At 35.3% G+C, this 508,514-nt stretch overlaps 2 protein-coding genes across 7 annotated transcripts; one reads left to right on the forward strand and one right to left on the reverse strand.

The window, feature by feature from the left end:
• The first annotated feature begins 36,294 nt into the window (after positions 1-36,294).
• On the forward strand, positions 36,295-40,916 carry Bulli (regulator of MON1-CCZ1 complex protein bulli). Its single transcript, XM_090402652.1, has one exon. It carries the CDS (start codon positions 36,295-36,297, stop codon positions 38,254-38,256), a length of 1,962 nt encoding a protein of 653 aa, XP_090258778.1. The 3' UTR covers positions 38,257-40,916.
• A 52,359-nt stretch (positions 40,917-93,275) lies between these two features.
• Positions 93,276-474,077, reverse strand: LOC150100425 (E3 SUMO-protein ligase PIAS2-like). 6 transcript variants are annotated; one of them, XM_090403235.1, is made up of 16 exons: positions 473,952-474,005; positions 471,208-471,341; positions 414,891-415,048; positions 402,461-402,771; positions 398,399-398,509; positions 371,773-371,857; positions 337,821-337,962; positions 309,460-309,594; positions 284,060-284,165; positions 262,627-262,700; positions 244,978-245,138; positions 225,829-225,977; positions 209,465-209,924; positions 144,847-145,025; positions 111,954-112,000; positions 93,276-100,559 (listed from the first exon to the last, which is right to left on the reverse strand). In XM_090403235.1, the coding sequence occupies exons 3-16, from the start codon at positions 415,043-415,045 to the stop codon at positions 100,476-100,478; spliced, it is 2,199 nt and encodes a 732-aa protein (XP_090259361.1). In that variant the 5' UTR covers positions 415,046-415,048; positions 471,208-471,341; positions 473,952-474,005; the 3' UTR covers positions 93,276-100,475. The 6 variants fall into 6 exon arrangements, with proteins under 6 accessions (XP_090259361.1, XP_090259360.1, XP_090259359.1 ...); XM_090403234.1 differs by lacking the exon at positions 471,208-471,341 and having other exon boundaries at positions 402,461-402,768; positions 473,952-474,077; XM_090403233.1 differs by lacking the exon at positions 471,208-471,341 and having other exon boundaries at positions 473,952-474,077.
• Positions 474,078-508,514: the final 34,437 nt, after the last annotated feature.

Here is a 508,514-nt window from a genome sequence, read left to right on the forward strand (position 1 = left end):
AGCTTTGGTAGCTATTTACTGGAACTTTAATTAAATTATTATACCCATTCATAAAATTAATTTTAGACTTTTTTAAATGTCTCTTTTTTACACGGATCTATCGGACAAGTAAAACGAGCTTTTCAAATTTAACAGTATCTGATGATAACATGATTTTTTCGTAAATATTATTGCGAGTTTGTCTAATCCAAAATAGTTTTTTAAAAACTCATGTATTCATTTTCATTAGCATGATAGACCACCTTTCCGCATCTTAACACAAAGCTAAAGAAGAGATCATGATGGCTGGAACGCTGAACAAAAAGTTGGTCTTGATTGATGTTATGTACCGGTTGTTTTAGGTTTTGGCTCTCCATCTATTTCTCTTCTTTCAGCTGTTATAATTTCATACTGGTAAATTCCTTTATGCTATCTAATTCCTGCGTTGACCTCCTCTCCTTTTTATGCCCTCAAACTTCTGTAACATGACTGTCTTTAATGACCTTGCTGATGTCTCATTCATACTTTCTAATAAGTTTGACATAACCGTTTTTCGCTATAGCTATCCTTTTAATTTCATTATCATCCTAATCCAGCATTACTTATCCCAGAAAATCATAACTTTCAGTCACCTTTATTTTATCTCCTACTATCATAAATTGCTCCAAATTTTCAGAAACAATCACTCTTTCCTTACTAATCTTAAAATTCACCCTAGCTTTCTTTTGCTTTCCCGCTTAACGAAAGAACAGAATTAAACACTCCAAACCTTCCTTAGTTTTTTCAATGATGGTTGAGTCAACTGCATATTTTAATTTTTTTTAATGTCCAATCTTAATTCTTGCTGTCTTTATCTAATTCAACCATTATCCAGAATATAAGTCATTAACTCTGCTCGCTAGACTTTCTTCTTAAAATTTAGTTTTTTTTCTTCCCGAAAATAAAGTTTCATCTATGAAGTTGAAGTAAACACAGGGTCCATCAAAAGTACTTGTGTAATTGAAAACTTTAATAACTCATCATCATCATCAAATTCCTGACATGTACCCTCAAGGGGTGTACAGGATATGATAGTACTACATGAAAAAAATTACATCATTACTAACTTCCTATCTACAATTTTCCTCCAAATCAGTCTGTTACTTGTCAAGACTCCAACATTATCAGATCTTATATTTCTATCGTCTAAGGCACTTAAAATAAAAAATGATGGTACAACATGAACTTTAATAACTTAAAATATATAAATTTTACAAACTTACAGTAAACACTATTGAAAAGCTTAATTGAAGGTTTTATGCAATGCGGCTTTATTTTCAAAGTTAAACACAACCGCCATCGGTTGTGATATATACATTGTTCAAACCAATTTTTGAATTCTGTGAAAACATTCATTAGCTACTGCTCAGTGACTGAGTGGATTGCATCATCCAAAGAACGAGGTTTTGATGCACAGGCAACTGCTTTGATGTGAAAAAAAAAAGGTCCTATGGCGTTAGACCAGGGGACCGAAGTGGCCAAGAAAGAGGTCCTCTACCGAACCGCTCAAGAAAGTATCATTTAGAAACTGCCGCAGACGCAAAGCATAATGGCATGGCGTTCCATCTTGCTGAAAGATCGTATTATTTAAGATTTGCGAGGATTACTGTTGACTCCTCAAAAAAGAAAGGATAAACATTGAAAGACTTCCTGAGGGACACCATGAAATAAAAAAAAAAAAATTATTAGTCCCAATTCATAGAACTAATTAAAACTTCAGTAATTAATTATTTTTATTTAAAGTAAAGAACCAATAGGCCTCATTTCGGCGATGTAAAACATTATTTAAATTAAGGGGATATTAAATCCCACATTGTTTTAAAACCGAATAAAAAAACTCAAAGATTGGAATCAAAGAGTTTCATGCCGAATATAGTAACTATAAACGTATCGGCGACCACTAGCGTAAGCTAAAGCACGTAGTTCAAGTACGTAGTACAAACTAGGGCAACTCGTTGCAAAGGTGGAGAAAGTTCTGATCGCTATTCTTAGTATTTTCCATAATATAAAACCCATCTCCTAGGACAGTGATGGCGAACCTATGACACACGTGTCAGCACTGACACACTTGAGGGTTTCAGGTGACACACCTTGTATGTTGAAAAATATTGGTATTCTGATGAAAAAACTGCGATAAATCGTGTAAGATCGCTCTCAGTTAAGGAAGGTAGGTTTGTTCATTAAAAGAACTTTCTACCAGTAGTCAGCAACAGAAAAGTCATTAAATGTAATGTAAGTTTTGTAATTTCAGTTTATTAAATTAATTGTATAATATGAATTCATAGATTTTATATCAATGTCCTATTAAATAAATAGCCTAATATGATATGTATAAGTCACCATCTATGATTATGTAGTTACATTTATAATGCATGTATGCAAGTGGCACATCAACGTCAATATTTAAATAAAAAAAAAAAAGTTTGACACACCTGGGTAAAAAGGTTCGCCATCACTGTCCTAGGAGATGTATAATGTTATACATTATGGTGGGAGGTCACTACCCAGACCGGTTTCGATCTTTATTGAGATCCCATCAGTGAGTAGCTAGACCAAAGTATAATACTAAGGGTATAGCGAAAAGAACTTATGTCAACTCTTTGATTCCGAATCTTTGAGTTTTTTATTCGGTTTTAAAACAATGTGGGATTTGATATCCCCTTAATTTAAATAATACTTCAGTAATTAAGCTTTCGAATGGTGTTTACTGTAACTTATAACGTTTATACATCTTAAATTATTAAACTTTAAAACTTCAAAAGGACTTTTCGGGCCCTATATGGCTGTATCGGATGCTATTCGATGATCCTAACAACTAGTTCCCAAATTGTTTAGAGAATATTTTAAAAAACACAATAAAAGTGTTCTTAAATTAAAAGAAACATAGGAGCGCTTTGCATGCAGGAGCACAGCACTAGCTACAATTGGGTCAGAAATGTTTATTTTATTTTTTAAGGTAAGCTACATACTGAAAGATGTATGCAATAGCATTAACATCTATTCGTCAGCTCTAACAATTCTGATATGCACTCTGTAATATACAAAGTTAATATAAAAACAGCAAATATCTTCGTTTTATCAAAGTTACTTCAACGGAAATGATTTCCTGTTACATTATGAAATGATAAAGCAAATTCTTTGATCACTCAAAATATCAAACGTGCACTTCCTGTCCTAAGAATTTGCAAAATGAAAATTCAGTGGTGTCCACTAATCTGTTAAGTTTTGGGAACTGCATTACCAAAGCTCAATTCGAAACAACACTTCACTGTATTCACGAGTTATGTGCCGATATCATAAAGAGAAATTTTTAGAGAGGTTTAATGCGAATATTACTGAGCATGTTCTCATTTAATTCACAGAGATTTCTAAAATTAAGTCTAATTTTGATATATGCTTCAGTAACTCAAAAGGACTTCAAAGAATATTAAAACAGACTTCTTAGGTAATTGCAAATAACTTAAAAATCTTAAAACAAGAAGCTAATTCGAGTATATGAAAATCGAAACACGTGAGATGTGACAGACACTAATGTGGAAACAGAGATTGATGAATTGGAGGTTCTTAGGATATTGCAAAATCTCAATGTAAATACAGCTGTGGGATTGATGAGATATCAGCCTGGGTTTTGCGAGAATGTGCAAGGGAACTGGGAATGCCTCTGACTGGACTCTTTAAGTCTCAGCTCTGGTAGAGTTCTAAGGGAGTGGAAATAATTCCCTTACATAAGGGAATTATTTTACCCTTTAAGACTGCAGTAGCATATTATAGACCAATCGGTATCTCAGGTGATAAAATTATGGGAAAAATTGGTCAAAAGAGAATTCAAAAGATGAAAATATGATACTGTATGATGGTCAACATGGCTTTATGAAAGGTTAGTCATGCTTTAATGTAAATTAATATAACAATAATGTAACAGCTGAGTTGGATAAAGGGGTATCCATCGTGTAGCCCTTTATCCAACAAGTTGGATAAAGGGCTACACGATGATTTTGCTGGATTTTGCAAAAGCATTTAACAGAATATCACATGGAACTCTGTTACGTATATTAGAATAAATGGGGATGGATATGACAGAATACCACGTGGAACTCTGTTACGCAAATTAGAATAAATGGGATGGATATGACACTGGTTAAGTGGATAAGAGGGTAGTTACTGGAACAGTTATCCAAAAGTGGTATACAAAAATGGAGGGACAGAATCGAGACGAAAACTAGTGACTAGTGGTGTGTCGCAAGGCTCAGTGCTAGGACCATTATTGTTTAATTTGTACATAAATGATATAGGAAGTAACCTGCAAGGAAATATTCAGTTGTTTGCTGATGATGAAGAATTAGTAGAATAATAATTAATCAAGGCGATGTGGAGAACTCGCAGGATGATTTAAATAGGCTGTCAGTCATAATAATAATAATAATAATAATAATAATAATAATAATAATAATAATAATGTGTTTGTCAATAACAGCCTGTAAGAGTTTATAAAATGAGAGTTCTGTAAAAATTGAACAAAACCTCAAGTGTAAATTAATACAAAATTTAAATAATTTTATATGAAATATATATTGAGGGTTCTGGCTCAAGTGAACAAATTAAAAACCAGTATTATTTCTAGCACCTCAATTTATGCAATAAAGAACATTACAAAATTCTGCTGTTCTTCTGAATTTCAGATTTACTTGCATATTTCTAATATCATCAGCACTTTACCGATAGCATCTTTCCTCCTTAAACATTCCATATACGTATATAACAATATACAAAAATTTGTTAATTCTATTCCTCTGGAACCTATCTCTAATAATGAATACGTAAATAAAATATAATAAGGAACCTTATAATAAGAAACCTGAACTTATAAAAGATTAAGAACATTGGATAGATAATGCAAATGTATATGTTGATGCTTCGGAAATTTTAGAAAATAACAGAGAAACTATCATTATGACTACAAAAGCTTACATTTACTGAACTGCGATAATGCATTAGAATTTTAAATATACATTTGTCAAGAAGGATAATTAGATGGTTCTTTTGAAGAATATATACTTGATTTTAATAATCGAATTGTTAATGCGAAATCAACATGTCAGGTCTAACTAAATGCAGCATAAATCATTTGCTAGTAAATATTAATAAATTTAATCCTTTAGGAGCATCTTTTATATTGGATTACCAACAGAAATCAAAAAGATAAAAATACAGTAATTAATGTCACAAAATAACCATTAGGCTGTTCTATTTGCGTTATCCTATATATAGATAATAAAAATTCTGAAAAGATATCAAATTACACAATATATGAATTAAATTTTGAAGGAATTCCCTGTTGCAAAATTCATTTTGCAACAGGAAAAATGAAACTGGATTTCAATTCCACTGATTAATATCAGAAAATTAGAAAAACTAATATCCACTGTTACTAACCAAAAATAAATGAGAAAATATGGCAGTTTATTTTATCTAAAAAATGGAAGGAATGCACCCTCTTCCTGGACATACCTAGGTTATTAAGTACATAACTCACAGATCATAGCAAAAATTTTATATAGATCAGTTTATTATGATGCAGAAGAAAAACTAAAGCCTCGTATAATTGGTTGTAAGAATAATAATCCCACAAATATTCTATTATTGTAATCAGTAACCTTTAAACATTTCAATTAGTCGTCAATTTTGCATAAATTAACGACTAATTATTTTTGCATAAATTTGCGTAGTTTAGGCGGATTTTGAATGTATCTTTAAGAAAATGGATGCACATCAATGCAATCTAAATGATTCATATATGAAACATTATCAACACAAGAAATTGTGAAATTTTGTTGCTACATAAAATACTTAATGGAGAATATAAAGAACAATGTAGTAAAGCATTGTGGATAAAACAGAAGAAATAAAACATATATTTAGAAAATATCAAATACCAACTCTGTTACCATTAGCAAAAGAAGAAAGAGAAAAGTATAACAAAAACAATTATATGTCATATATATGAAGAAATAAAATTAAAAAAAAGTCAGGGACAGTGATTATAGAGGAGCTGCATTTAAAAATGTAAATTATCTAGACATTTAACAGAAACATGCGACATAGTATACCGTTTTAAATAAAGGCTTCACACATATAAGAGAAAACTAAATAGAATTATTAATCCTATATGTTTCGCTCAATATGTCATGAGCTTCGTTCAGGAAAAAGGGCAGAAGAATTGGTAACAAGATTTACGTTATGAGTACAAGAACAAGTCATACAGCATGCATATAATATCACGTGTTTTGGTCGCAGCTGTACAGTAGGAGGAAACACTATTAGAGTTCAGAAAATGTCGAGGGAAAATATACTGGTTTTGGTAACGAATTTTAGTTTGAAGCAGACAGTGAAAGAATTAGAACAAAAAAATAAACTAGAAGTCTAGAAGTAGTTATTAAGAAAGGAGCTGAAAAAAAGCAATTTACCCTTAGGAATCTATTGATAGTTTTGAAAGATGTAATGAAACATCATTAACACCAAAAATAAATTTTATACTCTTCTAAATTAACGTGAGAGCAAAGATGTTTATAAATATGTCAATGATTTGGCATGTTTGGAAAGAATTATATATTAAAAAATTTAGGAGAAACTTCTGATCTATATGCAAAACGGATGTATTATTACCTAATATATTTCAAAACTTCGGAGATCTTTGTTTACAAAATTGTAAATTAGATACTGCATGGAATTCTACTTCATCCGAATTATATTGGGATACAATGTTAATATATACAAAAATGAAAATCAGGATTAAATAAAGATATTGTTATGCTATTAATGATTGAAAAAGATTCCTTTCTCAGCGGCAGAATACGAGTACATGAAGTCTGAATCTCCACTTATACCAACATCTGGCAATAATGTCAATTGGGATGATGCACCAAGGTACACTTTTTGAGAACAATTAACTAGACAATTTAGATATGTTAATTGAAGAATTCTTCTAAAGAACAATGTCTTTCAGAACAATTTAATAAGAGTTTAAAGATAAAGTTAATTGGAATAATATATGTGGGCATCAAGAATTGAGATATTTATAAGAAATAATGCTTACCATATGAAATGACATTATTGCTTGACATCAAATATTATTATTATTATCATCAGATCTCCATGGAGCCAACAGACTCATCCTCATTACGGGAATTCCCAATCTCTCTCTCTCTGTCTCTCTCTCTCTCTCTCTCTCTCTCTCTCTCTCACACACACACACACACACTTGGAAAGAAGTCAACAGATACTCCCATGGGCAATGCACCGTGCATGTAACGAGTCGCGTGTTTGTAGCCGGTGTAAATTGGAGGAATATGATGCTTCTAAGTCAGTGCAAACTGTGTCCGGGTGAAATGGCTGCAAGAAGGGGAACTGATGGAGTTTGAGAGAGTCGTTGTGATAGGATATCATGTTGCAGGCCTATCTGATTGGTAAATTGTTGAGAAATTGGGCCATCCCAGGTCAACAATTAGTGATACCATACTGAGATGGAAGCACACGGGGTCAACTTCAAGTGCCACCCATAGTGGACGACCTATCACCCTCGCCCTATACGTGACCTTGGTGCTACGAAGGATAACATGTAAAAACAGCCATTTGTCGGCCGACACGTTAAATGCGGAGTTCCGGGCATCGAATGGAACACGAATTTGGACCAAAACATTCAGAACCGAAGCTCACAACATGGGTTTAGTCTTAAGTAGTGCAAAGATTATCTACAGTGGGACAGTGGTGTAGCTAGAGCATTTGCCGCCCGGGGTGGCCCGTGAGTTTGCCGCCCCTCTCAATACACACCAAAAATACTACTACAAAAAGTCCAAAAGACTTATAGGGAAATAAATAAATTAAAACTACATGTTTATTTTTGAAGTAAAACTTTAATTTCAACATTCTAAAATGTTCTTTTTCTTGCTTTTCTGCCAGCAAAATCGTTGATGACATTGGTGAAGTCTATTTCATAGTAATGTAGGTAATTCTGTATCAATTTTATTTAGAAAAACTCCTCTCACAACTAGCAAAACATACAGCAATTGTGAGGAAAATTCTCAGTAGCATTACAATATTTGGAACTGAGTTCTCGAGACTGTATTTTAGAATTAACTCCAAAAGTTCAAAACGGTTCAAAGTGCCGCCTGGGGGCGGACCTCTCCCTCCGCACCCCCTAGCTACGCCTCTGCAGTGGGACGTGGAAGCTTGAAAAGCTGTGTGATCGAGCGAAGAATCACGCTACAAGCTCTATCAAGCAGATGGATGGATGTAAGTGTGGAAATTCGGAGGTGGCGGCGTGATAGTATGGTCCTGTATTTCCTGGGTTAGCCTCGGACCACTGTTTGTGGTGCAACAAACATTGAACTCCGAGAGATATATGAACATCTGGACAATGCAGTGCTTCCTATTTTGTGGCATTTCTACGGAACTGACCATTGTCTCTTTCAGCAGGACAATGCGCCATGTCATAAGGCTCACACTGTAACTGCATGGTTTGTGGATATGAACGTCTCCAATGGACTCCACAGATCCCTGATCTCAACCATACTGAACATCTGTAGAATGAATAGAGCGTCGGATGAGGGTAAGGTACATCCGTTCCACAATAGTCCAGATCTCATTGCATGCCGACATAAAAAATGGTCCAAAATTCCCATTGATTGCTATCGTAATGTGGAAAGTATGTCCCGTAGGATTGCTGCAGTCATCGCAGCGAAAGGAGGTCCTACATCTTATTAAGGTGGACACCATGGCTATTTGTTCCTCACACTATGGTGTCCATTGACTTATTTCCAAGCAGCGCATATTCACTGTCACCGCATTCACAACACTTTCAGGCAATGAATTTCAATCATCCACCACTCCATGAAAAAAAAAAAACTGCTCCTCACCCACCTCCTCAAGTAGCTTCCAGGGATGATCTCTTGTTTTCTCTCTGTTTTTCCTCCATTCAATGTAAAACCCCATCTACATTAAAATGGTAATAATCCCTTAATAACTTATACGTCTCAATCATATCCGCCCAGTCTCTGCAATTTGGATTTCCTCAATCTGTTTTCCCTCTCAACATTCCAGAGTCCAGAAACTACCTTAGTTATTCGTCTCCGGACGTTTCCAGTATCTGTTGATCCTTTTGTGCACAACAGTCCATATGTGGCTTGATGAAAGCCTTACACAGTGGAACCATACTATCCTTACTTCTAGACATCATTGCCATAATCCGCTTGGATTTCTTTTATAAAGATGGTATAGAAAAGCGGTTTTCCACATTTTGGGGAACTCAAAACAGAGGACCCCTATTTTAATTTGAAAATATGGCGTAATCCCTGTGAACAGGATTGGAATTAACTAATTTTGTCTTAAATTATGCCATTATGCAAATGATGCAGTTCGCAACATCTACACTTTCGTCCAATTGTAGAGAATAATATTGACTATTACTAATTAGTGTTCTTTCATATGTTGTTCTATTTCTCAAATCCTTTGACTGCGTTGGTTGACAACACATTGTGAGTTTCGATTATCAACGGAGCCAGTATAAGTAAAAACAAAAGACAAATAATCGTCGCTATACTTACGAATTTTCTTGTTTGAATGTGACTGTGGAGTTTCGTTTGACTCGGCTTTAGTCCAATCTGTTCTCCTCTACAGAACGACAACGTATTGTGGCATCTTGTGACTATGTCCAGTATGCTCCGAAAAAGATAAAAAATGCATTCAAGAGGTAGACGGTAAGTACACCGATATGAAGCATATACACTAAACGTACGTCAACGTGCCACAATGTTGTCGGTGTACGAGTCCGTGGTAACACATCAAGGCTGCTCATAACATATAATATTTGTTCTCAAAAACGAATCTCTTACGGACTTCTTCAGATGTTACCGCGACTACTAGGGATCAGCAGACTACAGATTGAGAACCACTGTTATAGGCGAAATCCAAGATCCAACTGCTGACAAGAATTAGGGAAACTTCAAACATTATCTGAAAAACTAAACTTAATTACTTAATAAAATTTAACTTTCTTCAATTAATTAATAAAATTAATTAATTGAAGAAAGTTGATTGGGATGAATATATTCTAAATCAAACGTTATCGGATGATATTAGCCCTAATATGATAAGCTGATATTAGCCCTATTAACTACAATATGTATGAAATAGTATGAAAAATTACATAGAAAATTATCATATGTAGGCTATATTATTATTTTTATGGAACTAACATAACATCGGATGTAGTGGAAATTCCATAATAAAATTTATGTTTTACGCTGTATACACAAATTTGCAATTGATTGGTATACTTTTTAATTGTAGCATCATTAATCATTGATTATTTTTAATTGAGCTACATACGATACGATATAATATGGAGTATTTGAGGAGGAAAGATAGCAGCTATCAGTAAAGTTCTGATAAAATTAGAAACCTGTGTAAAGAAGAATAGATTTCTGTATGCTGGTTAATGTGTATTTTTTATTAAAAAAAATTTTTTTTTTATAGTACATTTAAAATTACTTCAATTTTGTATTAACCTGCATTTTCGTGCAATTTTCGGCTGAGCCAGAATTCATTTGATATACGGCTGGGTGGGAAAAAAGTGTATAAATTGATAAAGAAGTCAAGTTAACAGTTCCTAAATTAGACATTTTTATTTAATAATTAATTTCCGATTTGTAAATTAACAGCATCACTTTAGTAGCAAAGTTGCCTCTGTCCTATAACACGTTTTCAGTGAGTACTCTTTAGAGACCCTTACCACTTTTGTTAGCCTGTATCGAGGACGTAATTACATTATTACATTACTATCATGCCATGAAACAAACTGTCAATAACTTTTTATTTTATCCTGCCATTCTAGGTGGCACCACAAGTTACTTTATTTATCCTCACTGGAATTATTCATTTTCGCTTTAGAGAAATGCGAAAATATTGAAGATTCACACAGTAATGGTAAAATATTCATTAATGGTCGATTTTCTTGAGTTTATGAGACGAAAAACGAGTTTCCGACGTAAAAAACAAAAACAAAACGTTTAACTAGATACATAAACTCAGAAAACTGTCGAAGGAAGGCTTAGAAAAAGTTCCACTATGGGCGACTAGAATCGACCTCAGAACAGCCCGTTTTAGACCTATGGATGTAAACGCCATTTCCCCAGGGTTACACAAGTCCCCCACACACTTTATAATGTATCAATAATAATAAATAACAGACACTTTGTGTATGTTATTTATTATTATTGATCTAGCAAAATAGCACAACTCAATGACTTCAACACGGTTTCTACATTAGAATGTCTGATGCCACCAAAACTGTGGTTTTCATCAAATAATTTCTTTCAGTTAATGGTTTTTCGTTGATGATCCACATGATATTAATTTTAATTTTGACACCTGGATTTTCATTCATGAAATAAAAATAAAACTGATGTGGCCCCTCTATCCAGATTTTTGTTTTATTCTTCCGTGTGCTCCGAAAATTATAATAAAAATAAACATGTTTTTTATGAACACTGAGATCTACTGCAATCGATCGGGAAATCGAAACAAAGATTCATTTACTTGGGTATTTGATAAAAATTAATTGAAATGTGTCCACAATTTGACTAAATATAATACATTTTTTATACTCGGTACTTTGCTATTCCTTTTCAAACAAAGAAAGTTAAAACATGCAGCAAAAGATTTGGCTGTTCAAAGCATAACCTAAAACTTATTCGTGTACATGACACAATGCCAATTCAAAAAATTGTTAAGAAATTTGATTTCCGAATATAAGCAGAGTCGACATGCAAACAAATGTTATTATCTCTCAATCTTGAAGGGCTCTAGCTAGTGCTTTAAAACGCAACACATGCAGAAAGGATGCGAAAAGTACGTGGTGGTTCAAAAGTAACACCTCCCTCATACACTTTGCAATGTGAACTTCGGCAAAATTTTGCCGAATAGTTTGTTTTAATTCAGAAATTGTTCGCGGTTTCTCCTTGTAGACAAGATCTTCATTACACTACACAGATAGAATTCAAAGAAGGAATGGTTATTTTAATAACACCCATCACTCCGCAGATCGATCGTCTGGATTTTTGAAGAATTCAAACTAGTGATTGTTTTAATTCATCCCAGTTACTGAAATTGGAGTGCCAGATTTTTTTTTTTCTGCATCATTTACTATTCCGGTTTCTTCAAATTTTTTGACAAGTCTTATTATATTACGACTTCGAACTTGTCGAATATTAAATTCGTCTGCTAACCAAAAAAAAAAAAAAAACTAACTCCACTACAGAAAATTACCACCTCGTTATGGAATTAAGTTTAGGGAATGCTTTATTACTATTATTATGTGATAGCTGCAAAGATTCATTGTGAGCTGGTTCGTAGTTAAATCTCAATTTCATAGACATGTAGCTAATAGATCAGCATGCTATCCTCTCTTGGCCTCTATCTGCGAAGTGTAATGAAAGATCTTGTCTATAAGAATAAGCCACGAAAAATTTCTGAATTAAAAGAATCCATCTGGGACAAATTTGCCAAAATTGACATTGCGATGTAAATGAGGACATGAGTTATAGCAAGGGCTGAAGCTTGTATTAAAACAACAGGGGTGGAACATTTTGAATACATTTTAGATATTAACATTCGACTAAATAAAGGAACGTGTTAAACATTAGATGACAGTGTTTAAATTACTTGACAGCTAAAAATAAACAGAAAAAAAAGGCCATTACTTTAGGACCACCCTACATTTTATAAGAAGGTTTGGTATGTATATATAAAATACCTGAGTATGATAGTTTTGTAACGTCGACATCGAAATATTACACATGAAATTCCTCCGAACTGAAAAGTTTGAATTGTATCGTTGGGAAATTCTCTTCCTCTGATTCCTATTTGGAAAAAATGCCTTTAGTGTCCTGTAAGAACAATTGCACTATTAATATTTAAATTTCCTATAATTAATAACAGTATATGGCAATTATAATAGTGCTTGTGAAGAAGAAAATAAATTTTTATTTGTATTAAATAAGCATGTAATTACACATTTCTCTGAGACTGGGACATTTGACAGAGCGTATTATGAAGTTTATCATCCTGGTAACATATTTAAAAAAATTTGTTTATTAATCATACACGAATATCACGCTGTACTCATCTGACTTAACCATCCAGATTCTGATGGACCAAGAAATGATTTAGCACATCCTCCTATTATTTGGTATTCCCCCTACCTTTTGCACTTGGTCTGCCACTTTCTGACTGAACGTTATCTTCGAGTGATAGTGGATGTTTCTTTATCTTCTAAGTATATAACCAATGCATGGATCCCACAAGGCTCTGTTCTCTCATCCACCCTATTCCATCTCTATATAAATAATCTACTCCAGCAGACTGCCAACCCAATACGAGTACACAGTTTTCCTGACGATAGTGCATGACATTCCTCCTTTTAATTTGACAAGCCAGGCAATGTTCCACAATCTCCATAGCCTCAATGTCAACTACCTTAAATACAGATCTTCAAATTATTCGTCAGTGGGGTTTGGATAATCTTGTCAATTTCAATGCTGGCAAAACAAAGTCCCACAAAAAAGAACCCTTCTCTTCCAACCTTACTTTTGACAAGACTCAATTTCCCCAAAGAAAAAGAGCGGTCAGTCTGATTAATGACCCCTCACTCAATAATATCCTTCACTCACTTTCACATAGGCGCTCAGTCTCTGTTGCTTGCATTTCTACAAATACTTCTAAGGCTACTATTCATCAGAATTAGTATCAATAATACCTCCACTCTCTGTCAAACCGGTTCAGCTACTAATCAGTACTCATACACAGCATCTCCAAACTCACAGAACAAATTTCTCCTCCTTTTCATTCATCCCCTCCACTGCTGCGCTCTGAAACAGTTTGCAAATCTTATGTGTTTCCCAAGGAATGCAATCCAAAGCTATTCAAGGTAAATATGACCAAGTTACCTTCTTACCAGTCCACTGTACTAGCGTACTATAGGTTAACCAACCTCTGGTGGATGGGGATCCCCATAAAAAAAATAATAATAAATAAAATTTTAAAATTAAAAAATCATTCCAGCAAATGAACGGTGCACAGTAGGAGCCAATAAGTCTCAAGTTTTTCACAATTGATAAACCATTAAATTTAAGCACATATACATTTATACTTTCTGAACAATCTTCGTAAAATTAGTTTTAAAATGTCTCAAAACAACTCAATGAATTATAAACCTGATGAAATACAGATACCTTGAGAATTCTTTTCGTTGGTATCTTATAATTTTTGCTATTCCATCATTAAATACTACATATTCGATATTTTCACTGCTTAAAAAAATAATTATAGATGAAATTCAACTATTTCTTGACTGGAAAGCTGAGTCAGATGCCATGAAATGTTGCCGTGATTCAATATAAATTATTGAATCAAATGATATTAATAATAAGTATGTCTGTTTTAGTTTAGCAATATAAATAAAACGTTGTTGACAGTAATACACGTCCTTCTTTCTATGAAAAAAAAAAAAAGAGATCTACTTTATTGATCCAAAGAAATTAAAATTCCTAATGGTAATTAAAAATTTCAGTTATTAATGTGGATGAGAATTTAGTCAGCGTACATTCTCAAGGTTCCTCCATTGCTATTAATTTTATGGTATAATAAGAAATATTTTAACAATGTGAAAAACGAATAAAAAAAATACTTGAAATACTTAATTATCACCCCAAATAGACATGAGTAGATTTTACGATAAGCTGCTACCCCTTCAGGAGGTATACATTTCTTCCAATGGACATCTCTCTCACACACACACACACACACACACACACACATATATATATATATATATGAGAGGCATAAAATCAAGTGGTCAACAGTTGGAATGGAAGTGGTTGGGTTAAACTAAGGCCAGGAGGCAACATATTGCCTGTAAATTCCATGTTCCCTAAGATATTTTGCACAGAAGAGAAATCCTGCTATGTAACGCAAAGGATACGGGGGGGGGGAATAAACATACACAACGTTAGTAAAACAAGAACTTCCTACTCTTAGACGCGGAGGTACCTTGAGAAGGGAAAGAAACAGAATCTGAAAGTTTTTCTCAAAAGAAAGTTTTATAAGAATGAAAGTTAAAAACACTCTATTTCACTTTCATTAAAAATTTTAGAGTGAGCAAATTATCTTGGTCCGCTAGAAATAATTATTAAAAAAAATACGCTGACTAACCTCTGGGCTAGGGATCTTCAACGCATAACCCGCGGTGCTCTTTGCCGTGGCCCGCCGCCATTTTGAAAAAATAATTACTTAACATTAAAACACGATTAAATAAAAAATAATTTCAATGAAGCCCACGGGCCACTAAGCAATACTGCGGTGTTTAGAATTGTAAGATACTTTCCAGATTCACAAGGAACGCTGTGCATTTGATACTTTACATAAAATCCTATAAAAATAAATATTAAATAAACATTACTGAGATAAAGAGCCAATAGGCTTCACTTCGGCGAAGTAAATTTATTCAAATTAAGGGGATATTGAATCCAACATTATTTCTTAGCCGAATAAGAAACTCAAAGATAGAAAATCTATCTAAGAGTTTCATGCCGAATTATAGAAAACTACGAATCCAAGCGCAAGCCAACAGGTGGTACATGCTGGGGCAACTCGTAGTAAAGGTGGTGTAAGCTCCGATCACTGTCCTTAGTATTTTCCCATAATGTAAAACCCAACTCCTAGGAGATGTATGCTGTTATACATGATGGGAGAAGATCACTACCAGACCGGTTTCGACCTTTTTTGAGGTGTATTTAAGTAAAGACATCTCTAAAAATTAGGCGATCCCCGAGACCACTCCCTAAGAGTGACCGAAGGATCGTCCAACTCAGCGTTGTTCCACTCAGTGACAGGCTCACCCCCATCACCAAGAAGAACTTCTCAGCGTTGGCAATACCCAGTGTCAGGCTCACCCCACCACCAGACAGAGCCATAAATCTCAGAGGTGGCCTCACTCAGAGACAGGTAAAAACCTACCCCAAACAGAGCCTCTCATACATCAAGGAAAACAAACTCACATCAGTGAGTAGGTAGACCCAGATGTAAATACTGAGGTTGCAGTAATACAAAGCTTATTTCTTTACTGTGCGAGTCGCCAAAAGGTGCACTAATAAATTACTGAGATAAAGAGCCAACCTCAGTATTTACATCTAGGTCTACCTATTCATTGATGAGACCTCAAAAAAGGTCGAAACCAGTCTGGTAGTGACCTTCTCCCATAATGTATAACAGCATACATCTCCTAGGAGTTGGGTTTCACATTATGGGAAAATACTAAGGACAGTGATCGGAGCTTACGCTACCTTTACTACGAGTTTCCCCAGCATGTACCACCTGTTGGCTTGCGCTTGGATTCGCCGAACTTTTATAGTTTTCTATATTCGGCATGAAGCTCTTAGATAGATTTTCTATCTTTGAGTTTCTTATTCGGCTAAGAAATAATGTTGGATTCAATATCCACTTAATTTGAATAAATTAAATAGACATGCTCCTTCAGCTAGCGCCAAGCGGTACTAAAGTACTGTTACTAGTACTAACGTCGCAGGTATATGGCTGAAGCAGTAGTTCGTTCGAGTGTGCTGTCTAGTGCCTTCCAGATACATCTCGAAGGTTCTCGATACTTCGTTATTTTCATATAAATACAAGAGGATCTCATCCACAGTCAGTCAGTCAGTCAGTCGTGAACAGTGTGATATTCGTGTATAAGCGCACTCGGGTTCGCCGTGTCAGCCATAGCCTATTGTGGTTTTATATTGCCAGACTTTTTTCATTAGTGTGAGACATATTCAGTGGATAATAACGGTTACACGGCCATTTTGGATAATTTTTGGGTTCACTTTCCATCACTATGGCGTCTACGAGTAAAAAGCGTACATACTTATACGAGTAAAAAGCTCACGTACTTATGTGAGCAGTTCTCCAGAATGAAGCATGTGAAGTCCAAGACAAGAACTCAGATTACGGACCAACATCTCGAGAATACTCTGAGTTCTTGTCTTGGAATTCATATCTCATCGACAAGCTGGTCAAGGAAAAACATTGCCAAGTTGCCCATTGACATTGTAAAAAATGAATGTTTCCTTCATTAAGTTATCTTTTGTCAAGAAATGATTATATTTACTTACCATGAACCCGACTCCTACCTACGCTCTTAAAGCTGAGTTTGTTTATTTTTAGGATTTTATGTAAACAAAAATCAAATGCACAGTTCCTTGTGAATCTGGAAAGCATCTTACAATTCTAAATACCGCAGTATAGCTTAGTGGCCCGCAGGCTTCATGGAAATTTTTAATGCGGCCCGCACTGTCTGAAAGGTTGAAGATCCCTGCTCTGGACATTGGTGCTGCTGACAGAAATTTAATAAACGTGCATGTATCAATACATAATCACTATTACTTATTCGTGGATAATAGTTACAGTGAGGATAATTTTGACTATGTGAAAAAAACGATATATAAAAAAAAGTTCAATAAGAATAGTTGTTCAATCCATTTCTTTTCCTTTTCTTCCTTCCTTTTTTTTTTCTCTGAGGTTCGACTCGTTTATTTTCATTCTTCCCCCCCCCCCTTTTTTATGTTAAGTATAATTTTAAATGTATTCAAACAACTTTCTTATTCTATACGATATTATTATTTTTTAATAAATTCACTATTATATATTTTTATTTCTAATGCTATATATTTCTAGTAAATAAATTTATTAGAAAATTTATTAGAAATTATAACGCACACGAGCGTGTGTGTGCGTGCGTGTGTGTGTGTGTGTAATAGGCATCTATTTCACTGCATTTCTTCCAGTTCCTTTTGCTATTTAAGTCATAATGAGTGACGTTTTGGAAGCGGATGTTGAGAATCTTCATCGTCTGATATGTCACTACTGAAAATGTTGTTTCAGAAGACAGCGAATGCTGGCAAAGGAAGCTGAACACCCCAAATAGACATGAGTAGATTTTACGATAAGCTATCCACCCCTTCAGGAGGCATACATTTCTTCTTTCCGTTTTCTTTATGGCCGTGTTCATTCTTATCTAAATTTTCATCTCCAAATGAAACAAATTAGTCGCTCCACTTCGTCCTCCGCTATCTTTTTTTATCACAAATGCTACATCCGCATAGAATTCCAACAATGTGTTACAATATTCTAAGTATGAGACGTGTTACATTAAGTGAGTTTAAAAACGACTCGGTTGCCTTTGTAAAACATATTTTACTTAACCACATTTGCTAATTCTGAATTAGCAGTCAAATAACATAGAAAAAGATGAAAAAAAACTTACATAAACCTGGAAATATAAAACTGCGAAGTTGCAACTACGAATTACACACCAACTTAACTCAACGACAGTTCCTATATCTGTCGTCTGTCAATTTGAGCAATAAATAATATTTTATTGTAGAGGGCGTTATGAACAAGTAAACAAAAATCCATAAAGTGGCTATATTAAATATTTATAAATAGTTTTATTCGATCTCTTTGTTTTTAATTCAAATTCACCAAAATTAAAAAAAAATAAAATAAATTAAAACCGTTAACTTGTTACATTCTAATAGATCACAAAAGCATTAAGACGCATCAGATATGGTATAAATTTTCATATGAAACTGAATGATCGAAATTCCATAGAATTATAGACTTCTTTTTATTGGTACTTGACTTGTAGAATATAACAGCAAGGCAATTATATGCATACGCAGTGAAGGATAAAAAGATTTCGGGTAAAACAGATTACCAGGAAAATCAAACTGGAAATGTGGAGGAAGAAGAAAACATAGGAAAGTTAAAAACAGAAGATGGAAACCAGTTGTATGGGAAATATTAGGATCAAACTAGGGAAGAAGTTAGGGTATGAGAAGAACTAGTGATCTGATTTTCGGAACATGCAAAATGCAAAGGACTTCTTTCGACTGTAAAAGAAAAGATTGCGGAAGAAGGTGATCGGTGCAATAATACAGAGATATTTAATTATGCTTTATCAAGGTTAAGGTAAAAGAAGCTTTAACTTGGAGAGAGAGAGAGAGAGAGAGAGAGAGAGAGATTTAAAATTTTTTAATTTTAGAAAAATGCTTGTACATTATCACGTACGCACAGCCATTGCAGATTGAATAAAAAATATAACTTATTTACTTCTTTAGTTTACTCTTCAAATATTTCAAACGACTTCTCTGACACTGTACAAATATATCTAAGACAACTAATAAACAATAATTAAGAAAATATAGTATGAAAATAATACTTTCAAAGTTAATTTACACCTTCGTTTTAATCAGTTGTTTGGTCTGTTTTCTTTTCGCAATTTATTTCAATATTCATTTGGAAAGAAAACTGAAATGATGGTATTCATAAGTCACTATACATATCACACAAGTGTCAGTGGTCTTGACGGAACTCACAATTTATGAAAAATTTTAAAGTCTGGTCTTGCCAACGACTGCCATCCATTATGAAGAAAAATGACCGAGTCAGAAAAGACAGATTACGCGCTCCTGTTTGTCAGCAGCGTGCAACTTCTGCTACGCTTACCTCACAAGCAAATGTGTGTGTGTGTGTGTGTGTGTGTGTGTGTACACTGAAAAAAATACACCTGCCAAGATCCTTTTTTTCCCCCGCCTGCCATTCATTCTACAGGATCTTTTGTGCATATTGTTCGGAATAATGATATATATCATTAATTTAAGCATACATTTTCATGAAAGAAATGTTTTCATGTTGATCAACTGCTCTTCATAGTAAACAGACGCATAGAAGCTATTTCTAACACGATTTGCTTTTAGAATTTCTTTTACAGTGTATAATTTATTATGTTTTCCGTCCGTTTACACATAACTAATCCCCCCCCCCCAAAAAAAAACCATGATATTTCCCATTTATATTTTCAATTTCATGTTTCCTTTTATATAATATTACTATAGATATAGATTACTCATATAGTACGGATCTTTTTTTAAAAAAATTTTTTCTTCTTTAAAAAAAAGGAACAAATGGAAATATAATCAACATCCAACTTGGAATATCTCATAAAATAATAAATGTAATCAAAATTTGCACTAGTGATGAAATTAGATCTGAATCTTTTGCTATTAAGACATATGATACTGTCTGTAGGATTTGCTTGCGGGATGAAAAACCTCAGATAAACTGGGGAGAAAACCCTCCCAAGACCGGCTAACTTGGCTATGTCGGAGAAAGATCCTAAGCCCTTCATGTCAGTGGAAATCGAACACAGAGCTCTCTTTTTTCAGGCATATAGTTGGGAAGCCCATGGCCACTCAGCTAACCGCGCAGATATCATTATTATTATTATTTTATTTTATTTTATTTATTTTCGTTCAAAATCCGCAATCGCAGTTTTGGAGCCGATTAAAGTATTCTGGCCACCTGTTTGTTATTTCATCTCTAGTAGCTAGTGTTTGTTCATTGTTATTGTTTATTATTATTATTATTTTACGGCATTCTCCACGGAGTCCGGAGACTCAACGTGGGATACCCAAATAAACCATCATACACACAAATCCTATTATACCTCTCCTTGAATCCATTCACCGCCAGGGAACTCGCAACCAATTCTGGCAATCCATCCCACTCACTCATTACTCTCCATGCAAAAAATTTGGTCTGCACACCCCTACTAACCACACTTACACAACTTCCACGAGGGAAAAAGGAATAATAATAATGATAATAATATCCTACCTGCCATCTAGAAATTTTAAACCTTCACTAGCTGAAGTATAGGAGAGGATAAAGCACGAAGTTCTGCACGAACAGTAGCCGAACTCATCAAATATGATGGTAGTGAATTAACTATAAAAATACATAAAGTAGAAAAATTTAATAAGGGAAAACGAAGGGATACCCTCAGAAGAGAAAGAATCCTAGAAATGACTAAAGAATGTCACTTCTGTGCAGAAAATTATTATATACTATTACACTAAAAAGAATCTTACTATATGCTGAAGATAATATAGGTGAATATCAAGCAGGATTCCAAAGACACTGGTCCATATTTGACCAGATTTTTACACTAAGGCAAATATTAGAGAAAAAATGGAAATATAATCAACATCTCAACTTGGAATATCTCATAAAATAATAAATGTAATCAAAATTTGCAGTGATGAAATTATATTTGAACCTTTTGCTATTAAGACAAGATAAAAGCGAAGAGATGCTGTTTCATCCATCATATTTAATGCAGCTTTATAAAAATGTATTCGAGAAACTGTAAAAGATAACGTACGTAGAACAGTGATATTATGATATTCGGATAACATATGCCTAGTTGAAGAAAATACTGAAGACATCACAATAGCATTCAGAAAACTCAAAACAGCTAAAAAACAAAAAAAAAAAAAAAAAACTAGGATTACAAATCAACCAGATAAAATCGAATAATTAAAGGTATTCAGAAACAACACTCAACGGTAAATTGACTAGTTTACTATTGGTAACCAGAAATTTAAAACTGCCACATTCATTATTTGAGATAATAAAATTAGGACAGAAAGCTCGAAAACATGCCTCCAACAGACTTTGTTCTCTACATTATTAATTATCTTCCAAAATTTTCTGAAGCAGATTTAAAATAGAAATATACCAATCATTAAACCTGTTGTTTTATATGGAACAGAAACCTGCAAAACATAATAGATCAAGATGCAAAAGACTTGCAGATGCATGAAAAAAATCCTTAGAAAAGTCTTTTGACTCCTAAAAGACAGCAGATGAATGAAGAAGAAAGTGTAATCAAGAATTGTACGAACTCTATAGAGCCTCGCTACTAACTGATGAAATTAGAGCTTGAAGACTGAGATAGCGTGGACATGTGGAAAGAAATGGACGATGAGAGAATGGCTAAATAACCATTCAGGTAAGGCACGATGGAAATTGACCTAGAGAAAGACCACGTAGCATTGCGAAATAAGATTCAAAGAAACTTGGAAGTAAATCCTGGAGTGGGCTGCACGAACTCAGAAAAGAGTGGAATAAGATGGTGGTACTTGCAGTAAAAAAACCTTAGAGGTTCATGAAACTATAAGAAGAACAACAACACAAACAAGAAGAAATGTTGTACCATTGATTTGGTGTTATCATAATCTACAGTTAGCATTCTAAGTATTTTATAATCCATGCCTTTATTATTAGGATTTGGACTAATTTTTGGTTATTAACAAAGTCGAACACATGTTTGTAATCAACAAAACAGAAATAAAGATCAAAGTCTATTTCCCAAGCAGTTTCTTCAGTTCTTTGTAGGGTGAAGATCTGGTAAATGGTATATTCTATTTGGTCTAAATCCAACTTGTTTTCCGCCAATAGATTGGTTATATATTCTGGTTATTTAATTTTGCAAAATTCTAATAAATATATATGTTATAGAATAGGGTCATTGGTCGGTAATTCTTGCAATATTTTCTGCTACCTTTCTTATGAACCGGGATTATTTTTTCCATTTCACCAGTCACTTGAGATCAAACAAAAATAGCAAAAATTGTTAAATAATAGTGTTACTCTTCACTGTAGATTTGACCATCGATATATAAGCAGCGCTTAAAAGATATTGTGATTTCCCTTCATTTGGTTTATTGCTTGATCTACTTCTATTTCTAATAGAAGAATCTTTAGTGCCTTTATTTAATCTTTCTGGAGGGAGAGGAAACGCCAAAGGTGTGACCTCTTTTTATTTATTTATTTTTATGTGACTCCAACCCACTTTATGTTTTTGTAAACATAAAGTACACTCGTATACGTGAATGGATTAAGGATTTTTTTTATTAATATTAATATTTTTATTTTGTTTTTAGCAATTTAGAAACCTTGCTCTAGAGTCCAGACATGGAACTTTTCAAGCTACCTTAGGCCTCCAGTTAGCGTGCAGTGGTTTCACACTGGGCGATGATGTTAATCTCCCACCTAAAAACAATCACAAACATCCATGCCCAAGGTGGGATTCGAACCCGCAGCCTATGCTAACTACTCTGCCAAGCAGGACGGCCTTGCAAGATTTCCTGGAAAAACTTATACTAAATGTCTTCATTGATATTGATATCAGTATTTTTCAATAGCATATGATTACTCCAGGTTTAGAGCTCATTGATATTATTACTATTACTATTGCGTCACATCTCTAAGGAGTCCAGAAACTCATCGAGGGAATATATTCTACTCTGCCTTGCACACAATTCACCGACTCAAATTCTTACTTCCTTAATCTACCAACTACACACAATGCCATCTACCGTCCACCACCAATAGTATGTTTTGGCTGTGAATAACATATGTTCACCTGGCCGATTTGCGTGTATGCGCGATGAAAAGCCCTAGTTTCTGGGAGAAAAAACTCTGATGCAACTCTGCATGAATTAAATGCCAGTTTTTTAAGTATAAAATATTTTATAGTTAAAATATGCAGATGACATTCATATACTGTTTTTTAAATCATAAACAACAAAAAAGGATTGTTGACATCTTCTGACTTGGCATTTGATACAGTAATTTGATTTCGATCCTCTAGCAATTAAATGACATTATTTAAAAGTTTTCTTTACAATTTCAAAATATATGTTGGGATTATCCAACAATTCGTTTGATCCATATAAGATGGTTTCGTTTGCTCTGTCTTCCCCCCCCACACACACACACCACTCAATAATATATACAATAACATACAATAATATATACAATAATATACAGTATTTAGTTTAGGAACCATGAGCTCGTGGAAGTTGTTTACCATAAACTCTTCTCCAGGTGCCTATTAAAATCACTAACAGCCGTAGGCCAGCTCTCAGTGATCAGATAAGGATGGAAATGGGCTACCCATCAGCCTTCAAAAAGTTATTTAGGGGTAAATAAATGGCATCGCCTGCTCTCATTGGGAATAAAAGGCATTAGTGGACACAGCATGACCAGTAAAGAAAGAGTGATTGGAAGCATTTCGCCAGTTTATATGTTAGAATATGCAAGTTCGTATCCATAGTCTTTGCTGACTATGGATGTCTAATCACTGGATTACATACATCATATGATATGATGAAGTTTCATATACCCATTAGCCCGTATAACATTCGCCCATAAATCAGTCTTTTCGAGTTAGTCTGCAAGGATTCTTTACAAAAATCCCTTATCTCCCGTTTCCAATTTAGCATCATCTGCACAAAATTGAATGTTTTCCTCCACATAATATACAAGTTAAACAGGAGCGGTCCCAGAACAAAAACCTTGTAGTCACCTTTGTTCTCTTAGTCAGCTCCTCCACATATATCGCTCGTTGATATCTATCAGATAAGCAGTCTTCAGGACTGTTGAGTATATATAGGAATATTGGATGTGGAATGAGGAATCATTGGATGTGATTTCTCACCAGTCTCACCACACCTGAAAGACTACTCCAAAAATTAGTTTTTGGTTTCATTTTCTAACTTATCATCTCTGATTCCTTCCACAGCATTATTTTTTCAATTTCTGATGCTTTTTAAATAGCTTTCCAGATCATTTTTCCGTCTTGCTGATATTTGCCTTCTCTATTCTCATCAAAGTTTTTCCCTGACATTTGTTCAACTTTGTGCACAGCTGCGTACAGTGGCGGCTCGTGGCTTGAAATCGTGGGGGTGCTGCAACTTTCGAAATATACATACACTGTATACGTGTTTGGATAAAATATCAAAATTATGGTAAAAATTTAAAAAAAAAATTAAACATGAAACAATATTGTTTATTATCGATAAAATTATACAGTTTCGTATAATTCAAAATTACTTAAAAATAAAATATATTCTTCTTGTTTTGTTTCATGAAAAAATATTGTTCATTATCGATAAAATTATACAGTTTAGTATAATTCAAAATTACTTAAAAATAAAATCCATTATCATAACCCCAATAATGTTCTAAAATAAAAACTATAACAAATGTTATGTCTTTAATTGTAATGTCCAAATATTTAAAGAGACGGAGTAAACACGATAAGCACTACGAACACTCTACTACTGGCTCAAACTGCATATAAACAAGTGGAACTGCGCGACGGACAGTGCCGCATTACGTTAATAGCTCGCATTTCACTATGACGTGTATATGCTTGCGCGCGTAGCAATATGACACTGTGGTAAACACAGTGCTGCTAGCATCCTTCGCCCTCCTAACTGCTAGAAGATGGATTTGTATTATTTTTTTATACAAAATAAGAGAATTGTATAGGATTGTTGATGATAAAATTAAATATTACAAGCAAATATAAATAAATTACTATATTTATATATCGACAAAAATTGGGACTGCTGCAGTTCCGTAGTGCCTATGCAAGAGCCGGCCCTGGCTGCGTATAAAGTTTACCTGCCATATTTTTCTCTGTATTCACTTAGGGCACATGCCAAGTTATTTGCGAGGAACTTTCAATATGATTTCTTCTCTTCTACAGTGTTCCTTGACCTTCGCAAACCCAGAATATAGTTCTGTTTGTTGCTTAATACACAAGCACTATATGATTTAGATTAAAATAATTTCCATAATAAATAAGATTTATTAGGAAAAATATAAGGTCTAAAATATAAGATCTATTAATTTGTAATAATTTTGAAATTTCAATTTAAAAATTAAATTACCTATATAGAAAGTTTCGTATTAATAAAATTAAAATATGTTATATAAAAGGGCTACACATTAACAATACTGTATTAATATGATAAAATTGAATATGACACTTGAAATTTTCAAGCGAAAAAAAGAAGAAAAACTGATACGTTCTATAGTCACCTAGTATAGGAACTTTTTTTCTAGGTATTTTTCAGCTGATCTTTGGTACAAGTGAGTAAGTAGGACTTTTTCCTCTCCTGAAATAAACAGTCAGATAAAAAATTAGACCCTAGACGACTTTATAAGTTAGGATTATGAACAGTAGATGGCAGCAGTTATTTGCGGTAGCCAGTCGGTTACAAACTGGACAATATCAAGAACTGTGGATCACAAGTCCTTTCCCCCCCCCCCCCCGAGATCAATTCCACATTCCTATTATTTTAATATTTTTGTTATGTATTTACTATTTAACTTTCATTAGCCATTTAATGTTTTTTTGTTTTTTTTAATACGGTAGGAATTTTATGTATGCCTTTAACTAATGATTATGATGCAATGGAATACTTTTGCAGCCATCCTGTTTTTTGTGTTCCCTTCACAATAGCTTTCATTTCTCTATTTCTTTTTTATTCGTGGTCTCCACCGTAATCTCCTCCAGTTGAGGCTAGCATGGTTAAAATTATTTATTCACCATGTTGGTGAATAAATTTTATTGGTGAAATCATTCACCAATAAAATACCTTCTTCTTTCTTTTTTGTTGTTTGGATTGCAAACGGTGGCACTTTTGATCCGCTCATAAAAGAAAAGTAAACTCTTCAATGCGTCATTGACTCAATTAATCTCATAAGGGGATAGGTGGGTTTGACCTTTCAAATCCACCTATCCCCTTTCGTTGTAGAAATAGCCATCCTGTTTATTGCACTAGTGTTTTTTCAGCAACTGTAATCTTTAAATAATCAGGATCAAGTATTGCTTTGGATCATGTGAAAAATTCATGATGCTCCTAATATTTGATATAAACTTGAATAACAAACTATTTTTGTAATGGAGTTTTCTCTCTATCCAAACTATCAGCTAACGCCTTTTTATTCCCGGATATAGGGAGTAGGCAAGGCCGTTTAGCCCTATCTAACTTTTTTGTAGACTGAGTGGGCAGTTCAATCTCCACTGGTACCCAATCAGTGATAGCTGGCCCAAGGCTATCACTAATTAAGCGGCACGCAGTGAAGAGAGACGGCTCAACAAGTGCCGCCATCTCGTGGTCCCTAACTCTAACACTCGTATTTAATGTCTGAAATAATGTGAGTTCTACGGTCGATTTTCTTCAGTTTACGGAGAAAAAACCCGATTGCCCGTGCCAGAGATTGACTAACTCGGGAACCGGTCGAAAAAAGGCTTAGAAAAATTTCTTCTAGTCGCAGACTAGATTCGAAACCAAGATGTCTTCCTTCAACTAGGCTAAACAAACGTAATAAATTAAATGAAATGTATTATATTATGCAATGATTATTAATTTGACATATCTGTGTATTTTTTGAAGATAAGGATGATATAGAATTTGGTAAAAGACTTAATTTGAGCTGAGATGGTATATAATTAGAAGTATTGAAAATGGAAATCTGCTAACTGAGCTTAGAAATATTCATCAAATGGCCAAAAACATGAATAAAACCACCACCAACAACAAAAATGAATTGAGCCACCTGTAAATTTAAAAGAACAGAAAATAAAGAGCAAAAGGAATAAAATAAACTACTACATACACGGCAAGCCAGCAACATGCTGGTGTGCTGGCTGTTTCGTTTAGAACGTTATCAGCTTTAGAAAAGAGATAACTGGCTGTAATTTTGCCACATGGTTCAACGAGAAGACGTAATTAAAGAAGTTACGTTGGTTTATTTATTTAGTCGCTGACTAAAGGAACTTTTAAAAGTTTTTTTTTTTTTTTTTTTCGATTGGTTCCCGAGTAAGTTGATCCCTGGCACTGGCAAGTAGGTCCTCTGACGGAAATTTTTAATGCGGTGTACAATATACTGTATTAGGGTTAAGGACTAGGAGGTGGTCGCAGTTGTCTTCTATACTCTTTTCACCAAGTGCCATTTAAAATCATTGATAGTTTGGACCAGCCATAGCTGATTGGGTAATGGTTCAAGTGCGTGACTTCCTATCCATTTCCAGAAATGTACTACTCTCTTTTGGGAACAAAAGGCGTTAGTAAATAAATAAATAATAGCACACAAAATACAGGCGTAATCCTGATCATATGACACGTTAATGTTCCAGACCACAATCGTACAGCGAATCATTGCTTTTTTTTTTTACTTGTAGATGAAATGATCCAGTGGTAGATAATTTATTTTTCACAGTGGCCCCAACTATTCCAAATGAAAGCAACCCAAATAATAATAATAATAATAATAATAATAATAATAATAATAATAATAATAATAATAATAATAATAATAATAATAATAATAATTTTTAAAACTAATAACATTTTATTTATCATCAGACAGGATATTTACATATATACAATAAAGCATACTATTACAATTTCTGTTCAGTACAAAATATAGAGTACAGGGAATTTTTGAAATATAAATGTACATTTTTTTCAGTATCAATATCATAGCTTATTATTATACAGCCTATTTACATATACACAGTTAATAATAACGATAATAATGTCTCTTAGATGTTCCGTTGCAATTTCTGGGAGACCATCTATGATTAGATCATTTTTGTACTGCTGTTGGTTTAAGAGTTCGTACTGTTGCTTTAAAGAGTTTAGTTCTTGTCGTAGTTCTGTTATCTCTTTTATTAGATTTTTGTTGTCTTTCCGTTAGCTCTTTAACGCAGTTTTTAATTTCTCTAACTGTCTGTAATACATCTTCTACCAAGTTATTATTAAATTTAATAAATTCCTCATATTGGTTGAATTTTTCGGTGATCGTAAGGTATGTTTTTGAAATAGTTCTCCAACAAAATCGATTAAACAGACTTTTAGGTTTTGTAATCTATTTTCAAGTAATGCATTTAAAGTTAGCTCACCTGGGTTTCCGTTGTTGCTTTCTTTGTTTTTAATTCCTTCTGCTGTTGATAGCTGTTTACAGCCTGCGGTTGTTTTCTGCATTAGCTGTTTCCGCCTGCCGTCGAAGGCGACATTCCTTTGTTGTCTCTGCAATAGGGACACTTGCACTCGTCACGATTCTTGTTTGATTTTCCCTGCCAAGTGGCCTCGGACAATCCCGAACATAGAAAATCCATGTTTCCCTGGCAGTTCCTACATGTCATGTGGTTTTCTTCCCCCATTAAGTCTTCATGGCATTTGTAGCACTTCATATTTCTTGTTTGACGATCTTGCTGTAATTTCTAATATGGCGACTTCCTTTATTCTCTTCTCGTGTAGTTGACTAATGTATACTTCGAACTTTGAATACTTATAATTCACTTATTACTTAACACTGATATACTTAAAATTTTAATTCACAAGAAAAAATTCTACTTTGCGACTTAAAATATCGGAGCATCGAAATAGCGTACTTGCGACCGCTTGCTGCTAAAGCGCCCATATAATAATATAATATAATAATATATAATAATAAATAATTGAAACGTTAATTTAATTCAAATAATTGAATTTCAACTCGCCGTCAATGTGAAAATATATGTTTTTTTTCCGCATCAAGTTTCATGAAATTTGGCTTGATATCTTGCTCAATGAGCAGCTTAGTTCTGACTCTAAATTTGTCAGAAAGTCAAGATCTGTATTTACACTAGGAAATCCAGCATAGAAAATGTTAATTAGCATACCCATGTAGATCCAAACATAGAGAATAAGTTTGAAATTGCTATTTTTAAATTTGGAAGATTCATTTGTCAGAATAGCGAGCCACATCTCTTTGGTAAAATGTTTTTGTTTATCTTTTCTGTGTTCTCTACTTTGCAGGGTAAGAATCTCGTCTTCAAACTAATGCATATCCAAAGACAAAAAATTTGTAATTTCTTTACTGGAATTTGCTCATTCACATTGTAATGTATCATGCATAAAATCAAATATCAATTTCAAAATTTCTTGTATTGCTCATGGAAGTGGTGTTTGACCTCAGCGCTAAACCGCCCGAATAGACAGCGTCGTTAGATCGATTCTACTTGCTGACTAGAGAAATTTTTCTAAGCCTTTATCGATCGGTTCCCGAGTTAGTCGACCTATGGCACAGGCAAGCAGGGTTTTTTCTCACAGAAACTCAGGTTTTTCCTCCCGTTAAACTCAAGAAAATCGACCGTAGAACCCACACTTATCGAACATTAAAAGAATATTGTGTTAGGGACCACGATTTGGCGGCACTTGTTGAGCTGTCTCTTCACTGCAGGCCGCTTAAATAAGTGATAGCCTTGTTGTGCCAGTTATCTCTGATTGACTACCAGCAGAGATAACTGCTCACTTAGGAGTTTTTTTTTTATTTCAAAATTTCAAATTTGGAGATACGTCATTCAAATTTTTGAGATACATTTTTGATCCAGTTAACATAGAGATCATATGTAGAATCAGAGAATCACAGTTCTTATATTTTCTAGAAAAATGTTCAACTTTGCATTTTGTTCCTCAAGGAGGTTTAGGTTTAATTGAAATTCATAGTCTGTAATTGCACACTTATTATTTTATTTCTTCCCTCAAGCTTCGTATTCAAATTATTCAAGTGAGCCATCATGTCGCACAGAAAGTGCAAATTACAGCGAGGAAAAAGTTTCAATTGAAGGGAAATTTTCAATCTTACCTTTTTTTCATGAATATACTCTTTTATTTGAGGAAATAAATCGTTCCAAGACTTTTCCTCTATTTAACCTTGTGCAATGAGTAAGATCATCAGAAGTGCAGTCACCGCTTTTCTTCAAAGACTCAACAAACTGTCGATGAATCAGAGAACGTCTACTTTTAACATAATTCACAATTTTCACAACATTGCCCATCACATTTTTCAATTCGTCACTTTTAGACATCTGAGCACAAAAATTATCCTGATTCAATATGCAAAGGAAAAGTGGAAGCGAGGGGCTCACATTGCTTCCATTTAAACGCTGCTTCAAAAGAGAAATAATTTCTAATTTCGTCCTAATCATAACGGGAGCACCGTCTGTTGTGAGAGAAACCAATTTTTTTTTTAAATCCAGATTAATTTTTTTTACATTTCAAGAAAGTTTTCTAAGATGTCTTTTCCATGTGTCAAATCTCGTAATCCACAAATGCCAAGCATTTATTTCCTAACTTGAAGATCTGAAGTGACATATCAAATCCAAAATATCAACTGCGTAGTATCGCTAACATATGTTGACTCATCTAGTGCTAAAGATAAACAAACAGTCTCTCAGCAGTTCAGGCAATTTATTTTCCGTCTTTCGCTAACTGTAGCACTTTGCAGGCAATTGTTCTTGGACTTAATCATAAATTATTTACCTTTTGAAGAATATCATCTTTTATTTTTGAATCATAATTCTTTAACAGAGTTTCAATAGCCACATTCAATATTCTTTTACTAGTTCGGCATCGGAAAATGGTTTATTTTTTGAACTAGAATTCAAGCTACTTTACAACTAGCCAACGTAACTAGTTCTATCGATGATAAAAATCTTTACAGGCCTCTCATTTGTTTATGAAGTTGTGGTTTGAAGCTGCTAATTTCATTCAACCGATTTTGGCTATCAACTTGAAATTTACATCAAATTCGCTTTGAAAATTGTCAATGTTGCTTAAAGTTGTATAGCTTATTATCACTAAAACTTTGTTACACAAAAAACACTCTGGCTTATTATTTATTTGCATCACTGCAAATTGTGGTTTGAAGCTGCTAATTTCATTCAACCGATTTTGGCTATCAACTTGAAATTTACATCAAATTCGCTTTGAAAATTGTTAATGTTGCTTAAAGTTGTATAACTTATTATCACTAAAACTTTGTTACATAAAAAACACTCTGGCTTATTATTTATTTGCATCACTGCAAATTCAACTCCCGACTTTTTAACATTTCGTTTCACAGTTTTCGCCACGCGCCATACTCTTTACGGCAGGAATGCCAGAATCAGTTAAATTGTCTTTACTTTTTGGGTTTCACTATCATCTTGTAAATTCTTTCGTTTTCGAATTATTCACTTACCATTTTATTGTGGATCTAAAATAATGTTTATTTACGAGCTTAAAGTTGCACAATACAAAAATGTTTGCGAGAGCATGCAAAAGGTATACACTTACCTACCTACCGTGCTCAAAAACAACTAAGCCAGACTGGCACTACAAAATGTACCGAGAAACGTATGAAAGCGATTTGCTCGGTTTGCCCTATAAAAGAATAAATGGTATTAGCTTTCTAAAGTAAGAGGGTCATGTTCTTTTTCTTTTCACTGAAAGCAACAGCATCCTTACTTTGAATTTATCTGCAATTATTAACAACACTTAAGAAAATGATAATTATAAGTAGTTTATAATACACAGCGAAACACCAAAACACACAGGTATAGCGAACCACGACATCGTAAACAAACTCTCCACGAAAACTGAGCATTGGTTGATTCACAGGAACTTAATGCTGCTAAAATCAATGCAGCATCCTATAAATCGTCATTGGTGATAATTAAAGTGTCGTATGAGCAGATGAATGTAAAGTGAAGTGTCATAAAGCGGGGTTTACTGTAGTAAAAATAGAATATAAAAAAAAAAACACTAGAGATAAGAAAAGAGACTGTGTAGCTCAGTGGAAGTGGAGTTCGCACTCCATGGCGCTTGACCGCACGAAGTAAGACTCGGTTTAAAATCTAGTCGTCAACTAGATGAACATTTTGTAAGCCTTTTATTTCCGACCGGTTCCCGACTTAGTTGATCTCAGGCACGAACAAGCGGGCTTTTTTTTCAGTCAAACTCGAGTTTTTCGTCCCGAAAACTCAAGAAAATAGATCGCCGAGCCCATACTATTTTCAAACATTAAAAATGTTGTGTTAGAGACCACAAGATGATGATACTTGTTAGCCGTCTCTTCTGCGTGACGATTAAATTACTGATAGCCTTGGGCCAGCTATCTCTGATTGGCTACCAGTGGAGATTGAACTGCCTACTCAGTATCCAAAAAAATTAGATAGGGCTAAAACGGTCTCGCCTACTCCCTATACAGGAAGAAAAAGAATTAGCTGATTTTCTTTTAGAGATAAGAAAATATTTTGAAGATAAGCCAAGCGGGGAAGGAGATGAAATGGCCAGGACGTGTGGCCAATTCATCTCCCTCCATGTGTATATTGTTTATGCTCTATGCTTTGTAACTAACTGCTTATTGCAGACGAATGCCACCGCCTCTTATTAATAATCCTAATTCTCTGTGTGTGTGTTAGTTTTCTAGTCCAGTGGTTTTCGAACCTGTGATCCGCGAACTTCTGATGGTCTGCGTTAATATCTGAGGGAGTTCACAAGATATTCATGTTTGATAACAAATATTTTATGTTATGATCAGCCTTGATGTACTACCACGGACCACACAGAACTATAACGCATTATTGTAGTACCTTGATATACTGTGAATGTGCATGCCACATATCAGTGTATCTTTACCGCTTACCGCTCGAAATGAGTTTTCTATTTTTTCGGTGTACAAACGGAAGCATATTGAACCTACGTCTCGAGGGGCCACAATGTGTTGTCGGTCTGCAGAGGGGAAATGGATCCTAGTCAAAAGAAACACCACGGTCACATTCAAGCAATGAAATTTTTAAATATAGCAGCGATTATTTGTCTTTTGGTTTTCTTTATACTGGTCTCATTGATAATCAACAACAGTGTGTTTAAACAGCACAGTTAGTGGAAGAATTCAAGAAATGGCACAAAATATGAAAGAACAAGTAATTTTCAAAGTTTGTAATTTATCAATGGCTCCAACAGGCACTAAAATCGCCCATGGTCGTATCCTTGAATTTCCTAACCATAATACCAGGAAAAGATGGTTAACAATATGCCTCTAAGTATTTTTGTCTGTAAATTGTGTGTGTGTGTGTGTGTGTGTATTCTACTGGCCGGTATGCCTGTTTTGAGGGACGAAAAATCCGAGTTTCTGGAAGAACCCCCTCCATTTACCTCGGTATGAGACGTGCTAACTCACTTCCAGTTGAAAAGCCTTGATAAAGGTTCTTAAGGTCCTAGACGGGATTCGAACTCAGGATTTTCCAACCAAAGGGCTTGCATCCGACTGAACTACGGAGGGTCTAAAGTTTGTAATAGTGAATATTATCCTCTACAATTGGACGAAAGTGTTGATGTTGCGAACTGCATCGTTTGTTTAATTGCACAATTTAAGATAAATTAATCAACTCCAATCCTCTCCACAAGAGATTTCACCACATGGGTTCTACCTTATTTTTCAAATTAAAATTGAGGTGCTCTGCTTTCAGAAGTTTGGAACCGCAACTCTAGCCAACTTTTGTTAATTAAAAAAATCTGACTTTTCTTCTAGGAAAGAAAAAATCTTATTTACCTGCGATAAAGATCAGCTTAGCTCCAGCTGTAAAAATACGTAGAAAAATTCCTGTAGTCCATCATAATCTTATCTGAGTTTTCTTCAGCCGATTTACCGACATGGAAGTTAGCACGAAGATACACATGAAATTTTAAAACTGCATAAAATTATTGAAATACTATTACACATCTGTTGGATGAGAGAGAGAGAGAGAGAGAGAGAGAAGAGAGAGAGAGAGAGAGAGAGAGAGAGAGAGAGAGAGAAGAGAGAGAGAGAGAGAGAGAGAGAGAGAGAGAAAGAGAGAGAGAGAGAGAGAGAGAACAAAATATTAACTTTAGAACTGCTTGAATAAAAGCAAAGAACAATTTCAGTATGCCTTGTACAAAAAAGAATAAAAAGAAAGTCAAATCCCTAAAAGAATCAGCTGAATTAGAAACGAAAAACATAGATTAGTAAGTAATCATTATGGAGTGGTAGAGGGGTATAATCTCAATTAATATGTTAAAGGAATTCAGAAAAACAAGAAAAAAATTCTGCAATACCATAATAGAATGGTGCAGACAGATGAAATAAACTTAAGAGCAATCAACATAATTTAGCATATAAAAAATAAAAGGTCGTCGATGCTTCCCTCCCCCCTCCTCGCCAAAGTATACTTCTAACAGAGCAGTAACATCTGTCATTCACTGACTTAATATAACTGAGAGAAGATGAAAATAAGAAGAATAAGAAAAAGAGAACAGTCGTGATCATATCCCCATAGATTTTGATTTGATTTTTATGACGTAAAGTCATCAAAGGTCATACTGCGCCAGGAAACATTTTACAACAGTACATATGGTAAACAGCTAGTAGGACAATCACAAACATCTCTGCCCTTGGTGGGATGTTCATGAACCCGCAGCCTCTTGGCTGGAGAGGGGATCGGCTAACCGCTCAGCCAACCAGGTCGGCTGTCCCCAAGGAATGTAGCCAATAGATTAGACGTAAAGAAAAAAGAAAAAACAGGTAGCAAACGACTAAAATCTTAGAAAAGGGTCTCGTCAACATTGTAAAGCACTGTCAATGCGTTGAATAGAGTATGCCAATATCACTATGATTTTAAGTCGGATGCATTTCTCTGTCAATGCAAGGACTGCCAGCTACAGTACGGTGTTGTACACCATACTGTAGCTGGCATTCTTGCCTATGGCCATTGATTAACTCAGATTCAGGTTTTCATCATGGAACAGAATATTAACCCCTTAACGTACCAATTAAAAATCAGAAAGCGGTCGTTTTTCTGCCAATTTTTTGGGCGAGGATGATTTGCTGGATCAAATTCATCATTATTTGAAAAATCATGTGTGCAAAAGCAAACGAAATAGCCGATACACGCTGTTGACAACTTTTCTCGGCTGAAAGGAAATAGGCACAAGATTGTATAGCATCTATATTCGGTTGTATTTATATGTGAAATCAAAATTCAAAATCAATTTTGGTGCAATAAACAAAAGAGGTGAAACAGACGTCTTTGTATGTTAAGGAGTTAAATATAGGAAGTGAATCTAAATGTTTACACAAATTCACAGAAACCCATCTTGCAGAAATAAGTGGACATAGGGACGTTCTGCCTATTGTTTAATGTTTGACAGATTCTCTTCAGAGAATTGATTGAAACATGACATACTGAATCATCCCAGACCGACATTTTTCCATACTGTTAGTAAATGTGGACCAGAGAGTTACCTGGAGCCTGTCTTATTGAAGCTTAACAAATTTCTGGAAACATTTTTCAAAGTATTCTGGACATAATGAATTTCTGCAAATACAAAAGATTTGCTAGCAGTGGTATATGGGTTATGATCATTTCGTTCACCCCTAAAATTCCTTCATTTCGTTCCTAAAAGTGCTCAGCAAATTCTGTTTGACAGACGTTAGACGATGTATTTTAAAACACATCGCATAAAATAAAGTGCATTAGATGAACCAATTTGAAATTAATACAAGCTCATTTGTGGCTATTTTTAATGAAATAGTTTTGGGATATTTCAATAACCTGCAGTAAAATATTATTGATAAAAGGAACATATGCACACCAGTAGATGGCAGTATTGTTAATTTTCCCATGTTGTCGCTATTATGGAGGCGAAAGATGACAAGCAGTTCCAGTATTTTCTAGAACTTTGCCCTAATCCTGTTAGATTTGAACCTGTAAGTAAATTGTCGAATGTATTCTTTGATGATGCAAATCAGCATGTGTTTTCGGTGCGTTCGGGGGGTGCAACTGGCGTTGTTGTCAAAGGACCGGATGAGAAGGTAGCTATTCACTTCCGAATGGAAGATAAAGGTGAATTGAATTCGATTAAATTTTCTCCAGACATGAAAGTATTAGCTATTCAGAGGAGTCATAAATCCGTTGAGTTTATGAACTTTGCAGATGATATAGATGTTGTAGAATATTCACAAATGTGTAAAGGAAAAACGGCCAAAATAGTGGGATTCGTGTGGACATCTGTTAATGAAATAGTCTTCGTTACCGATCACGGTATTGAACTCTATCAAGTACTCGCTGACAAAAAAATATTAAAACTAATGAAGACGTTCAGTGTGTCTATAAACTGGTATGTTTATCAACCGGAAAGTACCCTGTTATTAGTTTCTTCTGGGTCATTTGGTAACATTATGCATCCTTTCCAGTTCAAGCCAGGAACTGTGTTGCGACTTTCAAAATTTGAAGTAGATCTTCCTGCAGTTCCAAAGTATAAGTTGGGTCTTCTTGACAGAGACGTTACTCTGGCGACAATTTATAACCAGACTCGAATAATTGTGCTTCGACATCAGCCTCGTGCCCCAGGCACTCCCGGAGCAGAAATTGTTATATACACCCTCCAGAAGGATGGTCCACCACGCAAAACTGATATCTTAAAACTAGATATGAGTGGACGATTTGCCATTAATATCATTGATGATCTGGTTATTGTTCACCATCAGGCTTCTAAAAAGTCACTGCTGTTTGATATTAAATTGCCAGGTGAAACTGATGGTTATGTTACTTATCATTGTCCACTTGTTCCGCCCCATCCTATAAAGCCATTTATGTTAAAGGTTCTCACGGTGCCAACCCATTTAGCATCAGAAACTGCTGAAATTGACTGTGAATTATATTCTCCTAACTGGGTTGTATTTCAGCCAAATATTATTATAGATGCAAAACTTGGATGTTTATGGTATATTCAGCTTCACTTAGAGCCTTTGAAGGATATGATAGCAGATAAGGGACTTCTTATAGATTTTTTACTTCCTCGTCAGAACTCAAAACCTGTGATTTTAAAAGTTTTTCAAGAGGGACTGTTACAAGAAAGACAATTGCCACTTCCTGTTTTGGCTAAAATATTTGATAAATTAAATCACGTGTACAGAAATTACATAGATTCTAAATCTGCTCAGGGTACTGTGGCAGCTGATTTAAGAAAACAAATGGCAGTAATTGATCAGTCAGAAATGTTTTCAGTGTTTACAGTATTTGAAGAGAATTTGGGCATCAATTATAAATTTGTTGTTGCAGTACTAATGGAATATATACGCTCATTAACTCAGCATAATCTTCAAGTTCAACATTATTTGTGTGAACTTCTGATTAGCACTTTGGTCAGTCACAGGTGTTTTTATCAACTCCATCAGTTTATTCAGTATCATATTCTTAGTGACTCCAAACAGCTTGCCTGCCTCATGTTATCCCTGCAGCCTTCATATCCGCCAGCCCACCAGCTTGCTCTTGACATGTTAAAAAGATTGGGTACTGCCAATGAACAAATAATTGAAGTACTTCTTTCACAGCAACAAATCTTGCCAGCATTACGATTTATAAGAAGCACTGGAAATATTGATTCTATTTCTGCTAATAAATTTCTTGCTGCAGCTAAAAATACCAATGATTCATCAATATTTTATGCTGTTTTTAAATTTTTTGAGCAGAGAAATATAAGGCTCAGAGGATCCCCACAGTTTCAACCAGGAGAACAATGTGAACCATATGTAAAGCATTTTGAAAAATTATTTTGCATAGTTGTTCGGTATGGTAACACTTCGTCCACTCAGTGATTTTTATTATTACTATTATTATTATTAATTTGTGGCTGATGTATATGTTGTAATAGATTTCATGGACATCTATATCCACACAGGTATTTGTAAAATAAATTGCAGACTGTTTTATACTTGCTCGGTCAAATAAGTAGGTGAAATGTAAATAAAAGATATTTTTATTAGAAATAATTATAGTGTACATATAGTGAAAATGATTATTGTTACAGCTATTTGAGTTTTAAATTGATTAGCATTTTATATTGTATTTAATATAATGTCAAGAAAATTATGATTTATAATATAATTCATTGTTAAAATAATGAGCCAATAAAAAGAGATTTTATAGTGGAAAGCAAAACCAAAGCTTTAGGATTAGTATCTACTTATAACCAAGCTAGAAATTCTAAAGATATAAAAATTTAAAGTTGGTTGTACCCAATCTTTTAATCTTTAGTGTAATATTAACTTATTAAATATCTAATTCATCTTTCACATTCAGGAAACTGAAAAGTGCTTTTAAGCCTCTTTTTTGGTTTTCTACAAAGTGCATATGATATATCTTTCTTATCTGCTTATTACAGCTTGCTGTTGTTCCTGGCGCAGTGAAATTGTATATAATAAATTCCAAAAAAATTATAAAAGAGAAGAGAGAGAGGTGCATAATTAAAAGTTGTTTCACTTGAGTAAATGCTTTACTGTGATCTGCACATATATAATTTGAAATTAAGCACCTAAAGGACCATCCTTAAATCATGTCATACATGTACTTTTTTTGGTTATACTAGAATGTTGTCACATCAGAACTGTTTCACAGATTTATCTTTATGAAAACGTTTTTATAAATTCTTGAATCACACAAAACATGGGAAACCGACTGCAGATCCGTAGAATTGATTTAAAAATTCTGTCTGGCTTACAAAGCAATTTCAAAAATACTCAAAAACATTGTATAAAATAATGTAATTTTAAATGTTATATCTTCAATAAAGAAAATATTGATTAATTAATAATATAATATTTTTAATATATATACTAGTTATAAAATTTAATAAATTTTTATTTATTTATCATTTTATTTATTTTTTTCACTGAATTTGAAATATCTCATTATGTTGCAAATATTAATTCTTTCTTGGCTGTATTGCTAGTATTGGGGAGAGGGAATAAAAAAATAATGGATTTAAAATGGTGTGCAGCCAGGCTGCAAAGGATGCTAGAAGCATCTTAGTCTTGTCAATCTTTTAAAGTATGAGTTAGTTTGTCTCTGCAGATGTGGCACATATTTTCTTTTGAAAATTGAGCATTAGTTTTCCAACTAGTAAAACAAGTTGGCAGCTTAAATGTTAATCCTAAACAATCCCTCAATTTGAAAGCATCCATTGATTAAAGCATTTTTATAAACTCATCTTTAATTTTTGTTTCTAGATAAGAAATACTGCATATTTACCTATTTTAAAATTCTTTAAAATTGTCAACTGCCTGCATAGCCTCATGGTAACTTCCATAACACTAGATCAGTAGAATTGTTAGTTTCTAGTGACTTGACTAGAGGAACTAAATTTATCCAGATCTTTTCAGCTGGTTCTTGAAATTACTAATCTTTGTAGAGGCAAGTAAGGCTTTTCTTCATAGAAGGACTCTGGTTTTAATTCTGCAATAAAGAAAAACTGGGTATAAAACATATATACATACACTAATACTAGTTAAGATTAGGAAATGCAAGATACAGAAGTTGTGTGCCTTATTCTTATCACCTTCTCATCTGGTATTCTGGCAGAATTACACTCAGCTGCTGGTGGAAAAGAGTGGAGAACAACTGCATATTAGTTTTCAAAAAGTTAGGAGTAAAAATGTTCTACCTTCTGGGAAATAACAAGGTGTCAGAGGAGAATTTTTTAAATTCTTAATGAAATATATATATATATAGCTCCGTGCATGTAAATCCAATCTGCTTAATCTTTCAATTTCAAAATATTGTAGTATGAATATTATATGTAATTATTAAAGTTACAAAATAAGGTAATGATTTAATGTTTACTTTTTTTTTAATGATAATACTTATAATGGGATAAGGGATTCAAATTTTTGTAGAACTCCATGATTGTGGCAGGGATTATAAAAATGTCCTAAAAGTATGGCATGTTTAAGGATGATTCATGAAAAAAAAAAAAAATTCATTTCTCGAATATTTTGTTATTGATAAGCCTATAACTTAACATTTTCATTATAACCTGACAAGATTGAAAGCGTCTTATAATTTCACTAAAATAGTTTCACTATCATAGCCAGGCTTCATTTTACATATATGTGCAGGTTAAAACTATGAAGATAAAGAAATCATTCGCAACTAAATTGTATATCAATTTGTTTATTAGATATCAAGAATATACTGTATTAGTCTGTTTTTTTATCTGTATTAACTATAGGAATCGCAAATGTTTCAGGCCTCAGAAATATGGTATTTTATGTATCGTGCATGGACAACCCAGAAGAAAACAGTAATTTCTGCTATTATTGCCATTTAATTAAAAAATGCTTTATTCTTTAATTATCTATATATGCACACTGTAATATGAGCATGATAATATACAGTTTATTTATTAGATATCAGGAATGTGGTATTTGGTGTGTATTATTTTTCATATAAAGCACACATTAAATATCATCATGTATAACCAGTGGTGTGATAGTTATACTTCAATACAACTTACATCTAATATCTGGTGTGGAATCAGTTATCATGTCTAGTCACCAGTTTCAAGTGAAATGACAGTAATTTTGCTAGCAACTACAAAGCATTTATTGATTATGACATCTTTTACATTGTCCTTGTCACAATAATCATTAGGTTAATACTGTACCAAATTCCAAACTGCCTCCATATAACATACTGCTGTACCATGTCTAACCTTGCAGCTCCTCATGATATACATGAAAGATATATGTATAACATACTACTGTACCATGTCTAACCTTGCAGCTCCTCATGATATACATGAAAGATATATGTACATATATATATATATATATATATATATATACACACACACACACACATATATGGAGAATTTTACTATTTTCTGTAAATGAAAACAGGAAGAAAACTAATTTAATTTGTAAATAGTCCTATCAGAATATTGATGAATTAACAGCTTTCAGTAGACATACTTACCTCATCATCAAATTCCTAATATATACCCTCAAGGGGTGTACAGAATATGATAGTACTACATGAAAAATTACATCTTTACTAACATCTTTATTACATTACATCTTATCTACAATTTTCCTCTAAATCAGTCTGTTACCTGTCAAGACTCCAACATTATCAGATCTTATATTTCTATCTTCTAAGGCACTTTTTACTGCATCAATCCACCTATATCTTGATCTTCCTCTGGGTTGTTTTCCTGCCCACCTGGCAGAGAACACTTGTTTTGCTAATCTTTCTTCGCCCATTCTGTTCAAGTGACCATACTATTAGCTCTGCACGCATTCCTGGATGCTGACAATGTCAAGTTCTTTCCTGTTATCTTCATTTTTAATATGATATTGCCATTGATGCCATCTGTTCACGCCTCTAATCTTTCTCAAGACTCTCATATCTGCGGTCTCTAGTCTTTGGTTAAGTGTTTTACTTCTGACCCGGCTCTCAGATCCATAAGTTAAAACTGGTTTGAACACTGTCTTGTATACAGCTAATTTAGTGTTACGACTAATTTCTCTCTTATTCCATATGAATTTATTCAATTACTTCCTACAATACCAGCTTTGTTGATTCTGTTGTCTAATTCCATATTTAATTTACCATCTTCACTAAAAATCGTGCCTCAGCAGCTGAAATGTTTTACTTGTTCCAGGGGTTCCCTATTCAAAACACAGTTGACGTTTTCAATGATTCTACCTATTTTCATATTTTCATTGTCTTTCTCTTTTTATTGCTGACCTTCACATCATAACTATTACAACAGTTATTCAATTTAGTCAGGGAATCTTGCAAACATGTAGCGGATTTATTTAGAAGTATAACATCGTCCGCATAAAGCAAAGAGCTGATATTAACATCTCCAATTCTGATATCATGTTTAATACCACTTTCCTTCATAATGATCTATATAGATGATGAATAACAATGATAACAAAGATGAATTGTTATATCAAGCAATACTAAGTATTGCTTGATATAACACCCCATTGACACCATATAACTGTAGTGTATTGAATAGCTTCTCTCTTGACACTTTGTCATATGCCTTTTCCAGATCGACAAAACTTAAATACTGATCTTTGTTATATTCCCATGATTTCTCGACTATTTTTTGTAAAGTGAAAATCTGATCCTGACAGCCTCTATTTGGAATGAATCCAGCTTGTTCTTCACCAAGCTTTTCTTCCACAATTCTCAACCGTTTCTCAAGTATAAATCTTGAGAAACGGTTGGGAAATCATAAATCTTGTCTGGAACACTCAGTAGGGAAATACCTCTGTAATTCTCACATTCAGTTTTATTTCCATTTTTATATATAGGTACTATTAGAGCTCTACTCCAAACATCGGGAATTCGTCCCTCTCCCTCTGTCCAGGCTTTCGAACTATGCAGTGCAGCCACTGTAAGACTCTTATACCACCATACTTCAGCATTTCCGGTCGAATATCATCTACTCCTGTTGCCTTTCCACATTTCAAGCCTTTGATGGCTTCAAGTATGGATATGTATTCCTTACTGCATGCCTGGTCAGTGTTTTTTACCACTGTGCTGTCATCACTGCTTGTTTCTTGAAAGTTTCTTTTTCACTTGGTTAGAGTATAATAAATTTAGTTTAATCCTTTATCCAAGTGTGAGCAAACAAAGTTTGCGCCTGAAAGTATCTTCAGGACTGGGGTAAGGTGGTACAACACCAGTGCCTTGGTGTTGTACCACCTTACCCCAGTACTGAAGATACTTTCAGGCGCAAACTTTGTTTGCTCACACTTGGATAAAGGATTAAACTAAATTTATTATACTCTAACCAAGTGAAAAATAAACTTTCAACATCTTTCTCTAAATCCAGAGTAATTTATTAAAAAAGGGTGGCACACCATTTGGCAACTCCTATATAGGTAGATATGACCTGCTAATGCTTCTGCCTGGTATCTCAACTTGGGCCTGGCTCCCACTGAAGAGACGTCAATAAAGGTCGAAACTAGTCTGGGTTGTGGCCCTTCCCTTAATGCATTACATTAGACATATCCGCAAGGAGATGTGTTTTGCATTAAGGGAGATACTGAGACAGGAGTGTTGGTAGCTTGCTCCACCTTTGCAACGAGTTTCCCTGGTGTTGTACCACCTTACCGCAGTCCTGAAGATACTTTCAGGTGCAAACTTTGTTTGCTCACACTTGGATAAAGGATTAAACTAAATTTATTATACTGCTTGTTTCATTTAGCAGTTTTTCAAAGTAATTACTCCATACTTCAAGGATATCTTTTTCTCCCGTTTTCATGTCACCTTTATCATCTCTAACTCCTTTTACAGCACTCTTTCCTCCATTCCTAAGCTTCTTCAACAACCTCCAGAATATTTTGCCACCTTCTTGATATTTATTTTCTATATTCTTGCCAAAGTCCTCCCATGACTTTTGTTTAGCTAGTTTTACACGGTGTTTAGCATTCTTGCATTTGTCTCTGTATTCTCTAAGAGCACAAGCTGACTTATTTGCCAGGAACTTTTGATATGCTTTCTTCTTTTCCTTCACTGCCTCTTTAACTTCCTGTGTCCACCATGGAGTTCTGATTTTTCTATCCTTGCAGACAACCTCACCACATGCCTCTCTGGCTGAATCAATCGGGACTTTCTTCAAGGTTTGCCACTGAATCTCCAAGGTTTTGTTCTTGTTCTCAAACACTTTCATTTTTTCTTCAATAATCTTTGTGTATTTTAGTCTACAGTTCACATCTGAGAGCTGCTCAACTTTTATTCGCTTTAAAACTTTCTTACATGTCATTCTTTTCAATATGAAATTCAATTTTATTCTGCTCAAGACTAAATAGTGATTGCTTCCAATTTCAAATCATCTGTAAACTGGTGTCCTGCACCAGGGAGAAAACATCACTATCAACAATAACATAGTCAATGAGACTTTTCTTATTCCTTGCCTCTTCTTTCCATGTGAATTTGTGCACATTTTTATGTTGGAACATGGTGTTAGTAATAACCAGTTGATGTCCTGAGCAGATATCCAACAGGTATTTGCCATTATTATTAGCTTTGCTCTTTTCTCCAAATTTTCCCAAAACATTTTTGTATGTCTGACAATCACTTCCTACTCTGCTATTTAGATCCCTAACAAGTACCAACTTTTCCTTTTTCATTGTGTCAGTAGCTTTCTCTAGAGCCTCAAAAAATTCTTCCACTTCTGCCTTAGTAGCCTTCTGTGGGACCATAGGCACAAATAAGTCTCATTGCCCACATCACTCTACTTGACACTACCTGCCATTCAAGAAGATGAGCCTCGTATTTTGTGTTGAATACTATGGCTACTCCTTATTTTCCTTGATTATCATTGCCTGAATATAACATTTTGTATTTATTGCTCAGAAAGATCTCGCCAGTTTTTGTCTTTTTTGTTTCAGTCACCACTATTATGTCGATCTGGTACTTATCTAATTCCTCAGCTAGCTCCATTTCTTTGCCATTCAGGCTTATGTTGATAGTACTGATCTTTAACTCTGGTGATGTTGAGTTGGAGTGTGCTTTCAGATTTGTTCCAGTAGCTGACTTTTCGCTGTTCACCCTGGTTCCCTGGCGTAAACAACGGGGGCCTTGTTTAACCAGGCGACGCCCCAGCCGGCATGAAATTTTGTCATTTTGCATATTGGTTTAAGCCAATAAGAATACAATTTGGTATTCTTATCCCAAATTGCCATCCCATCCTCGTTCGTTCAGTATCTAGGTAGATACCCAACAGGGTGCACTATGAGGTGAGGATTGGACATTAGATCAGAAGCCCTGGTCGGTTCTCTATATTCCTTTAAAGGCTATGTGGAGGTCTCCTCTCAGTTATACAGCTTTGACCCTTACTCATGACGCCTTTTCACCCGCGAAATTTTTACATGACCACTGATCTCTACGCAGTCCAAGGACTCATTGAAAGAGGGCATTCCATACCACATAACCCACGATCTACACACTACACAATCTGCCATAATGGCAAACGTACTTTAATGTTTCCGGCATAAACAAAGTAACAACTACTTATGGTGATCTATGGCTCTATAGATCACAGACTATTCCTTTGCAGTTTCCACTCATACTTTTTGCATTAATAAGAAAAAACAGCTAAACAAACCAAATTATTAAACTTGAAAAATAGAGACCAACAATGAACAATGCTTCTGGTCTGTCTGTACTGTAAAAAAAACCATGAAATAAACTTGAAATTTCAGGCCTAACTTATCTTATTGTTATCATCGGGATTGATATAAAAAGACTATTAAAAGAGTATAATGATATCTTGTTTAAGATGAGTCTTGATAGATTGTGGTATAGTGATTGCTCTTCTAGGGCACCATTCAGGTAAGATAATCATCTACAAACAACCCAGAAGTAAGTTGTTTGCAGATGATTGTCTTACCTGAATGGTGTGTTAGGAGGTAGTTTCTGCATATCATCTACAAACAACCCAGAATTAAGTTGTTTGCAGATGATTGTCTTACCTGAATGGTGTGTTAGGAGGTAGCTTCTGCATACTCTACTGACTGGTTTAATGCTTCCATTGTAGTGGTCTCATCACCCGAGCAATCATACCATAACACCATGAAAGCAAGTCCAGCCAGCACTGCCTTCAGTGTATGAGGCATAAATGGTATCAGTGCAGTGGTTGCTAGATGGGATTCTGACTTGAGTCAGAATGGATGAGGCATTTGTTCTTAATCACAGATGGTAGCTTTGCACAGAAACTACCTATTATGCTATTACACTAACTTGCCATTTGCAAATTTTACCTGTTCTTATTGAACCAAACAAGTGTTTGAAGTCTGCATTATATTAACCCCAAAACAGAACCATATTAATTTAAGTGCTAATTACAGTGTACAATGCAGTGTCACTATATACCTGCTTCTGACCCCACCCTGACCAGCCGTCTTCAGAGCTAACCCTTGTCATGTGGTTACAGATCCATCTTGTCAGCTTCATGAAAAGCAAAGCAAGGTTTTCAAACTCGTAAAACTCTTCAAGTTGATTTTGGAACCATTTTCTCACTTATGTTTTGATCTGTTTGTCATTTTCAAAATGGATATTCGATGAGTCTTCGATTACTAGTCTTAGAAGTCCAATTGAGCCAAGCCCAGACTGTGAGAAGGATAGTTCACAACTTTAGATCCACTCTCTTTGGTCTTCGTGTGGCTTTGTAAATTTTTTAATGTCATCCTTTTCACCATACAACAGTCTTAGTGACACCATACAGATACTCCCAAAAAATACAGCATTCACTTTCCAGCAGAAGGTTGAGTTTGTACTTTCTGGGATTTAGTGAGGCAGGGTGGTGATATCTCAAACTGAATTTTTAGTTTATGAGATGTTCCACTTTGGTTAGATTCACAGTGATGAAAAACTGAAAGTTTGTCAACTTCACAGTGGAAGTTTCTCAGTGACAGACTTCTAACTTCATATGTTTCATTCTGCTACTCAACTGATTCACCACTCAACGTATTCATGCTTTATTGTTGCTCAGTTGTATAATGATTGACTTATTCTAATTTAATATTCATTTTCAGCCCTAGTAATTTAATTGCTTGGCTTTTTTCATCCATTTAAAGTTTTCGGCTGTACACTTGTGATCAATTATTAATACTGTTCTTTGTATCCAGTAATGCATATAGTCACATCTGTAGTTGCTTCATGCTCATAAGTGTGACGAGTCTTTTTCAACATACTTGTTGATATGCAACAGCGCACTTGAAACAATTTTAATTGTACATTACTGTATATTAAAATAGCAGGTTTGAAGGAACAAAACACAATACTAGACATATTTCAAAATCATTCGCATTCAAAGTGCTACGTGCACACAAACATTACTTCTGGAATACTATTTCATAATAGCTTTTAAGAAAGTGTCAAATTGTATGTAAATCTTAGTGATAATTTTGGTTTGAAGATTTTCAACTCTTTTTATATAAGAATAGCTTCCAGAAAAACACTCATGTTTTGTGTTGCTGATTATTGTGAAGCTTATCAGCATACTGAATGACCAGACCTCACTTCTCAAATTGGCGGTGTTACCACATTGTTTTTTTTCCCCTTGTATTCTATATGTTCATCCAGTCTATTCACAGTAATTGATACTGATGCTGGCACCTTATCTTTTATGCTAGCCTGGTTGGTCTAGTGAACAGCATATCCTCTCTTGAACCAATAGATTGTGGTTTGAATACAACTGTGGTCATGGATATTTTGGAATGCCTTTAGATTACAGAAGACTTTCATTGCTTTGTTATGATTACCACTATCCTTCAAATCTGGCAAATTATTTTGTGTTTGCTTTTAGAGCAGGGTTTCTGGAATATTTGATCTTTAGCCCCCTCACAATTATTATATTAATACTTGTCTTGTCAGGTATCATCTCCTTCAAGAAGAATGACTACCCATGAGCTTCCACCATGTATGGTTTTGTGCTTCTCTCTTATCAAAGCCTTTAGATATTCTGTCATAATTCCATCTGTTCCTGGAGCTTTTCCTGGTTTCAATTTCCCTAATAGCATTCATTACTTACCAGGTAAGAATAGTAGGCCCCTCCAAATTTTCTTGCAATGGCTTATCTGTCCTATCATGATTGTAGAGTTCCTTTGAATATTTGACCCATCTGTCCATTATTTTGTCTTTCTCCATTGGGTTATTTTCATTGGCATTTTCAATGCAATGAGAGCCTACCTTTTTCCAAGATTTGCTAGTTAGCTCCCTAACTTTTTAATGAGGTTCTGGTTTGTATTTTTTGTCCAAAAGCTCAATTTCCTTGCATTTGTTGTTGAGCCATAGTTCTTTTGCAATCCTACATTCTTTCCTGATCTCCTTGTATAAGTTCTTATATTCAGGACGATTTTTGTGTCTCTTTCTTTCCTCCATCATCTTCAGTATCCATCATTCATCCAGGGTGTATGCTCATCTTCTTCTCACATTTGGGAATTGTTTGTTTTACTGCCCTTTTTAAATTTCTGCCATCTATCCTCAATCTCATCTTTAGGTAAGGATACTTGGTGGAATCAGGAACGTTAACAGCAGTGGATTGTGCCAGTTCCTTTAAAAATCTATCTTGTATTTCTTGATTTTTAAGAGAGCATAGATCATATTTTTCTATATTTATAGGTTTCATTGTTTTCTTTAATTTTATTGCTGATTTGATGACCACAGGGTTGTGGTGTGATCCAATATCAGCCCTTGGGTATGTTTTGGCTTGTAAGATGTTATTCCAGAATCATTTTAAAATCATTATATATATATAGTCAGTCTGGGTTACTATGGCTGTTTCTGGAGCTTTTCCATGTGTAAAGTCTTCTAGGAGGTTGGCTAAACAAAGTATTTGTTATTACCAGATCGTTTCCCCTCACAGAACTGTATTAATAAGTAAAATGTATAAAAGAGGGCCTAAAAATCAAGGCTCAGAAAAAGCTTTTCTGAACCTACTTTAGCATTTAGATCTCCCATAATGATAGTTTTGTCATCTGATTACCCACATGAAGATGTAGAACACTTCTATAAAGTGTTCTACATCTTCATGTGGGTAATCAAAATTAGGTTGCATATATTTGGATGATAAAAATATTAAAAGGTTGAGCTGCAATTTTTAATGCAGTTGCTCTGTCACTTATGGGCCAAAATCCAAGTAAAGATTAGGCAATCTTATTTTTTAGTACAAATACTACTCCATTCCTATGACTGTGTCCGCATGAGTATATAATTGAACGACTGTTTATTTTTCCACTATGTCCATTTGACTTCACTATTACGAGCAAGGTCAATTTTCATTGTTTCGAGTTCTTGTATAAGGTTATCTAACTTCCCAGCTTCATATATAAGGTCCTAACATTCCAAGTTGCAAGCCTTAAGAGAAGATTCTTGGTTTTCAGACAGGAAGGATCAGGAGATATCCTCTGGAGGGTTTAAGGTATCTTCATATTCTATTTTCATAGTATCTGTCAACTGTTTTGTTAAATTACGATGTAATTTTTTGATCAAGAATCCAAATCAGTCTTAACATCAATCCTTTCATATAAAGGACTGTCTCATCAGGTTTTTATTTCCCTATTTTTAATAAGTTTTGTGCTGGGTTTTAAGATGGTTATACATAAGCTGTTAGTACTTCTGATTGTTTTTTATATGTTTTTTTTACATGCACCAGCATTTCCAGCCTTCAATACATTTAAAATAATACTGGGTGAATTTTTCCCCATGGCCATGGCTACAAAATAAATATACAATAATAATAAATAAATAATTCAATACCTGTTTATCAGATTACATAAAATATTCTAATTCCTTTGACTTTTTGCTATATGACATAAAAAACTGACACTACCTACTGTTCACTCTCAATACTGATGAAATAATTTTTTTGTTAATATAGTCAGAATAATTGGAAACTTGAACACACTGGTGATGAGCATGGAGAGTGTTGCCATTAAAAGCAAATGTGTGTAGGAAGAGGTGGGGTAATCTTCAGAATATATTAGAAACCAATAATTCCCTTAATTATTGGTTTCTAATATATCCTGAAGCAAAGAGATTACTGCTTCAGGATATATTAGAAACCAATAATTAAGGGAATTATATTTGGTTGGTATATATTTAAACTAACTAATAACAAAAAATGCATTAACATATTTGTAGTTTAATACTGGAATAAAAATTATCCTATGTGTAGTCAAGAACATCTACAAAAAGACAGCATACTGCAGAGTTGCAAGTAAAAAAAGGGCTTTATTATTTATACTAACATCAGACCTCCATGGAGTCAAAACACTCATTACAGGATGATCGTAGCATTAAATACAACATATATAGAGCAATGCATTGTATTTTTTGTGACAATTAGGGTAATTACAATATTTAGCATAATTAGAGATAATATGCATTAGTGCCTCTTAAGCATGTCACCAATATCATATCCCCATTTGCTCCTTTATTTTATGTATCCTCTGAAATACCTTTGCGTGGAGAGTGGTGGGTGATTGGAATGCATTACCTGAGAGTGTTGTGAGTGCAGAGATGGTGAATATATTTATATTTAAGGCACAGTATGGTGAACTGTGTGTGTAATAGTAGGACCCCCTGCGATGAGTCTCTTGACATCAAGAGGTCTGATGATAAAGTCCAGCACCCTCCTATACACACACACCCAATCCATCAGTTCCCAAATGTGCTATTCTGTGGGTGTTTAGGGGTCTTTAAAAGTATAAATGCAAAAAATATAATATTGGTGGTGATATTGCTATTCTGTGGGTGTGCACTGCACACCCACAGAATAGCAATATCGCCACTAATATTATATTTTTTGCATTTTTGTGTGCACTGCACACCCACAGAATAGCAATATCGCCACTAATATTATATTTTTTGCATTTTTACTTTTAAAGATCCCTAATTATTTCCTGGCTTTACATGATTCCTAAAATTAAACACAATATACAGTACTAATGCTTCATGAAGAGGACACTTTGATGCATAAACAGTGCATTATATTTGAATTAATAGCCTTGGTGTGTAGTCACAAATACGGACACCTTTTGAACAGATGTATAGATGGTGAAGTGGATCAAATTCTTAGGGTTCCAGATTTTAAACCATCCAGAAGGTGAGGCAGGGTGCACTGAGACAATAGCACCCAGAAATCAGTGGTTGTAATTGGTTATCGTGTCAACCAATCTAATTGAACGTTGTCATTTGTCATGAGTTGCTGCTTTTGTTTTGTGCGCATGAAGTGTGAACTGACATGTTTAGGACAGTAATATAGACAACTTTTTAATCTAATATATATATATATATATATATATAATTTTCTGTAAATAATTTATAACTTTTTTTTGTCCATATTTACAATGGGAGACAGTTTGATCTATTGAATGTCCCATTTTCTGCTAGGCCATTTGTGGACTATGATTATAGTTGAAGGAGATTGAAACTTGTGTATAAAAAGTAAAATGAGTTATTTCAGCTTTTCTTTGGTTCATTCCAGAAAAATAATTTCCCAATTGATTACTTGTTCCGATTTCTGTGCACATTATATGACTGTATTTAAAAATCATATTAAAATTCAAATTATCCACGTCTCACTCTAGTATTTATTATTATGTGATACCTCCAGGGAGTCAAAAGACTCATCGAACCCCTTCCAACTACTAACCGCACTCAAACTTGCTTAACTTTTAATGAGCCATTAGCAGCAGAGGCTCTACCAACCTTTGCTGGCATGCCAATGGTAATCTAATCTCATCATGAAGCATAAACCCCTTTGTGCTTCTCACATAAACTGCACATGTGAAGCATAGCTATTGTTCATTTGACCTTTATGCTTTCCATATTTAAAATTATATTAATTAATGCACACAGAAATCGGAACAAGTAATCACTTGGGAAATTATTATTTTTCTGGATTGAATTAAGTGTAAGATAACTTTGAATAAAGTTATCTTACACTTAATTGCATTGCACAGTTAAGATGAGCACTGATGCATTATGCACTCTTAAAACTTTCATACATCAATAAAAATGCAATCATATGGTCAGAGTGAGGTGAATTTTGTAGTGTGGTTTTATGAGTCACACAGCAGCACACCCAACCTAAATGGGCACATGACACCACATATATATATATATATAAATGTAGAAAGTTTTTAACTTGGATATATTATGTATTAAAGATACCAAGTAATTTTATATAAACTTGGTTTTAATCCTATTTCCCAAGTAAGCAAACAGACAAGTCAAGTTACGTTACCACGAGTTGCCTCAGTCTTGCACTACGTGCAGGTGCAAACTTGACTTACTTGTCTGTTTGCTTACTTGGGAAATAGGATTAAAACCAAGTTTATATAAAAAAATTACTTGGTATCTTTAATATATATATATCAGTGTATAGTTACCTAAACTATACAGTCACTGATTACAGAAAGTGAATAAATTACGAATGCAAGACCCCACCTTCAGTCATGTATATCAGTGTATAGTTACCTAAACTATACAGTCACTGATTACAGAAAGTGAATAAATTACGAATGCAAGACCCCACCTTCAGTCATGTTTCCCCTCGTGTGTGTGTATATACACACACACACACAGAGTATTGTATTCCTATACTCTTATTCCTGAATTTGGGACTTAACCTACTTTTTATGATATTTCAGAGGCTACCAATCTTTAAGGTATTTGCTACCAATAATTTTCCTTTTCCCCACTTCCTTGAGATCCTGGCAATGCTGAGACTTTTTTTACAGGTCTTTCCACTTTTTCAATGCCCGAACAGATATTCCATCTACTCCTATCACTGTATTCACACTAAGATTTTGCAATGTTCTGAGTAGCACCTCCAGTTAATCACCCTCTATTGTCATCTCTTCTTATTACATCAGTTATAGTAGTATCGTACGCACTGGCAAAGTAATTACTCATTATTTTAACTATTTCTCGTGCTGCTTATAACATCACATCTTTTCGATTTCCGTATCCGGCTTTAAAATAATGAGGGATTTATTATCCCCTTAACTTAACATTACATCACATCTTCTTCCATGGTCCTCAGCAGGCCCTTAAGTGCCCACAACTGTCCAAAATATTCTTGGAATTCCTAACCATTAGTCATGGAGAGGATGCTTGGCTCGGTTCTTATAGTACATTTTGTATGTAAATTGTGCATGTACTCCTGGCAGTTTGCATGTATGCAGGATGAAAAACCTCAGTTTCCAGTAGAAAAAATGCCTCAACATGAGACCCACTAACTCACCTTCGCTTGCACTGATAATTGTTCTTCACATTCTAAACAGTATTCAAACCCAGATCTTTCCAACTAAAAGGCATCGTAAAAACAGATTGAGCTACAGTGGCTCTTAATAACATCACACTATATATATATATATATATATATATATATATATATAATATACAGGGTGTCCCAAAATTCACGCAAGATTTAAATTTGGCGGCATTTGTGCGGTAAAGTGTTGCCAATGAGAAAAAAAAGAGCGTAACAGCTGACAGTTCAAGGTTATTAAAAATGACCACACACAGCGAAGAGAGTTCGTTGAATGGATTATGGAACAACAACAAGTGGATGCTTATTTTTTGAACAAAATCATCTTCAGCGATGAGGCTCAATTTCATCTTGATGGCTTCGTTAATCGACAAAATTGTCATATTTGGGGTTCAGAAAATCCACGAGAGATTGTTGAGAAACAAATGCATCCACAACGTGTCACTATTTGGTGCGGATTTTGGGCTGGAGGCATCATCGGTCCATTCTTCTTCGAAAATGTGGCTGGTAAGGCAATAACAGTTAATGGTGCTTGCTATCGCGACATGATAATCTGGTTTTTTGTGTTTAAATTGCAAGATATGTATGTGGACGACATGTGGTTTCAACAAGATGGTGCCACATGCCATACAGCCCGAGAAACAATTGAATTACTGCATGAGTCATTTCCTGGTCGTGTAATTTCCCATTTTGGTGATCAGAATTGGCCGCCCAGATCATGTGACATTCACCATTGGACTTTTTTCTTTGGGGTTTTTTGAAGTCTAAGGTTTATGCCAACAAGCCCATGACCACCCACACCTTGGAGGAAATTGAGCGCTGTATCAACGAAATTCAGCCACATTTATGCAAAACGGTCATGGAAAATTTCGACAAAAGTGTGCGTATGTGCCAGCAAAGCCATGGAGGCCATTTACCCGATATGCTATTCCATGCATAACTCTATACTGTATACTTTTTGAATCAATAAGAAATTACAATTTTTAATTAAAAACCTGTGTTTTCTATCAAAATTACTTCTTGCGTGAATTTTGGGACACCCTGTATATATGTATATTTATGACATTTACAGAAAACAGCTTTGTAGATAAGCTACTTTTGACAGTAGAAAATAATACATATTACCTGCAGGTTCCTTCGCAGAGGTGATATGTATCATATCCAAAGTGCATACTCTTGCACATTTTATTGCAATGTGCACAAAAGTCACAGTTACTATAGTATGAGTTAAGATTTTATTTCAAAACAAGGCAATGTATGACCTGGCTTCAAATTCCATCAAAGACATGAATATTTTCCATGCTATATTTAAAGTGAGAATGAGTAAGTCAGTCATCCAGTTTAAGAACTTTTTTGCTTTTTCAAATACACCTGATGAAACACTTCATGATCAGCAGTTGCACAGATTACACATTTTTACTTCTGGATATGAAAGGAATAATTTTATTGAGTTATTAAAAATCCCTGATATGGGAGGAAAACAATGCAAGGAATATGGAAGCAAAATGATAGAGAATGCTCCATCTAGGGAATAAAAACTGAAAGAATAATGAGAAAGAAAATTAGAAATAGTCTCATTCAAACTTCTCATAGGCAATGAGAAGTTGGCATGAGTAAATGTACAATGATCTTCTGGATAAGTTATGTATGCTGCATGAAGATCTTGCAGCACACATAACTACAACATAAGAACTTACAGCATACAGATAACATCCTATTAACATATATTTTAAAATAAATAGGATATATTTTATTTTAAAATAAATCCTTTTCAAAATTTATTTTATTGAGAAAATAAAGACAGATTCAGAGAGTATAATTGTCTCTTCTTTATCCAAGATGATCTAAAATTACAAAAATATTTTAATCACTTTTAACATTTTTCTTCTTGACCAAACACAACACTGATGCAACTTCTCACATGGGGAAACTGATATGTCTATAAAAGAAATGTCTCCAAGTCTTTCAGTACCCATCAATACTCCTACATCTTTACTTAAATTCTTCTTCCAACAACAAAGAAAGGGAATGAAATGCAGTTTTATTGCAGACAGCAAAAAATATACAGGTATCCATCGATGTTACCGCGTATATCAAAATCATGTTAATCAAATCTAATAATCAATGGTAAAAAGTACAATTCGTCCCTGATCAATTACTGTACTAATAGATTGTTTTATATGGTACTCTTTTAGGAAAGATAAAAAATGAATGCAAAGTAAATGTTTAATAAATACTTGTACCTACATTAGTTACTGCAATTTTTTTTAATCAAAAGAAGTTATAAAGAGTCATTTGAACAGTTTTAGTTTTTTTTTCTATCAGCATAAATTCTACGATAACAAGCAAAAAGGCATTCTGGACCTCGGCAAACAAGCATTCTTCGATTAACATCTGGATCCATATCCATTGCTGCTTAAGCGATTCAAAACTGCAAAATATTCTATCCAGTTCTTTGACTGTTATTTCCTTTGGAACCTCATCTTCACATTCCATTTGTTCGTTGTCTTCATATGTGTGTTGTTCAATTTCAAGAAGATCGTTATAACTGAAATCTTTTGAATTTGAATCCAATAATTCTTTAACATCTTCTGCATCAACACCATCAAATCACCAATTGCAACGATTTCTTTGACCACATTGTTCACAGGATTTTGAAAACAACCTAAGTCATTAGCACATTCTGCCAGAAGGTTTTTCCAAACAGCTTTCATGCAACTAGAAGACACTTGCTCCCATGAGTCACGAATGTTCTCAATTGCGTGTTTAATGTTACATTTTTTCCAAAATTCATGTAGCGTAATCGCATTTTCTCCCATTGTTGTTTCTACTGCCTTTAAGAATGTCTTTTTAAGAAAATAGGCTTTGAAAGTTGCAATGACGCCCGTGTCCATGGGTTGTAGCAATGATGTCGTATTTGGTGGGAAAAATAAAACTTTCACATTCTCACACAGTTCATTAAGAGAATTTGGATGACCACGAGGCTAGCAGCCTCATGGTGTGAGCATGATTTTGCGTGGTAAATTTAAAGGCGCAATGATCAAAACTCTTTCCGCGTATATCAAGGGATACCTGTGTATATTCCATAATGAAAAACTTTAAAAAAAATATAAATGTAGTTTAATCCTTTATCCAAGTGTAAGCAAACAAAGTTTGCGGCTGAAAATATCTTCATGACTGATGTAAGGTGGTACATACCTTTGCAACTTGTAGCAAAGGTGGACCAAGCTCTCATCACTCCTTGTCTCAGTATCTCCCATAATGCAAAGCACATCTCCTTGCAGACATGTATACTGCTATGCATTAAGGGAAGGGCCACTACCCAGACCGGTTTCGACCTTTATTGAGGTCTCGTCAGTGTGAGGCAGACCCAGAGTGGTGCTACTAAGGCAGAAGCAATGGAGAGGTCATATTTACCTATACGAGTTGCCAACCGGTGTACCACCTTATTATTAAATTACTCTGGATTTGGAGAAAGATGTTAGAAGTTTATTTTGCACTTGGTTAGGTTAGATTATAATAAATTTAGTTTAATCCTTTATCCAAGTGTATACTGCAATGCATTAAGGAAAGGGCCACTACCCAGACCCGTTTCGACCTTTATTGAGGTCTCGTCAGTGGGAGGCAAACCCAGAGTGGTGCTACTAAGGCAGAAGGAATGGAGAGGTCATATTTACCTATACGAGTTGCCAAATGGAGAGAAACTGAGACAAGGAGTGATGAGAACTTGGTCCACCTTTGCTACGCGTTACCAAGAGATGTACCACCTTACCTCAGTCCTGACGATATTTTCAGGCACAAACTTTGTTTGCTTACACTTGGATAAAGGATTAAACTACATTTATTATAGTCTAACCAAGTGCAAAATAAACTTTTTTTTAAAAAAAATAGAAATAAAAACAAAAAAGCCATACAAAATCCACACAACACTAAAAATTCTTATAAAAAAAAAGATTTGGAACCACCATTCATTCATTAGTCATCCAAACCAGAACCAGACCTATTACTAACAGAACCTCAGATGACAAACTATCCATTTCAACTTTCCAAACTACACCTTACACAGTTCCTTCTGCCAGAGAAAGCAAAACTTCTAATCCCTATTTGATCTGGCTCAAAATTTCCAAATTACCAAAAATGCAAAAAAATTACCAAATTTTTTTGCATTTCTTTCCTGTCGCTATCATTCCTCAACCTATGATAGCTACTCTGAATACCTATTCCTAAGGCTTAATTTTCTGCAGTCAAAATACCAAATTAATGAGAGTAAATATTTTCCTTAGAGCTTCAACATCTACAACTCAAACTGGCTATCCTTCTCTAGTTCCACTCATCAAGTGGACAGGAATGCCAAAGTATTTGCCATTGTCCACCTATCATACACCAAATGTTAGACAACCCCCCACCATCCTGCTAATATCCTTAACCTCTTCTTCACAAGGTCTCCTTTCAAATACACTGCGGGTGTCAGTTCTCCTCTTGGTAACTCAGACAACATTGTTCAAGTTTTCTTCACCATAGAACAACCCTCATTGAACTCTCTCAAGCCTTCCAGCATTATAAGGGTGTAAAATAGCTTCATTGCTTTTACTCCTCCTTTACGATCCAGACTTTGAATTTGAAGAACTACTCCATTCTCCTTAGACAAAATAACTGGCGGTCCACTCCAGCAATCACATTCACCTGAATTGCAAAAAACTATCAGCAAATCTAAAATCAATTTTGAAAGAGACAAATACTGCAAACTTGCTTCCTTTTCAAATGGCAGTCAAACACTCTGATTCCTCACTAATGCCACTGTGTGCAACTTTTGCCCAACTGTGTTTCCACTGCTTCCACATCACTCAAATCAAAGGGTAACTTACTGGCATCATCACTCTTCTAGAACTCTTACAAATGATCAAGACAATGCACCCTCCCTCAAATTTTATCAAGAACTGTTCACCCCATGCCACCCTAGTCTTTTTGTCAGAAAGAAATCAAAAGAATTCTGAATAACTTGGACACCAACAAGTCATCTGATTTGGGACTTGTGCTCCATAACTAACTCCAATCTTATATTGCTTTTTCAATCTTTCCTACTCAACTACATCTATCATACCACATGAAATAAATCTACATGCAGCACATTCAAAAAAGTCAACCAACTCCTTCTACTGGAGGCCTGCCAGCTAATTAGTGACCAGTAATATGTATTTCATCAGTATCAGTCCGCAACTGGTCTTCTAGCCATCATTACCCATCTTCAGACACAAGCCATGGAAAGATTTAGAGAAACTCATGTCGTTGATCTTGACACATCTAGGCATCTGGCACAGAACCCTGTTTCCATAAATTACCATCTTATTGTCTGCCTTCTACCCTTTGCAACTTAGTCACTAGCTTCTGTTCTAGTTGTTTACTATATGTCACGGCAGATGGTTTGCTCTTCTCAGATTTCCCTATCAATACATGAGTACCCCATGGATCTCTACTATCACCCACTCTCCTCACTCTATTAAATAAATCATCTTTCACTGAATTTAAATCTTTGCTGATGACAAGTACACTCAATTCCTCTTCCTCATGACAAACCTTGTAGTGTCTAATCACTAGAAGCCTCAAGATCTTCCATAAACAATGTCCTAAACTCTGATCAACTTGCTATTCTTCAGTGGGATGAGAATAATGTTGTGAACTTCAATGCTACAAAGAGTCCTGTCAATATTGCAAGAATGATCTGAGTATTATCAAAAGTAAAGGGAAGTGATGTGAGATCTTTCTTGCAAGATAGACAGGACTTTTTGTAGCATTGAAGTGGTGTAAATCAGCTCAAGAAGAAACATAATCAGATTTCTCTTCTTGAGCTGACTTGCTGATACAAATACCTCAGTCACATCTGCAGCCTCCAAAAAAGCTAGATGTACTTTTCCATTCATGACACTTTTTACCTGTGCAACTTCTAATATTGTATAAATCTCAAAATTTATCCTACTATGGAATACTACTTACGCATTTGGGGTAGTACACCCAAAACCCTGCTAAGACCAGTTATATTACATAGAAGATTAATCCAATTATGTGATGAACCCTTCTCTCATTAATTCAGCCATTCTCTTACAGATTTCAGTTTCTTCCCTGTGTGTTTAATAGCAGAACTGGCCACCATCATTCCTTTCCTTTTTCTAAGACTATAATAACAACAATGATGATCAACTTTCATTTACCGTAAAGGTCCAAATTTACAAATCAACTTCTCTGTTCCTTAAAACAGCCTTTCCCAAAGACTAAAGACCTTCAGCTATTCAAAAACAAGCCAAAAGAACCCATCTTATCTGTACATAGCACTGGTGGGTGCTTAGTCTTCAAACTTTTTTTGTACACATCAGGTTAATGCTTCACTTTATACCCTGGTAAGTCCCCCCCCCTTCCCTAATGTACCCTAACAAAGTATCAAAAACATTTAGTGTATTAATATCGCAGATAACTGGAATAGAACTCTCACAGTACCTATCTCTAAAAAGGTAAATAAAACTAAATATGAGAATTACAGAGCAATTACGCTACCAAGTGTTACAGGTAATATTTATGCAAGTATACTTGAGAAAATGCAAAGAAAAATTGTGAAAGGGAAGCTTAGAGAAGAACAAGCTGGGTTCAGTCCAAAGAGAGGTTATGAGGATTGGATTTTCACTTTAAGACAATATAACAAGGATTTGTATTTAAGTTTTGTAGATCTGGAAAAGGCATATATAACAAGGTGGAAAGAGAAAAGCTGTCCAAAACTAGTTATATGGTATAAATAGGACATTATATTGGGCAATACAGTCTATAGAGCCTCCATAGCTCAGTCGGTATAGACGAAGCCCTTTGGTTGGAAGGACCTGGATTCAATTACCATCCATGACGTGAGGAACGTTAATCTGGTCTCTTTTGACTAAAGGTGAGTTAACCGGTCTCATAAGGTGGTGGAGGATTTTTTCTCCTTAACTTGGATTTTTCATCCCTCAAAACAGGCAAACTGGTCCCGTGAACGCACACAGCTACAGTCGTAAATACTTGCAGCAAGGAAGGCAACGGGAAACCACCTTGTGTCATTATCTCCCTAGTAATCAGCTGCAACCCTCTCAAAGAGAGGAAGCCACATGATTAGGATTAGGAATACAGTCTATATTTCAGTTGGAAGTCAGCAGTTAGAATTGAAGAGGTACAGGAAGATAGTTTGGTGTTAAATTAGGTGTGAGACAACAGTGCATATTATCTCCACTTTTATCATTACTCATATATGGATCACATTATGAAAGAAAGTGGAATTAAACGTAATATCAAAAAGTCTGCAGAATTCCCTAACTAAATTTATTATAGTCTAACCAAGTGGGAAAAAAACTTCCAACATCTTTCTCTAAATCCAGAGTAATTTAATAATAAGGTGGTACAACTTTTGGCAACTCGTATAGGTAAATATGACTTCTCCATTGCTTCTGCCTTAGTATCACCACTTCTGGGTCTGGCTCCCACTGACAATACCTCAACTTCTGGGTCTGGTTCCTACTGACGAGGCCTCAATAAAGGTCGAAACCAGTTAGAAGCTTGGGTGATGAATGGCAGTGCCGTAGCCCATGAAGTTTTAATAACTGAGGCTTGGCTGTTGCTGTCACCCAAGTTCTGGGTGTGTGGGGGGATAATGAATGGAAATGCTGTAGCCTGTGAAGTTAACTGAGTCACGGCTGTTGCTGTTACCCCTCAAATGACATATGAGCATCTCTGCTTGGTGGTGGGGTTTGCCTGCCACGGTGTGGAGAGCCAACTGGTTCCGAGAGTTCTCAGAGGTAGGGTGAGCCTATTACTGAGGGGAACAACGCTGCTGTTTTGGAGTTTGACTGGTACTTGAATATTCAATAAAGGTTGAAACCGGTCTGGGTAGTGGCCCTTCCCTTAACGCTTAGCATTATAAATGTCTGCGAGGAAATGTACTTTGCATTATGGGAGATACTGAGACAAGGAGAGATGAGAGCTTGGTCCATCTTTACCACGAGTTGTCTCAGTCCTGAAGATACTTCAGTAGCAAACTTTGTTTGCTTACACTTAGATAAAGGATTAAACTAAATTTATTATAGTCTAACCAAGTGGGAAAAAACTTCCAACATCTTTCTCTAAATCCAGAGTAATTTAATAAGGTGGTACACCTTTTGGCAACTTGTATAGGTAAATATGACTTCTCCATTGCTTCTGCCTTAGTATCACCACTTCTGGGTCTGGCTCCCACTGACGAGACCTCAATAAAGGTCGAAATTGGTTGGAAGCTTGGGTGATGAATGGCAATGCTGTAGCCCATGAAGTTTTAACTGAGGCTCAGTTGTTGCTGTCACCCAGGTCCTGGGTTGGGGGATAATGAATGGAATGCTGTAGCCCATGAAGTTAACTGAGGCATGGCTGTTGCTCCTCAGATATGAGTTGCTCTGCTCAGTGGTGGGGTGAGCCTGCCATGGTGTAGAGCCAACCGGTTCTGAGAGTTCTTCTCAGTGGCAGGGTGAGCTTATTACTGAGGGGAACAACACTGAGTTTTTGAGGTGGAAACTGGTTGGAAGCTTGGGTGATGAATGGCAATGCTGTAGCCCATGAAGTTTTAACTGAGGCTCAGTTGTTGCTGTCACCCAGGTCCTGGGTTGGGGGGATAATGAATGGAATGCTGTAGCCCATGAAGTTAACTGAGGCATGGCTCTTGCTCCTCAGATATGAGCTGCTCTGCTCAGTGGTGGGGTGAGCCTGCCATGGTGTAGAGCCAACCGGTTCTGAGAGTTCTTCTCAGTGACAGGGTGAGCTTATTACTGAGGGGAACAATGCTGAGTTTTTGGAGTTTGACCTGTACTTGAACATTTAATAAAGGTCGAAACTGGTCTGGATAGTGGCCCTTCCCTTAATGCATAGCATTATACATGTCGGCAAGGAAATGTGCTTTGGATTATGGGAGATACTGAGACAAGGAGTGATGAGAGCTTGGTCCACCTTTACCATGAGTTACCTGTCCTGAAGCTACTTCAGATGCAAACTTTGTTTGCTTACACTTGGATAAAGGATTAAACTAAATTTATCATACTTCCCACTCTGACTTGAAAACTTGGTTATACAAGGTTTTTAATAAATAAAGGGTGTCCTCTGAGACGTAAGTTATAGAGGTCTTTTAATATGTTATATCTCGAGGCTGTGTCTTAAGCTTTTTTTTTCCAATGCCAAAGAACATTGAAACCAGATGTTCTTTTTTTTCAGGAATGCATCTCTTATACCAGTTTCTAATAGACCAAATGGTTCAAATTTCAACAATGTCTACAAAAATCACATTGTGTATGGGAGAGTAGACATTGCTTTTTAAATACCAAAGTCCAGCATTAACCATTTTTCTCTAATATCTTACAAAGGCAGTTGGTTGATAATTGCTTTGTTGGATCCTTTCCTGGTTTTAGGGTAGCAATGACAACTGACTTATACCAAGAATCTAGAAACTCTTCCTCTGTAAGTATTCTGTTGTGTATTAAGAGAAGGAGATCCAAAAAAGATTATGGAAGGTTTTATCATCTCATAATAGATGTTATCAGCACCTACTGCACTATATAGTGAGACAGTAAAAGAGATCTTTTTAGTTCCTCCTTAACCAATAGCTGAGTGTATGACTCAAACCCACTGGTATAAAAATTTAGCCACTATTTCTCTTGTTGCTCTTTTGATATTAAAAATTCAAAAGGATATGAAGCTGTTACTGAAATTCTGAACCAAAATATTCTCCCCAAGTGTCAGCAACAACACATCCATTACAGTCTAAGATAGATAAACGGTGTGTTCTATATTTACCTTTCATTTTCTGGATTTTATCCCATACAATTTTTGCACTGGTTGTTTGATTAATCAATGAGTTATTTTATTTATTTTTGGATTGAAGATAGTTTCTGACTGGCATCTCACACATGCTTTGGCCTGGGTACACGCTTAAAAGTTATGAAGTTTGATGTGGTGGGATATGTATGAAATATACCCCATGCTCTGTCTTGATCTTTTTAACTGCCTGAGACTTTGGGTTCCACCAAGGCTTGGACATTACAATCTGTAATATACTTTATCACTTCATTGATAGGAGTCTGACTGAATGCATCAGCATTAAATTTTGCAAGTTGGCAAAAAGTACTCCCTTCAGTCGGGTCCATTTTTCACATGGGCACCTATGTAACATAACATAGGTGCCCATGGTTCTTGTGAAGACATTGTGCAAATAATGGGAAAATGATTACATTCATACATGTTCTCTTCAACATCCCATGTGCGTAGTGGAAATATGGCAGGGCTAAAAGGCCTGTGATTACAAGGTCAGAGGAAGCTTGGAGGTACTGCATGGCCTGAGGAGCTAAGCGGGAAGGAGATGAATACTGAATGGGAACGACTAAGAAATATTTAATAACACTAATGTATTCCGAAGGTCAAAAGGCTGAATAAGGTAGGTGTAATGGATAAATGAAGAGAATTAAGCACCAAGACTGGAAGGTACTGTAGAGGCAGCACAAGATGACTAATAGTAACAATCAATTTCATGAGGAGTTAAATAAAGAGCAGGCCAGAAAGTTGACTCAGTTGGTAAGAACAGCAAAAGTGCAGTATGAGCAGAAATTAGCAAATCAGGCCTAGAAAAATGCTAATTTTCTGATGTGACAAGTAGAAGAAAGAATGATTATGGTAAGATCATGCTAATTAATGAAGATAGTAGAATCTTGGATATGTCCTCTGCAGCAGAGGACATAATTGAGGTATTCAGTAATTCATAAGGGCATTTCATCTATATCACTGCAAAATCACAAGAAACTTAAGTGTTGAGGAAAATGGGAGAGGATGGCTTAACTGAATGATCAGGAGGTGTATAAAAAATTAAGTAACTTGATGTCCATACAGCAATAGGATTAGATGACATATCCATTTTTAAGAGAATGTTCCAAGGAGTTGGCGGTAGCATTGGCATACCTGTTTAATAAGAGTTTTCCAACAGCACAGTTTCCAAGGGAGTGGAAAGAAGGTAAAACTGTTCAACTGCATATATAGATTATTCATTATAGGCCAATCTGTATATCTACCCTATATATATAAAATGATAAGCTTTTTATGTAATGTTTTTTATCAAGTTATTTGCAACGTTTTGAAACTCAGGGGCTAACCTGAGTGTCGAGTTTTCAAAATTCAAGTCATCAGAATTCAAGGAGAACCGGCCTACCAGTCCGGAACTCGGAGGGTTGGGCACCGTAGGTGCAGCCCCCTAGTGTGAGTATATATATATATATATATGAAGCTGTGGTTAAGGTACTGGAGAGATTAGTGAGAACTAGGATTCAGAAATAGGTTGATAACAGCAGCACTCTGTGATTGTCAGTATAAGTTTGTTAAAGAGAAGTCCTGTTCTACAAATTTGCTTATGTACTAAAACAAGGGGGGGAGTTGCATATACAGTGGTATACTTAGATTATACAAAAGCTTTTGACAGATTGCCATATAACAAGCTGTTAAATAAACTGAAACAGGATTGGATAACAGACAAGTGAGTCAGATAGGCGACTGGCTGTCAGATAGGTATCAGCAAGTTGAATATGAGAGTGCAGTATCCCAAAAGAAGAGTCATTAGTGGTGTGCCACAGAAGTCTGTTTTGGATTTCAAAATGTATAATTAATAATATATAAGTGGAGATATGTAACTGTTTGCAAATGCGAAACTGGGAAGAATGCTGATGTTGTAGCATGATGGTGATGTATATGTGTGGGTAGAGTTTAAGGTTTTGAAAATTACCCATATGAAGTCTTGATCATGCCTCAGGATTATTGTGCACAGATTTGATCACCTGGTTTACATGGTGATGAGGATGTGTTAGAAAGGGTCCAGAGAAGATGGTAACTGGTCTTTGGAATGTGGGAGATTGAGGGAATGCAATTTGCAGTTTTGTGAATAAGAGGAGAGGAGATATGAATGAGATATAAGTGGGTCAGGGATTATTAACCGGTTAATATGGAAGACATTTTTCATGAATGTGAAAGTTGGAATAGAACTAGAGGCCATACCCAGAAACTGTATAAGGAGGGTGGGAGCAAAGCGAAGGCTCTTTGCTTAGAGAGTGGGTGGCGAGTGTAATGCATTGTCCAAGAGTGTTGTGAATGTAGACACACACTGAATGAGTTTAAAACATGGTTTGATGAGCTTTGTGTGTACCTCCTGTAATGAGCCTGACTCCATGGAAGTCCGATGTTAATAGTAATAATACAGTTAACTCGATGTGAAGTCAACTGATCATGAAGATATAGCACATGCATATTTTTGTTTGTTTAGACAGGTAAAATAAGGATAAAAACAAGAATTTCTTGTTATACACTTCTATAACATAATATAATACACTTCTCAACTTAGTGAAAATACTTTTGCTGCAACTTTTTTTTTTACTCATACTGACAATTGTTTTTTTTTAGTGGTTCACAAGTACCTTTCTACACTTATAATTTAGATGCATAGGTATGTGACCTAATGGAGGTTGTTTGCTGACTTAATTTGAAGTTCTCTATATGCTTCTACTGATGCATTTTCTTTGTGAATAGGAGAGCAGATCCATAGTCAGCAGTAGGTCAAAAAAAAAAAAAGTCGAGAAATTTTCATTCTAAAAAAGAGGCTCTGTAAGTTTAGTGGATCCAAATAAATCGCTTATGACCACTTTTAGATAAAATTAGGCCTAAGAAACAATTTGTTAAGGTATCACCCAAGAATGATGAATACTTTAATTATCTCTGGTAAAAATTTTCAATTCTTTCAGAAGATGCCAAACTTAGGAAAGGTATTTTCATGAGACCAAAACAAAAGAAACGGTAAACAGATGACCAGCTTAAAGGAACAATGACTACCGCAACCATGTGGATTTCTTCTTCAAGCGTCATCTCCTAGGAGGTTGGCATCCATATAACGGAACTTTTTTTCTATTGCTGCTCTGGAACATTTATGGCCAGTCCAGTCCTTAATGTCTTCAAACCATTCTCCTGGGTCTACTTTGCCCTCTTTTTCCATTCAGTTTCCCTTCTAATATTAATTTCTGAATGCCTTCTGGTCTAGTTAGATGTCCAAAATATTTAAGTTTCCGTTCTTTAATTATTTTCATTTTTGCTTTCTTTAAAACATCTTCGTTTTTCATTTTCTCTCCATGGTATTTTCAACATTCTTCTGATGGTCCACATTTTGAAAGCTTCTAATTTTTTCTCTGCTTCTTTATTTAGAGTTCAAGTTTCACTGTTATATAGAGAAAGCTTGACAGATATAGCATTTTATTAATCTTTTTCTTGTGTCTATATATTATATTTTTCACAACTTGCTCACTATATATATATTGTATATATTGTACAGTAAGGGTGATAAGACACATCCTTGTCTTACTCCTTTTTTGATTTTAAAGTTGTCAGAATGTGCATTTTTGTATCTTATTGAGGCCATTTGATTCCAGTGTGTGTGTGTGTATATATATATATATATATATATTGTACAGTAAGGGTGATAAGACACATCCTTGTCTTACTCCTTTTTTGATTTTAAAGTTGTCAGAACGTGCATTTTTGTATCTTATTGAGGCCATTTGATTCCAGTATATATTTGTAATTATACGTAGATCTTTTCCTTTTAACCCATTATTCTATAGGATATGTATTAATTTCATGTGATCTATTGAATCAAATGCTTTAGTGTAATCAATAAAACAAAGAGATATATGCTTTTCTGGTTATCAAGGCTTCTTTCACGTTTTCAAGTTAAAAATTCCTTCTCTTGTACCTTTGTCCTTTTGAAAACCTGATTGAGTGTCTTCTATTTCTACTGACAAAGTGCCTTTTATTCTTTCTAGGATTATTCTCAATAGTAATTTTGTAACATGGCTTGTTAAACTTATTAGTCTATATTCTGAACATTCAGAAGTTCTTGGAATTTTGGGAATACAGTAGTGACAAAGATGGATTTCTTTAGATCATCAGGGATGTATCCTGTATCACTGATGTTATTAAAAATAACCTTTAGGTCATTAAGTGTGTTTTCATTTAGTTTCTTTAAAAATTCGATAGGGATCTGATCAGGGCCTGGTATTTAACCTGTTTTCATTTGACTTAGAGCATATTCTATTTCTTCTTATGTAATTGGTTCACCATCCATATTTTGTATATCTGGTGCGTCTGTGCGATCAGGGTCAAACAGTTCTTTTCCATATTGATCTTTTATACAAGTATTATGGTTGAAATTTTTCTTTTTATTTGTCAGAGCTTGGATTGACTTATGCATTTCTTGTCCAATTCCTCCATTTCTTTACAATTTTCATTTAGTCACTTGTCTTTAGCCTTCCTGCATTCATTTTTTATAATTTTACTGAGTATTTTATACTGTTGTGTACTTTTCTTTTTTCATCTTTCATTCATAAGTTCTAATACTGATTCAGTCATCCAGGGTTTTTTCTTATTGCATTTAATTTTTGGAATAACCTCATTTTAGAAGTGCAAAATATATAAGACAGCTAAAATTTGACCACCTGTTTTCAATTTCCTCTTTGTTACAAAGTATATTGTCTTCTGTTTTATATCCTACATGATCTAATTTTTTCCTAATTTCTGAGTTAAACACCATTATGTTGTCAGGTATATTCAAAGTTGTCAAGTCTTTCAGTACGACCGTTTTTCGAAATGTTTTTTTAGTTTAATTTTTAAAAGTAGACACAGCAGGGTTATGGTCTGAACCTATATCAGCACCTGGATATGTTTTTATGTTGGTTATATTATTTTTGTATCTATTATTTATCATTATAAAATCTATCTGGTTTCTTAGAGAGTTATCTGGGTTTGTCCAAGTATATAGTCTGTGCTTTGGATGTTGAAAGAAAATATTCATTATGCGTAAGTTGTTTTGAATGCCGAATTGTATCAATCTCTCACCTCTTTCATTTCTTTCGCCTAATCCAAATTTTCCAACAACTCGATTTTCTTCCCATTTTCCAACCTTTGCATTCAAATCACCTATAACTATGAGTATCTCATTTGATTTTACATATTCTATAGATTTTTGTAAGTTGTTATAAAACTCTTCTATTTCTCCATCATCATGAGGGCATAAACCTGGATAATTATGATAGTAATAGGCTTTGCAGCTAATTTAATAAGTAGTATTCTTTCATTTATGGACCACAGCTCCATTACACATTTAAAGATGTCTTTCTTAATCATGAAACTCACTTCATATTCATGCTTCTCTCCACCAGAATATACAAATGAAAAGCATATTTTTCTAGTTTTCCCGTGTTAGGCCATCTTGTTTCGCTAATTCCCATTACATCACCTTTAAGTCTTTTCATTTCCTCTATAAGGTTGTCAAAATTCCCTAGTTTATATAATGTTCTCACATTCCAAGTTTCAAGACTCTGTTTCTTGTTTTCAAATGAAGAATATCAGATGTCCACCTTCCTTTTGGATTTAAGTTGACATCATCATCATGGAGTGCATTTGCAGCACTCGTTTTACTCACAGTTTCAGTGTCTTCTTCCCTGTGACTATTTACAGCTTTGGACGTTGCAGAGGTTCCACCTTCCAAAGCATAGCTTGTAAAATATTTCTGTTTCTCCATAGTTAACTATAGGATAGTAACATGGTGAGGCCCTGATCTCTTCATCTGCAATAGCCAGCTAACTTGGCTCACTCTGCCAGCCGTTGATCTGTATTCAGATTCTCCCACCTGCCAATTGTTTCACATTGCTGTTGATATATGAATTTTTCCACCAATGATGAAACAGCAGATGCCATTGCAGTCCTAACATCTTTGCCAGAGCCCCTTTAGTCAACCACTTTTCAAGATTCTCTGTAAACCTTCACAGCTACCATATCGGCAATCCTCTCCTTTATGCTGCTTCCACCCTCCACAACATGGAAGCTTTGGAGTTTTAAAAAAATATAATTCATACTAACTGTTGAGAACAACAGTTGTTCTCAACAACACAGATCATGATTTAAATAGCATGGTTGAAACTATGCTCAAGAAATTTGGATAATTAGGTTGTAAAATAAGCCAAAAGGTCCATTTCTTACACTCTTTTATATAAGAGTATTTTCCTGAAAATGTTGGTGCTGTGTCTAGAATGAGGGATTTCATTAAAATATAAAAGAAATGGAAAGGAGGTACTAGAGATGTAAATGTTAGATTAATGTTGGTGTTTAAAGAAAGTAAAGTATTGATGAATCACATAAGGACAAGAATACAGAAAGGTTATTTAATGACTGGAAAGAAAATAAAAACAAATTATTATTATCAACAGACCTCCAAACAATGAGGAGACTCATCATTGGAGGTCCCACTCTCACATGCACAGCTCATCATATCTCAACTTAAATGCATTCACTGTCCCTGTACTCACCACACTCTCAGACAATGCATTCCATTCACCCACCACTCTCCATGCAAAAAAAATCTAATCCTCACCCCTTTGCTCACACCCACCTTATAGAGCTTCCAGGGATGGACTCTTGTTCTTCCATTTCCAGATTTTTATTATTTTTTTTTATGTGCTTACCACAGGTTATTACTAAACCTATAGTATATTTGTACCATGGGTGGGCAAGGGGTGCTTAAGGGTCAAAGCTGTATAACTGAGAGGAAACCTCCACATAGCCTTTAAAGGAATGCAAAGAACCGACCAGGGCTTCTGACCTAATGTCCAATCCTCATCTTCTCGTGGTGCACCCTGTTGGGTATCTACCTGGATACTGAACGAATGAGGATGGGCTGGCAATTTGGGATTTAGCCCAACCAAATTGTAGTCTTAATGGCTTAAACCAATATAGAAAATGATGGTACAACATGACAAAATTTCATGCGGGCTGGGGCTTTGCCCGGTTAAACAAGGCCCCCCCCCCTTTGTTTTTGCCAGGGAACCAGGGCAAACAGTGAAAAGTAAGCTACTGGAACAAATCTGAAAGCACACCTCAACTCAACATCACCAGAGTTAAAGATCGGTACTATAAACATAAGAAGCCTGAATGGCAAAGAAATGGAGCTAGCTGAGGAATTAGATAAGTACCAGATCGACATAATAGGGGTGACTGAAACAAAAAAGACAAAATCTGGAAAGATCTTTCTGAGCAATAAATACAAAATGTTATATTCAGGCAATGACAATCAAGCAAAAGAAGGAGCAACCATAGTATTTAACGCTAAATACGAGGGTAATCTTCTTGAATTGCAGGCAGTCTCAACTAGAGTGATATGGGCAAATATCAGAATGGGAAACTGGACAATGAGACTTATTTGTGCCTATAGTCCCACAGAAGGTTCTACTAAGGTAGAAGCAAAGGAATTTTTTGATGCTTTAGAAAAAGCAACTGACAATGAAAAAGGAAAAGTTGGTCCTTGTTCAGGATCTAAATAGCAGAGTAGGAAATGATTGTCAGACATACAAAAAAATATTTTGGGAAAATTTGGAGAAAAGAGCAAAGCTAATAATAATGGCAAATACCTGTTGGATTTCTGCTCAGGACATGGACTGGTTATTACTAACATCATGTTCCAACATAAAAACGTGCACAAATTCACATGGAGAGAAGAAGCAAGGAATAAGAAACGTCTCATTGACTATGTTATTGTTGATAGTGATGTTTTCTCCCTGGTGCAGGATACCAGAGTGTACAGAGGATTTGGAATTGGAAGTAATTACTATTTAGTCTTGAGCAGGATAAAATTGAATTTCATATTGAAAAGAATAACACGTAAGTTGAGCAGCTCTCAGATGTAAACTGTAGACTAACATACACAAAGATTATTGAAGAAAAAATAACAGAGTTTGAGAACAGGAACCAAACCTTGGAGATTCAGCAAAGAGATTCAAATTTTCTTCAAGATTTGAAGAAAACACTGATTGATTCTGCCAGAGGCATGTGGTAAAGTTGTCTGCAAGGATAGAAAAATCAGAACTCCCTGGTGGACACAGGAAGTTAAAGAGGCAGTGAAGGAAAAGAAGAAAGCATATCAAAAGTTGCTGGCAAATAAGTCAGCTTGTGCTCTTAGAGAATACAGAGACAAATGCAAGAATGCTAAACACTGTGTAAAACTAGCTAAACAAAAGTTATGGGAGGACTTTGCCAACATAGAAAATAAATATCAAGAAGGTGACAAAATATTCCGTAGGTTGTTGAAGAAGCTTAGAAATGGAAGAAAGAGTGCTGAAACGAGGTTAGAGATGATAAAGGTGACATGAAAACGGGAGAAAAAGATATCCTTGAAGTATGGAGTAATTACTTTGAAAAATTGCTAAATGAAACAAGCAGTGATAGCACAGTGGTAAAAAACACTCAACAGGCATACAGTCAGGAATACATATCCATTCTTGAAATAGAAAAAGCCATCAAAGGCTTGAAATGTGGAAAAGCAGCAGGAATAGATGATATTCGACCAGAAATGCTGAAATATGGGGTTATAAAAGTCTTACGGTGGCTGCACTGCAGTTCAGATGGTCTGGACAGAGGGACGAATTCCCGACGATTGGAGTAGAGCTCTCATAGTACCCATATATAAAAAGGGAAATAAAACTGAATGTTCCTGGTAAGATATATGCAAGTATACTTGAGAAACGGTTGAGAAGAATTGTAGAAGAAAAGCTTGGTGAAGAACAAGCTGGATTTATGCCAAATAGAGGCTGTCTGGATCAGATCTTCACTTTACGACAAATAGTGGAGAAATCACGGGAATATAACAAAGATCTGTATTTAAGTTTTGTCGATTTGGAAAAGGCATATGACAAGGAGCCAAGAGAGAAGCTATTCAATACGCTACAGTTATATGGTGTCAATGGGGCATTATATCAAGTAATACTTAGTCTTTATTTGAGTTGTAAGTCAGCAGTTAGAATCGAAGAAAGTACAGGAAGAATGGTTTAATATTAAATCTGGTGTGAGACAAGGATGTACATTATCCCCTCTGTTATTCATTATCTATATGGATCACATTATAAAGGAAAGTGGTACTAAACATGATATCAGAATTGGAGATGTTAATATATGCTCTTTGCTTTATGCGGGCGATGTTATACTTCTAAATAAATCTGCTAGAAGTTTGCAAGATTCCCTGACTAAATTGAATAACTGTTGTAATAGATATGGTATGAAGGTCAGCAATAAAAAGACAAAGACAATGAAAATAGGCAGAATCATTGAAAATGTCAACTGCATTGTGAATGGAGAACCTGTGGAACATGTAAAACATTTCAGCCACTTAGGCACGATTTTTAGTGAAGATGGTAAATTAAATATAAAAATAGACAACAGAATCAACAAAGCTGGTATGATGGGAAGTCAATTGAATAAATTCATATGGAATAAGAGAGAAATTAGTCAGAACATTAAATTAGCTGTATACAAGACAGTGTTCAAACCAGTTTAACTTATGGATCTGAGAATTGGGTCAGAAGTAAAACACTTGACCAAAGACTAGAGACCGCAGAAATGAGTCCTGAGAATGATTAGAGGCATGAACAGATATCATCAGTGGTAGTACCATATTAAAAACGAGGATATTAGGAAAGAACTTGACATTGTCAGCATCCAGGAATGCATTAGCAGAGCTAATCTCAGGTGGTATGGTTACTTAAACAGAACGGGCGAGGAAAGATTAGCAAAATAAGTGTTTTCTGCAAGGAAAACGACCCAGAGGAAGACCAAGATATAGTTGGATTGATACTGTACAAAGTGCCTTAGATGATAGAAATATAAGATCTGATAATGTTGGAGTCTTGACAAGTAACAGACTGATTTGGAGGAAAATTGTAGATAAGAAGTTAGTAATGATGTAAATTTTCAAGTAGTACTATCATATCCTGTACACCCCTTGAGGATACATGGCAGGAATTTGACGATGATAGGTGGACAAAGATTTTTTCCGATTTTTGTGAATTTTATAATTTTTTTTTATTTTTATATGGCCCAGAAACAAAAAACATGGAACTTTTTCAGCCATGTTAATCTGATAATTACACTTTACAAACTTATACATCTCAATCATGTCTTCCCTCTTTCTTCTGTCCACTAGGCTCTGTAATTTGCATTCTCTCAATTTGTCCTCATATTCCAGAGACCAACTTAGTCAATTACATCTGAACCCTCTCCATCTCATCCTTTTGAAAACCTGACAAGCAAATCTGTGCACAGTAATCCATATGTGGCCTGATATCAAAGTATTGTACAACAGAATCAAAACATCCTTACTTCTACAAGTCGGCATTCTCTGCATTGTTCCCATAATCTGCTGTGTTGTCCAAATTTTAGCAAAATGTCCACAAAGTTTCAAGTCCTTATCCACCATAACTCCCAGATCTTTCATCTCCTCCATTCCTCTGAAATATCCCCACCAATCCTATACTCTGCATCCCATCTTTGCTTCACAAATTTTAAAACCTTACGCTTTGCAACATTAAACTGACATCTCCACACACTTGCCCATTCAGACAGTCTATTTAGGTCCTCTTGCAAAGCTACAACATCTGCTCTACTTCTCATAACGCTCTCTAATCATGCATCATCTGCACACAACTGTATATCACCATTTAAGCCCTTTCCAATGTCATTTACAGACACATTAAACAACTATGGGCTGGCCTGATTGGCCGAGTGGTTAGCACATCTGCTCTCCAGCCAAAAAAAAAGCTGTGGGTTCGAATCCCGCTGTGGACATGGATGTTTGTGATTGTCTGTGAAAATACTAGTGGTGGTCGTGGGAGGTAAATGATGATGGTAGCTGCAGTTCATTGTAGTTGATGGATTGAGTTGGTGGAGACAGAGAGCTGTAGATTAGGTGCCCTCCCTTGATAAGTCTGACCTCCCCTAGAGGGATCACGTAATAATAATAAAAACAGATCCCTGGGAAATACCACTAGTAATTTTCCTCTTCTCGGATATCATTCCCCCATACACACAGTGGCGGATTACCCATTAAGGCAATGAGGCATGTGCCTATGGGCCTCAAGCTTTGGGGGGGGGGGGGGAGACCAAGACATTTTCCTATAGTGTTTTAAAATAGATTAATGTTTTCAGTAAACATCATAAAAATCTTGATTATTTTAAACGAAAAGTTTTTCAAAACAATTATTACGTTTTAATACGTATTTTGAACAGCAGGCACTATTTATGCTTTAAATAATGCTGCAATACCAATGTCGGCACTAGTTGACAAGCTTTGTATTTTGAACAGCGCGTGCTATCTATGCTTTAAATTAAACCGCATTACCAATGTCGGCGCTGTTGACAGCTTCGAGGTCACGAAAACTGATTGCATTGCCGAGATAGGAAGTTTCGCCTGGTTGCTCCTTAACTTCATTTGTTATTGAATCGTGTAAGAGTGAGGTGTTTGTTTCATAAATAACTTTTCAGTGTGACTTTTCGTGTTTTCAATGTAGTGCAAGTAAAAAAAAAACTGATAAAAAAATTAAAAATAAAAAGTTTTATTTATAATCCTTTAACAGGCAGAAAAATCCAGAAGTTCAAAAAATACAAAAGCATAAAATTTCATTTATTTGCCACCTAACTTTTATTTTATTATTTTGGGGGGGGGGGAATATAATTTGCCTAGGGGCCTCAACTATCCTTAATCCGCCACTGCATACACAACCTGCTGATACTTATCATACAGCAAACCTCCAATTCAATGCACTAATCTACTATCCAACCCCATCTGTTCCAATTTAATTACTAGTTTATCATGTGGCAATCTATCAAAAGCCTTTGATAAAACATGATCTTTCTTTAGCAGTTCATGCTGTCCATTAAAGAGAGTTTACTGCTATCCACCCAGTTCTGTATCTTTGTCCTCAAAACTTCTCCAACACCTTAACCACAACTCCAGATAAGCAGATTGGCCTATAATTAGAAGCCTTAGTCTTATCAACCCCTTTATGAAGTGGAACAATTTTGCCATCTTTCCACTCCTTTGGAACCTGGGCTAATCTAAGATTCATGTTAAAAATATATGTTAAAACTGTTAACTCCCTAAAACATTCCCTTAAGACACGCAGTGATATACCATCAAGTTTACCGAATTCTTCATATACTTCCTGCTCACTCATCATCAGTGGTTCCTCCCCCATTTTCACTGCTTCCAAATTCTGCATTAGGCTACAATCACAAGGATTGAGTGCTTTAACTGTTCATTAAACACCTCTACTATATCCTCTCAGTGTTTATCATTTTCCAATTATCACTAACCAACATCATCCTCACACAATCATTTTTCCTTCTACTGGCCACATATCAAAAAAACTCCATAAGGTTTCTTTCAGTGTCATTTGCTAACTGCTGCTCATACTGTACTTTTGCTACCCTTATTAAGTGAGTCACTTTCCTTGCTCTCCATGTAACTGATTACCTTCATCATCCTGAGCTGGCTCCACAATGCCTTTTTCTTCCAGACTGCATGCTTCACCTCATCAGTCATCCATTTTACACCTACCTTATTTAATCTCCTGATCATTGGAATACAGTCAGTCATTCACTATCTCTTCCAGACACTTTCTAAGTAGAGACCAAGCAGCATTGATTTTCTTCTCAGACAATTATTCCATGATATCAGTGCAAGCAGCCTTCTCAGTTTGCCATAATCACCCACATTACAGTTCCACATATAACCCTTTATCACAAAAGTCCTGATATGGCTAAATGCAACCAAAGTGATTACTCCATGGTCACTTTCACCAACTAGAAGATGTGACACTTAGTTTACAATACAATGATGAGACAATCAAATCGGGTTATGAGCAAACATTTACTTTTATATAACCGTTCTCGGGACTGGGTTAGTCCCAAAGGGGAGGGAGGGGTGGAAAGAGCGGAAAATAGTGCAACTGCATAAAGGAGGTTCCAAGACTGCTGTTGCAAATTACCGACTGATCAGCATATCAGGAGTCGTTGTCAAGGTTTTGGATAAAGTAGTCAAGAGTAAAATACAGAAATGGATAGATGAAACTGTGATACTGTATGGGGAACAGCATGGTTTTGTGAAGGGTACATTATGCCTCAGTAACTTGCTCACGTTTTTACACAGTGATGGCTGAACTGAATAAGGGTAATGGGTTTACAGTGATACAGCTGGACCTTGCCAAGGCCTTTGACAGGATACCACATGGAATTCTAATCAGTAAACTGCAGCATATGGGGATAGATATAGGATTGGTGAAATGGATAGGAGGGTGGTTGATGGAGAGATATCAGAGAGTAGTTTATTCAGGAGTAGAGTCCAAAAGAACGGCCTGTGACTAGTGGTGTGCCACAGGGTTCTGTTCTTGGACCACTACTATTTAATTTGTTCATTAGCAATATAGGAAAGGATTTGAGAGGAACTGTTCATTTGTTTGCTGATGATGCAAAGTTGGGTAGAGCAATAGTGAATGCACATGATGTCAAAATTTTGTAGGATGATTTGAATAGATTGGAGGACTGGGCTAAGGAGAATGGATGTCAATTTAATGTGGCAAAGTGTAAGGTTATGCATTTTGGGGTGAAAAGATTAGCAGCAGTATACCACATTGGTGGAACTGTACTCCAGGAGATTGACGAGGCCAGGGATTTGGGAGTGTTGGCGGATAGGGAGTTGAAGTTTAGTGGGGGACATTGCAAAAGTGGCTAAATCAGCTCATCAAATCACTTGGTTACTGAAGAATACTTTGACAAGCAAATTATTGTTCCTCTGTATTGAGACTTGATAAGATCCCCATTTTGACTACTGTGCCCAGATCTGGGTGCCAGGGTTTCTTCTTGATGGGGAGGAGGTAGAGAGGATCCAGAGATGACTAAGATGATAGCAGGTCTACGGAATGAACCTTGCGAGAACAGATTGAAGATTTGTGGGTTGCCGAAATTCGTTGATAGGCGGAAAAGGAGTGATATGATTGAGACATTCAACTTATTGAAGGGTTTCTATAAGATTAATTCAGAGGATATTTTTCAGAACAGGACTCCTCCCCCCATGGAAACTGGCAAGAGTGTGGTTAGCAAGGGTGTTAGAACTAAATTTTTTTACTTAGAGAGTGGTGAATGAGTGGAATAAGTATGATAGATACTGTGTGGATGTTGAATAGTTGTTGACATGATGTTTAGGGCCTCCCCTCGATGAGTCTAAGGATTCCTTGGAGTACCCCGTAATAATTCTTTTATTTATTTTTTCTGTATTTGATTCATATTTTTTACCTAAAATATTTATGTTTATTTGATTATTAGATTAAAATAAATATGTTTTCCTGGTTTGTAAAAATTCCTTACACTATGACTCAAAAAACAGATGTTATTTCTCGAATCAGTGTAGCAAACTATGGCAAGTTATTACAATGCAAATTTTACTCAATAACCTTTGATTTTGTAAACAGAAGTACTGCTTTAAAGAACCAAACAGTGCAAACACTTTCTATACACACACACACACACACACACACACACACTAGGGGGGGGGGGGGCTCTGCACGTTCACTGCCAAGCTGAAAATTGGAATTTCGTGTGGTGGCCAAATTTTTTTTTACTTGATAGCGACGTCCACGCGATAACGCGTGATCAGCCGTTCGGTGAGAACTTCATCACGCGATATCGCATGATTGGCAATGAACGTGTTAATATCTCATAATGCAAAGCACGTATCCTTACAGGTGTAAGGGTATTACATTATACACATCCTTACAAATGTGTATAATGCCATGTATTATGGAAAGAGCCACTACCTAAACCAGTTTTGACCATTATTGAGGTCTTATCAACAGGAGCTAGACCCAGAAGGGTACCAAGATTGAAGTAATGCAGAAGTCGTATTTCACATACAAGATTATTGAAGAAAAAATGAAAGAGTTTGAGAACAGGAACAAAACCTTGGAGATTCAGAGGCAAACCTTGAAGAAAACCCCGATTGATTCAGCCAGAGAGGCATGTGGTGAGGTTGTATGCAAGGATAGAAAAATCAGAACTCCATGGTGGACACAGGAAGTTAAAGAGGCAGTGAAGGAAAAGAAGAAAGCATATCAAAAGTTCCTGGCAAATAAGTCAGCTTGTGCTCTTAGAGAATATAGAGACAAATGCAAGAATGCTACACACTGTGTAAAACTAGCTAAACAAAAGTCATGGGAGGACTTTGGCAAGAACATAGAAAATAAATATCAAGAAGGTGGCAAAATATTCTGGAGGTTGTTGAAGAAGCTTAGGAATGGAGGAAAGAGTGCTGTAAAAGGAGTTAGAGATGATAAAGGTGACATGAAAACGGGAGAAAAAGATATCCTTTAAGTATGCAGTAATTACTTTGAAAAACTGCTAAATGAAACAAGCAGTGATGACAGCACAGTGGTAAAAAACACTGACCAGGCATGCAGTAAGGAATACATATCCATACTGGAAGTAGAAAAAGCCATCAAAGGCTTGAAATGTGGAAAGAATCCTGTAGATGATATTAGACTAGAAATGCATAAAGTATGGTGATATAAGAGTCTTACAGTAGCTGCACTGCATAGTTCAGAAAGCCTGGACAGAGGGACGAATTCCCGCTGATTGGAGTAGAGCTCTCATACTACCCATATATAAAAAGGGAAATAAAACTGAATGTGAGAATTACAGAGGTATTTCCCTACTGAGTGTTCCTGGCAAGATCTATGCAAGTATACTTTGAGAAATGGTTGAGAGGAATTGTGGAAGAAAAGCTTGGTGAAGAACAAGCCTGGGTTCAGGCCAAATAGAGGCCGTCAGGATCAGATCTTCACTTTACGACAAATAGTTGAGAAAGCATGGGAATATAACAAAGATCTGTATTTAAGTTTTGTCGATTTGGAAAAGGCATATGACAAGGAGCCAAGAGAGAAGCTATTCAATACGCTACAGTTATATGGTGTCAATGGGGCATTATATCAAGCAATACTTAGTCTTTATTTGAGTTGTAAGTCAGCAGTTAGAATTGAAGGAAGTACAGGAAGATGGTTTAATGTTAAATCTGGTGTGAGACAAGGATGTACATTATCCCCTCTGTTATTCATTATCTATATAGATCACATTATGAAGGAAAGTGGTATTAAACATGATATCAAAATTGGAGATGTTAATGTCAGCCCTTTGCTTTATGCGGATGATGTTATACTTCTAAATAAATCCGCTACAAGTCTGCAAGATTCTCTGACTAAATTGAATAACTGTGTAATAGATATGGTATGAAGGTCAGCAATAAAAAAACAAAGACAATGAAAATAGGCAGAATCATTGAAAATGTCAACTGTGTTGTGAATGGAGAACCTGCAGAACAAGTAAAAGATTTCAGCTACTTTGGCATGATTTTTAGTGAAGATGGTAAATTAAATATAGAAATAGACAACAGAATCAGCAAAGCTGGTATGGTGGGAAGTCAATTGAATAAATTCATATGGAATAAGAGAGAAATTAGTCAGAACACTAAATTAGCTGTATACAAGACAGTGTTCAAACCAGTTTTAACTTATGGATCTGAGAGCTAGGTCAGAAGTAAAACACTTGACCAAAGATGATGACCGCAGATATGAGAGTCCTGAGAAAGATTATAGGCGTGAACAGATGGCATGAATTAGTATGGTAAGGAAGGTCAAATCAGACTATGAGAGAGAATTAGCCAAACAGGCCAAAGTAAACCCAAAAGAGTTTTTTCGTTATGTAGCAAGTAAGAGGAAAAATGATCATAGTCATTTTTCCTCTTACTTGAAACTTGAAAAATGACTAATAAGAATGACTTTAAACAATGTGCATGGTAGGAAGGTGACTGATCCAAAAGAAATAGTTCACTTGCTGAGTAATCATTTTGCAAAGGTATATCATCCAGGTGATGATTTTACAGAGATGAATATCAACATTGAGGTAGATGAACAGGTGTTCAGCATATTAAAAAATATAAATGTGAACAAAGCAGTGGGACTGGATGGCATATCAGCCTATGTACTACGTGAATGTGCAAGAGAATGAAGCATTGCCCTGATGAAGTTGTTCAATCTGTCTCAACTCTGACAGGGTTCAAATGGAGTGGAAAGAGGGCAAGATAGTACCATTGTATAAATGTGGCTCTAAGACAGAGATAGCAAACTACAGCCCAATTAATATATCAGGAGTGGTTGTTAAAGTATTAGAAAAGTTCATGAAAGGTAAAATACAAGAGTGGGTGGATAGGGATGCAATACTCTGCAGTGGGCAGCATGGCGTTGTAAAGGGTAGGTCCTGTCTTAGTAACTTATTCACATTTTGCCATTTGACAGAATACCACATGGAAAACTATTACAAAAACTGAAGCAAATGGGAATGGATATGAGGCTAGCAGCAAGGATAGGAGATGGCTGATGGACAGACACCAGAGAGTAGTATATGGTCGAGTGGAATCTAAGAGAATGATGATGACTAGCAGAGTACCTTAGAGTTCAGTACTATGACCACTACTCTCTAATTTGTATATCAATGACATAGGGAAAGCTTTAAGAAGGGATATTCAGTTGTTTGCTGATGATGCAAATCTGAGGAGAGCAACAGTTGATAAAGATGATGTAGATATCCTGCAGGATAATTTAAATAAATTGCCGTTGTGGGCAAAGGATAACGATTGTCAATTTGATGTTGCAAAATGTAAGGTTATGAACTTTGCGTTGAAAAGGTTACATATAGTGTATCATACTGATGGTACTGGATTGCAGAAAACTGATGGGGGTACTTGGGGATAATGGAGGACGTTCACAGGGCATATTGCAAAAGTTGATAAAATCATCATCATCAACAACCATGGGTCCAACCCATCTTGATATGATTCTTCCATTGCATTCTATTTTGTGCAAGATGACTCAGTTTGTGTATAGAGTTTCTGCACCATTTGAAATGTCATCGCTCTATTCTCTGTTTGGTCTTCTTTTTTGTTCTTTCCTTCAAACAGTAGCATTTTTATTTTCCTCTCATCGTTCATTCTACATATATGGCTAAAGAGATGTAGTTTCCTTTTGATTATTTTCTGGATCAGGTTTTCTTTTGGTTGTATTCATCTGTAGCTTTCCTCATTGTTCACTTTCTGGATCCAGCTTATTCTCAAGATTTTTCTATAGCACTTCATCTCAAATCCTAATATCCTCCTTTCAGATTCTCTCAGGAGTACCCAGGCCTCACATTCATAGAGCATGCTGCTGACGTACAGGTTTCTATAATGCATGCAGTTTAGTTTACATCTTTATAGCTGGGCTCTTCCATATTTGGTCCATGGTGTTTCAAATAGTTGTTGCTCCAGATATTCTAATTTTTCTCTCTTTTTTGGGGTCCAAGTCATGCGGCATCCAAGATATGCGAAATGTTTCACATTTTCCAGTTGAAATCTGTTTATGGTAACTCTGTTCAGTAACATGACAGTAACTCCTGTTGTCAAAATATCATTGTTTTAGTTTTTTTTTTTTTTTTTTTCAAAGTTGATATTTAGTCGGGGTGCTTAAGGATCAATGCTGTATAACTGAGAGGAGACCTCCACATAGCCTTTAAAGGAATGCAAAGAACCGACCAGGGCTTCTTACCTAATGTCCAATCCTCTTTTTCTCGTGGTGCATCCTGTTGGGTATCTACCTGGATACTGAATGAACGAGGATGGGCTGACAATTTGGGATTTAGCCCAACCAAATTGTAGTCTTATTGGCTTAAACCAATATAGAAAATGATGGTACAACATGACAAAATTTCATGCAGGATGGGGATTTGCAAGGCCCCCCTTTGTTTTTGCCAGGGAACCAGGGCAAACAGTGAAAAGTAAGCTACTGGAACAAATCTGAAAGCACACTTCAACTCAACATCACCAGAGTTAAAGTTCGGTACTATCAACATAAGAAGCCTGAATGGCAAAGAAATGGAGCTAGCTGAGGAATTAGATAAGTACCAGATCGACATAATAGGGGTGACCAAAACAAAAAAGACAAAAACTGGTGAGATCTTTCTGAACAATAAATACAAAATGTTATATTCAGGAAAAGAAGTTGTAGCCATAGTATTCAACACAGAATACAACGCTAATCTTCTTGAATGGCAGGCAGTCTCAAGTAGAGTGATGTGGGCAAATATCAGAATGGAGAATTGGACAATAAGACTTATTTGTGCCTATGGTCCCACAGAAGGTTCTACTAAAGTAGAAGTGGAGGAATTTTTTGATGCTTTAGAAAAAGCAACTGACAATGAAAAGGGAAAAGTTGGTCCTTGTTGGGAATCTAAATAGCAGAGCAGGAAATGATTGTCAGACATACAAAAATATTTTGGGAAAATTTCAAGAAAAGAGCAAAGCCAATAATAATGGCAAATGCCTTTTGGATTTCTGCTCAGGACATGGACTGGTTATTACTAACACCATGTTCCAACATAAAAATGTGCACAAATTCACATGGAGAGAAGAGTCAAGGAATAAGTCTCATTCACTATGTTATTGTTCATAGTGATATCTTCTCCCTGGTGCAGGACACCAGTGTACAGAGGATTTGAAATTGGAAGCGATCACTATTTAGTCTTAAGAAGGATAAAATTGAATTAAATAATGAAAAGAATAGCATGTAAGAAAGTTTTAAAGCGAATAAAAGTTGAGCAGCTCTCAGATGTGAACTGCAGACTAAAATACACAAAGATTATTGAAGAAAAAATGAAAGAGTTTGAGAACAGGAACCAAACCTTGGAGATTCAGTGGCAAGCTTTGAAGAAAACCTTGATTGATTCAACCAGAGAGGCATGTCTGCAAGGATAGAAAAATCAGAACTCCATGGTGGACACAGGAAGTTAAAGAGGCAGTGAAGGAAAAGAAGAAAGCATATCAAAAGTTCCTAGCATATAAGTCAGCGTTTGCTCTTAGAAAATACAGACAAATGTAAGAAAGCTAAACACTGTAAAACTAGCTAAACAAAAGTCATGGAAAGACTTTGGCAAGAACATAGAAAATAAATATCAAGAAGGTGGCAAAATATTCTGGAGGTTGTTGAAGAAGCTTAGGAGTGGAGGAAAGAGTGCTGTAAAAGGAGTTAGAGATGATAAAGGTGACAAGAAAATGGTAGAAAAAGATATCCTTGAAGTATGGAGTAATTACTTTGAAAAACTGCTAAATGACACAAGCAGTGATGACAGCACAGTGGTAAAAAACACTGACCAGGCATTGCAGTCAGGAATACATATCCATACTTGAAGTAGAAAAAGCCATCTAAGGCTTGAAATGTTGAAATATGGGGGTATAAAAGTCTTACAGTGGCTACACTGCATAGTTCAGAAAGCCTGGACAGAGGGACGAATTCCCGATGATTGGAGTAGAGCTCTAATAGCACCCATGTATATAAAAAGGGAAATAAAACAATGTGAGAATTACAGAGGTATTTCCCTACTGAGTGTTCCTGGCAAGATCTATGCAAGCATACTTGAGAAACGGTTGAGAAGAATTGTGGAAGAAAAGCTTGGTGAAGAACAAGCTAGATTTAGGCCAAATAGAGGCTGTCAGGATCAGATCTTCACTTTACGACAAAGTCAAGAAAGCATGGGAATATAACAAAGATCTGTATTTAAGTTTTGTCGATTTGGAAAAGGCATATGACAATATGGTCCGCGCGGTTAGCCTAGTGGCTTTGCGCTTCGCAACCATATGCCTGGGGAAGGAGTGTCCTAGGTTCGATTCCCGTCGGAGACGTGAGGAGCTGAAGGATCTTCCTCAGCCATAGCCAAGTTAGCCGGTCTTGGGCGCGGGCAGTAGGGTTTTTCCCGCCAGTTTATCTGGCGTTTTTCATCCCGCAAGCAGGCAAACCGGCCCGTGAACACACACGGATACAGCCAAGAATACCTTGAGGCATAGGAGTGACCATTCTATCCTCGTATTTCGGTTACGAAATCCAAGCATGCTTGGAAGGTTGTGGGCCTTAAAGGCCTGTGGGATAGATAGATAGATATGACAATATGCCAAGAGAGAAGTTATTCAATACTCTACAGTTATATGGGGCATTATATCAAGCAATACTTAGTCTTTATTTGAGTTGTAAGTCGGCAGTTAGAATTGAAGGAAGTACAGGAAGATGGTTTAATGTTAAATCTGGTGTGAGACAAGGATGTACATTATCCCCTCTGTTATTCATTATCTATATAGATCACATTATGAAGGAAAGTGGTATTAAACATGATATCAAAATTGGAGATGTTAATGTCAACCCTTTGCTTTATGCGGATGATGTTATACTTCTAAATAAATCCGCTACAAGTCTGCAAGATTCTCTGACTAAATTGAATAACTGTTGTAATAGATATGGTATGAAGGTCAGCAATAAAAAGACAAAGACAATGAAAATAGGTAGAATCATTGAAAATGTCAACTGTGTTGTGAATGGAGAACCTGTGGAACAAGTAAAAGATTTCAGCTACTTTGGCATGATTTTTAGTGAAGATGGTAAATTAAATATAAAAATAGACAACAGAATCAACAAAGCTGGTATGATGGGAAGTCAATTGAATAAATTCATATGGAATAAGAGAGAAATTAGTTGGAACACTAAATTAGCTGTATACAAGACAGTTTCAAACCAGTTTTAACTTATGGATCTGAGAGCTGGGTCAAAAGTAAAACACTTGACCAAAGATGATGACTGCAGATATGAGAGTCCTGAGAAAGATTATAGGCGTGAACAGATGCCATCAATGGCAATATCATATTAAAAACGAGGATATTAGGAAAGAACTTGACATTGTCGGCATCCAGGAATGCGTTAGCAGAGCTAATCTCAGGTGGTATGGTCACTTAAACAGAATGGGCTAGGAAAGATTAGCAAAACAAGTGTTCTCTGCCAGGTTCGCAGGAAAACGACTCAAAGGAAGACCAAGATATAGGTGGATTGATGCAGTAAAAAGTGCCTTAGAAGATAGAAATATAAGATCTGATAATGTTGGAGTCTTGACAGGTAACAGACTGATTTGGAGGAAAATTGTAGATAGGAAGTTAGTAATGATGTAAATTTTTCATGTAGTACTATCATATCCTGTATACCCCTTGAGGGTACATGTCAGGAATTTGATGATCTTTTTCCTTCTGTGTATAGTGTTTGCAATGTCTGTTCCAGCCTTGCTGAGTCTTCTTCAACAGGGGACGATGTCATCTGCAAAGCAGAGTTACCATAATTACCATATATGAGAATTTTATTCTCATATATGGTAAAATAGCTCAAATTACTTGGATGTTACATTATAACAGTTATGATTCGGCCATATCTTGACTACTGCACACAGATTTGGTCACCTGTATTTCTTGGGGACGAGGAGGTGGTCAAGGATTCATAGACGAGTGACCAAGATGGTGATAGGTCTATGGAATACTCTCTAAGAAAATAGGTTGAAGGTTACAAAGTTATGGCCGAATCATAACTGTTATAACGTAACATCCAAGTAATTTGAGTTATTTTACCATATATGAGAATAAAATTCTCATATATGGTAATTATGGTAACTCTGCTTTGCAGATTACCAGAAAAGAGAGGACAAGAGAAAAGAGGAAAAGACAGAAAATTTTCAACATATATGACAAATAGAGAACTAGTGTAAGAGGGTGCATATCAGATTTTTTGCATGGAGAGTGATGAGCGAGTGGAATGGATTCAAGGAGAGGTATGATAGAATGTATATGATGGTTGATTTGGGTCTCCAGCGATGAGTCTCCAGGTTTCCACGGAGATGCCATAAAATAATAATAATTTGTTCACTCTGTGAACAAATTATTTTACTCGCCAGCTAGCAAAATCTACTTGCTACAGGAGAGCATTTTTATCAAGCCTGTATAGATAGATATCATCATCATCATCAAATTCCAAATATATACCCTCGAGGGAGTGTACAGAATATGATTTTACTACGTGAAAAATTACATCTTTACTAACTTCTTATCTACAATTTTCCTCCAAATCAGTCTGTTACCTGTCAAGACTCCAACATTATCAGATCTTATATTTCTATCTCCTAAGGCATTTTTACTGCATCAATCCACCTATATCTTGGTCTTCCACTGGGTCTTTTTCCTACCAACCTGGCAGAGAACACTTGTTTTGCTAATCTTTCCTCGCACATTCTGTTTAAGTGACTATACCACCTGAGATTAGCTCTGCTAACGTATTCCTGGATGCTGAAAACATCAAGTTATATCCTAATACCCTCATTTTTAATATGATATTGCCATTGATGGCAATGGACTCATATCTGCGGTCTCTAGTCTTTGGTTAAGTGTTTTAACTTATGGCCCAGCTCTCAGATCCATAAGTTAAAATTGACTTGAATACTGTCTTGTATATAGCTAATTTCTCTCTTATTCCATATAAATTTATTCAGTTTACTTCATAACATATCAGCTTTGTTGATTCTGTTGTCTATTTCCATATTTAATCTACCATCTTCACTAAAAATCATGCCTAAGTAGCTGATATGTTTTACTTCTTCTATAGGTTCTCCATTCACAATGCAGTTGACATTTTCAATGATTCTGCCTATTTTCATTGTCTTTGTATTTTAAATACTGACCTTGATACCATATCTATTACAACAGTTATTCACTTTAGTCAGGGAATCTTGCAGACTTGTAGCAGATTTATTTAGAAGTATAACATCATCTGCATAAAGCAAAGAGCTGACATTAACATCTCCAATTTTGATATCAGGTTTAATACCACTTTCCTTCATAATGTTGGCTTGATTTCTCTACTATTTTGACAAATAGTAGAGAAATCAAGATCTGTAAGTTTTGTAGATCTGGAAAAGGCATATGACAAGGTGCCAAGAGAGAAGCTATTCAAAATGCTACAGTTATATGGTGTCAATGAAGCATTATATCAAGCAGTACTTCTGAGTTGTAAGTCAGCAGTTAGAAATGAAGGAAGATGATTTCATGTTAAATCTGGTGTTAGACAAGGATGTACATTATCACCTCTGGCGCTAGTGTCCTTGATAAATGTGGCGGTCGAGTTTAGCTAGTCTAGAAAACGTGTTTTTAAAGTTAAATATAGTGTGGCTTTTTGTCACAAATTGTGCTGCAATTGTGCATCGGTTAGAAACAAGTGTCCTTCAGTGGTATTATTGTTTGGAACTGTGTTGTATACATTGTGTTTTCACTGCCGTTTGTTTCACTATATCAACGTGTAAAGATGGCGTCCAACAAGAAACGTACGTCAGCGGCGCGCAGGACTTCTACTACTACACGAAAGGCTGGCTCAGCGTTAGATTTTTCGCAATGGATGCGTTGCGGAAACTGCTATATGTATGCACCGAAAAATGTGAAGGATCTGTGGTCGGTCTGGCAAAATGAGAAGAAGGAAAATGTCGACGTATGTGAGAAGTGTCGGGATAGGCTGGAGCGTTTAGGAATGGAAGCTGACATCGGGACCGTAGCGGAAGAACTTCGGCAGGAGTTTATGAAAATGAAAAATGACCTTCATCTTCTTCATGAGGAAGTGGAAGTGATCGGTAAGGAGATACTGGAAGTTAAAGCTGAGTTTAATGTGTTAAACAGAGAAATTAGGACTATAGAGATTACTTTAGCTGAAGTAACTAGAACAGGATTACATATGGGTGAGTCTTTGGTTAATGATTCAGTAATAAATAGTATGGGAGTGATTGGGAGTCAACATAATAAAACCACAAGTGGCCTAGAAGAAATGAGATGTAGTGAGAGTGGGGGGGTAAGTAATAGAGAGTTGAGTAATGAAGCTGGGAGAGTCATGCTGAATAGTGTAGAGAATGAGTCCATGAGTGTGGACTTGAATGAAGTTATGAGTGGTAAAATATATGGTGATTCTATGATTAAGGGTATGGAGAGTGGTATGCATGAGGAGTGCTTGGCTGATGGGACAATAGAAAGAGTGGCTTTAGCAATAAAGAGAGGGCATGAAACAGACAAGATGATAGTTATGGTGGGTACGAATGACCTGAGAGGTAGTATAAATCGGGTAGGAAAAGATTTAAGAACATTATTAGATATTGTGAAGAGGAAAAGTGTCAATGGGAGAATAGTGTGTGTGCTGCCTCGTTTTGACAATTACGAGTTAAGTAGACGAGCAATGATAATGAATGATATGATTGCAAGAATGTGCAGAAAAAGAGGTCTGGAGTTTGTTGATGTTTGGAGTGTGTTTGAAGGAAAAAGGCAGTTGTATGCTGGAGATGGACTGCATCTTAACATGGAAGGACATAAGCGATTGAAGAAGTTATTGTTTTCTGAACAGGTTGAAGTTATTGGGCAGGGAAACTAATATTGAAAAGGTTGAGTGTAAGAGAGAGAAACTTTAGCACTGATTGTGTATTTATTGATCCTTATAGGCAGAATAAATTGCAGAAGAGAGGGGATAAAAATCGACATAGGACTACGGTAGTTAGTGACTTATATATCAGTTCTAAAGCCGGTACAAGATCTAGAAGGAATCTGCAATTTTTGTATACCAATGCTAGAAGCATTCGAAATAAGAGAGAAGAATTTTTGGCATTAGTCAGTGAAATCTCACCAAAAGTTGTAGGCATTAGTGAAACTTGGCTGTCAGCAGAAGATGTGGTCACTGGAATTGAATGTGATGGGTACAGTATTTTCAGGGAGGATAGAGAAGATAGAACAGGAGGAGGAGTACTGTTGATGATAGCTGATGTGTTGCAGCCAAAGAAAGTAGTATATCATGATGATAGACATTTGAATGAGAGTTCATTTGAGGCAGTCTGGTGCGAAATAGTGACCAACGCAACCAAATATACAGTTGGATGCTGCTATAGGCCAGGGAGTACGGGGGGAGATATTGAATTCATGCATCAGCAACTTAGTGCAATGAGTGAAGGCTTAGTGATTATTATGGGGGATTTTAATTATGGTGACATCAATTGGAAGGAGGAAATATCACGTAGCAAAAAGGAAATGGAGTTCATACATCTTCTACGAGATAATTACTTGAAACAGCACGTAACTGAAGGGACACGTGGGGTGAGAGTGTTGGACCTGGTTATTGGTTCAGAGGTTATATGCATAAGTAAGGTGTTCTCGTTACCTCCAGTTGGTGAAAGCGATCATGTGGTATTGACTTGGGAGGTTGCAAAATCTGTGGATTTTTCTATTAAGAAGGGGTATGTACAGAACTACAGGTTAGGCAATTATAACAAGCTTCGGAGTGAGCTTGCAGCCATCCCATGGCAGAACATATTGCAAGGGAAAGATGTTAGCAGTGCTTGGGATAAAATCAGTGGGTATCTGAGGAAAGCAATATCAGATTGTGTCCCCATGGTCAGGAGGTCAAACAAGGCAGGCATTAGATGGATGAGCAGTAGTATCAAGCTTGAACTGCAAAAAAAGAAAATGTTATGGAGAATTTACAAGGAGAAGGGCGATCAGGACACCCATGAGCAGTACAAGGCTCAAGCTAGGAAGGTTACCAGCATAGTAAGAAAAGCTAAATCAGATTATGAGAAGACCTTAGCCAAAGAGATCAAGGGTAATCCCAAAGAGTTCTTCCGCTATGTGGCAAGTAAGAGGAAGAATGACTTTGGAAGGATAACCTTAGTGGGTGCTGATGGTAGTGAAGTGACAAAATCAGATGTAATAGTCGAGTTACTGAGTGATCACTTCTCGAAAGTCTATCACCCAAGTGAGGATATCTCTACACCTATAGCAATACCAAATGTGAGAATTGAAGCTAAAGAATCAGAGGTATTAAATATATTGCAAAACTTAAATGCAAACACTGCAGTAGGCTTAGATGGAATATCAGCTCGGGTGTTGCGTGAATGTGCAAATGAATTGTCAACCCCTCTTACCTGGATATTTAATTTAAGTTTGAACTCTGGTATGGTCCCTAGGGAGTGGAAGTTAGGCAAAGTGGTTCCTTTGCATAAGGGTGGCTCTAAAACTGCGGTATTGAATTACAGACCAATCACCATCTCAGGAGTAGTGGTAAAAGTATTGGAAAAGTTGGTTAAAGACAAAATTCAAGAATGGGTGGATCAGGATATGATACTCTATAGAGGCCAACATGGTTTTGTTAAAGGTAGATCCTGCCTTAGCAATCTATTAACTATTCATAATAGAATAACATCTGAGTTGGACAAAGGAACTGGCTACACAGTGGTACTTCTGGATTTTGCTAAGGCTTTTGACAGGATACCCCATAGAACACTGTTACGCAAATTGGAGCAGATGGGAATGGATATTAAATTGGTGATATGGATAGGAGAATGGCTCAGGGAGAGATACCATAAGGTGGTGTATGGAGGAGCCGAGTCCAGAATGAGGCAGGTGACCAGTGGTGTGCCTCAGGGCTCTGTGCTTGGGCCAATGTTGTTTAATTTGTATATAAATGATATAGGAAATGGCTTAAAGGGAGATATTCAGTTGTTTGCTGATGATGCAAAGTTGTGTAGTGCAATAAAAAATCAAGCTGATGTGTTGAAAGTTTGCAGGAGGATTTAAATAAGCTGGTAAAATGGGCAAAAGAAAATGGATGTCAGTTCAATGTGGAAAAGTGTAAAGTCATGCATTTTGGGATTAAAAGATTACCAGCTGTGTACTACATCGATGGAAAGGTACTCCAAGAGATTGATGAGGCTAGGGACTTAGGGGTATTGGTAGATAGGGAGATGAAGTTCAGAGAACACATTGCTAAGGTGTCCAAGATTGCACATAGGATTACTTGGTTGTTGAGGAACACACTGACATCCAGAGATAAAGAGGTTATTATTCCCCTTTATAAAGCATTGATACTTCCACATTTGGATTACTGTGCTCAGGTCTGGTCACCTGGATTCCTTGGAGATGAGGAGGCTGTGGAGAGGGTTCAGAGAAGAGTGACCAAGTTGGTGAGTGATATAAAAAATGCTCCCTACATTGATAGATTGAGAGCTTGTGGATTGCAGAGATTGGTTGATAGGCGAAGAAGAGGGGATATGATAGAAACATTCAAATTACTAAAAGGTTTTTATAGGATTGATGCAGGGGAAATGTTTCAGCTGTGTGATAGTGATGGAAGAACAAGAGGCCATCTCTGGAAATTAAAGAAGAGTGTGGTTAACAAAGGTGTCAGAACAAGGTTTTTTGCCTGGAGGGTGGTGAATGAGTGGAATTCATTGCCTGACTTAGTTGTGAGCTCTTTGTCTGTAAATGAATTCAAGAAGAGATATGACAGATATTGTTTTGCTAGTTTGGGTCTCCCGCGATGAGTCTACTGACTCCATGGAGATACCCGTAATAATAATAATAAAAATAATAATAATAAAAAATAATAATAATTATCTATATCGATCACATTATGAAGGAAAGTGAAGTATACAGTTTCTCAAGTCACTCAGTAGAGAAATACCTCTGTAATTCTCACATTCAGTTTTATTTCCCTTTTTATATATAGGTACTATGAGAGTTCTACTCCAATCATCAGGAATTCGTCTCTCTGTCCAGACCTTCTGAACTATGCAGTGCAGCCACTGTAAGACTTTTATACCTCCATACTTGAGCATTTCTGGTCAAATATCATTTATTCCTGCTGCTTTTCCACATTTCAGGCTTTTGATGGCTTTTTCTACTTCAAGTTTGGATATGTATGTAAAGACCCTCGTTAAGTCTTTGGACTCCCTGCAGGTGTCACAGAATAATAATAATAATAATGTATTCCTGATTGCATGCCTTCGCAGTGTTTTTTACCACTGTGCTGTCATCACTGCTTGTTTCATTTAGCAATTTTTCGAAGTAATTACTCCATACTTCAAGAATATCTTTTTCTCCAGTTTTCATGTGACCTTTATCATCTATAATTTCTTTTACAGCACTCTTTCCTCCATTTCTGAGCTTCTTCAACAACCTCCAGAATATCTTGCTACCTTCTTGATATTTATTTTCTATGTTCTTACCAAAGTCCTCCCCTGACTTTTGTTTAGCTTTCTTACATTTGTTTCTGTATTCTCTAAGAGCATAAGCTGACATTTGCCAGGTACTTTTTGTATGCTTTCTTCTTTTCTTTCACTGCCTCTTTAACTTCCTGTGTCCACCATGGAGTTCTGATTTTTCTATCCTTACAGACAACCTCACCACATGCCTCTCTGGCCAAATCAATTAGTGTTTTCTTCAGGGCTTGCCACTGAATCTCCAAGGTTTGGTTCCTGTTCTCAAACTCTTTCATCCTTTCTTCAATCAGGTTTGTGTTTCAGTCTACAGTTCACATATGAGAGCTGCTCAACTTTTATTCGTTTTACATCTTTCTTACATGTTCTTCATTTCAATATGAAATTCAATTTTATCCTGCTCAAGACTAAATGGTGATCACTTCCAATTTCAAATCCTTTGTACATTCTGGTATCTTGCACCAGGGAGAAAACATCACTATGAACAATAACATAGTCAATGAGACTTTTTTTTATTCCTTGCCTCTTCTCTCCATGTAAATATGTGCACATTTTTATGTTGGAACATTGTGTTAGTAATAACCAGTCTATGTCCCAGCAGAAATCCAACAGGTATTTGCCATTATTATTAGCTTTGCTCTTTTCTCCAAATTTTCCCAAAATATTTTTGTATGTCTGACAATCATTTCCTACTCTGCTATTTAGATTCCCAACAAGGACCAACTTTTCCTTTTTTCATTGTGTTAGTTGCTTTCTCTAAAGCCTCAAAAAATTCCTCCACTTCTACCTTAATATAACCTTTTGTGGGACCATAGGCACAAATAAGTCTCATTGTTCACATCAGTCTACTTGAGACTGCCTGCCATTCAAGAAGATTAGCCTCATATTTAGTGTTGAATACTATGGCTACTCCTTCTTTTCCTTATTGTCATTGCCCGAATACAACGTTTTGTATTTATTGCTCAGAAAGATCTCACCAGTTTTGCCTTGTTTTGTTTCAGTCACCCCTAATATGTCGATATTTTTTTGAAGACTGGTGAGCAATAAATCTCCATCCTGATATTGGAGTACTCTCTCTTACGCACCAATCTTGCCTTACATTTACATGGCCTGAAATGTAATGATTGTATTAAAGTGGAGATACAAGATAACTTTTTAATGGAATTATAAATCCCAACAGAAAACAAAATCATTTAATATATATATTACAATGGATACATAAAAAAATCCAATAAATAAATGAATCAACAGCTTTGTTAAATGTATTTTCATTAAGGTGCACTCAGCTAACAATAAGTCATTTGAATATTTTAATTACCTGTTTTATTTTACAAAATTTCATTGAGAAGTTGAATGAGCATTGTTTACCTGGATATAATAAAATGATGCAATAACAGCATTTTTCACCTTAGAAGTTGCTGGATGACAAAATATTAAACTGATTTTCAAACAAAGTCAATAAGATTGCTTATAAGAAGGTTCTTTTCTCAAGATAACTATGTTATCTATAAAAATACATAAGTAATCAACTATTTCTGATAACAGCAATATGTAACTTAATTTACAGGTAAACATAAGAAATATGAATATACAAAAATTAAGTAACAAATGATAGACAATCATGAAATATTTATAAAAAGTGTCATCACAGCATTAAATAATCTGTTTTTTTTTTTGTTTTTTTTGTGGATTAAATGAATCACAGTAAGTGATAAGTGGAACATAAAACAACTGCAACAAAAACAGGAAAGAATGTAGTGGAAATGATCCTGATGTTCAAAAGAAAAACTGAATAAATTTAAACATGATAGTCAAAAACTCTGATAATGAATGCATCACATAATAAAGTTGTTCTGAAGAAATTATTACAACTATTGAGTTGGTTTCTTTTTCTTTCTTTTTTGATATGAATGAAAATAAAAATAATATAATCACAAAAAAAAAAAAAAAAAAAATCCAACATTTTATAAGTGCAAAAGTATTTGCTTTCAAGTTTTTTCAATATTCAGAATAGTGCTGTGCAGAGCATATATAATTCTGGTCATAAGAATCCAGAATTTACTGAATATAAATGAGGTAGTCTATTCATCCTGAATAAACAAATATACTTTTAATCAATGCATATGGAACTAATCCACATTGACTGATTGCTCTATGATACTTTTTATATAGTTAATTTTCTCTGAAGAATGTTCATTGGCTGTAACAATATTGCCAGCAGTATATATTAGTGGACTGTTAAGTTATACAAAGTACTTTTTTTTTTTTTTTTATCATGTATGCACTTTCTATTAGTCAACAAGATATGCTCCATGAAATAGGTGTAAGATGACTGCCATTTGGTAGTGAAATACTTCCTTTGTCAATAAAATTAACAACTGCAAAATCTTATGTAAACAGTTTTTGCTTTTTAATGGCATATTCAATGTTCACTAATAATTTAAGCAGTCACCATCATGAAAGAATACTGCTTCTTTGAAATAGCCAAACTTACCAGACTGAAGATGAAAAAGAATATATCCAGTAGTAGTTTGCATGGTCTTGTCATGAACTGTCTTTTCTAAATACTCTTACAAAAATGGCAATGAAAGTAGAAACATGGGTTTTAAACATTACCGTAAATGACAAATCTAGGCATCTGGTTCAACACTTGATAACAAGTATACAGTCAACTCTCACTATAGCAAACACTATTATAATCAACTACCAGAAAGTCTTGGTTGAAGCCCATAGGAGCAGCGCTATTCTAAAGGATTCACTATAGCAAATTATCCAACCATAACACACTATTTCTGTGGTCCCTAAGAGTTTGCTGTATTGAGGATCAACTGTAGTTTGTGTACTAATGAAGAATTCATTACATGAAATAAACTACATAAAAACTCTTGAAGCATAACAGTTATTCTCTGGGAGCATAATACCTCAGTTTTATTTATGCATGCATGTTTCCAAGATCATACAACTGTTCATGTGAATAATAATATAAGTATCATTCTGTCAAACAGTGATCAGCATGGTACGGTGGTCTCTAGTTATACCAGCACATCTAGATCAAATTCAGATAGAATGCAGATTAATAATATATCAACTTTCAGTGAGTAAGGTTCTGCATGTGTAGAATTAATATGAAATTCATAAAATTACATGTCATGGTAGTGTAATATTCTGTACCCTATTATTTATACTCAGTTTATAAATATACAATGTTTCAGTATTTACATGTTAATTTATTCTTTAATTCATGCAGTTATATGTTATGTATTATACAGCCATCTGTTGCTCCAATATTTTTTATATAAACTTTTACTATTTGTGCTTGTGATATTACTCACCTTACACATTAACATAACCTCTTTTACACTGTAGTAGTTCATAACAGGGACCACTCTTATCAGACATTCATTTTGATTACTGTTGCTGTATAAAACTAGGAAACAGCAGAAGATCACTGATGACCTGGAAGCACATGTGCTAACTATCACTGCCTACAAACAATATGCATGCAAATAAAAAATATCCATCTAAATATAGCCATTTGTACATTTAAGATGGCAATTTTATTCAGCAACTGCTATCTACTTTTTTTTAGTGTTTTATTTCTAAATAATCAATATTTCTTTCTTTCTTTCTATTTCTATCCCCCATTTATGAGTTTTAGTAATGTATGAGTGCATGCTATTACTAGAACATCTAGCATAAATAAAGACATAACAATCATACAATGAACATTCCCCCTAGGGAGATAGAAATTATTTATATCCCCAGGGATATAAAATATTCTTGTAGCGACTTATTGAGAGGTCATGCACACTGCTAATAAATGTTACAGAGAATCAACATTTTTACTTTTGAAGTCACTTATGAATTAGAGGTAAATATGGCAGATCTTGAATGTGACTTTTGTTCTTTGTTATTGAATCTCAGGCATCTATGATTTAAAAAATTATTTAAAGAGTGTGTTGAAATTATTTTATATAAAAAAAATTAACATATCAAGATTTTAGAAGATGCAATTATAAAATTTGAATAAAATGTGCTGTAATATTTTTTTTATCTACATACTGGACACAGCAACTACACATTCATTTTTTTAAACAAACTTATCTGCTTCAAAGAAAATAATATACTATGTAATCTGTTTCCCATTCCCAATGAATTGAAAAGGATTATATTGGTTGGCATTTTCTTGAAATACACTGAAACACACATGAGATACAAACTTAAATGGATATTAAAATAATATCACTCTTTAACTTATAAAAATGAGGTACCTCATATTTTAAACTGTTAATACTCCATTATATAGTTATCATAGCTGAAGTGAAATAAAGACATCTATATTCAGTTTTTTTTTAAATTTAGGAATAACACTACTTTTTTCTTTCTTAACTTTCTTTGAAGCGAGGTCCTAATTAAACACATTTATAGATACTTGGGTGACAGTGGTTATATATTTGTAACAGATAAGTTATGTTAAAAAAGAACATCATTATACCCCCACCACACAATTTATTGTTTTCTTTAGGACCTGTTCATTCCCTTTTTAACCCAAGATTCTTCTTCTTTTTCAATGACAGAAATAAAATTAGATTACATAACATTTGATTTTTTATTAACGGGCGACGTATATACAAAATATATATATAGAATTATTACTCCATTATATTTCTTCCTTGTTACAAGGAAGGACATCATCAGGGAAAGAAAGATGAGCAGATCAGCCGATAACATTCGAAACATGAGCCATGTAGCATGCTTACTTACCTACTCCCTGCTGATGATGTCCTTGTAACAAGGAAGAAATATATCAGTTAATAATTCTCTTTTTCTGTATATGTGTCAGTGTTATTAAAAATGGATTATGCCTACTACACTACACATGTTCCTTTAAAACATCCAATTACTTAGCAGTTTATGGTATGTTGTTGAAAAAAAAAACATCAAGGAACCATGATCAAGTGTATGCCTGAGATTTTACAATTAATTATATATTTAAATGATGACATTTATTTCACAGTAGCAAATCGGCAATCTTAATATGAATAAGAAATATCCATAATAAAATCTTCCTTCACTGCCTTAAACTCAATGCCTGCAACTTGGCTTTATATGTGATACCATGATAGGGTGCTCAATTCTATCAGCAAAATCAATATTTTATTAATAAGATATATATGTGACACAGATGAAAAAATTCTCTCCAGTCTCCATTTCTGCCATATATGCTAAGAACTAAAATTAAAGTAAAATAGTAACTTCTGATGTGAAATGATTCTTGATAATTTATCCAATAAAGAAAAATTTTGTAAGACTTTTTTTTGTTTTTGAAATGTAATAATACTTCATGGAAATAAAAACAAAAGTTATTCGGTAGAGAGGTAAATATAAGAAAAAATTAGTTATGGGTGCAGTAAAAACAAAGGCAAACTAATGCTTGCTTTTTTCCCCCCTTCAATAATCACTGTACCATCACAAATTAGATTAATATGAAACCATTTTAAAAATGCCAATTTACTTGGAATGATTACTGTTTTATCATTAATGCCATACAGATGATGAAATAATTTAACATTAGACTAATAACTATAAAACACAAAATACATTTATCAACAATTTCACTATGCACCAGGAGTAGTTATAACTTAATATATATAATGAAACAGCATAAGAAGCATATTGCAAAAATCTCACATACACTATCATGGAAACTCTCTGAGTGTTAGCTTCAATAAATACACAGGACAAAAAATATATATAAAATAAGACAAGTTCAATTATATAAAAGCTACAACACTGAATAAAGGAAATAATGAGGAAATAAAAAGTACATTTTTATTTCCTCCTAATTTCTCCTTTTGAAAGAAATGAAACTTATTAGTACTGATGAGTATAAAAAGTACAAAGCCTTGAACATAAATTACAGTGGGCAGCTTATCTTTTGATGCTGGCTGTCATCATTTTATTTAGCATATTCTTTCTCTCTTCAATGTAATAGAGGTTTTTGCTTTTGTTTCTTATGTAATCAAAGTTAAACAATGAAAAATAACACTTTCAGGATTAATATTTGATCTAGACTTACTAGTTCACTTATTAATAGATAACTAATTTCATTATGCTCTAAATATATATCTGAATTTATTAGAAGTTATCACACAGCTGTGTTATGTACATGCAATAATAAATAAATAAAGAATAACATGAAAGCAAAACACATGATTGCATGTATGTTTACATGCTTATACAAATATAAATATGCTCATTAAATTGTTATATATCTAAATAATGAACTAATGAACAAAATCACTGGATGTAAACAGTTGATGGCATATTTTAGAAACACCTGTAAACACATTATGTTTATACAGTATTAAATAACTTTTAAATAGGTATTTATTTATTTTTTTCTGGTGTGATTGATTCTGAGCTTCATGCTTTTGCAAAATTTCACAATAGGAATGAATGAGAATTAATATGCATGTCAAAAAAATGTTTCATAGTGTTTAAAGGCAAGCCACCATACAATTCCAAATTATATACATATATATAATATGAACTGGACATGCATGGCAACATCATTATTATGATAGTTGATAACATCTTCAAGCAAAAAATTATGAATAACAAAGATTAAGACTGCAAATCTCAAGTAGAGATTAATATATAACTAATTTTCTATTAGCATGGTTCTGATTTATTCTTTGCATATGTTTGCTTCTATATATGCTAGCACAACTTTAAAAGATAATGTTTTGCCATCTGTTCTTACATTTTTATTTCCTCCTAATTTCTCCTTTTGAAAGCACTGAAACTTATTAGTACTAATGAGTATAAAAAGTACATTCATAGATGTAGTCATAACATCTGTTATATGCATAGTACACTGAAGGATAATCTAATTTACAAGCAACCACTGAAAAATATTTCATATATAACTGCATGAAGATCATAATTGCATTTCTTTATTTTAATAATGACAGCACCCTAAGACAGTTCTCATTCATGACTTGATATACCAAAAAATAAAAAGAATAATAAATATATGCATCCTGTTTTCTCACATCTCAATTTTATTAGTTAATAATGAGACAAATCACTTTTTTTTTTTAAAAGAGCGATTATAATTTATCATTTCGTGTCAATTGTCATATCTACATTAATAAGATCAACTCTTATTTCTATACTCTCAACCATCAAATTAAAAAAAAAAAATTTCTGTTAGAAAACTTGTGAATTACTTTTGTTGTATAAAAAATACTTGATATCGTAAGGACATAAGCACTGAAAGTCTAGAAATATTTCTATACATGTATGCTAAGAACTGTGCATGCACGCACACATACACAAATAGTCAACTGTTAAAGATGTTGAACAAGTGATTTCACCACTAGAAGTTTCTTTACATTACAAATCAATCAATTTCTTATAACTGAAATCTAACCTCAGAAAGAGAGAGCTAAATTTCTCAGCTGTCATGACAAACTTATTACTATGATTTCACAATCTTGTAATAAAGTATTTTTCATTTTTCAGTTGTACAATTTGATAAAGCACAAATCAAATGCAAAAAAAAATATCCGTCATGAGAGAGTCTTCATATTGCCGATGAAACTCACTGATCATTTTTGTTTTTAAAAGTGTTCAGAAACTGCAAACATTAAAAGACACATTGCAAACAAAGCTGTTTCCTTTAATAGACAATGTTAATTATTTATAAAAACTGAATGTTATGATACTTTGCACATATGAATAATGATTTTTAAATACTGGATTCTGAATGCATATATACACATGAATTATCTGTGAACAGTCTTATAAACTACCAGGTAGTGGGATGACAAAAAAAAAAAATAAAATAAAATAATAAAATAAAATAAAAAAAACCTACCTGGAAGAAAATGTTAACATCAAACACAGTTTTTTAACATATAAATGATAGTATGTTTCTTATGTTTCCATGCCAGATGCCACTTTTTAATACATTGTTCCCCCTTTTTATTGTATCTGCAACAAAGGATTTGTGACAACATGAAATGGAAATGTTTTGAGTTTGTGAAACTCCAATATCCTCAAAAACTGTCTTTCTTGCAGATTATGGGCAGATTTGTACACTAATACTACCATTCTGAAGATCCTTCTATTAAAATGGAAATCAACACAAATCATCACTACCTCTGTACAGTAAACAAACATACATGCATACAATATATGTATGCATATACAGACATATATACATTAATGCATGTCTGCAAGATGTCTTAAATCCACTCTGATTATGTAGTGATAACAAGGTGCACATTTCAGTTTCACTTTCAGAAAGAAGGAAAGAAAAGAGAATCTCCAAGGCAGTGTAAATTAGTCTAGTGATATCACATCTGGTGTGGTGCTCGATGTATTCCTCATAACCATATTGGAATTAACTGTTGAATAGGAAGGAACCTGAAAGAAAGAAAAAAAAAAAATATATATATATATATATATATATCAATTTATAGACAAAATTATGTTTAAAATGTAATGTTTAAAAAATAAATACTATAATCTGAAGTTAGTAGAGGAAATTAGCACACAGCTTAGAAAACAATTTAGCCCATTGAGAACACAAATTAATCACTCATAAAATAAATAAGCATTACTATTTTTATGTTCACTGCACAGCTCTGTTGCATTGTTCAGCTACAATAATTTATTTTTCTTTTATTTTCCTATTATTTGAGAGGAAAAACTCAAGTTTCAAGTAGAAGAAACTTGATGTTTTCAATTAGGGCATGTGTAATTCTTTCAAATGTGTAGTGAGGAGGGATCAAAGGTACAGCAAACTGTATCTATTATCTCTAAATTAAGTATAAGTACAGTGAAGGATATTATGTATCCATTCTTATTTATAACCAGATGCAGAAATATAAGTTTTAAAATTTATCAGAGAGCTTATAATAATATAACCTTCAGCACTGCAGTTGCTTGCACTACTTAAAAGACAAAAAAAGTTATATTATTCATAAGTGAACTCTCAGTAGGAACATACTTTTAATACTTTATGTATGCATCTACTGATAGTTTACTTATGAATAATATAACTTTCTGATATGGGATTGTCGGAGTACTATTATCCTCTAAAGGCTTCTATCTGGTCTCTAATGAAAACCAACAATATGAAACAGCTATCAGGCCAGTGAACCCTAACAGCAATATAAAAGGCAAATATATGGATTCCTAGGAAGATTCCATGTGTTTTAAATTGTGCAATTCAAGGCTGAAGGTTATATTACCCAGAAGCAGAAGGGCCTTATTAGCCTGGCTACCACATTTGAAAACAAAAATGCAATGCATACATAATATTATATATTATATCTGAACCAAAATATAAAATACCACTACAAGCACCACATTCAATGAATGGCACTATCTATGCAATAGACAAAACATGCTTTCAAAACCCATATTAGCCATTTGTCTGAAGGTTACATAAAGCAAGAGGTTTGAGAGAATGTACACACATAGACATTCAATGCAACTGGTATAATAGCAGTAGTTCATGATGAGTTGTTCATTGTGTGTCAGTCCCAGAGAAGAGGCTTACAATGCAGTAACTGCATCAAGTGTTCACTGGTGTGAGCATGCCTGCTAATGGTTACTGTAACAGAAAACAGAAATTATAATGCAGGAAGAATGTGTGTGTGTGCGTGTGCGCATAACAGAAGATTTATTAAGAAATTTATTTTTAGATGAAGTTTTTCTATGAAGAAAAAAATCAGAGGTAAACCCATGCCAAGTTTACGATAGGTGTAACAAGAATTGAGTTGTTTTAATGATGCCTGGTACACAAATGATGCATGACTCTGTGGGTGTAAAAGTCATACTTCTTGTACTGCTGGCCCTACTTTTTATTTTCAACAAAAAAGTTTGAACAATAAAGAGAGATAACATGAAATGTATGTAGCCCACATTAATTGTAAAATAGCATGCAGAAGTTTGGCAACATCAGAATAGAAGACTCCCTAACCCTTTCCTGCAATAATAATAGGGATAAGCACAATTTAAAAATGCATGTTTCTATTTTTAATTAGCTACAAAAAAAAACATAAGTAGTGTTATTTATGTGCATGTTCCAACAAACAGAACTGAGGCTAACACTTCAGTAAAGGCACACTCTACCACTGACATTATCATTTAGTTTAGTTAACAAGAATATTATGCATCCATTCTTATTTTAAAACCCTTAAGTTTCTATATCTAGTTATAAATAAGAATGGATGAATAATATCCTTGTTAACTACACTCTTGCCAGACTGAAGTTTTTTCAGTTCTCTATTTTAATACTTTAAGTACGAATACTTTTTAGGTGCATTTTTTAACAATGTATAAGCACCTAACACAATTATTTTGTCCAGCTAAATACATATAAAAAGGATAGATTTTAATGGAAATGTTATTTGGAATGCTTGCTAAACACATGTTAGATCATCTTAGTTTTGGCTGAAAATTTGATCATTTTCAGTTTCAAAAAGCAGCAAAATGACTTGATTAATTGCTGTGATATAATGACCTAGCTCATCATCTAAGAATACTACTATAATTGACATTATTTGTTAATCAAAACAGATGATCAAATTGATCAATTACATCAGTGATGCTAGCTCTGCAGCATCACTGAAATCTTTATTGTCCATTGTGTGCAATGTTTGCAGTTGGTATCCTGTACAGTTCTGTTAAGAAAACTATGATACTGGTGCTAACGATTTATTACTACTGAGCAACATTAGAAAATTTCAATACAGAACTATGGGTCAGTGACAAGACATATTTATTTATAACTAAATTGAACTGAGTTGTTTAGAATTATTGAAAATATCTAGAAGGAATGCTGTTAGAATTATATTATGTATCAATATTTCCATCAAAAAACTGGAATGTGGAAAAACAGCAGGAGTTGGTGATTTGATCTTGCATGACAGTTTTGGAATACCGACATAATGCAATCCCAAAGTCGTATTCACAAGATCAAATCCCAGATGATTAAAGTAGAACTCTCACCACAACAATTTATAACAAAAGGAAATAAAACTGTTTGGTGAGTTTGTGTTGGCAAAATCAGTTTATTCCTTCTTCCACAGGCTTCTTTCCTCTCCTTTATTAAAAAAAAAAAAAAAAAAAGGCATATATCTGAAAAAAATAGTAGAAGTTCTAAATTAAATGGATATAATCTTAATATTACTTTAAAATCGCATGTCAACTTATCAACTTCATTAATTCTCCTAAAGAAAAACTCCATCCTTTAAGAGATCTGGTATTTATAAAGTACTTCGTGCTTTCAGATTAGGTGTGAGAGAAGGATACACATTATCTCCACTGTTATTCATTATCTATATGGATTGCATTCTGAAGGAAAGTGGCATTAAACCGGATATCAAAATTGGATATAGTAATCTCAACTGTTTTGGTTTATGTAGATCATGTTATACTATACTCTCGAATAAATCCAATACAACTCTGCATGAGTCTTCAGCTAAATTGAGTGACTACACTACTATAACAGACTGGGTATAAAAGTCTGCAATAAAAAAAAGACAAAGACTATGAAAACAGGCTGTAACATTGAATAAAAACTTGGGAAATGCACAGAATAAGTACAACATTTCAGCTATTTAAGCACAAATTTTAGTGAAGATGGCAAATTAAATAGATAGTAATAGGTAACAGGGGAGATCACACTCCTACCAGGCACATCCCCCCAGGTGGTGGATGGGAGAAACCCAAACGGATTGCTCTGAATAAAGAATAAAGAGCCATGGACCAAAGGATGTAGCAGAGACATGGCAAGCTGGCTACATTACTATGCAAGTAACTTCCATGAACCGGAGGAAATCTACAAACAGAGAAAATGCTACTGCATACAGGACAGCCAACACGCCTACTCAAAGACCACATAGAGTAGGTGAGAAATCAGTGATGTGGTCAGCAAAAGACGTGAAGTATGTAGCCAACCTCAACAGAAGATCATTTTATCGACCTGGAAAATTGTAACTAGTTAAAGAAAAATTTCAAAAGACTGAAATAGAATATTTTAGGTCTATCAGAAACACATTGGTGTGGATTTACCAGAAGGAAGACTGTACTTCTCAGGAAGAAAAGATAACATACACAGAGAAGGAGTTGCATTGTTAATTGAGAAGAAACTTATACACTCAGTAATTGAAATAAATCCAGTGTCTTCCAGAATAATCACAGCCAAGTTTCAAGCAAAAGAAAGAGGTCAAATAATTAAAATAATCCAAATATATGCAGACAGTAACCATCTAGAGGAAGAAATAGAAAATTTCTATAGGGAACTACAACAGGAAATAGATAGATCAAAAAACAGATAACTTGTGATAGTGATGGGAGATTTTAATGCTAAACTAGGACGGTTTGTAGTAGACAAAAAAAGATATGATGGGACAATTTGGATATGGAGAACTTAATGACAGAGGAGAACAATTGCTGCACTTCTGTAAAGCAAATGACCTAATAATTGCAAACACATTGTTTTATCAGCATCCTAATAATAAATATACATGGACATCCCCAGATGGTAATATAAAGAACTGCAGAGATTATATTATCATAAACAAACGATGGAAAAGACCAGTAAATGATGTTTGAACATTAAGAAGTTTCAATTTTGACACTGACTATGAAATATTAACTGCCAAAGTGAAAATAAAATTTAACAGGAAAAATAATATGAGTAAAGAAGAAAGATTCAATCTATCAAAACTAGAAGACAGTTCAATCAGAAGTCAATTTTTAGGACAGATGCACCTGAGATTAAAACTCTCCATCTCAGTGGAAAATACTGGGAAGAGGGAAAAGAAACAGTGTTATTAATTGCAAAAGATATCCAAGGTAACAAACCCAAAATAAACAATCAATGGATAACCCAAGAAATCCTAACCACAACAGAAGAAAAAAGAGAGGGTAAAGATATTTGTAAACCAACAAAAACAAAGAGAATAGAAAAAAATACAGAGAACTAAAAAATAAAGTTAATAACCTATGCAAAAAAGCCAAAGAAAAATGGCTAGAAGAAACAGCTAAAAAATGCCAAGAAGGATACCAACAAAACAGCCTAAAAGTTTTCCATGACACTACAAGAGAAATCATAAAGGAATTCTCAGCAAAAGCAGTAACAATGATAAACAACAAGATGACTGAAACCTGGGATATTGAAGAGATAAGGAAAATCTGGTCGAACCATTTTAAGATTATCTTTTATCAAGGAAATAAAACTACAATGCCAACAATAGAAGAAAATAATAAAACTGAAATTCCAAGGTAACTCTTAACCAAATACTGCATTTTCATAAGCTTGTGATTATCTATGAAATTTTATAAATTTCAAAGGCAAGTACTGCTTTACTATTTGGATATAAAAAACAATACTGGATATTTATTATTAATATCCTTGATTTTAATAATTCAACCTTGTCCATAAAAATTCATCAATGTTGATATAACTCTTCATTTATTTACCAAAACACTAAGGTATTTCATTTAATTAAGTCTCCACTCTTTTGACTTTTCTGAATTATTCAAATTCACTATTTATGCTAGTATCACATGGAAGGGAAATATATATATATATATATATATATTTTTTTTTTTAAAGAAAATTTACTATTCTTGTGGCCCCTTAAAGTTTGCTATATATGTATATGTGTATATATATATATATATATAGAGAGAGAGAGAGAGAGAGAGAGAGTTAACTCTAGATTGGATTGCCACTTTAGTTAATTTCTATATAGAACAGCTGGAGACCAAACCTTAAACCCAGCCTTTAGTCCAGTGTTGATGATGTTATTTGGTTCTATCTATGGCTTAAAGTATATTAAGATAAATTAAAAGATCAGATAAGATATTTAAACAGCAAGCAACCAAAAGCAGGCACAAATATCAAATTCAGTCTCTTTAATTCCAAGTCATAAATGAAACATCTTCTTTGAAAAATGTAATATTTCTAGACACAAGAAAGCCCTTATCTGAAAATGACATTAGTCTTCTTCTTCGCGTTATTCCTGCTTCCTATGTAGGGTCCGCGTGTTACTTAGATGCGACTAAGTGTTAGTACTACTCCCAACCGACCTGTCGCCTGGTCTGCCGCTGGGGGGGATATATTTTTGACTGTAGAGGTGTATGTTCATGGGGCCGGTTTGCCTGTTTGCGGGATGAAAAACGCAAGATAAACTGGCAGAAAAAACCCTACTGACCGCGCCCAAGACCGGCTAACTTGGCTATGCCTGAGGAAGATCCTCAAATTCCTCACGTCTACAACGGGAATCGAACTTGGGACACTCCTTCCCCAGTCATATGGTTGCAAAGCGCAAAGCCACTAGGCTAACCGCGCGGTCTGAAAATGACATTAGTATGAAAATGACTAATGTCAAAAATAATGAAAATGACATTAGTATGTTCCACAAATAACTACACACAGTACCAGTGAACTATAAGTTTTGCGATTTCCTTTGTGTGGGATTGAAATTAAAACAGTAACAAGTAAACGTTGATTATGCATAGTATCCAAATCTGAAAGGTTTCCCTAATTCTGACCAAAAATAAAATGTAATTATCAAAGAACGAGCCATATGGCCTAATTTCAGCAACATACATTAAACAGTGGATATTAAAGATCCAATATTATTTCAATGTAGAAACTTCAGAAGTTTCAAGAATTTGACTACAGAACTTATGAGACACAATCCTCGGCATTGGAGTTGCCATATTTTGCACTACTTAAAAGACATGAGTGCTGTCCAAGCATCCACATATTTGTTTAAGTTCATTCTGATAAAGGTTTCACTGACCTGAGAGCTGTTTTGAAATGGTCCTCTTTAGAGACCTGACAGAAACCTTAAGAGAGCGAGAACTCCCATTCAATACCAAGGCAATCATATGTCAGAGAGTTGTATATTTTATAAGTGAACTCTTGGTCAGTGTGTAATAGTAATAAATATCAAAGAAAGAGTCATTTGGGCAATGAAAATTATATGGAAATAGTGGATATTAAAGGCCAGTGAAATCTTTATCAAAATGCACTAATAAAAGGTGAATACGGAGGCTTGGGCAGCACTCTCATGTCTTTTAAATCGTGCAAGCTAAGGCAACTCTGATGCCAAAGACTGTATTCTCATAAGCGTTCTTGTCAAAATTTCTAAACTTCTAAAATTTCTACATACATTCAGTTTTCAAATAATGTTTGATCTTTAATATCAGCTATTTTTATATAATTTACATAACTGAAATGAAACTGTATGGCTCTTTCTTTGATAATCATTATTATACACTGACTGAGAATTCACCCTGAAAAATACAACTCTCTGACAAAGGATTGCTTTGGTATCTTACTCTCTTAAGCTTTCTTAAGAATGGTAGGCCCATGCACTCTGGCAGTTTGTCTGCTGTTTTATCATGCAAAGTCTTGATGGCACTTGCCTCTGGTTGTGCCAAGCTGAAGTATTGGAGCTACTTGACAAAGTGACCTTTTAGATCACTCAAGAGTTTTTGAAGTTGACAATTTGAACAAATTGAATTGCCTGGTCTCTGAAGAGAACCAACCAGTTCGAAACAGCCATTAGGCCAGTGAAACCTTTATAAAAATGCACAATAAAAGGCAAACATACAGATGCTAGTGCAGCACTCATGTCTTTGCAAGCTAAGACATGAGGTTAGTAAAGGTGTTAGAGCTGGGTTCTTTACTTTTAGAGTAGTGAATGAGTGGAATGCGCTCCCTGAGTCTGTGGTGGATGCTGTGACAGTGAATGAGTTTAAGGCGAGGTATGATAGATACTGTATGAATGTCAAATAGTTGTGATGAATATGATTTGGGGCCTCCCTCGATGAGTCTAATGACTCCCTGGAGTTGCCCGTAATAATAGTAATAGTAATAAGGCAATTCTGATACTGGGGATCATATTCTCATAAGCTCTGGTCAAAATTTTGAAACCTCTGAAGTTTCTACATATATTCAGCCTTGAAATAATGTTGGGTCTTTAACATCCACTATTTCTATATAAAACGTAGACTATGTCACTGCACTATAACAGGATCATCATAAATCCTGTGAGAAGTGACTTGTTAAGCTGCTTTTATTAGACTCCATCTGTATATACATCCTGTTAAAATATATTTTTTAACAATATTTCTGTGGAAAAGTTTTGATGTTTCCTGAATATCAAAAGTATTTTATTTGTTTATTTATTTTTAAAATCAGTTTTTATTAAAATTATCATAACAACAGTGGTTTAGAAACCAAGTTAATGTAATTTTATCATGTCAAGCACTCAAGGAAGAACTAAAATCCATCATGGAGAAGGAACTCAAGGATAGAAACATCAAAGTAGTGTCTGCAATCAAGAACAGTGGAACAAATAGTCCCAGAAACAGAAAAGCCAAAGAAGAGGTGGATCTTGGAGAAAATAATGATAATTCAAGAAAAAACAGAATTAAAGATTAAGGGAGAGAGATCTCTGTGGAAATGGAAGAACAATATAGAGCAAAATGCTATGAAGTGAAGAAGGTGCTTAGAAGAGACAAAGCAAAATGGCTAGAGGAACAGTGTGAGGATATTAATAAATACTATGGTGAATACAGAACAAAAGTAGTATACGACCGGCCTGATTGGCCGAGTAGTTAGTGTACCGACTCTCTCCAACCAACAGGCTGTGGATTTAAATACTGCCGTGGGCATAGATGTTTATGATTGTGTTTAGGTGGAAGATAAATTTCATTACTTGGTGTGAGACCATTGCCCCACTTATGGGAGGCTTGAAAATGTTCCATGGTTTCCAAACTATGTAAAAATAAATATAACATATGCCGGCCTGGTTGGCCGAATGGTTAGCATATCCGCTCTCCAGCCAAGAGGCTGTGGGTTTGAATCTCCACCTTGGTGTGGATGTTTGTGATTGTCTGTGAAAATACTAGTGGTGGTGGACAGTAGATGCTGTTGGAGTAGATGATATGGTTCGTTGTAGTTGGTGCCCTCCCTCGATGAGTCTTTGGACTCCCTAGAGGTGTCAGGTAATAATAATAATAATAATAATTTCATGGATGGGAGCAACATAAAATATATATAAAAGATCAGAAACATCAACAAGTAATGGAGTCCAGAGAAGGGAACCACAGAAAACAAAAATGGTGAAATCTTGATGAACACAGAAGAAACAGGAGAGAGATGGACAAGTTACTGCTCAGTTATATAAGACACAGGGAGATGTTGGGGATACAAAAGAAGTTAATTGATGAATCAAGGGAAATATCACAACCAAGAAACAGATGATATACTGAGGGATGAGGTTATAAAGGCAGTAAAACATCTGAAAAACCATAAAAACCCTAGGAAATAATAAGATCACTAGAGGGATGTTGAAACACAGCGGCAAGGTAAGCATAGACAAACTGTATTGGGTATAATATAGCATATGATGAAGGCAAAAAAACACCAAAAAGAATGGACAAGATCCTTTCACAAAAAAGGAAGCAAAATGGATTCAAAAACTACAGAATAATTGCTCTAATGTGGGAAAAGTATTCATGACAATATTAACAGAAAGAATAAGAAAACTAATGGAAGAAAATCTGGAAGATAAAGTCCAAACAAATTCTTGACCCATCTCAATGTTGCATTCACAAATGTTCCATTAGATAAAACTAAAAGTTACTCCACAAGAAGACATTCCTGCAGGTGTTGTTCATCTCTTTGATTTCAATTTAGACCATGTGCCAGAATGAATTTTGTCAAAAAAACAGGGCTCTCCTATCCTTATGAATTGCTTCACAGTTTGAACAGTTATTGCTCTGTAACACCCATCCCAGATTCTCAGTATGGCACAGTTCCATATCTGAATTTAAAGATTATTTAAATTAAGGGGATATTAAATCCTGCATTGTTTTAAAACCGAATATAGTATAATAAAGTATAAAAGTATCGGCAACTATTAGCGTGAGCTAATTCAAGTAGTCCAAGTACAAACTCGGGCAACTTGCAGCAAACGTGGTAAAGTTCTGATCGCTATTCTTGGTATTTTCCATAATGTAAAACACATTTCCTAGGAAATGTATGCTATTATTACATTATGGCAGGAGGTCACTACCCAGACCGATTTCAGCCTTTATTGAGGCTTCATCAGTGAGTAGCTAGACCAAATTAATACCAAAGGGTATAGCGAAAAGAACTTATATACTCTGCCATACAAGTTGTCAAAAAGGTGCACCCATTAAGTTACTTGAATATAAAGGGCCAATAGGCTTCATTTTGACGATATAAACATTATTTAAATTAAGGGGATATTAAATACCACATTGTTTTAAAACCGAATAAGAAAATCAAAGATTGGAATCAGAGAGTTTCCTGCCGAATATAGTATAATAAACTATAAAAGTATCGGCGACTACTAGCGTGAGCTAATGAAAGTAGTCCAAGTACGTAGTACAAACTCGGGTTTTTCTACGTACTTGTTTGTATTACGTACTTGGACTACTTGCATTAGCTCATGCTAGTAGTTGCCGATACTTTTATAGTTTATTATATTCTATTCGGCATGAAACTCTCCAATTCCAATCTTTGAGTTTCTTATTCAGTTTTAAAACAATATGGGATTTAATATCCCCTTAATTTAAATAATGTTTATATCGCTGAAATGAAGCCTATAGGCTCTTTAAATTTAAGTGAATTTAAAGATTTCTTAGAAAGATCAGTGTCATTCATCCTTGTACAGAGTTTATTTCAGAAACTGAAAATGACTAATGCATTTCCTTCCTATATCTGTTTATTCTTTGCCAGCTTTAGTTTTCTCTTTAGAAAGAACACCCACACTGGATTTTCTATTCATAGTCACCATACAAGTCAAAAATATGGCATCATTAAAACTCTTATTCAAGCTCATTCATCACTGTGCTTTCTACTGAGGCATTACTAACAAGAAATACATTTTATCTAAACCATCTTCTTGTCAAATGGCTTCACTAAGCTTTTGCCAGTCTCTCAAGACTAATTCTTCATAAACGAAAAGCTTAACCAAGCGAATCTACAAATTACTCAAGTCCACTGGTCTCTGAGTTGGTTTTCACCTGATTAATAAAGTTACTTCCTTTCTAGGCTCTGCAAAAGTCTTTTGGCCTATCACACATTGACCAAACTGGCAGATCTGCAGCTATTCTTCATGAGGAACATCTAGACTATATTAAATTCCATGAGCTAGAAAAATCTGGACTTGCTTTTGTCTGTTTCTATGGAAACAGACTAAAGGCATACGTAAAAGCTGTCTTCTAATGGAATGGTTGTATAAAAAAGCTTTGTGAAAGTATATGTGTAACAGTGAAACCTTGCTACAATGTCCCAATCTGAATAGATTTCAGGGGCTTAAGTTATCTTCATGGGAAATTGTTCTTCACACAGATCACCGTAATTAATTTTTTTTTTAAGATATGGATTTTAGAGCTGTTTAGAGGCTACTCTACTTCATTCACATGTCACTACATGCTTTCATTGTTGATTCTTTTGATTATAATTCTTCAGTTGTTATTATAGTAAACACAAATACTGAGCCTTGCTAACATCATCATGATCATTACACTTCTGGTAATGATGACCCAAACTAGCAAGTAACCAGTTATGCAACTAAAACACTGAAGCAGGTCATGCCTAACCAGACTGCTGACTGATATCTTTAACAGTATCAATATTTTTCATGGATTTTAGGATTTCTGTGGTAGGATAGCTGACAGCATGTAATACTATTGTATCATAAATTATATTCAAAATTATAACAAGAATAAAAATACATAGCATCATACCTGGCGGTCAGTATCTGATGACTGCAATATGGAAAACAAATCAAAATCTATAAAAAAATAATAATAAATAAAATAAATCATCTCCTCCTCTGCAAGGAATTAATTTTTATTAAATAATTTCACTTAATGACTATAATTTAAATCAAAGATATTCTGCTTTGTGTTCACTGCAAACTGTTGAATATAAATTTTATTTGCTTAATATAGTAAAAAAGAGTAATCAAGATTGCTTTAAATTTATCCTCCTACATGTTTCGCCAATTTTTCTATCGGCATCTTCAGGGGATACAAAATTAGTAAGCTATATGAAGGTAACAGACTAGGTTATAACTGATGGTTCTAATTCATACAAAAATTAGTATTGTGCGAGACAATGCGCGTGTCTCGGAATGTGATTTATTTGTTATGACTCATGATGTAATTGTCACGAAAGTTCATTTCTTTGATGTTTAATGATCTAATTAAAGCTTTCCAAATTTCTGGTAAGGTTAGACCTTGATTCTTGTTTAGATTTTCAGTTGTGCAGGCAACTGTAGCTGCTTCCTTGAAGGTTCTTGAATGGTAATTATCTTCTATATAGGGCATAAGGCTCTTATCCCACTCAATGTGATGGTTGGTAGAGGCAAAGTGGCAAGAAAGGCCTGAAATGTCTTGTCTGTTGTTTCTGACATACCCCGCTTCGAAGCTTCTAGAGGTCCTACGTAACTAATACCACATGAGCAAGGTATATTATATACTCCAGAGTACTTGTAGAAAGGATGAGGGTCTTTTGGTGATCTTAAAAATTTCTGAATAGTGTTGACTGGCTTGAATGCTACTCTGATATTATGTGGTTTTAGAAGGTTAGCCAATTTTTTGGAAATGCTGCTGACAAACGGAATAGTAAGAGTACTGATGCATTGGACATCATCACGTTGTCTATGTGGTATATTAGTTAAGAGAATTTTGTTGTAGAGTCTTTTTGGATAACCATTTAAAGATAGCTCTCTGGATATCGTACTTAATTTCGCTTTTAGGTCATCTTGGTCTGTTGTGTATTGTATAGCTCTTTTCTTGAGCATATGGATAATGCTAAGTTTCTGAGATATATGATGAGACGAGTTGAAATGGAGGTAACGTCCAGTATTTTGTAGGTTTTCTATACACAGATAGGTTGATACTATTATTGGTCATCATCATCATCATCATTTAATCATCATTTTCCTGCCATGTACCCTCAATGGGTGTACAGGATATGATAGTACTACATGAAAAAATTACATCATTACTAACTTCCTATCTACAATTTACCTCCAAATCAGTCTGTTACTTGTCAACACTTCAACATTATCAGATCTTATATTTCTATCGTCTAAGGCACTTTGTACCGTATCAATCCACCTATATCTTGGTCTTCCTCTGGGTCGTTTTCCTGTCAACCTGGCAGAGAATGCTTGTTTTGCTAATCTTTTCTCTCCCATTCTATTTAAGTGACCATACCACCTGAGATTCGCTCTGATAATGCATTCCTGGATGCTGACAATGTCAAATTCTTTCCTAATATCCTCGTTTTTAATATGATATTGCCATTGATGCAATCTGTTCACGCCACTAATCTTTCTCAGGACTCTCAATTCTGCAGTCTCTAGTCTTTGGTCAAGTGTTTTACTTCTGACCAGCTCTCAGATCCATAAGTTAAAACTGGTTTGAACACTGTCTTGTATACAGCTAATTTAGTGTTCCGACTAATTTCTCTCTTATTTAATATGAATTTATTCAATTGACTTCCCACCATACCAGCTTTGTTGATTCTGTTGTCTATTTCTATATTCAATTTACCATCTTCACTAAAAATCGTGCCAAAGTAGCTGAAATGTTTTACTTGTTCCACAGGTTCTCCATTCACAACACAGTTTGACATTTTCAATGATTCTGCCTATTTTCATTGTCTTTGTCTTTTTATTGCTGATCTTCATACCATATCAATTACAACAGTTATTCAATTTAGTCAGAGAATCTTGCAGACTTTTAGCAGATTTATTTAGAAGTATAACATCATCCGCATAAAGCAAAGAGCTGACATTAACATCTCCAATTTTGATATCCTGTTTAATACCACTTTCCTTCATAATGTGATCCATATAGATAATGAATAACAGAGGGGATAATGTACATCCTTGTCCCACACCAGATTTAACATTAAACCATCTTCCTGTACTTCCTTCAATTCTGTCGACTTACAACTCAAATAAAGACTAAGTTCATAATGTGATCCATATAGATAATGAATAACAGAGGGGATAATGTACATCCTTGTCTCACACCAGATTTAACATTAAACCATCTTCCTGTACTTCCTTCAATTCTAACTGTCGACTTACAACTCAAATAAAGACTAAGTATTGCTCGATATAATGCCCCATTGACACCATATAACTTTAGCGTACTGAATAGCTTCTCTCTTGGCACCTTGTCATATGCTTTTTCCAAATCGACAAAACTTAAATACAGATCTTTGTTATATTACCATGCTTTCTCGACTAGTTGTCGTAAAGTGAAGATCTGATCCTAACAGCCTCTATTTGGCCTGAATCCAGCTTGTTCTTCACCAAGTTTTTCTTCCACAATTCTTCTCAATCGTTTCTCAATTATACTTGCATAGATCTTGCCAGGAACACTCAGTAGGGAAATACCTCTGTAATTCTCACATTCAGTTTTATTACCCTTTTTATATATGGGTACTATGAGAGCTCTACTCCAATCATCGGGAATTCGTCCCTCTGTCCAGGCATTCTGAACTATGCAGTGCAGCCACTGTAAGACTTTTATACCACCATACTTCAGCATTTCTGGTCGAATATCATCCACTCCTGCTGCCTTTCCACATTTCAAGCCTTTGATGGCTTTTTCTACTTCAAGTATGGATATGTATTCCTGACTGCATGTCTGTTCAGTGTTTTTTACCACAGTGTTGTCATCACTGCTTCTTTCATTTAGCAGTTTTTCAAAGTAATTACTCCATACTTCAAGGATATCCTTTTCTTCCGTTTTCATGTCACCTTTATCACGTCTAACTCCTTTTACAGCACTCTTTCCTCCATTCCTAAGCTTCTTCAACAACCTCCAGAATATTTTGCCACCTTCTTGATATTTATTTTCTATATTCTTGCCAAAGTCCTCCCATGACTTTTGTTAGCTAGTTTTACACAGTGTTTAGCATTCTTGCATTTGTCTCTGTATTCTCTAAGAGCACAAGCTGACTTATTTGCCAGGAACTTTGGTATGCTTTCTTCTTTTCCTTCACTGCCTCTTTAACTTCCTGTGTCCACCATGGAGTTCTAATTTTTCTATCCTTGCAGACAACTTCACCACATGCCTCTCTAGCTGAGTCAATCAGGGCTTTCTTCAAGGCTTGCCACTGAATCTCCAAGGTCTGATTCCTGTTCTCAAACTCTTTCATTTTTTCTTCAATAATCTTTGTGTATTTTAGTCTACAGTTCACATCCGAGAGCTGCTCAACTTTTATTTGCTTCAACACTTTCTTACATGTTATTCTTTTCAATATGAAATTCAATTTTATCCTGCTCAAGACAAAATAGTGATCACTTCCGATTTCAAATCCTCTGTACACTCTGGTGTCCAGCACCAGGGAGAAAACAATAACATAGTCAATGAGACTTTTCTTATTCCTAGCCTCTTCTCTCCATGTGAATTTGTGCACATTTTTATGTTGGAACATGGTGTTAGTAATAACCAGTCGATGTCCTGAGCAGAAATCCAACAGATATTTGCCATTATTATTAGCTTTGCTCTTTTCTCCAAATTTTCCCCAAAATATTTTTGTATGTCTCACAATCATTTTCTAATCTGCTATTTAGATCCCCAACAAGGACCAACTTTTCCTTTTTCATTGTGGCAGTTGCTTTTTCTAAAGCCTCAAAAAATTCCTCCACTTCTACCTTAGTAGAACCTTCTGTGGGACCATAGGCACAAATAAGTCTCATTGTCCAATTCCCCATTCTGATATTTGCCCAAATCACTCTACTTGACACTGCCTGCCATTCAAGAAGATGAGCCTCGTATTTTGTGTTGAATAATGTGGCTACTCCTTTTCCTTGATTGTCATTGCCTGAATATAACATTTTGTACTTATTGCTTAGAAAGATCCCACCAGTTTTTGTCTTTTTTGTTTCCGTCACCCCTATTATGTCGATCTGGTACTTATCTAATTACTCAGCTAGTTCCACTTCTTTACCATTCAGGCTTCTTATATTGATAGTACTGATCTTTAACTCTGGTGATGCTGAGTTGGGGTGTGTTTTCAGATTTGTTCCAGTAGCTGACTTTTTGCTGTTTGTCCTGGTTCCCTGGCAAAAACAACGGGGGCCTTGTTTAACTATTATTGGTTTGTTTCTTTATTAGGATGTCTAGGAATGGCAGTTTTCTATCTTTTTCAATTTCTAATGTGAATTTGATGGTATGGTGGAAACTATTGATTTGGTTGAGGTAATCCATTAGTTTTGTATGATCCCAAATGAGAAAGATATCATCAACATATCTGTACCAAATTTTCGGTTTTGAATGAACTGGGATAAGATTTTATCCTCTAGATCTTCCATGAATAAGTCAGCACAATGAGGAGAGAAGGGGCTACCCATGGCTAATCCAGTGAGTTGTTTGTAGACAGTTTTTTTGCCAAATAAAATAGTTAGAAGTTAAACAGTGATTGAACAAGGTAGTGATGTTTCTTGGGAACAAGTTATCTAAGATGTTGATGACTTCAACCAATGGAATGTTTTTAAACAGAGATGTAATGTCCAGGCTTGCTAGTATATCATCTTCATAGATAGGGATGTTTTTTAATTTATCTATAAAATGTTGTGAGTTTTAATATAAGTATCTGAGGCGTGAATGTGTTGTTGTAAAATCTTTGCAAGGTACTTGGACAGTTGGTAAGTAGTAAAAAAATGTGTAATAGTTAATATACATAATAGTCAAGAAAAAAATACCTTACAGAGTAATCAAGAATTTTAATTTGAGCACACATAATACTAAATACTATTACTAATGCGACTTTCACATGTTAATAAAATGTCCCAGTGATTGTAAACTTTCAAATGTTTGCTTTGATGCAAAAATTTGATAATCACAACATTTTCTCAATTTCTTTGTTTTCTTCTACATTTAAATCATTTAATTTGCTGCTCGAATTTGACTAAGTTGTTCTTCTGAACCTTCCTCCTGTTTTAAAGTTGCAGCACATTTTTTATATTGTGGAAAATGATGATGCTAATGACAAAATGTGATGGATTACAAATCATGCTATGGCCAAAGAATTATTAAATTTGTAAATCTCCAGATAACTGGGAACTTTAGAATTTAAACTAGCATTTAAAAATGAAATAACTGAGGAAAACCGAATATGACATTTTATTCATGTTATTATCAGTGTTAATATAAAGCAAGATACATATTCTCCAAAGATAAGCATCTGTAATTCAAAACAGTGCTTCATGATAATAAAATAAACAGGAACAAAAAAACATTTATTGAATTACTAGTATTTTGCTGGATTTTTAACCATCATCCTCAGATTGTTGCAGAGATAATTCAAATTGTAAATGATGAATTTGGACAAACCAACATCCTTCTTTAAGAACATATAAACTACATTCATGAACACCTGTATCATAAGTCAGGATCAGCAGACCATGCACTGGATGCATTTTCACTTGGATGAAATGGAAGAGGACACCTGTGTTGTAGAGTTGCTATAGATCTGAGAGAATTTTTGGAATTAGCATCAGCTGTCTGCATTAATTTGCCAAAGATCTAGGAGACAGTCATTCTAAGACCATATTTAAATCAATTATTTGAATTAACTTAGTTTTTATGCAGTACCCTGGAAGGCACTTTGACAGAATAGAATAATGACAGAATACAAAATTCTAGAAGCAATGACAAAATTATGACTCGAAGAGGTGTAGACAGCATCTTTTGCAATGCGGACTGTGAAAATAAATTCACTATTATGTTATCTTGCCACAGTTGTAGCCCTCATGTTTTTTGCTGTTAATGAGCCTCCAAGTTTTTCATGTGGCAGTTACTGACATTTTCAAATTCTTTAGCAGTTGCAGATATATTAGAGAGACCACAGTTCTGGGTCATCATCATCATCAAATTCCTGACATGTATCCTCAAGGGGTGTACAGGATACTAGGATAGTACCACATGAAAATTTACATCATTACTAACTTCCCTATCAACAATTTCCCCTCCAAATCAATCTGCTATCTGTCAATACTCCAACATTATCAGATTTTATATTTCTGTTCTCTAAGGCAAATTTTACTGTATCAGTCCATCTATATCTTGGTCTTCCTCTGGGTCTTTTTTCTGCCAACTTGTTTTGCTAATCTTTCCTCTCCCATTCTGTTTAAGTGACCATACCACCTAAGATTAGCTCTGGTAACACATTCCTGGATGCTAACAATGTCAAGTTCTTTCCTAATATCCTCATTTTTAATAAGATATTGCCATTGTTACCATCTGTTCACACCCATAATCTTTCTCAGGACTCTCATATCTGTAGTCACTAGTCTTTGGTCAAGTGTTTTATTTCTAACCCAGCTCTGAGATCCACATACCTCTCTGGCTGAATGAATCAATGTTTTCTTCAGGGCATGCCACCAAATCTCCAAGGTTGGATTCTGGTTCTCAAACTCTTTCATTTTTTCTTGAATAATGTTTGTGTGTTTTAGTCTACAGTTCACACCTGAGAGCTGATCAACTTTCATTTGCTTTAAAACTCTCTTACATGTTCTTCTTTCGATATGAAATTCAAGTTTTATTCTGCTCATGACTAATGGTGATCACTTCCAATTTCAAATTCTCTGTACACTCTAGAGTCCTGCACTAGTGAGAAATCATCACTTTCAACAATAACATAGTCAAAGACTATTTTAAATTAAGGGATATTACATCCCATATTGTTTCACAGCCGAAACAATGAAACTTGGAGTTTCACAACAGAAACTCCAAGAGTTTCATGCCGAATATAGAAACTATATAAAGTTCGGTGAGTCCAAGCTTAAGTAAATACCTGGATAGTGCAACACATAACCCATTTGGTAGTGCAACACTGAGGCAACTCATAGTAAGGGTGGAGCAAGCTCCGATCACTATTCTTGGTATTTACCCATAATGTGAAACCCAGCTCATAGGAGCTATATTACTGTTCTACATTATGAGAGAAGGTCACTACCCAGACCGGTTTCAACCTTTATTGAGGTCTCATCAGTGAGTAGCTAGACCTAGATAATATTAAGTTTGTAGCAAACAGAGCTTACATACCCTACTATAAGAATTGCCAAGAAGGTGTCTTAATAAATTACTAAATATATGAAGAGCCAAAGGCTTCAATTCGGCGACGTATATTTTAAATTAAGGGACATTACATCCCATATTGGATGTAATTTAAAATAATTTTATGTCGCTAAATTGAAGCCTTTGGATCTTCATATATTTAGTAATAGTCAAAGACTTTTCTTATTCCTTGCCTCTTCTCTCCATGTGAATTTGTGCACATTTTTATGTTGGAACATGGTGTTAGTAATAACCAGTCCATGTCCTGAACAGAAATCCAACAGGTATTTGCCATTATTATTAATTCTGCTCTTTTCTCCAAATTGTCCCAAAATATTTTTGTATATCTGACAATAATTTCCTACTCTGCTATTTAGATCTCCAAGGACCAACTTTTCCTTTTTCATTGTGTCAGTCTTTCTCTATAGCTCAAAAAAATTCTCCACTTCAACCTTAGTAGAACCTTCTGTGGGAGCATAGGCACAAATAAGTCTCATTGTCCAGTTTCTCATTCTGATATTTGCCCACATCACTCTACTTGATATTGCCTGCCATTCAAGAAGATTAGCTTCGTATTTAGTGTTGAATACTATAGCTACTCTTTCTTTTCTCTGATAGTTATTGTCTGAATATAACATTTTGTATTTATTGCTTAGAAAGATCTCACCAGTTTTTGTCTGTTTCAGTTTTCCCCGCCCCTTTTGTTGATCTGGTACTTATCCAGTTCTTCTGCTAGTTCCATTTCTTTGCCATTCAGGCTTCTTATGTTGACAGCACCCTGGTTCCCTGGTAAAAACAAAGGGGGGGGCCTTGTTTAACCAGGCAACACCCCAGTCTTCGTAAAATTCTGTCATGTTGTACCATCGTTTTACATTGTGGTTTAAGCCAATAAGAATACAATTTGATTGGCTAAATCCCAAGTTGCCAACCAATCCTCGTTTGTTGTTGTCTTTTGAAGAGTCTTAGATGTTTCCATGTGCTCCTTGAACTACTTTGGCTATGTCGATGATTTTGTTTGTATAGCACTGTTGTTCAGGATTAGTTTGTTCAGTTCAGTTAGTATGGTGCACCCTGTTGGGTAGGTAGATACCTAACAGGGTGCACCATAAGAAGGTGAAGATTGGACATTAGGTCAGAAGCCCTGGTCAGGTCTCTGCATTCCTTTAAATGCTTTGTGGAAGTCTCCTCTGAGTTATACAGCTTCGATCCTTAAGCACCCCCAGTTCTGAATCAGTTCTTATAATGAAGTGATAGCTGCACTGCTTTTAGAAAGCTCTATGCCGATGCTGCCAGTTTGTTCCTGTATTAATGCTAAACTCACCCATGTAGAGATATGTATATCTTAGCAAAAAAAGTTCTGTTTATATTTCAAAAAGATGAAAATGGTATATGATTCTGGAATTATCTAAGGAAGATAAGCCTATTCAGCTATCTTGCCAATTTTACTTTTCACTTACATGTTTTACATGTGATAACATCATTGTGCAGAATCTGTAAATGCAATGGACTTATGTGTTGTTATTTATGACTCTGCTTTGCATTATAAAGAACACCAAAAATAAATATTAAATGAATAATTTATTGAGTAACTAATATTTCACTGGATTTCTAACACGAGTCTTCAGAGCACAAGTTACTTTGAATTCAGGAGTAACTTGTGTTAATTAATAAGTAAATCACAAAAAACAGGTGAAGAAGGTAGCAAATATGCTGGCAGATAATAAGAAAGATGTTATCCTTAGCAAAACAGTTGTACTACATCTCCTCATAGTGTCTGTACATGTTGAAAATCTACAGAGAGAGAGAGAGATTGTGATTTTATGCTAGTCCATACTCAGATCTGCAACAGGCTTCTAAGATGGACAGCACTCTAGTTGGGTAATGCAGACAAATGAAGTAAACAAGATGTAATAAGTGAAATTCTCCAAAGATGTAATAAGTGGGCACAGCACTCTTGTCTGGTAAGTCTGAACCAGAATCAAGATTCTCTTACAGAATTCTTGAGCTGCATCATGACTGTCGGCCCATCCAAACTGTTTATTTAAAACAAAACATGGTGATTAGCAAGGTTATCATTAACTTGATGCAAACATATTGATCAGTGTGATTTCTGCTCAGTGTTCTGAATTTGCCCACCTGAAGGAAGCTGGTAATTGTGGTACTGCATTAAACTACCCCCCCCACCCCAACTGGCAACTCAGTGTGTGTGGATAGGAGTGTGTTGCAACCAAAATAAAGATGAAGAATCAAGATCTGTCTCCACTTGGAAATGGAATCTGTCACTGTACTCTCACCTGGCACCTGAAGGAAGTGGTAACCCTTTATTCAACTGTCTCCCCTGCAGCACTCATTCTCTTTAATGGGGTAACCTTCAGTGGAGGTTTGTTTTAGATCATGGGTGCATTTTTATGCCTCTCATACAGCAAACCACAACATCAAGATCTCACGGATATCATAAATCTTATGGTCACTCAAGGGGCTACACGTGGCCACTGTCTCCTTAGGTTCTTCTACAGCAATTTTAGAAAAATCAGTCTCCATTATCTAATGAATACTAATATACTGAAAGATCCAATAAGCATGGCTCTATACAACAAGAGCTACCTTGAAGGTCTTTTATAGATATGTATATGATACTTTCTACACAGAATATGCAAGTTCTAGTAAAAAACCTTGAGAATTAAGTTGCAAGAAGAAGAAGACAAAAAAGAAAACAAGAATACAACTCTGCTTCTTCTTATTATTATTGTGCTATCTTCTATCGAAGGTCAGTGACCATCTTGGCGAACAAATTGCGCTCTTGTGCTAATCTGAGCAGTTGTGCACTGCTCTTTCCTGTCCACGTCTTGATGTTGTCAAACCATGATATTCTTTTCTTCCTCTAGTTCCTTTGCCACCAATTCTTCCTATCAAAATAGTTTGTAGAAGTTGGTATTTGCTGTTTCTCATGATGTGGCCAAGTTATGATGTTTTTCGTTTCTTGATTATTTGTACAAGATGTTTAGCTTTGCCAATGGATTTTAAGACATCTTCATTGGTAATTTTTCTGTCCATGATATCTTTAGCATTCTTCTGTATAGCCACATCTCAAAGGCTTCAATTTCTTGATGGTTGTCGCCTTCAATGTCCATGTTTCAACTCCATAGAGCAGAATAGACCACACGTAGCATTTCGGCATTCGGCATCTGACTTCCATGTTTAGGTCTTTATTGCAGAATAGTGTTCTCATTTTCATGAAGGACTACCGTACAACTGTCTTTATATCTATTTCTGGATCCCACCGTTCATTAAGCCAGCAACCAAGATATTTATATCTTGACACTTGATCAATATTTTTCCCATTGAGTGTCAGTTTCATTGATGAGGCTGGATGTTTGCCGATGATCACGTATTTTGTCTTGTTGATGTTTATATTTATTCCCATTCTTTGGCTTTCTATGTATACTCTGTCACTGAGTTTTTCGAGATCCATAATATTATCTGCAATTAGCACGGTGTCATCTGCATATCGAAGGTTGTTAACAATCTTTCCATTTATTGTGATTCCCTCTGAACATTCTTCCAATGCTTTTTTAAAGATTACCTCTGCATATATGTTGAACAGGAGTGGTGAGAGCACACATCCTTGTCTCACTCCTCTTTTGATGTTAATATCACTGGTGGTAATGTTGTCTAATTGAACGGTAGCCGACTGATTCCAATACAGATTTGTTATTAGTCTTATGTCTTGTTCGTCTAGCCTTATTTGTTGAAGGACTTCTATTAAGTTAGTGTGTCTGACTTTGTCGAATGCTTTTTCAAAATCTATGAAACACATAAACACAGATTTCTGTTTTTCTATGCATTTTTGTATCAATATTTGGGTACAGAAAAGGGCCTCTCTAGTACCAAAACCATTTCGAAAGCCGAACTGTGTTTCACTTAGAGTTTCTTCACTTTTTCTATAAATACGATTCTGAATTACTTTCAAAAATATTTTTAATGTTTGGCTCATTAGACTAATAAGTCGGAAGTCACCACAGGAATTCGCTTTGGGTTTCTTTAGGACAGTGATAAATGTAGATTTGAGCCAATCTGATGGAAATTCATCACTTTCATATATTTTATTAAATAGTTTTTCAAGAAGTTTGATGTTATCTGGTTCTATTAGTTTTAAAAATTCTGTTTGCACACCATCTGGTCCACTGGCTTTTCCTGTTTTACTTGTTCGTATAGCATTCTCTATTTCGCATTTCATGATTGCTGGTCCTCGAATATTATCTTTTATATTTATAGGCTTCTGTCTAGTATCATTGAAAAGTTCTGTTACATATTTTATCCAAATCTGTGCTTTATTCTCTTCTTCTAGAACTATTTTTCCATTTTCATCTCTTAGAGACACTATTTGCTTTTTCCTCAGTTTTCCAGAAATTTCGTTGATTTTCTTATACAGATTGAAATTAACCCGTTTCTTCTGAAGCAGTTCAATTTCAGTACATAAATTTTTCATCCAATTTTCCTTGGCTTCTTTTATTTTTTTCTTGATGATGTTATGTGTTTCTGTATACCTGGCAAGGTCTTTGTTTTTGTACATTCTTCTTGTATCAATAAGAGAAAGAATCTCATCTGTCATCCATTCCTGTTGTTTTATATTATTCACATAACCTAGTTCTTCAATACTTGTTGTTACGATGGCATTCTTTAAGCTATTCCAAAGAGATTCCACAGTTTTATTTTCTTCTATGTTAATCTGTTGTAATCGCAAGTTAAGCTGTGTCTTGGCACTTTTATTTATGTTCAGGTCTTTCAGTTTTTCTACATCAATTTTCTTTTTCTTCTTTTGTGATTTTTTAGCTGATTTTAATCTAAGACGTACTTCTGCAACTATGGGATTGTGGTCTGATGAGATATCTGCTCCAGGATAAGTCTTTGCACTCTTTATACTACTGTGGAATCTTTTATTTATCAGTATATAATCAATTTGATTTCTGACAATGTTATGTTGGTTATCTTGAGGCGATTTCCAAGTGTACAATCTTCTGGGTGGAAGTTTAAACCAGGTATTTGCTATTGTAAGATCTTCTTCCTGACAGAACTGGACTAGGCGATCTCCTCTGTCATTTCTGGTGCCTAAGCCATGTTCGCCAACAATTTCTCCATCACCCCCTCTTCCCACTTTTGCATTGAAGTTCCATCACTATGTTTATATCATGTTTCTCTGCTTAAGAATTATATAAAAGGAATATAGCTATTTGTTCAAAGATGATATTAGATTGCAAAGTTTTCTCTACCTTCAGAAATCTGAAAAATTTTCACAGCAACCTTAGAGCATTTAATAAATTTCTTTATATTTCACTAAATGTGTTCTAACCCCCTTCCTCAAAAATATAAGACAATCTTTAGTCTTAAGATAGATTATTATTTTATCATCTTAAGACCTCATGGAGTCACAGGCTCATCTAGGAGGTCTCTTTTGTCTTTTGTCATATACACAGCTCATCATACTGTGCCTTAAACAAATCAAATTCTCTGCAGAGTGTGTACTCTCAGACAATGCATTCACAATTCTCCATGCAAAAAACCTGCTGCTCACTCTCTTGTTTACACCCTCCTTATATAGCTTCCAGGAATGACCTCTTGTTTTCCTAAAATCTCCCACCATTTTAGAAAAAACCTCTCCAACATTAAGCCTATAACAGCCCTTTACTAACTTGTCTATCATATCACCCCTCTTCTTCCTATCCACTAGATTGCACATTGCATCGTCTCAACCTTTCTTCAATATTCAACATTCCAGAGATCGGAAAATACTTCTCATTATTATTATTATTATTATTCTTATTAGTAATAATAATATATTATTATTATTACTACTGACATCTCCATGGAGTCCCAGACTCATTGAGGAAGGGAACCAACTCTCCGTTTCCACCACTCAATCCACCAACTACAGTGAACTGCATCGTCTACACCAGTGGTCACCAAAGGGGTCGATATGACATTGTTAGGGGTCAACAGAAAAATATAAGACATCATTGTATGGGTAATATTTAATCCAGTTAACTTGGATTACCTCCATGACAAAAGACATTTAGGCAATGACAACGCAATTAAGAGTGAATCGTGGGATCAGTACCTCCATCTTACAGGTTCATGAATAGGACCTGTAAGATGGAGTAAGGTCATGAAAATAGTTACTGAGGCCAATCAAGTAGGCCAAAATGACGTATTTACCAATAAACGGATGTTGGTGGTTCCTGCCGGCCGGCACAGTGGGAGTGAGATTGCAACACGTGCGTGGTTCTTATTTACTGATACAAGTATTCGATCCCAGTCTCATTTTTGCGCATCGACATACAAGTGAGCGTTAATGTTCTAAAATTCATCAACATACATATTATAATTCAATCGTTATTCATTCACAAACTAAACTTCTCTATATTGAAGAGTTGAGCAGCGCTGGTAGTAATACTAGTGATATTAATACCAGTAGTTTATTAATATCACTAGTAATACCAGTGATATTACTAGTGATAGTAATAGTAATATAATAATATATACTATATTATACATACAATAAACACTCTAACTATAAAATAAACAATCTAAAAACTCACATAAGCATCTTTTTTGCTTGTCCTATTATAATTACGTAATAGTAAAATATAGGGGGTCGATAAAAAGTCAAGAAACTCTTGAAGGGGTCGACGGGCAAATAACTTTGGCGACCCCTGGTCTACACCAACGCCATCTACTGTCCACCACTACCAATATTTTTCACAATCACAAACATCCATGCTCACGGTGGGATTCAAATCAGCAACCTTTTGGCTGGAGAGCGGATACACTAATCACTCGGCCAACCAGGCTGGCATATATCATATTAATATAGGCTATTTCTTTGGCTCTTCCATAAAATATTATTAAGAATACTTCAATGTTGTATTTCACGTGATTATCAGAGTGGCATGGATGGAAAATATGTACAACTCTGGCAAGTTAAATGTTTTCTAGTTTACAACCATTTACTGCAAAATTAGATCTTAATAAAATGTATTACATGAAACCTTATCTATTTATCAGGCTCCTTATTTAATAGTTGAATTTCTTGTATTAAAATACTATGGTGCTACTACAATTACAACTAAAATGAGATCTTCAATTTCTCTCAATCATGATTGGTCCATTTTCTCTTCTAGGAGTTTGAGAGAGATGCAACACTCCCACTTTTATTCTGTCTGGAGTCAAATACCAAAGCAACTTGTTGGTTGCTTTGGTATTTTCCCTTCATGGGACTTTCATCATATGGTTGATATGATGTTCCATAGATGGCATCTTTCCTATCCATGATAAAGGAACAGCAGAGTGTTATGTGATTTTTATGATCTCAGAATACTACACCAAGTAACCTTTATCAACAAATGGCAGTCTCTTTTTATGATAAGAATGATATAATCTCATATATAAGAATGATCAGTGGTGTAAGCAGTTCAAACATAGACAGGCTGAGGCAATAATGTGACAAAGTTTTTTGAGCAAAGAACTTCAACCATTTTGAATAATATTGCTGCCATTCAAAGCAACCAACAAGTGAAAACCAAGAACCATGCCAATTATCTTCATATTTTTACCTATTCTACTATAACAGGTTAGGTATTAAGCACAAAAGCCAATGACTTTGAAGTCAGCTCAATCAACCACACTTTTGACAATTCAAATTTCTTGACAAGACAATAAGTTCTCTTCTTAGCATAACTCTATCGTCTTATTTTTCATATTAAAATCAAAAGCATATTACAAATATTGTTCCCTCAGCATCCAAGAAAAGTTTCTCTTTTACGTGACAGTTGATAAACGTTTGAAGTTTAGGAGACATATTGCAAAGGTAGTGAAGGCAAACCAGAGGACTGTTGTGGTACTAAGGACTCAGGCCAGTAGATTCCATTATATAAAGCCCTGCTTTGGCCATATCTGAATTATTATACTCAGATCTGGACACCAGGATTTGAAGATAAATTTAATTTGGAGAGGATACAGAGGGTGGATAACAAAAATGATATCAAGATTTTACAATGTTAGTTATGAGGATAGACCGATGGCATGCAAACTAGAGTTTGGTGAATAAAAGACAAAGGGATGACATGATTCAGACATTTTAAACTGTTGGGAGATATTTGCAAGATTGACACTGGGAACAAGGATAAGAGGCCATTCCTAAAAGTTGTGAAAGGAGATGGCAGGTAGTAAGGTGAGACGTGGCTTTTTTGCATGGAGGATAGCTGGACCATGGAATACAGTGCCTGATAGGATGGTGAATGGGCTTAAGGAGTGGTATGATAGACTTTGTGCTGTCTAAGATCGGGGCCCCCTGCAATGAGTTTTGTGACTCCTTGGGGATCCAGAATAATAATATCACTAATACAATCCCAAATGAAAAGTTTTATATGCAAATGAAATCACCATAAGATGCTAGCCAACATGTGTTTAGTGACTGACATCCAAGCAATAACAAACATGATGGCTTTACAGGTGCACAGCAGATGCTATTATACTGCGAATGGAGTAGCTGTCATTTGACTTTACAGCTGAATGTCAGGAGGTGAAAATAATATAACAAAAATCATTGTAAGTCACACATACTGTATGTGACTTACAATGTATGAAAATGGCATACTATATATTAGCATGCATACAAATTAATATATCACAGAATCTGATGTGAGCTATTATTGTGTGAATATCATTAATGTGCAAGAAATGTCTTCAGACACAGCACAACCAAGCATTTGCTTGTTCATTAGATGAACATCATTTCATGTATCTATCAGAATTCTTACCAGACAAATTCAGCAAATGCCTTTTAATTTCTTCCTTATCAATGCATAATGTAAATGTTTTTATCATCCAGGCAATTTTGTGATCATTATTTCTTTCACTGATCAATAATCATACAGTTTTGCTTGATTTTCTATCTGGCATTATAAGTAAGAAGGATTTCTATTCTTCATCTGTTTGTTGATTTATTGTTTTTAGTCTTCTGATTGAAAGACATGCAAAGAATGCAGAAAGTGGTGAAACTGTAGCTGAAGCAACTGGGCATTGTGAGACCAATGTATTATGTCTTTAGTTATGTGTGTTTACTCCTCCCCCCATATGAGACTGGCTAAATTGCTTTCTGTTGGAAAATCCTTATATAAAGTTTTTTTGAATCCTAGATGGAACATGAGGAATAATCCAGGCCTTTCCAACCAAACAGCAACTGTCAGAATATTCTCTGTAATAAATTCTCATATTCAATCCAGTTATTAATGTTCTTAACTACTTTTGTCAACAAACCAAAATCTGAAATCATCTTTATATTGTGATCTAAGTGGTATCAGTAAATACTTAGCAGGAAAGCATGCTGTTTCATGAGTGTGGAATCTTTATACAAATACAAAATGTATCATACTGAATGGAAAATTTGCATCCTTGGCCTCAATAACAGTATTAGTATCCAGCCAGCCAAAGTTTATACTGAATACGTTTTAGCATGTGCATATAAACAATAACTGTAGCATAAATCCTTAGCCTTAAACCTTGGTTTTGTTTCCCATAGCAACCAAGCAATAACTAGTTGCTCTCATCGAAATCTCTGGCATATACAATAGTGCACAATAATTTCTGCTTGTTTATAGTGGTTGTAAACATATTATCAATGCATCTAATACTGACTATTTGTTACCCTACTATTTCAGTAGGATAACAAAAGCAGGAAACTTAAATTGTGTTGAAATAGTAGTAGTATTTTTCTGTTTTCTCATACCAAAGCTATTGGTTAAACTTTTGTTTCTACTTATTTTGCATTTAGATCATTATATTGCATTATTTACCTAGAGATAAAGTTGTCTTGTTTCTTGCTTTTCTTCCAAATCTTAGTGGGAAATTTTCCTCCATTCTTGGTTAGCTATTGTACAATTTCAGAGCAAAACATTCAGTGCTACTATCTTTGCTTTTTTGTGAGCAAAAGAATAATTTGTCCAATCTGGATACTAGAACCTTTTTTTGTTACAGCAGTGTTTCTTTGATGGTTCTGAAAGATATTCTCCAGGTTTGGAATTATTTTGTATCACATTCCCTTATTTCACTGGTATTTATCTTGCAGCATGAAAATAAGACCACATTCAATATCTCCTAATTCAGAGTATCCCAGGGTTTCAGTACTTTTGCTCATGTGTTCTCTTTTATTATTTTTTTTTGAACTAATAATAACCATTTTTCAGTACATTTTCACTTTTACCACTTATGTCTTGAATCACTTTAATGAGAAAAAAAAAGCAAACAATTTCTTCTCTGTAATTTAAACAACTGTTGAAAACATTCAGCATCATAAAAACTCTCAAAATAAAACCCTTAGGTCTAGACATAACTACATTAGTTAGTTACTGAATTCTGATGGGCTCTAAAACATTGTTGGATGGACCTGTGATGTCATATGATACAGCAGCAACTAAGAAAACAATAATAAAAAAAAAATATGTAGGTTAGAATCAATATAAAGAAATATTTTGGGAAAATGAATACTTCTTCCCAAGTTTTAACAAACTCTATTAATGGTTCACATTCTGTATGTTCTATAAATGAGTAAGAAAAAAAGCTAATTACTGCTGTCAATTGTGCATCCATTTTAAGTTACTGTGTTGTGATCAACTGGTTACTTCATCTGAGCACTCTCCAAAGATAAAATGGTGTGTGCATATTTTATCTTCTCAATTGTGGTATTCCATTACAACAAACTCAGTGATAATCAGCAAAACAAGTGTTTGTAATGATCAGCATTCCCAATAGATGCAATAAGTAAGGTAAAACATACAAAAAAACTATTTATGACATACAACAGAGTCAGCATTATGCAAATAAAATTGACTAACACTTATGTTCTACATATGCATGTAGAATATAAGAACAAATCAAATTTTAAAAACAAGGCTGAGGAAAATATGGAACCTTCAAGTAACTAAAAAAAGCCTATAGTTGATTGGTCAATTTTAAACTTTTCAAAAATAAGAAAATTAAGTGGGAATGTATCTAAACTGGCTGCTGGAGATGGTATCTCATCTCAATTTGAACAACTGCCAATAATTCTTTTATATGCAAATCAAAGTAGAATTATTATTATTCGAGCCTTCCAGGGAGTCAAGGGCACATCGAAGGATGCCATACCAGCTATCATACCTTATGCTAAACTCTACGCTGGATTTTTCTCTGCAAGAGAAAAATCTAGCTCATTCCCTTTCTTAATCACACACAAATTTCCATGGATATCCGTTATCCTCATCCCACCTTTCATATAACGAAAAATTTCATCAATCAATAACCTATACCAGAAGTTTCTAGACCTCTATCAATCCACCCCCCCCCCTTTTTTTTTTTTTGGAGAAAGAGAGGAGATATGATAGTGGTCTATAAACACCCCTTAATTAGTCTTCATAATCAAATTGCTATGAGAGAGCACTTGAAGGAATTACTAGAGGTAGCAAAAGAAAAGAGTGAAAAGAAACTGTGGCCCTGAGGAAAAATAACATCAGTAGGATGGAAGTAGCAGAGATGAGAATGCTTAGGTGGAAGGATCGTCCGAGAAATGACTATGTGAGGGGGAACGGTGAAAGTTACGAACTTAGGAGCGAAGATTCAGAAGGCAAGGTTGAGATGGTTTGATCATGTGATGAAGAGGGAGGACGAATCCGTGGGAAGAAGGGACATGCAGATGGATGTGCAAGGAAGGAGGAAGCGTGGGCGGCAAAAGAAGAGATGGAGGGAGCTGGAAGGAGAGGACTTGAGGAGACTCGTCATCAATAGCGACCCCACTTAAGTGGAAGAAGCTGCAGGAGGAGAAGAAGAAAAGAGTGAGAGAGTTAAGATAGTGAGTCTGTTGCAGTGGTATGACAGAGAGTTGAGAAGGAGGGCCATAATTGCAAATGACTCTATGCACAGGTTATGCAGGAGGAGTGGTGTGGAGGTTGTGGAAGTGTGGAGTGAGTTTGACGGGCAAAAGGATTTATATAAGATGGATGGTTTGTATCTGAATGGATTTGGTGTGCGAAGACTGGAAAAAGTGTTGTTGAATGAAGTGAAAGTGGATGTGCAGATTCAGGGAAACTAGAGTTAATGGGGGGGTGGGTGGATATGCAGAATTCAGGGAGGCAGTTGAGTGTATGAATGTGTATAATATGCCCGAGCTAGTATGAAGGCCAACAAATCAGAATGGGATAGTTAGTATAAGGCATCAAGATAGGGGTGGGACTAACGGGCTTCTGCATTTCATGTATACTAATGCCAGAAGTAAAAGGAACAAGAAAGAAGAATTTTTGGCCTTGGTTGGCTCTTCCTGGCCACAGGTTATTGGCATTAGTGAAACATGGCTGATAGAAGATAATATAGCTAGTGGGATAGAATGTGAGGGGTATAGTGCATTCAGGAAGGACAGAGAGAATAATACAGGGGGAGGAGTGTTATTGATGATAGCTGATAAACTGCAGCCAAGGAGAATAGAAATTGAACTGCAGGATAGAGAAAATAGCATATTTGAGGCTATTTGGTATGAGATTGAGTTTAGCAGAACAAAATATACAGTTGGGTGCTGCTATAGACCAGGTGATGAAATAGATGGGGGAGATAGTATGCATAAGCAAATAGAAGCAATGAATGGAAGGAGGGTAATTATTATAGGGGATTTCAACTATGGTAACATTGATTGGAAGGAGGAGAGAACACATGGGAGGAAGGAATTGGATTTTATGCAGTTATTAAGGGATAACTATCTGCGACAGCATGTAATGGAAAACACTAGGGGTTTGAGAGTGCTTGACCTAGTAATTGCATCTGAGAATTTGACTAATGAATATGACCACATTGCCACCAATTGGTGAGAGAGTGATCATAGGGTCTTGACCTGGGAGGTGGCTAAATGTATGGAATTTTCAATTAAGACAGGGTACATGTGGAATTACCAGGCTGGTAAGTATGACAAGCTTAGGAGATTGCTTGGTTCGGTGCCATGGCATGTAAAACTGCAAGGGCTAGATGCTGAAAGCGCACGGGGCGTGGTTAAGGAGCATTTGCAGTAGGTAATGGCAGACTGTATACCTAGAGTCTGAATAGTAAATTAAGTAGGGGTTAAATGGATGAAAAACACCATTAAGCTTGAGCTGCAAAAAAAGAAACAACTGTGGAGGGAATTAAGGAGAAAGGTGACCTGCAGGCACACGAACAGTAAAAAGCACAGGCCAGAAGAGTAACGAGTGTGGTAAGAAAAGCAAAAGCAGATTATGAAAGAAAATTAGCCATGCAAGCTAAAGAGAATCCCAAACAGTATTTTCGATACGTTGCAAATAAAAGAAAAAATGTATAGGGCAGAATGATTTTAAAGAATGCCCATGGAAGGGAGGTAACATAATCAGTTGATATAGTGGAATTACTGATTGAGCACTTTGCAAGAGTATATCATCCAGGTGGTGATATTGCAGGAATGAAGGAACAAGCAGCTTATACGGAAATTGTGGTGAATGAAGTGGAGGTGAATAGTCTATTACAGAACCTTAATGTGAATATATCTGTGGGATTGGATGGTGTACCAGCTCGTGTCGTACGTGAAGAGGCAAAAGAATTGTCAGTGCCCTTGACCATTTTGTTTAATTTGAGTCTCGGGTCTGGGTTAGTCCTGAGGGGATGGAAAGAGGAGAAAATAGTTCCACTGCATAAAGGAGGTTCCAAGACTGCTGTTGCAAATTACTGACCAATCAGCATATCAGGAGTCGTTGTCAAGGTCTTGGAGAAGGTAGTCAAGAGGAAAAGACAGGAATGGATAGATGAAAATGGGATACTGTATGGGGAACAGCATGGTTTTGTGAAGGGTAGATCATGCCTCAGTAACTTGCTCAGGTTTTATAACACAGTGACGGCTGAACTGGATAAGGATAATGAGTTTACAGTGATTCTGATGGACCTTGCTAAGGCCTTTGACAGGATACCACATGGAATTCTAATCAGTAAACTGCAGCATATTGGAATGGATATAGGGTTGGTGAGATGGATAGGAGGGTGGTTGATGGAGAGAAATCAGAGAGTAGTTTATTCAGGAGTAGAGTCCAAAAGACGGCCTGTGACTAGTGGTGTGCTGCAGGGTTCTGTTCTTGGACCACTACAATTTAATTTGTTCATTAACAATATAGGAAAGGATCTGAGAGGAACTGTTCATTTGTTTGCTGATGATGCAAAGTTGGGTAGAGCAATAGTGAATGCACAAGATGTCAAAATTTTGCAAGATGATTTGGATAGTTTGGAGGACTGGGCTAAGGAGAATGGATGTCAATTTAATGTGGCAAAATGTAAAGCTATGCATTTTGGGGTGAAAAGATTTGCAGCAGTATACCAGATTGGTGGAATTGTACTCCAGGAGATAAACGAGACCAGGGATTTGGGAGTGTTGGTGGATAGGGAGTTGAAGTTTAGGGGGAACATTGCAAAAGTAGCTATATCAGTCCACCAAATCACTTGGTTACTGAAGAATACTTTGATGAGCAGAGACAAGCAATTACTGTTCCTCTGTATCGAGCCTTGATAAGACCAATCTTGACATCTGTGCCCAGATTTTGGCACCAGGGTTTCTTCTTGATGGGGAGAAGGTGGAGAGGATCCAGAGGCAACCAAGATGATAGCAGGTCTATGGAATGAACCCTATGCGAACAGGTTGAAGATTTGTGGGTTGCAGAAATTGGTTCATAGGTGGAACAAGGGTGATATGATTGTGACATTCCAATTACTGAAGGGTTTCTATAAGATTAATTCAGAGGATATTTTTGAGAACAGGACTGATGGTGGGAGGACTTGGTGAAATCCATGGACACTGGGCACAAGTGTGGTTAGTAAGGGTGTTAGAGCTGGGTTTTTTACTTTTAGAGTGGTGAATGAGTGGAATAAGCTGCCAGAGTCTGTTGTGGATACTATGACAGTAAATGAATTCAAGACAAAGTATGATAGATACTGTGTGAATGTTGAATAGTTGTTCTTGACATGATGTTAGGGCCTCCCTCGATGAGTCTAAGGACGCCTTGGCATTGCCCGTAATAATAATAATTGACATTCCATAATCCTAATATCACCTTTGCTACTCTTCTTTGCATCCTTTCCACAGTTCCTTTATCCCCTGCAGACTAAGGAGACCAAATATGTGCACAGTAGTCCAAGTGTAATCGTATCCAAGTTTTGTAAAGAGGCAAAATGACTTTCTTATTTTCAAATTTCAATGCTAATTTCAACATTGCCATTATCCTCTGAGTTGTATTTGCAATTTCTGCTATGTGACCTTTAAACTTCAAATTCCAATCTACCATAACTCCAAGATCCTCTCATTTTTTCCAAGCATAATCACCATCAATACAATATGCTGCTGGAAATCTCATCAGACTAAAGTGCATAACTTTACAATTACTAACACTGGATTGATAGCCATCATCATCTGGCTACATTTTTTTCAGCTTATTCAAATTATTCTGTAAGTGCTGGACATCAGTGGCATCACTGATCTATTCCCCAAAAATAGATATATGACCCTATCTATTTTTGCATCATCAGCAAACAACTGAACATATTCTGTCAGATTCTTCCCAACATCATTAATGCAAAGATTGAACAACAATTGTACAAGGAGTGATTTCTGGGGTACACCATTAGTTAGCTTAAATACACAGTGTGCCTGTTAAGTAATAAGATTGATTTTTTTTTTTTTTTTAAACAGAACACCCTTTGTATAAAAGTAAAAAACATGTTTATAGTTTTGAATGCTAGAATGTCTTATAATCACAGGTGCAACTTTGAGTTGGGTAATGCAGTCCTTTTTGTGTGGCAACCATTGAAGTAAGGACATGCAAGTGGAGAGTGTCAGAAGTTGCATCATGGAATAAAGAGCAGTGATAAAATTTTAATACAGAAGTGTGCAAAGACCTCCAAAAAATTTACACCAATGACTATCTGAGCCATGCACAGGTGTTCCAATGGTTTCAATGTTTAAAGAGGGGAAGGGATCCCTTCCAGGGATCTGTGGTTCATCCCTGGAGGATGAACCACACTGTGGATGGCCAGTTTCTGCATAGACAATGTGGGGTGAAAGCAGAGGAAATTGTCCATGATAGGCAAATAACCACTAGGCTACTCACTGTACAGCTTGGTGTTGGTAAGGAAATGGCCAAATTAATCTTAGAAAGAGATCTGCACAAAAGGAAGATCTGTTTAAGGTTTGTGCTGCACACATTGACACATGAACAGATAGAGAGAGAGTACCTGTTGCATGTTGTCAAAATTTCATCCATGCAGTTGATCAAGATCATGATGTGATGCAAAGAATTATCACTGGTGATGAGAGTTGGTGTTTTCAGTTTGATCCAGAAATAAAACGGCAGAGCATGGAATGGTGCAGAACATCTCCCCAGAAGAAAAAAGTCAGGTTACAAAAATCACATGTCAAGATAATGGTTATTGTTTTTTTCAATGCTGTTGAAACTGAAATCTACCACGAATTTGTTCCTGAGGGTACCACAGTGAACAGTCAGTATTATTTTGGAGTAATGCAATGTTTGCATGCCTGCATGTGACGTGTCAGGAAAGAACTGTACCACAACAATTGGTTTCCATTGCATGACGACAATGCACCCATGCACTGTATGCTGCCTGTGAAGCTGTTTCTGACTTTAAAGTCGATCTGTGTAATCAACCCCCACACCCCACTTGCCAGATTTGACTCCCACAGACTTTTTCCTCTTCATCTTTAGGAATTACACAGATTGAAAACAATCTCTCTCTGACTCCACACAACCTTTACATCTGTTGTACAGGTGTTCAAAGGCTCAGTGGAAGTCCTCAGCAGGAACTTCCTTCAATGTCTGAGTCACACTGCATTGATATCCTCAGTATTACTGAAGCACTCCTTTCAAGGCACACTTCATCTTAAGTGTGCCTTGAAAGGAGTTATTCCAAATATTATTTGGAATAACTATATTTGAACAAATTCCAAATATTATGTTTTGATATAATAATCGTTATCTCATTACTTAACCTCTTAACGCACTCAACCAACTTAACTCGGGTCCAAGAAACTGAATTTTTTCCGCACATCTGAGTTAATACATGTGACCGTGAATTTTGGTTTTACATATAAACACAACCGAATATATACATGCTAGACAATTTTGTGCCTATTTCCTTTCAGCCAAGAAAAGTTGCCAACGGCATGTATCAGCTATTTCGTTTGCATTTGCACATTGCAAAAATAACTGCAAAACAATTCTTTGTTTTGCAATTGCGCATTTGTTCACTAGAGTGCCATTTACATCGAGGCAGTTTATATTTTATAACATTTGTTTGTTATTTATTTTTACGTTATATTTATTACTCTATCATGGATAGTGATAGTGATAGATCTAAATAATCAAGACTGGTTATTTAGTTCAGAAGATGAAACTTTAGAACACAGTAGCAGTGATTCAGAAGTTGATGCTATTTCAGAGGATGAAAGTACTAATGATGAAACTCTTGCTTTAGCCCAACAATGGTATCCAATACAACAAGATGCTCATCCACCTCTACCATTCGCTTTCACAGAAGCTCCCGGTATAAAAAATATATATGTTGGCAATTATAACTGCCTAGATTTCTTCGAGCTTTTTTTTGATGATCAATTGATTCAACGTGTTGTGGATGAAACAAATAGATATGCGAGGAGTCATACCCATTGTAAAGAAAAGACTTCTTGGTATGACACAAATCCAAATGAAATCAGAGTATTTTCGGCTGTTGTACTTTTGCAAAGTATAGTAAGAAAACCAGAATACTATCATTATTGGACAAAAAATCCATTATTATATACACCATTTTTTTCGGATTGTATGAGCGGGAAATGCTTCAAGGCCATAAAACAATTTCTACATTTTTCAAATAATGATGCATTTGATCCAGCAAATTACCCTTGCCCAAAACTCAACAAAATCTGGCCAATTTATGAAGATTTGAATAGAAAATTTGTCAATTCGATTACGCCAGAGAAATTGGCGACTATTGACGAAAGTTTATTGCTTTATAAAGGTAGTCTGGGATGCAATACATTCCTCTCAAAAGGGCTAGATTCAGCATAAAAACATACTATGTGAATCACAAAGTGGATATGTCTATAATTTTATAATCTATACTGGCAAGAATATCATTCTGGACAGAGATTTTAACAATCTTCCAATGTCTTTGCAAATACTGATGACTTTGATGAAACCTTTATTGAATGAAGGTTATTGTTTGACTATGGACAATTTCTATAATTCTCCTGGATTAGCGGATCTATTGATAAAAAATAAGACTGATGTTTATGGAACATTAAGCGTATCATGATAATAAGTACCCAGCGAATTGAATAAAAAATTGAAAACTGGAGAAGTATTTGGTTCAGAGAGGGGAAAGTGTGTGTAATGAAATGGAAGGGCAAGAAGGATATCTCCCTTATCTCTACCATTCACACTACATCAATGGTAGATATAGAGATGTGCAAAGGAAGAATAAAAAAAACCGCAAGTTGTGTTGGATTACAACCATACCATGGGTGGTGTTGATCGCGTTGATCAACACCTGTCTTCGTATGTTGTACCCAGAAAGAGAGGCAAGAAGTATTATAAAAAGATTTTCTTTCATCTCTTGAACCTGGCACTGTGGAACGCTTTCGTGCTTTAGCAAAAATCTAGCAGTAAGATAGATTCACTTTATTTTCGCCTCAAAGTAATCCAATTCTCCATTGAAAAATATAAAACTACAAGCATTTCAAAAAGTGTATGTCCATCAAATATCCCAACACCACTGAGATTATCTGCATGACATTTTCTATCTTTCATAGCACCAACAGAAAAGAAAGAAAATCCAACTCGGCAGTGTTTCCTCTGCTCAAGAAAAAGGAATGAACACAATAAAAGGGTTAGCAAAGAAACAAGATATATGTGTACTGACTGTGACGTTCATCTTTGTGCCATCCCGTGTTTTAGAATTTACCACACAGTGATAAATTTTGACTAAAACATTATTTTCAAGATTTTTTTCTTGCCCGAGTTAACTCAGTTCAGCGAAGTAGATGCAGTTTAGTTAACCTTTTTTTGCAAAAAGAGACATTTTTTGTGTTTTTTTCCAAGATTTGTTAATGTTCTTTTGTGTATAAAGAAAATAAATAAAAAAAATTGGCAAAAAAAACGAGTGCTTTCTGATTTTTAATTGGTGCGTTAAGGGGTTAATGGGCACACTGTGTATGGTAGATTGATCTCACACACACACACACGCATGCGCACGCACACTTTCTGATACCTGTCTGACAGCTACCCACTTACCCAAGTCAATAATTTATATTTCAATCCCATATGTTTATGTTTATAAACAGCTTTGTGATCCATCAAATGGCTTAGCAAAGGTCTAAGATTATCATAGCATATCCATTTCCCTTATCCAACAAAGCCATAACATTATAAAATATGAGCAAATTGCTAAAACATAACCTCCCTTTAGTAAATCCATCCTTCTTTGCTTGTCTGTCAACTCATTTCTGTATGCGAGTTTTTACCAACTTCTCTAAAATCTTCGAGTCCAGAGATGCTGATAGGTCGGCAGTTAGATACATTGGATTGTGCACACTGCCCTTATACAGTGGAACTATCGCATCCATTCCTGTAGAATCTTTCCTGAGTTGAGATTCAAGCTATACAAATATCAAGGATCAAGCCAATTCAGCTAAACTTTCCTTTAGCATACATGCTGATATCCCACCTGGCCATATTGCTGAATTCAAATCTTATACAAACAGCTCTTGAACTTGAGACACTCAAAAAAAAGGCTACAACTGAATGTCTAGGTTGATTATCCAGTCAACTGCACTTGGTGAAGCATGGATGAAGTCTGACAGGTTTCCACTGTATACACGTTGGACACATTCTGCTGTAATATGATTAATTGTCTGGTGGGATGATCCACAGTCACACCTAAGTGAGGCAATCATGTCCCATTTGTAAAGGTGGTCTGCACATCTGCCATGGCTGGTGCGGATTTGATTAAGGGCAGACCAAGTTTTCCGAGGTAGGTCAAAACCTGAAGGTATCTGTGTTGGGTCCACTAATTCATGGAAAATCCCTATTGAAGTTTTACACTAGGACTCAACAGTCACACCTGGGTGAGGAACATGCCCCATTTGTAAAGGTGGTCTGCACATCTGCAATGGTTGGTGCAGATTTGGTTAAGGGCAGACCAAGTTTTCCGAGGTAGGTCAAAACCCAAAGGTATCTGTGTTGGGTCCACTAATTCATGGAAGATCCCTGTTGAAGTGTTACACCAGGACTCTTTCCACTTGTCCTTCATGTTGAAACTTGTCTCTGCAATATTTTTTGCTGTTAAGATTGGAGGGTGCCTTGACTTTAGCCTGTTTATTTCTAGGGGTGGGATGTCTTCATGGCTTGGAAGATTTTGGATTTCCATGATTTTGCTGCATTCATGTAGAAGAAAGTTGTTGGATCTGCGGATGTGTGTGGGGGCAAAATGTTGCTTAGCACTGGGAGCCAGTAGGTTGGGGTTGATTTTACAGTTCCAGAAATAAGGTGCATACTGATGTTAAGCTGAGCATCAACCAAATACACATGGGTACTGTTCAGCCATACGGGTGAGCAGTATTCAACTGTAGAGTAAACGAGGCCAAGAGCAGTGCAGCGAATCGTTGTTGCTGAGGCACCCCAAGTTGTTCCACATAGTTTCTGCAGTATATTGTTTCTAGCTTGGATCCTGTGTTAATAAGATGTGGTTTAAAAGACAATTCTATCCAGAGTGACGCCCAGATATTTTGGGAATCTGTTGTAACGTAGCAGTTTGTGGCTGAAGTAGACCATGAGTTCTTTGTTAGCCTGGTTATTGTTCAGGTGAGCATGAAACTTCTGTTTTGCTAAGATTTGGGCGTAATCTCCATTTGCTGAAGTATTCATCTAGGACTGCAAGGTCGTTTGTTAGTGTATCTTCCATTGTAGTAAAATTGGTGTGTCTGGTGGCTGGAGCAATGCCATCAGTGTAGCAAAACTTCTTGGAGGCTGTATTAGACAAATCTGCGATGTATAAGTTAAAAAGGAGGAGAGCCAGAACTGCCCCTGACCCTTGTGGTAGTCCATTATCCAGTGTTCTTTGTTTACTTTTGTTCTCGTCCATACACACTTGGAACAGGCGGTTGCTTAGCATGTTTTATCGATTAGTTTTGCTATTGTTTCCTGCATGGGACTGCACGGAGCAACTTGCAGACTGTGCCATGCTTCCAGACTGTATCATAAGCTGCAGTAAGATGTGTGTGTGGTGAGTGACAAAACCTAATCACAGCAGCTTCATTTATATCTGAATCCAGCCTGTTCCACTGGGACCTGTTCTATTATCTTAGGGGCAATTCTATTAAGGATGAGCCTTTCTAGGAGCTTATAACAGGTGCTAAGCAGGGCGACTGGTTGGTAGTTTTCTGGTTTTAAGATGGGGATAATTTTTGTCCTCTTAAACTCTTTTGGAAGTCTACCAGTCTGGAGGATGTCAGAGAAAAAGCAAGCCAACCACTGTCGAGTTTGTCATAATTTCCAACTTAGTAGTTCAGCATGTAGCCTGTGCTAATCTGAACATCCATATAGTCAGCCACTTCTCAGCACAGTGCAGCATGATTGCTGTCATTGCTAGCTGATTGCAAAAGTCACATTCTTAACTGAGAACACTTCTGACACTATGATGAGATCCTTTGAAGCTTGAGTTCCTTCTTTCACATGCTGCTTGAGAAAGTTGTCTCACAATAGCTCAGTAAATTCTTTGTCATTCTTATCATGAGATTTCTCTTCTACCTAATCACTGTTTGGTTAATTTAAGTCACCAGCATGATATACTTGCTTAGTGTCCCATCAGAGTAATTTGGTAATGCATGTCATCATCCCAGCAGCTGAATCAGCAGGTCTATAGTAACATCTCACCATATATTTTATCCTGTTAGTCTGATACAACTGATATACTGTATTTCTCAACACAGTATATCAGTTGAGAAAAATGTATCTCAACTGATATACTGTGACTTAGGAATTCAAGAATTTGGAATAATTTCAAAAAATAATTATCACTTTCATGAGTTTTTACTCTAACTGGGCATAAGTCATCTAATATTAGTAGTAACCCCCTTCTCTTCTATCTCATCTGTCCTTCCTTAAAATACTATGCCCTTTACACTCAATTCCAGTCACTACACCTAACTCTGATAGCCATGTTTCAAATTATGTATTAATCAAGAATCAGTCAGATATCTTCTAACAACTTCTATGAAGCTGAAAAAGAAGAGCAAATATCAAAAATTAAAGAATTAACATAATCAGATCACTGCTTTGATCTTACTTTGGATGAGTGGACCAGTGTTGAAAAGATATTTCAGTATCGTTGTTCATGCAGATGATGTAAAGATTTTAAATTTATGATTAGGGTAATGAAGAAATTTAAAAGTGAGAGCTCAGTTGAAAATTTACTTTGCCTTAATCACAATATTTATTTGGCTGTTATTGACACATTTTATAAAAATATAATTTTAATGAGCAAAATTATATAGGTCTGGGAATTCATGGAATATGAGATGAGAAAAAAAAAGCCTCAAGTCCCAGAAACAGAAAAATAACTGAGACTCAGAAACCCTTACTTATAAAACGCTCATTACCATGCTCTGGAAACCAATTCCACTTGTTCACCACTCCAAGGCAAAAAATCTAGTCTGCACCCTTCCACAATTTCCAGGGATGACCCCTTGCATTCTCTCATCCTGTTATGTACTGAAAAATTTCTTCACCATTTAAAAAAAAAAATCCTCCATTCAGTCTTATCTTGAGCTTTTCTATGCCATTGAGTTCCAGCCATCTCTTTAATTTTATCCTTCCACTGTGTCTTTGGTCTTCCTGTAGCTCTCTTTCCATCTCTGGACTACAATTCAAGTATCAACTTTGCCAACTTTTAAGTTTACATGTATTGTGAGGTGTAACCTGTCCATTGTCATCTGGATCTTTTAATGGCTATTAAAATTCTTATCAAACTATCAGTCAAACTGTAACTCATGTTATGTAATCCATATTACATAACATGAGTTACATAATATGTAATCCATATTATGAAAAAAATAATACTAAAAATTTATAATCATTCTTGGGTAGAAATTGCATAAAAAATTGTCAACAATTTAAATTTGTAAACATATACAGACACTCCTCGACATACATAAGTAGCCATTCCGCAACTCCTTAAGCAACCCAAAATTCATGTAAGTCGGATTCCCCACCCTTCCCCTGACCTTTCATAATGCTGTCATGTTAAACCCATATGTAAAAAATAAACATGTAATGCAATGCAGAAATACTAAAAAAAAAAAAAAAAAAAAAAAAAACATCTTGTATTAAATACATAAAAGATACATTTCACACCATATCCAGCTGGACAATTTTTTTAACACTGAACACATCACACATATTTTACAATTCAACCACTTGAAAGCCAGTATTTTTAAAATGTGCAAACCAACCTCTGCTTACAGCAAATGACTGTTCCTTCAGGATATTTTCCCTTAAGGTCCTCAAATAAGTTTCTTGACTTAGCCTGCATTGTCATAAAGCTCCAAGGAACTCATTTCTGGATCTAGTCTTCCATCCATATCATAAGCAATTTTTCCATCTCTGTTAGTGTGCCATGATATTTTTTTTTTTTTTATATATATTTTTTTTTATGGTTGTTTTCATGCTGGCTTTTCCTTTAACATGCTCTTTTATGCAGTATTTACTGCCAATACCACAAGACCGAGTTCAAGTGCTTATTTCTTTATCTGTTAATCTCATCTCTAGATGGAATGCAGTATGTTTGTGAAATGGTTCACATTTTGATTCAAGAGCATGTTTATCACCAGTCATTGTGAATAATATTTAGAAAAAACACCAAAAATGTGTAAATAAGCACAACACTATATAGGTACATTCCCAGCAAGAGACAGTGGGAACTGGTACAATGCAGCACGTGAGGCTGAGCAAATTTCTCACGTAAGTTCAGATTTATGCATCTCAGGGTCTGTCCATACTTGAAATAGAAATAAATGGAGAATTTTGAGAGGAAAAATAAACAAACAAACATGACAAAAATTTACATTGGTAAGCTTGACAAGTTTATAATTTTTCAAGGATTTATTTATGATTGCAGAAATTTTAAAAACTCTGTCAAGAAACCAAAGTATTATATTTTGGTTATAATAAAACATGTTACAATAAAAAGGAAAACATATTCCATATGCTTTCTGTTTGTCTCTTAACAAAAAAAGACAGACAACCACCCACTGCTTTAAGTGCAACACTCAATGCATGTTAAGTGTGTTAAACACAAGATAAAAGTGAAAAGTGGGGGATGGAATCAACAACAGTTTCTGCTTTTAAATAAGTACTTGAAATGAAAATAATAAATTAAGAATTTTGAAAAAAAAAAAATCTACCATCTATAAATTTAGAGAATTGATTCTGAAATGATTAGAAGTAATGTTTTGTGTATACTATACTAGTGTCCTAGGATTAAACAAAAATGAGGCTTAATGTGAGCACAGCAAGGGAACCTTATGATAACAGTGATTATTGCATTATTGTTATTTAGTATTTATTGATAAGCAGCCATCCATCATGACATGGGCAAGATCAATGAGGTATTTTTTTAAGAATAACTTTTTTGCATTATCTAACTCTAACCCAGCCATAGTATTAATGTACAATAGGATTTACATAAGGGGAGGGGGGGAGGGGATCACAATGAAGAATAAATAAAAACTAAGCCTGCCATCATAATTTGTGCAGTATTAGGAATCATATTGGATCAACAACTTGATAAAAACTAATCAAATCTAAATTGAGCTTTAACATCTTTAGGCAAAAATATCTTACTGTGACCAACAGCAATCCTGCAGCTTATTTTAACTTGGTAATTTCTGAAGGTAATAATTTAGTAATTGTGTAAATTGTCTTGGATACTCAAGTTACAAAACTGACATGATCCTGCCAGTTGCACAAATCTATTTTAACTTGACAGATTAAAAGACACTCTCAAAACAAAATCCTACCATACCACAAGAAGCTCTGAGTTTATAACTTTGTAATGTAATGTAAACATTTAACTGGGTAGATTAAAAAGCACTCATGAAAGAAAGTCCTGTAATACCAGAAGATGTAAGATCAGTTTTTTTCACAAAGTACAGATTAATTTCTTAACAAAGAAGTTGGCTTACTTTAAATAATGGTTAATGTTTAAATAAACATTAACCATTAAGGTCTAATAATGTTTAAATAAACATTAACAGACCTTAAATAATGGCAAATTTGTTCCAAATGTCCTAACAACTAAAATTATAAATCCAGATTTCAAGTGATGGATATCAAGCAAAAACATTTACTTCATTTAAAAACAATATCAGATTTTCTTATGCTCATTTTAATGAAGTCATTGTGAATAGAAATCATACTTGGATAATTTCCAAACATCTGAGATCCTGATGGAAGGTAGTCTCTAAATGGACTAGAGACTGCAGGATAATAAGGAGGTGTTCCTGAGCTAATGATAGGCATACTGGAATACATACTACTCATTGCTTGATTGTGACTCGATGAGGAGGTTGAGGAGGCACCTGAAGTTATACCTAATCTGTAAATACAAAAATCAACATATATTTATGCAATTGAACTGTTTGGCCTAAAACACACCAATTTTTTTTTAAATACAATGTGTACCTTCTTACCAAATTAAGATTAGCTATATATGTTATAACATATAAATTCTAGTGCATATCATTGGGTAACATTTGAAAAATCAAAAATGTCCAATGTCATTCTACTAACCAATCAATTATATCTCACATTTATAGTTGAAGCCCCCCTCCCCCCCATTGCTAGGTCAAGTAAAGACACTGCCTTTTAACAAAAGGAAGGAAAGAAAAGACCTGGGTTTGAATTCTGTCCAGGATGCAAAGAACCTCATCATCAAATTCCTGCCATGTGCCCTCAAGGGGGTGCACAGGATATGATAGTACTACATGAAAAAAATTACATCATTACTAACTTCCTATCTACAATTTTCATACAAATCCGTCTGTTACTTGTCAAGACTTCAACATTATCAGATCTTATATTTCTATCGTCTAAGGCACTTTGTACCGTATCATCCCACCTATATCTTGGTCTTCGTCTGGGTCGTTTTGCTGCCAACCTGGCAGAGAACAATTGTTTTGCTAATCTTTCTTTGCCCATTCTGTTTAAGTGACCATACCACCTGAGATTAGCTCTGCTAACGCATTCCTGGATGCTCACAATGTCAAGTTCTTTCCTAATATCATCATTTTTCATATGATATTGCCATTGATGCCATCTGTTCATGCTTATAATCTTTCTCAGGACTCTCATATCTGCGGTCTCTAGTCTTTGGTTAAGTGTTTTACTTCTGACCCACCTCTCAGATCCATAAGTTAAAACTGGTTTGAACACTGTCTTGTATACAGCTAATTTAGTGTTCTGACTAATTTCTCTCTTATTCCATATGAATTTATTCAATTGACTTCCCATCATACCAGCTTTGCTGATTCTGTTGTCTATTTCTATATTTAATTTACCATCTTCAGTAAAAATCATGCCTAAGTAGCTGAAATGTTTTACTTGTTCCACAGGTTCTCCATTCACAACACAGTTGACATTTTCAATGATTCTGCCTATTTTCATTGTCTTTTTATTGCTAACCTTCATACCATATCTATTACACAGTTATTCAATTTAGTCAGAGAATCTTGCAGACTTGTAGTGGATTTATATAGAAGTATAACATCATCCGCATAAAGCAAAGAGCTGACATTAACATCTCCAATTTTGATATCATGTTTAATATCACTTTCCTTCATAATGTGATCTATATAGATAATGTACATCCTTGTCTCACACCAGATTTAACATTAAACTATCTTCCTGTACTTCCTTCAATTCTAACTGCTGACTTACAACTCAAATAAAGACTAAGTATTGCTTGATATAATGCCCCATTGACACCATATAGCTGTAGCGTATTGAATAGCTTCTCTCTTGGCACCTTGTCATATGCCTTTTCCAAATCGACAAAACTTAAATACAGATCTTTGTTATATTACCATGCTTTCTCGACTAGTTGTCGTAAAGTGAAGATCTGATCCTGACAGCCTCTATTTGGCCTGAATCCAGCTTGTTCTTCACCAAGCTTTTCTTCCACAATTCTTCTCAACCGTTTCTCAAGTATACTTGCATAGATCTTGCCAGGAATACTCAGTAGGGAAATACCTCCATAATTCTCACATTCAGTTTTATTTCCCTTTTTATATATGAGTATCTATTAGAACTTTACTCCAATCATCGGGAATTCGTCCCTCTGTCCAGGCTTTCTGAACTATGCGGTGCGGCCACTGTAAGACTTTTATACTACCATACTTCAGCATTTCTGGTCGAATATCATCTACTCCTGCTGCCTTTCAACATTTCAAGCCTTTGATGGCTTTTTCTACTTCCAGTATGGATATGTATTCCTGACTGCATGCCTGGTCAGTGTTTTTTACCACTGTGCTGTCATCACTGCTTGTTTCATTTAACAGTTTTTCAAAGTAATTACTCCATACTTCAAGGATATCTTTTTCTACCTTTTTCATGTCACTTTTATCATCTCTAACTCCTTTTGCAGCACTCTTTCCTTCATTCCTAAGCTTCTTCAACAACTTCCAGAATATTATTTTGCCACCTTCTTGATATTTATTTTCTATATTCTTGCCAAATTTCTCCCACGACTTTTGTTTAGCTAGTTTTACACAGTGTGTAGCATTCTTGCATTTGTCTCTGCATTCTCTAAGAGCACAAGCTGACTTATTTGCCAGGAACTTTTGATATGCTTTCTTCTTTTCCTTCACTGCCTCTTTAACTTCCTGTGTCCACCAGGGAGTTCTGATTTTTTTTTCTTTGCACACAACCTCACCACATGCCTCTCTGGCAGAATCAATCAATGTTTCCTTCAGAGTTTGCCACTGAATCTCCAAGGTTTGATTCTTGTTCTCAAACTCTTTCATTTTCTTTTCAATAATATTTCTGTATTTTAGTCTACAGTTTACATCTGAGAGAGCTGCTCAATTTTTATTCGCTTTAAAACTTTCTTACATGTTACTCTTTTCAATATGAAATTCAATTTTATCCTGCTCAAGACTAAATAGTGATCACTTCCAATTTCAAATCCTCTGTACACTCTGGTGTCCTGCACCAGGGAGAAAACATCACTATCAACAATAACATAGTCAATGAGACTTTTCTTATTCCTAGCCTCTTCTCTCCATGTGAATTTGTGCACATTTTTATGTTGGAACATGGTGTTAGTAATAACCAGTCCATGTCCTGAGCAGAAATCCAAGAGATATTTGCCATTATTATTAGCTTTGCTCTTTTCTCCAAATTTTCCCAAAATATTTTTGTATGTCTCACAATCATTTCCTACTCTGCTATTTAAATTCCCAACAAGGACCAACTTTTCCTTTTTCATTGTGTCAGTTGCTTTTTCTAAAGCCTCAAAAAATTCCTCCACTTTTACCTTAGTAGAACCTTCTGTGGGACCATAGGCACAAATAAGTCTCATTGTCCAGTTCCCCATTCTCATATTTGCCCACATTACTCTACTTGAGACTGACTGCCATTCAAGAAGATTAGCCTCGTATTTTGTGTTGAATACTATGGCTACTCCTTTTCCTTGATTGTCATTGCCTGAATATAACATTTTGTATTTACTGCTCAGAAAGATCTCACCAGTTTTTGTCTTTTTTGTTTCAGTCACCCATATTATGTCGTTCTGGTACTTATCTAATTCTTCGGCTAGCTCCATTTCTTTGCCATTCAGGCTTCTTATGTTGATGTCACCGATCTTTAACTCTGGTGATGTTGAGTTGGGTTGTGCTTTCAGATTTGTTCCAGGAGCTGACTTTTCGCTGTTCGCCCTGATTACCTGGCGAAAATAATGGGGGTCTTGTTTAACCAGGCAACGCCCCAGCCGGCATAAAATTGTCATGTTGTACCATCGTTTTTTTTTTTATTTTTATTTTGGTTTAACCAATAAGAATACAATTTGGTTGGCTAAATCCCAAATTGCCAGCCCATTCTCGTTCATTCAGTATCCAAGAAGATACCCAACAGGGTGCACCACGAGAAGGTGGGGATTGGACATTAGGTCAGAAGCCATGGTCGGGTCTCTGCATTCCTTTAAAGGCTATGTGGAGGTCTCCTCTCAATTATACAGTTTTGACCCTTAAGCACCCTGCAAAGAACCTTAATAAGTGCTTTTCAACTAAAGATGAGTGTTAGTCTCATATGCAGGAGAAAGAGTGTTTCCTTCCAGAAACTCAAGTTTTTCGCATTATGCAAGGCAGATCTAGCATTAATCACAGCTTAGACTTCTACAAAGGTCAAAGGCCACTGAGCCTAATATGTAAGGGAAAGATGAGATTTATAACTCATACAAAAAGTTGCAAATTAGCAATTAGAATTGAAGGATGTAAAAATATTGCTTGTTAAATCAGTTGTGATATGACTACGTGTTATTTCTACTGTTACTTATATTTATTGATGGGAAGAGAGATTGTTTTGTTTTTCCTTGGAATGTGTATTCCAACTATGAAAAGTTGAAATTCTGTAGTGCTATGCACTGGTTAAGGATTAGATAATCCAGAAAACCTTGCTCAAGGCCAAACATACAACTTTTTCAAGCTACTTCAAGTTTATAATAAGTGGGTAGTCCCACATCTAAGTAGTAGATGACTTACAGAAAAATCCATACCAACTGTAGGAAGTCTGTTGGCCGAATAAATCTAAGTAAAAATAGATGTTACTGACACAGCTAACCACGTGGTCACATCATTAAGGAAAGAAGCGTTAAACTCAATATTGAACTATGAGATATTAAAGAGAACAGGAAATATTTAGACAAACATACTAGAGAAAAGGCAAAATTAGTGAGGCACAAGCTGGATATAGATCAAATATCCAGATAAAACTAGATAGAACATTAAAATTATAGGTATATAATAATCGCTTAACCTGCATTCATCTTGAAAAAAACAAAGTTCAATGCCATAAAAAACTCCAGCCTACCTTATTACCTGCAAGAAAGATCAATATCAGCCTTCTCTTCTTAGATTGACTGTCACATCCAGTTTATCCTGGCACAAACATAGCCTAAAATCTTTCCATTCTAAATATTACTTCTCTTCCTCTCAACTCCAGATTCATTTCAACTTGATATTCAGAAGAGGGCATTTTTCTTAATAGATGACCCTTCTCTCAGTCAATTTATCATAGGTGCTCTGTTTCAGCACTGTGCCTTTTCTATAGGTACCTCTGAATTGTCTGCTACCATTCCTCCACTTTCTTCTAACCTTTCAAGAACTAGGCAGCCACTGGCCAACATCCATACATTGTTCAATTCCAAATATGTCGAACAAACTTCTCTTCATTTTCCTTCATCTCTATTCTTTGGAACAATCTTCCCCATACCATTTTTTGCCACCGAGTACAACTTCCAACTCCTCTTTCTCCTTAATCATCCATGGTACTGTAGTGTTATAGGCCCTATGTACTTTCATGTGTGGGGTCATCATAAAAAAAGAAGAAGAAACCAATGGAAAAGTTGTTCAAAACATTAAATCTGTATGGGTAAATTGAACTTCAAGTATAAACTGAATATTGTGAATGAAATACTGGTCAGCATATGTAAATAAAAAAAATAGATTATTACACCTACATATTCCTTCCTTATTACAAGAAAGGAATATGTAAGTGTTGGCAAAAATAATACACTGGTTAACATTAAAAATTGGTATACGTCACATAGCATGTGTTTACTACTCATGTCCTGATCACAGGAGAACAAACAATGTTCTAACAATGGTTAACTTTTGCAATTCTATATAAGGTTATATAAAAAAAAATAATCAAAACAGTTAATCATGATTATTTCCCTTAACTATGAAATAAGTATACAATCAGAATAACTGTGATTTGGACAGTGTACTAAAGTTTCACACCACACACAAATCTCAGTCATTCTGTCTGTATGCCTATTTTAAAGTCTTGGGAAGTAATCCCGATTAACTGTTAATTTTTATTATTATTATTATGGGTGACTCCAAGGAGTATTAGACTCATCAAGGGAGGCCCTAAACATCATGTCCATCACAACTATTCGACATTCACACAGTATTTATCATACTTTGTCTTGAATTCATTCACTGTCATAGCACCCACAACAGACTCTGGCAGCTTATTCCACTCATTCACCACTCTAAAAGTAAAAAACCCAGCTCTAACACTCTTACTAACCACACACTTGCCCAGCATCCATGGATGTCCCCAAGTACTCCCATTACCAGTCCTGTTCTCAAAAATATCCTCTGAATTAATCCTATAGAAATACATCAGCAATTTGGATCTCTCAATCATATCTCCCCTTTTCCACCTATCAACCAATTTCTGCGACCGACAAATCTTCAGCCTGTTTTCATAAGGTTCATTCCATAGACCTGCTATCATCTTGGTCACTCACCTCTGGATCCTCTCAACCTCCTCCGCATCAAGAAGAAACCTAGGTGACCAGATCTGGGCACAGAGGTGAGATGGGGTCTTATCAAGACTCGATACAGAGGAACAATAACTTGCTTATCTCTGCTCATCAAAGTATTCTTCAGCATCCAAGTGATTTGATGAGCTGATTTAGCCACTTCTGCAATGTGTCCCCTAAACTTCAACTCCCTATTTACCAACCAGTCCCAAGTCTCTGGCCTCATCAATCTCCTGGAGTACAGTTCCACCAATGTGATATACTGCTGTTAATCTTTTCACCCCAAAATGCATAACCTTACATTCTGCCACATTAAATTGACATCCATTCTCCTTAGCCCAGACCTGCAATCTATCCAAATCATCCCGCAAAATTTTGACATCTTCTGCATTCACTATTGCCCTACCCAACTTTGCATCATCTGTGAATAAATGAACCATTCCTCTCAGTTTCTTGCCTATATCATTAATGAACAAATTAAACAGTAGTGGTCCAAGAACAGAACCCTGTGGCACACCACTAGTCACAGGCCATCTTTTGGACTCTACTCCTGAGTAAACTACTCTCTGGTATCTCTCCATCAACCACCCTCCTATCCATCTCACCAACTCTATATCCATTCCGATATGTTGCAGTTTACTGTTTAGAATTCCATATGGTATCCTGTCAAAGGCCTTAGCCAGGTCCAGCAGTATCACTGTAAACCCTTAACCCTTATCCAGTTCAGCCATCACTGTGTTATAAAACCTGAGCAAGTTACTGTGATCTACCCCATACAGTATCTCATTTTCTTCAAACCATTCCTGTATTTTGCTCTTGACTACTTTCTCCAAAACCTTGACAATGACTCCTGAAATGCTGATTGGTCGGTAATTTGCAACAGTAGTCTTGGATCCGCCTTTATGCAGTGAAACTATTTTCCCTTCTTTATATCCCTTTGGGACTAAACCAGATCCGAGACTCAGATTAAACAATATGGTCAAGGGCACTGACAATTTTTTAGCCGCTTCACGTAAGACCCGTGCTGGTATACCATCCAATCCCACAGATGTATTCACATTAAGGTTCTATAATAGATTATTCACCTCCACTTCATTCACCACAATTCCCATATAAACTAATGGTTCCTTCATTCCTTCAATGTCACCACCTGAATGATATACACTTGCAAAGTGCTCAATCAGTAATTCCACTATATCGACTGATTCAGTGACCTCCCTACCATTGGCTTTCCTTAAAATCATTCTACCATGTACAGTTTTTCTTTTACTTGCAGCATATTGAAAGAACTGATTGGGATTTTCTTTAGCTTGCATGGCTAATTTCCTTTCATAATCCGCTTTTGCTTTTCTTACCACACTCGTTACCGTTCTAGCCTGCGCTTTATACTGGTCATGTGCCTGTAGGTCACCTTTCTCCTTAAATTCCTTTCACAGTTGTTTCTTGTTTTGCAACTCAAGTTTAATGGCGTTATTCATCCATTTAATCCCTACGTGATTTACTATTCGGACTCTAGGTATACAGTCAGCCATAACCTCCTGTAAATGCTCCTTGACCACTTCCCATGCCCTATCAGCATCCAGCCCTTGCAGTTTTACATGCCACGGCACTGGACCAAGCAATCTCCTAAGCTTGTCATACTTGCCAGCATGGTAATTCCACATGTACCCTGTCTTAATCGAAAATTTCACACATTTATCCACCTCCCAGGTCAAGACCCTATGATCACTCTCACCAATAGTTGGCAACATGGTCATATTCATTACAGTCAAATTCTCAGATGCTATTACTAGGTCAAGCACTCTAGAACCCCTAGTATTTTCCATTACATGCTGTCTCAGATAGTAACTGAATAAGATTCAATTCCTTCCTCACATGTGTCCTCTCCTCCTTCCAATCAATGTTACCATAGTTGAAATCCCCCATAATAATTACCCTCCTTCCATCAATTTGTCTATGCATACTATCTCCTCCATCTATTCCATCACCTGGTGTATAGCAGCACCCAACTGTACATTTTGTTCCGTTAGTCTCAATCTCCTAAGCTTGTCATACTTGCCAGCATGGTAATTCCACATGTACCCTGTCTTAATCGAAAATTTCACACATTTATCCACCTCCCAGGTCAAGACCCTATGATCACTCTCACCAATAGTTGGCAACATGGTCATATTCATTACAGTCAAATTCTCAGATGCTATTACTAGGTCAAGCACTCTAGAACCCCTAGTATTTTCCATTACATGCTGTCTCAGATAGTAACTGAATAAGATTCAATTCCTTCCTCACATGTGCAGGCTAGAACGGTAACGAGTGTGGTAAGAAAAGCAAAAGCGGATTATGAAAGGAAATTAGCCATGCAAGCTAAAGAAAATCCCAATCAGTTCTTTCAATATGCTGCAAGTAAAAGAAAAACTGTACATGGTAGAATGATTTTAAGGAAAGCCAATGGTAGGGAGGTCACTGAATCAGTCGATATAGTGGAATTACTGATTGAGCACTTTGCAAGTGTATATCATTCAGGTGGTGACATTGAAGGAATGAAGGAACCATTAATTTATATGGGAATTGTGGTGAGCCTGTGTAGCTCAGTGGATGTGGCGTTTACACACCACCGACTTGGCCGCACGAAAGAAGGGTTGGTTTCGAGTCTAGTCGGCGACTAGAGGAAATTTTTCTAAGCCTTTTTTCGACCGGTTCCGGAGTTAGTCGATCTCTGGCACGGGCAAGCAGGTTTTTCCTCCCGGAAACTCGGGTTTTTCGTCCTGTAAACTCAAGAAAATCGACCGTAGAACCCACATTATTTCAGACATTAAATATATTGTGTTAGGATCAGGGACCACGAGATGGCGGCACATTTGAGCCGTCTCTCTTCACTGCGTACCGCTTAATTAGTGATAGCCTTGGGCCATCTGTCTCTGATTGGGTACCAGTGGAGATTGAACTGCCCACTCAGTCTCCAAAAGTTAGATAGGGCTAAATGGCCTCGCCTACTCCCGTTTACGGGAATAAAAAGGCGTTAGCTGATTTTTTTTTTTTTTTTTTTTTTAGTCTCAATCTCACACCAAATAGCCTCAAATGAACTCTTTTCACTATCCTGCAATACAACTTCTATTCTCCTTGGCTGCAGTTCATCAGCTATCATCAATAACACTCCTCCCCCAATTTTATTCTCTCTGTCTCTCCTGAACACACTATACCCTACACATATTATCCCACTAACTATATCATCTTCTGTCATCCATGTTTCAATAATGCCAATAACCTGTGGCCAGGAAGAGCCAATCAAGGCCAAAAATTCTTCCTTTTTGTTCCTAATACTCCCGGCATTAGTATACATGAAATGCAGTGGTCCATTTGTCCCATTCTGATTTCCTGTCCTTCGTACTGGCTCGGGCTCATTATATACATTCTTACACTCAACTGCCTCACTGATGTCTGTATATCCACTTCCTCCTCTCCTTAATAGTTCTAGTTTCCCTGATTTTGCACATCCACTCTCACTTCACTCAGCAACACTTTTTCCAGTCTTTGCACACCAAATCCATTCAAATGTAAGCCATACATCTTGTACAAATTCTTTCACCCATCAAACTCACTCCACACCACACCACCTGCATAACCTGCACATAAAGTCATTTGCGATTATTGCTATCCTTCTAAACTCCTCTCTGTCATACTGCGGCAACAGACTCACTATCCTAACTCTATCATTCTTTTCTTTCGCTACCTCTAATAATTCCTTTAAGTCCTCTCTCATATCAAATTTATCTCCTTTCAAATCATTGGTTCCTGTTACGACTATCATTTCATTCATCCTCTGCTTTTGCGCTCTAATACTCTCACTTACATCCTTAATTTTTGCACTGGTAAGTACGATTTACTCAACCTCTTATCACACCCAGTGGCGCACCCAGGGAGGGAACCAAGGGGCCCTGGCAACCCCCAAAAGAAAAAGGAAAAAAAAAAAACACTAGAAAATTTTCCAAAAATCTTTTCCTAATTAAAATCAATTTTTTTTGTTTATGTTGTGTCATGTCTTCTATTTCTATACTACTTATGAATTAGTGGTCACATAAGGTGAGAATATCCTATAGCTCTCGGAACTGAGCCGGACCAAAGGAGATCAGGGGTATCAAGTATTGGCGATCACTGCAGATGCTCAGTCATATGTCGTATGCAATGCATAGTGTGTAATCTCAAATCGTCTACTTAACATGACCCCCTCCACAAGATTAAATCTTGAGTGCTCGGGCCCCCCCAATCAACACAATCTGCTCAGATCAACACAAGAATGCAGTTTGTTTGCCGACCTTTGATAGAAGATGGCACCACAAGAAGAAGAATTCACAAAAAAAGGAAATAAAGAAGAAATAAATAATTATAGACTGATAAGCCTATTATCACAAGTATATAAACTGTTTTCAAAAATATTGCTAAATAGATAAAGCAACAACAATAAAACTAGAAAACACAGGAAAACCATTTTGAATACAGAGAAGAATAAGACAAGGAGATACATTTTCACCCAAACCACTCAGTGCAATTGGGAAACAAAAGGATTTAATATAAATGGGAAGCACCTCCACCATCTAAGATTTGCTGATAACATAGTACTTATTGAAAGAGTAAAGATGAACTACAACCTATGACAAATGAACTATGGTGGGAAAGCCTAAGAATAGGACTTAAAAACGAAGAGGACAAAATAACTATAGGTGGAAAAGTAGATCAAGTAGATGAATATATCTACCTTGGACAAACAGTAAGTTTTAAAGAAAGACAAAATAAAGAGCTCAACAGAAGAATCATTCAAGGTAATAGAGCCTTTAATATACTGAAAGAACACATAAATAAGAAAAATACCATTATGCTTAAAAAGGAAAATATTCAACAGCTGTGCAACACCAGCGTTTGGTAGCAAGACATGGAGCATAACAAAGAAATATGAAGATTTGAGGACAGCATGGAGAAAACTGGAAAGAATAAGCTGAAAATTACTAAAAAGGATAAAATTAAGAATGAATAAATAAAGAAAACAAACAGGAGTAAGAGATATAATAGAAGTGATAAAAAAATTCAAAATGGAGATGGGCTGGTCATGTAAGGAGAATGAGAGATGAAAGGTGGACAAGATTGATAATGGATTGGCAACCAAGAGAGGGGAAAAGGAAGAGGGGTGGACAGAGAAAAAGATGGAGAGATGATATCTAGATATGGAGAGGAGTGAAATGGTGGCCAGAGACAAAAGAGATGAAAAAAATGGAAGAAGTTGGAGATGAGCATTGTCATCGGCAAAACTATAGATATGATTTAAGGTTAGTGATAGGTCATGAATAGAAAGTGTAAGCAAAAGTACAGAGCCCATGATACTCCAGCAACAACTGGGAAATGTGAAAAAAAGCCATCTACCATGACATATAGTGAATGACCAGTGAAGAAATTGCAATCCAACTGATGATGGATTACTGACTATAAAATGATAAATGGTAAGCAGGACTTTGTGCTAGACCTGACAATGTATAACCACATAGGTGTGTCACCAAATCTTTTCATGAACAGTGTACATATATGAGCGATTTAATTTTTCACAAAATGGGAGGTCTTAAGAGACAAGTTTTCATCCCATTTCTTTTCGTTTGAAAAGAAAAAGGTTTTTCGTTTGTTTGAAAAAGGTCAGAAATGGAGGAAAGAGTACTGTAAAAGGAATCTGAAATGATAAAGGTGAGATGGAAACAGAAGATAAAGAGTGATTATTTTGAAAGATATTCCTAATAAGATTTATGCAAATAAGAAAGAGAAGCTTAGAGAAGAAGCTAGATTCAGACCAAACAGAGGTTGTCAGGATCAGATTTTCATGCCAAAACAAACAGTTGAGAAATTACAGGAATATAAATGGTCTATATTGAAGTTTTGTAGATTAGAAAAAGCCATATTTCAAGTTGCCAAGAAAAAAGCTGTTCAAATGAAATATATATATATTATCTCAGCTGTTATTCATCATCTATATGGATCATATTTTCTTCATAATGGTATTAAATCTGATATCAAAATTGGAGATGTTGATCTCAGCTCTTTACTTTATGATGATGTTATACTCCTAAATCCAGCATAAGTCTGCAAGATTTTTTTGACTAAACTGAATATCTGTTATAAAAAATTTGGTATGAAATTCGGCAATAAAGAGACAAAGACAATGAAAATAGGCAGAAACATTGAAAACATCAACTGTCCTGAACAGGGAACCCACAGAACAAGTAAAACATTTCAGCTATTTAGGCATAATTTTTAGTGAAGATGGAAAATTAAATATGGAAATAGACAACAGAATTAGTAAAATTGGTATGGTATGAAGTCAAATTAATAAATTTATATGGAATAAGAGAGAAATGAGTCAAAAACTATACTAAATGTATATAAGACAGTGTTCAAACCAATTTTAATTTATGGATATGAGAACTGAGTTAAAAATAAAACACCTGATCAAAGAATGGAGACCACAGATATGAGAGTTGTGGGAAAGATTAAAGAAGGGAACAGATGGAATCAATGGCATTATCATATTAAAAAGACTGAAGGAATTTTTTGAAGAGCCATTCAAGTTTGCAATAGCTTGGTATAATTTTTAGTGAAGTCTCGGATCAAATGTTTTATTTCCATTCTTCAGGAACCAGTTTATTATTTAAAAAGGAAAAAAAAACTTATTGAAATTTCTTATTCCTTATATGATGCATCCTGAGAATGACAAGCTCAGGTAGGGTCCTCAATTAACACATATAACATTAACCAACCTACTAGTGGAGATTTGTTTTATTTTTCATGAAAAAACATGAAATACATAGTGTACCAATGAAAGTGAAATATCAGTGAAGTAGCATGGATCTGAAGTTTAAGATGGCTGATGTATTTTATCCACCATGGATGGTTAAGCAATTAAATATATGAAGTTCTGTTTATTCTGTTTGGCATTCTTTTAAGAGCGTAAATAGTGATTTTACTATTTTGAGGATTTTGATGGTAAACTTTTATGGGTTTTTGTGGTTATTATAAAATTTTTTTATTACCTCCCTATATTCAACAATAAGTAACTGATAAATATATCTTAATTATCAGAACTCTCTGAAACTGCAACATATTACATTATTAATGTAAGCAAGGACAACTGATTAATTCAGTTTCGCATGGACCAGCTTAGTGTTTTCTGGTCCTTTTTTTGATCTTCCCAAAACTGCAAAATTATTCCAATAATCGTCACTTCATTTTTCCTTAAATTTCATTTCGTTTTCACATTTAACATCCATAACAAACTCCCCTTCCAACTCCAAGTAGTTTACATGTTCAGATACAAGGACTCCCCATTTATATTTTAATAAGGGAAATGTTCTTGAAGATTGAAAAAGTTTAAGAATGGAAGAAAGAATACTGTAAAAAGAATCAAAGGTGATAAAGGTGATGTTAAAGGGGAATGCAAAGAGGAGCACATATCAATATTTGAGGTAGAAAAACTCATCAAAGCCTGAAATGCGGAAAGATTTGTTTGGTTTGTTGATTTATGGTTCAGCAGTGAAAGGACAGCAATGATCATACTGCACCATATCAGAGATTACAGCAGTACACAAGGTAATAAAAATAAATAACAGATAGTAATAAAGAGATGAATTAGTATATAATATGTACAAAAAAGCAAATCATAAAAAATTAAGTTAAGCAATGCAGTATCTACAAATAATTTAATTCTTTGTAAAAAGTTAAAAACATGTAATTTATACGAGTCTTATAAGATCTGCCTCAGTGTATGTGGCTTGGCCAGATAAGTAAAGAGTTCATTCCTCTCTTGTGTGAAGTATTTGTAATTTACCAGAATATGAAAAAAGTGAGATGCATGTTGCATTTTTCGCAAACAGGTGGATCATCAGCTGACAATGAGTAAGAATGTGTAAGATTTATGCAGAGCCTAACAAGAACAACTTTCTCTGTGTTCTGTTTCTATGTTGACTAGACTGCCAATGCTTAATTTCATGCTTAATCTAGTGCACAATGCATTTATCATTGCTTCATGCCACGATGACTGCCAAGGAGTAAATAGCACTGATATAAACTGTGTGTGGTCTGCATAAGAGACTGCCAAATAGTACTGCATCTGCAGTTTCATTTCCCTTAATCTCAATGCAGCTGGGAATCCAGCAAAACCAAATATGAAAATTAAAGGTCTTCAATTTTGTGCAACAGTTGTAAAACCTCACAGAGCAGCAGAGATAGCATGTAAAGAACTCACTGAATCTGCATAAATCATATTTATCAGTTGTTGTTTTTTCCATGTGCACAAGCTGAATGGATGCAACTCTGCTGTATAATTACTGTACTCAAGTAGGATCTGATTGGATATAATAAGGTGAGAAACAGAAGAGGATTCAGATCTTGAGCCATCAGTATAGATGGGCTGGAAGTTTGAGTGAGCTGCTCTGTGCACATTAAACAACTGCAGGTAAACAAATGATGGAGAATGAGACTTCAGTAGTTGACAGGTTGTAGGATGGATTGCAAACCTACCATAGAGGTGCTGGTAATGTTGTCGACATTTATGCCAATAGCTTGCATAATCTCTTTTACATGCACACATCAAAGGGGAGTATGGCAAACAAATGTGTAATATTGAGCTTCCCAACAGAGAAAAAATGCTAGTCCATATTAGATGTTCTATAAATAGAGACTACTTTTAGGACATAATTAAGAGATAACTGTTTTGTTCAAAGTGACAGAACAAGTTCGTTTGCATCAATAGGCTGATTTTTGGTGGATGTAAAAAATCATTCCGTTGTACAGCAGAGGTAGTCGGGAAGGTGCAAACTCCAGGGAGACTGGGAAGTGACTAAAAAGTGAGAGACTCTGACAGCCTAAGAAGGCAGTGTGAGAAAATATCATGGACTGTCAAACTAAAGTGAGAAGAGAATCAATAGTGTGAGGTAGTCAGATCAAGACCAAAGCAGCTGCATCTGCATTCCTAGAGTAATGATGTTAAATAAAGAAGGAAAAATTAGAGGAAAATGTTACGGAGGAGAAGAACAATGGGCAGCTGATTAGAAAACGAAGGAAAGTGGCTCGTCTAATAAAAGAGAAAATGGAATACAAAAAAAGTAGGCAGAAGAAGCCAAGCATAATTGCAGGGAGAGTGAATACAGAGAATAACTCTGGAGATTATGCTAGAGCGACAGGATAGGGTGGTAATGTTTAACGAATAATCTGACAATGTATTTTATGTTAGGAGGGAGGAATAGCAGTCAGAACTGCTATTCCTCCTGGACTGGATAATATCAATAATTATTTTATTTTTTATGCCACTCCTACCCATGGAAGGTTGGAAATGCATAGTACATTATTATCATGAGTGGACTAAGCACTTTTTTTCTTATTTTATATCTATTTTTGTAGTCTGGAAACCCTGCTCTAGAAAAACCAAACAGGACATTGAGTCATTTCAGGCCTCCAAAGAACAGGGCAGCAGTTTTACTTGTCATCATTGTGTGGTTCTAACAGGTACTTAGGTACCCATGACCTTCCAAGTAATCTTGGATTTCATAACGATAATTTTAGGATGAGGTGGTTAGCACTATGCCTATAATTATTTTTTGTATGTAAATTGTGTGTGTTCTCCTGGCCGATTAGCCTGATTTCAGAATGAAAACCTTTCCACCTCCATATGAAACTGGCTAGCTCATCTTCAGTTGAAATGTTTTAATAAAGGTTCTTCACATCCTAGACTAGAATCGAACCCAGGTCTTTCCAACCAAAGGTTTTGTCTATACTGGCTGAGCTATGAAGGCTCTAGCAGTCTTACACAGGGCAACAAAATACATCACTCCCCTAAACATGAAACATTTGGGATGTTCAAGTAAGCCTGATGTTAACCAAGTTGTGGGACTGCATAAGATATCAATGCCTGTATTAAAGGAATGTCAAGAGAAAGGAACTAATACCAGAAAAAAACAAAAGGGAATTATGTAAGAACATTTTGATGCTTCAATGAGTGGTTTACAATATTACACACGAGTCAAAAAAAGCACTTGGCAAATAGTAGGAATAAGAAAGGAAATGAAACAAATGAAGAATTAAAGGAGAGATAGAGAGGGATGGGGGGGGGGTAGTATACATTCTAGAAAGCAGAAGAAATGGAACAAACTGGTTGGCTGAGTAATTAGCATACCCATTCTAGAAAAAACAGGTTGTGGGTTTGAATCCTGCCATGGGCATGGATGTCTTTTGTGATTGTCATTAGGCAGGAGATGAACTTCATTGCTTGGTGTGAGACTACTTACTGGAGAGCCAAAGTGGCTTGAAAGTTCCATGTTTGGTCTCTAGAGTAGGGCTTCTGAAACTATGTAAAAAAAATAAATAAAAAAACAATATAAAATTAATTTTTTAAAAAAAGAAAAATTATTAGTCTACTCATGATACTGTACTTGATGCAGTATAGGCATACTGGACAAATGAAAAATGAAAGTGTTTTCTGGAAGTGAAGATGTGTAATGTTATTAAGGCTACACATAACTAAGCAGAATAAGTGGATGATACATTTGGTTTGGTTGGAATGAATGGCTTGAAAAGATAAGTTTGGTATGAAAGAAGAGTAAAAACAGTCAAGACCAAATCTGTTGCCATAGAATCTTGTCATAGAATGACAAGAGCAGACTTATGTAGAGAGAGAAGATTGCAAAAATGATTCAGTGAATAGCCTCTGAAATAGTGCCCAGGAGTAACTTTAATCATCATTATTATTATTACTACTACACAAACTCCAGCAAAGTGTAGACTTATTGAGGTAAGTCTTGAACATTACATGAAGCACTATCCAATATTCATGCAATATCTATCATACTTTGCTTTTAACTTATTCACTGACATGCCACCCACAACAAACTCTGGCAACCTATTCCAAACAAAAAATCTAGTCTCACATCCTTGCTCAATTTCCAGGAATGACCTGGAAATCTGAAAAATGTCCTCTGTATCAATCCTGTAAAAACCTTTCAGTAATCTGTAAGTCTCAAATCATCATATCACTCCTTTTCTGCAACCCATAAATCTCCAACCTATCCTCATGAGAAGCATTTCATAGTCCTGCCATCATCTAGGTAACTCACCTCTTGATCCTCTCCACTTCTTCCTCATCCTCAAGAAATCCATCTATACCAGATCTATGCACAGTAGTCCACATGGGATCTTATCAAGGCCTTATAAAGAGGTATAATAACCTGCTTTTCTCTGCTTGTCAGCTTGAGTAACCAAGTAATCCAATATGCCTTCAGAACTTCAACTCCCTATCCACCAAAACCCTCAAATCCATGGCTTCATCAATTTCCTGGAGTACAGTCTCATTAAACATAGTACACATCTGGTAATCTTTTCATGCCAAAATTTGGTGTCAGAGGCACTGCCATTTTCCTCGCCCTCTCATAATACTCAAGCTGATATACACCATCTAATCCCACAGATGTATTCACATCAAGGTTCTGTAATATCTTAGGCACCTTCAGTTCATCTATCTCTATTTCCACATCAGCTCCTCCATCTCTCTTGTTACTGCAACTTCACTACCTGGATGATATAACTTTGTGTGATCACTTAGTAATTCAATTATTTTGTATTCAATTACCCACTACCACAAGCATTCATCACAATTATTCTTTCATAATCATTCTTCCTTTACTTGCCACATAATTCAAGAAATTATCAGAATTACCTTTGACCTGCACAGCTGGTTTCCTCACATACTCTGATTTTACCTTCTTACCATATTGACCACCCTTTCTCTTTAAATTCTCTCCACAATTTTTTTCTTTTTTGTAACACCTACTTAATGCCACTCTTCATCCATTTAACTTCCACTTGATTTATTCTCCTGATTATAGGTATACAGTCTGTTATTATTTCTCTCAAACACTTCTTTACCACCTCCCATGCACTATCAATATCCAACATTGCAGTTTCTTATGCCATGACATTGCACCAAGCAGTCTCCTGAGTTTGCTTATTTATCAGGTATGTAATTTACATACCCATCTTAAATGAAAATTCCACACATTTAGCCACCTCCCAGGTCAAGATCATATGATCACTTTCATCAGTAGAAGGCAATTTGGTTATCTTGGTTACAAACAAATCCTCTGATGCAATTACCAGATCTTGTACTCTTAAACCCCTGGTTTGAGAGGTTACTAGATTTCCTTCCGTCTCTCATGTGTTCCTTTCCTCCTTCAATCTTTCCTAATATTTGAAGGCCCATAATAATTACTTGCCCTCCACTCATTAAATTTATTTGCCAATGCATGCTATCCAAATCATCTTCCACATCCCCTAGTCTAAGGCAGCAACCAACTATGCATATTTTGTCCTGTTAGCCTCAATCTCAACACCAGATGGCATCAAATGACCTATTTTTTTACTAGTTCACAGATGACTTTTTGGCTGTGGTTCATCAATAATACCCATCTCCCTATTCTTTTCTCTATCCTCCCTGAAAATACTATCCCTTCACATTCTATTCTAACTAATGATGAAAAGGATTTCCACTTTCAGGATGAATTCCATCTGAATTTGTTGTTACATGTTCAGAGAAACTGGTGTTCAGTGAAAGAGTTAATATGTACAGTCAGAAAAACTAGGTATGTCCAGATTATTGTTTGAAAGAGCAGAGATGCAGGCATTAAGAAGCTATGAGTGCAATGACACAGAGTGAAAAAGAAAAATAAGTTAGTGACGACCATAGGAATAGTGGGACCAGTTCTTTCTGAAAGAAATATGAAACTAGAAATATGATTGGGCCACATTGATAAATTCATTACTGACAAATCATGAATTAGATGGATGAATAACACTTTAAAGCAGGAGCGGCAACAAAAGAGAATGTTGTGGATATGACATTGAGAGAAGAGTGATAAGTCTCAGGAGTAACATCAAGGAGAATGACAGCCATGGTAAGAAAGGAAAGAAAAGTTAGCCAAACAAGATAAACAGAAATCCAAGAGGATTTTATTGTTATGTATTATGTAAAGGAAAAAAATGACCATTGAAGAATATCCTTGGTGAATTAAGATTGTAAGGAAGTGTTAGATACACTAGAAATACTTGAGATATACTTTTTCATGCCGGCTGGTGCGTCGCCAGGTTAAACAAGTCCCCCGTTGTTTTCGCCAGGGAACCAGGTCGAACAGCGAAAAGTCCGCTACTGGAACAAACCCTAAAACACATCCCAACTCAATATCATCAAAGTTGAAGATCGGTACTATCAACACAAGAAGCCTGAATGGCAAAGAAATGGAGCTAGCTGAGGAATTAGATAAGTACCAGATCGACATAATAGGGGTGACTGAAACAAAAAAGACAAAAATTGGCGAATTCTTTCTGAGCAATAAATACAAAATGTTATATTCAGGCAATGACAATCAAGGAAAAGAAGGATTAGCCATAGTATTCAACACTGAATACAAGGCTAATGTTCTTGAATGGCAGGTAGTCTCAAGTAAAATGATACGGGCAAATATCAGAATGGGAAATTGCACAATGAGACTTATTTGTGCCTATGGTCGCACAGAAGACTCTACTAAGTTAGAAATGGAAGAATTTTTTGAGGCTCTAGAGAAAGCCACTGACACAATGAAAAAGGAAAAGTTGGTCCTTGTTGGGGAACTAAATAGCAGAGTAGGAAGTGATTGTCAGACATACAAAAATATTTTGGGAAAATTTGGAGAAAAGAGCAAAGCTAATAATAATGGCAAATATCTATTGGATTTCTGCTCAGGACATGGACTGGTTATTACTAACACCATGTTCCAACATAAAAATGTGCACAAATTCACATGGAGAGAAGAGGCTAGGAATAAGAAAAGTCTCATTGACTATGTTATTGTTAATAGTGATGTTTTCTCCCTGGTGCAGGACACCAGAGTGTACAGAGGATTTGAAATTGGAAATGATCACTATTTAGTCTTGAGCAGGATAAAATTGAATTTCATATTGAAAAGAATAACATGTAAGAAAGTTTTAAAGCGAATAAAAGTTGAGCAGCTCTCAGATGTAAACTGTAGACTAAAATACACAAAGATTATTGAAGAAAAAATGAAAGAGTTTGAGAACAGAAACCAAACCTTGGAGATTCAGTGGCAAGCCTTGAAGAAAACCCTGATTGATTCAGCCGGAGAAGCATGTGGTGAGGTTGCTGCAAGGATAGAAAAATCAGAACTCCATGGTGGACACAGGAAGTAAAATAAGAAAGCATATCAAAAATTCCTGCAAATAAGTCAGCTTGTGTTCTCAGAGAATACAGAGACAAATGTAAGAAAGCTAAACAAAAGTCATTGGAGGATTTTGGCAAGAACATACAAAATAAATATCAAGAAGGTGGCAAAATATTCTGGAGGTTGTTGAAGAAGCTCAGAAATGGAGGAAAGAGTGCTGTAAAAGGAATTAGAGATGATAAAGGTGACATGAAAACAGGAGAAAAAGATATTCGTGAAGTATGGAGTAATTACTTCGAAAAATTGCTAAATGAAACAAGCAGCGATAGCACAGTGGTAAAAAACACTCAACAGGCAACAGTCAGGAATACATATTCATACATGAAGTAGAAAAAGCCACCAAAGGCTTGAAATGTGGAAAGAATTGATATTCGACCAGAAATGCTGAAGTATGGTGGTATAAAAGTCTTACAGTGGCTGCACTGCATAGTTCAGAAGGCGTGGACAGAGGGACGAATTCCCAATGATTGGAGTAGAGCTCTCATAGTACCCATATATAAAAAGGGAAATAAAACTGAATGTGAGAATTACAGAGGTATTTCCCCTACTGAGTATTCCTGGTAAGATTTATGATAGTATACTTGAGAAACATTTGAGAAGAATTGCAGAAGAAAAGCTTGGTGAAGAACAAGCTGGATTCAGGCCAAATAGAGGCTGTCAGGATCAGATCTTCACTTTACGACAATTAGTCGAGAAATCATGGGAATATAACAAGGATCTGTATTTAAGTTTTGTCGATTTGGAAAAGGCATATGACAAGATGCTAAGAGAGAAGCTATTCATATGCTACAGTTATATGGTGTCAATATGGCATTATATCAAGCAATACTTAGTCTTTATTTGAGTTGTAAGTAAGCAATTAGAACTGAAGGAAGTACAGGAAGATGGTTTAATGTGAAATCTGGTGTGAGACAAGGATGTACATTTTCCCCTCTGTTATTCATTAGCTATATGGATCATATTATGAAGAAAAGTGGTATTAAACCTGATATCAAAATTGGAGATATTAATGTCAGCTCTTTGCTTTATGCAGACAATGTTATACTTCTAAATAAATCTGCTACAAGTCTGCAAGATTCCCTGACTAAATTGAATAATTGTTGTAATAGATATGGTATGAAGGTCAGCAATAAGAAGACAAAGACAATGAAAATAGGCAGAATTGTTGAAAATGTCAACTGCGGTGTGAATGGAGAACCTATGAAACAAGTAAAACATTTCAGCTATTTAGGCACGATTTTTAGTTTAGATGGTAAGTTAAATATGGAAATAGACAACAGAATCAACAAAATTGGTATGGTAGGAAGTCAACTGAATAAATTCATATGGAATAAGAGAGAAATTAGTCAGAACACTAAATTAGCTGTATACAAGACAGTGTTCAAACCAGTTTTAACTTATGGATCTGAGAGGTGGGTCAGAAGTAAAGCACTTAACCAAAGACTAGAGACTGCAGATATGAGAGTCCTGAGAAAGATTAGAGGCATGAACAGATGGCATCAATGGCAATATCATATTAAAAATGCGGATATTAGGAAAGAACTTGACAATGTCAGCATCCATGAATGTGTTAGCAGAGCTAATCTTAGGTTCTATGGTCATTTAAACAGAATGGGCGAGGAAAGATTAGCAAAACAATTGTTCTCAGCCAGGTTGGCAGGAAAACAACCCAGAGGAAGACCAAGATATAGATGGATACTGTACAAAGTGCCTTAGATGATAGAAATATAAGATCTGATAATGTTGGAGTTTTGACAAGTAACAGACTGATTTGGAGGAAAATTGTAGATAGGAAGTTAGTAATGATGTAATTTTTTTCATGTAGTACTATCATATCCTGTACACCCCTTGAGGGTACATGACAGGAATTTGATGATGATAATGATCCTTTTTTTTTTTTTTATTTAAAGCTGACCCATTAGTAATCTGGATGTCTTGGGAGAACTTGAAATAATACTTGTAGATAAGTTAGGGTATAAACGTGCAAGAACTTCACTTGAACATTACAGTTTGAGCAGATAAGATAATGGCATGGGTGTTGAAGGAACATGGAAGAAAGTTAGCAATGCCTTTGACCTTGTTGTTTAACTTAACTCTGCATAAGAGTGATTAGAGCCTCTGTAGCTAAGTTGGTATAGACGAAGCCCTTTGATCGAATGATCTGGACTGAATTCCCATCAGTGACGTGAGAAACATTTATCTGGTCTGTTTTGACAAAAGGTGATTTAGCCAATCTTATACAGAGGTAGAGAGTTTTTTCACCCGGAAACTCGATTTTTCTCCAGAACAGGCAAATCGGCCCCCGTGAACACATGCATCTACAGACATAGGACACACTGGGGGCATAGGGCTAACCACCTTATCCTCAAGTTACAGTTGAAGTTGTGAGGTCTAAGAATAGTTGAAAAGGTCGTGGGCATTTAAGTGCCTGTTAGGACCACTGATAAGATAGGAAGAGTGATTAACTTAACTCTTAGCACAGGAGCAATTTCTAATGAGTGAAAGGAGAACAAGATAATTCTATAATATAAGGGTGGAACTAGGACTAATGCAATGCATTATAAATCAATAGGTATCCCATTGTGGTCATCAAGGTATGAGAACAGCTGGTTAGAAATCACATCCAAAGGTAGTCGAGGAGCACGATGATCCACTATAGCGATAAACATTGTTAAAGAAGGATATATATCATGGTTTAGTAATCTAATAAAAACATCTTATTTGCTGATGACAAGTTGCACTGAGTAATAAGGAACATGTTATTATTAAAATAAATTAAATAAATGATGCAGAATCTATGCAAGCTGAACTTAAACTAATGCTTCTAACTCCAAAGTTGTGCATTTTTATTGAGGACATTGCAAGAAGAGTTCTATATTAATGAGATGACACAAATTATCAATGAAACTAGAAAATCTGGAGGTTAGATTTGAGAGATTAAAATTTTGGAACAACACCCGGTGGTTAAAAAGTATCGAATCAAGTATCTGCAATGTTAGTTTACTCTGAGAAAGACATCTGGACTACTATATATATAGATATGATCAAAAGTGATAAGAACCAGCTGAAAAGATCCAGTAGTGGGTAACCAAAATGATACTAGTCTAATGAACTGAGTATATGTGGACTGATTGAGAGAAAATGGCCTTCAAAGTTTGAGGAATAGATAATATGATAAGACACAAATTAGTTGAGAGATTTTAAGTATAGATACAAGTTAGATTTTATTGATTATGACAAGTGGGGACAGACTTCCAAGTTATTCCTAGAAGCTGATAAGGATGTGATTAGAAAGCATGTGAGATCCAGATTCTTGTGTGATATGGAATGGGCTACCATTAGATGCTGTGAGTGGATCATTGGTTAATGTATTCAAAGAGAGATGAACGGCATTTAATTATGAATGACTACCCCCCCCCCCCCCCAATGAATGCTTGGACTATGCGAAAGAGCCAGGATAATAATATTACTGATGCACTTGAGTTGTTCAATGAATTATGACACAGAGACAAAATTCTCTAAGGAATGAAAGATAGTGATATTGCATAAAGATACAAAACTGGTGTTGAATTATCAAGTTTAGGTTTGACGTTTGGATGGTTAGGTTAAGTATATTTTGAGAAGGCATTTAACAGAATACATCATAACAAACTGGTACTGAAATTGAGGAAAATGGATAGTAAATTGCCTTTGTATAGGATGGATAGGATGGTTGGCTGACAGGTGAGTTCTATATGAGCTCACTGATAAAGTCTACTGCCTTTACGTATTCCAAGATTATGAGATAGTTATTTGTTGATGTAAAATTGAGGAAGCAAAAAATTCTTGTGATATCATTTTAAGATGATTTGAATGGGCTAGCTTAGTGGAATGATAAGTGGGGATATTAACTTGAATACCGAGATGCATGAAATTTTCACTCTGGCCGAAGGAAACTGTATGAATGCCGTATATTGGACTGTGTGTTCCAGGAAGTGAGGGATCTTGTAATGGTGATAAAAGGAGACCAAAGCTTTGTATTAAAACTGATCAGCAAAACAAAGATGCAAGTTTGATCCTAGTCAATAACTTGAGGATTTTTTTTTTCCCAGCCATTCCACAAGTTAATCCTGAGGTAGTGCAAGAAGAGTTATTTCCTGGAAAATAACAGTGTTTACCATAATGCATGACATAGCAGTTGTGTGCTGCATTTTCATATCAGGTTGATCAATCCATTCCATCTAGAAAGTGAACTCATTTCCAGTAATGTGGAAGGTGGACAGTATGCCACTTCCCTTTACAAGATATAAAAAGAAATTAAAAGAATTATTCATTTTACTGTGAGGAACATATCACACATATACAGTAGAATAAATGACTAAAAAAAAGAAAAAAAAAAGGAATTCACCAGAAGCAAATTCTTCTTGTTTTACTGCATAATTTACAAAGTTATACAGCTTCGGGAGTTACAGAGTAAAAGGAGGAAGAAGTAGGTTCTTTGCATGGATGGTAGTGAATTAACTTTATTGCCAGAGTGAGTAGCAGGCATGCTGGCAAACACAAGAATTCAAAAAATGATATGCTGAATGTAATGATTTCACAGAGGCTCAAAAATAATAATAGTAGAAAATGAACTCCATATTTACTTTAATGCTTGTTAACTTTTTACACCCTCTGTCCAAAAAAGAAACCAAACTTTTTGAAAATAGAAAAAACTAGTAACGCCACCTGATGTATTTTTTTGTTGTTGAAAGCAGCAACCTTCATTAGTGTTGTGTCAACTGTTCATGACATTTGTTTCATTAGAAGCCGAGTTACAGTGCCAAGAGTGATTGTGTTTTGACGAATGGTCGGAAAGTGAGTTTCAAATGGAGAGCTGCGATTGACTGTGTTAAACTTGGTAAAAGTTTTATCGAAACGTATCAAATGCTTCAAAAAGCATACGGTGATGAATGCTTATCCCATAATCAAGTTTACAAGTGGTTTAAGCAATTTCAAAGTGGTCGTGAGACGCTTGAGGATGACGAAAAGCCAGACTGTTCAAAAACTGGACTGAGCGAAGTTAACATCCAAAAAGCGAATGATTTCATCAAAGAAAACCCAAAATCATCCGTGAGATTGATTGAAGATGAATTGGGGATTCCAAAATCCCCAATTCATCTTCGTAAATTGAATTCGTGTTTTTGTTCCCCGCAAGTTGACCGACAACCAAAAACTGTATCGAATTGAACACTGCAAGGACCTCATTAAAACCGCTTAAGGACTCAAACTTCCTTGAAACGATCGTTACTGGTGATGAAATGTGGTATTTTGAGTATGAGCCCAAAACAAAGCACCAAAATGCTGAGTGGAGACCACCAGAAGAGGGGCATCCTCTTCTGGTGGTCACTTGGAGAAGTCAAAAGTAAAGACAATGCTTATTTTTTTCTATGATTCCAAGGGCATTATCCACAAAGAATTCATTCTGCCTGGCCAAACGGTCAATGGAGAGTTTTATCTTGAAGCGATTGATAGTGGGAATTCGTTGTGTATGGCATGAATATCATGATGCAGGCAAGCACTTTTGCACGATAATGCACCATCTCATCTTTCGAACATTGTGAGACAGTTTTTGAGCAAAAACCAAGTTTATGTGTTGGATCACTCGCCTGCTTTAGCACCCTATGACTTCTTTTCTCTTCCCCCGACTTCCTTTGTCGATGAAAGGAAAGCAATATGACACCACTGAAAACATTCAAGCAGTAGTAACCACGATCCTTGGCAGTATCCCAAAAACCGATATAAAAAATTAATTTAACAAATTAATTGACCATGCCAAATGCTGTATCGAAGCTGAGGGAGAGTATATTGATTGAAATAAATGATTAGAATAATTATAATTGGCCTGTGTTTTATTTTCTATCAAAAGTTTGGTTTCTTTTGGGACAGAGGGTTATGTCTTCCAGCTAATTCAATTGGAACACAGACTTCTGCCTTATATATTCCTTGACCTCAATTACAAGCTTCAAAGATTCCTATCAATGTTGTGTTGGATAAATTCAACAAATTGCAAATAATCATTGTGATATCCCTCCATGCACTTCATTGAATGTTCTCTGAATTTCTTCAATTCTCTTGATACCCATTAAAAATCTGGGTGACGCAAGATTAATCCATAACTGAATACTTACCTATCAGAGACTTGTATAATGGTATCTTAACTTTCTCAAAGCAAGTTTAAATGTACAAGCCATCTGTGCATCACTAGTTGTCTTATCAATAAAATCCCTTTCATGTTTGGCTTAATGGCCCATCATGGCCAAGTAACTTGGCTGAAGCAGCCTGACATGACAGGCCAATGTGGATAATACTGGAAGCCAATACTGAACTGGCTTATAAATTTGCTTACTGTTTATGATAGGGCAGTTACTATCTGCACTGTCTGCAAATTGAGCATGTTTTCTGCCCACTGTGCCTGTTTTGTGGGATGAAAAAGTGCCACATCTACATGAGACTGCTAACTCACCTTCAGCTTAAAAGCCCCAATAATGATGCTTCATATCCTCGATGGGATTTGAAACTGGTTTTTCCTCAATACCATGTAAGGTATACAGAAGCTCATTACTAATCCTTAAAGTCAAACAATTAAAACACTAAAATCCCTTAACATTTTCCAAAGACCGTTTAACTTGGATCTATCTAATATTACCTTTGTATCAAATCTGATATACATATATGGAATACATATTAATCTCCACTTCCACGGCTCTTCTCTAACCTAAAAATTATTATAACAGAATGATGCTATAAAGAATAGAGTTCAATGCTAGCACAACTGACCAAGTGGATAATAGTCTATCTGCTCTCCAACCAAAATGCTGTTGGGTTGTAGAAAGTTTTTTTCACTTGGTTATAAATTAAATTAAAGATGCCAAGATATTATATTCTTGTTTAATTCTTTATTCATGTGTAAGCAAATAAAGTTTGTAGATGAAGTATCATCTCGACTGTGCTACTTGTATATAGACGTTAGTAATTTCACATTAAATGCCTTAGTTTCCCATAATGTAAAACACACACAACCTTCCAGGTGTGCATAATGCATTATGGGAAGGGCCACTACCTAGACTGGTTTTGACCTTTGAGGTCTCATCAATGGCAGCCAGATCCAGAAGTCCAACCCTAAAAAGTAGTGAAAAGGTATAATGCCTTATTTGTATGTGGGAAATATGACTTCTGCATTATTTAAATCTTTTCTGATGAAACCTCAATAAAGGTTGAAATGGGTCTGAGTAGTAGCCCTTCCCAAAATGCATAGCATTATGCACACCCAAAAGGATGTATACTTTGTATTACGGGATACTAAAGCTATTAATGTGGAGTCACTAGCCTCAATATACAAGTAAATTAAAGATACCAAGCAATTATATTCTTGGTTTAATCCTTTACCCAAGTGTCAGCAAAGTTTGTGTCTGAAGTAATTTCAGGACTGGGCAACTTGTATATAGAAACTAATGACCTCACATCACTTGCCTTAGTATCCTACAATGCAAAGCACTTATCCTTACGAACGGTATAATGCTATACATTACACTTCGATAAAGTGTTAAACCAAGAATATAATTTCTTGGTATCTTTAATTTATAGTATAACCAAGTGGAAAAACTTCCAACATCTATATACAAGTAGTCTAGTGTTGAAAATACTTCATTTGCAAACTTTATTTGCTTACACTTGTATAAAGGATTAAACAAGAATATAATTTCTTCGTATCTTTAATTTAATACTGTTGGGTTTGAATACAACTGGGGATAATGATGCTTGTGAATGTATTTAAGTAACAGATGAATTTCATTCCCAGAAGATACCACTAATGTAGAAGAAGTTTACAACTCACATTAGCAGTACTGTCTCGTTTTTTCTGCTATCCTGGCACAAAACACTTGTTTTGATAACTTTACCATTTTGTTTCAGTGATCATACAACCAGAGATGATTTCTGCTCACAGATTCCCAAATGCTAACAATGTGAAGTTGCTTTCTAACATCCTCACTTTTAATATGCTTCTACCATTGCTGTCATTTGTTCACTCTACTAATCTTTCTCAGAACTCTCATATCAGAAGACTCCAGTCTTTGATCAAGTGTTATCATTTCTAACCCACTAGGTTAGCCTAGTGGCTATGCGCTTCACAACCTGGGAAAGGAGTGTCCTCGGTTCGATTCCCATTGACGATGTGAGGAGCTTAAGGATCTTCCTCAGCCATAGCCAAGTTAGCCGGTCTTGGGCGTGGACAGCAGGGTTTTTTCCACCGGTTTATCTGGGGTTTTTCATCCCGCAAGCAGTCAAATTGGCCCCGTGAACACACACTGATCTACAATCATAAATACTTAACCCCCCATGAGAGGAGGGGGGCTCAACTCGCCCCAGTAGGGACGGGGGAGAAATAGGGAGAAACTCCATACGAATAAATAAATAAAATTCTAACCCAGTCCTCAGTTCCATTAAACTTATTTGAATACTGTCTTGTATACAGTTCGTTCAATATTATGACTAATTTCTCTCATATTCAATATAAATTTATTCAGTTGACTTCCTACAATACCAGCTTTGCTAACTCATCTATTTTCATATTTAATTTGCCATCTTAACTAAAAATCATGCCTAAATAGATGAAATGCATTACTTGTTATATAGGATCTTCATTCATAATGATGTGGTTGATGTTTTCAATGTTTCTGTCTAGTCCGTCTTTTTATTGCTGATTTTCACACCAAATTATCAGGGAATCATGCAGACCTATACTTGATTTATTAAGGAGTATAACATCATTTGCATAAAGAGCTGGGATTAACAAGTAAATAAAACTTGTTTTATTTACTTGTTAATCCCATAAAAATACATAAAAAACGTTGTATTTTTTCAAGTTGTTCTAACAGGCGTGCCTGTTAGAACAACTTGAAAAAATATGTTTTTTTATGTATCAATTATGTGTGACAATTTTTACCTGTAATTTCCAGTTTGTTTCGATACTTCAATGTTTATTACTATTCTTGTCCTTTAAGAATACCTGAGGAAGGCTGTTATAAGCCGAAACTAGTCCTATTATTCTTATTAAAATCTTTATAAGTCATCTCGGTTTTAGTTATTAAATCTATGTTTTTAAAATATATATATATATAATTAAGAGGAAAAAATTCATAGCCAAATGCAGGTGGGCTATGGGTTTTATAGCCCTTCCAGGGTGGGAGTCATATTAAACAAATATATCACATACTTTCTACCAGAAATGAAAAATTCTTCACTGACATATTCCAGCAGTTATTGTAATAATTACTGAATAGCTGGAACTACATAATATACATGACCAAAGTTATTTATATAGTATATAAAAGCTCATGACTTTTAGAACAGTGTATTTGTAATTAATATGTTTCAACCTTTGTCCTAATGTTATCAGCTAAGCAATACTTGTGCTGTCCTATTAAGTGTCATCTCCATCCAGGAGGATGGCTATCATGGATCTCCATCTATTTCTTTCTCTTGCTCTCTGCATAGTTCATGCCTAGCCACTTCTTGGTGTTTTTGAATCATGTGTGTCAGTCTTCCGTTATTTCACTTGCCTTAAACTATTCCCCTCTAATAAATCTTTTTGAAGACTTCCATGGCTCACAATATGACCCATATATGATATTTTTCTTTTTTTGTATGTTTTTTTTAAATTTTTTTTTATTAGTTCTAATTTAGTACCCATCATCTCAAAACTTCACCTCTCTTCTTCTGAATCCACCACCTCTGAGTCTGGCTCTCACTGATGAGACCTCATTAAAGGTCGAAACCGGTCTGGGTAATGGCCTTTCCCTTAATGCATAGCATTATACATGTCTGCAAGGAGATGTGCTTTGCATTATGGGAGATACTAAAGCAAGTGAGGAGAACTTATACCATCTTCACCACGAGTTGCCCCAGTCGTGGAAGTAATTCAGGCGCAAACTTTGTTTGCTAACACTTGAATTAAGGATAAAACCCAATATATAATTAACATCTAAGGTAATTTTTTTACTCTGTGTACTCTGCAACTCATCCACTTTCTCAGTAGTCAATACAGTATCATATGCATAACAAAGATTATGTATATTTCTTCCTCCTATTTTTACTCCCTCCAGCTCTTCCATACTTTCAAACATTTCTTCACTATAGATTCAACAGAAGAGAAGAAAGCACACATCCCTGCCTAACACCTTTTTGTATTTGGAGAGTTTCTGATGGTTTACTGTTGATTTTTACATTTACAGTTTGGTTTCAATATATGTAGGATATCAATCTTATGTTTCCTGTATGTTCTTTTCTTTGTTAATGTTTTTATTAATTTCTTAAGGTAAACACTATGAAATGCTTTATTATAATCTATAAACAAAAATAAACATCTTTCTGCATTTCCAAGTTTTCTTTCTGGTATCATTCTGATAGTGAATATAACCCTCTCTTGTTCCTCTGTTTCTCATAAATCCACTCGAGGCATCCTTTATTTCATTTGTTGTTTTTGATTTTATTCCTTCCAATATAATTCTGTAATAGTAATTTTATAATATGATTTATTAGGCCATGTTATAGGCTTATTGGTATGTAATCTTTATATTGAACTGCCTGGTGCCTTTCTTATGTTTATTTTCTCTACAGTTCTTAATGCTTCTTTTAGTACTAGAGGACCATCTTCAAGACTGGTAAACTGATATTATTTCTCTTTCTTCATTTCTGAAATGTACTCAACCTATCTTTTCTTAATTTCTTCTGTTTCAAATAACATTTTGCCATCGTGGTACTCGATTGCAAAGTTGTGTCGATCATTCATTCTCTTGTTTGTCATTTATTTTTTTTACTGTACCTCTCAAATTTGTCGTTTTACTTCTAAGTTTTCTATTTCCTTAATTTATTATTAAGCTATGTTTTATTTAACGGCCTTACATCAGTTTATGTATCTGATAGCAGCTTTCCCAAAATGGCTTTACTTCACCCCAATACTTCAATCTTTCATCATATATTTTTTACTTCTAAAGCCTTTAAATTATTCTTTTTTCTATTAAAAAACTTTACTGTTTTTAAGTTCTAGATTTTCAGCCTGTATGTTTTTAGCCTTAATAATATCCTATCATTTTTATGCTTTAGACTCTATATTCAATAGAGCTCCATCTTTCTATTCTACTTATCATATTTATTCATCGCTACCTACAAAAAATCTCCACTTCAAGTTTCAAAGATCATAATTGACAAAAATACAAAAAATGGTATGCATAAACACCTATATATGATAATTTCATTAATTTATTTAATTTATAAAGAGCTGCGGTCAAAAAATGCATTCTGATCTAAGGGTGCTCCATAAAAATAAACCTCTACTTATCTCTTTATATTAAAGTTCATTTGGTACCACCAGTAAATGCACACATGGAAAAGCAGTAACTTTCAGTTTCAGAATTGTTCTACAATGGGATGTAAATAATGGTAAGCACAAACAATGCCCTAAATAATTAAATTCAATTCCTGGCCACTTTTATATTACCAAGCTTTAAAAATATGATAATATTATAATAAAATATTTTAGAAAGGTTTGCACATTAAAATTATTTAAGAATTTTTTAAATTATGATTCTACATGGTTGTTTAAAGATGTCTGCTTTTAAAACATGAGGTTATCACCGAAAAGCATTTTATTCATTGCACATTTTGAGTAAATATTTCTGTCTTTTACACAAGCCGAAATTAATTTCCATTTCTTAAAAAATTTCCAAATGCTGCAATTGACAAGAAATTTTTAAGCATTCACTTCACTATTCAAAGTATAGTAAAGTGGATGCTTAAAAATTTTCTAACACCATCAGAAGATTTTTATCAGAATTCTGATAGCTGTTCTTGTGTAAATACCTTTCTTGTCAACAACATCCAGATCGAAATTCATGTATCACATAATAAAATGATGTGTAAGTATTTTACATTTAGCAAATGTAGGTTGTGGGGGACACACCTTATGTGTGTGAGTGGGGGGGGGGGGGGGAGTAATAATCTATGAATCTGATAGGAATAGAATGTAAGGAAAATGTAAAATGCTGCTAGTTTTTTCAAAGGTCATGAACCATCACCTGAAAAAATGTGCAACTTTTCAACAGCAAAGCTGTTCCTGACCACAACAAGAACATATAATGATGAACTATCATCATTGCAAACACTCTCAGAAAACACAATCAATGCAATTAGAAGTGGGAATAATTTCACCATCATGTCCAAAACAAGTACCAATTTTGGAAATTATGAGTAGCACAGAGTGCGATATCTTACACTCACAATAGTTAATAAACTTCACTTGGATGTGACTAGTATTCTAACAAAATCCAAACTTCCCAAGAATAATATTCCACCTAAAAAAATATCAGAACTTAAAGTTATATAGCAATAGACAAAGCACAGTAACCAGTGGTGTGTTGGTAAATTTTTACAAACTGGCTCGCTTTATGTGACCCAGGGACGTTGCGAACTGTGCAAATTAACAAATATTTCACGTCGGTCTCTTTTATGCATTTATTTTTGATGATAATACTAATAATATATCATCATCATCAAATTCCTGCCAAGTACCCTCAAGGGGTGTACAGGATATGATAGTACAAGACGAAAAATTTACATCATTACTAACTTCCTATCTACAATTTTCCTCCAAATCAGTCTGTTATTTGTCAAGACTCCAACATTATCAGATTTTATATTTCTATCGTCTAAGGCACTGTGTACCATATGTTCCTCTGTGTCGTTCTCAGGACTCTCATATCTGTGGTCTCTAGTCTTTGGTCAAGTGTTTTACTTCTGACCCAGCTCTCAGATCCATAAGTTAAAACTGGTTTGAACACTGTCTTGTATACAGCTAATTTAGTTGCCTGACTAATTTCTCTCATATTCCATATGAATTTATTCAATAGACTTCTTACCATACCAGCTTTGTTGATTCTGTTGTCTATTTCGATATTTAATTTACCATCTTCACTAAAAATCGTGCTTAAGTAGTTGAAATGTTTTACTTGTTCCACAGGTTCTCAATTCACATTGTAGTTGACATTTTCAACGATTCTGCCTATTTTCATTGTCTTTCTCTTCTTATTGCTGACCTTCATACTATATCTATTACAACAGTTATTCAATTTAGTCAGGGAATCTTGCAGACTTGTAGCAGATTTATTTAGAAGTATGACATCATCTGCATAAAGCAAAGAGCTGACATTAACATCTCCAATTTTGATATCATGTTTAATACCACTTTCCTTCATAATGTGATCCATATAGATAATAACCGAGGGGATAATGTACATCCTTGTCTCACACCAGATTTCACATTAAACCATCTTCCTGTACTTCCTTCTATTCTAACTGCTGACTTACAACTCAAATAAAGACTAAGTATTGCTTGATATAATGCCCCATTGACACCATATAACTGTAGCGTATTGAATAGCTTCTCTCTTGGCACCTTGTCATACGCCTTTTCCAGATCGACAAAACTTAAATACAGATCCTTGTTATATTTCCATGATTTCTCGACTAATTGTCATAAAGTGAAGGTCTGATCCTGAGAGCCTCTATTTGGCCTGAATCCAGCTTGTTCTTCACCAAGTTTTTCTTCCACAATTCTTCTCAACTGTTTCTCAAGTATACTTGCATAAATCTTACCAGGAACACTCAGTAGGGAAATACCTCTGTAATTCTCACATTCAGTTTTATTTCCCTTTTTATATATGGGTACTATGAGAGCTCTACTCCAATCATTGGGAATTCGTCTCTCTGTCCAGGTTTTCTGCATTATGCAATGCAGCCAGTGTAAGACTTTTATACCACCATACTTCAGCATTTCTGGTCAAACATCTACTCCTGCTGCTTACAACTGTGCTATCACTACTTGTTTCATTTAGCAGTTTTTCAAAGTAATTACTCCATACTTCAAGGATATCTTTTACTCCTGTTTTCATGTCACCTTTATCATCTCTAATTCCTTTTACAGCACTCTTTCCTCCATTGCTAAGCTTCTTTAACAACCTCCAGAATATTTTGCCACCTTCTTGATATTTATTTTCTATATTCTTGCCAAAGTCCTCCCATGACTTTTGTTTAGCTAGTTTTACACAGTGTTTAACATTCTTGCATTTGTCTCTATATTCTCTAAGAGCGCAAGCTGAATTATTTGCCTTTTGATAGGCTTTCTTCTTTTCCTTCGCTGCCTCTTTAACTTCCTGTGTCCATCATGGAGTTCTGATTTTTCTATCCTTGCAGACAGCCTCACCACATGCCTCTCTGGCTGAAACAATCAGGGTTTTCTTCAAGGCTTGCCACTGAATCTCCAAGGTTTGGTTTCTGTTCTCAAACTCTTTCATTTTTTCTTCAATAATCTTTGTGTGTTTTAGTCTACAGTTAACAGCTGAGAGCTGCTCAACTTTTATCCGCTTTAAAACTTTCTTACATGTTATTCTTTTCAGTATGAAATTCAATTTTATCCTGCTCAAGACTAAATAGTGATCACTTCGAATTGCAAATCCTCTGTACACTCTGGTGCCCACATTATTCTACTTGAGATTGCCTGCCATTCAAGAAGATTAGCCTCGTAATTTGTGCTGAATACTATGGCTATTCCTTCTTTTCCTTGATTGTCATTGCCTGAATGTAACATTTTGTATTTACTGCTCAGAAAGATCTCTCCAGTTTTTGTCTTTTTTGTTTCAGTCACCCCCTATTATGTCGACCTGGTACTTATCCAATTCTTCAGCTAGCTCTATTTTTTGCCATTCAGGCTTCTTATGTTGATAGTACCGATCTTAAACTCTAGCGATGTTAGCCACTAGAGGGCTATATTTTATGTAGTGTCTGAGGATAGCTCCTGACCAGAAAAGTGATATTTTGAGTAAAAATTGATGAATTTGCATAGTATTGTTTACTTTTAGTATTTTAACGTGTCTGGGTGATTTTTGTGTATTTTTCGAGTATTTTAATAAGTAAATTGATAGATACGATTATCTGTGCACGTGGCTCCCATAAAGATGAATGCAAAGATGGTGTCCAGGTCGCCATATTTGTCTGAAAATCTTCACTTAAAAGACTTGATTAAGTGTACTGTTTGCGAAATGTATGCATTGCGGAGAGCAGTTGGAGTCTGGTTAAACAACAATAGTGGAGTGAACGTGTGCAAAAAGTGTAAAGAATGTGAGGATTTAAAGAGTGTTTCAGGTCGTGTGAGTAATATCGTTGTCGAAAGTAAGAATCTAGATAACAGCGATATTCGAGGTATGAATGATGATATTTGCAAGGTAGTACCTGATAGCTGTGTGAGTGGCATTGAAAGAGAGAATGAAGTTAAGCATACAGAACGATTGAATGAATCATCGGAGAAAAAAAATGATGACACTGATGCAATGAGTGAAATAGCACTATTACGCAGAGCGATACATAGAGCAAATCAGCAGCTGGAGCATCGGCAAAAATCTTTAACAAGCGTACCAACTAATAATCAGCAAAAGTATGATAGAAAAAATAAGGGTATGAAAGTGAGTGTAAACAAAATGAAAGAGCGTATGTTATATGGGGATTCCTTAGTAAGAGGTGTGTTAGTTGAGAGTTTAACAAAATTGTACCAACCCAGTGCGAACGTAAAGAATGTAAGCGAGTCGATTAGAATGCAAAAACAGCGGGTGAAGGAAATGATAGTGGTTGCGGGTACAAATGATTTGAAAGGAAACAAAAAGGCTATGAGTGAGGATGTGAAGGAATTGCTTGAGGTAGCAAAAGAAAAGAGTGAGAGAGTTAGGATGGTGAGTCTGTTGCCTCGGGCCGACAGTGAAGAGTATAGAAGGAGAGCCATAATTGCCAATGACTTTATGTGTGAATTATGTTTGATGAGTGGTGTGGAATTTGTGAATGTGTGGAATGAGTTCGATGGGTGAAAGGAGTTATATAAAATGGATGGTTTACATTTGAATGGATTTGGTGGTGTACGGACTCTTGAAAAGGTGTTGTCGAATGCAGTGGAAGTGAATGTACAGAACCAGGGAAACTAGAGTTATTGGGGGGGGGGGGGTGTCGTGCAGATTTTAGGGAGACAGTTCAGTGTGTGAATGTGTGTAATATGCCCAAGTGAGTAGAAAAGACCACGAATCAGAATGGGATAGTTAGTATAAGGCATAAAAATAGGGATGGAACAAATCAGCTTCTGCAATTCATGTATACAAAGGCCAGAAGTATAGGGAACTAGAGGGAAGAATTTTTGGCCTTGGTTGGCACTTCCAGACCACAGGTTATTGGCATTAGTGAAACATGGCTGACAGAAGATGACACAGCTAGTTGAATTGAATGTGAGGGGTATGGTGTGTTCAGGAGAGACAGGGCAAATAAAATGGGGGGAGGAGTGTTACTGATGATAGCGGATGAGCTACAGCGAAGGAGAATAGAAGTGGAACTGCAGGATAGTGAAAAGAGCACATCTGAGGCTATTTGGTGTGAAATTGAAACTAGCAGAACAAAATATACAGTTGGGTGCTGCTATAGACACAGGTGATGGAATAGATGGAGATAGTATGCATAAGCAAATAGAAGAAATGAGTGGAAGGAGGGTAATTATTATGGGAGATTTCAACTATGGTAACATTGATTGGAAGGAGGAGAGGACACACGGGAGGAAGGAATTGGATTTTATGCACTTATTAAGGGATAACTATCTGCAACAGCATGTAATGGAAAATACTAGGGGTCAGAGTGCTGGACCTAGTAATTGCATCTGAGGATTTGGCTGTAACGAATATGACCACGTTGCCACCAATAGGTGTGAGTGATCGTGGGGTCTTGACTTGGGAGGTGGCTAAAGGTGTGGAATTTACAATTAAGACAGGGTACATGTGGAATTATCGGGCTGGTAAGTATGACAAGCTTAGGAGATTGAGCATGTACAACTGCAAGGGCTAGAAGTTGACAGTGCATGGAAGGCGGTTAAAAAGTGTTTGCATGAAGCAATGGCTGACTGTATACCTAGAGTCCGAATAATAAATGAAGTAGGAGTTAAATGGATGAATAATACCATTAAGCTTGAGCTGCAAACAAAGAAACAACTATGGAGAGAATTTAACGAGAAAGGTTACTGGCAGGCACATGAACAGTATACAGCCCAGGCCAGAAGGGTAATGAGCGTGGTAAGAAAAGCAAAAAAGGATTACGAAAGAACATTGGCCATGCAGGCTAAAGAGAATCCTAAATAGTTTTTTCGATATGTTGCAAGTAAAAGAAAAAATATATATATGGCAGAATGATTTTAAAGAATGCTGATGGTAGGGAAGTAACCGAATCAGTTGATATAGTTGAATTACTAAGTGAGAACTTTGTAAGAGTATATCATCCAGGTGGTGACATTGCAGAAATGAATGAACCAATAGATTATACGGGAATTGTGGTGAATGAGGTGGAGGAGAGTAGTCTATTGCAAAACCTCAATGTCAATACATCTGTGGGATTGGATGGTATACCAGCTTGTGTCATACGTGAAGCGGCTAAAGAATTGTCAGTACCCTTGACCATTTTGTTTAATCTGAGTCTTGGGTCTGGGTTAGTTCCGAGGGGATGGAAAGAAGGAAAAATAGTTCAACTGCATAAAGGAGGTTCCAAGACTACTGTTGTAAATTACCGACCGATTAGCATATCAGGAATCGTTGTCAAGGTGTTGGAGAAACTAGTCAAGAGAAGAATACAGGATTGGATAGATAAAAATGGGATATTGTATGGGGGGCAACATGGTTTTGTGAAGGATAGATCATGCCTCGGTAACTTGCTCACGTTTTATAACACAGTGATGGCTGAACTGATCCAAAAGACATCCTGTGACTAGTGGTGTGTCGCAGGGTTCTGTTCTTGGACCACTACTTTTCAATTTGTTCATTAATGATATACGAAAGGATCCGAGAGGAAGTGTTCACTTGTTTGCTGATGATGCAAAGTTGAGTAGAGCAATTGTGAGTGCACAGGATGTCAAAATTTTGCAGGATGATTTGGATAGTTTGGAGGACTGGGCTAGGGAAAATGGATGTCAATTTAATGTGGCCAAGTGTAAGGTTATGCATTTTGGATTGAAAAGATTAGCAGCAGTATATCACATTGGTGGAACTGTTCTCCAGGAGATCGACAAGGCCAGGGATTTGGGAGTGTTGGTGGATAGAGAGTTGAAGTTTAGGGGGCACATTACAAAATGAGGCTAAATCAGCTCATCAAATCACTTGGTTACTGAAAAATACTTTAACAAGCAGATTCAAACAAGTTATTGTTCCTCTATATCGAGCCCTGATAAGACCCCATCTGGATTACTGTGCCCAGATATGGGCATCAGGGTTTCTTCTTGATGGGGAGGAGGTGGAGAGGATCCAGAGACGAGTGACCCAAGATGGTGGCAGGTCTGTGGAATGAACCTTATGAAAACAGATTGAAGATTTGTGGATTGCAAAAATTGGTTGATAGGCAGAAAAGGGGTGATATGATTGAGACATTCAAATTACTGAAGGGTTTCAATAAGATCAATCCAGAAGATATTTTTGAAAATAGGACTGGTGGTGGGAGAACTAGGGGCCATACATGGAAGCTGGGCAAAAATGTGGTTAACAAGGGTGTTAGAGCTAGGTTTTTTACTTGGAGAGTGGTAAATGAGTGGAATAAGTTGCAAGAGTCTGTTGTGGGTGCTATGACCATGAATGAGTTCAAGGCGAGGTATGATAGATACTGTGTGAATGTCGAATAGTTGTTCTTAACATGATGCTAGGGCCTCCCTCGATGAGTCTGTTGACTCCTTGGAGTTGCCTGAAATAATAATAATAATGTTGAGTTGGGTTGTGTTTTTAGATTTGTTCTAGTGGCTGACTTTTTGCTGTTCGCCCTGATTCCCTGGCGAAAACAACGGGGGCCTTGTTTAACCGGGTGACGCCCCAGCCGGCATGAAATTTTGTCACGTTGTACCATCATTTTTATTTATAATGATATATGTATATTATATCATGTATACTATATATATACTAATAATATATATAAGTGTTTATTATACAATTTCAAAATATTTACGAGAAAAAGTATATACTATCATTCATCATCTATCCTTTCATAAAGAATTTTAATAACCCGCTCGCCCGACTTATAAACATTAAAAGGCTCACGCGAGACGGTCCCAACACACCACTGACTGTAACTAAACTGATGAAGGAAATGCTACTGTTATTATGAACCAAGTATTTCCCTTCATCCAGTAGTAGATAGCCCCACCTACAAATTGGTGAAACATTTATTCAAATCACTTTCCTCCCTTATAGGAAGGAAAGTGATTTGGATTATTCTATTAAAAATTCTCTGCACTTTAAAAACATTTGACAGATTCTGATATCATAGTTTCAATATTAAATCACGATTCACTAATGTACTTTTGACAGAGATCTGTAACCTCATTAGGCCACATTCCTCCCCTGATATAACTGAATTATTCAAATTCATCATATATGCAGGTTATTTCCTATGGATAGGAAAAATATATAAACAGTTGGAGAGGACTGCTATGCTGCCAACAAATTTATTAAAAAAAGTTTTATTTCCAGAGAGTTGGAAATAAAATTTTTGGATCTGAAATCCTCAATTCGAATGCTACAGTATTCCCTTTTAAAGAATTTCAAAAACACTTGCAATTTTAGTTGCTGATTTTCTCTACAAGTCATAATGTAAACTAATCATGTTCACTTTCATCTTTCTTTTTATCTTCTTTAGGGTTCAGAGCTTTATCTTTCTATATGAAAGGCTATGAAAAAATTAAAAATAAATTAAAAAGCTCAACCTACTGTATCTTCTTCCCCTGACAGTTGTTTTGTCAATGTTGTAAAAGAACTGATAAATGCTAAATGTTTTTCTTTCTATATGAAATTCTTAAATATCCGCTACCAAGTTCCAAATATCACCTCATTTCTCACACAGCAATATTACAGTATTCTTTTTCACTCTAAGCATGCATACTCCACTATCCATCCCACTTCTGGTTTTTTTTTTGTCATGATGGGAGAAAAATGAGCCACCATTATGTGTTATAGTTATGACCTTTACTTGAAAAGGATAAATCTCTCACACTTGAAGCGTGCATGAGAAAACAAGTAAGTTTTTCATATCATGAATACATTTAAATTAAATTACAGTTATATCTGGTGGTGAGCTATGGAAATTTTAACAAAGGGCTCGCATCGTCGAGCAAAAAAAAGCTGTATTTCACACAAAAACGTTTATCAATACAGCTTGTGTACTCCTTAATCAAAAAGTATGAGGGGACAATCAACCTGTAAAGGTTATCATTTTTAAACAAATATTTGCATACAATCATCTGCGTTAATTTATCTTACATAAGAAAAACATTTTTAACTATCGAAATATAATAAGAATAAAATCTTTTATAATCGCACATATGCAAATAGTCCACATTTTTTATAAACAAAATAAATTTCTTTTGTTTGCGATAGAAGTTTTTATGACAAACAATTTATAATAAACAAAATATTATCTAAACACAATAATATTGAAATACGTTATATTTCTCTTTTGTTTTTATACTTCAAGTGATAATCAATGGTACCAATCAAGGGCATTATTTTATAGTCCTATTTATTTATATGCGATTACCAAAAGTGAATTCTTATTTGTAAGATGGTAAAATTCGTAAAATTTTTAAAATTCATAACAGTAACTATAATATTTTATTTAATAAAATCACTTTGTTGGGTTACTGTATGAGTCTGTCGCTTAATATACAGGTATCCCTTGTTTAACACGCCCGAAATTAATTGCGGCAGTGCCTTGATATACACGGCAAGAGGTTTGATTAACGCGCCTTTAAATTTGCCATGCAAAAACACGCAAGCCTCGTTGCGTGAGCATGGTAACGTCATTTTTCACATGCAGCCATGCTCCCAGAATCTGAGTGCCAGCCAGTTACTTCACTGCCAGCATTAAAAGTGGGTGTATTACAAGTTATAAGGAGTGTTATAACTTGTAACAAATAACTTGTAATTGTTATAATCCTTATAACAATTACAAGTTATAATGTTATAATCCTTATAACAGTTACAAGTTATAAGCGGGTGTATTACAAGTTATAAGCCCCAACTTTTGCTTTTAGATAACGCACATGATCATCCATTGAGATTGATGGAGGCATCGCTGTGACCTGCACTCATGGAGAAATCCTGAGTGAAACACAGGTCCATCAAGGTAACCTGATCATCCAAATTCTCTTAATGATCTGTGTGAGAACGTGAAAGTTTTATTTTTCCTGCCAAATGATACGATATCATTGCTACAACCTATGGAAACGAGCGTCATTGCAACCTTCAAAGCCTATTTTCTTAAAAAGACATTCTCAAATGCAGTAGAAACAATAATGGAAGAAAATGCGATTGTACTCCAAAAAGTTTGGAAAAAAATTAACATTAAACACGCAATTAAAAACATTCACGACTCGTGGGAGCAAGTGTCTTCTAGCTGCATGAAAGCTGTTTGGAAAAACCTTTTGTCAGAATGCACTAATGACTTAGGTTGTTTTCAAAATCCTGTGAACAATGTGGTCGAAGAAATCGTTGCAATTGGTGAAGACCTTGGTTTTGATGGTGTTGATGCAGAAGATGTTAAAGAATTATTGGATTCAAATTCAAAAGATTTCAGCGACAATGATCTTCTTGAAATTGAACAACAATGCGCATGTGAAGACAACAATCAAAGAATTGGATGGAATATTTCACGGTTTAGAATCGCCTAAGTAGCAAGTAATGGATATGGGTCTAGATGTTAATTGAAGAATATTTATTGTTAATTGTTTTCCAAGGTCTGGAGAGTCATTTTGCTTGTTAGAATTTATGCTGATAAGGAAAAAAACTAAAACTGTTCAAATGACTCTTGATAACGTCTTTTAATAAAAAATTGCAGTAACTAATATAGGTACAAGTATTTATTAAACATTTATTTTGGCATTCATTTTTTATCTTTCCTAAAAGAGTAACATAAAACGAACTATTAGTACAGTAATCGATCATTGACAAATTGTACTTTTTACCATTGATTATTATATTTGATTAATGCAATTTTGATATACGCGGTAACATTGAAGGATTAATTAATCGCGTTAATCAAGGGATACCTGTATTTCAAAAAAAATTTTCTCCCCTTTTTTTTGAAAAAATAAAAAAGTAAACAAGAACAAGGACTCACAAATTTGAGAAAAATTTAACAAAGGGCTCGGGTGAGCCCCTTATAGCTCACCACTGGTTATATCCAATAAATAAATTTTTAGTAAATTTAATGCATTCATTTAGTTCAATATTAATCTTACACATATGTATAATATGCACAACATACATAATAGACATCTATTATTTAAAAAAATAATTATACTTTTCTCATAATATAATTTAATTAATAAAATAAACTGATAATTATAAACAAAAAAATAAAGCTGGCATAATCTAATTAAATACTATACATACATATCTTTACAGCTCACAAGATGAATTTAACTAATTTAATTAAATGCTTGAAAATTTTACTCAATGAAAATGTTTTTTAGTACTGTTATTTAAAAAATACAATTATCTTGCAAAGAATGAATCGTGTGACTCAGCACATCAAGAAAAGTGGATCTGGTTTGGATGAGGAAAATTTTTTTGTGACTCTTAGAGTTAAGTGTATTTCTGGAGTCCTGGAATACCACATTGAAAACTTACAAAAGTTGGAGCAAATGGGAATGGATATGAAGCTGGTAGCATATGGTAGAGTGGAAGCTAGGAGAATGAGGATGACTAGTGGAGTACCTCAGGATTCTGTACTAGAACCGCTGATCTTTAATTTGTATATTAATCAGGGAAATATTTATAGGAGATAATCAATTGTTGTTGATAATGCAAAACTGGAGAGGACAATAATTGATAAACGTGATGTAGATAACCTGCAATGATTTCAAATTTGGAATTGAGGGCAAATGATAACGTTGCAAAACATAAGATTATGCATTTCAGGTTGAAAAAAATTACATAACGTGTTGGTACTGGAATGCAAGTAATTAATGAGGCTAGGGATTGGGGGGGGGGGGGTGATAATAGTGGCCAGAGAGTTGAAGTTCAGAGGGCATATTGCAAAATATGCTCAAAGGGTTACTTGGATGTTGCACGCTAACAAGTAAAGATAGGGAGGTTACTTCTCTTTATAAATAAGGCTATGATTCGGCCACATCTCAAATAATGTTCACAGATTTGGTCACTGTGACCAAACCCATTTGGTTTTTTGGGATCAGGAGGTGGTGGAGAAGATTCAGAGATGAGTGACTAAGCTAGTGATAGGTCTGTGGAATGATTTCTGAGGATAGATTGAAGGTGTGTGGATTGCTGACTTTAGTTGACAGGTGGAGGAAAGAGGGATAGGATAGTTCCAAAAGGGATTCTATACGAGCGACACAAAAGAAAATTTTTAATACATGAGAAGGGGAAGAACAAGGGGTCGCACATGGAAGAGTATCATTAGCGAGGGTATGCAAATTAGGTTCTTTACTTGGAGAGTGACGAGTGAGTGGAAATTTGCCAGAATTAGTTGCGAGTATCCTGATACTGAATGAGTTGAAGGAGAAATACGACAGGTATTTTGTGTATAAAGGTTAGTGCGAGTCTCCTGTGATAAGCCTTCTGACACCATGGAAATACCCATATAGTAATAATAATAATTTATGAATATCAAAAGATACCTAAAAAAAGCAATTAACAATTTTGGACGGGGAAACTTTAGTATGTCTTATTTTCTAGTCACCAGAAAATAAGCACCTCACAAAGCATTCTCAGAACAAGTTGAACTGGAAGACAAATTATTGTCATAAAGAGATCTGTAACTAATATATGAAACATCTGGCTAGTTTTAATATTAAAAAAAAAACTCTCTAATAGATTTAAAATGATTACCCTGTTTAAATTCTACAAAGAACATATTATGGTTCACAACCGAATCTGACCTGGGAATTTTCAAACAGTAGTTTAAATCCTTTATATAAAGGTTTAAATGCAAGCACAAGTGTTGTGAATTCCAGTTGGCAGATGCAATTATAAAATTACTTTATAAAATCTGCAGTAATTGATGCAACCCCTTTGAACTGGGTTAATATTAGTTACAATTTGTTTATATCAAATTTGGAATTCGATGAGAAATCCTTCTACAATCTATTGAACAGTCATCATCATGAAATTCCTGCCATGTACCCTCAAGTGGTGTACAGGATTTCTTTTCAAAATATACTGTTCTATTGAACAGTATATTTTGAAAAGCAAAGTAAATTTTGTCTATTTCTTTCTGTCTTTATTTTAATCAAAATAAGACTACTGAGTGTAAAGAATTATTATAAGTTTAGGAATGTGTGTTTCTGTCCCTCTCAATCAAAAAGCTAATTGTATATCTGGCACACTGAATTTTCTCCACTACAGTCACATCACCATTATCTATGTGTATAAATAACCTGCTAATCTTGTCAACATCCATGCTTCTAATTGAATTTCAACAATTGTGAAATACACAAGGCACACCACCCTTTGCATTTACAGATTGACAATCATGGGAAGCTTTATTCCCACATTGATTTGCTTATACTTGCATAACGAATTAAACAAGAATATAATTTGTTGGCTTCATTAATTTAATTTATAACCACACGAAAAAACTTTCATCTCAAGAGTATTTTAATAATATGATGATACAGCTTTTTATTACTTGTATCTGAAAAAAAAAATGACTTATGTATTAATTCAACCTGGGTATTAATTCAACCTTTGCAATGTTCATCATCCTTCGGATTTCTTATTTCCTTGGGAGCAGAGCGGCTCAGATCAGTGTCGAGTTTTTTTTGCCTAATACTGAGCAGTACCACTGCTGAGTATCATGTCCTGAAGTGATTTAGGTCAGGAGTGATGGGTGACCCTTTTTTAGTGACCTTTTCAGGTCACTTAGTGAGATTAAGAATGATCTTATACAACACTCAGAGTTTTGGAGAACTACCTCCACACTTTAATAACACTTCAATAAAGGTCAAACCTGTCTGGGAAGTGACCATCCCTTAATGCATAACATACACATCCAGAAGGATGCATGCTTATGGGAAACTATGGCAAGTGATGTAAAGTCATCAGCCTCTATATACAAGTAGCCTAGTCACGAAGATACTTCATGTGCAAAATTTGTTTGCTTACATTTGGATAAAGGATTAAATAAGAATATAATTTTGGTGCAAGTATAATTTCATCTATCACAGTTTGCAATTTTTGCTTTCATTTAAATATAATTCTACAAGTACTGATTAGGTTAAAAATGATTTCTGAGAATTCCTTCATTATTTAACACCAAACATCAGAATAATATTTTTTTTTCAACTGTATCAAATTAAAAAGAAAAATTTCAAATATTTTAAAGTAATATGTCACTGGTATATGTCACTTTTAACCCTTAATTGCAAGCTTTGTTAAGCAATATTTGGGTTACTTAATCTGTCACAGGCTATAGGAATGATTCACTCGAGGTCAGAATGAGTAGTAATTTCAGCTGCATTCTGCACTGTTAGTAGATTCATCAATTACCATTAGTAATTGATGTAAGAGTGGATGGAAGGGGAGGGGGGGATTAGTTTGGCAATACTATGTAGATGATAATGTATTTACCATTTGGCCTCATGGCACAAATACATACATTTTTAGTGCACTTAACAGCAAAGATTCAAAAATACATTTCACTACAGAAAAAGAAACTAACGATCTCCATTCCTTGACATACTAGTTACATGATCATGAAATAGTACGTTATCCTTTTCTGTTTATAGGAAACACACACACAGACTGGAAGGTACTTACATTATCACACCATCACCCATCCCAACAGTATGGCATCCTCAAAATGCTTGCACAAAGCCAAGGCAATTTGCTCAAATGACAACCTTTACTAGTGAACTTTGGTGTCTTTTGCAAGACTTTTTTTTTTTTTTTTTTTTAGTCCCACAAGATCACAGCAAAACTATTCTCATCCCTTATATTCAATGAGCTTTAGATAAGATAACTAAAATAGCAAATACCTCCATACCACTTTCAAACTACACATTCAACTAAGAATATTCATCCGTTCTCCTGAGAATCAGCTTCATCTTCTTGCATATCCTGGAGTGTATAAAGTTCCTTGTGTCTGCAATTTAGCCTATTTTGTATAGACTGGTAGATCTGTGAACAACTACCTTGAAGAAAATAAAAACATGTCCACATTCACCTGTATGGCAAGTCAAACTGGCAGACAATGCTCTGAATATTCCTTCACATAGGATTAAATGACAGAAGACACTACAGATCTGACAGATTATTTTTAAAATCAAGATCAGCTATGAAACATTCTAACAACCTCAACAAATATGGCTGCATGAATCTGCCAAAGATCTGGGATACTATATCATTCTAAGACTACACTTAAGAATGACTTTTCTGAATTCATTTCATATCTCCCCCTAGAGGGTGCTATATTAGAAGTTTAGTTCCTTTCTGGTTACAATTTGAATTGTTCAATAAAGCACCCTCTAGGGGTGATATGAAATGAATTCAGAAAAGTCAGGCTAAGTGTAGTCTTAGAATGATATAGTATCCCAGATCTTTGGCAAATTCACGCAGACATAACACAAGTTTGTGCTCTGAGGATGGTTAGAAATTTAGCAAAATATTAGTGAGATCAATAAATTAATTACTTATTTTCTTTGGGTGTTGTTTATATCGTGAAGCACTGTTATAAATAACAATCAACACCTAAGCCTATTGATATGCCATTTGTTGGCTTATTATTAAGTATCAGTTGGTAAACTGGATATATATACAATCACTACATAAAATGTAGAGTGGGTGGTGGGGGAAGAGAGTTTGAGGAATCGGTGTCTACAAACAAATTGCTCAGGATTGATAAACAAAGCATATATCTTTGTTTGTTTGTGTGAACTAATATCATTACCAGTCAGTTCAAGTAAATAAATTTCCTATTTAGAAGCATAATTAATTCTATGCAAAACCATGCTGCCATTGAGCGGGACTGATGACCTCACCTTTAGTTGAAAATCCTTTTTATAAAGGTCCCTTACATCTTAGGATTTAAACTTAGGCCTTTCCAACCATAGGTTACTGTTACCAAATTAGCTACAGAGAAGAGGATATTTATATTACTTCAAATAATATTTGGTTATTCACTTTATAGCATTCCCCTCCCTTAAACAGAACACACACACCTAACTGACAGCAGATTTCAGGCATATTGAGTACTGAGAAGAATTAACTAAGAAGATGATCCATGGCTAAAAGTCCCATTAATTATATTTCCATAATAATGTTTTTCCATAACTGTTATTTATTGGATCCACAGCACACATTAATAACATTAATCATAGCTTACTTTCAGGAAGAGGAAGAAAAGTAACTGATGCCATTCATTCTCCTTTACACCAATTCCAGTTACACCATCCACCAATCAAATGATCTTCCTTCAAAATAAGAGACTGAACATTGAATAATTTGCTGTAGCACTAATATTGATGTGCTTAATAAATGGTACAACTTGGTCTGCTCATATACTAGATAGCCATTCACATGGGAATCACATGAGTATTGCTCAACTAATAGAAAAAATAATCATAGCAACATGCAAAAAATACACTGTGTATAAAAATACTAGTGTATCAGACTGATTTAGAGGTATGTTGAAGCAGTACCCAAGCTAACTTAATAGTTCTAGTATTAGTTCCAGGATATGAATAATTTGAAATGCCATATAAAAAACCAGCATGCACACACTTTTTTTTTTTTTTGAGAGCAAGACAGAAACAGCATGTATGTACACAAGGTATTAAGACGTTATTTGAAGGCTTGGTCTTTCAATATGTTTAAGAGTGTGATTGTGGTGCAACACTCATAATAATCTGCTTTAAGAATTTTATAATTAATAAAATTAAAACTATTATGAAGAACTGAATGCAAAATGAACTGAACGAAAGCCCTCAAAAGCTGTTTAAGAATTAATTATCAAATAGATTTAAGGGAACATTTCAAGGGCTTTACAGCTTTATTTAATAAACAGAATAAGTGAGATCTAAACTTGAGTAACAGACAAAGAAACTTACATATTTAAAAAAACTGTAATAATGTTGCATGCCTTGAATGCTACAAGTTATGCCATAACTATACTTCAGAAATTTCTTTGCTTTAATACTATCATTTTTTTATTATTGCGGGCAACTCCAAGGAGTCCTTAGACTCATCGAGGGAGGCCCTAAACATCATGTCCACACAACTATTCGACATTCTCACAGTATCTATCATACCTTGCCTTGAACTTACTCACTATCATAGCACCCACAACAGACTCTGGCAGTTTATTCCACTCATTTACCACTCTAAAAGTAAAGAACCCAGCTCTAACACCCCTGCTAACCACGTTCTTGCCCAGCTTCCATGGGTGTCCCCTAGTTCTCCCACCACCAGTCCTGATCTCAAAAATATCCTCTGAATTAATCCTATAGAACCCCTTTAGCAATTTGAATGTCTCAATCATATCTCCCCTTTTCTGCCTATCAACCAATTTCTGCAACCCATAAATCTTCAACCTGTTCTCATTAGGTTCATTCCATAGACCTGCTATCATCTTGGTCACTCGCCTCTGGATCCTCTCCACCTCCTCCCCATCAAGAAGAAACCGAGGTGACCAAATCTGGGCACAGTAGTCGAGATGAGGTCTTATCAAGGCTCGGTACAGAGGAACAATAACTTGCTTGTCTCTGCTCGTCAAAGTATTTTTCAACAACCAAGTGAGTTGATGAGCTGATTTAGCCACTTTTGCAATGTGTCCCCTAAACTTCATCTTCCTATCCACCAACACTCCCAAGTCCCTGGCCTCATCAATCTCCTGGAGTACAGTTCCACCAATGTGGAATACTGCTGCTAATCTATTCACCCCAAAATGCATAACCTTAGATTTTGTCACATTAAATTGATATCCATTCTCCTTAGCCCAGAACTCCAATCTATCCAAATCATCCTGCAAGATTTTGAGATCTTCTGCATTCACCATTGCCCTACCCAACTTTGCATCATCAGCGAACAAATGAACTGTTCCTCTTAGATCCTTCGCTATATCATTAATGAACAAATTAAATTGTAGTGGTCCAAGAACAGAACCCTGTGGCACACCACTAGTCACAGGCCATCTTTTGGACTCTACTCTTGAATAAACTACTCTGATATCTCTCCATCAACCACCCACCCACCTATCCATCTCACCAACACTATATCCATTCCAATATGCTACAGTTTACGGATTAGAATTCCATGTGGTATCCGGTCAAATGCCTTAGTCAGGTCCAGCAGTATCACTGTAAACCCATTACTCTTATCCAGTTCAGCCATCACTGTGTTATAAAACTTGAGCAAGTTACTGAGGCATGATCTACCCTTCACAAAGCCATGCTGTCCCCCATACAGTATCTTTTAATAAAAATTAAACAGGATCTTTATGAATGCTAAAGGCTTCTTTTATTTGTTTTGATTCCAGAGATTTACACGAGGAGGTGGAGAAAGTGATACATTAGAATATGGTATTTTTAGACAAGGCAAATATTAAATTCAACCACACCTCTTTAGGGTTATAGTTGAATATAGTGTTCCATATTTATTCTATTACACTCTTTCCATTTAGTGACTGCTGAACTACCATGTGAATTTTTTTTTTTTTTTTCCAATATTCTGATAGTCTGATACTAAATTCATCTCATTCAGAAGTAAAAAAAAAAAAAGTAAGTCATGTTTGTTATTGCTTAAAGGGACTGGGTTGTTGATTGAAATGGTGCACATAACTGGCTGGTTATTTAGATAACCAGAACAGGGATGAGTATATTATGTCCATAAACCGCACATGTTTTCTGGAGGGTTTGCATGCTATGAATGATTATAAAGTCAGATTCAGTGTAAAGAATGAAAACTATTTCTCATGTCTTGGAGCATAATGGTTTCTTTATGGAGTAATCAATGTCTGATCCATTTTATTCAAAGTATCTGGAAGGCATTTTCCCCTCTTTACTCCCTTTTTATTTTAAATAACAACACAAATTATTGCAAATCTATAGCATATCAGTATGATGAGTAGACTCAGGATTAAATAATTCAATAACTAGAATTAGTATATACTAGAGACAAATGTACATTTCATGCCACTTCAGGTTCTCCAATATGCCCTGCATATTGGAGAACCTGAGCAGTGAAAACTTGGACAATGAGCCATTAAAAGTATTAATGTTAAAAAATTTGTAAATATTTTTAACATCTAAAAATATTTATAAAAAAATCCATGGCTGGTGCATTTTTAAATTAGCTGAAAGCCACCCCTTGAAAAAAAAATACAATACAAATGATTGCAAATCTGTAGCAATCAGTATGATAGGTAGACTCAGAATAGATAATTCAATAGTACTCTAGAGACAAATATACATTTTGAGCCACTTCCAATTTTCCAATATTCAGGGGGGGGGTCTCACAATGAGTAATTAAAATTATTTACTGCCTAAAAAAAAAAAAATCCATGCCATAGTGGGATTTTAACCTACAGATAAGTTGAAGAACACTAAGATAACCAAGCTTAGTGGATAGTTTTATAAATGAGCCGCCTTCACCAGACAAAGTTTATAAAAAATTGCACTTTTTTTTAGCAGAAAATAAAGAACACAGCAACAAATTCACTACCTTTCCTGTTAATTTCTGAATATATCTCTTTATTATATGAAGATTTATTCTCAAATATTAAGAATTTAGCCCATTTCAATTCAAATCTAAAACGTATTAGTTCTTCTCAGAAGAAAAATACTTTGATGTCAAGAAAAATACTTTGATGTATTACTAAATTCATTTTTTTCCCAGATGAAATATTTCTTTCAAAAATCTAATATTTATAGTGTGAAGAACTATTACTTTACTTGAAATGGATAAAAAAAATTGAGTTATATTAGTTATTAGTTAATTCAGAAGGCTTTTAAAAATATTTACACACTGTGAGATCTGCACCCATAGTGATTATAATGAATAGCAATGGCTTTTACCATCTGAGCTACTGATGCATTATATGAACAGATGATTTTTTGTGTGTAGGGGGGGGTCTCCCTGTTTTACAGATACTAGTTTTCAGTTAGAAAAAGCTGAGCAACATGCCATGCCACTGATAGTTTCTCTCAGAAGCCAGAACTGTAAATAAAGTGCAGGAGCATTTTACTATCATATAATCAGTAATAATCAGAAGCATTTTCCCTCACCTTAACAGCATCAATAAACATATTCACTTTACTATGGAGACTCACTAATGACTAACTACATTTTGCTGGATGGACACAATATCTCATTCATTAGAGCTGGATAGGAAAGTACGTGAATTATTTTTTTAAACCAGTGCAGTACTTCAAGTATATTTTTTAGGGTACTTTGTTCAACTCTACTTCAAATAGCTGGTTAGCATATCTATTCTCCAATCAGCAAGTCACAGGTTCGAATCCCATCACCTGTGTGAGACCACCACCCTACAAAATGGAAGCCTGAAAAAGTTCCAGGTTTTCTCTACAGCAAGGTTACCAGACTATGTTAAAATAAATAAATAAATATATATAAAAATGCAAAAAACTTAAAAAAAAATAAAATAATATATATATATATGTAATTAATTTTAAAACAAGTTAAAAAAAAAACAGAAAAAATCCTTTGTCCACTAATGCTACATAAAACCTTTTGTGGGTACATTAAAAAAACTATTAACTTATAATAAAAGAGGTAATTATTTAATGGGATCCAGATAATTTTAGGGCTTTTGCTATACATAACAAATTTTAGGTCTATCTAGATCAGTGGTCGCCAAAGTGGTCGATATAACATTGTTAGGGATCGATAGAAAAATATAAGACATCATTGTACCGGTAATATTTAATACGGTTAACTTGGATTACCTCCATCCTGAATGGCAACGCAATTAAGAGTGAATCGTGGGAACAGTGACATGAATAAGACCTGTAAGATGGAGCAAGGTCATGAAAATAGTTACGGAGGCCAATCAAGTAGGCCAAAATGACGTATTTACCAATAAACAGATGTCTGTGGTTCCCACCGCGGGAGCGAGATTACAACACATGCACGGCTGCTTATTTACTTATACTTACACGTATTTGATCCCAGTCTCATTTTTGTGCATCGACATAGTGAGCGCTAATGTTCTAAAATTCATCAACATACATATTATAATTCAATCGTTATTCATTCACGAACTAAACTTCTCTATGTTGAAGAGTTGAGCAGGGCTGGTAGTTTTGTACATCCTATAGAAATACGTGAGTAGGTATATTATTTAGACTAATTACTTTCACTTAATGATTTCAATTTTAATTATTTTGTTACAACCTCCCAGTAACCACAATGGCAGCTTCAGATTCGAAAAAGAAATGCAGACAATATTCGTTAGAATATTTAAAACTTAGGTTTATTGCTTCGTTAAGAAACGAAATGAGACCTATGCGTCTTCTTTGTGAAAAAACTTTTAGTAATGATGCAATGAAACCAGTAAAAATGAAAGATCATCTTCAAAGACTCCATCCTGATAAGAAAGATAAAGATCTCGACTTTTTTAAAGAACTGAAAGAGAAATACACACATCGACCAACTATAAAATCATTTATTAAAGCACCTGCCGAAGCTGACATTAAACAAGGATTAACAGCCTCCTACAATATTTCTTTTACTATAGCAAAAAAAGGAAAACCATATACAATTGCAGAGGACATTGTTATACCTGCAATCGAAGTAATTGAAACCAGAATGAGAAAAGATTCTGGCCCTGTTTTAAAATGCTTACCATTGAGTGCAAATACCGTGAAAAGACGTATTGGTGAAATGGCTGAAGATGTAGAAAAAACTGTAGTATCAGAACTCAAAAACAGTAAGTTCTCCATCCAACTTGATGAATGTACATTCATTAGTTCTTCTATTCTTATGGTTTATGTAAGATATTATAGTAAAACCAAACATTAAATAATTTAAGAATTTTTATTTGCAAAATATCTTGAAAGTGATGGAACGTGGTTGACAATTTTTCAGCAATTGGAGGAATATTTAAATAAGTATGATATTCCATTTACTAATATAACAGCAGTAGCCACAGATGGCACACTTGCAACTTTGGGCTGATATAGAGGTTTCGCTGCCTTTCTGAAAGAAAAAGTTCAAAGTATACGTACTATTCACTGTGTGTTGCATCGAAACCATTTGGTGGCAAAAACTCTCAGTGACGAACTGCATGATACTCTAAGAGTGTGTATTAAATCTATTAATCAAATTAGAGCTCATCCTCTTAAATCGCGATTGTTTGCCAAACTTTGTGAAAAAATGATGAAGTATCAAACCAATTACTCTTGCATACTGAAGTAAGATGGTTGTCTAGAGGTGCAAGTCTACAAAGATTTGTTGAGTTGTTCAATTCAACCCTAGAGTTTCTTACAGATGTTAATTTGTTTTTGAGTGATGAACTGAAGAGAAATAAGAATCATATTTTCTACTTGGTGGACTTATTTTCAAAATTTAATGAAGTACAGATCCATCTACAAGGTAAAGATGTCACGATTTTTCAAGCTCGGACAATTCTTTGGCTTCCAAGCTAAATTAGCTAAAATCATCACTGTTACAAAAAGATTTTCAGTACTTTTCGAATGTACGGCAATTGGAAGTAAAAGATGAAGACTTTGAAATATAGACAAAACATCTTCAAAATTCGAGCAATGATTTTAAATTGCGCTTTGCAGATTTTGAAAACATGCACATTCCAGATTGGGTTATCACGCCATTTTCTGCAGATATTGAAAATATCGAATGTAACTTACAAGATGAACTTATCGAATTGTCAGTTGATCTTGAAGCTAAGATGCTTTTTAAAAATAGGACTTTAAGTTACTTTTGGATGAATATAAATGTTGTAGAAATATATCCAGAACTTTCTGAAGTGGTACCCCCCTTTTTTGCTTGCATTTCCAAGCTTGCATGGTTGAAGCTGGTTTCAGCCATGTTAATTCCATGAAACAAAGAAATAAACTAGATATAGAATTCTGTGGCCATTTTAAGGCTGAAACTTACTAATTTTGAACCTAACATTGCTAATCTTGTTAAGAGTCACGAAGCACGCCCACATTGACAACTTAGTAAATCGTATACTAAGTTAATAAAAGTCTTTCTTATATATATGAAAATAAAAATTTTCATATATATAAGGAAGATTGTATTATTGTTATTTTGTTATCTAAATTAAATTTTATATTTTATTTATCCCTCCTATCAAATATGTAATGTTAAGAAGGACGTCAAAAACAAAAATGTATCCCTTTGACGTTAAGCCAATATAATAATATATACTATATTATACATATAATAAACACTAACTATAAAATAAACAATCTAAAAACTCGCATAAGCGTCTTTTTTGCTTGTCCTGTTATAATTACGTAATAGTAAAATAGAGGGCGGTTGATAAAAAGTCAAGAAACTCTTGAAGGGGTTGACAGTCAAAGAAGTTTGGCGACCCCTGATCTAGATTCTTATCAGTATAGAATATTCAGGACTCAAAAAGGGTCAGCCAATATAACCAATCTTGTATCAAAAATATTTATTTCAGCTTCTAAGTTTACTATCAAGGTGTTATTTAGTAAATTTAGTGATAACTGGCAATGACTTTTCTAATGGGGAATTATTATCTGTTAAGAATAGAAATATGTTTTACTAGAAAGCCTTCAATGGCTTACAAGAAAAAAAACTAAACTTATAACATAACAACAATAGTAAAATGAATATATATTTTTGATGCATGATTGGCTGTAGGTATTAGATGATTCTTGTCAGTTCTGGGTATTATTTATTTTTAGTGATTTATTAATGAAAATCCAAACAGATCTGATGTGGCTGTATAGGTAGTAAAAACCCTAAAATATATAATGAGGCAATATGCTTGTTTTAATAGGCAATCTGCTGGAATGATGGCATAGGCTTTAAGATCATTAGGATTGGAGACATCCATTTTTTGCTTGTATGAATTAAAGTCAATAACTAGAATTTACTGACTGTCTTTATCTGCATTTGTAGTGGTAAGATTTTTATTATTCTTTAAATTACAAAGTTCTTATAATTCCGAAATTGGCCCATCGAGATTAGAAGGTTTTTAAGTATAGATAATCTTAATGACTTCGAAGTGTTGTTTCATTTGGAAATAACCTGCACTCAACATCCTTGGTGACAAAGGCTTGACTCTCAGTTGAGCAGGAAGCAAGCTCATTGCATTTAGCACTTAAAAAGTCTGCTTTATAGTTTTTTGGGTTTTTTTTTACTGTTTTGAGTGCAAGTCAAATGAGATGCTAAAGTTTTTATTTTGGAATTCATTTTTTTAAGATACTTGCGACTTGGATAGAAGTTGGGTGTTTGAATTGGAGTGGGAATAAAGGCCTCATTCCATTAAGGATATTTCAATTATTTGGTCAGAGGTGTTTGGATTGGGAGGATGGAAGCAATGCATTTGGAAAGAGGTAGTTTAAGAAAAAAAAGTACAGAGAGTGGAAGTTGGAAGAATGATGATAACCTGGTATTCTGGTGCAGAGTTAACAATTTGTGTCAGCCTGATCTGTGAAATTGGAGAATGGGAGCTAGTTTGAGTTATGAATCTCACAGTTTGGGTAATTAGACTCTGTAAACAACACAAAGGAATCTTGAGCCAGAGTAGACTACATAAAATGAGGATCCTATGTTTAATAACCTTTGGCAAAGAGTGTCTGACAAAAACACATGTTCCTCCATTCTATTCTGAATAAATTACCAAATCCATTTTTTAAATCATATTTCAGAACACTAATCTTTTAATGGCACTAGAGCCACAGGATACTTTGGAATGATACAAAATTGCTAAATAGAAGCATCTAAAATAAATAAATAAAATAAAAGGACTATTCAAAGAGCATGCTAGAGTTCTTTGATATCATCCCAGTCTAAACTTCAGTAAAGAACTATATGTACAAAATTTGGGAATCTGGGATTAGCAAGCAACTGTCATAGCTTTAATTTGTGGTATTTAAATTTTCATTGTTTATTTTACACTGAAGAGAGTTTTGCAATACACAAACCAAAATATGTCTTTTAAATATAATCTTATTCAAGTAGCTTTACTGTGGTTATTCATGTGTTTTCTTATTTAAATGAGATATGGCTGTACTTCTCTCAGTTGACCAAAATCAACAAAGGATTGCAACAGTTTACCTGGGATGGTTATCTTAATTGCAATGTATAAATCACTAGCCTGGTTGGCCAAGTGGATAGCATAGACTACCTGCTCTCCAACATGTTATGGGTTCAAATCCCACAGATGTTTGCAACTGTAATAAAGTCAAAGCTATAAGTCGGCACTTGATTGTAAAAGAGGAAGATATCATGATATCTTTAACATCAAATCCTTCATATGCTTTATCTAAGGAACACACCGTATGATTACAGAATATTACCCCCTGCAACCATTGCTCCCCAGCAGAAAGACAAAAAGGTGTAGAGATACCCATTTAATTTCAATAAAAGGATAGCATAAATCTGACTTTTTGTTAGTGATATGTCTAAATCAAATGAACAACATTTCTTATAGCATTTACAAATATGAAACAAACTTAAAAGCATTCAACATGTGTTAGAATGAACATATAAAGATAATTTTCTTTCTCCGTTAATCTCTGTACTTAATGCTTAAGCACTTATTTAACTTATTCTGGTGATAAAGGAAGCCAATGTCATCTTAAATATTTAACTAACTGCATATAAGAATTCATTTAGTTATTATTAAGGCTGCTAAAGTTCAATCCTTCTCTTCATTAGCAATATCTAATAACTATAACCTGAGAATGGTTTTGCTGCTTTATTATTTTTAAATATAAATATAGATAATTATTCTGGCACAGAGCAAAATAGTATTTGAAACAAAGCTAAAACAAACAATAAATAAATTATTTATTTGGTTTTTACACAAGTTTCATAATTTTACAAATATACATTTTGTACAAAATATGTGTTTTTTTTTTTTCCACAAGAAAAATGATTTCACAGCATGCAAAAAGAATAAAAGAAGCCAGAAGTAATCACTTGTAAAAGATGAGATGTGTTTCTAAATTTACATTAGTAGGATGAGGAAAAACAGGAAGCTTCATTCATGCAGTGCACCAGAAAAGTAGGATCCTACTAGAAGAGCAAGATTTAATTCGCATTGAAAACATGAACATCAGAACTTGTATTCCTGATCCTAAAACAAAAAACATGCATCACCTGATACAGCCTGACATTCATTTCAATTCAGTTCATTATGCAACTCAGTATTAGGTGTTGTTTAAAACTGATATACCTTATAATGTTCAAACAACTCACAAAAAGGAGTTGTTATATTTCAGGTCAAAAAAGTTCTCATACTGCTTAAGTCAATGATCTTTCAAGGATTTACCCATTCATATTAAAAAACAATTATTCAAATTCTCTTCACAGATATTGATCATTTAGTGTGTTAATAATGTAAGAAAGAAAGAAAGCTTGAACACATATCTTACTCTTCTGCTGTTTTCCAAAAATGCTTAAATTAAATGGAAAAATAAACCGATCGTCAACTGCTATGCATGTAACTTCGAGGGATAAACAGGACACCATGATATATATATAGTGGGTGTCTACTTACTTTGATTATTTAGAACTAAAAACCTTTCAGTAGGTGAATTTCACAATCTGTGAGCAACAGGCACCAGTTCTACTCACACAAAAATGGTTACTTTAATTTAAAAACGTTTATTCTTTTGTTTTTCAAGAAAATATGTTAATAAACATACTGATAATTATGTTATATTTGCCCACAAAACTAATGTAATTAAAATAACTAAACACTGGGTTTATTGGTCAAAGATTTAATACTAGTTTCGCCACATAACCTAGTGGCTTCATCTGGGTCAGGATGAAAACATAGAGATATAAAAATACTACACAACAAGCATTAATTATGAATCAATACATTTAAAAATACCGAAGGTGTAGGAACCATTACACAAGTACAACAGAAACATGTTGAGCGTGGATGCAGGTACATGGTCAGTCATTGTTCAGCAGGTGCATCAAATAATTAGCAGAGAAATTAAATATGATGTGTTTAGAGATCTAATGAGCAATTTCCAAATGTCACACAAAATCATCTCTTGGTTTCTGTTGTTGAAATTGATGTTGCAGGAGCTGTAGTCTTCTATATATATAGCATGGAGCTCTTATCCCATTCAATGTTGTGGTGAGTGTGGGAGAAATGGAATGCCAAGCCTGAACTGTCCTCTCTGATGTTATTGAGATCTCCAATATGCTCCTTTTGTCTTATTTCTAAACTTCCCAAAGTTTGCCGTATGTAATTAAGGCCACAAGAACATGGAATATTGTAAACTCCAGGATGTTTGTTGAAAGAGTTGTTGTCTTTGGGTGAGCATAACAGATTTCATACTGTCATGATGGGCTTGAAAGCTACACTAATGTCATGAGATTTCAGGAGATTAACAATTTTTTGCGAAAGTTCATGCACAAAAGGGATGGTAATTGATGCCCTATAATGAATGTCATGGATTTGTTGTGGAGAGGGATTAGAGAGTAGTATTCTTTGTGCTACTATTTTTTTAGGATATCCTTTGCTGATCAATAGTCGGAGGATAGAATGTAGTTTTTCTGTTAATGTTCCTTCATCTCTTATAATAGAGGATTGCCCTCTTTTTCAGCATATGTAAATGCCCAATTTTGTGAAATATGGTGCAATAAGGAGAAATGTAGATAACGACCTGTGTGGGTTGGCATAAGGTACACCAAGAGAAATGCCTCTGCCTGCTTGTTTCATAATAAAAACGTCTAGAAACGATAATTTTCTTTAATTTTCAAGTTCTAAGGTGAATTTGATTTTATGGTGGAAGGAGTTAATAGATGATCATGTAATTCTGCTACATTGTGTTTCCATATTATGAATATGTCGTCTATATCTCTCTACCAAATTGATGATTTAGGATTTGTAGATAACGAGACATCTTTTTCGAACTTTTCTGTGAATAAGTCTGCCCAGGCAGAAGATAGAGGGCTTCCCATTGCAAGGCCCAAAAAGTTGTTAAATTTTGACTTTGAGTTGAGACTGTTTATAGAGTTGTGAGATGTTTTATGGGAACAGATTATCTATAAATACCATGACTTCATCCACAGGAACATTCATAAATAACAATACAATATCCAGATTAGCTAGAATTTCTGCTCGTGAGATAGAAATTTCTCAAACTTGCTCTACAAAGTGTTGTTTTTTTTTTATATAGGTCTAATGTGCTCCTTAAGAATATTAGCAAGATGTTTTGATAACAAATAAGTCAGCAAGCTAATACCATCTACGATCGACTGAAGAGGAATATTGGTCTTATGTACTTTTAGGGATCCATATAAAGGTGGAGTTAAGAGATGCATGGATTTCAATTTTTTCTTAAGATCCATGGGCCATGTTGCATAAAAGGTTATTGATTACTACATGGTTTGTCCAAGTAGGGTCATAATCTAACAGAGAGAGTAAGCAGCGTTATCAGAAAGTAAAATTGAAATTTTGGACACGTAATCCATCGTATTCAAGATCTTTATTCTTCTTTTTCTTTTTTTATTCTTTATTCTTCTTTAAATTAGACAGTGCTCTTTTTTCTAAGGAGCTCATATTCTTTTTAGGATGATGAGAAGACGAGAGAAGAATGGTGGTCTTTAATCTTTTTTTTTGTTCAAGACTTATTTCTTACCTGCAGAATTCCTAACACTATATAAATTGCAAATCCACTCCACTTCAGAATCCTGTTCTCATTACATGGGGTGGTGCAAAAACTTCTAAAAGTGTTTGTATTATCCAGAATAAATTTATTTTATTTTTTATTTTTTGCTTGTTTCTACACTGGTGATGTACTGTTATACAAAATATTTGTACTTTCATTTCACTAAAGTTATTATTAAATTGCTTAAGGAATTAAACAATGTAGCTACGAATATAAATTAAATTATACTTTAATAAATATTTCTGATATTTCGGCAACATCACGTTGCCATCTTCAAAAGGAACTTACAAAAAAAGGCATGTGAATGTAGGCAATACAACACAGTAACTGAGAATGAAGAGATGAAGCTATTGTTCTCCTAAAAGTCCTGATGGTGCCCTCTAGCGGGCTAAGTAGGTGTTCTTGGCCGTTGGGCTGAAGGTCTGCTGATGTAAGCCTCCCAAATTTGGCAGTCGCATACAACCAAATTTGTTGAGGTTTGGAGAGTTTCTTAGGGCTGAGGCTGATTCCATAAATAGTCTTTCGAATTTGTGTAATAAATAGTCTTTCTTCCACCGTATTCTGTGGCGTGTATCCAGAGCATGGTCTGCAAAACCAGAATGGCTGTACTTGTGAAAACGGATGTAGTCCTTATGTTCAGAAATTCTGATATTCGCTGACCTGCCTGTTTGGCCAAAGTAAGACGGTTTACAACTGCAAGGGACCTGGCAGGTCTAGTGGAAGTGGTTGGTCTTTAGTGGAGTGGATAACTCTATACCCTCCCCCGTATTTATGGACTCCCAAAAATACACAAAGAAAATGTGCCATTACGTCCCATAGATTCTATTCCAATGATCTGGACTTTCTGAAATGTGCAATTGAAGCCAATAAAACTTGCAATCATAATCATCTCCAGCTGTCTTATGCTTTATTTTATAGATTTATTATCATTTTTATTTATATATTTTATCATATATTTTTTGGCCCGTGTGGTTAGCCAAGTGGCTATGTGCTTCTCACCCATATGTCTGAGAAAGGAGTGTCCCCGGTTTGATTCCTATCATTGATGTAAGGAGCTTAGGATCTTTCTCAGACAAAGCCAAATTAGCCAGTCTTGGGTGTGGACTGCAGGGTTTTTTCTCCCCAGTTTATCTGGGGTTTTTCCTCCCGCAAGCAGGCATCTTTATTACATCCTTCATTTTCATGTTTTTACAATTTAAAGGAAATTTTTATTTAAGCTTTCATACCATTTTTTGTAGCATTTCCAGCATAAGGGCACACACTGAATTGCTTGACATTTAATATGATTCCTTCTTTTTTTTTTTTTTAGTCCACCATGAAGTTTTGAATTATTTTTTTCTTTCTCCCCCCCCCCCACCCCCAATTTGTGCAGACAATTTTGCTATTTGCTTCCTTGGCTGTATTATTCAATGTTTTATTTATTTATTTATTTTAAATTCTTGAGGTTCTCTATGCAAGTTTATTGCACATATACATGTTGGAAAATGGCGTTACTAGTGACTAAGCACTAGTCATACTAACACCAACAGGTACTTACAATTATTAGGTTTGTTCTAGGTAAGTATTTAAATTAATATAATTCCAAAGGGGAATGGGAATTTAAATGCTACTGTTTTTTTTTATTGCAATATTTTTTCATATTACTGGTATATAAAATAACTCATTCATGCTCCATCTCAGTTCTTACTTTATGCAGATGATATTCTACTTTTGTAAATAAATCCAGTACAATTTGCAGCATTCCTTAACTAAACTGAAAAAAAATAAAAAATAAATAAATGAAATAAAAAAAAATATTATAAAATAGAATGGAACATGAAAGCTTTAGCTGCATCCTGAATGGGACATCTATAGAGCAAATAAGATGATTGCCAATTACATACAGAAATAGACAATACAATTAAAAAAAAAAAAAAAACTAATAGGAAGGCAATTGAATAAATTTATATAGAATAACACAGAAATTACTGAAAATGCTATGCTGTATATGAGAGAGTATTCAAACTTTCAAACTAATTTTAAATTGTGGATCTGAGGGCTGGTTTATAAATAAAACAATTGATCAAAAGACAAGAAACTGCAAAAATGAGAATTTTAAGAAAAATTAGGGGGAGTGAACAGTGAAAATCTCATTAATAATGAAGATATCAGAAAGTAACTTGACGTTGTTAGCATTCAGGAATGTATGAGCAAAGCTAATCTCAGGTTTCACTTAAACAGAATGGAAAAGGTTAGAAAACAGTCTATTTGATATCAGGAAAAAGAACCAAAAGAAGAAAAACAAGATCTAGAAAGATTGATGCAGGAATTGCTTTAAAACAAAATCTTATATACTACAGTGCTTACCGTAGTCTAATTTGGAGGAAAAACTGTCAATTAGAAGGTAGTAATAATGCAAATTTTTCATGTAGCACTATCATATTATCACGTACATCCCTTGAGGGCACATATCAGGAACTGATGAAAATACTGCAAAGGTGATGGATATAAATTTTATCATTTTCATAGTGCCTTTCTGTAGAAGTTGTTTAACCGATACAGATGAGTGGATTACCTAAATTCCATACAAGACTAATTGAATGAACTAGCTGCTATAACAAATTTAGAATAAAATTAGCTGTAAAAATTATGTAAACCGGTCAATCACAAAGAATCTGACCAACACCCTTCATGGTTAAAAAAAAGTAAATTATTATTAGCTAATTGCATGCAATTTTTTATGATGACAAATGAAACATGAAAACAGATAATACAATAGTTAGATGAATAAATTTATAAGAGACAAAAGAGAATCAGCCAAACACCAGCCAGAAAATATATCAAACTTTCAACATACAGCTTTGTTGCAATTCTTGAAAGAATCTGATGTTGATGAACTGGCCTCCTCCAATGAATTAGCTTTTAACTCTTGCTCCATATGTTTCCAACTGACTAAGTGCACAGAAACACTGTACACTCATTTCGTTACAGTGCAATCCAGTAATTTACGTTATTATTTGTACATTATATTATTTTACTGTAAACAATAAAATCAGTTAAAATACAACAAACAAGACACACATTTTTGCATTCAAACATGTTAATTGTTAACATACCTGTATCTGTATCTGTTATTGTTATCATACTCTGATTCATATAGTGATTTTCAATTTGCAACCGTTTTGAATTATGACAGGATTGTTGGAACCAAGCCTTGTCATAAGTTAATGACTCACTGAATATTAAAATAACTGGAAATCAGATTTAGTAACGTAATTAAAACAATATGTTGTTTTAATTCTTTGATTTAATGACTAAAACAACTGGATAATGAAAACTGAAACAAAGAAAAAATAAAAACTTTCTATTTCCAATGTTTTTTGTTAAAACAATAAAATCATTGGTTGTAAAGCCTCTTGTGTGTTGTGTTTTGTAGTAGAGGTGGGGAATGGAACTATATAACATTTTTGATTCTGCATGGATTGGAAAGGATTTTTTCCCCCTGGTTAGTTCATTTTTAAGTTCATTCACTGCAACAAATGGATTTCATTCTTTTGGTAGGTATTTAAAATAAAAATATTTTTCTTTAAGCACTTACCAAAAAGTATAAGCCTCTGTATGTATATACCTTTTGGTAAACATGTTATGATTAAATGGTGCATGCATGTGTTAGTGTCAGTAGATTTTCTGTGGCTGTGAATGACAGTTTCTTTCAGGAAAAGAAACAGAGCATTTTTTATGGGGCAATATATTTAAAACAATTCACTGTAGCAAACCATAAATTTCCAAAGGTTTCATAACATTAATACTATTCTAATGATAATTTACTATATCAAATCTTCATTATAATAATATACTTTTTGATTCTCATATCATAAAGAACTGAATGTAGTTTAATTCCTAGAAGAAAAGTGTTACAATGCAAACAAAATATAAATAAAACTTTTATTTTCCCATGTAATAAGAAAACCTTATTCTTTAAGTTTAAATTGTAGTTTTATTTTTGAATTCAATAAAAAATACTATGAAAGAAAGTCCATAATTAAGGTCATTCCTTCTTATCTGCTATTACTAGTATACCTTGCTGAATGGAGACACATTATTTCTTCTGAATATGACAAAAAAAAAAAAAAAAGCTATTGGTATCCAATATATTAATCTCATCATTAACATAAGATTAGTATTTCTGTCATGATGTCTTTCATCTGAAACAGAGCTAAGTGAAAAAGATAACAGGATAAAAAAAAATAAATACATACCCACTGGTAACTGGTATTGGTGCTGATGTGACAGTTGGTCTTGATGGTGGAACAGATGCAGCCATGGACAGAAGCGGATTAGAGTACTGACTGGCAGATGTCGAAGTTGTTGCAACATTTGTGGAAGATGACAAAGTAGAACTTATCACAGCAGCATAAGATGAACTGGATGATGCACACGACGAAGATGAAGAGGGTGATGTAGATGATGGTGATGGAAGGGAAATTAGAGGAGCTGAAGTAACTGGGGCAGAAGTGAGTGATATAGAAGAAGATAATATTGGACTAAGTGGTGAAGACATTGTTAAACGTGGAATTGGAGAAGGCAGCTGTGCTGGAACTGATTGCTGTAACGTATGAGATGAAGATGTTGGATAATCACTGTCATCATCACTACTACTCTCTATTGTAAGATCAATGACTTCAACTTTTGGTGTCTTCCTCTCAGAATGAGATGATGCTAAAGTTGAAGAATTATATCAGAATAAATTTTGTATATGACAGCTTTATTAAAAGAACAAATTACTAATGACTATTTTTTTAAGAAAATTACAACACAAGCTAAATATTAATTACAATCAATTTAAGTAATATTTCTGATATTTCTGCAAAGTCAAATTGCCGTCATCAAGGAACAAACTGATATGTGCAGACAGGTAAATTACGGAGTAAATGAGGCTGAGCCGTAGCAACCAATCCTGAAGTCCTATATGACAACTCTTAGTAGGCTAGAATGGGTGTTCTTGGCTTTTGGGATGAAGTTCTGAGGATGAGTGCTTCCCAAATTTGGGGGAAGTTGCATGCAACCGAATTTGTTAAGTTTGTGCAGTTCCTTAAACGGCAGAGACAGATTCTACGAATAGCCTTAAATATTTAGATTTGCTATAGTGACCTTTTTGCCAGTGGTCAGTAAGTCCTGAGTAGTAGTCTTGAAACCAGATGTAGTTCTCATGCTCAGCAATTCTAATGGTGGCTGGCCTGTCTGTTTGGCTCTAGTAAGACAGTTTATAACTGCAAGGTACCTGGTAAATACCTGGCAGGTCTACTGGTTATGGTTTATCTTTAGAGAAGTGGATAAGGCATGCCAATTTTTTATGGTCTGTAAATGGTCACAAAGTTGTAATTTTTTTTTAAGCTTTTTGCTAAGTTTTTAGATGTACCCCAGATATATAGGATGGTGATGGATTTGGTGTAGTCTGTTCTGAAGTGGGGTGTGTGATTTTATTATTTGTATTTTGCAGTGATTGTAGGCATTGGCTAAGAAGGTGTGAATGTGGTCAAGTTCAATGGAAGGGCACCCTTATCAGAACTAAAGTATGTCCTGTTATAAAAAACCCTGTATAACACATTGTTTTTGCAATCCTGTATTGGTGGTGGTGTATCTACCTGTAACTTCAGAATGCCAAGGATCCATCAGGGTTGTACATAATGTATCTACATAATGTACATCATGTTATTTTCTCTTTTTTAAAGTGAACTGGATCCTGGGATGGTGATTGTTCGATGTGTTGAGGGCATCCAAGCCATGTAGTCAAATGGCAAATACATTGTCTACATAGCATAAAGTCTGTGTGGGCAGGGTTTAGGACTTTCTCTTCAAAGGACTCCATGAAATAGTTAGTGGAAAGTCCATGACTGTCCCCTCTATTTGTTTATAGAATTTTCCTTGTCAAATGAAATGGAGCTCATAATGAAATGAAACAGAGCTGAGCTATTAGGAGGAAATTCGACTTGGATGAGGACTGAAAATTTCTATACTGGACTTAAAGTGAGCCAAGTTTTTTTTTTTTTTATTTGGGAAGAGGTATTACCAGTACATTGGGAGAGCACTTTGGCTCATTTGTATGTGAATTTTTTGGTAGCTCACAGCTGGGAGTTCCAAGAAAAGTTTTAGTTTATTGGTGATTTCCAGGAAGGCTAGGAATTGATTTTTATTTTTTTTTTAAGGAGCACCTGTGAAGGGATCTGATCGGTGTGTTGGAAGGATCATAATCCAATGGAAGGTAAGTAAAGTGATTCTAAAGCAGAGAATCCATTTTAGAGATTATGGACTTTACAACCATGTTATAAATAACTATTTTGATTTCCCGATGTTTTGACCTTCATATTAAGGTCATCATCACCTTGTACAAATATACAAGGACAAGCTGAGTTACATTTCACACAGTAAGCTAAAGAAACAATGATTTGATCACCAGTTATTCTACTGGCATGACCTCTAGTGAAAAAAAAAAAAATAAATAAATAAATACAGATTAAATTAAAAATTAATTAATTATTTAGAAACTACATCAAAGCTGAATTCTATTTAAGATAACATGAGAGAAACATTCTTTCATATAGATAGTTTTCTTACAATAACAATGATGTCCTATTTTTAACATGAGAATTGTTATATTAGATTTAGGATTCTGGATTATCTACAGTCCTGTTTATAATAGTCAACTCTTAGGGAGAAAGGTTCCATGGGTAGAATATGTGCCTTCCATATGCTTGGAATTTTTGGACCATCATTATTGTTCAGATTGGAGTGGTTGATAAGAATTTCACAGGCTTCCTTAAATTTACGTTCATACATGTTTTGGTGTGATGTAAACTGGTGCTTTTCCAGTCAATTCTTAAAGTGTGCAGGGCATGATCAGAAAGGCCAACTTCACCATAGTCATTATATTTAATGTGTCGTTTATGTTTCTTTTGTATAATAGGAATTGTGCATCCTGTTTTTCCTATATATGGCAGATTACAGGTGCAATAAATACGGTATGCTCCAGGGTGGGCCAGAGGCGGGAGTGGGTCTTTGGATGAGTTGAGTAAGCTTTTTAATTTTGCAGGAGGTTTAAAGGTGGCTTTGAGGTTGTATTTCTGTAGTATTCTGTTTATTTTATCTGATGTCCCTTTAATGTAAGGAATGGTTATAGTTTTATTGTAGTCTGGTTTATCTTTGTTTTTTTAATGAGGTCTTTGAAAAGAATTTTTTTAATAGTGTTTTGGCTGTAACCATTTTTTAGAAAAGTATTGCTGATGACTTTAAATTCATCTTTCAGCACTTGTTCATTGGAGCAGATCTTCAAAGCCCTGTTTTTTAGATTATTAATGACATCTAGTTTTTGTGTTGGGTGGTGGTAGGAGATTGTGGTATATATTTGCCAGTATGTGTTGGTTTCCGATCTGAACAATAATGATGGTCTAAAAATCCCAAGCATATGGAAGGCACATATCCTACCCATGGAACCTTTCTCCCTAAGAGTTAACTATAAACAGGACTATAGATAATCCAGAATCCTAAATCTAATATAACAATTGTCATGTTAAAAATAGTTTTCTTACAGTAACAATGATATCCTATCTATGTGAAAGAATTTTTCTCTCATGTTATCTTAAATAGAATTTAGCTTTGATGTAGTTTCAAAATAAATAATTAATTTTAATTTTATCTGTATTATTTATTTTTTATTTTATTTATTATTTTTCACTAGAGATCATGCCAGTAGAATAATTGGTGATCAAATCATTGTTTCTTTAGCTTACTGTGTGAAATGTAACTCAGCTTGTCCATGTATATTTGTATATACTCCAAATTATGACCTTAAAATGAAGGTCGCAACATTGGGAAATTAAAATAGTTATTTATAACACTATTGTAAAGTCCATAAATTCTAAAACGAATGCTGATCACTGTGCGACACTAAAAGAAAGCAGAGAAGTAAGTTTATATGTGTAATCATAGTGCTATTGTAAAATTTATGGAAACAACTACTATGTTAGAGAAAAAAAACTTCAGTTTAATATAAACCAAAATAATCACTCGACATTTTGACCTTCACATTAAGGTTATCATCTGGAGTATACACATATATACAAAACAAGCTGCACTACAATCTACATGGTATGCTAAAGTTACATTGATTTGGTCAACCGCTAAAACTACTGGCCTGACCTCTGGTGAAAAAAAACCTTACTACATCAATGCTAGAGTCCTATTATTATCATCTATTTAGTTGCAAAAATAAATTAATTTAAGCTAGAGATTAACATATTCACACAAAGTTACTCACATAAGTATATATAAAAATTAAACCAAACAGTATGGATGGTGGCCAATAAAAGCTGAAATAATTGCTCGGAGTTCTAAAGTCAAGATTTGTTGGAAAACTTGAAGAACTAAGTGGGATGAATGCGTGCCATCCAAATTCTTGGGATTTTTATGCCACCATTATTGTTAAGATTAGGATGGTTAATCAAAATTTCACAGGCTTCTTTTGAAATTCTGATTAAAATGTGACCAAATCAATGTAACTTTAGCATACCATGTAGATTGTAGTGCAGCTTGTTTCTTTGTATATATGTGTATATATACTCTAGATGATGATCTTAATGTGAAGGTTGAAATGTCAAGTGATTATTTTGGTTTATATTAAACTGAAGTTTTTTTTTTCTCTAACACAGTAGTTGTTTCCATAAATTTTACAATGAATTCTGATCACCGTGTAACCATGAAGGAAAGAATGCATGGAAGGAAGGAAGGAATGCCTGTAGTGGTTTAAAACTACAGGCATTCTCCTTATCTGAAAGTGGAAAAGAGGAACACCAAATACTTAGTGACAATTAATCATATAATTTCGTTTCACAATTAACTTTTACTAAACAGATATTATTATTTATAATGGACACGTCATGGAGTCAAAATATTCATTGCAGGAGCCTCACTCTATTCCATTAACATGCATCTCCTTAAACCTATTCACCGTTGTGGCACTCACAATTGCCTCTGGCAATCCATTCCATGCATTCACCATTCTTCAAGAAAATAACCTAGTCCACACACTTGCTAAACACACTCTTTGACAGCTTCCAAGTGTGACCCCTTGTTTTTCCCCTAATCCCATGTATTGAAAAATTTCTTCTGTGTTACCTTATAAGTTTCTTTATCATATACCCTCTCCTCTGACTGTCATGTAAACTCTGCAACCCATATATCCTCAATCTATCCTCATAGGAACATTCCACAGTCCTGTCACCAGCTTGATCACTCATCTCTGAATCTTCTCCACCACCAACTCTTGATTCCCAAGAAACACAGGTGACACAGTAGTCAACATGTGGCCAAATCATAGCTATCATAAATAATGAGGGAGGATAATAATAACCTCCCTATTTTTACTAGTCAATATGCTCTTCAGCATCCTCTGAGCTAATTTGCCAACTCTTGCAATATGTTCTTCATTTCCATTCGCTCTATAGTTTTCATGTGGTATTCTGTCAAATTCCTTTGCAAAGTCCAGCAGTATCATGATGTAACCATTTCCTTCAGCCAATTCTACTGTCACCTTATTAGAAAATGTGAATAAATTACTGAGACAGGACCTATCTTTTTATAAAGCCATGCTGTCCCCTATAAATTATCATATTCCTATCCACCCATTCCTGAATTTTACTTTTAACCAACCAAGCAACCATATATAAATAAATTATATAAAAACCATATATTAAAAAAAACTAATTGTAAAAAAATGTATCCTGCAATAGATTCACACACAAATAATATCATTCATTTATTACTGCAATTGCACATAGTCAGCTTTTCAGTTGCTGAGATGATGATAATGGATAATTCCTATCATCCTCAAAATTAAATCAAATTCCTCTAACACAAATGAGGAATAGCATGCATACACAATGTATTGCTGTTTAAGAGATACTTGTACCATGAGAAGTTTTTCTTCAGTTAGCATAAAAATAAAACTGATCTCTTTACTAGTTTACTTAGAACTCCTGGTTCTATGGTTTACCCAAGAAAGACATTCCTCTTTTTTTCAATTGTCGACTGCATAGATTCACCTACTTACCAAATAGTTAAACTTTTAGCACACCTATTGAAAGCTCATACTGGCAACACCTGCTCATTTATAAAAAAAATTTCTTTATCTTCTAGATAAAGTAAGAAATGCTTCCCTACAACCTACAAATATTGTTTCTGGGGATACACCACATCTACTTTAAGAGATCTTTGGAGATGCACACAAGGAAACTGTTCTTATGCCAAAAGTAGCGATAGCGAATAGGAGCTTCTTGGTAAATCACACAATTTTCAGTTCTTTTCTGAAAATTTAGTTTCCGAAAATCCCCGCATATATATCTCGCACCATGATTTTTTAGCTTTAATTTTGGGAAAAGAATGTGAGTTATATTCGAGTAAATAAGATAATTTTTTTAGCTTTCAAATTATAAAGTATGGATCATTAGTTAAAGATTGGATTTATAAAACGCACAAAAGAGAGCAATATAGCAAATACAAGTAGCTATAAGCAACAAGAAAATGTTGATATTGTATCCGGATCAAATGAAATTGATAAGGGTGTGTCATCTGACATCTCTAGAGAACCAACTAGGAAGAAGATGAAAAATTTTCATGGATGGGAAATGAAGAGGAACCTATTCCAAATTTTGTTCTATTAAAAATAATCATACTTTTTGTTTACATGAACATATAAATTCAAATAAAATAGACATTTACAACGAAATATACTTTATTTATTTATTATTATTTTGATAAGGGGGTACTTGGTAATAACGAAAATTTAAGAAGGGGTATGCGGATATCTGAAGTTTGATAAAACTGCTCTAATGCAAGCAAGCTGCAATACAAGAAAGAAAACAAAAAAGTGCAGGAAAATTGCAAATCAACTGCTAATATAATCCAGAACCTATCCCTCTGAAGACATCTTTACGCAGGACCTCGCAATGACAGAATTAGAAACAGCCAAAAATAGCCAAAAACTGCCTTCTGAAGATATTTAACACCTCTTGGAATGCAGGTAATCTACCAAAAATCTGGAAAACATCAGTCATTATACCCTTACTAAAACCTAACAAAAACCCTAGTGACTGTAACAACTACAGAAATAGCTTTGACTAGCACTCTCTGTGAACTAAATGAAAGAATAATACATATCAGACTTATGAATTGGCTCTTGGAAAATAATAAGATTAACTTCTACCAAATTGCATACAGGTCTCAACACAGTACAGAAGATCTTTGCCAATCAGCCATAGATGGTTTTCAAGAAAAACCACCAAAGAAGACAACAACAATATTCTCGGATATCGCAGCTGCCTACAATCGCGTCTAGAGACAAAGGTTAATAAAAATTGCATACGATACTGGAATAAGGGGGAATGCATTAATTTGGATTTCAGATTTCATGACGGTAAAAGTTAATGGAATTTATTCCAACATGCATTGAACTTGGGCTGGAGGCCCACAAAGTTCTGTTTTAAGCCCACTCCTATTTCTCATCTATATGAACAATATCCATCCTCACATAATAAATGACACAAAAATAGCATGCTATGCAGATGATATAGCAATCTGACACACAATCAGTAATCCTCAACAACTGAAAAAGTCCTAAATAATTCAATAAAAGTCTTAGATGGGCAAAGGAACTTAAACTACAGATAAACCCAGAAAAAGATAAACTAAAGATAAACCCTGAGCATCTTCTCCACTGATAGAAACTGCAAATTAATATATATATAATACTAAAATAGAAAAAGTCTCCAAAATACTTAGGCCTAACCCTAGACACTGAACTGAGATTTACAACTCATATTACAAATCTATCCAATAAAGCTCTAAAAAAAACTTAATATCATCAAAAGGCTTTGTGGAACAAAGTGGGGTGCAAAACCGAAGATACTCAAAACTACATACGACCCACTATGGAATATGCCTCATCAATCTGGGCTCAAGCTTCTACTAGCGCACAAGAAAAACTTGACAGAGTACAATCAAGAGCAGCAAAAATTATCATAGGTGCAGTCTCATCCAAAAATAATTTAAAAGCTCCACAAGAGTGTGGGCTTCACATACCAGAAGACAGAAGAAAACTCTCCACAGTTAAATTCACTAACAGAATCAGGAGTCACCAACAGGATCACATCTCACTCAGGATTTTGATGCCTGGACAAGAAAATCTAGACTAAAGAGATCATCTACGTTACAATATGATCAAGGAATTAGAAAACAGATTGACTTAGAGCACTTATCCATTGAAATAAGCAAAGAGCCATTATTTTCCACTATTCTACCAAAAAACACAATGATAAACTTAAATCTCCTCGAACTTGTTCAATAAAGGAGATTCACAGCAAGAAAATAAAATAAAAGGACACTATACATCACTTAAATAATCCAAACCATGTCATTGCCTACACTGATAGATCATCTTATGAAGCACTCAACCAAGGAGGTTCAGGGGTTTTTCTAACTCTACCTGGAGGCAAGGAAATGCAAATCAAAACCACAGCTGGCAAAATAGCTTCAAACTTCACTCGTAAATTAACAGCCATATAAACAGCTCTCAAATTCTATCTCTCAAATCCAGTAATAAACATTACAGAAGGAATAAGCATCTACAGCGACTCAAAATCTGAATTTAAGGCACATAAAAAACGGAAAAATAAAACTTACACAGGAAATTCATGAACTACTAACAACCTTAAATTTGAAAAATAAGAACTGCACACTACAATGGATACCAGCCCATGTAAATATTGAAGGCAATGAAAGAGCAGACAGACTAGCCAAAGAAGAAAGATACTTACTTCAAAAATTGCACCCACTATCACTAACTGATGCTAACTCTGTTACCAAAATAAGATTGGTAAAACAAACTACCAAGAAGAAGAATGAAATTAATGAAATTAGAGAAATAACTACAATCATCACCAGACTAAGGACGGAACATTTCAAAGGCATTAAAATTCAGCCAGATGGTAGTAGCTATGAAACATGCAAAAACTGTCCAGGAGTTGAACTAACACCTGTCCTTATTTATTCTTGTCCAGCAATTGCTGCTGCTCTACAGAAAATTGACAATAACCCTAGAGAAAGCTCTATTTCATCAAAGTTCAACAGATTGCCATAGCAGTTCTACAGATCTGCAGTCATATCTAGAAGCTCTTCAATGGACTCGACAACAACAACTATTGTGTATCAGGACAAAATTACACAGGAAAAAAAAATTACACAGGATAAAATTGCACTGCAAAAATTACACAAAGAAAAAATTACACATAGATAAAAATACACTAAGAAAAAAAATTAAAAAGGAAAAACAGGAAAATATTTACACAAGTAATTTCTAAAATTAAGAAATAACACAGGGAAGAAAAAACAAAGAAAAAATTACACAGATAAAAATACACTAAGAAAAAAAATAAAAAGAAAAAATACAGAAGTAAGAAATCACACATAAAATAAAATTTACCAAAAATTGTACAAAATTTATAACCAGCAAGGGGTAAATCACTAGTGCAGATTTGGGCAAGGGGTTTAGGGAGGTGGTTGAGTTGGAAACTCAAAACGATGTAGTGATTAGTTACCCTAATTAGTACTTACCTCAGATTTACGAGGAATAATTTCCTAAGGTAAAACCAATCGACAATTGTTAATCACCATGAACTGCTCAAGAATTTCTAACAATTGTTTGGGTGATGGTATATAAGTAAATTTTTGTCTTACATTCTTCAGTTCTAGTTTAGTGACTCATAATACAACTAGTTATAACGTGTGAGTTAATAAATTTCGTGATTAATTTTTTTTTTTAATTAATTTTTAATTTAAAAAAAATGGCTGATTTTGAGTACGGCGTTGATGGAATTTTTCAATTTATGGAGTGTGAGGAAAGGATAAGAAGGCATCCTTGGAAGCTGAGAATGAATGCTACTAAAAGGTGGTCAAATTATAATTTACAAATGATTCGAGTTTGTTCGTCACCATGAAACTGCTATCGGAACTATTCATTGGCATTGTGCAAAGTTTAGAACTTTACATTGTCGATCGCTGCTCCATACCAGAGACAACAAGATTATCCGTAAGTCTTCAGAACACTGTCATGTTAATAGGACTTTTGAATCTGAAGCTCATCAACTTGCAAATCAAATGAAAAGAAAAATGTCGAATCCAGACGCAACGGCTCGTGCAATTATAACAGTTTAGTGACTGTATCAGACAGATTAAAAATGTGCCTACTGAAGAAGAGCTCCATTACGAGGCGATTAAATAGATCCAAAGCTAAAAACAATCGGAAATGTTCCGTCAAATCTAGATAACAAAAACTTTGAAATACCAGAGAAATACTCTAAATGGATTATTCATGATTCCGGGGCAGAAGATCCAGAACGTATAATACTAATTGGTCACAAGACTCTTCTAGATCAACTTGTAGTTAACGATTTTTGGCTAGCAGATGGTACACTTAAAGTGGTTCCAGAAACATATTATGAGTTATACACATGTCCAATATGATTCAGGCGTTGCTTTTCCTTGTCTACTGGCTCTTCTACCAGGGAAAAAGGAAGGAATATATGTGAAGGTGCTGAACATGTTACTGGAGAAAATTCCTCAAGCTCAACCACGAAAAATTTTGATTGATTTTGAAACAGCAACAATGAATGCTTTCCGTGCCGTGTTTGAAAACATCGAAATTAGTGGCTGCTTTTTCTACTTATCACAATCTACTGTACGCAAAGTAAATGAATGTGGACTAAAATCTTTATATGAATCCAATCAGACATTTGCAGTACACATTAAAATGTTACAATCACTTGCATTTTTACCAGAAGAAGAAGTGTTAGAAACATTTTTAGAAGTTGCTGATCTGTTCTCTAATTTAGATGAATATAATGAACAAATCGAGCAAGTTCTCCTTTACTTTGAACGTACATATATTCGAGGTCTACAGCTCAGGAACGGCACTTATAGACAACCTCTATTCAATATTTCTACTTGGAACCATAGACACTCTGCAGTCAACTGTATAACTAGAACTACAAATTGTATTGAAGGATGGTACTATGGACTTCAGTCTCTCTTTCAGTGTTCCCATCCAACTGTTTGGAAATTTTTGGATAACATTGTTAAAGAATTATCTTTACAACAGACAAACTATTTGCAGCATTTAACTGGTCAACGACACCCAGGACATCATAGGTACATTTCATTAAAACAATGTATTTCAAATATTGTACAAAATTATGACTCTAATAGACGATTGGATTTTTTACATTGTATAGCTTATATGACTTAGTGTTTGTTTTTTTATTATTTTTTAAAATAAAAGTAATTTTTGCAATATTAAGAAAGTTTATGTGTTTAATTTGACAGCAATGAATTAAAGTCAACGTCAACAGGTAGGTCTTATAAAGTATTACAAAATTATTGGAACTCTTATCTGAAAATAAATATAAATTTCATCATAAAAATTTAAAAACTCTAAAGTAAAAAACTTCAGTGTGAATATTCAAATTTGTGTAATTTTGTCCCGTGTAATTTTAACATGTAACTCAACTATTGGTGCCACTGATGATGGCCTGTAATATTCAGGCTGAAATACATGGCCTTAAATAAATAGTATTACTTATCCCTTGTGATACACCTATCTAGCATTAAATAAGTTAGAAAAAATGTTGATATGCAAAACGAAAACAAATAGTGCACCGAAGATGTAAAAGAAAAAAATAAAATTTCAGCCATTCAAAAAATAAAACTAACAAATGAATCTAGGAAATAGACAAATATCCAACAGAAACAAAGAACATAACTCTGATAAAATGATTTGGATTTTTTTTCCTTTTTTTTTCCCCAGGATTTGACCCCATAGTTTCAGCAGGAAACACAATGGTGGCCTTTCTGATGAGAGGTCAATAAATGTTGAAACTTATTTCCAGAGGCTCTTCCCATAATGCATAACATTATACACACCCAAAAGGATCTGTGCATTGCATTATGTGATACTATGGCAATTAATGTGAAGTTGTGAAGATAATTCACATGCAAACTTTGTTTACACTTGGATAAAGGATTAAACAAGAATATAATTTCTTGGCATCTTTCATTTAATTTAGAATCAAGTGAAAAAGCTTTCAATGATGATAACTATTTACAGTATAAGTATTCCTGTAAAACAGATGGAAGGATGGCACTATGTGGTCTTTTGGTTGGAAAAATACCTGGGTTTGATTCTGATTGCCAACATGAGGAACATTCAGGAATGGGTGGATAAGAATATAATACTCTATGATTAGCATGGCTTTCTGAAGGGTAGGTCATGACTTGGTCATTTACTTACTAAAACTCAGCTGTCACTCTTATTTTTATAACAGTGACAGCTGAGTTAGGTCAAAGGAATTACAGAATGATACTGCTGGGATTTGCAAAAGCATTGACAAGACACCACATGGAACTCTTATGTGAACTGGAATAAATGGTAATGGATATGAAGCTAGTGATATTGATAAAAGATAAAAGTGATATTGATAAAAGGCTTATGGACAGATACCAAAGAATAATACACGATGGAGCAGAATCTAGGGGATAGCGAGTGACTAGCAGGGTGCCAGAAAGTGTGCTTGGACCATTACTGTTTAATTCATATATAAATGACATAGGAAATAATTTCAAGGGAATATTCAGTTGTTTGCTGAATGCAAAAGTGAACAGTGTAATAGTTAATGAAGGAGCAGTAGATAACTTGCAGGATGATTAAAATAGGTTGACAGGATGGACAAAAGATAATGGGAACCAGTTAATGTGGAAAAGTACTTTGGCAACTCAGGCAACTAAGACTATGGGACCTGTGTGCCATTTCTAATAGTTAATGAAAGAGTTTAGATAGCCTGCAGGATGGTTTAAATAGGCTGACAGGATGGATAAAATATAATGTGAACAGTGTAACAGTTAATGAAGGAGCAGTAGATAGCTTGCAGGATCAACAAATGATAATGGGTACCAGTTAATGTGGAAAAGTGTTTTGGCAACTAAGGCAGCTATGAGGGTGTGCTGAAAAGTGATAATCACCATGAAGGAATTGAGATAAAACCATGTAACTTACACATTATTCTACATAATCCCCACAAAGTGTTACAGGAAAACCCCGCTTAACGCAAATTCGATATGCGCAATAATCAATTAGCGCGATTGAGTGAAATAATACCATTTCCCATTTTACGCACGAGTGATTAATCAGTTAACATGATTTTTTTTACGTTACGCAAAATTTTTTGTTGCCAATCTGCAGTGAGCAGAAAAGCTGGAATTATTAAGAGACATGTAAGTAGTGCTAGTAATGATAATACAATGCTTGTGCGAGACCTGGGATACAGTAAGTCTATAGTTTGGACTATATTAAATAAGAGCAAAGAATACAAAGAACAAGGAAAAGTTGCTACTACTTCTTTAAGCATGCAGATCACCCGAAATAGAAGCCATTTAATGATCCAGATGGAGTATCTTCTATCAGTCTGGATTAAGGATTATAACAAAAAAAAAAAAAAACTCTTAGTATAGGGAATATTCAGGCAAAAGCTCTCTATATTTTTACTTCATTGAAAGAGACCAAATTTCTACAGGAATGTTAAAGCTTTACAGAGAGTTTAGGATGGTTTGACAGTTTTAAAAATCACACTAGACTGCATAAAGTAAGAATAACTAGGGAATCTGCTAGTGCTGATAAAGATTATACAGCCAAGTTTCATGAAGAATTGCAAAGGATAATTCAGGAGTGTGATTATGATGATCAGCAAATATTCAATGTCGACAAAATTGGTCTCCTTTGGAAGTGTATACCAACAAAACTTTCCTAGCTAAAACTGAAGCATTTCAACCAGAATACAAAGTATCTAAAGATCATCTTATGCTCTTATTAGAATGCAATGCAGAAGGTGACCTTAAACTCAAGCCTATGTTAGTTCATTGTGTGCAAAATCCAAGATCTATTATTTTGAAGAAATCATCACAAGCAGAAAAGAAAATGACACTTGGATTTAATGAACAGGATAATAAGGATATGAGAAATTTTCTCGATTCCCATTTCGAACAGTTAAGCAAGCATTATCTCCTTCAACTAGAAGAATAGCATGCATATGAAGAAGAAGATAATGAGTGCAAACAAGAAGAGAATGTTACGACTAAGAAGCTAACTGCAAAAGAACTTGAGCTAATTTTCAATCACATTGAGCATGCTAAGGAAATTTTGTTTTATGCTGATCCTGGTATGGAACGAAGCTTCGAAGTATGTCAAAATCTTGATAAAGCATTTGCCAGCTATCGCAAATTGTATGACAAATTGAAAAAGTTGAGCACGATTCAAACATCTTTACTTAATTTTTTTATAAAAAAGTAGCTCAATCAAATGTTTAGACATTAAATAAAAATTTAAACAACTGATTTTTATTAACTTTGATGATTTTATCCTCTAATATAGCTTATATTGTAATTTTTTTTCCAAATTTATGCTAACTGATGGATAAATTAATATTAATATAACCCTTTAACCCCAATGAAACATTGGGGTTAAAGGGTTTTAAGATATGTTTTTTTCTTGTGGTTTTGTTCTAGGTATTTATCAGAACTTTTTCAGATCTCCCCCCCCCCCTAAGACTATCGGTCCAGTGTGTGTCATGTCTACTAACTGCATATGTTCTTCTGGACAATTTACCTTTGCAGTTTTAAAGCCCCCCCCCCCCCCCCCCCCAGAGGGGGGGGGAGCTGCCAAATCGCCTAACTCACTTTCAGTTAAACTCTCATTATAAAGGTGCTTGGCATCCTAAATGGATTTTAAAATTACCCTTGATTTAAAATCAAGTTTGGTCAGCGTTTATTAAAAATTTATCCAGTTCAGACCTCGGACAGAGTGAAAGTGAATCACAGAACGCGACATCAAATAGCATTGTTTCCAGCTAACACATATTAACCGTTGTATAGATCTGTTATTCGGTTTTTTAACGAACTTTTTTGATGTTCATAATACCAACAAATGAAGTTGTTTTTTCGTAATTTCTTATAGTTTGTGCTTTAAACTGTTAGTTCTCTTTACCCCTGAAGATGTTAGTCTAATGACTAATGAAACTTGTTGGGTTTGTTTTTTAGTACTTGTTTAGTTTTAAAAAAGTCTTCTTTAATAAAAAATGTGGTCACAAAACTGTAATAATTCGATTAAGTATTCCCTATGTTAAGGACATCTCAGATTTTATTATTTTTACGAGACATCTCCAAGGACTCATCGAGGAAGAGCACCTACTCTACAACTCTCCATCTACAGCAAAGCGCATCATCTACACCAACACCATCTACTGCCCATCACCATCACCACCACCATTAGTATTTTCATGCATAATCACAAATATCCATGCCCACGGCAGGATTCGAACCCACAGCGTTTTGGATAGAAAGCTGATAAGCTAACCACTCGGCCAACCAAGTTATTTTTATTTTTAATGATAAGTGCATTCATAAAAGGCTACAAACTTATTGTGCATGTAATACTGCAGGTGAACTGAGCAGTAGATAACAAATTTCCTCCGAGACATTTCAAGATGCTTCAGACTTCTGATAAGCAGTGGTATGGTTTCACATTAGGTAAGAAAATAGTCTAGCAGCTAAAGGTTCTCATAAACATTCATGTAACAGTAGGATTCAAATGCACAACCTACTAGTTGAAAAATCCACTCACCCAAAAAGCAAAAAAAACCAAAGGCAACATACTGAATTGCTCTGAAAACATAACTCATATTTTCTAATCTTCGGAAACAAGTTTCCTTTTTTTCTTTCTACCAAAGACAAAGAAAGTGCATCCCTGGTGTATACATATGCAAAATTCCTTCCTTGTTGGTCTCTATGACTATGGTATAATGGGATAAATCTGTTGATGAAAGAAATGATGAGCCTATTGATTGCATCCAAAGCTGAAAATATAGCCAAATGTATAAAATGTTTGGATGGGGTGACCATGGTCAATGACTACCATATCAAATGCAATTTCTTTATGACAATTCTTTCTTTATATTGGAGATTATTCGAGGAATCCTGTGAAGACTTTCTGAACTAACCAAAATATGTACAAGACCTAATTGAATGCTGATTTCTCACATTTGAGAGTAGTTAACCAAAAAAAGTTAACATTTATTATTTTTAAATTGTCTTTTACAGTGTTAAATCATTTTTTCTTTAAGGAAAAATGAGTCACTTTCCATTTCCATCGCATATATCTAACTGACTTGATTTTAATGCTTATTAACTGTGACTGCATTCACTTTAATTATCGTAGCATTCCATTGATTATGCTAGAGAAATAATAAGTATTAAATCTTTAACAAGCTTAAATTTATTACATAATTGCTATAATACAGTAATAAAATCTGAAAGAAAAAAAAAAAGAATACCTGCATGATAAGTCATTAATGGTACAACAGGGAGGATATGTGTCTGCACAAGAAATGTGCAGACACATCCTCCCAATTTATAAAAGATACTTATGAAAGAGATTATAAACAAAAATAACTTTAAGGAATGAAATTCTTACAAGAATGCCGTGAAGGACTATTTTGTACTACTGGGCTACTGATGACATGGGCTTCTTTTTTGGGAAGAAGTGGTGTCCAAGAACCATCCTCATGAAACTGTACTTCAGTACAATCAGTAGGTGCTTTGGTAGTTATCTCCATAAACAGCCTGAAAATTGAGCAAATTAAATAAATCATAATTCAAAAACCAGCAAAACTGTTGAATTTCCTTATGAAAGAAAAGCAAATCAAAAGATACAACAAGAAAAAATTAATGAGCAACAATATCTTAACAGTTAATGAGCATTAAGGTTCATGGCACTATTTTGAGTTCCATACATTAGTGGAAATGTTACTACCTCCCTGAGAAAGCAGGAATTTATACACCCAAGACCTTGTTTCCGCCTTCCTTAATATGTTTCACTGGCTAAAGCCAGCAAAACATTAAGGAAGGTTATTGAGGTTCATTAGCTACTTATTATTTAATATACAGGATGACAAATCATTTCCTCATATCATTTCAAATCCATTTCATATCACTGAACTCCTCTATCATATGTACCCAAGAGATAACCGAGAATGACTGAAAAGTTTTACTTCTTTCTGTAGGATATATTAAAAAAAGAATTTATACTACCTAGTGGAAAAAAAAAAGAAAAAAAAAAGACAGACCTTATTGAAAAATATATTTGGTGAAATTTGGAATATTTTTAGGGAAAAAAAAAAAAATTCAATTTATGTCCAACGCAAATCAGGCAAAAGGAGCACATTGGCTATGTAAAAAACAACAGACAGGACATTTCTGGCCTATCGTCTCATTTCTCTACCACTAATCATGTCATCGAGTGGAACAAAAGCTGTTCCCCTTACATAGAGGGAAACTACCATTCAAGAATTTTCAAAGAAACAGCCACAGTCCCTCGTTCTACTGTTAACCTTAACAGAAATCAAGGCTTTATACTCCCAGAGATATGGAAAACCCTAATTAGATCTCTAAAAATACAAGAAATGAACTTTAATACAAAACTACAGGAAGTTCCTGAGCAACTAGCTAACCTTGTACACGCGATACGCGTTTCACTCACATTCAATGCTATTTGATTTGTAATTATTCTCGTCAGTTTTACAGTTACTCATAATTGTGAGATTGTTTTAAGCCTATATGTCAGTGCCCTGAAGATGCCAATAGTTAAAGTGCGGCGAAACTAGTTGGTAGAGTTAATAAATTTTATCAATACTTGATCTGTAAACCAAATATTATTTCACTAATTCATATGATGAAGAAAATAAACCTTCATTATACATATTTCAACATTTCAAAACATACTAATTCACACATTATATCTTTATTTACCAGTGGTGGTGGTGGTTGGTGGTTTATCCCTTCAGTCATTTCTGATCCTAGGTCACTTTGTAGACATTGCCCACAAAGTGTTCCTGGTGAGATTTTTACAGGGTAGTTCACCATTGCTTTCCCCAACCCCTCAATTTTATCGGGCTCGGGACCACATATGGCTGGGACATATTCATGACTGTAATCCATTGTATTTTTGGGGTTGGTTTGTCTGTTCTGGGGGACGAAAAACCCCCACTTCCATATGATACCAATTAATTCACCTTTTGTTGAAAGAGACTAGATAAAGGTTCCTCATGTCAGTGATAGGAATCAAACCCAGGGTCTTTCTGACCAGAAGGCTTCGTCTATACTGACTGAGATACGGAGGCTATTTATTTACTAGTACTCCAGTAAATTGAGCTCTCAACTACATCAAAAATCAGTTTTCACAAGATGCAGAAGAATCTTACAAGCATTGTTTTCATTCTATTTTTATCAAATGGACATTGCAAATTTAATGACCCAGAAAATGCACTGTCCGTTACCTCCATCTGCTACTGTTCTGTTTACACAAGAAATATTGAAAAAAAAAACATCCACATCAGGCCAAATTGATGGAGATGATACACTGATAATACATTCATCCTTTGAAAACACACTCAACAAGAACTACATAAGTTTCTCTTTCCCAATTGACACCATCAAAAACAATTTTCTATCCCTATTTTTAGACAAAAATAAAACTAAATTACTGTTTTATTAAAAGATTGTTTATCAAAAAAAAGGAGGGAATATATTTCTAAGTCTACTAACACTTATGCAAACTGGCCACTATTATATCATGCATAATTTTTTAATCACCTTTCCAGTCAAAAACCTATTCATTTTAAAACATTTTAAAAGATAAAAAAGAGTGCTGGATATGGCCAATTCATCTGCAGCTATTCAAAGAAAGCCATAACACTTCTTAAATACAGAAACATTACCAATTTCAAAGACATTAGATACAAGTATTTTATCTGTCTACCAAACCAAGGTGTTTCCACTTGCATCACATCTTCACTAAAAGTAAATATTAAAGCTAGTTTTAGCCTACTTTTAGTCATGCTTCAAAAATTATGAAGCTTTGAGGGATTTTCTTTCTTTCAAAAACAACAAAATACTTATAAAATCTACTTTTATTGTGCAAGCTTTCAAGGTCAAGTGGCATTTGCACTCTACAGCTCTAGGCCACACAAAGAAAGACCTAGCTTCAATTCTAGTTACTGTCTAGAGAAACTTTTTCTAATACCAGTTTCCAAGTTAGTCAATCTCTGGAATGGGCATGCAGGTTTTTTCTCCTGGAAACTTGGACTCCCCCCCCCCATCAACTCATGAAAATCAATCATAGAACCCACAATATTTCAGACAATAAATATAGTGTTAGGATTACAGACCACGAGATGGTGGCACTCACCACCTCTTCAGTCGATGGTGCTTATAATTAGTAATAGTTATGTGCCAGCTATCTCTGATTGGTTACTGGTGGAGACCAAACTGTGCCCCCCCCCCAGTCTGCAAAAATAGATAGGGTATGGGCAAGGTCGCTTTAGCCCTATAGGAGAATAAAAGGCATTAACAGGCTGGCTAAAATTACGAAATTTATTTTAACTGATCATGTGACATTAACTAACCATTTCATGACTGGTCCATGTCTTACAAGAAAATTTCCTGGCTTGCCATATATAAAAATGTTATCTATATATGGAGCTTTAAAAGAATTAAGCCTTCATCCTTCAAGGATGAAAACTTAATTCTGCATGAGTTAGAAAAATCCCCAAGTAGATCCTACAAAGTCTTAGATCTCAACCTTTTCAATAATTAGCAAGTAATGTTAAAGCCTTATATAGGAAAACAATAACCTCTCTATTCCTGTTTATTAATGTGTTCTTCAACAACCACAATCTAATGTGCTGTTTTGGTTACCTTCACAATATGTCCTTTAAACTTCATGACTGGTCCATGTCTTACAAGAAAATTTCCTGGCTTGCCATATATAAAAAAGCTGTTATCCATATATGAAGCAGCCTTAACTAAGGATGAAAATCTTAATTCACAATCCCACTCAAGTCCCTGGCCTTATCAGTTTCTTGCAGTTCACTTCCATCAATACAAATAATTTCAAATTATTAAAAAATGAATCTAAAGGATCAAGGACCCATACTGATGGTCTATTTAAGTCTTTCTGTAGAATCTCTGCATCGTCTTCATTTACTATTGCTTTTTCCAGTTTAGTATCATCAGCAAAAAAAGAATATTTCCTGTCAAATCATTTCCTATGTCACTGATATACAAATTAAACAACAAAGAACTGAGTACTGAGCCCTGTGGTATGCCACTGGTCACTTGCCTTCACCTGGACTCAACTCCTCCACAAACCACTCTTTGATATCTATCCATCACCCACCCTCTCTTTCAAATCACCAGATTCACATCCGTCCTCATTTGTTCCAATTTATGCAAGAGTTCTAAGGAATCCTGCAAAATGCTTTTGCAAACTCTAGCAATATCACTACTTAGCGATTTCCATTATGCAACTCCACTGTCACTTTATTATGAAAAGTAAGCAAATTACTAAAACTTCACAAAACAATGTTGTTTCTTATTGAGTATCATATTACTATCCACCCAGTCCTGAATTCTATCTTTCACCAATTTCTACAACTTATTTCTACCTTAACCACCACTCCTCGGATGCTGATTGACCTATAATTTGCTACTTCTGTCTTGAGCCTCCTTTATACAATGGGACTATTTTGCCCTCTTTCTTCCATTGGCACCTTCCCAGTACTTTTACCCAGTAAAAATTACTATATTTACATACAGTAATTTTTTTTTTCCTTGCATTTCTTCTACATCTGTTATCTTGACTACTAGATTAATGTAGAAAAACACGATGGTATTATGATTGTGTTATCTATGACATTATGAGGCACATCTAGAAAGTAAAGTCCATTCAGAATTTACCATCAAATAATATGAGAGGGATTTTGCATGTGTGGTAACATAGTGATTCATTAGCTAACTGTTGACCATTCGTTTGTTGTCTTCTATGAATATTTATAATGAGTGCTGTGATAAAAAAACATCCCACCAGTTGCAAGGCTCATTGTATGATATGGTTTTTGTTGGCAGAAAACAATAGCGCTGTAGAAATTCACCAACGACTGTGTAAGGTTTACAGGACTAATGAAATGAGCAACAGTAAGGTTAGGTAATAGTGTAGTTCATTTAATGAAGGGCAGAACAGTGTTTTCATGATGAACAGTGCCATGGCTGGCTGCATGTGGTGACAGACGATTTGTAAAAAAATCACCATACCTACAATACACTGAGTTTCTTTTCTTTTTTAACTGCTTTCATTCATCTTCAGTTGAACCAGGACTAGGAAAATAGACCAGGATTTCGGGTGGAATGAGGGATGAAGGCCTTTGTGCCAGTGTTAATGATTTCTGTGACTTGCTAAGTGTAGTTGTCTGGTTCAAAAGAGCTGAAGTTTATAAATTATTCATAGAAAGTCGAGCCATGGAAAGTAGTAGTTCCAGAGGTCATCCCAATTGGTACCTCTGTAGCGTCAAAGGACACAAGGTTAGGTGTGACCTGAGGAAGGGCATTCTGTGAGACTGGAAATTTGCACAAGGTTGTGGTATGAGTTGCTGAGAAGAGAGGTGACCTATACAGTGTACCAAGAGGGAAAGCTAGTTTAAAAAATAGGGTCTGGGAAAGTGAGGGGATCATCAGTAATTTAAGTAGGAAGGGGCACAATTTGTGTCAGAACATTAATCATAACAACACTTCCACATCATATCCACTTGATCTGTAGTGTTGAAGTAGCTGACCAAAATGTCACTGTAGTGACATTTAAATGACCCTGTAGTGACCCACAACGTCAGTTGGAGTTGTGGGCATTTGGATTCACCTAGGAAGATGACTTTGCTGTTTTGAATAGCTAGATTGAAGATGGTCAAGCTTTATGAAGAGGAAGGTGAAGAGACCCACGTGTTTTTTCAGTTTAGAAACCAGTAAATGCAGCAAGGAAACCATGAGCCAGAAGAGGTCAAAAGGAGAGGAAATCTAAATATGGCATTGTCAGATTGCATAAAAGCACAGCGGTCACCATCATTGTGGCAAAATGAATTATGAAAAGTGTAATTTGAGCATTGAAGGTGAACTGTGGTTGATATAGCTGCAGTTTGGATTTCTACTAAGAGAAGGAGGTCTGTTTTAAATGTCTGATAAGTGGTGATGAATATCATTTATGTTGAAATTATGCCACCAATTTTTGTAAAGTGAATGTGAAAAAGATTTTTTGTTGTTGTTGTTTGTAGGGATTCTGGTAAGTTATGTGCTTGGTTTCCTTTCTTCACATGAACTGGCATACAGGGCACATAATTAATCTCATCATCGCCCATCCTAAACGATGGGACAATCTTAAAACACTTACAGCATTAGGGCTATTAGTCCAAAAAATAGAACTCTTTCTACTAAACTTGGGTATATCTTTGCAACATTTTTTTATCCAGTGGCTACAACACCTATAGAACAGATGAAATACTACAAGTCCCAACACCATTTGCAACCATCATGTGAGATTACAGCAAAACTATTCCCATCTCTTATATTCAGAGTACATGAGAAAACATATCTGAAGTTTCCAACAAATATAATTGCATGCCTTTTTGTTTGAAAGTTTGCAAACTTGATTATACTATAAATTAAAGATGCCAAAAAATTATATTCTTGGTTTAATCCCTTATTCAAATGTAAGCAAAACAAAATTTGCATGTGAAGTAATTTCATGATGAGGGGTGCTTAAGGGTCAAAGCTGTATAAGTGAGAGGAGACCTCCACATAGTCTTTAAAGGAATGCGGAGAACCAACCAGTGCTTCTGACCTAATGTCCAATCCTCACTTTCTCATGGGTGCACCCTTTTCGGTATCTACCTGGATACTGAACGAACAAGAATGAGCTGGCAATTTGAAATTTAGACAACCGAATTGTATCATTATTGGCTTAAATGAAAATATAGAATGATGATATAACACGACAGAATTTCATGCCAGCAGGGGGTGGGGGGTCGCCCGGTTAAAATAAAAAAGTCCTCCGTTGTTTTTGTCACGGAACCAGGGCAAACAGCGAAAAGTCAGCTACTAGAACAAATCCTAAAATGCACCTCAACTCAACATTAAAGTTCAAGATTGGTACCATCAATATAACAAGCCTGAATGGCAAAGAAACGGAGCTAGCTGAGGAATTGGATAAGTAATAAGTACCGATTGCCATAATAGGGGTGACTGAAACAAAAAAACAAAAACTGGCGAATTCTTTCTGAGCAATAAATACAGAATGTTACATTCAGGCAATGACAATCAAGGAAAAGAAGGAGTAGCCATAGTAATCAACACTAAATATCAGGGTCAACTTCTTGAATGGCAGGCACTCTCAAGTAGAGTGATATGGGCAAATATCAGAATGGTGAACTGGACAATAAGACTTATTTGTGCCTATGGTCCCACAGAAGATTCTACTAAGGTAGAAGTGGAGGAATTTTTTGAGGCTTTAGAGAAAGCAACTGACACAATGAAAAAAAAAATATGTTGGTCCTCGTTGGGGATCTAAATAGCAGGGTAGAAAATGATAGTCAGACATACAAAAATATTTTGGAAAAATTTTGAGAAAAGAGCAAAGCTAATAATGCAAATACCTGTTGGATTTCTGCTCAGGACATGGACTGGTTATTACTAACACAATGATCCAACATAAAAATGTTCACAAATTCACATGGAGAGAAGAGGCAAGGAATAAGAAAAGTCTCATTGACTATGTTATTGTTGATAGTGATATTTTCTCCCTGGTGCAAGACACCAGAGAGTACAGAGGATTTGAAGTGATCACCATTTAGTCTTGAGCAGGATAAAATTGAATTTCATATTGAAAAGAAGAACATCTAAGAAAGTTTTAAAGCGAATAAAAGTTGAGCAGTTCTCAGATGTGAAATGTAGACTAAAATACACAAACATCATTCAAGAAAAGTTTGATAACAGGAACCAAACCTGGAAATTCAGTGGCACCCTGAAGAAAACATTGATTAACTTCATTGACACAGGAAGTTAATTGATTAATTAACTTCCTATGTTCACCATGGAGTTCTGATTTTTTTGTAAGGATAGAAAAATCAGAACTCCATGGTGGACACAGGAAGTTAAAGAGGCAGTGAAAGAAAAGAAGAAAGCAAATCAAAAGTTCCTGGCAAATAAATCAGATTGTGCTCTTAGAGAATGTAGAAACAAATGTAAGAAATCTAAACAATGTGTAAAACTAGCCAAACAAAAGTCATGAGAGGGCTTTGGTAAGAACATAGAAAATAAATATCAAGAAGGTGGCAAGATATTCTGGAGGTCGTTGAAGAAGTTCAGAAAAGGAGGAAAGAGTGCTGTAAAAGGAATTAGAGATGATAAAGGTGACTGAAAACAGGAGAAAAAGATATCCTTGAAGTATGGAGTAATTACTTCGAAAAATTGCTAAATGAAACAAGCAGTGATGACAGCACAGTGGTAAAAAACACTCAACAGGCATGCAGTCAAGAATACATATCCATACTTGAAGTAGAAAAAGCCTGAAATGTGGAAAGGCAGCAGGAGCAGATGATGTTCGACAAGAAATGCTCAAGTACGAAGGTGTAAAAGTGTTACAGTGGCAGCACTGCATAGTTCAGAAGGCATGGACAGAGGGACGAATTCCAGATGATTGGAGCAGAGCTATCATAGTACCTATATATAAAAAGAGAAATAAAACTGAATGTGAGAATTACAGAGGTATTTCCTTACTGAGTGTTCCCAGTATGATATATGCAAGTATACATGAGAAACGGTTGTGATGGATTGTGGAAGATAAGCTTGGTGAAGAATAAGCAGGATTCAGGCCAAATAGAGGCTGTCAGGATCAGATTTTCACTTTACGACAAATAGTTGAGAAATCATGGGAATATAACAAAGATCTGCAAATGTTTTGATCTGGAAAAGGCATATGACAAGGTGCCAAGAGAGAAGTTATTCAAAATGCTACAGTTATATGGTGATGAGGCAATATATCAAGCAGTTCTTCTGAGATGTAAGCCAGCCATTAGAATTGAAGTACAGGAAGATAATTTCATGTTAAATCTGGTGTCAGACATGGATGTACATTATCCCCTCTGTTATTCATTATCTACATGGATCACATTATGGAGGGAAGTGGTATTAAACCTGATATCAAAATTGGAGATGTTATTAATATCAGCTCTTTGCTTTATGTGGATGATGTTATACTTCTAAATAAATAAATGGTATGAAGATCAACAATAACAAAACAAAGACAATGAAAATAGGCAGAAGCATTGAAAATAGCAAATGCATTGTGAATGGAGAACCTAGAGAACAGTTAAAACATTTCATCTACTTAGGTACGATTTTTAGTGAAGACAGTAAATTAAATATGGAAATAGACAACAGAATGAACAAAATTGGTATGGTAGGAAGTCAACTGAATAAATTTATATGGAATAAAAGAGAAATTAGTCAAAACACTAAATTAGCTGTACAACATGCAGTGTTCAAACCAATTTAAACCTATGGATCTGAGAGCAGGGTCAGAAGTAAGACGCTTGACCAAAGACTGCAGATATGAGTCTTGAGAAAGATTAGGAGCATGAACAGATGGCATCAATGGCAATATCATATTAAAAACGAGGATATTAGGAAAGAACTCGACATTGATAGCATCCAGGAATGCGTTGGCAGAACTGATCTCAGGTGGTATGGTAACTTAAACAGAATGGGAGAGGAAAGATTAGCAAAACAAGTGTTCTCTGCAAGGATACAGTAAAAAGTGCCTTAAAAGATAGAAATATAAGATCTGATAATGTTGGAGTCTTGACAGGTAATAGACTGATTTGAAGGTAGATAGGAAGTTAGTAATGATGTAAATTTTTCATGTAGTACTATCATATCCTGAACAGTCCTTGAAGGTATGTCAGGAATTTGATGATGATAATTTCATGACTGGGCTACTTGTATACAGAAGCTAATAACTCTGCATCAATCATCTTAGTATCCCGCAATGCACATATCCTTACAGACATGTATAATGCTATGTATTCTGGAAAACTACTCATTACTTCACTGCATGAAGGTGAATTGATTAAATAGCAGCCAATTTCAAGTGCAATGATGTGGCCATATTTGAAAATGGAAAATTGGATCTATTTATCCCATTGAGTTCTCTAGTAAGAAACTAAGGCATTTTTTTAACCATTACAAAAATGAAAAGCTGGTTCTTGTTTGAAACCCAAAGAGTAAAGCAGGAAATGAATAATCCTGGATATGAAAACATTTTGGAAAAATTTCGAGAAAAGAGCAAAGATAATTATAATGATAAATACATGCTAGATATCTGTTCAGGACAAGTAACTAACAATATTTTCCAACACACACACAATTAAAAAACGAAAACTCTTATTATGTTATTGTTGATAGCATTATCTTCATTTGATTTCAGCACACAAGAGAAGAGGAAGGTTTCAAAACAGGAAATTTTTCTTCTTTGATATAAATATAAACAAGAATTTAACTGCAAAGAAGATATCACAGATATAACCCTTACATAACAGTTCTGGCACTGACAGAGAATGTCCTCTCAGAGATTACCAAACATAGCCTTGAACAAAATCACTGGAGGAAGATGATCAAGAGGCAGACCAAAAAGAACTTGCTTACAGACTTTGGAAGAAAGGTCACAATTATTGGGCTTCAAAGAGATGACTGAAATGGAGAGAAACAGAGCCAGATGGCAGAGATTTTCTCATAGGGAAGTCAACCAGTCATCTGATGGATGACAAAGAAGATACAAATGTGCGTATGAAAAAGTTGTTAATTTCTAACTACCCTTTTCCATTTTAAACAAGTTCTTCTTAAACAGGCCTGAAATTGCAGTCTCATTATGTTTCACAATTATAGGATTAAGTTTTGAATCAAATGAATAAAGCAAGCAAGACAGATACACACACTGCTGAACTTACAGATTCGTTCATACCATTAAAAAAAAAAAGTTCATTAAATTCTTGTTAATAATGCTTTTTACATTCTCTAAACCATTGTTTCCCAAATTATGGTATTTGAACTTTAAGACATGAAATTTTCAAAACAATTAAATGGAAAATATTTCTAGCTGCACAGGTTAATAACTAAAAAGTCAGTTTCTGATGTCGTAATGCTGCAAAAAAAAAAAAAAGTATATACCTATAATGCAAAAAATTAAGGAATTAACCAACTAACACATGCTCTCTGAAAATTTCATTCCTATAGAGCAGGGGTGGTAAACCTGTCGATCGCGATCGACAGGGGAGCGATTTTTGTGTATCTCTTGTGTATTCCTCCTTACTTACAAATTGAATTAAAACTGAAAACATAATATTTTATTTATCATTATTTTGTATTATTTTTAATTCACTTTAAGTGTATTGCTATTGTTTATTTATTTTTTGTTAAAATTGTCAAATCAGTAATTTTCTTAATAAAAGTCCAGGTAAATGAATTAATTTGGATCAGTGGAAGTCAAACAGCAAGACAAGTGAAAATGATTATAAGCAAAGTGTAAAACCTCGATTGTAGTTTAAATATTAGATATTCCAAAGCACATTACATCGATTTTTTACTTACGTTAAGTCCCATGTGAATATTGTAAAAAAAATAAACTTTGTTTGTCTCGGTATAGTTTGTATTACATGTTTTTGTAAATAACTCTTTTGAAGCTGTGTATACTGCTTTAATAAGAATATGTTGGAGTGTTAAAAACAAAGGCAATGTTTTTGTCGCCGAAGCTGTACATGGCGACATTAGAAAGATTGTTATTGAAACTTGTATGTATGAGAAAGGCTTGCAGGCTCTAAGTGTAAACATCTCCAAAGTCAGTCAGAAAGAGTTCAAACAACTTTCCGATGGCTGGCAACTTGCAATCAAAAGAAAGCAGAGGAGAACAAAAGGCATGCTGAACTTGAAACTTAAAATGAAAGACTGATACCGATTCTTTGGGGGTTGCCAAACTTCATGCGAGGTCTCAGAGGAGGCCTAATAAAAAGGGACTGAAGCAAGCAGAAGGGGTCCCAGTTCCAAAATTGCAGTCAGAGAGGAGGCAGCCCGGTCCAGAGTCGCCGTCACAGAGACTGTCCGGATCCACGTTGCTTGAGAGAGGAGTTTCCCACTTCCAGAAAAGAGCTTCTCGGTTCGAGACGTCGCTAGAGAGAGACTACTTCTAGGCTGCAGACAAGGTTTCAAATTGACGAAAGGAAGAGTTCCAATTGCCACAGAAAAGTTTCCAGGCCAGGTTAATGTCAGACATTCAGCAGTGTGTTGCATTTTCATTACAATTTGATGAATCAAACAACTTCACTGACATTGCTCAGTTAATGGTATTTCAAGATTATTCAAGTAAAGAAGAACTTTTGAAAATTATATCATTATTGGGAAGGACTAGGGAAGAAGACATTTTTTCGGCATTTGATGAATTTGTGAAACAACATAAACTTCCGCTTTTTAAACTTGATGGTGCTCCTCCAATGATAGGTAATAAATCAAGCTTCATTTCATTATGTAAAAACGATGACAAATATCCAGATTTTTTTAACAAACCACTGTATTATTCACTAACAAGTACTGTGTAGTAAAAGATTAAACACAAAAGATGTTTTGGATATTACATTTAAAATTGTAAATTCTGTTCGAGGAAGAACCCAGCAACGGCGGTTATTTAAATTACAGGCAGATGATGATAGGGAACTTCTGTTGTACAATAATGTTCACTTGCTCAGCAGAAGTCAATTTTTAGAAAGATTTCTTGTATTAATTAACGATATAAAAATTTTTCTTGATGAAAAAGGAGATATTTATCCACAATTGAGTGATAAAAGATGGTTGTTACACTTATCATTTTTAGTAGATTTCTGTACGAAATTAAGCAATTTAAATTTAGAGTTACAAGGTAGAGATAAAAATTTAATTGACATGTTAAGTTCAATAAAAACTTTCCAACAATACTTACTTTTATTAAAGAAAATATAAATGACCACGAATTTAGACTCCCATATTTATTCAAATTTTTTGAACAAAATCAAGAAATTCTTTGCTATGATTTAAAAGGATTTATTCATGAAATAGAATTAGTAGAGGAAGAAATAAATTCAAGATTTAAAGATTTTAATAAAACTGAAATGATTATATCTTTTATCAATAATCCATTTCAAGAAAACTTGAACATCACATAAATTTCAAATAAAATTAGTGGGCTGTTTGATATAAACCAAGCTGAAGTAGAACTTGAGATAATGAACATTCAGAATAGTTTACATTTAAAATCAATAAACAATGAAGTCATTTGGAAGTATGCACATGAAAAATTCCCAATATTAACTGATATTGCGTGAAAAATTCTGTCGTGTTTTGGATCGACATACTTGTCAAAATCTGCTTTTTCAAATATGACCGTCATAAAAAATCAATTAAGAAACCAAATTGCAAATGATCATTTGGATGGTTATCTGCGATTGGCCACTTCTTGATATCAACTTGACTATGAAAATATTGCGAGGTCCAAACAATGCCAAATTTCACATTAACTTTTTTTTTTTTTTTCTAAATCAACCAGCATTTCCTGTAACTTGTGACTTTGTAATTAATCTGTTGCTTTTTCTAACTTTGGTTTTCCAAAATAGAGAAATAAATATTTCATTCCAATATATATATATATATATATATATATATATATATATATTTTTTTTTTTGTTGTTGTATTAAAATAATTAAAAGCGATAAATAAATTTTTAAATACACAAATAAAGTTTTTAGTTGTGTAATTTTTTTAGTTGTTTATTCGTGCGTAATCAGATATTAGGTTTGGGGAACGTGAGAGTAGATCGTCGAATAACTTTTTATAGAAAAGTAGCTCGCGTAGTAAAAAAGGTTGAACATCACTGCAATAGAGCATGAGTTAGTTGGTTAAATCTGTATATTACTAGTTCCTTAAAGCTCTAGAGACCAAATACAGTGTTTTTCGAGCACTACCTAAAGACTTCTTATGCCACAGCAGGATTCAAAATCAAAAGGATATAAACAGACTGCTAAAAAATGAAGACATCCAGTGAAGTTTAAAAAACATATAAAATTTATTAAATAAATGCTGAGATATCTTATTGCATCTAAGTCAAGTATGTTATACCTCACAGAACAATCAAAACTACAAGATGAGCCCAAGATTACAGGCAGTCCTGCAAGTTAGCATATATCCTAAAAAAATATCTGAAAAATATAAGAAATGCAATTTATGTTTAAAAGTAACGAAACAAAAGTTATGGAAAGAATATGGAAAATAACTATTAGTTTAGACTGCCAAGGAGCCAAGTTCATAGCAGCAGCAAGTTCACTGCAGTGAGGTGCTAGAAAAAAAAAGTTGATATCTTAATTTATATCAAACTTGTTTTAAATTTAGAAAGTCTTGCATAATTTGATCATAAGTGACTGCAGAGTGTATCTTGTCTGTGCCTCCTGCACTGTGTTTCAATAATGGCAGCTGCTGTGAGTCAGTGTGCTGATACATTATCACCCAATCCAACACCATTTAAAGATGATATTTTGCTTAGTATCCTCATCATCATCAAATTCCTGCCATGTACCCTCAAGGGGAGTACAGGATATGATAGTACTACATGAAAAATTTACATCATTACTAACATCCTATCTACAATTTTCCTCCAAATCAGTCTGTTACTTGTCAAGACTCCAACATTATTGGATCTTATATTTCTATCGTCTAAGGCACTTTGTACCGTATCAATCCACCTATATCTTAGTCTTCCTCTGGGTCGTTTTGCTGCCAACCTGGCAGAGAACACTTGTTTTGCTAATCTTTCTTTGCCCATTCTGTTTAAGTGACCATACCACTTGAGATTAGCTTGGTAAAACATTCCTGGATGGTGACAATCTCAAATTCTTTCCTAATATCCTCATTTTTAATATGACATTGCCATTGATGCCATCTGTTCACGCCTATAATCTTTCTCAGGACTCATATCTGCAGTCTCTAGTCTTAGATCAAGTGTTTTACTTCTGACCCAGCTCTCAGATCCATAAGTTCAAACTGGTTTGAACACTGTCTTGTATACAGCTAATTTAGTGTTCCGACTAATTTCTCTTATTCCATATGAATTTATTCAATTGACTTCCCACCATACCAGCTTTTGATTCTGTTGTTTATTTCCATATTTAATTTACCATCTTCACTAAAAATCGTGCCCAAGTACCTGAAATATTTTACTTGTTCCACAGGTTATCTATTCACAACGCAGTTGACATTTTCAATGATTCTGCCTATTTTCATTGTGTCTTTTTATTGGTAACCTTCATACCATATCTATTACAACAGTTATTCAATTTAGTCAGGGAATCTTACAGACTTGTGGCGGATTTATTTAGAAGTATAACATCATCCGCATAAAGCAGACAGCTGACATTAACATCTCCAATTTTGATATCATGTTTAATACCACTTTCCTTCATAATGTGATCCATATAGATTATGAATAACAGAGGGGATAATGTACATCCTTGTCTCACACCAGATTTAACATTAAACCATCTTCCTGTACTTCCTTCAATTCTAACTGCTGACTTACAACTCAAATAAAGACTAAGTATTGCTTGATATAATGCCCCATTGACACCATATAACTGTAGCGTATTGAATATCTTCTCTCTTGGCACCTTGTCATGTGCTTTTTCCAAATCGACAATACTTAAATACAGATCTCTGTTATATTCCCATGTTTTCTCGACTATTTGCCGTAAAGTGAAGATCTGATCCTGATAGCCTCTATTTGGCCTGAATCCAGCTTGTTCTTCACCAAGCTTTACAATTCTTCTCGACCGTTTCTCAAGTATACTTGCATAGATCTTACCAGGAACACTCAGTAGGGAAATATCTCTGTAATTCTCACATTCAGTTTTATTTCCCTTTTTTATATATGGGTACTACTCCATTGTCCATTCATCCCATTGTCCAGGCTTTCTGACCTATGCAGTGCAGCCACTGTAAGATTCTTATACCACCATACTTCAGCATTTCTGGTCGAATATCATCTACTCCTGCTGCTTTTCCACATTTCAAGCCTTTGATGGCTTTTTCTACTTCAAGTATGGATATGTATTCCTGACTGCATGCCTGGTCAGTGTTTTTTTTAACACTGTACCGTCATCACTGCATGTTTCATTTAGCAGTTTTTCAAAGTAATTACACCATACTTCAAGGATATCTTTTTCTCGCATTTTTATGTCACCTTTATCATCTCTAACTCCTTTTACAGCACTCTTTCCCCCATTCCTAAGCTTCTTCAACAACCTCTAGAATATTTTGCCACCTTCGTGATATTTATTTTCTATATTCTTGCCAAAGTCCTCCCATGACTTTTGTTTAGCTAGTTTTACACAGTGTTTAGCATTCTTGCATTTGTCTCTGTATTCTATAAGAGCACAAGCTGACTTATTTGACAGGAACTTTTGATATGCTTTCTTCTTTTCCTTCACTGCCTCTTTAACTTCCTGTGTCCACCATGGAGTTCTGATTTTTTTTATCCTTGCAGATAACCTCACCACATGCCTCTCTGGCAGATCAATGTTTTCTTCAGAGTTTGCCACTGAATCTCCAAGGTTTGATTCCTGTTCTCAAACTCTTTCATTTTTGCTTCAATAATCTTTGTGTATTTTAGTCTACAGTTCACATCTGAGAGCTGCTCAACTTTTTCGCTTTAAAACTTTCTTACTTGTTATTCTTTTCAATATGAAATTCAATTTTATCCTGCCCAAGACTAAATAGTGATCACTTCCAATTTCAAATCCTCTGTACACTCTGGTGTCCTGCACCAGGGAGAAAACATCACTATCAACAATAACATAGTCAATGAGACTTTTCTTATTCCTTGCCTCTTCTCTCCATGTGAATTTGTGCACATTTTTATGCTGGAACATGGTGTTAGTAATAACCAGTCCATGTCCTGAGCAGAAATCCAACAGATATTTGCCATTATTATTAGCTTTGCTCTTTTCTCCAAGTTTTCCCAAAATATTTTTGTATGTCTCACAATCGTTTCCTACTTTGCTATTTAGATCCCCAACAAGGACCAACTTTTCCTTTTTTATTGTGTCAGTTGCTTTTTCTAAAGCCTCAAAAAATTCCTCCACTTCTATCTTAGTAGAACCTTCTGTGGGACCATAGGCACAAATAAATCTCATTGTCCAGTTCCCCATTTTCATATTTGCCTACATTACTCTACTTGAGACTGATTGCCATTCAAGATTAGCCTTGTATTTTGTGTTGAATACTATGGCTACTCCTTCTTTTCCTTGATTGTCATTGCCTGAATATAACATTTTGTATTTATTGCTTAATATCCTATAAGATTTTATATCATGTGGTGTTTGCAGCATGTTTGCATCCCAGTAGCTGAAGATGTCGCAGGTGAGATATGGAGAATGCATGTGCATAAAATGTAGACAATGAGAAGAGCTGGATGATGTCAATATAAGGTTGTAGTAGTATATTAGAAACAAGTCAGGACCAATAGAGAGATATGAGCAGTGACTGAGGGTGGGTGAAAATGTGTTACAAGTGAGGATAGGAAACCAGGAAAACAGACATAATGAGAGGATGTTAGTGCAAGAGCAAGGGATCAGGGAATAAGAGGAATGCATGTGAGAGAACAAGGAAAAAGTGTTGGGAGGAAGAGGAGGAGGATGCAGGTAAGCAGGGAATGGATGGATTAACAGAAGTGTGATATATGGAGAGTCAATGATTTGTGTTGTGCAAAACAGAATGACAGAGCAGTGTTGGTTATAGAGAAATGATACGCTGTGACCATAGCAATTTGCATCCACCATCATCTCATCTTGTATACATCTTCAATTAATTGAAGATGTGGATAAGAGAACACTAATAGTGGGTATGAATGACTTGAGAGGTAGCATGAATCAGATGACGAGATATCTCAAGTTAATGTTAGAGGTTGTGTAAGACTAAGCATGTTACCCAAATACGATCATTAGAGTTGAAAAAAAGAGCAGCAATAATGAATGACATGATAGTAATAATGTGTTGAAAGAAGGGCTTGGATTGTATGGATATCTCGAGTGCATTTGATGACAGAACTGTATGTAAGAGATGGGCTGCATTTGAACAGGGAAGGACATAGGCATCTGGAGAGCTTGTTTTCTGGGCAAGTGAGGGTATTAGTTCACGGAAACTAAAAAGTTGCCAGGGAGGATAGTGGCAGGAATGGCACTATCCTACATCATACAGAGATAGTCATTTAGGAGACAGGAGAATGTATGCTATATCACAGTGTTAAATGGAGTTGGGAGGGGGTGGGGAATTAACAAAATGTATAAGAATGGTAATAACACACCGATGCTTCTCTATTTGTTAATTTGGGTAATTGAAAATGAAAGAAAAGATGTATAAAAATATCATTACGTTGATAAAAATGTTAAAATGATATTTTACTGTAAAAACGATATAACAGCAGTTTTGTTAGTGCCTGTAGTTTTGCTACTGGTAGCAGACTAGGGAGGCTGTTAAGCCTAACTGCATCTCATGTTTCAAGTCATCAGTGGAAACAGCCTATCATTCGGCAGCACAAAGAATCTGCAAGATGAACATATATGTACCTTCCATCATAGATTTTTTTTTTTTTTAAATACATATATATATATATATATATGAGTACAGTGAAATAATCAAATAAGAAAGAAACTTCATCACACTGCAAGCAAACGTATCCAGTCCACCATTACTAAAAAAACTTCTCTTTGATGTTTTTGATACCCAGCTGTGGTGACGTTATTTCATGCAGTCACAACTGAGAGAATTACAGCATATGCTCAACTGTGATATGAAAACAAACAGGTATTGGACATGAGAGAGAGAGAGATATTTATATATGTAGTGAGAGATGTGAAAAATGGAATGGGTGGAAGAATATAAGGAAGAATTGGAAATAATTCCATTTAAGAAATAAGGAATGAATGCCTGTATTTTGTGGATTTCTTATATGCTCAAGTTTCTATTAATATATTTATGTATCTTCACTGTAGTAATTTTTGAGTTTTATTGAGTGAAAATTAGATGAAAAGCTATTTTTTATTTGTGTGGAACTGACAGTTGTCAAGTAAACATTCCATATGTGTTGTTTTTTGCTTCAGTATACTGGATAGCTGAGTTTTATAAAGTAAACTGCTAATGTTTTGAGTACAATACATGCTTGACTGAATGTTAGAAGTAAAGCATGTATTGAATACACATCTTTTAAATTTACTGGGGATATTTCTATAACATGGTATAAGCATTCAACTAAGTCTTGTTTTAACCTTCAAATTACTGCAGGAAAAAAACAAAAAAAAACAAAAAAGACATGAGGTTACAAATAGTGTGGATCAAGAATTGAGCTTTGTTTGAATAACCTGCACATGCTCCTAAGTTCTCTGACAGTGGTTTTAATTAGGGAGTGTGTTATTATCAGTCAGATGTTTCTGTCCAATAATATATTAGATAGACTGATTTTGCCTACACTCTGTAGTAGATATTTAGATGCATCAAGTTTTATATACAGATGTTCATTCTAATTTCTATCCTAATTTATATACCACGTTTTACATCTCCTATGTGACACTCTAAAATAGAATAGAACAAACATTAATTTATATAACAAATTTAACCTACCCATCAATAACCAAATTTTTGAAAGTAGCTGGCTTGTCACAAACTGGACAAATCCAAGTTGGTTTTTTTTCATTCATTTGTAGGTAAAGTGAAGCATCAAAGCACTGCAGGTGTATACAAGTGATTGCCCGACATGGAATTTGCATCCTCATCTTGCCAAGCTAAAACAAAGAGCAAACAATATGTGAGCCAAAAGAAAATAATAATTATTATTATATAATGCCTCTGACTCATTGCAGAAGGCTACTATACACTACACTACACAATTCATTGTCTTATTATACTACATACCTCCCACTACACAGTAGTCATTTTTGTTCGTCAATTATGTGCGTGCATTTCCTATTTTCATGGTTTGCAAGATGAAAAACTTGAGTTTCCAAGAGGGGAAACCCTGATACCTCATTTCAAGATTAGCTAAATCACCTTGAAATGAAAATGCCCATATATAAGATTCCTCAAATCATATGAATCAAATGCAGGTATTTTCCAATTGAAGAACCCATCCCATCATTCTTACAACAGCACTACAGAGGCACAATACAATTTCCAATTTTTTTTTTTTTTTCAGGATACATTATTAATAACATAACGCCAGAATGAACAATTTGGCAACTAAAACCATTCAGGTAAGTATTTTTTCAATAATATTCTAAAATTTACCACTTACTTGGTAGCATTACTACATTAAGTTATAACCACAGACACTTTGTTTCTTAGTTATTTTGTACCCCTTCAAAGCTTCTATCTCTGTTTTTTCTAGAACATTATCCTAATGATGTTGTCAGATAGTAAACAGGTAAAATATGTAGATATTCTTTCTTTTTTTCACATTAAATTAAATATTAACAAGTGTATTCCTACTATCTTATAGAACATAATTCATTGTGTTATTATTATTATTTTTTAAATGATTGATTTCACTATTTTTTGACATTTTTATAAAAAGGGCATTAAACCTACAACTTTCAGGATGGATTTGACATTCTAAAAACTGAGCTGGCCCTCAAAAATATATTTTAAAAGTGGAAAATATATTTTAAAACCAATAATCATGCATAGCCAAACCATCAAGGCTGCAAACTGTTTATATTGTTGAACAATAAGTACTTGAAACTGTAATTTCCTTGCTAAGATGTGCATAATATTGCAGAAGACAAAGAAAAAAAAGAGTACAGCAAGTGTAGTTTTTTTTTTTTTTTTGGTCTAGCTGATAAAAAGGAATTTTTCAAAAAGAGAGGCTTTGGGCTTCAGTGTAAAATTCTGCTTATATGCATGATAAAGCTAACATTATTATTAACCTCCGATCAACAATTTTCCTCCAATTAATCAGTTATTTCAAATACAATACTCCAATCTTACCTTCTGGTGTTGAAAGGTACTTTTAACTGCAACAATCTATCTAGATCTTGGTCTTCTGGAGTCTTTTGCCTGTAGGCATCAAACACTTATACTACTAAACTTTCTAATTATGCTGAAATCACAATATCATCATGTGTCATAACTAGAAATTCATCAATTTGTTTCCTATCAGAATCTTCAAAGGACCATAGGCACAAATAAGCTGCTTTGTCTAATTCTTTATTTTGAAATCTGCACACATCACTATACTTCAAATTGTTGGCCATTTGAGGTCATCTTTATGTTTTACAGTGAATGCTGTAGAATGGCACTCGTTTTAAGTTTTGTCTTTACCAACATGGTTATAATGCCTTTATCTAAGTTTCAAGCATTACACAGAATAAAATAAGCATGTAAAAAAGTATAAAGCAAGAGAAATAAATGAAATTTTCCAGTTATATGCAGATTGAAAATAAATATAAACTGATTTTCTGTAAAAGTTAAAAGAATATGGCATATGATTAAACAAGTTATACTTCTTACATACACATGAATTATCAGTCCTCAGTAAAAAAGATAGCTGTGCTTTCCTACAGACTGCCACAGGACTAACAAACATTAATTGGAGAGGACACAAGCTGACCTAGAAGCCACATCTGCAACTTCATTTTCTTTCATTTTAATGTGGGATTTCAGCATAAGCAAACATATTAAGCTTCTTCATGTGATAACTGTTCCATTTGATAGCTTATTGAATACAGATAATAAACAAGAGAACATATGGTCTAGAAAGAGCTATGAGAGTACAACTTTGGTAATTTCTCTTTAAAGTGCAAGGTCCTGAAGGCACATGTCAGGAATTTTATGATGCTGATCATTGCAAATTGTAATGCATGCTGTTAATCAGCATAATTATTGCATTCATGAACCGGATAGGAAACGATCTAATCAGAAAAGAGAAGAGATCTCAGAGTCCTCATTTTCACTTTCTCCCTATATGTCTGTGTGTGTGTGCACTAGAGAGATCTACAAAACTGAGGATGAAGTAAGTGACTTCCTTAAGTTGCATAGGAGGCAGTATGGTGAAATTTAAATCTATCAGGATGGTTAGTCTGGATTTATTAGTTCAAGGAGAACTAAAGCAATATTGTTCCATATGATTGATTACATCCATGCACAAGGTAAAAAACAAATAGATGAATGAATAAATAAAGTTTCAAAAAAATCAAAATTCAGGCAGTATACAGACATGAACATTTATTATTAGATGTGACAGTTTATGGAGAATTAATTTGCAAAGACTTCTGTGCTTTAAGCTATGATAAAATAAGCCAGAATCTACTATACAGCTATGCAAGAGCTTAGTTATATAGTAGATTTAATACAGTTATATAGTATATATAAAAGTTTTCTTTTATTTGAATGAACACGGAGTTTTTTTTTTTTTTTGACAATGTCCGAAAGATATTAAGTGATGCTGCCATTTTTTTTTAACTAGAGGATTCTTGGTTTAGCAGGATCATTTAAGGAGTTATTTCAGAAGTAATTCCATACTGGCTGGTATTATTAATGTGCTCCAAAAGAAAGAAGACAAAATTATAACATTCAGGTATGTAGCTATAAATAGTCACATGGGTTTGTATTCCTTTTGGTATTTTCTTTATTGTCCTTTTCTTAGCATAAGAGGACTTCAGGCTACATAATGTTATATAAGATTCCTCTTTGTCTCCTTTTATTCATGAGACATTTTGATTTTTTTTTTCCCCATCATTCTTTGTTCATTCATTTTTCATCACCAAACTTTGACATTTGGGAGTAGGTGACTGTTCTCCCTCTTAATTTATGCTGCTGCATTATTTTTTTTTAATTTTTTATTTTTTTTTATTTTTTTAACATAACAGGATTTGTTATCATGCTCATTCCTATGACATCAAGCAGAGAGTTATGAGAACTAGAACTATGATAGGCAGTTTAGGCTCATTAGTATTTCTGATATAAAGGATCAGAGTGGATTAGAGATTATAAAGCTTCACAAGGCAGTTCAGATGACCACCTTTTATAGCTATTGGAGGTTTAGAAGTGTTAAAGGTAAGATATTCCTGGTCAGAAGCAGATTACCATCTGTATGTATCAGGCTGCACCATGTACCTGTCACTCCTTGGTCTAAAAGGTCTCAAGATATCAAGTCATCAGTGACACATCAAACAAAATCAATTTTCTAGAGTAGTGTTTCTTAAACTTTTTGTAAGTATAGAACTCTATATAAAAATATTTCTTCTTTGAGGAATTTTCATAAAAAATTATCAGAAAGAAGTTAGGACATGAATGGTTATGTGCAAATATTTTAACCAAGAAAACCTAAGATACATAATATTAGAAATAAAGTAACAACTGTTCCAGAATAACAAATTTAATAAATATTAGTATTTTCCCTGTTCACTGAAGTTTTTTTTTTCCCAAAAAACCACATTTTATACATATTTGCATTGGGAAAACTTAAGTTTTTTTGAGTAACCCTAAGAGTTCCATGGGACACAGTTTAAAGAAGACTGCTCTGTAGAACTAAAACTACAGGAGATTTACAGAAATATCACATCTGGTGCTACTGAAACAAAGAAGAACAAAAGTATGTGAGATTCCTCCAAATATAAACTACAAGATATTGCATGAAGGCAATATCTTGTAGTTGTTAGGGAAATGAAGGACTAGCTATAGTGACACTAAATACAAATCATACATCTCGAATGACAGGCAATAGTGATGCAGCAAACACAAAATGAGGAAATGGACAGCAAGACTATATTTTTATCCATAGTCCCTGGAAAATTATACTAAGGAGGAAGTGGAGGAATTTTGAAGTCATTAGAGAAGGCAGTTAATCTAAAGAAAAAAGCAGGTCCTTGTTGATCTAAACAGCAGAACAAGGAATGAATACTAAATATGCAGAAAAATGTTGGGAAGATTTAAAGAAAAGGGCACAACCAATAATAATAATGGTTGCTAGATTTCTGTCCAAGCCATGGTCTTATCATCACTAATGCCATGAAGATGTGCATAAATTTACAAAGAGTATCAAAAAGTCTGAACACAATATTATCATGGATAGCATTATCTTCATACTGGTTCAGGACAAGAATATTCAGGAGATATGACAAAGGAAGTGATCACTATTTCATTTTGAGCAGAATAAAACTCATTACTTTTTTTAGTGGGGGGGGGGGGGGTATACAGTGACATAGCATACTGGCATCTTTGTTAACAATGACATGTGAAATACGGATGTGGTTATTTTTACATTCACCTAGTATTAAGAATTATAAACACGTTAACACACGAATATTTTAATGTTTACCAAATATTTCAGTCTGAAACTAACAGATTATCCTCAGTGGGTTGATAGGAACAGTTCTTACAAGATGGAATACAAACAACTGATCATTCAAAAGTAGAACGAGTCGCATGATGCTACATTGCTAAGCATTAAAGAGAAGTAAATTTCATCAGAGTGATGAATAAATTATAAGTATTAATTCACAATTTCATATAACAATCTGAATTTATAAATTCAATTAAAGATAACATTAGACTAATGTAAGAATTAAAGGTCTCAATTAAAAAAAAAAAAATTTTTTTTTTTTTTAAGCGTGTTATCCAGATTAAACTTTCCCATATTTTTGATAAGGATATAGTCATTTCGATTCAAGTTAGGGTGTTGAAGTAAGGCCTCAGAACTCTCTTTGAATAGGTGTTCGAATTTATAGAGACATCTGTATAGAAAGCGAGTCTTGGACCAAAGAATGTTGTGGCTTGTCTCCATCCCGTGCTGGGCCAATCCATACTTATTGGATTTGTTGTGAAGAATGTATGATTGATGCTCTTGTATTTTTTTTTCTATAGAGCATCCGGTTTGTTCAAAGTATGACAGATTGCAGTTACAGGAAACTTGATATAAACCAGGAAGAGACATAGTTGAGGATTTATCTTTAGAAGAGGGGAAATAAGTGGGTATTTTGTTAATAGGAATATAAGTGGCTGTTAAATCTTATTTCTTCAGAATTCTTGAAATTTGTTCTGAACTCCCGGAAATATATGGAATTGGAACTCGACGTATTGATTCTTTGTTGTTCTAAATTGGATTGTAGGAATCGAACAGATGTTGTGTAGTTTTTTCGGAGAAGTCATTTAATTTCATGTGATGTTTGATAGTTGAAACTTCTTTCTGTAATTCATGGGGAGTTGAGCAATTAGTTCTAGCTCGTCGAATTAAACATTTTATGATTCCTGTTTTTTGATAAGGATGATGGGCAGATTGTTCGAGAATGTAAAATCCAGTAAAAGTGGGTTGTCTGTAAACTGTTGTTGTCAGAATACTTAAAGTTGAGCAGATGAGGAGGATGTCTAAAAAGGTTAATTTGTTGTCTTTTTCAATCTCTATGGTAAACTTAAAACGAGGATGTAAGGAATTAATTTTGGTTAAAAAGGAAAGCAAGGAATCTCTGTTGTGAGGCCACACTGAAAACAGTGCTGAGGCCTTACTTCAACGCCCTAACTTGAATCGAATGACTATATATCAAAAATATGGGAAAGTTTAATCCGGATAACACATTAAATTATTATTATTTTTTTTTATTTTTTTTTTTTTTAAATTGAGACCTTTAATTCTTACATTAGTGTAACATTATCTTTAATTGAATTTATAAATTAATATTGTGAATTAATACCTATAATTCATTCATCACTCTGATGAAATTTACCTCTCTTTAATGCTTAGCAATGTAACATCACGTGACTCGTTCTACTTTTGAATGATCAATTGTTAGTATTCCATCTTGTAAAAACTGTTCCTATCAAGCCACTGGGAATAGTCTGTTAGTTTCAGACTGAAATATTTGGGAAACATTAAAATATTCTTGTGTTAACTTGTTTATAATTCTTAATTTAATGTCACAAGTCTCTCTCAAGAATAGAAATCACCTAGTATGTAAACAGGCCTAGTTATTTAATCAATAAAGTACATGATAACCACAGTAATCACCTTTAATGAAATGAAAGTATATATTTCATACTGAAAATAACAGTACATCATCAGTGCATCATTAGAAACACGAATATAAGGTACTTACAGCAGTTGATGGTTTACCAATTAAAAACTGTTGCAGCATACTAGAAACTAATATTAAAAACTATTTTTGATAGTTACATAAAATAAGAATATCTCAAACTTTTGGGAGAGAGAGAGTAGAGACAATCATTCTGATTCAGATTTGGTCGATGTAAAAGGGCCTTGCAACTTTCTTTGAAAAGGCATTCGTATTTAAACCTCCTATGGAGAAGACGAGCTCCATCCCACTGGATGCTGTGTTTAGTGTCAATACTGTGTCGTGCCAGACCAAACTTTCGAGGTGTCATGCACCTGATATAATACTGATGTTCATTAATTCTTTTTTCCACAGAACAGCCTGTCTGACCAAAGTATATTAGATTACATTCACAAGGTATCTGGTAAACATCACCTAATGATAAAGTTGACAGTTGGTCTTTTGTAGATGGCAACAGATGAGAAATTTTGTTGATAGGAAAATATGTGGGAATGAGATGATAGTTCTTCAATATTCTACCAATCGGTTCAGAGATGCCAGAAATATAAGGGATTGGAACCCTGCAGTCTGTTGAAGAATCCTGAGGTGTTGAAACATAGGAGTCAATTATCTGATGGATTTGATTAAGGTTGTAACCATTAAATTCCATTAACATTTTGATAGTGAGAAGTTCTTGTTGTAAGCTTGAGGGAGAGGAGCACACATTATGTGTTCTACTATTTAAAGACTTGATAATACCAATTTTTTGAGAGGTGTGATGAGCAGAATTTTGATGAATGTATCTGCCAGTAAAGGTAGGCTTTCGATAAACACTGATTGATAAATTACCGGAGGCTGTGTGCATCAGAAGAATGTCCAAGAATGGTAAACTACCAGCCATTTTCTTTTTTCCATGGCAAATTGAATGTGTGGGTGAAGGCTATTGATCTGTTGTTGGAAAGTGGTAAGTTCATTTTCAGAATGGGGCCAAACAGCAAAGGCATCACCAACATAATGAAACCAATGAGAGGGTTATGGATGAATGGATGAGAACAAGGTATCTTCCAGATGGTTCAAAAAAAGTTTGCCAAAGGTGGAGACAGAGGGCTACCCATGCCTTCAACTTGTCTATAGATCTTGTTTTTCAAGCTAAAATATCCTGATTCTAATTCTATAAGAAATTCAAAAATCTTTGCAATATTAGGAGGGTAATCATCATATAGTAAATTAAGAGTGGATAATGGAATGTCGGTAAAGAGGGAAACATCATCAAAGCTGACTAACAAATCCGACTCTTGTATTTGAATATCCTTGATTTTCTCAAGAAAATGTGTGGAATTAATGAATGATCTGGATTGTCCAGATCATTCATTAAGATTGTCCAATATGGGCAGTTAATAAACGTGACAGAAATTTGACAATTCTATAAGTGGCAGAGCCAATATAATTCACGATGGGACTTGCTGGATAACCTTCTTTATGAATTTTTGGGACGCCATATAAACAAGGTGTTCTTCCAAAATGAGTGTGCAACTTATCCAAAGTATTTTAATCCCAACTGACAACTTCATCAAGCAGCTTATTTAATTGTTTAATTTGTGTTTTTGTAGGGTTATAACTAATTTCTTGAGAGGTGAGGTAGCCTGTAAAATGCAGTCTATCTTTCATAGTCGCTTTTCCTTTATCTGCTTTCGAAATAGTACAGGTTTCAGCATTAGATAAATTACACGGAGGTAATTTACTTTTAAAAGGCAAAGCAAAAACTTCAAAGCATAGTTTATTAGCATCTTCACTGGAAAGTCCCGACAGATTGTGTTCGATATTATGCAAAAAATCAAGATACGGGATGCATTTCGGTACCACAGCAAAATCACGGGTTTTAGTCAATACACCAGTTTCAGCTTCAGACAACGGGCATCAAGAAATATTCACAATCCATTTATTAGGAGTGTTGTCAGAAGTAATTTTTTTGCTTGGGGTATAATGATTCATATTTTTGCATCAGTCTGCAGGAATGTCCTTCATAAGAACGGGCTAAAAATTGTTTAGAAACATGTAGAACGATATTCAGTAATTTGTCATCCAGGGTAGCTGAGATCCTTCTTTCAAGATCTAAAACAGACTGAATATTAGATACTAATATTTAGTCTATTCAGCTAATATTTGCTTGAAGCTGGTTCCCATATCAAGGAAAACTTACATGAATATAAATTGAGTGAGCTCAAGGCAACTGAATAGTTTCTCTATTCAGTTGCCTGGAGAAGATTTTTAATGAATGTATCTACAAGTAAAGGTAGGTTTTTGATAAACACTGGTTGATAAATTACCGGAGGCTGTGTGCATCAGAAGGATGTCCAAGAATGGTAAACTACCAGCCATTTTCTTTTCTATGGCAAACTGAATGTGTGGGTGAAGGCTATTGATCTGTTGTAGGAAAGTGGTAAGTTCATTTTCAGAATGAGGTCAAACAGCAAAGACATCATACTAACATACTTTGAGCAGACAGTCCATTCTGTGGAAAAAAAAAAAATTAACGAACATCAATATTATATCAAATACATGAAACCTCAAGAGTTTGGTCTGGTACAACATAGTATTGACACTAAACACAGTATCCAGTGGGATGAAGCTCGTCTTCTCCATAGAAGCAGGTTTAAATATGAAAGCCTTTTCAAAGAAAGTTGTGAAACCCTTTTTCATCGGCCAAATCTGAATCAGAACGATTGTCTCTCTCTCTCCCAAAAGTTTGAGATATTCTTATTTTATATAACCATCAAAAATAGTTTTTAATAATATTATTTATTAATATTAATTTCTAGAATGTGGCAACAGTTTTTAATTTGTAAACCACCAAGTGCTGTATGTACCTTAGATTCCGGTTTATTTGATTTGCTTGTTTCTATGCACTGATCATGTACTGTTATTATCAGTATGAAATATCTGTACTTTCTCCTATCAACGAACTTCTGCAATCCACACACCTTCATCATAGGGAACATTCCACAGGCCACTCACCAACTTGGTTACTTGCCTCTGAATCCTCTCCACTGCTTCCACATTCACAAGAATCCCAGTGGACCAGACTTGAGTACAGTAATCCAGATGAGAGTATATCAAAGTCTTATAAAGAGGAATTGCAACTTCCTTATCTCTACTTGTTTACAGGATGTACTGCTAAGGTAGCCCATAAGATTACTTGGGTAGTGAAAAACATATAGCCAAGTAATCTTATGGGCTACCTTAGCAATACATCCTGTAAACTTTAACTCTCTGTCTACCACCATTCCTAAATCTCTAGCTCATCAATTTCCTGGAGTATACAGTGCCAATGTGATAAATGGCTTGCAATTTATTTATCCCAAAATGCATAACTTTACATTTCGCCACATTAAACTGACACCCATTAACTTATGGATGTCAGTTTAAATCATCCTGCAAGCTCTCCACATCACCTTGATTAACTAATACTGTACCTAATTTCGCATCATCAGCAAACAGCTGAATATTTTCTGTGTGAATTAAACAGCAATGTATTAATGTATAAATTAAACAGCAACAGTTACAGCACTGAACCTTGTTGCATACCACTAGTCACCTATTTTCACCTCAATTCTGTCACTCCATATACCACTTTTTGATATCCGTCTGGCAGCCACCATCTTATCCACTTAACCAGTGTTGTATCCATCCCAATTTGTTCTAATTTGCATAACAGTGTTCCATGTGGTATTCTGTCAAATGCCTTTGCAAAATCTAGCAAAATCATCGTGTACCATTTCCTTCATCCAACTAAGCTATTACTCTATTATAAAAAGTAAGCAAATTATTAGTAATTAGTAAATTTGTTTTGCTTATTTTCTATATAATTGTACAGTAAATTTATGCTTAGTGAATTGTGATTTTTATTACTAAATTTGCTATGCTCATTCCAAAAACTTTATCATGCTATGAAGTAAATAATTTTGTAGTGTTTTCATACAGTTTGTTTTCGATTTTCCTGTCAGCAAAAAATAAGTACTAGCATCTATTGTTTTACAAGAAAAAATAGGTACAACTGAATAAAAATTAATTGTCTAATAAAATCAAATATCACATTTAAAAGAAAAATATGTTGTAATAAAGTTTTAAAAAGAATCTAAGCTGAGCAGCTCACAGATGTGAGTTGAAGACTTAAGTAAACATATATTATTGGAGGAAAAATGAAGGGAGTTTGAAAGAAATAATCAAACCTTGGAAAGTCAGTAGCAGACTGAAGAAAACACTGCTTGATTTAGCCAGAGAGGCATGTGGAAAAGTTGTCTGCAAGGAAAGAAAAATGGTGGACTCAAGAAAGAGGCAGTCATGATTAAAAGCAGAAAGCACATTAAAATTTCCTAACAAGTAAGTCAGCATCTGTTTTAAGAGAATACAGAGAAAAATATAAGAAAGAAACAGTGTTTAAAAGCAGTTACACAAAAGCTTTCAGAAGACTGGTAAAAATATAAAAGTACATATTATGAAGGAGACAAAATATTCTGGTGGCTATTGAAAAAAGCTTAGAAATTAAGGAAAGAGTATTGTAAGGAATTCAAACATGATAAAGGTGACATGAAACTAAAGATAGAGATATCCTAGATGTTTCAAATAATTATTTTGAAAGACTGGTAAATGAAACCAGAATATTCAAGGATGCATGGAAATGAATGATAAGAAAATAATTAATATTTATTAACTTATTTGCTGATATTAATCCAGGATCTTCAGAGCACAAAACAGTTTGTCACAGTATGCAAAACAACAATTTGGTATAACAGTATGACTAGTTTAAAAAATTGTAATGGACAACACAAGGAACTGAAGTTTTTATTAGGCACGATCTATGTTGGAAAAACAGAGAAAACGGGAATTAATTAGATCTTAAAATGACTGTCTCCCAGATTTTTAGTAAATTTATACAGCCATACTTGTTGAGGTTTTGAGTATGTTATAAAGCTGCTGTTGATTCCAAACACAACCTCTCTGACTTATGACTTCCGTGTAGTACTTTTATTTTCTTCCACTTCATCTTGTGTGAAGGGATATCCAAGACATGGTCTAGCAGACCATGCCTTTATCTTTTTCTGTTTATAGAAAATACACACATACAGGGAGATATTTGCACAAACACTCACACTATCATCCAGCCAAAACAGTACGGTATCCTAAAAACACTAATTCACATAACTAGAATTACCTGTTCTCATGATGATGCTCTTACTGCTGAACTCACTCACGTCACACCCTCATAGCCATGGCTATAATCCGCAGAGGATTATATAATCATAGGATAGCAAAAAATACTAAACGCCCCCACCCCACCCCCGAGAAATCACTTCCATTGCCTACCACACAAGACTACCGCAAAACTGTTACTATCCCATACATTCAAGGAACATCTGAAAAGATATCGTGCTTAATAAATATCAGCCATGCACAGTATTTAAACTTTATGTCAAATTGGCAACTCTCATCCATTCACCTAAGGATAAACTCTCTTCTTTATCACATCTAGAAGTTTAAGAAGTGCCCTGGCTTACCATGGACAAACAGGAAGAACTGTTGTCTTGGTAAACAAAAAAATACATCTGTCACTATCATTATAGAAAGTCAGGTCTAGCAGACCATGCTTTGGATACCCCTTCACACAGGACCAAATGGAAGAAAACAAAAGTGCTACACAGAAGTCATAAGTCAGAGAGATTATTTTTTGGAATCAACAGCAGCTTTAAAACATACTTTAAACCTCAACAAGTACGGCTGTAAAAATTTACCAAATATCTGGGAGACAGTCATTTTAAGACCTAATTAATACTTGTTTTCTCTCTTTTTCTAACTTAGATGGTGCCTAATTTGACTTTAGTTCTTTGTGTTGTCCATTACAATTTTTTAAATTAGTCCCACTGTTATACTAAGTTGTTGTTTTGCATACTGTGACAAACTGTTTTTGTGTTCTGAAGATGCTGGATATAATACCAGCAAAATATCGGCAAATAAATTAATAATTATTATTTTCTTATCATTCTGTGTTGTCATCAATACCGTGAAAATAAATTTGCAAAGATGTTCAAGAGAAATGTGATCAGGAGTACATATCAATACTTGAAGTAGAAAAAGCCAAAAAATCAAATGTAGATAGGCAGCTAGAGCAGATAATATCTTATTAGAAATGGAATGCATTGCTGGTAAGTGTTGTGAGTGCAGAAGAATGGATTTAAGGCATGGTTTGATGATCTTTTTGCATAAGAGAGAGAGAGAGCATAGATCTTCCAGAATGAGCCCACAATGTTAATAATAATAATAAAATGCTCAAATATGGAAGTATAAAAGTTTGACAGTGGCTGCATTGCATAATTCCAAAGGCATAATCAGAAGGTCAAATTCCAGATGATTGAAGTAGAGCTCTTATAGTATCAATTTATCAAAAGGGAAATAAAACTGAATTGAATGTGAAAATTACAGAGGTATTTCCCTACTGAGTGTCCTATGTAAGATTTATGCAAGCATAATTGAGAAGAATCTAAGAAATATTGTCAAAGAGAAACTCTGAGAAGAACAAGCTGGGTTTGGGACCAAACCAAAATTGGCAGGATCAGATTTTCCCTTTAAAGACAGATAGCTGAAAAATCATGAAAATATAAGAAGGATCTGTATTTAAGTTTTATAGATTTGGGAAAGTCATGTTGTACCATCATTTTGTAATTTGGTTAGCAGAGCTAATCTCAGGTGGTAAGGTCATTTAAACAGAATGGGCAAGGAAAGGTGATCAAAACAAGTGTTCTCTGCCAGGAAAATGACCTAGAGGAAGACCAAGATATAGGTGGATTGATACTGTACAAAGTGCCTTAGATGACAGAAATATAAGATCTGATAATATTGCAGTCTTGACAAGTAACAGACTGATCTGGAGGAAAGTTTTAGATAGGAAGTTAGTAATGATGTAAATTTTTCATGTGGTACAATCATATTCTGTACACCCCTTGAGCGTACAGCAGAAATTTGATAATGATGATGATGAGATCTGGGAAAGGCATATGAGAAAGAGCCAAGAGAAAAGCTGTTCAAAATGCTAATATGGTATAAATGGTGTAAATGAAACCTTGTACTGAGCTATACATAGTCCATATTTAAGTTGCAAGTCTGCTATTAGAATTGAGCTGTTAGGTACAGGAAAATGGTCTGATAATATCAGGTATGAGACAAATGTGTACATTATTGTTACACTTTTAAAGTAAGTTTCATGGCTTACACATGTAACAAAAATATAAATTTATTCAAAAACTCCAATACATTTCATCCAAAATTACATGGACATCATTATCAGGGAGATAGACCATTAACTAGATTCAAAATATGAATCAAAATAATGAGTCATAAATCATACATATATTAGATTGTGTCTAGGTCGCAGCAGAAATAGATGATATTACACTATTAGAGTTCAAAGGAACAATGTAGTAAGTTGTGTAGATAAAAAAAAAAAAACTTAAATAATTAATAGTGATCACTTCCCAAAGCTTGAATATTGACACAGTTTGACTGGCTCAGGTTCGGACAATTTCTTAGCATTTTACATGTTTCAAGGAAAAGACAATTGAATTTGAACTGCTTAGAGTGAAGAAGTTTTGTCTTGTTCCAAAGAACTCTGTGCCTAGTGTCCGAATAGCACGAGAAGAAAGGCCAGACTTATCATATTCCAAAAATGTAATATAGTTTTGATGTCCTGCCTTGATTGGAATTGAAGAACTCAACTTCTCACAACTCTCAAAACCAACCAAATGCTCTGACACTCTTGAACCAATTTAACTCCATGATACTCTGGTCCCAAACCTCCTAACTCCTTTTAATGCATTGTTTCATTAAACCATGCAGCAAGCTCACAGTCTGTTTAGAAACAGTCAGCACCAGTCATGTTGCTGGCTTTCCATGTACATAATAACAGGTTTTATGTTTTACAGGGTTTTTATTCTTGATTTCAAACTCTTTAAATTTATTAATTTGTTTAGTTCATTTCTTTGTTACTTAGTTTATTCATGTTTTGGCTATCTGATAAATATCTATGTTCAGACTATTGGCTCTTAACTTCAACACCTAATAACATACCAATGCAGTCTAATCAAGTCCTGGTTCATTCTTACCTTACTACATTCAAAAGATGAATTTTAAAAAAATGCACACAGCTATGTGAAAATTAATAATCCTTATTTAATATAATCCCATTTTATTTAGCATCTCTGTAATATAGTTGGATAAATTTTAAAAAGGTCCCCATCACCAAAACTAGCTTTCCTTTCTCTGTGAAATTTTGAATATTAGGAGCAACATGATTTTCAGAAGTTGAAAACATTACTACTAAAAAAACATTATCATCATTTGAAAATGATGCATTTTTTTCTAGAGATTTATTAAGAAATAACCTAATTACAATCGCTATGTCTGCCATCAGTGATTCAGCTAAATAACTCAAAGAAACTATTCACAGATAGTAAAAATGTCTTGCTCACTTTCTCTTTCACATGATGTGATCACTGTATGTTTACACACAATGAACATTCAAAAAAGTTCTGCATATCATGTACTATGGTGGGACTTGGGCAAAATGTAAATGGTAGATTGTGAAGAAAAGTGTAACCACATCTAAGTGACCCCCTTTAAAGAGTCTTGAGACCATAAAGGTGTCAATTTATAGATAAACTGGCACCATTACAGAGTGTCGATTTAAAAATATAAATGTTCAATTTTTTTTTATTTATAAAATACCCAGTGATGATTACACAACTAGCAGATAAAGGGTGTTATGTGAAGGAAAAAAGACAAACGGTCCAATTTTGTAAGTGCATTTAAAAGTGTAAAGCAGTCACATGAAAATAATAAAATTAAAAAAGGTAGCTAAGGATTTCCCATCATCTACAAAAGATATTGAAATCTGGATGATAAGTCATTTTACATTGATTCTCTATTTAGATTCTGATTAACACTAATTTTTGCCTCTTCATTAAAATAAAACTACATTAATAGACATTTTCTTTATCAGAAAGAAACCAAAGAAACTATCCAAGTTTGATATGTAATGTGTCATCAGAGAACTTGACTTCTTAGCCTTTCTTTGTCCACTGCAGGACATAGGTCTCCCCCAACTTCTGCCATTTTTCTCTTCTCTTTTGTCTCTGACCACCATTTCACTCCTCTCCATGTCTGGATATCATCTCTCCATCTTTTCTCTGTCTATCCCCCATTCCTCCTCACCCTCTCTATTGGTTGCCATTCTGTTATCAATCTTGTCCACCTTTCATCACTTATTCTCTCTCTCTACATGACTAGCCCATCTCCATTTCAATTTTTTTTAATCACTTCTATTATATCTCTTACTCCTGTTTTTATTTCTTCATTCTTAATTTTATCCTTTTTTGTAATTTTCAGCATTCTTCTTTCCAGTTTACTCTATGCTATCCTTAGATCATCGCACTGCTTCTATGTTATGCTCCCTGTCTCGCTACCATATGTAAACACTAGTATCACACAGCGGTTGATTATTTTTCTTTTTTAAACACAATGGTAGTTCTATTATATGATCTTTCAGTACATTAAAGGCTACCTTGAATGATTCTTCTGTTGATTTTTTTATTTTGTCTTTCTTTAAAACTTACTGTTTGTCTGAGATAGATCATCTAGTTCTTTTCCTGCCTACCACTATTTTGTCCTCTTCATATTCTTTTGTCATATACTTTATTTTTTCAATATTTAAGTCCCACTTTTAGGCTTCCCACCACAGTTCATTTTTCATAGATTGTAGTTCTTCTTTACTCTTTGCGATGAGTACTATGGCACAAGAAAATCTTAGATGGTTGAGGTGCTTCCCATTTACATTAATTCCTTTCACTTCCCAATTTAGTTTTTTAAATATTTCTTCCAATGTTGCACTGAATAGCTTGGATGAAAGTGGATCTCCCTGTTTTCTAGTTTTATTGTCACTGTTGCTTTTCGTATAGTTCATTTATTAGATTAATATATTTATTCAAATTAAGTGGATATTGAATCCAACATTATTTCTTAGCCGAATAAGAAACTCAAAGATAGAAAATCTAAGAGTTTCATGCCGAATATAGAAACTATAAAAGTTCGGCGAGTCCAAGCATAAGCCAACAAGTAGTACATGCTGGGGCAACTCGTAGTAAAGGTGGAGTAAGCTCCAATCACTGTCCTTAGTATTTTCCCATAATGTAAAACCCAACTCCTAGGAGATGTTGGATGTTATACATTATGGGAGAAGGTTACTACCCAGACCGGTTTCGACCTTTTTTGAGGTCTCATCAGTGAGTAGGTAGACCCAGATGTAAATACCAAGGTTGCAGTAATACAAAGCGTATATCTTTACTGCACGAGTCGCCAAAAGGTGCGCTAATAAATTACTGAGATAAAGAGCCAATATGCTTCACTTCGGCGAAGTAAATTTATTCAAATTAATCACTTTCTGTGTGCTCACAGGATTATGGCAGAGGTGTGTCTTCACAGTCCTCACAAGATGTTGCAAAATCTTAATGCAGTGTGGTTGACCTGCTCTTTAGTGTCCAGATATGTCTTCTATATCGTTATAATGGTCAATAGTCTGATACACAAACATCCTACTGATCCCTGAGTGTTTTTAGATTGCTGAAAATAATGGCTGCATTCCAATCTTGTAAATGCTATTACAACTACACAGTTCTCATAACCTTCCCACTGCATGTTAACCCGCACAGCTAGACCCCTCTCTCTCTTCTAATAAACATGTGAATGTTGGTTGCGTAATTTAGGAGCAATGCAGAAGTTGTAACGGTATTTATGGCAAGATTGTGTATACAGATAAACACTACTAATAACACTGCCTTGGCTGAATATGGACTAGAAAATATCAAAGCATCAGACAGAAAAGTTTTCAAGAGAAAAATTTAAAACAAAAAATGAAGCATCTGCAGACTAACATATGTTCTGCATTAAAAAAAAAAAAAAAAAAAAAAAAAAACCTGGTCAAGTCAAATATCACCACCATGAACGTGTAGAAACCAAAAGAATAGTTTGTTATAGCCCAACACAGATATCGAAGCTTTGGCTGGAACTTTTGTGGTAGTTTGCAACAGAAGCAGAATTCAGTACAAAATAGCAATGACCTATAGTGAGAGTTGACTGTACATATTTATTATAACCACAAGTGAGATGACATAATTTGTTAACTTACTGGGCATGTCAGGGATCCCCTTAAACTAGTTGTAGCTATCTCTGAATCAGGGTCATGCTGTAATTTTTCTTTAACTATAAAGAAAAAGAAATTAACATGCTTACATGTTCCCACATATTTAAGCAGCTCACTAATCATTAAAATTAATTTCAACAATTATTGCTTCATCTCAACAAAACAGACAAGTTTTAACATGTGTACTTATTTTCACTTATAGACTTAAAATGATAGAAGAGTGTTTTATCTACTTCTTTTTGTTAACTAAAATTTATTTGAAAATAATTTATATCTTAGATTTTTGTTTCAAAGCTTATGTATCTATTGTTAAATATTGGTTGTCAAAAGATACATATGAATGATTTTGTTTTGCAACATGTAGTTTATAGTGAATTATTGTTTATTGATTTTTTTTTTTTAAATAATAACAAGTAGTTTTTCATCTAGCCTTTAGTATGAAAACGATGTTTTACATGCAGTTCAAATCAAAATTGAACTATTTTGTCTATTTCTAAAATCAATGGTATTTTTCCAGGCCTAGAAGAGCTTTATGGAAGCAGTGATATGGACAAGTTAGAAAATTCATGTACAAAACAACATTGCAGATATCAACAATATTAGTTATATTTAATAAAATTAGTGCAGTTACATATTATCTCCATAATATCTCCATAGAGTCAGAAGACTCACTGCAGAAGTACCAACATTGACACACTAACCATTATTCACACAATACCTATCATACTTCTCCTTAAACTCATTCATAGACATTTAAACCACCTCTGGCAACACATTCCCCACCCTTCAAGCAAAAAAATCTAGTTAACCCTTGTTAACCACACTCTCACATGCCTTCTCCACTGAGACCCCCCCCCTTGTTCTCTCTCTCTCTCTCTCTCTCTCTTCCTGCTTTGTACTGAAAAAAGTCTTCAGTGTCAATCCTACATAAACCCATTTAATGATTTATATGCTTCTATCATGTCTCCTCTTTTTTGCTTATCAGCTGGATTTTGAAATCCACAGACCTTCAATTTATTATCATAGGACACATTTCATAGACATGCCTCTAGATCCTCTCCACTTCTTTATCACTAGGAATTGGGGTGATGACCAGATCTGCACGCAGTAGTCCAGATGTGGCATTATTAAAGTCTTATAAAGGGGAAACAATTACTTCTCTATCTCTGCTTGTTAGTCTGTTCTTCAACAATCACATAAACTGATTATGGCTATCTTTGCAATATTCCCTCTACTCCCTGGCCTCATTCACTTTCCACTTCAGTTCTATCAATATAGTACATGGCTTGGGATTACTTCTTTCCAAACTGCACTGCATTACAAATGGCCACATTAACCTGGCAGCCATTCACCTTTGTCCATACTTCAAGTCTATTTAAGTCATCCTGCAGGATCTCTACACCGCCTTCATTTACTATTGATGTTCTCAGATTAGCATCATCAGCAAACAACTGTTGCATAAATTACAGCAAATGGGGATTGATATGAATCTGGCGATTTGGATTAGATTCATATCAATCCCCATTTGCTGTAATTTATGCAACAGTTCTATGTGGAATCTTGTCAGATTTTTGCAAAGTCTAGTAATATCACTGAGTAGTCAATTCCTTTATCTTACTCCACATCACAAAACCATATTGTATAGAGTATCAAATTCGTATCCATCTAGTCCTGAAGTGTGACCGGCAAGCACATGAACGGTATAAAGGGCAGACCAGATGGGTAACGAGTGTGGTAAGAAAAGCAAAAGCAGATTATAAAAGAACATCAGCCATGCAGGCTAAAGAGAATCCCAAACAGTTTTTCGATATGTTGCAAGTAAAAGAAAAAATGTATGTGGCAGAATGATTTTAAAGAATGCCGATGGTTGGTAGGTAGGTCACTGAATCAGTTGATATAGTGGAATTACTGAGCAAGCACTTTGCAAGAGTATATCATCCAGGTGGTGACATTGCAGGAATGAATGAACCAACAGCTTATATGGGAATTGTGATGAATGAAGTGGAGGTGAATAGTCTATTACAAAACCTCAATGTCAATACATCTGTGGGATTGGATGGTATACTAGCTCATGTCGTACGTGAAGCGGCTAAGGAATTGTCAGTGCCCTTGACCATTTTGTTTAATTTGAGTCTAGGATCTGGGTAGGTCACTGAATCAGTTGATATAGTGGAATTACTGAGCAAGCACTTTGCAAGAGTATATCATCCAGGTGGTGACATTGCAGGAATGAATGAACCAACAGCTTATATGGGAATTGTGATGAATGAAGTGGAGGTGAATAGTCTATTACAAAACCTCAATGTCAATACATCTGTGGGATTGGATGGTATACTAGCTCATGTCGTACGTGAAGCGGCTAAGGAATTGTCAGTGCCCTTGACCATTTTGTTTAATTTGAGTCTAGGATCTGGGTTAGTCCTGAGGGGATGGAAAAAGGGGAAAATAGTTCCACTGCATGGCATAAAGGAGGTTCCAAGACTGCTGTTGCAAATTACCGACCAATCAGCATATTAGGAGTTGTTGTGGTTTTGGAGAAGGTAGTCAAGAGGAAAATACTGGAATGGATAGATGAAAATGGGATACTGTATGGGGGACAGCATGGTTTTGTGAAGGGTAGATCATGCCTCAGTAACTTGCTCACATTTTATAACACAGTGATGGCTGAACTAGATAAGGGTAATGGGTTTACAGTGACTCTACTGGACCTTGCTAAGGCCTTTGACAGGATACCACATGGAATTCTAATCAGTAAACTGCTGCATACGGGGATGGATAGAGGGTTTGGTGAGATAGAGGGGGGTTGATGGAGAGATATCAGAGAGTGGTTTATGGAGTAGAGTCCAAAAGACATCCTGTGACTAGTGGTGTGCTGCAGGGTTCTGTTCTTGGACCTCTACTGTGCAATTTGTTCATTAATGATATAGGAAAGGATCTGAGAGGAAGTGTTTTCATTTGTTTGCTGATGATGCAAAGTTGGGTAGAGCAGTAGTAAGTGTACAGGATGTCAAAATTTTGTAAGATGATTTGGATAGTTTGGAGGACTGGGCTAAGGAGAATGGATGTCAATTTAATCTGGCAAAATGTAAGGTCATGCATTTTGGGGTGAAAAGATTAGCAGCAGTATATCACATTGGTGGAACTGTACTTCAGGAGATTGACAAGGCCAGGGATTTGGGAGTGTCAGTGGATAGGGAGTTGAAGTTTAGGGGGCACATCACAAAAGTGGCTAAATCAGCTCATCGAATCAATTGGATGCTGAAAAATACTTTCTAACAAGCAGAGACAAACAGGTTATTGTTCCTCTGTATCGAGCCTTGATAAGACCCCATCTAGACGACTGTGCCCAGATATGGGCCCCAGGGTTTCTTCTTGATGGGGAGGAGGTGGAGAGGATCCAGAAACAAGTGAACAAGATGATATCAGGTCTATGGAATGAACCTTATGAGAACCAGTTGAAGATTTGTGGGTTGCAGAAATTGGTTGATAGGCAGAAAAGGGGTGATATGATTGAGACATTCAAATTACTGAAGAGTTTCAATAAGATTAATTCAGAAGATATTTTTGAGAATAGTACTGGTGGTGAGAGGACTAGGGGCCATACATGGAACTGGGCAAGAGTGTCGTTAGCAAGGGTGTTAGAGCTAGGTTTTTTACTTGGAGAGTACTGAATGAGTTGAATAAGCTGCCAGAGTTTGTTGTGGGTGCCATAACTGTGAATGAGTTCAAGGCTAGCTATGATAGATACTGTGTGAATGTTGAATAATTGTTCTTGACATGATGTTAGGGCCTCCCTCGATGAGTCTATGGACTCCTTGGAGTTGCCCGTAATAATAATAAAGTGTCTTTCACCAATTTCTCCAATATCTAAGTCTCCACTATTGATATACTGATTGGCCTATAATTTGCTATTTCTGTCTTGGATCCTCCTTTACGCAGTGAGACTATTTTGTTCTCTTTCCATCAACTGGCACCTCCCTAATACCAATTCTAATATTAAGCAACTTAGTCAGAGGAGCTGATAATTCCCTTGAACATTTTTGCAACTGGAGAGCTTCCATAGCTCAGTCATTATAGACAAAGCCCTTTGGTCGGAAAGACCTAGGTTCGATTCCTGTCAGTGATGTGAGGAACCTTTATCTGGTCTCTTTCGATGAAAAGCGAGTTAGCCAGTCTCATATGGAGGTAGTGGGGATTCACCTGGAAATTCGAGTTTTTTTTTTTTTTTTTTTTTTTTTGTCCTCCAGAAAAGGCAAACCAGCCCCATGAACACACAGACATAGGACACAACTGGAGGCATAGGGCTAACCACCTTATCCTTGAGTTACGGTTGCAGATGCAAGAATAAAAAACCTTGACACCATAAAGGTAGAAGAGGAAAGGATTAAGAAGAAGATTATTGCAACTGGGCTGATATGCCATCTAATCCCATGGCTGTGTTTGTATTGAGGTTTGCAATATTTTAAGCAATTCCATTTCTTCAATCTATATTTTCCCATGAGTCAACATCACATATGGCATTACAACATCATAACCTAGATGGTACACCCTTGCAAAATGCTCACTCAGTCATTCAACTATTTCATTTGGTTCTCTTACCTCCCCATCATCAGCACTTTTTAAGCTTATCCTTCTATAGTCATTCGTCCTTTTACTTACAATACAGTGAAAACTCTTTAGGATTTCTTTGGTCTCATCAGCTAGCTTTCTCTCATAATTAGTTTTGGCCTTCCTGACTATGCAAAAGTCACTCTTCTTCCCTGTGCCTTATACTGCTCCTTCAACAAGTGCTTTTCTTTGTCTGCAAATACTGCTTAATGATGCTATTCATCCATTTAACTCCTACTTGATTTACGCTTCTGTTTGGGTACACAGTCTGATACTGATTTCTTCAAACCCCTTTGACGACCGCCCATGCACTGCCACCATATCTCTCCTCCAAATTATTCTCATGTCAATGCACCACTGAAAGCTGACTTCTTAAGGTTGTCATAATGACCTGCTTTGTAACTCCACATATATCCCTTCTTAACAGAAATTCCATGTCTGGCAATTTCCCAGGTCAAGACTACATGATCATTTTTCCCTAGTGGAGGCACCATAGCCAGACTAGTTACTGTTAAGTTCTCTGATATTGTGACCAGATCCAGCACTCTCGAACCTTGTGTCCTCTCCATTACATGCCATATTGGGTAATTATCTCTCAGTAACTGTATAAATTCCATTTCCTTCTCTGCCTATGACCATTCCTTTTCCTAATCTATGTCCCCATAGTTGAAATTCATCATAATAATCACTTGACCTCAAATTAGCACTCATGCTAATTTGCCAATATGTGTCATCTACATTCTCCCTTTTACTCCCTGGATTATATATTTCCTTCTGTTGGCTTCTATCTAACACTAGATAGCCTCAAATGATCTGTCCTCTGCATCCCTAACCTAACAAAGTCTCACTAATGTCCATAACTTTTTGCCAAGTTGAGCTAAACCAATGTCAAAAACTCCTCGCCTTTATTCCAAATACATCTGGCATTAATATAGATAAACTGAATTATCCCTTTCATTCCACAACCTCCCTTATATCTTATGCTGTTTAGCCAACTAAAGTTAAGAACCTGGGGAGCTACATTCAGCATCATGTGATCACTTTCCCACTTACTAACCTCTAGGATGACTTGACCCACACTAACCTGCATACCCTCCTACAAACATTCCAGCTTCCTTAACTTTGTCTGCCTAAACTCTCACTAAACAATACTTTCTCAAGACTCCTGACACTAAATTCATTCAAATGCAAGCCATCCACCTTATATAAATCTTTCCTTCAATCAAAACTCCCTCCACACATTCACAAATGTCACACCATTCCTCCTACACAATCTCTGCACTGACTCATTCATAATCGTAACTCTCCATTTCAGCTGGCCTCTACCATACCGTGGTAACACACTACTTTCTCATCCTCCTGTTTTGCATACCACAAGTGTCACCTGCCAAAACAAACATCACACACCTTACTCTCTACATTCTTCACATTATCACTAAAATTCTTAATTTTGGCACAAAGAAAATGCAATCTCATCACTCTCCTCAAGCATTTCTTCTATCAGTGAATCACCATACAAAATTTGATCCTTATTCTCATGTTTTTGCTCTTTCATACCCTGATCTCTCCACTTGCATCTCTCCCGTCTTTTGCTTCTGTCATAAGATCTGCCAGGCATTTCTCTAATACTCAATTTTATGTTTAGTTCTGTAGAGAACTCCATATAAGTGCACTATTTTTTCCACTACTATCTGGTCATTCTCTTAATTTTCCATCGTTTCATTCTTGCAGTCACTGATACCAAATGCAACATCAATGTCACATTCACAAATGCATTTGCACACATTTTGTTTTTCAACTCACCACTATCATTTTTCTTACTGGTCTCACACATCTGGCAATGATGACAAACCCACTCACTGGTTTTGTTCTCCTTCTATAAATCTATAATAAATTTAGTTTAATCTTTTATCCAAGTGTAAGCAAACAAAGTTTGCACTTGAAAATATCTTCACGACCGGGGAAAGGTAGTGCAACACCAGGCAACTCCGAGCAAAGGTGGATCAAGCTCTCATCACTCCTTGTCTCAATATCTCCCATAATGCAAAGCACATCTCCTTGCAGACATGTATACTGCTATGCATTAAGGGAAGGGCCACTACCCAGACCAGTTTCAACCTTTATTGAGGTCTCATCAGTGGGAGGCAGACCAAAACGTAGAGATACTAAGGCAGAAGCAATAGGAGAGGTCATATTTACCTATGGTTCACCTTTGCTCAGAGGTGCCTAGTATTGCACTACCTTACCTCAGTCCCGAAGATATTTTCAGGTGCAAACTTTGTTTGCTTACATTTGGATAAAGGATTAAACTAAATTTATTATTCTAACCAAGTGAAAAATAAACTTCCAACATCTTTCTCTAAATCCAGAGTAATTCAATAAAAAGGTGGTACACCTGTTGGCAATTCCTATAGGTAAATATGACCTCTCCTACTTCTGCCTTAGTATCTCCACATTTGGGTCTGCCTCCCACTGATGAGACCTCAATAAAGGTTGAAACCGGTCTGGGTAGTGGCCCTTCCCTTAATGCCTAGCAGTATACATGTCTGCAAGGAGATGTGCTTTGCATTATGGGAGATACTGAGACAAAGAGTGATGAGATCTTGGTCCACCTTTACTCGGAGTTGCCTGGTGTTGCACTACCTAACCCCAGTCCTGAAGATATTTTCAGGTGCAAACTTTGTTTGCTTACACTTGGATAAAGGATTAAACTATTATTATAGTCTAACCAAGTGAAAAATAAACTTCCAACTTCTATAAATGTGTTGTTCTATTAAATGCATATATTGCAGCATACAAACTCACACATGTTGAAATCACCATTGTTTTATGCATTGTGTCATGATACACAATAAAGTATACAATAAAACAAAAATAAAAACTTTTTTAAAATCCACACAATTAAGCACACACTCGTAAATAAAAAAAATAAGGCAGAAAGTGAGTTAATTATCATTAAACACTTTCTAAAAGATATTTTGGCCCCACAAAAATATCACTACATGCTATTCTAGGGGGGGGGGGGGGAATAATCTTTACATACAGATTTTTCTTTTTTAAGCTATCCTTCGGAATTTGATTTCATTTACTCTAGAAAATAAAGAAATAATTTTTGTTTGTTGTTAATTTTAATGTGCAACTTTTACAACAATCCTTGAAACTGCATTAGCTTTAAAATTAGGAATGCCAAAAATATTAAAATAATAGTTATTTAAATGACAGTATACAATTTATTATTCTTCAGAAATTTAAACAGCTAAAAGGGGGTTCCCTGGTTCTCCCCTGAGAACCAGGGATGACCTCTGGTTCTCAGGGGAGAACCAGAGGTCATCCCTGGAAACTGTATAAAGAGGGCGTGAGAAGGTTTTTTTCATGCAGAGTTGTGAATGACTGGAATGCCTTGCCTGAGTGTGTCTGCAGAGTATTTGAGTGTGTTTAAAGCACAGTATGATGAGCTGTGTATGATAAAAGGACCTCCTAGATGACCTCTGGTTCTCAGGGGAGAACCAGAGGTCATCCCTGGAAACTGTATAAAGAGGGCGTGAGAAGCAGGTTTTTTTCATGCAGAGTTGTGAATGATTGGAATGCCTTGCCTGAAAGTGTGGTGTCTGTAGAGTATTTGAGTGTGTTTAAAGCACAGTATGATGAGCTGTGTGTATGATAAAAGGACCTCCTAGATGAGTCTTTGGCTCCATGGGGTCTTGGGTAATAATAAAATGAGTAATTCCATAAATTACACTTAAACCTGTGCTGCTGAAGAAGGATATTCTGAAACACTACTATTATAACAGGGTCGTTTCAAACTCCTGCTGTTAAACCAGACATTTATTTAACAAAATACGTTTTCACAGGCTTTGAATGTAAACTCAGTTCTGCCCAACATGATTAAATCTTTCCACAGTAACAAGATTTCATATTACTGCAGAAAGGTGTTCATGGGTCAAACAGAGAAAAGTTTCTAAATCTGTATAAAAGTACATGTAGGCAATGTCGAAAACAAGAGAGAAGAAATAAGCGGATTCGTGGCACATGTCTTCAAAGAATGCCACACTGTAGATTGGCAAGCATCTGTCCAACATGAGCAGACTGTTAATGCAAGACCTATCTTTAATAAACTCATGTTTCCTCTATAGAGGATCCTAGAGCTATCTACCCATGTTTTGACGCAAATGCAAACTAAAAACTTTCCAATAACCTCCTGATAACTACACTAAACATACTAATTGGTCTATACTTCACTATACTGATCTTAGCTCCATTCCTTATATATAATGAAATTATCTTGCTCTCCTTTTACTTATGAGGAATCTTGCACATGCTGAGACTCATGCTGAACAACCTGGTGAGATGCATTGTTAATTCTTTTTGCACATTCCTTCAGACTGTGCTGCATGCCATCTACTGTATTTGAGTCAAGCTCTTGTAACAGCTTTAATTTTCTAACTCATGCTTATTCTTTTGTTGTGTTCCTCTCCGGTATTCCTCTTCAGAAATCTAATAGTTGCCCAGAACATATCTTACTAACGTGAACACCTAACAACCCAGTTATTTTCACACCCAACATTTTTCTCACTCACGTTCAGCTAAGTTTATTTTTCCATGGTAATTCCTCCTTTTACTTGCTACACAGTGATAAAATTCTCTTGATTTCATTTTGCCTATTTAGCTAACTTATTTTCATAATATTCAATTTCACAACCACACTTTATAGTGATCACCCAATCACTATTCTCACAATATTTGATATGCAACATACACACTTTATGTAGGGTTATTTATTCACTTACCACCCATGTGATCAATGTACATAGTGCATGTGATGCAGCCAGATATAGCTTCGTTCAAGCAGCATTAATGAATTTCATGCAGTTTCTCATGCCAAGGCACAGCATCAAGCTGCCTTCTCAGTTTACTATAATCACTTGCCTTATAGTTCTTTATATGTCCCATTCCATTCAAAGCAATTACATGCATTGGCATCTCCCAAGTTAAAATTGCATGACTGCTTTCAACAGTTGGAGACATAACAGTTGCCTCATTTATATGTATATTCTCAGTATGTTAATACTATATTACTCTATTACTAAATTCAACCACTGTTTCTGACAAACTTATCAATTCCTATCTAGCAAAATGACAAGACCACCAAACTCATCAGTATCTTGTAGCATAACCCTGGTAATATTAATATACTGCTGGAAATCTCATCATGCCAAAGTGCATAACTTTACACTTACTAAAATTGAAATGGTAGCCTTTATCATTTGTCCAAATTTCCAGCCAATTCAAATCATTCTATAACTGCTAGATATCAGAATCATCCTCACTTGCCCTGCCTATCTTTGAATCACCAGCAAACAATTGAACATCTGTTAGATCCTTTCTAATGTCATTAATGTGTAAAATGAACAACAAATGGTCCAAAAACTGATCCCTATAGCACACCAATGTTCATCTTAAATCTGGTAGATTCACACACCCATCATATCCTATTCTTTCATACCTGTCTATCAACCAACCACTTATTATTACTACTCTACTGGTTTCCATGGTGTCCAAAGCCTCATTGAGAGAGACCCAAACTCCCCACAAAATCTATCATGCTTCTACTTGAACCCATTAAGAGACAAAGCGCTAACAACTGACTCTGGCAACCCATTCCATTCGATCAACTCTCCGAGTGAAAAATCGAGTCCTCATGCCCTTACTAACCATACTTTTAATCTACTTACAGGAATGGCCTCTTGTTCTCCCCCCCCCCCCCCAGCTAAGTGCCGAAACATTTTGCCTGCATCAATCCTATAAAACCCTTTAAGTAACTTAAATGTTTCTAGCATATCACATCTTTTTCACTTATCAACCAAGAGAGGATTCAAGGCTTCTCCATGAGACCAGACATGAGCACAGTAATTCAAGATATGGATGTATTGAGGGTTTATAAAGAGGAATAACAACTTCCTTGTCTCTACTTGTTACTATGTTGTTCAATAACCAAGTAATCTTAAGAGTTACCTTAGCAATATATCCTCTAAAGTACAACTCTCTGTCTACCACCACCCCTAAATCCCTAGCTTCATTTATTTCCTAGAGTACAGTTCCGTCAATGTGGTACACAGCTTGTAATCCATTTATCCTAAACTGCATAACTTTACATTTCTCCATATTAAACTGATACCCATCATCTTTTGCCCATACTGACAGCCTATTTAAATTGTCCTGCAAGCTCTCCAACATCACCTTGATTCACTATTACTCAACTTAATTTTGCATCAACAGCAGAGGATTAAATGTTTCCTTTCAGGTTATTTCCTATATCATTTATGTAAAAAGCTGAACACTAGTAGTTAAAGCACTGAAAATTATAGCACACTACTAATCACTAGAATTTCACCTGGATGCTGCTCTTCCATATACCACTTTTTTTTTTTTTTTTTTTTATATCAGTCCAGCAACTATCCTCTTATACACATAACCAATGTTATAACTATCCCCTATTTGTTCTAATGTGCGTAACAGAGTTCCACCCCATATTTAGTCAAATGCATTTGCAAAATCGAGCAGAATAATCATGTTTCCTTTATTCAACTCAGCTGTCACTCTATTATAAAAAGTGACAATTATTACTAAGACGTGACTGGCTCATCATAAAGCCATGTTAGATGTATACGACTTCTGCATTACTTCAACCTTGGTATCTCTCCTGGCTCTGGCTCGCACTGTAGAGACCTCAATAAAAGTCGAAACCAGTCTGGGTAGTGGCCATCATACATGCCTGAAGGGGGGGGGGGGGTGCTTTGCAAAGTGGGATACATACTAATGCAGGGTAACCTTTCAGACAGTGCGGGCCGCATCAAAAATTTCAATGAAGCCCACAGGCCACTAAGCTATACTGCAGTATTTAGAATTGTAAGATGCTTTCCAGATTCACAAGGAACGTTGTGCATTTGATACTTCACATAAAATCCTATAAAAATAAACAAACTCAGCTTTAAGAGCGTAGATAGGAGTCGGGTTCATGATAAGTAAATACAATCGATATTTGAAAAAAGATAATTTAATGCAGAAAACGTTAATTTTTTACGTCAATGGGCAACTTGGGATTTTTTTCCCCTTGACCAGCTTGTCGATGTTGGCATCAATATTGGAAGTTGCCATGGGCAGAGTATTCTCGAGATGTTGGTCCGTAATCTGAGTTCTTGTCTTGGACTTCATTCTGGAGAAGAACTGCTCACATAAGTATGTGCTTCCTAACAAAGCACACATCTTCAAAGCATGCTGGCGAAGATTAGGGATTGCATCCTCAGAAATGTAGTCTTTGTAAAATGTAAGCAAGGGAACATTGAATAATTTTTCTCTCAAAGAAGAGTTGTTTTGGAGTTGAAGCACCTGTACTTGTACTGAGCCTGGCATTTCGGCAGCATTGACACTGAATAGCGTTGAAAATAAATCTAAAGAAGACTGTTGTTATGAAAAATCACTAAATCTCTCTTCGAACTCACTTCGCAAAACGGCTAATTTTGTAGCGTATTCATCAAGAGACAAACAGTTGGACTCAGCGAGAAGCTGAAAATTAGTTAAGTCTTTTTTGAGAGTTGTGCCTCCCAAAGTTTGAGCTAGGTCACAAAAGCTTTGATATGATCAAACAGAGTGTGCACCAGTTGATCTTTGGATTGTAGCCATGCATTTAGGTCATTCATATGCAACGAGATGTCGGTCACAAAGGTAAAGTCTGTCATCCACTTCGGATAGTTAAATTCGGCAATCGGAATCCCCTTTGTTTGCATGAACTGCTGTATTTCGCTCCTTAAGTCAAAGACTCTTAAGAACCTTCCCTCCGCTTCACCAACGCACATCGCTATAATGAACCACATCGCTGTGATCCGCTTCGTGCACTTGGGTCAAAAACTATTGGAATTGACGATGATTCAATCCTCTTGCCCTAATAATGTTGACGACAGTCATAATAACTTTCACGACATTCTGAAATCCAATAGTTTTCGGGCACAACTTATCCTGGTGGATTAAACAGTGGTAATGGACGAAATTTTTTCCTTCTAGTTCCGGTTCATTCTGTATCAGCGCAACAAACCCTTCGTTCTTTCCCACCATAGCAGGGGTACCATCCGTTACCATACCCCCAAGGATGGTTAAGCTGAGGTCGAAAAGGCGGAGCGTTTTCTTGGCAGCTTCAAGAATATCAGTGCCTTTTGTCGTTCCCTTCATAGGTACAAGCACTAGCAGTTCTTCTGTCACAGTGAATTGTTGATCAATGCCACAGACAAAGATAGCCAGTTGTGCTGTATCCCTGTCACCTGTGCTCTCATCTAAAGCAAGTGAATATGACGTAAATTTGGATGACTGTATTTTTAAAGCTCCTTCAATGTCATTGGCAAGTTCTTCGACATGTGCTACAGTTATCCTAGAAAAACTCTTTTTTTTAAAACTTTCTTATTATTTAGGTACAGAATATCCCTAGCAGCGATGAGAAATCTTTCACAAACTCGCTGTCCAAGAAGGCTTTTGATTTTTTAGCAATTTTTTCAGCTATTACATAACTTTCATGCACACTTCGCTCTCTTCCCTCTGCCTTTTAAATGTGCCCTGCCGGCATTTTCAATCAATTTGGAGATGGTTCACTTTGTCCACACGAAGCCGCCATTGAAGGCAATCGAAATTGAACGCATGCTTTGTTTCATAGTGTCGTTTTATATTGTATATTGCACTGACTCACGACAAATTAAACACTGGCTTATCATCGATCGGCACAAAAAAGTACAAATTGGTACACTTTTCATTAAAAATCACAATCACATGATTTATGCTTTTTACTTATAGATGCCATAGTGATGGAAGGTGAACCCAAAAAATGATCCAAACTGGCCATGTAACGGTTATTATCCACTGAATGTCTCACACTAATGAAAAAAGTCTGGCAATATAAAACCACAATAGGCTATGGCTGACATGACAAACCTGTGTGTGCTTATACATGAACATCACACTGTTCATGACTGACTGACTGTGGATGAGATCCTCTTGTATTTATATGAAAATAACAACGTATCGAGAACCTTCAAGATGTATCTGGAAGGCACTATATAGCACACTCAAATGAACTACTGCTTCAGCCATCTACCTGCGATGTTAGTACTAGTACTTAAGTACCACTTGGCCCTGGTAGATGGCTGAAGAAGCATGTCTATTTAATATTTATTTTTATAGGATTTTATGTAAAGTATCAAATGCACAGCATTCCTTGTGAATCTGGAAAGCATCTTACAATTCTAAATATCGCAGTATAGCTTAGTGGCCCGTGGGCTTCATTGAAATTATTTTTTATTTAATCGCGTTTTAATGTTAAGTAGTTATTTTTTCAAAATCGCCAGCAGGCCACTGCTAAGATCTGCAGAACATGTCCAGCAGATGTCCCAACCCTTGTTCACCAAGATGACAGAGAACCTCTGCATGTGCTACAAAACCTGTCTTCAAAGATGAAGTGCCCATTACGAGCACAAAATCTATGGTCGTTAATGCTTTATTCAACCAAGACTCCACCGATAGTTGTGGATGTACATATCATCATGTGTAAACATATATTTCTTTTATTATAATTACGGCTATTATAGCCTGTTTTTGTTTAGGAGTGTCCCTTATTTTAAATACATTGGCTATATATAACGAGGGGGGCATGGGGATGGGTTGTGATGTCAAAACATCCCCCATGTCCCCCCCCTCGTTATAAACAACCTTCAGCAGGATCATGAAATTGGAAGACATCCTAATATCAAAACAGGGTATGTACAAAATTTTTCCACCTTTAATCTGCTATAATTATCTTCTATACTCACCCATAATGCCCTAAAATATATATATACCCTTTTTTGAGTAATAATAGCCAATGTATTTAAAATAAGGGACACTCCTAAACAAAAACAGGCTATAATAGCCATAATTATAACAGTGTTTAAGAGGAGTAGCATGGGAAATTTCACAGAAACTATACCTAACATATTTCTTTGTTAATAAACTCATTTACTCCAGAACATATATCATTGTAGTTATTTAGTATTGTTCTTTTTTTGTCACATACTGTACACACACACACAGCATGGAAAAAAACTCAATAGACACCACCATGGGCAAGGTGCATTGTGCAAAGGTGAAACTGCTGAAAGGGAACTGATGGAGTTTGAAAGAAACATTGTGAATGAAACCATGTTGCAGGCCCATCTTTTCAGCAAACTGTTGACAATCGAGTCATCCGAGATCAACCATCAGTGATACCATACTGAGATGGCAGCACAGGGAGTCAACTGCAAATGCTACCTGCAGAGGACAACCCACCACACTCGCTGAACTTGACTGTAGAATGCTACAAAGGATAATATGTAAAAACCATCATTTGTTGGCCAAGATGTTGAATGTGTAGTTCCAGACATCAACTGAACACTAATCTGCACAAAAACATTTAGAACCAATGCTTGCAACATCGGTTTCCATGGTAGGACTGCAAGCTCCATATTACCAGAACCAACATGCAGCATCGTCTTTAGAGGTGCAAAGAGCATGTACATTGGGACGTGGAAGCATGGAAAGCTGTGTTGTTATGGAATAGTAAATCATGCTACACCTTTTACCGAGCAGTTGGATGGTGTGGATGTGGAAGATGCCCAGTGAACATTTCTTATCAGAGTGCATAGCCTCAAGTATGAAATTCAGAGGTCATGATGGTGTGATGATATGGTCCAAGTTTGGCCTTGAACCTCTGCTTGTGTGCCATGAATACTGAACTCAGAGGTATCTGAACATTTTGAACAATGCAATGCATCCTACCTTGTGGTGTTTCTATGGAACTGACCATTGTCTCTTTCAGCAAGATAATGCACCTTTTTATAAGGCTGCTGCTGTAACTGCATGATTTGAAGACATGTATGTAAGCACACTTAACTCCACAGTACCCTGATCTGCACCCTAGTGAAAATCTGTGGGATGAACTGGAGCATTGAATAACGTCAAGGGACACAAGGGGCCACAACAGTCCAAGACCTCAACCTGCCTAAAAAGAATGGTCCAGAATTCCTATTGATCACTACTGTAAGCTTGTGGAAAGTATGTCTCATATGATTGCTGCAGTCATCACAGCAAAAGGAGATCCTACATCTTATTAAGGTATAAATGTATTTTTTTCCTCTAGGCATCATGGCTGTTTGTTCCTTACACTATGGTGTCCGGTGACTTCTTTCCAAGCTCTCTCTCTCTCAGTGCGTGCATGTGACAGCACTAGTTCACTCCTTTTATCCTTTATTTGACAAACCCTGCATTATTTAAATCACACCAACTACAGAGCATCTACCTCCACTACCCTCAATTCTGTTTCTATCAAATTCTTCAATGGGATTATGATAACCTTGTCAATTTCAATGCTAGAAAAACATGGTTCTGCTTTTCCAACAAAAATAACCATGACAGCACTCATCTCTGTGGACAAGGTGAGATTCTGTTAATGGTGTCAGGGTAATTCCAAGAATTACCCTGACACCGAGCTTTTTTTTTGGCATCAACACATTACAACTATTGTTTCCTTGGTATCCAAAAAAAGTCTCTTTCTGAACTGCTATTAACTACAAATCACAAATCTGCCCAACTACTGAAGTTTGCTCTCACATTTTGGGGTTTTCCTAAGAGCGCCCTAAAAATACCTTACTCAAGACAGAAGGCAATTAGATTGATTAATGACTTGCCTCTTACCTCTGCTTTCATATAGGCATCTTCTATAAATATGTCCATGCTAATTGTTCAGATGAACTAGCATCAATAATTCCTCCATTCTACTAAATCCACTGATATGCATGCACCCAACACCCCTTCACAGTTCAACTCCAAACTCATCTTTCATTTCCATGACAGCATTCAGCTCTGTAGACAAGGTGAGATTCTGTTCCTGGTATTACCCTGACACCAAGCTTTTTTTGGCATAAACACATTACAACTACGGGGGTTTTTGGTGTTTAATCTGGACAATATTCTTCTAATCTTTCTAGCAAAAGCTTGTTATGTTGCTGCTGTCTTCTGGAACAGTCTTCCTCTGCCAGTTGCACTATGCACTTGATTCTCCATCTGTACAGTCCTAGCACACCTTCTGGAGAATCAAGGCTCAGAGGAAGGCAATTTAGAGTAGATTAGGGAATATTGTTTTTTATACTAATAAGGATTATTTTGATATGTTCAGTGCATATATTGTTGGAAGACTGAAAAATAGTCTAACCAAGGGAATTAGGCATAGGAATTACAAAGATCATCCCACTTGGCAATGTTATAATGCCTGACAACTCTTGTTTCAGAGTGGTTATGTGAGCATTGTTCCATGAGATAAGAGAAAAAGCACTAGATGGTACTCTGAATCACCTGCAGTCACAGTGTGTACTTCACATGGTCACCTGTGAGGAAGAGATCCAGGGTGTTGGAGAGTGGTTAGGATTAGCTGGTATTCTGGTAGGCATGTGAACAATTTGTGTAAGGTCATCAGTGATGGCAAATCTCAATCTCTACCTGCTTTGGTTATGCAACTGTAGGAGGAAAACCAGTTTATGCTATGAACATTAAAATTTCTGAGAAAGATTCAATCTTAGGAAAATAGGACAGGAAGAAATCAACATTTAAGGAGAAGACAAAGTTATCAGAATAGTTGGTGAAATTGGGAGAGAAATAGCATCAGTATCAACATCATTTTGTTTGAACTTGAATGATTACAGGTCCAGATTGCCCACTTTTAATATCATATACTGCAGCAAAAGATATAATTTTTAGCTGTTGTTCTATTTTAATTTTAACTATGCACAGACAATGGTCATGAAACAAACTTCTGATGTCATTAATTTATTCTCAACACAAATCATCTGTCTCTCAGTTTTAACTGACAGTTAAAATTAAATTATCAAAGAAGGAAATTATCGAAAAACAAATACCGATTGTCAGAAGAAGAACAGAACTAAGTCATAATTTTAATTATCCCAGTGTAATATAAGTTACACTAAAAGAACAGATACAAAAGCATAGATTTAATAAATTTACTGGTGTAAAAAATTATATTTAAATTTAATGCAAAGAAATACAAATTTAAGAATATCTATACAGAAGCTTCTTATGTTATATTATTATTATATGGGCACGATCATGGAGTCCGAAGACTCATCGTAGGAGACCCAATCTATCATATCTCTCCTTGAATTTAACAACCCACATCAACTGACTCTGGTAACCCATTCCACTCATTCACTACTCTCCAAGCAAAAAATCTAGTCCTCACACCTTTATTCAACTTCTAGAGATGATCCCTTGTTCTGGTCCCTCTAGAATAGTGCTGAAACATTTCCCCTACATCATAAGCAACTTAAATGTTTCTATCATATCCCCTCTTTTTCTCCTGTCAACCAACTTATGCAATCCACACACATTTAATCTATCCTCATAGAGAGCATTCTACAGGCCACTCACCTCTGGATCCTCTGGGTCACTTGCTCATCCCCAAGAAACCCAGGGGACCAGACTTCAGCATATAAAGGCCTTATAAAAAGGAATGACAGCTTCCATATCTCTACATGTCAGGTGTTCTTCAATAGCCAAATAATCTTATGGGCTACCTTAGCAACATATCCTCTAAAATTTAACTCTGTCTACCCCCCCTACATCAACTGACTCTTGATGTGGGGGGGGTCTATTTCCTGGAGTACAGTGCCATCAAGTGATATATGGCTTGTAATATATTTATCCCAAAATGAATAACTTAACATTTCTCAACACTAAACTGATACCCATTTACTTTTTGCCCATACTGACAGCCTATATTGTCCTGCAAGCTTATTTCAGGTTATTTCCTAAATCATTTATGTACAAATCAAACAGCAATGGCCCCAGCACCGAACCTTGTGGCACACCACTAGTAACCTGTTTCTGCCCCTCCGTATAACACTTTTTGATATCTGTCCAGCAGCCACCCTCTTATCCACTTAACCAGTCATACCATCCCCATTTGTTCTAATTTGCATAACAAAGTTCCATGTGGTATTCTGTCAAATCCATTTGCAAAATCATCCTATAGCCATTTCTTTATCCAACTCACCTGGTACTCTAAGTTAGTAAATTACTAAGGCATGACTGACTCTTCACAAAGCCATGTTGACCCTCATACAGTATCATTTTTATCTACCCATTCTTGAATTCTCTTTTTCACCAATTTTTCTAGTACTTTTACCACCACACCAGAGATACTGATTGTCTATAATTTACTACAGTAGTCTTAGAACCTTCCTTATGCAAAGGAATTATTTTGCCTGCTTTCCACTCACTTGGAACTCTACCAGAGCTGAGACTTAAATTAAAGAGCCTAGTCAAAGATGGCAGTTCCTTTGCACATTCTTGTAAAACCCTAGCTGATATCCCAACTAATTCCACAGCTGTATTTACACTGATTCTTCAATATCCTAAGAACCTTCAATTCATCCACCTCTGATCCCACATTAGTGTCTGTCACATAGGTTAAAGCAGTAACTTCACTAGGATGATATATCCTTGCAAAGTGGTCACTCAGTAACTCAACTATTTTATCTTCTTCTGTCTCCTCATGAATCATCATCACTCACATTAAGGTTAATCTTCCATAGTCATTCTTTCTTTCTTTTACTTGCCACATAACAAAAGAAGTGTTTGGGATTCCCTTTGGCCTTCTCAGCTAGATTCTTCTCATCTGATTTTGCCTTCCTTGCCTTTGCCTTGTATTGTTCATGAGTTTGATGGTCACCTTTCTCTTTATATACTCTCCATAGCATGTTCCTCTTCTGCAGCTCGTGCATAATGATATTACTCATCCATCTAACTCCTACCTGATTAACCCTCCTTACAATAGGTATACAATTTAATACTGCTTTCTGTCGATGACCCTTAACTATATCCCATGCACTACTAACATTCTTCCCTGAAGTGTTTCATGACATAGTACCGATTTAAGCTTCTTCCTAAGCATGTCATAATCACCTGCCTTGTAGTTCCACAAATACCCTTTCTTGATAGAATATTCCTTACGTTTCATATGTGAAAGTTCAACACGAAATAAGGACTAACACAGAATAACATCAGCAGAAATTAGTGTCACCCAGAGTAAAGAAAGAAATACTAAAATATAAACTAAAGAGCGATACAGGAAAACACTCAAACTTGTTCTGGTATCAAACTACAGTAGACCAGGCTATAAGACTTATTATCATGAAATGAAAATGAAGACTACCAATAGAGAAGTAAAGTAAAGTAACTCTGATAACAGTACGTAGAAACTGCCAATGACTCTTTATTAATTGAAACAGTATTTTCTAATTTCAATGCTGAACAAAAACTTCTTACTCTTGGACCAGCTGCTCTTCATTTTTTCTTTACTTTTATATACAAGGGTGGTCTGAAAAGTTCCCAGTCTTAGCCATAGATGGCAACACTATTGGCAAGATTTTTTTTTTCTAAGTTGGTGCATCTGCCATAAGCATTCATGTGAAATTGCAAGTCATTCTATCAAGTAATTTGTTTTATACAGCTGTCTTAAGCAAAAGTGTTGTCTATATCCATCCCTGGAAATGGATAAAATTGAGTAACGCAAGGTTATAAAATTCTTCATAAAAGAAGGTTTAATGCCAAAAGAAATGCATTCGAAGTTCATAAAAGTTTATGGGCACTCTTCTCCTTCATTTCTGACAATTAAGAAATGGGTTGCTGAGTTTAAACATGGCCGTACCAGACTTGAAGATGACCCACGTGAAGGACGTCCAAAAAGTGTAACAACACCAGAAATCATTGATCAACTGCACGATATGGTAATGGTGACTGGTGAGTCAAAGTGAAATTGCTGAGACTATAGGCATTTCAAAAGAATGTGTAGGATATATTTTGCATGAAGAATTGCAAATGAAAAAGCTTTGTGCAAAATGGGTGCTGCACTTGTTCACAGCACATCAAAAACACACTCGCATGAAAATCTCTGAAAAATCTATGGATGAGACTTGGATTCACCATTATACACCAGAATCCAAACATCAGTCAAAACAGTGGACAGAAGGTAGTTGTTCAGCACCAAAGAAGACAGAGTCAGTTCCATCAGCAGGAAATGTCATGGCATCAGTGTTTTGGGATGTTAAAGACATTTTGTTTATTAATTATCTTGAAAATTGTAAAACAATAACTGGGAATATTATTCTAATCTTTTAACCAGACTAGACGAAAAAATTCATGAGAAAAGATCCACTTTGCAGAAGAAAAAACTATCTTTTGTCAGGACAATGCACCGGCCCACAAAGGTGTTTTTGGCAATGGGAAAATTATGGGATCTGCACTATGAATTGTTGTAACATCCACCCTATTCCCCAAATTTGGCTCCCTCTGACTTCTATCTCTTCCCAAAACTAAAACTCTTACTTGCTGGTCAGCGTTTTTCTTCGAATCAAGAGATGATTACAGCTGCAGAGGGGTATTTTACAGATCTTACTGAGAGCCACTACAGGGATGGGATAATGGTGCTGGAGCATCGCTGGAATAAATGTATTAGTCTTAAGGGAGAGATTATGTTGAAAACTTTTCAGACCACCCTCGTAACTTTCTTTGTGGAGAAGAGGTGAAAAATCCAAAATCTTTTTTCAAAACAAGTTTCAAAAATTTTCTGAATTTTCAGGTTATTCTCCAAATTTTTATACTGATTAAGGGATTATATACTAGAATTATTCTGTTTAACAAGATTATTTTAAAACAAAATACAGAAGACTAATGCAATACTAACTCATAACTCTTGTATGATCAGGATTCCTAACTCCACATGCTTTTAACCTCTGTAACAATGTGGTTGAGCTAAGTCTCCTTACCAAATACACAGCTACAGCATAGCCCTAAAAATCATATAGTCAATAGTCAATTTCCAATCAATTTTAAAAACATCTATATCAAAAATTAATTTTTTAAAATAAAAACACACATCAATTACCCTTTGGTTTAATGTTTGAAAATTGGAGAACTGCTGAACATAACAGATAATAACTTTAATGACAAATGTCAATAAAAATAACACCATTCTCATTAAGAATATTACGGATGTAAATGATATAGATTAAAATTTTGAATTGGTACAGAGAGGAGGAAAAGCAGTTAAAAAAAGAAATCCCATGGAAGTGTACATAAAAAAAACTTCATGGCAAGATAATCAACTGTAATACTTTTGCAGCTGAAAACTGGGTGTAGACAGAATAGAAAAATGTAATAAAAACCGATGGCTGAGAAAATGCTTTTGGCAAAGCAAAGATGAATTGAGTCTAGGGTATACCACAAAGTCATTCCAAATAAACATTTGGCTTTAAAAACTGCTTGGGAAAGAGATCAGGAATATATATATATATATATATTTTTTTTTTTCCCCTTCCACCCACAACAGTTGTAAACCTGTAGTACAATTAGTACCATGGACTACGAATTTTTTTTTATCTATTTTTTTTTATTCATTTCACATATAAATATAGTTTAAATTTTTACCTGCTATTGAAATGAAATATGAAACTTTTTTTAAAGCAAGTTGAGCACTCCAATAAGCAAGACATAGGTCTCATACTTGGCAATGAATTCACTTTCCATATAACCAATCACAAATATCCATTCCTGAGGCAGGATTTGAACAGGTAGGCTGTTGGTTGGTGAGCAGATATACTAACCATCAGCCATCCAGGCCAACAAATTTGAAGAATGTTTTTGCAACATTCAAAACAGGACCATGCAACTGAACAAAGAAAAGGAGAAAATCGCCTTAGTTTTGAATAACTGCTCAGTATATATATATATATATATATATTCATAACTCAAATAATAATGAAATGGTATTCTGCTGCTGAACATAATAGATAAATACTTTAATGACAAATGCCGATAAAAATATCAACACCATTCTCATTAAGAATATTATGAATGTAAATGATATAGATTAAAATTTTGAACTGGTACAGAGAGGAGGAAAAGCACTGATTCAATTGTAAAAATAATCATATTAAAAATTCTGAATATTTTTAGGTATTAATTATGCTTGTTAGTTTTGTTTTCATACACACAGTGTCTGCACTTGTGATGTGCTCGTTATGAAAATGTTATATTAGAAGTAACATGTAAAGAAGTAAAAAAATTTGATGTACTTACTAAACTGAATATTTGTTACTTATAAGAAAGTTTGTTGTGGTTTAAAAATGTTGAATTTTGTGTTTTGTGAAAGACTTTCTCTTAGCGCTAATGGATACAGCGAGTCAGCCATTTTATTGCAGTGCGTAGTTTCTGACTTTTGTGGAGTGCGCATGCTCCCGGAGAGGATTTGATGTGTGATTGACAGCTGACAAGGAAAGCGTTGCGTATCCAAGTAACGGTTGTAAACAAGAGAGCGTTCGGATGTTTTTAGAACACTGGCTGGAAAATATTCAAGTTGGAAGGAACTTGATTTTTTTGTGTGTGGCAGTCGGAAGAAATTTTATAGTGTATTCCGAAAAAGGAATAGTGGAAATAATAGGTTTCAAGGAGGAATAAGTAATGAATAAAAGGAAATCTTGAAACTGTAAGTTTTTTTAAAGTGGAAAAAGTTAAGACTGTCATTTAGTATTATGAATGAAAGAAGAACTTGTTACTTACATTCTAAAGTGAATGTTTTTCTTAGAGAAAATATTGATAAGGAAGTTCTATAAGTATTAAGGATGCTTGAAAGTGAATGTTTAGAAAATATATTGATTAAGAAGATTTATAGGTATTAAGGATGCATGATCTGATGAGTATTGCTACTAAAAGGAAACAAGATTTAGTCAAGAAGACTTTTATATGTGATACATTGATTGATGAAAAGGATCCTGAAAATGAAGTACAGAGCTGTATAACTTCTGGAAAAGAGCCTTAACAGAAAGAGAAAAAGACTATGAACATTTTTTTTGTGATTGTGAAAGAAAAAGTGTTTAGTCTTAAGAGTAAGTTTATATTTTTAAATAAGGCCTTGGATCCATATAATCTGTAGTTATAGTTATGTATTACTGCTAGAAGTGTATATATATATTGTTTTAGTTTTATTAAATGTGTTTATTTTGTACTTGGTTTTGAGTCAATGATTAGTGGGATTCTGAAAGAGATAGTTAAAGTCATTGCACCAATTGGAGTGAACTTTTGTTCTTTGAACTTGAATGTTCTAATGATCAAGCCCTAACCACTGAACTAAATCACATCCGTGACACTTTCTCAGCCAACGGCTACCCCCTCCAAAAAATACTTAACCCAGTTATCCACAACCCACCACCCCCTCCCCTTCACAAAAAAGATTACTCTACATCCATCACTATTCCCTACATCAGAGGCACCTCAGAAAAAATCAATAAAATCTTAAAAAAACATGACTTGGCCACTTGTTACAGACCACATAGAAAACTGGCATCCCTTATCCGCTCCACCAAAGACCAACCACTTCCCCTAGACCTACCTGGTGTATACCAGGTCCCTTGCAGCTGTAAACTGTCCTACTTTGGCCAAACAGGCAGGACAGCAAATATCAGAATCTCAGAACACAAGGATTACATCCAATTTCACCAGTACAGCCACTCTGGGCTTGCAGACCACGCTCTGGATACTCGCCACAGAATAAGATGGAAGAAAGCCACAGTAATACACCGCAGCAAGTTCAAGTATGAAAGACTATTCATGGAATCAGCCTCGGCCCTTAGGAACATGCCAAACCTCAACAAATTTGGATGCATGAAACTGCCCCAAATTTGGGAAACTTTTATCAAAAGAACTTCAGCCCAAAGGCCAAGAACTACCAATATAGCCCGCCAGGGGGCACCATCAGGATTTTAGGAAAACGCTAGCGTCCTAGCCTCAGCCTCATTTGTTGTGTTAGTACTTGTGTGCACGTGTCTTTTTAGTAAGTTCCCAAGAAGATGGCAACGTGACGTTCGCCGAAATATCGGAAAGTGTATATTAAAGTTTATTTAATCTATATTTCCAGTATACGCTGTCAATTCCTTAAATATTAGTTATTATGTCTAACCAGCGTATAAGCCTCTCAACAAGAATAATGAGTTTCCACATTTAATCTGCCATCAGCGATAAAAAAAAAAAAATAATAAGACAATGAAAATAGGTGGAAACACCGAAAAAACATCAATTGCATCCTGAATGGAGAACATAGAACAAGTAAACCATGTCAGGTATTTAGGCACAATTTTTAATGTAGATGGCAGATTAAATAGGAAACAGACAACAGAATCAACAAAACTGACATGGTAGAAAAGACAAATGAATAAATTTATATCGAAAAAGAGAGAAATGAGTCAAAATACTAAATTAGCTGTCTACAAGACAGTGTTCAAACCAATTTTAACTTATAGGTCTGAGAACTGGGCTAGAAATAAAACACTTGATTAAAGACTGAAGTTATGACAAAAATTAGGAAAGTGAACAGACTGCACCAATGGCAGTATCATATTAAAAATGAGGATGTTAAAAAAAGAATTTGACATTGTAAGGCATTTGGGAATATGCTAGCAAAGCTAATGCATTATGGCACGGTCACTTAAACCAAGTTGAAGAGAAACAGGTTAGTAAAATAAGTGTTCTTTGCTAGGATGGCAAGAAAAAAGGGGCCAGAGGAAGATCAAAATCTAGGGGGAAGTCAGAAATATAAGATCTGATAATACTGGAGTTTTGCCAATAACAGATTAATTTGGAGGAATATTGTCAATCAGCAGTTAGAAACAATGTAACTTTTCATGCAGTGCTATCATAATATCCTGTACAACTCTCAGGTCAAATGACAGGCATTTCATAATATGTAATTAGCACTGTTGAACATGCCAATAATGTGTGCACATGCATGCTGTTGTGAGAGAGAGAGAGAGAGAGAGAGAGAGTAAAATGATAAAAAGTGAAAGTACTGGAGATGTTATGAATGGGAGGAAGTAAGTTAAGACAGTCAATACAATGATTTGACCATTGGTATTTGGGGTTGGTTTCATTCTGGATAAATTTAGTCATCTGACAAGCAGGACAAAGGTCCACTATCTAAATTATTTCACAAGCACGTGTTGTGGAAATAAGGAAAAGAAAAAACGCTTTTTGGAGGGCATATTCCTAGATATAACCCAACCACATATCACAAATTTCTTGTTTATTTTCACTCTTTTCATTGATTTTAAACAAAAAATGTCGACATTTCTTTTGTAGGTCAACACAATATTTTTGTCACAATTAATTCTGCATAACCACCTAAAAGACCAATAATTTCTAATTTCTAATAAATCACAGCTTCAGATTATAAGGAAAATGATAATTATCTGATACATAACTGTGAAGCATATGGAAAGGTGGCACCTCAGTATCAATGCTGCTGATCTCAGAGTCAGGATATTGGGCTCTGGCCCTCACATACACTCGACTCTCACTTATGGCTCCAAGAATTCGGTAGTACATACCTGTGACTACACCCCAGTAAGCCACCTCAGCTGGTGGGCTAAACTAAATGAGGGTATCAGCAATATAGAATGCTGTAAATAGGGAGTGTCAACCTTTATGTGCACGAACTGTGGAATGGTAAATATGGCAGAAGAATAAGCATAGACTGATCAATGGCACCAAGGGCATGATAGCAAGATGTGTGGCACATCGAGGACATGCTCCTGACATTTAAGGGACTTGTAGCCAGTTGTCATGGAAGAGACTGGGGCCTCACCACGTACTTATCCAGTCAGCCATGAAACACACCATATCACAGTATGAAGTTAGAGATGTGGTTGAGCCCCCTTGCAACGATCAGCTCTTATAGCTACAAGGAAGAAAAGCTTGAATCCAGGAATTGTAAGACAAGAATTACCAAGGTAGTGTATGAAGATGACATCCCGAAACCTCAGGGGAGGATATTCTCAGACGCTCCTTGTCTGAAAACCAGGAGTAATCTCTTGAAAATAGTAATGTGGAAGGTCAGGACACTCTATGAGGCAGGCAAGTTAGATAACTTCTCGAAATGGTTCTGACAGAAGAGTCGGGAATATCTCACAACTGTTTGATCATCTTATCAAGATGTACCGCTGTTTTGGCTGCCATATTACGAGTTACCCTAGCCGAACCTTATAGGAGACATGCACGCCCAAAGAGCCCGTATATTCGCCTCCTATTGGTCCCTTTTGATAAGGTTTCACACAAGATTTCACATATTGCTTTAGTGGAGGAGAATACACATTTAATTCTAATGAACTTTGGAATAAGTGCTGAAGGCAGATATTGCAGGTATCAGTGAAGTGAACAGATACAGGCATAATAAGAAGAAAAAATCATACTATAATCTACTCTGGCAGTGATTTACACCTTAACTGAGTAGCACTCATTCAAGAAATAGAACTGCAAATTTTCTACATGGATATTGGCCCATAAATGTCAAAATCATAACAGCCAAAATAAGTGCACAACCATTTAACTTGTATATTATTCTAGTGTATGCACCAACACAAGACCATCGATGAAGAGTTGGAACAGTTTTATGAAGACATACCACAATCTCTAGTGCTAAGTCAGATGATATTATTATAATGATCGGCAACCTAAATGCAGAAGTGGGTTCAAAAAAAAAAATCTCATTTTGCATGGGAAATCAAGGGCTTGGATTTAGAAATGAAAGGGATGAAAGGTTGATTCAGTTCTGTGAAACCAATGACCTCATAATTGCATACACACTAAAAATCCTCCCAGAAGACCACACACATGGAAAAGCCCTGGGGACATCTACAGAAACTAAACTGACTATAATAATAAGCAAAAGATTCCAAAATGTGACAACACAAACAAAAACATATCCTGGAGCAGACATAGAATTGGACCACAACCCAGTGATTGAAGAAATCAAAATAAAACTTAATATATCAAGCCAACCATTCATAAGAGAAACTTATAATTCAGACTCACTTAACTGAGAAGTTAAAGACTGCTTTATAAAAGAATTTACAAAATCCCTTAACAAGTCTGACACAACTCACACAGAAAAGAGAAGACCAATTGATAAAATTAACATGAACTGGCAAATATTTAAAAATAGCAATGACAAAGCAGCAAAAATATACCCACAATTGAAAAGGAGTAAACCTTGGATAAATGAAAAAATATTGAAGTTGATGAAACAAAGAAAAAAAGTTAAAGAACAAACTGAATATAAAGAAATTAAAAAAAAAAAGAATGCAGGAAAGCCAAAGAAGAATGGATTAGGAATAAATGTAGACATAGAAAACCATGATAGAAAGCACAGAAACAGAGAAATGACAAACAGGACAAATAAAGCCAATCATGCAAGTGTCATTAGAGACTCAAGAGACCATATTCTAACGGATAAAAAAGAAATCATGGAAGATGGATTGAATACACAAGAAAATTATACGAGACAAAGAAATAATATTCCTGAACAGACAGCAGGACTATCCATTTTACTTTTGAAAATGCCGTCAGAAAACTTAAACCACAGGAACAGATAATATCTTGGCAGAATGGTTGAGGGTTCTAGATCAGCGTTTCTCAACCTTTCTAAGGCCAAGGACCAGTAAAATGCTGAAAACAATTCTACGGACCACTAAGTTACAGAGCTGGGGGAGGGGATGCGATCTGCCCCAGGCGAATCGCTGCCTCTCTTTTTTGGCATTTAAGAAATCTTTAAAAAACAAATGAAATAGACTTCGACAATGTCAGCGACGATTTGCGAACAGAAAAGCAAGAAAAATAACATTTTATAATGTTGGAATTAAAAGTTTTACTTCAAAAATAAACAGTGTTTTTAATTTATTTCCCTATACGTCATTTTGACTTTGTAATTTTTTTAAAAACCTAAGTAGGAATTACCAACATTTCGTAAAAACTGTGCCATTCATAACATAATAAATCTAAAAGCATGTTTTATGCTTCTAAGGCCAAGGACCAGTAAAATAAAACCAGTCATATTTGGAAACATAATTAAATTGGAAGTAAACGATTAAAATTGTATCATCATTGAACAAAGTTTTAATTTTTACTAAACAAATAAAAATATGATCTAATTATGCTACTACTTACTTTTAATGAGATGGTTGAGCTTCTCGGCCCTTGCAGAGTTGCATGGATATCTGGCTCAATATTGGTCAAATTCAGTCAAAGATCAGCACACACACGAAAATGATTTCTGTATTTTGTTTTTATTTGAAGGAGCGATGAAAATCCTTTCTCACAAAGATAGGTTGTAGAGAACTGCATGATGATTTTCAATGCTTCTTCAGATAATTCAGGAAATTCACTTCTCACTGAAGGTGAGATCAAAAATCGAGCCGAACCAAGATCATGGAATTGCATTTTAAGTCCACTGTCACCTGAAAGTTCAATTAACTGTTCTTTTTTCGATAATGAAAGGTCGTTCTCGTGACTGCAAGCCTGAAACGGATCACGAACCCACAGAAATTTCTTATAAAAGTTATTCGGAAAATATGTTTCAAAATTCCATTTCAGATTTTTGTGGTGGTCATAAACCCTTTCCAGAAACACAGATTCAACAAAAATATCATTTTCCACTAAAAATGATTCCAATGTTGGAAAAGGTGCAAATTGTCTGTCTTTTACATAATTAATCCATAAAACCAGTTTTTTCTCAAATGCCTTTATTTTGTCGTAAGCATCAAGAACAGTTAAAGAATTTCCCTGAAGGAAAAGATTTTGTTCATTTAATTTCAAACAAATGTTTGAAAGATAGAATAGTGTTGATAACCATGCTTCGTCAACAAGGAGTGATGCAAAATCAGAATTACGTTCATTTATAAATAATAAAACTTCGTGCCTTAACTGAAATAACCTTGTTAGTACTTTGTCCCTGGAAAGCCAGCGAAGTTCAGAATGAAGCAAAAGTTGTATATATTCACTGCCCATTTCATCGCAGAGTACTGAAAATAACCTGTTATTTAACAGTCAAGCTTTAATAAAATTAACTAGCTTTACAGAATTATACACACATGAACAGTTGAATTAGAGATACCTGCCTAGTAGCAGGTAGCACCTCTTTCACCTTGATGATGGTGGCGATTCGGCATGGCATGGACTCAACAAGGCATTGGAGGCATTGGGGAAACTGATCCGTGACCACTTCACAGCCTCCCACAATGCACGGAGATTGGTCGGAGCAGGGCACGTATATCTCTCTCTCGACAGCATCCCAGATGTGTTCAATAGGATTGAGGTCAGGGGGAGACCTCCAGGGGGGGCCAATCAAACATCCTCATGTCCATGGAGTGTTCATCCACCCACTTGGCCACAATTTGGGAGCGGCGGGCTGGTGCATTGTCTTACTGTAGGTATAGGTCTCCTGCAGGTGCAGAAATGAGTGTACATGATTTGACAGCAGGTCCCTGTATTGTTCGCCAGTGAGGGATAATGGTAGATGTACCAGGGGACCCATTTCATCCCACGTAAACAGTCCCCATACGAGGATACCACCACCACGGGCCTGAACTGTATCCTGCTGGCACGAGGGATCCATCGCTTCATGTGCTTGGTGATGCACTTGTACCCTGCCATCGGCATGTACCAATGTATAGCACAGTTTTAAATTCTGGTGGCATTCCTTTGGAGGCTAACGCTTCCCTATGTATGAAACAATGTACCCAATTTATATCCAGAGCTACTTCCTTGACCATAGAAACAACCCTACTATACCTGCCAGTAAGGGCACGAGCACCATCCGAACAGAAGCATATACATTTTCCCCACTAGATCCCTTTGTGTATTATGTAATTATTGAGAGTGTGAAATATTTCTTCTCTAGTTGTTTGGGATGGCAAAGTTTTACAAAACAGAATATCATCATGAATGCAGTTATCATGCGCATATCTTGCGTAGCATATTAACTGCACATCACTTGTAACATCAGTAATCTAGTCACCTTATTATTTGTAACACATAATAAGGGCTCTTCTTAACTCTTTCGATTAACTGAGATTCTACGTCAACCTGCCATATCATTAATTCTGCGACCAACAGTGTCATTTGAAAGGGGAATCAAACCAACATCTTTTAGTAACTTGTTGCCAAACATCGTTTCTACCACATTTTTTATAGCTGGAAGTAGCAAATTTTCCCCGATAGAATGAGGTTTCCCTGTTTTCGCAATGCGCAAACTTAAGAGATAGGATGCTTCCAGTGCCTTGCTATTAATGGAACCCATGGCTGAAACTATATCTTTCCCATGATTTAATGTCCCTAAGCGTCATTGAAAAAATTCAATTGGCTTATTTTTCACATCACAATGTTTAGTTTCTAAATGTCGGAGTTTCACAGGTTTCATTCACTCGTTCGACAACACTTCATAATACAAAACACATTGGGGTTTCTGTTCACTTTCATCTCCACACCAAGTAAATCCAAATTCCAAATATGAACTGTTACATTTCCTACTGTATTTTTTCTTTAAACTGCTTGTTTCTTCTTCTTTAATAGTATCAGATTTAATTAAGAGGGAGATGTTAAATCCCGTTTTATTTTAACATTTCCCTCTTAATTAACAAATTCGCCGGTAAAATAGCCTTTCGGCTTATTATCTTTAGTAGTATCAGATTTACTCGCCGTTACAACATTTTAATTGCTGGTTAGCATCACTGTTTCATTTACCCTTCTTTTCAAGGTCCTAGTTCTAAGCCACTTTTCCATTATTAAAAAACATTTCCAGAAAATATATAAATATATAATACTGGGGTTAACTCAGAACACACTTTGTGCAAGTATTGTAAAAATTCAATGTTGCACAAATCGTAATTTTTTCAATACATCGACTTTTTACAGAAGGAACACATCCTAAAAAAAACCTTGTACAAATATTTCTATTTCATTATGTTAAATTATTGTATAAAGAGTATGATAAGCCCAAAGGGAATTAACTCACTCATTGTTTAAGCCAAAGATGTAGAATTGTTGAAGCCAAAGGCAACGCCTTGAAATCGGTAGATTCTTTGATAGTTGTTTATAAGTTCAATCTCAGGTGACCTTCAAAGTCAGTACAGAAAGGGGCGGCATGAATCAAAAGGAAGTTCCGAAGGCCACAAAATTGGATTAAAGACATGAAGAGGGAAAATGAGGAAGTCGGCGAAAGTTCAAGAATCATGAGTCACGAAATATTATCTGGGCTCTCGTAACTATATGCAAGATTTGCACAGGAACATAAGAGGTTCAAAAACTTAACCCAAGGTTCAGGGGTACAGGTGGATATAAGGCATGGATCTTAAGAGACGAGGAACTTTTTTTCCCCATCTTGGGCAATTTTGACCATGTGAGTTCGAGATCAAGAGGGGTCGTTAGTCAGAGGGAGGAAGATGGAGGTCCATCCACCAAGAGCCACTCCAGTTCACAGTCGAGGATATCCAGAGGCAATCAAATAAGGAGAAACCCAGTCAAGTTGGTCCTAAAGCTCTGCCACTCTATCGCGTCTGTGCATGCCTCGACTGCCGTAGTTCTTCACAGGGCTGTTTAAGACGCCGGAAAATCTCTCCTCGTATCCTGCTAGCTAACATGCTGACTCATCGGTGCTCTGTGACTCTAAAGGAAGAATTCCAAAACACGGAGTGGAGAGGGAAACTTGAAATGCCGAATCGAGCAGAGAAGGAAGGTACAAAACAGGAAGACACCCATGTGAGTCTGTCTATTTGTTTAATTTTTTTGATGTAAGAGAATCCCCTAATGAACTGATAAGATATTTAGAATAAGGCAATAATAACTTATGTGTGAATAACGTTAGTGGATGTGTGTGTACGACTGTTGTGAAACTGAGCACAGTTAATTTCCCGAAAGGCAATTTGGGCTAAGTGATTGGATTGATAACTATATGTATTCATGATAATTTTATGTTAACGTGTTTACCTGTTGTTTATGTCATAAGATTGATTAAGCTCGGAGTTAAGAATTCTGCTGATGTGATTATTAATATTTAATTAAGTGGTTATGAGAGATTACCTTGAGAGTTATATAAGGTGCATAATTGAAACTGAAATATGGTAATTGTATACATCCGTATACAATTATCTGTATGTAAATGTAATTATTTGTTGTTTGTGATGTAAATTTGGTTGTTGAAAATTAAGTGAGCGATTATGAGAGGATACCTTAAGTGTTACATTTAATTGCATGATTGAAACTGAGATTTTTGAGGGCAATCACCCCTTATTTTATGTATTGTGAACAATTATTTAATAAGTCATTAAATATGCTTGTTTATTATTATACAAAGGTGTCGTCTGATTTATCTTTTGCAATGCACTGATCCAAAAACTTGATTCGCTCCTATAAGCGGGAACTATAAAATAAGAAGCGAGTTAAAATAGAGAATGCATTTGAAGCCATGACTGCAAACCTTGGCCAAGAAAGGACATAACTGATTAATTAGAATCTACTGGAGGTATGAATATCTTCTTCTGCCATTAGGAGAACTTTAGTGGCGCAGTCATAAATAAATAATAAATTTCTAGAGATCTCCAGAATAAGGAAGAAATATTGAAGGTAGAACTTAAGGATTGGGGTAAATAGAGTAGCAAGATAAAGATAAGACTAAAACATTTATGATAGAGCAATTGAAATAATGAAAACCCGAAACAACAAAAAACAAAGACAAAGTAAAGAAAACGATATATTTTACAGTATCACTTAGCACTTCTCAAGATATACTGAGCCTTGGTTGAAGGAGGGAAACCTTCAATAATAAAAATCAATAAACAACAAGCCATTGGTTGAAATGTGGATAACAACACATGTTCACTTCAAATCTGACAAAACAGCAAGGGAAGGCGGAAATAATAAAACTATATTATTGTTCACTTCACCCCTCTTTTATAAATCGTAATTCTGCCGCTACAAATTTAGCAGCAGAATGACGAATAATAAGAAGGGTGATGTGAACAACAATATAGTTTTATTGCTTCCGCCTTTGAACATTCTGACGATATTTGTTTTTTTTTAAAGTCTCCATTTGATTTCAATAATTTTTACATACTTATTCAATTTTAATTTGTTTAGATAATTAAAAAATATATATTTATTTAATTAATTTAAGTCTGCCTGCAGACCACAGGTTGAGAAACACTGCTCTAGATGAAAAAGGACTGAAATTCCTAACAAAATTATGCAATAAGATATACGAGACTGGATTTCTATCCAAAGATATTAATGACTTGTTTATTGAGTTTTATTAAGATTTATTATTATTATTATTATTTCAATTTTTTGCTGTTATTTGATATCTAGAGCAATGTGAACCCTAGCTTCAGAAGATCATCATACTGTCATTATAATTATTTTAACTTATTTTTGATGTTCACATTCTGCACAGAAATAGCAGAAAAAATCATTTTCTCTACTGGGAAAAAAGAAGGAAAGACCACTATGGAAAAAAAATATATATATCGTCATTATCATCATCAAATTCCTGACATGTATTGTGTGTGTGTGTGTGTGTGTGTATATATATAATTCCCAATTCCCCAAAAAACAAAAGCTACAAGATGTGAAGAGTTCAGGACAATTAGCCTTATCAGTCAAGTATCAAAAGTTCTTTTATATGTTATTCTTGAAAGAAATAAAAGAAAGATAAACATAGAAATAAATGATACATAAAGTGGGTTCAAGGAAAATGCAAGTACAAGAGAAGGTATTTTCAATATCAGAACCATCATAGAAAGATATCTAGAAAAACAAAAACCAGTGTACCTCTGCTTCATAGATTACAAAAAGGCCTTTGACAATGTTCAACATAACCAATTAATTGAAATCCTTTCAAAAATAGGCATGGACGGAAAATATATTAAGCTACTAACTAATCTTTACTAGAAACAGACTGCATCTTTGAGAATAAATGGAGAGACCTTAGAAGAATTTCCATACATATACATCAGACACTTGATCACAGAGAATTGTAGGGACAGAAGATGAAATTAGGAGGATTGAAATCGCAAGGTCAACTTTCAGTAAACAAGACTACAAATCTTCAAATGTTACATATGATCCACATTCCATATGGAGTAGAGACATGGACACTCACTAATTTGAGTGTAAAAAACTGGAGGCCTTTGAAATGTGGATGCTGTGAAGAATTATGGGGATATTATGGAAAGACAGTTGGCAAAAACAGAAGTCTGATAACAGAAATTAAAAAGAGAAAAGTCAGCTATTTCGAACATATTCTTAGACATAGCTGCCTACAAAAGGACACTTCTTAAAGGAACTGTTGAAGGAAAGAGAAGAAGAGGAAGACAAAGACTAGAGTGAATGAAAAATATAGAAGAATGGACGTATCTCTCATACGAGGAATGCAGCAGAGGCGCAGAATAGGGCATAGTGGAGACACATGGTAGTAAATCTCCTGGAGGGAGAAGAAGACACCTGATAGGACAAAAATGTTCTGTAAAAAAAAATTATTTATTAAAAAAAATATGTAAAAAAAAATTTTTTTTTCCTAAATGTGTAACTATGTTGCATCGTTATTCAACTATTGGGGGGGGGGGGGGGGAGACATATTTGGTCTACTACTGAAATTGTAGATATTTCTAATGATAGTTTATTTTAGAACCTTCATTCACAAAGAAATGCCAGTTTTCACTTTGGAAACATTTTCTTTTCTTTTCTTTGTGTAAAACAAACAATCATGAAAACAAAGCAACTTCAAAAATGCCACACAATACCAAACTAGCAGTAAATGTATTTCATATATGTAGTATTTTTCAGAATTATATATATATATATATATATATATATATATATATATATATATATATATATATATATATATATATATATACACATAAATATATACATACATACATACATACACACACACAATATATGTCAGAAATTTGATGATGATAATGACAATATATATATTTTTTTTCATAGTGGTCTTTCCTTCTTTTTTCCCAGTAGAGAAAATGATTTTTTCTGCTATTTCTGTGCAGAATGTGAACATCAAAAATAAGTTAAAATAATTATGACAGTATGATGATCTTCTGAAGCTAGGGTTCACATTGCTCTAGATATCAAATAACAGCAAAAAATTGAAATAATAATAATAATAAATCTTATTAGGTAATGAAGTTACTCCAATACTGCCAACCAGAATAACTTATAAAAAATTTAATTTATACTAAAAGAGTACCTGGTTACATATTTTTTAGAAAGTGGGGATAATAAAATATTTGGAGCCAAACTTGATTCAGCTGAAAACATGTATTAAGATAAGTGTTGATAAACAAGCATAAATAAAAACAAGCATAAATAAAGTGAACAAGGAAATAATGAATCAAATGAACTATTCCCATAAGCTCTCTGGTCAAATTTTGTACGAAACTTTCATAGTTTCTGCATTCAGCTTTGAAATAATGCTGGATTTAATATCCACTTGATTTACATAATTTTGCATTGCCAAAATGAAGCCTTTTGGCTCATTATTTTAGTAAATGAACTATGGATTCTGAAAAGTGAAAAATATGAAAACAAACAAAAAATTTTAATTGAAAATTTTATCAGAAAGGAACAAAAACTAGTTAGATATATACAGAACATGTAACACGTTTATGAGAATTGTTGTCAGATGATAAACAAATGAAAATTGACTGAGCTACTGTTTATAAACTTATAAACAGTAGCTCAGTTTCTGTTTATAAGTTTATAAACCACTGAATTGCAAACATAGGGAACTTGCTCTCCTTGAACAAAAAAAATGGCTCTCATCTGAGACTATCCTTTTTTTCCACTTCTCAATAGTCCAATCTTTGTACTCTTTTTGTCCATTGGAGCCTCTTTTTCTGCATAGCCTTCATCAACAGTTTTTTTTTTTTTTTTGACTTGTGGGCAAGTCTTCTCTGCTTCCAACAATCTTCGACAGACTGTCAAGTCAGAACATTAATCCAACTAGCTGCCAAATCTCTATTTATGCCTATAGTAAGTTTTGGATTCATTTGCTTTTCCTAACTAGTAAATGCTCTTAAGTGTAGTTTTCCTTTTTCACAAACATTTAGAGAGAGACAGAAAAGTACCTGTCTCCCTAATCCTCTTTAAAATTGCATTAACAATACCGAAACTAACACCACATTCACTGGCAATTTGTCATTGAGTTATTCAATTTGAGAACAATAGTCCAAGTGTGGGCTGATCAGTCTTATATAATGGAATGATAATGCTTATCTCTGCAGGTCAGCGTCCTTCTCAGTATTGCAGTAATCCTCTGGGTTACTTTCACCACCTTTGCAATATGCTCCCTGAATTTCAGTTTTCTATCAATCATCATCCCCCAGATCTCGTCTCCCCTACTTCCTCCCCAGTATATCTTCTCCAACCGAGTATGCATCCTCCCATCGATGGATCCCAAACTTCAAGGCTTTGCATTATACTGCATTAAATCGACACCCCCATTCATTTGCCCATCTGTCTAGTCCTCTTGCAGGGCTGCCACCTGCACTATTATTGATAACCGTTCCCAGCTTCACATCATCCGCAAACAACTGAATATCCCCTTGCAATCCACTGACAATGTCGTTGATATAAAGGTTAAACAATATAGATCCCAGTACTGAGCCCTGTGTAACCCCACTTGTAACCTTCTGCCTCCTTGATGTTGCCCCACCATACACAATTCTCTGATACCTATCAGACAGCCAATCCTGAATCCATTTGATTAACACGACATCTAAACCCATGTGCTGCAACTTATGTATCAGCTTATCATGTGGTACCCTATCAAATGCCTTTGCAAAATCCAAAAAAAAAAGAAAAAAAAAAAAAGGCAGTATATGCCTTTCCCTCATCAACTGCTCTTGTCACTTTACTGTAAAATGCAATCATATTACTAAAGCAAGAGCACTCCTTAACAAATCCATGTTGATTCTCACAGATAACATTACCCTCATCTTCCCAATGCTGTATATGGTCCCTCACTAATTTCTCCAAGACCTTAACTACTGATGACACACAGACTGGCCTATAATTAGACTTCCAATCTGCTACCGCCCTTATGCAATGGCACTATCTTATCTTCCTTCCATTCCCTAAGTACCTTTCCCATAGTCAGACTTTCATTGAAAAGCCAGGTCAAAGTGGTCAGATCTTTAGCACATTCTCTCAAAAACCCGTGATGAAATACCATCCAGTCACCCAGCTTTACTGACATCCAGAGTACTCAGTATTTGGAACACACTCTCCTCTTGCACTTCTAAACCTCGAACCTTCCTTATCCCTCTAGTATTAAAACCTATTTCTCCAGGATGAAATACTCTAATAAAATGTTCATTGAACAACTCCACTATATCCTCTGCATCAGTCACTTTATTCCCATTTTTATCCACAATGTCACTCTTCCACAATAATTTCTCCTCCTACTGGCCACATAGCTAAAAAATTACCTAGGATTTTCTTTGGATATTAATGCCAATCTCTTCTCATATTCCAGTTTTGCCTTCCTCACCATACAAGTCACTTTCCTGACCTGAGTCTTGTATTCCTCATGCATCTGCTCTCCACCCCTCTCCTTATATTTCTACCATAATCTCTTTTTCACCTGCAGTTCCTGCTTGATGTTGTTTGTCATCCACTTTACACCAAATTGTGTTCTCTTCTTCACTCATGGAATACAGCTTACTATTGCTGCTGACAAATAGTCCTTCACAATTTCCCAAGCACTAATGATATCTCTCCCTTCCAATTCCTCCCTCCATGAAACTGTCCCAAATGGAAGAAATGTAAGCCATTTATGCATTGCAAATGACATAGCTTCAACTGCACATAAATTACAGACTCATATCCATGAACTCCAAATTGCTAGCAAAACAGCTGGCCTAAAGAATACCAAAGTCATGTTCAATAGCTATGTCCAACTAGAAATAATAAAAATCAATAATGATGAAATTAAACAAGTAGATCATTACATATACTTAGGACAACATATCAATGGAAAAAAATATCAGAGACGAAATAAAGAAATGTATGATGCTTGGGTAGAAAGCATTTGATAAATTATGTCAATATTGAAAAGCCAACTACCATTCTGTCTGAAGAGAAAAATTTTTAACCAATGTATTCTTCCTATGTTGACATATGGCTGTGAAACATGGACACTAAATGCAAAGAAAATTCAAAAATTAAGAACAACACAATTTAGTATGGAAAGAAGTATGCTTGGTATATCACAAGACTGGATCACAAAAGGAATATGTGATAAGAAATCAAACCAAAGTCTCTGACATCATAGAAAGAGTGAAACATCTGAAGTGGCAATAGGCTGTACATATTGCTCGAAGACAAGATCAACAATGGACAAAAAAGTATTGAACTGGATTCCACAAGAGGAAAAATTAACATGATGCCAATCTAAATCACAGTGGATTGATGATATCATCAGATATGCAAGAGTGACATGGGAAAGGAGAGCTATGGACAAATAGTTTTGGAAATGCCTTCATCCAGCAGTGGACTGATGATGATATGTATATATATAGAGAGAGAGAGAGAGAGAAAAAAGATGGGAGCAACTGCACTAAGGAAAGTATAAATTAAAAAAAAAAAAGTAGGTGTTTTAATAAAATCCATAGTTGATCAAATTAACTGAAAATACAGATCATCAGAACGGTAAGAGTTCTGGTTTATCTTATTTATTGTTTTCTGTTTAACTTATCTCTTGTTCTTTTTCCATATGAAATCATTCATATATCTGTCCTTGTAATTTTCATTTTCAAACTTATGAAACCAACTTCTCATATTTCACTTTCATTCCAACTATCTCTTTTCTTGAAACAGTCTTCATAACATTTTCTCACAAGGACTGCAATTCCAGCTGTTTAAAAAACACTTCAATAGATTTCTTCTTTCTCCCTGATCACTTGTCTACATGCATGTTTTTCAGCCTCTTATGTGTGTGCGATGATATTTTTGGGGGTTTTAAATGTATGTGTGTGTGTGTGCATGTTGGACCAAAAGTACGGAAACAAAGAAGGATGAATGAGAGTGAAAGTGAGAAGAGGAGGTCGAGAGTTAGAAAGATTGAATGATAGAGAGAATGTGTCACGAGATTCGGAAGTTGAATTGGATTGGATGAGGCAAGGAATGAAATGGATGCGAAATGAAATTAAGAAAATTCGAGTAAAAACTATTAAAATAAATAATGATGGCATGAAAGAGTTAATGAAAGATGAGCAAGTGGCATTGTATGGCGACTCCATTATTAAAGGTGTCCTGGAGGACAGAATGCACAAGGTATGTTTTCCAGGTGCTAAAATGAGTAGAGTGATTGAGGCAGGAGCGAGCAAAAGAGTTAATAGTATTAATAGGTACAAATGATTTGAGAGAGGACAAAGAGTGTGTCAGAATGGATATCAGGAGGCTGCTTAGAAGGATAAAAGAGAATAGTGTGAGAGGAAGGGTAGTTAGAGTATTGCTTAGGTATGACTGTGGTGAGATAAGGTGGAGAGCAAGGATTATGAATGATATGCTGGCTGTATGGAATGAGTTTGAGGGATGAAGTGAGCTGTATGGGAGCAATGGACTGCATTTGAGTGGTTATGGTGTGAGTCGCTTGGAGAGACTGCTGCTGGAAGGTGGAGAAGTGAATGCAGAGAATGAATCAGATCATGTGGGAAGTGATGTGGAAGAGCAGGAGAGTAAGACAGGAGAGATTGAAGAGGTGGTTATAAATGGGGAAGTGAGTGGTATTGAGTATAGAAAATGAGAGAATGGGTGTGCAAGAGGAGCAGGGAAATGGGGAGGCTCAGGGTGGACAGGGGTACACAGCATGAGAAAGGTGGATGTTCCAAGAGGAGGTGAGCATGTGTAGGCAGGAAAGGAATGGGATGACCAAGGATCAAGAGGAAACAGTTGGAATTGAAAAGGGTTTTAAAATGAAGAAGCAGAAAGGGAAATAGCCCCCAGTCGAGCATGGAGAGATCACATCGAGTGAGTGGTATCAGCGGAACTAGCTGTAGATCCAGAAATGAGCTGTTGTGTTTGTATACAAATGTTAGCATAAGAAACAAGGCAGATGAAATGGTTGCATTAATTGCATCTGTTCACCCAAAGATTGTCGGAATAAGTGAGACATGGTTGGAAGAGGATGACATCCTGACAGGAATAGAGATGGAAGGGTATGATGTGTTTCGTGAGGACAGAAGGGGTAAAAAGGGAGGGGAAGTGCTATTGATGATAGAGAAAGAGTTATGTCCATATAAAGTAGAGATGCAAGAGGGAAATAGTGCCAGTGGTTTTGAGGCAGTATCGTGTGAGATAGAAGCGAAGGGAATCAAATACATGGTGGGAAGTTGTTATAGACCAGGTAATGTGGATGGTGGTGATAATGAAATGTACAATCAAAAAAGGGTGATCATTATGGGTTATTTTAATTATGGCAATATAGACTGGAATGATGAGATAGCAACTGGAAGTAAAGAAAATGAGTTTCTTAAGTTTTTGACGGATAACTACCTCAGACAGTATGTAACAGAGGGCACATGAGGATTGAGGGTCTTGGTTTGGTCATCTCATCAGAGAATGTAATTATAAATGAGGTGTCAAATCATCCACCAATTGGTGAGAATGACCATGAGGTGATTACCTGGGTAGTTGCCAGCAGTGCGAGGACCTCTGTGAGAAAAGGGTATATGTGGAAAAATGGGGGTGATTATGAAAAGCTCATTAGACAGCTTGCGGGTATAGCGTGGAATGAGGAGTTAGCTGGAAAAGAGATCAATGCAGCTTGGGAGATTTTCAAAAACCGTTTAGTAGATACAATGTCTACATGTATTCCAAGGGTGAGAAGGTTAAATAAGGTTGGTGTGAGATGGATGAATAAAGAGATTATGCATGCGATACAGAGAAAAAGGACATTGTGGAGGCAGCATAAGGGAAGTGGAAATAACCAATTTCATGAGGTCTACAAAAACCAAGCAAGGAGGGTGACTTGGTTGGTGAGAGTAGTTAAAGAGAGGTACGAACAGCAGTTGGCTAATGAAGCCAAAAAGAATCCTAAGGAGTTCTTTTGATATGTAACCAGCAAAAGAAAGAATAATTATGGAAGGATGACATTGATTGGAGAAAATGGTATAAAGACAGCTGATGCAGAATGTGTGGTGGAGATACTTAATGAGCAGTTCATAAAGATCTTTCAATTTTGTGAATGTGACTTCATGGAGGGATTGAGAGCAGTTGATGATGGGGAGGAGAGACTGACTGTAGGTGAGCAAGAGGTGTATGGGGAGTTGAGTAAACTAGATGTTAATAAGGCTGTGGGACTTGATAATATATCGCCACGTATTCTGAAAGAATGTGCCAAGGAGTTGAGACCTGCCTTGACATATTTTTTTAATATGAGTCTTGCACTCGGTCAAGTTCTTAAGGAGTGGAAGAAGGGCAAGATTGTACCACTTCGTAAAGGAGGTGATCGAACTATAGGCCTATCTGTGTGTCAGGTGTTGTGGTTAAGTTGTTGGAGAAGCTTGTGAGAACTAGGATCCAGAGTTGGATTGATAACAATGGTATTATCTTTGATGGACAGCCTGGATTTGCTAAATGGAGGTCATGTTTTAGTAATCTACTTATTTATTACAATAAAGTGACTGCTTCCTTAGACAGAGGAAAAGGATGCATAGTAATATACTTGGATTTCGCAAAGGTTTTTGATAGAGTACCTCATGATAGGTTGACAGTCAAACTAGAGCAGATGGGATTAGATATTAGATTGGTGCATTGGACTGGAGACTGGCTATCTGATAGGTATCAACAAGTTGTGTATGTGGGAGTGATATCCAAGAAAAGGAAAGTCACTAGTGGAATGCTCAGGGGTCTGTTTTAGGTCCATTACTGTTTAACTTGTATATTAATGATATAGGTGAAGATTTGGATAGAGATATTCAGTTGTCTGCAGATGATGCAAAGTTGGGACTAACCATAAAGAGTAGTGAAGATGTTGTAGCCTTGCAAGAAGACTTGAATAGATTGAGTGATTGGGCACGGAAATGGGGATGCGAGTTCAATGTTGCAAAATGTACGGTTTTAAAATTTGGAAAACAAAGATGGGATGCAGAATTTATGCTTAGTGAGAATATATTGTTGGAAGTAGAGGAAATAAGAGATCTGGGAGTGATAGTGGATAAGGATCTAAAATTTAGGGGACACATCGCCAAAACTGTGAAGACAACACAAAGACTTCTGGGAATGATGAGGAGGACACTGACGTGTAGAAGTAGGGAGATTCTTGTTCTGTTGTATAAGGCTTTGATTAGGCCACACATGGACTATTGTGCCCAGATTTGGTCACCAGGTTTTCAGAAGGATGAAGAGATGTTGGAAAGAGTCCAAAGGAGACTGACTAAGGTAGTTTCTGACCTCTGGAATGTCAAGTATGAGGAAAGATTGAGAAGATGTAATTTGCAGAGTCTGGTGGACAGGAGGAAGAGGGGAGATATGATAGAGACCTACAAGTTGGTAAGGGGTTACTGTAGGATCAATGCTGGAGAAGTTGTGCAGAGAATAGTGGGAGATCAGGGGAGAACCAGAGGTCATCCCTGGAAGCTGTATAAAGAGGGTGTGAGTAGGGGAGTGAGAGGCAGGTTTTTTTTTCGTGTAGAGTTGTGAATGACTGGAATGCTTTGCCAGAATGTGGTGTCTGCAAAGAGTTTGAATGTGTTTAAATCATGGTATGATGGGCTGTGTGTATGATAAAAGGACCTCCCAGATTAGTCTTTGACTCCATGAGGTCTTGGGGTGGTAATAATAATATATTGTGAATTATTCAGACAAAAATGTCATAGGTTTGTGATAAATAGTTTTGTCTTAAGCACCTCCATAGCAGAATTGGAAGAACAACTGTACATGGCACCCTCCGATTGGAAAAGAACCGAGTTCAACTCTGGTCATGATGAGAGAAATCTTTATGTGGTCTTTTTCATTTTGTAAGTGAGTTAGCTGATCTCATACAGGGATAACAGTTTTTTTTCTATTGAAAATTTGCGTTTTTCACCAGCACCGGTGTATACTGGTTTTTGTGGGCTGTAGATAGCACTTGTGTTAATGGTGGTAGGCTCACATAGTTTAGAGGATTAAATGAGACAGTGAGTTGTAGTGGAGTAGTGTGTTCTTGAAGGTGTCACATAATAATAATAAAATGTATGTAGAGATTTTATTTCAGATAAAACAAAAGCCTTTTTTTTTTCCAACTAACTATAATTGATTTTCAATTAAATATGGAATATAACTTTGTACTAGGAACAACTTATATACCATTTTAAAATGGTATATAAGTTGTTTCCAACTGCTAAGTTTAGCTTTTTAGTATAGTATAGTTTCTAAACTGTTGGAAAGACCTGGGTCCGATTCCCGTGTATGATGGGAGGAACCTTTATCTGGTCTCTTTCAACTAAAGGTGAGTTAGCTGGTGTCATAGGAGGTAGAGGGTATTTTTCACCTGGAAACTCAGGTTTTTTATCCCTCTGAACAGGCAAACCGGCCCCGTGAACACGTGCGGATTACAGTCACGAATACTTACGATAATATGTGGAAGAGATAGTGTCCTCACCACATGTTGTTATGCCAATAGTTAACCATGAGTCACATCATGGTAGTCAACCTCCTAGATAGGAGATGGCACATGAATGGAAGTTACTCGAATATGACCTTCCTTAGTAAACCCATGTTGCTCTCTGTCAACCCATTTCTGCATGCAATCTCTTACCAACTTTTATAAATCTTCACTGCTACTCCAAAGATACTGATAGGTCAATAGTTAGACACATTTGTCTTTGCACCACCCTTGTGCAATGTGATTATTATACATTCTTTCCATTACTGTGGAGTAGAAAGAATGCATTGAGGTCACAACATACACTACTGGCATTTATATACAGAAATAAGAAGTTACCTCTATGCTTCTTTGTATACTCTCCTGTGCAGTCAGTTGAACAACTTTTGATTCCTGTTCACATTTATTGCTTCGAGTATGCAGACATCTATAACCATACATCATGTAAACAGGATGAACACACAATCATATTTTCATCAAAATCACTTTCATTATTTATCATATTTATATCCTTAATATAGTAACTTAGCTCTTACACAAATACAGTTTCACACACCATTCTTCCATTATCATAATCTAGTTTCCCTGACACGGTATTAGGTCTCATATCAGTAAATAATTTCTCATGACTCATGATATCAATTGCATTGAAGAGTAGGCCTTCACTCTTACATAAACCATAAACCCTGTCTTCCTTCAAACTCGCTGCACACATCCAAGAACGTGTAACAATTCTTTCTACACAGCTTATGCACTGAACTGTTTTGCTATCATAGCCCTTGTTAATTTCATGTTATCATATTCAGGCAATATACTGACTATTTTCACTTTCTTCATTATAGTGTCTTTCTGTGGTCCTTTCATATTCCTCTCTCATAATGTATTTATTGCAAGACAAATTTTGTTCCTATCAGATGACCATCTGTTACTTTTCTTGTCTGCTCATCAAATGTGCTGATTAAATTTTTGATTTTATCAACCATAAAACATGAATTAGTAACTGTCATCAGTTGCATGTTTAATAATTGAATCTCCATACTATATAATCTTTCTTTTTATTTTACCTATCTGACTATTGTTATGCAATAACTTAAATGAGTCAGTGCTTTCTCCTTTTTTGTTTCTCCTTCCAATGCCCCTCTGATCACTTTTCTACTTTTTCCATTTTCCCGTGTCACCTGTCTAATGATGTTTTAGTCAAGATATTTCTGAAGTTAATTCATGCTCGAGTTCTTTATTAGTTTCCAAAATGACATGATTGTTAACAATTTCACTAGCATTCCACTTTGTTGATACTGACCTTGCAAGGTTTTGGCATTTTATGATGTTAACTTTAATAGTATTTATTTATTTAGGAGAAATTATGGAGAAAAACACAAGAAACTAATGAGCAAAATTATATACAAACGGACAGTTCAGTTAACCAATCGACGACACTACCTGAAAGTAAATGCAAGTTTCTGAGACCTCCAGGGAAAGTGCGTGTGAGGTACTCAGTGATATGATACAGTCTGCACAGCAACACACATGCAAAAAAGTGGCTGTGAAATTCCCCACAGATGAAATAAGTGGGGAACAGCATTGTCTGGTCCTAAATCTGTTTAGCCAGTTCCAGAGATGTCAAAGTATTTTGAATCCTGGAGGTTTGATACTTAGATCTGTAATCAAGTACTTGTTCATGGTTTATAGTTTGTTCCAGTGTCTTCTCCACAAGCCAGATGGGAGATCTGGAGGGAAGGAAGTGAGATATCTTGTCGTATAAGAAATGGCAGTTCTGCGTTATTTCTGACTTTATTTCTTTGATGGGGGAAAAACAGATAACCATGGGAGAGGAGTAGATCTCAAGGTACCAAAGATGGATCTTGTTATGTTAAGATGTGGGTCCATGAGAGCCATGTGGTGCGCTGACTGCAACCTCTCTGGTTGGAATCAGCTGCAAGACAAGCAGAGTAAATTGATGAATAAGCAGTCCTGGACCAACAGCAGCCATCAGGAATGGTGAAGTGGTCTTTGGCATGACCTCTCAAACCAAAAGCCATAGAATCTTATGAGAGCAATGTGATATGGTGCCCTATAATGCCATTAAATAAGCATGCTCTAGGAAGGTACCAAAAGACCAACTACAGCAACTGTCAACCCAGTAAGGTGTGGCTGCACAGGTATCTGCTTCATGTCAGGAATGGCTGCTGTTTCTGAGATTGATGGTGGTCTGCAATAGCTTCCCAGCTAGGGAGTAGTAACTACTGACTGATACCTCAATCAAGTTTCTTATATTGAATAACCATAAGATGCAAAAAGTGTATAAATCCATCCCTGTAAATATTGAACTAATTTTAACTAAATTTCATATAATAAACCACAGCTGACAATTTTAATTCTGCTGTTAAAGAAGGGTTGGTAATCATCAGTTAGGGAGAATGTATGATATCTTCACTACACATCTCATACAACTGTCACACAAGTGTGGTTCTGGATGCAAAGTTAAATGAGATTCTATGACTAAAAATAGCAATACATGCAATATAGTAAAATTCTATACCTTATATAGGTAACATCATACATAAAAAAATTTAGTACATTCTAATAAAATTGCTTACTCTGCCATATTCTGAAGCCCAAGAAACATTGATGTGATTAGAAACAGTAGGTGATAGCCGACAGAAGCTGGTAATGTTAACTGGTCTGCTTGGTCGCTTAGGCTCTACTCCTGGTTTATTAGTAGGAATTGGATTCTAGAAATAAATACTAAACTAATACAAACAAATTATGAAATACAACAAAATATACAATTCATGCAACTATACCAAAAATGGTTTTGTGAAATGTTAATATTTGTAAACAAATATTAACTTAACACCTATCTCATGTCATCTTACAATCTTTCATACTCTGACATCTACCAAACAGCATGGAAACAAGACTATATTCAAACCCATCCCAAAGAAGGATATAAAAGCCAGCCATACAATTATCTTCCAAATGCATTTCTTGGAAGTCATGAACAGTTAACTCCTCCACTAACTGGAGGCCTGCCATTTAATCACTAAACATCGATATATATTCTACCATGCTCAATCCACAAAGAATCTCCTTGGCAATATCATCCATCTATGGACATAAACAGGAAAGGTTTTGTGAAATTGTGTGGTTGTTCTAAACATTTCCAAGTTATTTATTTATTATTTGACACCTCCAGGGAGTCCAAAGAATCATCGAGGGAGGGCACCTACTCTACAACACTCTGTCTCCACCCCTCAACCTCATCCACGAACTGCATCATCTACACCAACGCCATCTACTGTCCACCACCACCACTAGTATTTTCACAGACAATTTCAAATATCCATGCCCACAGTGGGATTCAAACCTGCAGCCTTTTGGCTGGAGAGCAGATATGCTAACCACTTGGCCAACATTAGGTCTAGCACAAAGCCAGAAATTGTCAATTTCTTTCATATCATTCATTATGGATCATGAAGGATTCCTTTCTTCAGACTTGCCCACCAATGACAGATCTCTATACAGTTTGTGTTCATTCTTTCTCATATCAAAAAAAAATCTTCTATAATTTATGACAGAAAGTAATTTATGAATAGGAGAAAGCGCATATAATAAATGAACTTCCATCATTAACCTTAAATCCTATCCATAGTTTTTCCAAGTAAACCATACTTGTTCCCTCACTTTTGATAATATCTAGACCTCTAGCTTCTCCGTGCATGAAAATCTCATAACTATAGCCTCCTCTGCCTCCAAAAAAAACTAGGTATCCTTTTTTTGCTCAAGACATTACCTCTTAGTTGCCTGACTCACAGATCTATCCTACATTAGAATACTGTTCTTACTTATGTAGTGTAAAACCAAAAAAACTCTAAAGAAGAGGCTATATGAAATTCAGAAGAGAAAATTCCAGTTTAGTGACAACTGTCTCTCTCTCTCTCTCTCATGGACTCACTCCACTATCTCATAGGTTGTTTTTGCCTTAATACCTCTTTCAGGTATTTTATGGATGATGAACTGGCTGACACTCTTCCTCCACTTTCTCTCAAGCCCATAAACACTCAAGCAGCTATCAGTCAATATCAATTTACTGTACAGTGCTAAACATACTTAACTATTTATCATCCAATTTCATTCCATCTACCTCTGTACATAGTCGTCATCATCGAATTCCTGAAATGTACCTTCAGGGAATGTACAGCATAATTATGATAGTACTACATGAAAAAGTTACACCATTACTAACTTCCAATCAACAATTTTCTACCAAATTAATCTGTGATCTGTCAAAGATTAATAATATTCTCAGATCTTATATTTTAGTCTTTTAAGGTGCTTTTTACAGTTTCAATCCATCTTCATCTTGGTCTTTTCCCTGCCAAATGGCAAAGAATACTTGTGTTGCTAATCTTTCCTCTCCCACATTCCTGAATACTAACAATGACGAGATATCATAATTTTTAATGTGATACTGCCAAATATGCCATCTGTTAACTCCACTAATTTTCCTCAGAACCCTCATTTCGGACTAACCCAGCTTACAAATACATAAGTTAAAATTGGTTTGGACACTGTCTTGTATATAGCTAATTTAGTGCTTTGACTAATTTCTTTCTTATTCCATATAAATTAATTCACTTGGCTTTTCTCCCATGTCAGTTTTGTTGATTCTATTGTCTGTTTCCATATTTAGTTTGCCATCTATATGGCAAATTAAATGGAGAACCTATAATATAGGTTCTCCATTCAGAATAAAGTTGATGTTTTCAATTTCTTCCCATTTTCATTGTTTTTCGTCTTTTTATTGCCGATTTTCATACCCAATTTATCATAACAGTAATTTAATTTAGTCAGGGAATCTTACAAGCCTGCACTGGATTTATTCAGAAGTATAACATCATGTGCATAATAAAGAGCTAAGATTAACATCACCAATTTTGATATCATATTCAATACCACTTTCTTTCATATGGTGATCCATATAGATAATGAAAAACAGTGGAGATAGTGTGAATCCTTGTAGAACACCTGATTTTACCTCAAAACATCTTCCTGTAACTCTTTCAAGTCTAACTGCTGACTTACAGCTTAAATAGAGTAAGTATTGCTTGATATAATGTCCCATGTACACTATATAACTGTAGAATTTTGAAGAGCTTTCCTCTTGGCACCTTTTCCAGATCAACAAAACTTAAATACACATCCTTGTTATATTCCCAAGGTTTCTTAACCATTTGTCTTAAAGTGAAAATCTGATTCTGAAACCTCTAATTTGGCACTGGATCCAGCATGTTCTTCACGAAGCTTCCCTTACACAGTTTTTCTTAGCCATTTCTCAAGTATACTTAAATAAATCTAATTAGGAACACTCAGTAGGAAAATACCTCAGGATAGATGGGTACTATGAGAGCTCTGCTCCAATCATCTAGAATTCGATCCTCTGACTAGGCCTTCTGAATTATAATATGCAGCCACTGAAAAACTTTTATACCACCAAATTTGAGTATTTCTAGCTGAATTTCATCTACTCCAGCTACCTTTCCACATTTTAGGTTTCTGATGACTTTTTCTACTTCATGCATGGATATGTATTTCTGACTGCATGCCTGTTGGGAGTTTTCCACCGCCCTGCTGACAGTGATTGTTTCATTTAGCAGTCTTTCAAAGTAATCAAAAACTGCTGGCCTGGTTGAATGAATGGTTAGCATTTCTGCTCTCCTGATCGCCAGCTACATGGTTGCGGGTTCGAATCTCACCGTGGGCATGGACGTTTGTGATTGTCTGTGAAAATACTAGTGGTGGTGGTCAGCAGTAGATGCAGTTCATTGTAGTTGATGGAGACAGAGTTGTTAGAATTGGTGCCCTCCCTCAACGAGTTTTTGGACTCCCTGAAGGTGTCATGTAATAATAATAATTATTTTGGGGATAATTTGGAAAATGGCAAATACCTGCTGGATTTCTGCTCAAGACATGGACTGAATGTTACTAACACAATGTTCCAACCTAAAAATGTTGCACAAATTCACATGGAGAGAAGAGGCAAGGAATAAGAAAAGTCTCATTGACTATGTTATTGTTGATAGTTATGTTTTCCCACTGGTGCAGGACACCAGAGTGTACAGAGGATTTAAATTGGAAGTGATCATCATTTAGTCTTGAGCAGGATAAAATTGAATTTCATATTGAAAAGAAGAACATGTAAGAAAGTTTTAAAGAGAATAAAAGTTGATGAGCTCTCAGATGTGAACTGTAGACTAAAATACACAAATATTATTCAAGAAAAAATGGGAGTTTGAGAACAAGAACCAAACCTTGGAGATTCAATGGCAAGCCCTGAAGAAAACACTGATTGATTCAGCCAGAAAGACATGTGGTGAGGTTGTCTGCAAGGACAGAAAATTCATAACTTCATGGTGGACACAGGAAGTTAAAGAAGCAGTGAAGGAAAAGAAAAAAGCACATCAAAAGTTGCTGGAAAATAAATCAGCTTGTGCTCTTAGAGAATACAGAGACAAATATAAGAAAGCTAAACACTGTGTAAAACTGGCTAAACAAAAGTCATGGGAGGACTTTGGCAATATTGAAAATAAATATCAAGAAGGTGGCAAGATATTCTGGAGGTTGTTGAAGAAGCTCAGAAATGGAGGAAACAGTACTGTGAAAGGAATTAGAGATGATAAAGGTGACATGAAAGCAGGAGAAAAAGATATCCTTGAAGTATGGAGTAATTACTTTGAAAAACTGCTAAATGAAAGAAGCAGTGATGACAGCACAGTGGTAAAACACACTGAACAGACATGCAGTCAGGAATACATATCCATACTTGAAGTAGAAAAAGCCATCAAAAAGCCTAAAATGTAGAAAGGCAGCAGGAGTAGATGATATTCGACCAGAAATGCTCAAGTATGGAGGTATAAAATGTCTTACATTGGCTGCACTGCATAGTTCAGAAGGCATGGACAGAGGGACGAATTCCAGATGATCGGAGTAGAACTCTCATAGTACCCATATATAAAAAGGAAAATAAAACTGAATGTGAGAATTGCAGAGGCATTTCATTACTGAATGTTCGTGGTAAAATATATACTTGAGAAACAGTTGAGAAGGATTGTGGAAGAAAAGCTTGGTGAAGAACAAACTGGATTCAGGCCAAATAGAGGCTGTCAAGATCAGATTTTCACTTTATGACAGATAGTTGAGAAATCACGGGAATATAACAAAGATCTGAATTTAAGTTTGTAGATCTGGAAGGCATATGAGAAGGTGCCAAGAGAGAAGTTATTTAAAATGCTACGGTTATATGGTGTCAATAAGGCATTATATCAAGCAGTACTTCTGAGTCGTAAGTCAGCAGTTGGAATTGAAGTATAGAAAGATGGTTTAATGTTAAATCTGGTGTGAGACAAGGATGTACATCATCCCCCTCTCTTGAAGGAAAGTGGTATTAAACCCGATATCAAAATTGGAGGTGTTAATCTCAGCTGTTTGCTTTATGCGGATGATGTTATACCTCTAAATAAATCCACTACAAGTCTGCAAGATACCCTGACTAAATTAAATAACCCTTGTAATTGATATAGAATGAAGGGCAGCATTAAAAAGACAAAGACAATGTAAATTGGCAGAAACACTGAAAATATCAACTGCATTGTGAATGGAACTCATAGAACAAGTAAAACAATTTAGCTACTTAGGCACAATTTTTAGTGAAGATGGTAAGTTAAATATGGAAATAAACTACAGAATCAACATAGCTGGTATGGAAAGAAGTCAACTGAATAAATTTATATGGAATAAAAGAGAAATTAGCTGTATACAAGACAGTGTTTAAACCAATTTTAACTAATGGATCTGAGAGCTGGGTTAGAAGTAAAACACTTCAAAGACTAGAGACCACAGATATGAGTCCTGAGAAAGATTAGGGGCATGAACAGATGGCATCAATGGCAATATCATATTAAAAACGAGGATATTAGTAAAGAACTTGATATTGTCAGAATTCAGGAATGCATTAGCAGAGCTAATCTTAGGTGGCATGGTCCCTTAAGCAGAATGAGAGAGGAAAGATTAGCAAAACAATTGTTCTCTGCCAGGTTGGCAGGAAATAGGTGGATTGATACAGTAAAAAGTGCCTTAGAAGACAGAAATATATTGGAGTCTTGACATTTAACAGACTGATTTGGAAGAAAATTGTAGACAGGAAATTAGTAATGATGTAAATTTTTAATCATTACTAACTTCATGATGAACTCTGGTTTTTCTATTTTTACAGAGAACCTCACCACATGCCTCTCTGGCTGAATCAGTCAATGTTTTCTTCAGGATTTGCCACTGAACTCTAAGGTTTGGTTCTTATTTTCAAATTCTTTTGAATTCGAATTCAAGTTCTTGTTTTCAAATTCCTATTCTTCTCCTTACGTATTTTATGCCATCACTACCAAACAGAGAGATTTTGGTCTCATTACTCCAAATAAAACTGTCCCATTGTTCCGCTGTCCAGTTAACACGGGTTTTAGCACAGTTTAATCTTTTCAACCTTTGTTTGAGAGATAAAAATGACTTTTTTCATGAAATTCTAGCATTTAGACCAAATTCCTACAGTCTGCGCCGAACAGTCCTTGCACTCAACTTCACATTGTATTGCACCATTTCATCTTGTATACACCCAGATGATTTTCTTCTGTCACGTGGACACAGTCTCTCAATTCTTCTATCATTACTTTCTGTTGTGCACCTTTTCCTGCCTTTACCAGTCTGGTTTTGTAGTGACTGAGTCTCCTTATACCGCTTCAAAAATTTAGAAATGTCACCTTTGGTTAAGTTTCCACCAATTTTTCTTCTAATTTCTTCATAACTGTAGCCTTGTTCACTTAATAATACTACTTTACATTGCTTTCTGGGTGACTAGTTAACTCTTTGTGCCATTTCTTTAATTTTATTACATTTTACAAGCTCACTAAATGAAAGAACACAAAAAAAAAAAAAAACCAACCAACTTGATAGCAATCATATAACACACTGATAAATGTCCTCCTCTCAGCTCCAATACATGACATCAATAGCTGAATCCTACTGTGACCTTATTAGCTCATTGCCAAAACAAGATGACACCTGATTGGCTCTCTAAACACTCATGCTCATTAGCTACATTCAAATGAAGGAAAGCTACTTCATATCAACCTAAGCAAGTTGTGCTTCTTTTTTCTGGTTATTTGGCTATAACTTTTCATAGAATACAGAAAATTGAACAAACATTGTTGCATTACATTCTTGATTAAATTATCTTTCCATTGATATATAATTTTATGGTATTACAACAAAAAAAAAAGTGGTGTTATGAGCCATCAAACCTAAAAAATACTTTTTCCAAAAGGTTTCCACAATTTTGGCCACTAGTGTATGTATATATATATATATATATATATATATATATATGTTAAAGATACCAAGCAATTTAATCAATAAGCTAGGATTTAATCCTTTTTCCCAAGTTTTTCCCTAAGTCAAGTTTGCGCCTGAACAAGGCGCACACTTGACTTAGTTTGCGCCTTGTTCAGGTGCAAACTAAGTCAAGTTTGCACCTGAACAAATGAAAAAAAAAATCTACATCCTTCTTTGGCCATTTTCTGTTCACTGCTGGATGAAGGCCTCTCCCCAAGCCCTCCATTCAGTCCTGACTTGAGCCTTTCTCTGCCACTGAGTTCCAGTCTTCTCTTTAATCTCATCCTCCCATAGTTTCCCTGTCTTCCTGTAGCTCTCTTTCCATCTCTGGGATACTATTCAGAGATCAAATTTGTCAATTTTTGAGTGTTATTTCTTGCAATATGACCTGCCCAGTGCCATTTGGATCTTTTAATGGCTGACATAATGTCTCTCTCTACTCCTCTTGTCTAGATCTCTTTTCATTTCTCTTCTTTTTTTGAAGTTAAGTTTCTTCAGATAATTTTCTTTCATCCTTCTTTTGTTTTTTTTGGTTAAAATATAATGTAATTCATTAAACACCAATTGTGGCACACCACAATTGGCAAAGTGGTGTGCCACACCACTTTGCCAATTGTCCATTTCTGATTCTTCCTTTTTGTAGATGTGTATGTAGGTTTTCTGTAAATTGAGATATTCAATTTTTCTGACGTATAATTTTGACAACCAGGAATGAGAAAGAATTGTAAACTTTCAACTCAACAGTAAATTGTATTCTAGTGGTATTGGTTGTTGAGATGGTTCAAAAAGTCTGGGGAGGGGTGGGATCCAGGCCAGACTTCCAGATGAAGAAAATCCCACCCATATCTAAGACGCCAGCCACAGCTCCAGAGAAGGAAAAGACATCAGTCTCAGCCCCCCCGGACAACAACGGACAAAGGTCAGTACTCTCTGTCTCTTATGCCAACATTGTAGCTAATACCTCCGTGCGAATTAATACTACTGCAACAATGACCACCGCGCGTACAAACGTTCACCTAGTCAACCGCGTTTCCCGAGACAACGGAATTGTAATTTTCGCAATCGAAAATATCCCACTGGAAAAGTATCTAGACGCAGTAGCTCAACATGTTTCCCCAAAAAATATAACTCACATTTCAAGAGTTGCCAGAACCGTACAAATGTACTTTAACAACGCATCTTGGTGTGAGACATTAATTGAAAAGGGAATAGACATCGGAGCATGCCATGTGAATGTCTCACCAATTGTACTTGCTCCCACAAAAGTAACAGTGTCAAATGTCCCACTGGAAATAAGCCATCAAATGCTTCGCAGATTACTATCAAAATACAGCGCAGTGACAGGTAAAATCCGAACGCTACGCGCCTCTACAACTAGGCCTGAATTCGCTCACATCAAGAGCTTTAGAAGACAGGCTCTAATGCACTTTGGCGACAATACAATCGGCTCCATACCCAAAATGCCCATATATACCCAGAAATGAGAAACCGGTTAACAATACTACCAACCCTAGCGGATCAGAGAATCAGAAGCAGCAAGCAGCCAACCCCAAAAAACAGAGCATCCCTAACAAACAACAAAGATCTCAAGGAAACAGCTCTCAGTTGAGTACCATGAGACAAAATCAAGTGGTAGCACTAACGAAACCCAACTTTCGGAAGAACCTTCACCAACATCGATTAAAAGCAATCCTAGAGAAAAGGAAACGGAACACAGACAACCAACTAACTCTGATAAAGATAAAAATAACGAAGAGGAGCAAGAAACAAAAACGGAAAATCAGCCAAAGACAAACCAGCGCAGCTGCAGCAGGGAACCTTTGCCTCCAAGCATTCTGGAACCCTCCCAACAGCCTGTAGAGGGGGATGAAGAGATCGAGCTTCTTGAGTCCTCAGATGATGAAGAGGAAACTGGAAATGAAGGACTTCCTCACACTGAAGGCCCAGTTACAAGTGAGCAGCTTCAGAGCTTTCTTAAAAAAGTTTGAGGCTCTTCATAAAAACTGCTGACAGCCTATGACTACACCACTGACATCAGTGGCCTTATCACCCAACTGGAAGAATTAAGAACTATTCTGGCAGGAAAAAGAGGGAGAAAAACCACCAATCTCAGGAAAAGGATATACTACCTGATAAACGGGCTTGGATCCCAGTGGCAGCCTAACTATCCGTAAAGGAAGTGAGGATTACCGCACCAAATAAAACTAAACCATAAAATAATGAGCACCTCAATAAACCTTCTCTCACTAAATGCTAGAGGATGTGCCACCCCACTGCGAAACAGGCTGGTCCTGCAGCATATCATTGCCCACCGGCCAGAAATAGTTATGCTGCAGGAAACAAACTTCCATTACAACAGCAAAGCTTCATATCAACACTGGAAGAACTAGCCATATACCATGCACCACTGTCCTGCCATACAACTTCATGGATCTGGAGTCAGCATTGGAATTCACCAAAACAGCGCTCTAAAAGTAGAAATAATCGATACCTTTCCTGGGTGTGCAATATATGACCTCATTACAACTCAGACAGGAAAGAAAATATATATCATTAAATGATATATATATGACCAGCTTGCAGTGCAGGTTACTGGAGTTTGTGCGAAACCACCTCAGCAAGGTCAATGACCACATCATACTGGCAGGGGATTTCAATTGCACTCTGGATCCTGCAATGGACAGACAGCAATGCCAAGAACATCGACACTCACTAGCTCAGCTTCTCCAGGATGTAATAAATGACTTCAAGCTGACTGACACCTTCAGACACTTGCACCCACATGAGAAAGTGTTCTCCTGGAGAGACAAAGGTGGTCCTACCAGTGTCCTATACCAGGCACGGCTCGACAGATACTACACATCGATGCACACAATACCCTACATCAGGAGAGTCACATACCATCCATCTCATGCATCAGACCACGATTCCATCCTTCTTAACATTTGCATTCCTGGACACACCAGATACAAAGGAGGAGCATACTGGATATTTAACAACAGCCTACTAAAGGATACAGAATAGCTCAGAACCTCTAAAATCTATATCAAAACTCTCATCAGAGATATACCTACTTCACAATCAATTTCCGAGTGGTGGTCACCTTTTAAATCCAAAGTTAGGGTATTCACCCAAAAATATAGTCACCGAAGAAATTTGAATAAGCATTCAGCCCTTAAAAATTTGCAACAACAACAACAGCAATTGCATCATCCAGAATCTGAGGAATACCTAGAAGCCACCATACGCTCACACCTAGAGCACTCGGCAAGAGGAGCACTAATAAGAGCATGATGCAAACATATTAACTTCGCAGATGCCCCCACAAAGTATTTCTTCTCACTAGAAAAACGCCAACAAGAGTGCACCACTATATCTGCTATTAAAACAGATAATGGAAACATCATAGAAAATCATGACGAAATCCTCTTATATACCTTGCAGTACTACAAAAATTTATACCAAGCCAACCCAACATCTATGGAGGCCACGAATATAATTCTCTCTGATGTGAAAAGACTCTCACCAACAACAAGGAGTAACACAGCACTCCCCATCACGTTACACGATCTGAAAACTGCCTGCACCTCCTTACCTAAAGATAAATCTCCTGGCATAGACGGGCTCACCACTGAATTTTATCAGTCCTTCTGGGAACACCTTGGACCTATCCTCTACAGAGTTTTTGTCGAAGCGAATACCAATGGCTTTCCACTCAATATGACAACATCAGTTATTAAACTCATTCCAAAGAAAGGAAACGCGACGAAACTAGGAACTGGAGACCCATCTCTATCACAAACACCGACTGCAAAATTATATCCAAAGCCATTGCCAACAAACTTAAACCCGCTCTGAGCGAAATAATAAACAGGCATTAGAGCTATTCCATCCCTGGAAGATCTATCTACGAAAACTTACACCTCATAAGGGATCTCATAAGCATAGTGAACAACAACAGTGAAACAATGGGTCTTGTAACACTAGACCAAGAAAAAGCTTTCGACCGCGTTGAACACCTTTACCTCTTCAACTGCTTGAAAGCATTTGGCTTTGGCTCAGGCATCATTCACTCTATTAAAATGTTGTATGCCAAGGCACAGTTTTGCATGAAAATAAACAACAGGCTTACCATAACTGCACCATACAGCAGAGGTATTAAACAAGGCTGTCCACTCTCTGGTCCTCTTTACACAATTGCCATTGAACCCCTTTTGTGTAGACTCAGCATGCAGCCCTAAACTTCCCTACCAAACCATAACCCTGACAGCATATGCTGATGATGTTACAATCATAGCCCGCAAAGAAGAGGACTTCCATAACATACAAATGACATACCAACAATATCAGGCAGCCTCAGGAGCCAAACTAAACACACATAAAACCATAGGACTGTGGTGTGGCAAATGGAAAAACCGAACTGATTCCCCAATGTCTGGTACCTGGTCCACAGAGGGAAACAAATACCTACGGATTTACCTAGAAAACACACCCTCTTATGTGGATAAGAACTGGGAAACACTAAACAAGCGTTTCAAGCAAGTTCTAGGAAAGTGGGCAGCAATAAGAGCCTCTGCCTCCACAAGAGGGAGAACAACAATCGTTAACAAAATAGCCACCAGTGTTCTTTGGCATACACTAAAGATTCTTACGGCACCAGTGCAATTCATCAAACAAATAAAGTCAACCATATATCGATTCATATGGAACAAAACAAACAGGCTTTCCTACTCCAAGTAATGTACTTCTCTCAAAGATGGAGGACAAAATTTGGTCTCCATTGACAACAGGATAACAACGTTCCGCGCTCGATTTCTCATTAATGCCCTACAACAGGAAATATCACACAAATGCACCACTGAGTATATTTTCACTTCTGCCACTAGAGGTCTCTCTCTCTCTCTCTCTCTCTCTCTCTCTCCACCACCTTAAGAATGACAACAACTCAAGTGCCTGTAAATTTAACAAACTTCTACAAAGATGCCCTTCAATGATGGAAGAAGCTAAACCTCCAGCACACAGTGAAGACAGCATCCCTACCTGAAATCCTCATGGAACCCATCTTTCACAACACGATGGTAAGAAGCCCGATCACTCAGAAAGAATTTTTCTTTCCTCCATGGAGCTGGCGAAGCGTGAGGATCTTGGGTGACATTCTTTCTCCAAGCCTCACCTGGCGCTTTCCAAATTCGCTCGAAAACCTGGAATATGGGAATGAGTCTCGAGCAAATAGACACCGTAAAGGCCGCTTTTCAAGCCACTATGCCTGATAGCATAACAGAAGTGGGGGCTTAGCCCTCCAAACTCAGAAGTTTTGGCACCTATCTTTCTGATAAAAACCAATAACTCATGGGAGAAACTTACACCCAGCAACACCAACAAGATCTACAGCACTCTAACACAACAGTCGAACCAAAGCACTTTGTTGGAAAATCCTTCATCATTTGATCAAACACTATTTCAATGGGAACTACCATATCGTGCAAGAGTCATAAAACCTGACGCAGATATACAGTGGAGAATGTGGCATAATATATTACCCACTCCTACTATATTACAAAAATTTAACTCAAACGTCTCAGATAACTGCCTCTTCTGCTACCAATTAGGAACGGTCCGGCATATCTACTTGGAATGCCAAGTCAACACTAAATTAATCAGTTTGACTCGAGAAACGGCAGCTCTTACCTGTGGTAGTCTTCATACAGAAGAGGAATATTTCAATCTCGTCCATGTGGAGTCAAATAACTATTCATTCTGCAATTACCTTTTCATCACCGCGAAAGCGGTAATATACAACTTCTACCTGAGACATACGAGACCAGACAGCACAGCAACTTCACAGAGAGAGGCAACTGACCAACTCACTGCAGCCTTCCAACAAAAGGTGAGAAGTCGGATCCTACACGAGCATCACCACCATAGGCAAAACAACACCTTAGATCTTTCCCACCAAGAATGGAATCCACGGAATCAACTCCTGGCTGAGCAGGGCGATTGCATTATAATCCACTTTCCAGCATAAAAGTGACACCTTTCCCCCCCCCAAAGAAAGGGGGGAAGAAAGAAGGATTGTTGTGCTTAACAGTGCGAAAATTAATCAGCTGGCATTCTCATGTAAATAGATAATATTGTGCAATAGTAACTCCTATGTTCTTCCACATTTATGTTCTTATACAGTATCATGTTAAAATAACTCTTAATGGCTTTAATTTAAAAAAAAAAAAAAAATTTAATTAGCCTTATAAGTGACTTCGATGTAACATACCTCAACAAGAGTATGAGCATATAGCCTCTCTGTCTGACTGCAGAGAACCAAAAACCGGTTAATCCTGTATATAAGATTGTTATGTTTACAATATAAAAAATCTATCTATCTATATATATCTTTTCCATAATCTAGGTTTCAATGGGAAGGAATTCGTGGCTATGTGTGTGTAATACTCTGTATAATAACAACATAGTTGTTATTATACAGAGTACTGTGTGCAGGCTAGAGGTATCCAAAGATACACACATATATCTCAGCATCTATAAGGTTTACTAAAATATTTTTTTGTTAGTATATAGAGTAACTCACCAAGTTTTGAAGATCAGTAAAGTTCAATGTGGGTACTTTTTGTAGCTCAACAGATGTCAAAAGGATACTTGAGCTCTTATCCAGCGTTTTTCAATATCTGAGGAATTATTAGAACAACTGCTGCAGTGATATGCTGTTTCAAATCATCCAAATCTTGAACTTTTCTCTGGTACACAGTCATTAATAAATCCCCATGCAAGAAAATCCATTGGAGTCATATCTGGAGATCTAGGCAGTCAGGCAGTTGAGCCTCCTCTTCCAATCCAACATCCAGGAAATGTCTTGTTCAAAAATTTAGTAACATCTCAATGGAAGTGGAGTAGAGCACCATCTTGCTGAAATGTGAAACCTGGGGGAATCTGTGGAACAGCAAAGATCTGCAGAATGTCAAGTTAAGTGTGTCCCATCACCCTGGGCTCCATGAAAAAAAAAAAAAAAAAAGGAACGATGGCTATTTTTGTGCACTCCTAACCAGACATTAACTTTTGGTGTGTCTCTTTCCTTTTCAATCACTTGGTGAGATTCTCAGTACCCAAAATGCAGCAAATGTGTCTGTTAACTTTCCCACAAGTTTGTACATACATAAATGGAGACTTTATGAACAATGTGGTGAACTGCTGAACAAGGAATCTGCAGTTCATTACTAGCCTGTCTAATTGACTTACATGGGCTCCTAGAGACTTATGCATGCACCCAATCCAAAGTCTGATCGGTCACACTTTTTTTGGGTGTTTCCCAGTTAATGAAACCAAAATTCCCATCTCTTTTAGAGTCTTATCCCACTGAAGAATGGATTTTGATGTGGGAGGATCCACATTCCATTCCGATCATGCACACCACAACCGATTTAAATTCAGCTAACCAAAACACACACTGCACCTTACACTGTGGTGTCCACATCTCGAATGAGGCAGCCGTTTATGCCATTTTTGCACATGCGCACTAGTGACCTTGAAAGTGTGACAAAATAAATCTCGGAGAGATTTCTTATCGATTTGGTCACATCCTGCAACTGCCTAAGATTGAACTGGAGTGGAATTATGTCATCTTGTTTCACCTCATTCCACACATGTTCACTTGAGATAAGATCTAGCAAGAAGACCAACAGCATATCCTGGAACTATTATCAAATAATCTGTCATGTGACATGGTCCAGCATTCTTCTACAAGGGACATTTACCAGATGGGTAAACTAAGCAGAAAGGGATGCATCTAGTTGACAATGCTCAAGTAGGCTGGAGCAGTGGCTGAATGCTATGAATATTGCCATGGTGAATTCACTGATTCACGGAGTTACCAACAAACTCTGGCCTTGACCTTGACATAAAAATACAAGGCCATTTTATCAATCATCAAATACTCAGGGTCAGTGCTCCTGTGCACATGTTTCCAGCGCACCATGTACACCGTATCATGTTTCCAGTGTACAAACTGGAAACACGATCATATGTACAGTTGCAATTTGCGATCCAAAGTAGCTATACATATGATCATGAATCCAGGTGCCATATGAAGCCATTTTTGTAGATGTATACGTAAACATATGATGCAAACCCCCCCCCCCCAATTAATATGTACTAATACCTCATTTTCTGATGCAACATACAGACCACAATTCAAGCAGTAGTATAAAAGACAGTAGTTATAATTTTAGTGGTGTAGATAGATAGGTTAGAATAGAATAACTCCCAGGTACATACGATGATATGAGAGTGTTAAGAAAAACCAGAAAATCATACTACTTTTTTTTTTTTTTAAATGACAACCCCATGATAAAAGATTTAATAAATCTACAGGAGATTTTGTAGTGTGAATGGGTTAAGTGTTAGATAATTTGATGACCCTCCTCTAGAGGTCCAAATATAGGACAGTAATCCAATGTCAACGCATTAATACCATAGTTTTCACTGTATAAAATGCGCTTTTTTTTGTACCTAAAATTTATCTCAAAACTAGGATGTGTCTTATAAGCCAAATGTATCTCATACACCGATGCGTTTTTTTTTTTTTTTTTTTTTTTTTTTTTTTATGTATGTGCAGTTACGGTGCGTCATCGCTTGTCAGTAATGTGTGATCAGTTTGAATAGTTACACAGCTGTTGACAGTCACACATTTAAACAAGTAAGCAATACATAATTTCTTTTTATAACCCATGGATTCTATGAAGCAGAGACATAGCTATACAATTGCGTTTAAGCATAGCGTAATCGAGTACGCAAAAAAGAATGGCAATAGGGCAACAGGGCAGCATTTTGGACCTCCACCTACAGAAAATATGGTATGAACTTGGAGGAAACAGGAGAAGCAATTAATAGAAGCAAATCCTAAAAAACACAATCTCTGCAGAAATGGCCAGAAACTGAAAATGAGTTAAAAACTTGGATGATGAATCAAAGTAGATTAGGCTGCTGCGCATCTACAAAAATGATTATTCAACAAGCAAAATTATTGGCAACAGAAAGAAATATCATCGATTTTACAGAGTCGCCCTCCTGGTGCTTTAGATTTATGAAGAGAAATTATTTATGCATGCATGCATGCATGCATGCATGCAAAAACAAAAATATCACAAAAGATGCCAGACGAATTTGAAAATAAAATTGAGTTTCAAGATTCATCATAAATTCTAGAAAATAAGACAATTTTGAACTTTCACAGATAGCTAATATGGATGAAATGCCTCTGACTTTTGATGTGTCCTCTAACAAGACTGTTGATTCCAAAGATAAAAAATATTGTTGTTAAAACTTTTGGTCATGAAAAAACCAACCATGTTTTGTCATGCTGTGTGGATAGAACAAAATTGCCACTTTTTTTAATTTTTAAAAGAAACCTAATACCCAGAAAAACTTCTCAAAGCAATTTACATTCATATTATGGATGGATGAAGAAAGGATAAAGTTATGGATAAAGGAGTGGTCCAGATGTCCTGGCAGTTTACATCAGAAACCAGCTTTGTTAGTATGGGATCAGTTTAGACAAAATAAAACCAAAGATGTTAAGAATGAACAATGCAAAATGAAACACAGAAATAGCTATAATCCCAGGAGGACTCACCTCCATGCTTCAACCTTTGGATGTATCAATAAACAAACATTTCAAGATTTATGAAGGAAAAATGGTCAATTGGATGCAATCTCCAAATTTTGAGAAAACTATAGGTAGGAGAAAGAAGGCCACAATTTTGCAGGTGTACAAATTGGGTAAAGAGTTCATTGAGAAAACTATAGGTAGGAGAAAGAAGGCCACAATTTTGCAGGTGTACAAATTGGGTAAAGAGTTCATGAAATGAAGTGAAACCCAAAATAATTATAAAATCTTTTCAAAAGTGTGGCATTAGTAATTCTTGTTACGGAGGATGACCTATTATTTCGAGACTGTGATGACTCAGTTTCTGATGAAGAATCAAGTTCAAAATATTTTGAGTGGTGAAGATGAGAATAAAGATTCGAAAAGAATATTAATGGAATTTATAAAAAAATTTTTATTTTATATTATTACATATTATTATATGTTAGATTTTTAATGATTTGATGATTTTTCTAAGAATATTTTTTAAATCTAATAAACGGATGACATGTATTAAAATTAAAAAAAAATTGACATGAAAAATTTGATGCATAATCGTGTCTTACACTGTGGAGAATATTTTTCCCCCCAAATATTCAACATGAACAATGTGATGCATCCAATACAACACTGTGTCTTATAAGGCAAAAAATATGGCATATTCATCTTTAAGTTGAGCCTTCGGAATTGGGGAAGCCACCAAGAATAATCCACAAAGTTGCACCGCTTTAATTATGTTGAGTAGCATTTACCAAAATAAAATTTAAAAAAAAAACCCCAAGGGTATATGGGTTATTTTTGATACATGGAACCTGCTAATGTTTCACTTAAACGATTAAAGAATATTGAACATAGTATAATTCTGCGGCCTAGCTTTGCAGCAAGTACGTTGTTGAAAACTTAAATTAATGGTAAACAGAGCTCAGTTTACACCCAAAATCAGTAATATAACCTTATATATATATATATATATATATATATATATAGTACGAAAAACAAGCAGTCATTTACTGTAATTCATGACTAGTTTGTGCACACACAAAGATACTGTGTTATTTTTATGGAGTTAATAAAGAATTTGGGGCTGCTTAAGGGTCAAAGCTGTATAACTCAGAGGAGACTTCCACATAGCCTTTAAAGGAATGCAGAGAACTCACCAGGGCTTCTGACCTAATGTCCAATCCTTCTCGTGGTGCACCCTGTTGGGTATCTCCTGGATACTGAACGAACGAGGATGGGCTGGCAATTTGGGATTTAGCCGACCAAATTGTATTCTTATTGGTTAAACCAAAATAAAAAATGATGGTACAACATGACAAAATTTCATGCCAGCTGGGGGAATCACCGGGTTAAACAAGGACCCCGTTGCTTTCGCCAGGGAACCAGGACAAACAGCGAAAAGTCAGCTACTGGAACAAATCTGAAAGCACACCCCAACTCAACATCACCAGAGTTAAAGATCGGTATTATCAACATAAGAAGCCTGAATGGCAAAGAAATGGAGCTAGCTGTGGAATTAGATAAGTACCACATCGACATAATAGGGGTGACTGAAACAAAAAAGACAAAAACTGATGAGATCTTTCTGAGCAATTAATACAAAATGTTATATTCAGGCAATGACAATCAAGAAAAAGAAGGAGTAGCCATAGTATTCAACACAAAATACGAGGCTAATCTTCTTGAATGGCAGTCAGTCTCAAGTAGAGTAATGTGGGCAAATATGAGAATGGGGAACTAGACAATGAGACTTATTTGTCCCTATCCCACAGAAGGTTCTACTAAGGTAGAAGTGGAGGAATTTTTTGACGCTTTAGAAAAAGCAACTGACATAATGAAAAGGGAAAAGTTGGTTATTGTTGGGGATCTAAATAGCAGAGTAGGAAATGATTGTCAGACATACAAAAATATTTTGGAAAAATTTGGAGAAAAGAACAAAGCTAATAATAATGGCAAATATCTGTTGGATTTCTGCTCAGGACATGGATTGGTTATTACTAACACCGTGTTCCAACATAAAAATGTGCACAAATTCACATGGAGAGAAGAGGCAAGGAATAAGAAAAGTCTCATTGACTATGTTATTGTTGATAGTGATGTTTCCTCCCTGGTGCAGGACACCAGAGGGTACAGAGGATTTCAAATTGGAAGTGATCACTATTTAGTTTTGAGCAGGATAAAATTGAATTTCATATTGAAAAGAATAACATGTAAGAAAGTTTTAAAGCGAATAAAAGTTGAGCATCTCTCAGATGTGAACTGTAGACTAAAATACACAAAGATTATTGAAGAAAAAATGAAAGAGTTTGAGAACAGGAACCAAACCTTGGAGATTCAGTGACTAGCCTTGAAGAAAACTCTGATTGATTCAGCTAGAGAGGCATGTGGTGAAGTTGTCTGCAAGGATAGAAAAATTAGAACTCGATGGTGGACACAGGAAGTTAAAGAGGCAGTGAAGGAAAAGAAGAAAGCATATCAAAAGTTCCTGGCAAATGTTTAGCTTTCTTACATTTGTCTCTGTATTCTCAAAAATTCCTGGCAAAAAAGTCAGCACAAGCTGACTTTTTTGCCAGGAATTTTTGATATGCTTTCTTCTTTGAAAACTAGCTAAACAAAAGTCATGGGAGGACTTTGGCAAGAACATAGAAAATAAATATCAAGAAGGTGGCAAAATATTCTGGATGTTGTTGAAGAAGCTTAGGAATGGAGGAAAGAGTGCTGTAAAAGGAGATAGAGATGATAAAGGATATCTTTTTCTCCCATGAAAATGGGAGAAAAAGATATCCTTGAAGTATGAAGTAATTACTTTGAAAAACTGCTAAATGAAATAAGCAATGTTGACAGCACAGTGATAAAAAACACTGACCAGACATGCAATCAGGAATACATATCAATTCTTGAAGTAGAAAAAGCCATCAAAAGCTTGAAATGTGGAAAGGCAGCAGGAGTAGATGATATTCGACCAGAAATGCTGAAGTATGTGTTATAAAAGTCTTACAGTGGCAGTTCAGAATGCCTGGACAGAGGGACAAATTCCCAATGATTGGAATAGAGCTCTCATAGTACCCATATATAAAAAGGGAAATAAAACTGAATGTGAGAATTACAGAGGTATATCCCTACTGAGTGTTCCTGGTAAGATATATGCAAGTATACTTGAGAAACGGTTGAGAACAATTGTGAAAGAAAAGCTTTGTGAAGAACAAGCTGGATTCATGCCAAATAGAGGCTGTCAGGATCAGATCTTCGCTTTACGACAAATAGTGGAGAAATCATGGGAATATAACAAAGATCTGTTATTTAATTTTGTCGATTTGGAAAAGGCATATGACAAGGTGGCAAGAGAGAAGCTATTCAATACACTACAGTTATATGGTGTCAATGGGGCATTATATCAAGCAATACTTAGTCTTTATTTGAGTTGTAAGTCGGCAGTTAGAATTGAAGGAAGTACAGGAAGATGGTTTAATGTTAAATCTGGTGTGAGACAAGGATGTACATTATCCCCTCTGTTATTCATTATCTATATGGATCACATTATGAAGGAAAGTGGTATTAAACCTGATATCAAAATTGGAGATGTTAATGTCTGCTCTTTGCTTTATGCGAATGATGTTATACTTCTAAATAAATCCACTACAAGTTTGCAAGATTCCCTGACTAAATTGAATAACTGTTGTAATAGATATGGTATGAAGGTCAGCAATAAAAAGACAAAGACAATGAAAATAAGCAGAATCATTGAAAATGTCAACTGTGTTGTGAATGGAGAACCTGTGGAACAAGTAAAACATTTCAGCCACTTAGGCACGATTTTTAGTGAGGATGGTAAATTAAATATAGAAATAGACAACAGAATCAACAAAGCTGGTATGGTACGAAGTCAACTGAATAAATTCATATGGAATAAGTGAGAAATTAGTCGGAACACTAAATTAGCTGTATACAAGACATACAAGGCTCAAACCAGTTTTAACTTATGGATCTGAGAGCTGGGTCAGAAGTAAAACACTTGACCAAAGACTAGAGACCACAGATATGTGTCCTGAGAAAGCTTAGAGTTATGGACAGATGGCATCAATGACAACATCATATTAAAAATGAGGATATTAGGAAAGAACTTGACACTGTCAGCATCCAGGAATGCGTTAGCAGAGCTAATCTCAGATGGTATGGTCACTTAAACAGAATGGGCGAGGAAAGATTAACAAAACAAGTGTTTTCTGCCAGGTTGGCAGGAAAACGACCCAGAGGAAGTTCAAGATATAGGTGGATTGATACGGTACAAAGTGCCTTAGACAATAGAAATATAAGATCTGATAATGTTGAAGTCTTGACAAGTAACAGACTGATTTGGAGGAAAATTGTAGATAGGAAGTTAGTAATGATATAAATTTTTCATGTAGTACTATCATATCTTGTACACCCCTTGAGGGTACATGGCAGGAATTTGATGATGATGATGAAGAATTTGGACACAATATCCTCATAATCTGATTTTATTATCTTGAATGCATCAATACATAAGCAATAATATGCTGAAAATAAACCAGTGTTTAGTTCTAATTAATATCTGAATAAATTAGAACAAAATTCATGTACATAAAAAAAAAGAAAAAAATAGCCCCACGATTGAACAGCTTAACATCACTGCAACATTTTTGAGAAACGAAAAAAATTGTAATATCATTTATATATATGTACCCCGAACGGATTTTCAGGATACTATGACAGTGTTCACACCCCTAATTTTTATCTCTCATATGTGTGGTCTCTGGTCTTTGATGAACAATCTGAGCTCTCAGATCCACAAGTTAAAATTTGTTTAAAGAATGTTGTGCAAAGCTACAGTGTGATTAGCTCTGCTAACACAATCCTGAATACTAACAATGGCAATTCGTTCCACTAAACTTTCTCAGATCTCTCATATTTATGGTTTCCAGTCTTTCATCAAGTTTTATTTCTAACCCAGCTCTCAGATTAATACATTAATCTGAGAGCTGGGTTAGAAATAAAATTTCTAACCCAGATTAGAAATTAAATTAGTGATTTGACTAATTTCTATCGTATTCCATATAAAATTATTCAATTGGCTTCCTACCGTATCAGTTTTGTTGATTCTGTTGTCTATTTCTATATTTACTTTGCCATCTTCACTAAAAATTGCTAAATTGCCGAAATGTTTTAGTTGTTCTATAGGTTTGCCATTTAGGATACAAACATCAGTTGATGTTTGTTTCCAATGCCTATTTTCTTTGCCTTTGTATTTTTCATTGCTGATTTTCATTTAAATTTATTACAACAGTTATTCAATTTAGTCAGAATCTTGCAGACTTTTACTAGATTTATTTGGAAGTATAACATCGTCTGCATAAAGTAAAGTATTAAGATTAACATTATTATTATTTACAGCATCTCCATTCAGTCCTGAGACTAATTGAGAGACACACAAATCAACTATCATACCCACAAATCCTATCATACATCTCCTTGAATCCATTCACTATCAGGGAACTCACAACCAATTCTGGCAATCCATTCCATCACTCACCACGCAAAAAATCTGATCCGCACACTCCTACTAACCACACTCTTACAAAACTTCCATGGATGGTCCCTAGTTTTCTGACTGTTCGTCAAAAACTGAAAAATTTCACTTGCATCAATTTTGTAAAACCCCTTTAATATCTTAAAAGTTGCTATCATGCCCCTTCTTTTCTGCCTATCAACTAAACTTTGTAACCTACAAACTTCAACCTATCCTTGTAGGGACTATTCCATAGACCTGTCACCATCTTGGTCACTCATCTCTGAATCTTTTCGACCATTTCTTGGTCCCCAAGAACCCAGGTGACCAAATCTGTGCATGGTAGTCAAGATGTAGCTGAATCATAGCCTAACATTGCCAATTTTGATATCAGAATCTCAAATCTAAACTGCTAGAAAACATGACTTTATCACTGTCTCATTAAGCAATTCCATAATTCTTAATCATAAAATCACCGTACCATACTATTTTCTGTCTTGCACTCTTTTTAACACCACTTGCCAGAAATTCTTTCATCTTCTTGAGTCCATGTTTTGTCTGGTCACACGTGTACTATTTCTTGCATTACTTCTACCTTCTCTTTATCTGCTACTGCTTCAATCCAACCCATCAAACCTCGTTCACAAGTACTACAATTCTGCTTTCCAACACCTAATCATTCATACCCTCTGTCACTGCTAACTTGAGCATGATATGGAATTTTGGTACCTTCTTTTTGAGCTTTCCGAACACTGTTGCATTATCTGTGCCCCCTCCCTCATCCCCAAATCTTCACCTCTGCTCTGAATACATCTTGCATATGCTACATTTAACAAAGGCTCTCAAGTTTAATTATTTAAGCAAAGTATCTTAGCTGACATCATGATACTATATTTGGATGCCATGAAACTACATAGATAATAAGAAAATACAGCTAAATCTCATTATAGCAAACTTACAGGACTCAAAGGAATAGTTTGTTATAGTTGATTTGCTATAGAACAGTATCATTACTATAAGTCCTTGGTTGGGATCTTTGGGCAGTTAATTACAGTGAATGAGTTCACTATAGATGTTTAATATAGTCAGAGCTGAGTTGACTGTAAATTTAAATTTAAAAATTAATCTCTACTTAGTTTAGAAGATAATGAAAGTTGAAAAGTTATTTTAAAGGCAAAATAATTCTTTTATAGAGCACACATTAATATCATAACTGGAATGTGTGTACACACACACAGATTTTTAATTGATAGGTCTTGTTAATAAGTATATCATCGTTATCATCAAATTTCTAACGTGTATCCTCAGGATATACAGGTTACATCAGTGACAACTTCCTATTGATAATTTCCTCCAAAGTAATCTGTCAAGACTCTTATATTATTAGATGTTATATTTCTATTTTCTAAGGTACTTTCTACTATATCAATCCACCTAGATCTTGGTCTTCCTCCATCTTCATCTTCACCTGGATCTTGGTCTTCATCTAAATAGGATGGCATACCACCTGAGATTAACTCTGCTAACATTCCTCAATGCTAACAGTGTCAAGTTCTTTCCTAATATTCTCAATTTTTAATATGATACAGATACTGATGCCATCTATTCACTCCCTTAATCTTTTTCAAACCTCTCAGATCTATGGCCGCCAGTCTTTGATCAAGTGTTATTTCTAACCCAGCTCTCATTTCCACAAGTTAAAATTGGTTTGAACCTTATACACAGCTAGTCTAGTTTAGTACTCGACTAATTTTTCTCTTGTTTCATACAAATTTATTCAGCTGACTTCCTACCATACAATCATTGCTAATTTTGTATTTAATTTAATTCTGTATTTCCATATTCAATTTGCTATCTTCCCTAAAAATTGCGTCTAAATAGCTGAAATATTTTACATATTCTTTATTTCAGAATGTTCTCCATTCAGAATGTAGTTGATGATTTCAATGTTTATTCTGATTTTCATTGTCTTTGGCTTTCTTTATTTTCATACCAAATTTACTACAACAGTTATTCAATTTAGTCAAGGAATCAATCCCACAGACTTGTAATGAATTTATTTACAAGTATAACATCATCTACCCGAAGTAAAGAGCAGAGATTAATATTCCAAATTTTAATATCATAATTTAATACCACTTTGGGGAAAACAGTGGGGAAAAGGGATGCCACTGTCTGACTCACCTGATTTAACATTAAACCATCTTCTTACACCTCCTTCAATTCCAACTGCTGACTTACAATTGAAATCATCATTTAATATAATATCCAATTTATGACTAGCCTTTTGAACAGCTTTTCTCTTGGCACCTTGTCTTATGTTTTTTCCAAATCCACAAAACTTAAATACAGATCTTGCTATATTTCCACAAGATTTCTCAATTATTTGTCTTAAAGTGAAAATCAGGTCTTGACAAACTCTATTTGGCCTGAATCTAGCTGTTTGTTCTCCAAGTTTTCCTTCCATAATTTTCTCAGCAATTTCTCAAGTATATGTGAATAAATCTTAGTAGGCACACTCAGTAGAAAATTCCTCAGTAATTCTCATATTCAGTTTACTTCCTTTTTTTTTATAGATGGCTACTACTGAGAGATCTAGTCCACTTACATGGATTTTGAATGACTGTATATGAGCAGGCTTTCTGGATTATGTTTTTGGATTAAATTTTTATACCTCCATATTTGAGCATCTTGTCATATATCATCTACCTTTACAAATTTAAGGTTTTAGATGGCTCTTTATACTTCAAATATTCACATATGTGTTTCTGACTACATGCTTCCTGAATGTTTACTACCACTGTGCTGCGACTGCTTGTTTCATTTAGCAAGCTTTCAAAATAATCACTCCATATCTTCTATTTTTATGCCACCTTTACCATCTAATTCCTTTTACTGTATTCTTTCCTCAATTTCAAAAAAAAATTTTTTTTAAAGCTTCCAGAATATTTCACTATCATCCTTATATTTATTTTCTATGTTCTTACCATTTCTATGTTATATTCAGGCAATGACAATCAAGGAAAAGAAGGAGTAGCCATAGTATTCAACACAAAATATGAGGCTAATCTTCTTGAATGGCAGTCAGTCTCAAGTAGAGTAATGTGGACAAATATGAGAATGGGGAACTGGACAATGAGACTTATTTGTGCCTATCCCACAGAAGGTTCTACTAAGGTAGAAGTGGAGGAATTTTTTGACGCTTTAGAAAAAGCAACTGACACAATGAAAAAGGAAAAGTTGGTCCTTGTTGGGGATCTAAATAGCAGAATAGGAAATGATTGCGAGACATATAAAAATATTTTGGGAAAATTTGGAGAAAAGAGCAAAGCTAATAATAATGGCAAATATCTGTTGGATTTCTGCTCAGGACATGGACTGGTTATTAATAACACCATGTTTCAACATAAAAATGTGCACAAATTCACACGGAGAGAAGAGGCTAGGAATAAGAAAAGTCTCATTGACTATGTTATTGTTGATAGTGATGTTTTCTCCCTGGTGCAGGACACCAGAGTGTACAGAGGATTTGAAATTGGAAGTGATCACTGTTTAGTCTTGAGCAGGATAAAATTGAATTTCATATTGAAAAGAATAACATTGATTGATTCTGCCAGAGAGGCATGTGGTGAGGTTGTGTGCAAGGACAGAAAATTCATACCTCTGTGGTGAACACAGGAAGTTAAAGAGGCAGTGAAGGAAAAGAAGAAAGCATATCAAAAGTTCCTGGCAAATAAAACAGCTTTTACTCTTACAGAATACAGAGACAAATGTAAGAAAGCTAAACAGTCTGTAAAACTAGCTAAACAAAAGTCATGGGAGGACTTTGGCAAGAATATAGAAAATAAATATCAAGAAGGTGGCAAAATATTCTGGAGGTTGTTGAAGAAGCTTAGGAATGGAGGAAAGAGTGCTGTAAAAGGAGTTAGAGATGATAAAGGTGACATGAAAACAGGAGAAAAAGATATCCTTGAAGTATGGTGTAATTACTTTGAAAAACTGCTAAATGAAACAAGCATGATGATAGCACATTGATAAAAAACACTGACCAGGCATGCAGTCAGGAATACATATCCATACTTGAAGTAGAAAAAGCCATCAAAGGCTTGAAATGTGGAAAGGCAGCAGGAGTAGATGATATTCGTCCAGAAATGCTGAAGTATGGTGGTATAAAAGTCTTACAGTGGCTGCACTGCATAGTTCAGAAAGCTTGGACTGAGGGATGAATTCCCAATGATTGGAGTAGAGCTCTTATAGTACCCATATATAAAAAGGGAAATAAAACTGAATGTGAGAATTACAGAGGTATTTCCCTACTGAGTGTTCCTGGTAAGATCTATGCAAGTATACTTGAGAAACGGTTGAGAAGAATTGTGGAAGAAAAGCTTGGGGAAGAACAAGCTGGATTCGGGCCAAATAGAGGCTGTCAGGATCAGATCTTCACTTTACGACAAATAGTTGAGAAAGCATGGGAATATAACAAAGATCTGTATTTAAGTTTTGTCGATTTGGAAAAGGCTTATGACAAGGTGCCAAGAGAGAGGTATTCAATATGCTGCAGTTATATGGTGTCAATGGGGCATTATATCAAGCAATACTAAGTCTTTATTTGAGTTGTAAGTCAGCAGTTAGAATTGAAGGAAGTAAAGGAAGATGGTTTAATGTTAAATCTGGTGTGAGACAAGGATGTACATTATCCCCTCTGTTATTCATTATCTATATGGATCACATTATGAAGGAAAGTGGTATTAAACCTGATATCAAAATTGGAGATGTTAATGTCAGCTCTTTGCTTTATGCGAATGATGTTATACTTCTAAATAAATCCGCTACAAGTCTGCAAGATTCTCTGACTAAATTGAATAGCTGTTGTAATAGATATGGTATGAAGGTCAGCAATAAAAAGACAAAGACAATGAAAATAGGCAGAATCATTGAAAATGTCAACTGTGTTGTGAATGGAGAACCTGTGGAACAAGAAAAACATTTCACCTACTTAGGCACGATTTTTAGTGAAGATGGTAAATTAAATATAGAAATAGAAAACAGAATCAGCAAAGCTGGTATGGTAGGAAGTCAATTGAATAAATTCATATGGAATAAGAGAGAAATTAGTCGGAACACTAAATTAGCTGTATACAAGACAGTGTTCAAACCAGTTTGAACTTATGGATCTGAGAGCTGGGTCAGAAGTAAAACACTTGACCAAAGACTAGAGACCGCAGATATGAGAGTCCTGAGAAAGATTAGAGGCGTGAACAGATGGTATCAATGGCAATATCGTATTAAAAATGAGGATATTAGGAAAGAACTTGATATTGTCAGCATCCAGGGATGCATTAGCAGAGCTAATCTCAGGTGGTACGGTCACTTAAATAGAATGGGAGAGGAAAGATTAGCAAAACAAGTGTTCACTGCCAGGTTGGCAGGAAAACGACCCAGAGGAAGACCAAGATATAGGTGGATTGATACGGTACAAAGTGCCTTAGACGATAGAAATATAAGATCTGATAATGTTGGAGTCTTGACAAGTAACAGACTGATTTGGAGGAAAATTGTAGATAGGAAGTTAGTAATGATGTAAATTTTTCATGTAGTACTGTCATATCCTGTACACCCCATGAGGGTACATGGCAGGAATTTGATAATGATGATGATGATGATGATGTTCTTACCAAAGTCTTCCGATGAGTTTTATTAAGCTAATTTTACACAGTGCTTTGCTTTCTTACATTTTTTTCTCTTTATTCTCTAAGAGCACAAGCTGACTTACTTACTGGGTACTTTTGATATGCTTTGACTACCTCTTTAACTTCTAGAGTTTCACCATGGAGTTCTGATTTTTCTATCCTTGCAGGCAACCTCACCAGATGCCTCTCTTGCTGAATCAATGTTTTCTTCAGCGTTTGCTACTAATCTTGAAGGTTTGTTTCTTGTTTCAAACTCTTTCGTTTTCTCTTGACTAATATTTATATATTTTAGTCAACAGTTCACATTCAAAAGCTGCTCTATGTTAATTCGTTTTAAAACTTTCTTACACTACCATTTTCAACATGAAGTTCAATTTTATCTTGTTTCTTGCTCTCAAGAAAAATATAGTCAATAAGTTTTCTTATTTCTTGCACCTTCTCCCCAGTTGGTCATTGTTAAAGATATAAACAGCAGAGTAAGAAATGATTACTATGCATAAAGAAATGTTTTTGGAAAAATTTGGAGAAAAGAATAAAGGAAATAATAATGGCAATAAGCATTTATATATATATATATTCTAATTCAATTATTAATATGTGATAGCTTTTAAAGAAGATGAATCAGATTAAGCGTCTGACAGCTGAACTTACAGGCAGTGAACATATTTTGTTATTCACTTTGGCACATATACTTGGTGGAAAGTTATCTTCTTGCTCACAGCTTGTTTCTAAAAGACAAAATCTTAACTGGACTTGCACTGTGTATTCATTCTTTGCACCAGGTCTTACATCTCTGCAACATTAATAAGATTAATAAATAAAAAGTTTAAGAGATTACAGTCACTGAAACAGAAATCTGAATTCCAATTCTAAAAGACTAGACAATAATTATTAACAATTATGCCCATATAAATGTGGTTAAGGAGTTTTTCATGTTTAGATTTCAAAGGATTATCTGATAACATTGAGATTCTGATAATCCTTTGAAATCTAGACATGAAAAACTCTTTGATAAGGTGATAAGATTACAGTAACGAAGATAGCATTGCTCTCCATTGTTGCAAAGAATTACTCACCTATCATATTTGGCTATAGTCACATGATAGAAGTGCTATCAGCGGTCTTAAAGACTTTAATATTGGCTGGGGGGAGGGGGGCTCAATACTGGGAAGAGACCTTCACACACAGTTTTTAAGAAATGGAAGAACTGACCAAGACTTCTGACCTTATGTCCAATTCTCAGCTTTAATGGTGCACTCAATTAGTAGAACTGGATATTTAAAGGAATGAGAATGGGCTGACAATTTGGGACTTAACTGACCAAACTGTATTCTATATTGGCTTGAACCAAAACAAAATGATGGTATAATCAGGTGTCCAGAAATCTTGCTAGTAGTAAGTAAATTTTCAGCCTCATTCTAAATGCATTTAAAATATTTTAAATGGATTTAGAACGGGGGGGGGGGGCGGTCTGGATGATAAACACCTAGAATAAAAATGATATTAAAGCAACTGATATAAATATAACAGCAAGAAAAAACATACTAGTAGCATAGTTATAAAGGTAACTTATGTTTTTGTATTCTCAAATATTCTTTCTTGTGACTATATCAGTTGCTTCAAAATCAATTTGTTCTAGGTGTTTATCAGAACTTTCCTGACCCCTCCCCTCCTAATTTACACTCTTTTTTATTTTAAAACATCTCATTCACTGTCAAGTTATTCCTCACAGGTGGCTGCCAATGAATTTATTAAAGAAGCATTATATTCATATAATAAATAAAGCTTCTGGATCTGAAATCCTTAATTAGAACACTAAGCACTGCCTTTTAAGGAGTTGCAAAAATAATGCAAATTTTAGGTGTTATTTGGTTTGCTTTCTTCTGTCTTTTTATCTCCTTTAAGGTTCAGAACTTTATTTTTTTCTCTATAGTAATTAACAATTCAACCTGCCATATCCCCATTATGTGATGTGAGAATGGTTGTTCTCACATCACATAATGGGTTCCGTCATAACATAATAATTTATAACTTTTAAGGACTTTTCTTTCTATATGAAAAATTTCATAAATATCCACTTTCAACTTCCAAAAATCCCCTTGCTACGTTAACAATTCCTGTTAGAGTAGCAAGTGCAGAAAGAAGTTTTTCCAAGCTTAAACTGATTAAAAATTATTTGCGAACAGCAATGACCCAAGAGAGAGATTGGTTGGTCTAGCAAATACATCGATAGAGGCAGACATAGCTTATAATTTAAATTTAGAAGACTTATAAACAGCTTTATTGTGCGATATCCCCACAGAATAAACATTTAATTAATATTATTATGTAATCATTTTGCATTAATCTTTCTCTTGTAATAAAAACAAAATAGCAATTGGAGATTTTCTTATATTTTTGTCTTATAATCCATCAGGAGCGATATTTAATTGTTTGTCTCAGGGCACGATCTAATCTGGCGACGGCCCTGGAGAGATGTACATGTTTCCAGAAGAAGTGAAATTTTTTCATATCATTATTTAGTAGTCTCTAAAATAGAAATACTAGAAAGGAAGTAAATAAGAAAAACCAAGAAATAGAGCAAGTATACAAAGTATATCTATTACAAGAAAAAAGCATTAGAATGCCATATCAATCACAATTAACATCTGTTAATTGTGATTTATGAACCTAAAAAAAAAAAGTCCAAATCAGTGAAGATATAGAAGAATGGAAAACTTGAATAGAGATAATCCATAAAGCAGCCTCTGAAGTACTTGGAAAGAAAAATAAAATATTAAAAAAGAAACACATTAAAAATCTGGAACCCAGATAAAGAAAATGCAATAAAAGAAAAGTAAATGGCATGCAAATCACTCCTTCAAAAACATACAAATGAAACAGAAGAAATATACAAAAACAAAAGAAATATAGCTAAAACCATACTGCAGAAAGCTCACCAAGATTCTTAGGACAGATTTATTAATAAAACAGAAGAAGACATACATGGAAGACAAGGTATAGCTTACAAAATATTAAGGAAATTAAACAGTGAAGAAAGAGATACAGAACAAACCAACATAATACAAGAGAAACAATGGATAGAACATTATAAGAATTATGATTATATTAAGAATTATGAAATAAGAAAATTGGTATGACCCAAATTTAATAACAGAAAATAACAATGGAGAAATCTGTACTGATATAGGACCAATAAAATTGAAAGAACTAAAAGAAACAATAAAGGTATCAAAAAATAGCAAATCAACTAGACTAGGTGGTTTATTTGCTAAACAGAGCTTTGGAAATATGGTGGAGAACATTTACATCACAGATTCTTAAAATTAATAAATAACTGTTGGAGGAATGCGAGGTTCCATTAGATTGGTTATATCTATATTTAAAAAAGGAGACAGAGATGACTGTAGAAATTACAGAGGAACAAGTTTGTTAAATACAGGTTACAAAATTTACATAAGACTTAGAAATATTGCAAACAATCTACTCTCGGAAGAATAAAATGTTTCAGACATGAAAGATCCTGTATAGACAATATTTATGTGCTAAAACAAATTATTGAAAAACGACAAGAAATTAATTTAGAGACTCACATGGCCTTTATAGATTAAGAGAAAGCTTTTGATAAAATACACAGAGAAAAACTATGGAATATAATGAAAAAACAAGGCTATCCATAATATTTGGTACAAGCTATATACAAAGTTTATATAAAGATACAAAAATACAGTTACAGTTAAGTAATAAATTAAGAGAAGAGACTGATATAAATTGGGGTGTCAGACAGGGACGTAGTTCAATATAATTATTCCGGTTTTGTGACCACATGTCTATTAAAGAAAACTGTTTTTAAAACTAAACAAGTACTAAAAACAACACCCGACAAGTTTCATAAGTTGTCAGACTAACATCTTCAGGGGTAAAGAGAACTAAAAGTTTAAAGCAATAAACTACTAGATACAAAAATTAGTCCATTTGTTGGTATTGTGAACATTTAGATGTTCACAATACCAACAAAAAACTAAAACTGTTTTCAGTTTTAAAAACAGTTTTCTTTAATAAACATGTGGTCACAAAACCGGAATAATTATATTCAACTTCTTAACCACAGAAACCTCTGCAGGGACATAGTTATCTCTAACTCTATTCAATATATATATATATATATATATACACATCACACACACACACACACACACACACACACACACACACACACACACACACACACACACACACACACACTGATCAGATTATTAAAATATGGAAAACAACAATAAAACAAGCTATCCAGTTTACAATACCAACAAATGGACTAATTTTCGTAATTTCTAGTAACTTGTACTTTAAACTTTTAGTTCTCTTTACCCCTGAAGATGTTAGTCTGATGACTAACGAAACTTGTCAGGTGTTGTTTTTAGTACTTGTTTAGTTTTAAAAATAGTTTTCTTTAATAAGCATGTTATTAAAGAAAATTCAAAACCAGAATAATTATATTGAACTTCTTAACCACAGAAACCTCCGCAGGGATGTAGTTATCTCTAACTGTATTCAACACACACACACACACACACACACACACACACACACACACACACACACACACACACACACACACAGATCAGATTATTAAAATATGGAAAACAACAATAAAACAAGCTATCCAGTTAACAAGAAGAACTTATCAATACAATGCTGTATGCAGATTACATTACAAGACAATGAAGATGACCTTCAAAAATCAGTTTATGAATTAAAGAAAATAAGCCAACAATACAATAAATTTCACAAAAGAAAACAAAAGTCACGACATTTAAAGGTCAAGATCATGTTAGATCAAAAATGGTTATAGAAAATAAAATAATAGAATGGATGACACAGTTTAATTATTTAGGCTGCATAATAACACATCTAAAAGATATATACGAAGTTTGACAATTTAATTCCTTGAATGGCTACGTAGTGTCGCCCATGTGGTGATTTGGTTGGAGTCACGTGAGTAATCATGTTTGTACATCTTTTATCTAATGCATGCATAAACCTCAAGCTAATAGAGCCATTTGCTAGTTGCTATTGCAAAAATAACAGAGATATCTGCAAGTAAACTTGGACATAAAAATGTGTGATTGAAATTTGGAGCAGCATGTTAACATCAAATTTTGTGTGAAAATTCACAAAACTGCTACTGCAACATTGAAGCTGTTGAAAGTGGCATATGGTGTGGATGCTCTGAAAAAGTGAAGTATCTTTGGGTGGCATAAGAGATTCAAAGGTGGGCGAGAAGATGTGGATGACCCCAGAAGTGGGAGGTCAAAAACAAAAATGACAGATGCAAATGTGAAGAGAGTGCGAGATTTGGTACAGTCTGACAGATGATTAAGCGAACGATTAATGGCTGATGAACAGTAAATGAATCGAGAAACAGTCAGGGTAATTTTAACTGAAGAACTGGGTATGCGAAAGATTTCTGCAAAGTTTGTGCCTTGGATCTTGAAGGACAAACAGAAGCAGGCAGGTTCAAGTTGCAACTGATCCTTTGCAAATAAGCATGTTTCCGAGAGTAATTACAGGTGACAAAACCTGGTGTTTCCAGTACGATCCCAAAACAAAACTATGCAGTGAGAAACCAGGAGTTCGCCATGTTCGAAAAAAGCATGCATGTCACGTTCACAGTTGAAGACCATGCTGGTGTGTGTTTCTTTGATCACAAGGGGACAGTCTACTATGAATTTATGGAACAGGGACAAACGGTCAACCAACAATGCTATTTATAGGTGCTGAAAAGATTATGAGATTCTGTTCAGAGAAAAAGACCTGAATTGTGGCCTGGACAAGTGGCTCATCCATTATGACAATGTGCTAATCCTTAGTGCGCTTATTCACTTGACTTAGCTCCCTGTGATTTCTGGCTTGTTCCAAAATTAAAGACGGTACTGAAAGGACAAAGATTTTCTGACATCACTGATATCCAGCATAATGATAAAGGAGTATTCTGGAAAAAGAGTTCCAGGCCTATTTCCAAAAATGGAAACACCATCTAAACCAGCATATAAATGCACAAGGTCTGGTCTCCAAAGTTGCTTAAAGGGTTTTATAGAATTCATGCAGGGGAAATGTTTCTGTACTTGGCTAGAGGAGGCAAAACAGAGGTCATCTTTAGAAGTAGAGCAAAAGTGTGATTAGTAGGGGTGTGAGGACTAGGTTTTTAACTTGGAGTTGTGAATGAATAATGGAATGGATTGCAAGAGTCACTTGTTAGTGTTCAGTCTGTTGATGGATTCAAGGCAAGGTATGATAGATTGTGTGGATAGTTTGGGACACCATAAAGGTGCCTATAATAAAAACAATAATTTCTATTAATCGCATATTCTATGAAGAAGAACATAAGATCCAATTATAAGAGAAAAAGTTCACAAAAAAAAAATAACTAAATCTAAAAATATTATCTGTAAGTACAGAAAGAAAAACTGATTTAAGAGTAATTTTATAATTTTGAAACAGTTCAGTAAATATGCTGAACAAACGAGTAAAATAATAAAAAATTAAAAGGAAGAAAGGACATACAGAATGCTAACCTTGCATTAATAAGGCATGCATTGGAAAATACTACTTGCTTAAAAACAAGCAAAGAGAAGATATCTTATCTATTGACAATAGATGGATCAACTAACTCAAGAAATAAATAAGAAGAACCCCAAAAAAAACAGAAAAGAAATATTAAAAATATCAAGTAAACTTCCTGGAGACTTACGAACATTTATAACACACAAATCCTATCATACATCTCCTTGAATCCATTCACTGTCAGAGAACTCACCACCAATTCTGGAAATCCATTCTATCACTCACCACACAAAAAATCTGATCCACACACTCCTACTAACCACACTCTTATACAACTTCCATGGATGGCCCCCTAGTTCTCTGACTGTTTCAGAAAAATTTCACTCGCATCAATTTTATAAAACCTCTTTAACATCTTCTAAGTTTTAGAAGATAACGATGTGAGTTAATACTTAGTTGGGTAACCTTTAGTGTTAATTACGGCATTATAATGCCTTCCCATGGAGTGAACCAAGTTTTTTAGTTCTGCAGCTGTTATAATGTGAAACCAAGATTGAATTATTGCCTTCTATTACTTGGGTTTTATTGGTGGGTTGCTTCTGACTAACAAGTTTCTTTAGTTGGCTCCATTGATTTTCGATTGGGTTAAGGTCTGGGCTATTCCCAGGCCATTCCAGCAGTGGAATATGATTATCTTGAAACCACTTTTTGCACACAGCAGCAAAATGACATGGAGCTGAATCCTGTTGAAACATAAACGCTTCATTATCTTGGAAAAGATCACGTGTGGAAGGCTTCAGTTTGGGCTCAAGTATTTCATTTATGTATTTTGGGGCATTTAAATTCCCATTAATCATGCAAATTCTGCCCACACCTTTAGATGTTATACAAATCTAGATCATAACACTAAGTGGGTGTTTCACGGTAAGTGTAATGCAATCAGGATGCAAATCTTCTCCGATTCTTCTCCTTACGTATTTTATGCCATCACTACCAAACAGAGAGATTTTGGCTTCATCCCACCAAATAACACTGTCCCGTTGTTCCGCTGTCCAGTTAACATGGGTTTTGACCCAGTTTAATCTTTTCAACCTTTCTTTGAGAGATAAAAATGGCTTTTTTCGTGGAATTCTAGCATTTAGACCAAATTCCTATAGTCCGTGCCGAACAGTCTCCTTGCACTTAACTTCACAATGTATTGCGCCATTTAATCTTGTATACACCCAGATGATTTTCTTCTGTCACGTGGACATAGTCTCTCAATTCTTCTATCATCACTTTCTGTTGTGCACCTTTTCCTGCCTTTACCAGTCTGGTTTTGTAGTGACTGAGTCTCCTTATACCGCTTCAAAAATTTAGAAATGTCACCTTTGGTTAAGTTTCCACCAATTTTTCTTCTAATTTCTTCATAACTGTAGCCTTGTTCACTTAATAATACTACTTTACATTGCTTTCTTTGTGACTAGTTAACTCTTTGCGCCATTTCTTTAATTTTATTACATTTTACAAGCTCACTAAATGAAAGAACACAAAAAAAAAAAAAACCAACCAACTTGATAGCAATCACATAACACACTGATAAATGTCCTCCTCTCAGCTCCAATACATGACATCAATAGCTGAATCCTACTGTGACCTTATTAGCTCATTGCCAAAACAAGATGACACCTGATTGGCTCTCGCTCACTGGCTACATTCAAATGAAGGAAAGCTACTTCGTATCAACCTAAGCAAGTTGTACTTCTTTTTTTCTGGTTATTTGGCTATAACTTTTCATAGAATACAGATAATTGAACAAACATTGTTGTATTAGATTCTTGATTAAATTATCTTTCCATTGATATATAATTTTATGGTATTACACAAAAAAAAAAGGTGTTATGCGCCATCAAAACCTAAAAATACACTTTTCCAAAAGGTTTCCACAATTTTGGCCACTAGGGTATGTCCACATACTTGAAGTCTCACATAATCATTGTTCAGCTTGCACTCATTGTGCTAATCTACTAATGCATGGAATCTTCATCTTCCTGTGGACTTCCTGGTCTATAGCAGCAACCAACAACAATATATTTTGAACAAATGGCCTCTATCACACACACACCAGACAACCTCGAATGAACCATCTCCCCAGACATAAAATCCTTTTAATTTCAAATTCTGCTGGTTATACTTCTTCAGCTTTATTTATTTATTCATATGGGAGTTCCCCCCAGTTCCTCCACCATAGGACTGGTTGAGCCCCCCAGGTGAGGGATTAAGTATATATTTTATGACTGTAGATCCATGTGTGTTCATTGGCTGGTTTGTTTGTTCTGAGGGATGAAACCCCCCCCAGTTTCTGGGTGAAAAAAACCTCTACCTCTGTATGAAACCAGCTAATTCACCTTTAGTCAAAAGAGACCAGATAAAGCTTCCTCACATCATAGACAGGAATTGAACCCTAGTCTTTCTGACCAAAGGGTTTTGTCTATACCAACTGGGCTACAAAGGCTCAATTCTTCAGCTATCATTGGCAATACCCCACCTCCTCTTCTATTCCCTCTATCCACCATGAAAATACAACACCCTTTACATTCTATCCCTGTATATCTGATGCCTATAATTTAGGCCTAGTTGAGCTAACTAATGCTAAAAACTCCTCTGTTATTTCTCATATTTTTAGCATTCATGTACATGCATTTCAACATCCCTTTGGAGCCATTCGAATCTGAAACCTGTGAAGTCGCATTCAGCACTGCATAATCATCTCTGTACTTCACTCATGCTTGATAGCATTCCCCCCCCCCGATATTTCTAGTTTTTCTGGTTTTGTACTTCCAAACTCTCTCTAAACAACAATTTCTCCAAACACCTAACTCCAAAACCTTCAAATGTGGTGTCCTTTTGTCCATCAAATTCAATCCATATATCTATAAACTGCACATTTCTCCTATACAATCTTCTCATTGACTCATTACCAATCATGGCCCTTCTCAACTCTGTACTATCATATCAAGACAGCAGACTCACAATCTTTACTTCCTTACTCTTCAATTTTGCTTCTTTCAATAGCACATGCATATCCTCTCTCATTGCATATTTCTCCCCATTTGAATCATTTGTTCCTACCAAAACAATCAACTCTTTCACTTCTGCAAACTACAGCTTCACTAATATCCTTAAGCTTCGCACCTGGGAAACATGCTTTGTTATTTTCTCATTGAGCATGCCTCTATTCAAATTTCCATATAATACCTTTCCAGTTTCTTGCACTTTCATAACTTCCCCATTTACTTTGTTTTTTATTCTCCTATGTGCTGTACCACACAGCAATAATTTTTCCAGTTGTACTAGGTCCTGTTTTCTCCTGTTTCACTATTTCACTCCTTACTGACACCTCATCATCCTCATTACTTGCAGTCACTTCTTTTATGCACATTCATTACTTTCACATTCTCCAGAACACTCACCATTTTTCCATACATCGTTAATATTTATCACTTCATTTTCTTGCTTTCCATATAAAACTTTCATTTCTTACACTCGCACATGAAACATGACTCTCTCTCTCTCTCTCTCGTACTGTAACCCATTTCCTCTTGACAATGAATACATTAAACATAGGCGACATTGTGCATAATCTCTCATGCCAAACTCTGTGAATAAGGAAGCCTTGGTTCCATTAAAAACGCTTTTTAAACAATATCCAGTATTAAATTTCTGACACAGAACTTCACAGGTCTAAATCAAGTAATAACAAAAATAATCACTAAAATGAAAACTTATTTGTAGAAGACATGAACACTGCCTCTACTTTGTGCTATGCTGATCAACAGCAGAGAAGCAGAATGCCAAATACAAGATGGGGTAAAAAAAAAAAAAAAAAAAAAAAAAAAAAAAAAAAAAAATCTCGGCAATAACAAGATAAACGCTGGACTGTTAAAAGTTAGACAAGAACTTTTATATATCCTTGTGTAAATATAACTGTTATTATCAGTGAATCCTTTGAATAACTAAATATTCATCATCATCAAATTCCTGACATATACCCTCAAGGGGTCGTGTACAGGATATGATAGTACTACATGAAAAACTTACATCATTACTAACTTCCTATCTACAATTTAACTCCAAATCAGTCTGTTACTTGTCAAGACTCCAACATTATCAAATCTTATATTTCTATCGTCTAAAGCACTTTTGTACCGTATCAATCCACCTATATCTTGGTCTTCCCCTGGATTATTTTCCTGCCAACCCAGCAGAGAACACTTGTATTGCTAATCTTTCCTCACCAATTCTGTTTTAAGTGACCATACCACCTGAGATTAGTTCTGCTAATGCATTCTTAGATGCTGACAATGCCAAGTTCTTTCCTAATATCCTCGTTTTTAATATGATACTGTCATCGATGCCTTCTGTTCACTCCTCTAATCTTTCTCAGGACTCTCATATCTGCGGTTTCTAGTCTTTGCTCAAGTGTTTTACTTCTGATCCATCTCTCAGATCCATAAGTTAAAACTGGTTTGAACACTGTTTTGTATACAGCTAATTTAATGTTCCCACTAATTTCTCTGTTATTCCATAAGAATTTATTCAATTGACTTCCTACCATACCAGCTTTGCTGATTCTGTTTTCTATTTCTATATTTAATTTACCATCTTCACTAAAAATCGTGCCTAAGTAGGTGAAATGTTTTTCTTGTTCCACAGGTTCTCCATTCACAACACAGTTGACATTTTCAATGATTCTGCCTATTTTCATTGTCTTTGTCTTTTTATTGCTGACCTTCATACCATATCTAATAACACAGCCATTCAATTTAGTCAGAGAATCTTGCAGACTTGTAGCGGATTTATTTAGAAGTATAACATCATCCGCATAAAGCAAAGAGCTGACATTAACATCTCCAATTTTGATATCAGGTTTAATACCACTTTCCTTCATAATGTGATCCATATAGATAATGAATAACAGAGGGGATAATGTACATCCTTGTCTCACAGATTTAACATTAAACCATCTTCCTTTACTTCCTTCGATTCTAACTGCTGACTTACAACTCAAATAAAGACTAAGTATTGCTTGATATAATGCCCCATTGACACCATATAACTGTAGCGTATTGAATAGCTTCTCTCTTGGCACCTTGTCATATGCCTTTTCCAGCTCGACAAAACTTAAATACAGATCTTGTTATATTTCCATGCTTTCTCAACTATTTGTCATAAAGTGAAGATCTGATCCTGACTGCCTCTATTTGGCTTGAATCCAGCTCGTTCTTCACAAAGCTTTTCTTCTACAATTCTTCTTAATCATTTCTCAAGTATACTTGCATAGATATTGTCAGGAACACTCAGTAGGGAAATACCTCTGTAATTCTCACATTCAGTTTTATTTCCCTTTTTATATATGGGTACTATGAGAGCTCTACTCCAATCATCGGGAATTCGTCCCTCTGTACAGACCATCTGAACTGCGGTGCAGCCACTGTAAGACTTTTATACCCCCATATTTCAGCATTTCTGGTCGAATATCATCTACTCCTGCTGCTTACAACTGTGCTATCACTGCTTGTTTCATTTAGCAATTTTTCGAAATAATTACTCCATACTTCAAGGATATCTTTTTCTCCTGTTCTCAGGTCACCTTTATCATCTCTATCTCCTTTTACAGCACTCTTTCCTCCATTTCTAAGTTTCTTCAACAACCTCCAGAATATCTTACCGCCTTCTTGATATTTATTTTATGTTCTTGCCAAAGTCCTCCCATTACTTTTGTTTAGATTTATTACATTTGTCTCTGTATTCTCTAAGAGCAAAAACTGACTTATTTGCCAGGAACTTTTAATATGATTTTTTCTTTTCCTTCACTGCCTCTTCTTTAACTTCCTGTGTCCACCATGGAGCTCTGATTTTTCTATCCTTGCAGACAACCTCACCACATACCTCTCTGGCTGAATCAATCAGGGTTTTCTGTAAGGCTTGCCACTGAATCTCCAAGGTTTGATTCCTGTTCTCAAACGCTTTCATTTTTTCATCAATAATCTTTGAGTATTTTAGTCTACAGTTCACATCTGAGAGATGCTCAACTTTTATTGGCTTTAAAACTTTCTTACTTGTTATTTTTTTCAATATGAAATTCAATTTTATCCTGCTCAAGACTAAAGAGTGATCACTTCCAATTTCAAATCCTCATCACTATCAACAATAACATAGTCAATGAGATTTTTCTTATTCCTTGCCTCTTCTCTCCATGTGAATTTGTGCACATTTTTATGTTGGAACATGGTGTTAGTCATAACCAGGCCATGTCCTGAGCAGAAATCCAACAGGCATTTGCCATTATTATTAGCTTTGTTCTTTTCTTCAAATTTTCCCAAAATATTTTTGTATGTCTGACAATCATTTCCTACTCTGCTATTTAGATCCACAACAAGGACCAACTTTTGCTTTTTCATTGTTTCAGTTGCTTTTTCTAAAGCATCAAAAAATTCCTTCACTTCTACCTTAGTAGAACCTTCTGTGGGACCATAGGCACAAATAAGTCTCATTGTCCAATTCCGCATTAGTCCACATCACTCTACTTGAGACTGCCTGCCATTCAAGAATATTAGCCTCGTATTTTGTGTTGAATACTATGGCTACTGCTTTTTTTCCTTGATTGTCATTGCCTGAATATAACATTTTGTATTTATTTCTCAGAAAGATCTCACCAGTTTTGTCTATTTTTTTGTTTTAAGTCACCCCTATTATGTCGATCTGGTACTTATCTAATTCCTCAGCTAGCTCCATTTCTTTGCCATTCAGGCTGCTTATGTTGATAGTACCGATCTTTAAGTCTTTAGCACACCCCAACTCAATTGATATTATTGAGTTGGGGTGTGCTTTCAGATTTGTTCCAGCAGCAGACTTTTCAATCTCTGGTTCCCTGGTGGGGCCCTTGTTTAACCAGGTGATGCCCAAGCTGGCATGAAATTTTGTCATGTTGTACCATCATTTTGTATATTGGTTTAAGCCAATAAGAATACAATTTGGTCGACTAAATCCAAAATTGTCAGCCCATCCTCGTTCGTTCAGTATCCAGGTAGATACCCAACGGGGGGTGCACCACGAGAAAGTGAGGACTGGACATTAGGTCAGAAGCCCTGGTCGGTTCTCTGCATTTCTTTAAAGGCTATTTGGAGGTCTCCTGTCAGTTATACAGCTTCGACTCTTAGGCACTGTTAACAAATATTTTTCCAGGTATATGAATTATTCTTAAATTAAAAATTTTTGTGTTATCTGAATGAACAACAAATATTGAAATATGTTCTTTACAATACTGGGTCACTAATCCAAAGTAACAGTAAAAAAAATGGATCAGATTGTTAATTTTTTGATTTTTGATATTTGCTCTTTTTTTTTTATATGCATAAAAGTCCAAAATAAGATATCTGACTGGACCTTTAGTAATTACAGTTGTGCTTTGAAATTGATTCACATATAAAAACTGTTGGCAATTGTTCCTTGAGACTTCATCTTTGGTGGACATTCTAGATACAATCTCAATTAATTTTCTTGTTTTGCAAAAGTCTAAAATTGAGCAATCGGCCTTCATTCTTTGTTGAGCTACTGAAAGGTTTTGTATTTTCGTCAGCACTTCTTTCAAAATGTGACTGTTGCATACACTGTAAATGCCTCTTCACTAGTGTTTGATCCCTAACATGAAATCTGCTTTGAACAATTGACCTGCTTCTTCATTTTCGCATTTCTTAAAGTGTTTTCAAACTTAGGATTGATTTACTTTCATTTTAAGGTTAAACTGAAAATATTAAAATTATCAATAACAGTTTTTATCATATATTAGTCAATGATATTATTAATTCTATTCAAAACAAATACAAATCCATGTAGAAAATAATGAACAATATTTATTGCAGTCATTAAATATTTTTGTTAATTCATTAAAAAAATGAATCGTCATCTATAATTTATACAATATAATACTCATTTTACTTAAATTAAAAATGAAAATAAATTTGACATTTTTCTGTTTCAGATCTGCAAATTTAAATTATGACAGTGCTCTCAAGTCTCAAGCTGTTTCTCTCAGGAATTGAGACAAGAAATATTTGAAAATTTCCTGGGGATTATCATGACAGAAACCCTAATATCATCTTAGGAAAGAAACAAGCAAAAAACAAACTAAACCATCTTCAATTTGCTGATACTGCTATCTTCTCAGAAGACTGCAATGAATTGATGGAAATGAATAGTTCAACCACAGATGAGATTACCCTCAACACCTCTGTGCATGACAGAAGGTGAATCCATTCCGATAATAAGGTAACGTCAGAAAATTAGCTTTTCTTTTATGAACAAAGTAGTTTTAAGGTGATAATTATTTTGCTTGTATAACAACTGGAAATATTTTACATATAAAGTATGTGATTTTGAGTGTTGATGACAAATTCGTATTTCAACATGAATTGACTCTTCTTGGCATGGTTCTCTCAACTGTGGGCAGACTATAAATGAGCTGATCACAAGCATACTGGTTAGACATGAATTTTGCAAAAACAAAAATCATTAATAGATAAAATATTTCCTATCTTGCTAGATGACATCAACATGAATATATGCCAGAGTACACTGATCTGGGACAAATAATATCCTTCAACAACAAATAAGCAATCATAGAAATAGAGTCCAGAGTGAAAAGATTTATTTTGGGAATTAAAAAAATCATAGAAGGGAAAAATTCAGACAGGCCACAAAGACAAAACGCAGTGGAGTGGTAGGCCATACAGCCAGGACAAAAGATGACAGATAGTAATTAGTACAGTTAATATTAAGAAAGAAAGAGAGATAGATAATAAGGTGGAGCGATAAGACCAAAGGAACAGCAGGAAATAAATGGATGAAGATGGCTCATGTGAAAGAAGAGTAGAGAAACTTGGGAGAAGCATTTGCCTAGCAGTGGGATGTAGAAAGCTGATATTATCATCATCAAATAGTAATTTATATTCAGTGGTTTCATATATTAACAGGTCTCCAGATACATTTACTAAATGAATTATAGTACATTATACTTCTGTCAATACAAGAATTCATAACCAAAATTAAAATTCCTGCCCTAAAGATTATATAAATAATAGTTTAAACCAGGGATATCCAACCTGCTAACAACTGTATTATCACTTGCAATACCATATTGAGAAATATGGTATCTACAGAGCCATGAAATGCATTTAAGTGTTAGAACGAACGAGGATGGGCTGGCAATTTCGGATTTAGCGCCAACCAAATTGTATTACTATTGGCTTAAACCAAAATACAAAATGATGGTACAACATGACAAAATTTCATGCAGGCTGGGGCATCACCCAATTAAACAAGGCCCCTGTTGTTTTTGCCATGGAACCATGGCGAACAGCGAAGTCAGCTACTGGAACAAATCTGAAAACGCACCCAACTCAACATCACCAGAGTTAAAGATCGGTACTATCAACATAAGCAGCCTGAATGGCAAAGAAATGGAGCTAGCTGAGGAATTAGATAAGTACCAGATCGACATAATATGGGTGACTAAAACAAAAAAAAAAGGACAAAAACTGGTGAGATCTTTCTGAGCAATAAATACAAAATGTTATATTCAGGCAATGACAATCAAGAAAAAGAAGGAGTAGCCACAGTATTCAACACAAAATATGAGGCTAATCTTCTTGAATGGCAGGCAGTCTCAAGTAGAGTAATGTGGGCAAATATGAGAATGGGGAACTAGACAATGAGACTTATTTGTGCCTATGGTCCCACAGAAGGTTCTACTAAGGTAGAAGTGGAGGAATTTTTTGATGCTTTAGAAAAAGCAACTGACACAATGAAAAAGGAAAAGTTGGTCCTTGTTGGGAATCCAAATAGCAGAGTAGAAAATGATTGTCAGGCATACAAAAATATTTTGGGAAAATTTGGAGGAAAGAGCAAAGCTAATAATAATGACAAATATCTGTTGGATTTCTGCTCAGGACATGGACTGGTTATTACTAACACCACGTTCCAACATAAAAATGTGCACAAATTCACATGGAGAGAAGAGGCAAGGAATAAGAAAAGTCTCATTGACTATGTTATTGTTGATAGTGATGTTTTCTCCCTGGTGCAGGACACCAGAGTGTACAGAGGATTTGAAATTGGAAGTGATCATTATTTAGTCTTGAGCAGAATAAAATTAAATTTCATATTGAAAAGAATCACATGTAAGCAAGTTTTAAAGCGAATAAAAGTTGAGCAGCTCTCAGGTGTGAACTGTAGACTGTATGCACAAAGATTATTGAAGAAACAATTAAAAAGTTTGAGAACAGGAACCAATCCTTGGAGATCCTGTGGAAAGCCTTGAAGAAAACCCTGATTGATTCAGCCAGAGAGGCATGTGGTGAGGTTGTCTGCAAGGATAGAAAAATCAGAACTCCATGGTGGACACAGGAAGTTAAAGAGGCAGTGAAGGAAAAGAAGAAAGCATATCAAAAGTTCCTGGCAAACAAGTCAGTTTGTGCTCTTAAAGAATATAGAGACAAATGTAAGAAATTTAAACACTATGTAAAACTAGCTAAACAAAAGTCATGGGAGGACTTTGTAAAGAACATAGGAAATAAATATCAAGAACGTGGCAAAATATTCTGGAGATTGTTGAAGAAGCTTAGAAATGGAGGAAAGAGTGCTCTAAAAGGAGTTAGAGATGATAAAAGTTACATGAAAACAGGAGAAAAATATATCCTTGAAGTATGGAGTAATTACTTCGAAAATTGCTAAATGAAACAAGCAGTGATAGCACAGTGATAAAAAAAAATACTCAACAGGCATACAGTCAGGAATACATATCCATACTTGAAGTAGAAAAAGCCATCAAAGGCTAGAAATGTGGAAAGGCAGCAGGAGTAGATGATATTCGACCAGAAATGCTGAAGTATGGTGGTATAAGAATCTTACAGTGGCTGCACTGCATAGGTCAGAAAGCCTGGACAGAGAGACAAATTCCCAATGATTGAAGTAGAGCTCTCATAGTGCCCATATATAAAAAGGGAAATAAAACTGAATGTGAGAATTGCAGAGATATTTCCCTACTGAGTGTTCCTGGTAAGATTTATGCAAGTATACTTGAGAAACAGTTGAGGAGAATTGTGGAAGAAAAGCTTGGTGAAGAACAAGCTGGATTCAAGCCAAATAGTGGCTGTCAGGATCGGAACTTTATGACAAATAGTTGAGAAATCACGGGAATATAACGAAGATCTGTATTTAAGTTTTGTCGATCTGCAAAAGGCATATGACAAGGTGCCAAGAGAAAAGTTATTCAATACGATACAGTTATATGGTGTCAATAGGGCATTATATCAAGCAATACTTAGTCTTTATTTGAGTTGTAAGTCAGCAGTTAGAATTGAAGGAAGTACAGGAAGATGGTTTAATGTTAAATCTGGTGTGAGACAAGGGTGTACATTATTCCCTCTGTTATTATCTATTTGGATCACATTATGAAGGAAAGTGGTATTAAACATGATATCAAAATTGGACAGCTCTTTGCTTTATGCAGACGATGTTATGCTTCTAAATAAATCTGCTACAAGTCTGTAAGATTCCCTAACTAAATTGAATAACTGTTGTAATAAATATGGTATGAAGGTCAGCAATAAAAAGACAAAGACAATGAAAATAAGCAGATTCATTGAAAATGTCAACTGCGTTGTGAACGGATCACCTGTGGAAAAAGTAAAATATTTCAGGTACTTAGGCACGATTTTTAGTGAAGATGGTAAATTAAATATGGAGACAGACAACAGAATCAACAAAGCTGGTATGGTAGGAAGTCAATTGAATAAATTCATATGGAATAAGAGAGAAATTAGTCGGAAGACTAAATTAGCTGTATTCAAGTCGGGGTTTAAACCAGTTTTAACTTATGGATCTGAGAGCTGGATCAGAAGTAAAACATGTGACCAAAGACTAGAGACTGCAGATATGCGAGTCCTGAGAAATATTAGAAGCGTGAAGATTAGAACAAATGGCATCAATAGCAATATCATATTAAAAACGAGGATATTAGGAAAGAACTTGACATTATCAACATCCAGGAATGCGTTAGCAGAGTTAATCTCAGGTAGTATATTCACTTAGACTGAATGAGCGAGGAAAGATTAGCAAAACAAGTGTTCTCTGCAAGGTTGGCAAAAAAATGACCCAGAGGAAAACCAAGATATAGGTGGATTGATACGGTAAAGTGCCTTAGACAATAGAAATATAAGATCTGATAATTTTGGAGTCTTGACAAGTAACAGACTGATTTGTAGGAAAATTGTAGATAGGAAGTTAGTAATGATGTAAATTTTTCATGTACTATCATATCCTGTACACCCTTTAAGGGTACATGGCAGGAATTTGATGATGATGATTCTGATGATAATTGCCATCATGTGTATTTATTGTTTAAGCCAACAAAAAAGCATGATTTGGTCAGCTAAGTCCCAAATTGCCAGTCCATCTTCATTTGTTCAATGCCCAGTGGATACCTGCTAATGGGGTACACTGCATGAAGATTGAGCATTTGGTTCAGAAGCCCCATTCTTTAAAGGTGATATAGTCTCCTCCCAGTTATTTGGCTTTAACCCTCTCATGCATAAGAGCCTGATATGAGGACACACATATTTTCCCTCATAATAATTATTCATTCATAATTTAGTTCTACTGTACGCATGTAATCCTCATCTGGGGGAGACCAAAGTGTTCTTAGAAATCACACCAGATGGCAGGAGTTTCAACAGAGTTACAAGAATACCAATCTCTCTGCAATGCATGGTGGTATCAAGGAGGAAGTGAAAAGCTGCTGTTTTGTTGATTTGAATTTGGTGATTTTATGAGTCTTCTGGAAAGGTTAGTATGGTTTTATATATTGTTATACCTTTTAGATGAAGTGCAAATATTTAATTTGTTCATGTTTATTACCATATTCATAAAACTTGAAAACAACGTGTCCTCATGTGAGGACAATATGTTTGTAAGGTAATCTATGTGGCAAATAGTTTGAGGTTAGAAAGTTCTTGTACACTATTTTTATAATTTTATTTTTGCAAACAAAGTAAGTGTATTAATTGGCATTATCATCTCTTTAACAGAGATGATAACCAAAAGCCAGGTCCATCAGGCATAAAAAAGTCCTATTACCACAAGAGACTTACTGAAGAGGAGATTGAAAAACTGTTCTGGGAATCTGAAGATGGTTTGGAGCTGAATGATTCTGATGATGATCCTACAGAGAGTGACAGTTCAAATGAAGACAGTGAGGTCCAGTGTTCTTCCCCCGTTGGTCAGACTCACAACGTTCAAAGTCCTGCTAGTGTGCAAAATACAGTTGTTGCTGGTGATATGCCATTGCAGAGACAACCAGTGTGGTTTAGTGAGAAAGATAATCCCTTTGCTGGTACTGAACCACAGTTTAGAGGAAAACAAGTAAATATTCACGGAGCGAGAGAGCCCTGTAGATTATTTTTCACAGCTGTTTCCAGATGAATTGATGGATGAAATTGTGAAACAAACTAATCTGTATGCATGCCATAAAGGAAAAGATAATTTAGCACTTAAAGAGGAGATTGAAAAACTGAACTCAAAATTTACCTTGGAATTGTACTTGTCAAGACATGCATGGGAGGGACATCAGGTGATATTTGCATTTTGTTGATTCAGACACAATACATACCAACAATAAAGACAAAGCAATACGTATAAGACCAGTGCTGCAAAAGTTTCTAAAATGAAACTTTTGCAGCACTGGAAGAATTTCAGAGTGTAGATGACATGATGATTCCATTCAAGGGACGTTCACAACTCAAACAATACTTACCTAAGAAACCAAAACAATGGGGTTTCAAAATGTGGGTGAGGGCAGGTATTTCAGGCTATGAATATATTGTTTTGATTTTTATGTAGGTGCAGATCCTGGAAGACGAAATTCAGACTCATTCAGTGAAGTGAAAATGTAGTATTTAGGCTTTGTCATGATCTTGCTGGTAAGAACTTCAAGGTATATGCAGACAACTTCTTCATGAGCTTCCCCTTAACTAAGAGACTAAAGGAAGATGATATTTATTATGTGGCTACATGCAGAAGAAACTGACTTCAAGGTGCTGACAAGAAACAGAAAAATGAAAAGAATTTGCAGAAGATGGGACAAGGAAATATGTCAGTTACCACGTCCTCTGATGGCATTACTGTCACTAGATGGGTTGATAACTCAATAGTGCATGTGGTATCTAGCTATTTAGGAAAGGAGCCTGCTAGTGTATGTCAGAGGTTCAGCCGAAAAGAATAAAAGTATGTTGAAATTTCACTACCTCGCAGCATATCTGTTTATAACAAACATATGGGTGGAGTGGACCTTATGGACTCTCTCATGGGTTTGTATTGAAATGATACCAGGAACAAGCGATGGTATATGAGAATTTTTTACCATATGTTGAACGTACTATAAATGATCCGTGCATTACAAACAAGTAATGCACGGATCATTTGGAAATGGGAAGAAAAAGAAAAATTGGATTTGGTGGAATTCAAATCAAGAGTGGCAACTGCTTTGATATATATAGGTTTAGCTCAGTTAGGTACAAAGAAATGAGGATGCCCTTCAAGTCAGACACCACCAGCACTAAAGAAATGCAAAACTTGCTCTGTGCTACATGAGAAATGTTTCGACGATGGTGGATACTTCACAAAGAAGACAACAGGTGCTAATGCCAATCGTTGCAGAGATGTACACTGTAAGAGTAAAACAAGATACATCTGTGGTAGATGTGAGGTTCCAATCTGTCCGGAATGTTTTCAGTCTTTCCATACAAAATGAGGCAAAGAGAATAAGACTGTTCTTGATTTACATAGCTCTACTGCAAATTCTAATTGTTCTACTTTTTTGTATGTACTAAGTAATCCAAATTTTGATCATTCATGCAGTGTTTCAGCAAAATATAAATTGTTTATAATCTGTTTTGTCATACTTATGTCTTTCAATGAAAAAAGCAATTCCTTAGTCTAAGTCATTTCCATAGTCTGTTGTCTGTAATCTGTTCGCATTAGTGCATAATGTCCTCAGATGAGGACATCATTTTTTACATGTAAAGGAAATAAATTTAGCAAAATAAATAAATTCATCGTAATACTGTAGGATTAAATGGTACTGTATCATGCCATTATAATTTTTTTATAAATAAATATAAAAGTTCATGCAAGAGAGGGTTAACCTTTAAGCCCTCCCACCCCCGAGTGTATACATCATGAAATTGATGATGTACTACTTGCTACACCTTCACCTAATTTTAGATGCAGATAATACAAGTCCCTAACAACATCTGCTCAGCATGCAAACAATGGATACCAATAGTTTAAATCAGGGGTCTTCAACCTTTCACACAGTGCAGGCTGCATTAAAAATTCCAATGAAGCCCATGGGCCAGTAAGCTATACTGCAGTATTTAGAATTGTAAGATTGCAGGAACGCTGGGCATTTGATACTTTACATAAAATCCTATAAAAATAAACAAACTCAGCTTTAAGAGCGTAGGCAGGAGTTAGGTTCATGATAAGTAATTACAATCAATACTTGAAAAAAGATAATTTAATGAAGAAAACATTCATTTGTTATAATGTCAATGGGCAACTTGGCAATGCTTTTCCAACCAGCTTGTCGATGTTGGAAGTTGCTATGTGCAGAGTATTGTCGAGATGTAATCTGAGTTCTTGTCTTGGACTTCACATGCTTTATTCTGGAGAAGAACTGCTCACATAAGTATGTGCTTCCTAACAAAGTGCATATCTTCAAAGCATGGCAGCGAAGATTAGGTAATGTGTCCTCAGATATGTAGTCTTTGTAAAATGTAAGCAAGGGCACATTGAATAATTTTTCTCTCAAAGAGTTGTTTTGGAGTCCAAGCAGCTCCATTTGTACTGGCATTTCGGCAACATTGACACTGAATGGCACTGAAAATAAATCTAAAGAAGACTGTTGGTTACGAAAATCACTAAATCTCTCTCTCTCTCTCTTCAAACTCACTTTGCAACACAGCTAATTTTGTAGCGTATTCATCAAGAGATGAACAGTTGGACTCAACGAGAAGCTGAAAATGAGTTAAGTCTTTTTATAATAATACTCTATATACTCCCTCCTCTCTCAGTGCATGGAGTACACAGAGTACCTTGTGCCTGTAAACTGGCTTACTTCGGACAGACAGGCAGATCAGCAACCATCCGGTTAGAACACAAGTCATACATCTGCAATCACGATTATGGTCAATCTGGCCTTGCAGACCATGTTTTGAACACAACCCACAGGATCTCCTGAAAAAACCACCATGCTCAACCACAAATGTAGCAGCCAGTGGACAGTGGACACTATAAATTCGTGTCTCTTCAACCAGTGCAGTCTAGCTGACGAACTGCACATGGAATACAACATCATGCGAAATTTCACGTTACATGAAATTTTTTGTCAGCAATCTGCAGCAAGCAGTGGCACTTGCAAATGTAGCAGCCAGTGGACAGTGGCAGTGGCAGTGGACAGCACTGCCACTGTCTGCTAGTGGACAGTGGACACTATAAATTCGTGTCTCTTCAACCAGTGCAGTCTAGCTGACGAACTGCACATGGAATACAACATGATTTGATCACCCGCAGTTGCAATCGGATGACGCAACTGCGGGTGATCAAATCATGTTGTATTCCATGTGCAGTTCGTCAGCTAGACTGCACTGGTTGAAGAGACACGAATTATGTTTGCTTGATGAGGCAAAGATTAATATAAAATAATTCAAAATTTCTTAATTGTTGTTTAAATTGCTCTACTGAAATGCCTACACAACCCACAGGATCTCCTGAAAAAACCACCATGCTCCACCACAGTAAATTCAAAAAAGAAAGACTATTCTTTGAATCTGGATCTGCACTCAGGAATCAACCGAATTTAAACAAATACGGTTGCATTAAACTTCCCAAAATTTGGGACATTAATTATCAGAGATCCCTCTTTACATCCTAGGCCACCTGCAAATGCCCAGAGGGTGCACCACCTAGATAGGACTTTAGTTTCACTTACTATTGTATTATTTTTGTGTGCGTATTGTTACAAAAAAAATTATTGTAATCCCTGAAGATGTCTCTGTGACTGAGACGAAATATTGGAAGTATTAAAATTAGTTTTAATCCTTTCTCAGTGCTGATAATATTCCATTAAACCTCCAACATGAAGAATCACTTGATTTACACTTTTTACTCGCAGACACCATAGTGATGAAAGGTGAACCCAAAAAATGATCCAAAATGGCCATGTAATGGTTATTATCCACTGAATATGTCTCGCACTAATGAAAAAAAGTCTGGCAATATAAAACCACAATAGGCTATGGCTGACACGACGAACCTGAGTGCGCTTATACACGAATATCACACTGTTCACGACTGACTGACTGTTGATGAGATACTCTTGTATTTATATGAAAATAATGAAGTATCGAGAACCTTTGAGATGTATCTGGAAGGCACTAGACAGCGCACTCGAATGAACTACTGCTTCAGCCATCTACCTGCGACGTTAGTACTAGTACTTAAGTACTGCTCGGAGTTGGTAGATGGCTGAAGAAGCATGTCTATTTAATATTTATTTTTATAGGATTTTATATATAAAGTATCAAATGCCCAGTATTCCTTGTGAATCTGGAAAGCATCTTTTACAATTCTAAATATCACAATATAGCTTAGTGGTCCGCAGGCTTCATTGAAATTATTTTTTTATTTAATCGCGTTTTAATGTTAAGTAGTTATTTTTTCAAAATGGCCGACAGGCCATGGCAAAGAGCTCTGCGGGCCATGCATTGAAGACCGCTGGTTTAAATGATTACCAAGTTCATATTCAGAATTTCTTTATTCCCTGTTGTGCTTAATGTTGCATTTATCATTCATTTGGCAGAAATGTTTACATCACATGTGTTTTTCTTTTTTCTAATATAAGAATGCCAATAATAATGCAATAATGATTTATTTTTCCAAAATGTATCATTATTGGCAGTTGATTCATAACCATATGTCATACAGCTGATACTGAATGAAGCAGAAGGTACAATTTAATGCTCTAAACTCAGTCAAACCACAGTAAACATCCATATCTCAACAATGTAGTTCATAGTGCAAATGCAAACACTTTGCCACAATACACTAACCTCAGGGTCACTTAGCCATTCCCACGTCTAACTTTTGGCAGAGAAGAAAAGAAATGCGAACTAAAGTTCGCCAACCATTTCTAGATCCCTTCTTGGCTTGGTGCCAAGAATAGTCGATTCGTGCTGAAGGGGAGACAGAAATGAAGGATGTAAGAATTGGTCGCCAACATGCGAAATCGCGTGCTTTCTTGTCTGTTGCTGTACTAGTACTAGCTTGATTTTTGTTGTTCTCTTTTTGCATTTTTTTTTATTATTAATTTGTATGATGGATCCAGTACAGTCAACAAGTTCTATTGTTGCACGTTTCAGTAGCTCTTGCAAAAGAATATTGAATAATGTGCTGACATTCTTCTGAACGATTCTTTTTCACAGAATGTCAGCACATTATTCAATATTCTTTTTGTCTTCTTGTTCCCCTTTCTGAAGTCATAAAACGTGCAAGTGCAATTGCGGGTCGACTATCAGGCGTATCAGGGTCGACTGTTAAAAGAATTCGTTGGGAATCAAAAGGTGAAGGTAAGCCAAAATTTAAATCTCCCAAAAAAAAGCGCCAGAGAAAGAGAACCATCGAAACCGTAGCTTTGAATGATTTTGATGTAGATGTTATAAGAGGAACTATTCACGAATTTTACGTGGTCGAGAAAAGAGTGCCAACTGTTCCGAAATTGATTCCTGTGCTTAAAGAAAAAATTAATTTTCCTTGGAAAAGAGAAACTTTAAGAAAAATACTTCATGAAATCGGATTTTGTTTTAAAAAGTCCCAGAATAAAAGGAAACTTATCATCATGGAGCAAAGTGACATTGTTTTATGTAGAACGCAGTATTTGCACGCATTAACACTCTACGTACATTTTTCCAACTGTTATACAAGCAAAATTGTTACACTTTAAAAACAGCAATGTTCGTAAAAGAAAAGCTAAATTTTCCGACCTGTAATAATAAACAAACTCAGTTTGTTTATTATTACATCCCAGAAGACAAACTGATTACCCTATTATCGGAATGGATTCTCCTTTTTCTGACATGCGCCGAAGTGTCGAGGGACCTCAAATCGGTGGGCGAACTATACCAAGGTGTAAAACAATGCAATCCTCCCCAAGAAAAACATTTACTTCACCAATTAAAATGCTCAGGAAGTTCCGTCAAGTTCATCGAGAACTGGTGAAAATATATTTGGCTGGGAGAGCTGGTGCATGGTGGTAAGGTTTATATGTTGACTATTCATACCTGTATTTTTTAAGGAAATTAAAACGTAGATTAATGTTAACTAAAATAAATTTAATTAATACTCCCAAATATTTCAGCAAAGTCAAATTGCTATAGTTAGGAAACAAAATATAATAAGATACATGCTCACAGGCACTACAACAATGAAGATGAAGTGTGTCAACTGAGAGTTGATCCTAAAGAGTGCTCCCTAGGGGGCTAAATTGGGAGTGCTTTGTGGGATGATATCTTCCTAAATTTGGAGCAGTTTCATGCAACTAAATTTGTTGAGGTTAAGATAGTTTCTTAATGCAGTAGTAGATTAAAGAAAAAGCCTTTCCTATCTATATTTGCTGAGATGTAGTAAAGTGGCTTTGTTCCAACGTATTCAAGTATTCAAGGGCATGTGTACAAAGCATGGTCTGCAAGTCATGAGTGGCTGCAATATGGAAATGGATTCGTCCTTATGTTCAGCAGTTTTGATTTTGGCTGTCCTGCCTGTTTGGCCATAGCAAGAATGCTTACAACTACAAGGGACCTAATAAACATCTGGCAGGTCTATGAACTGTGGCTGGTCCTTTGGTGGAATGGATAAGAGATGCTAATTTTTATATGGTCTGTAAGTGGTTGAGAGTTTTTTTTTTTTTTTTTTTTTCAGATGTTCCTTGGCCTTGGATAGCTTTGTTCTGGAGAGGGGGAAAGGATGATGGGTTTGGAGTTTTAATATTTTTTGGATATGGTTGTAGCCATAAATGGCTAGAATCCATACTGAGTTGTCAATGTCTCTAACTGGAAAGTTTGGAGGCCTTTTTTTTTCCTTTTTTTTTAAATAAGGGACGTTCATGTTAAATGAGATCTACCGAGTCCCCTCAGTTCCGTACACATTTCCATCCCTCTCCATGTCATGTCATCTACAAAGCATCTTGTGACATTTCCAAACCATCTAAGATTGTGCTCAGTTAATTTATTAGCAACAAATGTTTGTTACACACTTTGTCGATCATGCCTCTGGCCTAACTCAGCATCTTTAACTCAGTGGCATATAGTGTTTGTCCTTGTTTCTCATTTCTTAAGAGGCCAACATTCCATGCCATATATAATGTCAGGTTATACTGCGGTTTTATATCTCTTCCTTTTACTCGTACTGGCATCCTTCTGTCACATAATACTCCGGACAAACTTAGTCTTCCATCTGCTAATTCGCAAGCTACTAGTTTCCAGAGCTGTCCTCCATTTATCTAGCATAAACTATAAATCTTATGAGTTATGTTCATCAGGACAATGTTGTCAGCATATTAAATATCCCATGGGGCAGGTCACTGAATTTCTGCTGTTAGATAGTCCATGACTAAATTAAACAGAAAGACGTACCTGAGTATCAAAACTTGGGTTGTAACACTCAGGTATGTCTTTCACTTGTTAATATAATATTCTGAGACTGTGATCTCAGTGCTTACCATATTAATTTCCATGGAACCCAATCAAGGGCTTTTTTGGGGTCAATAAATATGGTTCAAAGTCTTTTTGTTATCTCTGTGCCTTTCTAACAAATTTCTGATAGAGTGTATGGCATCAAATGACGATTTTCCTTAAGAAGAACCAGCACTGCTTTTCAGTGTCATTTGTTAGCTCCTGAAATCTCTAAGCACTCACCTCCCATACTTTGAATGTGGGAAAGATTAGTTTTATGGTCCTATAATTCTTGCAGTCGCATATCTCCTTTATTTTTATAGAACAGTATCAGATAGCTTTTCCTCCATTTATTGTCATTCTCTCTGTGAGGATCCTGTTGAAAAAAGATTTATCAGGAAGGTTACACCAAACTTTTTCCACAATTCAGCTGGGATATCAACAATTCCTGCAGCTTTGTCGGTTACTATTTTGTCAATTGCTCTTTTTACTTCTAATTCTGTGATCTCAGCACAAGACCTTCTGTGGTTGGTAGGGCATGGAAAACTTTGCTGATAGGGTGGGTTTTATTTAGCAGGTGACAGCAATACTCCTTCCATTTTTGTCTTATGTCCTTGCTCTTTGTCAGTAACATTCCCCTATTCATTCTTTATATATTTGACTGACATGATGTCTTTTAAACTATAATATTTGTGTTTTGCGATCTTGAAGATTTCCTTATCATTTTTGATCATTTCAAGTTGTGCATAAAAATCATCTTTACTAAGGTTCTTCTCTTATCTTTCTTTGCTGTCTGATATGCAATGAATCTTTTTCAGTTTAAGTCTGCTGCCATTATTTGAAAAGGAGTTTTTATCATGAAGCTTGTCTTTTACTTCTCCTTTCTACCATTTGGTTTCCTTGTTATAATTTATAGGCCCTTTTGATATGATTAAATCGTTTGCAGCCTGTTTAGAGCAGTATTGTTGGAGGTCATCCCATATTTTATTCACTAAGCAATCAAAGTCTCTCTCGATGCAGGTAATTCACAAGATCTTCAAACAGATTTCATCCTTCCTGTTAGTAAGTTTATGCCATCAAATTTTAAAAATCATTTCTCCACAAGCCATCACTGGTTTTAGCATCAGAAGCTTTACATCAGCAGTATGTGTTGCGGTGAGTGGTTCTCTTGGTATTAGTCTTTGAATGTCTTGAGGGATAGGCAGTCTACCATAATATAATTAATTTGAGTACTTACATTACTACTTTTATAAATACTAAGGTGTTCTTGCAGGTTTTGTGAAGGCATTAAAAATTGCTAAATCATACATGTCTTCACCATTTGGGGTTTAAAGCCCCATAAACTCTGTTACTGAACTCTTTGGTAGGTTTCCCTCATACATGGCTATTGAAATTGCCACCTATATATTTTCTCATTTGTTGGTGTAGACCAGTGATGGCGAACCTATGACACGCGTGTCAGCACTGACACACTTGAGGGTTTCAGGTGACACACCTTGGATGTTGAAAAATATTGGTATTCTGATTAAAAAACGGCGATAAATCGTGTACGATCGCTCTCAGTTAAGGCGAAGGTAGGTTTCAGTTCATTGAAAGAATTATATTTTATACTTAGGCTATTTCTATTTTATTTTGTAGTTAGCTTATTTCTATTATTTTGTCACTAGCTTATAAACAAAGAGCATTTTAAGTTGACGTTTTCTTGCTTAATCATTATAATTTCTGCATAGTCATGATATTATAAAAACTTATAAAAATTATCAATATTATGCGATACAAACTTATAAATATGATCTTTATATATTATAAACTTAAAGTTTTCATTTGACTTCTGTGTGAAATTCGTTCACGCATGCATTCCAAGTCTCTTGACCGAGTAGTACAAGTTCTAAACATATTTAAAACCACTTTAAAAGAAAATATAATTCGCAGCATTAAATATTGAATTTATCTGAGTAAATAATGAAAAACATTTTTATAGTTGCAATAAATTCAGTAAATTTTGTTAAATAATGCAAATAGTAACAACTTACGATGACGTCGCAACCAAACCTACTAAATAGCTGCTATTTAGTAGCATGAAAGAGTAAAACGTAACAAGGTTGTTAAGAACATAATGGTAATAAATCTGGCAACACTGCTGAAAGAAGTAGTGGTAGTCTTGCATGGTCTGCCACTTAAGTAATATGAGTTGCTGGTGTATAATTCATTTCCAGTAATTGTTAGTTCTTATTAATTATTACTGCTTAATTACTACTGTATATAATTGCACTCTTTTTTAATTTGTGAACCCTTTTACAATGGCAGCTAGCATTAATAAAAAACTAAAATTATCAGAAAGGAAGTGAAAGAAATTTCCAAGATGCCTGGACTGAACAATATGGTGTTATTGATAGAGGAGATAAAGTTCTCTGTAAATTGTGTGGTGAGCTATCTGTGAGTAGAACTTGGAATGTAAGAAGACATTTTGAAACTAAGCACAAATGGCTCCTAGAAAAAACTTTTGAAGAACACAAAGAATACATATCGCAGCATCTAAAACTGGCAGAATCATGATCAGGGACTTTAATTAAATTTGTTTCAGAACCTTCAAATTTAGTAGCTGCGAGTTACAGTATTTCACATACTATTGTTGAACATGGGAAACCACTTAATGATGGTGAAGTGAGCTTCCGTAAAGTGTGCACCATTTTTATTTGAGGACTTTCATAATAAGGAAGCTATTGTAAAGCGCATCAAAGCATTACCATTAAGTAGGCATACTATTAAAGACATAGTTATATCAATGAATGCTAGTATAGAAAATCAAATACAACAAGACTTGAACTCGTGCCATTGTTTTTCCCATTTGTCTCAACGAAACTACAGATATTATGTTATCAGCTCGATTGGCTATTATTGCAAGGTATATTCACGGTGATTCTACGCACGAGGAATTGATAAAGTTAGAAAATTTACCTCAAAACACAACAGGTAAAGACATCTGCGACTGTGTTGTTAAAGTGTCCCATGAGAAACAGATAGATTTATTGAAAATATTTTCGACTACAACTGATGGTGTGCCTAATATGGTTGGCCGTAATGTCAGTTTTATCAAACAATTTACATAATATGTTGGTCATCCCCTGGTTTGTTTCCATTGTATTATACATCAGGAGACACTGTGTGCGAAATCAGGCTTAAAGGATTTGGATGATGTGATGAGAATTGTGACAAAGGTAACTAATTCTATTGCTGCCAGGGCTTTACACAAACGAGAATTTAATTCACTTTGAAGTAAAGTTGAATCAGTGTACAATGGTCTATTAATGTACAATAATATTCGGTGGTTGAGTCGCGGCCAAGTACTTGAACGGTTTGTTGAATGTGTAAATGAAATTAAATTATATTTAAATACGAAGGGCATGGAGCATGAATTTTCTCAGTTGAACGATTCTGCTTGGCTCGGTAAGCTGATATTTTTCACAGATTTTTCATTGCACCTGAATGAACTTAATATACAATTGCAAGATTTCAGAAAATTTGTCGATGTTATGTTTGGCACAATCAAGAACTTTGAGAATAAACTCAAAATGTTTCAATGTGATTTAGAAAGTAACAATTTTAAGTATTTCCCAAGAGTGAAAATTTTTTTTTTAACGAAACCAGCCCCAAAAATCGTGAACAACATATCACCCAATCTATCAAAGTTCTAAAGTAACTGAGCGGTTTTCTTCTAGATTTAAGCAATTTCGAATGTTGGAACAAACAATCCAATTCATAAAGTATCCTGATGAAACAGAATTCATGGATCTTAAATTAGATGTCTTTCAGTGGTTGGATTTAAAAGATCTAGAAATGCAACTAGCCAACTTCCAGTGTAATCCTATCTGGAAAAGAAAGTTTATTGCTCTTAGAAGTGCATTAGAAGAACTTGAGCGGGAACGTCTGCATGATACCACGTGTAAAAATTCAGACTGTGAAATTCTAAGGATGTGGAATAGCCTTCTCGAAAACTTTCATGCTCTTGAAATCTTTCCTTAAGCTCTTCTAACAATTTTCTCTTCTACATACTCTTGTGAAACTCTATTTTCTGCCTTAAATAATATCAAATTGAAAGGGAGAAATAGATTGAGCAATGATTTGAGCACTGCCTGTGTAGCATTAAAATGTACACACTATAGCCCTTCTATAAAGCAACTTTCTACCAGTACTCGGCAACAGAAAAGTCATTAAATGTTAATGTAAGTTTGTAATTTCACTTTATTAAGTTAATTATATAATATGAATTCATAGATTTTATATCAATGTCCTATTAAATAAATAGCCTAATATGATATGTATAAGTCACCATCTATGATTATGTAGTTAAATTTATAATGCATGTATGCAAGTGGCACATCAACAACGTCAATATTTAAAAAAAAAAAAGATGTTTGACACACCTGGGTAAAAAGGTTTGCCATCACTGGTGTAGACTGTAGGCAAGCATCAAAATCAATCCAGAATGACTGCTTTTCTAGGACTCAGAAGCCAGTTTGAAAGGCATTGTTCGATCTGAAACAGGTGACCTCACTCTAAATGAGGTCACCTTTCCAGAGTCTAACAGAAGATATCCATTAAATGAGCATACTTATCATTTGGCACAATTTAACTATGTTTCAAAAGAAATAACAACTGGCAAATTAGAATAATAACTGTTTGTATTGTAGTTAGTGTGTTTATACTTTAATGTAACTGTAAGTCAACAAAAAGGGCTCACATGAGAGTAATTATCAGTGAATTTCTACACGTGAAAGAATGCCAATAATTCGGTAAGAAGGGGCAAAGGTCGCCCAATACTACAATAGCAGTGTAAGCATCCGTGGGTGCTACCTCTAAGAAAACATCAAGACGCATGCATTCTCGGAATTGGAAAGCCCTGTACGAGGATCGGTGAAGCCACCCAGTCGGGGACGAATCGGAAGGGCGAAAGGAGAGATCAAACTCGGAAAGGTTTGGGGAGTGTATAAAACCTACAACACAGAATTGAAACCCCCTGTTTTTGTTTGTTCCTGTATTCTCACCGTGTGCTTTGAGTGGTCATCGTGATTCAGTTCTTATCTTTAAGAGCTGATCTCCAAGAAATCCCAGTACGGCATCACAAATTTTGAACGCAGGCTGTCGGTAAGGAATAGCATCAATGTAAATCCTTAGTAAAAAAAATCGAGCACCCGATCCAGGGAGAGCATGTAATTCCCACGTGGCAACAGAACCAAGGCAGCCAGAATTTCGCAAGAAGGAAGTACGGCCGAAGGAACCTAAGATAGAGTAGATAAGTACTTTTGCATATTCTAGCCCTTTAGAGAACTTGACTAACAGAAAAGGAAGAAAGTGTATCTCAAATTTATGATAAGGAAAAGCATGAAGAATTAATATATGTGTGAATGACTCTATACCATTAAACTGAATTCTAAGAACTATTAACTTACTGGAGATTCTGTCGTGACCTACTCGAGGGAGATTAATAATGTGCCAAATACCTAGTTGGCTCCTATTCAGTTGTAAACTAAATATTTGATGATAAGTTGAAAGAATAGTGTTGTAGAGATTAAGAAATCCATGTTTATCTAAGAATGAGAAAGTGAGAGAAACATAAAAGTTTTAACCTAGCATTAATATCAATTTTGTCTTGGTATTGTAATTATTTATGAATTCATTAAATTTGTTTGTTACCTTCCATGCTTGCTTTTCTGGCCATGCTGACTGACCTAGACCCTTCATAAAAAATACAAACCTGGTGATCATATACGTGCACAGGGATATCCTAAGTAAGAAAAAAAAGGGGACAAAAGGAAAACCTACGGCTTCTGATTTCAAGCAAATTATATTAGTAGCATCTGATACTCTATAACCATCCTTAGGCTGAGTTTGACTCTGTCCTTAAAGCCCAGGCTGGCGCAAGAAATAAATTTGTCTGAGCGAATGTGGATGACTTATAGAGATCAGGGGAATAGGTATTTTCTGGGGGCCCAAAATTTAGAAATTGTCAGATAAGCAGTAAGATCATATACTCAGTGTTAGGTAGATGATTTAGGGATATATAAGGGTTAAAGATAGCAGACAGAGGCCAACATATATAATAAGGTAAAGGAAAGAGTAATGACCACTAAATCAAAATAGCATTTATACAAATGGGAGATAAAAACCGACATAACAGTATAAGCAGAGATAATTTCATGCACCGGTTGCTTACAGAGCGTTAATTTAACAGCAATTATGTGATCACTTGTTCAAGTAACTTCTGCAATATGCTCCTGAAGTTCACTGTTGATCACCACAACAACTCCGTTACAGCTTACTACCTTGCCATGGTTGATGAGTTTGTATACATTTCCAATGTTCCTTGATTAGACCCCTTCCATTTCATCTCTTGAATACAACAGTACAATGCATCTTTGATTTAAAACTACCCAATACAGCACGATCCAGTCATCGTGGCCACAGTCCAGGTTGCTATCTGAATTTTTATTACCTATCGGTGAACTTGATTGACTACTCCATCGCTTTGGGGGTATGCCCTACTATTTCTTGTATATCTGTTATTTCCATCATGAAACCCTAGCATTTTTATTTGCTCATTTCATTGCACTTTTCATAACCAGGAGTTTAGTTAGTGGCTTTAGTTTTATAGCTGGTTGCCACCTGATAGCGAAGCAGTAACCCTGGCTCACTGGGGATAGAAATGCTGCCATTGACTTGCGAGTTTTTCTGCTACCATCCTCTATGGCTCATCCTGCTTAATACTATTGTCCTCTACTGATCCTGACCTAAGAATATGTCCTAGCAGTTCAACAGAGGTTGAGACATAAAAAGTTAAATAGAAAAGGTTCACCCCAGCACTCAAATAGCATTGGTTGAGGACAATAACACAGAAGAGAAAAAAGAAAAGTAAGGACCAGTTTACAGGTAATATAACAGGTGCATGTTACATGAAATAAGGCATGGTCCAACATCAGGTATCTCAAGGTTTGCCACTCTCTGTTCTCACCACAATGAGCTCTTAAGGTCTCTTATAACTTAAATGATAACTAAAATGAGTACTCTTTGCAGTATTTTCTTGCATAAAAAAATAATAAAACAAGAAATTTTAAAAGCTAAAATAATCAAAAAAAAAAATAAATATATATATATATATATATATATATAAAATGGAACTTTTCTAAGCACAAAGTAAAAGCACTATAATTTCTAACCTTGACATTGCTATATCATGTGCTTGCTGAGGTGTCAAATGAAACAGAAAGTTGTTTTCTTGAAACCTTCCATTCCCTGTTGGCACTGAAAAATAACATAATGCAGAAAAATATTACACATCTATGACAAGTTAAATGCAATTAATAAAAATGCATAAAGGTCCAAAAATACAACGGAAATATATTCTCCCGTCCCATATACCTACAAATAATCTAAACAACAGGGTAGGCAAATAGCAAAGGCCATTGGTTTAACGTAGCAAAGTGAAAGATTATGCATTTTGGGATGAAAAGATTGCAAGATGTATAACATTGATGGGAGTGGACCAGTAGAAACTGATTAGGACAGAAGATTTGGGGATGGTGGTGGACACAAAAGTGAAGTTCAGAGGGCAAATTGCAAAGGTTGCCAAAATAGGCAATCTTTGCAATTTGCTATGCTAGGTCATTATAAGATTAATGACCTAGTTATTGAAGGACAAATTGACAAGTAGAAATAAGGAGATTATTATACTTTTATAAGGCTTTCATATGGCATATCTGGACTACTAGTACAACAGATGTGGTTATCTGTTTCTTATAGTATGAGCGGGTGGAGAAGATACAGAGGCAGGTGAGCAAAATGAGGGCAGTTCCATCGAATGTTTCCAATGAAGAGAGATTTAATATGTAGTTTATAGAAATATCTGATAGATGGAAAAGAGAGCATAAAAGAGGATATGATAAAGACAAAGTTTTATGGAATTGATACAGATGAAATTTTTCAATGCTCGACTAGAGGGAGAGTGTGGGGGGGTGGGGGGGGGAATAACACTCACTTTACAGGGATCACCCCTGAAACTGAACAAGGTTATAATCAGCAAGGAAGTGAGCACAATATTTTTTGCTTGGTTTATGGTGAACAATCAGAATGTGTTGTCAGTCAGTTTGCATTTTTTTTTCAGTGAATGAGTTAAAGAAGTATGACAGCTGTTTATGACCAATAGTTAGTGTTAGTTAAATATTTAATGGGCCATCCATAATGAGTCCTTGGTCTCTTTTCAGCATGTATAATAATAAACTGGTAGTCAACTGCTAAAGTCAATAAAGTTTAGGGGACTAACTGCACTAATAACTAAATAAAGAAATGACCACAGATAATCATAAAAAAATATTTCATAATAACACTTCCATGATTGCTACACAGTCCTGCCATAAATACTGTTACAACTTCTGCACATTCCCACACTGCCCACAGAATTGCACGAGCCCAGTTCCATTAGTAGCGCTGTGCACACAGTCAACATTCGCATGTTTATCAGTAAAGAGAAAGTTGTCTAGCTGTATGGGTTAACATGCATTGGGGAGATTATGAGAACTGTGTAGATGTAAGAGCACTTCACAAGGTTGGAATATAGCCACCTATTATTTTCAACATGCTAAAAACATTCAGAATTAGTAGCATGTTTGTGTATCAGACTATCAACCATTATAATGATACAAAAGACATGCCTGACTGCCAAAGAACAGGTCGACCATGCTACATTAGGACACAACAGCTTGTGAGGACTGTGAAGGCATGACTCTGCTGTAATCTTGCAAAAACACAGAAAGTGATGTTGCAAGAGATGAATGTTTCGCAGAGAACAGTGCCATGTGTACTAACTGATGACCTGGGAGCGGTGAAAGCCTATTGTCTTTCTACTGGATACTTCCTAACACCACAACTTATGTGGCAGCGGATTATAAAAATCAAAAGGTACTTCTCCAGTGGTATGCAAACAATGGACAAGGAGATATCCTCTTCACAGGTAATATTTTCCCCTCTGTTATTCATTGTCTATATGGATCACATTATGAAGGATAGTGGTATTAAACCTCATATCAAAACTGGAGAAGTTAATCTCAGCTCTTTACTTTATGCAGATGGTATATTTTTAAATAAATCCAGTACAAGTCTGCAAGATTCCCTGACTAAATTGAATAACTGTTGTAATAGTTTTGGTATGAAAATCAGCAATAACAAGACAAAAGACAATGAAATTAGGCAGAAACATTAAAAATATCAACTGCATCATGAATGAAGAACCTATAGAACATGAAAAATATTTCAGCTACTTAGGCACAATTTTTAGTGAAGATGTTGTTTAATTTTTAACGGTATATATTAGAACACAGAAACTAAGTAAATAATTAATTTATTAACTTATTGCTGATATTTCGCTGGTGTTATAACCAGCATCTTCAGAGCACAAAAACACAGTTTGTCACAATACGCGGGACTATAACAACATGGTTTAATCAACAGACTGGTTAAACTGTTAAAATTACACCATGTTATTATAGTCTCGCGTATTGTGACAAACTGTGTTTTTGTGCTCTGAAGATGCTGGTTATAACACCAGCAAAAAGTTAATAAATTAATTATTTACTTAGTTTCTGCGTTCTAATATATATACAGTTAAAAAATTAAACAACATGTTCGACGAACACATAAGTCTGTCCACATGTTTTAGTGAAGATGGTAAATTAAACATGGAAATAGACAAGAGATCAACAATACTGGTATGGTAAGAAGTCAAATGAATAAATTTATATGGAATAAGAGAGAAATTAGTCAAAACACTAAATTAGCTGTATACCAGACAGAGTTCAAACCAATTTTAACTTATGGATCTGAAAGCTGAATTAGAAATAAAACACTTGACCAGCAGTTATCAGAGTCCTGAGAAAGATTATGGGCATGAACAGATGCATCAAGGCAATATCATATTAAAAACAAGGATAGTAGGAAAGAACTTGACATTGTACGTTTCCAGGAATGTGTTAGCAGAGTTAATTTCAAGTGGTATGGTCACTTAAACAGAATGGGAGAGGAAAGATTAGAAAAACAAGTGTTCTCTTCCAGGCTAGCAGTAAAAAGACCCAGAGTAAGACCAAGATATAGGTGGATTGAAACAGTAAAAACTGCCTTAGAAGACAGAAATATAAGATCTGATAATGTCGGAGTGTTGACAGATAGATTGATTTGGAGGAAAATTGTTGATAGAAAGTTAGTAATGATCTAAGTTCTTCATGTAGTACTATCATAATACCCTGTACATCCCCTTGAGAGTATATGTCAGGAATTTGATGATAATGATATAGAGCTCATGTACAATCCACATAACTTTCAAGAGGCAGAGGAAAATATAACTAGGTCAAAAAAATTCAAAAACAAAAGAATAGGAATGTAGATCTCTGACCCTCCCCCACAAGCCCATATTATTAGATACATAATCAGATAGAACAAGACTACAGGCTGACATTAACCAGTGTTCATAATACAAGATAATATAATTAAAATAACAGGACTCCAGAGAATTAAGAACTATGCAATTTCACCTATATTTTTTCAATTTTTCTATTTACTTTTTCTTTTTTAATTGTTTGGCTAATTTTTATTTATTTTTAATTTTATTTGTCCCTTGCCACAAGCCTGGCTAGAGTCAATGGTTGACCAAACTGATAAATGATCTAGCATGCTGTAGTGAATTGTAATGTAGCTTATGCCTTTTTGTGTATATGCTCTCCAATGATGACCTTAAGATAAAGTTGAAACACTTAGTAATTATTTTAAATTAAAGGCATTACTCCATTAGTTGGCTCCATACATTTCCATAATGGACAGATGGACATATAATTAACACAATGTGCTACAGCAGTGTTTCTCAAAGTGTGGTACGCATACCTCGTGGTACGTGAAAGGTCTTTAGGAGGGTACGTGGCAATTTTCGGCTTTGCATCATTAATGCACAGAATCAATATATTTCTTAACAAATTGTGCACTGAGAGAGAACTGGGATAAAACCAGGACTAAGTAATGAATCACATCTCCCCTCCAACAGAAACTGCTGTATAGACTCAAGCAGAACCATATGTTGCCGGTGCAACATATGGTTTTGCTTGACACCACTCCATCGTGAACGTGTTAAAACTAAGAAATATATAGTGAATGTGTTTCGTATATTATGGAATTCAGTTGAAGGGAATTAGCATTTCAACTCAACTGTTGGCTTGCCTTTGTCTTTGGGGTTGCATGATCTTTTGTTAATACCGCACCAATCATATTCACTTCTTCATAGCTGCTCTACATATCTCAAGTCTTGTAAATTACTGGTAATTTTTACTTGAAATAATGGGAAATAAGATGAAGCTATTTGGGTAGATCACTTTCACGATGCACACAAGGAAACTGTTCTCGATGCCAAAAGTAGTGATAGCAAGTAGGAACTTTAGTTTCCGAAAATCCCTGCACCATGATTTTTTAGCTTTCAAATTCTTAAATATGGATCATCAGTTAAAGATTGGATTTATAAAATGCTAAAAAAAAAAGAGCAATATAGCAAATACAAGTAGCTGTAAGCAACAAGAAAACGTTGATATTGCATCTGGATCAAATGAAATTGATAAGGGTGTGTCGTCTGACATCTCTAGAGAACCAACTAGGAAGAAGATGAAAAATTTTCATAAGTATGATATGAATTGCTTGAAATGTGGATTTTCATGGATGGGAAATGAAGAGGAACCTATTCCAAATTTTGTTCTATTAAAAATAAATCATATTTTTTGTTTACATGAACATATAAATTCAAATAAAATAGACACTTACAATGAAATATACTTTATTATTTATTTATTATTTGATAATGGATACTTGGTAATAACTGAAAATTTAAGAAGGGGATTCACAGATTTCTGAAGTTTGAGAAACACTGTGCTACAGGAAAGGAAAGGATGGGACACTGGATCAGAAGTCCCAGATGTTTCTCTAGGTAACTGGATTCCTGTAAGGAATGTGGAGAAATATCTGGGACTTCTGATCCAGTGTCCCGTCCTTTCCTGTAGCACACTGTCTCTCAAACTTCAGAAAACATATAGTCACCCTATATGTTTTCATATAGGGTGGCTTCAGAGTTCAAGCTACTAACCCCATATGAAAACATACAGAAAAATATAAAAAAAAAAAAGAATAGCATTCAACGATGTAACTATTGTTACACCCTGATAACCAAGAATGTAAAAACAATTTCAGTTATCATGGTGTAACAAGAAAATAAAAATATAAAATCCTATGTAAGTAGCTAATACAAGATATTTAAAAACAGAAAATATGCTTGCATCCAAGAAAATTAATTATAGCAGAAATTGTTTAACTAACCTCAATGTCAATACATCTGTGGGATTGGATGGTATACCAGCTCGTGTTGTACGACAAGCAGCTAAAGAATTGTCAGTACCCTTGACCATTTTGTTTAATTTGAGTCTCGGGTCTGGGTTAGTCCCGAGCGGGTGGAAAGAGGGGAAAATAGTTCCACTGCATAAAGCTGGTTCCAAGACTGCTGTTGTAAATTACCGACCGATTAGCATATCAGGAATCATTGTCAAGGTCTTAGAGAAAATAGTCAAGAGGAAAATACAAGATTGGATAGATGAAAATGGGATACTGTATCGGGGAAAGCATGGTTTTGTGAAGGGTAGGTCATGCCTCAGTAACTTGCTCACGTATTATAACACAGTGACGGCTGAACTGGATAAGGGTAATGGGTTTACGGTGATTCTACTAGACCTTGCCAAGGCCTTTGACAGGATTCCACATGGAATTCTAATCAGTAAATTGCAGCATATGGGAATGGACATAGGGTTGGTGAGATGGATAGGAGGGTGGTTGACGGAGAGATATCAGAGAGTGGTTTACTCGGGAGTAGAGTCCACAAGACGGCCTGTGACTAGTGGTGTGCCACAAGGATCTGTTCTTGGACCACTGCTGTTTAATTTATTCATAAATGATATAGGAAATGATCTGAGAGGAACAGTTCATTTGTTTGCGGATGATGCGAAGTTGGGTAGGGCAATAGTGAATGCAGATGACGTCAAAATTTTGCAGGATGATTTGGATAGATTGGAGGTCTGGGCTAAGGAGAATGGATGTCAGTTTAATGTGGCAAAATGTAAGGTTATGCATTTTGGGGTGAAAAGATTGGCGGCAGTTTACTGCATTGGTGGAACCCTGCTCCAGGAAATTGATGAGGCACGAGATTTAGGAGTGTTGGTGGATAAGGAATTGAAATTTAGGGGACACACTGCAAAAGTGACCGAAACAGCTCATCAAATCACTTGGTTGCTGAAGAATACGTTGACAAGCAGGTTATTGTTCCTCTCTATCGAGCCTTGATAAGACCCCATCTAGACTACTGTGCTCAGATTTGGTCACCTAGGTTTCTTCTTGATGGGGAGGAGGTGGAGAGGATCCAGAGGCGAGTGACCAAGATGATAGCAGGTCTGTGGAATGAACCGTATGAGAACAGGTTGAGGATTTGTGGGTTGCAAAAATTGGTTGATAGGCGGAGGAGGGGAGATATGATTGAGACATTCAAATTACTGAAGGTTTCTATAAAATTAATTCAGAAGATATTTTTGAGAACAGGGCTGGTTGTGGGAGGACTAGGGGACATCCATGGAAACTGGGCAAAAGTGTGGTGAGTAAAGGTGTTAGAGCTGGGTTCTTTACTTTTAGAGTAGTGAATGAGTGGAATGCGCTCCCTGAGTCTGTAGTGGATACTGTGACAGTGAATGAGTTTAAGGCGAGGTATGATAGATACTGTATGAATGTCAGATAGTTGTGATGAATATGATTTGGGGCTTCCCTTGATGAGTCTAATGACTCCCTGGAGTTGCCCGTAATAATAGTAATAATAATAATAATAATAATAATAATAATAATAAATAATAGAAAAGGGATTCTTATTACAAAAAAAAAAAGATATGGAAAAAATAGGTTAAGTAAGACAAAGAAGATTAGAGATAAGAATTTGTATGTGAGAGGCTAGTTTAACACTTGAAAAAAGGAGATTAAAATATTCAAGTAAATTCTAAAAAGGGGATTAATTTAGTATAGAGGCTAGCTTAAAACAAATGACGATCGCTCAAGGTCAACTCTCGAAGTGAGATGTCGTCGCGTGCAAGGAACTGTTGCATGTTTTGGGCAGAAAAACACGCAACTTTAATCGGTAAGTGAGATCGGCTCCGGTGGGGGGGGAGGATGAAATTGAAGAAGGTGCCGACAGGGACCATGCAGATAAAAGGGTTAGGAACCCCCCCCCCCCACACACACACCCAGGCCTTTTTCCTGAGAGTTTCTTCACGAATTTTTCGTATAGGTAACACGGGTTTTTCCTGAGTGACGGTGTAGGAGTTATCTCCGTCCGACGCAACAAGGAAACAAAGTGTACTGGAATTCGATCCCATATACCTATTGCAAGAGACGAGGAACGCCGTATAGTTACAAGAAAGAAGGAATTGTCTATGTCTCTCATCATCCAGTACTCGTATCGAGGGAAAGAAAATCCATACAGAAGTCCGTGCCCACATGATGAGTTCCATAGTGAAGAATAGAAGATCCTGTGTGCATCCTTAATTCAAGCACAAAAGGTACAGATCGTGAAAACCAGGGTTCGTCCTAGAAAGGTACTGTAAAATCTCGTATCAATTGAAATTGCATATAGTTGCAATCATTGTTAATTACTGGACAGTCGAAGATATACTAGGACTTGAGTACAAATCAGAGTAGAATGAGAGTAAACTAGTTTATATTATTTGATAAGCATTCATGTGCTAGAGATTTATGTATGCGCATGGTATCTCATCTGAGAGTGTCTTAAAGGTCAAATGTATGTATGTATGGGTATAGCAAAAGGATAGTTTAACCAATACCGTTTTGTTTTGTAAGTTAGATAAGGCAAATTGAAAATAAACATTAATGTCCATGGTATTATAGCAATATAGAGCATTCTGACTAGTATAAGGTTAAGTCAAGTGTTAATTTGTTCCAGGATTGTATGTGTATATTTATATGTACAAAGTCTGTTATGATGGCATGATTGCAAATGCCCATACAGGATTTTGCCCTAATACTTGTATTTTGCTTGTGTAATTTTGTAATTTTTATTCTTAGTATTGAATTGTGTTTTATATAATAGAAATTGCATTGTACCATGTTTGAGATTCTAAATAAACTTTTGTTCACTAATAATACAGTTGTCTGAAATTGCTGCCTAATGCACCACTTGAAAACCGTACGAACCTAATCACGCGGGAAATTAATGTATTAAGTTACGAGATAAAGGGTCACGACTGCTTAATAGCTTCCCGTCCAGACATATTTTTGTATTTTGCTCCTTGTTTTCGAATTATATATCTTAAACTAAATGTCCTGAAAGGCGCAGTATAATATAAATATTAGGGACACTAAGGGGAGAAAAAGCTTAAATATTTGAATTTTGTAATATCGCGTGCATAGTTAAGTTTTGATTAAAGAAAATAGAGATTCACTTTAAAGGAGAAAAGGAAAGTATAATAATCGTAAATAGGGACACAACACTATCCAGAACAGTGATAGATAATAAAAGATTAGATTGGAAAATATCTACAAATATCCAAAAACGTTTCTGAACTACTGGAAGTAATTCTCAGGAGAAAATGCATAATTGTCAGTGTAAGTTTTGATTAAAGAAAATAGAGATTCACTTGAAAGGAGAAAAGGAAAGTATAATAATCGTAAATAGGGACACAACACTATCCAGAACAGTGATAGATAATAAAAGATTAGATTGGAAAATATCTACAAATATCCAAAAACGTTTCTGAACTACTGGAAGTAATTCTCAGGAGAAAATGCATAATTGTCAGTGCTACCAATTCACAGTGACCATTATGCTTTTTTTTTAATAAAACAAAAACTAATCCAGAGCAGAAAAAGAAGTTATGCAGGGATGATCCACTCTCACCAAATTTATTTACTAATCTAGTTCGAAATTTTATTATAAAAATCAAAAAATATTTTTCTGTTAGCAAGGCTATTATTATTATTATTATTTATTTATTTTTATTTTTTTGAGTAGACATCAGTATGCAATAGACAATATTTAAATATAAATGTTCACTATGTTGAGGGGATTTTGGACATTTGTGTGTGTTTGGTAGTATGCCAGCAGTGATTAGAATCCATAGGGGAAAAAAAAAAAGAAAATAAGATGAATATAATTTCTGTCTTTCCAAAGATAAATTTGTGTAATAACAACTGGCTCATCAGTTATGACCAAATTTAGTAAACTAATTGATGCTGAAGAGCAGATTTATTTGGTCCATGATATACACTTAGCAGTAACAGTTACTATAAAGTCAACAGTAAATGAAGAAAACTAACATTATAGAATCTGAATAGGAAAATGAAAATTATATGAATCAGAAGGTTCATCTAGCCCTCACTGGTCATTATTCATTATGTGCCATGGTGGATGGCTTCATTTCATCAGATTTCCCCATCAATGCTGAGGTACTTTGGGGTTCTTGTGCTCTCAACCACACTCTTCCTCCTTTCTCTGACTTCACAGCTTCACCAATGACAGCACTCTTCATCATTCGATAAACCCTGCAGCAGTACCCTAATGTTAGAAGCCTGAAGATCTTCCATAACCAGTGACTTGAACACTGACCTCCTCAACATCCTGAAATGGGGTGAAGACAACTTAGTAAATTTCAATGCCAAAAAAACTCAAGCCTACAAAAAAAAAAAAATCCTACCTCACCCACTCTCATCTTTAACAATGTTCTAGTTTTCTTTCAAGATTAACTCTTGGGTTGACTATCACATCCAGTTCATCATGGCACAAACATATTAGTCACATAGCTCATTAGCCTCTAAAAAGCTTGGTGTTCTTTGCTGTTCTAAACATTACTTCTCTTCCACTCAACTCCCAATACTTTATAAGTCTCAGATCTGTCCAACTTTGGAGTACTGTTCCCACATTTGGGGTGGAGCATGAAAGACCTAAGAAGTCTTGATATTCAGAAGAAGGTAATCCATTTAATAGACAATCCTTCCCTCACAGGCTCCCTTCAGTCACTCTATCATAGGAACTCTGTTTCGGTGCCATGCCTTTTCTATAGGTACTTTCATGGGCATTGCTCCTCTGAAATGGTTACTCCCATTCCACCACTTTCTTCTAATCATAGAAGAACTAGAACCACTGGCCAACAGCTATAGAGTGTCCAGCTTAAAAACACACACCTAACTTTTGATCGGCTTCATTCATTCTATGGAACAATCTCCCCCAGACTGTTTTTCCCATTGCGTACAACCTCCCACTCTTTAAGAAATGCAGCAACAGGCTAATTTTCTCCTTAATCACCTGCCCACACATGCAACTGTAGTGTTATAGGTCTTGTGACTTTTCATGTGTAGGATCAACATAAAAAAATAAAAATTCAAATCAGTTCCATGTGGTGAACCCTGGTACTCTAAAATCTCAGGATAGAAGAAACTGAACTGTCACTATAAAAAAAAAAAAAACTGACAGAACGGATATGAGCAGGACAAGAAAAGTGGGAAAGGAGTGAAAATAAAGAAGGATATCTGGAATGTGGCTATTGGAATATCAGAAGTATTCATCACAAACACCAAGATCTAGACAGAAAACTTTAATAGAAAGTAATATCAAATTAGCAATTAAAACAAAAAAAAACAGAAGAAATGGATAATGATGTGCATGTTTATTTGTTTATAATTATTAACTGACTTAAACACCGAGAAAAAATATAAGAGATTTAATAAGGTATTAAATCTTTTCATTGGAAATGCTGACTTTGTCAGGTGAATACAGTACCATGTTAAAAACATCTTAAAAATATATTGTACTTGAACAAACAGAGTTTAGAACAAGCAGTAGCTGTGTTTGAAATTGAGTCTGAGCATTAGTTCTGTGCATGTGAATGGTATGAGTATGCCGAAACTGGATTGCAGGGCTATGTGAATTGGGCAGGCTGTAACTGAGATTACTGTTTAGATGGGTAGGGCTGAGAGTTATTTCTTTGGATTCCAAGACACGTCTTTCTAATTCATCGGAGCATTTATGGAATTTTAAAGTTAAGTTCCAGTCTATTTGATGTTGTCGTCCTTCAACATCGGTATTGGCCGAGAATAAAACGTGGCTGGATAGGGCACTAGCATGAACTCTGTTATAAGAAATGTGATTGGTGTTCTTCTAAGCGGAGGGAGATGGATTTTTCTGTCTGGCCATAATATGGTTTGCTGCAACTGCAAATGATTTTGTATACTCCTGGGAACTGAAGAAGGTTGTGCTTTACTTTAGGTTGACTGAGGCAAGATTGAAGTTTTGGAAAGGTAGAGACTCAGGGTCTCTGCTTTTCCAAAATGAGAAAGAGAACTTATATATGGTAAGGAAATGTAGGTTGTTAGGTTTGAGTTATTATCTTCATTACTATGTTGATTATGTACACTAAAACAATTATAGATATTTTTAGGAGAGTAACTGTTATTTAAGAAAATCCTTTTGAGGTAACTAAGTTCTTGTTGAAGTTCCTCTTCTTCTTCTGACACAAGGATCTCGCCCGATGAGCTAGTGTGGAAATAATTCCTAATTTCTGAGGGGAGGGGGTTAGTGGTGAGACTAAGCATGTAGGTATCTATCGGTGTGCATTTGCTTTCTAAAGATAGAAATCTTGAGACCATCCGTTGTTCTAGTAAGTTTTATATCTAGAAAAGCTAAAACACCATCAGCTTCTGGTACAGATGTGAAGTTTATATTTTGATGAAAATTGTTTAAAGGATCCAGAAAGGTTTGCAAGTTTCCTGGGCTGTGCTACCAAATTAGGAAAATGTAGTCCATATAATGTAGCCAGATTTTGGGTTTCATTGTCGCTGAGGAAATGGCCTTTTCCTCAAAATCTTTCAAAAAAAAAAAAAAAAAACGTTGCTAGCACTGGAGATAACAGGCTACCCATTGCCAAACGGTGAATAGTGAGACTATGTCGAAGCTTATCATTCTATCTGCTTTGTTAAGTTGGATGTTCTTGATCTTCAAGATAAAATCAGCTGAGTTCTTGATATAGGAAAATGATTTTCCGGTGAGATGTGAAACCTTCTTCATGGTCTAGCAGAAAAGTTCTTTACCAAGACAAGCAATCATCCAAACAACATTCTTCATTGCTTAAGGATTGTCGATAAGGCATGGAAAGAAGTTTCTATTAGAACAATGATTTCTGCTTAGAAAAAACTCTGGCCAGATTGTATTTCAGTCAGTGAAGTAGTAAGCTGTGAAGAAGAGTCTGTTGTAAAGGAAATTGTGTCTTTGGGTAAACCTATGGGATTAGAGGCGAGGGATGAGGATGTAGAGGAGTTAATAGATGATCATAAAACCGAACTCAGCACAGAACTTCAATCACGATTAACAACAAAAAGAAGTTGGAAAAGAAATTTTTATGGACGAGAAGGATGTCAAAGGATGCATTTCCAATGCCGACCTTCAAGAATTGTTCTCTGTTTGGATTTGTGGAAAAATGGCACCCTAATAAGACAGTAGTGACCAGTAATATCAACTTATTCGATGACAATGTGATGGGTTATTTTAAAAATATCAAATAAAATTGTCAGCGCCAAACAACATCAGTTAGATTATTCTCTGCAGAAAAAAGAGAACGTGAATCAGCATTCTCAACTCCAGCTAAAAAGCAGAAAGAAGACGCTTGACAACGGGAGCATTATTTTCATCTTTGTGATTTTTATATTAAAAAAGATATTCTTCACTGTTATTTTTATGTTGTAATAATTAAAATTAATAAAATAAATATAAGATTTTGTTTAATTTTTTTCTAAGTTATTAACATTAAAAAACCTAAAATAGATAAAATAAAAATTATTGAAATTTTTTGGATATGGGAACGGATTATTTCGCTTTCCATTATTTCTTATGTAAAATCTTGATTCGGACTTCGAACAATTCATAGTTCAAACGGGTTTCTGGAACAAATTAAATACGAACTACGAGGCACCACTGTAATTATAAACAAGTCATTTAACCAAGTTAATTATCCTGTAAAACGCACAAACACACAGGAATCAAAAATGATGAAAGAACAAAAGCAGGAGTAATGATTTTTATTCCTAAATCGATTTTAAAAAAAATATCACATTATAGATACTAGGGTAAGAGAGAATTCTAGAATTAAGACTATAAATAAGTCATAGCTTTCTGACTATATTGGTATCTATGCTACATTCTTTTCAGAATTATAAAAAAAAAAAAAAAAAAAAAGAAAAGACTATCAATAATGGGAAATTTCAATGCCAGAGCAGGGAACATTCCATTTGGTACAAATATAGGAACAAATGGTGAAGCTATATGCAATAAAAATGGATAGACTTAGAGACTGCACATATAATACATAAAAATTACTAATCCTTTTTTCAAGCATAAAGTGCTCTGCCATAAATTCACTGGGAAAACAAGAAACCTACAAAACATAATGGACCATGTAATAGCTAATAAGAAATTGGTTAACATGATACTAGATAGCAGAATATTCAGAGGTGCATAAATAGAATCAGATCATTATCTCTTACAAGGAAAACTGAGAATACCCCCAAGAGAAATCCCAAGGAATTTTTTTGAGTTCAATTCTTGGATGATAAAAGTATTGATTACTTCTATTCACAAAAAATAAATGGAAAATTAAAGCAATAAAAGAAATGATATAGACAAATAATGGAATAATTTAAAGACCATATTAATAAGTGCAGCAACAGCATGTCTTGGAACAAAAAGTAAATGGGAGAGGAGGGGAAGAAACTGTGATGAAAATATTAAAGCAATAATCAAGGTAAATAATGAAGAAATACAAAATCACTAGAAGCAGAAATTAATTACAGTACAAAAGAGCAACTGCAAAAAAAAACATGCAAGAAAAAGAACAGAGAAACATGGGATCACTTCAGAGCAAAACTGGAAACAGATATTAGCCATATCTAGCAAAAAGGAAAATTACTCAAAAGTTAGAATAAGGCCATTGTCATTAGAATATATAAAAGGGCAAATGTGAAAACTACAGAGAAATAAATATATTAAAAACTGGTTATAAGTTACACACAAAAATATTAACTTTGAAACTTAAATCACATGTAGATGATAAACTTTGTGAAGAACAAAATGGCTTTCAAAAAGGACAACTTTTGCATTAAAAATCCTAACAGAAAGTATTATGAATTCAACACAAAAACATACATAACATTCATAGATCACCAGAAACCTTTCAACAAAGTCTTAAGGAAGAACTCATAATTAAGATGTTAAACATTCCAAATCACATACTTTCAACACTAACTAACACATAAAAACAACTATATATCAGTAAGAAGCAATGAAAAGTTGCAGAATGGAAATCAATAAACAGAGGAGTCCGTCAGGCATGCCCAATGTCACCACACTTGTTTAATATCTCTATAGATGAAATAGTAAAGAGATGGAAGAAAAATATAAAACCAGCATTTAAACCGGGTTGTGGACCATACTTAATACCATTTTATTTGCAGATGACCAAATAATTAGAGCAAGAAGCGAAGATGAATTCAGAGATCAATATATTTGTTACACACACACAAATCTGAGATGCAAATATCAACAGACAAAACAAAAATAGCTTTTGAAGGACCAACTCCTGTCTGAAGTAAAAAAAAATTCAGTCATGAGATTGAAAATAAAACTTCAGAACAAATTAACCATTTCAAATACCTCAGATGCAGTATATCATATACAAAATAAGCTGAAATTGATAAGAAAATTTCATCCTAAATATAATGACAATACTGCCAACTCTCTAAGAATATGTAACTGCCTCTAATCATATTGGAAAAGAAATCAAGTCTCACTACAGCAATGTTATACAATATAAACTAATGTAATGCAATGCAAAACCAATGACTGAAACCCCACAGAGGAACAATGAAATTATAAAGAAAAATTCACATTACCAAACTATTCCTTTGATCTACATAAATTTATCAAAATGCAACAAAACTACAAGTTCTCTACAGTGATGGTAACTAACGTGATTATGGCATCAGCTCAATTGGCATTTCTTCAGTAATCACACATTCTCTCTCTCTCTCTCTCTCTTTAAACAGGAACAAACAGATTTTGCTTTCTTTCCAAAGCAACATCAGTTCGTTCCTTTTTATGAACATTTTTTCTGTTTACTAAATACACAAAAAGGACAAAAAAGGATTTTTAGTATGTGTATATTCAGCAAGACCAGATTGTTCAAAGCCAATATATAAAAGTTTAGTCATGATGATGATGATACTGATGGACTGCTGCCATTCACTTTGTTTGCCCAAAATAAAAATTACACAGGAACAAGAAATGTGGTAAACTACACCCTGGATTGAGAAAGTATCTAATTTATCATTTACTGAGGTTAGGAACGGTGCCATTGGATCAGAGGCTGATACTATGCAGTATTTCAGCAAAGCATGCTGAAATGTCATGGCACTTCAGAAAAGTGATATAATTTATCCCTCAAGGGTAGAAGGGACATGTAAGTTTATACTTACCTGTTTTCACATCATATTTACTTGTGATGAATGTTATAACTCTTTCTGGAGAAGGACTTTTAATGAATCAATATCTTTATGGTACTAAGTGTTTCACAGAGTGAAAAGTCTCGCATATCTTTATGCACTGGTTTCTTCCTCCTGTATTATCTTTGTTCGATAACATAGAAGGATGGAATTTATGTAATGTACTAAGCTCATTTTGGTTTTAGATATCACACTGAATAGATACAAGGATCCAATTACATAAAAATAAATATATATCTGCTATTACATATGGATATCCAGTAATAGTCAGGTACTTAGGACAAACAAGAATAAAGAATACACAAGGACAAAAATCTGAAGGTTTATTTTAACTATTCACTAAAGCAAAGAAAATCACTTTGGAAAATAAATTTGACTACTCAACAAAATTTCAAACCAGTCTCTGTTTACTACAAAGGTATAAAAGTAGAAGGAAAGAAAACAGGGTGACTCAATAACGCTTATTTTAATAATAAACAAATAAATAAAATCTCGCCAATTCTGCTGGACACGCATGATTAGATTGAGTCAAATCTCCAGAAATGGAATAAATAAAAGGGATTACATTATAAACAACCTATTACTTTTCATGTCACATAAAAGGTCACAGTGAGATAACCAACAGGATAGCCTATAAAAAGTATGGAGAACTGACTGGGATAGTTAATCCAATGTCCAATCTACCTATTGTAGTGCATTATATTAGTAGGTATCCAACAGAGTGATGAATGAGCAGAGGCGGGCTGGTAACTTGAGACTGAGCAAAATGCATTTTATATAGACTAGCAAGGAGTTTTCATGATATAGAATAAAGATTGTCAGATCAGATTTTCACCAAGATGAATAACTGAGAAATCATAAGAATATAGCAAGGATCTGTATTTGTATTTAAGTTTTGAAGATCTGGAAAAAGCATGTGACAAGTCAGTAGAGTTAATCTAAGGTATATGGTTACTTATAAACCGAAAGAGAGAGCAGAGGTTAACAAAAACCAGTGTTTCATGATAAGATGATAGGGAAAAAAAAAAAGAAGACAAAGATCTAGGTGGATTGATATAGGCAGATGTGCCTAAAGGACTGAAATAACACTTGACAATATTAGAGTCCTTAAATAACAGCCTAATTATTAAGTGGAGAGAGAGCAATGAAGAGACAGTAACCTCAACAAGAACAAAGGCACCATCAGCATAAGATGCATAAATGAATTATAATGAAACCAGAACATGTGAGATCCATTACATAATTATAAGATTTGTTCAGGCATTAGATCATGGAAAGTAGATATATTTCACAATAAATATGAAAGAAAAACTTCTTGAATGGGAAGAAAGTTCAAGAGCGACATTGGAAAGGTGCAAAATGAAACTTAATTTAGAATTATTGTTGAGGCAATTAAAACTAAGAACCCATTATATGGTTCCTTATGACTCTTTAACTACATGTCATGTTATTTGAATAGTTTGCTTGTTTCATGGAATGAAAAAACCATACCACTTTCCTATAAGACTGGCTATTCAAAATGGAAAATGAAATTTATTCATGTCTTCAATGGTCCACAGAGTTCCAGCAATGAAGGAGTAGAGGAATTTTGAGTCATTAAAGAGATAACTGACAAAGGAAGTTATAGTTTTTGTTGGAGATATAAATAGCAGAATAGAAAATATATACCAAACATTTAGAAAGGTGTTGAAAATTTTTGGAGAAAACGCCAAGACTAATAACAACTGAAGCAACTGCTAGTACCTTATTTTGCTTGTAATTGCTAATCATGTTAACATAAAAATGTGCATAAATTAATACAATATAAAAGAAATAAGCAACTATTGTTTATGTTGACAGTGATATGTTCAGATTAGTTCAAAATAAAAGTTGAAAAAGAAAGTAATCCCAAAACTAGTATTGAGCAAGGATAAAAATGAGAATCCCATCAAAAAGAAAGCCAAACTAAAGGTTTTTAAAATAATCAAAATCCAGTGACACTCTGATGTGAATTGTAAACTCAAATATCCATAACAATGCGAGAAAGGTGGGAAGCAAAGAAGTAAGAAATTAAGAATGAAACATTATAAACAATGAGCCAAATCTGAAGAAAAGAACGAATGAGGTAGGGTGGGGGGTTTAGAATGGACCAATAAGAAACATGCATACAGGGTACTTGCATGCATGTGTCTTATTGGTTTAGAATAGTCTAGAGCAGCGCTTCCCAAACTGTGGGCCACGGCCCCCTTGGAGGCCATAGGTTTTGTTGAGGGAGGCTATGAAATAATGAAAACACAAATTTAAAATGTTTTAAGACTAAGTATATTTTTTTATTTTAAAAGAAACGTATTTAACTTTCATTATTTATTTCTTTTTTGTTATTTTTTATATTTTAATAGAAAAATTCAAACATTGGTGTTAGTTCACAAACTTTGCTTCCTGCGTATTTCGGCGCTTAATGAATATTAGTAAATATTGCTTATTCATATGTTTCATTTCAAAGCAGTGGTTAATTGTATTTACTTCGAATGCTCTCCAGGGAAGCTCCAAATCTTCCTGTCCCTTTCATCACGCGTTCATAATCAGGGACTGTTGATACTGACTTTATATACATATCAAAACTCGCTTTATATTATCACTGTCATCCGAGCTAGTTTTCTGTTACCAATAAAAGTTTTGCATATACTTCACACATGAAAAAAAGCTTAAACAAGTTCATGTGGGGAGATAGTAACTCGCTTGCAGTGGTAAACAACATGCCCTCCCTAACACCTACTATACTGCAGAGGCAATAAAAACAAGTACTTTAATTATGCCAGTGAATAAGGTATGAGGAGTCTGTGTAATATATTTCTCAACAAATAGTGCAATTAGAGAGAACTGGGATAAAAACACATTAATTAATGAATCATATGTCCTCTCATACAGAAACTATGCTGTATAGACTGAAACAAAACCATATGTTGCATTGGCAAACACAGTATCTAACTAATAACTATTGTTATTAATTAGATGTGTGTGAGTACGATTTCCCAAGGCAGCAATAAAATTCAACCGAACGTGTTAAAATTCATAAAAGTGTTAAAACTAAGTAATATATATATATATAACGAATGTTATGGAGTTTCACATATGAAATTCGGTTGAAGAGAGTTAGCACTTCAACTCAATTGTCAGCTATGCTTTTATCTTTCGGTTGCGCCATCTTTTGTTAATACTGCACCAATCATATGCACGTTTTAATAACCTGCTTTTGCTGTCTGTTTCGCGTTAGGCTTAATTACCTTAAAGGGAGAAAAGTCACAAAAGAGAAAAATGTTCCTGGTTCGGGGATTCCCTTATTCAGGTAACATTCACTAATTTCATGTTATCAGTCTGTGGTGCGCCAGTATTGGTAAGTGGTGATATTATTTGATCTATTCTACATTAAAAAATTTAATCCTGAGATGGATAAGTGGCTGATAAAAAATAAAAAAAAATTCCCACGAAAAATCAGAAGCAGAAACAGACTCAAAAAAAAAAAAAAAAAAGACAGTATTTCATATTTTACCAGAACAGCCCACATCGTCCTCAGAACCAAACGGTAAGAGGCAAAAAATGTAATATATGCATTTGATTTTTGCAATATTCACTGTGTATGTTTTATATTGAATATAAATACAATAAATATTATAATAACATATCTCTCTATTACGATTTTTTTTCGAGGGGGGGGCTGTGAAATATTTTAATTTTTGCAAAGGGAGCCCTGACATCCAGAAGTTTGGGAAGCACTGGTCTAGAGCAGTGGTTCCAACCTTTTCCCACTTGTGTACCCTTTTAAACCCATTTCTATAAATTGTACCCCTTGTTTTTAAAACAACTGTTCTTAAAGACAGACATTTATTGTTCCATAACTAACGTTTTGCATTTTTTTACTTTACTTGTTTTTCCACCATTACTGATTTTTTTCGTGTATCCCTGAATGGCCCAGCACGTAATCCTGGCGGTACACATACCACCAGTTGGGAACCGATGGTCTAGAGCAGAGCTATCCAAAACACTGCCTGCAGACCACCTGTCCCGCGGTGCAATTTTGTGTGGCCCGCCTGTGGGTTTTGATTTTCACAAGCAAAAAAATAAAATAACAATTTGAATCGAATACGTATTATATACACCCTCTGTGTAAAAAGAAACCAAACTATTCAAAAATAGAAGAAACTAGTGGCACCACCTGTTGTATCTTTTTGTTGTTGAAAGCGGCAACCTTCATTAGTGTTGTGTCAACTGTTTATGACATTTGTTTCATTAGAAGCCGAGTTATAGTGCCAAGAGTGACAACGTGTTTTGACAAACGGTCGGAAAATGAGTTTCAAACAGAAAGCTGCAAATGACTTTTGTGTTAAACTTGGTAAAGGTTTTATCGAAACGCATGAAAAAAGCATATGGTGTTGAATGCTTACCCCGTACTCAAGTTTACGAGTGGTTTAAGCGATTTCAAAGTGGTCACGAGACACTTGAGGACAACGAAAAGCCGGGCTGTCCAAAAACTTTACTGAGCAAAGTTAACATCCAAAAAGAGTGTGATTTCATCAAAGAAAACCCAAAATCATCCGTGAGAATCATTGAAGATGAACTGGGGATTCCAAAAGAATTGAGCCTTCGTAAATTGAATTCGCGATTTGTTCCTCACAAGTTGACCGACGACTAAAAAAATGTATCGAATTGATCACTGCAAGGACTTTATTAAAACCTCTAGTAAGGACTCAAACTTCCTTGAAACGATTGTTACTGGTGACAAAATGTGGTGTTTTGAGTATGAGCTCGAAACAAAGCACCAGAGTGCTGAGTGGAGACCACCAGAAGAGAGGCATCGAAAAAAAGTCACTTAGAGAAGTCAAAAGTAAAGACAATGCTGATTTGTTCTTAGGATTCCAAGGGCATTATCCACAAAGAATTTGTTCCACCTAACCAAACGGTCAATGATGAGTTTTATCTCGATTGATAGCAAGAATTCATTGCATACTGCATGAATATCGTGATGTAGGCAGCTTGTCACTTTTGCATGATAATGCACCATCTCATCGTTCGAACATTGTAAGACAGTTTTTGAACAAAAACCAAGTTTGTGTATTGGATCACTCAGCATATTCCCCTGATTTAGCACCCTGTGACTTCCCCTGACTTCATTTACCGATGAAAGGAAAGCAGTATGACACCACTGAAAACTTCAAGCGGCAATAATCACGACCCTCTACAGTATCCCAAAAACCAATATAAAAAACTCCTTTTACGAATTAATTGACCGTGCCAAATGCTGTATCGAAGCTGAAGGAGAGTATATTGATTGAAATAAATGATTTGAATAATTATAATTGGCCTGTGTTTTATTTTCTATCAAAAGTTCAGTTTCTTTTTTGACAGAGGGTGTATTAATTCTTTCACTAATTGATAATCTCGATGTTAGTAATTTTATTTGGTGTGTTTACATCACTATACACCCACATGTTTTTCAAATATTAGATGTGTCAAAGAAGCGTTATTACACTGTTTTGTTCCAATGTATGCTCCAGGTGCTCACGGAAAATGTGAGCACGCGATTAGTGTTGTTCGTCTGTTCAGATATCAAGGTTGTGTCCCTGCTGCTCACCAAATTACTAGATACATATTGTGATGCAGCCCTTGGATAAATCCTTTTTTTAATGCAGCCCTCTGATTACCTAAGGTTGGACAGCCCTGGTCTAGAGGATCAAGGGCCCTTGAAGAACATGAATTTGGAAGCCAAATATATTGGGAGCAGAAGCTTCAAACAAACATACAAACCTAAAAATGGATATTGACCTCAGGTATCTACAAAAGGACTAGTATGCCTCACTTCTCATTCATAACTAACCAGGGAGGCAAAGCAAGGAAAAAAAGTAGAGAAGGAACAGTGGAAACAGAATCTTCAAATAGGAAGATGCCTAACATATGAACCTAAAAATGAAAACTAACCTCAGGGATGAATATAAGGACTGACATTCCCATATCTCCTATATAACCAGCCAACTAAGGAAACAACTGAAAAAGTTATCCAAATACAAAAAATAAATAAGAACTCCATAATGGACAGAAGAAATATGCTAAAGATGAGCATATGCTCTTTGAGAAAATAAATACAACTCAAGGATTCAAAGATGATAACCATGATATAAATACAGATATACAGAAGTACTTGGAAAATTATTACGAGTTAAAACAGGAAAAAAACAGCAGAAAATATCCAGGTAGAACAAAATCAGCAGTAAATATTAATACTAAAGCTAAATATTCATCAGAAAACTGAGATGTAAAAAAGCACCTAGAGTAGATGATATTTAGCTAGAAATTCTTGAACAACAGTACTACATCCCATTCACAGTACCCATCTAACAGAAATTTTGCAGAATCTTTTGTATGTCGTGAATATATTAAAAAAAAAAAAAATTAAATTAAAATAAGCATTATAGTGTTAAGCATCAAAAACCAGAAAGGTTGGTCATGTGAAGCTGAATTACAGATAGCTGGGACAGAATGATTATTATTCCAATTTAGAGAGCAAGGGAAATAAAATCATGTGACATTATATACAGATTTCATCAAGGAGTGTGTGTTCTAAAAAGATTTACTCAAAAATGCTTTAAAAAAAAAAGCTTAATCAAACATGAAGGGAAAACTGGTAAAGAACAAGCTGGATTTAGGACAAATAGGGGTTTGACAAGACCAAATTTTTACCTTAATAGGAATACAATATTTTTGATGAATGTGTAGACTTTTGACCAGTAAATTAAGTAACCACGAAGACTTTCGATATAATTCACTTCTTGCAACATAAAAGAATCTACTGTGGTCATCTATTCACAATGTATTTCTACTTATATTAATATTTTATTAGGTGACTCCCACCAAGGAAGGTTTTTATAAACCTATATTACATTTGTACATGAGTAATCAAAGAATTCCCCCACACACAACACACTCTAAATTATACATACGGTTGACACTTAAACAACATGAGTTTGAATTGCATGGGTTCACTTATATGCAGATTATTTTCAATAATTATATTGACAAAAAATTTTTGGAGATTTGCAACAATTTGAAAAATAAATACAGTACTCACAAACCGCATAGCCTAGAAATATCGAAAAAATTACAAAAAGTTAGATATGTCATGAATGCATAAGATATATGTAGATACTAGACTATTTTATCATTTACTATATAAAATATATGCAAATCTATTAAAAAAGTTAAAATTTATCAAAACTTACATACACAAACACTTAAGACCATGGTGCCATTCACAGTCGAGAGAAATGTATACAAATATAAAGATGCAGTATTAAATCATAACTGCATAAAATTAACTGTTATTAACTAATTAGTTAAATTAATTAGCATAAAATAAAATCAATGATTTATTCATTAATGCACAGGCCAGGCTACCATGAAACAATCTTATTGATTACACTAGGCTACTATAAAGCAATTATACTGCTGCTTCATTATCAATGCATGAAAATAAATATGAATTTCTTTTTCACATTATCTTTTCATTTTTGATGTCTAGTGTTTGTAATATGTATAACATCTACAGTGTTTTGTATTATATAAGACAGTATCAATATAGGTACTGACAGACAGATGATTCATCTTGTAAACAGATGACATAAACTTATGGAATCGATAAATACAATACAGTACTGTAAATATATTTTCTCACCCTTTTGATTTTCTTAATAACATTTTCTTTTCTCTAGCTTACGTTATTGTGAGAATACATATATACGAGGGTGGTATGAAAAGTTCTTGGCTTAACAATGGAAAAACCAAATTTATAAATTTCAAAATTATTTTTATTTTTCAACATAATCTTCCTTAAGACTAATACATTTATTCCAGTGAGGCTCCAGTTTATCCCATCCCTGTAGTGGTTCTCAGTAAGATCTGAAAAATGCCCCTCTACAGCTGCAATCACCTCTTCATTTGAAGAAACACTGACCAGCGAGGAAAAGTTTTAGTTTGGGGAAAAGAGAGAAGTCAGAGGGAGCCAAATCTGGGAAGTAGGGTGGATGTTCCAACAATTTATAGTGCAGATCCCTTAATTTTCCCATTGCCAAAATACTTTTGTGGATAGGTGCATTGTCCTGATGAAAGATGATTTTTTTTCTTCTGCAAACTGGGTCTTTTCTCACTAATTTTTTCGTCTAGTCTGGTTAAAAGATCGGAATAATATTCCCCAGTTATCATTTTACCCTTTTCAAGATAATTAATAAACAAAATGCCTTTAGTATCCCAAAACATTGATGCCATGATCTTTCCTGCTGATGGGACCGACTTTTGTCTTTTTTGACATTGTACAACCGGCATCTGTCCACTGTTTTGATTCTGGTGTGTAATGGTGAATCCAAGTCTCTCCATAGTAATAAATCGATGCAGAAAGTCAGTTTTATTCTTGTTAAAACACCCCAAGCACTGTTCAGAGATTTTCATGTGAGTGCATTTTTGATTTACTGTGAGCAAGCACGGACCCATCTTGTGCAAAGGTTTTTCATTTGCAATTCTTCGTGCAAAATATATCCTACACGTTCTTTTGAAATGTCTATAGTCTCAGCAATTTCATGCACTTTGACTCGCTGGTCATCCAATACCATATCATACAGCTGATCAATGATTTCTGGTGTTGTTACACTTTTTGGACGCCCTTCCCGTGAATCATCTTCAAGGCTGGTATGGCCACGTTTAGACTCGGCAGCCCATTTCTTAATTGTCGAACTTTTATGAACATAAGAACATTCTAAGTTCATAAACTTTTATGAACTTAGAATGAATTTCTTTTGGCGTTAAACCTTTTACAAAGAATTTTATAACCGCACGATACTCAAATTGTATCCATTTCAAGGGATACAGACAACATTTTTGCTTAAAACAACTGTATAGAACAAAATACTTGATAGAATGATTTGCGATTTCAGATGAATGCTTATGACAGATGCACTGACTTAGAAAAAAAATCTTGCCAATAGTGTTGCCATGTATGGTTGACACTCTTTTCAGACCACCCTTGTAACACATAACATACAAAATGTGTCTACAAATCGACAATTTACGGGGAAGAAGTCCAACTACACCTCATGGTGCACTTGGACTCTTGAAGCTTTTGACCAAATTTCTTATGGTGCAATCTCAAGGTGACTAATGTGGCAACAACATAAAATTTTTTCCAATGAAGCGTCACAGGAAGAAACGACCAAATGCTACCACGTCTGGGGCAGCCAATGTGTCTAGGGCTGCAGTTGTGGTTCCTATTGGAAAATATGCTACGAGGATTCATATTAAGATTTTGCAATTCAGTATCAATGGTACTCAGAGAAAAATGAATAAACATAAGCACATACTTTACAAAAACAATATCCATATTGCTTGTCTACAAGAAACAAAAATCTGAACTTCAACATCAAAGGATACACAATTCTTAGAAAAGATAGAGAAGGGAAGAACTGGTGGAGGGCTTGCTGTCCTTTTGAAACAGCGCTTCCCAAACTATGGCTCGCAGTCCCTTGGGGGCCATTAGTTGAGGGAGCCATAAAATAATGAAAGCAAATTTAAAATATTTTAAGACCAAATAGATATTTTTTTTAATCTTAAAAGAAACATTTAATTTTTATTATTTTTTATATTTTAATGGGGAAAAAAAATCACACATTGGTGTTGGTTCACAAATTTTGCTTCCTGCATATTTCAGCGCTTAATGAATATTAGAATATATGCTTATTCATATAGATTTCATTTCAAAGGTATTGATAAGCAGCACAAAAAAGCCTTACAAAAGCAAAATCTTGCACTCATTTAAAATGGCCAAGTTTTTGGCTCTTTAATGTTTCATTGCTAGTGTACACAGGTGCAGGCAATGCGCAGGAAAGAAACATGCTTGAGGTGCAGGGCGACTGCGCTGATATCACATATCGCATGCAATTTTTTTGATGGGGCTGTGAAATATTTTAATTTTTCCAAAGGGGCCTTTACATCCATAAGTCTGGGAAGCACTGCTTTTGAAGACTCCAGAAATCAAATTCCAAGATTTAAATTCAATATTTAAATAATAGCAGTTCAACAAAATCTCAAGCTTGTTGAAATACAGCTAGAGGTTTCAACAGCTTGAAATCTCAAGCTGTTGAAATACACTTATCAAATCATTCTATTTCAATTACAAATGCCTACCACCCTGATAATATAAATATTGACACAGAGATCATTGAAAAGCTAAGTGAAGCTCAACTGGCACAATCATCATACTTGTTGACCTAAATCAAAAATCCCAACGGGGGCATCCCCAATTTAGACCATAAAGGTAAACAATTGGGAGACCTCTTTACAGATTTGGAACTCACAACAATTAATAACAAACAGTACTGCGGGAACTGAATCTGTTATCGACATTGCAGCTATTAATTATAGCATTGCATCAAGGGCACAATGGAAAATTTTGGGAAACACCATCAGTGATCACAGATCCATAATGACAATACTAAACTTCAAGATTGATCAAGAACAGCGAATAAGGAGGACATGGAACTTTAGAAAAGCTGAGTGGACAAGGTTTACCCAAATCTTGGAAAACTTAAGATGAACCTGTCTCTGAAAATATTGATAGAAAATTACAAATCCTTACTTCCCACACCAATGAAGCTGCCAAAGAACGATTCCAAGAGAAAAATACCTGGTACCATATTGGAAAGATCACAATATTGACTCAATGATTATACAAAGAGATAATATTGGAGAATAATTTAGAATTAATAAAAACTGATGAATTTAGAAAGAAATTAATAGATATAGCATACAAAATAGAGCAGGAAATTTGGAAGTGCAAGAAAGAGAAATGAGCAGAGTTTTGTAGTAATGTGGATCCAAGAAAAGGAAGCCAACACTGGAACATTATTAGAATCATAGACAACATCAAAGAGAACCAACAGAAAACAAACTTCATCATAAATGCTGGGAAAAAACCTGTAACAGATCAAGAAATGGCAAACACACTGGCAAAAAATTATTCAAACAACTCCTAACTTCAATATAATAGAGGACAAGACCCTCAATAAAATCACAAGTATTAAAACAAGCAAGAACATACCAATCTAATGATGTCTTCTCTTACGCTAAGTGAACTAAATTCATAAATCAAGAAAACTGTACCTAATAAATCTCCTGGAATGATCTTATCTTTGGTCATATGGCAAACACCTTGGCAAAAATGCCAAAGAACAACTTCAAGCCATTCTTGATACTTCTTGGCAAACAGGCAAACTACCAAAAGAATGGGAAAAAAATCAATTATTGTACCCATCCTGAAACGTGACAAAAGTGTCACAGAATGTCAAAGCTACATACTCTAAAATTATTGAAAGAATCATACACTCCAGACTCATGTGCTGGCTCATAAAAAATAAACTTCTACCAAACATATAGAACCCATCATTTGACAACAGATCAATTATTCTACTACTGCCAAACAATACTCATTTCAGGAAAAACCAAAAAAAAAAAAAAAAAGACAACTGCCATATTCCTTGATATGATAGCTGCTTTGATCATGATTAGATAAAAAAATGAATTCAAATAGTACATGATCCTGAAATTAGAGTAAGTGCTTTAATCTGGATCACTGACTTCATGAGTGGAAGAAAGATCAAGATTACAATCAATGCAGCAATATCCAGAGAACATGGACTGGTGTTCCTCAGGGCTCAGTAGTCAGCCCCTTACTATTCCTTGTCAATAACATTCATCCTTACCTTACAGAGGACACAAAAGCAGCTTGCTATGCAGACGATATAGCCATCTGGCACACTAGTGACAATATTAAAAAATCGGAAGAGATTCTAAACAAATTCATGACAGAATTAAAAAAATGGTCAGATGAACTTAAACTCAAAATCAACCCAGATAAAACAAAACTAAGCACCTTTAGTACAGACAGGAAAAATAGACATTCCTACAATCCCAAAGTCATGATCAACAACAGGCTAATTGAAAAAATCGCAAATCCAAAATACCTTGGTATTACGCTTGATGAGGAATTACACTTTGCTCAACACATCTCTGACACTTCCAACAGGGCTCTCAAAAAACTAAACATATTGAAAAGGCTTTGCAGAACAAACTGGGATGCAAAGCCAAAAATTCTCAAAACTACTTACACTTCCATTATATTCCATTATTGGCCTAATAAGGCCAATAATGGAATATGCAGCACCTATCTGGTCGCCTTCTACTTCATCAGTAAAGGAAAAATTAGATAAAGTACTAGCAAAAGCGTCCAAGATTATCACTGGTGCAGTCTCATCCACTAACAACATCAGCAAAGAACTAAATCTAAACCTTACCGAACCCTGTACAAAAAAAGAAATGCTCAAAGAAGAAGGCCTAAATACTATCAATCTTCTTTCATCCTTCAAACAAGTTACTTGTTATACTGATGGATCATCAGATACCAATATGATTAATGGAGGGACTGGTGCTCTCCTTCTACTCCTGAAAGGCAAAAAACTTTCAATAAAAGTTGGATGGGAGAACTGCTTCAAATTTGTCCAGCTAACTCTATGCAATAAATAATGCACTCAAAGCCTACTTAAAATTATCATATCTCAACAATCAGAGGGAATTATAATTTACAGTGATTCAAGATTAGCTATGGAGGCAATCAAAAATGGCAATACCAAGCTCACCCAAGATATCCATAAACTCTTACACCAACTGAAGTATTTGGGAAAAAGTTGCATTTTAATTCCTGCTCATGTAGACATTGATTACAATGAAGCAGTTGATAAATCGGCAAAAGAGGCCAAACAACTCAACCAAGAAACTGACATAACTCTTGCTGATGCTAATGCACTAGCAAAATCTAAACTAATTCCACTAAAATCAGGGATACAACACCAAATTCCTGAAATTAATGCTGACAGGAAGACCTCCACCACAATAGCAAAACTCAAAGAGCACATGATGCAAATATCTAAGACTCCTCAAAGGACAAGATAACAACAATCGATTGTTCTGTTATCAGTAAGGTCAACAGTAGAATATAAGTAGTTAAGTTTTTGGGGAGTCAAGTTATATGCAGATTTTCGACTAAGCAGGTGGTCGATGTCTCTATTATTACTATTAATCTCCTATCCACAATTTTCCTCCAAATTAGTCTATTACTTGTGAGCACACCAATATTGTCGTATCTAACATTTTGTTCTTCTTGAGTACTTCTGACTGAATCAATTCACCTAGACCATGGTCTTCCTCGAGTCTTAAACAGCTGTTTTGCAAACTTTTCCTCACCTATTAAGTGAACCTTAAATTGGCTTTGCTTATACATTCTTGAATGCTAATAGTGCCAATTCCTTTCTAATATCTTCATTTTGAATATGATTCTGTCATTGATACCATTGGTACACTCCCCTAATTTTTCTCAGATCCCCTCATATCTGTGGTCTCTAGTCTTTGATCAAGTGCTTTATTTCTAACTCAACTCTCAGATCAATAACTTAAACTGGTTTGAACACTATCTTGGTTTACTGCTAGTTTGGTGTTTTGGCTAATTTTTCTCTTATTCCATATAAAATTTATTATAAAAACTATGCCTAAATAACTGAAATATTTTACTTTCACATAATCTCCACTCAGAAAGCAGCTGAACTTTTTCTATGTTCCTGCCTATTTTCATAGTTTTATTATTATTTTTTTTAATTGCTAATTTTCATGCCAAATATATTACGGCTATTATTCAATTTAGTTAGAGAATCCTAGATACTTGCACTTGATGTGTTTAGGAGTGCATCATCTGCATAAAGCAAAGAGCTAAGTTTGACGTGTCCAATTCTAATATCAGGCCGAATGCTACTTTCTTTCATAATGGATCTATATAAATGATGAATATGAGTGATAGTAATGTGCATCCTTGTCTTACCCCTGATTTTACATTAAACTAAGCTATCTTCCTGTATATCCTTCGATTCTAACTGCTGAGTGATAACTTCGAGGATGTGCTGAAAAGCTGTGTTAATCACCATGAAGGAATTGCAGAAGAACCATGTAACTTACACATTATTCTACATATTCTCCACAAAGTGTTATACACTTGTTACAAAGCTGCTTCATCATTTGCAATCCTCTGAGAAAAAGGCTTTCCCTTATTGCACAAACCAGTCTTCAGCTGCAGATATGACTTCATTATCTGTGGTCAATTTTGTTCCTTTCAAATGTTTGTTTAAATTTGGGAATAGGAAATATATGGGCCAGGCTCTGAGAAAAAGGCTTTCCCTTATTGCACAAACCAGTCTTCAGCTGCAGATACGACTTCATTATCTGTGGTCAATTTTGTTCCTTTCAAATGTTTGTTTAAATTTGGGAATAGGAAATAGATGGGCCAGGTCTAGCGAATAGTGTGGGCGAGGCTCGTGTTGTAAATGGTGATGAAACCATGTTTCATCAACAGTTACAATACGAGCTAAAACATTTGCACCTGATTTCTCAGAATGACCCAAAATCCTTTGAGATGACAGCATTCAAACATTTGGGGACTCACTTTGATGAGAGCTTCTGCATGTCCAGACAATGGCGGATAATGACCCCCAACTCGTTCCCTGGATATCCCCAGAGTCTTTGCAATGGTTTTGGATTGTATTTGTCTATCATCAAGGATCATGGCATGCACTGCATTGCTGCCTTCAGCTGATGTTTTCAGGTGTGATCGCTGTTGAAGGTCTTCCTGGCCTGGGGCATCTGTTGTCTCAGGATGTCCAGTTATAAACTTGGCCACTCATCTGCCAACTGTTGGATATGCTGGGGCACAGTCCTCTAAAGTCTCATACAAAGTTTGGTGAATCTCAGTTGCAGACATTTCTTGCATGAAAAATTTGATGGCCTGCACGTGTGTCTTAGAATTTCTTCAAACCTTTGACATGTCTTGTTATATATTCTATAAAGAAAAGAACAAATTATTATAATTTTATGAAACATTGGGGTTAAAGGGTTTTAAGATATGTTCTTTCTTGTGATATGTTCTTTCAATTTCTGAACTAGTTGTCTTAAAGTGAAAATCTGATCTTGACAACCTCTAGAAGAACCTCTTGTTCTTCTCTAGGTTGGCAAATTCTCCATATTTTCATGATTTTGATAGTAATAAACAGGACAACACTTATACAATTTGGATAGGCACACTATATATGAAACCTAGAATAAAAGATATAGCATGAACTTTCTTACTCAAACTAGCAGGCTTTAATAACTCTGCTAATACATCATAAAATGGCAATGGTTTCAAGCGAACATCTGGATGAACAGGATAAGTAGAAGGGCCACTGTTACTTGGTACAGCAGGAGGTACCTGCTTACCAGGTGGAGCTGAATAGCCCATAGCTGAAGCTGGATTCATTCCAGGAGCTGGTAGTGGTGTAGAACGAGGAATGGAATATGGTGGATTCTTCATCTGTGAAGTTGGAGGAGCCATGGAACACATCATTGAAGGATCAATAGGATCACATGCTGGCGGCATAGACACCATGTGAAATCTTCTTCTGAAAACAGAGAGAGCTCTAATTTAAAATGTACATTTGCATGGCATACTTTACATACAGGGAAGAATGTGTTTTGCAATGACTATGAACAGAAAATAAATAAGTTGTCAAATAATTTATGTAAAATTAGTCTGGTAAAATACTGCAAAACTGTACAAAGAGATTAGTTACTATAGTGTACACTAAGTGAAATAGCAATCTTCTTCAGTCTGGGACTGGATGTCTGATTAATGGGTGCCCCATTAATCAGACAGCAAAATGCAATGTAAACCATTTAAAACTGATATACTTACTAGATGCTGATAGTGTGTTACTTTCAAATTTTTTATTGTAATTTAAAGTTGTTAATAAGTGTTGAGATATTTGTTGTGTTTTGTGAAGACATTCTGTTTGTGCTAACAGAGACAACATGTCAGCAATGATACACAACTTCTCGCTTGCCATTTACATGGAGTGCACGTGCTCGCCAAGGAGATTGATGGGTGATTGAAGTAGTAGTAGAAGAAACTTCTTACTCTGGTACAAAAATTAGTAAATTGTACGTTAAATAGAACTACAAGAGGTAAGAATATTTATACTTCAGTGAGACATGAGGAATAATATTGTATGCTATATAAGGGAAATAAAAAAAGGATCCCATAGAAAAGAAAAAAATTTTACATATTTGGAAAGGGCCTTAAAAAGAAACTGACTCTGATGAACATTTTTGTTGTCGTGAAAAACAAGGTGTTTAGTCTGGTAGATGTGATTAAGTATATGTCAAACAATCCAATAATAGAATGAGTCAGAGAATGAATGATTTTAATATTTTTGGATAAGAAAAATCTCTAAAGTGTAGATTTAATTTAAAAGGCCTTGGATCCAGTTAATTTTGTAGTTATGTAATTTTATTTAAAATGTATATATTGTTTTATTAAATGTATCTATTTTTTTTTATTATTCGGTCTTGTGTCAATGATTTCCCGGATTCTAAAAGAAATAGTTAAAAGTCATTGCACCAATTGGAATTGAACCCGTGTGTAATTAATAAATACTAAGAGTAAAAATCTCTTTAACAGAGATATCAACAAATGGTACAGCTGACAGTTTTTTTTTTAATAACTGGAACAGTTGATTACAGAAATTAATAATATATAACAGTATCACATCAAAAATGAGACTATTAGGAAAGAACTTGTCATCGTTAGCATTCAGGAATGTGTTGGTAGAGCTAATCTCAGGTGGTATGGTCACTTAAACAGAATGGGAGAGCAAAGATTAGCAAAACAAGTGTTCTTTGCCAGGTTAGCAAGAAAAAGATCCAGAGGAAGACCAAGATGTAGATGGATTGATACAGTAAAAAGCACCTTAAAATACAGAAATATAAGATCTGATAATATTAGTTTTGACAGATTAATTTGTAGGAAAATTACTGATTGAAAGTTAGTAATGGTGTAACTTTTTCATGTAGTACTATAATAATTATCCTGTATACCCCTTCCCCATGAAGGTAAATATCAAGAATGATGATGATGATGATGATGATGAAAGTAGTGGTTAGATAGCATATGTGAAAGTTAATGATGAACCGTATGATAATAAGTGTGATAAGTAGAGACCTGGCTGAGATAGCGAAGATCAGCAAGAAAATAACTCAGGATATGATAGTGAAGTTGGTGAAGATGAGAAAACTGCAGAGTGAAATTAGGAGATTAAGAGGGACATATGGAAGGGAAAGGAAAGGTGGAATAAAAGATGGCAGTGTGAGAGAGGTGTTCAATGATTGGAGAATGACCATGCATTCAACTATTAAAGATGTGTATAAAGTTTGATTTCCAGGGGTAGATTGAGCAGAGAGAGAATGAAGAAATAGATATCAAGAAGTGAGCAAGAGAGTTGATAATGGTAGTAAGCACAAATGATCTGCATGGCAACAAGAAGAATGTAAGGATGGATATCAGGAGATTGCTAACGAGAATAAAAGATAACAGTGTGGTAGGAAAGGTAGACAGAGTGTTGCCCAGTTATAATAGTGATGAGATGAGATAGCAAATAAGAATTATGAATGGGCTAGCTGAGATGTGTAAAGAGAATGTGTGGAATGAATTTGAGGGATAGATGGAGTTGGATATTGTATAAAAGAGATGGCTTGCATTTGAATGGATTTGGTGTGATTCAGCAGGAGAAAATGTTGCTGAAGAGAGCAATGACTGAAGTGAATGGAAGACCTGAGGAAGTGAGAGACAATGTGGAACAGCAGGTAAGTGGAGTACAAGAGCTTGTGAATGCAGAGGTGAGTGTCATGAGTGAAGAGAATAAGAGAGAAGGAACATAAGTCAAACAGGGAGGCACTTCATGAGAAGTGGATGATGGATACAGGAGCAGAGGTATCGCGTACAACATCCAAGGATGTGGGGGGAAACAAAATAGGTCTGAGGAGAGGTGTAAGATCAGCAGTGATGATAGAAACAAGCAGCCAAGAGGAGGAGGAGGGATATGGAGGAGTCACACCTGAGGAGTGGGGGAGGCATGTTATAGAACCAGAAATAAGCTAGTATGTGCGTTTACAAATGCCAAAAGAATTTGAAATAAAGTAAATGAAATTGTACATTAATAGATGTACAATTTTATTGAAGTAAGATTAGATGCTTAGATGAGAATGACATTGTGACAGGAATAGATGGATATGATGTTTTTTTGTGAGGATAGACAAGATAGAAAGGCAGAGAAGTGCTAAATAATAATATTTTTTGGTTTACCGATCAAGTGTTGATCAATTTTATTAATAAAATTGATCAACACTTGATCGGTAAACCAAAAAATATTATTATTTACTAATTTATGATCAAGAAAATAACCTTCATGATGTAGAGAAGTGCTGTTGATGGTAGCAGAGGAGTTATCTCCAACTAAGGTGGAAACGAAAGGAGGGAACATTGGCAGTGGTTCTGAAGCAGTATGGTGTGTGGTAGAGGTGAACAGAATGAAATATCTAGTTGAATCTAGTAGCTACAGAGCTGGTAATGTGGAGGGCAGTGAGAAGGAAATGTATAGACAAATCAGACTAACTACTAAGAAAAGGGTGATCATTATGGGTAATTTTAATTATAGTAATATAGACTGGAATGAAGAGATAGGATCTGGAAGCAAAGAGAATGAATTTGAGTTTTTGAGAAACAACTACCTTAGACAGTACGTAACAGAAGGTACATGTAGATCAAGGGTCTTGAATTTGATTATCTCATCACAGGATGTTAGTGTAAATGAGATACTGAATCTCCCTCCAGTTAATGAGAGTAACCATGAGGTGATTACTTAGGTGGTAGTCAGTCAAATGAGCATTTATGTGAGAAAGAAAGGGTATATGTGGAACTATAAGGGTGGTGATTATGAAAAGCCCCCAGGAGACAGTTTGCAGCTATATCATGAAATGAAGAATTGGAAGGAAAGTAGATCAGTGCTGTGGAACCTATTCAGGAACTATCTGGCAGAGGCAATGTCTGAATGCATTCCACAGGACACAAGCTCAAATAAAGTCAGTGCAAAATGGATAAATGGAGAGGTGAAGCATGCAATTTGGAAGAAGGCATTATGGAGGAAGCATAAGATGAGTAGTGATGACAGTCAGTTGCACGAGGAGTACAAAGAGCAAGCAAGAGAGGTAACTCACATGGTACGGGTAGCAAACCTGCAATGTGAACAGCAGTTATGGAGTTTTTTCAATATGTGGCTAGTAGAAGAAAGAATGACTATGGAAAGATGATACCGCTTAGAGAGAATGGTAGAATGATAAACACTGAGGAGGATATATAGTACGGTGGAATAAAAGAAATAAGTACTGAGCTTCGACACCATTTACTCCATAACATATACCATTGTAGTTATTCAGTACTGTTTCTTCTGTGCCATACTGTAGTAGAGATGAATGAGTAGTTCATAAAGGTATTTCATCCCTGTTAAATATAATGTAGAACTTGAAAGCAGTGGGAAGGGAGGAGAAGCCACTTGGTGTATCACAGCATGTGTTGAGGAATGTTCCAGGGAATTAACGACTATAATTTACCTCTTTAACTCGAGTCTTATGCTCGTTCCAAGTTATAAGGAAGTGGAAAGGGACAAATTATTGTATATTTAGATTCTGCTAAGGCCTTTGGTAGATTGCAACATGACAAGCTGGTAACTGAACTGAAACAGATGGGGTTGGATAGTATATTAGTGCAATGGATTGGAGATTGGCTGTCTGATAGGTATCAGCAATTTCTGTATGGAGGAGTAACATTCCAGAGAAGGAAGGAAGGTCACCAATAGCGCTCCCCAGAGATCTGTTTCAGTCCACTGTTGTTTAATTTATATGTAAATGATACTGGGAAGGGCACTTGAATGGTGATATACAGCTGTTTGCAGATGATGCTAAACTAGAAAAAAATATGAGAGTACAATAGATGTTGTAGTCTTGCAAGGGGTTTTAACAGACTTCCTGAATGCACCAATGAATATAGCTACCAGCTGAATGTAGCCAAGTGTAAGGCTTAAGTCTGGAAAGCACGAATAGGATGCAGAGTATAAGGGTGGTGGAAATATCTTAGAGGACAGAGGAGATGAGAGATTAGGGAGGTGTTGGATAAGAACCTGAAATTTTAGAGACATTTTGTTAAAATTTTGAGGACAGCACAGTGAATTACTGGAATCATGCAGAGAACACCAACATGTAGGAGTAAGGTTGTTATGATTCCTTTTTATAAAGCTTTGATCCAACAACAAATGGATTACTGTGAACAGATTTGATCACCAGGTTTTTAAAAGGATGAAGAGATGTTGGATTGAGTTCAGAGATGATTGACTAAGGTGGTTTCTGGAATGAAAAGTATGAAGGCAGACTGAGGGAATGCAAATTACAGTCTACTGAATAGAAGACTGAGGAGAGGGGGGGGGGACATGATCGAAATATAAAATGGTAGGGGATTATTACCAGATTAATGTGGATGAGATTTTTCATAGAATGAGTAAAGACAGGAGAAGAACAAGAGGCCATTCTAGCTGTATAAGGAGGGCGTGAGCAAGGGAGTGAGGAGTAGGTTTTTTTGGTGAGTAGGGAGACAGTGAATATATTCAAGTAATGATATGATGAGTCGTGTGATGGAGAACCTCTCACAATAAGTCATTGCCTCCATTCAAGTCTACTACTAATAAAAATAATAAAATTGAAGGATAAGAGAGGAGTAAAACAAGAGGCCATCCCTGAAACTTGCATATCATCATCAAATTCCTGCCATGTACCCTCAAGGGGTGTACAGGATATGATAGTACTACATGAAAAAAAAAATTACATCATTACTAACTTCCTATCTACAATTTTCCTCCAAATCAGTCTGTTACTTGTCAAGACTCCAACATTATCAGATCTTATATTTCTATCGTCTAAGGCACTTTGTACCGTATCAATCCAACTATATCTTGGTCTTCCCCTGGGTCATTTTCCTGGCAGAAAACAATTATTTTGCTAATCTATCCTCGCCCGTTCTGTTTAAGTAACCATACCACCTGAGATTAGCTCTGCTAACGCATTCCTGGATGCTGACAATGTCATGTTCTTTCTTAATATCCTCGTTTTTAATATGATATTGCCATTGATGCCATCTGTTAACGCTTATAATCTTTCTCAGGACTCTCATATCTGCAGTCTCTAGTCTTTGGTCACATGTTTTACTTCTGATCCAGCTCTCAGATCCATAAGTTAAAACTGGTTTAAACCCCGACTTGAATACAGCTAATTTAGTCTTCCGACTAATTTCTCTCTTATTCCATATGAATTTATTCAATTGACTTCCCACCATACCAGCTTTGCTGATTCTGTTGTCTATTTCTATATTGAATTTACCATCTTCACTAAAAATCATGCCTGAGTAGCTGAAATGTTTTACTTGTTCCACAGGTTCTCCATTCACAACACAGTTGACATTTTCAATGATTCTGCCTATTTTCATTGTCTTTGTCTTTTTTACTGCTGACCTTCATACCATATCTATTACAACAGCTATTCAATTTAGTCAGAGAATCTTGCAGATTTGTAGCAGATTTATTTAGAAGTATAACATCATCTGCATAAAGCAAAGAGCTGACATTAACATCTCCAATTTTTATATCATGTTTAATACCACTTTCCTTCATAATGTGATCCATATAGATAATGAATAACAGAGGGGATAATGTACATCCTTGTCTCACACCAGATTTAACATTAAACTTCCTGTACTTCCTTTGTTATCAGATCTTATATTTCTATCGTCTAAGGCACTTTGTACCGTATCAATCCAACTATATCTTGGTCTTCCCCTGGGTCATTTTCCTGGCAGAAAACAATTATTTTGCTAATCTATCCTCGCCCGTTCTGTTTAAGTAACCATACCACCTGAGATTAGCTCTGCTAACGCATTCCTGGATGCTGACAATGTCATGTTCTTTCTTAATATCCTCGTTTTTAATATGATATTGCCATTGATGCCATCTGTTAACGCTTATAATCTTTCTCAGGACTCTCATATCTGCAGTCTCTAGTCTTTGGTCACATGTTTTACTTCTGATCCAGCTCTCAGATCCATAAGTTAAAACTGGTTTAAACCCCGACTTGAATACAGCTAATTTAGTCTTCCGACTAATTTCTCTCTTATTCCATATGAATTTATTCAATTGACTTCCCACCATACCAGCTTTGCTGATTCTGTTGTCTATTTCTATATTGAATTTACCATCTTCACTAAAAATCATGCCTGAGTAGCTGAAATGTTTTACTTGTTCCACAGGTTCTCCATTCACAACACAGTTGACATTTTCAATGATTCTGCCTATTTTCATTGTCTTTGTCTTTTTTACTGCTGACCTTCATACCATATCTATTACAACAGCTATTCAATTTAGTCAGAGAATCTTGCAGATTTGTAGCAGATTTATTTAGAAGTATAACATCATCTGCATAAAGCAAAGAGCTGACATTAACATCTCCAATTTTTATATCATGTTTAATACCACTTTCCTTCATAATGTGATCCATATAGATAATGAATAACAGAGGGGATAATGTACATCCTTGTCTCACACCAGATTTAACATTAAACTTCCTGTACTTCCTTTGATTCTAACTGCTGACTTACAACTCAAATAAAGACTAAGTATTGCTTGATATAATGCCCCATTGACACCATATAACTGTAGCGTATTGAATAGCTTCTCTCTTGGCACCTAGTCATATGCCTTTTCCAAATTGACAAAACTTAAATACAGATCTTTGTTATATTCCCATGCTTTCTCGACTATTTGTCGTAAAGTGAAGATCTGATCCTGACAGCCTCTATTTGGCCTGAATCCAGCTTGTTCTTCACCAAACTTTTCTTCCACAATTCTTCTCAACCGTTTCTCAAGTATACATGCATAGATCTTGCCAGGAACTGGCAAGATCTATACTTGTAGATCTTGTAGGGAAATACCTCTGTAATTCTCACATGCAGTTTTATTTCCCTTTTTATATATGGGTACTATGAGAGCTCTACTCCAATCATTGGGAATTCATCCCTCTGTCCAGGCTTTCTGAACTATGCAGTACAGCCACTGTAAGACTCTTATACCACCATACTTCAGCATTTCTGGTTGAATATCATCTACTCCTGCTGCCTTTCCACATTTCAAGCTTTTGATGGCTTTTCTACTTCAAGTATGGATATGTATTCCTGACTGCATGCCTGGTCAGTGTTTTTTTACCACTGTGCTGTCATCACTGCTTGTTTCATTTAGCAGTTTTTCAAAGTAATTACTCCATACTTCGAGTATATCTTTTTCTCCCATTTTCATGTCACCTTTATCATCTCTAACTCCTTTTACAGCACTCTTTCCTCCTTTCCTAAGCTTCTTTAACAACCTCCAGAATATTTTGCCACCTTGTTGATATTTATTTTCTATATTCTTGCCAAAGTCCTCCCATGACTTTTGTTTAGCATTCTTGCATTTGTATCTATATTCTCTAAAAGCACAAGCTGACTTATTTGCCAGGAACTTTTGATATGCTTTCTTCTTTTCCTTCACTGCCTCTTTAACGTCCTGTGTCCACCAGGGAGTTCTGATTTTTTTTATCCTTACAGACAACCTCACCACATGCCTCTCTGGCAGAATCAATGTTTTCTTCAGAGTTTGCCACTGAATCTCCAAGGTTTGATTCCTGTTCTCAAACTCTTTCATTTTTTCTTTATTGAAGAAATCTTTGTGTATTTTAGTCTACAGTTCACATCTGAGAGCTGCTCAACTTTTATTCGCTTTAAAACTCTCTTACATGTTATTCTTTTCAATATGAAATTCAATTTTATCCTGCTCAAGACTAAATAGTGATCATTTCCAATTTCAAATCCTCTGTACACTCTGGTGTCCTGCACCAGGGAGAAAACATCACTATCAACAATAACATAGTCAATGAGACTTTTCTTATTCCTAGCCTCTTCTCTCCATGTGAATTTGTGCACATTTTTATGTTGGAACATGGTGTTAGTAATAACCAGTCCATGTCCTGAGCAGAAATCCAACAGATATTTGCCATTATTATTAGCTTTGCTCTTTTCTCCAAATTTTCCCAAAATATTTTTTGTATGTCTCACAATCATTTCCTACTCTGCTATTTAGATCTCCAACAAGGACCAACTTTTCCTTTTTCATTGTGTCAGTTGCTTTTTCTAAAGCCTCAAAAAATTCCTCCACTTCTACCTTAGTAGAACCTTCTGTGGGACCATAGGCACAAATAAGTCTCATTGTCCAGTTCCCCATTCTCATATTTGCCCACATTACTCTACTTGAGACTGACTGCCATTCAAGAAGATTAAACTTGTATATAGATACAGTAAAGAGGAAATGAGTGAATGGAACGCATTTGCTAGCATTCATTTTCATGTTGAAATTTCTGTGGATACTGTTAACAATACACAGTCAGCAAAGACAGTCATTCTCTGTTTTCACTGACTGTGTATTGTTAAGTCCATATGGTTAGCAGAGTGGTTATGTGCTCTGCAACCATATTCCTAGGAAAGGAGTGTCCTGCATTCGATTCTCATCACTGACGTGAGGAGCTAAGGATCTTTCTCAGACATAGTTAGCCAGTCTTAGGCATGGATTGCAGGGTTTTTCTTCCTGCAAAGCAAAAAGAAAACCGGTCTTAAGAACACAACACTTCACAGACAATTACACATGGTTGAGCGTGGGGAATAATGACTCCAACTCGTAGTGAGTTAAGAAACCCAAAAATGGCAGGCCAAGACCCTACACGAGGCTGTAGTGCTAAAGAAGAAGTGTATTATTAAAGTACCTCTGAAATCTGTACCACGGCATAAAACACTGCAGGATAAGGATATTAGTGGTGCATGAGATATAGTTAAGGGTCATCTAGAGAAAGTAGTATTAAATTGTATACATAGGGTAAAGAGGGTTAACCGGGGTGGAGTTAAATGGAACGGTAATATCATTCACAGCACAAGCAGCAGAAGAAGAAAATGCTGTGCAGAGTATATAAAAAGAAAGGTGACCAGCAAACTCATGAACAGTACAAGGTTCAGGCAAGCAAAGTGAGCAGCATGGCAAGGAAGGTAAAATCAGATTATGAGAAGAATCTAGCCGAGCAGGCCAAAGGAAATCCCAAACAGTTATTTTGTTATGTGGCAAGGATGAGGAAGAATGACTATAGAAAATTAACCTTAATGAGTGATGATGGTCACAAGAAGACATAAGCAGATGAAACAGTTGAGTTACTGAGTGACCACTTTGCAAGGGTATATCATCCTAGTGAGGTTACTGCTTTAACATATGCGACAGACACTAATGTGAGAACAGAGGTGAATGAATTGGAGGTTCTTAGAATATTGCAGAATCTCAATGTAAATACAACTGTGGGATTAGATGGGATATCAACTAGGGTTTTGCAAGCATGTGCAAGGGAACTGGCAATGGCTTTGACTAGGCTCTTTAAGTCTGACTTCTGGTAGAGTTCCTAGGGAGTGGAAAGAGGGCAAAATAATTCCCTTGCATAAGGGAAGTTCTAAGACTACAGTAGCAAATTATAGACCAATCAGTATCTCAGGCATGGTGGTAAAAATATTAGAAAAATTGGTAAAAAAAAGAGAATTCAAGAATGGGCAAATAAAAATATGATACTGTATGAGGGTCACAACATGACTTTGTTAAAGTTCGGTCATGCTTTAGTAATTTACTAACTTTTTATAATAGAGTAACAGCTGAATTGGATAAAGAAAATGGCTACATGATGATTTTGCAAAAGGCATCTGACAGAATACCACATGGAACTCAGTTATGCAAATTAGAACAAATGGGGATGGATATGACACTGGTTAAGTGGATAAGAGGGTTGCTGCTGGACAGATATCAAAAATGGTATATGGAGGGGTAGAACTGATACAAAAACATGCAACTAGTGGTATGTGGCAAGGTTCAGTGTTGGGACCATTGCTGTTTAACTTGTACACAAATGATATAGGAAATAACCTGAAAGGAAATATTCATGTTGTTTGCTGATGATGTGAAATTAGGTAGAGTAATAGTTAATCAAGGTGATGAGAGCTTGCACGATGATTTAAATAGGCTGTCAGTATGAGCAAAAATCAATGGGTGTCAGTTTAATGTGGAGAAATGTAAAGTTATTTTGGAATAAACAGATTACAAGCTGTATCACACTGATGGCACTATACTTCAAGAAATAGAAGAAGCTAGAGATTTAGGGGTGGTGCTAGACAGAGAATTAAAGTTTAGAAGACAGTTCTTCAATACCAAGTTCTCTTGGTATTGAAGAACACATTACAAGTAGAGATAAGTTATTCCTCTTTATAAGGCCTTGATATGGCCACATCTGGATTACTGTGCTCAAGTCTGGTCACCTGGGTTTCCTGGGGATAAGGAAGCAGTGGAGAGGATTCAGAGGTGAGCGGCCTGTGGAGTGTTCTCTCTGAGGAGAGACTGAAGGTGCATGGATTGCAGAAGTTGGTTGATAGGAGAAAATGAGGGGATATGATAGAAATATATAAGTTAAGTTAAGGGTTTTATAGGATAGATGCAGGGGAAATGTTTCAACACTTGGCTAGAGAGACCAAAACAAGGGGGTCATCCCTGGTGTAAGAACTAGATTTTTTGCTTGGAGAGTTGTGAATGAGTGAAATGGGTTGTCAGTCAGTTGTGAGTGCTTTGTCTGTTAATGTGTTTAAGGAGAGGTATGATAGATTGTGTGGATAGATTGGGTTACCCACGATAAGTCTTCAGACTCCATGGAGGAGCCCATATAATAATAATAATAATGCTAAGCTTGAGCTGGTAAAACATAAGCTGCAAATAATTAATTTTAGTCAGTAAATTATTTACTTGCATTCCAATGTTATGCACAGTTTCTTGTTCCAGAATTGGATAATCATAGTCTGGCTGGTCTAGTGGATAACACCTGTGCACAGCAAGTTCAAACTTTGCTGGAGCACAAATCTTATCGATGTCTTTCAGTAGAAAATGATTTTCATTGCCTGATGTGAGACTATCCTATTAATTGAAATCCTGAAATAGTTACAAATTTCAAACTTGAAGGATGACAAAGCAAGAGAAGAAAAAAAAATTTGTATTTTAAATAATTATTATCTCCAGCATGTAACCTATTCTGCTATGTGCATATCAATGGTGTGTGTTCTCTGGCCAGTTGGTTTTGCAAGATAAAAAACGTTCGATGTTGAGAGAAAAAAAAGCTACCACCTCCTTATGAGAGTCTGACACACCATCAGTTGAAATTCCTTATTAAAGGCTCTTCATATCCTAAATTGGAATCAAACCTACATCTTTCCAACCAGAGAGCATAATCGTTAGGACAGGATACACCAGCACTTGACAAATATTTATGTAAATAAATACTAATTCTTTTTTTATATATATTCTGACAAATTATTTATCATAACATCACAACTCATTAACGAAAATACTAGTCTTCTCATACAACTAACTGAATGTAGTTGCATTAAATGTAACATTTACTAGAATTCACACAGTGATATTCCCAATGATAAAATTCTACTGCAGAAAGATCTACAAATAATCCTGAACAAAAAATTAATAAAACTGTTTCTTACTTGTGTAATTCCTTAATTTTCATTTGAATAGGTGCTGATCGTAGTTTTAAAAGTTCCAGAGCACGAGCCTGAAGATCCTGTTTTTTTCCTGACTTATTTCTTCCAGCGTAACCAAGTAAAACTTGCAATTCAGAGACCCTAAAATTCAGGATCATATTCTGGAAAACAACAAAGTAATGTTTTGTAAAGCTCAAAATAATTTTCCTTAAATTTCTTACATATTACATGAAGCATGTAAAATTCTTTCTTATATATATATATATATATATATATACAGGGTGTTCGGGATAAATTTGACAGTTTCGTAAGGAAAAAGAAAATCTTCTTTGTATCTATTAAATTTAATGAATTGACAAAACAACATTACAGGCAGAGTTAATTACAATACTATCAACAAGATTTACTCAAAATAACCACCATTAGCATCGATCACAGCTTCAATTCTGCTTCGGAACCTCGAACAAGCTGATGCTACAGTCTTCCTGGGAAGGGCCGCAAAAACTGTTTTAATTTTATCCATTAACTGGGCTTTCGTATTACTGGAAGTGCGATTGGTGTCTTTTTCAACTGCGCCCCATACAAAATAATCCATGGGGTTAAGGTCTGGGGAGTTTGGAGGCCAAACATTTGGACTGGTGAAGTCGTAGAAATTTTCAGACAACCATTTTTGACTTTTCCCAGAGGTGTGGCAAGGGGCCGAATCCTGCTGCCATACATACGGCCTACCATTGGCTACCCTTGTTATCCAGGGCTTGACTACAGTTAGCAACTCCACGAACAAAGCCCGAATTCCAATGCCAGGGTTCTTCAACACCTGTTCCTGCAGATTTGCGAGGAATTCTGCTGTACGAACGCAATCAGATCGTCTGCTAGGGATCTTTCTTCTTGCTACATCCTCATAGTCACCATTGCAAGTCTCTAGTTCATGCCTGATTGTTTTTACTGTATTCAGGGAGCACTGGGCAGCAGTCGTAATATCCTTATTTTGATGGCGGGCACGAATCATCATGATACAAGTTATTCTCTTCCATGATTCAGGTGGGTTCCAGCTATCCATCCTTTCTGACATCTTGTATATGAATGAAGAAGGGTCCAAACTTTTAAATGAAGAGAAGTGTGTGTTAATACATGTAACTTACGGAAAAATATAATTAATTATAAATATGTCAAATTTATCCCGAACACCCTGTATATATATATATATATATATATATATATATATATATATATATATATTTATAATAATAATAATCTAATATATACATAATGTCACAATGTGGCAATATTTTAATCAAATTTTTATCTCCCTAATAACTCTCTTCTCTATGAACTTAATTGTCAGAAATATTTTAGCTAAATTATTTTCCTTTGTCATCAGAAAAAAATTAATACAAGATAACAATTATAAAAAATACATAAACATAAAAGCATTGCACACAACTGTACGGAAACTTTTTTGGTAACAGTAGTTGCCAAAACTTTATTTTTAAACTTGCACAGGCTCAATTTCAGAAATGAATGGACAGCAACATAATCTATACAAGGCAGCAACGGTTTTGTGAAAAAGGTCTTGCTTTAGTAATTTACTCACCTTACTAGAATCTTCTGCTTTTTGACCTCTAGCTTAAGGTTTCTTTGTTCCATTCAGTTGTATTCATCTACTATATTTTTTGCTCACCAAATTCCAAAAACCACTCTGACCTCTTTTAATTCTTATCCCTGAAGCTTGATTTTCTGCAATCAGCTAACCAAATAATCAAGTCATCTTCCTAGGTGGCCTTAATGTCCACAATTTCTTTTCTTAACCAGCTATTCTTCCAGATATATCACAGAGGTCACCACTCCTATCAGCAACTCAATGTACTAGTTTCCTCTCTCACTCCTAACTACATAGCCTTTGGCACTACAAAGATACCAAGTGGGATGACCTAGGGAACTAATACTGTTCCTTTCTGTGGTCAGACTACTACTTCCCCAACCAAACACCTACTTTGAGCAATTCATAATCCTTATGGACATGAAGACCTTAATTAACTATTCCACCCACTTTCCAAACTGCAGTTTTTGAAAGCATTTGAAAAAAAAAAAATCTTCACACCACGATGCAACAACAATCCAGCCTATGCTGAAGCAAACAATAAAAGCAGAACAACCATCAGCAAATTGGAATCTAAATTTATAAAGATCAATAAGAGAAAACTCTCCTGTCTAAATGGCAGAAAATCATGTTTGAAAAGGCAGCTGGCTGCAACTACTGCCTGCTTGTACTTCCACCTTACACACACACACACACACCCAGATGACACCACTGTTACAACACCTAAGATGATAAAGTTGAATCCTGGCATTACTCTTCTCCTGCAATTCCTGCATAAATGAACACGAAAAATCACAACATATTATCAACAAAGGCCAAAGAACAGAAACCTAAGCTACATCACAGGTTACCTTCCTTTTTGACACACTGTCCCATCATACACAGCTTGCTAGTATTGTTATTATTATTATTAGAAGGTGAGAGGGGAAAAACCAGAGGTCATCCATGGAAGTTACATAAGTGTGTAGCGAAGAGGTGTGAGGAGTAGATTTTATACATGGAGAATTGTCAGTGAATGGAACACATTACTAGAATGTGCTGTTAATGCAAGGAATTTTAAAGATTTTAAGATGTGGTATGATATATATGTTGTCAGTTGAATGAACCTCCCACAGTGAGTTTTCTGGCTCCATGGAGGGGTGCCATAAAAATATTATACCAGAAACAAAGTACTATATGATGAATGTGTTTTTTTCAGCAAAAGATATCAGAAGAAAGCCAAATAATCTGGTTATTGAAAAGTTTTCTGATCAGAATAGTATCTCTCCAACTGCATTCAGAGTTTCAACTAACACTTGTACCATCTTCCACACATTCGAACACTTACTTGGCAAGTACTAAATGTGTGGAAGTAAACATACATCCACTTATTAAAAAAAAAAAAAAAAAAAAAAAGGTGGGAGAGAGTGCGATAAGTCTGCTGTCCAACTACTACTGATTACTACCTCAATCCTCTTCAAAATAATGGAGAAAATCGTCAATTAATTTCTCTGCCACCTAGAGGCCTACCAGTTAATCTATAACCACTAAATCCATGGTTTACCTCTTAGCTTGCATCACCTATCACTGGATATATTGCCAGCCTGGTTGGCCGAGAACTTAGCGGATCTGCTCTCCAGACAAAAGGCTGCAGGTTCGAATCCAGGCATGGGCATGGATGTTTGTGTTTGTCTGTGAAAATACCAGTGGTGGTGGTAGGCAGTAGATGGTGTTGGTGTAGATGATTCGGTTTGCTGTAGTTAGTAGATTGAGTGGTGGAGACTGAGAGTTACAGAGTAGATGCCCTCACTCGATGAGTCTGAGACTCCCTGGAGGTGTAAAATAATAATAATATGCCGCAGAAAGGTTTAGAGAAACACTTGCTGTCACTCTTTTGATATTTCCAGACAATCTGATCATGTCTAGAGTGAGACATGCTTAGTAAATGGCCACCCTCTGGTTTACCTCACAACCTCTAAATTGCTGGCAAGCTTTCTTTCCAGTGATTCTTAGATGTCACAGTGGAAGGCTATGTTCTGTTATTTGTTTAACTTCCCCACCAATGCAGGAGTGCCAAGGGCTCTGTTCTATCACCTACTCTCTTTCTTCTACACCAGTGTTTCTCAACGTTTTTTGGATCATGCCCCACCTCAATGTCTCAAAGATTTTGATCCCTCCCTCTGACATAATAATAGTCAGCCAAGTTCTGAAAAAGTATAATATAAATATGTATATGTACATTTTCTAATTGTCCCCCAAAATATTCAAATCTCTCCCTGTGGGGCATATGCCCCATGTTGAGAAACACAGTTCTACACACATAGATGAACTTCTCAATCACCACTAATCCAATCCCAACAGCTTTGCTGATGATTTACTGATGACTTTGCTACTCATTTAACAAACCATGCAGTGCTAACATCCTAAGCCCCAAGAACATGTAGAGTCAGTACCTTAAACACTGATCTCCATACTTCAATGACAGAAGGATAACCATGTCACCTTCAATGCTTCCAAAATGCAATCTTGCCTGTTTTTTTCCTTTACAAAAAGGGATCTCAGCACATATACCCTTTCCAAGTAATATATAAATCACCAAATGAGATTAGTTCTTGATCCTTGAACTGACATTCACCTTCAACCTTTCCTGGTATAAACACACTACATCAGTAGTTTCTTCAGCCTCAGAAAACCAAAGTTCATAGTTTTTCAGAAGCTGTGGAAACTACTGATGATGTATTGGGGATTAGCTATGCTCAAGATATTACTTTTCAACTGCCCTGATATCACACAAATCCACCCAACCTTAGAATTAGGGATGAGCCAAACAATGATTTGACTGAATTATCAAATACTGTATATTCATCTAAGAGATAAGCTTAGGTGTTGAAGATTATTCATGACTTATTTTTAACTGTATTAACAATGCCAAATGAACTATTTTATAAATATGATGTCTTATTAACTTGTTTATACACCCAATTCTCCATTTACACGGTAAATTGGTTCCAGATCATATGAAAAAATAGAAGAATGATTCCAGATGTGAAAACCTGATATGAACAATAAGTAATTTTCAAACAAAACATATGAAAATTATTGAATAAAACTCTATTTAATTTTAATGGAATATTTTTTATTTTAAACATTTATTTAAAGTATATACATATGCATCTTTCTTAAAGTAGTGTGTTGCTAATAAAAGAAATTCGAAAAGGCCCAAATACACCCACGCATATGTTATTAGTTAAATTTCATTTGCCGTCACTTTCTGACAGCAGATGCATTCTTTTGTGTGAGACTGGAATTAAATCACTTTCTGGTAATGTTGGAGTCTTGACAAGTAACAGATTGATTTGGAGGAAAGTTGTAGATAGGAAGTTAGTAATGATGTAAATTTCACTATTCTTTTGCAAGAGCTACTGAAACATTTAACAACAGAACTTGTTGACTGTACTGGATCCATTATACAAATTAATAATAAAAAAATAATGCAGAAAAGTGACAACAAAAATCAAGCTACTACTCACTTGAAACACCTTGGCCGTCCTGTTCATACTGCAATGGACAAACATTTTCTTCAATAAAAGGAACTAAATTAGCACTAATTTCCAATAATTCTGAAGGTTGCTTTTTTTTATGGCAAACTCTGTAATTAATCGTTGAGATCTTGTTTTGACTAGATCTTTGTATAATTCTTCATATTGCACCATATATGACTTCAGTTCAAGTTTACACTGTTCAGCTCATTCAGTTTGGATCATGTGTAAGAAAATGACTTTGCAATTTACTAGCCATTTCAAGCTCTTCTTTAATTAATCCTGCAGTGAGTGGAATCTCTTCATCATCATCCCTTTTTTCTTTTTCATCGAGATTCTCAATGACAGCTTCTAATATTTTATCATCACTAACAGCCTTGTCAACCATTAATTTTTCAATATCTGCATACAAAAAAATCATCAAATCCTTCTCTGCCAACTGCACATGCTAACCTGATGATACTGAGATATTCAATTGTATGCAAAAGGTATGTGTTTTGTTTTTCACACATTCTGGCAAAGTAGCTTTCCAGCATGCATTTAAAGTTGTTGGTTTCAATTCTGATAATGCTAACTTAGCAAGTTTGATGCAATCCAAAATAGAAAATTACTTCCTCACATCAATAACTGTTAGTAAATTATCCTTATCTAGTTTATCCAAAATGCACTGGAATGTTCTTCTTATGTAGTAAGTTTTGAATGTAACGATCACACTCTGGTCTAGTGGTTGTATTAGGTGGCAGAAAACAAAATTCCACATTTGAGTGTTCTAAATCAGGATGGCCAGGCACATTGTTTATAATCAATGAAACTTTAAAGTCCAGATTTTTTTCTATCAAATAGTGTTTAACTTCTAGAACAAAACATTGATGGAACCATTCATTAAAAATTTATTTTATAACCCAACCTTTTTTGTTTGCATTCCACAGTGCACTGGTAATGTGTTAAAATCCACACCTTTCATTGCCCACAATCTTAGGGATTGATTAACGAGTAATGGTTTTTATATATACCATCTCCTGAAGCATTGTGCAAAATAAGTTCTACTTGGCATTTTCCCCAAAAAAAGGGTGGTCTCATCTGCATTCAAAACTTGATCAGGAGTGTAGCCACCATTTTCAATAATTTTGGACAGTTTTGAACGAAATTCCCTAGCTGCCAGTTCATCCGAAGATGTGGCTTCTCCTTTTATTTTTACATTATGAAGCACGTATCTTTTGAGAAATTTTGTAAGCGAACCTGTGCTTGTAGAAAAATCACAATTGTTGTTTCATGTTGCTGGCTCCTTTTCCTGAATCTGTTTGTACAACCATAATGCTTTCTGTTTGATGACATTTTTGTTTAAAGGTATTCCTTTTTGAGTAATCTTCTGCCCACATCACTAGGGCCTTTTCCATCTTTACTTATATAATGTCTCTCATATACAATGATGACTTGGCATCTAATTTTGTTCCATAAAGAACAGATTTTCTAATGGCCTCCTCATTTTTCTTAATCATTCTCACAGTAGCTTCATTCAATCCAAAATATTTCCCTAAGGATGTTGAACATTCTCCAGCTGCTAAACATCATGGTTAATGAGGTAATGTTACAAAAATATCTAAAAATAATCAATAATTAAATTTTACTAATTTGATATTATGCATACAAAACTTCAAAATTTAATATATACCTGTATAACTCTACAGCACGAACAAAACACAAGATGTAAACATTTCAAATTGTAAACAAAAAATGATTGTTCAGCAAACAGCTTAACTCCTTCCAAGCTTTATATAGGTGGGCCTCCCATAATGGACCAACCAACTTAATTGCGAGGAATCAGCATAGCATCCTCTGATTCCAGGAATCAACGGCAAGTGAATATAATGGATCATCTGTCGGCTTAACTTCGGGGAATTGTAATTACAAAAATTGATTTTTTTTTGTTGTCGCCAAAACTGTCTATATTCTGTCACGTAGAGTAATCCCTGATATTTAAAACATCGAGGGGGGGGGGGGGTACCCAAAATTCAAGTTTGAGTACATATGCACTGTTCTAGGAAACAATAATTATAACAGAAATACCCTTTTTAACAGAACTGAATTCAAACAGAAATTTTAAAAATAAGCACCATTTGAACTGTGTTAAATCAAAATATACCGTGTTAAAATAGAATTGCTTTTGTTTTCTAAAATGTGTAAAAAGAAAATTAGCTGTGTTTCATTGAATTTTAAATCAGCATCTTCAGAGCACAACACAGTATGTATACATAACAGTGAGTAAACACCATAGTAAAATCATTAAACAGAAAACCATGTTGGATTTAAGCAATAGAGACAAGGTTGGACCCTGTGCAACTTTTGTCTCTTGGAAACATTACAAGGAAGAAGAGAAAGAAACTGGAGAATATATGAAAGATACTATGAAAATAGCATATGAAGAAGATACCTTACACCCTCTGGGAAGGGTATCACCTGATCCTTCCTCTCTGAAAGCCAAGAATCTTCTCTTAAGACTTGCAACTTGGAATGTAAGGACCTTATATGAAGTTGGGAAGTTACATAATCTTATTACAAGAACTTGAAGCAATGAAAATTAACATTGCTCGTATCAGTGAAGTCAAATAGTGGAAAAATAAACAGAAAGAGTCATTCAATTATATACTCATGCAGATAGTCATAGGAATGGACTAGCATTTGTACTAAAAAATAAGATTGCCCAATCCTTACTTGGATTTTGGCCCATAAGTAACAGCACAATTGCATTAAATATTGCAGCTCAACCTTTTAATATTTTTATTGTCCAAATATATGCAACTACTTCTGATTACCCAGATAAAGATGTAGATGAAAACAGTCAAAATGCATTCACAATGCAAAATCAGATGATGTAACTATCGCTATGGGAGATCTAAATACTAAAGTAGGCTCAGAAAAGATCTCTTCTTGCCATGGGACACAGAAATCCAAGAGGAGAAAGATTAATACAGTCATGTGAAGAAAACAATCTGGTAAGAAATACTTTGTTTGGCCAACCACCTAGAAGACTTGACAAACGGAAAAGGGCCAGAGGCAGCTATAGAAACCAGATTGACTATATAATGATAAAAAAAAAAACGATTCCAGAATAACATCTTACATGCCAAAACATACCTGGGGGCTGATATTGGATCAGACTAAAACCCTGTGGTCAATAAAAGCAGCAATAAAATTAAAGAAAACAATGAAACCTATACATAGAAAAAAATGATCTTGACTCCTTAAAAATCAAGAAATACAACAAATTTTTAAAGGAACTGGTACAATGCACTGCTGTTAACATTCAACACTAATTATACCAAGTCCTTACCCTAAAGATGAGAATGATAGATGCCAGAAATTTAAAGAGGACATAAAAAAGGCAGTAAAACAAACAATTTCTTAATTTGAGAAGATGAGTAAACCCTGGATGAATGAATGACAAGATAATGAAAAATGGAGAAAAGAAAGAAACACAAAAATCGTTCGGAATACAAGAATTTAAGTCTCAAGAACAAATGCAAGGAAGTTGAGCTTTTGGACAAAACCAGAAAACTTTATGAAAAGTTAGGGAGCTAACCAGCAAATCTTGGAAAAGGGGTAGCCAATCACTGCATTGAAGATGTCAGTGGACATCCTAATGGAGAAAGATAAAATAAGGGATAGATGGGCAAAGTATTCAAAGGAACATTACAATCATGATAGAATAGATCAGCCATTGCAAGAAAATTTGTAGGGCCCTACCATTCTTACCTGGGAAGTAACAAATACCATTAGGAAATTGAAACCATGAAAATTTCCAGGAATGAATGGAATTATGGCAGAATATCTAAAGGTTTTAAATGATAACGCTACAAGATCAGACTGACTGACATATGTAACAAAATATACAAAACTGGACACCTGCCCAAAAGATTTTAAGCAATCGACATTCCTACCAATACCTGAAAAAACCTAAGACAATGAAATGTGAAGAGTACAGAACAACCAGTTAGACAGCAAAAGCTATGTTATACGAGGATGGTCTGAAAAGTTCTCAGGGTAACATTGAAAAAACAGATTTATAATTTCAAAATTATTTTTATTTTTCAACATAATCTCCCTTAAGACTAATACATTTATTCCAGTGAGGCTCCAGTGCCATTATCCCATCTCTGTAGTGGTTCTCAGTAAGATCTGCAAAATACCCCTCTACAGCTTCAATCAAAAAATAAAGAGTTTTAGTTTGGGGGAAAAGAAAGAAGTCAGAGGTAGCCAAATGTGGGGAATAAGGTGGATGTTCCAACAATTCATAGTGCTCATCCCTTAATTTTCCCTTTGCCAAAAACACCTTTGTGGGTAGGTGCATTGCCCTGATTAAAGATGACTTTTTTCTTCTGCAAACCGGGTCTTTTCTAACGAATTTTTTCATCTAGTCTGGTTAAAAGATCGGAATAATATTCCCCGGTAATTGTTTTATCCTTTTCAAGATAATTAATAAAAAAAATTCCTTTACACCCTCTGTCCAAAAAGAAACCGAACTTTTGACAGAAAATAAAACATAGGCCAATTATAATTATTCAAAATATTTATTTCAATCAATATACTCTCCCTCAGCTTCGATACAGCATTTGGCACGGTCAATTAATTCGTAAAAGGAGTTTTTTTTATATCGGTTTTTGGGATACTGTTGATCATCGTGGTTATTGCTGCTTGAAGTTTTCAATGGTGTCGTACTGCTTTCCTTTCATTGGTAAATGAAGTCGGGGGAAGAGAAAGAAGTCACAGGGTGATAAAATCAGGTGAATATGGTGAGTGATCCAACACACAAACTTGGCTATTGTTCAAAAACTGTCTCACAATATTCGAACGATGAGATGGTGCATTATAGTGCAAAAGTGACCAGCTGCCTGCATCACGATACTCATTCAGTACGCGACAAATTCTCGCTATCAATCGCTTCAACACTTCGAGATAAAATTCACCATTGACCGTTTGGCCAGGCGGAAAGAATTCTTTGTGGATAATGCCCTTGGAATTGTAGAAACCAATCAGCAGTCTTTACTTTTGACTTCACCAAGCAACTTTTTTTCGGATGCCCCTCCTCTATACTGAAAATATCGTCCAGCAATTAGCAGAATTTAAAGGAGTCAGCATTGGAGGCAGAAATATGAACACTTAAGATAAGCAGACGATACAGTACTGCTGGCTAAAAATAAAAAAAGATCTTCAAAACCTCCTAGAAGAGACGCTGAAACTAAGTGAAAAATATAGATTTTATTTCAATTTCAAAAAAACCAAAACCATCCTGGTAATAACAAGAGAAAATATCCAATATAAATATTACGATCAGAGGAAATACTTTAGATCAAGTAAAAGTAAAAAATTATGTATATTTTGGTCAGCTAATTACAGAAAATGGAAAGTGTGATAAGGAAATATTAAGAAGGCTAGAAATTATTAGATCAACCTTCATTAGCATGCAAAACATTCTGACCTCAAGGGAAATTCACTCAAAAACAAGAATTACACTGCCCAAATGCCATGCGAATGGGAAACACTGCTATATGTAACAGAAACCTGAACAAAATCAAAACATTGTTAAAATAAGCTGAAAGCATTGGAAATGAGGATCCTCTGAAGAACCCTTAGTCCCATGGACTGCCAAAAAAAAAACTAATTTAAAGATATTAGAGACGACTGGAAAAGACAGGACTCTATTGAAAACCATTAAGAAAAGGAAAAACCACCTACCTTGGTCACATACTAAGGCATGAATACAAAAAACACTTTTAGAAGGAATGATACAAAGAAAAAGAAGAAGGTGTAGAAGGACTTAACCATATCCTTAACACCTTCTTAGCTAATGGCTACAACCCCCCAAAAAATATTAAAACCAGGTAACCCCAACCCCCCCCCCCCTCTTAAAAGAGATCACAATAAATATACCATTCCGTATATCTGGGGCACATCTGAAAAGCTCACAAAAATCCAAAATAAATATGACCTGACTACCTGTTACAAACCACACAAGAAATTGGCATTCCTTATCCTCTCCATCAAAGACCAGCCACTTCACCTAGACCTACCTGGAGTATAACAGGTCCCTTGCAGCTGTAAACTGTCCTACTACAGCCAAAAAGCTAATATCAGAATTTCTGAACACAAAGACTACATCTGGTTTCACCAATACAGCCACTCAGGACTTGCGGACCATTCACTAGATACCCACCACAGAATACACTGGAAGAAAGCCACCATACTATACTGTAGCAAATATAAATATGAAAGATTGTTCTTGGAATCAGCCTCAGCTCCAAAAAAACTTCTCAAATCTCAACAAATTTGGGCACATGAGACTGCCCCAAATTTGGGAAGCTTGCATCCTTAGAACATAAGCCCAACAGCCAAGACCACCCAATTTAGCCCACTAAGGGGCACTTTTAGGACTCCAGGATCAACGCTAGTTGCTTTCTTCAGCCTCATTTGCTCGCTGTTAGTGCCTGCATACACGTATCATAGTTTTAAGTTACCAGAAGATGGCGATGTAACATTGCCGAAATATAGGAAGGTATTGAATAAAGTTTTTTAATTAATAATTTAGTATATGTTGTCATTTCCTGAAAAATTTAAAGTCATGTGTAACCAATGTACAAGTTTATCTACAAGAAAAAGAAGAAGAGGAAGACAAAAAACAGGGTGGATAGGAAGTATTAAGGACTGGACGTTTTTGTCTTATGAAGAGTGTAAGAGAGAAGCACAAAACCATACATGGTGGAAGTTGATGGTAGTCAACCTCCTGGTAGGAGATGACACCTGACAAGATAAGACAATGTTGTAAAAAAAATAAATAAATAAAAAAATAAAAAATTACAGATATGTGGGAGTTGCTCTATAGATAAGTCTCCCAAATTTTTGGCAAATTAATACAAGCATATATTTGTTCAGGTTAGGAGAAATCTTCATAGTCATGGCTGACAAAAAATAATCTTTCGGATCTGTAACAACTTCTAAATAGCACATTAGTTTTTCTTCCTTCTAATCCTGTATAAAAGGGGTGTCCCAAAGTATGGTCTGCCAGTCCTGACTTGCCATATTATTGGTAGCAAATGTATTTTTTTTTTTTAATGTTCTTCCAGTCGGATGTTAATAGAGCTTCCTGTCTGCCCATAGTAGGCCAAGTCACAGTCACAAGGAACATCATACACTCCTAGGTATGCTAGGTACAGCATGTATACGTGACAGTGAGCAAGTCCTAATTTGGCTCCATCTAATCACGTTGAATTAAATTTTATAAACAAAATGTTTTAGAGAAAAACAACACACTCACTAAAAACTAAAAAAAAAATCTTAATGTGAATATACACTAGCATACCCTTGGGAGACATCTTAAGAGCAACTCCCACATAGCTTTTTTCTTTTAACAACATTACAGGATGTCAAATTAGGACCCTAGATCTTTTGTCCATTACAATTGTATTGTTTCACTTATACACTGTCACATACACATGCTGTGTTCTGAAGATACTGATTTGAAATTCAGCAAAATATAAGCAAGTTAATAAAACATCATTTTTATAAAATAGTTTGCTAGGTGTGGTTAATTCTGTTAAAAAATAAGTCAAAAATACTGTACATTTGGTTTAAAATTTGGCTACAGCACAGAATATTCAGCCTAATCGTGCTGAAATAAAATTTTATAAAGAAATTGTTTTAAATACATAATAAACTCATTAAAAACTGATAAAAAAATCTTAATGTAAATATATTTTTTGTTCATAATATTTGTTTATAAAATTTAATTCAGCATGACTCAACCAAAAAGTTGGTACCTTGTACAAATTGGAGAATATAGAAAGATTGAAAAATATCTGTAAAAATACTTCACCTAATCATGTCACCACATAAAAATGCAAAAAATAAAAAACTGAAAAAATCAAAACTAAATACACATTGGAAACTTTTGAAAAATGACTAGAAAGCTTATGAGAATATAACCAATGGCATCAGAGCTCCCTTAGCTTGCACTACTTAAAAGATACCGCACTGCCCAGGTGCCCATATATTTGCCTTTTATTAGTGCATATTTTTTTAATATGCACTAATAAAAGACAGATTAAGTTGTACTGGCCTAAGAGTTGTTTCAAACTATTGGTTCTCATCAGAGATCAGAAAGAAGCTTAAGAGGAGAAAAACTCATTCAATACCAAAGCAATCACATATCAGAATTATAAGTTTCATATGCGAATGGCAGTAGGTACATAAGAATAATTATCAGAGAAGAGCCTGAGTCTTCAATTTTGGCATTGTGAAATAAACAGGTCATGAAATATGATCAGAGTTATAAAGTTTTTCTCCCAGTAGTAACCTACGTGCTTCACTGCATATATTACATGCAGCTTCTAAACAACTGAGTAACTCATTAAATTTACATTTACACTATATAATCCAAATATTGAGTAGTTTATGTTGCAATACAACAATTGAAAGTTGATCCTATTGGCAAAATTAAATAATTCCGAGTAATACTTTTGGATAAGTCTCTGTTTTGACACTGACCACTCATCTCTGGAAGTGATGATGTGTTGCATTAGGGACATCCAGATAGAGTACAGTAACTGAGAATCATACAGTAAGCAATAGACTGTTGAAGGTGTTGACAACAAATGCATAATGGTGATTCCAGAAAATGGAATCTGTGTAAGTAGTGTCTTAATGTTTCATGTCCTATTAGGAGCGTGAATTTGGAGAGATGCCATGTAATTTCAGCCAAAATCTGATACTTGAAAAGAATTATTTTGATGCTAATCCATTTTTAGATATTTTCAATTCTTCTTTCCACAAATTTTGGCTTATTTCTGCTGCAAGAGTGCTTTTATATTTCTAACTATTCGTCTATAGCCACTCCTTTAGCCAGCTGATCTGCACTCTCATTCCTGTTACTCCAGTATGCACTCTCACCCAGCAGAACTTAATTTCCCATCTGTCTAGAGTGAGATTCTTTAGATTTCAAGTCTGCTCTGTTAACACTAGGTGGTTGTACTGGTATGTTATGCCAGAATTGTCACAGTCTTCATGAGAGGTGTTTCAGTTCTAATTCTTGGAGATATGTAAGTGAATAAACTATAACAAGTTGTTCTGTTTAGTTGTTGAAACAGAAGGGATGTAGTCTAAAGCAGTGCTTCCCAAACTTATGTCAAGGCCCCCTTTGGAAAAATTAAAAGATTTCACGGCTCCCCATCAGAAAAAAAAAAATCCTAACAGACATTATAATATTTATATTCAATACAAAACATACACACCAAGTGTATTTCTTTCCCGCTCATCGCGTTTGTAAGCTTTTTTTTTTTTTTGTGCTTCTTCAATACCTTTGAAATTAAACTTATACGAATAAGCATATATTTATTAATATTCAATAAGCACCGAAATATGCAGGAAGCAAAATTTGTGAACCAACACCAATGTGCGAATTTTTCCGTTAAAATATAAAAAATAACAAAAAAGAAATAAATAATAAAAATTAAATACGTTTCTTTTAAGATAAAAAATGTCTTAAAATATTTAAAATTTGTTTTCATTATTTCATGGCCCCCAAGGGGGCTGCAGCCCACAGTTTGGGAAGCACTGGTCTAAAGCAGCATTCTTGTATATGAACTGTCTGTAATATACTATGAAAGAACAGATGTTTTCTTCTGTTTTGCTAATGTCAGTGTATATATATGTGGTATTCTTCACTTTCAGAACTCTTTAACCACCATAACTGCTTCTACAGTGCTTGATTGCAGTCTAAATGTATATTTGATTGCAGCTTAACAAGTTTCTTGAGTAGACAAAGTGCATCATTCTGTTTATTAGAAGTTTTTCTAGTACCTTACCAGCAACATTTATGAGACTGTTGGCCTGTATTTGCTCATTTCACCCACAAATTGCAAAACCATTGCAAATCACAACTCTGATGCTGAAGGTTATGTTCTCATGGATGTGATCTCTCTTTGGACAATTTTTTGAAATTCTTTCTAGATCACTATCATAATGCTAATTACGGATATAGACTATATCCGTAATTGAAAAACTTCCCACGAACACTGCAAAGAACTTTTAATAGACTATTGCAAAACTTTGGGCAGTTTTCTAGTTTATCCATCATTATCCTAACATCCTCTTCTGAGATCTACCCGATCTTCTCTTTCCATTTGGTCTATATTTTATTATTTGTTTAGGATATCAGATATTGGCCATTCGGTTTATATGTTCTATCCGATTTTGTTTGCAATTGTTTAGTTTTCTTCTGTTGATTTTATTTTTAGTTCTTTTAAAATATCTTCGTTCCTTTTTTGGTCTAATAATGTGTATTTTGCAGTTCTCATGAACCCCATTTCACTTGTCTTTCTTATCTTGTTTGCTTACTGCCCAAATTTTGCTGCCATATAATAATGTGGGCACTGCTAAAGTATTATATAGTTTCAAGTATGTTTCTTTTTTGTACTATATTTGGATTGAGTGTACTATTTATCAGGCCTATAATCTGTAAAAATTTTGAAGTTTCTGAAAGTATTTATCTATTCTATTATTAATAACTGTTTTACTTCTAACTAGAGTTTGTCCACAAAACATCACTGTTTTAGTTTTATCTATGGATATTTTCATTTTCCAAACTGTTCTACTATAATATTTTAATTATATATTGCTCTTTGTAAATTGTTTTCCTTATCTGGTATTACTACCTGATCATCTTACTCATTGATTTATAGATTTTTTTTCAGACTTTTTTATTTATTTATTTTATTATCTTTGTATATATTCAAATATTGCATGTAGTAAAATATTAGGTATGTTTATTCTTTGTAATATATCAAACAGTATATATCTTTTTACTTTGTCAAATGCTTTTTCATAACAAAAAATGAATTTCTAAATTAAATTATCTTCTTAAAAGATAATTAAAACCAAGTTTATATAAAATTACTTGGAATCTTTAATACATAATATACCCAAGTTAAAAAACTTTCTACATCTATCTCTCATCCTGAGATATTATTTAATAAGGTCAAAGCACCTTGTTTAGGTAAAATTCATAAGCTCTGTATTACTTCAACCTTGGCATTTTTAAGTCTGGCTCCCACTGACGAGACCTCAATAAAGGTTGAAACCAGCCTGGGTAGTGACCCTTGCCTTTAATGCATAGCATCATACATCTTTGCAAGGGGATGTGCTTTGCATTAGGGGAAAATTCTAAGGAAAGTGATCGGAGCTTACCACGAGTTGCATTACGTGCAGGCGCAAACAGTCTGTTTGCTTACTTGGGAAATAGGATTAAAACCAAGTTTATATTAAATTATTTGGTATCTTTCATATATACATTTAATTTCATCTTGTTTTTTTTTTGTTACTTAACCATCTTTTAAATGCTAGCTTTTTATTTTCAATTATTGTTTTCATTTCAATGTCTCATATGTAATTTTTTATTTTTATGATTTTTTTTGTGTTCCTAGACTTATGCTGATGTAATAATTCTTTTTATATTATTCCATTCTTTCTCGATGTCTTCACTTTCTTGTATTTTTTTAAGTAATTATTAATCTTCGGCTGGTATAAATTTCTTTAACTTGAATCATATCATTTAGTAGTCTTACTTTGTAATTAGATTTTGTTTCTCTAGTTAATTTTTTTTTGTATTTTTCGTAACCAATTTGGTGGAAACCTTAATTTTGCCTGAACTAAATGGTCTATTTTTAGCCCTCTTCTGACTTTAACATCTGAGAAGAAGTTTGCTGCTTTTTCATTTACTAGAAAGTCGCCTACAGTACCGTCCACAGGGTGTAGCTATGCTAACAATTCCTTTTAGCGTAACAAGTGCGGAAAGATGTTGTTCCAAGCTTAAACTGATTAAAACTTATTTGCGAACAGCAATGTAAAATGACCCAAGAAGGATTGGTTGGCCTAGCAACTATATCAACAGATAAGGACATGACTTATAATTTAAATTTAGAAGAGTTTGTAAATGGTTTTATTGTGCAATATCTCCGTAGAGCAAACATTTAATTCATATTATTATGTAATTGTTTTGCATTAACGTTTCTCTTGTAATAAAAATAAAATAGCAATTGGAGATTTACTTATATTTTTGTCTTATAATCCATCAGGTTCGATATTTAATAGTTTGCCTCAGGGTGTGATCTAATCTGGTGACGCCCGTGGTAGACTATTATTGATTTCTGTCCTCTTGCACACCATGTATATTTTTATGTTTGTAGAATGCATTCATCATTTATAAATTATTATATAATCAATGAGTAGCTTTCCATTTTTGTTTACTGTTGGTTCTCCTAATTTTTCTATATTATTAGGAATTTTTTAAATTCCTATTCTGGCATTAAGATCTCCATCTATAATCATATTCTGTTTAAGTTTTCATATATTCCTTGTAACTGTTTGTAAAAGTCATCTACATATGGCTATAAAATATGGTTGAATCCATAACATTCAACATTTCAATATAATAAAATAAAGATAATGAACTCATTAAATTTTATAGGGAACATTTATTTAAAAACACTAAAAATTATAATTTTTCCTTAAATAATAAAATTAAAATATTAATTAAAATATTGTGAAATACAGAATATGGACATAACACAGTGATAATTTACAATACAGTACAGGGGGAAAAAAAAATTTTTTCCCAGTGTTTTTGGGAAAAGTCTCACTGACTATGTTATTGCTGATAGTGATGTTTTCTCCTTGGTGCAGGACACCAGAGTGTACAGAGGATTTGAAATTGGAAGTGATCACCATTTTAGTCTTGAGCAGGATAAAATTGAATTTCATACTGAAAACAAGAACATGGAAGAAAGTTTTAAAGCAAATAAAAGTTGAGCAGCTCTCAGATGTGACTAAAATATACAAACATTATTCAAGAAAGAATGAAAGAGTTTGAGAAAAGGAACCAAACCTTGCAGGTTCAGTGGCAAGCCCTGAAGTAAACACTGATTGATTCAGTCAGAAAGGCATGTGGTGAGGTTGTGTGCAAGGATAGAAAAATCAGAACTCCATGGTGGACACAGGAAGTTAAAGAGGCAGTGATGGAAAAGAAGAAAACATATAAAAAATTCCTAGTGAATAAGTCAGCTTGTGCTCTTAGAGAATACAGAGACAAATGTAAGAAAGCTAAACACTGTGCAAAACTAGCTAAACAAAAGTCACAGAAGGACTTTGGTAAGAACATAGAAAATAAATATCAAGAAGATGACAAGATATTCTGGAGGTTGTTAAAGCAGCTCAGAAATGGAGGAAAGAGTGCTGTAAAAGGAATTAGAGATGATAAAAGTGACATGAAAACTGGAGATAAAGATATCCTTGAACTATGGAGTCATTACTTCGAAAAATTGCTAAATGAAACAAGCAGTGATGACAGGCATGCAGTCAGGAATACATATCCATACTTGAAGTAGAAAAAGCCATCAAAAGCATGAAATATGAAAAGGCAGCAGCAGCAGTAGATGATATTTGACCAGAAATGCACAAGTATGGAGGTATAAAAGTCTTACGGTGGCTGCACTGCATAGTTCAGAAGGCATGGACAGAGGAACGAATTGCAGATGATTGGAGTAGAGCGCTCATAGTACACTTATATAAAAAGGGAAATAAAACTGAATGTGAGAATTACAGAGACATTTCTCTACTGAGCATTAATGGTAAGATATTATTATTATTTAGGCCTCCAAAAAGTCAAAAGACTCATTGCAGGAGGTCTGTCCTAGGAAACACAAAGTCTATCATACCACTCCGTAAACTCATTGACCGTTCTCGCCACTCTATCAGACAATGCATTCCATGGTTCAACCACCATCCATGCAAAGAAACCGCTCTTCATCCTCTTGCTCACAGTTTCCTTTCGTAACTTCAGGTTGGTCCCTTGTCAGTACTCCTTCCCACTGTTCAACCAAGCGAAAGAACTCCCCAGTGTCAACCCTGTAACCACCTCTCAATAGTTTAAAAGTCTCAATCATACCACCACTTCTTCTATCCACCAAACTCAGCAGTCCACATTCCCTCAGACGATTCTCATAACTAACATTGTACAGTCCTGAAACTGTCTTTATTCTGCCTCTGTATCCTTTCCAGTTAATTTATCCCCTTCAAATCCTGGGCACCAAATCTGAGAACTATTGTCTAAGTGTGGTCTGATCAGGGTCTTATACAATGCAATGATAACTCTTATCTCTGCAGGTCAGCGTCCTTCTCATTATTGCAGAAATCCTCTGTGTTATCTTCACCACCTTTACAATATGTCCCTTGAATTTCAAGTTTCTATCAATCATCAACCCCAGATCTCTTGTCTCCCCTACTTCCTCCAGTATATCTTCTCTAATAGAGTATGCAGTGTCTCATAGATGCATCCCAAACCTCAAGACCTTACATTTTGATGCAATTAAACCAACACCCCCATTCATTTTTCCATCTGCCTAGCTTATTCAAATCCTCTTGCATGACTACCACACCTGCACTATTACTAATAAACCTTCCCAGCTTCACATCATCTGCAAACAACTGAATATCCCCATGCAATCCACTGACAATGTCATTGATATAAAGGTTAAACAATATGCAAGTATACTTCAGAAAAGGTTGAGAAGGACTCCAGAAGAGAAGCTGGTAAAGAACAAGCTGGATTCGGGCCAAATAGAGGCTGTCAGGATCAGATTTTCACTTTAAGACCGATATAGCTGAAAAATCATGGGAATATAACAAAGATCTGTATTCAAGTTTTGTAGATCTGGAAATGGCATACGACAAGGTGCCAAGAGAGAAGCTATTCGAAATTATACAGTTATATGGTGTCAATGGGGCATTATATCAAGCAATACTAAGTCTTTATTTGAGTTGTAAGTCAGCAGTTAGAATTGAAGGAAGTACAGGAAGATGGTTTAATGTTAAATCTGGTGTCAGACAAGTATGTTCATTATCCCCTCTGTTATTCATTATCTATATGGATCACATTATGAAGGAAAGTGGTATTAAACCTGATATAAAAATTGAAGATGTTAATCTCAGTTCTTTGCTTTATGTGGATGATATTATACTTCTAAATAAATCTGCTACAAGTCTGCAAGATTCCCTGACTAAAGTGAATAACTGTTGTAATAGATATGGCATGAAGGTCAGCATTAAAAAGACAAAGACCATGAAAATAGGCAAAAACATTGAAAATATCAACTGCATTGTGAATGGAGAAGCTATAGAACAAGTAAAACATTTCAGCTACTCAGGCATGATTTTTAGTGAAGATGGTAAATTCAATATAGAAATAGACAACAGAATCAGCAAAGCTGATATGGTGGGAAGTCAATTGAATAAATTCATATGGAATAAGAGAGAAATTAGCCAAAACACTAGATTAGCTATATACAAGACAGTATCCAAGCCAATTTTAACTTATGGATCTGAGAGCTTGGTCAGAAGTAAAACTGTTGACCAAAAACTAGAGACTGCAGATATGGGGTCCTGAGAAAGATTGGGCGCATGAACAGATGGCATCAATGGTAAAGTCATATTAAAAATAAGGATATTAGGAAAGAACTTGACATTGATAACATCAAAGAATGCATTAGGAGAGTTAATCTCAGGTGTTATGGTCACTTAAACAGAATGGTGGAGGAAAGATTAGCAAAACAAGTGTTCTCTGCCAAGTTGGCAGGAAAAAGACCCAGAGGAAGACCAAGATATAGGTGGATTGATACAGTAAAAAGTGCCTTAGAAGAAAGAAATATACGATCTGATAATGAAAGTTTATATTTCGCTTGGTTAGACTATACTAAATTTAGTTTAATCCTTTATCCAAGTGTGAGCTAACAAAGTTTGCACCTGAAAGTATCTTCAGGACCGGGGTTAAGGTAGTAACAACACCATGCAACTCGTTGCAAAGGTGGAGAAAGCTAACATCACTCCTATCTCAGTATCTCCCAAAATGCAAAACACATCTCCATGTGGATATGTATAATGTTATGCATTAAGGGGAGGGCCACTACCCAGACTAGTTTCTATCTTTATTGAGGTCTCTTCAGTGGAAGTCAGGCCCAGGTGTGGAGATACCAGGCAGAAGCATTAGCAAGGTCATCTCTACCTATAGGAGTTGCCAAACGGTGTGCCACCTTTTTATTAAATTACTCTGGATTTAGAGAAAGATGTTGAAAGTTTATTTTTCACTTACATGGACTATAATAAATTTAGTTTAATCCTTTAACCAGGTGTGAGCAAACAAAGTTTGCACCTGAAAATATCTTCAGGACTGGTCAAGATGACCACGCTATTGCTTCTGCCTGGTATCTTCACATCTGGGCCTGGCTCCCACTGAAGAGACCTCAATAAAGGTCGAAACTAGTCTGGATAGTAGCCCTTCCCTTAATGCATAACATTATACATATCCGCAAGGAGATGTGTTTTGCATTATGGAAGATATTGAGATAGGAGTGATGTTAGCTTGGTCCACCTTTGCAACGAGTTGCCCTACCTTATCCCAGTCCTGAAGATACTTTCAGGCACAAACTTTGTTTGCTCACACTTGGATAAAGGATTACACTAAATTTATTATAGTCTAACCAAGTGAAAAATAAACTTTCAACATCTTTCTCTAAATCTAGAGTAATTTAATAAAAAGGTGGCACACCGTTTGGCAACTCCTATAGGTAGAGATGACCTTGCTATTGCTTCTGCCATGGTATCTCCATGTTTCGGCCTGGCTCCCACTGAAGAGACCTCAATAAAGGTCGAAACTAGTCTGGCTAGTGCCCCCCCCCCTTAATGCATAACATTATACATATCCACATGGAGATGTGTTTTGCATTTTGGGAGATACTAAGATAGGAGTGGTGTTAGGTTGCTCTACCTTTGCCCGGTGTTGTACTACCTTCCCCCAGTCCTGAAGATACTTTCAGGCACAAACTTTGTTTGCTCACACTTGGATAAAGGATTAAACTAAATTTATTATAAGATCTGATAATGTTGGAGTCTTGACAGATAACAGATTGTTTTGGAGGAAAATTGTAGAGAGGAGGTTAGAAGTTTTCATGTAGTACTATCATTTCCTATACACCCTTTGATGGTATATATCAGGAATTTGATGAAGAAGTGACCAATGGATGGCAAGACTGCAGAGTCAACTTATAAGCATAACAAAGTCAATTTAGAGAAGATTACACACATGATAAAGAACAGAAGAATACGAAGATAATAAAATACAATGGTTATCTTCCATCATTCATGAACTAAGTCTCACTATTTAAACAATGAATACAAATTTGAAGGAGTGTGTTCATAAAGATCACATTAAAGGTTCAGCACTTCTAAAATCAATAGTGATAAGTCTAAATGGTATTCTTGTGCTATTTATGAAATGGAAAAAATTACTGATAATATGGATTAACAATCAAAAGGCATGCATCATGGAGTCTAATGACAAGAAAAACTAGAATTATCATCATCGCTGACCTCCATGGAGTCCAGGACTCATTCAGGAAGGCCATGCATCACCCACACCAGATGTCACACTTTTTCCTAAACTCATTCACATTAGATGATTTATGAAGGGAATATGTGGCAATTCAAACAAGAATTTCACAAGTAAAACTTTTCTGAAAAAAAAAAAAAAAGTAATGAATAGTTTAACAGATTCAAGCTTCAAAGTGGTTATATGTGAAAATAAAATGAAGTTGCTACTACTGATTTGAAAATAAATTACAATTAATTGATACAGAAGAAGATTACAGGCTGCAAATGAAGCTCATTAGGAAAATCCCCATACATTTAGGGGCATCTAGTGAGGATACCATTCCACTGTATATTTTCTCAAATCCAAAGACTGGTTTATCAAATATTTTATTCTCAATATGGGAAAAAAAAAAAAAAATGCAGAGAAAGTAAACATTCCATTCATAATTGTGCTTGCATTAGATACACACTTCATAAATCTACTAATGAACCATGGGGTTATTATTTCAAATTTCAAACTATTTATGCACATTAAGTGGATATTGAATCCAATATTATTTCTTAGCCGAATAAGAAACTCAAAGATAGAAAAATCTATTTAAGAGTTTCATGTGGAATATAGTCTATTGATACTGAGATAAAGAGCCTATTGGCTCTCCATCTCAGCAACTATTTATGATATTTGCAGAGCCATTACCTGCAAGAAAGAACGACTGGTAAATACAAGATTTTGTATTTACTAGTGTATTGAAATTGTACAATAGTTATGAAGATATTCCAAATAGGCTATATCTGCAGATGTAGCCTATTTGGAATACCTTCCAAATCATGAAGATGGACTATCAAATGAAGATTATATGGAAGAAGCAGCAAAGGCAAATGCAGCTGAATGAACCAAATGAAGAGCCAAACCACTGACACCAAGGAAATGGCATCAGCACTATCATGATTTGAGCTGTGCTACTGTTGATGTAGTTATAAAAATAAAATAAATAAACAAATAAATGAAAAAAAAAAAAGCCATTACTATCCAGTACTCTACTGATATGAATATTAGAAAGGTTGAATGACATGTGTCTCAGCTGTGGATTTGCCAGATGTTCATAACATCTGATCCCAGTGACAATGCCTATCCTAACACATTCAAACTATCATGTTGGAGGCTTAATGGATTTTTTACAACACTCAAAAAGAATTAAAATAGACTTTATATAAATAATTCTTTTTGAGTGTTGTAAAAAATCCATTAAGCCTCCAACATGATGTCCTCACAGCACTTAAGCCTCTACACACACATTCAAACTAGTAATTAGTAAATACTTTGTTATCTCCCATGAATGTGTGTTGAATTATGAATATTTCGTATGCAGTGTTGACACAAAGAGAATGGCTGTACAGGACCATTCACACCACAACTAATGAAACAAGAGCTATTTCAGGCATATAAGTTGTAGCATAATTTTGAACTAATTTTGCAATCAACACTGTCCAACTGAAATGACAAGATTTTAAGTGATCCTCAATATTAAATTGTTCTGGCAATATAAAACGGTCTAATTATAGCACAAGAAGAAAAAAAAATTATAACTTGATCCTAAGACTGGTTTAAACAATGAAAAACTATCATAGTCTGCTATAAGAGCAAAATGGAAACAAGTTTAAAGAGAAATACCAAATGGCATTAAATTCCATCCACCCATAGCCAGTGCAACATCATTAATATTGGTTTGAATAATTTTGCCAATAAAAATGGCTTATATAAAATGACAAACCAACTGCATGATAGAAAACCAATTGCATGATAAACTCATATACCACCTTACAACGGTGGTATATGAGTGTCACTTAAACCAAATGGTAGAGGAAAAATTAGCAAAATAGGAATTAGACAGGACAAAGACGAACAAGATCTACATGGACTAGTGCAATCAGAAATATAAGTCTTGACAAATTAATCCAGAAGAAAACTATTTAAACAAACTTAATCATGTAGAATTTTCATAGTACTTTCAGACCCCATTAAATGTAAATATCGGGAATTTGATTAAGATATTTTTAAATGTATCTGTATAAGAAAAACAAAATTAACACTACTGATTAAATTAATAACACTATTCAAAAGAAATTCCTTGAATCGCATCATTACCTCAGTATGAATTATTAATTTTATTATTGGCTTGTCTAGAAATCCAAACACAGCAAATAAAAGTATTCTATATTGCAAAATTATTATACAGAACACAGCTCACATGTATGAAAAACATATGTTCTCAAATACCAGCAGAAAATTTATATTCTGAACATATAAAACAATGTCAAGCAGCTGATCTTCTGCTTTCTTCAGTTTTGTATTTGATTTAAGCAATTAAACCCCCATAACTTTATTTGAATGGATGAAATACTTAGAATAATTCAAGCAAATGTAAGAGGAAAATAGTTGCAAAATTATGTATAGTTGTCTACAGAAAAAGACGTCTTGATTCTAGTAAAATACTCATAATACCTTAAGCAATGCAGGAAATAATTGTATTCCAAATTTATTATTAAAAGACACCTCCATGGAGTAATGGACTAATTGACAAAGGCCACATACTCCAATCACCAGCTATCATACTTATTCTTGAATTCATTCACACTGCTTGCACACAGAACATCCAATGGCAATCCATTCCTATCACAAACTACCCTATGAGAGAAAAATCTAGGCCCTCACATCCTCCTTCTTAGTGGCATTCATTTTCAGCTTCCAATGATGTCCTCTTGTCCTTTCCCCAACCCTCCATAAAATCCAAAATTTACAAAATTTCATGAACTGAAATTCTGTATGACCCTTTCAGAAGTTTGTAGGTCTCAATCATATTACTCCTCTTTCTCCTGTTTGCTAGTGTCTGCAGTCTACAAATTTTCAATCTATCTTCATAATCAATATTCCACAATCCTGATATCATTATTAGCACACTCTCTCCACTGTATCAGAATCACAACAGAAACCATGAGGTTTTATCAGGACCTTATAAAGAGGCAAAATGACATCCTTATCTTTACATATGAAAGTTTGTTTCAGTATATTGCAATTATTTTTTGAGTTGTATTTGCAATCTTTGCTTCATAGCCCCTGAACTTCAACTTTCTATCTACTAACACTCCAAGATTCCGAGCCTCATCGGTGTCTTCTAGCATAATCCCACCAACATAATACGACACTGGATATCTAATCGTGTGTGTATGTGTTTTCACTTATCGGTCTCAGAGCAACACACACACCATTATACTTTCTAGGAGAGCCTCTTGTTTTCTCTTCTAACTTCCACTTTATGAAAAATTGATCTAAATAAATGGCACTGTGTGTGTGTGTGTGTGTGTGTGTGTGTGTGTGTGTGTGTGTGTGTGTGTGTGTGTGTGTGTGTGTGTGTGTGTGTGTGTGTGTGTGTGTGTGTGTGTGTGTGTCATCTAGTTGAAGGATTAAGTAAGAGAGAGGGTTAGCTGTAGAAGAGTAGTGTGCCTTCCCATAAGGACTCCTTGGAGGCATAATAATAATTTGCCAGAAATGCTTCAAATTAATGTCACAATTATTCTAAAACAGTTCAATTATAAAAAAACATTCCACTGAAATTACACTACTACCTTAATCACTCTTCCGGGGTGCTTAAGGGTCAAAGCTGTATAACTGAGAGGAGACCTCCACATAGCCTTTAAAGGAATGCGGAGAACCGACCAGGGCTTCTGACCTAATGTCCAATCCTCACCTTCTCGTGGTGCACCCTGTTGGGTATCTACTTTGATACTGAACGAACGAGGATGGGCTGGCAATTTGGGATTTAGCCGACCAAATTGTATTCTTATTGGTTAAACCAAAATAAAAAATGATGGTACAACATGACAAAATTTCATGCCGGCTGGGGCATCGCCCGGTTAAACAAGGCCCCCGTTGTTTTCGCCAGGGAACCAGGGCGAACAGCGAAAAGTCAGCTACTGGAACAAATCTGAAAACAAACCCCAACTCAACATCACCAGAGTTAAAGATCGGTACTATCAACGTAAGAAGCCTGAATGGCAAAGAAATGGAGCTAGCTGAGGAATTAGATAAGTACCAGATCGACATAATAGGGGTGACTGAAACAAAAAAGACCAAAACTGGTGAGATCTTTCTGAGCAATAAATACAAAATGTTATATTCAGGCAATGACAATCAAGGAAAAGAAGGAGTAGCCATAGTATTCAACACAAAATACGAGGCTAATCTTCTTGAATGGCACTCAGTCTCAAGTAGAGAAATGTGGGCAAATATGAGAATGGGGAACTGGACAATGAGACTTATTTGTGCCTATGGTCCCACAGAAGGTTCTACTAATGTAGAAGTGGAGGAATTTTTTGAGGCTTTAGAAAAAGCAACTGACACAATGAAAAAGGAAAAGTTGGTCCTTGTTGGGGATCTAAATAGTAGAGTAGGAAATGATTGTGAGACATACAAAAAATATTTTGGGAAAATTTGGAGAAAAGAGCAAAGCTAATAATAATGGCAAATATCTGTTGGATTTCTGCTCAGGACATGGACTGGTTATTACTAACACCATGTTCCAACATAAAAATGTGCACAAATTCACATGGAGAGAAGAGGCTAGGAATAAGAAAAGTCTCATTGACTATGTTATTGTTGATAGTGATGTTTTCTCCCTGGTGCAGGACACCAGAGTGTACAGAGGATTTGAAACTGGAAGTGATCACTATTTAGTCTTGAGCAGGATAAAATTGAATTTCATATTGAAAAGAATAACATGTAAGAAAGTTTTAAAGCGAATAAAAGTTGAGCAGCTCTCAGATGTGAACTGTAGACTAAAATACAGAAAGATTATTGAAAAGAAAATGAAAGAGTTTGAGAACAGGAATCAAACCTTGGAGATTCAGTGGCAAACTCTGAAGGAAACATTGATTGATTCTGCCAGAGAGGCATGTGGTGAGGTTGTCTGCAAGGATAAAAAAATCAGAACTCCCTGGTGGACACAGGAAGTTAAAGAGGCAGTGAAGGAAAAGAAGAAAGCATATCAAAAGTTTCTGGCAAATAAGTCAGCTTTTACTCTTACAGAATACAGAGACAAATGTAAGAAAGCTAAACAGTGTGTAAAACTAGTTAAACAAAAGTCATGGGAGGACTTTGGCAAGAATATAGAAAATAAATATCAAGAAGGTGGCAAAATATTCTGGAGGTTGTTGAAGAATCTTAGGAATGGAGGAAAGAGTGCTGTAAAAGGAATTAGAGATGATAAAGGTGAAATGAAAACAGGAGAAAAAGATATCCTTGAAGTATGGAGTAATTACTTTGAAAAACTGCTAAATGAAACAAGCAGTGATGACAGCACAGTGATAAAAAACACTGACCAGGCATGCAGTCAGGAATACATAACCATACTTGAAGTAGAAAAAGCCATCAAAGGCTTGAAATGTGGAAAGGCAGCAGGAGTAGATGATATTCGACCAGAAATGCTGAAGTATGGTGGTATAAGAGTCTTACAGTGGCTGCACTGCATAGTTCAGAAAGCCTGGACAGAGGGTCGAATTCCCGATGATTGGAGTAGAGCTCTCATAGTACCCATATATAAAAAGGGAAATAAAACTGAATGTGAGAATTACAGAGGTATTTCCCTACTGAGTGTTCCTGGCAAGATCTATGCAAGTATACTTGAGAAACGGTTGAGAAGAATTGTGGAAGAAAAGCTTGGTGAAGAACAAGCTGGATTCAAGCCAAATAGAGGCTGTCAGGATCAGATCTTCACTTTACGACAAATAGTCGAGAAAGCATGGGAATATAACAAAGATCTGTATTTAAGTTTTGTCGATTTGGAGAAGGCATATGACAAGGTGCCAAGAGAGAAGCTATTCAATACACTGCAGTTATATGGTGTCAATGGGGCATTATATCAAGCAATACTTAGTCTTTATTTGAGTTGTGAGTCAGCAGTTAGAATTGAAGGAAGTACAGGAAGATGGTTTAATGTTAAATCTGGTGTGAGACAAGGATGTACATTATCCCCTCTGTTATTCATTATCTATATGGATCACATTATGAAGGAATGTGGTATTAAACCTGATATCAAAATTGGAGATGTTAATGTCAGCTCTTTGCTTTATGCGGATGATGTTATACTTCTAAATAAATCCGCTACAAGTCTGCAAGATTCTCTGACTAAATTGAATAGCTGTTGTAATAGATATGGTATGAAGGTCAGCAATACAAAGACAAAGACAATGAAAATAGGCAGAATCATTGAAAATGTCAACTGTGTTGTGAATGGAGAACCTGTGGAACAAGTAAAACATTTCAGCTACTTAGGCACAATTTTTAGTGAAGATGGTAAACTAAATATAGAAATAGACAATAGAATCAGCAAAGCTGGTATCGTGGGAAGTCAATTGAATAAATTCATATGGAATAAGAAAGAAATTAGTCGGAACACTAAATTAGCTGTATACAAGACTGTGTTCAAACCAATTTTAACTTATGGATCTGAGAGCTGGGTCAGAAATAAAACACTTGACCAAAGACTAGAGACTGCAGATATGAGAGTCCTGAGAAAGATTAGAGGCGTGAACAGATGGCATCAATGGCAATATCATATTAAAAACGAGGATATTACGAAAGAACTTGACACTGTCAGCATCCAGGAATGTGTTAGCAGAGCTAATCTCCGATGGTATGGTCACTTAAATAGAATGGGAGAGGAAAGATTAGCAAAACAAGTGTTCTCTGCCAGGTTGGCAGGAAAACGACCCAGAGGAAGACCAAGATATAGGTGGATTGATACGGTACAAAGTGCCTTAGACGATAGAAATATAAGATCTGATAATGTTGGAGTCTTGACAAGTAACAGACTGATTTGGAGGAAAATTGTAGATAGGAAGTTAGTAATGATGTAATTTTTTCATGTAGTACTGTCATATCCTGTACACCCCTTGAGGGTACATGGCAGGAATTTGATGATGATGATAATCACTCTTCCTTGAAATACTACTACTATCACATCAAGAATCCCAATATCTGGTTCTCACAATTCTAGCCCTTTCGGTTTCTCATCAAACATGATCCTCAAATCAGTTTTAAAAAGTACTAACCTTCAACAATTTGTCAACTCATATGTATACACAGTAACAATCATCCAGAAAGATACCTACTGTGCAGAAGAGGAGGTTTCTACTATCAAAGGAGGGAAAAAAAAAAAAAAACCGATGGTTCAACACACTCTACTGCCTGGCAACAGAACCAATCAGATCCAGTATCCTGGAGTAGCAGAGACAGAGCACTGCTATATCTTTTCAGATCACGCAAAGACATTCTTACACTGATAAAGTTCTACTAAACTAACATAATTTGAAACTGAAGGTAGTTTGTTTTGTTTTTTTTTTTTAAAAATGTCCACTTTCATAAATGTCAAAACTGGCCTGAGTAATAACTCTTGATGCAATGTATAGCATTAAACATACCTGAAAAGAGTGCAATACATTATGAGATAAAAAAAAAGAACAACCTAATGTTAATGCAAATGCTCTCTAAATACACTTATCAAACTTTTCTCTGCTCTTGCATGGGTAAAAATATTAAATGAAAATAAGAGTATAATTTCTTGCCAAGAACAGTTTAAATGGAATTCAATAGTCTGGTCACCTGAGTTTCAGAGATAGGTGGAAACCATGGAGAGACTGAAGAGGAGAATAACTAAAATGATATGACTAGGCAATGTTGAACACAAAAAATGGATAGTCATCCTTCGAAGTTGAATAATGCATAGTGAACAAAGGATGATGGAGCAGATATTTTCAACAGTGAGTGAAAAGTGCACTGAAAGTAAACAACTTTAAAGAGAAATATGACAACTGCTATGTCATAGCAGTCATAATCGCATAAGGGTTTTAGAACTAGATAACTGGTAGATCTCCACATAACTTTTTAAGGAATAAAAAGAACCATGGTGCATCCAATTACAAAGTATCTATCTAAATACTAAAAATGAGATTGGAAAGGCAATTTGGGATTTAATCAATGAAATTGTATTCTATATTGGGTCAAACCAAAAGACAGTACAACAAGATGAAACATCAACCTACTGAGTTATCACTCAGTTAAACAAGGCTGCAAAATTTCGACTCTTCTTCTTCCCTTCACATATTAGGCCTAGTGGCCTGTTACAGGGCTATCCTTAGCCTTCTAAGCCATACCCATCCCGAGGATATGGTGGCTGGCCCTATGCCTCCTGGTATGTCCTATGACTGTAGATGCATGTGTTCACTGACATACGCATCTACAGACATAGTTTTTCCTCCCACAAGCAGGCAAATCGGCCTGCTTGTGGGAGGAAAAACCCCAAGTAAACTGGGGAGTAAAACCTGCAGTCCACGCCCAAGACCAGCTAACTTGGCTATGTCTGAGAAAGATCCTTAAGATCCTCATGTCAACGACAAGAATTTCAGCAAAAGAGGCACTGGATTGTTTTCAAGGATACAAAGATCAAAACTCCATGGTGGACTGAGGAAGTTAAAGAGCAGTCATGAAAAAAAAAAAAAGTATATTGAAAGTTCCCAGCAACTAAATCAACATGTGCTCTGAGAAAATACAGAGGAAAAAATGTAAGAAAGCAGTGCAATGTTTAAAAAAGTGGTTAAAAAAAAGTCTTGGGTAGAATATAGAAAATAAACAATCTGGAGGCTATTGAAAAATAATTAGAAATGGAGGAAAAAGTACTGTAAAAGGAATCTGTGATGATAAAGGTGACATAAAAACTGAAGATAAAGATAGATGTATGGAGTAACTACTTTGAAAGATTACTAAATGAAGCAAGAAGTGAAAGAATGTTGGAAAAAGATATTCAAAAGAATTGTTCTTAAGAGTACATATTAAAACCTGCAATCTGGAAAAACAGCTGGTATGGATGATATTTGACCACAAATGCTGAAATATGGAGGAATAAAAATTTTACACTGGCTGCACTATCATAATTCAGAAGGCATTATTAGAATGTAGAATTCTAGATGACTGGAGTAGTGCTCTCATAGTACTACCTATAAAAAAGCAAAATAAAACTGAATGAATATGGTAATTCCAGAGGAATTTCTTTGGGCATTCTGGGTAAAATTTCTGCAAGCATACCTAAGAAGATGTTAAGAATCAATGAATAACAGAAACTTGCACAAAAAAGCTGGATTCAGACCAAATATCAGTTGTCAGTCTCTGATTTTGCCTTGAAGACAAACACTTGAAAAATCATGGGAATACAACAAGTAGCTGTATTTAAGTTTTGGAGATCTCTAAAAGGAATAAGACAAAAACAGTTCAAAATATTACAGTCATATTGTGTAAATGGAATATTCATAGCCTATATTTAAGTTTTAAGTCAACAGTTATAAGTGAAGGAGATAAGGATGACCTGGAAGCCTAGGCTGCTTCACATTAAGGAGGCAGTGACTCAACCAACATTTATGTTAATTATATTATGAAGAAAAGTGGTATTGAAAACATCAAAATTGGAGATGTGTATCTCAGCTCTTTACTGTTAAATAAATCTAATACAATTGTGCAGGGTTTCATGAACTAGTGAATAACTTTGGAATAAAACTTTTCATGAAAATCAGCAATAAAAACTGTGAAAATGGCCAAGAACATGGAAAACAGCAGCTGCATCCTCGAAAAGGACCTATAGAACATTGCAGATATTTAAGCACAATGTTTAGTGACGGCTGGAAATAACAGAATAAGCAGAGCTGGTATAGTAGAGAGGTAACAGAATAAATCTATTTAATAAATAAAATCTATTTAGTGTTTGATCACATAAAAGGTGATCAAACACAAAATAGCTGTATACCAGACAGTATTCAGACCAATTTGAACTTATGAATCTGAGCTGTGTAAAAAAAAAAAAAAAAAAACAATGGATTCAAGACTAGAGGCTCCAGATATGAGGTTCTGAAAGTGAACAGATGGTATCAGTGGCAGAATCATAAACAAAAAGAAAACATTAGAAATGAGCTAGATATGTTTGCATTGAAGTATGTGTGAGCAGAGCTAATAATCACAGGCAGTATGGTCATTTGAACAGAATGAGAGGAAATGTGCAGAACAGATAACAGGGAAAGAGACCCAGCGAAAGGATCGAGATCTGGGGGGGGGGTGATATAGTTAGTAGCAGTGTTTTTTTTTTTTTTTTTTGTAAAAAAAAAAAAGGGTGCCCATACTCAACCTTTGCTAGCAGGGATGTTCAACCCATGGGCTGCGGGCCACATGCGGCCCTGGACTGTTAATAATGCAGCTCCATAAGATCTTAAACTTCTAACATTATTATGTAATTTTTAGCAATATTTATATTTTTCATGACTATTGTGCAGTGCTCAAGCACGTAGTGCATGGGTGATAACAGAATGTGTAGGGAAGGGTATAATACAGTGCTAACTTCTCCTCCTGCACCTGTCACTGTCTGTGGCAGGCGCAGGAGGAGAAGGATTTGGCTAGTAAGATGTGCGATTACCGATAATAATATTTCAACCTACTTACATGTGCGTGTTCCTATGAAGACTAGCATCTCTGTCAATAAATAGATACGAGGTGGTATCAAAAAGTTTCGAGACTAGCTCTCTTTACAATAACTTACACACCATCACCTTGCATATCAATGTGCAGAACAGATGGCAGGGAAAGAGACCCAGCAAAAGGATCGAGATCTGGGGGGGGACTGATTTAGTTAGTAGCAACACAATATCAATACAGCGCTCCCAGCATTCTTGCCACTTCTGGAATGTGTCCTGGAATTCTTCTTTTAGAAGCATGTCAAGCACCTTCTGTGATTCGTGCTGGATCTCCGTAATGGTGTCAAAACGGTGACCTTTGAGCTGGATCTTCATCTTCGGGAGGAGGACGAAGTCTGCAAGGGCAAATCTGGCAAGTAGGGTGGGTGTGGAAGTGAGATCGTGTTGTTTCTGGCGAGAAACTTGCGTGTGAGGAGAGCTCGATGACATCGTGGAGCATCCAGTTTGTTGCACGCCACAGATCTGGTCGCTTTCGCCGAATGTCCTCCCTCAGATGCCTTAAACCTGGCAGTAGAACTCGCTATGATGGTCTGGTCCCTGAGGACGAATTCTTGATGCACAATGCCGTGAATGTCGAAAAAGACGATGAGCATGTACTTGGTCGAGCTGTGAACCTGCCTTGCCTTTTTCGGTCATGGAGATGATGGGCTCTTCCACTGTGAAGACTGTTGCTTCAATTCAGGGTCGTACCCGTACACCCGAGTTTCGTCACCAGTAATGATCCTCGACATGAAGGATGGGTCATCCATGGCACACTGACTGAGTTCTTGGCAGACTTTGATGCGGTTTTCCTTCTGCTCCTGAGTCAGCAGTCTGGGGACGAACTTGGCAGCAACACGGTGTATGTCCAAATCACACGTGAGGCTTGCCTGGACTGTTCCATATGACACACCGACAATGGCAGCAATGTTGTTGAGTGTTCTCTGATGATCCTCATGCACAAGTTGCTGAAGGGTTTCGACATTTTTGGGGATTGAGCTAGTTGAAGGTCTTCCTAATCTCTCATTGCCTTCCAGTGATGTTCTGCTCTCTTGAAGCACGCATGCCACTCAAAACACCTCAAACGACTCATTGCAGCATCGTCATAAATTTGCCGAATCATGTCAAACGTCTCTGTGGCAGATTGGCCCAGTTTCATGCAGAATTTCACGTTTGCTCTTTGTTCTAACTTGCTATCCATGATGAAATCGCAGATGTGGTAATGCAGGTGGTCAGAATAGCATCAGTTGCACAGCTCCTGATGTACACAGGACAATGTCTTTTGGCACACTGACTTATAAATGTAGGTGCTCCCTGTGACTGTGCGTGCAGCCATCTGTTGGCATGTTACAAACCTAGTCTCGAAACATTTTTATACCAGCTGGTATATAGGTATTCTTTAATTATTAAACTTGAACTTGCGTTATTTCGTAAAATAATTTAATAAGTTAAAATAATTTTTTAGCAGCTGTGGTATAAGAAAATACAAAAATTTATTAAATAGATTTTTGCTCATGATTTTGTTATAATTACATTTATAACATTGCTAATACTTAGGCTGACCATATTTCCTTGAGACAAAAACAGGGCAATGGGATGGAAAAAACAGGATGGGGGTTATGTAATATTCTGTATTCATGAAAAAGTAAGAAGATAAAAAAAAAGTTTTATTACATAAACAGAGCTTACCATTATTCTTCAATGACAGAACCCATACAAAAATTTACAGGTTCATAAATTTCAGTCTTTCAACACCTTATCATAAATCTTCTCACACTCAATAACACAATTTTGTCTTACAACTAACATAGCCCTCATTGTCTCAACACTTAATCTAGATTTCTCCTTTGACCACATACTGTTCATAACAGAAAATGTTCTGTCAACAGGTGCTGTACTTCCTGGAAGACAAAGAATAAAAACTCTACAATATTACAAAAGTCTTGAAAGTCTAGGCGCTTTTCGCTTATTTCAGAAAAAATCTGTACCCACCTATCAGATACAAGAATATTTTCTTTATTCCATATATCCAACTGCCTCACAATTATAGATTTTATGAGGGTCCACTGATCGAATTGTCAGTTTTCAAAGACTATAATTTGAAAAGACATGCTGCCAAATTCAATGTATATCGAGGAATGTTTCGTAAAGACAAAATAGGGGAACTGAAAGAAAGTCTGTCATCTCAACAAAATTATTTCAAGGAAGTTACAACTCAAACAGACTATTATAAAAGCTAGTAATGTGGTAGCAAGTCTGATTGCAAAAAAATCAAATCCATTTACTGACAGTGAGTTTATTAAACAATGTATGGAAAGCATCACAGTTATAATTTGTCCTGATACAAATAACTGATTTTTCTAAAATCAGTTTGTCTCACCAAACTATCGCTAGGCAAATTGAAGAAATAGGGAAATCTATCAAAAGAGATTTGAAGAGTAAAGCTGCCAATTTCAAATTTTATGCTTTGGCAATACATGAAAGTACTGATGCTACAGATGCAGCTCAACTTGCCATTTTTATTAGATATATTGATAGAATATAATGTTACTGAAGAAACAGCTTCTTTGGTGCCATTAAAATACAACTAAATCTCTTGATTTGTATGAAGCAGTTGAAATGATTTTCATTAACCTTTGCCAACATATCTGGTATAGATACTGATGGCACCATGTTGATTGTTGGTAAAAAAGCTGGACTTATAAAGTTAATAGAAGATGATGAATTGCCACTGGCAACTCACATTTGATGAAATATCATGCATTGTACAATGCATGACAACACATAAGCAGGATGCAACTAGCTCGCCTCCACATGGTGCATCCTGGGTAAAGATAAAGAGCTAGAACAACTTGGCCATCCAGCGCCTAAGATAGTCTATCTTAGGATCTCCTGGATTAGCGTATATGCATATGCAAACAGTTTATCACATTACCATGGAAACTAGGACTCATCCTGTCAACTAGAAGTGCCCTAAGACTCTGTCCCTTCAACAACTACTCAGTCTGCAAGATGAATATAGAAAGTATCAGCAGGGCTAAGAGTGAATGTCTTACTAGACTTCTTAATGACAACAGAATTGACATTGCCATCATACAAGAAATCCATGCAAGCAATGAGTCACAACTACAAGAAAGAGGCTCCATTCCAGGTTTCAATCTTATGTTGCTCCTATAAGGTGCTTCATCAGATGTATGGGGTAGCCACCTACGCCCAAAACTCACTAAGGTCTGCTTCATTTCTGCTAATGATGTTCAAACATATCTACTGTTATTATAGAAGTTGACAACCTAAAAATAATTAACGTCTACAAGCTGGCCTGATGAAGTTTTGCCAGCCTTAATGCATTCTGCTGTTTATTGGAGATTTTAAGTCATCATACTCAATGGGGTTATAGACAAACTGATACAAATGGTGCCAAGCTATCCCAGTGGGCAAAGGCAAACAACATACAGTTGATTTTTGATCCCAAGGATAAATGCACTTTTTTTTCTTTTAACTCGGCTAGATAGAATAGTGGCACCAATCCTGACATGTTTTGTTACAACCAATCAAAAGGGACCTCCCAGTACCGACCAGCCATCGTGTTTCAGGAAGATTCCCACACAGTCAACACCCTGTCTTTATTGAGGTGGGCCTCAAATCTGAATTACTGAAACTACACTAATGCCACGTTGGAATTTTGCCAAGGCAAACTGGAACAGGTTTTCATCAGATCTAGATAAAAATGTGCCCTGGATTCCACCACAACCTTGTACTACTGAAGATTTGTGAAAATAGTAATTTCTACATCCAAAAAACATATCCCTAGACATGCTAGAAAAGAATACAAACCTGACTGAAGAAAAACCAGCGAAGCACTTTATGGCTTTCTGAATAGTGGACGTGTAGATGTTGCAGATGATCTTATTGACAGCTTAAATGAAGCTAAAAAGAGCAAAATGGATTTATATCATCGAAAGGCTGAACTTTAAACACTCAAGCAGGAGGGCATGGAGTCCTCTTAAAAGTTAGGTGGTAATTCCCATCGCCCCAATGCAAAAGCTGCTGTTAGTGCCAACTGTACTGCCAAGCGGATAGTGAATCTGTCCAGAGCTAAATCAGAAAAAACCCACACTAAAATAATTAAGAAGGAATTGACCAGACATAAAGAAGGTTGTTCTGAAGCAACCAATCTATCGAATCCATTCACCAAAGAAGAATTCTTGCTGCACTCCAGGGAGTGAAAACTGTTAAAACACCTGGATTTGATAATATTCAACCCTGAATTTGTAAAAAACTCTGGACCAAATACAGTGGAATGGCTGACAAAATTCTTTTCTAATATTCTACAGAGTGGTAGATTACCAGCAGAATTTAAAAAATTAAAGATAATAGCCATCCTGAAACCTGGAAAGCCCACTGATAAACCTTTCAGGTTTATCAGTGGGCTTTCCAGTTATAGTTTCAGGATGGAGCAGTGCTATAGACCTATAGCACTGCTCAGCATCTGTCTTAAGTTATTAGAAAGACTTATTTACAATAGAATTAGTACCATTATTATTGACACTCTCCCTCATGAATAGGCCAGTTTCAGGCCAGGAGACAATTGCAAAGATCAAATTTTGGCCCTAATGACTCATATAGAATCTGGTTTTGAAAAATGCCTTAAAACTGGTGCAGTCTTTATAGATTTGATGTCTGCATATGACATTGTATGGAGGAACAGCACGATCTACAAGCTCCATAAAATACTGAAATGTAAAAAAATGACCCATCTGATCAATGCTATTCTATCTAATAGAACAATACAGGTAGTTATAGATGATGATGATATGAGCAAACCAAGAACACTTAACAATGGACTTCCAAAAGGGTCAGTTCTGGCCCCTCTTCTATTCAATTTGTATAGGACAACGTCTAGAAAATTTGTATAAGCTGATGATCTATGCATTACATTCCAAAACCAGAACTTCTCTACTATAGATCATATACTAACTAGTTGACCTAGAGGAGCTAAACCACTTCTTTGAGAAGTGCCGTCTTATTACAAGCACTACCAAGACTGAAACATGCTGTTTCCATTTGAACAATAGCATGGCACGAGACATCTTTAGAGTGCCAACTAAATGGGAACATACTACTGCACAATTTTAATCCAAAGTATCTGGGCATAACCCTCTCCTTTAACAGATACAGGGTGTTCGGGATAAATTTGACAGTTTCGTAAGGAAAAAGAAAATCTTCTTTGTATCTATTAAATTTAATGAATTGACAAAAAAACATTACAGGCAGAGTTAATTACAATACTATCAACAAGATTTACTCAAAATAACCACCATTAGCATCGATCACAGCTTCAATTCTGCTTCGGAACCTCGAACAAGCTGATGCTACAGTCTCCCTGGGAAGGGCCGCAAAAACTGTTTTAATTTTATCCATTAACTGGGCTTTTGTATTACTGGAAGTGCGATTGGTGTCTTTTTCAACTGCGCCCCATACAAAATAATCCATGGGGTTAAGGTCTGGGGAGTTTGGAGGCCAAACATTTGGACTGGTGAAGTCGTAGAAATTTTCAGACAACCATTTTTGACTTTTCCCAGAGGTGTGGCAAGAGGCCGAATCCTGCTGCCATACATACGGCCTACCATTGGCTACCCTTGTTATCCAGGGCTTGACTACAGTTAGCAACCCCACGAACAAAGCCCGAATTCCAATGCCAGAGTTCTTCAACACCTGTTCCTGCAGATTTGCGAGGAATTCTGCTGTACGAACGCAATCAGATCGTCTGCTAGGGATCTTTCTTCTTGCTACATCCTCGTAGTCACCATTGCAAGTCTCTAGTTCATGCCTGATTGTTTTTACTGTATTCAGGGAGCATTGGGCAGCAGTCGTAATATCCTTATTTTGATGGCGGGCACGAATCATCATGATACAAGTTATTCTCTTCCATGATTCAGGTGGGTTCCAGCTATCCATCCTTTCTGACATCTTGTATATGAATGAAGAAGGGTCCAAACTTTTAAATGAAGAGAAGTGTGTGTTAATACATGTAACTTACGGAAAAATATAATTAATTATAAATATGTCAAATTTATCCCGAACACCCTGTATCTCTCCAATATTGCTGCCGAACCCAGAACTAGAAATAACATACTGCATAAACTTGCCAGAACTTGTGGAGCTTGTGTTCCCACATTAAAGACATCTGCTCTGGGCCTCGTTTACTCAACTGCTGAATACTGCTCAGCTGTCTGGCTGAACAGTGCACATGTTAAATTAATTGATACTGTGTTGAATGAGAATGCATATCATTTCTGAAACAATAAAGACTACTCCATCATATTGGCTACCAGTTCCGAGCCACATACAACCGCCACAACTACAATCCCAAGACAACCTGATTCACGAATATAACAAAATTTGCTGGAATCCACTGCTTCCTAAACACTCTGATATTAACAGCTTTACATCACAGAGACTTAAGTCAAGACACCTGTCTATTATAATGGCACAATGACTTGTCACTGAGGGATATGATGCAACAATAGCATGGCAGACAGAATGGACTGCCAAAGCCCCCGGTAATCTGGCAGACTATCTTTAACCCAAATAGCTCCATCAGGGTTCGATCTACCTCGAAAAATATGGACCTCCCTAAATAGGGTTAGCACTAACCATGGTAGATGCGGAGCTTCCTTATTTACTTGGGGAATAAGACCAAACTTATCTTGTGACTATAGTGAGGAGAGCCAAACTATACAACGTATCACGTTTGACTGTCCTCACAGAGCCTACATGAGACCAGTAACTGACTTTATAACAGTTTCTATAGATGACGTTGAGTGGCTGTCCAACTTACACATTTAATTTTATGCTTATTTGTATATTTTTTATATGTATGACTACAGTGTCACTTCACACTATTGTATCCTTTTATGCATTTTTTTGTCTTGTACATTGTTTTTTGTGGTGGGTGTGAGATGGCATATGCATGTATTCTTCTTAGCCAAATGCTAAATAAATCGAACATCAAGAAACTTTATGTGCAAAAAGCCTTAAAAAAGAATAATGTCATGCAAATCATCAAAGTTGTGAATTTCATAAGGTCCAAGAAATTGAATCATTGTCAATTTCAAGAGTTCCTTAAGAGTATGGATGCTGATTATGGGGACATCATTTACTTTTCTGAAGTAAGGTGGCTGTCAAAGTAAAATTCTGAAGAGATTTTATCATTTAAGAAATGAAATCAAATTGTTTATGGAATCAAAAGAAAAATTTGTACCAGAACTTGAAGATAAAAAAATGGCTCGCAGATTTAGCATTTTTGATAGATTTAACAACTCATTTAAATAAGATAAACATGCATCTTAAAGGTGAAAATCAACTTATCTGTGCTGTTTCAAGCTATAACAGCATTTGAAATGAAACTTATAGCAATTTATTTTAGGCATTTCAGTCTGTTGGCTAAACACAATTCTATGAACAGTGAAAAATATGCTGTCTTTCTTTCTGTTTTGATACAGGAATTTGAGAAAAAATGATCAATGTTTTTGTATATTTGCGACTCCATTTTCAGTCGACATAAATGCATTACCCTCGAATTTTCAAATGAAATGTACAGAGTTGCAATCAGATATTCAACTCAAAGAAACATTTGATCATGTATCTTTGCTAGATTTTTATAAGACTTACCTTTCCAGAGAAAAATCCTTTGCTTCAAAATCATGCTTTATTCATGTCATCGCTTTTTGGTAGTATGTACATTTGTGAACAACTATTTTCAAGAATGAAGCATGCAAAGAGTAAAGCTAGATCAAAAATTTCCGATGAGAACCTTGAGAGCTCACTACAAATTGCAACCACTTCCATCGAACCAGACATTGATGCATTGGTTTTATGTAAACATGGCTAAATATCTCACTAGTTGTGTTTAAGCTGCCCTCTTTTTTTTAATAAAAAATTTTTAAAAATAAAGTTTTGTTACTTATATACATTAATTATATTATAAATTTTATATGCAGCCCAAGACAATTCCTCTTCACTCGATGTGGCCCAGTCAAGCCAAAAGGTTGGACACACATGGTTTAAAGGATATGAAAAGAAAACTAAAATATTTACTTATATTGTATTTTCTTTCTTAAACATAGTAGCTGTTGCTGTCTACTTTAACCAAAATAGGCAACTTCATTGTTAATTCCTTAGAAATCTTCATGCCCATCTTTTTCATCACTCTAAGAATTATTTTTTCTACTTATCTACATCATGCACATTGTAAAACACTAAGCAACTAAACTAAGGCAATGTCCAGGAACAGACTTGAAACATGGCATAACCCAAGAAAACCATCTCAACCATAAAAAAAACTTAAAAAAAAAAAGACATTTTCTTGAATTTTTGGGTGGCATGCACTAACAACAGTCCTGCACCCAAGTCTTATTTTGAAAATTTAGATAGTTATACTCTGCACAGAAGTGTATTTTTCATTTATTTATTTATTATCAGTACAACAACTTGGCCAGTCAGTCCTTGTTCTTGGATGCTGATGCCATCATGAACAAAATCAGTCTTAGACATGGCCTCTTCACTCATTTTCTTGCTTGTTTTTAATTTCTTGGCTGTGAAAGGGGATAAGAAACTAGTAATCCTTTTCATGTTTTACTTTACAGTTCGAGACCGTTCATCTGCAAAAGTAGGATAATATCTAGCAAAATATGATTTACTTAACACATTTGCAAGGGGAGACAAATTGACGTGTTGCACTTGATCTTCAGGCAGGAAATGAGAATATGCCTAGTGCTTCCTGCTTGCATATCCAGCATATACTGGAAGTTTAATACTAAAATAAAAATTATCCTATATAGTGAAACATATCATCCCTCTTTCCTAACAAGCACCATATTAAACAGCTACAAGCAAAAAAAAAAGTAGTTTCTATTGTAGCACTAAAAACTGCAGAGTCAACATATACTGTATTTAGTGAAAAATATAGTAATTACAGTATTTGTGTAATTAGTAACAACTAGAATGAGCATCATACTGCTCATTCTAGTTAGAACGTTAATTTGCATAGTCGCAAATTAACGTTCAAGTTCTATTGTTGTAAATAAAAAAAAACAGTACAGTCCTGCTTGAGGTACAACTCGTGTGAAATACAGATTGCCATGATGTGTTAATATATAAACACAAAAGTAATTTAAAATTCTAAAAATTGCTATAGCAAATATCTTAATAGGCATAGTAAAAAAAACAAAATTTCATTAAATGTAACTAAGTTTATTTGAATATTAGGTAAATGTGCAAAAAATTATTGAATATTACAAATTTCTAAATGTATTGTATCTGTATGTCACAAGTCACTGTGGCATACAGATACAGGTCTCAGATCTTCTTCTTCTTTGGCACTATAGCCCCATGTAGGGTCTTGGCCTCTCATTTTTGGGTTTCATAACTCAATACAAGGTCAGTCGTTATCCCCACGGTCAACCATGTGTAATTGTCTGTGAAGCGTTGTGTTCTTAAGACCGGTTTGCCTGCTTTGCAGGAGGAAAAACCCCAGATAAACTGGGGAAAAACCCTGCAGTTCTCGCCTAATACCAGCTAACTTGGCTATGTCTGAAAAAAGATCCTTAGCTCCTCACGTCAGCAACGAGAATCGAACTCAGAACACTTCTTTCCCAGGCATATGGTTGAGGAGCACATAACCACTCGGCTAACTACGTGAACATATTGTCTCAGAAGAATAAAATACAAGATCTGACAAAATCATAGTCCTGACCAGGGCTGCCGAGAGGTGGGGGGGTTGACATCTGAGACTTTTGTCACAGGCCTGGCATCAAAAAGGGCCCGACCGTCAGGCCCAACGTGTCACAACTGTTTATAATGCATAGTTTTAATTCTTGTAATAATACAACAATGATAAAGGATAATGACATATCGAGAATGATACTGTGTTTTGTTTTAGACAAACGGCTACACGCTTTAGCTTGCCACGAGTGTCCGGAAGGACACCGATTTTCTTGGTGCAGATTGCTATAGTTATAGTGGGTGATTATAACTATAGCGTTCTTGTTAGTATTTTGATAGATGAAGGTTTTGTGATTGTTTGTAAAGTGTGCAACTGTATAGCGTAGGCCATACGCTAAAAAATAAAAGTAAGTATTCTTATTAATTTGATTTTTTAATTATTAAAATTATATTATTAATTTTGTTTGTATTTTTAATTGTATTTTGTACAGTATGTAATGTATCGAATTTATTGTACACTTTTTTTTTAAAATAAATATTTAATATGACTTTTTTTTATTAAACAAAAGTGATGCACTTTTTTAAGTGGGGCCCAGACCACAGACTTGTCACGGGCCCAAAAATTTCTCTCGGCGGTCCTGGTCGTGACAAATAAGGTCTGTCAAAATCAGGAGAAAAATTGTCAACAGGAAGTTGCTGTGTACACTGGCTTCCATAATTTAAAGAACAAAGAGAAAAATCAACTCAAAAACTATATGATGAATTTTCATGCAATTCAGTGAAAAGCAGTATGATATGAAATGTGAAAGAAACATCAACAAAAATTGTAAATTCAGAAAAAAATGGATACATGAAGACAATGGTCAAAAACAAGAGGTCAATAAAGAATGTGGTCACCTCTCACAGCAATATTTCATACTGTTTATAATGGTGTCCAGGAGCTCAGTTGGTAACAACCACCATTACTCCTGCAAAACTCTCCCAAGTTCTTCAAGGTTTTTGGGGAGGGAGATTGAGGTTAGTAACAACATGTCTAACTAGAATGTCATAGACATGCTCAATAGGATTATGGTTAAGAGAACTGGCTGACCAGGGCATATGTACAATACTCTCTTCTTGAAGATAACTGGTCCAAAAGCTTCCCTCAATGAGGACAAGCATTATCGTCTTGTAGGATGTCTCCCTTAATGCACCCACATATGGACAACTATAAATGTTCAAAACTTCATACCTATAAGATGCAACATTCATGGTTCTGCTAAGAAGCACATACAGCTCAGTGCATCCACAAAATAAGATGTCTCCCCAAACCATTGCATAACCTCCATTCATAAGTTTCACAGAAAACAAAGGAATGATAACATGTCCCTAGTTATCTACAGATCAGAGAACACTTAGTATCACTTTGAGAGAAAATTTACACATGCTGTAAACAATACCCCCCCCTCCCACACACACACTGGTCTTGGATCCATTTGACATGGAGCCTGGCCCATTTAAAATTCTCTCCTGTGGCATGGGGTGAGAGCAGACCACCAGTTGCCTAGAAACAAACCACCTTCACGAAGCTTTCTGTGCACAGTAGAAGCAGATACCAATGTTCCTGTACCTGATGCAACGTACAAATCATAGTTGATTCAGTGTAACACTCCTGTTTCCACAAGCAGATAATCGGATATATCAGTCACCCACAACAGGTATAGACTATGGCCTTCCCTCACTGAATCTGCAGGATGCAGTTTGTTACTGTTGGAAGTGGTTCCACAGTTTCTGAACCATGAAATAATTTACATTCAACCATCTGGATACCTCAGCCTGACTGCGGGCCACTTCTAATCTTACGATAGCTTGCCACTTGAATTTATCATTTTAATGATGTCTTGCAGTCATATCCAAGAATTTTGCTATCATAAAATGTCTTGTTCTCACTCCAGAAGCAAAAATGAAAAACCACCAAAATGTCTGTTTTTATGCTGTGGCTCATTTGCATAAACTGCTGATAAATGCCACTCATTTGTATACGATAACTAGACAGTATCACATTTTACATGATGTACCTAACTTTCATGTTTCCCCTATACACACACAAAGTTATAACGATTTTTCTCTATCTTCCTTAATGAAAACTCCAGTGTAGTATCACTGAAATACAGTATCCAGTGCATTCCTTTAGGGTAGATATTGGAAATTTGATGATACTATGAAATAGAATGCAAAAATACCATTGTAACCACAGTAAAGTTATTTTTGTAAGTTTATACTATTAAAATACCAATATATAAGTTAGTGTTTCACAAGCCATCTTCAGTGAAGAAGAATAAAATAGATAATGAAAAAAAATCAAGTACAACAAATTAAGCTACAACATGCTATAAGCATTAGTTATCTTTTCAAGTGATCACATATGTGATAAGTTGTTACGATTATATTGGGTTGGCAAATAAGTTCGTTTGGTTTTACAGAGTGGAATGAAACACATTTTATTTAATATATATAATACATACTAGTCAGTAATATATTGACCCTCTTTATCAATGACCTCTTGCCATCTGTCCACCAACTTCATTATGCCGCATTCATAAAACTCCTGAGGTTTACTGGCAAAAAACTGATCCAGGTGTCTTTTGACAGCTTCCTCATTAGCGAAGGTTTTCCCATTCAGAGAATTCTGCAACAATCGGAAGATGCCAGGTCCGATGAATACGGAGGATGCGGCAAAACATTCCAGCCAAGATGTAACAATTTACTCCGGGCTGTTAACGATGTGTGGGGTCAGGTGTTGTCGTGGTGAAAGACAACTCCTTTCTGATTTGCCAATTCAGGTTAGTCGCATTAACTGTGAGCAATAGACAGTTGAATCAATTGTTCTGCCTGATGGTAACACCTTGTAGTGGACAACACAAAGGTGTTGTCCACTACAAGGAATTCCCACCACACACACAGAGAGCATGATCTTCTTTGGGTGCAATCGAACTTTCGAGGTTGTTTGCGGTGGTTCGCTCTTGTGCCCCCCATGATCTTTTATGTACAATGTTATCGTACACGATCCATTTTGCATCTCCCATAATCATCCACTTCAAAAATGGGTCATTTTCTTGGCAATGTTGCAGTGAATCACAGATGGATATGTGAGCAGGCATATTGGCCTCAGTCAATTCATCCAGCACCCAAACATTGAGTTTTGAAACATATCCCAGCTTGTGCAAATGGTTCTCAACGCTTGTATGGGATATGTTCAGTACTGCAGCAATCTCCCGCACTGTTTGTGATGGATTTTTGTCAACAACATCCTTCACAACACTCGAATCAACCTTGGTCGGGCGACCGGCGCATCACCGACGTTGAAATCTCCAAAACGGAATTTGGCAACCTGCTTTTAGCATACGCATTCTGTTAAGGCACCATCCCCATATATGCTGCATATTTTTTTATGGATCTCTGCAGCTTGTTTGCCTTTTTTGAAATAAAAAAGCAAAATATGCCAGTAATATACGTTATTTCCTTCCATTTCTAAAAATATGTCACACACACGCAACTGAAGTAGGCTGAACGAAAATCACTGAAAGGTTATGTGAAATGTCGCCTTTCAACTGCGCAATGTTTATAAAATGGAATAAGTAGCAGTTATGCAGTACTGAATAGATGCCAGGTAGGAACAATGAAAGAATTTTAGCTTTAGAAGAAGGTAAATATAAGCAGATTTTGTTGATAGCTTTGTATGTGGCAAGTTGAAATTTCTTAAGGAAATGAGACACATACTCAGTAAGTGCCTTTCATATATATATATATATATATATATATAAAATCACATCACTGTCATATGCAAGGTGTAGATGAGGGTCGAGGAAGAAGAATGTCGATAGGTTTCTTCTTCTTAAAGACCTGTAGGTTGAAAATGTTGGGAAAGATATCATGAGAAAGGCTGTTCCAGAGGACAGAGGTGGATGGAATAAATTATTATTGTATGAGCACCTCCAAGGAGTCCGAAGACTCATCGCAGAAGAACCAAACTACTCACACAATCTATCATACCTTTCCTTGAACCCATTAACAGACAAAGTACTCAAAACTGACTTTGGTAATGCATTCCGCTCATTCACAACTCTCCAAACAAAAAATCTAGTCCTTACACCTCTACTAACCACACCTTTATTCAACTTCCAGGGATGATCCCTTGTTCTGGCCCCTCCAGTCAAGTGTTGAAACATTTCCCCTGCATCAATCCTATAAAACCCTTTAAGCAACTTAAATATTTCTATCATATCTCCTCTTTTTCTCCTGTCAACCAACTTCTGCAATCCACACACCCAACTTATCTTCATAGGGAATATTCAACAGACCACTCACCATCTTGGTTACTCACCTCTGAATGTTCTCCACTGCTTCCACATCCATCCCCCAAGAAACCCAGGAGACCAAACTTGAGCACTGTAATCCAGATATAGATGTATCAAGGAGATTTCTTCCTTATCAACTTCTTTTATCTCTACTTGTTAATGTGTTCTTCAATAGCCAAGTAATCCTATGGGCTACCTTAGCAACATGTCCTCTAACTCTCTGTCTACCACCACCGATAAATCTCTAGCTTCCTCTATTTCGTGGAATACATTGCCATCAATGTGATACACAGCTTGTAATCTATTTATCCCAATATGCATAACTTTACATTTTTCCACATTGAACTGATAGCCATTATCTTTTGACCACACTTGACAGCCTATTTAAAATTGTCCTGCAAGCTCTCCACATTGCCTTGATTAACTATTACTCTACCTAATTTTGCATCATCAGCAAATAAATGAATATTTCCTTTCAAGTTATTTCTTAAACGAGGAAGAGGAGAAGCAGGTTTGATGAGTTTGCAGTTGTACTGTAAAAGGATGTTGGACAGCAGTTAATCTTGTTTTTACAGGCCTAACAGCAAGTAGAGGAATGTTTGCCAATTCCCTTGAGCAGTGACCATGGAAATACCCATAGAAGAGACACAGAGCTGAAATACTGCATCTGAGAGAGAGAGAGAGAGAGACAGAGGTTGAAGCGAGCCTGTGAGGGATGGGTCATCAATGAGCTGAATTGCTCTCCTCTGGAAACATCAAGAATTTTTAAGGAGGTTTTTGGATGATCCACCCCAAATGTGTGTACAGTATTCTAAGGATGGGCAGATTTGGGATTTATATTAGGTTAGTAGCTGGGTGGGTATAAAATAGCTTCTTGAGCAGAAAACAATGCCTGGTTTTTTTTTTTTTAAAAGCTAAGGAAGCTAATGATGTGATGAAATTAGTATATGAAATAGGAATCTTATACTAATAACCTCTTCTCATACAATTTGGAGAGAAATGGTGGATAATTTTGTAATTGAATTTTAGGTGTGGTCATAGAGCTGAGGCTTGTTTGGAAGTAGAAATTTCTTGCTGAAGAGACATTTGTGAAAAACAGATGATGCAGGCACTTGCAGGATGATTGTGCTGATGTTGGATGACTGATGAGAGCTGCCTGCTTCTTGCTTGACAAGCATGTATATATAGAAAAGGTCAAGTTCCATTTAGCTAGAATGATTTTTTGCAGGAAGATATGTTGGTCTTTCTATGTGTGCAATTTTCCAAATGGGAAAGATATCATTCATATAATGAATCCTATGAGAAAGTTTAGGACTTACGATTTTTTTTTTTTTTTTTTTTTTTTGCTCCTATATGTACTAGATAATGTCAGACAATGGTGAATCCACTATAGTTACTTCAGTTTATTTCAGTGCTGGCCAGTTTTATCAATGCATTGCAAGACAAGACAGGCATCATATTTATTGTTAAAAGCAGTTTATAGTTATTGCCAAAAAAGTGCTTATAGAGCATTGGGGGGGGGGGGTCACTGCTCGTACCACCAATGTTTCGACTATTACTTTGACAAATACTATTACTTTTTTTTTTTTTTTACGACGCTGGCACCCCAAAGCCATTATGCACCTAGGTCGGTGCTTCTTGTGTCTAAGCCTAGAGCCAGCCCTGGTTTATTTATATTGTTTGCTATTCTAAGTGAAGTAACTTGATTTTAAAACAAACTTAAAAATGTTCAGAACACAGATATTCAAGGGTGTGTAATTCAAAGGAACACTGGTGAAGGGAGTTCAGGTCAAATCTATCACATCAGAGGAATAGAGTCTGAAGTGTAATTTTCTTTATTAACTTTCTAAAGTTAATAAAAGAATAGGAAGAACAGCTCTCTAAAAAATGAGGGGGATGGAAAGGAACTTAGATTTTCTGTGTAGTACTCTCTAAGGAGTCACCAATTGACCTAATGGGTCATCCTGATTTATGTAGTTTAACTAGCCCATAAGTTTGTCAGTCTCACAGACAAGTTCTGAATATATGAAAAGATCTCTATTATCTAGCAAAGTAGTGAAGCTGGATGACATCATATCAAGAACTTACCACCAATATTCAGCTCAACAAGCTGAGTTGGTAGGTTCTCTGCTAATGATGACATAAGTATTATGATTTCAGAAGAGAACATCAATCCTTGACTTGTATGAACTTAAGAGTCAAGAAATACAGTAACATTGCATTTATATGTTTGTAATGGTAATATATCCATTATTCTTTAAACTATGAATGTTATACAGAAACTGAAATATCAAGCTTGGGTTCTTTTGAACCAAAAATAATCTTGTTGACTACAAAGCATAATTTATTTCTGTCTTCACTGCAAAATATTACTTTTGATGTCGTGCAGAAAGCCCAAGAAGTGTTTTGGAAAAGTAGCAAAAATTTATGGTCTCAGACAAAAGCATTAAGTTTATCCCATGTTAAAATTAGGAAGATTAGAAAGACTAACTATTGACTCCATAGGGAGCCCCACAGGATCTCTAAGTTCCTGTCCAACTTCTTTATTCTCCTTATAGGTCACCTATATGATCATAAATACCACTGAATTTATCTCAAAAATCAAGTCAGTTTAACACCAGCACCCTCTTCCATGTTCCTTTAAATGATATCCCTTGAATAACTACTTCTGAATTTTCAGCTAATATTGTCAATCTTTTAATCTTGTCATGAATTTCACTCTTCATATTAGAATGGCAAACTAAAAAACTTTCATGGGCTCACTTTCCACTAACTTTTATCTAGAACCTTTGGAAGAAAAAATATCACTCCTCCTAAACCTTCACTTTGGATCCATTATGTGGATGATGTCTTTGCTATTTGGAATCTCGTGCACACACACAGCAAGAAAGTATCTTCCTGAAAAAAATAACTTTCAGCCAAGTCACATTGAACTTTACCTTTCTAGACATTCTTGTCAAGCAAGAAGCAGGTAGCTCCTTACCACAATCATAAACTGAATCACTAGATATGTTAAAATCACTGTTTATTTTTAGTAAACTGAAAAACTCTTAAGATAAAAGACACCTTGTAGAAATGCAATACTGAGGCAACTGATGTGAAGTTCCCCTATATACAAGTAGCCTAGTCATAGAGATACTTAACAAGCAACTACAGTAGTGAAAGTACAAAGTGATGATGTTGATGGGATGGCCTCAAAGAGTGGGAAAAACTGTTACTAATGTAAGGGGTATCAGAAATAACGGTGAAAAGTTTGTAGCACTGATACTTTTCTGAAAGGATAGGAAGGTAAAGAGAGGAGACAGGAGTACTGTCAATAAAAGCAGAGGAATTATCTCCTTCAAGAGTCAATATTATAAGCATTCAAATGCCTGATATGTATCCTCAAGGATGTAGAGAATATAATGATAGTACTGCATGACAGTTGCACCATTACTAACTTCTGATCAACAATTTTCTTCCAAATTAATCTGTTATCTGCCAAGACTCCAACATCATCAGATCTTTATTTCTGTCTTCTGAGGCATTTTTTACTGCCTCAGAAGACAATCAATCCACCTACATCTTGTTATTCCTCTGGCAGGTCTTTTCCCTGCCAACCTAGCAAAGAACACTTATTTTGATAATTTTTCCTCTCTCATTCTATTTAAGTGACCATACCATCTGAGATTAGTTCTGCTAACACATTCCTAAGTGCTAACAATGGCAAGTTCTTTCCTAATATCCTCATTTTTAATATGATACTGCCATTGACGCCATCTGCTCACTCCACTAATCTTTCTCAGAACTACCATATCTGTGGTCTCCAGTGTTTGATCAAGTGTTTTATTTCTAACCCAGCTCTCAGATCCATAAATTAAAATTTGTTTGAACACTGTCTTGTATATAGTAAATTTACTGTTCTGACTAATTTTGTTCTTATTTCATATAAATTTATTCAGCTGACTTCCTACCATACCAGCAGTGGTCTCTGAGTTTGCTTTCCCTCTCAATACACACCAAAAATACTACAAAAAGTAAAAAAAAACTATGTATAGGGAAATAAATTAAAACGCTATGTTTATTTTTGAAGTAAAACTTTAATTTCAACATTGTAAAATGTTATTTTTCTTGCTTTTCTGTTAGCAAAATCAATGCCATTGGCAAAGTCTTCATAGCAATGTAGGTAATTCTTAATCAATTTTATTTAGAAAAACTCCTCTCACAACTAGCAACACTTACAGCAATTGTGAGAAAAATTCGCAGTAGTATTACAATATTTAGAAATGAGTTCTCGAGACTGTATTTTAGAATTAACTGCAAAAGTTTAAAAAGGTTCAAAGTGTAGCCCGAGGTGGACTGCGCCCTCCCCTAGCTACGCCTCTGCATACCAGCTTTACTAATTCTGTTTTCTATTTCCATATTGACTTTGCAATCTTCACTAAAAATTATGCCAAAATAGCTGAAATGTTTTACTTGTTCTATAAGTTTACCATTCACAATCCTGTTAATGTTTTCAATCTTTCTGCTCATTTTCAATGTCTTTCATACCAAATTCATTACAACAGTTATTCATGGAATCTTGCAGACTTGTAGTGGATTTATTCAGAAGTATAACATCATTATTATTACATGACCCCTCCAAGGAGTCCAAAGACTCTTTGAGGGAGGGCACCTACTCTACAGATCTCAGTCTATCACTTTATCCACCAACTACAGTGAAACGCAACTACCATCATCTACACCAACACCACCAGTACTTTTTGTCTGTAAATTGGGTGTTTTCTCAAGGCCGATTTGTCTATCTAAAAGATGAAAACCAGTTTCCAGGAGGGGGAAACCCTGCTACCTCCGTATGAGATCAGCTAACTCAACTTCAATTGAAAACAGCCATAAGGATTCCTCCAGTCATGATGAGAATCGAATTTAGGCCTTTTCTAATCACATAACATACCATCATTCTTCCAATTGCACTACAGAGGCACTTCAAAAATATCATTCCCTCAGGAATGATATTCCCTGAGGCTCGAACTCACAACCTCGGCATTACTTGAAGTGCCACGTAATAACCAGTTGTTCCACTAAGGAATCCAACATCATTATCTGCATAAAGAGCTAATATTAACATTGCCAATTTTGATATCAGATTTAATACTACTTTTCTTCATAAGGGGGATCCATATAGATAATGAATAACAGTGAAGATAATGTGCACCCTTGTCGCACATTATCTTCACTGTTATTCAAAGAAAATAACTTCTTTGCATCTTTAATTTATTGATGTGATGCATTTATAAAAGGAGACAGAGGTAAATGTAAGACCAAGCAGAGAGAGATCTGACCTTGTGTGGCGATTTGTGTATTACCAAGGGTGAACTGAGATCTCTTTTGTGAGAGAAAATGGAGGACTGCATTTTGGTGACAAGATTGTCCTTGCTCTCACTGAAGGGTAGTATGTAGATCAATGTATTGCTTTGTCAAATGAGTAGGATGAATTGAGAGTACTATAGTGGTTAGAGAGTACATTGTGTATGTACAGGAGAAAGACAAAAGGTGGAAGAACAGAGCTCAGAGGTACTCTTGCATTGGTGGTGAAGCTCGAAGAGAGGGAGCAATCCACTATGACACAGGTAAACCAAAGGATGGCAATCTGTTTAGCAGGCTTCAATACTAGACATGGTCAAAAGCTCTGGAAATACTAAGAGTGACAGCACAAATTTCTTAGAATCTTTCCATAGCACATGTCCAATGGTTGGTGGGTGACGTAAGCCAAGAGGTCAACTGTAGATCTTGAATTACAAAATCCATGCTGATGGCTGCTGATTAACTGATGGGCTTCTAGGTAGTAAAGTTGGCTATGGATGACTCATTATTTTGGAGAGGACTGGGGTGATGGTAGTAGTTGGATGCAAGACTTCTCTCTTTTTGTGGAATAGACTGGATATGTTATTGCTTCCATACATTGGGATAAGTACTAGCTATGTATTATAGACTGTAGAGACAATACAGGACAGGTGTTAGCTCTGGAGCACAATGGAGATGTCTCATCAGGCCCAAAAGAGGATCTGGAGACAGGTCACCAAGACAATATAATAAAACTGGAATACTGGTTATGGGTAGAGATTGAGAAAATACAAATTGCTGACTAGAAAGAAAAGATGTGATTTGACAGACACTTAAGCTGGTGAAAATTTTACAGAATTTATTAACATGGAAAGTACTTATACAGAGCAGATGGTAAGAAAAATAAGCCAGGTGTGGTGAATAAACGAGTAAAGAGTAGATTTTTACATGAATGCTAGGAGTGAGAATAAGTTTAAGATTCAACATGTTTCTAGATGAGACTCCTCTCCCAATGAGTCTGTTGACTCCAGGGATGTTTGTTATGATTTTAAAATAATTAAAAATTATTTAATAAAGAAATTCACTATTACATTTAGTAATTTCCATGTTTCAGAAAGTTTAAAAAGATATTTATACTGCCTAATTATCAATAAAGTGTATTGCTATCCAAACATTAAACAATGTTTGGCTGGTCATTGCAAATCAGCACATAGACAAATCATATCTCTGCATTTTGAAGTAGAGATATGTCAGATTATCCTAAACATGGCTGGTACTTTAATCCTTAATGAAGAACAGACTATAGGGTATTATATCTCACTTTTAAAAAAAATAAAAACAGACATCAAAATGTATAACTAAAAAAACAGTATTTTTATTCATTTTTTGAGAATGACATACAACCAATATCAGGTCAATTTAATGCAGTCATACTCTTAAAAAAACGAATTTATAAAGATATATCAAGTGTATCAACACTGTTAAAAAGAAATGGCCAAAAGAAAAAAAAAATCAAAACTATAAACAAAAGGAAGAAGAATATTTATGAACCAGGGAGTGAATTTATAAATGGTCCAGTGAGAATTTATGAACTCAGCTCTTCAGGTCCTTATCAATTCCTGATAAGTATCTTAGGTGCATATATTCTGCTCTCTACTTTTTCAATTTTTTTTAACAAATAAATAAATGCAAAAATAATCATTTCTAAGGATCTCATTTTAAGATACACATGGAATTCTGCCACATACCATGTGTTTTTCATGCAATGGAGTACTCAATATCCTACTCAGAATTAAAGGTTAATTAACTTTACGTTACTGCATATGACATAAAATCAATTGACAAAAGTGAGGAAAGATATGAACAAGTTCTTCAAAAAAAAAGAATGTACTGGTTCAACACAGTTAATAATGTTACATGTTATTTTTGCAATCAAAAGTCGCATTATTAAAATACCAATATTAATAATGACTACTACAAGAGCATTAATACTCCACATGAAAAATAAGAGTAAAAATCCATATACACCAAGATATTATCATGTATTATCTGGCATCATGCATTTTACCAATCCATATTATAGTGCTTTTCTAGTAATGAAAACTTGCACATAAAGTACTATAATTAATATTCTACTTTATTGCTGGAAGTAAACATTGTTCTGATTTTTGCGAAAATTAGCTTACTACGATAAATGGAACCACCAGGAAAATATTAAGCATTTCTTTACACTTATCACTTTTTTTTTTCCCAATATCATGATCAGGACTCCCTAAATTAAGAATCAAAGATTCTGACATTTCTGAATAGTTCTGGATTCTAACCATGATTGACCATTAAGCTAAACATTAAGCTGGATTAAATAACTATGATGGATTAAATAACTATGCAAAATACTGAGTCAAAGAACATAAGAAAAATTAAGATAAATAAAAGAAAAAAGACAGACATTATAAAAACCATTAGCAAGAATAATCTTACTGAATACATAAAAAAATTTTAGTACAGTAAAACTAAAGCTATTCTTCAAAAGTTGGTAAAAATATGATAAGGAATAGCAGTACATTCTTTTCAAGAAGAATCACTAGAGGGCAGGCTAAGAAAAAAGATTAGTTAACAACGTAGATGTAATTTACCTGTATAGAGTGCAACAACATGTAGCTTGGTTCTTATACACATGTATACTTCTGATGATGACCTCAATACAAGGGGTCAAAACGTCAAGTTATTATTTTATTATTAATCAGTAAAATAATCTTTTCAACACGTGTGTTTTGTGTCTCTAAATTCATAAATATGAGTGCTGATCACCGTGTAACCTTAAAAGAAAGAGTTTTCAAGAAGAATGATAGGAGAATGCAAACACTGCAAATGTGGACTGAAAGTTCAGTGACATATTAAAATGACAACTTAAGCAAAGTAAACCTCTCATGATGAGTTTTGATCCTATGAAAGTTAAGTAATGAATACAAAATTTTAAAATTTAAACTGTTCATAGACTAACATTAATATACTAATCTGTACAATTAGCACTTTATCATCCATTGAGTCATATACTGACCTATTAAATTACTAATATTCTTTCAATATTTGCTGTATATCATTTCTTTTTATCAAGTTTGATTTATTTTTTACCATTGGCATAAAAAATAATTAAACCACCACCAGAAAAAGTTAAAAAAAAGAGAGAAACTACAAGTTTCGTGCTGAATATAGAATCTATAAAAGTTTCGGCAGATCCAAGCATGAGCACACCTTTCATGACAGGGGCAACTCGTAGTAAAGGTGGAGTAAGCTTTGATCACTAGCCTTAGTGTTACATTTCCCATAATGTAAAATTCTTTAACTGTACTTAAAAAGCATTCCAACTCAATAATTTGGTGTTGTAATAAAGATGGTGTACTTTCTCAAAGATATAATAACAACATATTTCAATGAAAAAGAAGACTTATAGACAACAGGAGCCATTCTTTCTGTGCAGTTTCAAAACAATTTTATACAATTTCAAAATACAGAATAAATCAAAGAGGAAAAAAAAATGGAAAACTGGGCTCTATCGAATATTCACATTTTCACCAAGTAATGGCAATTCATTCTTGAAATCTGAAATGAAATTTAAAATGCCTGAAAATCTTGGAGCATCTTTAAATATACTTCATAAAAGGTGATGATGATAAGACTTAGAAGACAGTGGTCTCTTAGAATATGCAATTAAGCATGTATGTTTTTTTTTGAAAAATATCACTGAAAACAGTTTTCAATAGAATTATATCTCATTGCTGTTTTTAGTAAGAATCAAAATCTACCTTGTTATGTTGATTTGATATTGTACAGCCTCAAGCCTTCTCCTCTCAGCTAATGAATCACAGCTTTCAGTAATAGTACTTCCATAAGTGTACATTTAGGTAACTGAACAAAACTAGATGACTGCTTTCCGAAACTGTACAACGGAATGAAATAAGAAAAAAAAATGTTTAGACATTAGCAATGTCTACTTTACAGCTAAATGTAGTCAGCAACAACTGTAATTTTTTTTTTTTTCAAAATAAAAAAAAAATACGGACATGTTACAGAAAACTGGGAATTCTTATTTAAAGCATTCTTAATGGTATAATAGGACATAAGAACAAGTATAGTATTGGTAGTAGCATGGAAAATATCACAGCATGAGTGTTCCACTCTGAGAAAATACTAAGTGACGTAACTCTGCATAACAAGAAAGACCTGAATTCCAATATGAATGAATTCATTTACTTATGAACTGTTGCACGTTAGTCTTGCTCAACAGAGAAAGATAAAAATTCTGTACAGAAATACAGTAATTAAGTTTAAGAGTAAGAAAAACAAATAGGCAAAAAACTTCAAACTAATGTATTAACAAATATTTAGCACCTCCATATCACAGTAAGAAGAATAATGTGCTCTTTGGCTGGAAAAGACCAAGGTTTGAATCTCATTGTGATGAAAGGAACTTTTTTTTTATGAAAGATGAGTTAGCTAGTCTCATATAGAATATGGTTTCTTTCTTCCTGCAAAACATGCACATTTGACAGACAAAAAATTAATGTAAAGCACAACGCAATCTCCTAATAAATCTCAAGATCCCATGGATGTATCAAGCGTTAAATTCTATTAAGTGTTGTAATGTGAATACAAATTTTCATAACACACTGAATAATAAACAATTTGCTTTGAGCATTTTTTCCCCTCTTCCCCTCTCCAATGTCAACCAATGTTGACAATATAAATCCTACTTCTGGAATGTCTACTAACACAGTCCTTATATATTATATTAGAACATAAAACTGAATGTACCTACCTGATGGGTTGTTGAATTTGAAAAATCTGCTCACTGCTTCTTTCAAATAGCACCAATTTTGCACGCCAGTTGTTGGTATGTGAAATGGGCTAGTGAATAAAGATGAAATGGCTATTTTTTTTTTTTAATCGGAGCATGGAAGAACTATTTCTTATGGATGCCTTAGCTTTTGAATAACATGGTGTTTATCATGGAAAAGAAATGAGAGGTTCTGTGCCTAAGTTGTTTTTATGTTTACCAAAAAAGGTAAACAAAAATCTATTCATGGCAACATATTAGTGCATAAGGTGCAATCCCATGATTTGAAATAATCAGCCAAAAGTTCTGGAGCACAATCAAACATACAATCACTATTTGTTTCTCTTTCTTTCCTGACTGCTACTAAGAATGGCCTATATACACCAATGTACACACTGAAAGTAGCAAATTTTTGAAATTAAATAATTTTAAATCCTTTACAGCAACTATCACTTCAAAGTATAATGAGCAATCAGCAGTTTGCATTTGTAATTATAGAAAAATTATATTACCACTGGTTACTTGAATGGTTCTTAATTTATGCTACATTCAATAATGTAGCATAAATGTGCCAATGTCTTCAATTTCTGGTATTGCATTTTTTTCATTTAATTTGAAAAATTAATTATTCATATACACGAAATTTATCATTTAATGTATTAATTCAAATGTTTTTCTCACGGAAAGTCATTATTAAAACTAATTTCTGAATATTTTTTTCAATATACTTCCACTGAGAGTTCCACTGCTGTTTTGAATTCGCAATTATCTGTTTTGTTTTGAAACTAATTTCCGATTAACTCTGTACATTTATTCGTTTAAATATGACTGGTAATAATTCGGTTATCATTCTCCGTCTAACTTTATTTTTGGTATTAAATAATAAAATATCACCTCTCAACGGCTCCATTGGGGTCAGGTCCTACGATGATAATTTTTACCGTACAGCTCCAAGTACCAATACAAAACACTACTAGATGGTAAACAGTAATATCAGTAATTAAAAAATGGTCGTACAAGCTTTTTCCTTTTTTTAGTGTTAAAAATGCACATACAAAAAACTCACTAGGCCTTATTACACACACACATATACATATACACATCATACTATTAAAGTGACTCTAAGACTCTACAATTGTCATTTAATATTCTCTTACAGCAATGATTTTTATCGCCAATGAAACTTATTTTCACTACAGTTCATAACTATACAAAACATAAATTAAACATTTGCACCTGTGTCCCTCTACTGAATAAATATCTTGTTCGAAAGTGAAGCCTTAACTGGCTGCAAATCAAATGTGTTAAATATATACATACTACAAAATTTAAAAATACCGATTTACAAATAAAATTAACTAATGAAATACGTTAACAGATGCATGATATTTGTTGTACACTCACTCTAAATATAATGTCTAGTAAGTACATATTAAACAAAGTATTTATACATCCTTGAACAAAACAAAAAATAATGGTAAATGGTATCCCATTAATCTATCTATGTGTATGTGTATATATATATATATATTTCCTACTATACTCCTAAAAGTATTAACATTAAATCCTAAAATATCGAAATATCAACGACAGGCAACAATAATCAACATAAGCAATATGCAAATCAATAATTACATCGGGTACTTTTTTATGGAGATAAAAAAAGATACAAACGCCTTATAAAAAAATAAAATTTAACAAATGGTACAATACCTTCAATTCCTCAGAATCCGACATTTTGGCCCAAATTTAGAAATTACAGCTTACTGTATACTCTGCGTCCCACTGGTTTATATAGATATAACCCATACTGTACATTCTAGGAAGGTACTATAAAACTACAGGCTAAGAAATAAGGCTTCAGTACACAGTGTAAACGCGTACACCGTAGGTTCACTTTGTACAAATGCTGTTAAACACATAGACACCTAGCGGCGATGAACATTTACTCGAATGAAAATTATACAAAAAATATTAATAATAATAAATGTAACATGATTACAGTTCACGGCACAATTAATATTATTATTATTATTATTATAGTGTGCAACATATTTAGTTATTATAATTATGGAGGTCTGCATAGCCATTCAGTAATTTAGTAACAATGAGCCTGAGGAATAGCAGTGATATTAGAATTAGTAGTGCCTTTCTTACATCAATAACTAATGGCTCGTAACTAATGACTCGCAAAAAGTTAAGCAAGTTTGAGCGCGGTTAGAAAACAATACAATCGTTCGAATAATGTCACCGAATACAGGAACTTTTTGTTCATTTGCCTGAGTCTTATAAAACTTCATCATGCCCTGGATTGTTTTTTTTTTTTTTCTATCAACAAAATCCCAGGACATCCTGACAATTATTTCTTATTTGATGTTCACTGAGCAATATCGGTTTTTTCGACTTTGTGTATCATCAGTGACTTTTGGTACACCCTTTTAAAGGAACATATCAGAAATTGGATGCTGATAAGCATCGTCATCATTATCAAATTGGGGATAATGGGGGGAAATCGGCTCCGCCTTCTATTACCCATTAGAAGAAGGCAAAGTCGATGATATGTTTAATAGTAGAGGTAAGGTGTAGAGACAGTTGAAGATGTCCTCCCGCGATGAGTCTTCGGACTCCTTGGAGGTATCAGGAATAATAATAATAATAATAATAATAATAATAATAATTGTGTTGAAAAATATATGCAGAAATAATTCATACACTTCTTAGCAATCGCATTCTCGTAAGGGAAATTCAATAAGAGTGATTCAAAATATTTCGCTTGTTATCTCTGAATCCGCACAACAGAAGTCAAGAGCAGATGATAAGGACTATGCATCTTGTTAAAATTGCTGTTCAAAAAATATTTGTTCATTTGGACGATACATATATGAAATAGACTTTTAATTAAAAAAAAAAATTACGTCATTAGACTTATCAACTACAGATTATCGTAACAACAGAAACGCATATCGCATAACATGATCCACCACAATTCTTTACAACTCTAGACCCTTCAACCTGTACGGTTCTGGAGTTCGATCACATCCATACTCACGGTACTCAACAACCTACCAGAAAGATTAAAACACATAAGCAATTACATAACATTAAAACACGAATTATAATGTCATAGCAATAGTTAATATAACATTAATACTACAGTATTAATGCTATATTAATTAATGCTACAGTAAATTAAACGATGTGGTCAAATGTACTGGCAATTCCTTTGCACTTCATGATACTCCAACTGATATAATCTAACCACATACCTATTCACATCCAGGTTTTTATAATATCCTATAAATCTCCAGTTTGCATATCTATTTCCAAATCAGTTCTTCTCTCTCTTAGTAATGTAATATCTCTACCTCGATGATATACTCTTGTAAAGTGATTACTTTGTAATTTCAGAGGGAAGACTGTTCCACAGTTCAGCAATAGCAGGGATGAAGGAGAAGGAAAATAAACTTGTTCTGTGGGTTTCGAGGTGTACTGTGAAGGGATGTTGGGCGGTAGCTGTACGTGATCCAATGGGTTTAGTACAGAGTGGGGGGGGGGATTATTGATGCTGTTTCAGATGAGCATTTTCCATGAAAATATTTATTGAATATACAAAGGGGAGCCTGTGTAGCTCAGTGGATGTGGCGTTTGAACACCACAGCGCTTAACCGCACAAAGGAAGACTTGGTGATTCGAATCTACTCGGCGACTAGAGGAAATTTTTCTAAACCCTTTTTCGAACGGTTCCCGAGTTAGCCGATCTCTGGCACGGGCAAGCGTTTTTTTTTTTTTTCGCCCGGAAACTCGGGTTTTTCGCCCCGTAAATTCAAGAAATTCGACTGTAGAACCCACACTATTTCAGACATTAAATATATTGTATTAAGGTTATGGACCACGAGATGGCTGCACTTGTTGAGCTGCCTCTTCAGTGCGTGCCGCTTAATTGATAGCCTTGGGCCAGCTATCTCTGATTGGATACCAGTAAAGATTGAACTGCCGATTCAGTCTCCAAACGTTAGATAGGGCTAAATCGGCCTCGTCTACTCGCTATACGTGAATAAAAAAGGCGTTGGCTGATTTTTTTAAAAAACAAATTGCAGACACTAAACGTCTCTGTGAAAGTGGAGGAATCGAGTTGGTAAGAGATGGATCATTTATCAGTCTAATTACTCTCCTCTGTATTGAGTCAAGCATTTCGAAGGAACTTTTAGGCGCCCCACTCCAAACGTGAGAACAGTATTCGATAGCTGGGCGGATTTGTGATTTGTATAATGTTAACAGCCTGTTTAGAGGTGAAGTAGCATCTTGAGCGAAAGAGAAAATCCAGGTTTTTGGAAGCTAAGGATGCAACGTTTGTGATGTGTTCTTGCCAGGAGAGGCCTGATGTCATGGTAATTCCGAGAAGAGAGACTACATCTTGTCTGGGAATTTGAGTGTTATCAAAAATAATTCTGGAGGAAAATGGTTCTTTTTTTGTGGGAAATAAGACAGAACTGGGTTTTAGTAGCACTGAAATTGACGAGGTTATCTGAGCCCCATCGGAGGATGTCTTGGAGGTCCGAATTAAGGGAAGTTGTAGTTGATGTTCTCTGGGTTGAAGTGAGTTGCGTGGGGTAAGGTTAATCAAATGAAAGGGAGGAGTGCAATGTGCTGTCATCTGCAAAACTGTTCATTGGGTTGGAGGTCAACTGAAGTAGGTCATTGATGTACAGAAAGAAGAGGGTCGGTGAGAGAACTGACCCTTGTGGGATCCCAGCATTAGTTGGATGGTGGGAGGATAGGGAGCCATCTACTATCACACATAGTGCCCATCCAGACAGAAAGCTGGCAATCAACCTGCAGAAGTCCTGAGACAGTCCAACTGATGGAAGTTTGCTTACTAAGCCTTTGTGCCAGACCCAGTCAAAGGCTTTAGAGATATCAAGTGCAACTACTTGGAATTCGCCAAATTTTTCCATGGCATATGCCCATCTCTGAACATATATATATGAGGGCAGGTCACTTGTTGATCGGCATCGACGGAATTCGTATTGGTGGTCGCTTAATGGCTGGGTACTTTCAAGGTAGAGTAGGAGTTGATAATTGATGAATTTCTCCATCACTTTAGATAGGATTGAGGTGAGTGAGATAGGGCGGTAGTTAGATGGCAGCGATTTTCCGCCCTTTTTTGGGAATGGGTTGAATATAGGCCAATTTCCAGGCTTTGGGATATACCTGAAAATTGACCTATTTCCTCCTCCAATTGTCCTGAAGTTCTGCTGCACAGACCTTCAGGACAATTTGAGGAATCCCATCAGGGCCAGGAGCTTTTTTTGTGTCTAATTTTGACAAAAGATTTATGATATCTTTCTGGCAAAAGGGTACAGGGGGCATTGTATTTTGAGCAGTTGGAATGACTGGGGGGGGCGATGATAAAGTTACCACTATACCATCGGCATTCGTAAAAATTATTCTTTAATAATCCCTGATACCTTCTGTCCTATGTGGCCTCAGATAACTCTTCGTTCATTACTGCATAAATTCCATTTTCTTCCTATCGTGTGTCCCTATGTCCTTTTCTCCTTCCAGTTTGCGTTCGCATAGCTGAAGTTCCCCATAACAGCAACTACCTCTCTTCACATTGAGATTTGTCAATGAATACCATCCACGTCATTTTTCATATACCCGTGGTCTATAGAAGAAACCAACTGTATATTTTTTCCTGTTGGCTTCTGTCTCACATGAGATGGCCTAGAGTTGTACTTCTGCATTTTTTGGCTGCAGTTCATCAACTACCATCAACAATATCTCCATTCCCATTATTTTCTCTCTATCCTTCCTGAAAATACTATACTTGAATTTTTTTGAGGGTATAGTATTAATGGGGATGGCTGATACCCATCCACCTTAATACCAGTACGTTTTGAGCCAAGAGAATCTAAAAATGAAAAATGAAAAAAAAAAAAAAACCATCCCAACTGTTCTCAATGTTCGAGGCAATTATGTACATAAAGTGAATGTTCATAATTGCCACATCCACTGAGCTACACAGAGCCTGTGTAGCTCAGTGGATGTGGCGTTTGCACACCACCGCGCTTGGCCGCACGAAGGAAGACTTGGTTTCGAGTCTAGTCGGCGACTAGAGGAAATTTTTCTAAGCCTTTTTTCGACCGGTTCCCGAGTTAGTCGATCTCTGGCACGGGCAAGCAGGTTTTTCCTCCCGGAAACTCGGGTTTTTCGTCCTGTAAACTCAAGAAAATCGACCGTAGAACCCACATTATTTCAGACATTAAATATATTGTGTTAGGGTTAGGGACCACGAGATGGCGGCACATTTGAGCCGTCTCTCTTCACTGCGTACCGCTTAATTAGTGATAGCTTTGAGCCATCTGTCTCTGATTGGGTACCAGTGGAGATTGAACTGCCCACTCAGTCTCCAAAAGTTAGATAGGGCTAAATGGCCTCGCCTACTCCCGTATACGGGAATAAAAAAGGCGTTAGCTGATTTTTAAAAGAAAAAAAAAAAAGAAAAGAAGTGAATGTTTGCCAATCTCATTTCATTGAAAAGTGAAACAATCTCATTTCATTCAATAGAACGCTTTCCAGATTCCGAAAAGCAAATCTGTTCAAGTGCAATCTCATGCTCATAAGTCATATAAGTCTCGTATGAGCCCTTTCCTATGTTAAATTCTGTCAGCATATCCACAAACGTAAAAGAGGAGAGGGCTCATATGAGATTTATATGCTATATAGACTTTACTTTGTTAATTAGAGGCAATAAGTTTTTTGAGGGCGTACATAAAAAGGCAAAATTACATCTCAACTATTAAAAACTAAATTTTGTCTTCAATTTTACATATTCATTTGGATTTAGGGCAGGAAAATAGGGTTTGCCTAGGGTTGGCATGTACCCTAACAACAGTCTTAATTTTCAGTGATTCTTTCATGTTCTCCCTCATCACTGTATCAGATTATCTTTACTTTTCTTTTTCGATTCGTTGAGCATCCCTTTCTTTTCATGAACCTCTTCTTTCTCTTCTTAGCATCATTCGCCAGACGTTTGAGCATTCGCTTCGTGTAAACATCTATGAAGAACTTGGAGTAACGGCTATCTCTCTCTCTCTCATTATAGCCAACTCTTCATTCTTCCCTCATTTCGTGCTATTATTCTTTTGATCATCACATTCTCTCTCTCTCTCTCTCTCTCTCTCTCTCTCTCTCACGCATTCCTATCTTTCGTCACTCTGTCACACACATTTTCTCACATGATATGTTTACTTCATCCTCCTCTCTAACCGACTGGTACTTCTGACACTCGATTTCTTAACATTATCGGCATATTCTCTTCCTACTCTCGCTTTCGAAAGTAGGTAGAGAATAATTATCATAAACTTTCGGTTGAATCAATTTTCACAGAATTACACTACACGATGTTCCTCAGGCTGAATTTATGATCAGAAATTTAATACTCGAAAAATAAGTATACAAGAAGTAATTTTGCAAATTAATAGAGGCTTGGGAGTATTGGTCTGAATTTTTTATTCACTGACACATCAAAATCTTTTCTGCAGTCATTTTTTTACACATCATAAAATATGTAATTAAACTTGAAGATGAGGAATATTAAAAAATCTCATTCCTATTATACTCTCGACCGTTATTTTTTACTTTTAAATTCTCAAATTTGCTATAAATGCAGAAATGAACTGTACTATCTGCAAGGCATAAATATGTACAATTATATTTATGCCTTGATCCTCCAAAGCTCGGTTCGTTTAACAATGTCTATCAGTTAGAAATACCCTTCTGCTACACGAAGAAACTTCATTGGGTTTACACATAAATAAATAATTCGGAGTAAACCTAGTAGAGTTATTACAATTTAACTGCATTAGTCAGTCTATAAGAAAGTGGAAGATTTTTTTTTATTTCTAGAAACGCAGTTATTCATCACAACATACGCTCAAAAAAAAAGTTGACAGTCATAACGTATTATGCAGAATTTAGCTCCAATTTCGACAAGTTTTTTTTTTTTCAAGAATCCAAAATAACTGCCTGTGATTTGCCATGAAAACATTACAGAGAAAATAAAGAAAGAACATTCCTCAAGAAATAGCTGCCATTTGGAAAGGACCCGACTATTCATTTTCTAATGGAAATCCTTGGACAAGTAAACGTTATTAGCAAAATTATATTCAATTAGAACAAGTATCGTTATTTTCGATAAATATAGGCGCTAAGGATGGTTAAAGAAAATGCATTTAAAAACTCAGAAATAACCAATAATAAATAAATCTGCTAATGCCTTCTATTCCACTAAGAAAGTTGACAAGACCGCACCAACAACTGCTGGCTCGTGTTGTCGAAAACGTTCGACAACCAGTGAATTACTGTTCAAAAGTTAACCTGTTAAACAGGAATCTCAACTGGATCTTGACATAAATTTTGACGGAATATTTCAAAATGAGGAGTATTTCTGGAACTTTTGTGCCATGACTTTTCACACAAGACCTAACGGATCTGCACGTTTCAATTTGCAGATTTAACCTCCTATGATTTTTTATTCCCTAAGCTGAAACCTGTACTTAAAGCATGAAGGTTTGAAAACTCAAATGAAATTAAACACAACGCTACAGAGAAGACTCAAAATCATTCCTCCAGAACAGTTTTAGAGTTGCTTCCAAAGTGGGAAAAAAGCTAGGAATAATTAGACAGGAGGAAAATATTTCGTTGGGGATATGTTCTTATAGCTTATGAAATCTATAAGCTCATGAGCTCTATGTTTTAAATAAATTATATTTTATAACCTTTTGAACATACCTCCTATGCAATTTTGATAGCTATGTCGATCCGTTTATGGTTACTTTTAATTAATGTGCTACATGAACTTTTCAAACATTCAAGGCATATTTCAACTTTAATCATGTGGTCCCCCATCTACGGACATTTAAACGTAACCACCTCCTTTACCTATAGCAAACTAATCTCAACATATCTTTCCAAATTACACTCTGTACGAGTAGTTTCAAAGCATAGCACACATTAGTGTGGTCTGAAATCCTTTGCCAGAGATATCGAATCTTGAATTTCCTCTTATGTTATTGACCCTCTCAGAATTAAAGTTAACTTTCCCTGTTATATGTAATTTGTTTGCTATCTATAATGCTACTTCAGAAACGTACTGATTTCTTTCAGGTTTTATCCTTGAGGGTTTTTTTCAACTTATAGTTAGCATGACTGGAAGAGAAACTAAAATATTTTGTTTAAAGAGGGACCAAAAGAAAATTTTTCTCTACGAATGAGAATAGCAGACAATCCTGTCCACCGACTCAATATGCTACAACTTTTTTTAACCAGTTATACTTTACATGTGCATTGCTAAAGTAACTTCTCTTTTTGATAACTCAGATTATAACCTCGTACAAATTTCGACTTTAGAGTAACACTCATCCATCAACCATTCTCGACCTCGCATATAAGTTTCATCTCTAGTGGAACGCCAATCTATCAGCCATCCTCAACCATTTTTTTTTCCTTGTAAAGACTTCTGAGCCCAATTTCTTTCCATATGAGCTTCCACCTCTCGCTGTAACCCAGGCTGAGGTGCTACACCTAAAGAAAAAGCTACTCAATTGGCATAATCTTTCTCTTCCAATTCTTGCATGGGTGACTAAGTAAGGCAAATCACAGGAACAATACACTGCATCAAAAAGAAAAAGAAAAAAACATCGGAAGAGTCTTCGCTAAAATATATATCAAATATAATGGTTCATAGTAATGCAAAAATTGCCCAGATTGAATAAAACGCATGTGCTCCTGAGCTACCATCTCTTACTTATCATCCATGCAGCCTTTTATGATCAGCTGCATTTATCCCACGGAAAAAATCAATTAAAGCTCATGTCCAGTCCATTAAAAAAAAAGTGTCTGCATGAAATTATTAACAATTACTCTCTCCTTTTGCTGTCTAAAATAATGAAAAATGTAATCAACAGTCAACGTCTTATAACCTAGTAAACTGCTAACCAAATCAGCATGGATGTCGCCTCCCAAGATCCGGAATAGATCTTTTCGCCCACGTCATCTACTTCTGAATGAACATATTCATCCAAATGTTTGGATAAAACTCTGATGTTGCTCATTTGATAGTCTAACATATATGGCCTCTCAGCAACTGTCATATTATAGTTCGTCTTTCATCCTTTGTAAGTGGCTTTTCAGTTCTCTGTCTTAGGTCGATGTGTGAGATGCCGTATGTATAGCTCAGGAAAAGTGTTTTCAGAAAAACTATTTGTGGATTTGCCACTAAAGATACCGTATCAACACGTTCATTCATTTAAGGCTTAATTTAACTTGGTTTATCATTTATGTATTTAAGGTAAATCTAGGTCGTTTGAAATTAATTTTTTTGGTAACTTTGAAATTGTAAAGAAATATTGATAATATCTTTCTTTAAATTCTTAAGGAATTACTATATTGTCCTGTTTATGGTTTTAATTAATGGTATATATATAATTTTTAGAATTTATATTGTCCTCATGTACTGAATACCTTAAAACTAAACATCTGGGATTTGGGCCAGAAAATAATACCCACTGAAGCCTGTGTAGCTCAGTGGAAATGACGCTTGCGTCCTCTGCGCTTAGTCGCTGGAAGTTAGACTTAGGTTCAAGTCTAGTCGCTGACTGGAGGAACTTTTTTTTTAGCCTATCTTCGACCGGTTCGCGAGTTAGTCGATCTCTGGCGCGGCCAAGCGATTTTTTTTTCTCCCGGAAACTCGGGTTTTTCGTCCCATATACTGAAGAAAATCGACCCTAGTACCCATATTATTTCAAACAGTAACGTATCTCATTTAATCTAGTAACGTATCTCGTTAGGGTTAGATACCAAGAAATGGTTGCACTTGTTTTCCGGTCTCTTCATCAGTGGCCACCTATAATTAGTGATAGACATGAGCCAGCTATCTCTGATTGGCTACCGGTGGAGATTGAACTGCCCACTCAGTCTTCAAAAGCTAGATTGGGTATAAAGGCCTCGCCTACTCCCTATAAGGGAATAAAAGGCGTTAGCTGATTTTTTTAAAATAATCACCACTTTTTTCTAGATGACTAGATATCGAAATTTAAAAAAAAATAAAGAAAAATGTATCTAAAGATAAAGTCATCCAGTTTCTGGAATACATAAAAGAAGAAAATACAAGTGTTTATAATGTAGTAGACATGTACAATCTGATAAATATTGAACTCAGATCAACATTTCCTAATGTAGTAACAATACTGAAAATACTAACAATGCCAGTTAGTAATGCCAGTTATTTACGAACCTCTTTGCATCAGCATAAAATGTCAAATTTATAACTATTATTTATTAAAAATGATATTGTGAATAATTTGAATTATGATGATATTATTGATGTATTTGCGAAAGAGAAGTCTAGTAAACATTTATAGGGTCTTTACCTAGTGCTAGATTAAAATCTGTGTTTGATATGTGTTTTTTACTTAACATACGTTTTTTTTTAATAAATGTAATAAACATTTCTTGTATATATTAATTGTTTTTATTTGCTTTTTTTGGTAAGGGGAACGAAGCACTCTATCTCCTTGGGCCCTGAAAAGTGTAAGTACTGTCATGATCTTGCCTTATATATCTCTGATAGAAATTGTAGCTCACTGCCTTGGCTGTAATGAAAAAAATAGTTGCAGGACTGCTAGGCCGAGTGATTAGTGTACCCACTCTCCAATTAACAGGCTGATCCTGCTATGCTCATGGATGTTTGTGAATGTCTTTAGATGGGAGATGGTTTTATCCCTCGATGTGAGACCATCTCCCTGCTTATTGGAGACCTGAAGTGACTGAAAAGTTACACTTTTTATCTCTAGAGCAGGGTTTCTGTACATTTTAAAAAATAAAAAAATAAAAAACTTATATATATATAATCAATAAAAAATCTTAACCCATCCACGGTACAAATGAACTACAAATTTACAAAGAAACCTTTCTTGCTTCGGAGCCACATAATATAATATCTCGTGGTAACTGACCCAGTATTGATGAGGTTGAATTATTCTTCTCTTTAGTGAAAACGGCCGCATACCACTTATAGTTTCCGGAGAAGAATGGATCAGTTTTTATTGACACGACATTCTAGGCAGATGTGCAAAAGTGCTCGGTTTGGTCAAAAAAAGAGAGACATCTTTGCTGTTTTTGGTTTGAATATATACAATACTGGAGGAGTGCAAAGGGCATGATGCCACAATCTCTACTGAATGTCAGCATCAACAGCTCATGGAAGTGTCTAACGAAAAGATAATGCAGGAACAACCACCTGCGAGACCTTTCTGGAGAAAGAGCGTCGTCAGTTAGCGAAATAATCCCTTTTTGACATTATTACGAAGATTTAGAGAAATTTTTACTGCCCCCAAAGGTAACTTTACATGGATCGTAGTTTTTGCAGTCGTAACTGAAAAGAGGAAAGTAACTTTCTGAGAGAAACATGATGCCAAGTGTATCAGTCTAAAAGGAAAGATCTAGCGTTAACTGTCGATTCCTATCAAAAGTAATGGAAGAAAATTAAAAAAAAAATGTTTCGGAAGCATTGAGTTTTGTGAATGATTCGGTTGTAGGATAATACGAAGATCATAATCTAAGATACTAGTTTTAGACGGTATTCAAACTTAGGATGTTTGATTATATATATATATATATATAACAGTGATATTTAATAACAGTGGAAATTTAATAACAGTGATATAGGAAATTTAATAGAAAACAATCATAATTTTTAATGTTCAGTTTCAATTATTTATACTTTTAATTCTTCGGTTTTAAATATCATTGTTCGGGGCCCTTAAAGTGGCCCTAATTTTTCGGAAACCCTAGCTAGAGGGTTTCCGAAAAAATAGGGACACGGGGGTATGTACATTTTGGGCATGATAGCACAAAACCTTCAGCACAAGCGGCTGACTTTCCTTTTGCAACCTTCAGCTAGGAGTGAACATGATTTTTATGATTGCTGTCCCTAATATATTTTTGTTTGAAGTAGGGTGTGGGTGTGTTCTACAGTCAATTTCCTTGAGATACCAGATGAAAAGCTTACAAAAAGTTTCTCTAGTCAGCAACTAGAATCGGACAGCATAGCGCTTGGTTTTCACAGGCCTGGTGTAATTTTTTGTAAGGATTCCGAACACAAAAAAGTCCATCCAACGGGAATGTCAGATGAACTTGCATATCGACTGACTGAGCGAGAAAACAAATCTAATTGTTATTGTGCGATCACAGATATGAGAACCCTCAACACTTCTGCGCATGTCAGAAGACGGCGTATCCATTCCGATAATAGGGTAATCAATGCGTTTCGTGGGATGAGTGTTTATTATTATACGTCGGCAAAATAGCTTTTCTTTGATGAAAATTCTAGTTTTTAAAATGGTAACTATTTTGCTTGTACAACAGTTGGAAACTTTTACGTATAAAGCACTTGATTTCGTCTGTTGGTAACGAATTTGTAGATCGCATTATTCCTTTCTCTCCTTCAATATGAATTGACTCTTCTTGGCACATTGCCAACCGAGGGTCTTGGATCTGTGGTCGAACAGTACTTATAAATTTTCTGAAAAAATACAAGAGCGTATTACATGTCTCTTCAGTGATTACATTTGAAAATTGCTAATTAAGCAGAAAAAAATCAGCTAATGACTTTTATTCCTTAATAGGGAGAAGGTGAGGCCGTTTTATCCGATTGGATGTAGGCCTGCGTAGTCTTGTAAAACCGTATCTTTAACAACAACAATTATAATAATGGGACTTCAAAATAAAATTTTACCTGTGGTTGCTCCTGAGAGTTTTTGCTCGCTATTTAAAAAGGCTCTTTATTTTAATCTCAGTGTACAAAGTCATTAGGTACAAGATGAATTAAATCCTTTTGTTCGTCCGCTCTGCTTAATGGAAGCATGACGTGGTTTAATAATTCCATATAGGATCTTTATATTAGGATTTCCAAATTATCCAATTGCTTCAGTAACAACACTAATGTGGTACAGTTTAACAACATTGACTATCGTTTTCTTGGCCCACTAGATCATTTTTATTCTCACTATTGTATTACTTTCTTACTTCAATTCTTTTTCCAATACTGGCTGCGTTAAAATGAGGCAGTGTAGTACAGTTGATATCGACGATGCTCTTTCGTCGGAAAGAAGTGGATTTGAATCCCGTTTTGGAAGCAAAGAACCTTTATCAGGGATTTTCAAATGAATGTGATTTAACCAATGTCATAAGGAGGCGAAGGTTCCTTTCCCGGAAAAGTTTTTTAATTCCGCGAAAAGACAAACTGGACAGAAGAACATGCACAAAATTTAAACACAAAGCAGACAAGGCATATATGATTAACCACACTATCATTAGCAGTATTCAGATTTTTAAGATGACAAGTGACTTACCGGTGACAGGCCAGCGAGTTTAATACCAAAAGGAAAGTGAACTGAAAGCATCTAGTCTTAAATTTACAATCTTTGAAGGCTTGTCTTGATATCCAATTCACTAATTTTAATTGGGTGTTCAGCATAGAAAACAGCAGATCAGTGGTGGCGCCTAAGAATTTGTAGTGGTGGGCTGTAGCAATAAAAGTAAAAAAAAAAAAAAAAAAGTGAATATGTATAGAAAATATAACAGATTTTAACAAGATTTAACAGAATTCTTCTCTTCGTTCATTTCTACAAAAATGTAAATTAAATGCTAGAATTGAATAGAAAAAAAAACAAAAGAAAAAAAACCGCACAATATTTACCTACGATAACGACATTAATTTGTGTGGTAGCAACGTATCTTAGGCTGCAATGCTACTAGCCCAAACTGCACGTAAATCACGGTTACCCCACACTAAGTTATCCCCCTAGATAGCGGTTTGGTGTGGTCTGCATTGAATGCAGCTCCAGCATTGAGTATACTAGCTAGTATTGATACTAGCCCTGACCCGCACAGCACATTGACTATTCAGAATATAATTATTGCTAGAAAATGAATTATATAAAATACTATGGAGCGGTATTGTATTACAAATAAGAAAATAACGGTTTTTAGATAAACATATAAACATTTAAGACGGCAATAATAAAACAAGAACTTTCATTTTATACTGGAAGGGCTGCAGCCCTATAGCCCTTATGGAAGAGCCGACACTGGAGCAGATGAATGTGGAGTTTTAGATAAATTTGTTCTAATTTTAACAAGCCAAAAATCAAGGAGAATATTCATTCAACAAATGCTTATAACTCTTATCATAACTATAAATCATAATCCTCTCTAGTTTAATATTCAGTTTAATTTTAAGATTTAAATTTAAACCAAATTTCCAGATATAAATTAAATTGAAATTGAAATTTAATATAAAGATTTTAATTATGTAAACGATTTAATTATTTACTTCATTTTATTTCTTTTTATTAAAATGCTTTCTAGCATAAATAAAGATTAAAAATAATCTTTATTTATGCTGAGTTTTTGTAAAAATACAAAACAAACATTTCCTGGTTTGAAAGTTAATACCTATTAAATTTTTCTAAAGAAATAGCTCTGCTTTCTTTCCGAAAATAAAATGCTGTACATCCTGTTTTTTTAAATTAAAAAAAAAAAAAATGGGCGTGACTCCGTTTCCCTATCTACTTCGTACTCTTATCTGCTTTTGTACGCTACCCGTTACGTCATCCTCCAAATAAATGAAATTGTCGACTACCGTACATGGAGCTTGTTAAACGGCAAAAGATGGCAGCACTATACAGAAAACTACGAGCATTTTAGAAGACAAAAACAAAGCTAAAGGGACTCAATAGAAGTCAGTGAAATTAAAAATTAAATAAATAAAATAAAACAAAATTTTAGTAAAACGTCAAAATATTAATAATATAATCAAGACCAGAAAACTATATCCGAAATATACGATCACTTTTAAACAACTAAAGGAAGCATTGATAAAAAGCAACAAGACTTCCGGGAAACAAATGGAAGTCGGTGAGTGCATAAATATAAATAGGGAGGGAGGTGGTTAATTACGGAAACTGGAAGGAGAAAACCACATATGGAAAAATGCTATAAGGCCAATTTATGGCTGTTAACTGCGTGTGCTCTTGTGGCTGGTTTGCCAATTCCCCCCCCCCGAGGAAAAAAGAGACGACGTTTAGTTTAAACTTTTTTCATACACGGCTCTCCACAATAAAAAATTTAATAAAAAAATGAATCATCGTAAATTTAAATGAATCATTGTAAATATGAATGTGAAAAAAGATGTAAAACACATTGTTAATATCATTATTTATGCAATTCAAATAAGATATCTTCCTAGTCCTTATAGTCCTTATAAGGACTGGCTTAAAGGGGCGAAGCAAGAATGCTTTTCATCTTCCCCGCTATCTGTAGAGGACAGTGTATTGGTAAGGTGTTATTGAGCAATTGAAGCTCTGATCATGGCAGGAGGGTAACAGCAATAGCCGTGCCTCAGTAAGAACCTCATTGGCTACAGCATTGCCATCCATTACTCTCCAAGGGTATTGGATTGAATGAATCAATCACCGCATCTCACGGTCGATTGATTCATTCGTTATCATATCTTCCTAGCATTCTGCACTGAATATATGTATTTAATTTATCTGAGACATTATCATATTATTATTATTATTATCCATTATTCAAAAATTCCGTGCAATCTTCATTGTTAATATTAGAAGAAACCCTGTTGTAAATATAGATGCAAAAAAGTATTATTATCAAAATTTTAATTCAAATGCAATGTAGAAAAAAAAATCACATATGCAGCACTACGTGTTGAATTTTGTAAAAATTACAAGTTGGAATGTCACTAAAGATGATTATTGTAATTGTGTAAACATTTTAGAAATCAACATACCTACTCTAAAAATATTTCATTATTATAAAAAAACTTTTTATCATTGTAAATACATTAGTGAAATTGCAAAAAATGCAACATTCTTATTATAATTTATATATGTTTGTATATTGTACGTAATCTGAATTGTATATTTATAAATACTCTATATATGTATAGATGAATGACAATAAACTTATTCTATTCTAAAAAAATATTATTATTATTATTATTTAAAAAAATATTATCTGTTATGCACAATTGTATTCATGTAATGTACTATAAATATTATATATATTAAAATGTTATTATTATATGCATGTATGTAATTTATCTGAGACAATAAAATGTTAACAAAATTATTATTATTTAAAAATACATTATGTACATGCAAGTATCTGTTATGCACAAGTGTGTTCATGTAATGTATGTAATTTATCTGAGAAATAATAAAATGTTAAAAAAATTGTTTAAAAATTATTATTATTATTATTATTATTATTATTATTATTATTATTATTCCAGGAAGAAATCAGAAATGCCACTCAAAGAAACAAGTAAATATAATCGATTTAATAAAAAAGTGAATCATTGTAAATTTAAACGGATCGTTGTAAATATGTATGTGAAAGAAGATGTAAAACACTTTGTTAATATCATTACCTATACAATTTAAATAAGATATTTTCCTAGCATTCTGTACAGAAAAAAAAAAATAATTATATAGATAGATAGATAATCGTGTAATCTATCCTGTGTAACTGAACTATAACTGATTGTAAACTATTACAAAAATCGTTATTACTGCTAATAACACACAAATTGTTGTGCTATATGCCTTGCGCACTGCACAAAGTATGAGATAAATTGGAATCTGAATTGAACCACATGTGAAAAATTGTAGTACCATCTCTTAAACTGTATGTAATTATATATATTTTTAAACCTTTTAACCTTTGTGGCTGGATGGATCTCAATCCCTTGGATTATAATCCCTTCATCTCTATGAAAAATGGCTTAAATTAATGAGAATTTATCGAGCACCTAGCTCACCCATTTTATGGCAGTGTGGGAGCGTCTCTACCGATGCGCAGAGCCGCTTTCGGACGCTTGTGTTTCAACCTATCGTTTTCATCGTAGTTAGATGACTCTCGAATGAGTTGATTGGGATGATTAGCTGCTTTGGTGAAATATGTAATGGCAGTATCACGGAGAAACATGTGAATATCAGGAATGTCAGCGTCTCAGTGGAGGAAAGTATTCCTGACAAACCACGGAGCACTGAATATCATACGGAGACATTTGTTCTGGACGACCTGTAGCTTTTTGATGTTGCCAGGGGAGGTGTGACCCCAAGTAGTGGGTTGTGGTCCGAACTGAGGTCGTTAACTACTTGCAGCTGGAATTGATGAGATGTGTTTTTGAATATGGCTATATCTAATACATCGGGCCTTCCGTGTGTTCCATAGTGTGTTGGTTCAATCGGACCTGCGATGATAATATTTCTCAGCTTAGCAAAATTGTGAAGGATTTTCCCGTTGTAATTGGCACACCCGCTATTCCATTAGGAATTATTTGAGTTTAGATTCTGCTAATTATTGTAGCTTTTATTGCTCTTGCTTCCATAGTGTCAAGCAGCTGAGAAAGATCAGAGGATAGCAGAGTTCTGGCTGGAGGGTTATAAACGGAATATATTCTTAAAATGCCTGCATTAATGGTGTAAATTTCTATGCCAGTTTTTTCCAGATTAGTTGTAGGAATCTTTTTTATTTCATTGTAACGGATGTTTTTCTTGATAAAGATTGCAGTACCTCCACCTCTGGCATCATTTCTAATTAAAGAGTAATTTCTCAGCTTGGGATTATCACAGGGCCACAGATGGGTCTCGTTAACTAACATGATATCAATTTTGTAGTGAGCAGCAAATTCTTGGAGTTCTAGAATGTTGTTGCTGAGTCCATTAGCATTCCAGAATGCGACCTGTATGGAATTTATTGTTATGGCCGGATTACCCATTAATCAGCTAGAATATGACTTGGGCATTTTTAAGAAATCTGTTTGTGTCAGCCTGGTTTGGATCTGATTTGCTAAAAGCTGATAGTATTTCTCCAAAGTGGCAGCAAGCATCGCAGCAGAGTTTTGGCTGCTTGGTATGGTTTCTGCCGATTTGTTGCGTGAGGAAACTACAGAGGCATACGATTTATCAGGTGTAATAGCCCGCACTTTAATTTCCGATTCAGGTTGTGTGACTCGCTTCTAGTGGACCGGGCTACTTCCACCCAAGTCCTTGTCAGGTTAGATGGGTGGAGTGAACAGCCCTTGTAGTTAGCTGGATGTGGGCTGCCACAGTTGGCACACTTAGCAGAAGTGGTTCTTGACTTGGCACATGTATGCGAGGGATGATTATTTCCGCACTTTACACCCTACTGTATTCCGCCCTACAAAGCTTCTGCGCATGACCATACTTTTGACAGTGGTGGCATTGTCCGGCGGATGTCTTCCTTCTGAGGGGTTCAGTCCTGATAACCAAGTTACAGACAGTCATAAATTAAGGTCATAAATCTCTCGTTGGTCTTTATTGATCTCCACTAAGACCAGAGGCATGGGCCGCTTACCCGCTCTGTACATGCGTGATATTTTTATTGGTGCTAATCCTTGCGATTTGAGATCAGTGGCTATTTCTTCAGATGGTATGGTTAGTCATTGTTCCTAGATTAGTCATTGTTCCTATATTTCGGATGGCTTTTGGCCTCTTGTATTTGAAGAAGTCAGTTTCCTCATAGTTTGCTGCCTGTTTAACTAGATTGTTGGGGTGTGTAGAGATCTTTTAGAAGAATTTTTCCGCTGTAGTTAGTAGGAAGGAGTAGATGTAAGGGATGTTTGTATCTCTATAAAGTTGGACTTTCCTTACAAACCACGGTGCATCCAAGATCATGCGCAAACACTTATTTTGCACTCTCTGTAGCCTGAGGATGTTGGTGTTGGATGTGTGGCTCCAGGCTGCAGATGCATATGTCACTATGGGGCAGTTCGTCATCACGTAGAGGAGTACTTTGATTCTGGTATTTAGATTGCTTTTTCTATTTATTAAAGGGTAAAGTTGTGCGATGGTTTTAGATGCTTTCGCGCATAAGGCTTTGATGTGTGGGTTGAACGTTAATCTTTTGTCTAGAATTACCCCAAGATATTTTGTTTCTGTTTGCCAGGGGATTTTGGTGTTTGAATAGATAAAGGTCCTCCTTGGGAGTTGCCAATCTTCTGGTGAAAAGTATCGCTATACTCTTTTGGGGATGCACTTGTAATCTCCATTTGGAAAAACCATTGTTCTAGTTTTAGTAGGTTTTCTTGCAGTTTTTAGTGATGAGATGTGGTTGTAGAGATCTGGCAAGTACTGCTGTGTCATCCGCATGGAGTGCTAAGATGGCTGACATTGGGTTGTGTGGGATGTCTGCCATATATATCAAGAATAAGATCGGTGTCAGTAGGGAACCTTGGGGAACTCCCGCAGAGATCCGTCGCTGACTTGAAACTGTACCGTTTATTTTGACTTGTATGTGTCTGTCCTGGAGGTAAGATTTAATTAGGTGGACGATTCTTGATGGTATGCCTGCTGAGATGAGTTTGTGTAGCAATCCGAAGTGCCATATCTTATCAAAAGCTTTCGCTATATCGAGGAAAACTGCTCCCCTGTGCTGGTGCAAATTATAGCCGGTGGTGATGTACTCAATTATCCTATGAATTTGTTGAGTAGTACTGTGATGTTGTCTAAAGCCAAATTGTTCCTTTGGAAGGATACTTAACTCGCTTACTGAGGCTTGGAGTTTGGAGAGGATGAATTATATTAAATTGTATGTATTATTTAAATATGAGTATTATATGTATTATATAAATATGTGTATTATATGTAATACATAAATTGTATGTATATGTATATAATTTATTAGAGAGATAATAAAGTATTATTTGACATTTAAAAAAAATAAAATTATAATATTAAGCTGAGCTTATCTGAAGAAGATAATAGATAGCGGACAAAATTCCGGCATCTGTTATCTTCGGCAGATAAGGTCAAGCAGAAACGCCACCTGAGCAAACAAACAATTTTATCAAAAAACCAACATACTCAGGAATTTGTAAATTGAATTTTTGTTGTGATAAGAAAATATAACAAAAAAATTTTAACAGTATGTATGTAGATATTCTGTATATTAACAAGCTTTAATATTGATATTGATTTATTATTATTATTATTATTATTATTATTAATATATATTATTATTATAATAATATATATATTATTATTATAAAATGATAGAGGGCGCTTTAGCAGCAAGCAGTTGCAAGCACGCTATTTCGATGCTCCCATATTTTAAGTTGTAAAGTAGATCTTTTCTTGTGAATTAAAATTTAAAGTACATCAGTGAACTCCGTTCTTCAAGACGAATATATAGATGTAAAAACTGTAAGTATCTGTTAAGTAATAAGTAAAATATAAGTATTCAAAGTTCGAAGTATACGTTGGTCAACTACGCGAGAAGAGAACAAAGGAGGACGCCATATTAGAAAATACAGCAAGATCGTCAAACAAGAAGTATGAAGTGCTACAAATGCCAAGAAGACCTAATGGGGGAAGAAAACCACGTAACATGTAGGAACTGCCAAAGAAACATGCATTTTTTATGTTTAGTATTGTCCGAGACTACCTGGCAGCGAAAATCAAACAAGAATCGTGACGAGTGGAAGTGTCCCCATTGCAGAGATAACAAAGGAACGTCGCCTTCGACCGCAGGCGGAAAACAGCCAACGCAGAAAACAACCGCAGGCAGTAAACAGCTATCAACAACAGAGGGAATTAAAAACAAAGAAAACAACAACGGAAACCCAGGTGAGCCATCTTTAAATGCATTACTTGAAAATAGATTACAAAACCTAAAAGACTGTTTAATCGATTTTGTTGGAGAACTATTTAAAAAACATACCGCACAAATTACAGAAAAATTTAACCAATACGAGGCATTTAATAAATTTAATAATAACTCGATAGAAGATATGTTACAGACCGTTAGAGAAATTAAAAACTGCGTCAAAGAGCTAACTGAAAGACAGCATAATTTAACTAAAGAGACAACGGGCCTACGGCAAGAACTAAACTCTCTAAAGCAACAGTACGAGCTCTCAAACCAACAGCAGCACAAAAATGACCTCCTCATAAATGATCTCCCAGAAATAGCTATGGAACATCTAAGAGACACTGTAATACAACAAAGCCAAAAAATCGGCTCCCCCATTGAACCAAGAGACATCCAGTCAGTGCATCGGTTACCACAAAAAAGGAAAAGAGAAAATAATACCTGTCCTTCTCCCGTCGTAGTGCGACTCACCAACAGCCTAACAAAAACTACACTTATAAAAGCTAGCAGGATTAAAAATCCAATAGTAAAGGATCTGAAAGGAGACCACGACAACACCCCAATATACTTGTCTGAATACCTTACTCCACACTATCAGAAAATATTCTACCAAGCAAGGAAAGTAAAAACAGAAAACAATTACCAGTTTATATGGATAAGAGACAGCAAAATATTCCTTAGAAAGACACAAGACTCAAAACCAATCGAAATAAAATCCGTAGATGACCTCAACAGGCTGTCACATTGAAAGGAATATTGACAACTCGTAAAGAAGGACCAGCACCCCAACCAACATGAATGCACACCATCAAGCAGACGTAATCACCCCGGAACATGATAATTGCCACATTCTGAAATCAATATCAGAATGGAAACAACTGACAATCCCCAAAAAAGGACTATCTATTCTCCACATCAACATCAGAAGCATTCAAAAATACTGGCTGACCTTGCAAGCTTATCTGAAGGAAGATATAGAAGAAATAGACATTTTAATACTGACTGAAGTATCTACGACAAACGAAGAGGCAATTAACAAAAATAAAAATACGCCCCCAAACGAAACAAAATCCATGGATAACAGACAACATGCTAACAGACATACAAAGAAAAGATGCCCTATGGAAACAACTTAAGAAGTCACAGAACAATATCGCTTTAAAAGCTGAATACAAAAGAAAACGGAATCTCCTAACAACCCAGATTCGAATGGCAAAAAGAAACTATTACAGCAACAAATTAACAACAACACAGAATGACATAAAGGAAACCTGGCACCTGATCAATGAAATGCTGGACAATATACACAGAACACCACTGCCACAGAAACAATAAAACACAGCTTTGCCTGCAACCCCAAATCCCTCAAACAGTTGGAAAACAACTTTAATCAGCACTTCGTGAACTCTGTCCAAAAGCTACAAGAAACAACCTTTCCCCACACATATGAACATTCTCCACTAGGTCCATGAGCAACCCAGTCGATGTGGTTCCCCACAGTAACAAAAGAAGAACTATCACTGGCAATTCAACAAATTAATCCTAACAAAGGACCGGGGATAGACGGAATCAGACCAAAAGACATCAAGAAACACTCAACCGACCTACTTCCAGTTATACAAAAACTGTTAAATAAAATCTTCGAAACGGGACACATACCTGAAACACTGAAGACTGCACTAATCACACCCATACACAAACAGGGAAAAAGAAACATAATAAGTAATTACAGACCTATCGCCACGCTGCCTGTAATCAACCAAATCATGGAGCGCATTGTACATCAGAAACTCTCCACATACGTTGAAAAATTTCAAATCATACCCAAAACACAATATGGCTTTCAAAAAAATAAAGGAACAGCAACACTCCTGGAAGATTTCACAGATCTAATAAACGCTGCATTGGATAAAAACAATAACATTAGTGGTATTCATTGACCTAACAAAAGCATTTGACACACTAACACATAAAACCTTGTTAACCAAACTTACCCATATCGGAATTGGAGGTCGTCTACTCCAGTGGTTTAAAGCATACACGAAAAACAGAAAGCACATCACATGTATAGGATCAGCACACAGCAAAGAGGTACATGTAACCGGTGGAGTACCGCAAGGAGCTGTCCTATCTCCCATTCTATTTAACATATACACACACGACATAAGCCAACTCCCCCTAAAAAGTAAAATCTTCCAGTATGCAGACGACACTGCCATAGTATCCATTCACAACACTGCAAAAATCACTTACAAAAATATGCAACACGACATCAATCAAATCACTAACTGGTTAACCGAAAACGGCATATATATAAACTCTGGAAAAACAAAGCTAATGATATTCAAAAACCCCAAAACCCTGCCCATAGAAACTAAATATCTCACTATCAAACATTCATCCTCCTATACACAAAGTACAGAACCTAAAATCACAACCATCACACAGGTGAAAACAACACGCTACCTTGGACTTCACTTCGATGCAGATCAAAGTTGGAATAGCCATACAAACTACCTACATACCAAGCTTAGGATAATAGCAAGCAAACTATACTGATTAAAAGACATTGCCCCAACCCACATAAAAATACTAATCTATAAAGCATTATGTGAAAACATTTTAAGATACGCAATCACATCATATGCATTCTGCGCAGACTACAGACTTAACAGGCTACAATGGTTGCAAGATAAAATGATAAAACTGATATTCTGATAACAACCCACTCTTATGCAGGAAGCATGGACAAAACACAAAATATTTAAGGTGAAACACTTACGCCACTACACAGTCATGTTAAAACACTACTACAGCCCAACATATAGAGTAACCAGAACAACATACCAAATAACAAGACCACAGTCAACAAACTACATAACATATAAGTACAACAATCACGACGGCAAAGCCACCCGAAACTTCTACGTACCTGACATGATAAACAAACTGCCATTCGACAACAGAAACCTAGGAACATACAGAGAGCTGAAACAAGCACTATATAAATATTATAGCGAGAATGAAAATTAGAGCAATTCCTGTTTCTCTCTCCCCCACCACACACACACACACACACACACACCCACAAGCCACGACAACCCCCCTCTCAAAAAACTACCACTACAAGAACACAAAGAAACAAACACACCATGTCTAAATCCAACCCTATTTGCACAAAAAAAAAAAAAAAAGTTAAACTGTAATAGCAGTCAAAGTCTTTCAAACACGTAGCAACAAACAGTAAAATCAACACCTGGCTTGTGACCACTATAGGAACACAACCATGAAACCACCACCCTCTGTCATCTATTATCTTCCTCAGATAAGCTCTGCTAAGCTTCGAGGAAGAAAATTACTAACTTGCAAGTATCTGTTATACACACTTGTAATGCGTTATAAATACTATATACATATAATTACTACAGCAACTATGTATGCAATTCATCTGAGACATAAAAAAAAAAAAAAATTCTGTATAATCCTTATTGTAAATACTGTAAATATTATTATTGTATGTAACTTATACTGAGACATAATAAAATGTAAAAAATAAATAAATAAATAAATTATTATTATTATTATTGAATTGTGTGTGTATGCTGCATTACTGCATTGTATCGTGAATTGTGTGCACATTGGTGCCAATCCATATTAGCTAGTTTAAAAAAATGTATATTCATATTTATAAAATGTACTCTGCATTTTGTATATCGAATTTTCGTACTGTACAGAAAAGATAATATGTTTTTCATTGTGTGTGTGCAGATACTCTGTGTGATAGTAAACATATTCATTTTCATTGTAAAAACAAATAAGTCGTTTATAAAAAAAAAAAAAAAAAAATATGATTATTATTATTATTATATTCTAAATTCAAAAATTCTGTATAAACCTTATTGTAAATATTGTAAATATTATTATTGTATGTAATTTATACTGAGACATAATAAACTACCTTCACACCAAGCTTAGGATAATATCAAGCAAACTATACCGATTAAAAGACATAGCTCTGATACACATAAAAATACTAATCTATAAAGCATTATGTGAAAACATTTTAAGATACGCAATCACATCATATGCATTCTGCGCAGACTACAGACTTAACAGGCTACAATGGTTGCAAGATAAAATGATAAAACTGATATTCTGATAACAACCCACTCTTATGCAGGAAGCATGGACAAAACACAAAATATTTAAGGTGAAACACTTACGCCACTACACAGTCATGTTAAAACACTACTACAGCCCAACATATAGAGTAACCAGAACAACATACCAAATAACAAGACCACAGTCAACAAACTACATAACATATAAGTACAACAATCACTACAGCAAATCCACCCGAAACTTCTACGTACCTGACATGATAAACAAACTGCCGTTCGACAACAGAAACCTAGGAACATACAGAGAGCTGAAACAAGCACTATATAAATATTATAGCGAGAATGAAAATTAGAGCAATTCCTGTTTCTCTCTCCCCCACCACACACACACACACACACACACACAAGCCACGACAACCCCCCTCTCAAAAAACTACCACTACAAGAACACAAAGAAACAAACACACCATGTCTAAATCCAACCCTATTTGCACAAAAAAAAAAAAAAAGTTAAACTGTAATAGCAGTCAAAGTCTTTCAAACATGTACCAACAAACAGTAAAATCAACACCTGGCTTGTGACCACTATAGGAACACAACCATGAAACCACCACCCTCTGTCATCTATTATCTTCCTCAGATAAGCTCTGCTAAGCTTCGAGGAAGAAAATTACTACCTTGCAAGTATCTGTTATACACACTTGTAATGCGTTATAAATACTATATACATATAATTACTACAGCAACTATGTATGCAATTCATCTGAGACATAAAAAAAAAAAAAATTCTGTATAATCCTTATTGTAAATACTGTAAATATTATTATTGTATGTAACTTATACTGAGACATAATAAAATGTAAAAAATAAATAAATAAATAAATTATTATTATTATTATTGAATTGTGTGTGTATGCTGCATTACTGCATTGTATCGTGAATTGTGTGCACATTGGTGCCAATCCATATTAGCTAGTTTAAAAAAAATGTATATTCATATTTATAAAATGTACTCTGCATTTTGTATATCGAATTTTCGTACTGTACAGAAAAGATAATATGTTTTTCATTGTGTGTGTGCAGATACTCTGTGTGATAGTAAACATATTCATTTTCATTGTAAAAACAAATAAGTCGTTTATAAAAAAAAAAAAAAAAAATATGATTATTATTATTATTATTATATTCTAAATTCAAAAATTCTGTATAAACCTTATTGTAAATATTGTAAATATTATTATTGTATGTAATTTATACTGAGACATAATAAACTGTTTTAAAAAAAATTATTATTATTATTATTATTATTATTATTATTATTATTATTATTATTCAGAGGGCGCTGTGTAGGGATACGAGCCGGTGCGATGTGTATCGCTGCTCCCTTTTTTTATAGTTTTAAAGTGGTTTCAACTGCTGTTTTTTAATTGACAGTGTTCCCAAGTAACTCTACTTGTCACGCCGAAGACAGTGATATAAAATCCACCGAAATCGGCTAACCAAATTTTGGAGTATCGAAAAGTGAACAGAGAGGACCGCGGTCAACAAACAACGAGCGAAGAACAAAGGGCGTCGTCATCTTTACAAATACACCACAGTTGCTCAAAGGAAGAAAGGTGAGTCATGAAGTGCATCAAATGCCTGGAGGATTTATCGTCCGACAGAAATCAAATAACCTGTATGAAATGTAGTAGGATTCTACACTTAAAATGTGCCGGCTTTTCAGAAACAACCTTGCAAAGTAAATTCGATGCAACACGCGAAGAATGGAAGTGTGTAATCTGCAGGAGGAACAAAGAAATGCACTATGGCAGCCACCAACGACGCAGCAGATTATACCGGAGGCAAAATCAAACGACCAACTGAGCAGACAAAAAATTACAGGTGAGTCCTATAATTTCAACTCTTTAAATATACTAATAGAAAACGGTCTAGAGACTATAAAAGCCAGTTTAGTAGATCTTGTGCAAGAACTCTTTGACAAAGAGAACGTACAAATAACAAATAAATCTAGCGAATATGAAGATTTTTTCAAACGTAATAATTTAGCAGTGATAGAAATGTTGCAAACGATAAAAGACATTAAAATCAGCATTAACGCACTAACTGACAGGCAACACAATTTGATGAAAGAGACATCCGAACTCCGTCAAGAAGTTGATTCTCTAAAATTAAAATACGAACGTTTAAATCAGCAACAACATAAAGAAGATCTTGTCATAAACGGTCTTCCTGAAACTGCACCTACAGAAAATCTCAGAGACGTAATTTTAAAATTAGGCCATGCAATTGATATCCCTCTACAGGTTAACGACATTCAGACAATAAATCGGATTCCTAGGAAGAGCAAAAAACAAGGCTTTCCACTACCTGCACCAGTCATAGTTCGCCTTACAAAAGCAAGCCCACAAGAGACAATCTCATAAAAACCAGCAGACAGAAAAAAAAAACAGTTGCCAAGGACTTGAACATATTGCAAGACAATACACCAATCTTCCTATCCAAATATTTAACACCATTCAACCCGAATCTGTTATACCAAGCAAGAAAAGCAAAAACAGAAAAAAATTACCAATTTTTGTGGATCAGAGATGCCAAGACATTCTTGAGGAAGTCACACACCTCAAAGCCGATACTAATTAAAAGCTCAGAAAACATAGAAAGGCTGCCACCGTGAAAAAAAAAGTATCCTAATTATCCAAAACGAAGACCACAATAAAAATGAATGTGAACCATCAAGACATACAGTATATTCTAGTGTTGTTGCTTCACAACAACACCAGAATATATCGGCAATTTCACTTTGATCAGACCTTTCAGATCATTCATTTGACCCTCAAACATCAGCCTACTTATTTTTTAGATATTTTTTTATCAAACTGATAAAAAAATATCTAACCGGTGTCATCTTCAGATTAGCTTATTACAAAGCTTAGAGGATATCTCAACCGAGATCAACAGAAAAAAAAATATATATATACAGTATATATACACACACAGTATATATATGTGTGTATTATATTGAAGTGCTGTAGTTACAGCGCTTAATACACTAAAATACACTAAAAGCAAAAAATTGTAAAAAACAAACAAACTAGAACAACATGTTTTGTAAATTAAAAACAAAAGATACTATTATCATTATTATTATTATTATTATTATATATATATGTACTTTTTAGAATTTTTAAATTTAGTAATTTCTATAATTTTATAATGTAATTGTTATATGTATGCAAGACATAATAATCATTAATATAATATTACAATGTAACATGAAAAAATAATGTAATAAAACATTATTATTAAAAAATTATATAAATAATGAGTTTACATTGTATGTTTGTGAGAATTAGGAAATATAATATTTTAATTGCGTTCGTGTAAATACTTTGTATAATCACACTTTCTCAAACTTTTGAAAAAAAAAATGTAAATTACATCATGTAATATTATTTAACTTGTGTAACTCTGAACTATATAATTGTAAATTATTACTATGATTATTATTTTAAAAAAATAGCAAAAAAGAACTATGTTATCATCATTATTATTGAAATGTCATCATTCTGAAAAATATATGTAGCACTTAGTGCTGAACTTTGTAAAATAATATACTGAATGTTACTCAAGATGATAATTATATATATGTAAATATTTGAGAGATCAATAAAAAAAATTGGAAAAAAAAAAGAATTCGTGACTCCTCCAAGGAGTCAGAAGACTCATCGCGGGAGGACACCTATTGTAACAACTATCTGTTTCCACCACTAACATCGAACCTCTACTACCAACCATCCACATCAGCGCCATCCAACGTCCACCACCATCACAGCTAGTATTTTTTGTCTATAAATTGCCTGTGTTCTGAAGGGCCGATTTGTCTGTATGAGGGATGAAAAACCCGAGTTTTTGGGAGTAAAAACCCTGCTATAGTTCGCCCACAGTTTGTAGATCTCTGCTTGGCGCCTTGCCAAGAATAGTCGATTCATGCTGAAGGGGAGAAAGAAATGAAGGACGTACGAATTGGTCGCCAACACGCGAAATCACGTGCTTTACAGGTAAAATTTTCTAACTGTTATACACGCAATATAGTTAACTACAATGATCATAAAAGAGAAGTTAGTTTACCGACGTGTAATAATAAACAACTTATCCCACAATACATCCGATAATAGGATGTATTGTGGGATGAGAGGGATCAAACAACTCATCCGATAATAGGACTGATTGCCCTATTATCGGAATGGATTCTCCTCCTGTTGACATGCGCAGAAGTGGCGAAGGGTCTCGAATCTTTGGGCGTACTATACCTCCTTATGAGATCGGCTAATTCACCTTCAATTGAAAAATTCCATATAAAGATTCCTTCCGTCACGACGGGAATCGAACTCAGGCCTTTTCCAATCGAAGGGCGCAATGTACCATCGTTCTTCCAATTGCGCTACAGAGGCAATATAATTTATTCATTAATTTGTAGAATATCTTCATTGACACTACTGACATCAACAAACAAAGAATAGGTATGATAGATACTGAAGTTATAGATATTGTGGATAATTTGGGTCTCCCGCGATGGATCTACTAATTCCACAGAGATGCTCATATAATAATAATACATTTTAATGGTATAATTTCCAATACAAATGTTAAAATATAACTACATTGTTAATTATCATACCGGATGCTACCGGACGACGACGACTTAATATGTCGTCGTCGTCCGGTAGCATCCTCTAGCAAGAGGGGTTGCAGCAGATGAGCAGCTCTTCTCCATTTCTCTCTGTCTGTCGCCTCCGTCATTCTTAAACCAGTCCATTCCACGATATCATTGAACCACTCTCTAGTTGGTCTTCCACGTCTTCTCTTCCCCTCAACTTTCCCTTATAATATAGTTCTTGTTGTCCCGAAGAACCTCTCAGAAGATGTCCTGCAAATCTGGTCTTTCTTTGCATGATATTCTTGAGCAGTGTTCTTTCCATCCCAACTCTTCTTAAAACTTCTTGATTTGATATTCTCTCTATATAGCTAATCTTTTCCATCTTTCTATAACATCACATTTCCAATGCATAAATTCTTCCCATATCTCTCTTTCTGAATGTCCATGACTCACTTCCATAACATGCAATACTCCAAACTGTTGCTTTAACTATTCCAACTCTAACACCTATTTTAATATTCTTGTTTATTAAAATTCTCTTCATTTCCATAAATGCCGATTTAGCTTTGCCTATTCTATTTCTAGTGTCCAACTCTGAAGTTCCTTTCTCTGAGATCCAGTTACCTAAATATTGAAATCTATCCAATTCTTCTAAAATCTTTCCTCCACACCTTATCTTTACATTATCTCCCATTTTTCTGCCCATTATTATTATCTTTGTCTTCTTTGTGTTAATCCTTAGTCCGTATTTTTTACAAGAGTTTTCAATTATTTGAACAATTTGTTGTAATCCATTTTCACTTTCTGCCATCACCACATCATCCGCATATCTTAAGTTATTAATGATTCTTCCATTTATTATTATTCCTTTTTCTAGATCATCAAGTAACTCTCTAAGCATCTGTTCACTATAAAGGTTAAACAATAATGCCGATTTAGTGGTGATAACTTGCCATACTCAGAAAAAAAGTATTATCACAAACTTCAAATTCTAATTATAGTTTTGCTGATAACACTTAGAATGCATTTCTATTTTTCGTTTGACAAACTTCTCAAGATACATCTTATATGATCAACGTTATAATCACTGATCTATTTGCCAATGGGAAGAGGACAACTCTGTGAAGTTTACTGTTACCAAAACATAGTCCTATCGTTTTTTTTGTAAGAAAGATCCTACTTCAGTTCCCCTTCCCTTTGGTAGATAATGGTAACCCCCCCCTCTCTCTCTCTCTCTCTCACACACACACACTCACACACACACACACGTGTGTGTGTGTGTGTGTGTGTGTGTGTGTGTGTGTGTGTGTGTGTGTGTGTGTGTGTGTGTGTGTGTGTGCGCGCTGCTAAATATTACAGATATCTAAATATAATGCAATATAGTCGGACAGAAACTGAAATATTTGTAAATTGATAGTGTGTGACATCATACATAAATGTTTTTCCCCCTGTCTTGTAAGGAAAGAGGGGAACAAAAGCAAATGAAGGAATCATATTCAATATTCAATAGCTCTGAGTAAATGGTATCTCCAGATTATATGCACACACACACACACACACACACACACACACACACACACACACACACACACACACACACACACACACACACACACACACACACACACACACACACACACACACACACACACACACACACACACACACACGAGTGTGTATGTGCGTATAATCCTGACAATAGGAATTATGTTACCCTCTTACTAATACATTTTACAACAGCGATTGAAAAACAGTACTGTTGACAAAATGAAATAAGTTTGAGTAATACTTTTCAATGAGTCTTTATTTCGATACTGACTCCTGTCTCATCTCCCCGTTACATGGGGGGGGGGGAACTCTATTCCCTATGCAACACACAAACCGACCAAAGGAAGTACACATCGACATACATAGCAGACAATGGAGGCGGAATTAATAGATTCACTAGCACAAAATTTAGGTTTATATTAAAATTCGTTAATTGGAAATGGATGGGAATAAAACACAAAAGCATTTTAAGCTTAGTTATAAAATAACTAAACAGTATAGTTACTATCCAGTAGTGATTGATGTACATGACATGAAGATGGCGCTTGTGTATCTGGTTGCACGTAGACAAATTAATTCCCCATCTCATCTCATCTCATCTTCCTTTCCCTATTTTACCTTGCGGTGTGGAGGGTTTATTAATCATCGGACCTCAAACCGTTCACAGGATAAGGTGGTCAGCCCTATGCCCCGGTGTATCTTCTGTTCGTAGTGTTGAGTTCTCAAGTCCGACTATACTGCATTATATTTAGATATCTGTAATATTCGTTAATTGGAAATGGATGGGAATAAAACACAAAAGTATATTAAGCTTAGCCGCTTTAAGCAGGTTTGCCTGCTTTGCGGGATGAAAAGCCCCAGGATAAACTGGGGAAAAAAATCCTACTGTCCACGCCAAAGACCAGCTAACCAGGCTATGGCTGAGGAAGATCCTTCAGCTCCTCACGTCACGAGAATCGAACCTAGGGCACTCCTTCCCCAGGCATATGGTTGCAAAGCGCACAGCCACTAGGTTAACCGCGTGGGCCACAAATTAATTCCACTGCGTGCAAATACCAGACTTCAAATAATTAGTTCATGGTGCATATACAAAGTATATTCCGCCCGACAAAGTCGATGTACCGTCACCAATTTTTCCTTTTTATTTATTATATATATATATATATATATATATATATTACAGGCGAGAGGTTAAATTGTTAACCTACAGTGCGTTAATACCATTGATGAGCCAGTAAAAACCTATTCAGATCAGAGACCTGTGAGTTGTATTCTTTCGACAGTTCCGGAAGGCACCAGCATAGATCAGCACAGATAAAAGGGTATTGTTGATTCATATAAAAAGAGGGAAGGTAATCGTGAATGAGTGTGTGTGTTTTCCTCCCAAAAGTAGCCCTGTCAGGAGGTAATTTTATTTTCTATATGCTATATTTATATATATATATATATATGTTTCCCAAGTAAGCAAACAGACAAGTAAGTCAAGTTTGCGCCTGCAAGTAGTGCAAGTCTAGGTGACTCGCACCTAGTGCAAGTCTTAGGCAACCCGTGGTAAAGGTGGAATAAGCTCTGATCGCTATTCTTGGTATTTACCCTTAATGCAAGGCACATCTCCTTGAGGAGATGTATGCTGCTTTGCATTAAAGGCAAGGAGCCATCACCCAAGACCTGTTTGCTTACTTGGGAAATGGATTAAAAGCAGGTTTATATTTACAATAGCTTGCTATCTTTAACGTATATTATACTCAAGGTAAAACACTTTCTACATCTATCTCTCATCCTGAGATTTTTATTTAATAAGGTCAAACGGTGTAGACATGGCGGGTGACAAGTGCTGCCATCACGTGGTCCCTAATTATAACACTATATATTTGTTGTCTGAGATGTGGGTTCTATGATCGTTTTTTTTTTTTTTTTTTTCAGTTTACGGCACGAACACTGAAGAAAATCGGTTAAAAAAACAAGTTCATGGGTGTAATAAATAAATAAAAAAGAACCGCTTGCCCGTGCCACTTGCCGACTAACTCGAGAACCGCAGGGTGTGGGTTTGTTCGTGCGCGTGCGTCTGCATGCGCATATAATCCTGACATTATAAATCATGTTACACTCCTACTAATACATTACGTTTTCAATTTTAGGTTGTTACAGTGATTGAAAAACAGTGCTATTGAAATAATTTTGAGTAATACTTATAAATGAGTCTTTTTTTTATACTGACTCCTGTCTCGTCTCCTGGAGTGATGATGCATTGTATTAGATTGTTTCAAAACAGACGCGCGCGTGCGCGTGTGTGTGTTAAAGTTTTAAACTTCTATAATTAGAACTTCTAACTATGGAGATAAGTTCAAAATAATGAATATATTATTCACTCTTCTTCTTCCTGTTTATAGCGTTTATTTTTCATTATGATACATAAATCCTGCTTCATAACTATGACGGGCCATCACCATAGGCACAACCAAGTAAGGGTCTCAAAATACAAATTGGAGCCTCCGTAGCTCACAGTATAGACGAAGCCGTTTGGTCGGAAAGACCAGGATTCGATTCCTGTCCATGACGAGAGGAACCGTCATCAGATCTGTTCGAGGAGAGGAGAGGGGGAATTCTCTCTGAAATTCGGGTTTTTCATCTCTCAGAACAGGCAAACCGACCTACATTTTTCTACAGATATATAACACCTCAAGGAATGATGGTAGCATGCACTGGTCCCCGGCTAGTAATTAGCAACTTCTTGCCCCAAGATAATAATAGTAACTTCTGATCAATACCTCATCTCAGATCCAAATGCCTGTACTGATATCCTGGATACTTCCTTAGGCTGCAAACAATAAGACACAAATATACAATAAACATAATCTAACAAAAATAACAACAGATTAATATACCTAAATAATTATTTATTTATATTATTTAACATTTTATTTTGTTATTTAGATATATTAATGTATTCTTGAAAAAATTATTTTTGCATAAAAGTTTTAATTGTTTAAAATCTCAGTAAAAGTTTAAAAGTAAATGGGCATTTTCCTTTGGAAGAGATAATAATTAATATTTAGGCCTGACGTAAAAAGTCTCTTCCTTTACATTACATATATATACAGTATGTGTGTGTGTGTGTGTGTGTGTGTGTGTGTGTGTGTGTGTGTGTGTGTGTGTTTGTTATGGATTATAAAGTCGTCATTTAATTAGCTCTTCATACTCATACATAAGTTATATAAACAGAGATAGAAATGTTGAATAGTGAGTTGTGTCGCTAATCAGTAATTAACTTCACATAATTTATTGCTAATGATGAAAATATCCGCATCTGAACAAGGAGGAATTCTTTTATTGAACACTTTATTTTTTCTATATTTATTATTATTATTATTATTTTATTGTTTTTTTTTTTCATCGATAAACCGTAAGTCATGGACGATATCCATTATGAATTTCAAGGCCGAACAAGTGAAGGCTAAGGTTGCTGGCATCCGTTTCAAACCACGTGCCGCGCATTTATAATTTAATAATGATAGTTATCAAGATAATTACAAACCCAAACAATATACTGTATTGATAAAATCATTATTGTGAGCTTCGGTCAAGTAAGAATACTTCCTATTTTCTCAGAACATCAGCTGCTAAATTCTACACTTTTTCTTGCACTTTCGTAGCTGTCTACGAAGAGGAAGATGGAATTGAGGAATATGCCTGTTATTAGCAAATAAAAGTGGGTAAAAAAAAAAAGATCTATACTGAGGTTTTTTTTTTTTTTTTTTCTCTAGGAAGGAAAGGAAATTATAATTGACAAGAGATTATATCCCTATTTTCATGTTTGTTTTCTAAGCATGAGCAAACAAAAGTTTGCATGTAAAACATCTCGCGACAAAGCAATTTGGTATACAGTGGTGAGCTATGGAAATTTTAACAAAGGGCTCGCATCGACGAGCAAAAAAAAAAAGCCGTATTTCACACAAAAACTTTTATTAATACAGCTTGTGTACAAATGACAATCAAAAAGTATGAGGGGACAATCAACCTCTAAAGGCTATCATTTTTAAACCAATATTTCATGATCTAAACATGAAAGATTTGCACACAATCGTCTGTTTTAATTTATGTTACATAAGAAAAACATTTTTTTACTATCAAAATATAATAAGAATAAAATCGTTTATAATCACACATATGAAATAGTCCGCA

This window comes from Typopeltis vanoorti, chromosome 13 (genome assembly GCF_054136105.1).
Source record: "Typopeltis vanoorti isolate ZY-2024b chromosome 13, IOZ_Tvanoo_1.0, whole genome shotgun sequence".
NCBI lineage: Eukaryota > Metazoa > Arthropoda > Arachnida > Uropygi > Thelyphonidae > Typopeltis > Typopeltis vanoorti.

Excerpts from the sequence above, each read along its gene's own strand:
- Bulli (XM_090402652.1), top strand. The coding sequence starts at position 36,295 with ATGGAGGCGAAAGATGACAAGCAGTTCCAGTATTTTCTAGAACTTTGC.
- LOC150100425 (XM_090403233.1), bottom strand. The coding sequence starts at position 473,975 with ATGTCGGATTCTGAGGAATTGAAG. Across the intron at positions 337,963-371,772 it reads CATGATATAGCAATGTCAAG|AGATGTAAGACCTGGTGCAA; the intron begins GTTAGAAATTAT and ends TTAATGTTGCAG. Across the intron at positions 100,560-111,953 it reads CATCAGATACTGACCGCCAG|GTTCCTTCCTATTCAACAGT; the intron begins GTATGATGCTAT and ends TCTTTCTTTCAG.